Below are 576,716 nucleotides of genomic sequence, written 5' to 3'. Positions count from 1 at the left end.
CATGAAAATGAAAAATTTCAAAAACATTTGAACAACATTTTAGTCCACGGCAATGGGAGTAATTGCACCCCCTGCCGATCCTCCGGGACAACTTTTTCCTTAAAAGGGACATCCTAAGGAACATTTTAAAGCAAACTTGCTGAAAAAAAATTGGCCTTACTTACAAAATCGCGGCCATTTTGATTGAAAGGTCAGCCGAAATCGCAGATTTTGCGTTTCAACATAATACGTGCACGAAATTTTTCAAACCTTACAAACGTAGATCGAAAGATCATGCAAAAATTCATCACCTGTCAAAATTTCAAGTGGTAAAGTACCTTTTTCGATTTTTGGTGAATTTTCAAAAATCAAATTTTGGCCAAAATCTGAGAAAAAATCAAAATTTTACCAAATTGACCAAGAAACCTGAAATTTGGGATATACCCTATTTTCGACATGCCAAATCGATGGGAAACGGTTTCAACTTGTTTTGATCAGTTCTGGAGCCTCCAGCAGATTTTTGAAACTCAAATTGAAGTTGTAAAGCTCAAATTTATTCTGAAAACTAATTTCAATGCGCTACGAAGTACTGCAGGTGAATTTCAAGTCGTTTTGGAGCCTCCAGCGACTTTTCGAAGGTTGTATGGCGTTTTTTGGAAAATTGGAATTTCCTAAAAGTAGCTGGAAGCTTCAAAACCATTTGAAACCTGCGAAGTAAATTTCAGCTTGCCAACTCCAATTATTGATAAATTAATGTTGTGGGAATTTCAAGTTTCAAAAGCCTACTGGAGGCTCTAAAATGACTTGAACCCACCTGAAGTCGTCTTCAGAAGGTGTTAAAATTGGAGTGTAGAGTAAATTACAGCTTTCCATGTCCATTTGATGAAATTTTGTTGTCCCCTTTAAGAAAAAAGTTGCCCCGGAAGATCGGCGGGGGGGGGGGTGCAATTACTATGCAGGAATATTTTTAATGATTTTTGTATGCGCGCTGAGGGATGGAAAAGATACTTGCTCGCATTTTGCTACAATAAATAACGCAGAAAAAGGTATATTGGTGAGAAATGCGTAAGATCTGGTAGCACATTCCTATCATTTGACTACAAAGAAAACGCCAAGTCACCAGATGCAGAAACTAGAGATATGCTTACATTTTTCTAGAGCCAGATGGCTAAGTAAATGCTAGCTCAGAGATGCAAGAATATTACCTGAAGTTTCCTATCATACGTAAAACTGTGAGCAGGTACATATTAGTCAGTGATACGCTGGCATTAAGCGAGCAGGTATAGAGTGAGGCAAAAGCTAGCTGAGATATGCGAGAATATTGCTTGAACTTTCTTGGCATAGAATTGCAAGCAAGTATCCATCAGTGATACGCTAGCATCAGGCGAGCATGTATGAAGTGAAGTAAAAGCTAGCTGAGATATGCGAGAATATTGCTTGAACTGTCCTAGCATAGAATTGCGAGCAAGTATCCGCCAGTAATACGCTAGCATAAGGCGAGCAAGTTAAAGTGAAGTAAAAGCTAGCTGAGAGTCGCTGGAAAACAGCTCGAAAATTGCTAGAATAGAATTTGCTAGCGAAAAACTGCAAGAAAATCGCTTACTTTTAGCGAGATAATTATTGCTGGCCACAAAAAGCGAGTAAATTGCTAGCAACTTATCAAAACGCGAATAAAACGCTAGCTTTTTGCTAGCATGTGGTCAACTGGGTGAGAGCTCATTTTGAGATTAGGGGTAAAATAAATGCCAAAATCGACTTCAGCGACCAAAAAAAAACCCATATCCGAAATTTTACGGATTTTGCTTTAAAATTTGATTTTTGGCCGCTACTTCTTCATTTCGGACCACTGTGCGGCGGTATCAAATTACTCAATTTATGTTTTTGGTGTTGATTTCCTCATCCTAGGGTAAAACTGCAATGCCACCTGTTCAGACGAGTAAGTAATAGGGTTAAAAAGTACTTTTTTTTTCTTGGCTATATGGTCTAAAATGGTAACACTACATCCTAAAAGTGGTAACACTATTTTCTAAACAGGACTTTCTTATCACGAAATTCGCATTTTCAAATTGCACGATTAAATGAATTTAAAGTTGTGTAAAAGAGTTATTTTGATTCGCCACAACATTTACATGATAGCAAGAATGCAAAACAACTCACTTCACGTAAATTTAGTTCTATTTAATGTGAAATTAGTGGAAATATAGCATCGAATTTGAAAGTGATAAGAAAGTCCTGTTTAGAAAATAGTGTTACCATTTTAGACCATATAGCCAAGAAAAAAAAGTACTTTTTAACCCTATTTTATTCACTTCTTACGCTGATTTATATAAGAAATACCCAAGACTATGGACGCCATAATGAAAAAATCTGAGATTAATTTCATTCATGGTGATTTTTTTCTAAGGTTTTTGTACTTACAAATGAAATAAGTGAAAGTTAATTATGTACTCGGTGAATGCATTCAATCTGTCCAAAAATTTGAAAATATTGGTTTAAGAATAAAAAGAACATATACAAAAACAGTAAGTAAAGTATACTTACTTGAATAGTTTGTCTGAATTCATAAGCAAATTTGAAGCAACAAAATTGTTAATTTTTATACTGTAGATATATTTTCAAGAGACGTACCCAGCTTATAGGACTCAATTTATTAATAATACCACCAATTTACCTTATTTTTTTAATTTGTACATATTGTAATAAGCAAAATAAACATTTTCCCATCATTTTTTTGATTTCATTTCATTGTAAGATTGAAATGAAAAAATCACTCCACTCTCAAAACTACAAAATCTATAACCGAAAATGGCGTAAGTATTTCCATAATCCATTGTGCGATTAAATTGACTATCGGCCATATTTATTTCAATAAAATATTATCAATACCTACACCTATCTGTAAAATACGGGATTCAACTCACCAAATTGGAGTAAAAAATGTTGCATACATAATGAGCCTAAACCGCTGCATTATCGACTTGAGCGTCGCATTTCAGGAGTTCTGAATTTTATGTAAAATTAGCCATTTTGGCACTTCGCATAATCTTTTTAATACTTACGCATTCGATTGCATTTTAATATTGTTCGTTCTTATAATTTTACTATCGTCGCTTTTTTTTTTCGTGTTTTAAAATGTTGAACATAAACTAGATACGCGTTTGTAATTTTACTTTTGTCGTTTTTTGAACTTTTTAAAATTGTGTTTTTAAACTTACGAGTAATAAAATCGACGACTGTGCGTTTGTGATCGTGATCGAGATTCTTTTCGCTCGTTGTTTGTACTACCTATCTACGATTTCCATCAGAGTTATCTTCAATATGCCATCCTTCATGTTTGCTACGGTTTCCGTTGTAGCTTTGGTGTTTCTTTCCTCATCCTGGGGTAAGTTTAATAGAAGTTTCTGTGATGTTTATTTTATGAGAGAACACAATAGTGAAAATGAGCTACTTTAACGATTCCGTGCGCTCCATACTGCCAAGTAAGGGCAGGGAAAAATGGAAAAGAAATAGCAAAAAATAAGTCATCCATATCTGAAGACCAACCTGAAGAAGAACCTCTCCAAGCAGAAGAAGTACCTGAGCCTGTTTTCTTTGAAGCTGGCTTCTCTGAAGATTTATTTTTCCAACTTAAAAATTGTGGTAATATCTTAAGTAGATACTTACTCGTATTAAATATCAGAAGTACTAGGTAAGTTATTTTTTTTAAACAAAAAATATGAAATACAATCTGCTTTTCTAAACTGGTTATTTATTTATTTTTGAAAACGAAATATTCAAGATTTAAATTTTAGTGACTGCATTGGTGATTTCTTTTTTCTAAACAAAAAATATGAAATACTACAGTTACTCACTTATGTTTTTTAAGACTGTTTTTTTTTTGGAAACGATTTAATATTCAAGATTTAAACTTCGATGGCCGTTTTATTTTATTTTTTTTGAAAAAACGGAACATTCGAGATTAAAATATCAAACCCATCTGATTTTTCTCTGAAAAAGTACAAATTTGTTTGAGAAAATAGGTAGGAATTAAATTTTTTCGATAAAAAATCAATTGGTTTCTTTGTACCTACTTAATTTCATTTATGAAAAAATACGTAAGTGCTATAAAGGTAAGTTTTTTTTCTCCCAATCCAACGTAATGTGAGCACCAACTCAATTTTTTCAATTTGTGTTTTAATGCCGAGTACTCAATTCATCTATTTTTGGCCATTTCATTTGTTCACTTGATGATTATTTTACAGATGAAATTTTCATTTTCCTCTCTTCAAGGCCTATCTGAATCGTCGAGCTCATTATGACAACAGCACAAGTGTTCCCTCTTCAATTGCAGCAGTCATTATTCAATTCGCTTCTCAACAATGATTAATTACTTATGTATTAACACTATCTGGAAACGATTTTTTTTTTTTTTTAGTTTAAATGCATTTTATGACTTTTTGCTTTCTGTGATTTTTAAAATTTCCTGCGAGCAATCTTTGCTACGAGTATATTTATTGTAATAAGTAAGTAACTAAAAAATGTTCGTTAATTCATCATGAAGCGCTCAACAGCTTCCATTCGAACCAAAAACTGAGATTTACGCTTTTAGGTTTGTATCTACTCGCAGTTGCAGAAATACGGATTGAACTCAATCGCCATGTTTCCGAATTCCGGATGGATTTTTCAAACTTCTTGCAAAATGGATATTTTGGCTATATCTCTCATTTATAATGAACTTTTGTAGAATTGATTTTTTTATGGCGAAATTTCGCAAAACAGTCGAATTACCTATTAGAACATTTCAGAAATAGAAAAGTATCATGCTTCAAAAAGACGACGACTGTCTACAGTTACGAAAATCTGCTGAAACACATCTTTTCACCCTCTCCCCCTTGATTCATTTATTACAATTATCACATGTTTATAAAATAATATACCCATTTGAATTTAATTGCAGTCTCCTCTCAAGAAATACGAGCAAATACTTAGGTTCAGAATGCGGGGTGCTTGTAATACAATGGAAGTACCTATAGGAAAAAACACATGTAATCACTTGTGGGAACAGCCGGAAGATTTTTCTGGCCCACAACATCGGATGTACAATGCAATAATACAGAGATACCTATAGTCGCGGAAAGAAATATAATTTCGAATAATTCTATGTACAGGATGAAGAAACTATCAAGTTAGGTACAAAGATTATTTTTGTGAATGATTGAACCATGATTATTCAATCAAAGGTCAGAGAATATAACTAAAAACGAGACACAAAAAACACGAAAGGTAGGCTACTTGTAGTACCACTGACTTTTGATTGTAGAATACATCATAGGAAGTTCCAATTGCCGAAAATCTCCTTGGGGATTTAGCTCCTCGCACACATTTTTCTTTGTAAGTGGTCAATTTTTTTTCGTTATTTCCCTTTTTTTTTAGCATTTTAATTTTTTTGCACAATTAACACACAACATTTTTTTCGTTGCTATCCGATTTCTGAAAATGAAATCATCCAATTTTATTCATTTATCAACAGTGACCTGAAAACAGAACATGGTTGAGTTTTTTGGAAATATAATTTAGGGCGTTCTTTTTTTTCACAGTTTTTTGGTTAAAAAGATACCTTCAAGTCAAGGTAACTCAATTTTTCAATTATATTCATTTGTTTTGTTTCCAATTTGTAGAAATAGGTACAATAAACTCCAGAGATCCCCAACCTACATCTAGTTCTGTGAAATATGAATCAACTCACCAAATTGCAGTAAAAAAAGTTGCATACATAATGAGCCTAAACCGCTGAATTATTGACTTGAGCGTCACATTTCAAAAGTTTTGAATTTTATGTAAAATTAGCCATTTGGCACTTTGCATAAAAATTGAGATGGAGTTGAAGCTTTTAAAGTGGGACCGATGGTCAAGTATGCAGGTACGAGTATTACAGATTTTTTGCTCATCGTCCAAGTGTTGGAGTGAAAAAATAATGTATTCAAGTTCAAGTATGAAGTCCTCAAAGGAGTCAGTAGAATGGGGGTCCGTATAAGATACCCCCTCTTTGCGCATGCGCAGCAGAGGCGTGGTGGTGGAGAAAATTTGTCAAAGGTCGTAGCACCTCCACACAATCTGAATATAACGCAGGGTACAGGTGAAAATGAGCTATTTTAACGACTCCATGCGCTCCATACTGCCAAGTAAGGGCAGGGGAAAATGGAAAAGAAATAGCAAAAAATAAGTCATCCATATCTGAAGACCAACTTGAAGAAGAACCTCTCCAAGCTGAAGAAGTACCTGACCCCGTCTTCTTTGAAGCTGGCATTTCTGAAGATTCATTTTGTCAACTTAAAAATTGTGATAAATTGAAGTACGTATATTGAATATCAGAAGTTCCACATTGAAAAATGTTATATAGAAATGAAATTCTGTAGAAAAAAGCGAAGATGTGGGTAAGTTATTTTTTCTAAACAAGAAATAGGTATGAAATACTATCTGCTTTTTTGAACTGGTTATTTTTTTTATTTATTTTTGAAAACTAAATATTCAAGATTAAAATTTTAGTGGCTGCATTGGTGATTTCTTTTTTCTAACACTATACTTTAGTTCCTCATGTTTTTTAAACTGGTTATTTTTTTGAAAACAATAATTCAATATTCAAGATTTAAATTTCGATGACTGCTTTTTTTTTTCTGAAAAAACGGAATATTCAAGATTAAAACTATTTCAAAACTAACAACCTGCGTTTTCTTTGAAAAAATATTAATTTGTTTGAGAAACTAGGTTGGAATTACTGGTTTCTCGACATTTTGTGATTGAAAAAAAAAGGTAAATTTTTTTCCAATCCAACCTAATGAGCACAAACTCAATTTTTTAAACTTGTATTTCAGTAAGTTGAATGCCGAGTAGTCAATCTATCTATTTTTCCCCATTTCACAAAATTTTTGAGATCATATTTTTCCGCGGCATTTTTTACTTGTTTACTCAATGATTATTTTATAGATGAAATCGTAATTTTCCTCTCTTCCTAGGCCTATCCGAATCATTGAGTTCATTATGACAACAGCACAAGTGTTCCCCCTTCAATTGCAACAGTCATCGTTCGATTCGCCTCTCAACAATAATTAATTACTTTTTTATTAGTATCTGGAAACAAAAATGTTTTTTCTTTCTTCAGTTTAAATGCATGTTATGACTTTTTGCTTTATCTGATTTTTAGCGTTTCCTGCGAGCAATCTTTGCTGCATTATTTATTGTAATGACTAAAAAATGTTTGTTAATTTCATCAAGAAGCGCTCAACACTCTCAACAGTTTCCATTCGAACCAAAAACTGAGATTACCTACGCTTCCAGGTTTGAATGTACATGTCTACTCGTAATTACAGAAATACTTGCAAAATGAAATATTTTGGTTATATTTTGAATAATGAACTTTTGTAATAAAATTTCAAATATTGTTTTAAGCCTAATGGCGAACTTTTGTAGAATTGATTTTTTTTAGCGTGATTTTCTTCTATGCAGTCGAATTAATCATTCCATGAGTGGAAAACTAACGTCACGAGATAATTACTTATGTTAATATGTATTTTCATTATGTTTTTTAATGTAAAATAATACATATGTGAAATATACTACTGAATGATCAACACGTGCATAAATTATTCACCACACAAGAAAATTATATTTTCGACATCCGCTTGCTTAAAAAAAAAAGTTGAATATAAAATTTCGCCTCGTCCACTTCCTTCCCTCTTAAAAATTCCCCATTTGTTTAAAAAATGCCCTGCTAAAAGTCATTCTTCTGAAAGTTTGAGTTGGAAATTTCAAGTCAAAAAATGTTACCAGTTGGAATGTTTATGTTTCCTCACTTATGTAGAGGATGAAGAAACCAAAATGAGCTAATTAGATTATTTTTGTGAAATAAACAACAAAGATCAATCAAATAATGGAGCCACGCGACAATGAAAAAATTAAAAAGGAACAAATAGGTAAGATGATTTTTTATTTTAGAATGCTTTGGTTGTCCTGCTGGTATATTACCTACATTCCTTTTATGAGTAAGCACATGTAACAAAAATATACCTAGGTAATATTACATACCCATAGAAAACTTCATGTACATAAGTTCAACAGTGAGCTGAAAAAAGAACATGGATGGATTTTTTGCAGTACAATAATTTGGGTATTTTTTTCCGTAACTTTTTGTTTAAAAATAAATACGTAGGTACATGTCAAGGAAACTAAATTTTTAATTATTTTCATTTGTTCTGTTTCCAATTTGTAGAAATACAATCAACTTGCAGAGAACCTCGAAAGTTTGGAGCATAAATCTCACAAATGTGCCTCAATGGCTCACAGTTGAAAAATTTTTCATTTTTTTTAATGGAGTTGTTTTAATGTTTGATAACCAGTATTTTTATGATGTAAAATTTTTTTACAATTTTTTCCTTCACAAATTATTAATGTATACAGTTGGTTGAAAAAATATTGCCTCATCAATTGTGTGTGAGGCAGTCATTTTTCAAAATTAATCAATTTTGGAGGAAAAAGAGCGTATTGGGTCTGAATGGCGAATTGTTTCCGGGTGGATTTTGATATTCAACAATGGAAGTTGGTAATCTAAAACCTCTCTGATAACATTTTCAGGTCACTGTGTCACTCATAGCGTCTCAAAAAGGTGTTGATTACAAGAACAAAGTTCTACTGGATATATATAGTTTTAAAATCCCAGCCAGGGACTGATTCAACACTTTTCACATTCACTTCGATTGCAATTTATCTAATTTATTAGGTACATAATACAAGTAGGTATGTAGAATATTAAAGATGGAGTGTTTCTGTTGATTGGGGTTATTTCTGTTGATTGGACAGGTAAGTGAATTTTGTTTTTTCAATTACTTTGGTTGTCCTACTAGTACTTACATATGTTACCTGCATTACTTCTATGAGTAAGCACGTGGAACAAACAATGTTTCTATAGTATGTAATATTGTAATTTCAAGGTAAACTTCATGTAAGCACTGTAAGCAGATTTCAGCAGTAAGCTAAAGAAATTCCTATCATTAGGAATATCCGCTTGATAAGTCAACAGTTCCGTTCGTACAAATACAACACGAATTGAACTCAAATCTAGGATGATAGAACAATGGAATGAAAAATTCTGGCTGAAGAAACTTACCAATTTCTCTTTTAAATTTTAGAAATGGAAGCAAGAGTTTCAAAAAAATTGTTCAGATTCTAGTAGTTCCTAGGTAGTTACATCTTTAAAAAGTATGCCTTATTTTTCGTTATAAAATGAAATTTAATACAAATTTATCTACTGAAAATGACTCAATTTTTTCAGTGAATATTTTCAGAAGATGTGCCAAGCTCAGTGGCACAGGTGCCCTATACCGCTATCATCTTAACTATGTAAATGTCCTGAGAAGTATGTTTCTTTTAAAAAATTAAGATTTTCATTTTTAATGTAATTTTATGAAATATAGGTAAGTAATTTTTGTGCACAATTTAATGAAATGTAGACGATTCAAAAAAATGGTTCATGCAGATTCTAGTAGTATACCTAAGAACCTAGAAAAATCTTTAAAAGTATAAGGCCTTATGTAATTATACGATGAAAAATGAAATGTAATACGATTTTACCCACTGAAAATCACTAATTTTATCAATTGTATATTTTCAGGAAAAGTGCTGGTGACCTACACTATAATTATTTTATTACTATAGCAACGGTGGTAGTAAGGGCCATATTCTATGATTTATGGTCTCATCCACTACTGGGAAACTATTAAGAAATTGGCAGTGTGTCAGCACCACGAATAAGAATGCAACATGACATGGAATCTACTGATGAGTAAGCGATCTTTTCCTTTTCACCCAATTTAAATTTCTACTGCACTAACTCCTGCAATTCAGTTACCTCCTGTACCATGTACTCCACTGTATGTACTGATCTCTGGTTTGAATTCTGTATCTTTTCATATCCCATTAAATCCTAAAATTCCTTCACCTCCTCCCATCACCTTCTTCACCAATATAGTTGATATGTATTATAGCTACAGTGGTGCTTTCTGGGATCGTTTATGGCCTCTACTACTATCAGAACAGAAATCTATTTGAAATTCTCAGTGCCAACATCACGAGTTACACGGACCAGACATTACATAGAATCTACTAGTGAGCATTGCATTTGAGTTATTTTGGGAAGAAATAAGACCTAGCCACACTGAGAAAAATGTATGGTACATACAAGTTACAACAAATTGTAGTAAATGTGCTCCAGTTTTATAATTTGTCGAAATTACTGTAATAATTAGTACCTAATAAAATTACTATCATTATGATGAAAATGCTATAAAATAGTAAAATATAAATCTAAAGTTTTTTGAGAGGTAATTTTCAAAAAAGAATTTCTTCCATCGAAATTACCTACATAGGTTAATGGTAATAATACTTAACTTCCATTATTGTCATTTTCAAGATGGAATGTTCACAATTTTTTTCATTTTGTTTTTGTATCAAAACATTAGAAAAAACATTTTTTGGGTTAGGGCTACTCACCAATCAGTATATTGACTAACAATATAACAAACTTATTGGAGGTAAAAAAATTAATTAAAATTTTACCAATAAATTCCATTTTTACTTTTACTACCTATTACCTACATATTGTACTTGTTTCACAGGAAGACTTACAGAATATTTGCATTTAGCTTTCAAAATGATTGAACGATTATCCATTGTGATATTACATGCCGGAATTGCCTCATCAGTGCTCCTCCCTTGATTGCATAAGTTTCCGATTTTGGGTCAGCAAGGTGAATGGGTGTACTCGCATACAACAAGTACGGTAAAATTAAATACTTTTCTAACAAATTTCCTATCAATTGAAAACTTTTTTTTTGCTTTAGATTATTCTAGTAAGCAATGACGTTCTGAGAAGGTTACCTGTGACCCAGTTGGCGTCAGAAATAAGCATCCTTTATTGCAAATTTTCACCTGAAAACTGTGCATGGATGTAAGGCGTTTTGTTATTGGAAGCTTTCAACAAAGACGCTCAACTTAATCTAACTTTGCATTCAATGAGAAATGATTATGGTTTGCAGGATTGCAATATTGAACAGGGCCATGACAACAGTCCAGTTGGGTCAAAAATTCAATGCCACATGGGGATCTGCGTATGAGAAAACATCAATTTCTCACAGGTAGTTGTTAAGTACAAACAGGAAGAAATTCAAATTGTAATTTGTTGATTTGAGCATTTTAATGAGTGCTGTTTGTTTTGCAGAAATGTCTATAATCCAAATGTGTGGACATATTGTCAATGGAGTTGTGCACTAGGATCTTGCCTTCCGGAATTGCCTCATGAGTTTGTTCCAATCAGACATAGGAGTTGCATAATCGTACCGTGTGAAAGCAATATTGGCAAGTTATCTTTTTTTGTAAGTCAATTTATTCATCATGAAAGATTGTCCCTCTTAAAGCGAAAAAACTAAAGAGATTGTTATTCGACCTTTAGACCGCAATGTTGCTATTTTCAAACAAAACTCAGAAAAATGAATATTTACTTGATTAAAACGTAGAAAAGTAATGGAAAATTTCCAATTGTTATACAAATAAAAGAACTGGAACAAATGAAGGCATTGCAAAAAATATTTTGTGTCAGATATTTCGATGCATTTTTTTTTTTGATCAAGAAACTGTGCAGATTTATTCTTGTTGAAGATTTGAAATTTGTCAATGTTACATTTTGTTAATATTACAGTTTGGAGATTGGTTGTTGTTTTCGTATGTAAAACAGCTTGGAGAAGGGTACAACAAGGTACAACAGTACTTTCACATGTATTTATGTACAATGGATGGACCTTGAAAAGAAAAACATCATAGGAAAAATAAAAACCATTTTTAGGGTGAGAGAGGTGGATTTTGGGGAGCATTTGATGATACAGGGCTGACCTTATATTTTGAGTGAAATGGACTTCAAATTCGAATTCAACTATCTCAAATTAATATTTCAGTATTGCCTGCTTTTCTGATGAATTCCATTTTTACTATTTTATTTATAATTATATGCTTTGCTATCGTTTTATTTATAATTGTACATATTGTGTTTGTTCAACAGAAAGACTTTGTGAATGTCTGTCTTCAGATCGCTCAATAGTGATGGAAATAAATTCAAATTTTTGTATCAACCTATTAATATTTTATCCAATAAATTGCTAATGAAATTACGTTATTTAAAGACGAAGTGATGTCTGAATATGAAAATATCCCCAAATGGTGCGTCTCGTTGCTGCGATGCGGTTTGTATGCAGAATTGGACGACTTTCTGTATTTTTGCTGCCCTAATGTGCAAAAAAAAGGCTGTTGAAACAGCAATTATTGTGGTGGAATTATGGTGGAGAAAATGCTGTGTTGAGCTGTTGACAACTGGTGTAGACAGACACCATAAATTGCTGGATGAGTTCATTAAGTGCGCATGGTCGCACCAACAGGAAACTCAAGTTGATGCAGTGACACAGTCATCTTTTCAAATTTACAAATGACATTGTAATTTACAGAGTATCCTTCAACAATGAAATTTTAATTCATCATTCATAGTGTTTTAGTTTCAAGTTGATTTGTGTTAATTGACGAGAGCCTTTTAATACATTTGTTTGAAGTGTGTGTTATTATTTCAGATTTATCTGCAAAGAGTTATGTTAGTTGCTTGTGTGTCAGTAATTTTGATTTTACTGATTTCTTTTGCATTTTTCAAAAATTTGAGTTTTTATACGTCTTGATTTCACTTACTGTGCATTATTAATTTTGTTTTTGTGTTTTTTTTGTGTGTTTTTAAAATTGAGATCTTGTACATATATGTACTCATATTAATTGTTTACTTCAATTCTGATTATGTGATATGCAAAAAATCAACACTGCAAATTGGTTCCATTCAAAAGTGATGCAGGTAAGTAAGGTATCATTTCCACTCATCGAGATGTTTCCACCTTTGTAAAACAATACCAAAATGTATCCGCATTGTGAACAAAATTCATGGAATCCTCAAACAACTAATCGATTTTTCTCTCCAAATATGTAACATCGCCGATGCATAAGGTACGTGATTCTCAAATGTGTAGGTATAGGTCCGAATTTCAAAAAGATAAGTAGGTAAGTATAATCCTTTTCCCTTCTTTACGCGATTTACAGAATGGAGAAAATCTTGAGATCAATAATTTGATTCTTGATCATTTTTCCCCCAAGGTTTTTGTATGAATGAAATGAGTAAAAGTTAATTATATATTCGTTAAATGCATTTAATCTGTCCAAAAATTTGAAAGTAATTTGATAATGAAAAAATTTTGCAACATATTGGACAACATATAGGTAGTGAAAAAATAAGGCTCTGTTTATGTATGAAAATACCATGTTTGTGTCTCCCCAGTCCCCTTCGAATACATCAAATACATGTTAATTTTGTTACACAGAAAAAACCTGCCCATCTCTGGAACCATCATCACAGTGGTATACATTTGAATGCGTAAGTTTTTTGTTTCAAACGATCTTCCATGCGCTAATTTCTCCAGAATGTTTACAATTACTTACTCGTATTTTCCCGGAAGGTGTGAAAATTAAACTTTGGCTGTCCAACTGTTGCGCCTTGAGGAAAAGTTTTAGTAGTCTGGGGGGAAGGCTTCTAAATGACCGCAAAATGGTTAAATTCGGGCCAAGAAAGCTGATACGATAAGTTGAATACTGAATTTCACCATTTTATACTGAATTACATTTTATTGAAAACACCAAAAGTTTCTGAGAATGATCAATAATTCAAAGTTTTCAAATTTTGCTAAAAATCTAAAGAACAGTTTCACAATTTACTTCAATGTTGAATTCTGATAAACTGCATGATATTTACATAATAAGAAGGTATGCATTTGTGTTGTCACACAGATTGGAAAAATGTTTAGGAAAATGATGTACATATCAGCAAGCAACGAGGTTGAACTTGCCAAAAAAACCTACCACATGATACAGTAATTTTGTTTTATTCACTTTTAAATTTCAATAAACTCTGCAATTTACCCACCATGAGAGTACCTAAAATGTTTTTATAAATTCATTTTTAAATAAGAATATTATTTCAAATAATTTTTTTTTTCAAATTTCAACTTTACATTAATTTCAATTTACAACTTTACTTTGATAAAAATAATTAGTATTTTGTTTTGTCACACAGAATGTGGAAATCGTGAAAGAAATGGCAAATCTTCAAGAAAAGAGTTGGACTTGCCCAAAACCTTTCAAAAAATTGTGTAGGTATTTTAAAAACTATTGTTTTCCTTTTTTACAGAATACATCAAAAAGAAACAAGCTCCAAATGAGAAGGAATGCGAAAAAGTTCTCGCGAAATATCCTAAAATTTTCACTAACAAGAAAATTAAAGACGTTAATTTGTAATTAAATCGGTCATTTCTAAAATCCCGTAAGTCACAGATTTTGCGTTTTTCACTTTTTTTACGATTCTGATAGGATTTGGCGAGCTCTATTGGATGACCATCGAACTACTTTTGGTGAGGCTCATTTTCCCGCTAAATCGGGGGGTTTTAAAATGATTTGGTGTCAAAGCATCATCCGTATTATTATTTTTTCGAAGTTATTATTCGAGTTTTTGTACTTTTTTTTTTTTTTTTTTCAATAAAACATTTTTCTTTTTATAAAACAGCCAAAAAAACTATTCCCAAGTGAACTGTTTTCAGTCCTTTCGTTGAATTTCATCATTTAGAAAGGTTTAGAAGCTTTTTAGGTCCTTCAGATGAAATTTTAAACAAGATTCAGTTACAAAAATATCAATCATTTCTAAAACCCCATAAGTCCATGCACTTCAAAGCGTATTATAGTGATGATGGCAAAATTTTTGAAATCCAAATTTGACCCAAAATATGTATTTTTGTATGCCCTTTCCATTTTTGATATCGGTTTTCACTTTAACGCGTAAGAATTTGGTTGAAACAGTTTTTTGTTCTCTCCTGAAAAATTTAGGGCGTTGGACTTATGGGGTTTTAGAAATGACCGATTCATTGTCAAATTTTGAATTTTCACCCCCTTCACCCCCTCACCCCTCACCCCTACAAAAAAATAATGTCAAATTCGTATTCTACGACCCCAAAAACATAAGGGAGGATATTATTGTACCGTTGTTTTAGGATTCATTGTAAGTTTTTGAATTACAGGCGTTTTGAGGGTGCTCATAGCCCACTGTGCATCTTATTTTATCATCTTTAATATTAAAAATTGGTAGATTTATGTTTTTACGATTTAATATATTAATTATTAATAATTTATTTAATTTGAAAACTTTAATTTTTTAAATTAGATTTTAGGGAATAATTTTAATTAGTTTAATAAATTTTTCAAATTTTGATATTAAATTAATGATTGCTAATGCCTTTTCAAGTTTTAAATAAATTGAATTTTATTCAACGTTATTGGTTCGATATTTTCGACACCATTTATATCCAACAGAAATCACGTTCCAATTTTGAGCTAAAAATTCAAAAAAAATGTTGAAAGAAAGTTGATTGTAGGAATTTTTGATTTTCTGCGGAAATTTCAACTCATTTTGACTGCTTGCATGACACTTTGTTTAAAGCCCCTTGAAAACAGTGACGCAATTTTGGACTCAAACTTCTTCAAAACTGACCAAAAAAAGTTTTAATGGAAATTTTAACTCAATTTCATATTATACATGGCACTTTGTTCAAAAACTAGTAAGTAAAATTGTAACCTGATTTCGGGCTCAAAATTCTCAAAAATTTATTTAATTATTTATTTATTTAGTTTTAAAAAATGTTTACTTATCGTGGTGTTTTATTTTTCTGTCAAAATTTTGATTCATTTTGGTAGGTAACTTGCACGATACGTTTTTCAAGAACACTGAAAAATCATTACCCAATTTTGGGCTCAAAACTTCTTCAAGAGTGCTCAAAAAAAGTACTTATTTGTGAAATTCATTGTTTTTTCGCCAAAGTCTTGCTCCATTTTGATAAGTCGCATGGCACGTTTGACACTATTTTAAGTTCAAAATTTTTCAAAAGTGTTGAAAAAAAGACATTGTAGAAATTTTAGATCTTCTGTCAAAATTTTTGCATGGTAGGTTTTTTTAAAACTCCTGAAAATTGTAACTCAACTTTTGGCTTAAATTCTTCGAATGTCCCCAAAAAAGGTTTTTATAGGAATTTTTATTTTTCAGACGAAATTTCAACCTCTTTTTACGAGTCACGTAACCCCTTTTTTCAGAAACCTCACAAATCATGACCTGATTTTGGTGTTGATTTCTTTTTAAAAAATGGTAGGGGAGATTGTTGTACCAGGGACCGATTTTTCGTTTTTTGGGAATGGACTCCACCCATTAATTATTTTTGAAAATGTGAATAGGGTGCATCAAAGAATGGTCTTTTACAAAAAAAACGAGATATTCACATTTGTTCAAAACTCATTCCCCTCCCCTCCAGAATTTTTTGAAAAAGTCACTTTTTTTTGGTCCATGGTACAACGGGTCGTGTACCAAGGACCAAAAGGAAATTTACCCTGTAAAATGCCTAAAAGTTGGCCGTGAAGGCATAAAGTTCACGTATGGATCATAGACATTCATTATACATATTTACTTTTTACAATAAGATCATATAAAATTTTGCAGAATTTTTTTAAAAAAATTTCATAAGTTTGTCATGTTGTACCACGGACCATAGATTTTTCCTCAAATTTCCACCAATTTCAAATAAATTTTGAAACGTTTTCAGATGCTACAATGTAAAAACTGTGTAAAGGGCATCCTGGCATCTGAAAAAGTATCAAAATTCGTGAAAATTAGATGAAAAAATTGCGGTCCGTGGTACACGATGAAATTTGGTCCCAGGTACAAGACCTCCCAAAATTTAGAAAAAAATTTCTACAAAATTTCACACAATATTTTTCCAAAAAGTGAATATGTGTACTTACACTTGGATGGTGTAGCTACACGTTGCACTAATTGCTTTGACAAATTTCAAATAAACAACAGGTCAAAATGAGTTCACAAAACATGGAAAAATGTAATTTTTCGTTTTAAAACGTGATAATCGTGTGCAAAATTTTCAAATGAAAACCTTATCGCCTATAGTTCATTCTGTGGCATACCCTAGTGATGCTTTAAAACGTAGTGGGGTCCGAATTCCACAAGTGGCGTTAGTGAGGGAAAGGTCCCTGGTACAACAGGTCCGGGGTACAACAATCTCCCCTACATATAAAAAGTATTTTTTTTTTTTTTTTTTTCAGAATGAGTGTGATTGATCATGATCAATAAAAAGAGCAGATCAGTCATAATAATGTAATTTATTGCCTCCTTCGCCAAGGCTTTTGTCTTCATAAGTTCATAGTTTATCTAATCGAATCCGTCTCGGGTGACGTTCTAACGAACTTCATTTTTATGAGAATATTTGTTTTATTTTTACAGGTGAAGTCTGAAGTTGAAAATTTAAAAAAACGGATGGATGAAAACATTGATGCTGTCAGCCTCGAAAAATATAAGGTACAAAACCAGACGTGAATTTACTGCAGTCTTGAAAACATTAAAGAAATCATCGTTATTTATGATGCCAAATTATCTTTTTACAGGTTCATGTTTTATCCAATGTTCTAAAAATATTTCCAGGAGTTATTTCATTTAGCGAAGTAATAAATCAAGGATTACTATCTGTAGATTTTTGATTTCGATTAGACACCTTCACGATATTATTTTGTGCTCACAGAGTCGAAGTCCGTCGCACTATAGGGAAGGCAACAACACAGAGTCAACCTTATCGGACTACCGGGCGGTGTATGAGGCGATAATTGTTGCACTGTGTAAAACCGGTATTTCAACGTTTTGTACATCGACGTTGCCAGTTTGCTATCATTGAGAACCTCTTGGTCTTGGGCTCTAATTCATTGGGTATACGTAAAAAATCAATGATTGGTATAGTAAGTTATTAATCTATTTCATGTTTAATAAATTTGTTTTGTATAACTACAAATATCTGGTAAACCTTTCGGACAGGTATTCATTGAAGATAGTTTATGTTTGGAAACCAGTCACAGGAAACAGTGTTGCCAATCAACACAAAAAGAGTAGGTAGAATTCAATTTGTTTCAGCAACATTAAGAGCAGAGAAAGAGCAATTCAGATCCTGATTTAGAATCAATAACCGCTATTCTTCTTTTTATTAAATTGTTCTAAGAAGTACTCTCGATTTCAAAAAATTTTTCAAGTTATAGTATTTGTTTTAAAAGATCTGCCATGCGCTAATTTCTCCAGAATTTTACAATTTCCCTGGAAGGTGTAAAAATCAAATTTTAGCTGTCCAACTGTTGCGCCTTCAGGAGAAAATTAGATAAGTTTACATTTTTTTTGAAAAAACTGAAAGTACCTAAGTAATTTTTTTGAAAATTTTCAAATAGGTACAAATGTTATTTTCAACTTATTTTTTCAAACAACTCATATTAATTTCAATTTACAATATTTTATTTTGCGAAATATACTTAATTTGTATTTTGTTTTGTCACACAGAATGTGGAAATCGTGTAAGAAATAACGAATCTTCTAGCAAAGGAGTTGAACCCAATTAAGTATTTTTGTTAAATTCACTGTGATATTGAATTTCCACACACTGAGTGATACCTACCTACATTTACGTAGGTATACCTACGGACAGGTGATTTGGCAGTTTTAGGGGAAGACTTAGTTTATTTCCTGAAACGTGAGTGTTCGATATAATTTTTCATTTTATATGTGCTGGTGTAGGCATATATACCTATCGATGTTCATATAATCTAGTTTTCAGATATATGAATAGAATCAAAAGTCTGTGCACAATTTATGGCAAAATGGTGTTTTGATATGGGTCTTTATTGATAAAAATATAAAAACCAACATTTTTGTTTTCAGAAAGTTTTGCAAGCATCAGCCATCGAATCGGCACAACGCAATATTGCCATTCAGAAAAAGAAATAGGAGGAGAAAGATTATACGGATTCGTAGTCAGATGATGAGGTTTACAGTTTGAGTAAGCCTCAATTAATAGAGAAAATAAAACTTCAGAAAATGGAAATAACATGTCCAAAAAAAAACTCAAAAGAGAATTCTTCATCGCATTGAAGATGGTATGTATGTAGGTTCTACATAGGTATGCTCAGCTGTGTTCGAAAAACAAAATAACATAGTTTTCCTCACTTTTGATCGAGTTTATTGGTGTATTGTGTTTTCAAAATTGTCTGCTCGTGATGAATTTTAACAAGGTTTCTTTTTAGATATCGCATTTGCATTTAGGTCCATCTAATAAAAAGCCTCGTACCTCAGACCAACAGCTCACCACAATCGGAGTTCAAAACGGGCCTGCAAAGCCTCGTACCTCAGACCAACAACTCACCACAACTGGACTTCAAAACGCACCCTCAATTACTTCAATTGCTCATTCGTGATTTCGCGTTTGTTACACTTTTTATTTTCGTGTGTTTTATAAAATCCGAAATTTTTTTTCGTAATTTTGTTGTCGTCGCTTCATTAACTGGGCGTTCGTAATTTTCTGTGCGTTTGTGATCAACAGATCATCGGGATCGAGATTCCTTTCACCTTGCTTGTACGATTTCCAGCTGTCATTTTTAAAATGCAGTACCGCTTTGATACGCTTTTGGTTTCAGTTTTGGTTCTTATATCCTCATCCTGGGGTAAGTTGAATTGATATTTCTGAATTATTACTTGATCTATTTCATCCATTTCCAATTTAGATACGTAACTGAAATGACTTCTTTAAGAAAGAACGGACATTCCTGCATTTTTTGAACATAACATCGATTTAATGACAGAACTACCTATGCATCATAGGAAAAATTGTAATTGCCGAAAATTGTAGAGCGTAAAATTCTCTTTCCATCGTCTGCTAGTGCAGCAAAAATAACATGCAACAACTCATCAAAAGAAATTGTATCCAATAGGTAAGTTCTCTAATTTTATAATGTAATTTAAGCATGCCTAATCAGTTGCTGTTGTTTCAGGTGGGACTGAAATATAGAATAAAGTTCACTAAAGTAACAAAAACCAAATTGGATCCACCTCTGCACCCATCAACATCTGGTGTGTAAAAATAAAGTAGAGCCAGGAACTGGAAGGCGTCGAATTGATCAAGCTACCCCATATGCCAGTATCCTTTGAAATTTCTCATTCATTCCCATCTTATCACCCATTGTTCCGAATGAAACCAGAAGAGGTCACCTGAAAACGTGAGCTGGTGCTCTAATAATTAATGTTCCTTGGGTTCAACAAGCCAGAAGAGGTCACCTGTCAATGAGAGTTCAAAAAACCAGAAAAGATGCTCCAACATTCCTTAGTCTCAACAAGAATAGATGCTCCAACATCCCAACCTGGACACAAGCATATGAGATGGTTAGTTATGCAAGTTTCCTTTAAAATTGGTTTGCTAAAATTTCAATTCTGACCACAAAACTTTCATTTTTTAAGTAAGTAATTGTTTTTTTTTTTCTATATATTTTTTTAATACTAGGCGTGTATATGTTAGTGTTGTATCTACATTATGTTGGTTTAAAATTTTCAATTTTCATGTTTGTAAATAATGGAGCTTCTTCCCCTGTTTTGCGGGCAGGGTTCTTTGCTCACGTCGATTAAGGTAACCTGCCAAATATGGATCGGCAACCAATTACCGACCAACTATTTTGATTTTAAACCACATGTACTGATTCCCTAATTGACCAATAGTGTCGCAGTTTTCAGATATGATTTAGAGTGAAACAAGCAATTTCCGTTTCATAAAACTGGGTAAAATTCGTTTTAGTGAAATCGAGTAACATTTGGATCATTAAAACACTGAAAATGACCGTTGTATGTAATTAGGTAATTATGATTTGGACGTGAAAATTCAAATGTAAGTACTTACATAGTTCCTAAATTGATCAAGAACGGCCGGATTGTTTTCGATTACTAATTAGGTACCTACCAAGAGTTTCATTTGTCGTAGGCCAACTCATTGTAACAGGCCTGGTAAGAAACTCAAGGCTCACTTTATATATCATCATTAATGATTAATTCTAAATCAAGGTAAAAGGCTTCAATTGCCCGATTTTCAAGTAATACTCGTATTATATTTTTGTATAATCTCTGTTCATATCAATGAGCCTCTTAATGAGCACCTTACCGCGCATGTTCCCAAACCTAAGTATATAATTTGAAAAATCAAAATCCTAAACACCTCTGCCCCGAAAAATTATTTTCTAAATTAAATTAAGTATGATTATAAAATAGGAGGTATTTGGACCTACATTTAAGAACTCAAACTCAAAAATGTAATCTCAAATCCCCTTGCCCGAAAATCAAAATTGCAAAATCCTAATCGGTCAAACATCTGGTGAGTAAAAACCATCTAAAACATTAGGACTGATTTGGACTAATGATTAAAATATCACTATTCACGAAACGCGACGTTTTTTAAATATAGGATTGCACATGAGTGTCCCAAATGAAACAGTTGTGGCAGTGGCACATGCTTACTACAATTATGTGTAAAGATAAGCATAATCCCCAATTTGGATGAAAGACCTGCCATGATCTTGGCGAGTAAAAATTCTGAAAAAATTTTCAGTATTAGTCCTTTTCATGTATAGAATAATAAGTAACATATCAAAAAATTGAACTGGCATTTTTTTTCATTTTCGAGCAAAAAAACCACCAGATACCTGAAAAATGAAAATTTTTGCATTTTTTGAGATATTTTACCAATACGTGTAGACGATCATCTAAAAAAAAATTCCCCCACCTCCCATTTGTCAACGAATTAACGCGAAATATAATTTTTCATGCTACAATTTTAAGAGTGAAACATATTGCAAAAATTTCGCCGCAGTTATAAACAAAAGCATGAACGCATTTTTGAAATATTTCACCAATGTGTAGACGGACATAAAAAAAAGCTCCCCTCCTCCCTCCCTCCCTCAATTTGTCAATGAATTGACGAGAAACACAATTTTGACAATGTTACTTTTAGTGCATTCAAAAATGTGTTTCGACGTTTTATCTTAATAAATTAAGAAAAGTTTGCATTAGGTACCATTGCATGGGAAGATCTGAATTCCCGAGTAAGTAAGTAGATTTCTATCTTTCAAGAACTTTTCAGCGATGAAAGCTTGCCAAAAGTGGTCAAAAGGCGAAAAAATTGCAATGAATAATTAAGTGCCCAAAAATTTGTATGGTAAAAGTACGAGCGACATGGCCAAGGGAGCTTGAGTGGACCCGGCCCTTTTGAAAAAAATTTCGGCTCAACTACAGTCCGAGCAAGCACTTAAACCTTTTGAAATTTTTTCATTAAAAGTTATTTAGGAAAAAACATTTGGAAAATTAGGAGGGAACACTCAATAAAGCAGTTTTGAGGGCAATTTTCAAACTTTTACACAGAATATACAATTTCAAATCACACCAGCAATTTGAAATTTTTGTGGAAATTTGAACAACAACGTTATGAGCAGAGATGGGGCGATTCAGATTCTGATTTAGAATTAATAATAATCATTATTTTTCTTTTTACTGGATTGTTATGAGAAGTACTCTCGATTCTTATACAATTTTCAAGTTATAGTTTTTGTTTCAAAATATTTGCCATGAGTTAATTTCTCCAGAATTTGCTATTTCCCCAGAAGGCATGAAAAATGATTTATAGCTGTTCAACTGTTGCGCTTTTGGAAAAAGTTTTATCAAGTTTGAAGAAATCAAAAATCACACTGGAGGCTTCATAATGACCAGAAATTATACTTGATTACATTTTTATGAAAATATCTCAAAGTCTCTGAGAATGATGAATTTTAAACCATATTTTACTTCGTTTCTCCCATCAATTAAAAATTGCAATATTCAATTGATCTTATGGTTAGCTACGATGTAATAATTACAAACTAGATTCTTGAAATGGAAGCATGCATTTTATAGGAAAAAAACGTTACATTGAAATATTATGCGCTCATTTTGCTAACAAAAACAACATAAATGAAACAGAATTATGATAGTGACTCAGTATCAATTTACGTAGCAGTAAGACATTAATATTGAAATTTTCAATTATCAAAGCATTTTACTGAAAAAAAAAGTTTATTCTAAAATGATCTCTTGGTGGCACCCTCACTACAAGTCCATGCACCTATTTATCTCGAGTTTCAACTTTCAAATCATTTATAATAATTGCTGCAAGAGACCCTGTGCTTCACCTTTTCAGTGTACTCATGTCATTAGAATTTTGAATACCAACTTTTGATACAAAATCTGTTCTCACGTGGACAACAGAATTCGTCCAGAATTAACTCATTTACAATCTCCACCATCTGCTTCACATTGTCTGTAAATGTCACTTTCAAACCCTATGAAGTTAAATTTATAAAAGTAATTGTAAAACACACCTTTTTAAGAACAGACCTGCGATGACAGTCCAGTTTGGTCAAGAATTCAATGCCACCTGTTCAGATGAAGGAGGAGTGAACTGGACCATTCCATTTCATGTACGTAACCCCTTTTTCACTTCATGCCGAAGTAACTCATCTCGAAAAACTAACGAATACGCTTGCGAACTTTCGATGCACTATGTGAATACCTATCACGATTCATCACACAAATTTTAAGAACGCGTTCGCGAAAAAAAAATGCAGTTGATGGGAACAAGAACTGCGCTACTTCCACGATCCACGATTCACCGCCGAAGTCTAACGAAAAGTACAAACACGTTTGCAACGGAACGATACAAGGGACAGATGGTAAAGTCACCTCGTTCCAGGATCGAAGACGAATGAACAATGATCCGAGCACGAAGCTGATACTCGCTGTCCCGAAAAATTGAACCAGTTTCTTATCTATACGGATTCAGTGCTGCCAAACAGGTTTTTCAAAAATCGCCAGTTGAAATTTTTTTTCGTTAAAATCTGCCTATTCGAGACGATCCCATCTGCGAAAAAATCAACATTACCAGTATTTTTCCTTTTTTAACTCATACGCTAATTGAATTCTTTCAACTTTACTAGAATATCAAAAAAGGAGTGATCGACTCCGAATTCGAAACCTTGACCTTTTAATGCCCGGAAGAAATTCAAGGGACCCATAAAGGGAGAATTCAATTCCTAAAAACCACAGTAGGTATTAAAATTCATTTTTTCTGACAATTTTATTGGGAAGAAAAAGAGTCAAATGTCACGGAGGTTTTCAACTTTGAAAAAAATTGATTATGAATTTTTGGAGTTTTGGAAATTCGGTTGAAGTAGGTACAAAAAATACATACTTAAGGGCCGATTCCGCATACTTTTTTGCATAAGCAGCAGGCGCTAAAATTCACACGTTGCAAGTTTACTTAATTCAAGTACATTTACTTTCAAGTACTTGATCATGTCTGATCAAATAAATTTACTTGTATTTATTATTTTTCATCGTGAAATGGAATGGATAATCCGCCAATTAATTGAAAAGTCAAGTTACTTGCGGTTGTTTGAATTGAATAAACTAGCCACGTGTAAACTCCAGTTGTCACCTTGCATCTTCAGATCTGGAGATCTACTGAACAGAATTGAATGAAATTTAAAATATATATACTTTGAAACAATTAAAAGAAAATGTCGGATGGGATTTTCATTTGATTGAATATTTTTCGTAGAATTTGAAATTGAAAATCAACGAAATTTGAACACTTTTCAATCGTTGTTCATTCCAAAACTATTCAAGTAATTAAAAATCCCCTCCGACATTTTTTTCTAATTGCTTCATAGTATCTATATTTCAAATTTCATCAATTTTCGTCGGATAGATCTCGAGATCTCAACACTCGAAAATCAGGCGGATCGGGTATGCAATCGTGTATGCGGAATCGGCCCTTAAATTTAAATTTTTGGTCGAATTCGAGCTCCTAGAAAATGAAAACTGATTTTAAATGATTGTTTGGCAACACTGCTGCAAATGAATTGAGTTGACTAATACCCTACCTACTAGATGAGAAACATTATTATGAACTCTGCACAAAAAATAGGGATTACCGTATTCGTAATTATACATATTATGTAGTATGTACCTACAAAAAAATACTTATACCTATTTTCCCCAAATAAAAAAAATTTAAGCTAAGTATTGGGTAAGCCATACTTTATGTAATTTTTTAGATTTTTCATTTTCGCCTTTTTTCAAAAATATATTTTCAGATTTTCAAAATGATTTTCAGGATAATACTGACAATGATTGAAATAGATGGAAACCTGAGTTTCGTGTGGTTTTTCGCTTAAGCCAACTTATAGACACTGGACCTGCGGAGTAAGACAACCAACTGCAGGCCGAGGGGAATGGAAACGGTAAAGAAAGTTTGTGTAGGGATAATTTATCCCGCTGAGTGCTCTTGGCTGCGCTGTACTTCAATCCGCAGGCAACGGGGGAAAGGGACGGTAGTGAGTTTTGTGTAGAGCCAATTTCTCCCGCTGAGTGCTCTTGGCTGCGCTGTATTTTGCATGTAGTTTGTTCAAGAAATCGACAGCAGCGCAGCCAAGAGCACTCAGCGGGAGAAATTGTCCCTACACAGGTTTTTTTGGCAAGATGGCTGCCCGTTGGTTGTCTTACTCCGCGAAGCGGACAGGTCCAGTGTCTATAAGCCAACTCAATGCTTGAAATTTCAAATACATGTTATAAAGGCGAGAATAAAGTCAGGCAAAATATCAAAAATCATTTTCAAAAGTTTGTCGTGATTTTAGCAATTCATGACTTCATCATCCAAGTTCTTAAAAATGAGACTTGACCGTCTAAAGACAAGAGATGTCATTCACGACATCACATGTTAATATTAATTATTAATTTCCACTAAAGTCAAGCTAATGTCAGAAATTACATCTAGGTACCTACTATAAAAAATGAGAAAAAATGACTGCAGCTCGATGCCAAAAATGATATCTTGTTTTTTTGGCTTTGTTTCCTGACAGACATCTAAAAATAATTATGATTGTAGTATTATCAACTTCTAGCTTTAAAAATAAAATTTTGATCAATTTATTTTTAATAAATTTTACTTATAAAATCGATTAAATTTTTTAAACATAGGTACCTATTCTATTATATTTATTTGATAAAGAATTGGTGTTTAAATCATCCCCCCCCCCCTAGTTTTTGTTACATACTCGTAATTTTTTATCAAATTGCTTGCCAAAGGTACTATTTTTTGATAAAATACGTGCATTTTAACGTAATAACCGATGTATTTTTATAAGGAACAAATTTACACAAAATTAAAATACATATGTACCTACCAGAAAACCGCATGTTACAATAAAACGAATTCCATTTAGATCGCCAGTAGATACAAAATGAAAAAATTATTTCTCGATCGATATTTTACATATTATATTACATATGTCTTGTATAGTTGACTTCTCGGAAACGCATTCGATCTGAGTAAGTAAACTAATTCACAGCTTTTTCACATTTAAAGATGAATTATTAAGCCGTAGAATTTTTCCGTTCGTCACAGAAAGTGCAAGTAAAAAACCAAGTGAATTATCAGTGGCTTCACCAAGAAAATATGTCGGAAATTATATTAATGTCGTCAGTAATTTTATATCTTAAAATCAGGAAGGTACTCGTATTTCTGCGTAAAGGAGAATTCGTTTCTGCAAGGATAGTAACTTGAAGAAATTTCCAGCCTCTATCTCCACCTCATCCATTTTTGAAACAATACCTCGGAGAAATAAAATGGCTCATACGCAGCTCATAAAATTAGACAATTGTTCAAAACCTTCGTCATTCTTTGGTTGCGACGACGACAGAGCCGAAAAACCGGTCCTACCTCGTGTTTTGTTTATCAAGTACTCAAGTACATACATAGGTACACATGTATAACATTAATGTAATAAATAATTGAAATGATAAGTCTTATACAATTTCTTTAATGTAGTGTAGGTGTCAGTGTTTCAGCATACCTTTTTGATTTCAAATCAATCGACTCGTCATATTAGGCCAGAATTTAAACAAGTAAATTAGAGCCTAAAATGAGTATTTCACATTTGAAAATGAATTTATTATGCCATAAAAGTTTTCCGTTCTTCGCAGAAAGTCTGGGTAAAAAACCACACTAAAAAGTTTCGTTTTCAAAAAATTATAAAACATGGTCATCCCTCACTTCCTCAGTTTTCAAAACGAGCATGTTTCAAAAAAAAAAACATGAATCATCAGCGGCCTTTTGAAGCAGACTTTCAAAAAAAAGTTTTAGTTCAGATTAAGCTGACTTTGATTTTTCAGAGCTCTTTTGATGAAAACGTGTTTTTTTTTAGCAGCAGTTTTTTTTTCAATTTTCTGCCAAAATCTACAGAGATATATTAAAAATTATAATAAGATGGTGTTATTAAGAATTGAATTTCCTTTCGAAAGATCCGTATCACAGCCAATTTCCTCACATGTCCCTCAATTTAATATAATAGGACTCACCACTCTATTGATTATTGCCATACAGTAAGTATCTACAACTCAAATTTTTTTCTCCGGAAAATCGTTTATTTCACCAGTTGAAAAATAATACATACATTTTATCTAATCGCGGGAAGAAAACGCGTATTTTGACCACTCGAGCGATTAGTGAGAGTGAATAATAAGCGTTTTATTTCCTTATAGTTACATTTGCTATTACGTATAAGATTATAACAAAATCTCTGTACCATTTTGTTTCCAGATAAGGACGAGCACCACCGAATTTTCATTTTTCGATGGCGTAAATAATTTCTATCGTTCATTTTACTTCCTTTCCCAACATCAAACGGCATCCATAACTTTGTCAAAATGTCAAAAAAATACCATGTTAACTTGACTGCTGAAATATTTTACTTCGAATATATGTAAGTAAAAGTATATCGTTACTTTCAAACACTTTATTCGATTAATTACAGATAATATTCAAGCTTATTGTATCCCAATACCAGTAAGGACATTATTTACCTCATTGGACATTTACACATTAACAAAATATCAATTGGTGTTGAAATATCTCAAACTTTACATGGTACATACAACACACGTAACCAAAGTGCACGTTCTCCCTCCAAAAAATCAGTACATGCTAGTTTTACCTTTGAGAGCTATTTACGAATACAAGTTCGAGAATTAGGTATATTGCAACACAGATAGCATCATACACATCGAAATGGAGGGAGGGACATCCATAGAAACTGGACCATTCCTTGTTCAAATAGGGAATGGATTATAATCATTTTTCAAAATTATAATATTCTTTTTACCTAATTGAAATTAAATTTAAAAATACTTATTTTTAAAAAATTACAATTATTTAAAAATGTAGAAAAATATTTCCATTCATTTGTAGACCTAATTTTTTATATTGCCAATTTTTTTGATTTTACATCGCAGAAGCTTGTATGTTTGTATCGCAAGGGTTAGCGCCAGGTACTTAGTAATAATTCTGTACACCTTTCATCAACAATAATTATTTTTTAGCAATTACTAATCTACATACACAACGTTGTTTTAAAACAGATGATCAATTCCAAAGATATCATGAAACCAAAAGTTTGGTACAGAGGTATTACATTCATTTTGATTTGAAGTATGCTAACGGGATTGAGATCAATCGGGGTATTATACCTTTTTTTGACCCACACTATACGGGTAGAGATTTTGTTTTAAGTAAATCTTTTTAGGAGAATTTCTTTGAAAACTATGCTATTATCACACGACCCGCAGAATTTCCATATGAATGCAATTTAAATGGGAAGAATCACTAAACGTTTCAGCGAGGCATGTAAGTGAAACCTAAAATGAGTAGGTAAGTAAACAAATTCACAGCTTTTTCGCATCAAGAAATATTATTATGCAATGAAACTTTTTCTTCGTCATAGAAAATCAAGCTAAAAATCATAATATTGAAAAATTTCATTATGAAAAAAATCTGAAGATTCTGTTCTCAGTTTTAAAATTATGGATACATTTTTTAAAAATACAAATTATCAGTCGTCTTTTTAAGCAAATGAGGTAGTATGCTGATACTCGCAATGGGCTTATCGACGTCTCTTTCTTCTAATTTAAATGAGAATTTCAATCTGCAAAGATAATGATTTGGATAGATTTTCAGCATCCCTCTCAATTTCATCCATTTTTAAAACAATACTTATATCAGAAGAGAAGCCATAAAATAGCAGATTATTCGAACACGCAGAAGATAAGAAACAAACTGTTCAAGTTAGCAGCTGCACTCGTAGCACACCATATCTCTGGCATTCTTTTGTTGGGTCCACAGAAACGCAAAATCTGCCCACCTGCTTTGTGTTCATATCCGCTCCAGATACAATAGCAAATTTCAAAAGAAATGCACACAGGTTCTAAGAAAATTAGGTTTTGTCGATTGCATCCAAAAAAAATGCAATTTACGGCATTGAAAATAGAGACATGGAAACACAACGAAACCGCCATTTCTATACCTGATGAACTAAGGAAAGAACCGAGAAAGGTAATACTGATGTTAGCTCGATTTGGCTCGAGTTTTGCCACTTTCAAATGATGATAAAATACCATTCGTGGTATGAAAATATAAAAGACTCGGGAAAACAGCAAAATCGTTAATTTATTCATCTGCATACACAAGAAAAAAATAATTCAGATGTAAGCTCAATTTCCTTTGAAATTTCCTACATGTATTAATTATATACCTAAATTGTTAATTGATTACACATAATATTTTATCAAGAATAAGTACCTACCAATTCTTTGTACTTATGATGAAAAAATCGTCACATCAGCGTCAAAAATTTACGAAAATTAAGCACCTAGACCAATTATTAAATTTGCGAAAATTCCATTAAAATCATTGTACGAGTCTATTCCATAGCGAATGGAACAACATCGAATAATAATTAATAAATCGCATTAATTAGGCGAAATAATTACGCGATCGTCATTATCATTATTTATTTCATCATACTGGCACAATATTTGTACTGCTAGCGCCTACCACATAGAACATAGGGAGAGCGTGATCAGCGTGATAGCTCGTATGTAGGAATTTGAAAAAAGGCAAGGTATTAAGTCAGATTAAAGATTGATATTTCAAGGCAACACTTGGTGATTTATCTGCTGAACAGTGAGCGTGATGATTTTAATAGAACGTAAACCGTTTAGCTACGTACGTGACGACAAACATATTTAGGGACACAGTACCTACAGAAAAAAAAGATAACAAAATATTTTTTGAAAAAGTGGGCTATTGGCTAAGCTATTTAATTTTTTAAATTTTTTATTTTCATCTTTTTTCAGAAAGATTTTTTCAGATTTTCAAAAGATTTTCAGGTTGATGTTTTTCGCTCACTCACACCAACTCAATGCTTCATACTTCAAAAACATAGAATAAAGTCAGATAAATACCTGTATACTGTATTAAAAAGTCATTTTCGAAAATTTGGCGTGATTTTAGCAAATTTATCACCTCATTTTCCAAGTTCTTAAAAATGAGACATGGTCGTCAAAAGACAAGCTGATGAGAAAAATCACTGCAGCTCGATGCCGAAAATGAGACATCTTGTATTCTTTGGGTTTGTTTCTTGACGGAAATCTAAAAGTATGATTGGATTATTATTTCTAGTTTTTAAAAAATTATTCGATCAATTTATTTTAAATACCTAAATTTTAGTTATGAAATCGATTAAATGTTTTTATGTAAGTATTTTATTTTTTATTTTATAAATAACTGGGGTTTGATGTAATCATTTTTCCTCCTAGTTTTTGTTAAATACTCGTAATATCTACATATTTTAATCATCCCGGCACTTAAGTTAGAATAGAAGTGGAGCCTTGTGGCAAAACTGTTCACTGTACATATATTATTGCTATCAGTACAATACGCTATCTATCATATTACCGCCACAGAATGAGTAAGTAAACATAGCCTAAAATGAATGAGTAAGTAAACATAGCCTAAAATGAGTAAGTAAACAAATTTACAGCTTTTTCACATTTAAAGATGAATGATTAAGTATGCCATAAGTTTTCCATTCTTCGCAGAAAGTGTGGGTAAAAAACCACACTAAAAAGTTTCGTTTTCAAAAAAATCATAAAATATGGCCCTCAGTTTTCACAATGAGCATGTTTCAAAACAAAAAAACGCGAATTATCAATGGCCTTTTCAAGCAAATAATACGTCGATAATTAGATAATAATGTCGTCTGAAACTTTACATTAAGTACCCGTATTTCACGCAAGGATAAGTAATAACTTAAAAAAATTTCCAGCCCCTTTCTCCACCTCATCCATTTATGAAAGAATATCGCTGAGAAATGAAATGGTAATTATATACGTAGGTCATAAAATTGGAAAATTGTTCAAGCGAGCAGCTGTATCTGCAGTTTGTCATTCTTTGTTGCGACGACAGAATCGAAAAACCGGCCCATCACACCTAGTGTTTATCAAGTAGGTATATACCTACACCCGCTCTAGATGTACAGCACATTTTCGAACAGATACACACAGGATCAGTTCCAAGAAAATTAGGCATTGTTCAACTGCATCCGCAAGAAATACAATAGGTATATGGCATTTAAAATAAAGACTTGGAAGTCGGAAACGCAGCAATACCGTTGATTTTTGTTACTGATAAATTTATACAAAAGGAAGTAACACCTACCCTACATAATGTTAGCTCGCTTTCCTTTCCACATCATATTTTTTTTTTTTTTTAAACCTATAAATAAAAATACATTTGAACATCAATATTTAAAAAAGCATCAAGACAACGAATAGAAATTTTTTTTAAATTCTCAATTCGGTATACTTATACCTAGTCCTTAATGTAGGTATGGAACATGATATTTTCAGCTGAAATACCATAGAAATTCAAAAATATGGTCTTCTAAAAAAAAATCAACATATTTTCATCAAAAATATTGACAGTGAAGCGAAAAAAATTCCCCTCATCATCTTATAAGGTAGCCTATAATATCGTTAAGTACTTTTCTAAAATTCATTTTTATGAATGTGAACTTTAGATGTTAAGTGAGTATTTTACTTGAAAATAGCGACCTTTAAAAAATTTCCTAAAAAAGTAGCTACCTATCAACATTTTTTGATACATTTTCCCATACATCAAAGGGCTATCGCCTATCGGGCTGAAGTCATTTGTCTTCGTTTAATGACATTGACATTACATTTAAAAAAACGGTAACCCATGGGTCAATTTTTATACTTAGGCATCGAAATGGTCAATTTTATTTATTGTGGGTATTGGGTCAACTTGACGTCTTAAATCTATTTTTTATTTCAACTCGTATTTAAGATGACAACACGTAAACAAAACGAATCCGCGGGGTGGGAGTAATCGCGAGACCGAAATTGCACAACAATAAAAACCGTCATTGAAACATTCTCAAGCATATTTATACTGCAGAACCCTTTTTTAGCTTACGAATATTTCGCAAAAATTTTGAAAAAAAAAATCAATAGACATTTTTTTTTCAAATTTTCATACGTACCTATAGCCCTTGATGTAGGTATGGAACATGATATTTTCAGCTGAAATACCATAGAAATTCAAAAATATGGTCTTCTAAAAAAATTCAACATGTTTTCATCATAAATATTGACAAGAAGCGGAAAAAATTCCCATCGTCAACGTATAAGGTTGGTAGCCCACAATATCGTTACTTTTCTAAAATTCCTTTTTTTGAGTGCGAACTTTTGATGTTAAGTAAGTATTTTACCTGAAAATAGCGATCTTTAAAAAAAAAGTCCCTAAAATTGAAGCCATCAAAATTTTTTGATAAATTGTTCCATACATCAAGGGTTATAGGGCTAATTTCATTTGTCTTCGTTTAATGGCATTAACATTATACACAGTACACACACGCAAAATACATATAACGAAAATTGATAACCCATGAGTCAATTTTTGTTTACTTTGACATCGAATAAATGGCCAATAAAATTATATGTAATACATACATAGCCTATAATTGTAAATATAAAAGCTATACCCGTAAATATGATAAGTAAGTAAACAAATTCACAGCTTTTTCGCATCAAGAGATATGGATTATTATGCAATGAAACTTTTTCTTCGTCAAAGAAAAACAAGTCAAAATCATGTTGGAAGAATTTCATTTTGAAAAAAATCTGAAGATTCTGTTCTCAGTTTTCAAAATATGGATACATTATTAAAAATATACCTATAATATGGATCATTACATATTAGTCGTCTTTTCAAGCAAATGAGACAAGTATGTTGGATTATTGTTACTCGTGCGAACTTGGCGCTGTTTCTTTCTTCTAATTTAAACGAGAATTTCTTCCTGCAAAGATAATGATTTGGATAAATTTTGAGCACCCCTCTCTATTTCATCCATTCTTAAAACAATATGTCAGAGAAACCATGAAATGGCAGATTATTCGAATACGCAGAAGATAAGAAACAAAATATTAAAGTTAGCAGCTACACTCATAAGCACTACATTATATCTCAGGCAGTCTTTTGTTGTGTCGACAGAAACGCAAAATCTGCCCACTGCTTTGAGTTCACATCCGCTCCAGATACAATTATATGGCAAATTTTTTTTTAAATGCTCACAGGTTCTAAAAAAATTAGGTTTTGTCGACTGCATCCACAAAAATGCAATTTACGGCATTGAAAATAAAGACAGGGAAACACAACGAAACTGCAAATTTTATACCTGATGAACTAAGGAAAAAGGTAATGCTGATGTTACCTCGAATTGGATCGAGTTTTACCACCTTCAGATGATGATAAAATGCCATTTGTGGTACGAGTATGAAAATTTATAAGACTGGAAAACACAGCAAAATCGTTCACTTTTTTCATCTACAAACAAATGAAAAAAAAAATAATCGGCTCACTGTCCTTCGGAATTTCCTACATATATTATCATTATAATTATACATTTTATTTTCACTTTTTTCAAACAGATTTTTTCAGATTTTCAGGGCGATACTGACATGGGTTGAAATAGTACAAACCAACTCATTGCTTGATAATAATATTTCAAAAGCATATAATAAAGTCAGACAAACCGTGATTTTAGCAATTTATTTTTTCACTTTTCAAGTTCTTAAAAATAAAACATGACCGTCAAAAGACAAGCTAATGAGAAAAATGACTGCAGCTTGATACCAAAAATGGCATCTTGTATTTTTTGGGTTTGCTTCCTGACGGACATCTAAAAGAATGATTGGAGTATCACTTCAAACTTTTCAAAAAATTATTCGAACAATTAATTTTTAATAAATTTTAGTTATGAAATCGATTAAATGTTTTTATGTAAAAGTATTCCATTTTTCATTTTATAAAGAATTGGAGTTTGATGAAGTCATTCCCCCCTCTTGTTTTTGATACGTACTCGTAATATTTTAATCATCCCGGCACTTAAAATAAAAGTAGAGCCTTATTGTCGCAACTTTTTATGGACATATTTAGGTGATTTTATCAGTAATTCAGGCAAACAAAGCCTAAAATGAGTAAGCAAACAATTTTACAGCTGTTTCACATTCAAAGATGAATGAGAAGGTACGCCATAAAGTTTTCCATTACAGTAGACTTCCGCTTATCCGGACTAACTGGGGAATTTGGTTGTCCGGATAAGCAAAAATTCGGATAATACGGATTATTATTTTTTTGGTGGAATTTTTGGTAGAAAATGACTGTTTTTTGGATAATGATGATGTACTTTTGTTAGTTTTGATAAAAAGTGCTAAGGATAAATCTTATTTCTTCACAGAATAGAAAAAAACAAACCAAAAACAAAGATTACAAAATTTTTTGACTATGTACTCGTGAGTAATTCGTAAATGCTTGTCCGGATAATACGGATTTTGTCCGGATAACCTAGTAGTCCGGATAATAAGGAGAATTTATTTTCGTCCGGATAATACGGCTGTCCGGATAAGCGGAAGCCGGATAAGCGGAAGTCTACTGTATTACCAAAAAGTCTGTGTAAAAAACCACACTAAAAAGTTTCGTTTTCAAAAAATCATAAAATATAGCACTCAGTTTTCAAAATTAGCATGTTTCAAAATAAAAAAAACACGAGGAAATTGGATAATACTGTCGTCTGAAACTCGTATTTCTGCTTAAACGAATATTCGTTTACGCAAGGAAAAGTAATAACTTGAAGAAATTTCCAGCCCCTCTCTCCACCTTATCAATTTTTGAAACAATATCTCTGAGAAATAAAATGGTATATACATGGTATATACGCAGGTCATAAAATTAGAAAATTGTTCAAGCGAGCATGGTTTTGAAAACATACCTATATTGGGATTGAGATAAGGAGGTGCGGGTTTTATACCTCTTTTAAAGAGAATTTCTTTGAGAACTATCACAATGATACATTGAAAAATATATATATATATATTAATCATCAGTCGTCTTTCAAGCAAATGAGATATGTTGGATTGTTGTTACTCGTGCGAACTTGACGCCGTCTCTTTCTTCTAATTTAAACGAGGATTTCTTCCCTACAAGGTTAATAATTTGGATAAATTTTTAGCACAGCACCTCTTCCAATTTCATACATATTTTTTAAAACAGTATCACAGAGAAACCATAAAATGGCAGATTATTCGAATACGCAGAAGATAAGAAACAAAATGTTCAAGTTAGCAGCTGCACTCATAGCACCATATCTCTGGCATTCTTTTGTTGTGTCGACAGAAATGCAAAATCTGCCTACCTGCTTTGTGTTCACATCCGCTTCCAGATACTATAGAAAATTTTAAAAGAAATGCACACAGGTTCTAAGAAAATAAGGTTTTGTCGAGTGCACCCACAAAAATGCAATTTACGACTTTGAAAATAAAGACAGGGAAACGCAACGAAACCGCTAATTCTATACCTGATGAAGTAAGGAAAGAACCGAAAAAGGTAATGCTGATGATAGCTCGATCGATTTGGCTCGGGTTTTACCACTTTCAAATGATGATAAAATACCATTCGTGGTATGAAAATATAAAAGACTCGGAAACACAGCAAAATGGTTGATTTTTTTTCATCTACATAATATGTACTTATACAAAAGAAAAATATAATGCAGATGTCTTACATAAATTGTAACTTGATATCAAGTAATGTCCCCACATCTATTGATTAAATGATGTATGTACGAACTAGAAAAAGTGGCAAGGTATTATGCCAGTTTAAAAATTGTATGTTAATGGCAAAACTGGGTGATTCATCCGCTGAATGACGAATGAAAAAACAGTGAGCGAGTTTATTTTAATAGAAAGTACAGCGTTTAGCTACCTACGTAACGAAAAACATATTTGTGGACACAGTACATGGAAAAATTGGGTGAAAAATTGGGCTATTGGGTAAGCCATAATTCAATTTTTTAGATTATTTATTTTCATCTTTTCTCAGATTTTCAAAAGATTTTCAGGGCGATATATTGACAAGGATTGAAGCTTGATATTTCAAAAACATAGATTAAAGTCAGACAAGATATACCTACATATTAACTGCTGAATTAAAAAGTCATTTTCGAACGTTTGGCGTGATTTTAGCAATTTATCAGTTCATTTTCCAAGTTCTTAAAAATGAGACATGATCGTCAAACGACAAGCTGATGAGAAAAATCACTGCAGCTTGATGCCGAAAATGGCATCTTGTTTTCTTTGTGTTTGTTTCCTGTCGGACACATAAAAGTATAATTGGAGTATCACTTACTTACAGCTTTTTAAAAAATTATTCGATCAATTTATTTTTAATTGATTAAATTTTTTTATGTAAGTAGGAATTTCATTATTTATTCCTATCAGTAGGTACATACGTTATTCACTAAAATGAGTAAGTAAAAAAATGTACAGCTTTTTCACATTTGAAGATGAATTACCTAACTATTATGCCATAAAAGTTTTCCGTTCGTCACAGAAAGTCCGTGTAAAAAACCACACTAAAAAGTTCGATATAAATAGAGTGAGAATGATTAGGTTGATAGGTAGGATAGTAATCCTCTCTACGTGAATGAGGCGAAGAAATATTCCTTACGTGGGGAATATTTGCCTTGTTTCCCAGACTAGCTCAATTTGGGAGAGTTCAATCATTCAAACCTTTTATAACGATATTTCTTAATACCATTTAAATAAAAACACAGCTCTACACCTTTCCATGATGTTTTTATTAAAAATAGATCAAGTCTAGAGATATTTAACGTAGCGTGCCCAGTGATCGACAGTGCTAAGAATTTTTTACTCCAAATACTGATGTATCTTCAAAACAATTTAGGTTACTGAGCTGCATTTGTTTTGTGTACCTTCTGGCACTATTTGGGTACACAAAATATATTTTACTTTAGATTTTTATTCATTATTTAATGTAGTAATTACGTTTTTTCATGATAAAGTCCAAAATCATACATGGACCAGTAATCGACACACATGTTCCAGTTATCGACAAAAAGGGTGCCAGTTATCGACACAATAAAATAAGACGTGTAAACTGCTTTTTGAAAATTGATTCATGTAGGAAAAATTAAATTATGCATTAAAATTTGAAACTTCGGAGAAATGAAATAATAAAACCGTAATCACAGCTTTAATAATTTTATAATTTAGGTGGAAATATCTGCTGTCGATATATTGGTACTGAACTGAATAGGTATGGAATTGGATTGTACCAGTGATCGGCAGGTTGCTTCAATGTACGTAATTTTCGAATTTTTTTTTGGTTTAAAAGAAATTATATTTGCACTTCATCCGACTAAAAAAGTATTGAAACCACTCTGAATCAACAAAAATTGAAAATTCAGTGAAATTTGCATTGAAACAACAGCTGTCGATTACTGGTACGATATGCATTATTCGACACCCTATTATCGACAGTTGATATTTTCACTTATTATTTAAATATTAAGGCTTTCAGAACATCAACAAAAGCAAAATCCACTTCTTGAAACCTTATGAAATACATTTAAAATAAAATTTGCCACCAAAAGTTGATTTACTTACTCAGAAATCCTTAACCATTCGCCGTTGCTCCTTAGATTTGAACACCAAAATTTAGCTAAAAATGCCACCAAAATTCAAGCTGATAAAAACATTATTTTTTTTTAACTTTTGGGTCTTGAAAACAGACGATTTTGACAGGCATGAATAGTTGGAGACCTAATCGATCGTTTTTACTGCAGTAAAAGTGGTAATAACAGAAATGAATTTGTTTTTTCGCCTATTGAAATTAGGAGTCGATTACTGGTGACGTTTTGAGGCATGTCGATTACTGGGCACGCTACGTTACACACGAATGTTATAACCTATGCATATTTACGAGTATATGCTCGTAAGTATAGACAGATAGATTTTTCAACGAGTTATTAAACACGCGACACGAGTTTCTTAGGGATGACAAAAATATTCACACTTCGTAAAAATGCGATAAAGTTACAATTTTACACTGATTAAAAATATAATTATGTTAAAAGCGACATTTATCTGGATGGGCGAACGCAGCCCAGGGAATAAATTGTAAAATACTTACATAACAATGCAATATTACTATCTCTCCTTTGCACTCCCTAATACTAGAGGCGGCGACAGAATTGGAATCACGAGATATTTAAAAGAAAAAGAGTTTAAGTTTCGTTTAGCAGTGATATTTCGATTAAGTTTCGTTTAGCAGAGAAATTCAGATGAAGATTATTTATCTAGTGTTATTTTTAGAGAAATTCACGAGTTATTTAAAGATTCACAAGTTATTTAAATCACGTTTAATTTAGCGGATCACTCCCGAAGTGAGATGATCCATGTTAAAAACCAATAAGAGATATTTTAAATAGCTCTTGTCATGGTTAAATCTCCACGCCGAAAGTGGTACAGACAAAAATGCGATGACATGAGCAAGATACTCATGCGATCATGTATTTAGGTATAGCAAGCAAGCTTGCCATACCCCCGGGCAGTGACTAAGAACCAACTATCTAGAAATCGTAAGAACATTAGCGATTTTATGCACTCGTGCATTCGTATTTATAATAAGGGTTGTAGACAGGGTGAAGAAAGGTACCTGAGACCACCCTCTTTAGGTGCGAGCGCGAGCTGTCAGATTAGAAATAATATTCCCCTATGTTTAAAATAATGTTCTCCTATTTTTTACATTGTTTTACACCTATTTTTTACATTGTTTTACACTACACATACACAACGAGTGTATGTGTAGGTGAGAATACCTATCTTTTTAGAGAATTTAACACATTACCAAAACTTCCAGTATAAGGGAGTAAAATATGTGTACTAAGGTACACATCGCTAGTGTACGTATTTTCGAGACACGTCTATGAAAGACTGATACGAATCACTAGCAGAGTGTGTAGGGCAATCCTTCCCATATCAAGTTTCGTTTTCAAAAAATTATTAAATATGGTCCTCAATTTTCAAAACGAGCATGTTTCAAAAAAAAAAAATTTGAATTATCAGTGACCTTTTCAAGCAAATACGTCCAAATAGGTACGAGTATGTCGCAAATTAGATAATAATGTCGTGTGAAACTTTACATTAGGTAGGTACTCGTATTTCTGCTCAAACGAGTACTCGTTTACGCAAGGATAACTAACTTGAAGAAATTTCCAGCCCATCTCTCCACTTCATCCATTTTTGAAACCATATTGGAGAGAGAAATGAATTGGTACATACGTAGGTCATAAAATTGGAAAATTGTGTGTAAGAGCGAGCAGCTGTATCCATAGTACAAAACCCAAAGGATCAGTTCCAAGAAAATTAAGTATTGTTTAACTGCATCGTCCACAAGAAATGCAATAAGGGCATTGGAAATAAAGACTTGGAAGTCGAAAACGCAGAAAAACTAATAATTTTTGTTCCTGATCAATTTACACAAAAGGAAGTAACATCAGCATTATCAATGTCAACCTCGTTGAAGAAAAGTAGGTAAGTTTTTTTTTTAGCTAGATCTCATCTCATCAAATTAATAACGTGTTATTTTATTAAATAAATAGATAACTCTCTCTTTTTCAATTGAAATTGAATCAAAAATTGTTTTCAAAAAATTACCATTTAAAAATGTAGAAAAATATTTTCATCCATTTGTAGACCTATTTTGATTTTACACCAGATGCTTTTAAGTATCGCGAGGGTTGGCGCCATGTAATTACTAATAATTCTGTACACATTACATCGAACAATGAATATTTTTTAGCAATTAGTAACCTACATACAGCGTTGTTTTAAAACAGGCGATCAATTCCAAAGACATCATGAAACCAAAAGTTTGGTCCAGAGGTATTAGGTACATTCATTTTGATTTGAAGTACATATAATGCGATTGAGATCAGGAGGCGAGGTTTTATACCTTTCTTGACCCACACTACAGGTAGAGATTTTGTTTAAAGTAAATATTTTTAGGAGAATTTCTTTGAAAGCTATACCATCTCAAGACCAAAAGACAGGCATGTAAGTGAAATTTAAAAAGGGTAAGTAAACAAATTCACAGCTTTTTTCGCATCAAGAGATATTATGCAATGAAACTTTTTCTTCGTCAAAGAAAATCAAGCTAAAAATCATGTTGAAGAATTTCATTTTGAAAAAAATCTGAAAAATCTGTTTTCAGTTTTCTACAAACTTTGAAATATGTCAATAGAGGTAATCTCAATTATCAGGTTTCAAATACTGTATTAGATTTATATGTACTGTATCTACCTATTTCTCAGCCATCGAATGCTAGGCTCACTCTTAAAATACGTAAAAATTGTCAAAAAGTTAACTGTTAAAGAGAAAACTAAAGTAAAATCTGCCAACAAAGTAGAATTTGCTGGAGTAAAAACTGCTGAAGACCATCAGACAGAAGAGAATGGCCTAAATAATCTTTTTAAATGTTTGAAACACTTGTACTCATTTATTTATACGAGCAGTTCAATTTATCAGGTTCTCTTTTAATTTTGAGCCCACATCAGAACTTGACAACTCTATAAATCATGCCAGTTTAAATTCGTTGACCAATAAAATTTTAAATGAAATTTTTACAAAAGAAGAATTAGCTACATTTAACTTGACTGGAAGATTCGCAAACTCTGTGAAAAACACAATTACAATCAACAGCCCCCCCAAAAAGAAACTTGACCCTGTTCGAATTCAATATTTATGCGAGGTAGGTATACTGCAATATATTCATTTTCACTTTCTTCTATACAAGGTTTGCACCTATTAATCGTTTCTATTTTCTATAGAGTATGTAAGAGAAAAGTACTCAGAAGGCGAGGACCAGAAATTTGAAAAAAATTTCCTTCAAGTTATCCAGCAAAAGTGCAGTACTTCGGCGTGAGATACGCAAACAGCCCCTGTAAATGATTTGTAGTCCTCTTACTCTTGAGTGATGATGTTTTTTGTTGTTTTTTTAAAATCCCTTTTACAGTTTGTTTGTTTGTTGTTTTTTTTTTAAATAAGCTTACCTTATTTTTACAGCTTTTGTAATAATTTTCAAATTTTTTTCAAATTGTAGTACTTTGAGAGGGTAATCGACGAATGATGTCAAAATCAGTGGTGCCATTTTCAAAAACCTAAAAAAATCGATTTAAAAACTTATAATTAGAATATAATCATGATGTCCCCCAGTAAAAATTCTGAAAAAGTTCTCAGTTTTACCTTAGTCCTTTTCATGTAGAATAACATATCAAAAAATTAGACTGGCATTTTTTTTCATTTTCGAGAAAAAAAAATTACAAGTTTTACAGTTGTTGTAAAAGTACTATCAGAAACCTAAAAAATGAAAATTTTTGCATTTTTTTGAAATATTTGACCAATGTGTAGACGAATATGTGAAAAAATCCCCCTCTCCCCCAATTAGTCAACGAATTGACGAAACATGCATATATTTCACTCTTAAAATAAAATTATAATGGCATTTTTCGTCAATTCGTAGACAAATTGGGGGAGAGGGGGATTTTTTTCACATATTCGTCTACGTGATTTATCCGCTGAATGATGAGTGAGAAAACAGTGAGCTGTTTCGAATGATGGACTCGGTTGAAGTGAAGAAAAAAAATCGATTCAACTCTTTAATCACCCGTACAAGTCCAAAATACCTTTTAAATCATCCCATTCTCCCCTTACGAAATTTTCAAAAGTGAAGCTCAAATGATGCACTCCTTTCCCAATTTTTTTGAACCTTGGTAGAAAAAAAAACTCATCAAAATCTATCCAACCATTTTCAACCCGTCTAAAAAAAATATCCAGCAAACGAAATTAAATAACGATTTGTAATAACTATGAAAAAAATTCTCTTAAAGCGACTCAATATTCCTATAAGGTAAAAGTTGAGCTGAAATCTAACTGCGGAAGTCAAAAAACAACGCGTATAAAAAAGCATAAGTAAAAAATACAATCAAACTAAATAAGTTTACTTTTCAATTTCGCCTTCTTTTAGAAAAATTCCACCCCTCTTCTCGCCACCACAGGTACCGTTAGAATAAAGAAAGTTTTAATGATTTCTGCTCTATTTCAAACTTTTTTTTTCTGCCTTTCTCATCTGCCCATCGTAGTAGAAATTTACATTCGAAGAGCTTCGCAATTAACGTTAAAATATAAAAATTTTTTACTTTTTTTAAATTTTTTCACCACTCTTCACGCACTGCCGCCGTGATACTATATTTTTCAATGATAAGAAACAGGTGCGAATTAATTAGATGTAAAAATTGCTTTTTAAAGTGAAACGTGTCGCTAACAGAAACTTCGCTAAGTTGGTTTGCTTTTACTTCTTTTTGCTTCTTCTTCGTAGGTAGGTATCCTCTTCTACCTCTCGTGCCTTCGCCACAAAAAACCTACCCGTGTTTCATAGAGAAGAAAAGGAAAGAGCGAAGAAGAAATTAATTTTTTAAAATTAATTACAAAAAGTATTTTCATTATTTGATATTTTTGAGTGCGTATTAACGCGTTATATAATTTCGCCCGCTACATTAATGGCTTCCATCCATAATGTCTTTGCCAAATGTCCTTGCTCGTTAATTTCAATTTCTAATTTTAAATCTCACCTACGATGTTTTTCACAGAGAGGGTCGCGAACGGGACCGAAGAAAGTATGAAATTTTCTAATAAATTCGGATTTGAAAAAGCATACTTATTGAGAGTAGCTTTCGTCTAAATTCGTAAAGTAATGAAATAAATTAACGCAAATTATACCCGAACTAATAACGAGGGGAAATTTGAACGTTTAAAAAGATGCATTAAGAAGGACGAAAAAATATAATTCGCATTGAATGAATTAAGGGGAAAAGTTCCCAGAAAAGTGCATTTTATTTTTTGCAGCCTCGTGGTTTTCGAAACAGCGAGGAATTTCTTAAAGACGTTTGTATTTTGTACTTACTTACTTACTTACCTAATTTATAATATTTTCAATTTAAAGTGTTTTTTCTATTTTTTCCTTCAATTTCAGTTCTTCGGCAGTTCATCATTTTTTTTACAGATAATTCTTGTAAGTTACCGCGGAACTGTGTACCTATCCCAAAAAGTCTGGGATATTCTCAAGTCTTCTACATAAACTTTGGTACCAACTAAAATTTCACTTTTTTCAAATACTTGTCCATTCTGATATGCAGAATTCATTAATTTTTTTCAAAATTTTTTACGCAGATTTCCATCAAGATGTAATTACTTATCGATGCAACGTCGCGTCGACCCAATTGAAATACCTATAGGGTCAACATGAATTCGAGTAAGACCGAAAGAACGCTTGAAAACATCATGTTGGTTTGGCTCCTAGATTTGAGTAAGTGATTATTTTCCTACTAGAGGGGATGTTATTTAAAATGACTAGGTAATTCGATTTTTTTTTGGTCAGGTTAAAATATTACCTACATGAAAACCTATTCTTGCTCAACTGAATTTTGTAAGTGTTAAATTTACAGCAAAACCTTCGAATCAAATGATTCAAACGATGAGACTAGTGATAACGCCAAGGAGCACTCAAAAGATTTCGAACTCGAAACTTGATCGGTAAATAGAACCATCATCAAGTTATTGTGTGTGTGTGTGAAGATGTGTAGTAATTTCCAGATTCGTTTGTTTGTGGTATTACGAGTATGTATTCTAATGCAGTGCTGATGAGTGATCAGAAACGAAGCGTTTGTGAACTTGATTTGAATTAGCATATAGCTTGCAAAAACAGAGTTTATTGAAAATGCGTACATATTATAAGACGACGTGTAAGTATACCATTTCTGTAATACATCTGTGTCATTTCAGTTCATAAACCACATTATTATCAATCTGATTAATTTAAATTGTTTATTTGAAAAAACTTGAGGTACCTAGCAAAACAAATTTCTAAACAAAGATCTTTGGAAATTACCAAAGATTGTTTTGGTGTTACACAAAAATAATATGTAACACAATGCGCAGATGAATAGAAACCCCAGATTACATTGATGTAACTATGCAGTAAGTATATCATTCCTGTAATACATCTCTATCAGTAATCAGCCAAAATGTTCTATTCACAGTAACTGACATGATGAAAAGATACAAAGGAGAAGACCGATCACAATTCAAGAACATTCATTTACTGCTAGACAGTACGTATAGCATCAAAACAAACTTGCCGCGTAACTACATACATACCCATAATAACACTTACCCTAGACCTATACTTGGGTACTTACGTAATGATTCAATTTTTTTCAATTTTCACAGAACGCATAATAGCCTATGTTCTCCTCTCTGTAGATGAGAAGGAGTTTTTGTGTTTCAAAGAGAAACTCAAACTTTTCAGATTTAAAGACATGCATGGCCGATCTGCATTGGTCAGTTTCTTCATGGTTGAGTAAGCAAATAGAGATGCATTTGTGCAAGTGTTGGGGAAGGTAACATCATTATTTTTTAAATAAGTAATCATTTAATTAAAAATCATTATCTCAGGCACATTTGTTTGCCACAGTGACGAGTCAGATGTATGCTCCTGTTACAAGAAACATCAAATGAATGGTGGAAATTTTTTGAGAAACAATTCAAAGCCAAGTTGTGAAGATAAATTTGCATGTACCAATATAATTATTGAAGTTTGAAATCTTTGAAAATCAAATTAAATTGTAAGTATGTGTATGTATCAAAAAATAAGCCCTACAAAAAAATGTTTTTTTTTTTCATTAAATTTATTCCGCTTAGATTTTGATCTTCAAGACGATTTATAATAAAAAGTGTGAAAGCATTCAAATAAAATACGAGTAATGTATTCAAGTTATAGATTTTGCATTTGACATGAATATGTAGAATTCATCAGAGCAGATCATAAGAATAAACATGTATGATTGATAGCGTATCAAGCAGTCAATTCTGTTGTACTGTCGATGATGTGAAAAAAAATCACCAAGAACAGCATGGAAACGCGAGGAGAACAAAGTAAAGCAGAGTACAAAATCTGATGTCGGAGCTGAAGATGTTCAACTGCTGACCCTCTTCTATTACAAGGAGCTGCAATTCATTAGGGACTGGGAAGAGCCTAGCCCTAGCCCTACCTCAGCATGTCCAACATTGACAAAGTGAAAATTGAGTTCAAAAATTATGTGATAAACTAAACAATCCATTCAAACCCTCATGTATTATAGTTACATTTTAGATTGAATTCATGACATCAAGTGATACTACTGCAAGTACTGCTGAGGCTGATACAACTTATTCTACATCATTGCATCTGTTCCTCTCACAGCAGCACCTGCTGCATCCGGTCTATCTATGTATGAGAACTTTGACTTCTCAATCAGTTCCTTCCAACAATAGACCAATTGCACCTAGCTCAAATCAAAGGAACAAAATGCAACAATGGCATTCAACTACGTACATGATAATTTTTTAGCTTTTTGTTATTGAGTTTGTTAAAAATGTAAGCCTGTTATATGATTCTATGTAATACCTACGTGTGTGTATCTGCCCAACATTTATTGAGATTTCATAACCAATTTTGTTAGGTACCTAATGTAAATACTTCAAGATGAAAATATCCATCTTATTTGAATCTTGAAACTTCACTATGTATGTAGATTCAACATGACTATCATTATGCACATAATAGTTATAAGTACCTATAATGTGAGACATTTTGTTTGCTTTCATCATTAATTAAACAATATTGACGAATTTCTATGTTTTTCACAGGTGCACAATCTTGGGAAGGTGAATGCGCAATCTTAGGAAGGCATATGCCAAAGTTTGCGCATTTGACTCTTTTTGGTTTTTGGTCAAAATATCAAAAACTAAATCGATTAAAAAATTTATTTTTGGGGCAAATCATAGCCAAATGCTTGAAGAACCTTCTGTACAAATTTCAATATTCTAGCTCCTTTTCATAAAAAGTAGTGACTGTTTGAAAATTAGGTGCGCAAACTTAGGCACATTCACCCTATGTTCTTTGAATTTAATAAACACCTTTTACGTTGAAAATATGGTAAGTTTTTTTTTGCAAACCTTTGATGGTTGTGCACCGATTTTGCGTTAATTTTGAGTTTCCAAAGTATTTTTTGATCTAATACGATTTACTGAATTTAATCGACCTGTTGTCATTACATTGCACAAACACATAAAAATGAAGGGTGCAGAGAGGTCCGGCTGATAGCGACCAGTTGAAATGAATTACCCAGCTGTCTCTCTCACTTCAACATGCTAAGATTCATTTTTTATCTAATTAACAAAATATGAAATAAATTTAGTGAGCACAATGTTACTTTACATAACATTGAATGCATCTTCAAAATAACGTCATACCCAAAGTCACCTATTGGATTAAATTTGCATACATAAGAATGCAAAAAATTACCCATTTCATCAGTTATTTTACATGTACATAGGTACAATATACGAATATTGTAAACTTATAAATTAAAAGTTCACGGCAATTTTTATATCGTGACGTATTATTTGGATAATTCGGAATTAAGAATAATTTCTCTCGAGAAGTTTACCTACTTTCAAATTTGACCGTCGAGAAAAATTCAGTAATAACAATCCAAAGAATTGATTTCAACAGAGAGAATAGATGAAGTAAGCATCAATTTTTTACCTCATTTTTTGCATGCAGTCATAGCATACCTACTTTCCATCCCAATATTTCCATAACTACGTATTCTCCAAAAGTGATTTAAAATTATTTCATGTCTCAAAAAATAATATTGAATTTATGCAGTTTTTTTTATTACTAGACTACGTAGTCTAAAGCGTATTTTTCAAATTTCCAGAACTATTGCTATTTTTTTGAATGAAAAAAGCATGGATTTTTTTCACCTCAATATTATTTCCATAATAATTATTCTCCATAGATTTCAATACGAGTAAGCAAGATTTTAGGTCATGATCTTTCCGTCTGGTTTGACTTTGTTCAAATCGGAGAGGGTGAGTTCATAAAGTTCCCTCGTCAGAATACCTTATGCAATACTATGGGTTGAAAGCAAAGACATAGAACAGAGTAGACACGGCTAGCAAGAATGTGTGTATTGTAAAGACCTACGAACGTGATGACGTCGCAGAAAGGCAAAAAGAGCCCGATATGTAATGTAAAAACGAAATATTTAATGAAATGAAACAGTAAAATCGATGAAAATTCGACATAACTCGATCTTCTACTATGTAAGTATTTCCATGCTACTTTTACAAGTTTTTACAAGCAAAGTGACTTTGGATTTTCAGATATTCAGTGATAAAATGAGCTTGACAAGAAATTGATTATTAGGTATAGATGGTCTTTCCTTTTGAAATTTTCGGAAACAAACTGCAAATTTTTGCAGTATAAAAATGAAAAAATCATTATTGAATTGAATGGGCATAAACACTTTTTTTTTCTGAAAAAGGCACAAAGGCATGAATTAAATCCAAACTCGGCGGCAATGAATTTCATTTCAACCCACTTTGAAGTAATTTTTCCAAAATCATAAAATTCAAGGAATCTTTGGAGGCTCCAGAACGACTCAAAACCACCACAAATGATGTCTTCGATTGAAAGGATGCACTGCAATGGTCTCCTTTCCAGCAGTTGAAGAATCGAATGAGGAAATTAGGTAATTTTTATAAACCCACAATTTCTTTAATATTCACCATCTCACATTTTTTACTTATTGAAATGTAGAAACACAATTCTTCGTTTAAGTATGTTATTTCAAAGGTACCTACATATTAAATATTTAAAGGCCTAAGTAACATTATTCTATGAAATACGACGATATTATTTTACGTCTTATACGCTCGTACAAATACAGTAACCTATAGCTCTTCACAATGAAAGCGTCTGATTGGCGCCCCCTTGAAATGTCATCTGCTCATCATGATGCAATTCTGCTTTAAAAAAATAACTTTGAAAGTGATGCCCTATATTTCATCTCTGATGTCATCAGAACTGATCTGCTCTCTGATTGGTCGAATCATTCAGAGATTTCTTATAGAATAAGAGGGTTGGTCTGACGGACCAGTCATTTCGTTTCAACACATACTTAGAATCTCTCTGAATGACGTTATTATAGCTCAAGCCTTTGGTCAGATGATTCAAAGCAGCCTTTTTCAGGGCTTTAGGTATGTACTGTGAAGAAATTCCATTTGGATGAATGCAACCGGTTTTTTCAGAGCCAACAGAGTACTTGAAATAGAATTTTCAAGAGTAAGTATAGTTTATTTATTAAGTATACCAAAAACAGTTGGCAAAAGTCAGGTCTGAGTAATTATATGGCTAGTTTATAAAAACCCCCAAAAAAATCAAAACCTAAAGAAATTATAAAGACTAAGCTGAGAAAAATGTTCCCTTTCAAGAGTAGGTACCTTATTCAATAAATATACCAGAAATCGTTGGCAACCCCCCGATCTGGCTAGTTATAAATAAGAACCTAAGAAGAATTTAGATGTGTATACGCTGGGAAATATTTTCCTATTCAAAGCACATACTTTCACAAAATGTAGAAAACCTTGCCAAATACCTAGAAGTTCCAACCTGACTTGAAGAAGTACCTTAAAAAGTACTCGATGAAGTACTTACAGAAGTTTCAGCTGAACTTGAAAAAATAGCTCAAGAATTTTTCTAGGTATCAACACTTCTTAAATAACAAGTTTTCAGTAAAGTAGAGGAGTTACCTGGGCCAAGGCTAGGGTGTGGTTGACTTTGACGAAAATGCTAGAGGAGGCATTAACACTTATAACAAAAATTGTCCGCAGGATTTGTTTTCGATTTTAGCACATTTTTGCTAGGTACTAGAGTACTTATTCAAACTTATTAAATACCAGATATACTTAAGCATGGGCAATTGGGCACATATCAAGTTGAGTGCTCAATTTGTATTGATAAAAGTCCATGAGTAAATAATGAATTCAATCAAATACTAATGCTTCGATCTTCTTTAAATCTGAAATTCTCTCAAGTTAGTATTAAATTACATTACCTCTTAAAATGAATTAAAAATAAACACTTTCGGGGAAGAATACGTGATTCATTGTAGAGATTAGTCGAATCTCGCAAGTAAGTAATCTTATCTTCTTTCCAATGAAATGAATTGGATTGAGCTAAATTAGAGTTGAGTTGTAAAGGTTCATGTTTACCCATAATTATGATTTATAATTATTTTGTTCTCTGTCTCTAGTTTCATTTTATTTTATACTTTCAGCAACGAGTGCGCCACCAAAGTGGCAACGCGCTCTGTCATTTTAGTTTAATGGTGTTTAGCTCGTTTATATTTAGTTTTTAAAATTCCATCATGTTATTTGTGTTCGTATACTTAATAGGTACAGTTTATTCTGAAATTATCTAGTGTTCGTTTTATTTCAAATGTAAGGTGCTCGTATAAATCAACAGTTCCCTTGAGAGCAAGTTCTTAGTTCTTCTTGGAGACTAATTGCCGATTTTCATTTCCACATGTCAATAAAAACATTTTTTCAAACATGAAAGGAAGGGGAAAGCATAATAAAAAACACTCACGCAACTAGCGTGAGAGAACCGGCTTTTCGTAGAAAACATGATCGATTATTTTTTTTTAAATAATCGATTAATCGAAAAAGTTTCAGGCCCGATTAATCGATTAATAATCGGCCCATCATTACCCATCGAGTTCCTAACAAGAAATAAACTGAGAAATCGTTTGGGTATTAAGATAGACATTAGTGATTATTGCTAAGCAAAACATTTATGCTTTAAAAAAAATAGGTATACCAAAAACAAAACTGATGAGGAAGTCTGCAAAAGTCTGCAAAAATAACAAAAAAAAATCAACAAAGCCTACCTAAGCTGAAATGTCAAAGGAACACCTGAACCGATTTTCCATCGAGTTTCTAACAAGAAATAAACTGAGAAATTGTTTGGGTATAAAGACAGACGTACGTTAGTGATTATTGCTAAGCAAAATATTTAAAAATAGGTATACCAAAAACAAAACTGATGAGGAAGTCTGCAAAAGGACGCAAAAATGGCAAAAAAAATCACTTAATCTGAAATATCTAACGAACGCCTAAACCGATTTTAATAAAACTCGAAATCTCAAAATTTCGGCAATACACCAGTTGGGAGGGATAAAGCACTTTGTTCAAAATTTCATAGGTTTCGAGTTTACTCTGCCACAAAATTGGTACATAAACACATATATATATACATGTAAAAACCATACATTACGAGATCCGTTTTATATAAAATCGGGCATTGCGAGATCCTGAGATCCTTTTGCCGGATCTCGCAAGTTCTCTCATATGCCACAGTACTCGCGAGATCCGGGGGACCCTGTACACCCATTTTCAGCCGGATCTCGTTTTGTCAACTATTTATATACTTATATACAATTTTTGAAAATAGATAAACGACGCATCTTGCGAGATCCACCCCCAAATCAGGTTTAGGCCGTTGGTGGATCTCGGTTTATGCGGATCGCGAAATTGATGGCGGCAATGCATAGAAAGGCACTGTTTACACACTGGAACATGCGTTCGAACGAAGTTGTAGGGTTATTACATATTTGAGTTTTTAGCATTTTTCGAAATTTTTTGGGTCGGATCTCGCAATGCCTGTGTATATGTCGGATCTCGCAATGTACTATAAGACAGTATATATATATATAGATTTCCCACATACATTACGCAGCCCATGATATTTCACTGACTTTTTGCGGACCGACTTGTGTTGGCACTAGCAGGGGCGCGCTTGAATTTTTCCACGTGTTCTCACAGCAGCTTACTGCTGGGCCATGAGAAGAAGGTATATACTCCACCAGGTTGGAAAAAGACTGACATTTAGGCTTGTAATTCGATTTTCGATTTTTGAGGAGAGCTCCCCACTCAAGTGTATATTTTTTCGATATTCCCCAGACTTTTTCCGCCACCAAAAAAATGTTTTCATTGACTTACAGAGAGGCGAGGAACTCGATTCGCTCGTGTATGTAACGCCAAGTTGATAAAATCGGATAATGCAGGTCTTTAGTGGTGTTTTGCCTTACGTACACACTGCGTTAGCTTGTTTTTGAATGTCTGTAGTGGTCGAAAACAGAATAGACTTTTTGCAGCCCGGTACTGGGCTGCAAAAAGTCCAGATGGGCCGCAAAAAGTCTGAGGTTTATCTAGTATGGGCTGCGTAATACCACTTTTCATGTGTATAAATAGATATGCAAACGGTACCTCTACGTCACCTTTTATATACTCACGCGTTCTCTTCGTCACCGAAATCGGTGACGGAGGCGTTTTGCCGGTGACGAAGACGTTTCCCTGTGTATACCAAGTCCAAACGGTTTGTTTTCCCCTGAAACGTAAAAGGGGAAAAGTTTGTCCGGTGACGAATAGGTCATGTATACACCTACTGTATACAGATTTTTAAAATTTTGTTCCATCAACACTGACATACCCTCGACGTCACCGCATATAAACAGTACCTTTTGGTCACCGCTTTTTAAATGCTTCCAGTTGTGTTATATTTTCGTATTCGGAGCCAGCGTAGTTGTAATCTATTAGGCAAGGCAGCAGGTGACAATTTGGTATAGTAAATATCTTTTTAAATACACAAGGTCACGGAAGAGATCAGTTTATAATCGGAGGCAAATTGGTACCATTCTCGTAAATTTTTTTTGTATAAACTTAAAGCATGTAAATCAAGTGGGGAAAAGAGTATAAGCACTATTATAACTGTGCTGGTTACGAATATGAAGTAAATACACCTCCGGAGGCATTTAAAAGCCTGGTGACCAAAAGGTACTGTTTATGTATGGTGACGTCGAGGATACTTAGGTCCATATATATAGGTATTAGTATCCAGACATGTCAACTATTGAATGGGTTAATTTTACTATACAAGTGGACTGACCAACTTCTCAACTATAGTTGACAAGTCATGGGTTAATTTTACTATACAAGTCAACTATGAGTTTTCAGAAACTTCCACCAGAGGGCGCATGGCTTAGAAATCAAGGCGTGAGGACGAACGCAGGGTCTACAGTCAATTTGTAGTGAGTAGAATGTGATGTGCTGGTGGATATGTATGCGAATACATCGATCCTGAGTGTACACGACAACAAATTTGACTTGAAATTTTTCAGTATTTTATTGGCCTATGGAAAATTTAGAAACATCAAAAATTTTTATGCTGTTCAAGCTTTCTTTTGGTGTCTTAACTTTCTCAAAATTCAAATTACTTCAACTCCATTTTCAAAAATTTTCTTCAAAATTTAGCCTAAAAATCTGATTACTTTTTTCAAAACATAGATTTTTTTAATATTAGACTGAATCTGCAAATAAAATTTCAATAAGTGATTTAGAACAGAAATTATACCAATTTTAAACTTTTGTTGACTTTTCTGCATATATGCCAAGCATAGTTGACATGTCTGGTCGCTAGCAAATATATATCTATATATATATAAACTTTAAGGAAACCTGAAAAAAAACTAATGGTCCTACAATGATCCCAACACCCCAAAACGCAAAGAAAATTTACTCCGGACCGAAACTGTCACAGTTGAGACAAATACAGTAGGTACCTGACTTTTCTTCGAAAAGCCGGTAAAAGTAGATAGGTAGGGTACGTGCAAAAAATAGCACAAATAATTGACATACTTTCATCCTTTACTTCAACCTTAACCTGGTCGACCTGGGAAAATTGACGTCAATACAATAGATGAGTATGAATAAGTTTCCTTTTCAGAGTGTCTACTAAAATCAAAAAAGCGAATTTCTCGCCTTTTTCTTGCTTTTTTCTTGCTTCCAAAAATGAAATTTCTTACCCCTCTTCTCATTTACGCATAGATAATCTTCGCTAACCCCTTCAACCCCCCCCCCCCAAAAAAAACTCTCAACAAATTATTCTTCAATGCAGAGAAGTGAATTACTTAATTTCTCAAATGAAAAAATAGTAATAAAAAACGTAATGAAAACAAACGTTGAGGCAAGTCTACTGAAGTGAATTCAATCCTATGATGACAACAGTAACAAAAATATAAAAAGTAAACTTGAATGCGGATCAAAGTCATGTTATTTGGGGGAGGGGGAATATGATGTAATTTTTTCGACAAAAAATTGTTATTTTTCTGACAAAAATCAAAATTTTAACGTGCTAAATACCAGTGACATATACAATTACAGGATCAAACCATGAAAGAGCTTATATTTTTATTTGTGATTGAGGGGAGAGCAAAATCAGAATTTTAGACACGAAAAATCGACATTTTAGGTTATTTCAGAAAACTCTTTACAATGAATGATCATTTTACTGAAATGAAGGTAAAATTACTGCTCGAGCGAAGCGAGAGCGAAAATTTGTAGAAAAAATTTGTGTAAAAAACGAAAAAACTGCCATTTTGTATGCTTTATTTTACATTTTCATCGGAGCACAATAATATCAACAATTTTGAAAAGTTAGTTCTATTCAAAAAATGAAAAAATTGCACTTTACAAGTTGTTTGAGTAATTACCCTACCTGGAAATCCAAAATTTCCTATTTAATTTTTGAATTTCTAAAATTTGTGAAAACATTATCTTGAATGGCCCGAGTGAAGCGAGGGCAAAATTTTTGGAAAATTTTCCATTTGAAAAGTAGAACAACATCAATTTTAACAATATAAAAACTTGAAATTTTGGTGGAATAACTTCAAGTTTTCAGAGATTTTTGATGTGAATTCTTGTAAATTTTCTTGCTTTTCAAAGGAATTTCTATACTATTTTCTAACTTTCTTGCCACCCATGCGAATTTCTCGCCTTTTTCTAACTTTCTTGCTTTTTTCTTGCCAGTAGACACCCTGCTTTTAAGTGGCCAGAACACAAATAACGGAAGTAAGTAAATTTTCAGGTACGGGGATTTTTACGTATTTATTCAATACAGGAAATCACGCTCTGCAAAGAGCAATTCAAATTTTCTCGAAAATACCTACTCATTACACCCAGTCAATCAAACACTAAAAACCCGAAAATGAACTTCGGTATCTACCTCAAATTTTGATTACCAAGATCTAAGGTCATGCTCCTTCCGTCTAGCTTTGGTTTTGTTCAAATCGGAGACGGTGAGTTCTGAAAGTTCCCTCGTCAGAATAAGACGTATCTGATTTAATACTGAACTGAATATACGAATTGAAAGGTGCAAATATCGAAAAGGGAAATGAGCCCCTACTCAAATGCTTGAGAATTATTGAAAGTTCAAAGCGAGAGCTTTTCACCCCTTAGAAGCTTTTCACTACGGTACTGACCCCTATTTCGGAATTTCTGGATGAGTTAGTTCTTAGGTAGGTATCATTTTATTGGGTGCATCAAAAGTTCAGAAATAAAATCTAACGGTATCCTGTTGAAATAATTTTCCGTATCGGAAAATCAGGTAGGTAAGTAATTTTATTTTATGCCAATTCATGAAATTAATTTTAGGGTCAAGATTCAAAAATATCCCTCACAGGAGCTCAACTGGATAAGGAATGAAATCGAGATGAGTAACAGTTTGATAAAATACTCGAATCTACATGAAAGCCAACTTTCAACGAAATTAGTTACAGGCTGATAAAGGTGAAAAATCACTTAAAACGACACATCAGCGTTACTCTACTCGTCACAGCGATAAATTTAAATTAGCGGAAAATTGGACGACGCGATTTTTCCGCTATTTTTTTGCAAGTTTTTAACGCTGAAAACTATACAAGGTAGGTACAAGGAAACAGCGATGAAATCTTTTGAAAAAAATATCGCGTTTCAGTGTGCACGTAATTACCTCTCGTTACGCTCTGATCGTTTAAAATATGGCGAAAAATGAATTATTACCGGCGGGAGTATTTTCGCATTAAAAACAATAAAAAAACATAATTTTGCGGGAGGTTTTGGTTTTTTCAAATTACGTATAAATTTCACCATGGTGCGGCGGACGACGACGACGACGGCGACGGTATACAAGCTGCGATGTGGTGGCTGGCTGGGTAAAGAAAAATGAGGTAAAATTACAGCTAAATGTATCACGTTCAACGTAGTCCTATTTCACTTTTTAAATGACTGTTATGGAGCTTCTGCTTGCCATGTTTCAGTATATAAAATAAATACGAGCCAAGAATAAAAACGTTGGAAATATGATGGTAATGGTTTTACAGCGGCGAACGTGCCGCGCTTAGGAAACAACTTACAAAAGCTCGCTTCTCATTTTTATCAAAATGTTAACATAGAGTGAGTTGCTTTAGTCTTCGAGACGCGGCGCGATTTACGATTTAAAAACGTAAACGATGGCTTTGCTTGGACCGATAATTTTTGTGTATTTATTACATCAGCCAGGTACCTTTACCGACTAACGTTAGGCAAACGTGCCTGGAAAAGTTATGTGGGATCGCGGATTCGAGATACACGCTGGATGCAGTAGTATCATTATACATGGATATAAACTGACTGAAAATGTCTGAGCGTCGAATAAATTTGTTAAGTGAAAAAAAAAGGATCTTGGTTTATGACGAAAGTTGGCATGGTGGTTAACTTGCAGGAGAAAGGGGCATTCCAAAAGACATTGAAGGTCTGCAGCCTGAGGAAGGTGGAGCTAGAAGACTTTATGGAGTTGAATCAATTTTTGAAATTAATTCATTATTAGTGCTACCTGCTGGGAATCTCACATACCCTGATGTGAGGTTTGAGAAATTATAATATATTTAACTTAAGATATAGTGAAATGGAGTGAGAGAAAAGTGTCAGAAGAGTTTGACCAAATTCAGTTGAAACCTTTATTTTGAGTTGAAAGTCACTCAGAAAAAATGTTAGCTCTGGAGGTGCTTTGGGAAGGGAGATATTGGTTCACAAAGACGAGGAAGTTTCCTTTGAATACGAGAAAACTTTTCACAAAAATTTTAAAAATTACAAGTAGATATTTTTTATGCTTATCAAGTTATTAATATACGAATATACTTTTTCAAACCCATTCGATAGGTAGGTACTGATCAACACTTCTATAACACTAGGCAACAATTTTTGACTTTTTTCGTGTGTTCGGGTTGAAAATGGGCTTAATCGATAGTTTAGACCCTAAAACAAAAAACAGAGTGGGATTTTTCAATTTGAATTGTTTTTGTGGTCAGGAGAGATGATCAAAGTTTCAAAAATGGCCGTTTTTGCCCTATTTCACGAGTTTCTGGCGACACCAGTATTGTTTTTCGAAAAAAACCAAGGTCATATTCGGATTCTACGCACTTTTTTAAGTAAACATCTTTACCGGATTTTTGATTTTCGAACATTCAGGCGCATACGGAAGATTTTCGTTTGTAACACGAGATTTTTACTGCACGAGAGCCTCGCCCGCGCGAACACGGTTCCGCGCCACGGTTACATCGTGGAGTAACGCCAGCGTCGCGCGCTCCGAGTTTTAAAATATGTTACAAACAAAAATCGTCCGTATGCGCTTGAAACTTCGAAAATCGAAAATCCGGGAAAGATGTTTACTTAAAAAAGTGCGTAGAATCCGAATATGACCTTGGTTTTTTTCGAAAAACAATACTGGTGTCGCCAGAAACTCGTGAAATAGGGCAAAAACGGCCATTTTTGAAACTTTGATCATCTCTCCTGACCACAAAAACAATTCAAATTGAAAAATCCCACTCTGTTTTTTGTTTTAGGGTCTAAACTATCGATTAAGCCCATTTTCAACCCGAACACACGAAAAAAGTCAAAAATTGTTGCCTAGTGTAATTAAAGAATTGATTCAGAAAACAAACTGAGCAAAAAAATGTAAATTTTTCAATGCCATAAAAAAATAATTTTTAAAAGAGAAACATTAAGTATTTTGTTTTCCAACAACTAAAAAAGAGTTAGAAAAGGATTCCCAGCCCTCATCAAATTTTTCAGCTTAAAACACATGGGCATAATAATATGGCTTTTCATCAATCACATTATTCGATTACATATTGAAGGCCATATTCAACATTTTTGTAGAAAACATTAAATTATGCTAATGACCTATGGCTCATCGTGCCGAGGCACTACTAAAATTGGTTCTCCTAAAGGATTCAAATTTGTATAAACAGAAAGGACCGACATGAGTAAAAAAAGAATCACCTTTTCAACGGCCATATAAAAGAATATATCTCTTCCTAGGGGTAACATGTGACCTTGATTACTGTGGTTAGAATTATCAAGATAATTGTTTCAAATTCGTAGTTATTTTTTGTGTTTATTATTTCGCCCCGTTAATTCGTTCATTTTTTGGTAAATTCGAGGTTCGAACATTTTTTCTCTCTAGGATACATATTTTGCACATTATGCCAAAACATCGAAAAATGCCATTTCTAATCTTAAAAAAATATTTTGGAATGTAAAGGATGCCAATCTTAGGTGCATTATAGCTAATTTCAAAAAACTGAAAATTCTTTAAAAAGTTTTTAGGTACCTAACATATTTTTCTTGATTTATTAAAGTGAACCATAATTATTGTCAAAAAGTTGGCACCACTGCTTTCCAAAATATTATCCCTGTTTTAGAAATGGCGTATGTCGATGTTTTAGCATAGGTAATAATTTATGTGGACTATTTGCTGAAGAAAAATTTTCAAAACACAAATTCATCCAAAAATAAGCGGTTTGCAAATGTTCAACCACTCCCTCCACAGGGCAATTCCAGAGATGAAAAATTTTATGGGCGATCTTCAACTTAAAATGAGGGTTGAACTAAATTTGGTCAAAATCTTCTGACAACACCTCTCTCAATCCACCCTATGCTTATTTATAGTATCTAGGTATTTTTAAGAGTAAAATTTTTTGAAAAAATCGTTAAAAATCGAGCCACCAAGGATCATATCACCACTTGAAGAATCATAAATCACCATTAAAAAATCGAATTCCCAAATTAAAACATTGTTTCATCTCTACCTACAATGGCGGAATTATAGCTTAGTAATATGGTCAAATTTGAGATTGGACGATGTTTTGCTGGTATTGGCTTTATTTCATTCTAAAAAGAAATTGTTCAAGTTCATTTTTATTCAACACTAAGTTCTAGTAGCCTACCTACCATTAATCTTAAATTTTTCGGTAAGATCTACGCATTTTTTATTTCGATTTAGTAGATTTATTAATTTAAATATTTTATTCTATTTATCTATTTGTTTGAATTAATATTATTTGTAGGTAAGGCATCATTTAAGTCCAACGTTTGAAATCTTGTGGGGCTATTTGGTAAAGCGGGGGCTATTTGGTAATTTTCGTTTTGGTACAGTTACGGTTATCTGTAATCGAATTATGGTTATAGATGATAAATGTTGGCTGTTTAGGTTCAAGTAGAAAGTCAAACGAACATAATGAAAGTTTAATTTGCCAGATTGAATGATTTTTCATCGATTTACGATAATTTGAAAATTTAGGTGATTTTTTAGGTTTTTAAAACTACTGCAAACTTCATGTTAAATGAAATAGAAAGTGAAACGCTAGCGTTTTCGTAGTACATTCATTGTGCTCGGCAGGCTTCTGGCTACATTTTAGTACCAAAATAAAAATTTTTGGTGCATTCTAACTGGAGAAATTCACATTTGAATTCGTTGGGGCTATTTGGTAACGTGTAAATTTACCATCCATTGTTCTGTTTGTGCTCAAGTTTCAAGCATGAAAATACAAATTCCAGCAGGAAAACGTATTATTGAGTGTGATTTAATCACAGCTGAAAATTTAGAACTTATTACAAAAGGTAAAGGGTGATTTAATCTAAGCTGAAAATTTAGAAATCCAGATGTCCACCAAAAAAATTGTAGGTAATAAGTATAAAACTTCTGAAGCCTAAAAGAAACACAAATTTTGATAATGAGACTGTGTGGGGGGGGGGGATCTGGATCAAGACGGATAACAATTTTGATAGAATAAAGTCCATAGCCAAAGTCAAAATTCAAGAATTTTATGCTGTAACTTTTCAAACTGAATATGAGCAATACACTAAAATCTGTTTTGGCTAGGCAGTGGAAATTTTAAATAAATCGCATGTAAAATTTGAATTTCTTTGCTATAAATATCCCTCTGATGTAATTTTCACCTTTCCGAATGTAAAGGCTGATGATGTAGCTTTCTGTAGGTATCAAAATATTATTAAGAAAATAAACATCTTAATTTTGCATAGAGGCGCCTTCAAATTTTCAAAAGTTACTTTAAACTTCTATTAAGTATCCAAATATAAGTATGGATGTGTTTTTATTAATCAAACATTTTATTTTTCTTGATAAAACCTCCTTTCCTTGGTTTTTAAGTCATTTTTACATATGTTTAAGTGCAATTCTCAAATAGCCCCACCTGAAAAACCTCCAAAATTCCCTACTTCTCCCCCCACTACTTATTTTGGGGATGACAAATTTTGATTTTGACCCCTGCAGGTTGTAGCTCTATACGATGCGAAACTTTAGCAATAATCACATTTCCGCTAACTTACTTGGAAGTACTTCATTTTTCTGTTCAAAGTTCTAAAATTTACCAAATAGCCCCACTTTACGGTATTTCATTTTATAAGCAGTATTTCTACTAGAAGTACATATTTTCTATGTACAGTATATTGTATATGAACCAAAAATGAATGGTTCGTGGAACATAAGCATTATTTTGACTTCTCGATTCATAATTAAAAGTAATTTCCTTTTCTTAATCTAATAAGTCGAATTTGACTATTTCATAAACATGATTAAAATTGGACCAGATAAGCCTAGTACCTACATATATTATAAGGCTACATTTTATATGCTCACCAACCCTACAGGTGTGACATCGTCACCCTGTTACCGGCACCATCGGTGCTGTAGCTGAAGCGGCCATATCTTGGGAGAATGAACACTGAACACTCGAAAATTTATCTCAAAAATCTCGAACTCGCGAAATGTAGATATACGAATTTCAAATCATAATTGTCTTTAATTCTCCTTCAAATCAACAAAACAAATCATTATTGTTCAAAATCGGAAGTTCAAAAGGTATATTTTATTCTCCTCTGTAAATAAATTTTTTTGTCTCGTCATTCTGAACTGATTTATAACTTCAAACTTTCTGTTTTAATCAAGTACCTCCGACATATTAGCATACTTAGGTAGTACCTACTTACAAAATATCATTTTTCTTTCGAATTATTCCTTTACACTTGTACGTGTGTATCAATAATTATTTCACTTTTCTCCAAATATTTTTCTTATGTGAGTTTGTTTTCTTTACTTGTATCACAGTATTTAATTTTTCATAAAATATGCGCGTATACGAGTACTTATTACCTAATAAAGAAAATAAAACAGAGTAAATCTTATGATTTTGCTATAGGTAAGGCATCTTTCAAGTCCAATGTTGTAGCAACAGGAAGGACCGAAATGGGCAAAAAAGGAATCACCTTCTCAATGCCACATAATATGTAAACGAATATTTCTTCCTAGGGGTAGGTAACAGGCGACCTTTATGACTGATGGGGCTCGAATTTTTATGATAATTGTGGCAAATTAGTAGTTATTTTTTACTTTTATAATTTCGTTACGTTAATTCGTTTATTTTTGGATATAAATTCGAGTTTCGAACGTTTTTTCAAATCAAATCAACTTTATTTTTTGCAATATTTTGTTGCACTCATTATGCTAAAACATCGAAAGATGCCATTTCTGAAACTAAAAAAAATATTTTGGAATTCAGTAGATGCCAATTTCAAGTTCATTATAACTGCAAATTTCAAAAAACTGAAAAAATATTTAGAAGTCTTTAGAGAACCATTTTTCTAGACTTAGTGAATTTTCAACCACTCAGTAAAACCCTTAAAGCGATCTTGGATATTGATTGCTATGGGCTAGGTCGACGCAGAATCTCAAATAGTATTGTTCTCGAAACAGGTTTGGTAGGGAGGGACTAAAGCGAAAACCTATGATTTTTTCAAAAAAGCTTTCACTCTGTTCACCCAAATCTTCCCTCCACAGGCACCTCCTAAGACGAAAATTTTTTCGAGTGACCTTCAACTCAAAATGAAAGTTTGGACTGAATTCGGTCGAAATCTTTTGACATCCCTCCTCCCCCTCTCAAACCATTCCACTCATTCACAGTAGGTATTTTCAAGAGTGAAACTTTTTGAAAAACGTTTCTCAAATCGACTCACCAAGGATTATATCATTATACTTAAAAGAATCGTGAATCACGATTAAAAAATTGTCCCATCTCTACTTATAGTTTAATGTCGAAATTAGCTTTGTAATATGGTCAAATTTGAGATTGGACAATGTTCCGTTGGTATTCCGCTGTATCTATTTTATTTTTTAAAAAATTGCTCAAGTTCATTTTTATATTCATTATTTGTATGTACGTAGTTACGACACTTTATTCGACACTTTTTTCAAATAATAAAAGTAGGTAAAGAAATTAGTAAGATCTAGGTCTGTTCTCCTCTGTAAGTAAATTTTTTGTCTCGTCATTTTGAAGTGATTTATAAATTTGAACTTTCTGTTTTAATCAAGTACTAACGACATAGCCTACTTAGTAATTTGACTTCTCCAAACATGTGTAATTTTCTTGTGTGAGCGTGTTTTTCTTATTTGTGGACCATCAAAGTAAGTAGGTACCCAGGAATGTACATCTTCAATTTTTTTATATAAAATATGCGTGATACCTATTCTCAATTATCATTTCTAATCTAAATAGAAACCAAAACAATAAAAGATGAAAATAAATCTTATGATTTTGCTATACTTAGGTAAGGCATCTTTCAAGTCCAAGGTTTGAAATCTCATAAAAGTTAGGTATAATTTTGTAAGCATAAAAAGATCTGAGATCCCGACGATTCATAGTTGAATCATTTCCTTGTCTTAATCTAATTAAGTCGAATTGGACTATTTCATAAACATAATTAAAATTGGACCAAATACTCCTGGTATTATCATAAGGGTACATTTTATATGCTCACCAACCCTAAAGTTGTGACATTGACACCCTGTTACGGGCACCTTCGATGCTTTAGCTCAAGCGGTGGTCTCTTGGGAAAATGAACACTCGAAAATCTATCTCAACAATCTCGAATTCGCGAAATTATATACACGAATTTCAAATAATAATTGTCTTTAATTCTTCTTCAAATTAACAAAGAAAATCATTATTCGAAATCGAAAGTTTGAAAAACAGAAACAACCATTGTTCAATATAATAAACCCCTAAATCTACAATTCTCCTCTGTAAGTAATTTTTTGTATCTCGTCATTTTGAAGAGATTTATAACTTCAAACTTTCTGTTTTAATTAAGTAGGTACCTATGACATAGCCTACTTAGTACTTATGTATATGAATTTGTATTCTTTACTTGCATCAAATTATTAATTTATTTTTACAAAATATGCGCGATACCTATTGTCGATTTTCAGTTTTAATAATTCAACTTTCAAGTTAATGAAGAAACCATGTTGGAGTCAATCTTATGATTTTGCTATAGGTATAAGACACCTTTCAAGTTCAACGTTTGAACTTTGAATTTTTACGAAACTTAGGTAAATCTTATTATTTTGCTATAGGTAAGGCATCTTTTAAAGTTCAATGTTTGAAATCTTACGAAAGTCAAAGTATTTCATTTTATAGGTAAGAAATTTGCTACTTGAGATATTTTCCAAGTGAAACTAAAAATGAATAATTCTTGGAACGTAGATCATTATTTTGACTTCATCGACGATGGATAAATTGATTCGTTTTCACCGGGAAATGAGCAAAATTCGGATGTTCAAACACTTTTATTGAATCGTGAAATGAAATTCTAGTTCAAAAATTGATAAATTTCTTGTTCGAGTATTTTTCTGCATAAGTACTAGATATTTTTTTTTTTTTTTTTTGACATTTTTTTATACTGGGCGTGTATAATTGCCAGGATTTTTACGCCCAGTTTCGAGGGGTTAGTCTAGATTTGGTTTGAAAGATTGATTTCTTTGATGTATTTAAGAATGTTTTCCATCTGTTTGATGTTGTCAGGAATTGTAGGGTTGAGGTCTGAAATGTTTAAGGGTTGGCGTTTTGTTTTGAGGGAGGGACAGTAGAATAGAAGGTGTTGAGTGGAGATTATTTCAGAATTACAGAATTGACAGGTGGGTTTAGGAGCTTTGGTGTACAAATGGCTGTGGGTTAATTTGGTATGACCAATTCGGAGGCGGGTGATTATAATTTCTTCTGATCTGTTTAGGTGACTAAGGTGCTTCCAAGGGAGGATTGATTTTTTGTGGGTAAATAGTTTGTGATTTGTTTTTGAGTTCCATAGGTTTTGCCAATTGGAGTTTTGGATGATTTTTAGAATGTTAATAACATCATCATGGGTCACAGAGAAAATTTTAGAGGGGGTAACAGCTGATTTAGCTGATTCATCTACTGCCTGATTTCCTTCAATGCCTACATGACTTGGGACAAACATAAATTTAATAATTTTGTCAGTAGTCTGAAGTTTATAGATGATTTGATGGATCTTATGAACAAGTTGATGTTCAGAAAATTTGTTTTGAATTGATAAAAGAGCAGAGAGTGAGTCTGACTGAATCAGGAATTTTTTGTTAGGGCTTTTTGAAGTAGAGATCTTTTGTAGGCAATGGAGTAATAGCAGAGGAACTCAATGTTTTCACGCTCAAATGTTTGGTATTATGATATTCATGCGTGTAAGTTTTCGAGTTTTCAATTTTTCGTTTCTTTTTATGATTTCCATTTTCATGCATACCTACCTAATAGCTTGTGAACTTCTGTTTTAATCAAGTACCTACGACATAGCGTACTCAGTAGGTATGTACTTTCAAATATAATTTTTTTTTTGAATTTTTTCTTTATACATTATACTTGTACGTGTATCAATCATTTCACTTTTCTCTAAATCGTGAGTTTGTTTTCTTTGCTTGTATCAAAGTACATATTTAATTTTTTTTAAAATATGCGTGCACAAGTGTCCACTAGCATCAAGAACCGACCTTATAATTTTGCAATAGGTAAGGCATCGTTCAAGTCTAACGTTTGAAATGTTATGAAAGTTATTTCATTTTGTAAGCAATTTGCTACTTGAAGAATTTTTCAAGGGAAACCAAAAATGAATGGTTCGTGGAACATAGAGCATTATTTTAACTTCATCGATAGATAAACTGATTCGTTTTTACTGGAAATAGAGCCGAAATCGGATATTCAAACACTTTTATCAAATCGTGAAATCAAATTCTTGTCCAAAAATCGACTAATTTCTTGTTCGAGTATTCTTCGACATACTTAGATATGAAACTCAATGTTATCACACTCAATTGTTTGGTATTATGATATTAGTACGTGTAAGTTTTCAAGTTTTCATGTTTTCGTTTAATTTTTTGTTTTTCAGTTTCATGCATGACATGTGGAGTTATGAATGGGTTTGTCAAGTGTAAGAATAGGTGTTCATAAAACGAAAAATTGACCCACATTATTTTTTGTCTCGTCATTTTGAACTGATTTATAATTTAAAACTTTCTGTTTTAATCAAGTACCTATGACGTAGGCTATGTAGTAATTTACAAATGTAAATTTACTCTTCAATCTTTTCCTACTTGTACGTGTATTAATATTAATGTATGTACTTCACTTTTCTCTAAGTATTCCTCTTATGTGAGTTTGTTTTCTTTACTTGTATCGATGCATTCAATTTTTTATTAGGTAAATATGCGTGGTACCTATGTAGTTATTGTTGATTTTCAATTCTAATCCAAGTGGAAACCAAAACACTAATACAACTGTTAAATTAAAATAATTTCTTATGATTTTGCTATAGGTAAGGCATTTTTCAAGTCCAACGTTTGATATCTTACAAAAGTTAGGTACATATTTCATTTTGAAAGAAATTTGCTACTTAAAGGATTTTTTAAGCAAAACCAAAAATGAATGGTTCGTGGACCACGGAGCATTATTTTGACTTCATCGATAGATAAATTGATTTTTTTTTACTGGGAAAAAAGCAAAATTTGGATGTTCAAACACTTTTATTAAATCGTGAAATCATAGTCTTATTGTCTAAAAATCGACAAATATCTTCTTCAATAGTACGTTTTACATACTCGTAGATGAGGAAATTAATGTTTTCACGCTCAATTGTTTGGTATTTATGATATTCAATTCATGCGTTTGAGTTTTCAAGTTTTCAATTCTTTGTTTCATTTTTCGTTTTCCATTAATGTGAAGCTGTGAATGGGTTTGTCGAATGTATTGTTTAGAAATACTCAAAAACGAAAAATTAACTCTTCTAATCATATTGGACATACCTACATATGAAATATGCATAAGTACATATAGATACTTAAACCATGTCAAAATCTTCGAATTCGCAAATTTTCTGTAGGTAGGTAGAAGTACCTACTTCTAATTTTATTTTCAGTATACAGAAACCGGCCAAAACGAAGTATTACTAAACCAAAAAGTTTTCTTTGTTTTGGTTGTATTTTGGTTGAACTTGACGTGCGGAAAATGATACCATACGTCGCGTCTTCTCAATTGTTCATGTTTGTTTTTTATAATTTATGGGCTTAGGGATTAGATTAGCATTCTTCCCCTTGATTTCTTACAACCTAGAAGTTGTTTCAATAGAATTATCATTTCTATCTAATTTATTGTCAAGTGTTAATATGCTTCGTGATTCTGAACAAGATTTGTTGAAGAAATATTGAAAAGATAAGCAAAAGGTAGGTAAATGCAAAAACTCTCTTGCAATCAGCGAATAGCTGATGGCTTGTTCGTTTCATTTTTTGTTTTCCATTTTCTTACGTACTTGAATCATGTCAAACTTTTCGAATTCGCATATTTTCTGTAAGTAGAAGTACCTATACCAATGGTTCAGAACCACTCTAATTTTATTTTCAGTAGGTACCTACAGGAACTGGCAAAAACGAAGTACCGACTATTAAACCAAAAAGTTTGTGTTTTGGTTAGACCTGACATGCGGAAAATGGCACCATATTTCGTAATTGTACATGTTTGTTTTTTAAAATTTATGGATTTGGGGATGAGAGTGGCATTTTTTTTTAGATTTCTTACAACCTAGAAGTTGATTTTATTTGAATTTTCATTTTTATTTATTGTGAAGTGTTGATATGTTTTGTGATTCTGATTTTAAAAACCTTAATGCATTGTTGAATTTTTATTAATCGGAGTTCACATTCCTTATTTTTATCTAATTTCAAGTGTTAATACCAGTTTTTTTTTTAAATTTCATTTTGTTATTATTGTGTACCTAAAGACAGTGGTATGATAACTGCAGCGATGAGACTGAATGTTCGTGGAAATATCAAGCAGTATTGATTACGTTGAAATAATATTGGAGAATACTCATGCATTTACCATACGCACAATTCGAACTAATGATTTTACTCTTTGAGTAAGTGCTTTTTTTTACAGGAGTGGAAATCCCGCACAAAAAAAATTCGTTGTTATATTACCCAGAAAATGACCTTAACGTGGGCGACGGTTGACGTTGCTTTTTGGTAAAATTCTGATTTTTTTTGAATTCACCAAAAATTTCGACTTCGAAAACTTCTTAAAAAACATAATTTTGTCTCAATTCACCTCAGATCCAGTTAACGTTGATCAAAATAGTTGAATAAATGGTTGGCCAACTTCACCCCAATTTCCGGGTGAAGTCGGACAGATTTCAACTTGAAAAAAAAGCTCAAAAAGTTCATCGACATTTTTTTCAAAAATCATAACTTGTGGACATGTCCTGGGGCTTCAAAATAAGCCATCGCCCACATTTCTATCTTAATAATCTAAAAAGTGAGAGCCAAAAAACCTCGAAAAACGGCCGACTTCACCTCATTTTCCAGTATGTACGAGAATGATGTTACATTTTACAACGTTACAACTGAGAACTCTGGCAACAAGAAAAAAACTCAAAATAAATGGATAAAAATTTCTGTATTAGGTACCGAATATTTATTGTTTCTTTACTTCAAGCGTTGGTAAGTTCTTTTCTTTCCAAACTTCAGATATCTTCGTAGTTTCTTACTTTTTATTGTTCTTTCTATGTAGATATTATCTACCTATATCGTGGATACCACCTAATTTATCATTTGTTTTTTTATGAGATCTTGCAATACATTTTTTATCGTGCAATCTTCTTTTTTTATCGTGAATACTTATTTATCGTGATATCCACTACTGCTATCGTGCTAACTCCTTTTTTTAAAGTAGGTAACGATAAATTGCACCCTTCATTTAACATGTCTTTGAACTATTACATGGTTATTTACATTCTATGTGTCATAGAGGTGTTCGAGCGCTTTACAGAACGCTACAGAATTTACAGAAAACGTAAAAAATTAGGGGTTTTGAGCGCTTAAGATAGATTCAAAATGGAATGCAGACTACTGTAAAAAAACGACAATAAAAAAATAAATAAATTCTTCTCTGTAAGTAAGTAAATTTTTCTGTCTCGTCATTCTGAACTGATTTATAATTTCAAACTTTCTGTTTAAATTAAGTACCTACTTACGACGTAGCCTATACGTAATTAGTAATTTACAAATGAAACTTTACTCTTCAATCTTTTCATACTTGTGCCTGTATCAACTACATCACTTTTCTCTGAATACTTCTCTTATGTGAGTTTGTTTTCTTTACTTGTATCGAAGTATTCAATTTTTTATTAGGTAAATATGCGTGGTAGGTACTTATTGTCAATTTTCAGTTCTGATCCAAGTGGAAACCAAAACATTAAAAACTGTTACCCGAAATAAAAATAATTTATTATGATTTTGCTACAGGTAAGGCATCTTTCAAGTCCAATGTTTGAAATCTTACAAAAGTTAGGTATTTCATTTTAGCTATAAGAAATTTGGTACTTGAAGGATTTTTTAAGTGAAACCAAATGAATGGTTCGCGGAACAAACAGCATTATTTTGACTTCATCGATAGATAAAATTGAATCATTTCCTCCTTGTCTTAATCTAATTAAGTCGAATTTGACTATTTCATAAACATAATTAAAATTGGACCAGATAATCCTACCGACACTTTCGATGACATAGCTTAAGCAGCCATCTCTTGGGAAAATAAACACTCGAAAAATCATCTCAAAAATCTGGAACTTGCGAAATTAGAAACACGAACTTCAAATCTTAATTGTCTTTAATTCTCCTTCAAATTAACAAATGGAAATATTTCGGTTTCCGATAGATCCCTCTATACCTATTTTATTCTCCTCTGTATGCAAATTTTTTTGTCTCGTCATTCTGAACTGCTTTCGTCGTCGTCGTTTCCTTATAAGCGGTAGGCCTATTGGCCTGTCTGCTGTGGTGTGGAACCTGCCGAGGATGAGCCTGAGGTATCAGTGAGTTTCCTCCTTGGTCTCCCTCTGCTTCTTTTCCCCGTTGGTGTATATTGGAGGACCTGTTTTGGTGATCTTGTTTCCTCCATCCTTTTGACATGATTTCTCCAATCTTTCCTATACTTTTTTATCTTTTTCATGACTGGCATCACTCCGAGATCTGCTGTTATTTTCTCAGATGGGACTCTGTCTCTGAGAGTCACCCCTGCCGTTCTCCTCATGAACTTCATCTCAGCTGCCGTTATTCTTCTTTTATCAGATTTCTTCAGTGCCCAAACCTCGCTCCCATAAGTCATCATTGGTAGGTATTGCTAGGGTATTGTACACCTTCAATCTTGTTTCTTTTCGCACCCTACTGCTTCTCAGGGTCCTATTTATCAGTCCTGTGACTCTCAGGAACTTTGCAATCTTTCCACCAACATCTACTACTCCCTGGTATGATATCGTGTTTCCCAGGTATTTGAAATTATTGACCTGTTCAATGATTTTTCCGTTTATTACAATCTTGCTTCTTACTGGTTCCTTTCCTTTGAAGGCCATTGTTTTTGTTTTCTCTGATGATATTCTCATATCATACTTTTCTGATGTCTTTGTTAGATTGTACATTGATCTCTGTAGGTCATCTTCGGTTTCGGCTAGCACTGCTTGATCATCTGCGAAAAGTACTGTTGATATTTCCTGCCTTCTGTCTGTCTTGATTCCTTTTGGTTTCATTTTCTGCCATTCTTTCACCATGTGATCCATGTACATGTTGAATAAAACACAAAAGACAGTGGGCATCCCTGGCGAACTCCCCTGTTTATTTCTGCTTGTTCTGAGAGTTTATTTCCAATTCGTACTCTTATTCTGGTGTTCTTATAAATGCTGTTTATTACCTTTCGCATTTTATATGTTATCTCTTCATCTTTTAGCACTTCAAACAGTTTTTTTCTATTGACCCTATCATATGCTTTTTCCAGGTCTATAAAGCACATGTGTGTTTCTAGGTTGTATTCGATCCTTTTTTCCATCAATAGTTTTACTGTAAAACTTGCATCAGTGCATGATCTTCCTTTTCTGAATCCGTTTTGGCTTTCTGACATCTTTTCTTCTGCATGGTCTGCCAGTCGTTTTGCCAGTATTTTTGCATATATCTTGTAGTAGGTATTGAGTAGACTTATTCCTCGGTAGTTTTTCAAGTTTGACATATCACCTTTCTTGAACAGTGGTATTACAATTGCTGTTTTGAATTCTTCAGGTACCTTTTCTTAACTTCAAACTTTCTGTTTCAATTAAGTAGTTACCTAACCTACGACATAGTCTACTTAGTAATTTCAAAATATAAGTTTTCTCTTGAATTTTTTCTTTGCACTTGTACGTGTATCAATTATATTATTACACTTTTCTCCAAATATTTTTATAATGTGAGTTTGTTTTCTTTACTTGTATGTATCAAATGTAGGTAGGTACACCTTCAATTTTTTATAAAATATATTCGTGATACCTATATTGTTGATTTTCAATTCTAATCTATGAATAGAAACCAAAACCAAGATAGAGTCAATCTTATGATTTTGCTATACGTAAGGCATCTTTCAATTCCAACGTTAGAACTTTTTTAAAAATTTCGCAGCCTTTCATTTTATAAGAAATTTGCTGAACTTAGGTAAAGTATTTTCCAAGTTTAACAGAAATGACGAATGGTTCGTGGAACATGGAGCATTATTTAGACTTCATCGATGGATAAATGATTAGTTTTTACTAAAAAATGAGCAAAATTCGAATGTTCAAACAGTTGTATTAAATCGTGAAATCAAATTCTTGTCGAGACGTCCACTAATGTCTAGTTCGAGTATTTTTTTTTTACATCCGATATGGAACTCGGTGTTTTCACGCTCAAATGTTTGGTACGTACCTACGTATTATGATATTCACGTGAGTAATTTTTTGAGTTTTCAATTTTTCGGTTCATTTTTTCACGCATAGCTTGTGAAGTTGTGAATGAGTTTATCAAGTGTAGGAATACTCATAGAACGAAAAATTGACCATTATACTCTAATCGTATTAGGCATACATGCAAGTTTACACAAGCTCTTCGAATTCGCATATTTTCTGCAAATAGAATTAGGTACGCCAATGGTGCAATGGTACACGAACCATTCTAATTTTACTTTATTTTCAGTACTCTCTAAATTTGAAACAGTGAATTTTCACTGCTTAGCAGTCACGACATTTTGGCTTATTAAAAGCAGTAGTTTTTTACTGCAAAACAGTAAAAAATTTACTGAATTGATCACTGACCAATTCGGTAGATTTTTCACTGTTTTGCAGTAAAAAACTACTGCTTTCAAGTAGCCAAAATGTCGTGACTGCTAAGCAGTGAAATTTCACTGTTTCAAATTTAGAAAGTAGGTACAGAAACCGACAAAAACGAGGTATTACTACCTAAATCAAAAAGTTTCTTAATTTTTACATGTATTTTGCTTTCACGAAAAATCACGCAGGCGAACATCAAGTTTTATTTCAATATTCGCACCTAAAAAATCATCGACGAAAAAGTTGCTCCTAACGAAATTTCAATATTTAACGTATAGGTAAGTACGTAAACCTAAAAAAAATGACAAATTTTTAAAGGAGGAATTGGTGCAATGCACATTTTACGTTTAAAATCGACAGTATGGTAAAAAGAGGAAGAACCAGAATTTTTCGTTGAGAAATTCTAAAACGATTTATTTATTTCGTTTTCTATCGTTTATCAACCACGAACCCAACAGTCTCAATAGAAAGAATTTTGGTTCAAAAAGTTCATTGGAAAATTAGGTAAATCAACTTTTTAATTATTCTCAAAATTCGTGAAAATAATTGTTCAATTGATGAATATCAAAATTGCCAAAAAAAACAACGAACTCATTCATCGAGTTATTTCTCTAAATTTGAAAAAGATCTGTTCGAGACCTCGATTCATATTTGAATCATTTCCTTGTCTTAATCTACGTAATGAAGTCGAATTTAACTATTTCATAAACATAATTAAAATTGTACCATATAATCCTCACAACCCAACAGATGTGACATCTTCACCCTGTTACCGGCACCTTCGATGCTGAAGCCTGTATTAGCTTAAGCAGCCATTCTCCTGGAAAAATGCGAACACTCGAAAAACTATCTCAAAAACTCGAACTCGCGAAATTAGATGCAGGAATCTCAGTCAAATACATAATATTTGTGTTTAATTCTTCTTTAACTTAACAAAGAAAATCTTTGTTCGAAATCGCTGTAGTTCAAAAAAAAAAATCTTGCGCAGCGCGCAAGATCAACCGACTTTTCCCTAGCACACATTGGTAATTTACAAAAAATTACCGGTAATTTTTAATTTACTAAGAATTGCTGGTACTGGTAATTTACCACGAATTACCAGTAAATTACCAACCAAGAATTACCAGTAATTTACCAACGAAGAATTACCAGAAATTTACCAACTAAGACTTACGAGTAATTTACCAAAAAATACTGGCAATTTACCAACCAAGAATTACCAGAAATTTAATTTACCAAGAATTACCAGTAAATTAACAACCAAGAATTACCAGTAAATTACCAACCAAGAATTACCAGTAATTTACCAACCAAGAATTACTAGTAATTTACCAACCAAGAATTACCAGAAATTTACCAACCAAGAATTACGAGTAATTTACCAAAAAATACTGGTAATTTACCAAAAATCATTGGTAATTTACTAAAAACTACCGGTACAATTACCAAAAAGCACCAGTAATTTATTTCAAAAAAATTATCAAAAGTTACCTGTAATCAGCTAAAGTTATGCGTTTTTTACCAAAAATAACTAATTATTTTATTTACTGAAAATTACTATTAATTTACCAAAAAAAATTATCAAAATTTACTGGCCAATTACCAAAAACTTTACGTTTTTTTAAAACAAAAATTACCAGTTATTCGCCAAAAATAACTATTGACTTGCAATTCGCGATTCCAATTCTAGAAATTTTGAAAAATTTTGATTTTTGATTGCAAAAAAATTATTTAGGTAATATACCAAAAAAAAATTATCAAAAGTTACTAGCTATTCACCAAAAACTTTACGTTTTTTTAAAACGAGTATTACAACCAGTTATTCACCAAAAATAACTATTGATTTGCAATTCGCGATTCCAATACTAGAAATTTTGAAAAATTTTGATTTTTGATTGCAAAAAATTATTAAGGTAATATTAAAAAAATTAAAAGGATGAAATTTTAAAAAAAAGTCAGTAAAAAAAATCAACAAAAAATTTTCATCTCTTGACTCACGCGGGATTCGATCACCCGACCTCCGGCGCACCAATCTTCAACCTACACACCCTAACCACCCCATCAGTTTGTTGGGAAGGAGCCATTTTCGAGATATAAGGGTTTACAAATATTTCAGCTTATCCATAACGTTGAAACACACTTAAACGTTCATATCTCGTAAACGGCTGAATCGATTTCGACCAAATTAAAAATTTCTCTAGTTCAGTATCACAGCAATATTTTGCCATCATCAGTTTCGACTTAAAGTTCGGAGCTTTTGAGTTCAGCGTGACACAAATTTGTACATAAATTGATATATAAATAAATACATACATATGTATACAGGCTTGCTACAGCTTATACAGGCCCGTTTCTGGAAGTGACATCGACTATCCGAGACCCGATGCGACGTTCCGAGGCCCGTTAGCGGGTCTCGGAACGTTTTCCTATTAAAAACTATATTTTCATGATGTAGACACTTCAGGGATGCTATAGATAAATTTTTGTCTGGGACTCACAAAGTAGGTAGCATAACTATAGTATATACAGCTTACCTTACTTCACCCCACACAGAAACTTCATACTCGCGTCATTCCTGTATAAATCACTCGTTGGAGATCGCACCAACGGCTCTAGACCAGGCTTGATAGCCGCTAGCAAGGCGCATGCGCGAACGAATTTACCAGGCACTCTTTAAAATTTTTCTAAGTGTCAAAGACGCGGGCCTCGGATCGTCAGTACGATGTACCGGGTCTCGGATAGTAAGCAAGTTCCATATATATATATATAGCCGCATACAGGTAAACTCATAACGTTTTGTATAAAATACAAACTCACGTCCCACCTGTAACTTCGTTGCTGTGCATGCGCTCGACGCGTCACCCCATAGGCCTGATAGTACTCGATGTTAGGCCGCGTTATATTCGTTAACTTGATTTTTGGGTGACCTGTGGAGAGGTATCTCATTGCCGAAACATCAATTTTTCAGAAAAGCTTTTTTTTTAAAAGTCCCATACGTCTCTGTTTTTCGCAAATAGCTTTTTAACAAAGCATCCTACAAAAAAATAACCAGCTCTGAGCAGAAAGGAAATTTTATGCTCTACAATTTCCTTCATTGCATTTTTTTCTTAGGATGCATACTTTCCCCGTAAAATCAATGTTAATGTTGAAAAACACGAAAATTCGGACCTGTATAATCAGCTCTAAATTAAAATTGAGCAGTCAAAAATTCATTTTAGGCGATTTTTGACCACGCGACGTGAAAGAGGAGACCTTCAACCACCAGAATCACCAAACAGAACTTGAAAAATGATTATTGGCATTCTTGGCAATAAACACCTTTTCCTCATGTCCTAGTACATAATAATTAGGCTATGCACTCATTTGAAAATTGAGTCAAAAGAGAAAGTGTATAAACAGCAATCTCACGTCCCTGCTCAAACTTTGCCAGTAGACTCCCCACACCTTCTAGATTCATATGGCACCTCATAGAAAAGTCACGTCCTAAAAAGGTTACGAGTTTGCCAAAACGTTATGAGTTTGCTGGTTAATCTATAAAAAAGTTACGAGTTTACCCCCTAGAATATTTATATATAGATATGCAAACGGTACCTCTACGTCACCTTTTATATACTCACGCGTTCTCTTGGTCACCGAAATCGGTGACGGAGGCGTTTTGCCGGTGACGAAGACGTTTCCCTGTGTATACCAAGTCCAAACGGTTTGTTTTCCCCTGAAACGTAAAAGGGGAAAAGTTTGTCCGGTGACGAAAAGGTCATGTATACACCTACTGTATACAGATTTTAAAAATTTTGTTCCATCAACACTGACATACCCTCGACGTCACCGCATATAAACAGTACCTTTTGGTCACCGCCTTTTTAAATGCTCCCAGTTGTGTTATATTTTCGTATTCGTAGCCAGCGTAGTTGTAATCTATTAGGCAAGGCAGCAGGTGACAATTTGGTGTAGTTAATATCTTTTTGAATACACTAGGTCACGGAAGAGATCAGTTTATAATCGGAGGCAAATTGGTACCATTCTCGTAAATTTTTTTTGTATAAACTTAAAGCATGTAAATCAAGTGGGGAAAAGAGTATAAGCACTATTATAACTGTGCTGGTTACGAATATGAAGTAAATACACCTCCGGAGGCGTTTAAAAGCCTGGTGACCAAAAGGTACTGTTTATGTACGGTGACGTCGAGGATACTTAGGTCCATATATATAAACTTATCTCGTTTGGTGCCATACGTCTTATTGTGATCAGCACACTCCAAAACGTCAAGAAAACCCACCCCCACCCAAATCCCGAACCTTCATGACAAATGCAATACCTTCACTTTTCGTGCGAAAAGTCGGTAAAACGGAATAATACGTACAATCAACACGTGTGTACATATTTTAATAAAGCATTCCATCACTTTATACGCTGAATTTTCTGTAAAATCTCGGCCAATTCTTCTCTGTAAGTAAATTTTTTTGTCTCGTCGTTTTGAAGTGATTTATAACTTTAAACTTTCAATTTTATTAAGTACCTACGACGTAGCCTACTTAGTATCTACAAATATTATTTTTCTGTTGAATTTTTTCTCTACACTTACCTACTTGTACGAATGTACAGTGTAGATCAATTACTCGTACTGCACTTTTCTCTAAATATTTTTCTGATGTGAGTTTGTTTTCTGTACTTGTATCGAAGTAAGGCATTTAATTTCTTATAAAATAAGCGTAATACCTGTATTGTCAATTTTCAGTTCCATTAAGAATATTAAACGTGTCAACAGTTAAGAGTCAATCTTATGATTTTGCTATAGGTAAGGCATCTTTTAAGTCTAACGTTTGAAATCTTATGAAAGTTATTTCATTTTGTAAGCAATTTGCTCCTTGAAGTAATTTTCCAAGTGAAACCAAAAATGAATGGTTCGTGTAACATAGAGCATTATTTTGACTTCATCGGTAGATAAACTGATTCGTTTACACTGGAAAATAAGTAAAATCCAGATGTTCAAACACTTTATGAAATCATGAAATCAAATTCTTGTCCAAAAATCGACAAATTTCTTGTTAAGAGTACCTACATATTTTTATACATAGATATGGAACTCGATGTTTTCACGCTCAAACGCTTGGTATTATGATACGAGTGTACATTGTACATATGCGTGTAAGTTTCCAAGTTTTCAACTTTTCGTTTCATTTTTTGTTTTCCATTTTCATGCATATCTTGCGAAGTAATGAATGGGTTTGTCAAGTATAGGAATACTCATGGAACGAAAAATTGACCCTTCTAAGTAATCGTATTAAGCATAAGATAGATATAGTATGTACTTAAACCATGATGGTTCAGAACCATTCTTATTGTAATTTCAGTACAGAAACCGACAAAAACGAAGTAGGTACCTACATACCCTATCATTATTATAACAAAATGTTTTCTTGGTTTTAAATATTTTGGTTAGACCTGACATGCGGAAAATGATACCATACTTACTTCGTAATATTATTCATGCTTGTTTTTTTTTAAATTTATGGGGTTAGGGGTGAGAGAGGCATTTTTTTTCTTCTTAATTTCATACAACTAAGAAAAATGCTTAGAAGTTGTTTTTAGTTGAATTTTCATTTTTATCAAATTTATTGTGAGTGTTAATGTTTTCTGATTCTGTTTTTAAAAACCTTTCATAATAAAATTTTTACTAATTGGAGTTCAAGTGTTCCTTATTTTTATTCAAGTATAATTTCAGGTGTTGATATGTTTTATGATCCCGTTTCTTAAAAAAATTCAGTTTGTTATTACTGTAAGTATAGTACCTACCAGAAGATAATGTTAAGAACCAGTTTAATGCGAGTTTTTGTAAGCGCTTATTTTTCTGCGTAAAACTGGCAGATTAATCAATACCAATGTGTCATGTAGTGTATAATTCTTAAGAAAAAAAATATGTACCTACATTTTTTATGCTCACATATTTATTATCTGCTTTTACTTCATTATTGATCACTGATCAGTATCATCCATCGTTTTTGCTTCCAGAATCATTGATCGTTTCAATTCGTGATGAATTGATGAACAACAGATCAATAAAAATATTCTATCATCTAAACTTGCATAATTTTAAATGATACCTATTCTCATAATTATAATTTTACTCATTTAACGCTTTAGTTCTGTACTTACCTATACAGAGTATGTAATTGTACACTAGGGTGGATCACCCAATGGACTAACAAAATATAAATTCCAAATAAATAATATGACTCCACTTTGAATTTGGTAAGTAGTCTTCATCGTTCCATCGTTCCAAAAAATGTTAACAAAAAATAAAATTGTAGAAGAAGTAAGTACGTATTATTCAACCAAAAAGTTTCTTAATTTTAATACATACTTTGCTTTCACGAAAAATCGGACAGACGAACATCAAGTTTTATTTTTATATTCGGATCCAAAAAATCATCGATGAAAAAGTTGCTCCAAACGAAATTTCGACATTTGACCAGCGTATGCGAAGAACAAAAAAATCATAAAATTTTAAAAGAAGGAATTTATGCAATGCACATTTTACATTCAAAATCAAATATCTAATTGCAAAAAGAGGAAGTACCAGCCTTTTTTTTTTTTTAATTCTAAAACGATTTCTTTTTTTCAAAAAGAATTTTGGTTCAAAAAGATAATCGAAAAATTGAATCAAATTTTTAATTATTCTCAAAATTTGCGAAAATCGTTCAATATTGATGAATATCAGAATTGCCAAAAAATCGACGAACTCATTTATCGAGTTATTTCTTTAAACATTAAAAAGATCTGAGATATCGATTTATAATTGAATCATTTCCTTATCTTAATCTAATAAGTCAAATTTGACTATCTCATAAAACATAATTAAAATTGGACCAGGACATTTGATACGCTCACCAACCTACAGGTGTGACATCGTCACCATATGTTACCGGCGCCTTCGATGCTGTATAGCTTAAGCAGCCATCTCTTGGGAAAATGAACACTCGAAAAATTATCTACAAAATTTCGAACTCGCGAAATTGGACACACGAATTTCAAATCATAATAAAATTGTCTTTAATTATTTTTTATATCAACAAAGAAAATTATTGTTCAAAATCGTTAGTTCACAAAACGAAAAAAGACAAATACCAACATTTCATAAAAGCTTCCATCTGTTCATATTTTTCGGTAAGATCTAGGCCAATTCTCCTACGTAAGTAAATTTTTTTGTCTCGACATTCTGAACTGATTTATAACTTCAAACTTTCTGTTTTAATCAAGTACTTAAGACCGACATAGCCTACTCGGTACTCACAAATATAATTTTTCTCTTGAATTTTTTTTCACTCTTGTAGGTACGTGTATCAATTATTTCAATTTTTTCCAAATATTTGTCTTAAGTATGTGAGTTTCTACTTGTATCAAAGTATTAAATTTTTCATAAAATATGCGAAAATTATCTAAAAAATGTCGAACTTGCAAAATTAGATAGGTACCTGCATGAGTATCAAGAAAGTTCAAAAAATGGAAATGACTTATCTTCCAAAAAAACCCTCTGCGTATTTTATTCTCCTTCGTAAGTAAATTTTTTTGCCTCGTCATTCTGAATGATTTATAATTTCAAACTTTCTGTTTTAATTAAGTAAGTACCTATACGACATAGCCTACTTAGTACTTACAAAATATAGGTTTCCTCTTGAATTTTTTCTAATGTGAGCTTGTTTTCTTTACTTGTATCAAAACAAGAAAACGTCCACGCAACGTACGTCCAAGTCAATCTAAATGACTTTTGCTATGGGTAAGGCGTCTTTCAAGTCTAATGTTTGAAATCGTACGAAAGTTGGGTATTTCATTTTGAAAGAAATTTACTACTTGAAGGATTTTCCAAGTTGAACAAAAAATAAGTGGTTTGTGGAACATGGGCCATTATTTTGACTTCATCGATGGATAAATTGATTCGTTTTTACTGGAAAATGAGCAAAATTCGGATGTTCAAACATTTTTATTAAGTCGTAAAATCCAATTCTTGCTGAAAAATCGACAAATTTCTTGTTAGAGTATTTTTGTATGTACATAGCTATGGAACTCGATGTTTTCACGGTCAATTGCTTGGTATTATGATACTTATGCGTGTGAGTTTGCAAGTTTTCAATTTTTCGTTTATTTTTTGTTTTTCATTTTCATGCATATCTTGCGAAGTTATGAATGGGTTTTAGTTGAATTTCATTTTCATTTAATTTAGTTGCAATTTATAAGTGTTAACAAGTGGGTATGTTTTGTGATTCTGTTTTTAAAAAACTTTGTATGGTACCTATAATTTAATTTTTGTTAATCGGAGTTCACGTTTCTCGTGTTTATCTGAATTTAAGTGTTGATACGAGTATGTTTTGTGATCCCGTTTCTTTAAAAAATGCCATTTTGTCATTATTGTGTACCTCTACCTACACATAAAGACAGTGTTATGATAACTGGAGCGATGAGATTGATGTTCGTGGAAATATCAAGAAAGAATTTCGTTGAAATAATATTGGAGAATACTCGTGCGTTTCCAATACGAACAAATGATTTCATTTGAAATACGTTTACCAAAATCAATGTTTTATTTAATTGAACCAGTTTAATGCGAGTTTCTGTAAGCGCTTATTTTTCTGCGTATAACCGGCAGAATATAATCATGATACCAATGAGTCATGTAGCGTATTACTTCATGAGAAAAAACTACATTTTTGACACCTACATATTTACTACTGCTTTAACTTCATTGATCACTGATCAGTATCATCAAAGAATCTTTTTTGTTTTCAGAATCATTGATCGTTTCAATTCGTGATGAATTAATGAACAACAGATACCTTAAATAAAAATAATCTATTATAGGTATGTATAAGCTTCCATAATTTTGAATGATACCTATTCACATTTAATTTTACTCATTTAACACTATATTTGTTCTGTACTTACCCACACAGAGGATCACAAATGAAGTAAAAAAAAAAAAAAAACCAGGTTGTGTGGTTTGATACTCGGCAATTGGCCAAACACATGAGCCACGAAAAACCTCCAAACTTCTGCAGTTGATAAAGTTAATCATTTGACTTTGACACGTTAAATGTAATAGTGGGGATTGTAATAGATAGCAGTGGTAGAAAGTAACTAATTACTTTTGACGGTAAGAAGTTTTGTCTGGCGGCTCATAATAAGGGAATCAAATAATTATTCCCTGGGAGGGGAATAATTGCCTGATACCTAGCTAGCTCTGGAGGCAGGCTCTTTCTATTAGCGACCCTCTAACATCTTATAAAAGTTGAGCCTTACGTAATATTAAATAAAACTCGAAAGAACATGTACAGATAGCCTATATTCACTTTATACATCTATACATGGAAATTACGTAAATCACGTATGCCAAAAGGAGATTTACATAGAAATACATATCAAATGAACAAATATTTGAATATGTAGCAAGACACATAACATTTGATAACACGTAAATACTCAGTTATCAATTAAAGCAATATCGATACTATGAACATAGGCACGAAGTAATTATACCTATTCACTATTAGTTGATCGTAATAATAATTATAATAAATTATTAAAAGGAGTTAACCGCAGCGGAGTACCAGACTCCACGAGTAAGCTTTTTTCATTACTTACCCAAAACTGTTCACGTTAAATTATCTCTCCTGAGGACTCACCAATTCTAGGTCCGATCGATAATTCTAAAAGTCTGAGGAATACATTTTGAAACTAGATCACAGCCCCAAGTCCGGATTATGGGACGTGATCCAAAAATACCATAAAAACGATATAACGAGACGATGTATCTCACGATTTACATTACGTTAATAGACATACAAATTCACACCGAACAAGCGGATAATAATTAAAATAATATGCAAGAAGGATACTAATACCCATTATGAACGATATGAACAATCGTTTTGGTGACGAGAAGTTCTACCCTGGCCAGACGTAAAAGATCAAGTGAGAATCGAGTGCGGTTCGCCTAGAGACGAGCCCTATGCGAATTCGGAAAAGTCCTTGACTGACGTCAAAGCTTACACACACACACACACACACACACACACCACAGTAGAACAATACATGAAAATATAGTGTACTGGTTTTTCTACATTAATACCCGCGAGTATAGTGGGTATAAGAATACCCACGATACGCGGTTAAGGCATTCCTCCTCCTCACATATTCTATTCGTATAGAGTTTCCCGTTAGGTTTATTTCACATAAGCCATAAGCGAGGGGGAGCAACTCAAAATTTTAGTGGTGTTGATATCTATCGATATGAGATCCAATATCAAAGATAAATCATATCGTCAAAAATTGAGAAAAAATGTGTAAAAACAGCCAAAAATGTAGGTAAACAATAAACATGGACATCCAACACTGACGTATCCCATATCCAAGTAACTCCCTTTTGAATTCGGTACGTATGTTAGTAAGCCAGTAGTCTTCATCGTTCCATCGTTTCAAAAAATGTTAACAAAAAATGAAATTGTAGAAGATGTATTTGCAGACAAAAGTAGTAAGTACGTAAATACATACAACTTCATTTGATATAGATAATTGGTGCATCTGCATTAGACAATCGATTGCCTACCCAATGGCTTCAATTTCATCAGAATGCATAAATAATGCTTTCCAAAAATGGAAAAGGTCAATGAAAGTTCCAGATAGAAAACCTTTTACGGAAGAAATGTCCAAAACAAGTAGGTAGTCATGATTTTGGATATTTTGGGAGCTATGCGAGTAGATGAATTGATCAACGTCATTATACAGGATGTAGACATTCTCAACGTTCCTCGACATTTAATATTTATTTTGTTGAAATTTTCAAAACAAAAAAATCGGATTCTAAAATGAAAAACCCCGATACTTTACAATACATCAAGACAGCGTTAAGACCAAACAACCTAGACCGCCGGCGCCGTTCTTTCTTGATACTGATGAAAAGTCTTTTGGGAGATGCGTACCTCACCCAATGTAAGCGCTTAATTTTCTGCATAAAACTGGCCAATGAATCAATACGAATGAGTCATGTAAGAATACGTAGGTATTTGACACCCACATATTTACGTACTCACATATGATTTACTTTTACTTCAGTGATCGTTTCAATTCATTATGCGAACCATAAATCAATAAAAATAATTTGTTACTAAGCTCTCGTGAATTTTGAATGATCTCGTAATTTTCCTAATTTAACGCTTTAGTTCTAAGTAAGTATGTATGTACCTAGGTACGATAATCGAAAAATTGAATCGAATTTTCAATTATTCTCAAAATTCGCGAAAATCATTCAATTGATAAATATCAAAATTGCCAAGAAATCAACGAACTCATTCATCGAGTTAGGTATCCATTTCTATAAATTTTAAAAAGCTCTCAGATCTCCATTCATAATTGAATCGTTTCCTTGTCTTAATCTAATTAAGTCGAAAATGACATTCAGCGCAAATTATTTTCTTCAAATCTACCAAATCACGACTTTGGTTGTGTAATGTGTATATGTTTTAGCTTAAGATGTCCCTATAGAAAAAAGCCACAGGCATTGAAATCCGGTGACCTCAGTGGCCAAGGAATGGAGTCGTTTTTTGAGATGATTCTGTTTCCAAATGGTTAGGTAAGACATATATACATATACATTTATGTGTCATAGATTAATTACTTAAATCGAAAGGTGTTTCACGTTCAAGTCGACTTATTTCAGTGGATTCAAGAACATCACTCCGGCCGCGATTTCATTTGGATGATTTCTTTATGTCTTCTTGCAAATCTTTTTAGTTCGTCATCAATACACATAGTTTTCATTTTTAAATAATAAAGTAAATCTGTAACCCCATATTCTTGAGGAGATACGCAGTACCTACATACCGATTCATGATCACACACAAACAAAAAAGTCAATTCTTCTCTGTAAGTAATTTTTTTTGTCTCGCGCGTCATTCGGAACTGATTCATAATTTTAAAACTTTGTGTTTTAATCGAGTACCTACGACGTAGCCTATGTAGTAATGTACAACTGGTAGGTATGTACTTCACTTTTCTTATGCGAGTTTGTTTTCTTTACTTGTATCGAAGTATTCAATTTTTTATTAAGTAAATATGCGTGGTACTTATTGCCGATTTTCAGTTCTAATTCAAGTGGAAACCAACGTAGTATGATTGCCAAATAAATAATTTCTCATGATTTTGCTATAGGTAAGGCATTTTTTAAGTCCAACGTTTGAAATCTTACAAAAGTTAGGTATTTTCATTTTAAAAGAAATTTGCTACTTGAAGGATTTTCTAAGTGAAAACAAAAATGAATGGTTTGTGGACCATGGAGCATTATTTTGATTTCATCGATAGATAAATTGATTCTTTTTTACTGGGAAAAAAGCAAAATTCAGATGTTCGAACACTTTTATTAAATCGTGAAATCATAGTTTAGTCTAAAAATCGACAAATTTCTTCTTCAATAGTACCTTTTACATACTCGTAGATGAGGAAATTAATGTTTTCACGCTCAATTGTTTGGTATTTTTATGATATTCAATTCATGCGTTTGAGTTTTCAAGTTTTCAATTTTTCGTTTCATTTTTTGTTTTCCATTAATGTGAAGTTGTGAATGGGTTTGTCAAGTGTACTGTGTAGGAATACTTATATAAAACGAAAAATTAACCCTTCTAATCATATTAGGCATACATATGCATAAAAACTAGATACTTAAACCATGTCAAACTCTTCGAATTTGCATATATTTTCTGTAGGTAGGTAGAAACCTACATCGATAGTTCAGATCCATTCTAATTTTATTTTCAGAATACAGAAACCGGCAAAAATGAAGTATTATTAAACCAAAAAGTTTTCTTTGTTTTAATTGTATTTTGGTTTGACTTGACATGCGGAAAATGATACCATATTTTCGCAATTGTTCATGCTTGTTTTTTTAAAATAATTTATGGGCTTAGGGATTAGATTGGCATTCTTTCCCTTGATTTCTTGCAACCTAGAAGTTGTTTTAATAGAATTTTCATTTTTATCTAATTTATTGTAAGTGTTGATATGTTTTATGATTCTGTTTTTAAAAATCTTGCATGATTTAATTTTTATCAATTGGAGTTCAAATTCCTAATTTTTGTCTAATTTCAGGCGTTGATATGTTTTGTGAACCTGTTTTTTAAAAAAAATATTTCATTTCGTCATTATTGTGACCTAAAGACAGTGTTATGATTAGAAACGAAGAACATATTCTTTTGCATGTATTTTTCTGTGCTATTAGAAATAAGGTACCTAATATCCAACATACATTAATTATCTTCGCGAATTGAGAGATTTTGAGTCCAATGAGCCAATGTTATTTTGCATATTTTTGCATATTTCGACCATCAATGCATTGCATTAGCATATTTTTACCTTTTTTTTAGCGCCTCTTTCAGCACATTTGCTCAATTTTCACAGTTTTTCCCTATATTTTAGGGAATATTTTTTAAAATCTTCAAAATTTGACTTTTTTATAATTTTTTGAACTCAAATTTTTTTGAATGGAAAAGTTCAACACTGTATAAATTTGATATAATTTTTGCTCATGCAACTTCAAATTCCTTATCCTTACAAATATTTTTTTGAACTATCATTTCACCAAATTATCAAGAGTACTATTGGACACGCACTTTCGTTTGAATTCCATCTTAAATATTCTAAGAAACTGAATAAGTTTAATGCGAGTTTTTGTAAGCGTTTATTTTTCTGCGTAAAAAACTGGCAAATTAACCAAAATATTTTGCTTTCACGAAAAATCGAGCAGGCGAACATAACGTTTTATTTTTATATTCGGACTAAAAAAATCATCGACGAAAACGTCGCTACAAATGAAATTTTGATATTTGACAGATGCGTACTGTGAAAATCAAAAAAAATCGACAAATCAAAAACAGGAATGGAGGCAATGCACATATTGCATATTTTACATTTAAAATCGAATATTGTAAAAAGAGAAAGTACCAGAATTTTTCGTTAGAAATTCTAAAACGATTTCATTTTTTCGTTTTCTCTCGCTCATCGACTACGAACCCAACAGTCTCAATAAAAATAATTTTGGTTGAAAAAAATACTCGAAAAATTGAATCAAATTTCTAATTATTCTCAAAATTTGTGAAAATCATTCAACCGATGAATATCAAAATTGCTAAAAAAATCAACAAATTCATTTATCGAGTTATTTTCTTTAAATTTTAAAAAGATCACATATCAAAACCAAGATATCTAAATGTAAATCTTATGATTTTGCTATTAATGTGTAGTAGGTAAGACATCTTTCAAGTCCAATGTTTGAAATCTTACAAAAATTAGGTATTTCATATTGTAAGTATAAAAAGATCTGAGATCTCGATTCATAATTGAATAGTTTCCTTGTCTTAATCTAATTAAGTCGAATTTGACTATTTCATAAATATACCTAATTAAAATTTTACCAGATAATCCTAGGGTACACTACATTTTATATGCTCACCAACCATACAGGTGTGACGTCAATACCAGTCGCACTTTTGTTGATATCCTATTTATAGATCACACCTACCAACTGAGTTCTGTATAGTAATTGCTGGCTATTCAACATTCCAGTATTGTTTGGATTAAAACAAATTCAACCTGCTGCATTTGTAAAGAAGCATTCGTTAATGGTTGATCTGTTGATCAACAATCTCCTATAAGGATGTACATATCTTTGTTCAATTTCAACTATATACATAGGCGTTTTTTAAAAATAGAAGTAATTTTTTCAATATTTTAGAAAATGGCATCTTGCGAGAAAAAAAATAATAGCGATGGTTCTCAGAATGGAGGAAATTCTAATTCTTGTTCAGACGAGATGTAACGTTTATTGGCTTTAGACAAATATACATTACTCCGCCTTTCCAAATTCAGCAAATTCAAGTACACGAAAAACTTCATGGTCACAAAAATTTTAAAACTTGGAAATCAATGATATCCTATTTATAGATCACACCTACCAACTATTCATCAAGTTCAGTATAGTATTTACTGGCTATGTAACATTCGAGTGTATTGTTTAGATTAAAATAATTCAACCCGCTTCATTAGTAAAGAAGCTTTCATTAATAGTTGATCTGTTGATCAACAATTTCGTATATACAAGTAGTATTTGTATCTTTGTATAACTATGTACTTTCATCAATGGTCCATAATCCACAGTATTCTCTTAAATTGAATCAGTTTAATTCGAGTTTTTGTAAGCGCTCATTTTTCTGCGTAAAAGTGGTACAGTAGGTACCTATTTAGGTATGTTGTTGAAATTCCCAAAACAAAAAATCGGATTCTAAATTGAAAAACCCCGATACTTCACAATACATCAAGCCGAACATGTTGCAATACTTTGAAAAGATATTAAGACCAAATCACCTAGACCATCGTTTTTTTTTTTGTCAACTATCAAAAAGGTAAATGCACTCGCCAGTTGACTAGACGAAAAGATTTGCTTCAATGCCCATACGATTGCTACATCATTCAACTAGGACAACGCTAGTGAGCACCTATACATGTAACATGACGTATTCGTTTCTCAAAATAGGTATGTAAGTACCTATTATTAAACCCAAAAGTTTTCATGATTTTAATGTTATGGTTAGACCTGACATACAAAAAATAATACCACACTTCGTAATTTTATTCATGCTTATTTTTTTAAATTTATGGGCTTAGAGATGAGAATGGTGTTTTCCACTCGATTTCTAACAATCTAGAAGTTGTTTTTTTTTTTCGTTGAATTTCATTCTTATCTCAACGTAGTAAATGTTATGTTTTGTTATTGGTTTTGAAAACCTTAATGCATACTTAATTCAATTTTTATTAATCAGAGTTCACATTTCTTATTTTTATCTAATTTCAAGTGTTGATATACATTTATGTTTTGTAAACGTAAGCTTCCATAATTTTAAATGATACATATTCTGATTTGATTTTCTTCGTTCAACACTTTAGTTCTGCACCTACCTACCTACCAAGTACTACGTACACTAAAATGAATCACGCAAAAAAAAAATAGATGTAGGTAAAAGTAACGTCTCCTCTCCGAGGAAAGTCTTAAATCATGGATACGTTTTTCGTTCAAGTCAACTTAATATTCAGGATTATGCAAATTTTTAAAAGTCTCATATTTATGATCAGAAAGTCATTTTTAAAGTTGAATAGTGTTACAATTTTAGAACCTAATTCATTGTTGTTTTTTTTTAAGTCAGACTATAGAAAATCAAAAGATTCTTTTCAATTTTTTCAAAGTCTGACATACTTACCTTAATGTTAGAAAATCAACAACCTTTTTTACTAGTGTTTTTAAAAGTCTGATATAATGTCAAAAGTAAGTAGTCCTAATTTTATTCGTATTAAACATCTGCGTTCTCACGATCAGAATGCCCAAAAAATTGATCAGTTGTCTCTCAAGTTTTTTAAAAAAAACTATGGAAGAAAGCAATAAGAGAAGACATACTACATACTTGTACTATGTCGATTCATCGTCGAATTCAATTTTTAAAATTGCTCAAGTGAATATTTGTACTTCTACAGTCAAGTTAATAAAGATTGTTATTCATTAGACACGTTATTCTGTTCGTTTCGTTTCAGTTACATTTAAGTACTTAGTTAACAGAGTTTCCCGTCAGGTTTATTTCACATAAATGAGGAAAGTAACTCAACATTTTAGTGTTGTTGATATATCGATATCTTGAACGATATTTCGATATGTAGGTAAAAAAATTGACCAACAATTTTCGTTACCTCCTTGATTACTTTTGAATAGAAAAGATCAATGAAAGTTCCGGATGAAAAGGCTTTTACGGAAGAAACGACTCTTGTATAGTACCTATACTTCAAAAAAATGTCCAATACAAGTAGGTAAGCAGTCATGATTTTGGGTACCTATGTATTTGTGGAGCTCTGCGAGTAGATGAATTAATCGACGTCGTTATTCAGGAGTTCAGGACGTAGATACTCTCGATGCTATTCGACCTTTATGTGTAGTACTTATTTTGTTGAAATCCCCAAAACAAAGAATAAATAATCTCGATCCTTTACAATACATCAAGCCGACCATGTCGCAATACATAAAAAGTATGGGTACAGCATCGAGACCAAATAACCTCGACGGCCGTTTTCTGTCAACTATCAAAAATTTTAAATGTACATACTATAAATGGTTCATTGGACTAAATAAATTTCGTGATAGTTCATTCTTGTTTTCTAAAATTTATGAGCTTAAGGGATGAGAGAGGCATTTTCCCCTTGATTTCTTACAAAATGTAGACGTTTTTTTTAGTTGAATTTCATTTCTTATCTCATTGTAAATGTTAATATGTTTTGTGGTTCTGTTTTTGAAAACCTCGCATACTTAATTTATTTTTTATAGTTATTCTATGTAACTTTTCAAATTCAATTTTAAATGTGCGAATTGAAGTTTATTTTTATTAAACGGAGTTCATATTCCTTATTTTTATTCAATTTTAAATGTTGATGTATTTTATGATTCCGTTTTTCTTTTCTTCTGTATTAATTATACTTACCTAGAATGCATTCACAACAAAAAAAGGCGAAAAAATTTCCATGCGTCCTACCTCACCCAATGTAAGCGATTACTTTTCTGCATAAAACTGGCCGATGAATCGATACCAAACCAACGAGTCATGTAAGAATACCTATTTGACACCAACATATTGACGTACTCACATATGATTTACTTTTACTTCATTGATCGTTTCAATTCATGATGCGAACCACACATCAATAAAAATAATTTATTACCAAGCTCTCGTGAATTTTGAATGATGTATTCTCATTTAATTTTACCGATTCAACGCTTTAGTTCTAAGTACTTAGGTACGATAATCGAAAAATTGAATCGAATTTTTAATTATATTCAAAATTTGAGAAAATCATTCAATTGATGAAAATCAAAATTGACAAAAAAATCAACTCCCTCATTTATCGAGTTACTTCTCTAAATTTTAAAAAGATCTGAGATATCGATTCATAATTGAATCATTTCCTTGTCTTAATCTAATTAAGTAGAATTTGACTATTTCATAAACATAATTAAAATTGGACCAGATAATCCTGGTATTATCAGAAGGGTAGGTACATACATTTTATATGGTCACCAACCCAACAGGTGTGACATCGTCACCTTGTTACCGGCACCTTCGATGCTGTAGCTTAAGCAGCCATCTCTTGGGAAAATTAACATTCCAAAAACTATCTCAAAAACTCGAACACGTGAAATTAGATACACGAATCTCAAATAATATTTGTCTTTAATTCTTCTTCAAGTAAACAAAGAAAATCATTGTTCGAAATCGTTAGTTCCAAAAACGGAAACATATGTACAAAGCAACACATTTTATAAAAAGTTACACACATTACATACCGACGATCATGATTTATTTTTTTTTTCCGGTAAGATCTAGGCCAATTCTTCTCAGTAAGTGAATTTTTTTGTCTCGTCATTCTGAACTGATTTATAACTTCAAACCTTCTGTTTTAATCAAGTACCTACGACATATCCTAATCAGTACTTACAAATTTACAAATACATACCGTACATATTATAATTTTTTTCTTGAATTTCTTCTTTATACTTACTTGTACGTGTATCAATCATTTCACTTCTCTCTAAATACATTTTTCTTATGTGAGTTAGTTTTCGTTATTTGTATCAAAGTACATAATTTAATTTTTTTTTTAATCTGCATGGCATGTGGCCATTTACAACAAGAACCTATCTTATGATTTTGCAATAGGTAAGGCATCTTTCAAGTCTAACTTTTGAAATGTTATGAAAGTTATTTCATTTTGTAAGCGATTTGCTACTTGAAGAATTTTTCAAGGGAGACCAAAAATGAATGGTTCGTGGAACATAGAGCATTATTTTGACTTCATCGATACATAAATTGATTCGTTTTGACTGGAAATAGAGCCAAAATCGGATACTCAAACACTTTTATCAAATCGTGAAATCAGATTCTTGTCCAAAAATGGACAAATTTCTTATGAAACTCAATGTTTTCACACTCATGTAAAGTTTTCAAGTTTTCAATTTTTCGTTTAATTTTTCGTTTTCCATTTTCATGCACAGCATGTGGAGTTATGAATGGGGTTGTCAAGTGTAGGAATACTCATAAAACGACAAACTTACCCTTATATTCTAATCATATTAAGCATACATATTAGAGTGACTCCCAAAAAGATCCGTAATCCAAATAGGTACTTCTTTTTTTTCGAGCAAGAAATTTCGAGTAAAATGTTGATTTGCCAACAACACAGAGTCAATTTTATGATTTTACAATAGGTAAGGCATCCTTTAAGTCCAATGTTTGAAATCGTACGAAAGTTATGTATTTCATTTCGTAAGCGATTTGCTACTTGAAGGATTTCCCAAATGAAACCAAAAGTGAATAGTTCGTGAAACATACTTAGAGCATTATTTTGACTTCATCGATAGATAAATTGATTCTTTTTTACTGGGAAACAAGCAAAATTTGGATGTTCATGTTCAAGTTTTCAATTTTTCGTTTTATTTTTTGTTTTTCATATCTATTCGCAGCTAGTGAAATTGTGAATGGATTTGTCAAATATAGGAATACTTATAAAACGAGAAGGCCTAGTACAGATAGAAATTTCAACCAATCTTATAAACTCTTCGAATTCGCATTTTTGCTGCAAGTAAGAAGCACACTTTCAGAAGCATTGTAATTTTATTTTCAGTACAGAAACCGGCACTAAAACGAAGTATTATTAAACCAAAAATTTTTTTCAATTTTAATAAGTATTCTGGTTAGACCTGACATTCGGAAAATGGCACCATACTTCATAATTGTTCATGTTTGTTTTTTAAAATTTACTTATGGGTTTGGGGATGAGAGAGTGGCATTTTTTTTCTAGATTTCTTACAACCTAGAAGTTGTTTTTAGTTGAATATTCATTTTTATTTAATTTATTGTAAGTGTTGATATGTTTTGTAATTCTGTTTTTGAAAACCTTATTGCATAATTCAATTTTTTTAATCGTAGTTGACATTCCTTATTTTTATCTGCAAATAATTTCAAGTACCTATTGATATGTTTTGTGAACCCGTTTTTCAGAAAAATTCCAATTTTTCATTGATCACTAATCAGTATCATCTATTGTTTTCGTTTTCAGAATCATTGATCTTTTCAATTTGTGATGAATTGATGCACAACAGATCAATAAAAATAATCAACATATCTTAGCTTCCATAATTTTGAATTTTCCTCATTCAACACTTTAGTTGACATCAAGTCAAAAAATCAACAACCTTTTTTCCTCGTGTTTTTAAAAGTCTGATATATATGTTGTATAATGCCAAGTTTTCAAAATTCAACCGAACACTGATTGATCGTGGTTGTTTTCCAAGTTTTTTTTCAATCCAATTTTATTGTTACTTATTATAATTACCTACTATTTTAATTGGTCGATTCTTTTATCTGGTATTTATTTCATTACTTACCCCTTTTTTAATTATTTACGTACCAATTCAACTATAAAACTGTGGTTGAACGTTTTTCAACTTCTCAACAGTTAGTTTAGTAAGTGTCATCAGAAAATGAAATTGTAGAAGATGAATTCTCATTCAATTTTCCTGATTTAAAACTTTAGTTCAATGTAACCACCTATCTACACTAGAATGGATCAGGAAAAAAACTGATGTAAAGTCTACTCTACGAGAAAAGTTTTAAATCATAATGTTTTCGCTCAAGTTGGCTCAATATTCAGAATTCCATTAAATTCGTCCTTGATTCTTCCCCCTGAAGGCAGATAACGTCAGAAAATCAAAAAAAAATCCCAATTTTTTAAAAGTCTGACATAATGTTGAAAAGTTGACAGGTTTTTTCTCAAGTTTTCAAGTCAACCTCACACCGATTAATCGGGTTTCTTTCAAGTTTTTTTTCTTAACTATGAAAGAAAACAAGAGAAGACAATATGTATTATCACGATTCGTCGAGTTGATTAATTAAAATTGCTCCAATTACTATCCTAGATTTATTTAGTTCCAATTCGTTGATAAAATTATTTGACACGTTATTCTGTTCGTTTTGTTTCAGTTCAATATTAAATCGTTGAGTAAAATGCGAATTCACTACTGTTAAACAAGTAAATAGTCTTCATCGTTCTATCGTTCCGAAAAATGTTATCAGAAAATGAAATCGTAGAAGAAGTAAGTATTTTGTAGACAAAAGTTCTACAAGTACAAATTCATTTGATAATACATAGATATTGTTTCGTCTGCAGTACATATAATAGACAATCTTTTGCCTCCACAACGGCTTCAATTGCATCACAATGCGTATGATGCTTTCCAAAATTGGAAAAGTTCAATGAAAGTTCTGGGTGAAAAGGCTTTTGCGGAAGAAACAATCATTGTCTACTTCAGAGAAATGTACAAAACCAAAAGGCCATCCACCTTGTACAGCAAGTATTCTATACTGAAAGCCACAATCAATCTGAACAAAAATATCAACGTACCTATCTAAATACAACAATGATAATAATAGCCTTTTTAAAAAGAAAAAGCGAAGGATTCGAAAGTAAAAAAGCTAAAAGTATTCACTCCTGACGATGGTTACGGAACTTTTGAAGAAATCTCAGATTGATTTTCTGGATCACACAGTACATTGAATGTACAAACGAAAACATTCTTAATATCAATATACGAGTACTTTTAACAAAAAAAAAAGATCTTAATTCTCCTCGTAAGTAAATTTTTTTGTCTCGTCATTCTGAACTGATTTATAAATACATACAAACTTTCTGTATTAATTAAGTGCTTACGACACAGCCTACTTAGTACATAGGTAATTACAAATGTAACTCATCTCTTGAATCTTTTCCTTACACTTGTACGTGTATCAATTACCTCACTTTTCTCTAAATATTTTTCTTATGCGAGTTTGTTTTTTTTTTGCTTGTATCAAAGTATTTATTTAAAATTTTTTTGTAAAATATTTTAGATCTGCGTGATAGGTAACTATTGTCGCTTGTGAATTCTCAATATTTAAAGTGAATAATGTTTAATGTAGAATTAATCATGGAACTATTCTTATGATTTTGCTATAGAAGGCATCTTTCAAGTTCAACGATTGAAATCATATGCGAAAGTTTATTTGCTACTTGAAGAATTTTCCAAGTATCGATAGATAAATTCATTCGTTTTTACTGGAAAATGAACAAAATTCGAATGTTCAAACAGTTTTATTAAATCGAGATGAGATCAAATTCTTCTTGAAAAATCGACAAATTTTTTGCTCGTGTATTTTTCAACATACCTAGATATGGAACTCGATGTTTTCACCCTCAATTGTTTGGTATTATAATATTCATGCGTGTAAGTTTTCAATTTTTCGATTGAATTTTTGTTTTCCATTTTCATACATTGTAGCTTGTGGAGGTATGAATGGGTTTTTCAAGTGCAGGAATATACTCGTTACACCAAAAATTGACCCATGTAGGTAATCATATTGATGAGCATACATCAGTACATATAAGTAAATAGATGTGTACTTAAACCACGCCAAACTCTTCGAATTCGCATATTTTCTGTAAGTGGAAGTACTTGTAGATACACCAATGGTTCAGAGTCTTTCTATCTAATCATATTTTCAGTACAGAAACTGGCAAAAACCAAGTACCTATTATTAAACCAGAAAGTTTTCTTGGTTTTAATTGTACGAGTATTTTGGTTAGACCTGACATGCGGAAAATGATACCATACTTACCTACTTCGTAATATTGTTCATGTTCATGCTTCTTTTTTTTTTATGGGCTTAGGGATAAGAGAGACATTTTTTTTCTTAATTTCATACAACTTGAAAGTTGTTTTTAGTTGAATTTTCATTTTTATCTAATTTTTTGTGAGTGCTAATGTGTTTTGTGATTTTTTTTTTAAACCTTTCATAATTAAATTTTTACTAATTATTGGAGTTCAAGTTCCTTATTTTTATCTATAATTTCAGGTGCTTATATGCTTTGTGATCCAGTTTCTTAAACAAATTTAATTTGTCATTAGTGCCATTGACCTTTTAGTTATCTTATCTAGACGGCTACTCATACGCGAAATTATCCCAATGCTTTTGTCGCCAACTATGTCGATTTCAAACTGGAAACAAACGCATTTGCGCATGTCTCAAGAATTGGTAAACATCACAAAAAATGACAATATTAAGAACCAGTTTAATGCAAGTTTTTGTAAGCGCTTATTTTTCTGTGTAAACCCGGCAGATTGATCAATACCAATGTGTCATGTAGTGTAGTATACATACTTCATAAGGAAAAAATACATTTATGATGCCAACATATTTATTAAAGGTTTTTACTTCATTGATCACTGATCAGTATAATCTATCGTTTTTGTTTTCAGAATCATTGATCGTTTCAATTCGCGATGAATTGATGAACAACAGATCAATTTTGAATGATACGAGTAGGTGCCTATTCTCATTCAACTGTTTTAAGTACCTACGACATAGCCTATTCAGTACTTATAAATATAATTTTTCTTTTGAATTTTTTCTTTACACTTGTAGGAGTATCAATTCATTTCACTTTTCTCTAAATATTTGTCATATGTGAGCTTATTTTCTTTACTTGTATCGAAGTATTCAATTTTTTATTAAATATGTATTAATTTTCAGTTCTAATTCAAGTGGAAACCAAGATAGAGTAAAAAATAGTTAATATAGGTACCTACAAATTTCAATTTTGGCATCGATATCGATTCAAAATAATTCACGATTTTGCTGTAGGTAAGGTATCTTCTAAGTCCAACATTTGAAATCTTACAAAAGTAAGGTATTGGTTAGTACTGGAAAATGAGCAAAATTCGGATGTTCAAACACTTTTATTAAATCGTGAAATCAAATTCATGTCTGAAAATCGACTTTCTTCTTCAATGGTATTCTTCTACAAGTTCTATACATACTTGTAGATGTGGAACTCAATGTTTTCAATTTCTCGTTTCATCTTTTGTTTTCCATTTTCATGCATAGCTTGTGAAGTTGTGAATGGGTTTGTCAAGTGTAGGAAGGAATACCTACTCATAAAACGAAAAATTGACACTTCTAATCATATTAGGCATACATAAATAAGTACTTAGATTTTGTAGATACTTCAACCATGTCAAACTGTTCGAATTTGCATATTTTCTGTAAGTAGAAGTAGGTACCTACAACAATGGTTCAGAACCATTCTAATTTTATTTTCAGTACAGAAACCGGCAAAAACGAAGTACCATTAAGAGCCAGTAGCACAATGCAGGTTTAAATTTTGGTTTAGCAAGTTTTCTTGGTTTTAATATAAATTTTGGTTAGACCTGACATGCGGAAAATGATACCATATACTTTGCAATTGTTCGTGCTTGTTAATTGTTTTTTTAAATTTAATGGGCTTAGGGATGAGATTGGCATTTTCCCCCTTGTTTTCTTACAACCTAGAAGTTGTTTTCAATTGAATTTTCATTTTTATTCAATTTTCTGTTTTACTTAAGTACTACCTACGACATACTCTACTCAGTACTTACAAGTATAATTTTTCTTTTGAATTTTTTCTTTATACTTAGCCCTACTTTTTTGTGGGCTGTATCAATCATTTCATTTTTCTTCAAATATTTTTTTACGTGAGTTTGTTTTCTTCATTTGTATCAAAGCACATATTCAATTTTTTATATAATATGCGACGACATCATGACTTGCAGAAATCTAAAACAAGAACAGTCTATCTGATTTTGCAGGTAAGGCATCTTTCAAGTCCAATGTTTGAAATCTAACGAAAGTTATGTAATTATTTCATTTTGTAAGCAATTTGCTAGGTAGGTACTTGAAGGATTTTCCAAGTGAAACCAAAAATAAATGGTTCGTGGACCATAGAGCATTATTTCGACTTCATCGACAGATGAATTGATTCTTTTTTACTGGGAAATAAGCAAAATTCGAATGTTGAAACCGTTTATTAAATCGTAAAATCAAATTCTCGTCCAAAAATCAACAAATTTCTTTCATTTTTAATCAATTTATTTGTAAGTGTCAATATGTTTCGTGATTCTGTTTTTAAAAACCTTGCATAATTTAATTTTTATTAACTTCATCGTTCCAAATAATGTTATCAGAAAATGAAAGTGTAGGAGAAATAGATATGCAGACAAAAGTTCTGCAAGTACAATCTCATTTGATAATAAGTAGATATTGTTTCGTCTGCAGTATCAGACAATTTTTTCCTCCCTAATGGCCTCAATCGTATCACAATGCCTATGATGCTTTCCAAAAATGGAAAAGTTCAATGAAAATTCTGGATGAAAAGGCTTTTGCGGAAGAAACAATTCTTGTACGCTTCAAAGAAATTCCTCATAAAACCATAAAACCAATAAACCATCTATAATATAAAGCTATGTAGTAAGTATTCTTCTACTGAAAGCCACGATCAATCTGAATCAAAATATCGACGTATTTGAATACAAGAAGTTAAATAATAGACTTTTTAAAAAGAAAAAGCGAAGAATTCGAAAGTAAAAAAGCTTAAGTACATAATAGCTACCATTATTCCAATTCGTCGAATTAAATTATTAAAATTGCTTTAGTCAATATTTATGAATTTATTTTGTTTCAATTCGTTAATGTTAAACTTATCGTTATTTATAACGCAAAATTACACCGACACTAAAAACCGACGCTAAAAACGAACAAAATCAGCAACTACATCGGCAAAGGAAATCGATACTCTAACACGGGATCACAAGATAAATGAAGTAAAAAAAAAAGAAGGTTGTGTGGTTTGATACTCGAACGGCTGCCCAACAAACAGAACATTTTTTCACATATAAACGCATGGGCAAATGCCCACCCAGTGACTTAGCTTTGCCCACCCAGTGAATTCAATTTGACCAAGAAAATTTTTAATTTGCACTCAAAATCACCAATCTATTCTTGAGAATTTTAAGGATAGATCGGTGATTTTGTCGGCAAATTAACAATTTTTCTACCAAATTGACGTTTTTTTCAATTTTTCAAATTTTCTCCTATGTGGCGACAGATTTCTGGTGTTGCGACATATGCGACAGTGCTAACGCCGGCACTGGTAATTAAGGGAGAAAACAAAATTATGTGTATAGGTCTTGAAATTGGTAAGTTTTCTTTATTCAACTTCAATAATACATCTTCTGAATAAGTTTCATACTACCTACATATCTTCATCATTCTCAATTCATAATTCATTTTTTTTTACATTGTCATAAAAAATACCTACCTATTGCTTTTGGAAATCATCACATAAGATGACACACTTTGCATGCCACTTCCATAACGTAAGTTAAAATATGACGATTACCAGACCTTCATGAATATCCGCGAATTGTAGTCCAGCATTTTATGGATTATGTTAGCACTCCTAGAGCCCCAGAAAGACGTGTTCAACTCATCCGCCTAGGGTTATTCGTTTACTAAATATTTGGACCGGATGTAAAAAATGGATTACCCAACCTGCAATAAGTAGGGTCACGGGTGGTAAGTTGTCAAAAAAAAATGTTTTTTGAAGTTTCTGAAGCCATTTATGAATATTTTTTTGCCGTTTTGGGCTCATTTGAAAGCTTGATTCTTTGCGCGTGTTTTCTTTTTTTTAAATTGAATTTTGGTTCATGTGATGAATGGTTAATGGTGGATTTAGTGAGATACTTTTTTGTGACAACTAACAACCACCCCTGTTGTAAGTTGTCAAACACGCATTCACTATTGATAAAAAAAAACTTACAATTTAATTTTCGAAAATTTTCAAAAAGATAACACGTGAGAAGGACTAAACTTTTAGATAAACCCAAAAACTTGAAAATATATCCATAAACGACTTAAAAATTGACTGGTCATTCTTTGAATTTTTTTTTGGCGTAGGTAAATCGATCAATTCAACATTTTATTCGTTTTACAGAATGAAAGGCAGTAAAAAAATTATTCAATAATGCAATAGATAATTTTCTAAAAATATTTTTCCACTTTGATGCATATTTTGGTAAACTATCTCATTGACAACTAACAATATTCCCTTTTTTGACAACTAACAACTTCTCGTTTTTCATCTATGTACCAAAAAATTTTATTCATTTCAAAATTTTTTGTAATTGAACATGTGATTACTGAATTCGTGATAAAATTTCCTTTAAATTGATGTATAATTTATTTACTTTTGACAAATTTTTGATGTTCAAAAACGAAAAGTTCCAATTCAACATGTGTAACTTCGCACCTGTAAAATCACTTTTTTCAAAACTGTATCCCCAAATAAAAAGCTATGTTGCCAATTTTGCATGTTGGAACATTAGTAGGTATAGCATGAAGTTATTATGAAGGTTTCGTGGAGACAGGGTTCATGTAGGGTCATTCCACGTCAATCGGACCAAGAAGTGGTAGGTGGGTTCGCCGATTTTCTTGAAATTTTTCCTGTGGAAAGACCTTCCAAAGGGATGACCAATGGCGCAAATCGCAGCCCTCTAGCCCATTTTTAACGGCAGCCAGGGGGTGTCAAAGTTTTCAGTGATCCTAAAATACCATCCATTTCATCAGCGGATTACTCGATAACCGCGATACCTATCAAAATGGAACTTTTTCCGATAGTTAGGGGTTTTGAAAGGCTTTTTGGTGATATCATAAAAATCAGTGTTGCCACTTTTTTTCGTACAAAAAATTAGCTAAAAAAGTTTCAAAACGTAGTTTTCATATCGTTCCGACTCTCAAAAATTCTGAAAAAAATATATTATGGACAACTTTTCATGCTGAACAACATATTAAAAAATTGGGATGGTAACTTGGCACAAAGTCGATTTAATAAAATTTAAAGTTTGCGAAAAAATGAGATTTTTTTATTTAAAACATCAAAACAAGTTTTGATAGGTAAATTTGACCCATTTGATCCCTATTTTTACGTATCTGTTGAAAAAGTTGAAAAAACCCTTTCACTCGATGAAATAAACTCCTCACAAGAAAATCAAAATTCGAAAAAATTCAATTTTCAATTTCAAACATCAAAAAAAGTTTAAATTTATTCAGTTGTCTTATTTTGACCTCTTTCTGACGTATTTCATGAAAAAGTTGATAAAAATTACATTCACAACAAAAAAATAAAAATTCGTTCATTTTTTGAATCTTTTCGAATTTTGATTTTTTTGTGAGGAGTTCATTTCATCGAGTGAAAGGGTTTTTTCAACTTTTTCAACAGATACGTAAAAATAGGGATCAAATGGGTCAAATTTACCTATCAAAACTTGTTTTGATGTTTTAAATAAAAAAATCTCATTTTTTCGCAAACTTTAAATTTTATTAAATCGACTTTGTGCCAAGTTACCATCCCAATTTTTTAATATGTTGTTCAGCATGAAAAGTTGTCCATAATATATTTTTTTCAGAATTTTTGAGAGTCGGAACGATATGAAAACTACGTTTTGAAACTTTTTAAGCTAATTTTTTGTACGAAAAAAAGTGGCAACACTGATTTTTATGATATCACCAAAAAGCCTTTCAAAACCCCTAACTATCGGAAAAAGTTCCATTTTGATAGGTATTGCGGTTATCGAGTAATCCGCTGATGAAATGGATGGTATTTTAGGATCACTGAAAACTTTGACACCCCCTGGCTGCCGTTAAAAATGGGCTAGAGAGCTGCGATTTGCGCCATTGGTCATCCCTTTGGAAGGTCTTTCCACAGGAAAAATTTCAAAAAAATCGGCGAACCCACCTACCACTTCTTGGTCCGATTGACGTGGAATGACCCTGTATCCTTTTAAAAACGCAATTTGACAACTAACAATTATTGACAACTAACCACCCGTGACCCTACATATAAATCAACAAAGTCCATATTTGTATTCAACATCCCAGCCACGTGTACCATCACATATACCTACCTAATAATGTCGACTCACGCAGAAAATATCAAACGTGGGAATTGCATGTAATATATAACCCAACTCCATTGTATTAATCAGCCTACTAGACTGAAATCTTGGCTCACCTTGAGAGAAGGGCACAACAAAACAGACGCTAGTGCAATACAAACGAAACCGAACACAGCTGAGAATATCTCGCAGACTCGAGAGACTATAAAACAAAGCTATCGCAAAACGCCGAACCAATTCTCTCGCGAAATTCGATTAAAAATAAGCTACCTTCGCAAAGTACAAACTATACGTTCAATACTGCGTTTATATATGCGAAAATAGATCAATTGGTTATTCAACGATGGATTTTTTGCCGATGGTCTAAACGCACCGAGAGGGACCATCGATACAGGCATTAGAAAGGATTTATACACGGTGGATTTCTCCCCAGAGAGAGAGAGAGAGGTCTGTATTCGAGAGCAAATTAACTAGAAACACATTTTCGATCGAGTAAAAACCTTTTAAATCTTCTCTTCTACGTATATATAACTTATTAATTGAAAAGGAAATCCGTACATGAGTTTGAAAATGAGCACACAGAGAAGGAAAAATAAAGACAGACAATGTTCTGTCATCAAAACATGTACCTAGTAGGTATGTAGGTAGGTTAAATCTGCGTAGGTAAGAAGAGACGCCTACGATGATTTTAGTCTAAGCTGAGATTCGATATTTTTATAACTCGAGGGAAGAAGAAGAAGAAAAAAAGACAGCGTGAAAATAAGATGTACTCGACGAGAATCGAATCATTTTCCTCGACGACGACGTATAATTGCTAGCTTAAGAAATACAAGTGGTATTCGTGCGAGTTTACAAAAGCACATCGGACATAGGGATGAAGGGCGAGGATAAACTCGTTTTATGCGTCTGACCGCCTAAACTTTGAAAAACATTACCCTGGTCGCCGCACCCCTCCCCCCCTGACAAATCGTGCGACTATTTATCTTAACACGAGTCCGGCAGTGTTCGAGACTGAAGCAAAAACATACTGCGAACTAACTGCGAACGTATACGAATGTACGACTGCGTAACAAATGCCCGGTCTAGGTTTTTGGTCGTACGACATAATAAATTGACAAGTTGAATGTAATTTGTCATGTGGTGGGCCGGGGGGTAACGTGCTGACCCATACCTCAGGTCAGCGAGGAATAAGCCTTTTGTCAAATCACATTTAATAGATGGCTACTTTTCGTAGAAAAACTTTTACCGAGCTTTGTTTCAAATTTATCTTTCTTGAGAGATTTTATATTTGTACGAAGTATTATGTGTATATGTAAGAAAATGTTAACGTGGATCAAACCAATGGGCGAATTTTTCTCGAGTCGAGTTTGAAAGAAGTGTCCAAGAGAGAAGCGAAGAATTTTTTTGATAGTACGTAGTGACTTGGGCCAGCATCCAATCACCAAAAATATACTAGTATATACTTTACTTACATAGGTAGCTAATGTGTTAGTGAGAATTATATTGAATGCATTGTTTGAGTTGTGAATTGCTCCGACGAAACACACGCTTCAAATTTTTCAAATTTTTAGTCCACCTCTCGTGAGAAGCATTTTAATTTCATGTAAGCTTATTGTAAAAATCGCTATCAGCTGATGTTACATCTAGGTAGTAGATACGTAATACGTATGCAATATTCCAATTCACTAAATATATCACTAACATTATATACCACCTACTTAGTAAATTTTCTTAAATATTAGGTACGCAAAAAAAAATTACAATACGTCTTCGAAATAGGTAAGTTATCTTCACTCAACTTCAAATAGGTGAGTACATCATGATCAAAATTACAAGGTTTTTAAAATATTCATCATTCTCTACTGTTAATTAATTTTTTCATACATCAATTTGAAAAATATTGACATAAATAACACACTTTGGTGCTCTGCAGGGTGAAATGCCCGATTACCTATGTACAATACTAGGTACATCACTTTGTATAGATACATACTTTTACCTACAACCATTTCGATCAAATTGTCAAAATTCACTTTTTTCGGATTTTTTCAAACACCCACTAAATAATTATTAAAAAAATAGCCAGGTACACTATTTTCAAAAGCGGAACCCAATAAGTCACAAAAAATATAACTGCAAGTGTAAGGCACTTTTTCGTTTTTTTAAAAATTAAATTGTTAAATAATTATTATGGTGCTCATTTGTTTCCACAATAAACTCCAAAACCCTATCGACGAATTTTGGATAAAAATTTAAAGAATTTCTGGGGAAAGCTCATTTTCATTGATCATGTGCTGTTAAATCTCCATCAGGCAACCTTGCTCGCTCATCTTCTCAGATTGCTGAAATTTTGGCTAACAATTTTGCGAAGAACATCGTCCTAAAATGAACTGAGTCTAGTTTTCAACGAAAATCCATTTTTTAATGGTCGGTAGAACTTTTCGTGTAGAGCTATTCATCACCAATGTTCGGATTTCACTTTTCAGGTGTAAACCATAATTTTTTTTTTTGCGAATGCATGAAATTTTAAGCTTGTTTTGAGAAGTAAAAAAACAATGTTTTCTCAGGTGAAAAGTGTAAGTCTGTTTGGCTTGAATATTTTTTGAAATTTGAATGATAAGATTTTTTCCAGAGTTCAATTTGAAAAAAATTACAGAGACCCAAGCCAAGCTCGAGCAATAAGCTTTTAAAATTCGTACCTATGTACTTCGAGAAGCGAAAAACGATATTTTTTTGTAATGAGTCGCATATTTTTTAGACTCCACAATTTTAGAATTTGAATACTTCATACTTACCTAATAGAAAATTAATTACATACAGTATTTAAATATCAATTTTTAAAAGGCAAAGAAATAGACCCGAGTAATGTGGCGAAAGCTTGCTTAAGTTCATGTTTAGAAAAAATAAAAATTGTATTTTATGGTCAAACATGGGCTCCGAGGGCCCTTTAGTCATTGATGTCTCAAGGTCCCGGGCGATCGCTTGGTAACATCCATCGTAAGCTAGTCCGCCCCTGGTGTAATGGACACAATCACCGTGTTAATATTATTTACTGGAGCTGTTTCAAAAAATAAAATACGAATAAATAAACACGCATTGTTATACATTTTTTGAGAAATTAATTCAGTAAGATTATGTCATACCTATGAATTCCTTTCACGTCTTAAGCAACGTTTCAAGGGTTGGTAAGTTTTTTTAAATGAAACTTTCAAAAGTTGCACAGGAATTTTTTGAATATCGATGCATCAATATTTTCCAAAATACTAAAATTACAAGATTTTTCACATCTTTCTCATAGGTAGTTATAGAACAACAGATTACCGAGGAGTAGTATTTTTCAAGCTCAAGCGTTCAAAAAAATGAAAACTTAACGTCTTGATGACAAGCACACTGTACATTAGTGCTTGATGACTTCAAAAAATTTTTTTTTAGAATACTGTGTGGTTTGAACTTGAACTTGAGAAACGATTAGTGTTGAGAAAATGTGATTTTTTTGCCTTAATTTCGTTCTAGCATCTGGCTTATTCGTAGTTTTTTTTTTGGAATAGAAATTCCTGAAAAACAGACAACTGTGGTTTGAAATTTAAATTTAAATTTAAATTTCTTACGTCACGACTAATTAGGGATTGTACTGTTTACTTACATTGAAAATAAGAACCAATTTCGAAAAAATTGAACAGATAATAGAGTAATAGTAATGTGAAAATGTGCGTGTAATTGAATAGTACCTGCCTATATATTACAACACAGTAGACGAAATCATTCATTTTTGACTATAGATACTATATTGTAAAATATTTTTCATTATAAATGTTACAAAAACGTGGAGCATATTTACTCGCCGAAAACTTCTTTCAAAATACAAATCATCAATGAGTAATCCTAATCACTGTTGAGTGTTGTTTGCACAGCATGGCATGTTCATTAGTTTTTTTCATCAAATTTTAAAATAAGTAAGTGATCACTTTTAAAAAAATGGTTACATAAAAAGAACTCTTATAGGTTCACGATTACGATCTTTTCTTCTCTGAATTGCCGTAGATTGTAGTTTTATCCCTGCTCCAATTGTACAACAAACTACGAGTAAGTTAATAAGAACTATGAAGTTTATGTACCTATTCTATTTAATCATCTAAAGACATGATGACCAAAAATACTATTCATTCCGCTCCTTTCTATCTTTCTCTGTTCCTGATGAGAAGAGGGGTGGAGAAAAATCTCGTATTGCCAATTATATCTTTCAACTTGATCTTGAACATTTTCGAAGTTGAAAAATTGACCTCAGCATCATATCATATCAATCATTTTATGGTTTCTTCTAACTAGATATTCAAGTTCAAATTTCGCTTTTAATTTTACGTAATTTACAAATATACATTTTTATAGATTCCCTGCCGAGAGCTATCAGTGTTCAGCGAGACCAAATCGTCATCATTGCAAACAAGATAAATCGTAATGTATTTCATCTGGTCATTATCTGATTTCACATCATAATGACCTGAGAAATTGAAGATCATTTCAACCAGGCTGCTGCGAAAATTGTCAAATATCTAGATGATATATTTTTCAGACTTCAAAATTTTAGAATTTAAATACTTACTTACTTCATACCTAATAGATAATTTTATTTGAATATCAATTTTTAAAATACAAGGAAATAGGGCCGAGAAAAGTGGGGGTTGAAGCTTGCTGAAATTCATGTTTAGAAAAAGTAAAAATAGTATTTTTTGGTCAAACACGGGTCCCCGAAGGCCCTTTGGCCATTGGTGTCTCGGGGTCCCTGGCGATCGCTGGGTAACATCGTAGGCTAGTCCGCCCCTGGTGCGGTGGACACCATCAGTAGCGTTAGTACATTACGTACGTCTTAAGAAACGTTTCAAGGGTTGGTAAGTTTTTTCAAATAAAACTTTCAAAAGTTGCATTGGAATTTTTTGAATATCGATGCATCAATATTCTCCAGAATACCAAAATTACAAGATTTTTCTCATCTTCTCATATGATAGTTATACATAGTACAACAGATTACACCCAGGAGTAAGTCAGTATTTTTCAAGCTCAACTTTCAATAAAATATTTATTCATTTGCAAGAAAAAAAATGAAAACTGAACTTCTTGATGACAAGCACACAGTGTACAAATGTATTTGGTGCTTGATAACTTCAATTATTTTTTTATTTTTTTTTTTTGAATACTGTGTGGTTTGAACAGCTCCGTGTGGCCAGCCCCGACCATGTGGGGGTGGGGGTCGAAAATAGTGCCAATCGTTTGTGCTTCGTTTGTGCACGTTTGTGCACTAATTACTTTCGTTTGTGCTCACCCCCTTCATGGCGTATTTGAAGGGAGCCTTGGTCGGGGCTGGGGACACGCAGCCCCGACCATGAGGGGGAGGGGGTTGAAATTAGTGTCAATCGTTTGTGCTTCGTTTGTGCACCAATTTGGTTTCGTTTGTGCTTGCTCCCCTACAAAGTGGAAATGGTCGGGGCTGGGGACACGCAGCCCCGACCATGAGGGGGAGGTGGTCGAAAATAGTGCCAATCGTTTGTGCTTCGTTTGTGCACGTTTGTGCACTAATTACTTTCGTTTGTGCTCACCCCCTTCATGGCGTATTTGAAGGGAGCCTTGGTCGGGGCTGGGGACACGCAGCCCCGACCATGAGGGGGAGGGGGTTGAAATTAGTGTCAATCGTTTGTGCTTCGTTTGTGCACCAATTGGTTTCGTTTGTGCTTGCTCCCCTACAAAGTGGAAATGGTCGGGGCTGGGGACACGCAGCCCCGACCATGAGGGGGAGGTGGTCGAAAATAGTGCCAATCGTTTGTGCTTCGTTTGTGCACGTTTGTGCACCAATTGGTTTCGTTTGTGCTCGCTCCCCTACAAAGTTGAAATGGTCGGGGCTGGGGACATGCTAATAGGGGGAGCCCATAGGAAGGGCTTTAGGGGAATGAAAACTATACACATCGTTTGTGCTTTTGATGCTGAGGATTGTGCACTCATCAAATTGACCCATTGCGTTCGTTTTGATATACTTGTAATTAAAAGCGTAATTTATTCTTGGTCGGGGCTGGGGACACGCAGCCCCGACCATGAGGGGGAGAGGGTCGAAAATAGTGCCAATCGTTTGTGCTTCGTTTGTGCACGTTTGTGCACCAATTGGTTTCGTTTGTGCTCACTCCCCTACAAAGTTGAAATGGAAGGGGGCTGGAGACACAGGGGTGAAATGGGAATTTTGAGAAAAATAACTATCAATGAGTAGGGTATCCTTTCCATATGATTCGATACCGCTGAGCACGAATATGGCCTCAGATGTTCTGCTACACTTGCCTACCCCTCTCCAGAGCCCCTCAGCGTATACCTAGGTATGTGTTTAACAAAATACGTGCTTAGGTATTCCAGGAGATCAGTACAGAAGTAAATTTTTGATCACTTTGCAAATGGTACAAAAATTGAAAAAAAAACAATCTTCCAAAGAAAAAAATTCGTGGAACGATATAAACCAAATTCAATGCAATCCTTCATTACGAGCAAAAAGTCCCTCCTTAAAGAGAACTTATTTTTAATACCCTATCCTGATTTTTTTGCATCGGTCCCCACCCACCCAACCTGTTTTTGGATAAAATGACCCGATTGTATTTTCATGTTATCTGTCCACCTGGGCCATTGCCATCAAAATCCAAGGACAGTTTTTTGATTCTACTCATTTACTGAGTGGCTAGAAACTTCCAAATATGTAGCTTCTTTTTGAGTTAATTAGTGGTTTGAAAATTTTGTCTTCTGAAACCAACATCATCAAAATAACTATTATAAAAATCGTGAAAATTGAGGGAGGCTGAGGGGCTCTGGAGAGGACTAGGTGATTGTAGCAGAAAATCTGAAGTCATATTCGTGATCGGCGGTATGGAATCATATTAAAACGACACCAATGTCATCAAAATAACTTTATTTCGAAAATCGTGAAAACTGAGGGGGGCTGAGGGGCTCTAGAGAGGGGTAGGTGAGTGTAGCAGAAAATCTGAGGTCATATTCGTACTCAGCGGTATCGAATCATATGGAAAGGATACCCTACTCATTGATAGTTATTTTTCTCAAAATTCCCATTTCACCCCTGTGTCTCCAGCCCCCTTCCATTTCAACTTTGTAGGGGAGTGAGCACAAACGAAACCAATTGGTGCACAAACGTGCACAAACGAAGCACAAACGATTGGCACTATTTTCGACCCTCTCCCCCTCATGGTCGGGGCTGCGTGTCCCCAGCCCCGACCAAGAATAAATTACGCTTTTAATTACAAGTATATCAAAACGAACGCAATGGGTCAATTTGATGAGTGCACAATCCTCAGCATCAAAAGCACAAACGATGTGTATAGTTTTCATTCCCCTAAAGCCCTTCCTATGGGCTCCCCCTATTAGCATGTCCCCAGCCCCGACCATTTCAACTTTGTAGGGGAGCGAGCACAAACGAAACCAATTGGTGCACAAACGTGCACAAACGAAGCACAAACGATTGGCACTATTTTCGACCACCTCCCCCTCATGGTCGGGGCTGCGTGTCCCCAGCCCCGACCATTTCCACTTTGTAGGGGAGCAAGCACAAACGAAACCAATTGGTGCACAAACGAAGCACAAACGATTGGCACTATTTTCGACCACCTCCCCCTCATGGTCGGGGCTGCGTGTCCCCAGCCCCGACCATTTCCACTTTGTAGGGGAGCAAGCACAAACGAAACCAATTGGTGCACAAACGAAGCACAAACGATTGACACTAATTTCAACCCCCTCCCCCTCATGGTCGGGGCTGCGTGTCCCCAGCCCCGACCAAGGCTCCCTTCAAATACGCCATGAAGGGGGTGAGCACAAACGAAAGTAATTAGTGCACAAACGTGCACAAACGAAGCACAAACGATTGGCACTATTTTCGACCCCCACCCCCACATGTTCGGGGCTGGCCACACGGAGCCGGTTTGAACTTGAACTTGAGAAACGATCAGTGTTGAGAAAATGTGATTTTTTTGCATTAATTTCGTTCTTGCATCTGGATAATTTATAGTTCTCTTTTTGTAATACTTAGAAATTCCTGAAAAACTGTGGTTCGGAATTTAAATTAAAATTTTTCACATCAAGACTAATTCAGGGATTGTATGTACTGTTTACATTGAGAATGAGAACCAGGTTAAGTATATTCAAATTATATGTTTTTAAATCGATTTTTTAGGTTTTTGAAAGCGGCAACACTGATTTTGACATCATTCGTCGATTACCTTCTCAAAGTACAACAATTTGATAAAAAGTTCAAAATTCTAAACCACGTACAACCGGAGCAATTTGCAACTGAAATTTTCGATTTTAGGCCATTTTGGAGAACTTTGAAGCGTCACAGCTCCGTCAAAAAAATCGAAAAAATGCCCGGTTTGCGTCATTCGTCATCGTTTGATGACCTCTACAGATGATCTGATTTTGAAAAAAATCGAAGACCCCTCGTGCAAAAATCCGCCAATTTGGCATGGAATGACCCAATTTCATTGAAAATCTGTGATTTTTCCAAGTCCAATTAGGGGAGAATCGGACGCTCAGGTGAAAATTTACCGAATCTCAACCGTCCCTTGGTAGCAAAATCCATCCCATTAGGTCAAAAACGTAAACGAGGTCGGCCGGCGTAATCTCGTAGAGCTTTATTGAAATAGGTACCAGAGGTACCTACTAGAACACTTCATTTTCTATTCACTCGCGAAAATCTTATACTTTTTGTCGTTCATTTATCCTTATTTATCGTGGACATCACTTATTTATCGTTCATTCTGTCAGAAACTTCTCGTGGAATTGTTTATTTTTTATTGTTCTTACTATCATTATAATAGTGGATACCACATAATTTATCGTTCGTTTTTTAAGAAATCGTGCAATACTTTTTTAAATTGTGAAATTACTTTTACCGACTTTGCCGGAAACGGAAAAGTAAGGTATTGTATTTGTCATGATGGTTGAGGATTTGGGTGGGGGTGGGTTTTCTTGACGTTTTGGAGTGTGCTGATCACGATAAGACATATGGCGCAAAACGAGATAAGTTTATATATATATTTATTTATTTATATATAGCCGCATACAGGTAAACTCATAACGTTTTGTATAAAATACAAACTCACGTCCCACCTGTAACTTCGTTGCTGTGCATGCGCTCGACGCGTCACCCCATAGGCCTGATAGTACTCGATGTTAGGCCGCGTTATATTCGTTAACTTGATTTTTGGGTGACCTGTGGAGAGGTATCTCATTGCCGAAACATCAATTTTTCAGAAAAGCTTTTTTTTAAAAGTCCCATACGTCTCTGTTTTTCGCAAATAGCTTTTTAACAAAGCATCCTACAAAAAAATAACCAGCTCTGAGCAGAAAGGAAATTTTATGCTCTACAATTTCCTTCAGAGCATTTTTTTCTTAGGATGCATACTTTCCCCGTAAAATCAATGTTAATGTTGAAAAACACGAAAATTCGGACCTGTATAATCAGCTCTAAATTAAAATTGAGCAGTCAAAAATTCATTTTAGGCGATTTTTGACCACGCGACGTGAAAGAGGAGACCTTCAACCACCAGAATCACCAAACAGAACTTAAAAAATGATTATTGGCATTCTTGGCAATAAACACCTTTTCCTCATGTCTTAGTATATAATAATTAGGCTATGCACTCATTTGAAAATTGAGTCAAAAGAGAAAGTGTATAAACAGCAATCTCACGTCCCTGCTCAAACTTTGCCAGTAGACTCCCCACACCTTCTAGATTCATATGGCACCTCATCGAAAAGTCACGTCCTAAAAAGGTTATGAGTTTGCCAAAACGTTATGAGTTTGCTGGTTAATCTATAAAAAAGTTACGAGTTTACCCCCTAGAATATTTATTTATATATATGGACCTAAGTATCCTCGACGTCACCATACATAAACAGTACCTTTTGGTCACCAGGCTTTTAAATGCCTCCGGAGGTGTATTTACTTCATATTCGTAACTAGCACAGTTGTAATAGTGCTTATACTCTTTTCCCCACTTGATTTACATGCTTTAAGCTTATACAAAAAAAATTTACGAGAATGGTACCAATTTGCCTCCGATTATAAACTGATCTCTTCCGTGACCTTGTGTATTTAAAAAGATATTGACTGTACCAAATTGTCACCTGCTGCCTTGCCTAATAGATTGCAACTGCGCTGGCTACGAATACGAAAATATAACACAACTGGAAGCATTTAAAAAGCGGTGACCAAAAGGTACTGTTTATATGCGGTGACGTCGAGGGTATGTCAGTGTTGCGATGGAACAAAATTTTTAAAATCTGTATACAGTAGGTGTATACATGACCTTTTCGTCACCGGACAAACTTTTCCCCTTTTACGTTTCAGGGGAAAACAAACCGTTTGGACTTGGTATACACAGGGAAACGTCTTCGTCACCGGCAAAACGCCTCCGTCACCGATTTCGGTGACGAAGAGAACGCGTGAGTATATAAAAGGTGACGTAGAGGTACCGTTTGCATATCTATATATATATAGCCGCATACAGGTAAACTCGTAACGTTTTGTATAAACAGCAATCTCAAGACCCCTCTGTAACTTCGTTGCTGTGCATACGCTCGACGCGTCACCCCATAGGCCTGATAGTACTCGATGTTAGGCCGCGTTATATTCGTTAACTTGATTTTTGGGTCACCTGTGGAAAGGTATTTCATTGCCAGAACATCAATTTTTCAGAAGAGCTTTTTTTTAAAAGTCTCATACGTCTCTGTTTTTCGCAAATGCTTTTTTAACAAAGCATCCTACAGAAAAATAACCAGCTCTGAGCAGAAAGGAAATTTAATTCTCTACAATTTCCTTTATTGCATTTTTTTCCTAGGGTGCATACTTTTCCCATAAAATCAATGTTTGAATTGAAAAACATGAAAATTTGGACCTGTATAATCAACTTAAAATTAAAATTCAGCAGTCAAAAATTTATTTCAGACGATTTTTAACCACGCCATGTGAAAGAGGACATCTTTAACCACCAAAATCACCAAAAAGAACGTAAAAAACGTAAAAAATGATTCTTGGCAATAAAAACCTTTTCCTCATATCCTCATACCTGTTAATTAGGCTATGTACTCATTTGAAAATTGAGTCAAAAGTGAAATTGTATAAACAGCAATCTCACGTCCCTGCTCAAACTTTGCCAGTAGACTCCCCACACCTTGTAGATTCATATGGCACCTCATCGAAAAGTCACGTCCTAAAAAGGTTACGAGTTTGTCAAAACGTTATGAGTTTGCTGGTTAATCTGGAAAAAAGTTACGAGTTTACCCCCTAGAATATTTATTGATATATTTATATATCAATTCATGTATAAATTTGTGTCACGCTGAACTCAAAAGCTCCGAACTTTAAGTCGAAACTGATGATGTCAAAATATTGCTTTGATACTGAACTAGAGAAATTTTTAATTTGGTCGAAATCGGTTCAGCCGTTTACGAGATATGAACGTTTAAGTGTGTTTCAACGTTATGGATAAGCAGAAATTTGTGTAAACCCTTATATCTCGCAAACGGCTCACCCCCAACAAACAGATGGGGTGGTTAGGGTGTGTAGGTTGCAGATTGGTACGCCGAAAGTCGGGTGTTCGAATCCCGCGCGAGTCAAGAGGAGAAAATTTTTTGTTGATTTTTTTGTTAATTTTTTTGTTAATTTTATCCGTCCAAAATTTTTTTGCCATAAAAAATCAAAATTTTTCAAAAATTTCTAGTGTAATTTTTGTTTTAACAAAAAACATTAAGTTTTTGGTAAATAGCCAGTAAATTTTGTTAATTTTTTTTTTTTTTGTTAATTAATAGTAATTTTTAGTAAATAAAATGATTAGTTATTTTTGGTGAATTACTCGTAATTAAAGTTGGTCGAAAATTTTGGTAAATTGCTTGGGTAATTTTTGGTAAATTAGTAAAAACCTTTGACAGTAAATTACTGGGGTAATTAAAATTCGGTAAAAAAATTGGTAAATTAGTGAGGAAATGTCTCGTAAATTACTGAGGTGAATGTTGGTAAATTGCTGGGGTAATTTTTGGTAAAATGGAAAATTGGTAAATTAGTGGGTAATGTCTGGTAAATTACTGAGGTAAATGTTAGTAAATTGCTGGGGTAATTTTTAGTAAATTCGTAAATTTTGGTAAAGTCGTAAATTTTGGTAAATTAATAAATTTGGGTAAATTCGTAAATTTTGGTAAATCGGTAAATTTGGGTAAATCGGCAAATTTGGGTAAATTGGTAAATTTAGGTAAATTTTGGTAAATAGGTAAATTTTGGTAAATTGGTAAATTTTAGTAAATTGGTAAATTTTGGTAAATTGGTAAATTTTAGTAAATTGGTAAATTTTGGTAAATTGGTAAATGTTGGTAAAATGGTAAATTTTGGTAAATTGATAAATTTTGATAAATTCGTAAATTTTAGTGAATTGGTAAATTTTGGTAAATCGGTAAATTTTGGTAAATCGGTAAATTTTGGTAAATTGGTAAATTTTGGTAAATTGGTGAATTTTGGTAAATTGGTAAATGTTGGTAAATTGGTAAATTTCAGTAAATAGCTAAATTTCAATTCTGAATAAAAATTAAGCCATTAAAAACCTCTAAATTTTGGTAAATCGGTAAATTTAGGTAAATTGGTAAATTTTAGTAAATAGGTAAATTTTGGTAAATAGGTAAATTTTGGTAAATTGGTAAATTTCGGTAAATAGGTAAATTTCGGTAAATAGGTAAATTTCGGTAAATAGGTAAATTTCAGTAAATACGTAAATTTCGGTAAATAGGTAAATTGGTAAATTTTGGTAAATTGGTAAATTTTGGTAAATAGCTAAATTTTGGTAAATTTCGGTAATAATTTTGTTTTTTGTCAACAATTTTCCTGATATATTATTCCACTTGTAATATGACGGTTACGTCTTCATGAGTACGCTAATGATTATTTGAAAATCAATTTCATAAAAGTGTAATATGATGGCTACTTATGATTGACTATTTTATTTTGTCGATATTTTCGACTTTTCGTATTCATTAAATCGGTAAATTTGGGTACTTCCGCGCATTTTGAAAAATTGGTAAATTTTTAAGTAATGTCTGGTAAATTACTGAGATAAATGTTGGTAAATTACTGGTGTATAATTATTTAGAGCAAAGTCGGTTGATCTTGCGAACTGCGCAAGATGTTTTTTATTGTGCAATCCTCTTTTTCATCGTGAATACTTATTTATCGTGATAACCCCACTCCTAAAGATATACCATATTTCAAAATACAAATCATCAGTAAGTAATCCTAATCACTGTTGAGTGTTGGCCGCACAGCGTTAAGTGTAGCTACTGTAATCAGTTTTATTTTCATTTTTCAAAAATGATTGTGGTGCACTCTAATTAGAGATCTTTTGGAGAACAAGAGTCGATAGGAGGAGGGGCAGCAATTTTCGTTCTGCCTAAACCCAAAGGAGCAAAAATGAGAATAAATTTCTGTTAGTTTTTGGGAGTTTTGGATGATTTTAAGGTAAATTTCATCTCGATTCTGATCTTCTGAACCGTTATATTGAAAATTCAAAAGTTACTCAAATTACTGGTAACTCACATTGAATAAAAAATTCTCCGCCGGATAAATAAAAAGTAGGAAAAAAATTAAGAATTGTTTATGAATTATAATCGTACTTCCGATCCCTTGTTCACTATGAAGTGGAAAGTATTTTTAGCTGAACTTTATCTGAATAAATATACCTATCCAATAATTATGATTTACAATTTTTATTTCCACAACTAAATTTTATTATATTTTTGAATCCATATCGATTTTAGGGTAGGTATATCATAGTAAATACATATAATTTTCTGAACCTAGGTATACCATTTGAAATAATGGATATAAGACGTTATTATCACAACAAATTTTTTTAAAAATAATAAGACGTCATTTCTTGAACAAAAATCCGAATTGGAATTCCGAAGCTGATCATCGCCCAGAATTGAATAATAAAAAATCTTTTGCATCAGATGCCATCGAAAGTTCTTCAACAATCAGATTTCGTTGAAGTACTGACTATCGAGAAATCTTCTGCTTCCGAAACAGCTGTTCAAAATTCTGCAGCTCCAATCAATGTGACTTCTAGTTCTTTTGATATTGGGCTATACTCGAATTCTCATATCGAAGACATCATCCGATTCAATTAAATTGCAAGAACCTTAGAAACCAATTAAAACGTACGATTTTGAACAAGACTCTTTTGAAAGTGGAAGGGCATTTCGATTTGATTGGCTCGATTTATACCCTTGGTTAGCCTACTTAGCTGCTCAGAAAGGTCCTCTTTGTTGACATTGCATTTTGTTTTCAAGGACAAGTACATATATAAATCATGGTAAAAATGAAAGATTTGTTCATCAACCTTGTACAACAATGTCAAAATTCCATTAAGTTGCTCTGTCGCACACGACAAAATATTGGCACATAACGCAATCAGTGCTGCTAACGATTTTAAAAACAGTAATGACACATGGGATAGTTTTCACCAGCACATTGAACAGATAATAGAGTAATCATCAGTAAGTAATCCTAATCACTGTTAAGTGTTGGCCGCATAGCGTGAAGTGTACTGTAATCAGTTTCATTTTCATTTTTCAAAAATTATTTTAGTGCAATCTGATTAGAAATTTTTTGTGAACATAAGAGTCGAGGAGGAGGGGCAATAATTTTCGCTCTGCCAAAGCCCAAAGTCCAAAAATGGGAAATCCTCTCAAGTCCCTATAAGTTTCTGTCAGTTGTTAGAAGTTTTGAATGATTTGAAGGCAACCTTCAACTCAATTTTGATCTTCTGAACCGTTTTATTGAAAATTTAAAAAATACTTAGGTAAGTACAACCATTTTGATCAAATTGTCAAAATTCACTTTTTTCGAATTTATTCAAACACCCACTAAAATTAATATAAAAATACACGAATTTTCAAAATGATTATGTGAACATTTTTTAAAAACAAAAGTAGGTACTTGATAGGTACCTACCTGAATTTTATTTTACATGAAAGTTGGATGGAGTTTTGAATTCAAACAAAATCAAAATCATCATGTCCATCTATGTTCCAATTCCACCAACTTCAAAAAATAAAGATTAAAGTTCAATTTGAACCTGAACTTTTCTCAGCTTTAGTGTTACGTGATGAAACGACAATTATAATTTTTCCATCTGGCAAAATTATCATTACAAACGCAACATCTCTATACGTATAATGCAATAGATATAAACTACTACACCAGGTCTATAAAATAGGTAAGTTATCTTCATCGAACTTCAAATATGTAAGTAAACATGTCATGATCAAAATTACAATGTTTTGTATATCTTGACCATTCCCTACTAATACAAGTACTTGAATTATTTTTTCATTTACATAAATAACACGCCTTGGTGCTCCGCAAGTTAAAAACATCCGATTACCTATCACACTACATCACTCTGTACACAATCACTTCGATTCTTTTTTGTTCGAATTTTTCAATTTCAAGTGTTCATTTGACAGAAAAGAGCCAAAACGTCGTTGATTCGCATTCGAGTGATAATTGTGAAAATGATGACGAGGACGATTAGTACTTATTCTTCATTGTCACTTGTGATTAATAACAGATGTAAAAAGTTGCATATCCTAGTAAATAAGAATATAAATCTATTTTTTCTCCAGAGGGGATTCGATCCTAATTTATTCTGTGTTGTTTTGTACCTTGTTCATAATTATGTTCATATTTTATTGCAACTAGGTACCTACCCAATATTGTTGTCTTACAATCTCTTTTTGTGTGGTCGCTAAATTGATGAGTTTTTCTAGTTTTTTTGTTATTGTTTTTATTACCTACTCGTTTACATCCATGCTTTATAAGTTTATTGTATGGGGTTCCTTCAAGTTCTTATGCTATAATAATAAATGTACTTATGTACTTAGTTTAGGTCATTTGTTTTTGTTTTTTTGTTGTTTTTTTAAAAAATATATTATTGAATGAGAAAAATTTCCAGGAAGGATATTGAAGCCTGTTGTTGCTTTTAAAGTGATACTTGTATTTCATAATCAACTACTAAAAATTACCAATCGACGTTTGCTTTTTGCTTACTCGTTAATTTCTGACACTATTTACAAATTTATTATAAATTCCAAAGTTGTCAGTTCATAGAACATTCAAAATTGTCATCTTCAACCTTGCCAGCTTGCCAACTTTTGCCTACTTCCAAAATTCCCAGGGGAGTAGAACACCCTTGCCTCGTTGGTCGCATCGCCTACGAGTAAAAAGTAAATAATACAGGTATATAAATCTATTCTTTACCAAAAAGTTCGTTCAAGTCAAACTCGACGCCGCGCCGTCGAACTACAATATATGACGATTATAATATAGAGTAAAATTTTTGTAAAAATAAGGTAAGATATGAATGTTTCATTCAAGGTTATTAATTATCCTGTAACAATTCTTCTGAAGAAGAAAGCTACCGTTGGAACCAAAATATTGAATCTAACCATCTCAAATGGTGCAGCATTTTTTTACATTCAATGGATGCTTATCCAAGGCAAACAACTCATTTCTCAGTTAATAAGGATATTTTGTTATTTAATATTTTTTTTTTTTTACAAAAAAGTAAATTGCATTAAACTTGGCACTAGGGAAAACGCCAGTGTAATAAAACACACATTAGGTATACTCGTATGGTGCTTACGACTTCAACAATATAAGTACTAAAGTGTAGGTACCTTACCTACTTATATTACACCTATGTACATTTGTAGTGCATACGGCATGCGCAGTATTGCAACACCCAAATTCAAGTCTCAAAATTGGTTGTTGTTTTCAATTTGATAAAATATGCGGCTGCTCACGATCTCGGAAATTACCCATAAATGGAAATATACCTACCCAATAAAAGTATTTTTTGCGTAGTAATCCATGCACTGGCACTGTCAACATCGCTAGACCGAACTACATATAAAATATAAATGCGATGGAAGTAGGTAGGTACAAATAATGATTGCTTAAAGAATGGAATATACGAGAAGAATTTACTGTAGAGCCACAGCTTCAAGTAACTTTGATTACCGCACATCTCCTCAAATTGAAAATGCAGGAAGTAAGGTATTGTGGTTGTTCATAAATGTCTTTTGTGTTTTTTTTCTTCACCTTCCAAAATCATAATTCTTGACTCTCTCATTCCTTTTTCTGTCTCTTCCTTCGATCATTGCAGACTTTTCCCTAGGCACTACCGTAAGCAAACAGTTGCAAACCAATTTAACAGGTATAATAGGGTAGTATCATCAGTAAGTAATCCTAATGACTGTTGAGTGCTGGTCACACAGTGTTGAGTGTACATATAATCAGTACAATTTTCATTTTTTTAAAAATCATTGGAGTGTGCTCTGATCGGAGATTTTTTGGAGAACAAAGAGTCAAGGAGGAGGGGCAGCAATTTTCTTTCTGTTTGAGCCCAACCCAAAGGCACAAAAATGGGAAATCCTCTCAAGTCCCAATACATTTCTGTCCGTTGTTAGGAGTTTCGGATGGTTTTAAGTAACCTTCGTCTCAATTCTTATCTTCTGAACCGTTTTATTAAAAATTTAAAAGTTACTCGTACTTAAATTACCGGTAACTTACTGGTAAGTTCGCAATTTGTAAATTACTGGTAACTTTTCAACACTCCATAAAATATTTTTGTGATTTAGGTACCATTGTTTGTAACTAATTTGTTATGTTTAGGAAATTCATGTCAGACATACCAAACTTACAGAGGAAATGATAAATAAGAGAAAACAAATGCACAAGGCGAAGATAATATGGACGTTTCATTCAAAATTATGAGTATTCCGTAGCGATTCATCTCAAGGAGAAAGCTCCTGCTAGAACCAAAATTAACCAAAATATTAAACTTGACCATCTCAAACAATGTAAGATGTGTATTTGACATTCAACAGTAATGCTTTACGAATAAATAAAAATACCAACGTACATACTTGTACACAAAGAATTTTTTCGCAGTAATTCTTGCACTACAACATCAGCACCCAATCAATCCATAAAAATATATAAATGCAATGGATGCAGTAAGGTATTGTGGTTGTTCATGAATGTATTTTGTTTTCTTTATTCAGCTTCCTCAATCATAATTTTTCATTACTGATAATATCATGAAAGTGCGTTTTCCCACTCCTGCGTTGACGCACGAAACGAAAGCAGCTCTTTTATTGGCAACACGAGAAGTATTGTTCCGTGCGTTTACGAGGACTGAAAAGTTACTTTTCGGTCCTAGGACTGAAATTAATTTGAACTGCGCATGCGTGTACGCTGCTGAAAACGCGTTTTCATGATATCACGTAATGAAAAATATCTTACAATGCAAGCACCGAGTGAGCATTTTATGCCTCGCAAATTTATGTCCCTCGCCTTCGGCTCGGTCCGTAAACATTCGCTCGCCATGAAAACGCTCACTTTCGGTGCTAGTATTGTGATATACTATTTCACTCTCTCATTCCTTTTTCTGTCTCTTCCTGTGATCATTACAAATTTCTGGTTTTTCATTAAGTTTTTTCCAATGAACACGTAATTGAAAATAATATATACAATAAGTCTTTGAAATAGGTAAGTTATCTTAATCGAACTTCAAACGAAATTGTCATTAAATATTATTTTATTCCAAAAAAAATGTTGGTATACTTAAACGAGTGGATTAATTTTTAATTGAAATGATTCAACATTATAATTGGCCTCCTATTTGGTTTGATAGGTACATATTACATAACATGGTGACATTTTTATGGTTAGGACTTAATTTGATTCGGTTGTTATTATAGTTTATTATTTATAGAGCAGGCAAATAGCGGTTTTAAAAAGGAAAAAATTGGCACATAAATTTTTTCTTCGGGAATGTGTTCAGATGAACCCCCTGAACTACCAAAAAAAACCCGAACCTCCTAACCCTGGAGCTAATTTTTTTAGGGGGCTAAAACCGGTTCCGATTTACGTTTTTTGCGATTTACTCCGAAAATATTAGGTTTACGAGAAAAACTACCATGACAAAAAATGTTCCCCTTCAAATTCTCGACAATTTGATACTACGCTCGATACCCATCCCTCAAGAGGGGTGTCTGAAAAAAGGGGTGGAAAGAGTAGGTGTTTGAAAAAAAGTCAGTCCAATAAATTGATCAAAGTTACCACTTAATATCATTCGTTTTCGCTCAAATTTTTTTTACAAAGTCTACTCACCCAACTATTAGTCACACCACCATTGATTGGTCTTCATCCCTCCCAAGGGGTTGGTGGGGGATGCTTGGTTTTTCAAGTAACACACAACTGAATCATATATTTGAAAAACGAATCTGGACATGCAATATATCGAATGGTATGTTTTCGAGGTCGCTGAATACGAATACCAACTTATTTTCTGGGTCCAACTCCTCAAAGCCCCTCTGTGCCCCAAAAAGGGGGTTAAAATTTTGAAAAATCGTGAAAAGTCGAGTGATATGTCGAATGGTATGTTTTCGAGATCGCTGAGTACGAATATGAACTTGTTTTTTGTGTCCCACCCCCCCCCCCCCAATGTTCCTCTGGGCCCCAACAAGGGGGCCAAAATTTCAAAAAATCATCAAAAAGTCGAGTGATATATCAAATGAAATGTTTTTGAGGTCGCCATGCAGGCGCAAATATGAACTTATTTTTGGGTCCCACCCCACAATATCCCTCTGTGCCCAAAAAAGGGGCCAAATTTTGAAAAATCATGGAAAGTAGAGTTATATATCGAATGGTGTGTTTTCGGGATTCTATTTTGAAATTTTTTATCAATTTATGAGTTTTTTCAGCAAAAAAAGAAACATTATAAATGATTAATTTCATTTAAATTTCCCATGAAAATATAATTCGAGTGGCACGTAAGAACCTAGACAAAATTTAAAAATAGAAATTAGTTGGATGATTATACATTTTATTTCAATGAAATTCGACAACACAGTGCAAGTCCTAGTTCCATTTTATTTTCTATTGAAAAATAATCAAAACCTGCAGGTAGGTGAGTGAGCGTTTTAAAGAAAAATCTTGAGATGTAAAATGTTTTCTTTGCAAAATGAGCGTTCAAACTTTTTGAACAGCGATCCCAATGATACCTTGGCAATGCGAGTAGCTCTACTTACATCTCCCCTCCTCCCGCCGAAAGTTAGTCCAATCAGTATTTTTGAGATGAATTTTCAGAATTTTTTCTAAAATAATGGTGTGAATCTTTAAAGAAAAAGATCACACCATGTTTTTTCGTCAACTTCTTTGGGGCTGAGAACCATTGTGCTTTGGATTCTAAAAATACGTGTTCAGGGATCTTGAAAACATACCATTCCATATACAGTAGACTTCCGCTTATCCGGACTAACTGGGGAATTTGGATGTCCGGATAAGCAAAAATCCGGATAATACGGATTAATGTTTTTGGTTGAATTTTTGGCCAAAAATGACTGTTTTTTTTATGATAATGGTGTATTTTTGTAATTTTTAATGAAAAGTGCAAAAGATGAATTTTATTTCTTCACAAAATAGAGAAAAACAAACCAAAAACAAAGATGAAAAATTTTTTGAGTATGTACTCGTATGTAATTTATGTATACTGGTCCGGATAACACGGATTTTGTCCGGATAATCGAAAAGTCCGGATAATAAGGAGAATTTTTTTTCGTCCGGATAATACGGCTGTCCGGATAAGCGGAAGCCGGATAAGCGGAAGTCTACTGTACTTATAACTCGACTTTTCAGGATTTTTCAAAATTTGGCTCCTTTTTTGGAGCGAAGAGGGACATTGTGAGGTTGGACACGAAAAATAAGTTCATATTCGTACTCAGCGACCTCAAAAACATACCATTCGATATATAACTCTACTTTCCATGATTTTTCAAAATTTGGCCCTTTTTTTCGGCACAGAGGGATATTGTGGGGTGGGACCCAAAAATAAGTTCATATTTGCGCCTGCATGGCGACCTCAAAAACATTTCATTTGATATATCACTCGACTTTTTGATGATTTTTTGAAATTTTGGCCCCCTTGTTGGGGCCCAGAGGAACATTGGGGGGGGGGGGGTGGGACACAAAAAACAAGTTCATATTCGTACTCAGCGATCTCGAAAACATACCATTCGACATATCACTCGACTTTTCACGATTTTTCAAAATTTTAACCCCCTTTTTGGGGCACAGAGGGGCTTTGAGGAGTTGGACCCAGAAAATAAGTTGGTATTCGTATTCAGCGACCTCGAAAACATACCATTCGATATATTGCATGTCCAGATTCGTTTTTCAAATATATGATTCAGTTGTGTGTTACTTGAAAAACCAAGCATCCCCCACCAACCCCTTGGGAGGGATGAAGACCAATCAATGGTGGTGTGACTAATAGTTGGGTGAGTAGACTTTGTAAAAAAAATTTGAGCGAAAACGAATGATATTAAGTGGTAACTTTGATCAATTTATTGGACTGACTTTTTTTCAAACACCTACTCTTTCCACCCCTTTTTTCAGACACCCCTCTTGAGGGATGGGTATCGAGCGTAGTATCAAATTGTCGAGAATTTGAAGGGGAACATTTTTTGTCATGGTAGTTTTTCTCGTAAACCTAATATTTTCGGAGTAAATCGCAAAAAACGTAAATCGGAACCGGTTTTAGCCCCCTAAAAAAATTAGCTCCAGGGTTAGGAGGTTCGGGTTTTTTTTGGTAGTTCAGGGAGTTCATCTGAACACATTCCCGAAGAAAAAATTTATGTGCCAATTTTTTCCTTTTCGCCCTCGCTTTTTTACGTTATTTTCCTGCTGTATTAGAGCAATAATTAAAAATACTTTTATTTAGAGTTAAGTATTCAATTCAAGTTTTCCCATTTTCAAAATCAGATATTTATTTATTAGATGTTTTTTGCACTTTGACATATCATGGTTTAGTAAGTAGATTATTAAAAAATCGTATTGTTAAACTTAACTCAGCCGATATTTTCCAAGCCCATCATGAAAATATACCTATATATCATAACCATATGTAGATACAATATGTCTTTGAAATAGGTAAGTTATCCTCATCTAACTTCAAATATGTAAGTCTAAGTACATACGAGTAGATACGTCATGTCATGATTAAAATTACAATGTTTTTCATATCTTCACTATTTCCTATTCATACTTGAATCATTTTTTCATATTTTACCTAAATAACACATAACACGCCTTGGTACTCCGCAGGTCGAACTGTCTGATAACCCACTACACTAGGTACATGGTACATATGTACATCAATTTGTATACAATCATTTCGATCAAATTGTCCAAATTCGCTTTTTTTGTACGAATTTTTTCTAACACTCACTAAAATTGGTAAAAAAATACACGAATTTGGCGCGTCCTACGTCCGACGCGAGGCCGGACGAATTACTTTCTCGCCTACTCGACCATAGACGGGGACTCCTCCGTGTTACGGATGATCGTTGACCTCCGCCGCGCGACGTCGCCCCGAAGAGCAACGCCCGACGGACGGTTTATCTCCAGAACGGTTACTTAAGATGTTTTCTCGATTTTTTATAGATTGTTCAATAAATATCACTGTGCTAATTGTTTTAACAATGAATTCCATAACTTCTATCAAAGAACTTTGGATAAAAATTGAAAAAAATTCTGGGAAAAGCTCATTTTCATCTATCAGTGCTGTTAATTAATCTCCATCAGGAAACCTACATAGCTTGCTCATCTCTTCTCAAGATTGCTGAAATGTTGGCTAATAATTTTGCGAACAATACTTCCCATACTGAACTTCCGGCTGAATATCTGACATCACAAGCAACTCAAGATTTTAATGACCAGAGCAAAAACCGGAAAAAAATTGGCTATCGGGTTCCTGGTAGCGGTGCAGCGCCTTTGGCGGATTTCACTTCGAGGTTCAGTGATAACAGCGTCCATTGGATTGGACTGTCGGTGTCCAGTATTTTCGAGCTAACTGTCTTATTCTATGCAATTAGCCTATGACGTTATTATCGTTAGTAGATAAATATATGATATATTTGGGTATGGGTAAACATGTGAATCATTCGTTATTCGTTAGGTCTACGTATTTTTGAAGAGAATGGGAATGTTCAATGTGAAAACTGGCAAAAACGCGCCAGTATAATGAAAAAAACAAAAATTAATGGGGCAAACGATTTCACAATACTAAACTTGTACAACTTCAGCAACGTTTCATGGTAAGTTTTTTTAAATAAAACTTTCAGAAGTTGCACAGGAATTTTTTGAATATCGATGTAAGTATCAATATTCTCCGGTATAGATACTGAAATTACACGATTTTTCTCATCTTTTAAAGGCATTTCCGCAATGTATTTTTCTATAACCCAAATGCCAAGACTTGAGCATCTTTAACGCTGTCTGTATCTATGCTTTTTATCAAATATACTTGTACACAGTGAAAACTTCTGTTATTTTGTCGATTAAAATCGCCCTTACAAGTCAGGTAGGTACCTCCCACACACCTCTTCTACACAGGTATGCCAAGTGTTCTCTCTATTTGAATCTATATTTTAATAAGAACGTTGCTATAGGTACTTCTGGACAGCTACTACATACAACTGTTAAAACTGATTCGACAACAAGAAGGCATAGTCTTCTTATCATGCTAGAATCTCTACAAAAAACTGATCTGCGATTGAAAATCCTCTTCGTGAAATCACTTCTGATATCCTGATTCAAAACAAACGCAGCAATTTGGCCGATGGATTTACAAATTCGATGTCAAGGTTCAAAATATATTGTGCTGACTTATTATAGCAAGAGAAAAAGCAATCACAAAAAAAAACGTTAACGTGAATGTTGGCGGTAAGGTATTGTGGTTGTTCATAATAATGTCTTTGGTTCTCTTGTTCAGCTTTCCAAATCATAATTTTTCATGCTCTCATTCCTTTTTCAGTCTCTTCCTTCGATCATAACAATGTTTTGTACTCTTACATGGTTTTTCCAATTTGCAAGTTTAATGGTTTGTTTGTTTCTAATTTTGTATATTATTTTCTGTTCAATTGTCAGGTTAATTTTTATGATTGAAAAAGAATATATATGTATCTAGGTACTTAAAATATTTTTTTCAACGCTCACTAAAATTAGTGAAAAAATGTACGAATTTTAAGAAGCTGGTCAAAATGATCGTAAAAAAATTATAACTGTAAAGTGTAAGGCACTGATACGATAGAAAATATATTTTTTCGATTTTTTAATAGATTGTTCGATAATTATCACGACGCTCATTTGTTTCAACAATAAATTTCAAATCCCCTATCGAAGAATTATGGATATAAATTGAAAGAATTTCTGGGAAAAGCTCTCTTTCACGACTCAGTTTTGCTTTTTGCTTACAAGATAGTCGTTAATTTGTTTCATTTTAATACTAATTGTTAATAGTCTTACACATTGTTTAGTTCATTACAATATTAATAATTTTTACTAACTACAATACATTCATTAGTTTCGTGCGTATTAAAGAATGCAATTACACGGCCGACACAGGTAAAAGATGATTTTCAAATTTTCGATTATTTGGCTTAAAGCTTCCTTTATAGTGGCCGTGGAATTTTTCTACAGAAAAGACAAATGTGTACATTCAAATGGAAGCATTTATATTGGCTGTGGAATTTTATCAATTTTCTATGAAAAAGTCAAAATTTTTTAACTTTTCCATAGAAAAGTGATGAATGAGATGAAGATTGAAAACTTTTTATTAAAGTGAATAATCATCAGAATTTATAAGAAATGTTATTATTTTACAAGTTTAGAGGTTTAAAAGTACTTAAAATTAAGTTTGAAAAAATTCCACGATTTTCTGTAGAAATTTTCTATTGCCAGCTTATCGCCATTATAAAGGAAGCTTAAGTAATCGATGCGAAATATTTGAAAATAAAATATTTTCAGAACATTAAAATTGTTTATCAAAATATTAAAATTCTTGTCAATTTTTTATTTACTGCAATTTCTTGCCTAGGGTTAGGGGACCAAGATTTTTGAGATATATGTATATTAGGTATTATGATTGAAAATGATCAAATTCATTTTTTGGTAGCACTATAATATAGAGATATCAGATACCTATTTGTAGGTAGGAAATCAATCGTGAATTAATAATTTTAGGATCCTTCTGTTCTGTACCTAAAATCTGCATTTATATGTATTGATAGCCGATAATATCCATCAGGCATCAATACAAACACATTTTCATCTAAACTACCAAATTAACATTTTGCTTTGTTATAAAATACCGATGCGTTCATTAAAAATTTCAAGTACCCTATTTTTAGTACATAACATACAAATAGGCAACTTTGTCACGAAGCGATATAAAGAAACAATAGGTAAAAGTAAGTACATGTTTTTTAGAGCTATGATTTGAGAACCATGGTTGATGAAAACACTACATTATCGGAACTTAGAATATTGGAGTGCTATTCATTTCAATAAAAATCTGATTTTCGGCAGTGGAAATTATTTCAATGGTATTTTTAATGGCTGTTCAATCAAGTAATCCAAGCATTGCTAAGTTGAATAATACGATACATCATTCCTTCATGTAGACTTATACATACCTATCTATAACTCTTAACTTTTATTAGTTATTATGTACTTCATTTCAATATAATCTCAGAAAGATATTTCATTAAAGCAAAATACTCGAAATGAATGGCACATTCAAACAAGGTGATTTCTTGATATCTATGCATCAATATTCTCTCAGATATTCGTTCATAATATCTTCATCTAACTATTCGTGATCTATTTTCTTGACCTATTTACAAAATACAATCTTTTTTATGTCAATTTGAAATAATATAAAATACCTAAAAAGAAACAAACAGAGTGAAAATGTTGGATGGTCTTTTTCTGATAACTCGTCTTCAAAGCTAAAACACGTAACCCATGAATTAAGTATTCTACAACAGTTCATTTTTACTCGAAATGAGGGCTAGGAGGGGGGCCATTTTTGAACTAAATCTATGTTTGGAAAGGTGGTGATTTTCGTCGGAAAAATTCAATTAGATACCCGTGATAAGTACCTACATATGTACATGCTTATGTCGATAAGTCATAACAGTCATAACATTTATTTTGCTGATAAAGTAAGTAATTATTTTTATTCAATAGGTATTATATCAATTTGTTGATTTATAGCTGGTTATGGGAATAATTTCAATTAATTAATGAAAATGTTGTCTATTGAAATGGATTTACTAAACTATAATCCTTTTCTATGTGCTGCGGTTACAATAATTTTTTCAATTTACTATTCAAATTTAATGAATGTGTTAGCAAAAGCACACTTCTCACATAAAAACAAAAAACAAATTATTGTTGTAACTACTTTGGTTTGTTTTTTTGTTTGTTTGTTTTTTTTTCTATTACTTTTGCATTCGCTTCTCTCGGTCTGTAGTTCGCTTTTCCAGCAGTCAAAAAATTGAAATTTTTAAACATTCAGTTGGTAAGAGAAATTTGTACTTATTGGTTAGGTATTCTCAAAAAGGTTATCACGCCTCGTATTGAAATTGATGGAAAATGAATCTAACCAACTTTATTGAAATAAAATCTGAAAAACACCTCCATTTTTAAACTTCCATACAGGCAATCATAATTATACTACCTATACATATGGTCGAAATATGCAAAAATATGCAAAATAACATGGGCTTATTCGACTTGAAATCTCTTGATTAGCAAAGATACAATTGGATATTCCCTATAAAGACCAAAAACGCTTACATTTGCTGAAAATATGAACACCTAAATAAAAGTAGGTACGGTAAGTAATGTTTTTTTGAGCTTTGATTTGTGAAGCTAGTTGAAAAAAACAACGAAAAATTTCCAAGTCAAATTTTGGCAAGCATATAATACAGAAATTGCCAGTTTCCAATATGGAGCGCGATGGCCAAGTAAGGAGAGCCGATAGGTAAACTATTAATAGCTCTACGGTATGCGAAAGAAGTGTACACTGCCCGTAGCACAGATTTTTTTCAATTTAGAAAAATTTCAATTTCAATCAGTAAGCCTTTAAATTTTAAATTTACAATTTAGTCTTTGAAATTGGTAAGTTATACATCTTCATCCACGATCCAACTTATCGAAATCACAAAGTTTTTCATATCTTAATCATTCTCTACTCGTGCTTTGATTCATTTTTTCATTAGTATTATATCAATTTGAAAAATATTTACGTAAATAACACGTTGATCTCGGTGCTCCGCAGGTCAACATGCTCGATTACCTACTGCACTAAATCACTTTGCATACAATCATTTCGATCAAATTATCCAAATTCACTTTTTTTGTTCGAATTTTTTCTAACGCTCACTAAAATTGGTAAAAAAAAAAATACACGAATTTTAATAATGTGATCAACACGATCGCAAAAAAACTATAACTGTAAGGCACTGATACGTTAAGAAAATGTTTTCTTGATTTTTTATAGATTTCGATAAATAGCATGGCGCTCATTTGTTTCCACAGTAAATTTCAAATCCCCTATCAAAGAATTATTGATAAAAATTGAAAGAATTTCTAGGAAACAGCTCATTGTCACGTATCAGTTTCGCTTTTTGCTTAGTCGTTAATTCATTCAAGTGTTTCACACATTGTCTAGTTGATTAAAAATAATGGTGTTACTGATTTTTTTTGATAATTATTCTGAAAACTTCTTCATGAAAAATTCCTGCAATTTTTTACTTTCTATACGATGGAATCGTTTTCAAATCAGAAATAGTTCGCAATGAATATCTCTGTTTTCATTTCTTTAGCTTTCCAAATCATAATTTTTCACACGCTCATTTCTTCTTTTGTCTTTTCTTGTGATAATAACAATTTTGATGTTTATTTCGTTATTTAAAAAATATATTATGCATTTAAAATGCTACGTAATTTTATTTTGTTTATGACGCTAAGTTTTGGGGAGCCGTGTGGGTGGTCTTGAAACAAATTACTGAAATTTCTAAACATCTTAGAAATATAGGTAGGTAAGTTATCTTCATCCAACTTCAAATACTTAGGTAAGTAAGTATGTACTTCATCATCAAAATTACAATGTTTTTTATTTCTTCATCATCATCATTCTCTACTCATACTTTATTCATTTTTTCATATAGGTATCAATTTGAAAAATATTAACATAAATAAATAACACTCTTCGGTGCTCCGCTGGTAAAAATGTCCGATTACTTTACAGGACTTACGATGCAATTGATTTTCTGATAAACAGATCGGAGATATTGGGAATTTATCAGTGTGCAAATTCCGAAGCCGCGGAAGGTAAAATGTTTTTCAAAAACAGTGCAGGTACCCAAAGTAGGTTGCCTTTGAAAATGAAAATAAGTTGATACATTTTTTCCAAAAATTGCTCGAAAGTCTCGCCTTTTTGCCAATAATTATTGAAAAGTCTCGTTTTTTTTTTCACCAAAATTTCTTTCAAATCTAGCTTTTTTGGTAAAAAAAAAAAAAGGTCAAAAAAGTATAAAAAAGTTTCACTTTTTACCAAAAAATTGTCAGCCTTGCTTCTTTTTTGATAATTGAAAACAATTCTGGTTGTTTCAAAAACTGGCAAAAAGTCGTTTTTTCTAAAAAAAAAAATCAAATTAATAATTTTTTTTAGAAATTGTTATCAAAAAGTCTCGCTTTTTTCACTAATAAATTGAAAAAAATTGTGAAAAACACAATTCCCCTCCCTTCAAAAATTCTCAAATATTGCTATCTTTCGCAGGAATTGTCAAATTCTTTCTTTTTTTTGGAAAAAATTCTCGTTTTTTGGCATAAATTGCCAAGAAATTATGATTTTTGTCAATAATTTTCAAAAGGTCTCTTTTCTCTTGCTAAAATTGTCATGGTCTCGATATTTTACCATAAATTGCAAGAATATATTCACACAAACTACATACATTTCCGACTAACAGCTTGGAAACTCCTACGTACCTTCAGTGGAATATAGAAAAGTATATTATTAGCGAAATTCTTTATTGTGCTGGCGATGCAGAAACTCATTTGCGCTTCCGATTTGTTTTTTTTTCAATTCAATGTGCGCTTGCGATGTATGCCCGGTATTCGAGTGGCTTCATTCAGTTTTTAGGCAACTCAACGGGCGTAGATCGCAAGCGCTAATGACCTAACAAAAAACACATCCCAAGCGCAAATTGATTTACACATCGCAAGCGCAAATGCATTAAAAAAATGCATCCCAAGCGCAACAAAGAATGCCGCGAAGGGTAAAACGGTTTTTCATAAACAGTGGTTCCCAAAATAGGTTGCCTATAAAAACGAAAAGAAATCGACGAAACTAATAAGCATGTAAGATTGTATAAGTAAATTTGATATCACAGAAAAATCACATGGAAAGTTATTAAATAAATAAGGATAAACATAACTACTGTAGTACAGTCGGTAAAGCACTTTATGGGGGCAAACCCAAACAAAATTGCTAACAAACCTAAACAACATATGTGGAATCACCCCCGATCCACCTGGTGCATCTTCGCACGGTGGATTTTAGCCCCTCAAAACACGTTTTTCGCCATTTTCTCCCCCCCCCCATTGCATTTTAGCGAAAAATACGAGTATGTAGCTAGACAAAAGAATCTACGTCAAATTTACGATCTAATGATGTATCAACTTTTTTTGTATCTCTATCTACGGGGGGGGGGGGGTGGAACTACTGTCATTCAAAAAAAAAACGGGTTTTCTGAAAAATACATACAGATACAGCCTACAGGCGCATGAGAAGGGAGAAATCGCCCCCGAGAGTATTTGGGTTGATATTAGCATGGAAGGTGGGTACCACAGATAGAGAAACTTCCGCATATGGAAAGTTTCAGGACTCAAACTATGAGCTTGGAGGCGTTACTTTTGGAACACCCTTTGTATGTGCTTGTAAGTTGTGTTACATCCTACATAAACTGCGTTACTGACCAACATTTTGAAACCCCCTACGTAAAGCAAACTGGGAAAGTGTATTGATAGCGGCGTTCTTTGTTGCGCTTGGGATGCATTTTTATAATGCATTTGCGCTAATGATGTACAAATCGATTTGCGCTTGAGATGTGTTTTTTTTCATTCAATGTGCGCTTGGGATGTATGCCCAACTCAACATACACTGTCACAATGGAGGAAAAAATTACAAAAGTTTCAACGATTTACATAATGACTTTAGCAACGTTTCAAGGGTTGGTAAGTTTTTTCAAAAAAACTTTCAAAAGTTGCACAGGAATTTTTTGAATATCGATGTATCATTAATAGTCGCCAGAAAACTGAAATTACAAGATTTTTCTCATCTTCTCAAGGTATTTTTTAAATGTTTTCTTCTAAAGGATTCAAATATGTATCAACCGAAAGGAGGAAAAACAGAAGTGAATATACAAGTACCTACCTACATAAATGATGCAATGTCTATATCATGATCTTCTCAATGGCATATGAAAAAAGGAGATCGAAGTATTCCGGACTTCATCCTAACGAAGTGAACAAAATTATCTTCATTCATGATACACGTAATTACAAATTGGCTAGATGAACAATAGAAAAAAGGTAAGTAATTTTCGAATTTCAAAACTATTCGATGAATGAATTATTTGCCTTAATTTTAGGTGTTCATTTGACATTGATTAGTGTTATTGGTTGTTGTTATGATGTTTCAGAGAGGATTATTCGATTCCTGATTAATCTGTGTTGTTTTGTATGTACTTACTTCATTATTAGGCGTGTTCCTTAACAATGAAAAAAAAAAAAATGGCAAGGGATTTCCATCTCGTATTACACTTATGACTTCAGCAACGTTTCAAGGGTTGGTAAGTTTTTTAAAATAAAACTTTCAAAAGTTGCATAAGAATTTTTTTAAAATCGATGTATTGGAAAAGAAAAACTCTCTCCTTATTTTTCATTAAGCTTTTATTATTGCAAAGATCTTTTCAAAAAGTACAAATTTTCATCATCAGGCAAGAGCACGATGATGAAAAGTTGTACTTTTTGAAAAGATCTTTGCAATAATAAAATCTTGATAAATAAGGAGAGAGTTTTTCTTTTCCAATATTATTGGACTCCTCAGTTTTGGTTCATCCTTTACCTAATATCGATGTATCATAATATTCTCCAGAATACTGAAATCACACAATTTTTCTCATTTTCTGACGGTATTTTAAAAATGTTTACCATCTTTATACATGTCCACCACATTCACTGCCCAATACAGAAGATTTTATTTTACCATACATACATATTTAGGTAATTAGGTATCTGATTTCTTGTGTTTAAGAAATACATGTGCAAAACCTTCAACCAATCGAAAATGTGTCATTATGTTATGATTTGAATCACATAGAAAGTGAAAGGTAAGATATTATGAATTTATCATTCAAGGTTAATAATTATAAAATAAGGATACAGTCATCAGCTGTGCCCCCGCCTAAAAGCAACACACCAGATTACAAACGGTTGTATGAACAGGGCCGAATAGAACTAAAACATGGTGAAAAAGAGACCAACATACATAGAAGAACTCCAAGAGGCTAAAAAGAAGACATGAAACGTACACTTGCAGACCGATTGTTTTTTTTGCTTATTTTTATTCACCATACATTCATTTTAGATTCCTTTTTAATCATACGTATTCATTTATTTCACTTTAATATATGTGACCGTCCGCGATAAAACCGACCATCCGTCGCAAAAAATCGAAAATGTTTTTTCGCCTATTTTTGGGCCTTAAATGGTTTAGGGAACAAAAATTCGCGAAAAAAAAATTGTCAATTTTTTGCGACGGATGTTCGGTTTTATCGCGGACGGTCACATATTCTTCCCCATTTGGGGGGGGGGGTTAATTTTTTCAGTTTTCATTTCAATCATCAAATATTTTAATTTTTTCCATTAAATTGTTTGTAAAAATATTATTAGGCAACATTACTTACTTGACAGAAGAAAAAACGAGATAATTATTCTGAAAACTTCTTTAAATGAAAAATTCCTGCAATTTCTTACCTTCTATACTTACGATGGGATCGTTTTTAAATCAGGAATGGTTTGCCATATGAATATCTTTGTTTTCAATTCTTTAGCTTTCCAAATCATAATTTTTCACTCGCTTATTCTTTCTTCTGTCTTTTCTTGTAATAATTACAATTTTTAGCACTCTTACTATTTTTTTTTCAATTGCAAGTTTGTTTGTTCCTTTTTACTTTTATTTTTGAGTTCAATTTCAATGTTAATTTCAAAATGCTATGTAATGTTATAGTACCCATGTGAGGTTTGCTAAAATAAACTATACTGAACATCTTAGAAATATAGGTAAGTTATCTTCATCCAACTTCGAATAGGTAGGTACGTCATAATCAAAATTACGATGTTTTTTATACCTCCATCATAGTAAAATATTAGATAACATACTTACATACATAAATAACACTCTTCGGTGCTCCGCCGCTGGTAGAAATGTCTAATAATTACCTTACAGTCAAATTCACTTTTTTGTTCAAATTTTTTCGAACACCGATTAAGATTGGTAAAAATATTCATGAATTTTCAAAAATGTGATCAATATGATTGCAAACAAATTCCAACTGTAAGGCACTGATAGGTACGTTAGAAAATATGTTTTTAGATTTTTTTAAAGATTGTTTACTATTCTAAGGCATCAAACATTCAGAACCTGATTGAGCACATCTTACTCTTGACCCTTAGATACATTCAAGAAATTGGCACACCTCAAAGTAGTTTCTCAACTACCCGGATTAGATGGGTTTCCGGGTAAGAACCGAAAAATGATCTGCAAAATTATCAATTCGATTTATATTATTTAAATTATTCATTTTTATAAAAATATAATTATTTTATTAAATTATAAATTAAATAAAAAATAAAGAATAATATTACAATATAATTTAATGAATTAATAAATCATCTTAAATTAATTAATGATAAAGAAATAATTAATTTTTTTAAATTAATGTAATTTAAAGAATAAAAAAAGTTCCTGGTGGCAGTTTAATGCCGTAGCAAATTTTACATCTAAATTCAGTGATATAATAACAGCATCTGTTGAATCAAGGATTGGATTTTTTTGCAGTAAAAGTAAAGTAATGTTTACAAGAGCTATGATTTGTGAAGCTGGTTGAAGAGGTTGATTTAAACGCAACATTATTGGAACTTAGAATACTGTAGTGCTACATTCATTTCAATAAAAAATCTTAATTTTATGATGTGAAAATTATTTCTACGGTGTTTTTAGTCGATATTCGATTAAGTAATCCAGGCATTGCTAAGTTGAATAATGCAATACATCATAATTATTCTCACATGTAGACCTACTGTACCTATACCTATACTTAACTCTTAACTTATACTTCCTTTCAATTTAATCTCGGAAATGATGTTTCATTTAAGCAAATATGTATATTCGAAATGAATGCACACGTAGCCTACGAGTATTTATGCAAGTCAATTACCTATCGTCAAGTATTTTTAACACGGATGAAAAGCCTTAAAATGAAACTTCAGCTTTTGGCTTTTAGCTTGAAATTTCAAAATTGAAACTTTTGGCTTTAGCTTTCGGCTATCTTGATTTTTAAGGCTTGCTTCAGCCGAACTTTCAGCTTCCAATGACTTTCCCTTATATTTTCAATTTAGCAGCTTTCAGCAATATTTCATTAAGCTATTAGCTTTAAACTTTTGGCTTTAAGCTTTTGACTTCAAACTTTTAGCTGATACATCATCAATTTACAAAAAAAGGGAATTAAAAATTAAATCAGGTGCATTGATTTCATAATTAATTAGTGATAGGTGAAGAATATTCATTGCTAGAATTATTTTTATTTATTTATTTTTTTCATTTCATAAAATCGCATTAAAATAAAATTGAATGGCATTTTTTTCATTTTTTTGTTTTTTCTGAATTTAAAGAATTGAATTCTGCAAAAAAGCCTTTGAAAAAGCCAAAAAAAATGAAACTTTTGACTAGTTTTTGGCTTGAAAAAAATGAAACTTGCAAACTTTCAGTTTTTGGCTTGGTGCGAAAATTTGATCGGCTTTCAGCTTTCGGATTTAAGCTTTCAGCTAGCTTTTCATCCCTGATTTTTAATCGACATATCTGACGTGAGCCAATGATTTCCCAAGTAAGCTATTCACCATCTTCTCATTTTAAAGAATTATTTGGCTCAAATGTCAATAAAGTCGTCGCGTGTACAGCTAAAATGGGCGCTGGAAATGCGAAGTGTTACTCAGCTTGTCCTCCCCTTCGCCGCGAAAATTTAAAAAAATGAATGAGTATAATAGACATTCATCATTCTCCATGGCAAAGTTCAATTTTTTTCTTTCTTTGACATTTTTTAAAGAATAAAATTGAAAATTATAATTTATTTATGCAGTAGTTTGTTAACTATTATCGAGTAGAATAGTGTCCGTTAATTAAGTATTCCTCATTAAAATTTTATTAAAATGAAATACTTCCCGTTAAATAAAATGAACCGATTCGTATTCTTTCAAGAACCTACATTTATTTCTCTTTTCTCAACAATCGTAGTCTTGTAAAAATGTGGCAACACTGATCTCGAATTTCTACTCTCATAACGTTTTTTTAATCTCATATGCGATCATGTAATTTTTATTCGAACCACGCGGTCTTTTGTTTTTTAATACATGTGTAATTTTCAATTAGAATTCTTACTATTTGTTCAATTCTTGCACTTGTCAACATCGCCAGACCAAACTACGTATAAAATATAAATGCAATGTAAAAACAAAATGATTGCATTGAGAATAGCATGGCTAGAGAATACACCAGAGCAACAATTGAGATCATCGCCAAGATATAGGTATGCTGCACCTCCCCAAATTTAAAAAGTAAGGTATTGTGGTTGTTCATGAATGTCTTGCTTTTTCTGCCTTTTCCTTTGATCATTACAATTTCTTGTACTTCAGTGTTTCATGCAACGCAATTTTATTTCGTATGTCTAGACATTAACATTTGGGAGCTTGTCCGGGATAGGAAGTGATAGAGTTCGTTTTATTTTTAGTTACGTAACATTTATTGAATTATTTTATCGAAATAATGATACCTGGTGTTAATACTGAGAACTCCACCTGGTATAATTTATGTTCCAAGGCAAATCATTAGATGCTAGATTGTAGGAAATGTTTCAAAATGAAAAGGTGCCTCTTTCAGATTTTTTGTACCAAGGCTCGCGCATTTGGCTCTGTTTGGCCCTGTCATCAAAAGGTACATAGAATTTCAAATTTTTAAAAAGGAACCTACTCCAATTCATGTCAGTAATTTTTAGTGTGCGTTATTTCTTCAATTAATATGTACAAATAGAAATTTCTATCCATTTATGGCAATAGAGAAAGCTGTCTAATAATGGACTTCATTTCTGTAGAACCTTCGAGGAATGCCTTCTGGATTTTCTAGTTTAAAAAAACTTAGGAGCTCAAGACCCTTCATTTTCTCATTAAAGAAACGCGAACGCGCTATACTTTAATCTGCACTTTATTCACATCACCGTAGGTAAACAGGAAACCCACTAACAGCTATATAAATATGTGTAGGTAAGGCGAGCTTTTACTTCTATTTATATTAAAAATTTAGCTAGAAAGACTAGAAATTTGTACAAAGTTGAAAAGATCGTGAATTTTCCCTGATAACTCTAAGAAACAAACACCGGATGATTCTTGCAAATCAGTGTTACCTAATTAAAAAACCGAAAACTGATTTTCTACAACACTTCCCCTCAATTTGAGTTTTCTATAAAACTACCTGGGACCTTAAAAACTAGTAAAAACCAACTAAGTTTAAAAGACAGTTACCTACCTAATAAAATCATAAAACTTATTTTTACTTAATGCTTTAGTAAATATACGTATATCTGCGACTTGGTCGCCTGTTCAAACATGTTCAATTGAAATTTCTCCAGACTTAATTCTTTCTTTTATGAAATGATATCGATTATTGACGTGTTTAGTTCGTTTAGGATTCAGAGATGATTGAGCTATATTACTTAGTAGTATTGCAACAGATAAATTCATCGAGACTCACAAAACTAGTAGTTGCCTTCAATCTTATAAAATATCCGGCTGCTCACAATCTCAGAAATTATCCATAGGTAAATGAAAATACCTAGGTATCTAATCAAAGTATTTTTAAAGCAGTAATTTTTGCACGGCACTGTTAAGATCACCAGGCAAATGAATGTGTTTTTGTTTTTTTTCCTTCACTTTTCCAAATCATAATTTTTCACACTAATATGTACCACAACAAAAATTGAGAATGATCGAAGTTGGTAAAGAAATACAGAATTTGAGAGAAATCTTCTCAAAAAATGCCTAAAATAATGTAAAAAAAACATCTTGCGCAGTAGGCAAGATTAACCGACTTTGCTCTGTTATACAGGAAAATAAACAAACAATTAAACAATTGGTTTTATAAACAATTTGAGGCGTGTAATTTACAAAACAAATACTGAAATTTACCAATTTACCGAAATTTACCGATTTACCAAAATTTATTGATTTATCAAAATTTACCAATTTACCAAAATTTACCAATTTACCAACATTTACGAATTTACCAAAAATTACCCCAGCAATTTACCAACATTCACCTCAGTAATTTACCAGACATTTCCTCACTAATTTACCAATACGGATTTACCAAAATTCACCAATTTACCAAAGTTTAGCTATTTACCAAAATTTACCAATTTACCGAAATTTACGGATTTACCAAAAATTACCCCAGCAATTTATCAACATTTACCTCAGTAATTTACCAGACATTACCCACAAATTTACCAATTTACCAAAACAAAAATTACCCAAGCAATTTACCAACATTCACCTCAGTAATTTACCAGACATTTCCTCACTAATTTACCAAATTTTTAAAAATTACCCCAGTAATTTACTGCCAAAGGTTTTTACCAATTTACCAAAAATAACCCCAGCAATTTACGAAAATTTACCAATTGGAATACCAATTTACCAATAAAAATTACGCCATTAATTTACCAAAACAAAAATTACCCAAGCAATTTACCAAAATTTTTACCTCAGTAATTTACCAGACATTTCCTCACTAATTTACCAATTTTTTACCGAATTTTTTAAAATTACCCCAGTAATTTACTGCCGAAGGTTTTTACCAATTTACCAAAAATAGTCCCAGCAATTTACAAAAATTTACCAATTGGTATACCAATTTACCAATAAAAATTACGCCATTAATTTACCAAAACAAAAATTACCCAAGCAATTTACCAAAATTTTCAACCAACTTTAATTACGAGTAATTCACCAAAAATAACTAATCATTTTATTTACTAAAAATTACTATTAATTCACAAAAAAAAAAAAAAAAAAATTATCAAAATTTACTGGCTATTTACCAAAAACTTAATGTTTTTTGTTGAAACAAAAATTACACTAGAAATTTTTGAAAAATTTTGATTTTTTATGGCAAAAAGATTTTAGACAGATAAAATTAACAAAAAAATTAAAAATTAATAAAAAATCGACAAAAAATTTTTGTCTTTTGACTCGGGATTTGATCACCCGACCTCCTGTGTACCAATCTGCATGCTACACACCCTAACCACCCCATCTGTTTGTTGAGAGTGAGCCGTTTGCGAAATATAAGGGTTTACACATATTTCAGCTTATCCATAACGTTGAAACACACTTAAACGTTCATATCTCGTGAATGGCTGATTCGATTTCGACCAAATTAAAAATTTCTCTAGTTCAGTATCAGAGCAATATTTCGCCATCATCAGTTTCGACTTAAAGTTCGGAGCTTTTGAGTTCAGCCCGGCACAAATTTATACATAAATTGATATATAAATCAATATAAATAAACTTATCTCGTTTTGCGCCATACGTCTTATCGTGATCAGCACACTCCGAAACGTCAAGAAAATCCACCCCCACCCAATTCTTGAACCATCATGACAAATACAATACCTTGACTTTCCGTTTCACGGCAAAGTCGGTAAAATTAGTCTTACATATTGTATAGTTCATTATCATTACAATGGTGTTACTGATTTACAAAACCAGAACCAAACCGCTAGAAAATTTGGGTTTTTACCGGGGCATAACGGAAAACTGCACCAAAAAAAAAAAATATGCTCTGGACCGGAGCGTTATTTGGTTTTTTTGATGGATAATGTGGCGTAATTTTGGTTTTAACGGTGAATACAAAAATATCGGAGATATTCGGAATTTATCAGTGTGCTAATTCCCCTAAACGTTGTAGTTAGGTACAGACCTAATAAATTAAAAGAAAAGACCAGTCCAAATGAAATGAAATTTTACTTTTAATATGTAAAAGTAAGTAATGTTTTTTAGGGCTAGAGCTTGGATTTGTGAAGCTGGTTGATGAAAACACAACATTATTGGAACTTGGAATACTGCGGTGCTATTCATCTCAATAGAAATCTGATTTTCGGCAGTGAAAATAATTCAATGGCATTTTTAGTTGCTGTTTAATCAAGTATTCCAGGCATTGCTAAGTTTAATAATACGATACATCATCATTCTCTCATGTAGAACCACATACTACATACCTATCTATACCTAACTCTCAACTTATACTTTATTTCAATGTAGGTACTTATCTCGGAAAGATATTTCATCAGAGCAAGTTTATTCGAAATAAATGAATGGCACATTCAAACAAGGCAATTTCTGGATATCGATGTATCAATATTCTCTCAAGATATTCGTTCATAATATCTTCACCTAACTATTCGTGATTTATTTTCTGACCTACATATTTAGAATTCTTTTCATGTCAATTTGAAATAATATAAAATATGTAAAAAGAAACAAGCAGAGTGGAAATATTAGATGGTCTTTTTCTGATGACTCGTCTGCAAAGCTAAACACGTAGCCTATTTATGCAAGTCAACTATCATCCGGTGTTTTCTAAACGCTATCTAACGTGAGTCAAAGATTCCCCAAGTAAGTTATTCACTATCTTCTCATTTTAAAGAATTATTTTGTCTAAAATGTCAATAAAGTTGACGCGTCGACAGCCAAAATGGGCGCAAGAAGTGTTACTCAGCTTATCCACCCCTTCAGCACAAAATTTTAAAAAAAGAATATGTAATAGACATTTATCATTCTCCATGGTGTGTTAGGCTACCATCAAGCGTTGCTAGACTCCAACTAGCCAGAATCCAACATTTTTGGGAAGAGTAAGTTACCAAAAGAGACACATTCAAAATGATATTTTTGTATTTAACATTTTGTAAAAAATAATATTAAAAATTATAATTCAGTTAGTTGTGATACGTATATAGTTTGTTAGCTGTTATATCGAGTAGAATATTGAATAAGTTATTAAGAACAAGAACGACTCAATCGGAAGTCTTTATTAAGCATACTAAATGAACATCATATCGATACAGAATACAACACATTGGTCAAGTTATATAGGAGGGGGAGAGTAACATTACGTCATGTTGGACGGACATTTTTGTAGTTGCGTACCTATTTGCAACACTCCCCCTCAAAAATGTTCAACATTAGTATACATAAATAATAGACATATAATTATGCAAGTCCAATTGCAGCTCTGTGAAGTTCGAATTTTACAATTGGAAGTGATTTCGTCAGAACATCCGCTGTTTGGAACCCTGTAGAAATCGGAATTAATTCAATTAATTTTTCATTACATTTCTCACGGACAAAATTATATTTTATATCTACATGTTTAAGTCTTTTGATATTTTCATTATTTGCCGATGAGATACATGCCCTGTTATCTTCATATATTTTTATTGGCGTATCAACACGTATAGAAATGCTACACAGCAAATTTCTAAGCCACATAGCCTCGCGAGCAGCTTCGGAGGCAGCTATGTATTCCGCCTCTGTGCTAGATAACGCAACACAACGCTGACGTCTTGTGTTCCAGCTAATCGGACATTTATAAAGCTCAAAGAAGAAGCCGCTTGTACTACAACGTGATGTTTCATCATCAGCAAAACTGGCATCGGCATATCCGGTGATAATTTTGTTTTCAGTTTTATCATTGTGTTGTCTAAAGTATAATTTTAGATCGACAGTGCCTTTAATGTACCTCAACACACGTTTTACCAATTTCCAAACCATAGGATTATTTTTAGTTTGATAGCGACTAAGAATGTTTACACAGTAACTCAAATCAGGTCTGGTACACACCATCGCGTACATAAGACATCCTATAGCGTTTTGACAAGGCTTATCGCCACTAACTTCTCGAGAAAGATCGGCATGATTAATTTTTAATTCAAGTGGAGTTTTATGCGGATTTGCAGTATCCATTTGAAACCTTCTAAGAACTGTTTTTAAATACACATTCTGGTCGAGTGTGATGTAATTTTCAAAACGACTTACACGAATACCAAGAAATAGTCTAACTGGACCTAAATCTACCATTTTAAAATGATTTTTCAGCTCTGCTTTTATTCTCGCCATTGTCTGAATTGTTTTACAGGCTATTAAAAGATCATCAACATATAAGACAATGAAAATTATTTCATGAGCATTTACAAGGTAATATAGGCATGAATCGTAATAGGAATTTTTAAATCCCAACTTCTTCAAAATAGAGTCCAACTTTTCATACCAGCATTTAGAAGCCTGTTTTAGGCCATAAAGTGATTTTTTTAGTAGACAAATTTGCCCTGTTTTAGCTGGAAAACCTGGAGGTACTCTCATATAAATTTTTTCTTTTAAATCGCCATTTAAAAATGCTGTTATCACATCCATATGATCTAATAATAGACCAAAATGTACAGCTAATGCTACTAATATTCGAAAAGTAGTAATACTGGCAACTGGAGCATATGTATCATGATAATCTACGCCATATTTTTGAGAAAAACCTTGGGCTACTACACGCATTTTATGCCTAATTGGATTACCAAATTCATCAGTTTTGATGGCGAATACCCACCTACTACCAATGATATTTATTTTTTCAGTTTTTGGAATCTCAACTAGTTCCCAAGTTTTATTTTCAGTCAATGATGCAATTTCACATTCTTTTGCCTGTTCCCATGCAATTCTATCACTTCGATTTTTTATCTCATCATAATTTTTAGGCAAATCAATAGAAAATGCATCATTACATACAGATTGGTAGGTAATAGGATCACCATACCTATCTGGTTGCATTTTTATGCGTTTACTTCGGCGCACCTCATGTGATTTCTCCTCCTCCCCCTGATTTTTAGATTCAGGTGAATTTTGTTCACCATTATTTAAATTTAAATCTGAAGTTTGATAATTTTGAAATTGTTTCATTTCAACATGAAAATCATTTTCAATTTGTTTATTTTCTGAATCTTTTGTCTCTGAGGAATTGAAGGAATTTTCATTCCATGTGATGCTTCTAGCACAAATAAATTTATTTTGGTTTTTAACCTTTAATTTGTATCCATTAGGCACATAACCAACAAATATACATTCAATTGTTTGATCTTCAAACGTTAAGGAAACATTTGGATTTTTAGCAAATGCTGTACAACCAAATACCCTTAAATTTTCGACATTAGGTTTTTTATTATACCACATTTCGAATGGAGTCTTACTCTCTTTGAGAGCTCTTGTAGGCGTTCGGTTTATTAAATAGGTGGCTGTTAAAATTGCCTCACCCCAATAAGATTGAGGTAATTTTGCATTATGTATTATTGCACGGGCCTTTTCAACCAATGAACGATTCATACGTTCAGCAACTCCATTCAATTGTGGTGTGTACCTAATAGTTGGATGATAAGCAATTCCATTCTCAGAGCAAAATGATCAAAATGAAGTTGAAAAATATTCACCCCCATTATCACAATATAAAGAGTTGATTTTTAAATTGAAATGACCAGTAGCTTGGGCTACATATTCTTTAAATTTTTCAAAAACTTCAGATTTTTGTTTAATTAAGTAAGTGGCAGTATAATGAGTATACCCATCAATAAAAGTCACGAAATAATTTTTATGATCAAGAGAGGGAGGAGTAATAGGACCACAAACGTCACTATGAATTTTATTTAGAGGGCGAGTAGGTTTATTCAACTTTTCTTTATTGAATGGTAAATTAACTTGCTTACCTTGTACACAGGGCACACAAATATCATCAATAATGGAAATACTTTCGTAATCTATACCATCAAGCATTTTATCTGAAATTATTTTTTCAAGTTTTGTGTTACTAGGGTGACCTAGTCTCTGATGCCACAATTCATATTCATTTGATTTCCCTTGTACAAGATAGCAAGATTTATTCAAACTAAAATTTACCATAAACTGATTTGAATATAAATTCAACATACCTTTGGCTAGTGTAACTTCGTTTTTACGAATTTCAACATTCCCAGGTTTGAATACAATTTCACACCCTTTATCAGTCAATTTTTTAACTGATAATATATTTTGAGGAAGCTCTTCAGCAAAAAGTACATCTTCAATGACACCATTTGTTAGACTGATCTTCCCTATTTTTGTGGCAATGAGGAACTCATCTTTCTTCGCAATTTGAATCCGCCTGGGTGGCTGCAATTTCTGCACATTCGTCAGCAACGAATCATCATTGATAATGTGGTCAGTGGATCCGGAATCAAGCACAAATTCAATTTTCTCCGAGACGAATTTAGCCCTTTCGACAGCTCCCAGCATGAAACACACAGGTCCACTTGAAGACAGGTGGTATGATTTCGGATCAGGTTTTGGATCAGGTTTCTTCTCTGCATCATCAGGTTTTGGTTTATTGAAACATTGATCTTCATCATGCAAACGATAGGTTTTACAGTATTTGCAAAATTTCTTCTGCTTCTTGCTTTCATAAGGTTTCTGGAAAGGTTTATTTTGTGGTTTCTTCCATTTGTTAGTTTTATTATAGATTTTCTTCTTGAAACCAGCAGACTTCGCGGACAAAGCTTGTGGAGGAATCTCATCAGATTTGTTGACTTTGAGTTTAATTTCATATTCCAAAAGACGATTTTTAATGAATGGAATAGTCACACGTTCATCAGTCAAAGTTTCAATCGCCGTAATTACTCCATCATATTCTGATGGAAGTGTCAACAACAAATGGCAAATCACATCATCATCAGGCATAGTTGCTCCAGCAGCTTTCAGATCAGAAATCAGGCCTTCAAATTTTGAAAAATGAGATAGTAACGAATTGCTTCCCAATTTCATCAGCAAAAGTTGTTTACGGATCATAATTTGTGTGGCCAAGCTCTTCCTTTCATAAACTGCATTCAAATCATCCAGAATAGTTTTGGCAAATTCAGTACCTGCTGCTTGTCTCACAAAATCATCACCAAGATGATAAATGATTTCACTTTTTGCAACTGCGTTTTTCTTCTTCCAGGCTTCTGTTGGGGCAGGTGGAATAGCTTCAGTGACAAATTTTCTTAATTCTTGTGCATCCAATGCACATAACATGCGATCTTTCCATATGGCATAATTTTTGCCAGTAAAACGTTCGAATTTTAGAAAACGACGCGAATCACTATTTTCACCCATAATTGTTTTATTTCAGAGTATTAGAAACGATAAAATCGCACTTTACTTTTAAATACGCGATCACGTTATTGAAATTTTTCACTCAGTTACGTTAGGCGCAGTGGAAGTCGCGAACTGGGCCCATAACCTATTGAATAAGTTATTAAGAACAAGAACGACTCAATCGGAAGTCTTTATTAAGCATACTAAATGAACATCATATCGATACAGAATACAACACATTGGTCAAGTTATATAGGAGGGGGAGAGTAACATTACGTCATGTTGGACGGACATTTTTGTAGTTGCGTACCTATTTGCAACATAGAATAGTGTCCGGTAATGATTCTTCATTACAATTATATTAAAATGAAATACCGTTAAAACGAACCGATTCATAATATTCTTTCAATATCCCACATTTATTTCTTTACAATCGTAGTCTTGTAAAAATGTGGAAACACTGATCTCGAATTTCTAGAATTTCTACGCTTAGACTATCGTATAATGAGAATAAACAATTGTTTATTCTCATTATACGATCATGTAGGTAATTTTTGTTCGAACCATGCGATTTTTTATTTTTCAATATGTAATAAATTGTAATTTTCAATTAGAATTCTCATTGCTTCAATTCTTGCACTGCATTGTCAACATCGTCAGACCGAACTACACTTTTACCTACGTAAAATATAATTTCAATGTAAAAATAGAAAAAATTAAGTATCTACTTATAATTAGCATCTCGAATTGAAAATGCAACAAGTAAGATATTGTGGTTGTTCATGAATGCCTTTTGTTTGTTTTTCTTCAGCTTTCCAAATCATAATTTTTCACTCTCTCATATTGCCTTTTCTGTCTCTTCCTTTGATCATTACAATTTCTTGTTCTTTTATTGAGTTTTTTCCAATATTGCAAGTTTGTTTGTTTATTTCTAAATTTGTATTATTTTGTATTCAATTGTGATGTTTATTTTTCAATTGAAAAAGAATATCATTATAAAGCTACAAGCAAACAGAGTTCAGCATAGATTTTCATTCAGCCCCTATTATACGTACCTAGGAAGCTATTTTTTTTTAAATAGAAAGCTCTCGACGAGTACTTGATGCGAAAAATATAACGACGGCCCAATTCTGATTTTTAGGACCCCAAATTCAGGAAAAAAAAGTCCCTAAAATCAATTTTAAAAAATTTTGAAAATGTGTTTTCTCCCAAATTGCATTTTGAATCGAATCCCAAAATTTGAACCGATTTGATCCCATACAGAAGGAGATATGGCCCAAAAACCAATTTTCGGGCCCCCGTCCTCTAAATTTATGAAAACTGAACCGATTTCGCTCTTTTTTTTAAAAAAAAATCTTTCTCACAATGTGTACATATGTTATAAAACATTTTGAATTCAAAATTTTTTAGTTTAAGCATGAAAAATTAAAAATTAAAAAAGCATTATTTTGAACAATCATGAGTTTGAATTTTAATTTCTCAGCCAAATATTTCCAATTTTCTAAGCATTTTATTCATCATCAAAATAATAGTAAACAAAAAATCCAACTCATACTTCTCACCCAAGTATTTCTCTTTATAATTATTCATTTTGCTTAGTAAGTTGTAAGGAAAGGGACTTGTGGTCAATCTTGAAAAGAGACTGAAGGAAATTTTTCAAGATGAAAAGGTGTCTCTTTCAGATTTTTTGTACCAAGACCAGGGCATTCGGCTCTCATTGGTCCTGCCATTGAGAAGTAAGTAATATAAAAAATACTGTACATATATTACTAAGTATATTAGAACTTCAAATTTTTATAAACGCACTCTTTTGTCAGCTGTTTTTAGCCTTCGAATTCTTTTAGAGGATTTTTAGGCATACCTACATATTTCTAACTCGTGGGCTATGTGAACGAAAAAAATTTTAAAGGTTTGAAGAAAAGTTCTACAGTACGTATTTAATATTTTACTTTACGTATACGTGACACCTCTACGCTGGGCTTTCCTTTTTCTCTTTCGTAATGACAGAATGTGATCACAAAATTTTGTCAAACGACGGCATGAAATTCAGCATAGGTTAGCGCATTGAAAACTGTATTGATAGAAACAATTGTATCAAATGACGATGATCCACATACCAAATAAGAACATTTAAATAAAAAGAACATTCAAGGTAGGTAAGTAGGTAAGTTCTTTTCTTCCTAAAACTTCAGATATGTGGTTTCTACTCTTGAGTTGAATCCTCACCTTCAAACCGATGGCGACTATATTCGAGCCATTTTGGAGGCCAGCTTCAGTCAAGATAGAGCAAGAAATATTGATGTATACTGCAAATCGACCGAATATGTACTATAAAGCTGAATAATTTAAATTTGTTTCACTTTTATTACCTACATTCATGTTTATTATTTTTAAGACGCACGTTGGTTGGTCATATCCTAAGAAAGTTGATCAAGTAAGTACGTATAAATGTGTGTCCTTCAGTAGTAAACTGTCGTTAATTTAATTCGAAAAGGTGATGAAGTGCTTTACCTACTGATTACAATAACTATTTCTTTATTTGTGAAAGAAATTTGCTCAAACGAGATCTGCCAATCGATGGAATGGATTAATGACCTACTACGAGCCTATGATATCAAGTATGGGCAAACTGCAGTCCTCAAAAAGGAGCCATTTTGAAAAATTCTGGGTTTAACACACTATAACCCGTACTTGACCGGATTTGAAAAAAAATGGTCCACTTCCAGTGCTACGACAGATATTTGGAGTAAGATGGAACTTGAACGGCCTTCAGCGATCAGCGCCCAGCCGAGAACCCCAATCGCTGTTCTACGATGTCGAAAACCTCGCTACTTGAATCGGAATTTGTCCACAAAGTACCTATGTGAGAAATCAATCAAAATTTCATGTGTCCTAAATTTTATTACAGTATAAATACAACAGTGACCTAAAAAAAAAGATGGTACAAATACGTCGTTACTTAAAATTAGAAACGATTGCTTGTTTGTAAATTTTGGTTTATCTATACGATTGTAGAATATACCTACTTACTAAATGCCAACATAAATTTAGTGATTTTGATATTTACATACTCGATGTTAATCGTAATCATCAATTTCGCGATGAATGTCCACGTATTTGAATACATCATCAGGGATTACACCGTAGAATTTCCATAGTAGGTGAAAACCCTTTTCAACTATGGTAAGTTCTTTTCTTCAAAAACTTCAGATACGTATCTTCGTAGTTTCTACATTAGACCTGAAGTTGATGTACCTAGGCTTTTTGTACCTAGAATCGATTGCAAGCGTTTTCGTGCCGTTTTGGAGCATTAAGCGAAGTTGACTTTTGCCTATGACATTGAAAAATTACTCCAGAAGGCAAATTTAACCTACTCATACTTCGACAGCTGAAAATTTGAAGTAGCTAGCCAAAAATTCAACGTTGAGAGTCGCGATTAAATGGATCGCGTATTCGTAGATCCGAGGTGACTGACTGAACCGAGTAGGTATTTTTTTTTTTACAAGTGAGAAATCTTATTAAAAAATTCCGCTATCACACATTTCTGCAATAAATCTCGGGAAACTTATATGTATAATAAAAATGGAAGACGAAAAAAGTGCTACAATTTTTTTCGCAAAAATGTGTGTACTATGATGAAGTATCTTTCTCCCGATAGACAAACTGAATAATATAAGTAAATGCCTGCAATGTGCTAATTTTTTCAAGTAGATAGGTAACTTATTAAAATATCATTTGTTTTTGTTTCGACAAAAATATGCAAGGTTGATTTATGGCAGGTTATGGGCATAATTTCAATTCAATGGAAATGTATCTATTGAATGGATTTACTGAACTCTAAAATCCTTTTCTATGCGCTGTGGATACAATAATTTTTTCAATTTACTATTCAAATTTAATAAATGGGTTACCTCCCGGGGAAAAAAGTTCAAACTTGGCCATACATGATCATACTAAAAAATTGTCCCCCACATGCTCATGTATGGATCATTTGTATGAAATTGCATGTTTTATATCATACATTTTATTCTATAATCTAGAAAAGTGTCTATAATCTGGAAAAATGTCTGAAATTCATTTATCCGCATTTGTCTTGCATTCTTAGCACATCTTATGAACTTATATTATGTACCATTCAGCAAATCATCCCATATATTTTATACTGACAATATTTTTATTATAAAAATTCATACATTCTCGAATTTTAAGTATGATCATACATGTTCATGTTAAAAAAAATCCCCGCATTTACACATGATCCCGGGGAAAAAAGTTCAAACTTGGCCATACATGATCATGTATGGTGGATGAACTCGGGCATACATGATCATACATAAACCGATGTTTCCATACATGCTCATGTTACAAAATTGTCCCCCACATGATCATACATGTCATATATGATCATGTATGATCAAGTATGATTTAGTGTAACCATGATCATGTGTAAATGCGGGGATTTTTTTTAACATGAACATGTATGATCATACTTAAAATTCGAGAATGTATGAATTTTTATAATGAAAATATTGTCAGTATAAAATATATGGGATGATTTGCTGAATGGTATAAGTACATAAGATGTGCTAAGAATGCAAGACAAATGTGGATAAATGAATTTCAGACATTTTTCCAGATTATAGACACTTTTCTAGATTATAGAATAAAATGTATGATATAAAACATGCAATTTCATACAAAAGATCCATACATGAGCATGTGGGGGACAATTTTTTAGTATGATCATGTATGAAGTCGTCATACATGATCATATATGGCCAAGTTTGAACTTTTTTCCCCGGGTTTGTTTGTTTTTTTTTTTTTATAGGTAGGTAGCTAGGTACCTACTTTTCAAAACACAATTTCTTACAAGCTTTTGCACACGCTTCGCGTTTCCTTTTCAGAATTGAAATTTTTAAAGATCCATCATTTAAATTCCAGAATTTTGGTGCAAAAAAAAAGTTGATAAGAGAATGGTGATTGTCGTGATCCACTAATCTTAAAATCGCATAAAATAGGGCTACAATATTCAAGTCTCAAATAGCAAATTTTTAGAAAAGAGACAGTGACATTACTATCTACCCATTCGGAAAAAATATACGAATAACATGATAAAAACTTAAAGAAAAACTCTTTTTTAAAATGTCTATACAGGCAATATGTACCTACTACCTACCTACATTTACTTTACATGTATCAGAATTACCATGTTTTTGTGCATTCATAGTCTATTGTCACAATTCACTTTCTAAAATACAATACAGGACACCTTAGACGTCGGTAACCTCAAGTGAATCAATCCAAGTGAAATAACTTCCTGACCAGCAGATGAATATAAAAAGGTAGGTAGTTTATGAGTCATGTCGGTAAGTTTTCTTCATCCAACTTTGAAGATGTTTGATAGATAATTTTTTAATATTGATACATAAGTAAATAAATATTCTTTCAGAAATTCATCAAGTCAGCAGTTCCACTCACTTGATCTCTTTCAATAATAAACACTCAGAGGTGTCCTCTGTTTCAGCATACATGAATCTCATCTGCTCTTAATCCCGAATAATGTAAGTTTTTTTCTATTTCAATATTTAGGTTTCTTAACTCATCATCTAAAAACTTAAATTGCTTCAAAAATATAGTTCTGAAAAATCGTGATAACCACGATGAAAAATATCGCAAACAGTTTTATATTCAAGTAGGTACATCGCGAGATTTTGCTTTCAACCAAGTTTGACTAATTGTCAAAAAAAAGTCCTCAAATTCGTTTTACAGATTTTTTCCTTTCACTTATATTTGTACTTAATGATATGTAGAATAATGTTTACATTTTACAACGTTACAACTGAAAACTTTGGCAACAACTGCAACAAGAAACAATGGTAATATGTTATCTAGCTGTTGTGATTTTAAACGATTGGTAAGTTTCTTTCTTCAAAAACTTCAGATATATTCGTAGTTATTACATTAGGCCTGAAGTTGGTGTATATTTATTATTATTTATGTACATACCTCGAATCGATTGCGATCGATTTCGTGCCGTTTTAACCTACTCGTACCTCCACTGAAATTTTGAACTCCAATTATGCCGGTGGTTTTCATTATATAGGTAGTTTATGGGTCATGTCGGTAAGTTTTCTTCATCCGACTGTGAATCTTTCAGAAATTAATAAAATCGGCAGTTCCACAAATAATCTCTTCCAATAAAAACTCAATTGAGTTGATCAGAAAAAAAGTAGGTAAATTTTTCTCCTCCTTAGTTTCAACATAAGTACATGCATCTCAGCTACTCTTAATCCTGAATATGTTTTTTTCTATTTCAATATTCAGGCTTCTTTACTCATCATCTGAAAATTTGAATTGCTTCGAACTATATGAGGTTCAAAAACTCATGTAACCACGATGATAAATATCGCAAACGGTTTCTTATAAATAGGTACCTACATAATAGGTATATGTACTATGTACATCGCAAATCTTCAAATTCGTTTGGCAGGTTTTTTCAGACATGTTTTCACCTGTACACATGAACACATTTCCACAAGTATTTTTACTCATTAATATAAGAGTGTACCATTTTTAAAACATTCGATAGGCACTGATCAACACTTCTTACAGATCTACACTTGATACCGCCATTCTTTTTTTTTATCTAATACTTATAATGATAGAAAAATGTTTACATTTTACAACGTTACAACTGAGAACTCCACAACAAGAAAAAAACAAGTAATCAGCGATACTGCTGCGATATTACTTTAAGCGTAGGTAAGTTCTTTTCTTCAAAAACTTCAGATAACTATCTTCGTGGTTTCTACATTCGGCCTAAAGTTGATGTACCTCGATCTCGAATCGATTGCAATCGTTTTCGTGACGTCTTGAAGCATTCAGCGAAGTTGATTGTTGCCTATAATATTACGACATTAAAATTACTTCAGAAGGTAATTTATAACCTACTCAGTACTCATACCTCGCGACAGCTGAAAATTTGATGTAGTTGAAAGTTCAACGTCAAGAGTCCATTGGATCAAAGATCCGAGGTGACTGACCAAACTATGTATTTTTTTCAACAAGTTAAAAATCTCATTAAAAAAATTCCGCAATCGTACATTTCTACAAAAAAAATCTCTAGAAACTTATATTTTTAGAATCATGTGCGCGAACACAATCCATATTTAAAACAGAACTAACATAGGGCCTCACAGCAGCTGTACTTGTTGGGGGTAACCTTCAGAAGTGATACGCATCAGATTTTGATGCTATAATGCTAGATTGAAAGAGAACGTTCAAAAACCCTGATACCTACCTAAATTAAGATATTTCTCATTTTAATTATTGCTCCATCATAATTTACTTATTTTCATTTATTGCAGATAAGTCATACGGAATATTACTTTGAGAAATCTTGACATTGAATGACACATTGACACACCTTACATGTCATTTTCTGACTTTAAAAAATTATCCTATGCCTGGAGCCGAGAATATAGAGAGATCGCCCGATTGCCAATGGAAGTGAAAGCTCACAATTGTAAGGTGAATAAATGTATTTTCACCAAATCACACAGACACCATCGTCCGGAGTGATTCGGATGGAATCACAGATTTGTCAAATACGAGAAGATATCCAGACCTATCGTTACGTCTCCGTGTCATTAACGCGTTAAATGACTTTTGTTCAGTAAGTGATTACTTTCATTCAATATTGCATCAATTTGTTGATTCATGACAAGTTATGGGCATCATTTTTAATTTAATGAAAATGTAATTGAATGAATTAACTATCCTCTAATCCTTTTCTATGTGTTGTGTATACAATTATGCATTAATTCAGAAAAAAAAACCTTGGCCACAAATTTCATTTTTTTTTTTTTTTTCAATGCCGTTAGAAAAAAAGAATCTTAGGTACGTACTACCTACAAGTACTCGTATAATAATGTTATTTATGAGCAAATCTATAAACGTATCAATTAATTTATTACGAAAATGATAATTTTAACTGTAGGTATTTAATGCAATGGTTCTAAATGAAAAAAACGTCGGAATCAGAACCCATAATCAAACCAGACTTCTACACTTTAAAAGTAAAGAACTTTATTTTGTAAGTGATTATTTTTATTCAACTTTTGTTGACTTGAGACTGATTATGGGCATAATTTTGAAGAAAATATCATCAGCTGAACTTATTGACTTCTAATCCCATTTTTATCTGTAGGCTACAATTGTAAGTGTATATGAGGTCTTAGATAAATTATGTAGGGATGTCATCCACTGTGACGCCGATTCGGTGGTATGCACTTGTAATGGTGAAAATGAAATAAAAAACAGGTGATGCAAATGGGCCATGAGCGAATGAAATGATGAATTAAAAGTTACACGCATTACATCATACATGCGGGCAAGGCATGTACTAAAGCAAAAAGGCTTCCGCCATGACAAGAAAAATGCTACAAATCAGCCTCGAAATAAATGTTAAGACAATGAAATTTACTCTGTAAGTCAGCAGTACTTATACCCATCTGATGGACTGGGCTGTAAAAACATTTTAAATTATTTTACTCGTATTATTGTTTGCAACAAGTCTGCAATAAAAAATAATTGTACCTACCTACATGTACATACATAATGTGCTTATATTGGTACTTAATTGAAATCGGTGGAGAAAGTAACCTACTTTATTTACCTAGTAATCATTGGATTTTTTTCTCAAAATGTCAACCAAAAATGATGCAGGCTAACAACAATCCTCAAAAAGTTCTTTAAATCAACTGCTGCGATATTACTTTAAACGCTGGTAAGTTCTTTTCTTCAAAAACTTCAGATATCTTCGCAGTTTTTACATTCGGCCTACAGTTGATGTACCTCGAATCGATTGCAATCGTTTTCAAGACGTTTTGGAGCATTCAGCGAAGTTGACTTTTGCCTATAATTAAAATTACTTCAGAAGGCAATTTAAACCTACTAATACCTCGCGACAGCTGAAAATTTGATGTAGCCAAAAGTTCAACGATGAGAGTTGATTAAAATAGGCGAATCGTAGATCCGAGATGACTGACTGAACATGCACATATTTTTTTTCAATAAGTTAGAAATATCAGTTAAAAAATTCCGCAATCTTACATTTCTGCAAAAAATCTCTGGAAACTTATAATAATGTACGCGAACACACTCCATATTTGAAGCAAATTCCTAAAATAGGGTCTTATAGCAGCTGTTTATATTGGGATAACCTTCAGAAGTGATACGCGTCAGATTTTTATAGATTGAAAGAGAATGTCCAAAAAGGCAAAAATCCTGATATGTACTTGAATCAAGATATTCTCATCTTCATCCTCGACTCATTATAATTTACTCATTTTCATTTATTACAGATAGGTAAATTCGTACGAAATATTACTTTGGGAAATCTTGACATTAGATTGCACACCGTACATGTCATTTTCTGACTTTGAAAAAGTGTCCAGTGCCAGGATCTGAGGATATTGAATTGAGAGACAACCCGATTGTCAATAAAAGTTGAAACACACAATAATAAACATTGAGTGTTTGTACCGTATGAACCCGCTAAATAACCTTAAGGTCAGTAAGTGATTATTTTCATTCAATATTACATGTGTACACAAAAAAGCATTGATTCAGAAAAAAAAACTTTCGTCACAAATGTTATTTTTTTCAATGCCGTTAAAAAAGAAATGATCTTACGCCTAAGTACTTATAATAATGTTATTTATGGGTAAATCTTCAAACGTATCGTTTTATAGATAATGAGAATAATAATTTCAATACCTACCTACGTACGAGGGATAGTCGGAAAGTAAGTTTCACATAGCTGGAAAAGTATGAACGCGTGGACATTTTTTGACCAAAATTGGAGGAAATATAGTTTTAACATTCAACCAGATCTGACAAAATTTATTCTGCATTTGGGTGCATTGTTCGTATTTTACAGCGTGATTAGTAGAGTGCTGATAAAAAACATCCGTCCAAAAATTATATTTTAGAAAAAATTAATTTTCCAAGCTAACAAAAGAAAAATTCATTGGAAAATTGATTGAGAACCACTCAAGACATAACATAGTAACATTATTTTGGTTCAATCAAAATCCAAATGAAGTAGATTGTTCAGTGATCATCTGATAATCTGCTGAATGTCGGCATTGTTGAAAGTCACTCAGCACCAGGAATTTTGCAACCATCACATGAACAATTTACAGCGCCAAATAACGTCCCAACTTGAAAAAAACATTAGTATGATACCTTTTGAGTAATTCTGGATGAATTTTACTCATAATTATTACAACTGAAAAAATTTTTTTTTTGCTAAATACTGCATTTGGACGGATGTTTTTTATCAGCACTCTACTAATCACGCTGTAAAATACGAACAATGCACCCAAATGTAGAATAAATTTTGTCAGATCTGGTTGAAAGTTTGAACTATATTTCCTCCAATTTTGGTCAAAAAATGTCCACGCGTTCATACTTTTCCAGCCATGTGAAACTTACTTTCCGACTATCCCTCGTATATTTAACGTAGCGGTTCTAATCTAAATGAAAAAAACTTCGAAATAAGAGTACGCAGCATACATTTTTGCGTTATGTAGGGGAAGCCCGGGCAAAACGAACAATTTTTTCTTCAAGCGGCCAAAAACATATGTTGACATTGTTTAATCCTTGATGTAATAGTATCAAATTAAACCTCAAACCCTCTACTATTCAAAAATGTGTTTGCAATAGCAAAAACATATCTTTTTCGATCTTTCATTCCCATTTTCCCAGAACAACTTTTTTTCAATTTTTTTTCAAAACACCCGGGCAAGAGGAAAACCAATGAAATTTGGTCAAAAAATGGGAGGATAAACTCAATTTATTGTGAAGGAGATTACATTGGTGATAAACAAAGGTCATTAGTGTTAAAATAAATTCCTTTATAAATATTTATATTAATTATCTAATTAATTATTCCTTTTGCCCTGTTCCTCTTGCCCGGAACAACATGACTTAATTTTTTTCAAAGTCTAGGATACATATAAGAGTCAAATTGATCGAAATGGTTTTTACATTTTCGGAAAGTAGATAAAATTTACTTCAATTTGAGATCTTACTTACGTTTGTAGGTACTCTGGTATTGAAATCGTTTGAAAAATTAAAAACCCCTGGCCCCTCCCTCTGATGAAAATCAACAACTCGAAATCACCAAGTGGGTTCTCAGAAAAAAAAACAAACCTAGTTTATTGCAAATTTTTTAGTTACCGGTACCTAATATTCCGCAACACATTTCTTAAAATTTGTAAGTGTTTATTTTCATTCAATACGTTATCAACTTATTGTTGATTTGAGACTGATTATGGGCATATTTTGAAGAAAATATCATCAATTGAACTAATTGACTTCTAATCCCATTCTTATCTATAGGCTACAATAAAGAATTGATTCAGAAAACAAACTCGGTAAAAAATTTAAATTTTCCAATGCGATCCAAAAAAGAAGATGAAAAAAGGTTCCCAGCCCTCATCAAATTTTTCAGCTTCAAACACCACTCATAATATTGGCTTTCATCAATCATATAACTTGATTGCGAAAATAATCTCCTCCGAAACTTTGAGCAGAAAGCGTAAATTGTTTTGAGGGGTGGGAGGAATACGATTTTTTTCTTCAAAATCTAATATTGGTGAATGGATGAGGTCATGGAATGTCCATCAATATTTTCACTATTAATTGATCCACCAATTGAGCGAAGAAGCTCATTCACTAATGGCTCATGGCTCGTGCGAAGGAAATTCCAGAATGGATTCTCCTCCAGTATCCAAACAATTATGTATTAACAGAAAGGAATAAAAAAGGAAGTGGATGTAATGTAAATTAATATGTAATGCCTAGATACATATCATCATCATCTTCTCAATGGCATGCCTACAAAAGAACACAGGTCGTTGCATCCAAACATTTCAAATACCTACATAATTATCTGGTTCTCTTTTTTCTTCAATTTTCAAAAACTCACAATCATACACGCTTAAAATTATTGAAATTGAATTCAAGTTGAAGTGTACTACAAATAGAAGAACCATTACAAAATGATTGTTTTAACGGTACGAAATTACGAATATTTTATAACGCAATCTCATGGTATAAATTTGCATCGTATATCATCCAGACAATGTTTCAATCTTACAAGAACTTTTCCGTGCCATCCGTAAAACATGTTAGTCATAGGTAAGTAATTTTTCGGGGGTTGGTAAGTTTTTTAAATCAACTTCAGAACCAGTTGGATATTTTTTGAATATATAGGTATACCTATCGCCCTCGCAGATACCAAAAAACATTCGGAAAAAAATTTGTGAAATGAAATTTTAAAAATTTCTGAATTTAGCTTTACAATTATTGGTTTTAATGAGATTTTTAAAAAATGTAGATAACCAAAATTTATTTAGTTATTGTTTATTTCTTTTATAGCAGAATTAGTTGAACCGCTGGCGTCCATGTTCAAATTTTTTTGAGCCAATCTGTGTTAATCAATGTACTTAATTAATTATGGCGGTATCGTAATGCAAGTACCTTATGGTATTGTAGGTAAACATCCGCATAATTATATTCTGTGAATTTTATTCGTTATTTTTGAATTAAAATAGAAATGGACTGGTTATTCCTTTCGTTCGCGTTCAGCACACGACTTCAGCAATGTTTCAAAGGTTGGTAAGGTTTTTAAAATAAAATTTTCAAAAGTTGCATAGAAATTTTTGGATTAACGATGTATCAATATTCTCCCGAATACTGAAATTAGTAAAAGATTTTTCTCATCTTATTCTCAACATTTAATACTTATCTTAGCGGTCGCTATTTAAAGTAAAAATACGTTTAAAAAATTCACCAAACTTTCAGAAAATTGCTAAAAAATACTGGCTAAGCACTACCATAGTTCAAGATCACACCCCAAATACTTTTTTAGCTTTTTATTATCATCTGATAAGTAAAAAGTTTGCTGTGCTAACACTTTGTTTTATCGTTGAAATGTCTTTTCTATTGTTTAAAAATGCCGCGTTCTAACAATCTAAATTAGACTACCGTTAGTAACCTTATTACCTCACTTATTATTGTTCAATTAATGACCATCCTGCAAACTATTTTTATTATATACTAATGTGCGTATACTTCACAAAACCCACCTAAAACATCGAGAGGCATTGATACAATATTTAAATATTTTTAAAGGTAACTAGGTAAGTTTTTTAAATCAAACTTTCAAATAAGTTCCACATATTCGCCTACATTCTATGTATAATTTAAGTCGAGGTTTAATGAAAGTGAAAATCTCTCTAGAGATAAATCAAAATTTAATACAGTTGACAACCATGTTTCAACTCATGGTTAGGTTTTGTCCGCCGATCTCAAATTTTTCACTTTTTTAAAATTTCTAATAAGTAATTATTTTCCTGTGGCATACGCATATCTTTAAAATGTATGACTAAATTGTAAACGACAATCATCGTGAATTGCAAACCCTCCCTACGCATGCGTACGCCCATACTGCTCATGAAGATGTAGGTACCTAAACCACAGGAATGGACACCAACGTATACATACCTATGTATTTATTTTCAATTACCTGGCAGACTTACTTTTTTTGAGAATTTTCCACCCAATCAAGTGGATCAGATGCGAGACGATTTTTTTCATCTCGTGCTATCATAAGTTCATTCAAGTTCAATAATACATCTTTTATATCTATGAGCGGATTTAAGAGCGGTATTCAACCCCCACCCCCGCCCAATATTTTGAAAATTCGGAATTTGACAGCAAAATTAACAAACTATCCTCAAAATTCTCGATTTTTTAAAAAGCTTTTGCCCTCGCCGCACCTCGCTCGGGCTAAAATGTTGTTTTCTATTTCTCAAATTATTCATAATTGTGCTTGAAAAGTATTTTTATTCAAACTTTTAAACACGTCATTGGTAGAAAACCGACTTTTCACAGTAAAATTACTGCAGTTTTGCTTCTTGAAACTTGAACTACAAAGTTTCAAAAGCTTTTGCCATCGCGAATTTATCCACGCTAAAAATTTCAAAAAACCAATGATGAAATTTTTAAAAAGTTGAGATCGGAAAGCTCGAATTTTTTAATTGAAATTGATGTTACAAATCAAAAGCTTTTGCCCGAGCGAATTCGCATTTTCCCGAAATGATCTATGATTGAAGAAGCAGAACGTATTTGTATTTCTCTCACCTACTTACATGACAGAAAATGCTGCACAATCAGATCTCTACACGAGAAAAATAGAAAAGATGCACTTATCGCTTTGTAAGTATACCGCAGCTAATGACTGATAGTGCAGGAGATTTAAGCCAAAAATTAGCCGAACCGGGAAAAAATTGTTACAAAAGGTTTTTTTGGCTCAATGTATTATATAAGGTGTCCTAAAAAACATATCCAAAATCCGCTGAAATCCGCGCAGGCGTTCACCCCTTTTTTGAAGCTTTTGGGGACGCCCCACCCCCCTAAAATGAGTTGAGGTAAAAATTGCAAACGAGGTGTCAAAAAGCATTGGAATTTCACGCTGAACACGAATATTACATTTATTTTTCCATATTTTGACTTTTAGTTCGAGTTTAGAGGCTCAAAAGTTATAAAAATGTCATTTTTTGAAATTTTGCCCAAAATTTACCGATTTTAACGGAATTATAGGAACAAAACGGCTTTAAATAGTCAACTTGAACGGGAAAATGTTTTATAGAAGGTGGTGGGAGAAGATAAAAGGATACTTGTGTCATATTCATAGGGCAAATTGATTATCCAGAGCCATAAATCAAGTATCAGAAATCGGATAAAATGCAACATTTACTCTCGTTTTTTTTGCTCTAGCCAATTAGCATCACAACCCGCTCTAATTGTCAAAAATTCCAATTTAGATTTATTGCAAAATTGACCTCGCCATCCCCACCTCTGTGTATGCTCCGAATGCCATAAACCTCGAGAAAATACTCAAAGTGGTCAAAACCTGCTCTTATAGTCCTGTTGGGCAATACTATGGAAATAGCGGTACCTAGACCTACTTACACAAAAAATAGTCCAGGCAGAAATTATTTACAATCAAGATGTTCAGTAAAATCACAACAAACGTGATACCATTTCGCAAATTTGAATCCAGTCTCACCCTTACTAATAATAGTAGGTTTTTAGGTGGCTAGGTACTTATTTAAAAATGCAAATTATGTGCATATATAAAAATTTAACCTAAAAATCATGAAATTTTCCACATTTCTGCAATGAAAGACATTGGATAATTATCCATCACTGTAAGTGTTGATGGTAAAATCACACAAAATGAAATGCCTTACTGTTAAATATGAAAATATAATGAAATTATGAATCGCCATTACCACTCCTTCCGCTTAAATCAAACTTTTTAGGTACCTATGTACTTATCCATACTTCATGTGATAGAAAGTGAATTGCAGCATCCATCAATTTTACCATGCGCCTAACTATAATAGGATTTTAAAATCTAATTATGTAGTTATGAATCATCTCTTCACTTCCTTTTGCCACCTTTTCCACAAAATTGTTTACCTATGCACATTTAATTGCTTTGTAATAATTACCCAAACCGAAGTTTAGTGATGTTGTCAGAAAATTGATATGCTTATTATTATTGGGAGTGTTGTTGGCGAATAGTGAATCCCAATTTTTGAAGTGGGTAATCTTATTATGATGGATCGTCTGTGTAAAAAAAAAAGGAAACAAATTTTTTTTTTGAAGATTCTCAATTGATAGCCTGTATAACGATTCCCTGTTCAATGATTTTAATGTAGGCCTATTTCAAATTTGGTTTCCATTTCTTATCATTCGTAGGTTTAAACAAACGGAAACCGAGGGAAAGTTGAATAAATATTTTTATCTCATTTTCAAAAAAATTCCCGATTTTCTCGTTATAAAATTTCATTGAAAAATATACTAAGCCATCCCTTTTACAATTGAAAGTCATCAAAAATTGTTCCATTAAGGCTAGGTTAGAAAATTTCTAGTTCCACAAAAGTAAACAAATTTGTCCAATATTTTCCCAGTCACAACAGCAGTACCTTTGAATCCTTTTCTTCTTCAATGTTTGGCGATTAACACAGACTACACCATATGAACAATGAACATACCTATATGTTGCACCATAAGTTGAGACTGTAAGTGCCGGTTTTGACCACTTTGAGTATTCGCTCGAGGTTTATGGTGTTCGGAGCATACACAGAGGTGGGGATGGTGGGGTCAATTTTGCAATAAATCTAAATTGGAATTTTTGACAATTAGAGCGGGTTGTGATGCTAATTGGCTAGAGCAAAAAAAAACCAGAGTAAATGTTGCATTTTATCCGATTTCTGACACTTGATTTATGGCTCTGGATAATCAATTTGCCCTATGAATATGACACAAGTATCCTTTTATCTTCTCCCACCACCTTCTATAAAACATTTTCCCGTTCAAGTTGACTATTTAAAGCCGTTTTGTTCCTATAATTCCGTTAAAATCGGTAAATTTTGGGCAAAATTTCAAAAAATGACATTTTTATAACTTTTGAGCCTCTAAACTCGAACTGAGAGTCAAAATATGGAAAAATAAATGTAATATTCGTGTTCAGCGTGAAATTCCAATGCTTTTTGACACCTCGTTTGCAATTTTTACCTCAACTCATTTTAGGGGGGTGGGGCGTCCCCAAAAGCTTCAAAAAAGGGGTGAACGCCTGCGCGGATTTCAGCGGATTTTGGATATGTTTTTTAGGACACCTTATATAATACATTGAGCCAAAAAAACCTTTTGTAACAATTTTTTCCCGGTAACATGCCGAATCTCCTGCACTATGAGTACAATTTATATGCATGAGGTTTTGGATATGACGCCGCGCCGATTCAGTGGTATGCACTTGTAATGGTGAAAATGAAATAAAAACAGGTGATTTCAATGGGCGAAAGGTGCTTCTATAGAATCATTTTTCATAATTTGCTCTAAGACGCTATTATTACTTCACAAATGCGGGTAAGGAATGTACTAAAGCAAAAAGCTTCCATCAATTCAAATAAATTGATGAATAATTGCAATTTTTTGCATAGGTACTTATTTAGGGTAATTTTTGTACATTTTTTGCATATTATGGGTGAGAAAATTGCATAAAATATTTCATATTTTCATCATATTCTGCATAAAAATCCCATAAATAATAATTATAACGTCATTTTCTTCGAATAGCATGACCACAGAACTACTGTTACAAAAACATAAAATATACTACGTCTCTGTAAGTCAGCAGTACTTATACCTATCTAATTGACTGGAGAGATAAATTATTACACTCTCACACACGACAAAGTTGCCTGTATAACTAGGTAGATGGAGTTCTATCTATATGTACTTCAAATTGATCGATGCTTTAATATTCATGCAGTTTATCTTTACTTTAAATTACTACTCATTTAAAAAAACACACACCTTAATTAGCTGCAGATTAGCTACTTGCTTATGCAATAAATTATAGGTGAGTTTGAGTATCTAATTATTACCTAACTTATTGGTTTGTTGCATTTTATATCAGTATTATGTACAATATTAATGGTATAAGTCACTTTTGCAGATGAGTGCCGTGTGTATTTCTTTAGTAGCATACAACGAATGAAATTTTTGGCTGCATTCAGTCTAGTTGTTTCATTTTGTGAATTGTGATGTAATTAAGTATGATCTGCTCATATAAATACAAACATAGTTTTTAACAGACACTTTTACTGTTCGCGTTTACCTATTTGGAAGAAGAAAGTTCTAACCAAATCAATTTATCGTTATTAACGTTTGGAATAGTAATTAACAAGAAATATTTGCTTTTTTTTTTGAAAAAATTCTTCCAATTTTTCTAATGGTGATTTTCTAAATAAAATATGAATGAAAAATTATGTTTTTTTTTTAAATTCTTCCCATTAAAAAAAAAATAAATCCTACTTGCTTTTTAAATGGTGATTTTCAATTTATGTACTTGATTACAATTTTTTTTCAGGCATCGGGATCAAGTCTGAAAGACGAAATGCTGCAGGCTGATAATTGATTTTTGGCCATGGTAAAATAATTTCTAGGCTATGGTATGTGCTTTGAACAAAAAATCTCAATTGCCCATAGTACTAGGAAAGAACTTTTTTTTTTTTTTTTTTTTTTTTTAAATATAAGTAGGTACTGTACAATATTGGTGAATGGATGAGCGAGTTGCCATGTTTCCAAAGCTTCTGCAACTAGCACATACAGTTCCCCTTTTCAAACAATTAAAACAAAAATAGAATCCATCCCATTAGAATTTTTAGCTGAAAATCTAGAACCACATGACTCTTTTTTCTCTAGAAAAGCTAAATCACTGTCTGAACTACAACATTTAAGATTCATCCCCTGGACCAGATGAAATCCACCCTCGTATGTAAAAGTACATATATGTACAATGTAATGTCGATTCAGCGTTTATTTTGGCACATTTTGATAAATATCTAAGTAACTAATGCCTCTTCTTCAATTTTCCTGAAATTTGAAAATTCACACTTCTTCTTTTCAGATTGCGTAAGTACATATGAAAGAGCCCTAGAATTCATTATGCACTCGCGAAGAAACGATAGGTATTTTTGTGGTGGAGCACTTGAGGCCTCGGCCAAATTGATACGCAATTAAGATTCAACTGTAGTATTATTCGAGCTCAGAATAACTTATTATACCCAATTATTCCTCAAAAGCCGTTCGATGGTCTCTACAGTTGTGATTACCTACACGTAGTCTGTTCTGAGAGTATCGGTGTGCTTGAGCTATGCGATTTTTTATGATTTAAAGCTATTGACTTCCGAAAAATTCATCATCAGCTCTTTAACAATTCCGTTCTTTTCTATAGAGATGGTCACATCTCAAATACGTGACTATATAAATGATACAACACGCGCGAAAACAACATTATTTCAAATGTGAACATGGTCGAAAATATTGGTAAGTAATAAGTAATAAGTAATATGGTTCAATAGTTTTTCATAAATGAAACTTGAATAGAAATACTATTCATATAGAACAACATTGATATCGTAGGTAATAATTGACAATTGATAATCAATTTTCGTTCAATATTGCTTTGTTTTCATACTCGTAATGCCATTATTATATATGTACTTTTTGATAGTAAAAATTTGCAAGTGATTATTTTCATTAAACATCTTATCAACTTGTTGATTCAAGACAAATTACTGGCATAATTTTGATGAAAATATCATTGGCCGAACTTAATAAAGAATGGATTCAGAAAACGAACTCAGCTAAATGTAAATTCTGCAATGTCATATAAAGCTTAAAACACTATGTGCACAATATGGCTTTTTATCAATCAAATTATTCGATTACTGGGCTGATTAGCAGTAAACCAAAAAAATAGTAAAGACGCATTTAAAAAGTGGGTAAGCTTTTTTTTAAATCAAACTTTCAGATAAGTTAGATAATTTTTGAATGATTATCGATTATTATGTTCTTGCGGATGCATACCAAAATTACCTACCCCCAATATTTTTCCCATCTCAGCAAATCTTCACATATATTCACCTACATTACATACTTCAATGCACTTTGTAATGGAGAAAATAGAATAAAAACATACGATTCAATGGGCGAATGGTATTATGAATTAAGTAAAAGGTGCTTTTATAAAAAAAATGTCCATCATTGGTTCTAAGCCTCATTATTACATCACAATTCACAAATACAGGTGCAATAATCAGTTGCCAAAAAGGATTTTCTTTACCGAATGCAGCAAAGGAAGCTTGTTCACTTTGCTACAATGAGGCTTGGCATCTAATATTTCCCAGCTGCAAAAGTAAGGGAGAAATCATCAGCAATGATTGAATGCAACAATTGAATTATTGTCGTTTGTTGTTGTTTTGATGTTTATGTCATTTTTAGGAATATGTGACGTCCTGAACACCGATATCAAATGTTTGTAGCTATGAAAATACAAGGTAAGTTTTTTAAATCAAACTTTCAAATAAGTTGGATAGTTATATTCTTGTGGATGTGGATACATACCAAAATTACCCACAATACGCTTACTATCTCAGCAAATTTTCCCACATATTCGCACACATTATGTGTAATTAAGTGGAGGTTTAATGAGAGCAAGAATCTCTCTAGAGCTAAATCAAAATGTAATACAATTGACAACCACGTTCCAACTCATGATTAGGTTTTGTCTACTGATCTCAAATTTATCACTTTTTTTTTTGTTTTAAATAATTTTACTCTGCCATTAGGACATTCAATTTTAAAATGTACATATGACTGATTTGTAAACAACAATAAGGCATGAGTTTAGATAGTTCCTCTCATTTTTACATTCAGAAACATGTATCGAAAAGGTAATTAGGTATAAAAAATAATTAATAAAATGAATCGAAAATTGGAATATAAAATAATTAGGATCTTAATAGATCCAATTCAACTAAATCGATGAATAAAAAATAAGAAATAAGGTATGCATCAAAAATTTAAGTATATGAAATTTTTGCACATTTTGGGTGAGAAAATTGCATAAAATATTGCATATTTTCATCGTACTTCTGCATAAAAATCCCAGCTTCAATTATAACGTTATTTTCTTCACCAATTGTAAACAATGGTCCTCATTACAACTATTGTGAAATATGAGTACTACGTCTCTGTAAGTCAGCAGTACTTATATCAATCTAATTGACTGCACTGTGAAAACATTTTAAATTATTTTAGGTATTGTTTGCAGCAAGTCTTCAAGAAAAATTTGTACTCATTGGTTATTCACAAAAAGGTTTTCATGCCATCACATCGTACCTATTAAAATTGGCGAAAAGAGAGGCGATTGGATCGCTGATCCGAGGTGACAACGACATGAACTATGTATTTTTTAAACAAGTTAAAATCTCATTAAAAAATTCCGCAATCATTTTCAATAGCGTTGAAAAAAATAATTTTACAGGCAATGTACTTATACTACCATTTGTGTTTCAAAGGCGAACAAAAAGGATAGAAAAAGATCACTCAGCTCTAGTCGAATTTTCAACTTTGAATACAGTACTTATAGGATATTCTATAAATTGTTTGATTAACGCGCATACCAACTGATAAAAAAAAAAAGTTCCAAGTGAATATGCGTAATGCATTTTTGTAAAAATTTGTAAGTGTAAGTGATTACTTTCATTCAATAGGGCCCGAATTTATTCAGAAAAAAAACCCAGCCAAAAATTAAAGTTTCTTGTTGTTTTGATGTTTATGTCATTTTTAGAAATATGCGATGTGACGTCCTCAACACGGAAAGTGGGTAAGATTTTTTTTTTTTAAATCAAACTTTCAGATAAGTTAGATAATTTTTGAATGATTATCGATTAATTAGGTATATTTATGCGGATGCATACTAAAATTACCCCCAATATTTATTTATCCCATCTCAGCAAACCTTCACACATATTCACCTACATCACATAAAATGCACTTTGTAATGGTGAAAATAAAATAAGACCATGCGATTCAATGGGCGAATTGTATTATGAATTAAGTAAAAGGTGCTTTTATTAAAAAAAAAAGGTTCTTCATTGGTTCTAAGCCTCATTATTACATCACAATTCACAAATACAGGTGCAATAATCAGTTGCCAAAAAGGGTTTTCTTTACCGAATGCAGCAAAGGAAGCTCGTTCACTTTGCTACAATAAGGCTTGGAATCCAATAATTCCCAGCTGCAAAAGTAAGGGAGAAATCATCAGCAGTGATTGAATGTAACAATTGAATTATTGTCGTTTGTTGTTGTTTTGATGTTTGTCATTTTTAGGAATATGTGACGTCCTCAACACAGATATCAAGATCAAATATTAGGATGAAAATACAAGTATATCTTGTGATAATAAATTTTTGATAGTGGGTGTCCGCATCATACCTGAGGGCAAAAACATGTACACATACCAAGAGAAGGGGGCAATCAGATGCGGAGACGACGGAAAGTGGGATGGCACTTTATGTGCCCCTGGTAATTGCCTATAAATCCTTTACATTAAATTGGAGTGAAAAGTGTATTATAATGATTTAATAGATTTGTTATCTATAAATTTGCAGACTGTGGGCAACCATTTTACAGTACGTTGCCATGCATATCACGAGGCATAGAGGAGCAGATAGAAGATTCGCCATGGAATGTCGGAATATACGATGGGCACCATGAAAAAAAAACAGGGAAGGTAAGTTTTTTAAATCAAACTTTCAAATAAGTTGGATAGTTATATTCTTGTGGATGTGGATACATACCAAAATTACCCACAATACTCTTACCATCTCAGCAAATTTTCCCACATATTCGCACACATTATGTGTAATTAAGTGGAGGTTTAATGAGAGCAAAAATCTCTCTAGAGCTAATTCAAAATGTAATACAATTGACACCCATGTTCCAACTCATGATTAGGTTTTGTCCACTGATCTCAAATTTATCACTTTTTTTTTTGTTTTAAATAATTTTACTCTGCCATTAGTACATTCAATTTTGAAATGTATGACTGTTTTGTAAACAACAATAAGGTATATGAATTTAGATAGTTCCTCTCATGTTTCCATTCAGAAACATGTATCGAAAAGGTAAGTAATTAGGCATAAAAAATAATCAATAAAATGAATCGAAAATCAGATTATAAAATAATTAGGATCTTGATAGATCCAATTCAAATTAATCGATGAATAAAAAATAGGAAATAAGGTATGCATCAAAAATTCAAGTATAGGAAATTTTCGCATATTTTGGGTGAAAAAAATTGCATAAAATATTGCATATTTTCATCGTATGTATTTCTGCATAAAAATCCCAGCCCCAATCATAACGTTATGTTCTTCACCAATTGTAAACAATGATCCGGATTACAATTATCTACTATTGTGAAGTACGAGTACTACGTCTCTGTAAGTCAGCAGTACTTATATCAATCTAATTGACTGCACTGTGAAGACATTTTAAATTATTTTAGGTAGGTATTGTTCGCAGCAAGTCTTTAAGAAAAATTTGTACTCATTGGCTATTCACAAAAAGGTATCATGCCATCGCATCGTACGAGTACCATATTGAAATTGGTGGAAAGAGAGTCAATCGGATCGCAGATCCGAGGCGACGTGACTGAACTAGGTATGTATTTTTTCAACAAGTTGAAAACCTATAATTGAAAAAAATTCCGCAATCATTTCCAATATCGTTGAAAAAAATGAATTCTTCAAGAAATGTACTTACGTATATGTACTATTCGTGTTTCAAAAGCGAAAAAAAAAAGGATAGAAAAAGATCACTCAGCCTTGTAGAATTTATCAACTTTGAATAGGTACCTATACTTAGGATATTGTAGGCCTATCAATTGTTTGATTAAGGTACATAGCAACTGATGAAAAAGAAAAGTTCTGTGTGAAACGTTATGCATTTTTGTAAAAGTTTGTAAGTGATTATTTTCATTCGATAGGACCTGAATTTATTCAGAAAACAAAACTCAGCCAAAAATTAAAATTTTTCAACGTGATCAGAAAAAATTGTTTTCAAAGAAAAACATTATTTTCATATCAATGACGAAAATAATGATCCACCAGAACGTTTTTGTAGAAAAAATTAATGTAGGTGTTTTTGATAAATTTGTTCACTAGTAAGTATAGCTATACACATTATCCCATTGAAGAGAAAATTTAGAGAAGAACGCATTCCGTTCAACAAACCAAACTGAACCTTCAGAGGCCGAACACAAATCCTCAAGAGTGTAATCTAATTTCCAGCAGAATTTGATTTTTGGCCATGGTAAAGTAATTTCTAGGCTACTTTGAGTAAAAAATCTCAATTGCACATAGTAGGAAATGACTTTTTTTTTCAAAATATGTGCAATATTGGTGAATGGATGAGCGAATTGCCATGTTGCCAAAGCTTCTGAAACTAGCACATACAGTTCCCCTTTTCAAACAATAAAAACAAAAGTAGAATCCATCTTATTAGAATTTTTAGCTGAACATTTAGAACCACATGACTTTTACTTCTCTTGAAAAGCTAAATCACTTCTGAACTACAACATTGAAGATTCATCCCCTGGACCAGATGAAATCCGCCCTCGCATGTTGAAGTACAATATTATAATGTCGATTCAGCGTTTATTTTGGTGCATTTTGATAAATATCTAAGTAACTAATGCCTCTTCTTCAATTTTCCTGAAATATGAAAATTAACACTAATTTTTTTCAGATTGCGTACATATGAATAAAGAGTCCTAGAATTCATTATGCACTCGCAAAGAAACGATAGGTACTTTTGTGGTGGAGCACTTGAGGCCTCGGCCAGATTGATACCCAATAAAGATTCAACTGTAGTATTATTCGAGCTCAGAAATAACTTTTATTATAGGTATACCCGATTATTCATCAAAATCAGTTTCACGGTCTCTATATGATTACAGGTAGTGTGTTGTGAAAGTATTGGTGTGCTTGGGCTATGCGATTTGTTATGATTCAAATCTATGGACCTCCGAAAAATTCATCGTCAGTTGTTCTCGAACAATCTCGTTCTTTTCTAGAGATGGCCACGTCTCAAATACATAGGTACCTACATGGCTATAAAAGTGATATGACACGCGCGAAAAAAACATTATTCCAAATACATGGTTGACAATATTGGTAAGTAATAAGTAATATATGGTTCAATAGTTTTTCATAAATGAAACTTGAATAGAAATACCATTCATATAGAACATTGATATCGTGTGTTATAATTTACAATTGACGATAAATTTACGTTCAATATTGCTTTGTTTCCATAATACTATTACTATATGTAGCCTACTTTTCAATTAAGTATAAAAATTTGTGAGTGATTATTTTCATTCAACATCTTATCAACTTGCTGATTTCAGACAAATTACTGGCATAATTTCAATGAAAACATCATTGGCCGAACTTATTAACCTCTAGGTAATCCATAAAGAATGGATTCAGAAAACGAACTCAGCTAAATGTAAATTTTTCAATGTCATGAAAAGCTTAAAACACTATGTGCACTATATGGCTTTTTATCAAGCTAATTATTCGATTACTGACGCATTTAAATAGGGTAAGTTTTTTTTAAATCAAACTTTCAGATAAGTTAGATAATTTTTGAATGATTATCGATTATTATATTCTTGCGGATGCATACCAAAATTACCCCCAATATTTTTCCCATCTCAGCAAATCTTCACACATATTCACCTATATTACATAGGTACTTACATGCACTTTGTAATGGTGAAAATAAAATAAAAACATGCGATTCAATGGGCGAATGGTATTATGAATTATGTAAAAGTGCTTTTATAAAAAAAATGTTCATCATTGGTTCTAAGCCTCATTATTACATCACAATTCACAAATACGTGTGCAATAATCAGTTGCCAAGAAGGATTTTCTTTATCGAATGCAGTAAAGGAAGCTCGTTCATTTTGCTACAATAAGTTTCTTGTTGTTTTGATGTTTATGTCATTTTTAGAAATATGTGATGTGACGTCCTCAACACAGAAAGTGGGTAAGTTTTTTTTTTAAAAATCAAACTTTCAGATAAGTTAGATAAGTTTTGAATGATTATCGATTAATTATATTCTTGCGGATGCATACTAAAATTACCCCCAATATTTATCCCATCTCAGCAAACCTTCACACATATTTACCTACATCACATAATGCACTTTGTAATGGTGAAAATAAAATAAAAACATGCGATTCAATGGGCGAATGGTGTAATATGAATTAAGTAAAAGGTGCTTTTATAAAATAAAAAAAAATGTTCATCATTGGTTCTAAGCCTCATTATTACATCCAATTCACAAATACGGGTGCAATAATCAGTTGCCAAAAAGGATTTTCTTACCGAATGCAGCAAAGGAAGCTCGTTCACTTTGCTACAATAAGGCTTGGCATCCAATAATTCCCAGCTGCAAAAGTAAGGGAGAAATCATCAGCAGTGATTGAATGCAACAATTGAATTATTGTCGTTTTGTTGTTGTTTTGATGTTTATGTCATTTTTAGGAATATGTGAGGTCCTCAACACAGATATCAAGATCAAATGTTTGTATGAAAATACAAGTATATCTTGTGATAATAAATTTTTGATAGCGGGTGTCCGCATCATACCTGAGTGCAAAAACATGTACACATACCAAGAGAAGGGGGCAATCAGATGCGGAGACGACGGAAAGTGGGATGGCACTTTATGTGCCCCTGGTAATTGCCTATTAAATCCTTTACATTAAACTGGAGTGAAAAGAGTAGGTATATAATTTTTTTTTTAAATCTAAATTTGCAGACTGTGGGCAACCACTTTATAGTACGTTGCCACGCAAAATTAACTGGTAAGTAATGTAGATTTATGTCTGACAAAAAAGTGAGATACAAGGGTTGACTGATCAGTAATGGGCACTAAGAAAAAATCACAGGGTACCAATTGTTGCAAGTATTTAGAGTATAGAATACCCAAGTAGCACAATCTGTCGACCTTATCAAAGTAAAATTATTTATCAAAAATGAATCGTTAGTTTATGGTCGAATATTTGTTCAACAGATATTCTGCATTTTATGCAAAAGAATAAAATTCAATATTTGTTAAACAATCCAAGATTTATTGTATTCGATTACCTTTCAATAATACATTGATTTCTGTTTGAAGTAATATCGAACAGTAATAGGAAATTTATCGAAGTCGACTTCATTTCGATTTCATATCAGGTGAATTTTCGACTTGATCAATTGAAAATCTTCATTAAAAAGTTGACGATTTTTTATCGACTGTATCAAAAGTGGGCTTTAAAGAATAATTGGCGGAAAATCTGTGTCAAAAAACTTACAATTTAATTTTGATTTCATATCACAGAAATTTTCGACCTAATCTAGATTGAAAACCTTTTACAAAACGTTTGCAATTTCCCATCTACTATATTGAAAGTGAGCTCTCAAAAATATGGACGGAAAACCTGTGTCAAAAAACTTACCATTTCATGTCGATTTGAATTTTTGACTTAAGGCAATAGACAGGCACCCAAACAACCTCAAAAGGCCAAACACGCAGACAGACAACTTTGGGAAGCAATAATGATGGGTAAATTACTTTGAGAGGCCGGATGGAGGGAAACACACAAAAACAGATGACCTTGGGAAGCTAGACAGCTGGACTAATTACCATTGGGAGCCCATATGAAACGATTCAACGCCCTGAACAGGGATAGAAATACAGACAATTTTAAGAGGCGAGGAATGTACTAAAGCAAAAGGCTTCCGCCTTAGCAAGAAAGATGCTAAAAGTATTAATAGTGAATAAGCCTTTGAAAAAATGTCAGATAATGAAATTAGAGAGATTAAAACTAAGAATTCTAAAATAATATATCGTGACAGAATTTCTAACAATTGCTGAATAAGAGCCAGTAGCACGATGCAGGTTTAAATTTTAGTTTTAGCTGAAATTTGTTTAAATCTTGAACCATGGTTTAACTTCTGTGGCGTTGCACAACTCTGGTTCAGGTTTAGATTAATTAATCCTTCGATAACGGGTAATTTAACTTAATTTTGTCTCAATTATTGTTGATTTTGTCTGATGATCAATGTTTAGGATTAGGAGTGATTTGTGATCACACATGTTTTTAATGATTAGAAATTTCTTATACCTAATTGGAAACAAAGTTTTAATTTTGGAATAAATTTTTTAAATACTTAGTTGATCAGATTTCATTATTTTGGCTGCAAGAAATTACATTCTGTTTAAGTTGAAATGTTGTGATTTGAATAATTATACCTACAATCAAAAATATTCTTGTATTTTGTCACTCCATGTACCTACGTAGGTATACCTACGAGTAAGTAATTATACTTCGTCTTTGTCGAAATTTGGTGACCTTGTTGCACCGTTTTTGCTATTACTTCGATTCATTTTTATTCAACACAAAAAATATATAATTTCAAGTTATCGGTTTCCATTTACAAAATAATCAGTAAATCGCACAATTTGAAACAACCAAATGAGTTGGTCAAAAAACAAATGATGGTGGCTCTAAGATGGAGACAATGCTGATACAGCTGCATCCTTCGAGCATCTTTTTAAAACGTTACCTGTCCATGAAAAAGCATCGCAGACTATTTTATTTCTGTGGTATCCCAAAGGTGAAGCTGCGATATCTCCCACGTACGGAACATTTTATTAACGACTTCAGCAATGTTTGAAGGGTTGGTAAGCTTTTTCAAATAAAACTTTCAAAAGTTGCATAGCAATTTTTGGATCATCAGTGTATCAATATTCTCCCGAATACTGAAATTAGTAAAAGATTTTTCTCATCTTATTCTCAACTGTTAATACTTATCTTAGCCCTCGCTACTTAGAAAATTGTTTAAAATACTGGCCAAGCACATAGCAAAGTTCAAAATAACACCCGAAATACTTTTTCAGTTTTTTTTATCGTCTTATAAAAAATTTGCTGTGCTAACACCTTGTTTCATCGTTGAAACGCCTTTCTTTTATCGTTTAAAAATGCTGTTCTAACAATCTAAATTACCGTTGGTATCTCACTTTTTATTGTTCAAATGACCATCCTGCAAACCACTTATATGTATTGTATGTGTATGTATTTCATAAACCAACCGAATTCCAGGTGGAAACAAGTATTTAAATATTTTCGAAAGTAAGTTTTTTAAATCAAACTTTCAAATAAGTTCATAATTTTTGAACGCTTACCGATTAATTATATTATGCTTGTGGATACATACCAAAATTACTCACAATACTTTTACCATCTCAGCAAATTTTCCCACATATTCGCATACATTATGTGTCATTAAGTAAAGGTTTAATGAGAGCAGAAATCTCTCTGGAGCTAAATCAAAATGTAATACAATTGACAACCATGTTCCAACTCATGGTTAGGTTTTGTCTACTGATCTCAAATAGGTAGGTAAGTTTTCTTAAATCAAACTTTCAAATAAGTTGGATAATTTTTGAATGCTTATCAATTAATTATATTCTTGCGAGTGCATACAAACATCCCCCCACCCCCACAATATTTTTCTCATCTCAGAAAATCTTCCCACATATTCCCCTACATTATACGTAATAATTAAGTCGGGTAAGAAAATTCTATGAAAAATTAATGATCATACAATAAATATTGTAAAATTGTAAGTCAGCAGTACTTATATCAATCTAATATTGACTGGACAGTGAAAACATTTTAAATTATTTTAGGTATTGTTCGCAGCAAGTCCTTAAGAAAAATGTGTACTCATTGGTTATTCACATAAAAGTTTTCATGCCATCGCATCGTACCTCTTAAAATTGGTGGAAAGAGAGTCGATTGGATCGTAGATCCGAGGTGACGTGGCTGACTATGTATTTTTTAAACAAGTTAAAATCTCATTAAAAAAATTCCGCAATCATTTTCAATACCGTTGAAAAAAATTAATTTTACAATAAATGTACTTATAATACTACTATTGGTGTTTCAAAGGCGAAAAAAAAAAGGATTGAAAAAGATCACTCAGCTCTAGTCGAATTTATCAACTTTGAATACAGTACCTATAGGATATTGTATATCAATTGTTTGATTGAGGTGCATATACCGACTGATAAAAAACAAATAAATTCCGGTGAATGAATATGCGTTATGAATTTTTGTAGAAGTTTGTAAGTGTAAGTGATTATTTTCATTCAATAGGACCGGAATTTATTCAGAAAACAAACTCAGCCAAAAATTAACATTTTTCAACGTGATCAGAAAAATTTTTCATAAAGAAGAACATTATTTTCATTTTAACGACGAAAAAAGAGATATAAAAAAGTTCCCAGTCCACCAGAACGTTTTTGTAGAAAAAATTAATGTTAGGTGTTTTTGATAAACTTGTTCACTAGTAGGTATATCTACACATTATCCCATTGAAGAGAAAATGTAGAGAAGAACCCATTCCTTTCAACAAACCAAACTGAACCTTCAAAGGCCATACATCAATTAAAATATAATCTCCTGCAAAACTTGATTTTTGACCATGGTAAAGTAATATCTATGCTACTTTGAGTAGAAAATTTCAATTGTACATAGTGAAGAAATAACTTTTTTTTCAAAATATACTTATTGTATACCTAAATCTGTAAACGTATCGTTTTTTTCATACTTAAAGATTCTAATTGAAAAAAACGTTTGTAAGTGATTATTTGCATTCAATACTTTACCAACTTTTTGATTTGGGATTGATTATGGGCATAATATGTATTAAAGAAATTAATCAATTTGCTTAGACGTTGGTGTGGCTTATCGTGCACAGACATTTCAAATACCTATATAATTGCCTGGTTCTTTTTTTTCTTCAATTTTTTAAAAACTCATATACCTGCTCAAAATTTTTCATAATTGGCCCTAAGACCCATTACTTATTACATCACAAATGCGGGTAAGAAATGTACTCAGGCGAAAGGCTTCATAACCTCTAATGCATAAAGAATTGATTCAGAAAATGAACTTAGTCAAAAATGTAATTTTTTCAACACCATAAAAAAGCTTAAAATACTTACTATAGGCACAATATGACTTTTCATCAATCAAATTATTCGATTGATGAAGGCCATATCCATTAGCAACGGGCGATATTCCAAAAAAAAAAAAAAATTAACAAAACCTGGTTACAGGTGACTATTGATAATCGAACGCTACTAGGCACATTTACATATTCCTGAAGGTAGGTAAGTTTTTCAAAATCAAACTTTCAAATAAGTTGGATAATTTTTGAATGCTTATCAATTAATTATATTCTTGCGAGTGCATACAAAAATCCCCCCCACTCCCACAATATTTTTCCCATCTCAGAAAATCTTCCCATATATTCGCCTACATTAAACGTAATAATTAAGTCGAGGTTTAATGAAAGCAAAAATCTCTCTAGAGTTAAATCAAAATGTAATACAGATTGACAACCATATTTCAACTCATGGTTAGGTTTTGCCCGCTGATCTCAAATTTTTCACTTTGTTTTCCAGTGTTTAATAATTTTACTCTGTCATACGTATATTTTCAAAATGTATGACTAATTTGTAAACGACAATCATCGTGAATTTTACTTTACTCATCAAATATCATCGTAGCAATGGGGCCCCTCGGGTACACTTTCGCAAACCCTCCACACGCGAGTGCGTGCGCCCATGCGGTTCTTGAAGGTGAAACTATACGATAGGAATGGACATCAACGCTACTCGCGATAAATTTTTATGATGCGAAATGAATTTATTCACGTGTGTTTAAGTATTTTTTTAGTAAACCTGACAGACTTACTTTTTTAAGAATTTTCCACTCATCCAAGTGGATCAGATGCGAGACGATTGTTTTCATCTCGTGCCATCACACATTTATTCAACGTAAATAATACATTCTTTATCCTTGATCAATTGGTCTAAGTAAAGTATATACTTTTAAAGATGAATTTTAGAAAAAATAATGTCCTAATGCGGTATCTATTTGTTCCTTTGTAAGTATACCACAACTAATGTCGGCGTACGTTTATATGAGGTCTTGGATGAATTATGTAGGGATTTCATCCACTGTGACGCCGATCAGGTGATATGAACTTGCAATGGTGAAAATTAAATAAAAACAGGCGATTCAATAACAAGAAAAATGCAAAAATTATTACCTAATGGTAAAGCCTTTGAAAAAATGTTAGATAATGAAATTAGAGAGAGATTAAAACTAAGAATTCAAAACTGATTTGTCGTGACAGAATTTTTAAGAATTGCTGAATAAGAGACAGTAGCACAATGCAGGCGGAACTTGGTTTAAATCTTGAACCTGGTTCAACTTCTGTGACGTTGCACAACACTGGTTCAGGTTTAGATTACCTAATTAATTCATATTATTATTCTTTTTCGATAAACCGAATTTTGTCGCAATCATTGCTGGTTTTGTCTGTGATCAATGTTTAGGATTAGGAGTGATTTGTGATGCAAATTTTCCCACTTATTCGCCTATATTATGTATGAATTTGTAATTAAATCAAGGTTTAAATTTTGATGAAAGTAAAAGTCTCTCTAGAGCAAATAATCAAAATGTAATACAGTTGACAAACCAAGTTTCAACTCATGGTTAGGTTTGTCTGCTGGTCTCAAATTAAAAATTTTTTTTGTTTTAGTTTTTAATTATTTTACTCTGGCATACGAATATTTTTTAAATGTATGAATGTTTTGTAAAAAAAAAATCGTCGTGAATTCGAAATTAAATTATTTTCGTGTAGGTATAGGTATTATTTTCAATTACCTGACAGATCTACTTTTTTGAGAATTTTCCACTCAACTAAGTGGGTCAGATCAGATGCGAGATAATTGTTTTCATCTCGTGCCATCACACAATTATTCAAGGTGAATAATACATTCTTTATCTTTGATAAATTGGTGCAAGTTTGTATTTGCGCTAACGCTAGTAAAATAAAAAACCATACAAACCACTGTAGCAATGCTTCAAAGGTTGGTAAGGTTTTTTAAATTGAACTTTCAAAAATTGCATACAAATTTTTGGATTAACCTACTTATATCATTCTTAGCGGTCGTTATTCAAAGTAAAAATACGTTTAGAAAGTTTTCACCAAACTTTCAGAAAATTGCCAAAAGTACTGGCTAAGTACATACGAAAGTTCAAAATCATACCCCAAACAGTTCTTTAGCTTTTTTTCATCATGATAAAAAATTTGCTGCGCTAACACCTTGTTTTATCGTTGAAGGAAACGCCTTTTTCAATCGTTTAAAATGCCGTTCCAACAATCTAAATTACCGTTGATATCGCACTTTCTATTGTTCAAAATGACCATCCTGCAAACCACCTTTTTCTATTATTTGTATATGTACTTATGTATTTCACAAAGCCAACCAAATTCTACGTAGAGTGTAAACCGCATTTAAATACGTTAGAAGGTAAGTAAGTTTTTTATATCAAACTTTCAAATAAGTCGGATAATTTTTGAACGCTTATCCGTGAAATTATATTCTTGTGGATACATACCTAGACCTACCAAATAGCAATAAATTACATGTTAGTTTGGGTATGTACATAGTTATCATCTATATTAATTGATTGTTGCATTTTACATCACTACAATTAAAGGTAAGTATAAGTCACTTTTGCGGATGAGTGCCATGTGCATTTCTCAAAAATGAAATTTTGGGCTGTATTCAGTCAAGTTGTTTCATTTTGTGATGTATGATCTGCTTATTATACCAATATACTTTTTTAGGAGACACTTTTACTGTTCGCGATTATTTGGATGAAGAGAGTTCTAACCAAATCAATTTACTTATCGTTATTATACCTAACGTTTGGAATAACTAACTAACAAGAAATATATATTAAAGTGAAGGAAGAATAATATGTAAAGTATAAAGCAGAAAAAAAATCGGCATCAAATACATAAGTACTTATTTGAAGACTATATTCGGACTCTAGGAAAGAATCATCATCAAAATTGAATTGAGCAGAACAGGTGGAGAATGGAAGTTTTTTTTGTGAGTCTATAAAAGTCCCCCAGGGGGAGTTATTTTTACAATTACCAACATAATCAAACGCATTAAAGGAGAGGATGACTCCCAGTATAACACTGCCCATCTACTACTGGATAAAAGTCTTGAAACGAACTTACCACGTAAGTACAATAACACTTACCTTATGACACGTTATGGGCATTAATTTTTAATTTAATGCAAATGTAATTGAATGGATTTACTAACCTCTAATTGTTTTCCATGTGTTGTGTATACAATAAAGCATTAGTTCAGATGGTAAAAAAAACTTGCTCACAAACTTAATTTTTTTCAAAGCCGTAAAAAAAGAAATTTTACATACAAGTAAGCCTTATAATAATGTTATTTATCTATGGGTAAATCTGTGAACGTAGGTATCGTTTTATTATGAAAATAGAACTTGCCAATAAACGTAACGTTTCTAAATGAAAAAAACGTTGTAAGTAAGTGATTATTTGAATTCAATATGTTATCAACTTGTTGATTTGGGACTGATTATGAGCATTATCTTAAAGAAATTAATCAACCTGCTTAGGCGCTGGTGTGGCCTATCGTCCCCCGACATTTCCAATAGGTAGGTATATACCTAATTATCTGATTCTTTATTTTCCTTTCAATTTCCGAACACTATACAGGGGTCGGCATAAGTTAGTATTCCGATTTGCACAAACGAAAATTTTTTCAAATGAAAATGAATTTTTTTCTGCAATGACATAGCGGGGGAAAAAACTATTATTACCAAAGTGTTGGTGGGACTTCCACGAACACTACGCACTACCTACAAGACCTTCTATCTACTCATTACACACAACAGGGTGTTGAAAAGAACGCATCAGTTTTCGAATACGAATACTAACTTATGCCGACCCCTGTATTATACCTGCTTAAAATTTTTCATCATTGGCCCTAAGACCCATTATTTCATCACAAACTTCACAAAAAAAATGTTTTGATGAATTTCTGAAAATTAGTAAGTGATTATTTTCATTCAATAGATACGCCTTATCAGCTTGTTGATTTGAGACTGATTATGGACATAATTTTGAAGAAAATATCATCGGCTGAACTTATTGACCTCTAATCACACTTCTATCTGCAGGCTACAATAAAGAATTGATTCAGAAAACAAACTCTGTCAAAAATTTTAATTTTTCAATGCGATAAAAAAAAGAGATGGAAAACGGTTCTCAAGCCTCATCAAATTTTTCAGCTTGAAACACCTTGCATAATATTGGCTTCCATCAATCAAATTATTTGATTGCGAATATATAATCTCCTGCGAAACTTAATTTTAGACCATGGTCACGTAATTTTCATGCAACTGTGAAAAGAAAGTGTTAATTGTTTGAGGGGTTTGGGGGGGGGGGGATTACAACATTTTTTTCAAAATACAATATTGGTGAATCAATGATGTGCTCAAAATATCATATACAGGAGTCTGTCATGGAATGTCCATCAATATTTTCACTATTAATTGATTCACCAGTTGAACGAAGAAGCTATTTACCTACTAATGGCTCATGGCTCGTGCGAAGAAACTTCCAGAATAGATTTTTCTCCAGGATTCACCCAAAAACTTTTTCAGCTTCATTTTATCTCATCTGATGAAAAATTTGCTGTGCTAACACCTTGTTTTATTGTTGAAACGCCTTCTTTTACTTATCGTTTAAAAATACCGTTCTAACAATCTAAATTACCGTTAGTATATCCCACTTTTTATTGTTCAAATGACCACTTTTTCTATTATTTGTATACATGTACATATAAGTATAATATGTATTTCATAAAACTAGGTAACAGAATTCGGAGTCGAATTTAACCAGCATTTAAATACTTTCGAATAAGTAAGTTTTTTAAATCAAACTTTTAAACAATTAGTTAGATAATTTTTCAATTGCTTATCGATTAATTTATATTCTTGCGGATACCTACCTACCTACTGTACCTACTGAAATCACTTGCAATATTTTTTCTATACCTACTTAGTTCAGCAAATAGGTATAAGGTACTACGTCTCTGTAAGTCAGCAGTACTTATACCTATCTAATTGACTGGAGAGATAAATTATTACACTCTCACACACAATAAAGTTGCCTGAATTGATACTTTTTTAAATACAGGTTATCTTTACTTCAAATCACTGCTTATTTTTTTTTTAACACCTCAATTAGCTGCAGATTAGCTACTTGCTTATGCAATAAATTATACAGGTGAGTTTGAGTATGTAGTTATCACCTAAATTAATGGTATAAGTCACTTTAGCAGATGAGTGCCATGTGTATTTTTCTAGTAACATAACGAATGAAATATTTGGCTGCATTCAGTCAAGTTACTGTTTCATTTTGTGATGAACGTAATTATGATCTGCTCATATACAAACATAGTTTTTTAGCAGACACTTCTTCTGTACGCGTTTATTTGGAAGAAGAAAGTTCTAACCAAATCAATTCATGATTTTAACGTTTGGAATAGGTACTCAACAACAAGAAATATATTTGCTTTTTTTTTGAAAAAATTCTTCCAATTTTTTTAATGGTAATTTTTTAAATAAAATATATCTAAATGAAAAATGATCTGCTTCTTTTTTGAAAAAATGTTTCCTATTTAAAAAAAAAAAAATCCTACTTGTTTTTTCGTAAATTGTTTGTCTACCATGGATTGGATGCGACTGCCATGATGAAATTCGCGACAACCTAATCTCTTGCAAAATTTGATTTTTGACCATGGTAAAGTAATTTCTAGCCTACTTTGAGTAGAAAATCTCAATTGTACATACATAGTGAGGAAATAACTTTTTTTTTCAAAATACGTACAATATTGGTGAACGGATGAGCGAATTGGCATGTTGCCAAAGCTTCTGCAGCTAGCTCAAACAGTTCCCCTTTTCAAACAATAAAAAACACATTTTTTTTCTCTTGAAGAGCTAAATTACTGTACAAATTACAACATTGAAGATTCATCCCTTGGACCAGATAATGTCGATTCAGCGGTTTTATTAAAAGGCAGATAGGAGCTAAGAAATTGGTGCCTAGAGAAAAGGGGGGTTTCTCGGCACATTTGTAAGTATTAAGTAACTAATGCTTCTTCTTTAATTCTCCTGCAATTTGAGAATTAACACCCAATTTTTTTTCAAATTAATACGAATGAAAGAGCTCTAGAATTCATTATGCACCTGCGAAGAAACGATACTTTTGTGGTGGAGCACTTGATGCCTTGGTCAAATTGAAACGCAATCAAGATTCAATTGTAGCATTATTCGAACTCAGAATAGCTTCATGATACCCAATTACACTAGGCAACGGCATATTTGTTTTCGGGTTGAAAATGGGCTTAATGGATAGCTTAGATCCTAAAACAAAAAACAGAGTGAGGTTTTTCAATTTGAGTTGTTTTTGTGGTCAGGAGAGATGATCAAAGTTGCAAAAATGGCCGTTTTTGGCCTATTTCACGAGCTTGTGGTGACATCAGTATTATGTTTCAAAAAAAACCGAGGTCATATTCGTATTCTACGCACTTTTTTAAGTAAACATCTTTACCGGATTTTTGATTTTCGAACATTCAAGCGCATACGGAAGATTTTTGTTTGTAACATATTTTAAAACTCGGAGCGCGCGACGCTGGCGTTACTCCACGATGTAATCGTGGCGCGGAACCGTGTTCGCGCGGGCGAGGCTCTCGTGCAGTAAAAATTTTGTGTTACAAACGAAAATCTTCCGTATGCGCTTGAATGTTCAAAAATCAAAAATCCGGTAAAGATGTTTACTTAAAAAAGTGCGTAGAATCCGAATATGACCTTGGTTTTTTTTGAAACATAATACTGATGTCACCACAAGCTCGTGAAATAGGCTAAAAACGGCCATTTTTGCAACTTTGATCATCTCTCCTGACCACAAAAACAACTCAAATTGAAAAATCCCACTCTGTTTTTTGTTTTAGGATCTAAACTATCGATTAAGCCCATTTTCAACCCGAAAACAAAAAAAAGGTCAAAAATTGTTGCCTAGTGTTATTTATCAAAATCCATTCCATGGTCTCTATGTGATTACACGAAGTGTGTTGTGACAGTATCGGTGTACTCGAGGGGGGGGGGCATGCGATTTGTTATGATTCAAGCATATTGATCTCCGAAAAGTTCGTTAAAAAGATCTGGAACAATTTCCTTCTTTTCTGGAGTTGGTCATATCTCAAACACATGACTATAAAAGTGAAATATTGGTAAATACTTGATTATGTAGTTCAATAGTTTTTCATAAATGAAACTTGAATAGAGATACCATTCACATACACGGAACAACATTAATATCTGATGTTAGGCCTATATGTAATTTAAAATCAATGTGAGTTTCATTCAATCATTTTCATAATTTTAGTCAGTCATAAATTTTACGATTACAAAACAATAACAGACCACTTATACAAAACGGGATTGACGCATGCATTTGTAAGTGAATATTTTCATCAACATCCTATCAACTAGTTGATTGAAGACAATTTATTGGCATAACTTAGATGAAAATATTATTACTATTAGCCGAACTTATATTAACCTCTAATCCATAAAAAATTGATTCAGAAAACCAACTCAGCCAAAAATGTGAATTTTTCAGAAAAACATTTTATTCTCGGGGTCCCTTGGGTAGATTACACTTTCGCAAACTTATCTGACGCGCGCACGTGCGCACATGTAGTTCATGAAAGGGGTGTTGTAGGAATGGACATCACGCTACTCAATGATGTGAAATGAATTTATTTAGGTGTATTTATGTATATATTTTTAATTACCTGGCAGATTCACTTTTTTGAGAATTTTCTCCACTAAACCAAGTGGATCAGATACGAGATTATTGTTTTCATCTCGTGCCATCAGGCATTCTCTCAAGTTAAGGAATACATTATTCATATATTATGCTGAATTGGTCCAAGCAAATTACGCCAACAAGGACCAATTTGCTGAAACTAGTTTCAAAACAAATGTACTTGTTGCTTTGTAGGTATACCACAGGTAATATCTGTGTACATTTAAGTATATATATACAGTCTTGTATGTATCAGGTAGGGATGTCAACCACTGTGATGTCGATTCTGTGGTACGCTATTCAAAATGGGTATGTATAGACGAATGGAATGTCACATTTCTGTAAGTCAGCAGTACTTATACCAATCTAATTGACTGGGCTGCAGAAGTATTTCGAATTATTTTATTGTTTGCAACAAGTCTGTGAGAAAAATTTGTACTTATTGGTTATTTACAAAAAAGTTATCACGTCATTGCGTCGTATTGAGATTGGTAGAAAAAGTAACCTTTTTTATTTACCTACTTGAAATCTGAAAAAAGACCTTTTTTTTAAAAATTGTCTACACAGGCTACTATACATTTAAATGTAGGTATCAGAATTGTCATATTTTTTGTGCCTTCACAGTCCATTGTCACGATTCAATCTATCTATCTATCTATCTATCTACTTCCTAAAATATGTAGTCTTACGGAAATGAGTTTTTATGCGGGTACAGTTATTCACTTCTGTACTTGATATTGACATGTGAATCAATGCAAGTAAAATAGCTTCTGGACGCGATAAGTAGGCAAAAAGCAGAATTCAGACATTTCTAATCAGCTTAAATCTGATGAGAATCCTATCAGTATTTGTACCGCATCAGAAACTGGCTGTACGGTTCATAAAAATGGCTATCGAGAGGTCGAGAAAGATGTTGATTTAAACCACAGCCTTTCTTCATTTTTATTCAATTTATCATCTTGATTACTGTACCCAAACATGTCAAGTACATAGGTACATACATATCTGTTTTATTTTTATTTTTTTGGTTTTTTTGCATTAAATTTTCAAATTACTTACACCTGATTAAAATAATTATAATCAAATTCAGGTTGGTGTACAATTACACTAGGCAACAATTTTTGACCTTTTTTTTGTGTTCGGGTTGAAAATGGGCTTAATCGATAGTTTAGACCCTAAAACAAAAAACAGAGTGGGGTTTTTCAATTTGAGTTGTTTTTGTAGTCAGGAGAGATGATCAAAGTTGCAAAAATGGCCGTTTTTGCCCTATTTCACGAGTTTGTGGAGACATCAGTATTATGTTTCAAAAAAAACCAAGGTCATATTCGGATTCTACGCACTTTTTTAAGTAAACAATTTCACCGGATTTTTGATTTTCGAAGTTTCAAGCGCATACGGAAGATTTTTGTTTATAACATATTTTAAAACTCGGAGCGCGCGACGCTGGCGTTACTCCACCACGTACTCGTGGCTCGGAACCGTGTTCGCGCGGGCGAGGCTCTCACTCCGAGTTTTAAGATATGTTACAAACAAAAATCTTCCGTATGCGCTTGAAACTTCGAAAATAAAAAATCCGGTGAAATTGTTTACTTAAAAAAGTGCGTAGAATCCGAATATGACCTTGGTTTTTTTTGAAACATAATACTGATGTCTCCACAAACTCGTGAAATAGGGCAAAAACGGCCATTTTTGCAACTTTGATCATCTCTCCTGACTACAAAAACAACTCAAATTGAAAAACCCCACTCTGTTTTTTGTTTTAGGGTCTAAACTATCGATTAAGCCCATTTTCAACCCGAACACAAATATGCCGTTGCCTAGTGTTATTGGAAGAACCATTCCAAATGTCCGACCGTAAGAATATTTTACCACTCAATCTCACGCCAAATATGTACATATTTGCTGTATTACCACGACAATGGTTCAATACGAGTTACTTTTACAGATCCTCGTCAATTCTTTCCACTTGAAAAGCGTATCTTTTGAATAAACGTCCATTTCAGACCATCACTCACGCAGTTGAAGTACTACATAAAATCTTCTGATCGAAATTATCAAGTAATTTTTCAAAGGTCGGCAAGTTTTTTGAATCAAACTTCAAAATCAGATGAATATTTTTGGAATACCTGATTATCTATGTATATTGTATACTTTTCTTGCGGATACCAAAATTACCCACAGTATTTTTTTCTCATTCTCCTTTAAAATAACCATTTTCTAGCTAAAAAATAACCTTAAAATTGAGGACCTTTTTAGCTCAGCTCCTCAAACAACTACGATACTAAAAAAAATTCTGTTTGTTTTTACTACTTCATGTACATTTTACCTACGTTTTTTCTTATTTTTTTCTGAACATCGACGTGCATAAGTTCATCCTCAGTGCTATATCTGACCCAAATTAATACAAAAATGTTAATAATAGCATCTAAAAATCATGCATTCGTTCATTAATGTGCTATACTTCGTATTGGTTTGTAGCAAACTGAGAAAAATTGTAGAAATTTTTTTTCAAGAATCTACGACTACATTTCTTTAATTTAACGATTGCATAAGTACGTGCGAGGACAATACGCGTTAATTAAGGCTCATTTATAACCACTATAGCACCACCACCCCTGATGAGTAGCCGATTCGAACGTTGAGAAAATGATTTGCGAAAACCGTACAGACGAAGTTGATACCATACGTAAGTAGCAATGCTCCTTCATAATTTTTCTGAAATTTGAAAATGAACACCTATTTTTTTCAGAATGCGTATGAAAGAGCTCCAGAATTCATTACGTACCCGCGAAGAAACAATGCCTTTGTGGTGGAGCACTTGAGGCCTCGGGCAAATTGATACACAAACCCTAAACTTAGATCTACTCGACCTAACAGTTACACCAATCCTAGAAGCAGATCGGCTCAAGTCAATCATGTGTCTACTGGTATACAGGCACAAACTCATACGAATTTCGGTCATCATCCTAGTCCTCGTCTACGTATCTTCACCTACACTCTCAGAAATTGGTAGTCGTACTCATTCAAGTTGCCACATAAACATCAGGAAGTAGTGCCCTAGCTGTCCTTGAATTTGAAAAAAATCTACTCGAAGTTAATCATCATCTTTGGTTGTCAATTCGCAAATTTTAATTCTCATCGAATCTATTTAAAAAGCATCTACATGTACAAAATCGTTAGGCCTACCTCAATGGTGACCATGTCGGTAAGTTTTCTTCATCCAACTTTGAAAATATTTGATAGATAATTTTCTATTGTTGATACGTAAATAAATATTCTTTGAGAAATTCATAAAGTCAGAAGTACCACAAATTATTCGATCTCTTCAAATAAATGCTCAATGGCGTCTTCTGTTTCATTAGGTATAATACATTTGTACCGCCAACGAGAGGTCAAGGAAGGTGTTGATTTAATCCACAATTGTTCTTCATTTTTAATTAAGCTACTTAGGCGTTAGCGAGGTTCCCAGCATTTCAAATACCTATATATGGTTTTTTTTATATCAGTTTTCACCTGCTTAAAATAATTGAAATTGAATTTCAAATTGGTGTACAAATGAAAGAACTACATTCAAATTTCTGACCATAAGTATATTTAAAAACACAATCTCACGGTAAATACGTAAGTATTTGCATCGTATTACCCATACAATACTTTGTCACTCTACACCACGCAACTGTACCCTGTGCTTGTGGTAATTTCAGAACCATTATCTACCTACTTACACAATTATTCGAAGATTGGTCAGTTATTCGAATCAAACTCTAAAATCAGTTTGATATTTTTCGAATACCTATCGATTATACCTACTTATGCTTATGTGGATACCAAAATTACACACTGTATTTTTTTTCATCACCCCCCTCCCTTTAAAATGAACATTTTCCAGCTGAAAAAATAACCTCACATTGAGAACCTTTTTACCTCAGCTTTTTAAACAACTACATACATACGATGCTAAACAATTTTCTGAGTGTGTATTTTACTACTCCACCACGTAAACTTCACATACGTTTTTTCTTCTTTTTTCTCAACCTCGAAGTGCATACGTTCATCCTCACTGCTAATTCGTTCATTAATGTGCTATAATTTCGTATTTGTTTGTAGCAAACTGAGAAAAATTGTAGAAAATTTATTTCAAGAGTCTGCAACTCCACTTCTGCGTCATCTCGATTGCATAAGTACGTTCAAGGACAATACGCGTAAATTAAGACTCATACCACTAGTTACCACTACACCTAATGAGTAGTCGATTCAAAGTCTTATTTTTTAACGTTGCGAAAACCGTACACGCGAAGTAAGTAGGTAGGTATACCAGTTTCATAATTTGATTATTATTGGTGCTTAAATAAAAAGGCATTTGTTGGCAAATTTTGATACCTGGGTAATTCTCAAAAAAAAGGTCAATTTTGATGTGCATAATTTTGAAAAACAAAAATAATTTTTTTGGAAAATTTCAAGTGGGAATCGGTAAGTATCTAAAAATGCAAATATCACAATATGGTAGTGAGTCTGAAAGCTCCAAATAATCACTTCGGCGTAGTGAAAAAAAAAACATACGCTGGATTTTGACGAAAATTAGTAAAGAAATTGACCTCAAGTGAGACACTACCTACTCAAAAAAATGTTGAGCCTCCTATAGTCGTTCAAAAAACTGAGGCAGAGGTCCGCAAAAGCGATCATGCAATATCTCGGTCACACCCTCTCCCTCCAAAAGATGCAATTAGATTTTACAACCTTCCTGGCCCACTAAATTCTAAATTCAAGACCATATTTAGCCATCTACCTAGCGTTAGAAGATTGACGTATTTGATGATTTGAACCAAAGCTTCTTTTCATTTACCTATTCAATTTATGAAATGAGCCCTTCGCGAATATTATAGAAAGTAAATACACCAACAGAAAATAACCGGAATGAAATACTGTCAAGAAAGAAAAAAAACAAGTAAGTAAGTTCATTTGACTTCTATCAGGCCTTTATTTTGGTTAATGAACATTTTAGGCCAATTTAAAATATTGTTCCCCATTTAATAATTTTTTAAATATCATACCTAAAAATGCAAAGATCACAATATGGTGGTGATTCTGGAAGCTTCAATAAATCACTACGGCGTAGTGAAAAAAAAACATATGTTGGATTTTGACGAGAATTGGTAAATAAGTTTACCGATTCCCTCCAGTGATACACTACCTACTCAAAAAAATGTTGAGCCTCCTATAGTCGTTCAATAAGTAAGTATTTATACATACCTTAATGTATCTGCATCGTATTACCCAAACGATGCTTCAATACGAGTTAATTTATATGCGAAGATTCTAGATCCTCGTTGATTCTTTCAGCTTGAAAATTGCATTTTTTTTTCAATAAACCTCCATAAAAAACAGCAAAACTTGCATTATTTTCAACCAACTTTCCGACTCCATATAGGTAATTATTTTTCAGACCCACTATAATTTACAACTGACAAGTACGAGTTGTGGAAGTAACAGAGGCTTCAGAAACTGCAGACACGAATCCGCCGGTAAAGACAAAGTATTTGATATCTTAAAATCTCAAATGTTATCTTATTTTTATCAATTCGTACGTCTTACATCTCCATAAAAAATCCGCGGCGTAATCAACATAAAAAGCTGCAAAGACTCCTACAATCTGCGGTAAGTTTTTTGAATCAAACTTCAAAATCAATTGGATATTTTTTGAACACCTATCGATTACTTATGTATGCACTTGTTCTTATGCGAATACCAAAATTACCCACAGGCCACAGTATTTTTTCATCTCTTCCCCCACCTTCAAAGCAACCATTTTCTAGCTGAGAAAATTGTAGCTCAGCTCCTTGAACAGCTACGAGGCTAAAAAAATTTCTGGGTGTTCATCAACTAATCAGTACAAAAATGTTAGTAATGGCATCTGAAATTCATGCATTCGTTCATTAATGTGCGATACTTCGTATTTGTTTGTAGCAAACTGACAAAAATGGTAGAACATTGTATTCAAGAATCTATAACTCTACTCTTTAGTTATCATGATTGCATAAGTAGAAGTCCAAGGACAATACGCGTAAATTAAGCCTCATACCACTAGTACCCCACTACACGCGAGGAGTAGCCGATTCGAAGTCTTATTTTTAAACGCTAAGAATATGATTAACGAAAACCGCACACACGAAGTAGGTAAGGTAAGTATACCAGTTTCAGAATTTCATTATTATTGGTGCATAGAGAGAAATGCGGTTTTTTTTGCATGTTTTGATACCTAGGTAAGTAACAAATGTTCTTTCTCTAATTTTCCTGAAATGTGAAAATCATAACAACTAATTTTTTCCTAGAATTGCTTTTGTGATGAAGCACTTGAGGCCTCGGCCAAAACGATAAGTACACAGACCCTAAACTTATATTGATCTACTCAACCTAACAGCTACATACATCAATCCTAGAGGCAGATCGGCTCAAGGTAATCATATACCTATCTACTGATGTTCAGGCACATATTATACATACAAATTTCGGTCGTCGTCCTAGTCCTTGATTTATTTCACCATACCCGCATACCTACACTAACAACGAAATAAGGGAGTCCAACGTCATAACTCTCAAGAAAGGGGGAGAAAACAAGTAAGTAAGTTCATTTTACTTCAATCAGAACTTTATTCAGGTTGATGAGCATTTAATTGAAAATTTTGGACCATTTGATTGTTTTTTAAACATCATACCTGTGGCAATAGGCATTCGCCTCACCCTGTTAGGGTACCACGAAAATGCGATTTCCATTTCCAATGTCCTGTAAAGGACAAGGAACCACGACGACGACGACGACCTAAAAATGCAGGGATCGCAATGTGGTGGTTATTCTGAAAGCTTCGATAATTAATCACTACGGGGTAGTGAAAAAAAAACCTTATTCGTATATGCTAGATTTTGACGGAAATTGGTGAATAAGTTCAACTCGAGTGGGACACTACGTACTTGGAAAAATGCTGACCCTCCTATGTCATTCAAAAAGATGAGGCAAGGGTTCACAAAAATTATAATTCTTTAAAAAATCGTGTTTTTTGCCACCTTTGGATATGACGACCTATGCAAAACTTCGGTCACAGTCCCTCCCTTCAGAAGGTGCAATTCGAGTTTTGAACTTTTCTGATCCCATGAGTTCAGAATGCAATTTACTTGGAATTTAGTTTATGAGCCATGTAGGCAAGTTTTCTTCATCCAACTTTGAAACTGTTTGATAGATATTTTTCCAATATTGATACGTAAACAAATATTCTTTTGGAAATTCATAAATTCAGCAGTTCCACAAATTACTCGATCTCTTCCAATAAACACTCAATGGCGTCATCTGTTTCAGCATACCTACATGAATTTCATCTGCTCTTAATCCTGAATAATGTAAGTTTTTTTCTATTTCTATACTCGGGCTTCTCTACTCATCATCTTCAAATTTAAATTGCTTCGAAGGTACACTAGGTACCTATACATACCGAGATTTTGATTTCAACCAAGTTTGACTGATTGCCAAAAAAAAGTCTTCAAATTCGTTTTGCAGATTTTTTCTAAGCATATTTTCCTCAGGATACAAGAAAACTTTTCACAAAAATTTTTAAAATTACAAATATTAATACTTATTAATATACGAGTAGGTAGCTACCTATACTTTTTTAAAAACATTCGATAGGTACTGGTCAACACTACTTTCATCTGCACTTTATACCACCATTCTTTTTCTCACTGATTATACATTTTACACCGCTTCAACACGGAGATCTGGTTAAAAATAGCACAGTCTTTACTTCGAGCGTAGGTAAATTTTTTACATTACGTCTGAAGTTCCTCGAATCGATTGCGATCGTTTTCGTGACGTTTTGGAGCATTCAGCGAAGTTCACTGTTGCCTATTTATTATGACATTAAAATTACTTCAGAAGGCAATTTATAACCTACTCATACCTCGCGACAGTTGAAAATTTTAGATGTAGCCCAAAAGCTTGACGTTAAGAGTCGATTGAATCGCAGATCCGAGGTGACTGACTGATCCATGAATTGTTTTCATGTAAGTTAGAAATCTCATTAAAAAGATTCCGCTACCATAAATTACTGCAAAAAATCTCTGAAAACTTGGGATAAAAATGGAAGCCGAAAAAAGCGTTCCAATTTTTTTCGAAAAAATATGTATTTTGATGAAGCAAATTCTCCCAACATACGAAAGCAAAATTTATGTAAAAATGTGTAAAATTTGTCATCATTGGCTCTAAGGGCTCTAAAGACCTATTATTACAACACAAATGCGGGTAAGGAATGTATTATGTACTTGTATTAAAGCAAAAGGCTTCCGCCTTAACAAGAAAAATGCTAAAAGTATTAATGGAAAATCCCTTGAAAAAATGTTAGATAATGAAATTAGAGAGATTAAAACTAGGAATTCAAAAATAATTCATCATAACAGAATTTTAAACAATTGCTGAATAAGATTAACCCCACAAACTTGTCATTTTATTTACGTGAACGATTGATAAGTATGCTAACGTCAACGTCAAGATCGATAAAGTTCCTTATGGTTTTATTAAGTGCTCTGTAAGTCAGTAGTACTTATATCTATTTAATTGATTGGACTGTAGAATCATTTCAAATTATTTTATTGTTAGCAAAAAATCTGTAAGAAAAATTTGTGTCGTACTTATTGGTTATTCACTTTTTTTTTCAAATGTCTATATAGGCTACTACACATTTGAAGGCATCAGAATCACCATTATTGTTTGTCCCTTCATGGTCCAATTGTTACGATTCACTTTCTAAAATAGTCTTACGGAGATGAGTTTTTATGCGAGTACAGTTATTCACTTCTGTACTTGACATTCGCATGTGAATCAATCCAAGTAAAATAGCTTCTGGACTGACAATAAGTACCTAAGCAAAAAAGTAAAATTCTGATATTTCTAACCAGATGAAATCTGACGAGAATCCTATCAGCATTCGTACCGCACCAGAAACTGACGAACGGTTCATCAAACTGGCCAACGAGAGGTCGAGAAAGATGATGATACAATTTATCATCTTAATAAACCAACGTATGCGTTGGTGAGGCCCATCATGCCCACGCATTTCAAGTACCTACATATCATTTTTTTTCCAATTTTAAAATACTCATACCCGCTTAAAATAATTGAAATTGAATTCAAGTTGGTGTACCTACAATTGGAAGAACTATTCCAAATGTCTGACCGTAAGATTCGTAAGAATATTTTACAACGCATTCTCATAGCAAATAAGTATTTATACACATTTGCATCGTATTACCAAGATAATGCTTCAATACGAGTTATGCGAAGATTCTAGATCCTCGTCAATTCTTTCAGCTGGAAAAGTGCATTTTTTCTATAAATCTCCATTAAAAAAAAGCAAAACTTGCATTATTTTCAACTAACTTTCCGACTTCGTAGGTAATTATTTTTCAGGCCCACTGTAATTTAAAACCAACAAGTGCGAGTTATGGAAGTAACAGAGGCTTCAGAGTAAGTTTTTTGAATCAAACTTCAAAATCAATCGGATATTTTTTTAAATACCTAGGTAGGTAATTAGGTAGGTATCTATGTATTATATACTTGTTCTTGCGGATATCAAAAGTACCCACAGGCCACAGTATTTTTTTAAATCCTCCTCCACCTTTAAAGTAACCATTTTCTAGCTGAAAAAATTCTACATAGCTCAGCTCCTTGAACAACTACGACGCTAAACAATTGTCTAGGTGTTCACGTACTCCACGTAAACTTCATCTATGTTTTTTCTTCTTTTTTTTCTCAACCTCGACGTGCATACGTTCATCCTTACTGCTATATCTTATTCAAATTAATACAAAAATGTTAGTAATGACATCTAAAATTCAAGCATTCGTTCATCAATGCACTATACCTACTTCGTACTTGTTTGTAACAAACTGACAAAAATGGTAGAAAATTTTTTCAAGAATTTACGACTCTACTTCTTTGTTCTCACCCTTACGTACTTCAGTACATGCAAGCATAATATACGCGTAAATTGAGTGATTTTTTGAAAAAACGTGGTGAAATTGTACAAAACTTAATCACAAAAAATTACTCAAAAATACCTATACTACACTACATCACTTTGTATATATGTACAATCATTTCGATTAAATTGTCTAAATTCACTTTTTTTGTTCGATTTTTTTTTTGAAACGCTCACTAAAATTGGTAAAAAAAAATACTTACACGTAAGTATTTTAAGAATGTGATCAATATGATCGTAAAAAAATATAACTGTAAGGCGCTGATATAGTTATTTCTGACATAACTGGGAATGGAGAAATTAATAGAATTATTGCCTGAGAGAATAAGTTAAATGTCACTACATAGGTAGTGAACATTTCCCTAGTACCTGGTTAGATTATTGAGTCGGAGAGCGAGAAGTTATGCTAATAACCATATGCAACTTATGTCCCTATCTGATTGAAATAAAGTCGATTAACACATACGTGTCAATATGTTTTTATTAAAATAAGATAGAACATGTAAGGTGAATTAACATATAAAATAATATAGATTATTTTATATTTTTATCATGGGTCGCAGCCCATGATAGACGACACGCGTTAATTAATAGAGTTACAATATTTTGATCGATGTATTCAATCATATTGCTGTAGTCGAAGGTGGTTAGTTAAAAGGGTTATCACACAGATTTATATTATTCCCTGTATCTAGAATACTCGTGAATAAACTGCTTGTTGCAATCATCCACGAGTATTTACATCGAATTGATGGTACCAAGATTGGTGTAAATGATGGTAGATCACTTACCCATACACTGTACGCTTTTCTTGCCTCTTTCTGGGGGAGCTCACTAAAACTAGGCTCTTCGGCAAGAATGGATTACTAGAAGTACCCTTTCGACGAGAAGTACTATCGATGCCGCGGAAGATCGATATGTACCCAATAAGTACCATAATTTATTTAAATAAATAAATTACGTTAAATTGCACATGTTAACCACTTGATAAAGTGGGTGAAATCAGGGAAGAGGGGGCCAGGGGGTACCTGGCCACCCTACACGTCTGCGAAGATACGTTTTCGACTTAACACCGACGAGCTCGAGATATCCGCGCTAAGTGAAGATGCGTTCATACACCAAGTACCGAGATGGTCCGTACTTGGTGTATAAGCGGAAGTCTTAATAGTCCCCACGTTACGTACGCTTCTAGCTCTGTATAGAAGTCATTGTACGAATACCTACCTAATGTATTCAGGCCATATCTCACTATATCATATGCCCCCCGTGGGGTTGACTCAATTTGACAAATCGAGGTAAGTCACGGTCATGACAAGAAAAGAGTGAGAGGTATGGCCTGATCCCCCCTCTTCCCCTCCTGTCCTGATGAGGCTATAGCTCACCCCCTGCCCCCCGTTACTTGCTGCGATGCAGACTATTTTGAGGTGACAAATATATTCAAAAAATGGGTGGGGGCAGGAACAGAGAGACAGAGGTCACGAGGTCATTCTGCTGAATGCCAATTATTGACCTTTAGTGAGAAAATTCGAAAAAATGAACGCCAATGTTCGATCAATAGATAACTATTGTATAAGGTCAGTAACCTATTGAAGAGAGAAGACAATAGAAGGCTGTGGGTTGACAGATTGTTAGGTGTGAGTAAAAAAAAATTGGTCAATTTAAGTGAAAAATGACTATGGTGAAGTGGATAGTGTTGAATTATTATTTCAACAGAGCTTGTCGGATCATGGTTTCACTTAGCACGATATCTCCTTATTTAAGTACTTAGGTACGGCAGGTAGGTGCTAAGTAGGTAAGTGTATCTTTAGACATGTAGGTAATTTTTGAAGTTGTCTATAAATTTCTAATAAAAATTTCTTTTGTTACAGGTGGAAGAGTTCCAGAATTCCGGGATCTTTTATGTTTGTATAAGCGTTCCAATTTTTAGTATAATTAATTTTCAATGTCCTATAACTGTACTAATCTATGTCTTTTTGTTTCAGAAATCGAAAGAAAATGGGAAAAGAAGTCAGAAAAGAGTCCAAAAAAGGCGAGACTAGCATCAGTGAGCTCGACATCAGAGGTAAGAAAGGTTTTTTGTTTTAAAAAAAAAATTCCAAAAGTACAATAATTACAAGCTTGTTGCTCATAATAATTGTTTACAATAAAAATTTTGATTTGTATATTTATTCTTGTAGTATATGATGGTTGTGAGAGTTTTTTGCATGTGTCGAGAGAAAATTAAGAATAAGAGAGAAAAAAGAAAGAAAAAAGAAAAAAAAATAATAAAAAATGACTATTTTTATCGTAAGAAAAAGAGAAGATAGAATGAAAAAAGAGTGTGAAAGGGTAATTGTACAAAAAAAAAAAAATGTTTGAGAAAAAGAAAAAAAAATTACATTTTTGATGAAGATATATACTAGGAAGAAGAGAAAAAAGACAGAAAAGAGCGATAGATCTTAAGGAGATAAGTATTGAGTATTTATGAGGTACATATGACACGTTCTTTTTGCATAGAGTAATATTTTTTGCAGGTAATATATATGTGTAATAGTATAAATTATTATAATAGAATACGAAGTAAATTTCTTGATGCAGCTAATATCGTTATTGTACTTGATTTTTATCCGTAGATGTCACTATTCGGTATTGGAATTCTCGTAGATGTCGTGGAGAAAATAGTTGGTTGCATAATATACTCGTAGACATGGTTTTTGGCAAATTGTTGCAGCTATAGAAGAGAAAACATAAGGTGAGTTCCAAATATGATTCATATTTTATTGTTAGTATTATTTGAAAATAAAGAAAATTTTGAGTTCCAAGAGTTGTATCGATGTTAATTGTCATTAAATTTAACGTTTTGCCAAAATTTTATATTTTGATAGAAATTAAAAGTAGAACATTTCTTGTCATACGAAGGAAGAAAAAATTGGAAGAAAAGTAGAGATGAATTAAAAAAAAAATTGTATTACTTTGGCTTCGTAGATGTACTTATTCTCTATGGAATAAGTTTTTGCAGCTTTGTCCTGAAAAATCAAAATCTTAGTTATCTTGCGATTCTGAAATAAAAGGTTTTGGTTACCATGCAACAACAAAAAATATATAATTAGATAAGAAAAACGAGTATAAATTAAATCACATGATGTTTCAATTTAACGATACTGGCATCGATATTTGTAGAATAATACTAATTCAAATACGAATAGAATACGTTAATACTAGTTAAATAAATTATTAAATAATTTTGATACCCTACGTAATTCACATGTGTAACAAAACAAAAAAGAAATAGTCTAATCTTGATAGGTATAACCATAGGTCGACAAGAAATTAAAGTCACGTATAAATATTATGAAAAATTAGACGAAGAAGGTAAAAAAAAAAAATAATCAAAATTCAAAATTAAATCAAATAATAAACCAAGAAATTAGTACAATCAATTTAGTTTCCATTTTGTTGTTGCGTTTCACTTTCACTTTCATCTTCGTCGGCTGTCGACACCGCGGTGTTTTCCGAAAAGATGTCATCGAACACTTCTTCATCTTCCTCACTTTCAATGGTAATGGTTTCAAGGTTCTTTTCTTTAACTATTTCGTCGAGCCATTCCTTGCGAAATAATTTCAACGCTTCCGTGAGTTTTTCTTGATCTGAAATTGAGCAGTCGTTAGAGGAATCAAACGAGAGTTTAGCAATCTTCGTTGAGGTTGTCTCAAGATCTGCAAGGTTTCGTTGATCTTTTTCGATTTTTCGTTTTTTCATCATCGTTTTTAGGTCGACGTATTCTTTTAGAATTTTAATAGAGTGCATGGCGACGTTAACAGGACGAGTTTTTGCTGGCGTCGAAGGTTTATTCGTAATGGACAAGGTTGATGTCGACGGAGCAGCTTCGGTGGTAGATTCGGAATTTTCAGCCGGTTGAGCAGCTGTCGAGGTTGACGTATTTTTAGCGACTTCCTTCGGTTGTTCACTGGTGTTGGCTGGTAAATTGGAGGTTGTTTCGACGTTCATTTTCTGCTCATTATTTTTCGAAGTCGATGCTTGAATTCGTGACTCGTTGAATTTTTCAACAACCGCATTGATCATCGCAGATTTTTCCGATTCTTCATTACTCGTAAGTTCGATGGCAGATTTCTTTTTCAGAGGAGGGATGAAGCGGTCGCGTAAAGCCGAAATAATTTCCGTGTAGTCGTCTACATCATAATAGGGTCCCAAATGATCAAAGTGGGCGCGCCTTGCGTGTATTCCGGTGAACATACGGTCCAAATAAATAGTGATTCCACCATAGCAACCATTCCAATTATTTTCTAACGCTTCGTTGATGGATCTGAAGACACCGATATTGAAGGATGGGTGAGGTATGAGTGGTGCGATATAGACTCGCTGAACGTGAGCATTCTTGAGAATGAGGCTGAGTTGTCGTAGATTGTCGCAGAATGCGTTGTATTCTGTCCGGGTGAGAATGTCATAATGACCGATCGAAATCATTATGTGACGTGGTAGGACTTCAAACGACCCAAGATATTCAACTAGATCTGCCAGGAGCAGATCTCGTCTGTACATATCTCGGTCCAAGATTCCTTCGAAAGGTCGATCTTGCTCCAATATTCGTGCAATTGCCTCCATATGGCCGTCCCCTACTAACAAAATGTCGAACGCGAAATAAACGCTACGATAGACATCAGTTTCGTGTTCATATCCGGCCGCCGTGTAATATCGGGGATATGAATTTAGAGGGTAAAATGGTAATAATTCGTCCGAACTCGTATTCCATCTCAAACGGTAACGTCGGTGGTATCCGCCTTTGTTCGCACTGGTACCTCGAATTTGTTTAGGTGGCGGAATTTTTTCCCTTTGAGGATGTTGAGGAAGGGTGGATGGTCCTTTCAATTTGAATTTCGGTTCCGTTCTGTTCGTTGAATTTTCTACGTTACTTTTTCTGGAATTGTCGGGATTTTTGGAGCTGGGCTTCGTCATTTTTGGTACGCGATTTTGGACATCTGAGCTAGGATCGTTGGCTGAATTGATATTTATCTCGTTCGGTGTTGGCGTTCGAAACGTGCTGGATTTCACAATGATCGGTTGTCCATTCGGTAATGTTTCTTGATGTAACGTTGCACGCGTACGTAGATGAAGTAAATGACCATGGGGATTTCTGGGAGCTGGGAATCGATTTGTTGAGCATCGAGTAAAATCGTTCGTTATATTCGATCGAGGTTTGTATAGGGTGGCTGGATTACGTTGGTTTTGTGTTTCGAGAAATCTTCCTTGATGTTGGATAGCTAGTCGATATCGAGCCTTTATATCCCTATTTTCCATTGCCATAAGCGTCATTCTATGAGCGAAGATCGACGCTTCGTCCTCTTGTCGTTGTAGTCGAGCTTGAGTCTCATTGAGGAGCGTCTGTAGTATCGATCGATCATCGCGAACGGGTAACGATGGCTTCGGGCGATTCGTAGATTGAACTAAAGCGACATCGCTCATGGAAATTCGTCGGCTACAGTCCGGATTTTCACAAGGAGCTATCACTTGATTTCGTTCATTCCTTTCCGATCGGTCTTTCATCATTTTTGCCAAACATTTTTGGTGATATAAATGTTGGCAAACAGCGACGTATGTTACATTTTCTTCCTCAAATGGAACCACAGGTTCTTTGCATCGTTCACATAAAAATTCCTGCATGATTCTGTAATGAAAATGAGTAATGCATACAAAATGAAACATTTTTTATTTTGGTTTGGTTTATATTCGGTTCGTTTCATGGTTAGTGATAGTTTTTTAGTATTGCGTACCTGTACAGGGGATATTTATCGATATTTTACACAATTTTTGGCTTCCTTCATTCAAAATTTAACACTATTTCACACTTTTACAGGCTTTAGACTTCGTAACAAACACTTTAAGCTGCAATTTTTCACCGGTCTTCGATTGTTATCGTAAATGGAATAAAAACGAAAAAAGTTTGTTTGGATTTGTAGTAGTGACGTATGAGCGTGGAAGGCAACCAATCGCAGCGTCGCGTCGTTCGTCACTGTAACCGAAACGGTTTCTCGAAGCGTGATCAACAAGTTATACCGGATAACAGCTGATCAGGCTTCGAGGGAAAAGTCAAAGATTTGAATTTTGTTTTGATTCTGCGAAAAAGTATGGCCGAAAGATGATGAATTTAGATTTGTAGCAGTGTTAGCCTTTTTATACTTACTTTTGTTCGTATCGTTGATCGTAGTTGCATCATTTCTACCTTTATTATTTATTTATTCGTGGTATGTAGTTACTTTACTTGTATTTTAGTATACCATCAATGTGATATGTTTTATCGTATGATTAATTCGATACGTTTTAATTTTCTGTTCAGATTACCAAGGGATGGAATTTTGTAACTAAGAAGCCGAAACCGTAAATTTTGAGCCAAATGGTGGTTGGTATGTTATGAAAAATGAGAAGACGACATAATTTTCGAGTAAGTTTGTACATTTTTTATTCATATTTTAGGATACATATGTCTATATAATACAATAATGATTTTCGCTATCACGACATTAGTACATAAAAATAAAAAAAAATAAGGAAAGGTAATAATAAACAAAATGCATTCATCGGATTTCGACTTTCGCTTGAGCGTTTTCTTAGAAATAGGGGAAAGAGTAAAGCGTAACTATCAATCACTACCTTTTGGTAAAACTTAAGAAAAATTTATCACAAAAAGAGAGCTTTTCGATGAGGTAGAATAAAGTACAAAAAAAAATGATTTTTGATTGGATATTAAAAAAAATAATCTATAAGTGTATTCACGCACTACCGTTCGGATATTATTCGAAGATTACCTGGGGAACCGATAGCATGAGGTCAGTTGGGAGCCCCAAACCTATTACAAGGTTGTTTAGGGCATCCCAACTCCAAGATGAAAGAAAGATCGTGTCTTCGGAGATCGTTGCCACCACGTACATCGCTATTCCGTTGAAATTTTCGAACAACGGTAGGACATTAACTGTAACACAAACATATATACTTTGGATTAGTATTTTTTTTTTAAAAATTCATTCCTAACAATTTTGTATTTCATCAAAAGGTTGGGTTAGTATTTGATTTTGGGTTCAAAATTTCTGTAGGCTAATTTTGGTTTGTTATTCATAGATAATTTTAGAGAGTTGTACTGTTGTATAACTCAATTCTTATTTTAAATGGGTACTTACTCGGACCGATTGTCAACAGCGGCGCTTGTGTCGCTTGAAGGATGGTGGCTGTATCAAATGGAAAATTATGCTGTTGATTTTGCTGAATTTGTTGATCTTGTTGAATTTCTTCGTGGTCGCGCGGCGCACACATCTTGAATTTTTCGTTGGTAGATTAGGATGATCTTTTTACTCGTAGATTAACTTACTCGCGATGTATTCAGTTGACGTGAGAAAAAGAATAGAGATACGAAAAGAACTACACGCGATATTCGACGATTTGAATTTATTCTGGATTCCAACGTTTTAATCACGGCAAAGAGCTATGTTATAATAAAGGCGTTCTGCGAGATGTCGAGTTCGAATGAGAGGTAGCTCGAGTCAGAAGTTATGCGAAGTCGAAATTAAAGTGATTAGAAATTTGAAAGAAAATATCGGCGACATCGTCCAGACAAAGTATTAAGAATTGCGTATGGGTTAGAGAGAGATAGAATGGGAAAAAGCGAGTCGTGCTTATCTTTTTCTCGGAACAACATCCGTTGAGGCGGCTACTGGACAAACGGATGACGTAATATTTTTGCCTAAATATTTTATTGCTTATTTTATGATTTACTAATTTATGAAGATGGAGAGTATGGGATATTAATACGTTTGTTTGTTTTATGTGCAGGTGTTCCAGAATTTGACATGAAATGAGATCGAAAAAATGGCACGTGCGGGGTGTTTTGGCTCGGTAAAGTACGATTTTTGGGGTATTGAAAAATGAGCGAGAAAATGAAATTGGATTTTGGATAATTTAACGAGCTGGATGGTCAAAGATTGATTGAAATCGATATCGGCTGTATTCGCAAAGATCGACAAGGTGAGTACCAAACATATCTGTAAAATTGAATTTTTTCGTCATACTACATATTGTGTTTTGTATTTCCTTAGAAGCAGTGAATGGAAGATATTCGGGGTTTGAAATCGAGAATTTGGGCAGATTTTCTGAACGAAAATGATGAGATGCGGTGTTGCCAATAATCCAGTTTGAATTCAAGTCGAAGATGCTATTATAATTGCAGGTAAAATCCGAAAGTGGTCAGATAATATATTATCTACTTAAAACTGACCGTTTTCGTATTCTTCAGGGTATTTGGAATGTATGGAAATCTTGGAAGAATCAAATTTTGGTTGGATAGAAAGTTTGAAAATACGAGGCTATTTATTTGGAGGTAAGAAGATCTCCAATGATCGTGTTGTATATTATCTCGATTGATCATTTGGGATTTCTTATCAAGGTTGAAAATGAAGCGATGCTGATTATTAAAAAAAAAATGGGAAAGAGTCATGCGAACGTTTTCGAAATAATTTTGGCGAAGTTGGCTGTCGTTTTGAAATCACCAGCGAAACATCGGAGTTGTACTAAAGGTAGGTACCCACAAATGCCCATGTACTTTTGTAAATCACTTTCTAATGTGCATTTGTGGTTTTCTACCAGGTCGGGTTCAAAAAGAAGATAATTTTCTACGAAGACGGGTGAACTTTTCGAAAATTGAGCTACGATCGATCATTTTCCTGGTGGATTACGTAATTCTCTTAAACTATTGGAATAATTTTATGAAGGTAAAAGCCCACAAATGTACCTACGTTTTTGTAATATTTTTCTACTATATACATTTGTGTGTTTCTACTAGATTCGGGTGGTGGATATCGTATTGTACGGGAGCCGAATTTATTCGTAATGTGTTGAAAAGAATGGGAGAAAAGTTATGTATTTTATATGGATCGCTGAATATACAAGGTTGGGTATCACAAATGCTCAGAGTAATAAAATGACTTCTATTAATTGCGCATCTGTGATTTTCAATCAGTATGAACAAATAGTGGAATTATTTGGATATGTAATACAACGGTATTTGGAATTACGATCGTCTACATCTTAGGAGTGGAAGAGAAGAAAAAATTTTGGTTATATTTCGACGATGAGGAGTGTAATAGCAGGTGAGGTACAGTGAATACTAGTCGATTTATTTTTCGACTACTAAACCCTGTATGTTTAGGTGCTGAACAGTGTAGCTGGGCTGGAATTCGTAAAATTTTCACTGCTATTTTCCAAATATTGTATACTGTCGAGAAATGAAGATTTCTGTTCAGAGGTGGAACGTTTACGAAGAAAGGTGGGACACCACCAATACCCAAGGTAATAAAATGATTTTATTTTATTGAGTATTTGTGGTTTTCCTCCAGGATTGATCGAAATACATAGCTTGAAGAATTATGGTATCCTACAAGGTTGCAAAAAATGACTCGTTTGATAGTATGGAATATTTTTGGTCAACTATAGTACTACATATGCTAACTGGATTGATTATCAGGTATGATACGGAAACAGCTAATTTATATATTTCAATAACTAACTGTTTCTGTATTTACAGGTATGTGGCTATTTTTGAATTCAAGCATGGAATAATGAGCTTTTCCGAAATGTTCGCCGAATGTATAATTTTTGTGTAATATTTTGTATATTTTACAATGTGTCTATTATTACTTAAGAATGTTTACGAAATACGGGGCATATTTTGTAATTTTTATTCGGGGCTATGCTATTTATTTATTATAAAAAATATTTCGAAATTTGGGGAGACGTTTGAATTGTATTAAGAGCATATGATGAAGTGTATTTTTTGGAATATTGGTCAAAAAGGTAGGGGGTTTTTACTTGGGAGTAAATTTTTCGAAGTATATTTTGACTTAAACGTCATGGTTCGTCCAGTCCCACATCGAACGAACGTGTTTACGAAAAAATGACACGCGATGATGGATACCGAACGCGTTTTTCGAAGAATTTCAAATTATTATAATATTATCGACGCGGATATTAGGGTAAAGTGTATTAGGTTGTAATTTATGTAGCTATTTTTAATTGTGCTAGTACTATGGGTGTTACGATATCAGCCGCAGTGGCTTGTTGTACTCGTAAGTCGCTGCCGCGGATATCGTTCTTCCTATGGTCAAAAAAGCATGTTTTCTTTGGAGCTAGTATTACACTGTTTATTTTTTAGCATATTTTATATATTATATTTATATTCGAGTGCTATGAATGTCACAACATCCGCTACGGTGGCTTGTTGAACTCGTAAGTTGCCGCAACGGCTATTGTGGTTTTTATGGCCAAAATCATCTGAAGAATTATTTCGAAGAATTCTACCCTATGTCTTGCGTCGAAGTTAATTTTGGTTGTTGTAGATGTCGCGATCTCAGCCACGGTTGCTTGTGTAAGTCGCCGTAGCTGATATCGGGGTATTCATGATCGAAGACAACTATAACGAAGAATTTTGGAGAATATAATACGAAAGAATCGAATTTCAATTGCACTGACGTGAATATCACGATGTCGGCGACAGTAGCTTCATATTAAGTCACTGACTCCGACACCGCAGTCTTCATAGCTGGGTACACATCGGTGGAAAGAAAAATATTGAAAATTTGAAGCAAAATGTTCAAAAAATGGAGACGTCGTCGCTGTTTATTCAACGCAAATGATGCTATGTGGATTATTGAATTGGCGATAGTGGCTTCGTGTATTTAAGTCACTACCCCCGATTCAACGATTCCTGTAGGTCCAATACTACCTATCCATTAATCTCATATTCGTATTAATAAGATGAGTATCCTAATACTGTGCCATCGTGAAATAAAAACGTAATTTGAATCGGTAAGCACTACGAAAATGCGATGATGCCGCATTTCGAATGTATAGTACTATTGCTCATTGCATGGCTGGTACGCGTGAGGTGAACGAACGACCGCGACGAGTTTTGTTGGTTGCCTTGTCACTGGGTCAAGGTAGACTATTTCTATTTTCGGTTGTAATACGCGATGTTCATATATAGGGACTGGTGTTTATCGTAGGGTATGTGTGTTAGTTAATATAATTATGTGTGTATACTCTAGATAATTTTTATGTGCATATTACTATCACTTACTCTACTGCATTCGAGTGGTGTTATCATTTTTCCTGTTCCGTTCCCGCTTCCATTTTCAACACCTGTAACGCGTCCGCGAGTTGATGTAATATCTCGATCGTGCTAGGGGGATTATTATTGGAAGGGGTGTAGGGGGGAGTGTCGAATACTGATGAACGTGCCCCAGTCTGGGGGTGATTCCTGTTATATGGGGTGTTTTTTCGATGGATGGCTCGTTGCTGTCGAGCCATTTTGACAGCTATTACCTTGTTATGCATAGATGAATTTAACAATTGGGTGGGAGCTCCGGTCGACAAGCTGTATCGATATGGCAATCTTTTAAACTCGTAAACTTTACCATCGATGATTGGATTTAATTTATTTTTCATCCACAAAATATCTCGCTCCAAGTACGATCTTCTTGGATCGATATCAAATTGCGGTTTCCAAATTCCTGCTGCAAAATCCATCGTGTTAAATACGTAATCTTCTGCTTCTTGTATTGTAGCTGTTGTTTCGTAGAGGTGAGGGGGAAGTATGCTGGTGCGAGTTGAGTGTACTGACGGTTTTATTGGTTCTTGGGGAGGTAAAAAATCGACTATTATTATTTTTGTGGGATCGTGTTTGCATATCAAGTGTCTTTCATCTATGTCAAGTACGATTTTCCAATAACTCATCGATAATCTTCCCATTATGAATGTGTTTTCATTTGATTCGATGATGTAGAATGGAATTCTGAGAGCTTTCGTGCCCAGCACTAAGTGTATTTCTACACAGTGGTTTGATGTAGTTAACGACCTGTTGTCTGTTAAGGTGATATTGATGTTATGTTGTAGTTTTATGTAACGAAGGTCCTTGGGTGCGAAAGCTTTGAGAAGGTCCACTACTGGGCGTGATATTATATTGGGAAGTGCCCCCGTGTCCAGTTGTAAGGTGATGAGCTTCGGTCCAACCAATACTCCCACTGTACATGCAGGGTCATTTGTTTCTTGATTTATGAGTTGATCAGAGGTTGATTCAGGAATTTCTTCGGGAATTTCGTAACGTATGATAGATGCAGGTGTCGAATCTCGTGATTCTGAAATTCTTGCGCGTTTTGCACGCTTTCGTTGGCGTTTTTTCGCATTTCTTGATAATGAAGGTTGCTGAATTTGTTCTTCAAACTGCTTTGCAATAGCTGAACCTAAGTCATTCTCCATGGGACTTTCTGCCATCATTAGTGGGTCAGTTTGAGTTTCTTGATGTGCCTGAAGGGGTGTAATTTTTGAGATAGGTATTTCCGGTCGAAAACTTTCAGGTAACATCATCGGTGGTGGAGCGTATTTTGAAATAATTATTTCTGGAACGATGGGAGTGTCTCTTGGGGATGCAATCATCGGAGGAGGAGCTTGTACTTGAAAAAGTTCGAGCTCTGGCTCTGGAGTTCCAGGATCAATATATGGAGCAGTTTTTGGGTTGAATACTTGTCTCAAATTTCCCGTGGTTGTTCTATTTTGAGGATTTTTCTTTTTCGCTGCAAGTTTTTCTGCTCTTAAAATTTCTGTAGCGATTATTTTTTGAGTATCTTCATATTCTCCTACTTTTGGAAAATATCTACGAAGGTTGATCGCAAAATGAAATTTCTGTTTGACTGGTAAAATTTCTCCATTGGGTCCAATTTTGGGTCTTAAAAATTGTTTTCCATCGCGTTCGATAATTTGGGTTTCTAAAAAGTACATAGATGGTACTTGCAGGAAAGTTATTCTTGAGTCGACAGCCGCACGGGTAAATATATTCTTAAATTCGATATATCTTGAGATTTTCACTTCTACTTTGTTTTGTAATCGAGGTTTCAAAATTGGGAATAAAAGTACGATGCTTTCTGCATCTTTTTGGAATAATAAGTTGAGTACACTTATAAGCTGTTCTTCGAGTACTTTATAAGGTTTTCGCGAATAATTAAACTCAACTTGGCACGCCGAAAGGATGAATTTAGCTTTTCGAGGAAAATGACCAATGAGCAGTCTACTTTTCAGTTCTTCCAAAGATAATTGATCCCTGAGGTATTCGGGTAGATGTTTGGATAGGACAATGTCGCCTCTTGCCATGTAATGAGACAAACCGTCCCCTACCCAAATATATTTATCCAAGACAGACTCCACTGGGGCTGATTTTGCACTAGTAGCTGCCCCATGAGCATCTAGTGTATGTTGTTTCCCGAAAACGGAACTACTTCATCTTCAGATTCGGAAAGAACCTCTGTTGTCATCAAATTTAGAGCCGCAGATGTAGCTTGCGTTTCCAGTTCTTGAGGTTTTTCCTGAATCTGGGATATGGTTTTCTCAATGGTTTCTTCGTCGATAATTTGGTCATCTTTTTGATCTTCTACTTCCATATTTTCTTCAGAATCGTCTATCAAAGTTGAAGCATCAGAATGCTCAGTGTTTTCGTTAGCTGAAGTATATTCTAAGCTTTCTGTTTCTGAATTTTTATCAACAGAAATTATAGTTTGGGTAGATTGGTCAATTTTAGGTGGAGTAGTTTCATCAGAAGGTGGAAGGTTTTTTGATTTTTCGGCTGCTTCAAGGCATTGATCTAATTTTTCGCTGAATGAGGTTTTCTCATTTTTAGATTTTGATTCGAGGTATCGGTCAATTCTTTCGTCGAGAGATTCAGTTGGCAGGTCAGGTTGAAGCGAATTTGGAGAATTTTGATCTGTTTCTTTTGACTCGACGTATTTATCTAATTTTTCATCAAATACCTCTGTTTTTTCGTCGAAAGGTTCAAGTTTTGGAGGCGCTTCCAAATGGGCTCTCAAAACAGGATGGTCTTCTTTTTTGTCTAAATCATGAATCACAAATGGTTCAGAATCGTCGAACATTTTGCCTATTTGTTCAGCAGCATCTTTATCCGAAATAGTTGCATCAAAAATGTATGGAGTTTGACGACCAGATCGAGATGAAGTTGATGAAGGCTCTTCATCAGGCTGAACACTTGGTGTGCAAGCCTGATTGATTTCTTCAGTTTTCTGACTCGGAATCATTGCGCGAACTAGTAGTTTGAATTTTCGGGTAGCGAATTGTTTTCGAAATCCAAAAAATTCTGATGATAGCAAAATATTACCTGGAGATGATCAGAGGTTGGTTATAGTGTGGTAGGTAGCTGGATACTTGAACAGATAGGTCCGCACAACACACAACTTTTGTCACAAATGATATTATCAAAAGGTGTGTCGGAGTATTTATTCGTTGAAGTGTCCATGTAAGTGCATTGCACTTGTTTGTCGAAGATATGTTCTCACGCTTCAGTGGTCATAAAGGACCGGATGTGTTTATGATCTTCTTTTACAGTGTGATGTTAGTAGAGTATCGAAATATTAATCTAATTACTCTATGCCTATTAAGCTAGACTATGTACATGTTGCATACAGTGTATAGTTTTTATTCTCGCATCTCCGAGTATTTTGGCTATTATTAAGCGGAAATATTAACAAAATTGAATATTTTTGGTGGGTATTTATTGTTGAAACTATTAAAAGGACAAAATTTTATTTCGAGGTATGCAATTATTTTAATTGTACTGAATATTTGGATCTAGAGCCGAATATTCTAATGATTATTAGGTGGCTACGCGGGTGATTTTTATTGCCAAAAATATTAAAATATCAAATATTTGATCACCCTCTTTTAATTGTTTACCATTAGCTTGGAAATTTTAATATTTTGTCTCGAATTCTTTTTATTGTTTTACGCATTGAACCATGTTCGCTCATTATTTTAATAGGTGAAAAATAGATGATATACTCGCGTATGTAGTCTATTTTAATTAGGTTTCATCATTAAGAAAAATATTTAAAAAAAATGTTTTTTATTTTTTGACTATTAAATTTGATAGGGCTATTATTTTAATTGGTCAAAAGTGCGTGATTTTTATTGATTTTTAAATGGGATGGTTGTTAAAATAATATTCGTAGCTATTTGTTTTATTTAAAATTCGGATTTTATTTTCTGAGATATACAAATTGCTCTATTTGCTTGGTATATTAATCGTATGCTTATTGAAAGTACCTACTTTTATTTCTAACTGATGGGAGGAGGTGGGGTTTGGGAGGTAGTTTTTATTAATTTCTTAATATTTCTCTCTATTTTTGTATACGAAAATAGAAACTTAATTGATTTGGTTCCCAGGCTCCACCGGAAATATTAATGGGAGGTTATCGAACTGGAACAAAGAGCTTGTGAATCTTGAAAATGAAACTGATTCGAAATGAAAAGATTGTGTATTGAAGGAGATAGAAAGATTTTTTGAAAAAATGGTGTTTTTTGGGAATTTTCTGCTAAAAAAGCATTGAGGGTATAGTATTTGAAGGTAAATTTTGCGATTCCTTTCTTATTCACTGCGTGTATTTTTTCTTCTATATTGTGCAGTATTCCGAGGTCTAATTTCGTATTTTTTCATTTACGAAATTTTTCAACATTGAAATAGGTGCTGTACAATATTTTTCAGTGAAGTAAGAAACGAATATTTGGGACATACGAGATTATTTTGAGTCTTACTACAGAGCATATGACGTTAGAACCTGGGATACACTGTATATCTTTCAATTGAAAGCATATAACGAGATTTTGAAATGAATTAGGGCATATGGGGTAAATTTATACAGAAATTTGTTGAAATACATGGGTACATGGGTATACAGTGCAATTTCAGTTTTTCCAGAATTCAAAGACATACGATATGTAGTGATTTTCGAGTTTTTACATGGATATATAAATGATCTGAAGTTATGGATTTATTAAGAATGGTTTATTTTTCTTGTCTATTTGGTACACTAGTTTGTGGCTAATGTGATCAAATAGACAGACAAGACCATTATTTTTGGAAAATATATTATTTCTTATGCTGACCTATTTTTCACTCAGTGGGTTATATGACGTTTTTACTATAATTTGGACTCATTCCAGCACAGATGAACACTTTTCCTTATTCAAAACATAATCAAATTCATTACGCCATCTGATAAATACAGGAAAATGTGTCGTCTGTATAGGATATAGAGTCCGGATTGCTATATTTTCGAGTGTTTTGGGCTCCGAAAATATATGATAGTTGAGTTATTTTTTAATTCGATGGTAATGAATTAATACAACTCTTAATGCCATTTTGTCCACTGGGCAAATTGTTGGTCAACAAGTGGAACCACTTGCCCCCTTTCCTCGGAAGAAATGCAGAGCAAGTGCGTTCGAAGTATATTTCCAAAATTTAGGGTATTTTTATTGAGAGATTTAAGATTAATTTGGGGGGATTTTTTTTTAACTGAAAAAAAAAATTTTAGAAACGATGGGGATTATTTTATATTTTTATTTGAGGGAATTTTATTTTAGTTTTTAGTAGCACTTTTAACTCCTAGTCTGTACCTTTGCAAAATACTCGACACCTATGCCTATCGTTTTATCTCGACGAAGTCATACATTGCCAAGCTATGCAGATATGTCCTAGTAAGCAAAAAATGTCACAATTTTTTAGGGTAAAAAACGTTGTTTTAATTTGACCTCTTTAATGTGGTTTGGATTTGGGGTCACTTTGGATTAAATCTGCAGTCTAAAATCGTCCGTGAGCACAAACTCCTGGCCATCATTTTTATGGGTATTTTTAACTCATTAAGGTTGAATTAGTTTAAATTTTAACACGAATTTCTGATTTTTTGTGAAAATTATGGATTTTTATAGGAATAGTTTATTTGATCTGGATCCGGAAATTTTAGATTGGGATTTTTTGAGATGTTTATTTCGAGAATACTTTATTAATTGTTACGAGAATATATTGAGGCATATGGAATTTTGATATCCTCGTAACATATGTTAGGGTTTTATGGTGAACTTTTGCATACTTTTAAGTTTGACATTTCATGAAAAAAAAATGTTTTTATCCGAGGGAAAAATGGTTAGTTTTATTTATGTTTTTCTTATTTTATTTTATGGTGTGGATTTATTAGGTTGAGACATACGAGTTTATTATTTTGAAGTATGCATTTTTAATGAAAATTATACATTTTAGTGGGACATATGTGTTAAATAGATCAAAAACGTAATTTTAGGATAGTTCCTTGGATCCAGCTTAGTTAATTTTAATATTGATATTGTTTTAAAAAAAAAAATTTTAGAGATTTTAAACTTTCTGAATAAGTTAAATTGTATAGTCTTTTGCCCCCTGGACACTGTGTTCTAGAAATGCAAACACTACACAATTTAGGTATCTTTCAAGTACAATACATTGCATGTTTCATAAAGTACGTATGGGCATACAATAGCTTGACAAGACAAAGAGTCAAGAATGCAACTTATTTTACTCGAAGATTTTTCAGAATTTTATTTTTTAATAATTTTAATTTTCGAAGTTACTTTGTTTATCAGGAAAATCGCGAATCACTAAAATCTCAACTCGTCACTGAATTATTAGTTTTATGTTTCTCATTATTAGTTTTTGGAGGTAGACAGTTGTGTGAATAGGACATATGATGGGAAAAATTTCTTAAAATGCAAATATTCAAGGTGTTATTATGAAGCACAAAAAAAATTAATCTATGTTAGTATAAGCTATTGATTGAACATGATTCGTGTTGCTATCCTTGTCGAATTTGCTAAAAAAAAAAAAAAAATCTTGATTTTTGAAAAATGACAAAGTCTAAGAAAAAATAATTTTTCGCGGATATTTTTGCGAGATTGTTTATCTTGATAAATTTATTTTTTACGTTCGAATTGTGTTCCTTAAGGGTACCTTTTGAAATTCGAACTTGGAAAAAATCGTGAAAATCGAAAATTTTGAAAATTTGAAAAAATTTAAAATTTCGGGTTAGGGTTTTTCTAGTTAGTTTAGACTGAAAAAATTTTTAAATTTACAGAATACTACCGCGATTCCGGGCGCCAAAGATGATATAGTTATTTCTGACATAACTAGGAATGGAGAAATTAATAGAATTATTGCCTGAGAGAATAAGTTAAATGTCACTACATAGGTAGTGAACATTTCCCTAGTACCTGGTTAGATTATTGAGTCGGAGAGCGAGAAGTTATGCTAATAACCATATGCAACTTATGTCCCTATCTGATTGAAATAAAGTCGATTAACACATACCTGTCAATATGTTTTTATTAAAATAAGATAGAACATGTAAGGTGAATTAACATATAAAATAATATAGATTATTTTATATTTTTATCATGGGTCGCAGCCCATGATAGACGACACGCGTTAATTAATAGAGTTACAATATTTTGATCGATGTATTCAATCATATTGCTGTAGTCGAAGGTGGTTAGTTAAAAGGGTTATCACACAGATTTATATTATTCCCTGTATCTAGAATACTCGTGAATAAACTGCTTGTTGCAATCATCCACGAGTATTTACATCGAATTGATGGTACCAAGATTGGTGTAAATGATGGTAGATCACTTACCCATACACTGTACGCTTTTCTTGCCTCTTTCTGGGGGAGCTCACTAAAACTAGGCTCTTCCGCAAGAATGGATTACTAGAAGTACACTTTCGACGAGAAGTACTATCGATGCCGCGGAAGATCGATATGTACCCAATAAGTACCATAATTTATTTAAATAAATAAATTACGTTAAATTGCACATGTTAACCACTTGATAAAGTGGGTGAAATCAGGGAAGAGGGGGCCAGGGGGTACCTGGCCACCCTACACGTCTGCGAAGATACGTTTTCGACTTAACACCGACGAGCTCGAGATATCCGCGCTAAGTGGAAGATGCGTTCATACACCAAGTACCGAGATGGTCCGTACTTGGTGTATAAGCGGAAGTCTTAATAGTCCCCACGTTACGTACGCTTCTAGCTCTGTATAGAAGTCATTGTACGAATACCTACCTAATGTATTCAGGCCATATCTCACTATATCAGCGCTGTTACGTTAGGAAATATGTTTTCTCAATTTTTTTTTTATACATGGTTCAATAATCATCACGGCGCTCATTTGTTTCAACAATGAATTTAAAATCCCCTATCATTCTATCGAAGAATTATGGATAAAAATTGAAAGAATTTCTTGGAAAAGTTCATTTTATTAGATACATTATTTTGTATCCAAGTTTTTCTTATTTCTGTTTGCTCTCAGAATTTCTCTTAATGGGTACCAAAACGTGTACTTGATTTTATAATGATTATTTTTAACGGTTTTCTACGTAAAATGCGAAAAAACCGGTTTATTCATTACTTGTGAGTTGTCTGTAAAAAAAGTTTAAGTTCTTGCTCTGAATTATAAAGGTAAGAGATTTTCGAATTTTCGATAATTTAGCTTAATTAATGCGAAATATTTGAAAAGAGAATGTTTTGTAGAACACTAAAATTGTTTATAAAAATATTATTGCTTATACATATTACTTGAAAGAAGAAAAAACAAGATAATTATTCTGAAAACTTCTTCATGAAAAATTCTTGTCAATTTTTATTTACTGCTATTTCTTACCTAGGGTTAGGGTGACCAAGATTTTTGAGATACACATATTGACGTATAGTGATTGATAATGATCAAATTCATTTTTTTTGTGGCATTATAGAGATATCAGATATGTACCTAGGGCAATTCTAAACCATTCATTTTTAGATTTTTGGGACTGTGATTCTTCAATAGAGCATTTGTCTTCAAACGGTGCCATTTTCATCGCTTCATTTTCACGTTTGTTTTCTTTCAAATTTCCAACTTCCTAAACTTGAAAGCAAACAAAAGAAAATAAATGTGTACGCCTAAACGAAGTTGAAAACAATGCACGTTAATTAATTTAGAGCATTTGTCTTCAAACGGTGCCATTTTCATCGCTTCATTTTCACGTTTGTTTTCTTTCAAATTTACAACTTATTCCTAAATTTGAAAACATACAAAAGAAAATAGCTCTGAACATTACAAAGGTAAGAGATTTTCGAATTTTCGATAATTTAGCTTAATTAATGCGAAATATTTGAAAAGAGAATATTTTTTAGAACACTAAAATTGTTTATAAAAATATCATTGCTTATACCTACCTTACTTGAAAGAAGAAAAAACAAGATAATTATTCTGAAAACTTCTTCATGAAAAATTCTTGTCGATTTTTATTTACTGCTATTTCTTACCTAGGGTTAGGGTGACCAAGATTTTTGAGAAACACATATTAGGTACCTATAGTGATTGATAATAATCAAATTCATTTTTTTGTGGCATTATAGAGATATCAGATACCTAGGGCAATTCTCAACCATTCATTTTCAGATTTTTGGGACTGTGATTCTTCAATAGAGCATTTGTCTTCAAACGGTGCCATTTTCATCGCTTCATTTTCACGTTTGTTTTCTTTCAAATTTCCAACTTCCTAAATTTGAAAGCAAACAAAAGAAAATAAATGTGTACGCCTAAACGAAGTTGAAAACAATGCACGTTAATTAATTTAAACTGCTGTTTGAAGTCATGTAGATCCCTTTCTTACGTTTGTCGGTGAAAGGAAGTATGTTGAGTTGAGAGTTTTCAATGTTTTCATATGAAGGTTTTTTAAATCATTAGAAACCCAAAGACCTACCTATCTTGAATTCTTGAAAAGTAAAATTGGTACCTCTACCTACCTACTCCAGGATCACTAGATACTGTGCTATTATAAGGAAATATGTAAGCCTCAGATAATCAAGTACTTACCATGATCAACGATGCATGATACGTGTGTGATTTTCCAGCTAATCTGGGTAGAAAGGCAGTGATACAGCTGGATATTCCCACCATTGAAAATATAAATAAAACACTGTCGGTAAGTTTTCTTCGTCCAACTTTGAAGGTGTTAGAGATATGTGAATAATTTTCTAATATTGATAACTAAATATTATTCTTTCAGAAATTCATAAAATCTTCCATTCCACAAATTATCTACTTGTTCTCTTCCAATAGAAACTCAATGGAGTTGATCAGAAAAAAACTTTATTTTTCTCCTCCTCTGCTTCCGCATACTCAAGTAGGTAAATATATGAATCTCACCTGCTCGTAATTCTGAATAATGTAAGTTTTCATCTATTTCAATATTCACGCTTCTTTACTCATCATCTAAAAATTTAAATTGCTCCGAAGTATGAAGTTCTAAAAAATCGTGTAATCACGATTATGGTGAATATCGCGAACGGTGTCCAATAAGTAGGTACATCACGATATTTTGCTTTCAACCAAGTTTGATACAAGTAAACTTTTCTCAAAGATGATAAAAATTACAAACAGGTATTTATACTTATTAATATACGAGTATACTTTTTCAAACCCATTTGATAGGTACTAATCAACACTTCTTTCATCTACACTTGATATTACCATACCATTTCTTTTGTCAAAAATAAGCAAAATATACTTACGTGAAAATAATATGTAGAACAAAAATTTTTCAGAGCACAATTTTAATCCCAAAAATGTGCCAGAAACTAGACAAAAACACTTGTTAATGAATTGTATGCGCAAACATACTTCAAATTTTAAGTAAATTCCTAAGATATGGTTTTATAGCAGCTGTACTTGTTGGGGTAACCTTCAGAAGTGATCCGCATCAGATTTTGATGCTATATATAATGAAGATTAAAAGGAAATGTCCAAAAACCCCAATATGTACCTAAATTACGAGGACATTTTTTCATCTTCATCCTTGCCTCGTAATAAATTACTCATTTTTTATTTATTACAGCCCAGTCGTACGGAATTACTTTTTTAAAGAAAACAATTTTTTCCTTTTCTGTTAATCACGCTCTTAAGAGTTTTGAAACGTTGTTTTGTTTAAAAAACTTCATTAACGGGTATTAGGCAGGATTACAAACACTAAAATTTGCTGATATTTCGCTTGGTATTTTTCACGGATCAAAAACTTTACAATGAATCTTACGAAATTTTTATTTCACAGCACAAAAATACAGCAATTAACTCAAGAACATGTCAAGAAAAGAAAAAAACAGAGTAAGTAAGTTCATTTGACTTTAGTTAATGAACATTTTATTAAAAATATCATTCCATTTAATTATTTTTCAAATATCATAGGCCTACCTAAAAAGGCAGAGATCGCAATGTGTTGGTGATTCTGAAATCTTCAATTAATCACTACAGCGAAGAGAAAAAAATAACATACTCTGGATTTTGACGAAAACTGGTGAATAAGTTAATCTCGAGTGGGACGACTACTCAAAAAAAATGATGAGCCTCTTATAGCCGTTCAAAATGCTGAGGCAGGGGTCCGCAAAAGCGATATTTCTTGAAAAAATTGCGTTTTTTGACACTTGCTACCTATGCCATACATCGGCCACATCGCCTCCCTTCAAAAGGTGCAATTCGAGTTTTGAACTTTCCTGGACCGTTAAATTCAAAATTCAAGACCATATTTATAGCCATCTAGGTACCATGCGCTTGAAGACTGGCGATGGCGTATCGTGAAAATTATGATTTTTCTTCAACTTCACGGCACTTTTTCACCATTTAAAATTCCTTACACCCAATAACATTTTTGCTGAACGATAATTTGCGCATGATGACCACAAAATTTAAACACCTAAATATGGAACAATGTAAGCCAGGTCGCGTCTTACCCCACCAACAGGTTGCTGGTGGTGCATCCAGATTCCTGCAGGATCGCTGGTATGGTTGACAACACGCTCATAAATTCTCAATAATTTTCAACTCACTCCGATTTTAACAGAATCGAGCTAAATCGAAAGAGCACCTCCTTGAACCCCCTCAACCAAAATTTTAGGTGGTTATAATAATTTTTGGCTTTATGAAGAATTTTTGAAAATTTAAAATTTCCAAATAAGTAGGTAAGGGCTATTTTTAAACTTTTTCACGAAAAATATATTTTTGGATTGACTCATTCAATGGTAAGTGAATTTGCAAGCATACATTTACAATTGATTCAATTGTAGCATTTTTCGAGCTCAGAATAACTCAAGTATTACTTATACCAAATTATTTATCAAAATTCGTTCGATGGGCTTTATGTGATTACACGTAGCACGTAGTGTTGTGAGAGTATTGGTGTGCTTGAGCAATGCGATTCGTTAACATTAAAGTCTACCGACTTCCGAAACGTTCATCATCAGTTTTTGAACAATTTCGTTCTTTCCTTGAGTTGGTCATAGGTATCTCAAACACAAACAACAAAACATCAATTATAGGCGAGCTTAATTAATTTAAAATTTGCTTAAAAACAAGACAACACAACATTCGGATCGAAAAAACATTACATAAATATTTCAAACACGTGGTTGAAAATAAAAGTAAAGTAATAGAGACCTACCTATATATGGTTGAATAGTTTTTTCATAAATGAAACTTGAATAGAGATATGTATGTACTACTCACATAAAACAATATTAATATCTGATATACTTAATTAAAAATCAATGTGCGTGTTTCAATAGTTTTCATAATTTTAGTCTGGCATACGATTTAGAAAATGTACCCAAATAATTAGTAAATAACAAGCATATAGCAAATTCCGTCAATTGGAGAGGATTGCATAATTCATACGAATAAAACATGCATTCAAAACGTTTGGAATCTGCATTTGAGTGGATTCAATTTCAAGGCAAGATTAGAACCAATCTGCGAACCAAAGTACATACGAAATTTGCACACGACCCAAATAAAAGTAGCAGATCGATGCCTAGAATTCGAGTAAATAGGTACGTTGATTCAAATTCTACCACGAACATCATTCAGGTTAATGGGAATTCCATTGAAAATATTGTTTCATTCAACTTTTTAAAAAATCATTCCCAAACAAAGAGATCTCAATGTGGTGGCGACTCCAATTTTCTAAACATATCATACAATCACCATGGTTAGCTCAATCAATTCGCTGATTTTATTAGACTCCGACTGCAACTTTTTTTCGGCGTAATGTACTTTTTCTGACTTTTTCAAAATCATTTCTCATCTGTATAGGTACAAAAATAGAGAGTTGATCCAGAAAACAACCTCAGCTAATTTTTCAAAATTCAGTTTTTGAAAAAAAAAAGTTACCTGAAGTTACCAGTAAAATGTCTAATATTATTTATTTTTCTATAAGAGAAAAAAGAGGGAGGTAGGTCTTCAGCAACTCTCATCGAGGTTTTGAGCTTGAAAAATTCACTTTTTCAGCTAAATTCGTTTTACAAAGGATGAAAGGGCCATATTCTCAACATTTTTGTAGAAAAACTCGCATTAAGTTGAAAAAAATTTCATTCAATTGCATACATAATCTGACTAAAGAGAAAATTTCAAGAGCATTCCTATTGAACACATATTCTACATGATTTTTTGCAAATATAAAATATGCACATATAATTTATAGGAGCGTGTAAGTAATCTCTTGCAACATTTGATTTTCTACGTTAATTGAATCCCCCTCACTGCATTAGTAACCGCGATGAAACATACTTGTCTTATAATTTTCTCATAAGTACATAAATAATATACCTACTTATGAGAAAAATATGAGACAAGTTTTTAAAATCATTTTTCGTTAATGAGTCACAGCTCTCAAGCATGGAGTATAGCATACTCGTAGGTAATGAGAATTACATTATTGTTTTTCTATTCTCAATATTATGTAACAGTTTTACCCAATTAAGCTAGAAACCTGAATTTTATTCGTTTCCAAAACCAGAAGAAATCTCAAGTGGCAATGAATTTTAGTTAATAAGGTATCTTTTGAAAGAAAAATGTCTATAAACTTGAAAAAATTTACTCGAAGTCAAACAACATCTTTGATTGAAAGTAATACGTATCTCGATTAAATATATCATATTATTTGCAATTCGCAAAATTTTATTCTTGTCAAAACATGTTCAGAAGCTTCTGTATCCAAATTTTGCTTGAAAATTGAAAGAAGCGTCTTGCTAGGCACCAATAATGTTCGCAGTTTAAATTTAGTTTTAGATTGGACTGGAACATCTGAAACAATTTTTGTACTAAACGTGGTAGACTACAAAGGCTAGTTCAGCACGATCAAATGAAATACGAGTATTTTGGGTTAGATGCAAATGGTAGAAATCAATGTTCAGTTTGTAAGATGACTAGGTATTGTACCAATATTATTTGTCACCAATTATTCGACTTTTAAAACGAAAATGATGATAAATATGTACTTGCGAGCACAGAATATGATGAAAAATCAACACCGGCAGCTATTTTCTTAACATGTTAAGAAAGGAAACAAACAAGTAAGGTAAGTAAGTTCATTTGAGTTCTATCAGAACGTTATTCTGGTTAATGAACATTTTATTAAAAATATTGTTTCATTTAATTATTTTTTAAAAATCATATCTAAAAATGCAGAGATCGCAATGTAGTGGTGATTTTGAAAGCTTCAATTAATCACTAGGTACCGTGTACGGCGTAGGGGGGGGGGGAAACATACGCTGGATTTTGACGAAAATTGGTAAATAAGTTTACCTCGAGTATAGGAAACCACTCAGAAAAATGTTGAGCGTTCTAAAGTCGTTCAGAAAGTTGAGGTTGGGGTCCGCAAAAGCGATCTCGTAATTCTTGGAAGAACCGTGTTTTTTGCTATCTTTGGGTATACCTAACGACCTACATAATATCTCAGTCACACCACCGTCCTTCAAAAGGTGCAATTCAAGTTTTAAGCCTTCCTAACCCGTTGAATTCAAAATTCAAGACCATATTTAGCCATCTACCAAGCGTCGGAAGATTGGCGTATTGTGAAAATTAGCCTACGATTTTTCTCCAGCTTCATGGCATTTTTTCACCACTAAAAATCTTTACAAAAATTTTAATTTACGTATAGGTACTTATAAGGAGGTACCTACAGTATTCAGGTAAGTGAATTTGCAAGCATACATTTACAAAGATTCAATTGTAGTATTTTTCGAACTCAGAATAACATACATTACCATCATCAAAACCGTTCGATGTGTGTATATAATGAGAGTATCGGTGTGCTTGAACCATACGATTTGTTATGATTCAAGTGTATTGACTTCCAAAAAGTTGATTATCAGTTCGTGAACAATTTTCTGTCTGCAAAGAAAACTTTTAGAACTTTTCAAGATACTTGGAATTTAGTTTAAGGGTCATGTCGGTAAGTTTTCTTCATCCACCTTTGAAAAACGTAGATAAATAATTTTCTCATATTGATAGCTACGTAAATAAATACTCTTTCGAATATTTATAAATTCAGCAGTTCCACAAATTATTCGATCTTTTCCGATAAACACTCAATGGCATCCTTTGTTTCAGCATACATGAATCTCATCTGATCTTAATCCTGAATAATGTAACTTTTTTTTCAATTTCTATATTCGGGCTTCTCTGCTCATCATCTGAAAATTTAAATTGCTTCGAAGTATGAGGTTATGAAAAATCACGTAGCACCGATGATAAATATCGCAAACGGTATTCTTTATAAGTAGGTAGGTACATAGCGAGATTTTGCTTTCAAAAAAGTCTTCAAAAATTCATTTTGCGGATTTATTCTTAGGTACCTATATTTTCCTCTGATAGAAAACAGCTCACAAAAATTTTAAAAATTACAAGGTACATATTTATGCTCATTAATATACGAGTGTATTTTTTCAAAACCATTCGATAGGTACTGATCAACACTTCTTCCATCTACACTTGATACCACCCATTATCGTTCTCACTAATATGTACTTAATGACAGAATAATGTTCACATTTTACGACGTTACAACTGAAAACTCTGGTATGTAATAAGAAAAAAAAATTATGTAGGTACAATGAAATAGATGGTCAAAACAGCGTTGGTAAGTTTTTTTCTTCAAAAACTTCAGATATGTATCTTCGTAGTTTCTACATTAGGCTCGAAGTTGATGTATGTACCTCGAATCGATTGCGATAGTTTTCGTGCCGCTTTGGAGCATCAAGCGAAGTTGACTTGCCTATATGACATTGAAATTGCTCTAGAAAGCAATTCAACTTACTCATATCTCGTCAGTAAAAATTTGATGCATCTACTGAGCTAAAAGTTCAACGTTGAAAGTCGATTAAAATAGGTGGATCGTAGATCCGAGATGACTGACTGACCCATGTGCATTTATTCTTCTATAACAAGTTAGGAATCTCATTAAAAAAATTCCATAATCATACATTTCAGCAAAAAATCTCCGAAAACTTCTAACAAAAATGGAAGACGAAAAAGTAAGTACTCGTACATTCTCCTAACATACGAATTGAATAAGAAAAATTGTCGGCAACGAGCTCATTTTTTTCAAATACATAGGTAACCTAGATTAAAATATCCGGGGTTTTTGACAAAACTAAGCAAACAAAAATTGTACACTTAGCGCAAAAATTAAATCCCAAAAATATGTCTGAAACTTCACAAAAACACTCTTTTACGAATTATTGTATGCGCGAACACATTCCATATTTGAAGCGAATTCCTAAAATAAGGTCTTATAGCAGCTGTACCTGTTGGGGTAACCTTCAGAAGGGATACGCATCAGATTTCGATTCCATAATCCCATATCGAAATAGAATATCCGAAAACCCTGTCATGTGTGTACTTAAATTAAGAGGATATTTCTCATTTCATTTTCATCCTTGCCTCGTCATAATTTACTTATTTTCATTTATGACAGATAAGTCCTACGGAATAGGTACCTACATATTACTTTTTTAAAGATAGGTATGAGATTCGATTTCTCATTATGGAATATTTTGATTTTGATTTTTTCCCCCCTTCTGTGCAAATACTAATGCCATATATTGAAACTAGAAATTACTAGAAATAATGAGATTTGTAAGTGATTATTTCCATTCAAGATCTTATCAACTTGTTGATTCAAGATAAATTATTGGCATAATTTTGATGAAAATATCGTTAGCAAAACTTATTAACCTGTACTTTACGTGGTAGAGCACAAAGGCTAACATCAGTACAATCAAATGAAGTTTTTTGTGTCAGATAAAATACAAATGATGAAAATCAACGTTCAGTTTGTATGATGGCTATTTTAGGTAGATAGGTACTCGTAAATATGCGGCTTTTTGCATCCGGTCTACCTCAGTCACATAAAGTTTTACTTTTCGTTCATTATTAAACTTTTCAAACGAGAATAATTATAAACCCATTGTAGGGATACACATGTCTACTTGAGTCAAATGGACGCAAAAATCCCTTTTGAGCTTATCGATAAATAAAATGATACGAAATGAATAATTGACAACCCTGATCCAACTCGCAGTCAAGTTTTGTCTGCTGATCAGTGATCTCGAATTTTTCACGAACCAAAAACCTTGCAATAACTTTTACAAAATATTTCGTTTGCAACACGAATTTTATGGCGTCCACGCATGCACTAAACTAACATAATCTGATCATACAGAATGCAACGACCAAATTCGTGTTCTGTTCCAAAATTATTCGTTACTTTTCCCTGTTTTTCTTGGCGTTTGCAATTGTTGTTTATATTCCTTTTATATTCTTTGTACTTTCAAGTTCAATTTTATTTTTATCGGCCATGTTGAAAATATTCAATTTTTGTTTGCTTATATATTTGCACTCGTTTAGGTAACTCAGATTTACTCAGATTTAAGAACGCCGCAAAACCATCATGTGTAGGGTATCCGGACAATTTACCTTGCGCAATTTACCTCGCGCAATTTACCCTGCGCAATTTACCTCAAGAGACAATTTACCTCCAGAGACAATTTATCTCACGCGAAAATTTACCTCGTAAGATGATTGATCTTGTGAGAAAATTTACCTTGTGAGAAAATTTACCGCGTAAGGAAACGCCATTTGAAACATGCACTATTTTATTATCAAAGTTTTCATTCATAATGACATGAAATAATTCTCAAAGCACAGTTCAAACTCTCAGTGATTGATATTCACGCTAATGTATTTAGATTTGCAGCTGCCTTAAAAAAGGAGCAGTGTATAACCGAGGCTCAGTATGAACCTCCTCAGAAAAAAAAGAAAGTTTACAGAGATGCCACTCAGAAGCTGAAAAATGTGTGGTTTCGAAATTTTCAGAAACAAAAGATGAAGATCTTATGGAGTACCTATGAGGAGTTGCCCATAATATTACATATTGAGTACTATGCTTTCTCCTCCCCTTTCGACAATAGTAATCGATCACCTGTGCCGGGCTGTGCAATTTTAATACTTCATTTTTAAATATAAATTTACCATTTTGTGTTCCTGAATTTGTCGTGATTGTTTTTACATGTTAAATGTTCCAAATAGGTAAATTTTCTCACAAGGTAAATTTTCTCACAAGGTAAATTTTCTCACAAGGTAAACTTTCTCACAAGGTAAATATTCACACAAGGTAAATTTTCTCACGAGATCAATCATCTTACGAGGTAAATTTTCGCGCGAGGTAAATTTTCGCACGAGATAAATTTTCACACGAGATAAATTGCGCAGGGTAAATTGCGCGGGGTAAATTGCGCAAGGTAAATTGTCCCCAAATCCATGTGTAGGAGTTGAAACTAGTAAGTAAGTTCATTTGACTTATATCAGGACTTAATTCTAGTTAGTGAACATTTTATTGAAAATATTATTCCATTTATTTACTTTTTAAATATCATACTGTACCTAAAAATGCAGGGATCATAAATAAGGCAGTGATTATGCGCAAAAGCGATAATTATTTTTTTTTAATTGTATTTTTTGCCACTGAATTTGAAAGCATAAATTCACAAAGATTCAATTGTGCATAGAATTTTTTGAGCTCAGAATAACTTGATAGCATTTAAATTCTTGACAAGCGTCGAATGAAAGTGGTGGAGGAATCACGAATAAGGTAATACGTTAATGAATAGCCTACCAAATAACTTATTCTCGTATTTGCAAGCAGTTGATAACCTATACAATTCGAGTAAGTAAGTTCATTTAAATTCTACCAGAAAAATCAATTATTTCAATCACTTTTTAAAAAAAAATCATTCCCAAACAAAGATCTCATTATGGCGTTGATTTTAATTTACTGTAATTCAATCAATCACACATGGTTAGCTAAATGAATTCACTGATTGGTGGAGCTTGAAAATTACGACTTTTCTTCAACTTCACGGAACTTTTCCGCAATTAAAAATTCCTTATGCATACCAATAAATCACAATTTTCCAAAAATGTATATAAGTAAGAGGTACGGCATTCAGGTGAGTGAATTTGCAAGCATATACATGTAAAAAGATTCAATTGTAGTATTTTTCCAGCTCAGAATAAGTTGAGTATTATACCAAATTATTTATCAATATCCGTTCGATGGTCTCTATGTGATTACACGTATAGTGTGTCGTGAGAGTATCGGTGTGCTTGGGATAGGTATGCGATTTGTTATGATTCAAGTCTACTGACCTCTGAAAAGTTCATTATCAGTTCTTGAACAATCTCAAGCACAAACAAGAAAACATTTATTAATATGCGTGCTCAATTATTTGACAATTTGCTTAAAAGGAAGACAACACTACATTCTTATAAACCAATAATCATCAGTAAATAAAATTCTTCATTGAAATTTAAAAACATCAGATTACTCAAGTAGGTAGGTAAATAAGTTCATTTAAATGCTAGGTACCAGAAACATTATTCATTTCACAACACGACTATAGGCTAACAATAACAATGAATCAAAACCAAATACAGTCAAGAAAGGAAAAAGTAAGTAAGTTCATTTGACTTCTATCACAACGTTATTCTGGTTAATGAACATTTTATTGAAAATATTATTCCATTTAATTATTCTTTAAATATCATATACCTATAAAAATGCAAAGATCGCAATGTGGTGATGATTTTGAAAGTTTCAATTATTCATTACGACGCAGTGAAAAAAAAAACATACGCTGGAATTTGACGACAATTGGTAAATAAGTTTACCTCGAGTGAGACACCACTCAAAAAAATGTTGAGCCTTCTAGTGTTGTTCAGAAAGCTGAGGCAGGGATCCGCAAAAACGATAATTCTTGCAAAAAATCGTGTATTTTGCCACTTGCGGATGTAATCTATGCAGTATGTATTTGTATGTACTCAAGTCACACCCTCTCGTCCCTTCAAAACGTGCAATTCGAGTTTTGAACTTTCCCGAACCGTTAAATTCAAAATTCAAGACCATATTTAGCCATCTACCAAGCGTTGGAAGATTGGCATATTGTGAAAATTATGATCTTTCTTCAATTTTACGGCACGTTTCCGTCATTCCTTTTACAAAATTAAATTTTCAAAGTTCAAATGAGGGGGTACGGGCTTTCAGACAACTGAATTCGAAAGAATACCTACCTATATATTTTTTTCTTAATTCTGGGATTTGTTTTTTATCAAAATTGAAGAAAATGAGGGATTTTTGAAAGTTAAAAGTTATCAAAACTGATACCAAGCTACATATAAAAATTTATAAGTGATTATTTTCATTTGATATCTCATCAACTTATTGATTTAGAGGACAAATTATGTGTATAATTTTAATGGAAATATCATAAGCTGAACTTACGTACCAACCTCTAATCCATTTTCATTTGGACTATCAAGAATTTATTGTTCAGAAAACAAACTTGGCCAAAAATTTAAATTTTTCAATGCGATCAAAAAAAAATGTTACAAGAACTGTATTTCCCTTCCCAACGACGAAAAAAGAGACAGAAAACTGTCCCCAGTCCTCATCAAATTTTTCATCTTAAAACACTATGAATAATATGGCCTTACATCGATCAAATTAATCATATTGATGAAAGTTAAGTATACCTATTCAACATTTTTGTCGGAAAAAAATTAAATTATGTATTTTAAATAAATTTGTTCACCTAAACACAGATTTACTACTGTTTACAACTATCTGGCGATTATGCCGAAATGGTTGAAAAGAGGGATGAAAGATACGAACGATGAGTCTTGTGTGAAAGAGCGAAATAATATCGGGGTTACGCAGGTTACGGATCATCATGAACAAACTATTATTGGTTTGCAACAGCCCAGTCAAGAGAATGAAAAATCGCCGAATTTGGGTTATGCTAAGCCAGAAACTCGCCGAAAATGTATAGAGTAGGCAATAAATATGAGAAAGTTGGTTGTGAGGGACAACCCAAAAATTGATACGAAACGAAGAAAATTTGCGTTATGCGTTTTATAGGTAAGTGATTATTTTCATTCAATATCAACTTGTTGATTTAAGACAAATTATGGGCATTTTAATGAAAATACCATCAACTGAACTTATGTACGTATGTACCCACCTCTAATCCATTTTCATCTGTACAATATAGGTAAAGTAAGTATTGGTTCAGAAAACTAACGAAAATTTTAATTTTTCAGTACGATCAGAAAAAAAAAACATTACAAAAAAAAACGTTGCTTCATTTTCCAACGACAAAAAAGGACCGCAGACCTCATCGAATTTATCAACTTTGAATAGGTATTACATATAATTATTTTAGGTACCATTTGTTTGATCAAGGACCAATGTAAAAACTTCACACAGAGATAAATTGCGTTATGTGAGTACATTTATAAGGTTATTATTTTGTAAAAAGTAAGTGGCATAATTTTAATGAAAATACCATTTGGCTGACCTTATCAACCCCCACTCTATTTTCATCTGTACAGTAAAGAGTTGATTCAGAAAACTAACTCGCCGCGATAAAAAAAAGTTACAAAAAAAGCATCACCTATTTGTTTTCCTACCACGAAAAAAGAGTAAACGTTTGTAAGTAATGTAAGTGATCATTTTCATTCAATATCCCATCGACTTGTTGATGCAAAAGAAAGATAACATGTGCAACACAATGCATAATATGGTCTTTTATCCAAACATTTCTGTAGGAAAAATTAAATTACGTATTTTTAATGAAGTTCATTAATACACATCATCCGATTGAAGAGGAAATTGAGAGAAGAATCCATTCAACAAAATCAAATTGAACCTTCAATGGTCCAGCAAAATTTATGGGAATATAATCTCCAGAAAAACTTGCATTTTTTGACCACGGCAAAGTAACTTCCACACAACTTTCAAAAAGAAAATTTCAATTATTTTGGAAGGTAGGACGAGGGAGGAAATTATAATGTTTTCCAAGTTTTCGAAACACAATATTGGTGAATGGATGTTGAGCCTAGTCACAAAATATCATTCACAGCATTCCATCGCGGATCTCCATTAATATTTTCATCACTAATTTATACACCAGTTGAGCAAAGAAGCATTTTACTAATGGTGTATGATTCATGCCACGCAACAACTCAGAAAAAAATTCAATTACGGCAGCATATTGGCAAAATGTATTTAATAAAAATTTGTAAGTGATTATTTTCATTCAATATTTTATCAGCTTGTTGGTTTAAGACAGATTACGGGCACAATTAATTTAATGAAAATATCAATAGCTGAACTTAATGTACCAAACTCTATTCCATTTTCACATCTGAACGGTGAAGATTTTATTCAGAAAACAAACTCAGCCAAAAATTTTAATTTTTCAATGCAATCAAAAAACAATTTTCAACAAGAACAACATTAATAACAACAAAACCTCGTAAGTATTCGCTTTTATAAAAATTTGTAAGTGATTATTTTCATTTGATATCTCATCAACTTGTTGATTTAGGACAAATCATGTGTATAATTTTAATGGAAATATCATAAGCTGAACTTACGTACCAACCTCTAATCCATTTTCATTCGAACTGTTAAGAATTTGTTCAGAAAACAAACTTGGCCAAAAATTTAAATTTTTCAATGCGATTAAAAAAAATTGTTACAAGAACTGTACTTCCCTTCGCAACGACGAAAAAAGAGACAGAAAACTGTTGTTCCCAGTCCTCATCAAATTTTTCATTTCAAAACACTATGCATAATATGGCCTTACATCGATCAAATTATTAGATTGATGAAAGTTGAGTATATTCAACATTTTTGTCGGAAAAAAATTAAATTATGTATTTTAAATAAATTTGTTCACCTAAACACAGATTTACCCCTGTTTACAACTATCTGGTGATGATGCCGAAATGGTTGAAAAGAGGGAAAGATGCGAACGATGAGGCTTGTGTGAAAGAGCGAAATAACACTTGTAGGTCTAGGTACTCATTGTCAGTCTTCTCCTGATGCTATCGGGGTTACGCAGGTTACGGATCATCATGAACAAACTATTATTGGTTTGAAACAGCCCAGTTCAGAAAATGAAAAATCGCCGAATCTGGGTTATTCTAAGCCAGAAACTCGCCGAAAATGTATAGAGTAAGTAATAAATATGAGAAGTGGGTTGTGAGAGTCAACGCAAAAAGTTTGTCTATCAAGAACTTTGCGTTATGTGTTCTATAAAAATTTGTAAGTGATTATTTTCATTCAATATCAACTTGTTGATTTAAGACAAATTATGGGCATTTTAATGAAAATATCACCAGCTGAACTTACATATGTACGTACGTATGTACCAACCTCTAATCCATTTTCATCTGTACAATAGGTAAACTAAGTATTGGTTCAGAAAACTAACGACAATTTTAATTTTTCAGTGCGATCAGAAAAAAAGCATTACAAGAAAAACGTTACTTCGTTTTCAAACGACGAAAAAGGACTGCAGACCTCATCGAATTTATCAACTTATTTGAATATTACATATTATTGTACCATTTGTTTGATCAAGGACAAATGTACAAACTTCACACAGAGTTAAATTGCGTTATATGTAAGTACATTATTTTGTAAAAAGTAAGTGGCATAATTTTAATGAAAATATCATTTGGCTGAACAAATCAACCCTCACTCTATTTTCATCTGTACAGTAAAGAGTTGGTTCAGAAAACTAACTCGCCGCGATAAAAAAAAGTAACGAAAAAAGCATTACCTATTAGTTTTCCAACGACGAAAAAAGAGATAGAAAAAGGTCCGTAGCCCTCATCGAATTCATCAACTTTGAATATTATACGAGACACCAGAACTGGAAATTATCTCATTGTAAAGCGATACCAAACTTTTACCAGCCGGCGACGGTGGCCTACCAAGCTCCAAAACAGACAACTGTATTGAACTGATTCATTTTTACAGCGTGAACGGTTTCATGATGATTGACGAAAATTTTATTTGACTTCATCAATGTGGTCAGTGATCTCTGGTGAGTAAATTGATTGGTCACTCGCTTTTTTAGTGAAAACTGAAAAGTGTGATGAAAAGTAGAAACTTTTCTTTTCAACTTTTTTCATTGAAAGAGAAGTACTTTTCACTTTTCACTTTTCAGCCTGCACAGTGCACATCTCTATACGTACCTACTTATTCGACACTTTTTGAAAATATTTCTTTTTTTAAAAACCTACCTTATTCAACGTTTTTTTTTTTTTGTAAAATAGGTACCTACTTTTCGAAAGTATTTCTTTTTTTAAATATAGGTATGGTACCTACCTACATCTTACTTCATGTTTTTTAATACTTACAGAAAGATTGGATCAAGAGTTATACCGTGAAATTGAAATGTACAATTCTTTTGAAAAAAATACGAATTTCCTCATTTTTCTGGGAAAGAAGAATCTCAAGAACGGGAAGTGTATGGCAGTTATCGATTTCCCAACCATAAGTGCAGATAATGGCTGTATATGCAATGAACATTGTACCAGATGTCTCTGTGTGGCAGGTGGATTGGTCATGTAAGTATGATTTTTTACTTTTTTTTGGATGAAAAAAAAACAAAATAAGATACTAACTCATTTTTTGTTTCAGAAATGATCAATGTGAGTTTATCAAAAAAATAAAGAAAGAGGATGTCCAATTGTCCAAGCTGAAGAATTTATTACAAGCTGAAGAAACCCAAGCCGAAGAATTTGTAAGTGATTATTTTCATTCAATATCACTAGGCAACGGCATATTTGTTTTCAGGTCGAAAATGGGCTTAATCGATAGTTTAGACCCTAAAACAAAAAACAGAGTGAGGTTTTTCAATTTGAGTTGTTTTTGTAGTCAGGAGAGATGATCAAAGTTGCAAAAATGGCCGTTTTTGCCCTATTTCACGAGTCTGTGGCGACATCAGTATCATGTTTAAAAAAAAACCAAGGTCATATTCGGATTCTACGCACTTTTTTAAGTAAACATCTTTACCGGATTTTCGATTTTCGAACATTCAAGCGCATACGGAAGATTTTCGTTTGTAACACGAAATTTTTACTGCACGAGAACCTCGCCCGCGCGAACACGGTTCCGCGCCACGATTACATCGTGGAGTAACGCCAGCGTCGCGCGCTCCGGGTTTTAAAATATGTTACAAACAAAAATCTTCCGTATGCGCTTGAATGTTCGAAAATCAAAAATCCGGTAAAGATGTTTACTTAAAAAAGTGCGTAGAATCCGAATATGACCTTGGTTTTTTTTGAAACATGATACTGATGTCGCCACAGACTCGTAAAATAGGGCAAAAACGGCCATTTTTGCAACTTTGATCATCTCTCCTGACCACAAAAACAACTCAAATTGAAAAACCCCACTTTGTTTTTTGTTTTAGGGTCTAAACTATCGATTAAGCACATTTTCAACCCGAAAACAAAAAAAAGGTCAAAAATTGTTGCCTAGTGTATTCTATCAACTTGTTGGTTAAAGACAGATTACGGGCATAATTAATTTAATGAATATATCAACAGCTGAACTTAATGTACATACCAAACTCTATTCCATTTTCATCTGAACGGCAAAGATTTTATTCAGAAAACAAACTCAGCCAAAAATTTTAATTTTTCAATGCAATCAAAAAACAATTTTAACAAGAAGTACAAGAACAACATTATGTTGTTTTCCAACGTCAAAAAAAGAGTTAGAAAAAGGTTCCCAGCCCTCATCAAATTTTTTAGCTTAAAACATTATGCATATAACCTTTCATCGGTCAAATTATATGATTGAGGAAAGTCATTTTCATCATTTTTGTAAAAAAAAAATTGAATGAAGTAGGTATGTATTTTTGATAAATTTGTTCACCTGTATCTATGTACACATTACCCGATTGAAGAGAAAATTAAGAGAAGACCCAATTCAACAAACCACATTGAACCTTCAGGGGTCGAACATAACTTATACTTACGAATACAATCTCTCGCAAAACTTGATTTTTGTGCAAGGTCAAGTAATTTCCACATAACTTTGAGAAGAAAATTTCAATTGTTTTGGAAGTTTTTTTTCTTCATCAAGCGTACAATATTGATGAATGGATGAGTGGATTGGCATGTTATTCAAGCCTAGTCTCATTATAGCACGCACAGGAGTCCATCAACATTTTCATCGTTGATTGATCCACCTGCTGAGCAAAGAAGCTTTTTACTAATTGGCTCATGGCTCGTGCCAAGGCACTTCCAGAATGTATTCTTCTACATGATCTAAGTATCTTAATTTGAAAAATGTGATTTTCTAATAATAATTAATCATTTTTTCTGTATGTAGTAGATTGAAGCTTTTATAAATACATATTTGTAAGAGATTATTTTCATTCAATATCATATGTATGTACACTTATGTATCTACCTACAACTATGTCGACCAATTTTTCAGGATCAAAGTTTATGTTTTAGAGTTTAAAATTTCAGTAAACATTCAAAAATGTGATTTTGTTTTTAGAGGAACCCAAATTTTTCATGGAACTGATAAAATTATCCATGTTTCCCTAGTTTGAAGATAATTTGTGTTTTAGAGAGCGAAAAAAAAAGAGATAGGAAAAGCTCCTCAGCCCTCATCGGCTAGATCGACTCAATTTGTTTGTTGCTTTAGTTTTCTTGTTCCAAATGTTTTTTCTAATCGATCAGTTCATTGGTATTTTACTACCTATTTTTTTTCTTTCTCTTTTTTTCATCTCTATTGTCTGTTTGTTCGTTGTTGTTTTTTTTTTTTTTTTTTGGTTTATTTTTCTGCCAATTATTCGAATATTGATTCAACCGTAATCATCTCTCATTTTCCCCCTCTCTTTGGATTTTTCCACACTTGGTTTTATAAAATGTTTCCTTTCTTCTCAATGGACACTTCACTTTCATTTTTTTTCTTTTTTTTTTTTCTATTGTCTTCACCTTCATTTATGACTCTCTCGACCATTCGTATTACATTCTTTCAGACAACAAAATTCATCTTTCTAAAAATTATTTTTCAGAATCCCATAATTCGGCCCAACATCGAATTTATCAACTTTGAATATTATTACATATTGCATCATTTGTTTGATAAAGGACCCATGTACAAACTTCCATTACCTACCTGCCTCAAATTGGCACACTTCACCTAGGTAATATTCGGTTTCAGCTCGCACTAAGGTATGCAACATCCAACTTTCATAAATCTCGTCGAAATGTCGAATTATTTGTTTGCTTTCGAATCATTTATACTTCACACCAAAAGTTTAGTCATATTATGTGTGAGATAAATATGCTATCGCTACGGGGGGTATGGCATTACGGTAAGTGAATTAGCAAGCATACCTACATTCAAAAAGAATTGTAGTATTTTTCGAGCTCAGAATAAATGAAGTATTATACCAAATTATTTATTAAAATACAATCGTTGGTCTTTTATTATGCGATTAGGTACACGCAATGTGTTGCGAGAGTATCGGTGTGCTTGGGATAGGTATGCGATTTGTAATGATTCAAGTGTATTGACCTCTGAAAAGTTCATTATCAGTTCTTGAACAATCTCAAACACGAACAACAAAACATTAATTAATAGGTGTGTGGTGTGCTAAATTATTTGAAAATTTGCTTAAAAGGAAGACAACGCTATATTCTTGCCGACAAACAATTGATCGATCGAAAAATTTAAAAACAGCAGAATTATTTAAGTAAATAAGTTCATTTAAATTCTACCACAAACATCATTCATGTTGATGAGAATTTCATTGAAAATATTATTTCAATCAACTTTTCTAAAAAGCATTACTCCAATTTTCTAAAAACTTCAATCAATCACACATGGTTATAGCTCAATCAACTCGCTGATTTTATTCAACTCCAACTGCATTTTTTTTTAGAGTGATGTACTTTTTCTGACCTTTTCAAAATTATTTCTCCATCTGTAGGTACAACAATGAAGAGTTGATCAAGAAAACAACTTCAACCTAAATGTTTTTTAAATTCAGTTTTTAAAAGAAAATTCAACAGTAAAATGTCTAATATTATTCATTTTTTGATAAGAAAAAAAAGAGAGAAAGGTCCTTAATTCTCATCGAGGAGGTTTTGAGCTTGAAAAATTGACTTTTTTTAGCTAAATTCATTTGACAAAAGGGTCATATTTATTCAACTTTTTTGTAGAAAAACTTGCATCGGGTTGCAAAAATTTCCATTCAAACAGACTCAATTCTATATGTATAAGTCTCAATAAATATGATTTAAAGGAACATGTAAGTAATCTCTTGGAAAATTTGATTTTCTGCATTAGTTGATTTCCCCTCATTGTATTAGTAACCGAGAGGAAACAAGTTTATTCACCACATAGTGGCATTTAAGGGTTAAGTACTTATGTATTTTTAATAAATTGGTTTACCTACACACAGTATCCGATTGAAGAGGAAATTTAGCGAGAACCCCATTCAACAAAGCAAATTAAACCTTCAAGCACGTCCAATAATATTAATTGTACCTTGCGTTATATACATTATTTTGTGAGTGATCATTTTCATCCCATATCTTATCGACTTGTTGACTCAAGAAAGATTACATGCGTAACACAATGCATAATATGGCCTTTCATCCAAACATTTTTGTAGAAAAAATTGAATTAAGTATGTATTTTCAATAAATTTATTTACTAATACACATCATCCGATTGAAGAAGAAATTTAGAGAAGAACCCATTCAACAAATCAAATAGAATCTTCAAGGGCCGGGCGCATGGCCCATGTCAAGCAAAAACTCAATTATTTACAAGAGAAGAAACGAAATTTGCAATATGTATTTTGTAAAAATTTGTAAGTAATTACTTTCATTCAATATCTCATCAACTCGTTGATTTAGGACAGATTATGGGCATAATTTTAATGAAAATATCATCGGCTGAATTTATGTACCAACCTCTAGTCTATTTTCATCTGAACAATAGGTAAAGAATTGATTCAGAAAACGAAAGAAAAAGGTTCCCTACTCTCATACAATTTTTCAGCTCGAAACACTACGCATAATATGGCTTTTTTCATTGATCAAATTATTTGTTTGATGAAAATCATTTTCGACATTTTTGTAAAAAAAAATTAAATTGTGTATTTTTATGATCCACATGTTGAGCAAAGAAGCTCTTTACTAATTGGCTCATGGCTCGTGCCAAAGCACTTCCAAAATGGATTCTTCTACATGAGCTAATGAGCTGTCTTAATTCGAAAAGTATCTTTCATTCTATAATTTGTCACATCACTTTCATTTTAAATTTGTAAGTGATTATTTTCGTTCAATATCTTATCAACTTGTTGATTCAACAAAGCGTATAATTTTAATGAAAATATCATTCAGCTGAACTTATCAACCCCCACTCCATTTTCATCTGTACAATTAAAGAGTTAATTCAAAAATAAATAAATAGAATTACAAGAAAGGCTATATTTTGTTCACCAACGACGAGAAAAAAAATAGCCAAAAGGTTCTCAGCCTTCATCTAATTTTTCAATGCATATTGTTGCCTTTCATTTGAACATTTTTGTAGATAAAATTAAACTAGGTATTTTTAATAAAGTTGTTCACCAATACACATTATCCGCTTAAACAGGAAATTTTAGAGAAGAGCCTATTCAAAAAATCAAATTGAACCTTCAAGGGCCGAACATAATTTATGCGAATATAATCTTTTGCAAAACTTGATTTTTGAAAATATCATGCACAGGATTCCATCGTGGATGCCCATCAATATTTTCATCAATAAATTGATCTATCAGTTGAGTAAAGAAACTCTTTACTGCCGTATGGTTCATGCAACAAACTCAGAACATGATATGGAATTTGCAATATGTAATTCACAAAATTTGTAAGTGATTATTTTCATTCAATATATCTTACCAACTTGTTGATTTAGGACAGATTATATGTACAAAATTTTAATGATATATCAGTAGCTGATCTTATGCATCGAGTTTTATCCCTAAAGGTATTGAATCAGAAAACTAACGATGATTCAAATTTTTCAATGCGATCAGAAAAAAAAATTACAAGAAAAACGTTTTGTTTTTCAACAACGAAAAAATACGAGTAAGATACATAGAAAAAGGTCCCGCAGCCCTCATCGAATTTATCAACTTTAAATATTATAATTATCATTGTATTAATCATTTGTCTGATCAAGGACCAAAACCATCAAGATATTTATGGAAATCTTTTGCATTCTTTACATTATATTTGTAAGTGATTATTTTCATCAAATATCAACTTGTATGGTTCAAAAAAGATTACATGAATAATTTTAATGATGAAAATACTCGCCTTTAGCCCTCATCGGCGGAGTCGACTCAATTTGTTTGTTGCTAGTAGTTTTCTTGTTCCAAATGTTTTTTCCATCAGTTTATTGCTATTTCACTCTTTATTTTTTTTTCTTTCTCACTTTTTATCTCTGTTGTTTGTTTGCTGTTGTTTTTTGTTCAATTTTCTGCCAACTATTTAAATTTTGATTTAACCGTAATGATCTATCGTTTTCCCTCTCTCTTTGTATTCTTCCACACCTGGTTTTACAAAATGTTTCCTTTCTTCTCGTTTGTCACTTCACTTCTCATCCGTAGGTACAATAATAAAGAGTTGATCCAGAAAACAACCTCAGCCAACGACAAATTTGTTTTTTCAACGCCGTTAACAAAAAGAAATTTTACAAGAATAATAATATTACTCGTGTTTCAAAGACGAAAAAAAAGAGATAGAAAAAAGGTCCTCAGCCATCATCGAATTCATCAACTTTGAGTATTATGTACGTATCATTCGTTTGATTAAGGTAAATACCGTAAGTACATAGACAACAATTTCAATAATGCTAGTATTTGCATGTATATTTTATAAAAATTTGTAAGTGATTATTTCAAATTCGATATCTTATCAACTTGTTGATTTAAGACATAGGAATAATTTTAATGAAAATATATCATTAGCTGAACTTATGTACCGTAAACTGGGGTAACATTGAAGGATTTTTCGGTATTTTTTATGTTTAGAGGTATAAATGGCGGAGGTAGGGGAAATGTGTGTGGTGCTTTTGATAAAGCCATGTCAGCACTACGTTTTGGCGGTTACAGAAGTTGCCTACCTTTTTCCTGTCAAGCGCAAGAGCCAAAAGAAGTGCCCTTCAAAGTTACCCAGCGTTTGGGGTAACTTTGAAGACCCCTTGAAATGTGCTTCAATCAAGGTCAAAAATTATCAAAAACATGAGTATTCACTTTTTGGTCACTTTATACGCGTCAAGCACTTACAAAATGATCCATATTCACAATTGAATTTATGAAAGAGTGCTCCAAAATGATAATTTGGAATTTTTCTAGTTTTCAGGCGTTTTTCATGCATTTTGGCCAATTTGACCAAATTTTATGATTTTTTAATGATTTTAGAGCTGTTTTTCAAGTTTTCACATCGTTTTTAACAAGTTTTCAAGTATTTTCATGCATTTTTGTCCAATTTTACCAAAATTTCATGATTTTTTTATAGACTTCAAAGTTACCCCAGTTTGAATATTATTTTTTTACTCCTCAGGGAACAACTTTGGCACATGAACAAATGCGCTAATTTATAGTCGGGAGATGTACCAACACATCTATAATGTCACTTGACTCGTTCTTTGAAAATTCAAAATTCCAGACACCAAGCTTTTCATGTTAATTAAAATTGATAAAAACAGCACTTTTTTTCGCTTGCTTTTTCACTGGTGTTGGAACCACTAGTTGAAAATGATAACATAGGAAAAATAATCGCCAAAGTGTACTCTATCCATTCCCGGTGTCAGAATTGTTCCATACTTCATAGTTCCACCGCCATGGAGCATAATATGATGAAAAACCGCACCCTTCAATGTTACCCCGCGATTTCAATGTTACCCCAGTTTACGGTACGAGTATTACTCTCTAATCCATTTTAATAAGTACAATAAAAGGAATTAATTCGGAAAACAAACTACAATAAATTTAAACTTTTCAATGCGATCAGAAAAAAATTACCATTTTGTTTTTCAATGACGAAAAAAGAGATAGAAAAAGGTCTGCAGCCCTCATAGAAATAATGAACATTGAATATGCTGGTACTTAGGTACATTGTATATTCTATAAAAATTAGTAAGTGATTATTTTCATTCAATATCCTATTGACTTGTTGATATAAGAACGATTACATGAATAATTTTAATGAAAATATCATTTGGCTAACGATCAAAAATTCAAATTTTTCAACACGATCAAAAAAAAAACAAGAAAAGGTTCATTTTGTTCTCCAACGACGAAAAAAGAGATAGAAAGTCTTGTTCTGATGCAATTTGGGTTACGCCTGTTACGAATCATGAACAAACTACTTTTGGTTTGCAACAAATGAAAAAGCGCCGGCCCCTGGGTTATACATACATAAGCCAGAAACTCGTCGAAATTGCATGGAATAATAAATATGAGAAGTTGGTTGTGATGAATCACAAAGAAATGGCCATCCGGCAATGAACCAGTGGCGTAGCCAAGGGGGGGGGGCGAAGGGGGCCATGGCCCCCCCTTGCGAGCGAAAATTTGAAAGAAAACATGCAAAAATGGACGTTTTTTCGTTGTTTGGACCCATTTTTTCTAAAAATTTTCGCTCTCGCTTCGCTCGAGCAGTAATTTTACCTTCATTTTCAAGAAATCACCACACATCACAATAGATATTTCCAGAAAATTACCCCTCATTTCGATTTTGCATGTCTAAAAATCTGGTTTTGCCCCCTCCTTGAGAAAATCCTGGCTACGCCACTGCAATGAACTGTATGTCATTTTCCGGCTTTGAAGAATTATCCTATGCCAGGAGCTTTGCGTGACCGATCTCTGATATATTTTATAAGAATTTGTTCCGATTTTGAAGAGTTGTCCTATGCCAGGAGCATTGCGTTATGTATTTTGGGAAATCTTGACATTAGATGGCACACCTTTCATGTCATTTACTGACTGAAAAATTGTTTTGCAAATAAACAATACACTGTGATGTATGTGTGGGTATATTTCCAACGCCAGCCAACAAGATTGACGCGTTTATAAAAATTTGTAAGAGATTATTTTCATTCAATATCTTATATGTATCAACTTTATGATTTAAGAAGGATTATGAAAATATATCATTTTAGCTTAACCCAAGTACTAAGATCTAATCCACTTTCATCTGTATCATAAAAGGAATTGATTCGGAAAACAAACCACAATTTAAATTTTTCAATGCGATCAGATAAAAAAATTACAAGAAAAACATTATTTTGTTTTCCAACAACTAAAAGAGACAGAAAAAGGTCGGCAGCCCTCATCGAATTTATTAACTTTGAATATTAGGTATAATATTATTCTATCATTTGTTTGATCAAAATCCAACGAAATAAACATCGTAAATAAAAGAAGAAAACTCACTTTTATGAAAAACACCGCGCGTTTATCAACCTATTTCGATTTGCGACCGCCGCTTCAGAAAGTACAATTCATACCATCATCAGGCATGGAAGCAGAATGATAAACAATTTGCGAGGTGCGTACATGAACAGCTAATATGTAAAAATTACGTCAAATGTCGAATACTAATTCTATGCGTTGTGCTTAGAGAATTTAGCATTGGTAAGCGTTCGTTTTATTTGATCTACTAGCTGAGCAAAGAAGCTCTTTACTAAAATGGCTCATGGCCCATGCTAAGTAACAATGCCTTCCCGTATTATTACCTATCTGCAAAAGTATGTACTTATTGTCTTATTTTATAAAAATGTGTAAGTAATTATTTTCATTCAATATCTTAACAACTTGTTGATTCAAGACAGATTATGAGAATAATTTCAATGAAAATATCATTAGCTGAACTTATGTACCAACCTCTAATCCATTTTCATCTGAACAGTAAAGAATTTACATATTCAGAAAACAAACTCAGCCAAAAATTAAAATTTTTCCATGGTATCAAAAAAAAAAAAAAAAAAAATCACAAGAAAAAACATTAGGCTCGTTTTCCAGAGACGAAAAAAAAAGATAGAAAAAGGTTCCCAGCCCTCATACAATTTTTCAGCTTGAAACACTACGCATAATATGGCCTTTCATCGATCAAATTATTTGTTTAAAGAAAGTCATTTTCAACATTTTCGTAAAAAAATCAATTTATGTATTTTTAATAAATTTGTTTACCTGTACACATTATTCGAACGAAGAGAAAATTAAGAGAAGATCCCACTCAATATAAGTACCGAATTGAATATTCAGAGGGCCGAACATAATTTTCGAGAGTAATATCTTAAGAGTATAAAATCTCAATTGTTTCGGAAGGTAGAGGGAGGGAGAAAATTACAATTTTTCCCGCATCAAAATACAATAAGCCTATAGGTGAATGGATGAGCGAATTGATATGTTATTTGAGCCTAGTCTCAAAATATCCTGCACATGCGACGCGTCCATCAAAGTAGAAAAAATTCCTCTACATATTTTATAAAAAATTGTAAGCGATTATTTTCATTCAATATCTGATCAACTTGTTGATTTAAGAATGACCATGGAAATTATTTTAATGAAAATATCATCAGCTAAACTTATGTATCAACCTCTAATCCATTCAGAAAACTAATGACATTTTAAATGGATTGGAAATATAATCTGGGTTATGTACATTATTTTGTAAGAATTTGTAAGTGAGCAATTTCATTCAATACCTTATCAACTCGTTGATTCCAGAAAAATAACACGCATAATTTCAAGGAAAATATCATTCAGCTGAACGTATCAAACTTCCACTCCAGTTTCATCTGTACAATAAAGAGTTGATTCAGAAAACAAACTCAAGTCAAAAACATAATTTTTCAATGCGATCAAAAAAAATTATCTACAAGAATGCATTATTTCTTTGGGAAAACAATAATCTCCAGCAAAACCTCATTTTTTGACCACTGTCAAGTAATTACCACACAACTTTGAAGAGAAAATTACAATTGTTTTGGGAGGTACGAGAGGAGGGAGGAAATACAATGTATTTTGTTTTCAAAATACAACATTTGATGAACGGATGTTGAACCTAGTCTCAAAATATCATACACAGTCGAGTCCATCCTGGATACCCATCAATATTTTCATCGTTAATTGATCCACATGTTGAGCAAAAGAAGCTCTTTACTAATTGGCTCATGACTCGTGCCAAGGCAGTTCCAGAATAAATATTTCATCATAACGCGATACCAAACACGTTCATAAAAATTTGTAAGAGATCATTTTCATTCAATATCTTACATCAACTTGATGATTCAAGACGGATTACCTATACCTAGACATAATTTTAATGAAAATACATAACCTAAGTATTAACCTTCTATGTAATACATTTTCATCTATACAATAAAAGGAATTGATTCGGAAAAAAACTACAATTAAAATTTTTCAATGCATCAGAAAAAAAAACATTCCTTCATTTATACACGTGGTCACGTACCTACATTATTTTGTACAATTTTGTAAGTGTATATTATTTTTCATTCAATATTTTATCGACTTGTTGATTCAACAAAGATTACATGAGGAGCTTGTTGACAAAGTTAGACAAACGCTATGAATTTATTTTCGAAAAAATTGATGTTTTTATCCAGTACAAATGTACAAAAAGTTGATAGAATGTGTATTTTTTTTTTGGAAATTTTTCAGCATGATTTGAATTTATCGCGTATCTGAGATTTTTGGTAATTTCTGATGAAAATAATTTTTTTTTCAGGTACTAAAAAACAAAACTTAAAAAAAAACAAGATTGGTGATTTGGTGAAAAACAAGAAACATTGTCATTATTTTGTCAAATTACAATTTTAGCAAAAAGTAGCAACTTTGGTAGTTATCAACAAAAAAAATATATACTTAGTTAGTCTACATTTTTGTGCAATTATTTTTGTCCTTTTTATTAGATAAAAGTATAGGGTAAAAAACGAGTCTTTTTTTGTTATTTTTGGTAAAAGTTTTCAATGTTACCAAAAAGTAAAAATTTTTGTAAACTTTTCAAGAAATGAATGCAGGATTTTTCGTCAGTTCTTGGAAAAAAAGATGATTTTTTTATTGAAAAATAGAACATTATTTTGATGAGAGTGATTGAGTTTTTAGTAGATAATTATCAATTAACAATTTCTGGCAAAACGGTTAGATTTTTGAAATATTTTTTAAAAAAAAAGTAGGCTGAAGATTTTTTACAAATTTCATTGAAAGCAAGATTTTTTATAAATTTTTGCCAAAAAGCAAAATTTTCACAATAGAAAAAAAACAAGGCTTTTTGATGATAAATTGTCAAAAAATGATACATTTTCGAAATTCTTTTTGAAAAAGCGAAGCTCATTTTTTCAAATATTATGCTATTGAACAGCTTCATAAAAATATTGCTCTTAGTTCAAAAAAATCGAAAAGTTGCATATGAAAGCTCACAATTTGAATAAATTCTAAATACCTACTCATGTAGGTACATACTTTTTAAAAATAGTTTTGAAGAATTTGCACTTATTTTAAAAAATGAATTTCCCAATAACTAACAGTGAAAAAATCTTGATCATTTTACATATTAGTTACTGAATTTTTAAAATTTACAGTTACGTTTTGAAAAATCGCGCAGTATGCGCGATTAATGGGTTGGCTAGTAATTTTAATAAAAATATCATTACCTGAACATAATGTACCAACCTCTAATCCATTTGTATCTGAACAGTAAATAATTTATTCAGAAAACAAACTCAGCCAAAAATTCATTTCAATACGATCCAAAAAAAAATTTACAAGAAAAACATTATTTTGTTTTCCAATGACGAAAAAAGAGTTAGAAACAGGTCCGCAGCCCTCGTTGAATTTAATCAATGTCCAACACAAACTAACCATAATTTATGCACCTACATTATTTTGTAAAAATTTGCAAGTGATTATTTTCATTCAATATCTTATCGACTTGTTGATTCAACAAAGATTACAAGCATAATCTTAATGATAACATGATTCAGCTGAACTCATCAACCCCCACTCTATTTTCATCTGTACAGTGAGTAAAGAATTGATTCAGAAATAAAACTCAGTCAAAAATTGAAATTTTTCAACACGATCAGAAAAAAAATGTCAAGAAAAGCTCTTCGCTAAAATGGCGCACGTCCCATGCCAAGCAAAAACGCCATTCTATGTACGAGTACATAGGAAGTAATAACTATTTGCAATATGTATTTTGTAAAAATTTGTAAGTAATTATTTTCATTTAATATCTCATCAACTTGTTGATTTGAGACAGATTGAATGGGCATAATTTTAACGAAAATATTATTAGCTGAACTTATGTACCAACCTCTAATCCATTTTCATCCGAACAGTAAAGAATTTATTCAGAAAACAAACTCAGCCAAAATTTTTAATTTTTCAATGGCGAAGTGTGGAGTGTCAAGTTGGTAGAGACGGGTGGGGTGGTGTGTGTCAAGCGTGCATGATTGTTTTCTTATGTTACACCACATCCTGTAACATGTGAGAGGCGCCCTCAAAGTTGACTCCTTGGGTCTGAGTTTGGTCCAAACTGTAGAACTGGATTTCCTTTGTCTCTCACTCTCGTCAGTCATCAGTTCTTCATCAGTTCTGTTCAGTCCATCGTGTCATGTTGATCAGTTCGTCCACGTTGGAGATTTTTTCAGTTAATCTCTCGGTTGCACTTTGTAGTTGTCAGTAATGTCAGTATTGTAAGTACTCATTTCAGTAGATTTCATTTCGCTCCTGTCGTCGTAAGAATATATATTTTTTTAAATTCCTTTCAGTTCGCGTCGTCGATTTTTCGAGTAGAATTCTTTTGGTTGGGTTGCCGGTAGTTTTAATTTCAGCAAGAAAACATGTTACATATATTAATTACTTATGTACCTACATTATTTTGTAAAAATTTGTAAGTGATTATTTTCATTTAATATCTTATCGACTTGTTGATTCAGCAAAGATTACATGCATAATTTTAATGAAAATATCATTTAGCTGAACTCATCAACCCCCACTCCATTTTCATCTGTACAAATTAAAGAGTTGATTCAGTAAACAAATCTTAGTCAAAAATATAAACTTTTCAACACAATCAAAACATAATAATAATTACAAGAAAAGCATTGTTTTGTTCTCCAACGACGAAAACAGAGACTCAAAAGGTTCTCAGCCCTCATAAAATTTTTCAGTTACATACAAACTATGCATATTATGGCATTTCATCTGAACATTTTTGTAGATAAAATTGAATGATGTATTTTTATTAAATTTGTTCTTTAGTACACATTACTTATCTGATTGAAGAAGAAATTTATAGAGGAACCCATTCAACAATACACATTACTTCCGGGGCCGAGCATAATTTATGGTAATAATATAACCTCCTGCAAAACTGAATTTTTTGACCACGGCCAAATAATTTCCATACATACTTTGAAGAGAAAATGTTTAGTTAATTGTTTTGGGAGGTAGGAGGAAGGAAATTACAATGTTTTTTTGTTTTCAAAATACAGTATTCGTGAATGGATGTTGATTCTAGTCTCAAAATTCAAGACTGATTATATGCATAATTTTAATGAAAATATCATTAGCAAAAAGTACATATTAACCTCTAATCCATTTTTATCAGCGCTAAGCTAGGTATTGATTCAGAAAACTAACGCTGATTTCAATTTTTCAATGCGATCAGAAAAATTATTTACTAGAAAAACAGTATTTTGTTTTTCAACGACGAAAAAAGTGATGAAAAAAAGTTCTCAGCCCCCATCAAATTTTCAAGTTGCTTATTATATGGCCTTTCATCTGAACATTTTTGTAGAAAAAAATCAAATTGTGTATTTTCGATCAATTTGTTCACTAGTAAGTAGGTAGGGGAGATTGTTGTACCCCGGACCTGTTGTACCAGGGACCTTTCCCTCACTAACGCCACTTGCGGAATTCGGACCCCACTACGTTTTAAAGCATCACTAGGGTATGCCACAAAATGAATTATAGGCGATAAGGTTTTCATTTGAAAATTTTGCACACGATTTTCACGTTAAAACGAAAAATTGCATTTTGCCATGTTTTGTGAACTCATTTTGACCTGTTGTTTATTTGAAATTTGTCAAAGCAATTAGTGCAACGTGTAGCTACATCATCCAAGTGTAAGTACACATATTCACTTTTTGGAAAAATATTGTGTGAAATTTTGTAGAAATTTTTTTCTAAATTTCGGGAGGTCTTGTACCTGGGACCAAATTTCATCGTGTACCACGGACCGCAATTTTTTCATCTAATTTTCACGAATTTTGATACTTTTTCAGATGCCAGGATGCCCTTTACACAGTTTTTACATTGTAGCCTATGAAAACGTTTCAAAATTTATTTGAAATTGGTGGAAATTTGAGGAAAAATCTATGGTCCGTGGTACAACATGACAAACTTATGAAATTAAAAAAAAAAAATTCTGCAAAATTTTATAATTATGATCCTATTGTAAAAAGTAAATATATATAATGACTGTCTATGATCCATATGTGAACTTTATGCCTTCACGGCCAATTTTTAGGCATTTTCCAGTGTAAATTTCCTTTTGGTCCTTGGTACACAACCCGTTGTACCATGGACCAAAAAAAGTGACTTTTTCAAAAAATTCTGGAGGGGAGGGGAATGAGTTTTGAACAAATGTGAATATCTCGTTTTTTTTGTAAAAGACATTTCTTTGATGCACCCTATTCACATTTTCAAAAATAATTAATGGGTGGAGTCCATTCCCAAAAAACGAAATATCGGTCGTCCCTGGTACAACAATCTCCCCTACATATAATCCGATTGAAGAGGAAATATTAAATTACCATGAACTGTCAATGAATATCCTACGTTATGTGCACTATTTTGTAAGTGATCATTTCATTCAATATCTTATCGACTTGTTGATTCAAGACAGATTGTGGGCATAATTTTAATCTAAATATCATTAGCCGAACTTATGTATCAGCCTGTAGTCTATTTTCATCTGAACAGTAGAGAATTTATTCAGAAAACAAATTCAGCCAAAAATTTGAAATTTTCAACGCGACCAAAGAAAAACAACAACTATTTCGTTTTCCAGCGACGAAAAAAGAGATAGAAAAAGGTTCCCAGCCCCCACAAATTTTTCAGCTTAAAACACCACGTATTATAATATGGCCTTTCACCAATCAAATTATTCAATTGATGAAAGTCATTTTCATCAGTTTTGTAAAAAAAAAAAAATTAAGAACCTATCCTATGCATTTTTATTAAATGTTCACTAGTACAACATTATCCGATTGAAGAGAAAATTGAGAGAAGAACCTATTCAACATATCGAATTGAACCTTCAATGGCCGAGCATAATTCATGCGAATGTAATCTCCAGAAAAACTTGATTCTTGAACAAGGTCAAGTAATTTCCACGTAACTTTGATAAGGAAATCTCAATCGTTTCGGACGGTTTTTTCCCATCAAAATACAATATTGATGAATGGATGAGCGGATTGGTATGTTATTCAAGCCTAGTTTCAAAATAGCATGCATACCACACTAGAGTCCTTCGCGGATGTCCAACAAAATTTTCATCATTAAATTGATCCACCATCGGCAATGAACTGCATGTCATTTTTCGTCTTTGAAGAATTATTCTATGCCACGAGCATTTTCGTTACGTATTTTGGGAAATCTTGACATTAGATGGCAGACCTTTCATGTCCATTTCTGACTTTGAAAAATTGTTTTGCAAAAAAAAACAATACTCCGTGATGTATGTAAGTATAGGTAATAAGGTATATTTCCAACGCCGCCAAACAAGATTGACGCGTTTATAAAAATTTGTAAGAAATTATTTTCATTCAATAGCATATATCAACTTTATGATTTAAGAAGGATTATAGACATAGATCTAATCCACTTTATTCTGACTCTAAGAATATTTCCATAACTTACTTTGCGTTAGGCTCATTATTTTGTAAGTGATCATTTTCATTCAATATCTTATCGACTTGCAGATGCAAGAAAGATTACCTGCGTAGCACAATGCATCTGTAATATGGCATTTCATCCCAACATTTTTGTAGAAAAAATTAAATTATGTACCTATTTTCAATCAATTTGTTTGCTAATACACATCATCCGGCCGAAGAGAAAATTTAGAGAAGAAACCCTTTCAACAAATCGAATTTAACCTTCAGGGGCCTTCAGAGCATAATTTATGAGAATATAATCGCCGGCAAAACTTGATTTTTTAACCACGGTCGAGTAATTTCCACACAACTTTGAAGAGAAAATGTCAATTGTTTTGGAAGGAAGGGGGAGAAAAGGAAACTACAAAGTTTTTTTGTCTTCAAAATACAATTATTATTGGTTATTTCCTTCATCAATTGATCTACCAGTTGAGCAAAGAAGCTCTTTATTAAAATGGTGCATGACCCATGCCCAGAAAAAACGTCATTCTATAAGAAGCAACAATTATTACAATTTGCAACATGTACGAGTATTTTCTAACAATTTGTAAGTAATTATTTTCATTCATTTTCTCATCAACTTGTTGATTTGAGACAGATTATATGGGCATAACTGTAATGAAAATATTATTAGCTGAACTTAAGTACCAACCTCTAATCCATTTTCATCTGAACAGTAAAGAATTGATTCAGAAAACAAACTCGACCAAAAATCAAAATTTTTCCAAGGTAACAAAAAAAAATTAGTTAACAAGAAGAACATTATTTTGTTTTCCAGCGATGAAAAAAAAGATAGAAAAGGGTTCCCAGCCCTCATACAATTTTTCAGGCTAAAACACTACGCATAATACGATCTTTCATCGATCAAACTATTCGTTTGATGAAAGTTATTTTTAACATTTTTGTAAAAAAAATCAACTTATGTAAGTATTTTTAATAAATTTGTTTACCTGAACACATTATCCGATTGAAGAAAAAATTAAGAGAAAACAATACGCGACGAAATATACTTCAAAACTCAACATATATACCAGATTGGCGCGTTCAATTTGTAAGAGATTATTTTCATTCAATATCTTGTATCAACTTGATGATTCAAGACGTCTCGTGGACATAAATTCAATGAAAATATGTCATTATCTTAACCTAATAAGTATGTATTTACTAACCTGTAATCCATTTTTATCTGTACCTTTAAAGGAATTGATCCGGAAACAAACTAAAATTAATTTTGTAACAAGATCGGAAAAAAAAAAAAAATTACAAGAAAACCATTACTTTGTTCTTCAACGACGAAAAGAGAGATAGAAAAAAGGTTCCAGCCTTCATACAATTTTTCAGCTTGAAACACCAGGTATGCGTAATATACGAGTATCAACCTATTTCAATTTGAGACCACCGTTTCAGTACAACGTATATCATCATCAGACATGGAAGCAAAATGATAGACAATTTGCGAGGTGCATACATGAACAGCTGATATATGTAAAAATTACGTCGAATATTAATTTTACGCGTTCTGCTTGGAATTTAGTATTGTTACGCGTTCGTTTGTTAATGTAATTACTTAGGTATCACTTTCTTTCATTTGAAGTATAGGTGTTGAGAGCACTCACGAAATTTTAATTTTACCTAATTTTTCGAACAGAAAACATAATTTGGCAGGATTTTACGTCAAAGAATGGTACTACTTTGCGTTATGCACATTATTTTGTAAGTGATCATTTTCATCTGCGTAACACAATGCATATGCAATATGGCCTTTCATCCGAACATTTTTGTAGAAAAAATTAAATTATGTACTTTTAATAAGTTTGTTCACTAATACACATCATCCGACTGAAGAGAAAATTCAAAGAAGAACCCATTCAACAAATCAAATTGAACTTTCAGGGGTCGAGCATAATTCATGAGAATATAATCGACGGCAAAACTTGATTTTTTCACTATGGTCGAGTAATTTCCACACAACTTTGAAGAGAAAATGTCAATTGTTTTGGAAGGTTATTTCCATCATTAATCGATCTACCAGTTGAGCACAGAAGCTGTTTACTAAAACGGGGCATGGCCCATGCCAAGCAACAACGACGCTTCCTGTGTTGTTATTTGCAATTTCTATTTTACAAAAAATTGTAAGTAATTATTTTCATTTAATATCTTAACAACTTGTTGATTCAAGACAGATTATGAGCATAATTTTGATGGAAATATCATTAGCTGAACTTATCTTTCATCGATAAAATTATTTGTTCAAAGAAAGTCATTTTTAACATTTTCGTAAAAAAATCAATTTATGTACCTACCTATTATTAATAAATATGTTTACCTGTAGGTACACATTAACGAATGAAGAGAAAATTGAGAGAAGATCCCACTCAATATAAGTACCAATTTGAATATTCAGAGGGCCGAACATAATTTTCGCGAGTAATATCTTAAGAGTACAAAAACTCAATTGTTTCGGAAGGTAGAGGGAGGGAGAAAATTACAATTTTTCCCGCATCAAAATACAATATAGGTGAATGGATGAGCAAATTGACATGTTATTTGAGCCTAGTCTCAAAATATCCTGCACAGCGGCAGAGTCTCAATGCAGAAAAAATTCCTCTACATATTTTATAAAAAATTGTAAGTGATTATTTTCGTTCAATATCTGATCAACTTGTTTCATTTAAGAATGATCATGGAAATTATTTTATTTGTAAGAATTTGTGAGTATTTTCATTCAATATCTTATCCACTAGTTGATTCCAGAAGAATAACACGCCTAATTTTAGGTCCACTATTACAACAGTCGATTAAATTTGAATGGTCCGTCAACGCTCGGTTGCGCATAAATTTTGAATCAAAATTTATGCGCAACCGAGCGTTGACGGACTGTTCAACTTTAATCGACTGTTGTAATAGTGGAGCTTAATGAAAACATCATTCAGCTGAACTTATCAACTCTCACTCCACTTTCATCTGTACAATAAAGAGTTGATTCACAAAACAAACTCAAGTCAAAAACGTAACTTTTCAATGCGATCAAAAAAAATTACCCACAAGAAATGCATTATTACTTTGGGACTACAATAATGTCCAGCAAAACTTGATTTTTTGACCACGGCCAAGACGTAATTACCACACAACTTTGAAGAGAAAATTACAATTGTTTTAGGAGGTACGAGGAGGGAGGAAATACAATGTTTTTTGTTTTCAAAATACAGCATTACCAACCTCGTGGAAACTAGCCAAAGTATTTTCATTAAATTTGTTCACTTGGGACACATTATCTGATTGAAGAAGAAATTTAGCCTATAGAAGAACCCATTCAACAAATCACATTAAACTTTCAGGGGCCGAGCATAATTTATGGTAATAATATAACATCCTGCAAAACTGAATTTTTTGACCACAGCCAAGTAATTTCTATACAACTTTGAAGAGAAAATGTCAATTGTTTTGGGAGGTAGGAGGAAAGAAATTACAATGTTATTAAAAAAAAAACAACACAGTATTCGATGAATGGATGTTGATTCTAGTCTCAAAATATCATGCACAGATGATGCCAAATATCCTTAAGGCTGACAATAGGTATTGATTCAGAAAACTAACGCTGATGTAAAGGAGTATTTTACACCTGATAAAAAAATGTAAAAATTGCGTCGCGTTTAGATCGCGTATTTACTCGTAATTACGCGTCTGTTTATGTTCGTTATCGTATATACGCGGCTATGTAATTTTCAACAGTTTGTTGATATTTTTCTTCCGTTTTGAAAGCTTTTGAATTCGTTATCCGTTATTATTGTTCGAACTTTCATGGAATAAATGTCTAAAAATGTTCGTTGCATGTTGCATTTATTGCATATTCAGCTGATTTGAATTTTTCAATGCGATCAGAAAAATTGATTACAAGAAAAACAGCATTTTGTTTTTCAACGACGAAAAAAGAGATGGGAAAAAGTTCGCAGCCCTCATTAAATTTTTCAGCTATCTAAAACACGTGCATAATCGTTTTTATAAGCATTTTTGTATTAAACAAATTTTTAAGTGATTATTTTCATTCAATACCTTAACATGTTGATTCAAAACTGATTATACGCATACACTGAAAGAAATAAACAGTAATAGTTACATTGAAACGATGCACTCAGTGCATTAAAACGCGGTAATTTTGGTATAGGAATGAAACGCATTAATCAGTACATATTTAGAGAAGTAACTATTACATGGGAAGTGCGGTAACCATTCCATCGCTTTTATTCAACAATATTTAAAAAGTGGGGGATTGGTACTATGAATTTCAAGTTTCTCCGCACATCCAAATAATTCTCACGGCAACGAATTTTTCAAGAACTTATTTCCCTACGAAAATTTTCCGACCTAACCGGGATTCGAACCTGGGACCCTTCGTTCCTAACTACCTACACTTAACGACATGGCCGCGAGTAGAACATTTGATTCAGGCCCTCGAAGTATTTATAGGTTTTTCACTGTTTGAAAAAAATGATTTCATTGCAGTACGGCGATGTACTCAGTACATCGTTTACTGTACCTATTCAGTAAATCACTACATGGTTCTCAGTCATGTTTAAGGAATGTAATCATTGCTTACTGTACGATGTACTTATTACCCACCAAATGATGTTTTGAATACCATGTCTGCAGGACTGAGTCCCCAAAGAAATGTAATGAGAACGTAGGAATGAATTTTGAAAAGTGATGCAATAAATCCATCCTGGCGATGTACTCATTCCATCACTTGATGCATTCTCTGATTTAACCTATGTAATCATTACATCAAAATGAGGTAATTTGAAAATTACTGTACTGTGCAGTAACCATTGCATCAATTTCGGGACTGAATAAAGCGTTTCGAAAATCATTTCTTTCAGTGTAATTTTAATGAAAATATCATTTGCAAAAAGTACGTATATTAACCTCTAATCCATTTTTATCGGCGCTAAGGTAGGTACGTATTGATTCAGAAAACTAACGCTGATTTAAATTTTTCAATGCGATCAGAAAAATTAATTACAAGAAAAACATTATTTTGTTTTTCAACGACGAAAAAAGAGATGGAAAAAAGTTCTCAGCCCTCGTCAAATTTTTCACTTAAAACACTATGCATAATATGGCCTTTCATCTGAACATTTTTGTAGAAAAAATTACGAATAGGTACCTATATTTTACAAATTTAGAGAACACACAAAGTATTTGCAATATTGTAAGTGATTATTTTCATTCAATATCTCATCAACTCGTTGATTTAAGACAGATTATGGACATAATTTTATCAAAAATATCAATGTACATACCAACCTCTAATCTATATTTTTCATTTGAACAGTAAAGAATTGATTCAGAAAACAAAGTCACTCAGAAATTTGAACTTTTCAAGGCGATTCAAAAAAAGAGATAGAAAAAGGGTTCTCAGCCCTCATCAAATTTTTCAGTTACATAAAAGACTACGCATATTATGGCCTTCCATCTTAACATATTTCGTAGAAAAAATTAAATCATGTATTTCTAATATATTTGTTCACTAATACTCATCATCCGATTGAAGAGGAAATTTAGAGAAGACCCCATTCAACAAACCAAATTGAACCTTCGAGTCCATAACATAATTTATGCCAAAACATAATTATCCCTCACAAAACTTCATTTTTGACCAAGGTCAAATAATTTCCACGTATCTTTGAGTAGAAAATTTCAATTATTTCGAATGGTAGGAGCAGGGAGAAAATTACTATGTTTTTTTTCTTTATCAAAATACAATATTGATGAATGGACTCAAAATATTCCGCACAGGAGCCCACGATCTTTAAGATTGACAATTTCGATCCGGCATTAAACAAATTTGTAAGTGATTATTCCCATTCAATATCTCACCTTATTGATTCAAGACTGATTATATGCATAATTTTGATGAAAATATAATTAGCAGAAAGTACATATTAACCTCTAATCCATTTTTATCAGCGCAGAGGTAGGTATTGATTCAGAAAACTAACACTGATTTAAATTTTTCAATGCGATCAGACAAATACTTAAATTACAAGAAAAATATTATTTTTTTCAGTTAAAACACTACCTATGCATAATATGGCCTTTCATCTGAACATTTTCGTAGAAAAAAATCAACCATGTACACCAAAATTGCATAAAAAATATATACCTATTTCATAAAACTTTGTAAGTGATTATTTTCGTTCAATATCTTATCAACTTGTTGATTCCAGACAAATTACCTATGCGCATAATTTTAATAAAAATACATCATTAGCTGAACTCATGTACCAACCTCCAATCCATATTTTTCATCTGAACAGTAAAGAATTGATTCAGAAAATAAACTCATCCAAAAATTAAAACTTTTCAATGCGATCCAATAAAAAAAGTTTACCCACAAGAAAAACATAATCATTATTTTGTTATTCAACGACAAAAAAAATAGAAAAACGTTCTCAGCCCTCATCGAATTTTTCAGTTATCTAAAACACTACCTACGCATTATTATGGCCTTCCATCTGAACATTTTTGTAGAAAATTAAATCATGTAAGCATTTCTAATACATTTCGTTCACTAATGCCCATCATCCGATTGAAGAGGAAATTGAGAGAAGACCCCATTCAACAAACCAAATTGAACCTTCGAGTCCCCAACATAATTTATGCGAATACATAATCATCCCTCACAAATCTTGATTTTTGACCAAGGTCAAATACTATCCACATGTCTTTGAGTAGAAAATCTCAATTGTTTCGAAAGGTAGGAGGAGGGAGAAAATTACTATGTTTTTGTTTTCTTCATCGAAATACAATATTGATGAATGGATGAGCGCATTTAAATGTTATTTGAGCCTAGTCTCAAAATATCCTGCACAGGAGTCCATCAATGTTTTCATAATTAATTTATCTACTACATATCACTTTGTGCAAAGAAGCTCTTTTCTTTACTAATGGCTCATGGCTCGTGCCAAGGCTTTTCCAGAATGGATTCTTCTGCATGAGTTCTCTTTGATTTGCAAAATAGATTTTCTTATTAATCGTATTTTCTAGGTAAGCTGTAGTTTTACTATGTCAGTTCTTCATCAGATACATCGAATGTTTCACAAAAACACCAGAGAGAGAGATAGAGAAACACCAGAACTGGAAATATCTCTATGTAAAGCGATACCAAACTTTTACCAGTTGGTGATCGCCCAAGAATTACTCTTGAACTTGAGGCTAATATTGTAAGTAGGTAGTAAGGAGGTAGTGTCCCTCATTATTCATTGACGCCAAGAATTGGAAACGAATTATTACTATTTTAAATTATTATAAATGGGTATTTTAAACCGGACATAGCCATAATTTACCATATAATTTGGAGCGACGATAAATTTTAGTTAGTTGATAGGTGTTTTTTGAGTTAAAAATGTATTATTCCAACACAAAAGCAATTTATTTTAAAAATTATTTTTCTATTTGATATTTTGTTTTGGTAAAGTGCCCAAATGAGGACACCAACCCAATGCCATATAGAACTTACGAGAGAGTCAACCAAGGATTTTAGTAAGTTTGATATACTCGTACTTTGCAAGGGAAAGTTCAACATTAGGTAGGTACTACTTACATTTGTTGTGTTTGTTCTTGAGGATAGTGAAGGGTTTGTTGTTCACCTTTTCGCACCTTTTCAATTTTGTCACCAAAGTTCAGCCACTCCGCGCGCTACGTCCGAATAAATACGAGAAACTCAACATTGAACCTTAAAAGATTGATCCATACAATGGCGATCCGGCAATGAACTTTGTAAGTGCTCATTTTCATTCAATATCTTAACTTGTTGATTCAAGACTGATTATTGCATAATTTAAAATTTTGATGAAAATATAACCAGCAGAAAGGTATTGATTCAGAGAACTAACGCTGATTTAAATTTTTCAATGCGATCAGAAAAATAAATTACATAATGGCATTTCATCTGAATAACATTTTTGTAGAAAGACTTGAATTATGTTCACCTATGATTTTGATGAAAAAATAAAGTATTTGCAATATGTATTTTATAAGTAAGTGATTATTTTCGTTCAATATCTTATCAACTAGTTGATTCAAGACAAATTATGGGCACAATCAAATTTAATAAAAATATCATTAGCTAAACTCATGCACCAACCTCTAATACATATTTTTCATTTGAACAGTAAAGAATTGATTCAGAAAACAAACTCATCCAAAAATTAAAACTTTACAATGCGATTCAAAAAAAAATTTACTCACAAGGAAAACATAATTATTATTTTTTGTTTTTCAACGACAAAAAAAGAGATAGAAAAACGTTCTCAGCCCTCGTCAAATTCTTCAGTTACATAAAAGACATACGTAGGTACCTATATTATGGCCTAGCTTCCATCTGAACATTTTTGTAGAAAAAATTAAAGTATATTTGTTCACTAATACTCATCATCCGATTGAAGAGGAAATTGAGAGAAGACCCCCCCCCCCCCCATTCAACAAACCAAATTCAACCTTCTGGGACCGAAAATAATTTATGCCAATACATAATCATCTCTAGCAAAACTTGATTTTGGACCAAGGTCAAATAATTTCCACGTATCTTTGAGTAGAAAATCTCAATTGTTTCAAATGGTAGGAGGAGGGAGAAAATTACGATTTTTTTTTATTTATCAAAATACAATATTTATGAATGGATGAGCGCATTCCTAGTCTCAAAATATCCTGCACAGGAGTCCACAATCTTAAAAAACAACCATGACGATCCGGTATTAAACAAATTTGTAAGTGATTATTTTTATTCAATATCTCAACTTGCTGATTCAAGACTGATTGTAGGTATGCATAATTTTAATAAAAATATCATTAGCAAAAAGTACATATTAACCTCTAACTCATGTTTATCAGCGCAATAAGGTAAGTATTGATTCAGGAACCTGACGCTAGCTGTTTCTATGCGATCAGAAAAATAAATTACAAGAAAAACATTATTTTTTTCAGTTAAAACACTACCTATGCATAATACATATCTGAACATTTTTGTTGAAAAAATTGAACCATTTACATGCATCGGTTTTGCAATATATACTTACTTTATAAAAATTTGTAAGTGATTATTTTCATTCAATATCCTATCAACTTGTTGATTCAAGACAAATTATGGGTATAATTTTAATAAAAATATATCATTAGCTGAACTCATGTACCAACCTCTAATCCATATTTTTTATCTGAACAGTAAAGAATTAATTCAGAAAACAAACTCATCCAAAAATTAAAACTTTTCAATGCGATTCAAAAAAAAAAGTTTACCCACAAGGAAAACATAATTATTATTTTGTTTTTCAACGACGAAATAAAAATAGAAAAACGTTCTCAGCTTTCATCAAATTTTTCAGTTACATAAAAGACTACACATTATTATGGCCTTTCATCTGAACATTTTTGTAGAAAAAATTAGATTATGTATTTCTAATACATTTTGTTCACTAATGCCCATCATCCGATTGAAGAGGAAATTGAGAGAAGACTCCATTCAACAAACCAAATCGAACCTTCGAATCTCTAACATAATTTATGCGAATACATAACTATCCCTCACAAAACTCGATTTTTGACCAAGGTCAAATAATTTCCGCGTATCTTTGAGTAGAAAGTCTCAATTGTTTCGAAAGGTAGGAGGAGGGAGAAAATTACTACTATGTTATTTTTCTTCTTCATCAAAATACAATATTGATGAATGGATGAGCGCATTGATATGTTATTTGAGCCTAGTCTCAAAATATCCTGCACAGGAGTCCATCAATGTTTTCATCATTAATTCATCCATCATTTTGTGCAAACGAAGCTCTCGTAAATTTTTTCAAATTCATTTTTATGATAATACTTATCAATATTTAATTAAAACACTATTTTGAAATTTAAAAAAATCCTATCTTAGCTGCCAAAAATTAGGTTCAGTTTATTTTTGCGATTGTTGGTGAAAAAAAATTGAAAGATTTTTTCGACGTTGCAATGTCGTGTTTTAACGAAGTATAATCCTGATTTAAAAATAAATACTAATAAATCGTATTTTCTAGGTAAGCTGTAGTTTTACTATGTCAGTTCTTCAGATACATCGACTGTTTCACAAAAACACTAGAGACACAAGAACTGGAAATATCTCGTTGTAAAGCGATACAAAACTTTTACCAGCTGGTGATCGCTTAAAAAGCTCTAAAACAGACAACTGTATTGAACTGATTCATTTTTAAAGCGCCAATGAACTTGAGGCTAATTGTAAGTAGGTAGTAAGGAGGTAGTGTACCTCATCAATCATAAACGCCAAGAATTCGAAACGAATTATTACTATTTTGATAATAAATGGGTATTTTAAAACAGACATAGGCATAATCTGAAGTGGCGATAAAATTTTAATTAGTTAATAGGCGTCTTTTGAGATGGAGATGTATTATTCCAACACAAAAGCAACTTATTTCAAAAATTATTTTTTTATTAGATATTTTATGTTTTGGTATTTATTGACGTTAAATTACACAGAAACATCAAGAGTCAACTACTTAAGGATTTTGGTATGTAGGTTGATATACTCGTACTTTGCAAGGAAAGGTTCGACATTTGATAGATACTACACTCATCGAAAATACGTACCAAGTTGAAACCCAAAAAATTCACAAACGAGTTAATTTTAAGACAATATCAAGTTTGGAGCTAACAATTTTCAAAAATGTCATTTTTCAAAAAATGTTGTCAATGTTGTCAAGAGAGATGAAAAAATGTTGATTTAGAAAATAATCTGAAATTTGATATGGAGCTCTATATTTCAATTCCCCAAATACAATGAAAACGGCTTCAAGTCTCTGGCAAATTTTTAAATGTTCATTTTTGCAAAATTTTACCTAAGGAAGTTGAAAAGCTCAAGAGGGAAATTGATGTAAATGATGCAATGCCTATATCATCATCTTCTCAATGGCGTACAATAGAATAGGTACATATACTAAGTATCTATAGGGTCGTCTTGAATTGGACTCATGCTGAATTTTACGTCTATGCTATAGACAAAACGACCTTAAGCATAAGCCCTTTCTATTGACACCAGACAGGGGGCATGTCAGTCAAGTCAATTGTTGCACGTGTAAATTACATGGTAATTACCTATTGTCATTATTTCTAAAAATTAGGAAAAAAATCTTCTTCATATAATATTTAATAACTTAGTAACAGCAACAGCTATAAAAATCCTACCGCGTCTGATGCATCACCATAATGTATAGTTTAACTGCCACCATCGTCGAACTAAGTCTGGATACACCTCCGGAGACACTCTTCAGTCACAGAACTCAGCAAAAAATCCTTTCTTCGAAACACATGGACCAACTTTACAAACCAGGTATCATCTTCTCCGTTCCTATATGTACAAACAAAAAAATAATTCCCAATTACTCGTGGCCTACATCAATATTTTCAACAAGAAACTGCAACCATGTACGAATCCAAACACTTCAGTAAGTTACAGTATAGGTACCTAAGTATACCTAGATTATAGACTAATTCGAATCACGTAAAACGCAAACTAATAAACCAATAACGATCAATTAACGAGAACACAAACCGAATCGAGCTTTATAAAACAGACACCATGAATTTATAATTATACCGGGTAGAAGCACGGTGAAAATGGTAGTTTTGAAATTACGATACTTGAAAGTTCAGCTTGAATTTCCACTCGGCTAATATTTGTTTAAGTTTCTCCGCATCTTCGAGGTAAGGTACCTAAGTACAAAAGTGCGCACGGTATGTTATTCGACGTTTGTGTATATACTTCGTGGCACGCTAAAGTTGCCCGATAATGTATATTTCGTGTATGAGAACATACCTCGTGTCTGGGGGTACTCTTTAAAATGTCAAGACGTCTATTTACCACCGTGCACCGTACCACCTCGTATGACACTACTCGACGTAATGGATTATTGCTTATGTATAAAGCTCGTCAAATTTAATCGAATTATTACCATTTAAAACGTCTCAATATACCGTATGTTTTCGATTTAAATTTATTCACTATCGAGGGGCGTGGGGCAATTAGAATCGACAGGAGGAGATCATTCAGGTGTTAGGTTTTTGCAGCAAAATGTCAAGCGATGGTTTGTCAATTTTCAACACGTGTTATTCCGATTAGGTACCAATATTAGGAGGTAATTGGCGATGATGTACGATAAGTTGAAGATATTCGTGCATCGGTGTATATAGCTATACTTATAGTTAATGCTAGGTAGTTCAGTTGTTTGTTTTTCTTACGAACATTTTACCGTTTCAACTTATTTATTTATTACGGTCGACTTAAAAACCATGTTAGTAGATTTTCAATAATTCAACTCTCACGGTTCGTTCTTCCGTATACCAAAGTAAAACTCGTACTCGTCGTACTGCCATGTTCGCTAGTTCGCTGTATTCGACCTCAGCGTACCCAAATCTGTTGTAGAAATACATTTCATCTACTCGATTACAAACTTTTATACGAGTTTAAATTGAACTGGTAATTGGAAAAATTCACCGGTACTAATATCTCCACTGGCCAAGGAACTTCATTTGACGTGAGATGGAAATTTCAAGTACCATAAATACTCGTATACTCGTTTTCTCATTTTGGGTACTCGTTAATTGCATAGACGTACCTATACAAGTAATGTGAGTATGTAGTTTGCTTCTTCATCAGCCAATAAGTGTGATTGGATGATGAATTATTGTTTATTTTCATTTTAATACTCTCAAGTCGCCAGTCGGAACTAGACATTACACCTATTAGTCCGGCATATGACAATAGGAGTAATTGCACCCCCCCTCCGCCGCCGATCCTCCGAAACAACTTTTTTCTTGAAGGGGACATCCCAAGGAACATTTTAAAGCAAAGTTGTCAAAAAAAAAGTTGGCCTTACTTACAAAATGGCGGCCATTTTGATTGACAGGTCAGCCGAAATCGCAGATTTTGCGTTTTAACATAGGACTTGCACGAACTTTTTCAAACTTTACAAAGGTAGATCGAAAGATCATGCAAACATTCATCACCTGTCAAAATTTCAAGTGCTAAAGTGAGGTTTTTTGAGTTTTGGTGAATTTTTGAAAATCGAATTTAGGCCAAAAATGAGGGAAAAAAATCAAAATTTTACCAAATTGACTTAGAAAGCTAAGATTTGGGATACCTATACCCTATTTTCGACATGCCAAATCGATTGGAAACGGTTTAAACCCGTTTAGAGCAGTTCTGGAGCCTCCAGCAAATTTTTGAAACTCGAAATTATCACAAAATTCCATAAAATTGGAGTTGTAAAGCTAAAATTTATTCTAAAAACTAATTTCAATACGCTACGAAGTACTGCAGATGAATTTCAAGTCGTTTTGGAGCCTCCAGCGACTTTTTGAAAATTCCTGAAACCTCCAGCAGATTTTTGAAACTTTAAATTTTCACAAAATTTCATCAAATGGAGATGGAAAGCTGAAATTTACTGTACACTCCATTTTTAACACCCTCTGAAGACGACTTCAAGTGGGTTCAAGTCATTTTAGGGCCTCCAGCGACTTTTTTTGAAAATTACTGGAGCTTCCAGCAGATTTTTGAAACTTTAAATTTTCACAAAATTTCATCAAATGGAGATGGTAAGCTGAAATTTACACTACACTCCAATTTTAACACCCTCTGAAGACGACTACAGGTGGGTTCAAGTCATTTTAGGGCCTCCAGCGACTTTTTTGAAAATTACTGGAGCCTCCAGTAGATTTTTTAAACTTGAAATTTCCCGCAACATTAATTTATCAAATGGAGTTGGCAAGCTGAAATTTACTTCGCAGACTACATGGTGGTTTCAAATGGTTTTGAAGCTTCCAGCTACTTTTAGGAAATTTCAATTTTCCAAAAAAACGTCATACAACCCTTCAAAAAGTTGCTGGAGGCTCCAAAACGACTTGAAATTCACCAGCAGTCAACTACCGTAGCGTATTGAAATTAGTTTGCAGAATGGATTTCGACTTTCTATCTTGGTTTGATAAAATTTTGGGGAAATTTCAAGTTTCAAAAATCTACTGGAGGCTCCAGGAATTTTCAAAAAGTCGCTGGAGGATCCAAAACGAACTGAAATTCACCTGCAGTACTTCGTAGCGTATTGAAATTAGTTTTTAGAATAAATTTCAGCTTTACAACTCCAATTTGATGGAATTTTGTGGGAATTTCGAGTTTCAAAAATTTGATGGAGGCTCCAGAACTGCTCAAAACGGGTTGAAACCGTTTCCAATCGATTTGGCATGTCGAAAATAGGGTATATCCCAAATTTTAGCTTTCTAAGCCAATTTGGTAAAATTTTGATTTTTTCCCTCATTTTTGGCCTAAATTCGATTTTCAAAAATTCACCAAAAATCGAAAAACGCACTTCAGCACTTGAAATTTTGACAGGTGATGAATGTTTGCATGATCTTTCGATCTACCTTTGTAAAGTTTGAAAAAGTTCGTGCAAGTCCTATGTTAAAACGCAAAATCTGCGATTTCGGCTGACCTGTCAATCAAAATGGCCGCCATTTTGTAAGTAAGGCCAACTTTTTTTTTGACAACTTTGCTTTAAAACGTTCCTTAGGATGTCCCCTTTAAGAAAAAAGTTGTCCCGGAGGATCGGCGGGGGGGGGGGGGGTGCAATTACTCCTATTGTCATATGCCGGGCTATATGAGACACTAGAACCACAAACCATTCCACCCATGCCTTATCAATTCGCCATTTTTGTAAAACGACAATGCACCACATTAATATGTGAACATGAATCGACATTTCATCCATGCCACAATTGACCCACAGAAATTGAAAATAGGGACATTTCTGTTGAAAAATCGACTTCAAGTGGCCCCACTGTCGCTTCACTTGAAAATAGCAAAATCTAGAGGTAGTAAATTACGAGGTAATTACTTACCTGCAATTTCTCCACCTGATGAACAGTTCTTTAGAAGATGATTTTAGAACTGTTAGTGATCTCTTTGGAAGGATGACTCAACTCAGCTGAGTTGGCCAAATTAAAAAATGGCAACCAAAAATCCTCTACCTTTCTTTGAATGTTGAAAGGGTGCACTTGATCCAATTAAATTCACCAATAAATAATGGATCAAGATGCAAAGCTGAATGATGGAGCAGCCCGAGCAAGAGATGCTGATATTCCGCCAACAGTGAATTATATTTATATTCTCAGTGAACTATGTAATTTGTCAGTGGTGCGCATGGCACATCCAAATTCACCAGAAGTCTTTTCCGGCGCCCTGGGTCAAGATCCCCAGCGAAGTTATTTTGACCAAGTATTTAATTGAAAGTTAAAAAAGCAATCGATGTAAGAAGTAGCCATACCATCCGAGCGTAAGTACGTATATTCACTTTTTAGAAAAACAAGATGTGAAATTTTCTAGAATTTCTTTTCCAATTTTTTTGGGGCGAAGGGGGGGGTCTTGTACACGGGAACGAATTTCATCGTATACTACGCGGAACGCAATCTGATTTTCACGAATTTTGATACTTTTTCAGATGCCAAGAAGTGAAACTGGTACTCTACTTGTTCCAAAAATTCAAACAGCGATGATCAGTAGAAGAGGGATAAGACTTGATTTAGTTCCAAAGCCTTCTGTAGGCTCTTTTTTACGTGAATTTGGTCGCATATACATTTTTTTTTTTTTTTTTGGGTGTTTATAATTACAAGATTATTACACCCGTAAGGGGGGGGGGGGATAGATTTGGTTTGTGAGGTTGATGTTTTTTATTAGGGAGATGAGTTTTTGTATTTCTGAGGGTTCGTCGGAGATAGTAGATGGGTTTTATTTTATCTGTAGTATAAGTCTGTTTTGTTTTAGTTGGGGACAGTTGAAAAGTATGTGTTGGATGGATGTGGGTTCGTTTCTGCAAAATTGGCATGAGGGTTTTGGTTCTTTTTGGTATAGGTGGTTATGAGTAATTTTTGTGTGGCCTATTCTTAGTCTGGTAATCAGGATTTCTTCTTTTCTGTTCAGGTGGCCTAGATTTTTCCAGGGGAGAGTAGTTTTTTTATGTTGGAAGAGTTTGTTTGAAGTTTGTTGTGACCAAAAGTTCTGCCAGTTAGTAAATGTGTTGTGAGTGATTAGAGATTTAATGTCATCAGGAGTGAGAGTGGTAAGAGGGGAGGGGGTAGCGGCTGTTTTTGCTAGTCTATCAACAGTTTCGTTTCCAGTGATACCTATGTGGCTGGGAACATACATGAAGCTAATTGAGTAATCATAATATTGGAGGTTAAAAAGGGACTTATGTATGTCTTGGACTATAGGATGGTCAGAAAAAATGTTTTGAATGGATAGCAGTGAACTTAGTGAGTCGCTTTGGATTAAGAATTTTTCATTTTCTGATTGAATGGAAATTATACCTATTAGGCAATGTTTTATGGCAGTGAGTTCAGCAGTAAAAATTGAGGCACAGTTGTGAATTTTGAAACTGAGAACTTTGTCATTAATTGAGTAAGCATAACCAGTATGAATATTAGAAATTTTTGAACCATCTGTGAAGCATAAGTTATATTCAGTATAGTTTGATAACAGTTCTAAGTAATGACTCTTGATTAATAATGGGGAGTGATCATGTTTTGGGTAGTTTCTTAAGTAAAATACATGGAAACAACAAATCCCGTATCTTGGGTAAAACTCGACCCACAGATGATGGAAAGAGCTGTCCGAGCTGTTTTGGAGCCTGAGAAGCCGATAGCATAATATAGATACTCGATTGAAGAAATTCCCTCACGAAGTTCTATCCTAATACAGTTGTGAATTTTATTCGAATTTCCGAGTATTTTAAGCAAAAAGTTCGTTTTTCGCCAAAGTTCACTTAATTTATTTGGTTATCGGAGAATTTCATTTAAAAAACTTGTTGCTCAATTTGATTTCGAATCAATTATTCAATTGCTGAATCTACGATTTTATCTCAATTTATATTGTTGGATTGTAAGTTAGTTTCAATATTTATTTGCATGCATGTTTGTAATTTTTAATTTGATGACAATTTTTATAAATTTCAATTTGCATGATTAAATTTTATCTAAATTTTTGTTATGATATACACGAATCTACGAGATCTACACGACGTATGATATTACGTATATTGTACGTAGATTCCTCGTGAAAAACTACTCAAGAAATTTGTTGTTAGTTTTTTAATTCGTCGTGTCGATAAAATTGTCTGGTAGTATTTATTGGCCGTGCCACACTGAGAAAAATGTAGGTATACTATAAATTACAATAAATAAAATAAAATAAATTTATAGTACCACGATCGAAATGACCCAAAGATTAAAACGACACGAGGAAAACGATTGTAATCATATTGTTACTTTTTTACCTAAGGGTGATTCGGCGAAAATAAAATTTAAAAATGAACACAAAATGTTGCGTGTCCCTTTCGTGATTTATGCAGATTTTGAAGCCTATTTAAAACCATTCTCTTCTTGTTCAAATGATCCGACTACATCTCATACAGAAAATGTTTCACTGTGAACTTTTTCGAGTTTGTGCTAAGTGTTACGTTTATGAACTTTTTAAAAATAATCATTGAAAAATTAGGTGCAATCATTACTGTTTGGTCACTTCTTTTGTACACTTGTTAGATTAACGCGGAGTTTTCGTGATATTTTTCTCAATTTTTTAATCTTTATAGTGTTGATCTGAACTTTTTTTTTAAAAAAAAACTGTAACTGAAAAAATCTGCGAACCTCAAGATTGCAAACCAAATTCTATCATCATTTTTGACGATGTAAGCTCATCAAATGAGGCAAATCCAAAACTACCCGAATTTAAAATTGTGTAAGCTATCGTAGCTTGATAGCTCTTTTCTATTTCATTTTTTGGTCTATATACATCCAAAATTTGCCAATAATCAAGCGCAAAACCAGCAAATGCTGCAACAACACATTTTTTTGTTTGACTGGGTACTATAATTATTATGTAAATAAAATACTATAATTATTATGATGAAAAATACTATAATATAGTAAATACTACTAATTGTAAGTATAATTATAGTATTTCTGTTACTATTTAAAGTAATTTTGATTATAATTCCAAAACTGGAGCACGTTTACTATATATTATGATAATTTATACTATACAAATTTTTCTCAGTGCAGGAGGTATTTGTTTATTTACACGATTTTGCGTAAACGCAAAAAAGTAGATGGTTAGCTTTAAATTTAAGCGTTAAATTATGAACTTTTCGATTGTTGTCGTTAGGTTTCATTACTCTGTCAACTTTGTTATCGTTAAGAACGTATTTTTCAATACGAGCGTTATACAGTATGACACAAAAGAAGTGTTCGGTGGCTTTCATTTCTAAGTGAAAAGAGCTAGCGAGATGAATGAAGCGACGTTGAGTAGGGAAAAATAAGGGCCTTCAATAGCGACCTTGAAAATTTTTGGGCAAGCACAGAGTGTCCACAAATTGAAAAACCGGTTTGGTCAAAAAATTCAAACTGATTTTTATTGGCGCAATGTATTCTACACAATGAGGCGACAAAAGTACGTGATATGAATTTTTTGAAACCGGTTCATTAATTTGCAACCAGTTGACAAAAAATACCCAAAAATTGTAGATTAGAGAAAAAAGCTTGAAACAAAAGTTGTAGAGCGTGAAAAATTACACAATTCTGACTAATCACATTTTAAAACCGATTCATTGGTTTTGAAGGTAGAGAAAAAAGCTCGAAACAAAAGTTGTAGAGCGTGAAAAATTGAACCATTTTCGCAGATCGGATTTGGAAAATGGCTAATTAATTTGCTACCAGGTAACTTTTAATGGCTTCAGGGTGTCTAACAAAGTTTCAAAATGAAAAAAAAGGACTTTTAGTAGGACTTTCAGCAGGTCATTTTTCGAACACTTATGGCATTTTTTGAGGTGTGGGGGGGGGTCAAAATTTTTTTCAAGGTGGGAAGTTCAACATTTTCATTCAAGTTTTTAGCCAAAGGAATTTTAGCAGGACTTTTAACAGGACAGTTTTTGAACACTTGTGATTCTTTAAGAGGGGGAGGGAGTGGGCGAGATTTCTCCTTCAAGTTCGGAATTTATTAGTAATGTAAAAGAGAAACAAACTGGCCCTGGCGAAACGAGGGCGAAAGCTCTCAAAAATTAGAAGGTATTAATTATGTTATCTTATGTGATGAGTTACTAAGTATATTATTTTGCTTCAAAATTTTGAAATTCGAATAATTATTTTTTTTTGAAAATTTAAAATCCGAAAAAGAAAAGCTAAAGGACCAGAGCAAAGCGAGGGCGAAAGCCCTCTAAAATCATAATTTCGAGTTCGAGAGATATAAAAACGATGTTTGTATGTGTGATGAATTATTCGTGTTTTGCTTCAAAATTTTAAAATTTGAATTATAATTTTTTTTTGAAAATTTAAAACTGGAAAAAGAAAAGCTAACGGGCCCGAGCGAAGCGAGGGCAAAAACTTTAGAAATTCAGTATTTTGAGAGGTATGAAAACGATGTTTTTTTGTGTAATAAGCTATACCTATATAGTTTGCTACAAAATCTTAAAATTTACCTAAATGATGATTCAAAACCTCAATTCAAAAAAAAAGGAAAGAAAAAATTCAAACTTGAAAAAAAAGCAAACAAACCCGAGTGAAGCAAGGCTAAAAGTTTTGATTTCAAAATTTCATGTTTTGCTGAGAAGTAAAAAAAATCTGTAAGGAGGGAGGAGTTTATTTTTCTGATTCAAACTTTGAACATTTCTTGAATTTGAACAATAAGTCACTTATTGGGAAGAAGAAGAGCAATTAGCCCGAGCGAAGCGAGGGCAGAAGCTCAAAAAAATGTGTGATTCAAGTTCTAAAAAAGTCGACAAATGAGCCCTTTTCTACAAGTTCAAAATTCCGGAAAAAAGGGAAAAAATTGAAAATTTGAAAAAGTCATTTTGAAAAAAAAGGACTTTTGGATAAAATTGTTGAAAAAAAAGACACTTAAAGGACAAAAAGGTCTCATAGGCAAAAAAAAGAACTTTTGTAGGATAAATAGGAGTGTTAGACACCCTGTTGTTGAAAAAAAGGACACTAAAAGGACAAAAAGGTCTCATAGGCAAAAAAAGGACTTTTGTAGGATAAATAGGAGTGTTAGACACCCTGGGCTTGCTGCGAATTAATTAACTGTGTTCAAAATCTGATTAGCGAAAATGGTTCAACTTTTCACACTCTACAACTTTTTCGAACTTTTTTTTTCAGGAGATTGTCAAAAACATTGTTGATAAATGCAAACCAATGAACCGGTTACAAAATGTGGTTGAGCAGAATTGTGTTATTTTTCACGACCTACAACTTTTGTTTCTCGATCGCCAATTTTTAGGTAATTTTTTAAAACTGCTTGCAAATTAATGAACCGGTTTCAAAATGCGATTGAATAGAATTGTGTAATTTTTCACGCTCTACAACTTTTGCTTTCAAACCTTTTTTTCTACCTACAATTTTTGGGTATTTTTTGTCAACTGTTTGCAAATTGGTGAACCGGTTTCAAAAAATTCATAACACGTTTTTGTCGCTTCAGTGTGTAGAATACATTGCATCAATAAAAACCAGTTTGAATTTTCTGACCCAACCGGTTTTTCAATTTGTGGACACCCTGGGCATGAGCCTGAAATTTTCAAGGTGGCTTTTGAAAGCCCTTATTTTTCCCTACTCAACGCCGCTTCATTCATCTCGCTAACTCTTTCCACTGACTCAGAAATAATAGCCAGCGAACACTACTTTTGGGTCATACTGTATATATTCGTGTTGTCCATTGGACTTGAATAAATAAAATTTTTATTTTATTTAAAAATCGTTTCATCATCGATCCACGTTATTTCTCATCGTCTGTTGTGACTGAGAATCGTAATACGGTAGCACGAGCCCTGGTTTTTGGTTTGTAATTTTTTCTTCGTTCGTTAATTCTTCGAAAGTCGACAAATGTTGAGTGCATTATTGGGCACTGCCAGCGCAAAGAAGTCAAGAAAATCAGAAACTTCTGCTGTGAAATCAGAAGAGTCTTATTCGAGCGACGATTCTCCAAATCTTGATCAAAGCGGCGAGTGCAGAGGGTTTCCAACGAGCAGTGCTCGCTGGAAAAAAACTTCTTCACAAATCTCTTGAACTTAAAGCTGCAGCGGCGAAATCTACGCGCGGCGACAAAAATACAACCGAACCGTCTACCTCGAGCATAAACGTTAACGCTGAATTGTACGTCGAACTTCCGTCAATCATAACGTCGAACATCGAAAGTAACTCCGATTTAAACGTCGAAAATCCGATAGTTAACGTCGATACTGGTTTTGGTGAAGAAGAGCAAAATCGTAGTCGTAGTCGTAGTCGAGAGTCGAGCGTATCTTCATCGTTGGACGAATACGAGTCAGCAATGTCTTCAGGCAATTGTAGGGATAACCATCTGGCTCAGTTTAAAGTGGGTCAGAATTATACTATTTTTAAGAAACGTTTAACCATCGTGTTAAGAGCTTTGAGGATAGCGTAGTTCGTCTGTTGTGACTGAGAATCATAATAATTTTATTGAGTTTTAATTATTTGAATCAAAGGAACTTAACATAATTATTTTTAGAGGGCATTTCACTTCTTATAATATGACGCACATATGAAATTTATTCTCTGTTTTCTGAAAAACTGCGTAGGATAAAGTTTTAAGCTCTGCAACGATGTACATATGTATAATAACAATAACGTTTCATGTAAGGCTATCGGATGGATGTAATTACTCGTATGTAGCGAAGAAATGGCCTTGATTTTGTATTTATAGGTAGACTCTGGGTTTCTCTAATTTCTCCAGAAAAATGATTTTAAAAAGTGTTCTAGATGGGCTGATTTTATGTTTTAATTATTTTTCCATGTGTAGTCTTACTCTTGGACTGAAAAATGATATTAAAAAGTGTTCTAGATGGTCTGATTTTATGTTTTAATTTTTTTTTTAATGTGTATTCTTACTCTTGGATCTCATTATTTATTTCATTATTCGTTATGTTTTTTTTTCATGTTTGTACAGATATGCTAATTATGTAAGTACCATATAGTTATAAATTTATGCGAATATGCTCAGCATGTACTACAATACTTACCTGTGATTTTTCAAATATTAAATATTTTTAAATGTGATTTTTGAGTGTTTGTACCTACTTGGGTAGAAAATGCGTTATTTTAGGATATAAGCCATAATTAAGAAGTGTGGATAAGATGTGTGAATTTTATTCTAATTACAGGGTATCTAACAAGGTAGTACCCAAACTGCTACACTTGTAGTACTTGAACAACTATACTTATAGTACTAATTGTAATACACTTATTAATGTTTTTTTTTCTCAGTGTACCTGCCCCCTTTTAGGTTCTGAACGCCGATGCAACTGAGCAGCTACTTATTTGATTTAGGTACCTATTAGAACAACATTCATTATTATTCTAACCAGTAGAATTAATTTACAGAAGACTTATTTTTATAGGTACATATGTATGTAGTACCTATATTACACGGAAATTACTTCAGTTGATACCAGTAAATTACTAAGTAATTAGGTACTTCAGCTTTTTGTTTATTCTATGATTCATAATTTCCATACTAAAAACAGTCAAAATTTCCCACAATTTTACCAAGGCGACAATTCACCCACAAATTGAAACGAAGTAGGACATTTCACCCATGCAACATTTGACCCGCAGTAAAATGTAAACATGAAACGAATTTTTACCCGGGTATGCTGGTGCACCATTTTCTTGTGAAAGCGAATTTTTTATGAGTTGAAAACTGTGGCATTTACAGAAATTTTACATACAACACAACCATCCTTTTTTCTAGAGAACGAAAAAATATGACCAACTGTGCAAAAATCTTGAAACTTCATGCAATAGAACATAAGAATTCTAAAAAAAAAATGAGGAAACAAAAAAATTTTCATAACTTTTTCATTGTTTCAAAATCTCAGGTTCTACTGCAGAAATTTCAAGTTTTTCGCATGGTTGGTCGTATTTTTTCATTCTCTACCAAAAAAAAAAACTTTTGTAAAATTTCTGTAAATGCCATAGTCTTCGGCTAATAGAAAATTCGCTTTCCCAAGAAAATGGCGGACCAGCATACCCCCCCCCCCCAATCACCCATGCGTTATTTGACCCACAGAATTGAATGAAATCGGCATTTCACCCAAGTGACAATCCACTCACAAACTGAAATCATACCACAGCAACATAACTTGTGTGGATGAAGATGAGGCAGCGAAGTACCACCTACAGTACTACATTGAGATGTTCCAAAGATTGTAATGACTGGTGGCGAATATACGCCCAGCCATTGTCATTACAGACTTTTAGCTGGCGTTATAGCGAGCTGTACATGTCATTTTGTCAAATGTCTGTATAGTCGGATGCTATTTCCATTGTACAAGCACTTGAGGCCGAAGTGGCACTTGGAAGAATATAAGAAATGACCACCGCTGACTACCATTAATAACGCTATCACGTCACTACTTATAAGGACTAAAACATGATTAGTTGAAAATAGTCGGGATTAAGAAGATCACATGTGCGAAATTGATTATCATGAGAAAAAGAAATTGTATTGTGATATGCAAAGTAACAGATAACAAATATTGCAAGATATGAAAGACAAACGTAGTTGCAGTAGGTAACTAAGTAGGTATGTTCTGTTGAGCAGAAGTTAGGTTTAGGCAGATGTGATCGACGATTTCCAGAGTAGATTGCAATCAAATTTAGGAGATTTGTAAAACGGAAGATGGAACTGGTGAAGAACACTCTAATGCTGTTCATCTGATTCTATTGAAATGGCACCATGCTGATAGAATAAAAAACATGTGTTTTGATATGACTGGGTCTCCATAGCCACTGAGGTTATGCTTTACTTGAGCGACAGTAGAACAGATGATTCTACTTGTATGCTGCGGATTATCCTTATGTAAAAAATGTGTTTTCAAAATTCAACTGTATCCTCTGAAGCTCACAAGGGAACCTCCCTCCTCTACATACATAATATGATAAATCTACAATTGGAATGAAACTTGAACTACTGGAAAGAGCATCTCACAAAAATCTCATCCCTAAGTTTCAGCTGCTCAAGTTCATTTTTCGATTTTTTGAGAACGGGGAAAAATTACAAAAATCCATCTCTTCAGCGTGTGAATTTCAAGTGCTCAAATTTTGGTCAAAGACTGTCTTCTAGATAGGTACTTGATTGACTCATACCAACAATGGCCGGTATCCGGTTAGAAAATATAATTTTTTAATGTTTTTTCTCATCTTTTCTGTGAATTTGAAAAATGGCTGTTTCTCTCCAGAATATGAACTTGAGTAACTGAAACTTTGGCCAAAGGGTCTACGCTTGATACCTAATCATTAATCAATTAGTACATACTACCATCGGCCAGATCCGGAATTATCATTAGAATCCGAATTTTCTACACATCTGGTTGCACTTATGTATTGAAAGAAATTGAGTCTTTACATGGACACAAAGAATCGGAGGTAAGATTATTCATTCATCTTCAATTGCTTCACTGCTTGAAACAAATTTGAACGAAGATCTCTGTAATCTTTCGCTTCTGAGTTGCGCAATTCAAATATGAAAGTTGCGGAATGAGATTATGACATTGAAAAATTTCAAAAACTGGTAAAATCACCTTACCTAATGAACTTCAAGTGCTCAAATTTTCCAATTTCATGTATGTAATCGGCTTCTCTGATGATAAGTCCAGATTTGGCCGACGGCAGCATTACTCAATTATCAAGCATAAGCCCTTTGGCCAAAGTTTTAGCTGCTCAAGTTCGTACTGTGAGGAGAAACGGTCATTTTTCAAATTCACAAAAAAGATGATGAAAAACAGTAAAACATTGTTTTCTGAGCGGATCCGGTCAATGAATCGATCAGGCATCTAGAAAACTTTCTTTGACCAAAATTCAAGCTCCTGAAGTTGATACGCTGGAGATGAGATTCTGATTTTCTGAGTGAAACAACTTTACCTGTGTGGACAAAACTAGTAACGTTCGCCAAAAATCAAAAAATCAACTCGACTAGCTGAAAATTGGGGTATGGGATTTTTTTTTTGAGGCCTTCTTTCCAGCAGTCGTAGTTTCATTCCAATTGGATATTATCATTTGGGAGGGGGGGAATTCTCTTGTCTGCCACAGTGGAACGTCTTTTCTAAGTATCACTTCCTATTCTATGCCCCAGACGTAATAATAAATTATCGGATGGTAATTTTGTAAATTTACTCATTTCAGATCTATTTATACTATAATGTCATCAAAAAATGCAAGTGAACAAATGATTTCTCACGAATATCTAAGTGTTTACCATAGGTACATACCATGCACTCTATTGTACACGATAAATCAAAGTATCGAAAACTTTATGCACGATGGGTCCCACAACTTCTCACAGAACAGCACAAAACTCAACGAACGACCTTGCAAAGAACTTGCCAGAGGAGGCGGGGGAATACTAGGCCCAGGGCACCTGAAAATTCAAAAGACTTGACGACATAATGAAATCAAAATTTTCGAAACAACCAACGCAACGAACTCTTTTATAGAGGAGTGGGAAATCACTCCATTGTGTTTGTTTCAGAACACGTATCTGAAACGAGTTTCTAGAGCAAATCGTAACCTGTGATGAAACTTGGATACATCACAACACCCCAGAAATGAGAAGAATGAGTACAATGGAATGTAAACATGCCAATTTACCCGAAGTAGTGAAAGCACAACAATCCCTGACTAGGTAGAAGCTCATGACGACGGTGTTTTGGGACTCGAAAGGCGTTCCTTTGGTCGAATTCATGCAACCTAGGACCACTATCAGTGGAGAAAGGTACCTATTGCAAAACCTTAAAAACCCGTTGCCAGGCCATTCGAAACAAAAGACGAGTCAAATTGACCCAAGGCATCGAGTTACTCCATCATAAAAAATTAATATAGGTATAATATTTCAAGGTATAAATAAAAAAATAATAATTTTTTCTAAATTATTTTTTTCAATTAAAATTTTATTTAATAATTTTAAATATTTTTTAAAATCAAAATTTCAATTATTTTATGAATAAAAATTTAATAAATTATTTTAAATCTTGTTTTTATCAACACCTAATAATATTGTGAATAAAAATGTCTCTTTCATAAAATTTAAAAATATAAAATTAAAGAAATCGCTTTCACTCAGCTCGACAAACATGTGACCTCATCGAAAAATTTGGATGGAAAATTATTCCTCACCCACCATTTAGTCCTGATTTGCCCCCCCCCCCCCAGCGACTATTATTTGTTTCCGCGAAGCTCAAAAGGGACATCGCAGGAAAAAAATTCGACACCGACGAGGATTCGAAAAATTACATTCTAACTTGGCTAAAAACTTGGAAGCAAGAGACTACAAAGAAGGGTGTATTTATTAATGTATCAAATCGATAAAAACTTGAATTTAAAAGGTGATGACGGTTATGACGTAAGAAATTAACGAAAAACGTAATACATAGAAATAATTGTAAAAACAATATTTTCTCACTTTCAAAAACTTTCCAACAAAACTGAGTCTTCTCATTTCATTACATCGGCCAGCTTTGCGCTCTCAGATCAGCATTTTTCAGCTGGATATCGTCTTTAGTTCACTAAAGAACGTGCTCCTGGCGCAGAACACGCCTGGCTAATTACCATACAGATACTCAATGGCACTTAAAAATAAATCATTTTCAATCAATACACTGCTTTGAGAAAGATGCCTGAAGACGACCCGACGAAAATATTTCATCATAAAATTACACACGTCACAATAAACACTTCTCATTTACTTATTTAAATAGGAGAATCGTGTGTGAAAAAGAAATTAAAGTCGTTGCAGTATAAAAATGGTATTTTATAACGATTTCCGATTAAACAAAAAATATGCTAGTCGCGCGCGAATACCAACATAAACAGCCCTCTTCCTTCCTTCACCACGTCTACTGACATGTTAACCACAAACACACGTACAAAGTGAAATAGGGGGAAATTGGGATGAAGAATACACAAAAGCAATTTCATTTTGATTTACTTTCCACCTGTGAGTAGGTATTTCTTTTCATGTTTAAAACTTTCATGAACTAGGTATAGCCTATGGTGGGTATATAAGTTTAACGTAGACAGTCGAGGAAAAAAAAAGTAAAAGTAAGAAATGCCATATAAAAGTTAAATTTAAAACGAGAGAAGAAATTCCGTCAAGTTGTAAAGTATTTCGATGAAATTTTATTCGATTAGAAATTTACTTTTTATCTGCGAACGAATGTTTTCGAGTATAAGAAACCAGCAACGGGGTTCGGTTTTATCAGTTAATTTCATTTGGTGGAATAGTACATAGCTTTGGAAAATGAAAACAGCACAGCCAGCGTATCAAGTTAAGATACTACGAGACAGCGGAGTCGGCGTCGCTCGGCTTCTCATTAAGAATTTTCTCGCAAGATTTTATACTAAATCCGCGTTAATAATTCATTTCTGGTGGTATACGTTTTATATATTGTATACAATCCGAGGCCCAAATTCCACTACAAGTTTTTGGCGAACAACGAGATAAGCGCAAACGTTCGCGTGTATAGTAATCGAAAACTGAGTATACGAACGTGAAAAATTCAAAACATCAATTAAGTTTTGCGAGCTTTTTGAATATTTAAAGGGGCGATTGCGGAGCATTTATCAATATCTGGCGAACTTTTATACCATATGAAGGTATAAGTTCTTATACAGACGATGAAATAGATTAATATTTTGTAACAATTCTGGAAACATTTCAAATATTCGTCGATATGGAGCTAGGTCTAGGTATATGCTCTTCTGTACGTGTTACGTAGAGAAAAACAAAACGAGACGAGAGGTTTTTTTTGGTAAAAAAAAGAGCCATATCGAAGGTGTTAACGCACATTATTCTGCTTTTCGTCGTCGTCGTCGGCGCTGATTACGATCCTCTGGCTAGAACACATTTTCGTTAAGGGGATGAAACGATTCGCGTGGAAATTTCCAGTTCATTAATTTGTCTCTGTAATTCTGGCGAATTTAATGGGTTCGGCGCCTAGCCTTGCATAATACCTGCTACTAATTTTACCTAATAAATGTACCACACCATTGTTCGCGTCCAACGTCTCGCGGTCGCGTCAGATGCTGCAGATGAACGTGGTACATAATGCGAGATCTCACCTCCTAGTATGCATTTTTTTTCTTACCCCTGTCTGTATTTTTTCTTCGGTAATTATCTTAATGAAAGATAAGTAAGCTGGTAAGTGCTTTCAGCGGGGTTGAAATTATACTGTCTGAGGGGTTTACCAAGACGTGGTTGAGTTGCAAAGGGAGGCTTTCGTCATCTTCTATAGGATTTTTTTGACGAGAACGAGATGATTATTGGTTGTTTTTTATTTACCGAGTCAAGAAATTAATTTGTAATGCTCGGTTCAATTTTTTGTAAAATGAAATTGTCAAAAGTGAACGTGATGATGATGATGGTGATACGTAATTTTTGATAAATCTTGAATGTATAAATAATGATGGTAATACTTTAATTTTCGGAAATAGTGAAATAGAACTGATGATGGTGATACTTTTTTTTATGTAAATCAAGGGCTTTTGCCCTCCCTTTAAAATAACAATTACTTCAAAATTGGATATCAGTCTTTATGCAGCTGGACTGCAAAATTTTGGAGATGTCTTCAGGAGATACATTGAAAAATGTATTTTTATTGGAGATGATCCTTATAAACTACTTTTGAAAAATTCACTTTTGGATATCTCAGATGTGCAATTTTCGGAACCTTTAGAGATAACATTTCTGCATATTTCTCATTTTGTGGTTCACAGAACCAGTTTCTATTCCGCAGATGAATTGTTAGCTTTAAATCATTGCAAAGCTACAACAATTACATCTCTGGTTTTGTATGCTCATTGAAGTGGAAAGAAATTTGCAAGAACATGTTTTTGATTGTTGACGAGGTCAATTTCAATATTAAAATTTAAATTCTGGGTTTGAATAAGTACATATATGTGACGCGGCACGACAAAATCGACCTTCGAACTGAAAATAGGTTTTAGAGTTATGGGGGGTTAAAGTTTTCAGTCCAGTTCTGCTCGTTTAGCGGAAGCGCTTGCTGCGTTCTAATCACGTTCTCCGGCTAAACTGAGCTAAACATAGTCTTGGATAACGTTTCTTGCCTGTTTTGTGTGAATATCACTGGGTAAAATGGTTATTTACATTGATACAGGGGGCTCAGTCATGATTGCGCTCATTTTTTCAATTTTTTTAAATTTTTTCATTATTTTCAATTTTGAAATCAATCTGGAGGCGAAACAAAGCGTTCTACGAGAAAAATATATCAAGGAAAGTTGTAGAGAATTAAATTTCCAAAAACCTATAAGAGGTTTATTTTTCTCCAAAATGCATAGTTTTTCCGTTTTTCTCAAAAAACAGAAATATTATGGTAATCATCATGAGGTTTTTGTAACTTAGCTCGATGTATTTTTCTCGTAGAACGCTTTGTTTCGCCTCCAGGTCGATTTAAAAGTTGAAATAATGAAACAATTTTTTAAAAAATCAAAAAAATGAGCACACTTCTGACTGGATTACCATGTATATGGAGCTATGCAAATCATAGGGACTTCTGGGTGGTTTTAAATGATTTTTGAATGTCCGATAATACGCAAATTCAGTGATTTGTTAATTCTCATTTCCATTATCTTACCACCAGAATAAATTGTGTCGGGTTGAATGGTATTTTTCACACAATACTGCATAATGAAGTGGCTGATCAGTCGTCGAGTAGAAGTAATAAAAAATGTAGTTATACTGAAAAGTATCTATTTTTTGATTACAAAGCTTGCCAAGAAACTGGCGTACACGAGGCTAACTTGATAGTAGTCCATAATTTTAATGGAAAAGTACACCAGTTTGATACAAACGATGAGTTTTGTGAGGGCGCATACGGAAAGGGACCTAACGACCAAAAAAAAAAAAAACTAGACAGCTAAGCAAAGCTTAGCTGCAAAGTGTGCGTAGCTAGCTGCCTTTTCTACAGCTATAACCGTTATTACATCTAGGTAGTGCATAAGTGAATCAACCATGTCACAGTGATGAGAATTTTTGAAACTCTCACTGCTTCAAAATAATAATTGTTTTTCAGTGTTTTCATATTTTCCAAATTACAATAGGTATTTCAGAATAATTTATAAGCTTGTATTGCTTCTAAATTAAGAAATTTCTAGTTGTTTTTCATAGTTTGCATTGTTTTAAAATTTACAAAATTTCAAATCGATTTCCCGAATTCCCCATCGCTACAATTTCATAAAGTTTTCAATAAATTTTCAGAATTTTTCATTGCTGCTGAGTTAGGAAATTTGCAATCAATTTTTAGAATTCACATTGCCTCTAAATAGTCAAATTTTGAATAATTTTTCAGAATTCTTATTGTCTTTAAATTAAAAAATTTCAAATTCAATTTTCAAGTTCATATTGTCGACAAATTGTAAAATGTTTACTCAATTTTTGGAATTCACATTGCCTCCAATTTTTCAGAATTCTCATCTTCTTCATAAATATTACAATACTTATTTCATATAATTTTCAAGTTCACATTATCTGCAACTTACAGAACTTTTAATCAATTTTTGGAATTCTCAGCGTCTCTGAATACAAATTTTCATATTATTTTTTTTAGAATTTCCATTGTCTTCAAATTTATAAATTTTCAAACCAATTTTCAGAACTTGCTTTTTATTCTAAATTAAGAATTAAATCTTATAAAATACCTAGGTATGTTAAGAATTTGCATTGCCTATTACACGAAAAAAATATGGGTAATTTTTACAAAAAAATTTAACTAAATACTCACAATTAAGTACCAGATCCCATTCAATAATTTTTACTGTAATCGTATAGTAAAACTTATCATTTTAATAAATTTTGCTATAGGTACCAATAGTAAAAATCATTTTGTTTTAATAATTTTTACTAAATCATGATAATAAAAATTACATGTTTCAATTGTACAAAAATTAGTTTAATTTCTCATTTTGAAGTAATTTTTAAATTATAAGTAAAAAGTTAAAAATTATTCATGTCAAGTAATTCTTACTTTATACTTATGGTTATAGGTAGACAAAAAATTAATGAAATGAATTTTTAGTTAGCAAATGATATCATAATTCATAACTCAGTTTCAGCATTATTTTTGCCCCATTACCATGTACTACATAGTAACTCCAAATCATTTACCTATCCAATTTTCCTACGAAAAATCCGTCACCTACCTACTTACCTCACGGGGATTCGAACCTGGGTCCCTAAATTTCCTATTCCTACCTACATGCCCTAACCACTCAGCCACCACTTTGCTACGAGGGTTAAGGCATTAAAATAATATATTTGTTTGGTAAACGCCCCACCAAACCACGCCCACTTGGAATTTACAGCTAACAGACTGGGGGTGTAACAGGGTACAATGAAACACAGCTGGTGATGGAATAGACTGGGGGTATAGCAGGGTACAATGAGCGGCAGGTGTTCTACAAGTCCCCTTTTCCCTTTTTTAGGATTTAATGCATTAAAATAATGAACTAAAATTGCAATTACTCAGCAATTACCCATCCGAATTGAATGAAAATTAATCTATTCCCTCCGCCTTAATGATTCTCAAATGGTGTCCAATAGGTACAAAAAACGGTTGGGTAGCTTAAGAGAACATTCAGTTCCAATAAAATTTCATTTCTCAAAGCGAAACCAATAGTGTGCTACGCACACTAAAAAAGTTCTCTGAAATTGTTGTACTGAGCAATCGTGTAATTGCTTAGAAAACTATAAATAGGGCTACCTTGCATACAAAAGTAATTTTCAAAAATGGCTTTTCAAATTTCGTTAACAGAGAATTCTTCTGTATTCAATTTTGATTACACTGATGGTATCCGCTTGAACGGACCTTACGAGGTTTGTCTAAAAAGCTTTGTAACCTACAAATTCCTTGAAGGAACCTGTTGCAAGCACACCATCATCTTCCAATGTCGAATAGATACACAGCTCGTTATTTCTGTTGGTAAGGATGCAACTAGGTGATCGGATAATTGGATAAACTGGATTAGGCAAGATCCTAACTGTCCCAGCTGGGAAATCTTTGAAGCTAGCAAAAGCTTTCGTATTATTTGAGTAGTAGTATTGGGGTCACTATAGCACAGTTCCGAGCAAAAGAGTCATTTTGCCCATACACTCGCTAAGTCGTCCAAAAGGCTCAAATAAGTGAATCACTTAGTGAATTTTTTTGTAAAAATTATCCATATTTTTTTTCGTGTGATTTAGAGGCAATGCGATTTCTTAACATATATTTTATAAGATTTGATTCTTAATTTATGTATGTAGAATAAAAGGCAAGTTCTGACAATTAGTTTGAAAATTTATAAATTTGAAGACAATGGAAATTCTAAAAAGATGCTGAGAATTCCAAAAATCGATTAAAAGTTCTGCAAGTTGCAGATAATGTGAACTTGAAAATTATATGAAATAAGTATTGTAATATTTAAGAAGAAGATGAGAATTCTGAAAAATTGGAGGCAATGTGAATTCCAAAAATTGAGTAAACGTTTTACAATTTGTGGACAATATATGTCAACTTTCTTTCGCACACGGTACATTTTCAAATGTTTCACTAAATTATCTCGAATGGTCGAGTCGCATTCTAAAATGAGTTCTCGTTCAGTTTTTCTATAAATTAGGGAAGTGTTGACTGAAAAGCAGGATAAAGTTGCTAATTTTTTCCTGAGAGGTCGACATCATAATATCTCTTGTTTCTACCTTAGTCAAGCGTACACAAAAATTCCTAAGAAAACCGGTATACGCGAAAACTTCAATTACGTTATTTTATTCCGTCACAGGCAAGAAACGTTATTCAAGACTATATTTAGCTCAGTCCTTGTATTGTTGATACAAAATACTTGGCACTGGAACTGGAGCTGCAGCAGCTTCGGAACAGGGGTAGTACCGCTTTCCTTGACCGTAGTGCGGGCACTCCCAATCATAATGCGATGGGTCGCTGCAATTAAACCGTCAACTTCAATGTAACAACAAATGTACCATTTTCGGAGTAAAAACAATTATTGTCGCCAGATGTAGTATTATGGAAAATCAGGGTTTGAGGAACACAAACTAAACATTGATGAAAATCTTCGAAAACACCCATAACTTCGCTCAAGCGCAGCCAAGAGCATACAGCGGGAGAAATTGGCGTTACTCAGGATATTTTGCCAAGATGGCTGCCAGTTGATTGTCTTATATTCGGCAATTCGTTGATTTCTATACTTTAACAGAGCCAATTCGTCTTCTTCATCTTCTAGTTCATCCAATTCATCTAATGTCATAATACTAATCCTATGGCTTTGATTTGGGCCTAGAGAAATCTGATTGGTTTTTTTTTTTTTTTTTTTTACCCTTCCATCACCTTACATAAATCACATATTCGAATCGCCATTGAATGTGTTTTTCTACAAATTAAGTATTACGTTGAAATTTGATTATTCAATTATTCATCAATTTACAATTTCAAATTTAAAAATGGGTATCAACTGGAGCTGCGTAGCGAAGTGTGTCAGGATGTGTTGTTGCCGTGATAATCAGCCGAATGAAGAGTAAGTATTTAAGCAATTATTCATATAACGTGTTTTTTTTCCTCGGAGGAATCATTAAGTTTGTTTTTTTTTTTCATTTTGCAGTTCAAATGCCATCCTTACGGAGGAGGGTAATGAGAGCGTAATCGAACCATATTATTCACCGGCAGACTCGACCCCCTATATACATAGGGCTTATGCAAGGAAATTATACATACCAGGGTCTAGCTCGAGTTTGGGATATGGTACAGGCCCATCATCCGAAAATTCGTTCAATTACTCAAATAAGGAAAATCAGCTACCCATCAACAGACCATTGTTTTGGTTTCAGCCGTTTGGTTCCTCTGCCATCAACCGCAAAAGGTTCATAAAAAAACCTAACCAAATCCATTTCCAAATCTTCAGGCTCAGGTAATGTTTCAATTTGTAGTTCCTGAATACGGATCATTTGCCTTTTACTTTTCCTACCTTGATTATGCTTACTTATCAGTTCTTTCAATGTACCATACTTTTCTTGGTAACTTGGAAAAATTAAAAAACCTGTTAAAGCAGCTCATCTAATGCACTTCCAGGGCTCAAATTTTGGTCAAACGATCTGTGCTAGATACCAAATTGACCCATGCTACCATTGGCCGGATCTGGAATTATCATCAGAAATCATATTGTTTTGTCCGCTGCGCTAGATACCAAATTGACCCATGCTACCATTGGCCGGATCTGGAATTATCATCAGAAATCATATTGTTTTGCCCGTCTTGTTGACCTTACGGCATAAAAAACCAGATGGACAAAAAATATGCTTTCTGATGTAGGTAAATTCCAGATCCGGCCGAAGGTAGTATTAATCGATTAGGTATCAAGCATAAACCCTTCGGCAAAAATTTTAGCTGCTCAAATTTATGTGGTGGGGAGAAACGGTCAGTTTTAGAATTCGCCGAAAATATGAGAAAAAAAGTAAATTATGTTTTCTGACTGGAAGGCCGGATCCGGCCAATGGTGGTATGAGCCGTTCAGGTATCTAAAAGCCTACCTTTGGCCCAAATTTGAGCTCCGGAAGTTGATACGCGGGAGAGATGGATATTTGTAGTTTTTTCCCATTTTGTGAGTTGAACAGCTTTTCCTGTGTAGGTAGGTACACAAAACTTCAAAAATTCGCCAAAAATCGAAAAATCAACTTGAGCGGCTGAAAATATTCTCAGATGGATCATGAGATGATGCATTTCACTCATTTAATATTCAGCTGCCAGCAAGTCAACACTGTTCTCTGTGCATATGTCTAGAGGTATACGTGTATCATATAGTAATATTTCTTCATTCAGATCGACGCTTCTTGGAGCACTTTCATGCTTATTTTCCAAAATAACCAACTGCAGAATTTCAAGGTAAGTGCTGTTGCACATGTGTCAATTACGATTTGTACAATTATGCGATCAGAAAAAAATCATGATTACATGACATGATGCTCTCAACCTTAATCCCCCCCCCCCACGATTTAATGATTCATTCAAGGTGTCTGGTGAATGAGTGGTGAAACTTTGCATTGGGATATTTATTAGGATTGATCGCAAAAAAAAAAAAAATGTTGGGAGTAATCTGACCGAATGTGGTGGAGACCTTCACTTCGAGTTGAAAAAGTCACCTAAGAAAATATTTTAGTTTCGGAGGAGCCTCAAAAAGGAGGATATGGGACATGGGTCCTCGAAGAGGAAATATTTTCAAAAACAACGAGATTTTTTCACTCTAGCCTCCACCTAACCTGTTTTGGAAAAAAATCCCAATTTTAAAAAGTATTTCAGTTTCTGCGTTAACATGGGCCATTGCCATCAAAATCCAAGACCTTTTTTGAAAACTTGCAAATCGGTCGATATTGGATGAATTTACGTAAGTTTTGAAAATATTTTCTTCGCAAATGTTTTGCATCAATTGAACAAAAACATCGAAAAATACTTCAGAAATTGGAAAAAAAAAATTGCAACGTAGTTGAGCAGCCAAAAAAGTTGCACCACTGCGTTCAAAATATTTCCTCAGTTTCAGAAGTGATATCATTCGATGTTTTGGTACAATATTGAAAAGAACGAACTTTCAAAACACGAATTATCCTAAAATAAGCGATTTGAAAATTATTAAGCTCTTGTTAGAACCCAAAAGTACCTGGTCTTGAATTTTGGAAGTACTAACCTAGGTCAACGCAGAACCTTAAATCTTAAATAAGACTACATATTTTTCGGAACTGGACGACTTTTTTAAAAATCGGGTTACTACGTAGGTACTAAAGCGAAAAAAACATGGGGTTTTTCAGGAATATCCTTTCTTTGAGGACGCCTATCACCCTTGCAGGAGCATCTCCGGAACTGAAATTTTTTCATGAGTGACTTTCTATCAAAATAAAGGTCTTCACTAAATTCGGTGAAGCTCAGCCATTTTTTTTTCACGATCCACTATAGTACATATTACATACGTATTAGGTTATGGCTTATAGTGATAAGAAGGAAGCATAGTACTGCATCTCCAGATTTAAAGCACGATCCTGTTGCAATAATTGATCATCTTCAACCCACCAAATTATTCGTTTTCAATAATATGTATTTTTAGATTATGGTAATTTTGTTGCAAAACTTACTTAGGTACCAAATTATTCAGTTTTTAGATTTTTAAATTATGGTAATTTTGTTGCAAAACTTATTTACCAAATTATTCAGTTTTTAGATTTTTAAAAAGTACCCCTTTTCGCACTTTGGAAAAAAACGTAGAAAAATACCTCTTTTACGCCAAGTCGCAAGAAGGATACTTTTAGACGTCTAAAAGTACCCCTTTTCGCACTTTGGAAAAAAACGAAGAAAAATACATCTTTTAGTCAAAGTCGAAAAAAGGATACTTTTAGACGTCTAAAAGTACCCCTTTTCGCACTTTGGAAAAAAACGAAGAAAAATACATCTTTTAGTCAAAGTCGAAAAAAGGATACTTTTAGACGTCTAAAAGTACCCCTTTTCGCACTTTGGAAAAAAACGAAGAAAAATACATCTTTTAGTCAAAGTCGAAAAAAGGATACTTTTAGACGTCTAAAAGTACCCCTTTTCGCACTTTGGAAAAAAACGACGAAAAGTACATCTTTTAGTCAAAGTCGAAAAAAGGATACTTTTAGACGTCTAAAAGTACCCCTTTTCGCACTTTGGAAAAAAACGACGAAAAGTACATCTTTTAGTCAAAGTCGAAAAAAGGGTACTTTTAGACGTCTAAAAGTATCCTTTTTCCGACTTGTAGTAAAAGAGGTATTTTAGACGTCTAAAAGTACCCCTTTTCGCACTTTGGAAAAAAACGTAGAAAAATACCTCTTTTACGCCAAGTCGCAAGAAGGGTACTTTTAGACGTCTAAAAGTATCCTTTTTGCGACTTGTCGTAAAAGAGGTATTTTTCTACGTTTTTTTCCGAATTTTGTTCAATAAGAGGTACTAAAATGCGTGTTTTACTACTTCTGTTTTTTTTTAAATGCGCTGTTCAATTGTTGAACACGAAATATTTTTTTTTTCAATTCGAAAAACTGTAGTAAAAGGCGTCTTTTAGTACCTCTTCTTGAACTTGAGATAAAAAGTATTTTTTGCGATATTTTTTGTTCAAAAAGAGGTACTAAAAGGCGAGTTTTACTACTTTTGTTTTTTTAACTGCGTTGTTCAATTGTTGAACAAGAAATATTCTGTCTTTCAAATTGGATGGTAGTAAAACACGTCTCTTTGTACCCTATTCCAACTGCCAAAACTGATTTTTTCTTCAAAGTAAAAAAAAACGAGTACTTGATAAAATACGTCTTTAAATCCTTTTTAGTGTGATTTTTACGTTTCGTTAAAAACACGTCAAATTGATTAAGTAATAGTTGGCTCCTAATATTCATCAAAATAAACATTTTAATAATGCATGTTATCACTTGTTTTTTTTTGTTCATAGGTATTAAATTCAGAACTTGAAGAAGTTACAAAATTCAAAGTATATAAAAATTAATCCAAAATTTATTGTAATGGACGACAACCTTTTCGAGCTATAGTAAGTACCTCTAGACAATGTTTTTTAGTAATCAACGTTAGAAATTTCTAATCGAAATGTATCTTACCTAATACACGGTAGAAATACATCACCAATAGGTACATGCGTTTTGAAATGATACGTTGAACATGATATAATTTGTTTTTTATAGTTTCCGGTGGCTGTACGTCAACGCTTGGGTGATTATCTATTATGGGCTGGAGAAGAAAGGATACCTACCAGCACAAATAGTCAGACGGAAAGGATTCAAAATTCAGATACGATATCCCCCCGACTACGATGGGGTGAGGAGAACGTCAGACGTCCACATTGGCCAGTTACGCCCTTTCTGGTACGCCGAAATTGGGAGAGTGATCCATGATCGAAACCGTCGTTACTTTACTTACGCAACTGTACGTAACGACGAGGACCCTGAGTGTGACCGTGAGCGTAACGGCGAGGAGCGGCTATACGCCGAGGACCGCCCTTTTGAAGTCTTTGTAAGTATTCTAAATTCAAAAAATTACATTACAATCACAGTTGTATAAAACGATGATGTTTTCCCGTAGCTATTCCACCTTACGGGGGCCGACCGCGGTGTGGAGCGAGCCGAAAGGGACCACCACGATGGCAGGTTGGAGGATGTAATACTGCGCTTGATACACAATTTCCGTGCACGTAGGCTACCCATCTACGTTTTCGATGAGGCGTCCAGAGCATACCTCCAACCCTATGTGGGGAGGGAGACAATTTTCGTAATTAACAATCTGGAAAACCGAATAGTATGTAATTGATTATCAAATGACACTTAATACTTTCGTACATACTAAATTATTTCTGAATTATGTTACAGCCACGTGCACTACCGCCGCTGCAGTTGCTGCCCCGTCCGATATATTTGAACCGGCCAACCGAACCATTACAAGTAAAACTCATTTTTAACATGATTTTTCAGAATTTTTTGTCAATTTTTTGACAGTTTACACTCACTCCTCAGTACCCTTTCAATTTTTTTGTCAGAATAATTGCAGAAACGTGTTCTACAGGTTCGAATAGGTATAGGTATGTACTTTGATATGTCACATCATTTTTTTGTCAATTTTTGCATTTTGCCCCCACTCCTAGGTACCACCTCCTTAATTTTTTGTCAGATTAAATGTAGAACCCAATTGACAACGAAAAACGCGATCCGCTAGCGAAAACGCTGGCGGATAGCTAGTTTGTCCTAAAAAGTCGCTAGCGTTTTCGCTTTTCGCCATTAAAAACGCTATCTGGAACTCTTTTCACATGGCGGAAATGACAGCGGATAGCGAAACCTCTACTGACAGTTTTTATCACAGAGCATTTTTGAGGGCAAAAAGCAAAACCGCTGGCGTTTTTGAGAGCGAAAAGCGAAAACGCTATTTCAGGTATTAATTTACTTCAGCATTTCGCGTTTTCGCTAGCATTTTTGTGATACATGTTAGAATTTGGAATAGTTTAGCTACGAAAACATCTTTTAACATTTTGCTGTTGAATTTTTCGCGAAAAGGAACTTGAATTAAATAATTAATTCTAAAATGGATTTCAATTTAGAAGGTTGAAAAACATTTATTTTGATGCTTCATTCGACAAAGTTGAAAAATTTCATTTTTTTTTCGTCTCCCTCCCTAAAAAATTTCATTTTTTCTCCATCTCCCTCCCTGAAGATTGAGTCTTTAGTATGGGATTAGTGTTGTATCCGATTATAATCGATTATGAAAATAATACTTATAGTCCAGGAGAACTGGAATTTAATTATGACATAATTGCCATCAAAAATTTTATGGTTGGAATATGTTTATAAGGTCCATAGAAGTAAAACCGCACAACCTCCCCCACCGGACCGCGTTTGCGTTCTCCTCCAGAGTGGATCTTAGCCCCCCAAAATCAGTTTTTCGCCATTTTCTCCTTCACATTGCATTTTAGCGAAAAATATGTGGATAGGTAAAAGAATCTACGTCAAATTTCCGATCTAATGATGTATCAACTTTCCTTTTATGTTCAAGGGGGGTGGAACTACAACCATTCAAAAAAGGGGGGTTCTCTGAAAAATACATAAAAGCTATAGGCGCCTAAGAGGGGTGAAATGGTCCCCGAAAGCGTTCGAGTTGATATTAGCATAGAAGGTGGGTACCATAGAGAAACCTCCGCGCAAAAAATTTCAGATTCTCACCCCCTCCTTTTTTTGGGGAACCCCCCTTTCCTGAAATTTCAATAACACATTTCTCAGCCCCATTTCAACCGATTTCGAAAATTTTTCAGTATGTTATGTATATCCTTATAAGGTATCCCCACAAAAATTTTCAACCCTCTCCCCTCATATTTACCCCTAAAAATAGCGTTTTCAACTTATTTTATGCTTTTCAACAATAGTAAAAATTGAGGGGGCTAAGTGCTCTGGAGAAAGTTAGAAGAGGGTAGCAAAAAATCTGACGTCATATTCGTGCTCAGCGGTATCGAATCATGAGAAAACGACACCCTACGCATTAATACTTAGTTATTTCCCCCAAAATTCCCATTTTACCCCAACCCTCCCTGAGATACATTTTTACACCATTTTGAAGGGAAAATATGAGGGGAGAAGGTTGAAAATTTTTATGGGGATACCTTATAAGGATATACATAACATACTGAAAAATTTTTGAAATCGGTTGAAATGGGGCTGAGAAATGTGTTATTGAAATTTCAGAGAAGTTGGGTTCCCCAAAAAAAGGAGGGGGTGAGGATCTGAAATTTTTTGCGCGGAGGTTTCTCTATGGTACCCACCTTCTATGCTAATATCAACTCGAACGCTTTCGGGGACCATTTCACCCCTCTTAGGCGCCTATAGCTTTTATGTATTTTTCAGAGAACCCCCCTTTTTTGAATGGTTGTAGTTCCACCCCCCTTGAACATAAAAGGAAAGTTGATACATCATTAGATCGGAAATTTGACGTAGATTCTTTTACCTAACCACATATTTTTCGCTAAAATGCAATGTGAAGGAGAAAATGGCGAAAAACTGATTTTGGGGGGCTAAGATCCACTCTGGGGGAGAACGCAAACGTGGTCCGGTGGGGGAGGTTGTGTGATTTTACTTCTATGGACCTTATAAACATATTCCAACAATAAAATTTTTGATGGCAATTATGTCATAATTCAGGTATTTTTATTTCTAACTTTCCTGGACTATTAGATTAATCAAGGTGAAATGTAATGTAAATGCGATTTTTCTGATAATCAAGGATGAATTAATCGATTATTTTGACAAAAAATCGCACATCCAATAATCGCATGTTCAGTTTTTTTGGCAAAATTTTTCAATAATTTGAATAAGTTTTCTGCAAAGAGTTGGATTTTTAGGCATGAAAAATCAAAATGAGAGGTACTTTTTGAAAAATATTTTGTTATTTTATGAAAATGAAAGTAAAATCAAAAATTTTGTGGAAAAATGGGTCCAAAATACAAAAAAACGTTGTATTTTTGCATGATTTATTCCAAATTCGATTATAATCGATTATTTTTGAACGATTAATTCAGACAGCAATTATTTTTTGTCGATTAATTTTTTTGCAATTATTTTAAATAATCACATTTGATACAACACTATTTGGGATAAAAATACATACCTATATTTTTAAAAAAAATATTTCACTTTCATAAACATATCACATACTGTTCAAACACATCTCAAAAAATTAGAATAATTATTGGCTACAGATACATATACTTGGGCGGATAAATTTCTCGAAATTGATCAAAAAAAATTACCTCCCTGAAGGAGGATTGATTGCCATATATGCTTAATTTAATACCAATTTCTAAACCTGGACTAGTGGTGTACTCCTGTAAATGAAGTTGACAAACATCCCTTACAACAGTACCAGATACGCGGGGTAGGAGGAGATCAGCAACTCAGCAAGAACCAAAGACATCCCAGAGAAAGTAGAGAAGAAAACCGGTTCCATCACTCTTTAGTTGGAGATAATGACTTTTCTGTGCAACTACAACATACTACCTAGTACCTAGGCGCCTACCCTACACATTCATATTTCTGTTAATTGTGGGTGTAGTTTTGTCACAAAAGTAATCTTTTTCTTTTGTTTGGTTACTTGTTCCAGCTACACATTACCCCCTACAGTGAATAGCATACCTTGTAGAGCGGATTCGCTATTCACCAGCGAAAACGCTATAGTGAAGTGGTCCTAAAAAGTCGCTAGCGAAAACGCTCTCATATTTTGTCACTAGGGAAGCGTGTTCTGCAGGTTCAAAAACATATTTTGATAAGTCACATCATTTTTTTTTCAATTTATGCATTTTGCCCCCACTCCAGGGTACCCCATTCATTTTTTGTGTCAAAATAGTATGAAAAATGAATTCAGCGCATCAAAAAACCCCTAGATACTCATTTTCATAGTTTTGGCCGCCTAGATTTTCTCAGGGACCACTGTGTGCCAGTTACTGGTGGCCAATTGATGCGATGAGACATTATAGATAGCGCTAAACCTCACAATTCTAAATTTACCCTTGTCTCTGTCATGTTCTCTCATTGTAGAAAATACAGGTACAGCTCATGAAAATCGAAGAAAATTTGCTGAAAATCAAATAGGCATATACCTTTGCAAACATCGAAAGTCTTTAAACCCACCTAAAACACAAGGAATTACCGATCGATGAGCAGAAAAATACCAAACGCGATACTTTCCATTATGTTTTCAAACATGAAAAACCCACCTCGAAGCTTTTTACTTTTTTTTTCTGCGTAACAAGTTGGTTATTTTGGGAAGACCAATTTTAAATGGTTTTTATTGAAGTTACCAGCTTAAAGGTATAGTTCGGAAATACCATATATCCTACTTACCACCTATCGCTTAGGTAATATATCAACGTTTCCGGTGAAAGAAATACTTATAGCTGGGCCATCCCCCGCGTATATATATTTTTTGTACTTTGGCGCAAACATACCATACGTCTGTGTTCGGCTCTGGCTCTGGCTCTCACACATGAAAACGTATTAACGTTAAACGATAGAAAGGAATTTAATTTCAATGAAGAATAAATTGAAACGTAGTGTTTGAAAGTTTTCTATTTTCAGGCTAGCTATGGCTTTTGTTTCGGTTATTTTTGGGGTTTGCTGGAGTAAGTAAGTACATATATCGAGAAATTTGTGAGCCTTGCGAGCAACGTACGTAGGCACTACGAGTCGTACAGAATGAGAAAAGAAGAAGAGTCGTCTTTTAAATTATTTTTCCAGGTCGAGTATTTTCTTAATGTCTGTTGAACGATATCGTGTTTGATTCTACATCAGGAGGTTTTTTTCCTATTCGATTCTTCGTCTTATAATACATAATATTTTCTCTCTGCATAAAGCTATAGCTACCTATATGTATAGGTAGGTATCTCTCGTAACTTATATGATATGAGAAATTCTACTAGAATAAGGGATCTTTTTCTTCGTAGTTCTCGTATCCAGCTATGCCACCATATTTACCTACGTATTAACAAAAAATACATATATCTCGAGGGTTAAAATATTTACAGCTATTTTTTTTTCTTTCTCTCTATCTCTGTCTCTCTCTCTCTGCCTCGACGTTAGGAGTTTTAAGAATGGTTTATTCATGAAGAGCTCGATATAGTTCGGAAGCGAAAACCTCGCGTAATAACTTTAATGCGCCGTAGTTTATACGTTGTTGAGAAAACTGATCAATTATTTATTACCGATTAACCTCCTCTTTCGTCTTTCAAATATGTATTCTTTCTCTCTCTGTCTTTGCTTTAGAACCGATAATCGTCGAAATTTACTTAAACCTTGAGCAAAATGAATACCAATTTACATTTTTGATCAACAACCTTCTCACTACATTAATATCAACAAGTGTAATATCTTTAATCTTTCATCGTCGTTCCGATAAGTTCACCACACGGCCGATGAAAGACCACAGCAGGAATCATTCGCTTTATGACAACCGAGGTACTTTTCGAGTACCTACATGGCGATTGCGAATAATACCTACCCATCGACTAAAAACTTGGCTTAAATATCTATAGGACTGAAATGCAATAAAAGCAAATGTATCCGAGTCGAAGGTGTTTTTATGCTATAATTTGTCCGAATACGCGGCCAGAAAAGCGATTCTTTTTATCGCGCGGCTTACTTTTATGGTATTTACATTACGTCTTATCGACCATGTAAAGTGCTTTTAAAACGAAATTTATCGCCAGTCATAACTTCTAATGAAATGCTCCCATTTACTCAGCTCTTAATTATAATTTATTTCACCCGACGAAGACGACGCGCACCGACGCATCTCTGTTGCACTTAAATATCATTTTTTTGGAGCGAAAAGTTGCATTTTTGTTGGGTATCGTCGTTGTATATTATACGTAGTTTTTAGTCGAAGGAGTATTTGAAGAGAAAACAGTTGAGAGGAATTTTACGTACGTTCGGTTTTTGGGCGGACTGGATTTCGACAATATGATGAGATTGGCGGATATCTTTACTGCAGCTTTTTTAGTGATGATGGTGGTGTTTTTTACGACCAGTATGGCCGATGAGCCGGATAACAGTAAGTTGAAATGAATAATTTTATGTTCGATGGGGTAAGTGGTTGCTTCTTAATCTTATGTGAAAGATTCGTGTTTTCACCCAGTTGATTTTTCTATTTTTGGCGAATTTTAGAACACAGGTGGAAGAATTTACTCAATTAGTAAGAAACTCAACTAGTTAGGTGCATGAGTTTCATCTTTGGATGAGCGATCTCTCTAATCACTGACGATGATTACAATTTTATTTAAAATTGAAGGCTTCCTTTGTGCTTGACAGGGAACTCAATTTTTATACCACTTCAATAAAACGGATTTTTCGATTTTCTAATAAATGAGAAAAATTGCAATTCAGATGAAAAATGCATTGAATCTGAACTGGTTGACTCAAAAAAATCAATTGAACAATATCTTATACCTTCACACACAATCCTTTCAAGACGTATTTTGAACCTCCTAGCGTGTTGAAATCCTCTTAAAAAATAATTATGTCGAGTAAGTACATACTTAAAAAGCATTTCCGAAGTGATTTTCTTTGGTCAGAAAAAACAGAAACAGACAAACTTCATTTTTCAGATATGTAGGTAAGTATGAATCCAACTTTTGAATTTTCCCCAATTTTCCACCATTTTTCCAATTAGGTACGAGTAGTTAAACATTAATTTGAACAATTGAACTGAAATTAGCCACGAAAATTGGGACTAAAAAACCAATTCGCAGAATCCATAATTTTGTGGAAAAAAAATTCAAAAATATTCTACCAATCCTGAAAATTATACTATTTTGATCTTCTTCATCAAAAGTGAACCGAAAAACCTCAAAAAAATAAAATTGTAACTGGAAAAATCAATCTTCAAAAACAAAAAGAATTCAATTTTTATCGAAGAAAACGTTGGGTGAGAAATGGATCTCTTGAAAATCACCTAGTTTATATACTATATGTACGAGCAGATCATATCAAAAAAAAAAAAAAAAATACCTACATCACCGAAAGCTAGCTTTCAGAGTTGAATGTAATTTCAAGAGATTATGTAACCGTATCTACCTATCATACGAGAGGGGAAAAAAGGAAAAAAGAGTCAACGAGCTGTGAGAATCTTGTTTCAAAATTTTCATCCATCACCTCCCAAAAAAATTCGGAATATTGAAAATAATTCTTCACTAAAATAATTTGGAGTCAATTTTCAAATTTTTTTTTTAGACTTGAGAGTTTCTCTTTTTTTTTGGGGGGGGGAGTGTTTTTAATTACTTGATTATTTTTCAAAATGATTGGATTTTACACAATCCTGAAAAAATTTAAAAATTGAGTTTTTCTTCACTTTTTTAACTTCAGTACCTATTCCATTTCTCAGACAATTTTGATGAAAATTTCAATGGTTGAAGAACAAAGTTTCAGAAGAGCAGGATTCTAAGATCATCGTTTTTCTGAATTTTAACGGCATCATTGTTCTGAATTTTAACAGCATGTATGAGTTTTATAGTGGTTTAGAAATATGTAAATTAGATAATCATGTATTGTATTTTGTGAAATGAAACCAAAATTCGTGAGGAAATCACTGTTTGTGTTGATAATTTTTAAACCACTGTAAAATTCATACCTTCCGCTCAATTTTTAAATTAATTTCGTCACAGGAACCCTCTAAAATAATTTTTCTACCGCTGACATTTTCTCCCAATTGGTCAAGTACTTAGCTTTGTAGATAGTAAATTTCAAAATATACCCCGAAAAATTTAAAAAAATTGCAGCATACTTTCTTACAGTAATTATGAGAAAATTCAATTACCTATTTCGAAAAAATAAAATTTGTACAAAAACTTATCTACCTACACATTTTGCTGAAGGCTTCAGATCAACTAATTCATCATCATAAAAAATGACTGTAATTATTTTCATCAAGAAATTGACATTTTTTTCAATGAAAAACAGCAAAAATAAAAAATTTTCTGATATTCACTCAAGAGCCCAAAATCATTTGAAGAGCTAAAACTTTGACAAAAAAAGTTCTCATAAATTTTGAGTTGTTCCGAAAAAAAAGGATGGCTAGAAAATAGGTTTTTTAAAAAAAAGAATGTGACACAGAAAAAAAATGGGTCGTTTGCGTCGTTTCAATACATTTTTTTGGGATTTTGAAAAAACTAAAAAAAAGTTCCAAATTTTTGGTTTTGAAACACTGAAAAAAAGAAGATATTTGATGCATTTTTCTTCATGATCTATGTACTTAGCGTTGAAAATCAATTAAATCATTCATAACCTGACCCTCAGAAAATGGAATAAAGGGGTCGAAAAACTCTTCAGTGGTTTCAAAAATAATCAATGATTCAATGATTCACCGAAATACAATAAATTTCAAATATATGAAGTTTTTGAGAGATTTTCGACTCATTTGAAACCCAAATATGCCTGATTCTTATAAAATGAGAATTGAAAAATTGAAAAGCACCAAAAATGATACCCCTATTTCTAAAAAAATTGAAGCTGGATATTCGAGTCTATATAAGAAAAGTATGAAATTTTTAGCACGTTTAGGTATTTGGGTTTGTTTGACCACCATTGAGACCCCATATCCAAAAAGTAGCGGAAAAATACAAAAACCGGTCACCACTACCGACAATTATCTTACCCTTTTGAATTTGGAAATAACAAATGAGGAAATATCTACATACCTAATACATGAGGGTGAACGCGAAAAAAAAACGTGGGAGGATTTTGACCAAATTCAATGGAGACCTTCATTTCAAGTTGAAAATCACTCGCTATTTTTTTAGCTTTAGAGGTGCCTCACGAGGGATATAAGGGTACACAAAATTAGGACATTTTCAAAAAATCGTTACTTTTTCGCTCTAGCCCCTACCCAACCTGTTATGGGAAAAATGGCCCAGTTGAAAAAGATAATGATACAGTACATATATCCAATTGGAAATTCTGCATCAATCTAGGACATTTTCATCAAAATTCAATCCCACCTTCAGAGTTCTACTGAGTGGTTGAAAATTTTCAAATCACTTATACCCTATAGGTAGATACTTTTTTCTCCTGCAATATTTCGCATTAATTATGCCAAAACAATCAAAGGTACGATACTTACGTTATGTACATATGTATTACATATTTCTGAAATTGAGAAACTATTTTGGAACGCAGTGGTGCCAATTTTTAATTTCAAAAAATCGAGAAAAATGGCCAAAAAAGTTGAGAATAATTTTCAGTGTTTAGAAATTGGCAATAATGATGAAAAAATTAGCACTAGTTACAGTATTTAAAAAATATTTTCATAGTTTTAGAAATTTTATCTTTCAATGTTTCGACTCAATTTATGCGAAATAAATGAGAAGAAAAAATTTTAAAACACGGATCTACCCCAAGAAAAAGCGATTTGCACTTTTTTTCATCGCTCAACAGAACCCAGAAGTTAGTCTAGGATCAAAAAAATACGATTTTTTGGAACTAGACCGTTTTCCCCATAAAAAGTTGTGTATGGAGCTACAGAAAAAAAACATGATTTTTCCGAAAATGCCCTCTCTTGGAGCGATTAATTTCTCCTCCGGAGGCACTTCCAGAGCTAAAGTTGTTTCTATTCAAAATAAAAGTCTCCGCCAAATTTGGCCAAAACCCTCCCACATTTTTTTCGCAATCCATTCTCATTTTACTTCGTTAAAAAATTGCATTGATTTAAAATTCATATTCACCGATCATTTCAAACTTTCCAAATCACCCCGCGTCTTCTTCACCTCTCATTTTTTCAAAATGTCGACTAAAACGACAGCTGCAATTTTCACGTTGTTTCATTTCGCAAGATATTTTTCTGCTCATTCACCCCCGTTTTTTGTTAACTTTAGCATCTCCATCTCCATGAGTACCCTGCAGAAAAAAATCCCACGTCGAGTCCCAACGTACTAGCAGAATTTTTTCCATCGACGACGAGAACGAGAATATTTCAAATTCTCGAATGAGCAGTCATTACGAGAAATATATAATACATTTTCACATCGTGTTTACATTTTTATTCTGGAAAAACGAAACATTTCGCAGCATCTCGACTCAGCCCAGACCACACGTGTTTTCCTAACAAATCCCACAGCGCAACGTTACGATAAGGTGCACAAAATCTAAACATTCGGAGTATTTTTTATTAAAATATTTGCCCTTTATTCCATTTCTCGGCGTGTACCTTGTTTGTTCGCGAGTAAGTATGTTTGGCAAAATGCTACCGCTAATTTATGAATATTTATACGAGAGATGCCACGTTGCCAAGTATAAATTTAATCATAGATGATGTAAAATTTACTGCGAATATTTCCAACCAGCAGCAGTGTCAAGGGAGAAAACACGAATCTTTCTGGCGGAAGAATAATTTAAATGAGATGATTCGATTTCGTATAAAATGTTTATTTTTTTTTTCTAACCTTAATTTATTGAACATTGAAGAAAACTATAATTTTAAAAATCTCTCTGATGTGAAATTTTTACAGCACCGGAGATCGCCGGAAATCCAGCTATTCCAGGATTAGCAACCTCATCACAATGAACCCACAACTTGGAAATCTTATTCTGCTGCTAATATTGTAAACATTACGTAACATCGGATACCTACATTAAAAAATACTATTTTATCGCTTCGAAGCACAAAATCATTAATTTTTTCCACTCTTCGGGGGGTTCAAATACAATACATTGCGGTGTAAAGAAAAAAGTATACGAAAGAATAAAATCGACGATAGGAAAAGTAAAACCATCCCGGTTTTAAAATTAATTAGCTCGTTCGAGTGTGAAAGTAGTCGATTTTCGCGAACAAAATTCCACAATAAAAGTTCATATTACTTTGTAAATTCAAAGAAAAAAAAAGACCGAGACGACGATAGACAATAAAATGTGAATGAGATTTCATAAAAATTTACTTCCGCTTCTGACTCAAAAGAAGAAATTTCTGTCTCGTAGAAATTTTTTGTAACGATTCTTCGCTTTCTGGAGAGAGAAAGAAAAAAAACTACGTCGAATGCTGAATATTATTTTTCTTCTTTTCTTCATTTACTTTATTATGACTGATTCGTATTCGCGAATAAAAAAACCCTTCGTCGAGTTGACTTTTTTCTTTCCCTTTCGTCGACGACGTTTTTTTTGAAAAATTCGTATTATTAAACCATTGAAAAGATACGATTTTGTTTTATAATATTCATCTTTTCCGCTTAAAAAGACAAAACTGGCTGGAAAATTTGAATGGATTTTTATTATCGAATTTTGTTAGGTAATTTAATTAAAATTTCCATCCAAGTGAAAAGGTGTTCAGTGTGTTTTGTTTCTTTACAAGTTGGTAATTTTTTTATTCGATTCTGTTCAAAAATACAAATGATATCCGCTCGTAATTAATTTACCACATCGACTCCCATCATTGCAGACAGCTTATATAAGATGAAAAAGAGGGCTCGTTTTCGAATGGTCCATTGTCAATATCGCGTATCACGTCTGCGATTACATTTAATTAAAACTTGTTTACAAGCAGTTGGTTAAAAGATGTCAATTTTAAGAGAAGTGCTTCGCGCGACAAGCAGCAGCTAACGTAAGTCTGACTTTACGCCCATTTCTCCTACACCAGAGTACGAATTTCAAATTTACAACTTTATAAACCGCGACGAATAAGTGGTTGTAATCAGTGTTGCAAAAAGACCCGAAAGCGAGGGTCGCAGGGTAAAAGGAGAGTTTCATTAAAGAAAAACTATCACGTAAGTGCGAAACTTGTTAAGTAATTTTCCAACAAAAGCATCTAGAAAGGGTTCCCAGTACACGTGGAGGAGACTGCAAATATTCGCCGAAATCGACGGATACCAAAACCCCAATCGCGTTGGGAAACGAGTCGACACGTGATATGAAAATAATAGGCGAGGGTTGGTCCTTAATCGGGATACGAATTTGCAGATTTTATCGCCATCGAAGCCTTGCGAGGGTAAATCTGAGGTAAGTAGGTGTTTTTCGAAAGGAAAAAAATTAAAGAAAACATCCAATGAAGGGCAAGAGGATAACGAGTAAACAGAAGAAGTGACAAATTCTACAATTTCCTCTCGAAACAGCGAATAATAAAAATCGACAAAACGAGTTTTCCTAAAAAGTTACATTCAGATAAATTATAAATATTAAAATACTCGTAATTACCTCGAGGTAATGAAAAAATTCATCGTTGCATTTCGAAAAAGTGGAAAGCAAACGAATAATTACAGCGATACTGGAGTACACAGGGATGTTATATGGTGCATATAATTCGAGGTTCATTTTTCTTCTCAGACAAACCTACACATCCCCTGTAGCGATTGTTCGTATAATAAATCAACATACCCTTAACGAGTTTCTTTAATTAGCACACGCGGAAGAGAAATTTTAACGTCAAGTTTGAAAGTGTAGAACCAGTGAAAAAATATATGTATTATAGGAAACGAGGTAGACAAAAAAAAACTGACAAAAATTCGTGACAATGACACAATTACGCCTGCTGTGTCTTACATAACATCGTCATCTAGTGATAAGGATTTACTTTATCTGGAACTTCCCTCAGAGGAAGCCAACAAAGATGAGCAAAATGGACTGAATAATAATATAGAAATCACCAGATATTTTAATACCATGATAGGTTAGGTAGGTACTAATAAATTTCAAAGAGAAAAAATTAATGAAAATGTAAAACTTCATAAGAATTTCAACTTTTTGATATTTCTTGAAATTTTTTTACAAAATTCCAACCATATTTTTTCAATACACTTTACAACTTTTTTTTCCTTCATAAATAAAAGTGATTTTGTGCTGAACAGATTTTTCAAGTGAACATAGGTGCTTCATTTGTTGTGATTGTAATTACGATATGGTAAGTAACTATATAAGTATGAATATTTCGTCAATTTTCGAATTGAAAAATTTTTTTGCTGTTTTTTATCATTTTTCAAATTTTTTATATCAAATATTCCACCATATTTCTTCATTTTTACTTCTTTTCATCATTATTTTTTTTTATTTTATTTTTTTTTATAAACTACGTAGTATGAATTTGGTGGTAAAATTGTTTTCTAATTGAGTGTCTTTGTCGTAATTATTATGTAGCCAAGCTAATTGTGAATATTTTTTTTATTTTTGAATGTTTTTTAGTAGTTTTTTTAATTATTTTTTTGATGATGTTTCACGACCTATTTTTTACCAATTTTATTGGAAAAAACTTTCTAGTGTGTATTTTTGGTGATTATAATGTAGGTAAGCTAATTGTGATTCTTCAATTTGAAAAAAATTGCGTTGTTTTTTTGCTTTATCATTTTTTAAAAGTGTTATTATCACTTTGATTTGTTGTTCAAAGTTTTTTCTTATTGAAGTGTTTGTTGTGATTATGATGTAGCTAAGCTAAGTGTGATTTTTTTTGCATGTTTTTTGGTATTTTATTTTTTTCATCATGTGTTGCGATTTAAAAAAAATATTTTGTTAATTTTCATGATTTTAATATTTTTTAAAAGTTTTCATGACTTATTTGTTGTTTTTATTTTCAAATTTTTCAAAAATTTATTTAGAATTTTCTAAAAAAATTGCTGTAAATTGTTGGTAAAATTGTAAATCATAACTGTTAACGTATGTTCGTCGTGTTGTAACGTTATTTCCAAATTTTTGTTTTTATTTAAATTCACGTTCGGTTATGTATTATAGATTATTGGCTGCGCCAGGAAGTTAATCGTACCTTATTTAATACCTACAAATAGTCGGCTATTAGTAGTATCGAGTAAAAACGACGACGTATCTGAGTTAAATTCGCAAGGCGATTCTGGTAGTAATTCCACCGGTCCTAGATCTGGTTCTGGTGAAATTCTAAATCCTCCTGTTGATACTGTTGACGATTCTGTGTCTACTCCGGTTGATTCTTTGTCGAATCTGCCACCAAATCCTCCGCCTCCTCCTTGTTCCCACAATGATTCATCCAATGACGAGTCATCCGATGACGCTAGTGAATATTCGTACGATTCATCCGATTCCAATGTGAGATACTATCATGCCGACATTTGGTGTACATGTGAAGTGCAGAAATCACTGGCTGGTGATTTCTGAAGCATTTTGTCAACAACATCTGTTGTTGACAAATACTTTTTCGGTAAAATGCGCAGCAGGAACGTACGTTCTCGTATAATTAAATCAATTTCGTTTCCGGTTAATGTTGAATCTTTATGTTAAAAATAATCTTATAATTTTTATGTTGAACAATTTTCTTAATAATTGTGTTACTTTTGTTTGAAGAAATATTGTTTCAATTGATTAAATAAACTTTATTATACTTTCGCGAGTGTCAACTTGTTTTGGTTCCCGAAGTGTATAATTTCTATGTGAAAGTCATCTCCAGAAGGTAAGAGCAGTGCAAAATATATCGAGTGACTAATTATTATCCCAGGCAGTAAGTACTATACTTACTGCATCGAGTTCATATATTTTATTCACCTGAAAGGATCTCTGACAGTACACCTCACACCAATTCTGATTCTGTAGAAATGTTTGGTACAGGCGACCGCGGCGATAATTTGATGGGTTTTAGAGGCGTAAATTTTGTGGCCTGGAAAAGAAGAATTAAGATCGTTCTTGCATCAAAAGAATTACAAATAAGTATTCTCGAAAATAATACTTTGAGTGACCGTAAGTTGGCTAAGGCCTTAAACATACTTGTTCATAACATCGATAATTCTGTATTATGTCTAATTCCGGAGTGTAATACGCCTTTCAAATTCTGGATGGAACTTAACAAAAGGTATAAGTCCGAAAACCAAGCAGCTATCATTGCTGCACGTACTACATTTTTGCAAATATTACCTGATGGACCAATGGCTGATATGGATGATGTACGTCATCGGGTTTTATTTGAATATGGCAAAAAAATATATCATGTAAGTATGTGTATGATAGTTTGAATTGTAATACTGTTACTCAGAATCAGGAGATTTTTCTACAAAAAAGTACAAACATTCAAAATCTTCAGTTTATGTATAAAAAAGTTCAACAACAAACCAATGGAAAAGACTGTGGGGTATTTGCATAGCTTTTGCAACCAGTCGATTATATAAAAGAGATGTGACAAAATTATCTTATTCAATAATTAATATGAGACATCATTTGCTAAGTTTATTTAGAAGAGAAACTGTCATTGAATTTCCTTATGCTAACCAAGATGAGAATGTTCATTCGAGAAATGAACCAAATCTCCGCGTTATTGTAAATTTGTTGCTCAATTACGATGCTAATTCAAAATCTTTGGTACCATCCAGCAAGAATTTGACTGGCAATGGAGCGGCTATGGCTATTATATCAAACATTAAGGAATCTTGAATGAAGAAAAAACCGCTGATGAAACAATTATCTCAGCTCATAGAGATGTCCTTTTAACCAAGGAAAGTATCGGTACATTGCGAGTTTGGCTGAATACAACAAAGTGTATTGGCTGAACGATGTGTATTACTTACCGGAGTTATCCTACAACTTTGAACCTGTCAAGGTCAACTTTTGTTTTTGAAATAATAAATTCTTTCATTTTCTTCTTATTTCGTGATTTTTATATCATAAGTAAGTGTATTTGTTGCAATACCTCCTATACAAGAAGGCCTGAACACTACCTCTGAAAAGTCTACGTGACGTCATAAAAGGAGGCAATTACGGCTTCATTATCTTATAGGAGAAGAGATTGGCCAATTTCTTAGTTTTTCTTGAATCATTTTTGAATGGTTAATGCTACAGATTTGAATTAAAAACCAGCATGTAGAGGAAAAAAAGTAGATCATTTTTCATTCTTCAAACACCTATCTGCTCGATCAAAATTTTGATATATAGGTATCAATTTAATGGTAAGTGTAAAAAAATTGCAACCTTTGAAACTTTGAACTTTGATAAATCGAAAATTTGATGGAGCACATAGGTGTTTGAAGAATGAAAAATGATCTACTTTTTTCCTACACAAGCTGGTTTTTAATTCAAATCTGTAGCATTAACCATTCAAAAATTATTCAAGAAAAACTAAGAAATTGGGCAGTATCCTATAAAACAATGCAGCTGTAATTGCCCCCTTCTGTGACGTCAGAAAACCAGTGCTCTGGCCTTCTTGTTAGACTGGGATATGCCTTATTGATAACGTAATGTTAAATAGAGTAGTTAACCATTCCATCACCGGTGTAAGGTGGTTAGGTTGGTAACAATGACGTGGTATAGTTGCCAAATAGACTTAGCAGCTTCTGTGGCAACTGAACCAACTCGTTCTTTTTAGTTTATCATGGGGGAATGACCAAGTTAATATGCGCTTATATCTCAAGAGCTCCGGCCCTTGGTTAAAAGTTGTTGTACTATTTATAGTGTAAATGTTTCAGTATCCCACCCCCAAGTTAATTTGATTCATAGAGCTCCGAGAGGGTTAATTGTGTTATTTGATTTAATATTGAATAAATACTAGGGGTAACGGCCCAGTTTTTTTTACCCTCTCTAGTTTTTTTTACCCCCCCGAGAATTTTCTGAAAAATAAGCCACCAAAGTCATGAATTGATTTGAAAACCATATCAACATGTTTTGTGGTTCTTTTGGAACACAATGCCCTTGAAAAACTGCATTTTCCATTCAATCTTCATGGTTCAGGGGACTTCGAAAAATGTGATGTGAATTTTAGTCGATTTTCTTAACAAAATTTTAAAAAAGTGTGTTTTGATTTTAAGGATTGGACACACTAATTTCCATCAAAATGAGTTCGTGAGTACATCGCTGAATTCTACACACTCTGGTCTATTAGATGAGCTAGTTATTTTTCATCGAAATTGTTTTCTAAAAATTTTTAGAGGGGGTAAAAAAATAGGGGAACGATTCAAGCCCAGTTTTCTATTTTTTTTACCGGGTAAAAAAATAGAAAATCCATATTAATTTTTGTTCTCTAATTTTTTTACCCCCCACTATTTTCAGAATTTTTGCTCGCTGAAGACCGTTTAAAGACGTGATACCAATTTTATTCATTTTTGGGGAAGTTTTGAATGTACAGCTCTGAACTTTTGTAAATATTGTCCAAAAAACACTTTTTACAGTTGATTACATCAATGTAAACAATTAACCAAAAAAATTGAATAAATGATTGATACCTCTCTAATATAGGTTGTCTACGAAAGCAAACGAAACAAAAACTGTTACAAAATTGAAAACCTTAAGTATAACAGTAACATGGAAACAGAAAATTGGAGCAGGAACTTTCACAGCAATTTTTTTACTATTTATATCCGCAAAAAATAGTTTCTTGTGAAAAAAATGCGTTCATCTGGTGGTCCAGGAATTTTAGAGCCCATAAATACGTGTATTAAATTTTTTTGTTGAAAATTTGCACAAATAATCTTTATAAATTCTCAATTTTATTCTCAATTATGTTTTCAAGCAATGAATACACTCATGAAAACGGAAAGGGCACTTTTTGGCATGATTAATTAATAATTTGTTAGGAAACGTTGAATTACGTTGTTACAATTGAAAACACAAAAAAAATTGGGGGGTAAAAAAAATAGCGAATGGGGGTAAACGAAATAGCGATTGGGGGTAAAAAAAATAGCGAACTCGTTTTTTTGCAAAAAATATTTTTTTTTGGCGAACCTAATGAAATTAAACTTTTGGCAAACACTGAATCTTGTCAACGAATGTTTGCTGATTTCAATGCGCTTTTCAGTTTTTCTCTAGCTTCATTAGGTCAGAAGAAATTTCAAGATATGTCCTTAGGGGGGTAAAAGAATAGGGCCGTTACCCCTATTCAACATTTCTTGGGTGTGTAAAATTTATTGTGTTGTGTTGTCGTAACCCCAGCCAGGTAAGTGAGTATTTTGAATATTGCTTTATATCAGCAACTACATAGGTATGTAAATAAGTGGGTGTATACACTACATCACTCACGTCATGATAATATTCTATCATTGGCGCCCAACATGGTGCTCGAACCCACAACCCTGAGATTAAGAGTCTAATTGAATGACTTCTAGATGATAATCCTCTGGAGGCATTTGTTTGAAATCAATCTAAATAAAACCTTGTATTGATTTTTCCTTTTTTTTTTTTTAATAGAAAAAGTTCAATTATTATTTATTTTATTAATTGAGCATGGTCCTTTGCTGTATTATTTCCCCAATTCTTATCTTCAACATGGAAACCTATTGTTTTTTCAATATTGAATTTGCAGAAGATGGTAAGTATTTGTGGTACAGGCTGATAACGAGCCCTCTTATAAACCAATTTTGATTTGAATAGCTGGTTAAAACGTTCAATTTGCTGACTGCATTGTAGGACTTGGCTCCTCAACAATTACATCAGCAGAAAATATGAATTGAGAATGCTCAAAGTGTTTGAATATTGAAAAAAATTCCAACTTTTGAAAATATACCTCAAAATATTTTCAATTTCTTCAAGGTGACAAATGAATAAACGAAATAATGAGAATTCATGTCACCGAGATAGCTTTCTTCCACAAATCGCAATCACCTCAGAAATCCTAAAACAACGTTTTTTGATACCTGATTCAATTTTTTGAAAATTAAAATTTACAAAAAATAGTAATTCATCTAGTGATTTCTGAGGCCTGCTCTTTGCTGTTGCTCGAATGAGATTTACTGACCTCACGCAGGGTCAATTATCGAGTCGAAAATCAGACATAAAATCTAATCTAAATATCAGTCGTGAAACAATATTCATCAGGTGAAAATTGAAATCACCCGTTGTCTATTTTTCATAGCTAAATTGAATTTTATGTCTGATTTCCAATTCAGTAATCAATTCCACGTGCTGTCTGAAAATCTCATTCAAACAATCGCAATACATTGGCCTTAGATATCACCAGAATAATTTTACGTTTCAAATTTTTTTTTGGTTTGTGTAGACTATTACGAAAAATGTTGTTTTTAGATTTCCAACGTGATTTAGCGATTTATGGAAAAAAAGCTCTCCTATAGCGACATAAATTCAATTTTTCCCCTTTAAAAGTTATTCGAAATTTTTTTGAAAATATTAATAAAATTTCGAGTACCCTTTGTTTGACCGTTTCTAGATTTGGAGCGTTATGTTTATTACGATTCATTGTAATTATCCGTTATTTTATACATTTTGTTCGAAAAAATTGAGAGATTATCTGGTTTTCTCTCAAACAAAGATTCACAAAAATGTTCAATAAGTATTTTTAGAAAAAAATATAAGCAGTTCTGAAATGTCTTACGGAGGTGCGTTACGGCGCGCAGGATACGGCAGGTGTAGCATTTGTCGTGAACGAATAACTATTAACCGAGTACAAGTAGTGACCCTACCTCTGGACTACTTACAGGATTACCGAGCCGATATCTTAAGGAGGTCTGAATTGAGAGGTAACATCATCAAATACCGAAGGTGCCTCTCTTCCTGATTAAATTTCAATTTTGTGCATGAAATTTGTTTCAGGCGAAGTACGAAGTACTGCGGATCAATGCTTGCATCACGATTCAAGATTAGTAAAGTTATCGAATATAATTACGATTATTTTATAGAATTCGCGTGTCATTATTGGTCTTGTTACGATTTTTTGTTATCAATGTTTAATTGTTCATGTTTATTTTTCGGTTACGTTATTTTTCACGCATCAATCGATAAATTTTGTGGATGGGGGGGGGGCTGTTACGATTTTTATAGAATTTTTCACGACGAATTTCTTAGTGCAAAATTTATCGAAATCTATTTGCGTTTAAAATCTTGTACTGAGAATTTACTGGCTGCGCCAGGTCAAAAAGGAGCAAATTCTCAATACGAAATTGCTGGTTATATGTACTTAGTAGTTACGTTTGTTTTTAAATTGTTCGGGACAATCTTGCAGCTGTACCTTTGGAGGACCGATGTACATGTTTTCTTGCAGTTGTTACATTGATCAATGCACACAAACCAAAGAAAAGTAACGAAAGTACTTAATGTTAAATAATGAGCAGATAGCAATTAATACAGATGCATTGGTTTCCAAGTATACTCGTATAAGAATAGCAGCTCTACAGAACCTCAACGATCATGTATGCTTGAATCCATGGCACTATGAATACGAATACCCAGAAGCACCTAACCATACCCAGAAGCACCTAACCGAGGGTAAGATAGGTAGTGTTTTTTTTGGTAATTTTTGCAGAAATTGAAATAGCAAAAAAATTGATTCACAACACTGCAATTCAGCTATACCTACAGTTGTGAATCGGATTCAATATTCACGATACATATTTCCAACCAGGAGCGTTGATTGTCTTTTTCAGTATTTCCAGCAAGAGATTTTACTTTGCTGTGCTATAGGTAATAAAAAGCTAAATAAACTTACGTGTGATAGATTTAATCGTCTTTTTTTCGAATTTCGTGCAACTCAGATAATAGAACTTCCGTTTTCGAAATTACGGAGTAAGTAATTTTTCTTTCTCGATTTCTTCGTCTGGTACGGTTTCAAATCTGAAAAAAGGTTTCGGTTTAATGCTTGAATTGAAATTTAAAATAAATAATTCGGTCGTAAATATCGATGGTATAGATTCAAACGATTATACAGCCATAACCAGTGTGAATAACGAACACGAGCACATCAGCAAATTGAAGAGGCTACAAATTATTTTCAATTTCCAAAAATCGCAATGAAAAAAATAAGCTGCAGAAATGAATACTTCGTCAAAAAATAAACAAATTTTGTTACGACTAATTTTTTTCTTACTCTTAAAATTTAAAAAGTTTTTGAAGCTCGACGATTTTCGATTTGCTAAAAATTTTATTAAATTTACAATTTTTGAGCTCCAAAAACTTTTCAAATTTTGACGAGAAAAAAAAATGATCGCAACAAAATTTATGTATTTTTTAACGTAGTTTTCATTTCTGCATCAATTTTTTTCATCGCGATTTTTTCGAAATTAATAATATATTATGTACAACTAGAGTAAGAAGTGTGCGAGTCAATAATCACGCACTCCTCACACAAGTTTTATACTATATTTTTTCCCATTCTCACTCGAAAATTGATTCATTGATCACCAATTTAGCGTGCTAGAAATTAGAATAAAGAAAACAAGTCATTGAGAGTTCTTATCAAATTTACAGTTTCAAAAGATCCAAACTTCATTGAAAACTGCCACAAATTGCTGGCTACATAAACATTTGTGTACATTGGTGTAATAGGTATTCAAAATTTCATTCAATACTTATTGTTTTATTCTGATACATAGATAATTCTAGGTACCTACCTACTTTTATTATTTCTTTTTATCTATTCTAAAAATGTCCTTGGAAATTGAAAATTATATATTTTGTAGAAGGAATTGAAGAAGTTCTACAACTTCATTTTATTTGAGGGTAAAAAAGCCAAAGTATACCCAGTCTCTCCAAATGATGTTGACCAATTTTGGAATTTTGACAAAATCTCCGCACAATTTTCTGGTTCACTAGGTAAATTGAAGTAAAATTTAGAAAAAATAGTTCCTATTCATAACTTAAAATAATGAAAATGATCTATACATTATAGGTAGTTATGATTGAATTGATCAATGTTGTCATTCACGATGTAAACACCGAGTACCGACCTCCATAGTGAAAATTGGACTGTGGCTTTTCGATTTTGATAACAATGATAACATATTTTGCCCCTTCAATTTTCGAAATAGGCAACTTGTTCACCTTACTTTTTCTGAAGAACAACCCAAGAAAGTTCAGATCTGCCTTGATCGTTCTTCTAGTTCTTCTAGTCCTCGTTCATCCTTACTAATCAACTTTCCGAGCATAAAATCGCATGAACATGAGCAGAGTTTTCTAATACCCCCCCCCCCACAATTGAACTAGAAAAATGGTAATTTTCCAACTCGCAAGCATATACGTACAAAGTACCAGATACATTAAAATGTATCTAGGAAATAAAAAACCCATTTGCATCGTACGTACATACGATAACACGACGACGTTAACTAGCTGAAATTTCACACAGGAATGAATTTTTTTCAATTCCTGATCGATAACCAATACACATTACAAGAGTTTTAAAATGACACCGTTAATCTACCACGTTACAGTGTACCTCCTCGTACGTTTCGCTAGTACCTACACGAAGAAGTGACAAAGATGATCGGTAGGGAAGAGAAGAGGCGGGGGGAGGAGAACCCATTGAACAAAAATAATAACGAAAATGCTTTTATGATTATCGCGTGCAGAAGCTTCTACACAGTGAGAGGAGAGAGGAAGAGCACGAGTATTTCACTCTCGTTGTGTGGCTGGCGTTTTACGCGACTCGACGAGCACAATGACAAAAATTTTTTTACGATGGACTCGAACGTATTTTTGTTTTGAAACATTAAATGAGAAAAAGTTTATTTTTCCAGGACACGTTATACTCGTATAGACAGCTAATACGCGGTAAATTTTCCGCAATTTCTCTTATCACTTTTCAGGCTTAGTTGCGCTCGACTATAGTATTCTGGAAGCCGACACTATTCTAAAGCTATATTCGAAACGATAAGATATCACCGAGTTGTAACTATATGTCATTGACAAAAACTTTCGCTTCGAGGATTATCATTTTTTGGGTGGCTTTTGCCTCCTCTCTCTCTTATTCTCGTTTTCTCGCTGTTTTCTTTTTTTTTTGTCGTCGAAGAATGAAGCTCGGCGGATATTCGAAAGAAAAATTCTCATAGCAGTTTTTGATACGTAGGTTAGGTACCGAGAACGAATAACCTTGTATCTGTATCTCGCTGATTGAAAAAGTAATCTGGTAATTGTATATAGATTTACCTATACTAACGATTTACTCGCATTTGCTACATCGACCAATGAAACGATGGATTAGGGATAAGTGAAATATTTGAGTAAATAGGCGAGGCTCAAAATAAAACTACAAAATTGACACATTTTCATTTTTCAACGAAAAACGTGTTTTTGGGGTTTATTTTGGGCTCAAGGCAAGAGAAAAAGCTGAAATTTGGTACATAGATATACATGAGAATATTATACTTGTATCTCAAAGCAACTGTGCACCATTTTTTTCAACAAAAAAAATTGTATGTACCTATTTGGGGGTTACAAATGAATTTTGGAGAGAACTGTTTGATGAGAGGATGAGGGTGCTGCACTGAAAGAAATTCTATTTTGAAAATAAGAATGATTCCCAAAGTAATAACGACGTGGTTGAAAGAGAATATTGAACCACTTGATGAAGTAAAAAAATGCTGATTGAACACTTTTGATCTTCGTGTAAGAATTTTGTCCAACAAGAAAAGGTTATTACCATGCAACACTATTTAGAAACATACGTGTACTTTCAAGAGTGACATTAATTTATGGGTTCTAAGTTCTAACGTTTTTCTTTTACAGTTTGCTCTAGATTTTGAAAAGCTCCAACCTGGTAAAAACGAAAAATTTCTGGAAAATTGGGCAAAGTACAGAAGTGGACTTATTGACCTACTTTTAACCAAACGAAATCCATCTTTACACTCGAATGAAGATCAGTGGCAATCGGTAACAAATGCTAAAAACTTGAATGAATGTAAGTAATCATAACAGGATACATTGTGCAGTTTAACCATACAGCATCATTTCCACTTTCTACTGATTTTTTGGAATTGTGATTTCAGTATTTCAAGACGGTGTTTTAGTTCTCACTCTCCCATACTTGTTGAGGGCTGTCTCAGTAAAACGAACCTCGGCTGGTATATCAAGGCCAATGATATCTGAACAGCAGTCTTCTTTCGTAACACATGTGCAGGTAAGTTTATCATTAAAATACTTCTTCAATTGTAAGCGTAATATTTTTCTCAATTCTAGGCAAGGTAGCGATATTTTTCAGAAATGTTGATACAAAGCTGGTACGTACTTGGACAAGAATATGAAAATTTTTGTAGTTTTTTTTTTGCTGAAAAAAGTCCAATTTCGGCAATTTTTGTTGGGAAACTCAATTTTTTGATAAGTGTTTGACAGAAAGTGAGACTTTGGAAAATTAGGTACCATAATTATTTCAGCTCTAAGCAACACTTTTATCAGATAATGATAGCGTTAAATAATTTTCCTGTGGAGATGGTATTCCCGGACTCAAGACGAAACAATGTCATTTATTGTAGATTTAAATTGCAGCAACCACTCGATTTGTTCCCAAAACCGTTTGGTTAATCAAAAAAAAGTAAAGGATGAAATGATTAATGGAAAAGTACAAACCTTTGGAGATCTGGTTGTACAAACTGAAACGGGGGGCGTCCACTGTTTAAAAGACGTTCTTCACGTGCCCGAGCAAACACATAATTATTTATCAATCCCAAAATTCGTCGAAATGGGATACTTCTTTTTATCAATAAAAAACGTAGCTATTTTCAATGACATTTTTTCTGTGTATCTATATTTTATTTCGTGATGTTTTGCTCAAAAATTTAGCGAAAAGTGTTGGGGAAATTTCATGAAAGAAACTATGGATTTCCACAAATTTTGGTGAAAACTTACTTTATATTTTTTTGAAAATTTTGGTAAAAAGTTTGAAGTTTTCTCAATTTTGACAAAAGTTTTACCTTACACATTTTCGTTGAGAAAGTGAAAAACAAGATTTAAAGGCAGTTCTGTACAAAAATATGAAAATGTTTAGTTTTTTTTTTGCCAAAAAAATGCTGAAAGGTACATAGGTAGATACATGAGAATATTATACTCGTATCACAAAGCAACTGTGCACTATTTTTTTCAACAAAAAAAAATTGTATGTATACCTATTTGAGGGTTACAGATGAATTTTAGAGAGAACTGTTTGATGAGATGATGAGGTTCCTATGGTTTCGCATCTGTGCTAAAATATGCATAAATCTAATTTCCAGTTCAGTGACCTCAAATTAGAGGAAAACTCATTAGATTACCATCATCCCGAGGTATTTAGACCAAGTTGACGAATTTCCATTTTTAGCGAAATTCTTTCTTACTCTATTTTGAAAACGGCGCCTTCAATCAAACAAAATGATAATCACAAAAATTGTTCAGCATTGCAAAATACTACTGGAATCGAGAGATTTTATGTATTCGTATGCCTATTTTTCTAAACCAATTTGCTTGATTTGAGTAAAATAAACAAAGACAGAAATTAATATTCGAAACCACTGCATTCCAGCATGAACTCGAAATGCTGAACAACATTTGATATACGTAACTTTTTTGTTTAAAGGAGGCCCAGTTTAAACAAATAAAGCAAATAAGAATTTTAAAAAAATGAAAGTTCGCCAATTTGGAGCAAAATAATGCGAAAAAATCGAAAAATGACGAGTTGACTCCTAGTTTAAGAGCGTTGGACACGAATTTGAGGTGATTTCTTATAGTATGAATTCAAATTATTTTTTTGTGAGTGATTATAAACAAATTATTTCGTGACGATTTCAGGGGCAATTTTCATTGTGATTTAGAAAAATTGTTTCTTATGATCCAGATCACATTGTTGTTGAGAGATATTATCTGACTAGCTATGACCTATTACATACATACATGTTGCATAGACGTACGCGAACCCTTATTTGTTCTTAAATAGAACACTTGTTACAGATCACCCTCGCTCAAGGTACATAATAAAATCTATCACCTAATTGACGTGATCGCCGATGCCATTTCCTGCTTGCTGTCTTAGAATGACCTAAAGATTTGTAAAGAATTGCACCATTTGAAATTAGTGTTCACACGTCCATCTTTCTTTGAAAAAAAAAAAAAATAAGATTTCACTACTTGACCTTTATTGAAGGAAACCAAAATGTTTTTAAAATTTAGAATTGTAATTATTTTATCACTTTAAAATTATTTTTCCATTTGTATTTGTACTAAGTATGTATTATTTTATCATGCTTTTTTCTGAAGAATATTATTGTTAATGTGCTACTTTTTTTTTTTGAATTATACTTAAAAATGATGGCAAGCTTTACTGCTGTAAAGATGTCTTCGAGAATGCATGCTGTTTTTTTTATGGCAAAAAGCATAATGCGCTTCATGATGAAGTTTTAGAAAAAGTTGTACACAAAGATCATAACGTTTACTTATGTACTTACCAAGAATCCAGAAATATTTGCGTTAAAAAGACAGATTAACACTGTTTCATCTAAGTCAGATCTTCCAAAACATTTCAAACATTCTTCCATAGTCATTTTTGACAGAACATTTTCAACATAATCTTTTTGGAGAAATTTTTTGACCCTTGATGACGTGGAGTGTTACTATACATGTAATAGTTTTGGAGCTGTACCACCAAATATTACCTGGAGTTTTAATCATGCCATTATATTCAAGAAGAGCAAATCAAGTTGGAAAATTTTTTACAATGATCAGATATTCAAGATTTCTTGGGATATCTTTGAATCTGTGTGTGAATTAGTCTGGGGTAGTCCGAAATCAACGCATTGACTTTGTGAAACCATGATGGGGCAATAAGAATGTCACAAAATGTACTTCTATAGCTGAATTACGCTGCGTATTTGGAATGTAATATGTAGCAGAATTATGCAAATCATCAAATCAAAACCTCTATGTCATTTACAAAGAAGACAGCATGGGAGTAGAATGATCCAGACTGAAAAACTAGGTAAGACACATTGCAACAAGAACCGGATGGCTCAGAAAATGCAGCAACCTTATCATCATGGTATAGATCTACTCGTATTTTTCTGTAAATAGGTACAGCTACTCAAGAATGCATTCCTATCTCTTTGCAACAGCAGGTTCAACGGCAAAAGCTAAACGTAGACGCCATATTTCAATCAAGACAAAGTGCCAGATTTTGATCAGGAGTGCTGAATTTTGATCACGTTTTACCATTGAAAGACCAAGCACAAAACAGTTGATGTAGAGATACTCATCGTACTAGAAGGCAATTTGTAGTTCTTGAAATTTTTTTATAAAATGACAAATCATGTTGCTTTCAACAGTGTGATAAGGTACCCTGTCCAATTGGCCAAACCACTCGATAGTTAGTAACTGAAATTATGAAGTATGTTGTTAAGCAGGTTCCCAAAAATTTGGTAAGTTTCAAGAATAGGTAGGTACGTAGGTACATACATTAAAAACTGAACCACTTTCATAAGGATGCATCCGGAGTTGTCTGGTTAAATTTAACTGTAAGATAGTACTCGAGAAGTCAAACAAAAAAAAGTTAATATGACTGGTTGCCTATCTTGTCAATTGAAGGCGCTACGTGATTGCAAAACTCAAAATTTACTAATTTTGAAAAATTTATCAAAAATAAGAAAATGTTTGAATCATTCAAATGATGCTCCTAACCCCATAGTACTCGAGTAGACGAACAGAAATGTTATTGTGACCAATTGCCTGTCTTCAAAATTAAAGGGGCAAACCTGATTCAAAATTTCCAAATTTTGTGCCTCAAAACTTGAATTTTCAAATTGTATTTGTGCCTTCAATTTTGAAGGTAGGCAATTGGTCATAATAACATTTTTTTTTTCATCCTCTCTGATACTGTGGGTTTCGTGTATCATATAAATAATGCAAACATTTTCTTACTGGCTGCGAATTGAACAAATTACACCAATTCACCAATTTTAGTCGAAAAACTCATCAAAAATAAGAAAATGTTTGAATCATTCAAATGATGCCCCTAACCCCATAGTACATGAGTAGACGAACAGAAATGTTATTGTGACCAATTGTCTATCTTCAAAATTGAAGGCGCAAACACAATTTAAAAATTCAAATTGGGGCACTCGAAATCTGGGAATTTTGAATCAGGTTTGACCCTTCAATTTTGAAGACAAACAATTGATTATAATAACATTTTTGTTCGTCTACCCGAGTACTATGGGTTAGTGGCATCATTTGAATGGTTCAAACATTTTCTCATTTTTGATGAATTTTTCAAAATTGGTAAATTTCCGGTTTTGCGAAGCACGTAGCGCCTTCAATTTAAGAGATAAGCAACTTATTATAATGACGTTTTTTGTTCGTCTCCTCCAGTACTATCTAACAGTCGAATTTAACCAGACGACTCCCGATTCACCCCGACCAGTTCCTGAATAAGTGAATACAACTACTGTAATAAATACGATATCGTTAAGTTTCAGTTATTGAAAAATATTCAGGTATTCTTACAGATGAATTCGAATCTGATGATAAAAAATCTACTTGGGAAGTTATTATCGAGAAACTTCAGAAACTACTCGAACCTACAGTCGACTTCACGAATGCAGATGCAAAAGAACGATTCAGAAAAAGAATTGTTCAAACATTTACAAAGTAAATATTTAGCTTTGTATATTCAGGGTGAACCTGTACAAGATTCCTGAGCGCGGAGTAGGTAAGACGGCTCATCACTGAAAGTAAAGATTAAACGTTGCGTGTTCCAAAAATACAACGAGCATTTAACATTATGCGAGTTTAAACGTGGCCTAAACCATTTGATGGAAGTTTGATCTCAAGAGGAGCTTGATGCTGCCAGTACAATAATGGGAAACTGATCGGCTATAATTATACTGATGCAATACCTGAAGCCATTGTGTTTTTTTCATGAATCAACACATCGACTTCGTAAAACCGCGATTTTCAATAGTGTAGGTACAGAGAGCTTTCAGTATATGGAGCTAAGACTGAAAGTATACGTAGGTTCTCACCAAAATGTCGCAACCTTTTGATATTTGAGTGCGAGTGCTAGAATCAAACAAGCTACGCAATGTTACAGCGTGAATTCGCTTCATGACTCTGGTCAGTTGAAAATGTAAATATTTTCTTTTTTGTTTAAAAGTTTGTGTTTGACAAAATTTAAAGATAAACTGTTAAAGTTAGATAAATAAGAATAAGGTAGATCGCAAATCAACATCTGGTGTGAACCTTTCCATTACAGAAATCTGATCGACTGGAATGTTTGAAAACAAGATTGCGTTTCTACATCCTCCGCAGAATCCAAGTACATAAGTACGTAGCGATTAGCATGGCTAGTAAGGAAGCTGTATCCTGGCAAGATTTATTTGTCAAAATCGGTGTTAGGGTTGATACGATCTCAATATATTTTGATTCAAATGCGGTCATTTCAATGGTGAATAAGGTCGAGAGTAAAAGAACCAGGCATATCGATGTTGCGTATCACCATGTACTTACATACATACAAAATTTAATTATCAAATGATTAGTATCTATATTTGCAAAAAGTATGAGTACATGATGAAACAAATCGAGATCGAGCTGTCAAGTTTTTTTGGTAAGGTACAATACACCCTAAAAGACATCCGAGATACCAGCAAATATTCACTTCAGCAACCAGTCAGTCAAAAATTTCAAATTTACGCATTAATAACGTTCTATACAGGGTGTCCGAGGAGTGGTGGTACAAACTTCAGATTTGGATACACCTGGATACGACTAAGGAAAAAGGTTATGTGCAGAAGTGACCTATCATTAAAATTGAAGGGACAAATACGTTTCAAAATCCAACACCAAAAATTAAATTTTGACCATGGAGGTCAGTAGTACCTTGAAAAATGAACAAAATTACGTATTACGAATTTAGCACAACTTGCAAATTGAGGGGGCTACAAATGATTCTCAATCTCAAAAAATCACGATGAAAAAAATGAATGCAGAAATGAATACTAAGTCAAAAAATGAACAAATGTTATGATCATTTTTTTTTACTCCAAAATTTAAAGAGCGTTTGAAGCTCAAAAATTTTTGATTTAGGTACTAAAAATTTCATCAATTCACAATTTGGGCTTCAAAAACTTCTTAAATTTTAATCGCGATTTTTTGAAATTGAAAATCATTTGTAGCCCCTTTACTTTGCAAGTTGGACAAAAACTCATAATAGGTTATTTTATTCATTTTTCAAAGTAGGTACATACTACCGACCCACATGGTCAAAATTGGATATTGCCTCTTAGATTTTTATAACGTATTTTGCAATTTTAATTTTCAAAATAGGGAACATCTTCACATAACCTTTTTTCTCAGTAGTAATTACCCGGCTGTATCCAAATCTGTAGTTTGCACCACCACTCTCCTGACACCATATATATACGTATATAGCTATCTTATTGTATTATGTTTTTCCCTGGAATGTTGATGGGGATGTTCAATGCAGCTTAAACTACTCTAGGATTATGCTGCACGAGGTATAGGGCAAATAAACAACGTGTTGACTGGGTAACTCTACATTCCTCCGACGATTCCATGACCTGGATTGCTGTGGCAGACGACAATGATGCATTTAATGCATACAGCTTACATGCTAGAAGTATGCAGTTGATATCGATTAATCTTTGTCCAGGAAAAACGTTCGGTTTCAAGAATGGTTTTGGAGAATACATGTCCTGGTATGTGGACGGAAAATTCACATCACAATACGGCGTTGAAACCTGTACGTGGAAACCTGGAGGGTAAAAATCCAGCAGGCGATTCATTCGCTATTGTCAAGGGAGCAGCAGTGTCTCAGTTCAAGCTTGAATTAAATCCCATAGGAGCCGAAATGAAGATACGCATCGGAGTATCCAACATAAGAAGACTGTACAGGATTAAAAGAGATCCTGATAAGAGACCTGGAATTAAGGATGAAGTGCTCTTAGTCGAAGATGGTGGTAAAAACCCATGGAACGCAATGAATTGTCAACTCAAGGAGACTTCGTTAAAGGAAAGGTACACGTGATCGACGTGGACGAAGAAAGAGAATATCTGTTGCGGATCCGAAACCCCAATAACCCATTCGCACCACCACCCAAAGAGGATGTGACGTTTTCAAAAGAGACTGGTTCTGTCACTGTCTCTTATTTGGGAAACCCAAGGATTACATTTCATTATGTTAGAAGGTCCAATTCAAAGAACGCTCCTAAAAGAGCAGAGACAATCGCAAAAGAGTGAGCAAATGCTGAAGCAATGAACATACCAACCCATTAGTAGCTGAACCAATATATCATCTAGTTACACCAACCAGCACTACCAGCAGTGTTAAAATGGCCGATGCTATAGAGGAGTTTTTAGAAATCCAGAGCTCTGAACTTGAATTTACAGACTCACAGGTTGAACTACTAATAATAGAGCTATTGATATAGATTAAATGGATATAAAGAGGAATCGTCTAGCCAAGGGCGCTGGAGAAAAACCAATGAAATCAAGCAAGCAGGAAACACCAACAGTTCTACCACCTCCCAGCACAAGGAGGAAGGTAGCCTCAATGAGAGTGAAAGCAATCGCGAAATCTGAACATCAGTGCCCATATAATGTTCCGATTCACTCGTATGCTCACTCTGAAAGACCTTTGCAGGGGATGCCTACCTGCCAGAGTTGGGATTTTACACGTAGAATATAATATTCTACATTTTTGTGTAAAATATGTAGAATATGTAGAATATATATATTCTACGTGTAAAATATGTAAAATATGTAGAATATTATGTAAACTATGTAGATAACGCATTTGATTGGCTAGTTTTCAAATATGGCGGATTTTTGAGATATTTTGTCTGCAAATGGTCATAATTAGTATGTTATGTGACTTGTGTGTTTGATAAAATAAAATGATAAGGGGATTGGGTTCAGAACCAAAAATTCGAAACTTGATTTAATTTTTTATTATACCTATCTTGAAATTTATTTTTTTTTAAAATAGGTACCTAGACCTACAATGAAGCCAACCTGAAAATTTTGTAAATAAAAAATTGGCGAGAAAGATTGAATTTCTTTGCTTTTTTCACTTTCTTTCGAAAAATTGAGAATAAATGAAAAAAAAAACAACCAATCAGAAACGTTATCTACATATTCTACATATTCTACATTCTACATATTCTACAATTATATTCTACTTTACATATTCTACATTATATTCTACATTATATTTTACATTCTACATTCTACAATCCAACTCTGCTCAGGGTGCGTGGCTACCTGCAACAATATGCGGCTGTTCGCGGCAGCAGGCAACAGTGCTGGTGGACTGGTTTACTGCCAGTCAAGGTCACTTCAGCTACTGCAACGTGCATAAAACGTCATCGCAAATGCATTGCTGATGAAACAAGGAGAGAAAACTACCCTGAAATACAGGATAATGATATGCACGAATTCCTAAGCAAAAAATATAATACAAAGCATGCTATTCCTCTAGTTTTGTTTCATACCAGTGAAACTGAAGTTGTAAAATAGTTTGTTAATCGATAGTTTAATTTTAAGAATTACTACATTGTAGTTCAAATTTTGTAAAATTTTTGTAATTGTAAATTTTGCTATATATTTTTTGGTTTGTTTTTTGTTGTCAATTTTCTTTTTTTTAGTTGGTTGTTAGAAGTAATCGCCGTAATATATTGTAGGTATGTATTGTAAAAAGGTGTGTGACCCCTTCAGGGGGGGGGGGAGTATGTTGCGTTATAATTGTATAAATTGTATCTGTCTTATAGAAAATCATAGGTTTTTATTCGTTTCTGTATTTCTCATCTTTAAATCTCATACATAGGTAATGTTGTAGGTGAGCAATGTACTGTGCACATAATGTATATTCTCGTTGAAGCGGTTGTTTCAATTTATGCCTGTTGTTTGTTTGTTTGTTTTTTTTTTTTTTTGTATTAAATATACAAACCACTGTACATAGGATGCTTTATATTTATAGTCGAATATATCGAATTCAAATCAGAGAATCGAGTTTAATTTATTCAAATTTATTTTGCTCATTTTTTCGAGTGCATAGGCTAGTCCAGTGTGGACCTAGCCCAAGCACCCTTCTTTGAAGGGTGTCCGAGGAGTGGTGGTACAAACTTCAGATTTGAATACAATCGGATACGACTAAGGAAAAAGGTTATGTGAAGAAGTGGCCTATCATTAAAATTGAAGTGACAGAATACGTTTCCAAATCCAACACCAAAAATTCAATTTTGACCATGGAAGTCGGTAGTACCTTAAAAAATGAACAAAATTACATATTAGATACCACTTTTAGCCCAACTTGCAAATTGAAACAAATGATTTTCAATCTCAAAAAAATGAAAATGCAGAAATGAATACTACGTCAAAAAATTAACAAATTTTGTTATGATCATTTTTTTTCTTACATTGAAATTTTAAAAAGTTTTTGGAGCTCAAAAATTGTAAATTTAAGGAAATTTATAGCAAATCGAAAATTGTTTAGCTTCAAAAACTTTTTAAATTTTAGAGCAAGAAAAAAAATGATCATAACAAAATTTGTTCATTTTTTGAGGTAGGTAGTATTCATTTCCGACTATATTTTTTTGTCGCAATTTTTTGAAATAAAAAATCATTTGTAGCCTCTTCAATTTGAATGGGTAGGCGAAAAGTCATAATCCAAATACATATAATTATAATTTTGTTCATTTTTCAAAGTACTATACTAACTCCCATGGTCAAAATTGGATTTTCACTCTTAGCTTTTGAAACATATTTTGCTCCTTCAATTTTCAAGATAGGCAACTTCTTTATTTATGTACGTTTTATTACTCGTACTGGGGTTACTTACATCCAAATCTGAAGTTTGTACTGCCAGTCCCTGAACACCCTATAGTATGGCCTTCACTCACCATGATGCTGACGAAGTCATCAGAAAACTCGCGAAAAAAAGTTGTTCGGCGCTAATAAATTTCTGAATGCGAATCAAGACGCGATGTAAATTAAGAAAATATTCGAAATTGCATCTTTACTGTGATTCGTGCCCAGGGCAGAACAAGAATAGTGCGATATGTTATCTATGTACTTTGTTAGTGTATGTAAACTCGAGCAGTTTGCTCCTTTAAAACAATAATAGTGACATTTCCTATTGTGGGGCACTCGTACTTACCAGCTGACAGAGTTTTTGGGCGAATCGAAAAGCAACTACACGGAAACGCAACGAAATAATAACCCCAATGGGTTATCACAAAATCTTGAAGGACCAAGGTAACTTGATGCTGTACCAAAAAGATTGGAGCAGATTTGACCATAAGTCACTGGCTGATTCTTTAGTCAATACTACGAAATGTGGTATGCGCGATACTTGAAGATACGGAGATTCCAAAGAAATTCTAAAAAAGTGTGGATGAGTTAATCATTTGTGGACAGCTATCAGCCACACAACGTAATGAACAAAAATATCATTTCCTTCAATTCTCAAAAACCAAAACTCCTACCAGTCCAAACCCATGTTGGTGAGATTGAAAAAGAATGACTTGACAACAGGACATCTTCAGTGTTGCCAGTTTCCAACTCTGTATCGTTAACTGTAACTGTAACGTTACAGAGTTCTGAAAATGTTCGCTTTTATTAACCGCGAATATTTCGAAGGATTATTGTGTAGTACCTATAGTGTATATGTATGTATAGTGTTATTGAAAATTCAACTTACACCATTATTTGCTTTATTTTCTCATTTTATAGTGTTTGAAAAAAATAATTATTTGACCTACCCGCTTCACCACCAAGATTAGTTAACCAAGTGCCTCTACATCAGATTCAATCACAAAAGCCTTAGTTCCAAATGATCATAGTATCTTTCACTTTGTGGACCATTAAAAATGTAGAAAAAAACATGGTAACTTGGTCGGCATTCAGTGATTCCACACAATTCCTGAATACATGTGGACTTTGCAATGCTATATCAGGTGGTCATCAGAGCCTGAACTCAATGATTATTTCGGAGTATATTTTGTCTCTTGATACAACCACCACAACTGATGTGCTAGCTGAAGTAAAATTTTCTCTATTGGATGCTGAGCACAAGGAAGACAATGTTTTAAAATTCTCCAAACAACTCGGTATTTTTAAGAATAATTTTGAAAAAATTGATAAAGTTTTGAGATTTTTTGTTATTTTTTTATATATAATGTATACTTACTAACGAAAAAAATGTTGAAAAAATTACTGTTTTGTGTGATTTTTAAAGAATAATTCCAAGAGAATGGACTTTAAGAATAATTCTGAGAAAATGTACTGTTTTTTGATATTTCGAGCAATAACCATATCTTCAAATATAAAAAAATACATTTAAAAAAAACGCAAGAAAACCTTGAACTAAATTTCATCTCGACTTCCCTCCAGAGCGAGCGTCCGAACAGCTCAACAACAAAAATCAATGTCAACTTGTTTGTTTTACTTTCATCTCGCTCTAATTATTTCAATTTTCATTAAAAAAAAAAAAAAACACCGCAACTTCCTCCATCCAAAAATAATATAAGGCGTATCTATTTTTTCTTGAAAATATTACCTAATTAAGGTTACCTACCGTTAGTTTGTACGTCAAATTAGGGATTTTTTACGCGAAAAAAAATACCAGGAAGGACAACATTTCGGGCCTGATGAATACCGGTAATTAATTTTTATTACGAGCAAGCGGCAGTTTACGTCGTGTAATAATTTCATAGTAGTTATATAAGGATAATATGACCACGTAGACTAATCGATTCGACTAACGTAAGGGTAGGCTCTGCAACGAACAAGGAAGGTTGCCGGAGCCCAACTCGTTAATTAAATTGTTAACTTGTTAATTACGTACCTAGGAGCAGCGTTTCATAAAGTATACGACCAAGAAATCACAACTACGACGCGTGTTCTTTTAAACCCATTACTTATACAGGTTCAGATCGAAGAAGGGTGTGAGAACAGACCTTTTTTTATATGGTTAGGGATAGCACGTCGTCGGTCGTCGTCGTCGTATCAGCGTCATGTTACTGACCAGGTCATCTACCATAGGTTGGCCATTCAAGTACGTGCAATATGAATCTAATGAAGAGTTGATTACCCTTCTTCGAGCAATATTACGAAGGTGGCTCGATTAGTGGATGTCTATAATAAGTTAACGCTGCTGGGTAATAATGTAACCTTATTTTATTTCACGTAGATACCCTGAAATGACAATTTTACACTACTTGCGTAAAATTCATAAGTACTTACGTTCTAGTAATATAATTACGTAGCTACGTTCGAGTACAGTATGTGAGCATTGGACTGGTCTTCGTCGTGTATTCGAGAGCTGCTTAAATAGCTGCGATACCTAGTATGTCATCAGCAAGCAACGTAAGTACTTAGCACACACCGAGAGTATGAAAGAAAGAGAGCGGTGCACACACATAGTACTACACTATTTTATACATACATATATACTAGAATTTCATCGTTCGTTTAAAAATAACCCCCCGTGAATAATAAAAGTCGCACCGGTAAGATTAATTGCATTCCGACTATTGTCGTCGTTCGAATGGAAATTCACTCCCAGGAAATGTCCCATACCTCAGAATCTGCTGCTCTTCGCGTCCATTCCCACCTCTACTCGCCTACCTCCCACTAAACTATACTATTCCGTCGAATAAAATGTGAATTATCAAAACGAAATCGAACAAGCGCCATTTATCTATACGGCCAAAACTATATATTTCAGATTATCATCGTGTTCGCAGATAATAGATCCTCCGAGCATTTATTCGTATCAATAAAAAACGTTAAATGCCATGTTTTAACCCTTCTACTCCTCATCCATTACTCTGTAGGTCGTCGTAGTCCCGACCTTACTCGCTTTTCACGACGACGACGCGTACAATTTTCGCAATTCTCTCGTTCTCCTCGTATACGTACGAGTTGGCTTGTTTTTCCGCGCCCGCGATTTTCATTTTCATCGTGTCACATTGCATGCGTCTCGCGATCGCGTTTTTTTTCTTCGCCTTTTTTTTTTTACTCCACGTCCTATTAAAATACCATAGAAATTGGCAACGTGGATTTATTTATTATTTTTGTATGTACTTTTTTTTCTTCTTTTTTTTTTTGGAAGGAGAATATATGTCACGGAATTTCAATTATTTTCTATACTTGTACGTGTACTGTGTGGAGCGAAAAACTGTTGGTTTTTCTTTCTACATTCTTGACAACGGAGCCCATTAGCCTATAAAAGGGTGTCTGTGTGTTTCGAATTGAAGATTCTTCTTCGAGACTACATATATCTGAACGTTGGACGATGAGCTGTGAATTTTCTGTCACATTTTGTATGATAATCACACTATGGTCATTCCGCGTCAATTAGACCAAGAAGTGGTAGGGGAGTTCGGCGATTTTTTTTGAAATTTTTCCTGCGGAAAGACCTACCGAAGGAATGACCAATGGCGCAAATCGCAGCCCTCCAGCCCATTTTTAAAAACAGCCAGGGGGGGCGGTGATTTCCACTTGCGCTTTTCGTCCAATTTTTTTTTGACCAGCTGCGCTTTTCCAAGCCTGCTTCTTTAAATACCACTTGCGCTTCTTAAAAACCAATTTCAGGGGTTCTCAAAGTTTGGAAATTTTGCTAGTACGAGTATGTTTGTGCAAAGTCGTTCTTTTATGGCGTTGATATTGGATTACTGTGCGGAAGGTACGCAGATCGATTGAGACCTCCTGCAGCAATTTTTTTTTGATTTCTATTTTTTCCGAGTTGATTTTTTGCAAAAAATATAATTTAATTTGTTTTTTTTTCTGTTTTTGAAAATGAATAATGAATTTTTATACAAAATTTACGAAACCATAGCGGTCTCCCCTTGGTGAGTCCAGATGGAGGATTACCATTACCGTGTATGTAGACAGTACCTACGAGAGTATATAAAAAAATTAAGAAATAATAATATTAATACTTTAAATAATTGAATTTTGGGCAGAAACCCCAAAAAGCCGAAATCGGAGGACGAACGCGGCAGAATCAACGCGGCAGACTCGTTCCATCAGACGCACAATGCCGCGATTTCTATAATAAGCATCCATCCATATGGATAGTAATCGAAAGCCTGAAAGATATGCAGGTCGAATCAGAGCTGAAAATCGCAAAAATACGCCAAGGAAACGTAGAACAGGTGAAGAAGGAAGCAGAAAAATGGGAAAAAATGGAGAAAGTTTGGGCAGAATACCAGGAAGATGTAATAACGCGATTGCAATACATAGAAAAAATAGCGATGTTGAATCGCAAAAAAAAAAATATTTAACTTGTTTCAATTGTTTAGGTATGTTAGGTACGTAATAAAAATAATTCGTTCGTTCGTTCATCAGATTGTATCTTTCAAATTCTTTCAATTTTAGGAACACATTCGGAATTTTAAACAACCGAAAAGCGCAAGTGGGTAAGAATTAATGCTTCTACTAAAAAGCGCATCTGACCAAAAAAAAATCGAAAAAATAGGGGGAAAATCGCATCTGGTACAGAGCCGCCAGGGGGTGTCAAAGTTTTCAGTGAACCAAAAATATCATCCATTTAAGCAGTGGATTACTCGATAACCGCGATACCAACCAAAATGGAACATTTTCCCATAGGGGTTTTGAAAGGCTTTTTGGTGATATCATAAAAATCAGTGTTGCTACTTTTTTTCGTACAAAAAATTGGCTCAAAAAGTTTCAAAACGTAGTTTTTACATCGTTCCGACTCTTGAAAAATTCTGAAAAAAATATATTATGGACAACATTTCATGCTGAACAACATATTAAAAAATTGGGATGGTAACATGTTGCAAAGTTTGTTTAAAAAATTATAAATTTGCGAAAAAATGCGATTTTTTGATTTAAAACATGAAAAAAAGTTTTAATAGGTGAAGTTGACTCATTTGACGCCTATTTTTACGTATCTGTTGAAAAAGTTGAAAAATCCTTTCAATCGATGAAATGAACTCCTCACAAAAAATCAAAACTCGAAAAAATTCAATTTTCAATTTCAAACAACAAAAAAAGTTTGAATTTATTCAGTTGTCTTATTTTGACCTCTTTCTGACGTATTTCATGAAAAAATTGATAAAAATTACACTCATAACAAAAAAATAAAAATTCGTTCATTTTTTGAATTTTTTTGAATTGTGATTTTTTTGGGAGGAGTTCATTGCATCGAGTGAAAGTGTTTTTTTTCAACTTTTTCAACAGATACGTAAAAATAGGAGTCAAATGGGTCAACTTCACCTATCAAAACTTTTTTTCAAGTTTTCCATCAATAATTCGCATTTTATCGCAAACTTTAAATTTTTTAAAATCAACTTTGCAACATGTTACCATCTTAATTTTTCAATATGTTGCTCAGCATGAAAAGTTGTCCATAATATATTTTTTTCAGAATTTTTTAGAGTCGGAACGATGTAAAAACTACGTTTTGAAACTTTTTGAGCTAATTTTTTGTACGAAAAAAAGTGGCAACAATGGTTTTTAAGATATCACCAAAAATCTTTTCAAAACCCCTAACTATGGGAAAATGTTCCATTTTGGTTGGTATCGCGGTTATCGAGTAATCCACTGCTGAAATGGATGATATTTTTGGTTCACTGAAAACTTTGACACCCCCTGGCGGCTCTGTACCAGATGCGATTTTCCCCCTATTTTTTCGATTTTTTTTTGGTCAGATGCGCTTTTTAGTAGAAGCATTAATTCTGAAAAATTTCAAAAAAATCGCCGAATCCCCCTATACCACTTCTTGGTCCAATTGATGTGGAATGACCCACTAAAGAGATGTAACGGAATTGCCCCCCCCCCCAAGATTTGAACGAAATGTCGTTCATCTTGCATTTCGTGAAGCCAAATGGTTTAAACGCGAAATGCTCATTTTGATTTCAAGTTCATACACAGAAGGACAAAATTTTCGATTTTGATTTTCCCTGACTTTTCCAAGTTTTCCAGACCCTTCAGAAATTGAATTACACATGCGATTAGGTGGGGGAGGGGGGGGGTCAAATTTATTCGAACATCATTAGCGCCAAACGTCGTTTTCGATAAAATCTAAGCTAAAATTTTTATAATATTATTAAATCTATATTATTTCGAATAATAAAACATTGCTTAACTTTGTTCACACTTTTTATTCATATCGTTAAGAAAAATGAGGTAAGTATACAGTATGACACAGAAGTAGTGCCCGGTGGCTTTTATTTCTAAGTGGAAAAAGCTAGAGAGATGAATAAAGCGGCGTTGAGTAGGAAAAAATAAGGGCTTTCAAATGTAACCTTTAAAATTTCAGGCCCATGCACAGGGTGTCCACAAATTGAGAAACCGGTTTGGTCAAAAAATTCAAACTGGTTTTTATTGGGGCAATGTATTCTACACACTAAGGCGACAAAAACGTGATATGAATTTTTTGAAACCGGTTCGTTAATTTGCAACCAGTTGACAAAAAATACTCAAAAATTGTAGATAGAGAAAAAAGTTTGAAACAAAAGTTGTAGAGCGTGAAAAATTACACAATTCTGTCTAATCACATTTTGAAACCGGTTCATTGGTTTGCATTTAGCAACCAGTTTTTGACAATTACCTAAAAATTGAAGAAAGAGAAAAATGCTTGAAACAAAAGTTGTAGAGCGTGAAAAAATTGAACCATTTTCGCTGATCGGATTTTCAAACCAGTTCATTAATTTGCAACCAGTTATCAAAATTACATAAAAATTGGAGATCGAGAAAAAAGCTTCAAACGAAAGTTGTAGAGCGTGAAAAATTACACAATTCTGTCTAATCACATTTTGAAACCGGTTCATTGGCTCGTATTTAGCAACCAGTTTTTGAAAATCACCTAAAAATTGAAGATGGAGAAAAATGTTTGAAACAAAAGTTGTAGAGCGTGAAAAATTGAACCATTTTTGCTGGTCAGATTTTAAAACCGGTTCATTAAATCGCTGCGAGCCATCAAAAGTTACCTGATTGTATGTTAATCAGCCATTTTCAAAATCCGGTCAACAAAAATGGTGCAATTTTTAACACTCTACAACTTTTATTTCAAGCATTTTTCTCTATCTTCAATTTTTAGGTGATTGTCAAAAACTGATTGACAAATGCGAACCAATGAACCGGTTTCAAAATGTGATTGAACAGAATTGTGTAATTTTCCATGCCCCACAACTTTTGTTTCAAAGCTTTTTTCTCGATCTCCAATTTTTAGGTAATTTTGATAACTGGTTGCAAATTAATGAATTGGTTTGAAAATCCGATCAGCGAAAATGGTTCAATTTTTCACGCTCTACAACTTTTGTTTCAAGCATTTTTCTCTTTCTTCAATTTTTAGGTAATTGTCAAAAACTGGTTGCTAAATGCAAACCAATGAACCGGTTTCAAAATGTGATTAGACAGAATTGTGTAATTTTTCACGCTTTACAACTTTTGTTTCAAACTTTTTTCTCTATCTACAATTTTTGAGTATTTTTTGTCAACTGGTTGCAAATTAACGAACCGGTTTCAAAAAATTCATATCACGTTTTTGTCGCCTTAGTGTGTAGAATACATTGCCCCAATAAAAACCAGTTTGAATTTTTTGACCAAACCGGTTTCTCAATTTGTGGACACCCTGTGCATGGGCCTGAAATTTTAAAGGTTACATTTGAAAGCCCTTATTTTTTCCTACTCAACGCCGCTTCATTCATCTCTCTAGCTCTTTCCACTTAGAAATAAAAGCCACCGGGCACTACTTCTGTGTCATACTGTATATGTATAAAAAAAGAAAAAAATATTCGACAGTACAATTTATTGGCTGAGCATTTGCTTCCGTTGTTAAATTTATTTTAACAAATATTTGGTTATCGTTTTTGTAGGTATCGGTTAAATTGTTCTGTTTTTCATTTTATATTTTTTCGGTTATTACTTCGAATGTTTTCATGTCGATCACATCGATTTTTCGTCTATTGTTATTGTTATTGATCGACGATTTATTTCTAATTCAAAATGTTTAGAATTCTTATTTAAAATAAAAAATTCGTTTTTGTATTTGAAGCTGAATTTTTCCACGGTATTAATGACGTTTATTATTAAACGTTACATGATAGCAGAGCTAAGGTTCTAATCATTGCAAATTTTTGGCGTCGAAATGGTTTCTAGAATTTTGGAACTTGTCGGAGGTACCCAAAACATTTTTGGATTTATGGTTGTTGATGGCGTCGCTCGACGAAAAAGTATTCGATTGTCTGGAATCTCATGGTTTAAATTTTGGCGAGGAAAAACCTGAGAAAAAACGGAAACAAAGTAATCGTTGGTTTAAATTTTTAACAAATAAAAGTGCTAATCACGTAACTGAGTGTGGTCCAATTAGTATAGATGTCGGCGATTCGAGTTTCATGATGAATACATATTGTATATTTGAAAAAAGTGAGTAATCTTTTTTTTTCATTTTCGGGAGGTTCGGGTGCCATCAAGTTTTCAATCGCCATTGATAGACTGATAGTAAATCGAAATGGCTTGAAATGAAAACTTTCAAGAATAATCCAACAGCTGAAAGTACAATATTGGCACTTGACAAAAATTGACGAGAAAGTTTACTTTGAATGAAAAAAATTCAAGCCCCCAGCCGACAGCCGTACAGGAAACTAAGCCAGGGACCCTCAAAGTGGGAACATTTAGAGGGGAACTATTTTGTTGTCAAAGTCAATGGGCCAAGGAGATATATAAAAACTCAAATCGTAACTTTTCATTGACTGGAATACGAGTAATCTTTCACTCACTTAGGTATTAGAAATATTCTATTAAAAGCTGACCTCTGCATAAAATGCTTGAAAACGATACATTTCTGGCAAAAAATCTTCTTGAATAACCCTACTTGCAATCGTCATGAATATCTTGAAGAATTTCTCTTCTCTAAAAATATGTCTTAGTATACTTAATTAATACTTGAATAAGTTCGGAATATATTCCGAAATCTGCTGAAAAATAAAATGCCCCAAATCCAAGAATTAAAATACATCAACATGAAAAATTCAGTTTTTTTGACTTTTCTTATTTATTGGAAAATTTAATGCCTTCCGATACAACGGCCATTTTGATTGACAGGTCAGCCGAAATCGCGGATTTTGAGTTCCAAACATAGGACTTTCACGAAATTTTTCAAACCATACAAAGGTAGATCGAAAAATCAGCCAAAAATGCATCACCTGTCAAAATTTCAAGTGCTAGAGTGCGTTTTTCAAAATTTCATCAAAATGGAGTTGGAAAGCTGAAATTTATTATGCAAACAGATTTCAATACACTACGAAGTACTGCAGGTGAATTTCAAGTCATTTTGGAGCCTCCAGCGACTTTTTGAGAATTACTAGAGCCTCCAGAAAATTTGAAATTCACTTCGCAGACTAATTTCAATACAATATGAGGTCGAACGGTGGTTTCAAGTGGTTTTAAAGCTTCTAGCTACTTTTTGAAAATTTAAATTTTTCAAAAAACCCCATACAACTTTTCAAAAAGTCGCTGAAGGCTCTAAAACGACTTGAAATCCACCAACAGTCGACTTCGTAGCCTATTGAAATTAGAGTTTGCAGAATGAATTACGACTTTCCATCTCCGTTTGATGAAATTTTGGGTAAATTTCAAGTTTCAAAATCTTTCGATCTACCTTTGTATGGTTTGAAAAATTTCGTGCAAGTCCCATGTTTGGAACACAAAATCTGCGACTTCGGCTGATCTGTCAATCAAAATGGCCGCCATTTTGTAAGTAGGGCAACTTTTTTTGAAGACAAGGGCTGGGAATGTTCCTTAGGACTCCTCCTTTGAAAAAAAAGTTGTCCTGGGGGATCAACGGCGAGAGGGGGGTGCAATAAATCCTTAAGCGGGCTCCCTGACATATATCTGATGGAAATTTATGGTTAATGGAACAATTATTCAAAGCTTGAAAGTTGAACTTTTTGGCAAAAACTTCAACATTTAGAAATTTTCAGAAGTGTAGATAATACATAATTATAAATATTCATGATTTCAATTTTTAGAACATATTTTGTTTTCAATTCATGTGCAAAATACATATTATGGAGTGACCCTACTGTTTAGTAGGTATATGCCTATTTACATCTGACATCTGCATAATGCGAGAAATAAATCCTCTGCATTAATATCTATTTCAATACCTATTGCGTTTGGGCTATTCACAAATAAGTCAGCAAACACTTACATGTGGATGTTCCAAAAATTGAAGGAATTCTATCCAGAGTGGAACCCAAAAATTCTAATGGGCGACTTTGAGACAGGTGTGATCACTGCGATTGAAAACACGTTTTTCCAGGAGCTCGTAATGCATGGCTGCTAGTTTCATTTCAGTCAGGTAATCAGAAAGTACCTACATTGTCTTAAAGTAAGGACTTAAAAAATTGAATTAATGTTTATCTGTATGAAAAATCTGCTGAAAAATTGTGAAAAAAATTGTCAACGATTTGAGGAACAAAGTTTAAGAAAATTGGATATAAATGAAAAGTTCATTGTTGAAAAATGAAAGATTTTCTTCAACTTTTAATTTTCCTAACAATACCAAAAAAAAAAAAGTTAAATATTGATTCAACTTTTTTACACAATACCACTTTTTGAAGAAAAGTAAAAAAATATCAGACCTGAAAAAACTTGTTTATAGGAACAATGAAATCGGATTTAAGAAAAACAAAAATACAGAGCAGAAGTGTGACTCTTAACTTAAATATTATGTAAGATGTTGTATAACTTTAAAAAAGGAGACTTTTTGCGCTGAATAACTGGACATGACTTTTTGAGGACGAGTCAGAAATATCAGACATGAAAAAACTTGGAATTTTTAAAAGGAAAAATTACTATTGGATTAAGAAAAGAACTTGTAGAAAGGTGACCTTCTGATATTACTGACTTTTGAAGAAGAGTCAGAAATATTAAGTACAAAATACTAGCATTTTTTTATGGAATCAAAAGTCAGACTCGATTATGAAAAAATATATATCTTATAAAAGTACAGAAATCTAACCTTTAGAAAATTTGGATATCTTTTTAAAAATCGTATACAACATTAATTTTGAACATCTCCATTTTTTACTCAACTAAAAACACATTCATGATTTCAAAGTGTTTCCTTTAGAGGGAAACTTGTGCCATTTTTTAAAGTACATATACCTACTCTGTCCATATGAATGATTTTCTATAAAAACAATGAAATCGCCAAAAAAATTCAAAATACTCAAGTGCCACCTTGAGCTAAAGGTCTACACTGTGGTTGAGATTGAATGCCCATAAAAACCTCAATTCTGAAGGAAGTGAACCTGTCAATTGGCTACAATAGCCATAGGTACCCTTTCCTAAAAAAAAAAAAACACTTGAACACAGTTCAAAACAACAAACCTCCAAGATAATTTTTTTCGAGCATTAAAATTTTATGGTTATTTCGTGACTTAGGCAGGTTAAAGTCTGATTCAAGCCCATTTGAGTCCGTTGAACGAAAAAAAAAAAACTCGTAACGGGTTCGTTTGGACAGAAGTAGTTTGTAGTATGTTTTTTGAATGTGTTTTCCCCCTTCTTTGGTAGGTATAAGTATATGACCCATTTTCTTTTCTTCGTCTTGTTCGCGAAGGTTTATTTTTTCTTTGTCTATTTTCGCTTCTTTTTTTTTAGATAGGTAAGGTAGGTACCTCGTGTGTTTATTTTTTTTCGCTGCCGGGTCTTCTTATGCACACGGTGACATTCTTCAACGACGAAACTTTTTTCAAATTATTTACTCGGAAGTTTTGTAATTGTTGTGAGAGGTAAGAGAGAGTACCCACTTAGAAAAGTTTTATAGAGAAACGTCGAGTGTATATTCATTAAGAATTTTTCCTATTGTTTGCAATTCCCGAAAAAGTTTTAATTTTTAAAATCTTCCTCTTTATACGTCGTATAGTTATTGTAGGGAGGTTATTGTCGTTAAATTTTCTCGCCCATTATTAAAGAATACGAAATTAGATGTAATTGAATTCCTTTTCATTCTGTTGTTTTTTTCAAACTTGATAAAAAAAAAATATTTATACAAGTTGGATGTAAATTAGACGGAGAATAAAAAGAACAATCGGCCAATATGTTTCCATCAGAAAGAGGACAGGTTCTGGTTGATATAAAAATTAAGAAATTTTCCCAGCCGATGTCGGTCGCGATCGGCGCCTGTTTCTAGATGCAAGACAGCTAAATTGTTTTCACAATACAAAGGCTGCGTAATTTTCGCTTTTACTGGTTGTTTTCAAGTTTTTCAATGGTTGTGAAATACATTTATACGCGATCAGAATACGTCACAGAGCCTACTTCACTATGTCTTCGCCTCTTCGGCGGTATAAATAGAGAACGAAAAACGAACGCTTAACAGAGCCGCGTAGCATTTCTACGTCCGATAAATGTTTTTCAAGTGCTGCTTTGGAACGCCACGGTGGTACAAAAAATTCAAAAGTTTTGCAATTTGCGTGATATTTTTCTTATATTTTTGTTGTGTTGTTGTGGGAAAGTTTCTGCTGATGGAAATTTTTTTTTGTTTGTCAAAGGTAGGCAAAATTATACGCCGAATGAATTGTGGTGTGGATAAAGAAACAGTAGGTAGGTATAGGTAGGTAAAGTGATGGAAGATGAAAAAAAAGTAGATATTAATAGAGCTACCTTAAAAGTCATAGAATTGATTTGAGAAAAAAATAAATTGAAAATTTGCAATAACAATTTTTTTTACATTATTGACTATTCCAGTGTTGCCAAATAAAAGTTAATTTACGTTTTACTCCATTCTAACACAAAGACATGCACAAAAGTCAAAGAATGATGAGTTCACTCGACATTTTGCAGCTGTTCGAGGAGAACAGCAACGATTTCCTCAGACAAATTGTAACAGGAGACGAGACGTGGGTGCATTATGAAACTCCAGAATCAAACAGACAGAGTAGGGCAGTGGAAGCACACAAGTTCTCCAGGAATTGTAAAGGCCAAGCAAACACTCTCTGGGAAGAGTTTTTTGGGACTGTAAAGGTGTCCTTCTCATTGAATACTTGGAACCTGGGACTATAATCAACCGTGAAAGGTATTGTGAGGTTTTGACAAGGCTTCGGAGGGCAATTCAAGAGGGAAATTGGCCAGAGGAATTCATCTCCTCCATGACAACGCGCGACCTCACTCAGCTAAGGATACAGGAGACCTCATCCAAAAATTTGGCTCAAATTTGTTGCCTCATCCCTTCTACAGTCCACACTTGGCTCGTCCTAGCGACTACTACCGGTTTCCAAAACTCAAATTGGAACTCGGAGGTAAAAAATTTGCGAATGATTAAGAATGGAAAAATTACGTTGAAGAGTGGCTAAAAAATTATGCGACAAGTTGGTATGAGGAGAGTATATTCAAGTTGAATCATAGGCTTGATAATTGTCTACATTTAAAAGGTGATTATATGTAGAAAAATTAATGAAATTTCACGGATTTTAATTTTTTTTTCGTGCCAACGCCAAACTGCACAATACTCACTACTTGGTGATGTGTTGTTATTTCAGTTTCAGTTGATTTAGTTTAGGTTTACTCCAGTGTCAATTTAACGGTTTTATCGCATCAGTGTCGGTGTAAATGTGTATGATTTTTTAATGTTTAATTTTTGTAATATACTAATTGTACCTTTTGAATTTTTGGACGACCTCACTACGAGTATATTTCATTGAATGTAAGTACAATTTGCAAATTTTGTATAATACCTAGGTATAATATTGTGTAAATTGTGATGTGGCGTGTTGTACGTATTTCCATATGCAATTCCTTCGATAAGTTCTACAGTAGCCGTGTGACGACTTTGGGGTGAGGTGAGGTGGGGGGTCTTAAATTGTTGAAAGTTGAATGCGACTTTTAGTGAACCATTTGAGAAGAGTGAAATTAAAGTGAAGCCTATTCATACAAAATAGGTTCATGGTGTAAAAGTTGATAACGAAGGAAATGAATATGCAAATGGCGAGGTTATTATAGCAATTGGATATCAGGAAAAAAGGGAGTTTGCTCATGAGGAGACGTATTCACCAGTTGTATCAGGTGCTGTAGTTAGGTGACTTATTTCATTGAGTAATCGAAAAGGTTTTATCGTTCTTATGTTTGAAAACAATTGTCGATTTGTAAATATGAGTATGGCTTGTAAGGAGAAAGTAAGCATGAATTAAAATTGCAAAAAATTAAGATTCAAATACTTACGTTTAAACATGTTGTGAAGTTAAGTTATCATTATATGTATTATAAGGTACGAAGTGGTAAGGAAGTATATAAATATTAGTAATTTATGAATGAGTTTGAACAATGAAAAAAAAAATCAAAAATGATTCAATTTCTATGTATTTTTTATCTAATTATCAACTTTACTTTTCAGATGCAATGATAATATTATGTAGATACATGTCTACACTTGTGAAGAACTGCAAAAAGTTATCTGCAAATGGATGATGATGAGGTCCAGAGGACGTGTTACAGGCAAACAACGAGCAATTACGATATTCGTGTCAGCGATCTGGCGCTTGGAAGCATATGGAACTAATCAATGATGAAACAGAAGCAGCATGCCAAAAGTGCCCTGCGGTACTAAAGTATACCGTGATGTATTTTCAGAGTCCTCTAATTCTGACTGATCTTTGAGTCCTGATGATTTTTGCCCAATAAAATGCGTTCCAGGCTTCTAACATTAGTGAGAGTGATGAGATGACTGACAGCAAAGAAAAAACAATGGTGAAAACAAAGCTGATGAAAAATGTAGTCCAAGTGACAATGATGGAAAGTAACCGCGTCAAAGTAGAGCCAAGAGCTTTGATTGTTGTTGATGACAATGATGGTTCTGATGTTGACAGCAATAATGAAGGAAAAGACGTTTCAATGTACATCGGAAAAATGATAAATGTGGACGATGCAAATGAAAAAATATTCCATCAAAAGATGATGATGAAGTTGCAGATTCCAAAAAAAGGAAACATGACGATGCTAGTAATGTTGGTGGTAAGACCAAAACACAAAAATTGAAGAAAGTTGAATCCAAAATCAATATCAACAGTAATAATTGTACTGTTGATGTATATCATGATTCTGTTACATGTGATCCATAAACAAAAATCTTCGAGAAAGAATCCCCCCCCCCCTTCAGAAACATTCAACTATTATAAAAATGGAAATAATCTGAAAAACAATATAAACAAAAAAAAATGTAAAAAAATAAAAATTTCAATGTAAAAATTTACCGATATAAAGATAGTGTGACCCTGCCATTCAAGGCATTACAAAATTATTCAATTATGAATATAGATTTTGATAATGTAACTACGTATTTGTGATGAATTCACTGTCAACAAAAATGAAACAATTTTTATAATTTAAGGGTGTACTTTAGCTTCCGATTTCCCGAGAAAATAGGTAATGAGTAACTTTTATTGAAAAATATTTGGCTGCCAAATTGAGAGTTTAAAATTATACTTTCTAATTTTATCAGTAAACAAATTACCGATTTGTTCGCGAACGAAAAATGAATAATTTTTGAGAATTTATTTTGAACGAATTATTAAAAATTGTGCGTGCGCATTTCTGCATTAATTGTTGCACTCACACTCGCACACGTTGTTATTAAATACATTGGAAGCGTTGCCAAATCGAATTTTTCGTTTAATTTCAAATAATTTTCCAAAATAATTCCGACTTCCGATTGTCACGAATAACAGAATTTCCCTGGCCAAGCGCGTCACCACTTTTTCTTCACGACGTTGTCGTGGAAAGTTGTAATTGACGCGCTCGGCCAGAGAATTATATTTTAATTTTCATTTACTGCATTTTTAATGTGCTATAATATTTGATGTCTGGGTTCACGAAACATTTTTAATGAATGGCGGATTTGTTTAATTTTCAGAATGATTTTTTAAAATTTTCAATACACTGAATACGAGGATATTTTTTTCAATTTTTCAAAATTTAATTTTCTGACAAGATTTTTTATGGAAAATTTTTTTCATGCGGGTCCGCAGTGCCTCTAAAGTAAATTTCAAAAGTATCAAAACTTTGTCATAAAAATTTATAGAAATGAAATTGGGGAGAGGGGAAATGAAATTTGATAAAATAAGCTTTCGAGCAATTTTCTGAGAAAACAGGACTTGTTAGTTGTTCGGAAAACATTAAAACAAAAAAAGGACTTTTTAGGCTGGCAAAAAAAATTATGCTTTTTGGATGGCTTGGCCAACAAAGCACAAAAGCACAAGTCCCTTAGTATATAATTATGGCAAAAATTACGACCATTTTGATTATACTTCATCGAAAAGCTAAAATTGCAAAAAATTAACACTCGCTGACAATTTTGTAAAAAAAACGAGAATTTGTTGACAATTTTGGCAAAAACAGCATTTTTTTGGTGAATTTTGACAAGAACAGGAAAGTTTGACAATTTTGGCAAAATGATCCCTTTTTGACAATTTTACCAAGAATATTCACTTTTTGACAATAAATTTCGACGAAAATGGATTCTTTTTGATTATTTTACCAAAAATTGATGCTTTTTGACAACTTTTCCAAAAACATGACTCCATGACTTAGGCAAAGGTAACAAAAAAACAGAACCTTATAAGTAAGTTTGCCAAAAACAGGACTTCTGATCGGCAAATTGTGAAATAAACAGAGGAATTTCAAAAAAGTGGGGAGGTAAAACCCATTTTGATAGATCACATGTCACATTTTTCGAGCACTCTGAAAAACATGATCAAGTTTTTGAGTCAAAATTCTTCTGAATTGCTCAAAAAAAGTTTTGTTTGTAATTTTTCTCTATAAATTTTAACCCATTTCTGCGCGTTGCATGATGCCTTTTTCAGAAACTTGGGAAATCATGACATTCATGACTCGATTATGAGCTCAAAAATAGAGTCTTTCAAAAATGCTCAAAAATTTTTTTGTCAGAGTATTAGAATTTCTCGTGAAATTTTATTTCATTTTGATAGGTCACATGACATTTTATCAAAAATCCCAAAAATCAAAACCTGTCTGCCTCTAAACTTTTTTTAAATGTACAAAAACATTTTCGGCTAAGTATAAGTACAACAGTTCATTCTTACTCAAAATTGTATGGAGATACGGTGCGTATTTCACAAAAACTGAATCCAAAATTGAAATATTGAAAATTGGAAAAACATTCAACACTACCGTCGGTCGGATCTGGAATTATAATCAGAAATCATATTTTTTGCCCATCTGGTTTTTTATGCCTGTCATTGAAAAAATTGAAAAACCAGTTGAACCAGCTCATCTTATGCACTTCCAGTGCTCAAATTTCGGCCAAACAGTCTGTGCTAGATACCAAATCGACCCATACCACTCTTGGCCGGATCCGGCCTTCTGCTCAGAAAACAGAATTTTTTACTTTTTTTCTCATATTTTCGTTGAATTTGAAAAATTACCGTTTCTCCCCACCACATGAACTTGAGCAGTTGAAATTTTTATATTTGGGGGGGGGGGGGGAGAAACGGTCGATTTTCAAATTCACCGAAAATACGAGAAAACAAGTAAAAAATCCGGTTTTCTGACCAGAAAGCCGAATCTGGCTAATGGTGTATGGGTCGATTTGGTATCTACCACAGACTTTTTAACCAAAGTTTTGAGCTCCTAAATTCATTACAAGAGCTGATTTTATTGAATTTTCAAATTTTTCAATAGCATTTATAAACCACCGGATGGACAGAAAATTTGATTTCTGATGATGATTCCAGATCTGGCCGGCTGTAGTATCAGTCAATTATGTAGGTATCAAGCATGGATCCTTCCGCCAAAATTTCAGCTACTCAAGTTCACGTGGTGGGGAGAAACAGTCATTTTTCGAATTGAATTCACCAAAAATAAAAGAAAAAACAGTAAAAAAAAAACTGTTTTCTGACTGGAAGGCCGGATCCGGCTAATCTAAAAAATTGCATTTGGTCAAAATTTGAGCTCTGGAAGTTGATACGCGAGTTGATACGCGAGAGAAATGGATATTTGTAATTTTTTTCTGTTTTCTGAGTTATTAAACAGCTTTAGCTGTGTACACAAAATTTCAAACGCTCGCCAAAAATGTAAAAATCAACTTGAGCAGCTTAAAATTGGGGGGATGGGTGTTTTTTGAGGTCCTCTTTCCAGCAGTCCGAGTTTCACTCAAATTGGAGGTTATCATTAGGGGGGGGGGGGGGGGGGGTTCTCTTGTAAGTAAACGATGAAATGCAGCAAAAATTATGTAAATCATCACCAAAATTACCTAAAGACATTAAAATCACCAAAAAATGTCGAATATTCATTAAAATTTGACAAAAATGTGTGAAGATTTGTTGACAAGATTATATGAAAACACTCGAAAAAGTATTAAAATCAGTAGGTAGGTACCTACCCAATCATTAAGAATTGTACAAATTAAATGAAATTTCAGTAAAGTTCGACAAAATGCAAACAAAATCAATTAAAACCAGGGAAAGTTCAAAAAATAGTAAATTTTCAAAACCATGATATTATTTCAAGTAGGAATACTTCATTTTGAGATTTTAGTTTGGTCAAAATTCGTAAATTTACTCACTTACTCTGAATAAATGAAAGTTGATAACTAAGCACCCCGCATTACGAACTTGAAACTTTGAAAGAATAAAATGTAAGTGGGCAGGGCACATGGTTTATTAGTTGTTGTGAGGGTACCTATGAGATGTATTTTGTTACACATTGATGAGAATTATTAATTATATCGAGAACAAAAGCAATTTTTTCCACTTCAAAATGATAATTGATAACTTTTTCGAAATTGTTTTTGCTTTTGAAGATTTGAATGATAAATGAAAGTGGCCAGAGAGGTTTATGATGAAAAGAACGAATTTTCTCATTCTTAAGTACAGGTATCAACGAAAACTATTGATACGCACCCTACATTTGAAATGCTTCAACTAAAATTTGTAAACAATCAATTTTTAGGTCCGCCATTGTTAATATCAACTAATAAAATTGAATAATTTCGTTACAAAACTACGCAACGAATAATGAACCGATCTATTCAGAATTCGGAACATAACTTCTCAAGATTACAATGATGGGTGCTACGAAGCCGTTTTTTCGAAATTTTCGTTTCCAAGCGTTATATTTTCAAGTGAAAATAGCACATTTTTACAATATTTAAAATCATTATAATTAATGTATCAAAGTAAATTTTTCAAAAAGGGCTTCGTAGCACCCAAGATTTCATCCGTCTAAACAACATATCCAAAAATGAAAGTTATCTGAACAGTAGTTTTTGCGTAGTTTTGTAATGAAAATTGAAGGTTTTTATCTACTCATTTTACCTACTAAACTACACCCTTAATTGAGGAAAGTTTATGATTCAGATTTTTATAAATATCTACATTATTATTCTCTAATCAAAAAATAAAAAATTGAAAAAAACGACCAACAAAAGCCCTTTCCTCGTTTTTGTACATGTAGAATTTCATCATTTTTTTTTTACAAATTAAGTTATAATAAAAAAAATTCTTTTGTCTGCCCTTTTTTTGATTTTTTAATTTTTTGATTAGAGAATATTAATGTAATTTAAATCATATAGGTACTTTCATCAATAAAATTATAAAAATTGTTTTATTTTCGTTGACAGTAAATTCATCTATGCAGTAGTTATATGTATATCACTGAATTACATTATCAAAATCTATATTTGTAATTAAATAACTTCGTAATGCCTTAAATGGCGGGATAACACTCTATTTACGTCAATAAATTTTTATTTTAGAATTTTTATTTCTTGTTCATTTTTTAAAATATTGTTTTTCCGGTTTAATTCATTCTTATAATACCTACTTACTTAAATGTTTCCGAAGTGGTTTGACGAAGGGAGGGATTCTTTCTCAAAAGATTTTTTTGGGGATTTTCCATTATTCTATTGAGATACCCATCAAAATTGTAAGTACTGTGTGTGTTCTCTTTTTGGAATTTTTTTTCATTCTTATGTTTGCGATTATATGCTGGTGTATTGTACATAATAATTATATCTATCTAACTACGTATATCTGATAAAAGGTGGTGATGATTTTTTTTTTCTTTTTCAAATAATGTACATTCAAGCAGAACACTATAGAGTATTATGAATTAACATACCTATAATTATAACTATGCAATTAATTCAATATTTTATTTCTATAACCCTTAGGTGTTGTGAAATCGTTTACAGAAGCTTGGTTCAATTCTAAATACAATGAAAATCAATTTTATCTTGGACAAAAACATACAGATTTTGATCAAATCTATCAATGTAGGAGACTGCCTCATGAATGGAAAAATTTTCTATTATATTATTCATTTCTTCATAATATGTTAAACAATGTAATAAATTCAATACACACCTCTTATTTACATTATATCCCTGTAAGTAAATGTGACAAAATTTGGAACTGTGTGGGCCCATTCCACTTTTCCATTTGAGCATTTCAACGGAGTGTTGGGCAAAGTGTTTTTCAACTCAACAGGTGTGGTTCAGCAAATTGTCAAATGTATTACAGCCGCTTTCAAAATTCTCAGCAGGCATGGAATCAATATGCTCTGAGTCAGGACAATTGAGATGAAACAAAGAGTAGTGTTATAGGCATACTGACACCTTGTTAAAGTGTTTGAAACAAATGATTTCCAATTATTTTTCATTTTGTTTACACAAATAAGAGAAGAGTTGAACGATTTTGATTATAATCATCACAGTTTTATTTTATTGAAGAGCAGTATTGTAGTTGATTCACCTTCAACATTCAAGACAGCTGCATTAGAAAAATGATTTAATCAGAAAGCTGAAAATTTCATCGGACCTGGCTGCGGAGCATTCTTTCATACTGAGGATCAACATCAGGTACATACCTCTAGTACCTAACAAGTACCAATTATTTTCTGCTATGTATTATTTTGAGTGTAAATATTTCATGTTCAAAGTGTGTCCAACTAAGAAACAAGTGTGCTTTTTGGGTAAAAAACTCGTAATTTTGAATTCTGAATTAGGAATTTTGATTTCTTAGTTTATTCTTTGCCCAAGAAAGGATTCACAGTGGTAGCAGGAATTTTCCAACACCTTTGCAATCCAAACAAAATGCCAGACTCATTTTCTTAGGTAAAAACCTGGTGCAATTGTAAAACAAATTGTTTTACGGTTTCATTTAGCTGTTTAAAAGTTGGCAAAATTCAAGGAGCAATGAGCTTTGAATTCACATTCTCATTTTGTCTGCTTATAAAAGTTTGATCACCGAATTCATTACTTCGGATTGGAATCCTATTTATTGATTGTTCTTCGGTTCGAATCAATGACATGTTGATAGATGTCTGGTGTGGGAGGGGGTGTTGATATCCTATTTGTAGAGATCACACCTACCAACTATTCATTAAGCTCAGTTAAAATTTCGAAAAGCAACCAATAAATTTGAAAATTTGTGCTAAAACGACAACAGCAAAGTCACAACGATTCACTTTAGAAACAATTCAAAAGATGATATCCGATCTTCTCTCCCTTGGAATAATACTGAATCTAGAAACGCTTCGAAATAAAATTCTTAAATTATTCCCGGAGAATGTCATCGCGTACGTTTTAGAAAAATATGTATAAGGTATCGAAGATTTGAAACAAATCAAGTTCGTTAGTTATATCCATGACCTCAAAGTCAAACTTCGTTTCGAGTTCAGCAAATGCTTCATTACGTGATAGCTATCCAATTATCGCGTCATATCGGGCCTCGAGGGCAACAACTCTCATTTCCAACCCATTTTCCTATAAAAACATATTTCTAAAGTACATATTACTCAAAGAAGAAATATTATCAGAGGATCCTCCAAATACAAATTTTATCGATTAGAATCTGACTACCGGACAGGAACGATTGAAGAAACGATACACCTATCGTCATCAATGTATCCATCGAGAATTATATCGCCGTATACAATTTATAAGTTTGAAAATTCTTATTTGTCGGGTGCCTTCTTAAATGAACCAAATATTTCTGGCTCGAATAGTGAAATTGAAAAAAATTAGGAAAAACGTATTTTAAACCTTAGGAATGGGCAGTACTTTGGGAAATACACAAATTTTGTCTTAAAGAACTTTTGAGCAACTTGAAAATTTAAAGGGCTAGAAATATTTTAAAAGAAAAAAATTGAGAAAAACGTGTTTTTGACTTTGGGAATGAGCAGTGCTTAGGCAAATGAACGAATTTTGTCATTATGAATTTGTGCCCAACATTAAAATTGAAGGGGTCAGAAATATTTCAGGCCCATTTTATTTCAAAGATAGGCAAAAATTCATAATGACAAAATTTGCGTATTTTTCAAAGCACTACCTACCCATTCCCAAAAGTCAATAATACGTTTTTCGAATTTTTCTTTCAAAGCTCGACTGCTCCTTAAATTTTGCGAACTTTGAAACCGCTAAATAAAACCCTAAAAGTGGTTTTAGATTTGGATTTTGATCATTGATGGCATGGCCAAGGTTAACGGCAAAATCTTAAATGGGTACCTAGTCCTACTTATCTTTCAGAACTGGACCATTTTTTTTTTAAATATGTGGGTTAGGGTATTGTTATCGAAACCGTTTCATTGCGATGTACGTGTGTATTTCAAATTTGATGTCGAGTGGAATCTTGTTTTTTCAAACTTTCTAATAGTCAAATAAACCAAGGGTCTGCAGTGAATACGGTCAAAATCCCAAGACATTTATTTTCTCAAAATCTATGTACTCCACACGATCTTCTAAGTTTTAATCTAGCTTTGTTTCATTCAAATCGGAGTACTTTTTGATGTTCGGGCTAGGTCATTCCACGTTGTTAATTCAACGAAGAAGTGGTATGGGAGGGTCGGTGATTTTTTTTGAAATTTATCCTGTGGAAAGATCTGAAGGGATGACCAATGGCGCAAATCGCAGCCCTCTAGCGCTTTTTCAAAGGCTGCTAGAGGGTGTCAAAGTTTCAAGTGAACTTGAAATATCACCCATTTCAGCAATGCATTACTCGATAACCGCGATACCTATCAAAATGGAACTTTTCCCAACAATCAGGGGTTTTGAAAAGCTCTTTTGGTTTCATAAAAATCAGTGTTGCCACTTTTTTTTTGTGCGAAAAATTAGCTCGAAAAGTTTCAAAACGTAGTTTTCATATCGTTTCGACTCTAAAAAATACTGAAAACAAATTGATGGACAACTTTTCATGCTGAACAACATTGTTGAAAAATTTGGGGTGACATTTGGTCAAGTCGATTTCAAAAAATTCAAAGTTTTCGAAAAAAAATGCGATTTTTTTTATTAGAACCATGAAAAAAAGTTTTGAGCGGTGAAGTTGACCCATTCGACCACTATTTTTACGTATCCGTTGAAAACGTTGAAAAAACCCACTTTCACTTGATGAAATGAACTCGATCACCAAAAAATTAAGATTTTCAAAAAATTCAAAAAATATAAACGAATTCAAATAATTTTTTGCTGTGAGCGTGATTTTTTGAAACTTTTTCATGAAATAACGTCAGAAAGAGGTCAAAATAAAACATCTGACATCTGAATAAATTTAAACTTTTTTCGATGCTTTGAATTGAAAATTCAATTTTTTTCGAATTTTGATTTTTTTGTGATGAGTTCATATCATCGAGTGAAAGGGTTCTTTCAAGTTTTATTACGGATCCGCAAAAATATCGGTCAAATGAGTCAACTTCACCATTAAAAACTATTTTTCATGCTTTTAATCGAAAAATCGCATTTTTTTACCAACTTTCAATTTTTTTAAATCGACTTGACGAAATAATTATATCCCAATTTTTTAATATGATAAACTTGCATAGACCACCAAAAAAAACCACCACGTGCCAAAAACGGCACTACAATGTAATTTCTGAAAAAAAACCACCACGTGCCCAAAACGGCACATCAATGTAATTTTTCGTTATTTAGGGAGAAAAAGTGCTTCTTTTGCTTCCGCTTCTGATTTTTGGAAGTGAATACTGGCGTTTTTCTCCCTCATACTTAACGAAAAATATATTTTCAACCAGGAAGTAAGAGTGATTTTCGATGATTTTGAATTTATTTTTACTTCTCTTAGAAGAGTGTAGAACCTGAAACGAATGAATTTAACGTTTCAATTTACAATTTCCATGGATATAAAAGTAAGTAGGTACCCAACATGATACAACGTTTTTTTTATACCTTATGCTGATAACGAACGGTCACTTGTGACAACTACTTTACATTGTGCTCCGAGTTGTCGAACTTAAATTTATTTCTACTTGGAACCGTTTGTAAAAATCGGCCAGAGATACCCGAAGAATTCAAGGAATGCGGAGCAGTTTCGCTTTTCAAATATACGTAAAGATCGCCTCCAACACACCAAAACACCTTGCAGGCTTGTATTGATGATGTCCAGCGCCCACAATACTAATCGCATCGACGAAGAATCAAACAAACCGCAGATCATAGTTGGCCCATGCGTGTCTTCAACACTAGGTATTTTGGATGCTGCAGCAATCAATGCCCGTATTATTCAAAATATCAAAGGAGAAATAAGTCGTGATGATTTTCTAAAAAAGCTTGCATATGATTTGGTAGAGCCGCTAATTACTCGACGATCAAGAAACGCTAGAACTCCATTACGCATAAGACTGCGAATGATGGATTTTCTAAAAAAAGATGATCAAGAAGACACAGCTGAAGATACAGAAACCGAAGACGAAGTACATACCAAGACCAAGACCTGAAATACCGACAATAAGATGCGAACTGTGCCCTTCGAACCGCAATCGACATGCTACAACCATCGACCTTGCAGCTTAAATCAGTTCTCTTCAGTCAAAATTGTGTATTTTTCGTTCTGCAAACGCAATTATTGAAAAATTTTTACAAAAAACGAAAAGAAAATCAAAAAAAAATTATCATACAATCAGTTCGTCACCCTCTGGCACCTCACAACACATGGGTACATTGTCATTCGGGACTTCTGGCTCATCTATTTGTTATCAGCCATCAATGTGCATGAGGCACCATTTACACAATGCATATTGTGATAACAAATTGTTCATTCTCAAAACTCACAATATCCAGTGGATAATGTGAGTTTTGGAACCAAGGCCGTTTTTGAGGGCCAATCCTTATGAAACAACATGTTCGAGACCACCGGATACAATAATTCAATAATTTAAGGTTCATAATATATGTAACAGAAAATAAAACATTCAAAAAATTTTGTGAAAAATTTCGAAATTATAGTATGATACAGTATAAACAGTTTTAAAAACAAAGATAAACAGTAAAATCTGTACTCATATAAAAACTATACATTTTTGAAATTATAGTTGATCAAAAAAAAAAAAAAAAAAAAAAATACTTACAAACAAATCGAAAACATATGGCCATTAAATACCTACCAAATTATTTCAGTTGAAATATGTATACCTAAAAATATAAACAAAAAACAATATTCAAGTTTTTCTTCAAATTTCTATGTTGTTTTTCTTGGCAATCTTTAAATTCGTTAAAATTTTTACTTACGTACTTAAAAATTCGAAATGTGTGATAAGATGGAAAAGGATGAAAAAATGAAAAACGAATATTTTGAAGAGCTGAAGAAATTCAAAGAATCGCATTCCAACCAAAAACTTTATTTAACTGCAGAGTATCAAAAACAATATGACGAAATGGTAGACAAGTACCCAGACAATAGGAGAGCAGGTACATACTTATTCTTATTTTCAAAAATAAATATTTTGCTAATATATTTTGTAACACTTCCCGATAGAAGATGCCTATTATGGCCAAATGTACCAAAGAATATGCGAAGAAGAAAGAATCGAAAATAACCTGCTCTCTAAATATGAATCAGTGGAAATTTTACTGATTGCATGAGTAAACGTTAAAAAATATTCAAATTACTGAAAAATTGGTGGATTCTCTTCATAATTCCGAACAGATCAGTAAAATTTGAATTTATTTTACTGATTCATTAGCCATTGAAATATCACTGTGGACAAATCAGTAGTATTTTGAAACAAAATACTGAATAAACAGTTACTATCACAGTTTTATTGAATAATACCAGTAAAACACTGCTAGTTCAAACAGTAAATTGAAATTATCAACTGTTCAATCAGTAAAAGTTACTGGATCATCAGTAAAAATCCACCACTAAATCAGTAAACGAATCAGTAAAGGCTAAAGCACATTGAATTGATAACAGTTATGCAAAATGGCGATAGTTGTGTTAAATGTTGCAAACTGTTAATAATTTGTACACGGAAAAAAAATTATGGATAATTTTTACTATTTCATACAGTAACCGGATCCCATTCAAAAATATTGTGATTTTTACTATGAGATTAGTAAATTTTACTATGAGAGTAGGTAATAAATACCTAATTCTATAGGTAAAATGTATTTTTTGGCTAAGTAAAAATCACTATTATTTTTGAATGGGATCCGGTTACTATACTGAAATAGTAATTTTTATTAATTTTTTTTTTCGTGTAATGCAGTGAGATCAGTGTTCTTGTCATTAATATTGAATTAATAAATAAATTTGAATTTTTATTGGGTGTTTGCATTCGATGGGTTATATATCTTCCCAGTATGACGTGTAGTTTTTTTCTGGTTGATATAATAGCGAACTATACAAATAATGATAAAAGTGATGGTTTTAGTGGTGAATTAGAACTAGTAAGTTGTAACATAATACTCGTATGTGGTGTAAGTACTGATTCTAGTTCACCTTTATTTTGCTTTTTGTAATTTTTATAGCTCGTTTTTATATGAAATAGCTCGCTAAAAAGTGAAAAGTGAAAAGTGACGCGTCATTCATGAGGAAAGTGAAGGCTTATGGGAAAACAAGTAAAGTGTTCAACAAACGCAAAACAAATCACGCGCGTCAGACGCGTGATTAGTTTTACTTTTTTGAACACTTTTGCTTTTTCTCCCATAGGCCTGCTTTTCTCGGAATTTGCCACAAATAACGTGGCTATATTCTTACTGAATTAGCACAGTGAAATTACATCTACCAAAATTTCAGTAATTAAACAAATTGAATCAGTAAAAAAAATCACTGTTCTTTCAGTAATTTTTTAACTGATTCAAAAGCAAGAAGTTTTACTGAATGTCAGCAGTAATGTTTCACTGATTCATTAGTAATCCAATTTTGCCTCTTATGAATCAGTGGAATATTACTGAATTTCAGTAGGAAATGACTGATTTATATTTAGAGAGTGGAAAAACTACATATAACCAATACACCTAAAAATCAAATTTAGTGTAATGTGATAAGTTTACGTGAAAAATTAAATTTGTAGTATTTTTTATCTACGAAATTTATATGTTATAAGTACTTTCGGTGTTTTAAATAAAGTTTTATGGGTATTTTTGCTTGTTTTTTGTCATCCTGGCATATTGTGAGTTTTGGAACCAAGCCCCTCATTTTTACTTTTTTATCACATCTCTTACAAAATACAACCAAACAACTCGAACACACACGAGCAGTGTTCCCACGTAAGATAATACAAAATTCATATTACATTATCATCACTTGTGGCAATACTGGGCTAGTAGTGGTAAGTGTGTTTCTGTAATCAACTAATCATTCATTGAATCATTTGATGTGAAGAATGCGAACTGCGAGTCTGCGAAGGATAATATTTTCTTCTGTAAGTCTTCGTGGGTCAACGTCACTGTTGTACTTTCCTGGTGTAAAGAACTAAAGCTTTTGATTTTTCTACATTAATTGCGATGTGTACACTTTATAATTAGTATTTCAAAAATAAAACTGCAATAAGGTGCCGTTTTTGAAACGTAGTGTTTTTTTTTCAAAAATACATTGTAGTGCCGTTTTTGGCACGAGTGGTCTACGCAGGGTTATTCAGCATGCAAAGTTGTCCATAACATATTTTTTTCAGAATTTTTTATAGTCGGAACGATATGAAAATCACGTTTCTAAACTTTCGAGCTAATTTTTCGAACGAAAAAAAGCGGCAACACTGATTTTCATGATATCACCAAAAAGCCTTTCCTTTCAAAACCCCTAACTATTGGAAAAAGGTCCATTTTGGTTGCGATTTGCGCCATTGGTCATCCCTTCAAAAGGTCTTCCCGCAGGAAAAAATTTCAAAAAAATCGTCGACCCCCCCCCTTTCTACTTCTTGGTCGAATTGACCAGGAATGACCCGGCTTCAAGAGAATTGAAAAATTCGTATTCGTACAGGTTTTTCTTCCATCGAAGGATGATTGATGAAGTCTCATTTGAGGCGAATCGACAAATTTTAGAAAAATTTCAAAACACCGAAAAATATTCGTGCAAACTGTAATCCACAAAATCGATCAAAAACTTCCAATTCATTTCTCGCAACAAGATCCTATCGCAAGCATCACCACTCCAGAAAAAATCGACACCACCAATACTGTAGCATCATCATCAACAAAACACAGAGACAGCAGCCCTAGCTACAGCACACGATGCGCCAACGCTGTTGAAAAAAATTCTCGTTTCAATTACCGTCCAAGTATTCAAAGCGAAATAATTAATTTTATTTCCGGTTTTATGATATTGTCGTCGTTAATATCTGCCATTTTGTCGCCAAAAGGGTTACGACGTGCAAGTAAAGGGCTCCGCAGGACGGGCAACAAAACAGAGGGCAGGGTACAGAAGGGCCGAGCGAGCGTCGCGATACGTGTTAAATTGTTTGACGCGCGCCAGATGCCGCTGATGTATTTCATCAAAATTTTCGCCTCTCGAGTCGCATTTTATCTTCAGTATGCTTTTGATCGAGTTCGGTGACCGGCTTATATTCGACGAGCTTTTACGCGACTCGGCGTGTTTTTTAATTCTCGTTACGTAATGTAATAATCATTTTTCGAAATCGACCATTTTCTTCGGAATATTTCGTGGTTTTCGATTTTTTTCTCGTACGTAGTTCGTCGTTTCGATGGAACCCAGTGATGATGGGAAATTTTCACATTGATTTTAAATCGTAATTATGATACGTTCGAAGTTCGTATCCGGTTTCGAGTTACGAATGGCATAATAGCCAGAAAAAAAAGTGTGGGAAAAATTCAAAATCCAGCACACCATCGTAGAAAATGATTTATTTATTGTTACCGTTATTTTTTACCGGTAAGTGCGACCAAAAACGATATAGTCATTTCATCCATCAATTTGTACTAAAAAAAAACTATCAATTTTTCTCAATATTTTTGTAAATAACACAGTACGATATATATACGATGTCGTTGTACTCGTTTTCCAAAGCTAGTGTGAAAATAATTACTGGTACGATTTATCGTCTACATGATCCCTTATGGTGATAAAAAGTTGTTAGTTTTTATTATTTCCTCCGTTATGATTTTGCCTCGCGTTCTCAGTCTCAGGTCTCGGTCGTTTGGAAAAAATAAAACAAGCGTCAGTTTACAGCTAGACCAGAAATACGTAGACTATTTAATGGGTTCGTAAGCGAGCATCTCTCTATACACAATCGAAGACACCATATACTTATATTTTATCGACCTAGCAGCGCATTCGAATAGAGAAATTATTCTTGCGAAGCAATTAAGTAATTTTTTTCGCACCATGTGCGATTTCCATAAGGATACCGGAGCTCGTAATGTGATCGTTTTTACCCAGAATGGGCGAAACGCTAGCTGCAGTTAATGCTCTATCGTCGAGTCGATTTCTACAGCTTTATTTGTCGTCATCATCGAAAGGACGAAGGGATCTTTACGTGTTTTGCACATATTACTCTCTTAGGGGATAAAGACGTTTTACACATCGGTGTGATAAATTACACTCTCGCAAGTCTACCTATATAAGTACGCGGAAACGTTCAATTAACCAAATCACCTGCGCGTTTCACTCTCAAAATGAATCGTAGCAAGTATAAGAATGAGTACCTACACCAAAAACAAGGTATCGTACCTTAGGCAGAAGTGTATACACAATACCATAAAATACCTTTATGAAAGAGGCAAAGTTCACGTAACTAAAGGTGTCGGTTACAGAGTCTGAAAATTTCAAAAACGATTGTACAAAGAGAGCGAGAGAGAGCCGCCAGCATAGAGAAAATATAGCAGCAGCAAAAGCAAAGAGGTACGACTAGAATAATGTATTTCGTCTATTTGGCTGTGGCTCCGGGCATCCGGGGTACAGGGTGGTAAATAAATATTTGAGTATCTTAGAGCTCTCGACTCTGGTGTACTCTGCATTTCCGCCATATACCTTAATTTGCTCGTTAAATAATCCTAGCCACGGGCCAAAGTTGCTTTATAATAATTTTACTCGACGCCGACGATATGATCCGCATCATGCTCATCTCGCGATGAAAAAGCAGCCTGCGAAATGAAAACTAGGTAACTTGATTGGTGCCATGCCGCGTGTTGCGATTATAATTTCGCATTCGCGAGAAACTTTGCGTTATACTGCGGCTCCTTCGTTTCGCGCCAAAATACCAACATACATTGGCTCGACGTCGAAAGGGTTGAAAAAAACCATTGAAATGATTTTTCTGCTAACTGTACACTTTACGTACTATAACGTATGAGTAACAATTGCGAAAACGATGGGGAAAAAAATGAAATAAAATTTGCCAAACCCCCGAACCCAAAAGAATTACACTTATTATTCCATTCGCGTTTCTTTCGCAAAATTCAAACGCGTCGTGGCGGGTTTAAAATAGCGAAAAAAAATTTTTCTTGCGCGAACCGGTAGTTGTTTTTTTTTTTAAATGGATGCGACGAAATACCATAGCCATCTTGGTAATAATAAATTACTTATGATTTACTACTTCCGTCACTTTTACACGATGAATTTTTAATAGCTGTTTTTAAATTCAAATGAGTCACCAATCTCATTTCCTCACTCATTCGCTGCCTTCCTCTCGGTGCATTTTTTTTCGTCGTGTCATCGATTGAGAGAATGTGCTTGGTTGGTGTGGTTGATTCGATATTCGATTACGATCTCAGATGGGTGATGAGGATTTTTTTTACATGCTGAAAATATAGAGACTTACGATGACGTTGATTTCTCAAAAAAAAAAAAAAAAAAAAAAAAAATGATCACTGATTGGCTTATTTTGACGGAAAGGGAGCCGAGAAAACTTTGTTTGAAATGAACTTGAGAACAGTCCTCTTTTCTTCAACGATATTTTCAAGGTTAGTTCGAAGTTTGAGCTAAAATCAGGAATTCCGATCTCAAATCGGGCACATGAATTCGCAGGCTTTCATTTTAAATTTTGAAACTGACTTCAAAATCTCAAATTTTTCACCATGACATTCTGAGGTCATTTTTCAACAATCTACTGTTTTCTCAGTTTTCTGAAATCTAATTTGCCCCATTTTTAATTTAAAAAAATCAAAATTTGATCAAGTAGAGTTGGTTAGGTTGAAATTTAGTTTCCATAACAATTTTTGCCATCCGGATCAATTGGTGATATTCTCGAGAAATTCAGAAACCTTCAAAGGATTCTTTGATTTTCTGAACTAGAAAAAATTTTAAAAAAAGGAGGCCAACATGAAATTCAGCTTTCTACCTCAATTTGACAAAACTTGAATTTTTTCAAGGGATATAGTCTACATTTTGAGCTCGTGAAAAATCTCCCAAAAATCGATAATTCGAAATTCGGAATTTATGGCATTTGTCCAGGAACAATTCACAAAGAGCCCTCTTTTTTACAACGACATTTTCAACGTTAGTTTGAGATTTGAGCTGAGATCATGGAATCTCAAAATCCTATAAACCGGGCACATAAATTCGCTGACCTCCATTTTAAATTTTGAAACTGACTTCAAAAGCTCAAACTTTTCACCAGGACATTCTGAAGTCATTTTTCAGCAATCTATATTTTATTTTAAGTTCTAATTTGGCTCAATTTTAATGAAAGGAATCAAAAATTTGATCAAGCAGAGTTGGTAGGTTGAAATTTAGTTCCCAAAATGTTTTTTACCACTCGGGTCGATTTGTGATATTTTCGAGCAATTCAGGAACCTTCAAAGGATTCTGTGATTCTTTGACCTTGAAAAAATGGACAAAAAGGAGGCCAACATGAAATTCTGAATCTTACGAATTTTCAATAAATTCCAGCTTTCTACCTCAATTTGATCAAACTCTAATTTTTTTCAAGGGATATGCTCAACAAATTGAGCTCTAAAAAAATCTCCAAAAATCGCAACTTGAAATTCGGAATTTTACCAAGGGGTCCATTAATGGAAGTTTTGTTTCAAGGCCAAGGGTAACATCTCAGTACTCGTAATTCGTAAAGATTACAAAATGTAGTGAATCCAAATATTGTTTTTCAAAATGTCAACATTTCTGGACAAAAAAATAAAATAAAATAAAAAATCATGTTTTAAAAAATGCAATTAAGATGAATCCTCAGAAAAGCATTCAAATTCCCACGTTCTTTAAGATCGTTTTATTGCGTAAGACAGAAGCTCCGAAAGCAATGAACATTAAATATTGCTTGGCACGAAATTTGTACTTTTTTTTCATGAATATCGTTTGTTTCAAATTACAAAAAATTAACATTCAAAATAGTTGATGTAAATTTCAAATTTCGATCACGATAAATGTAACTTTTGAGCAACTGAATTTGAAAAAAGTGTATATTTTTTACTAATAAAGATGCAGAATAAAAATTCCACGACTTCTTGTAGACATTCTGAATGGAAACTAATCAAGAGAACGTAATAATAAAATCGAAACGCCGAAATCAAAATCCAAAGAATCTACTTGACAATCACAGAAACTCGGAACAAATTTTCAAAAAAGTTGAACATGAATTATTTACTCATAAAACAAAATAAAATATTTGGGTCTAAGCAAAAAAATAAAAATGGAGATTTTTTAAATTTCATTTTTTTCAAGGGTTCCTAAAATTATTTAATACATTTTTTTTTCATGTCTCCAAATTTTAATTCAAAATTTTGTTGATTATTATTTTTCTTCAACTTTGAAAAAAATTGTGAACGCCGACTTTTTTTCATTTTAATAGGTTACCTTATGGTATGTACATAGATAGGTAGGTCTAGGTACATTTAAAACTTATTACTGCACTTTAAGGGAAGAAGTACATTGATCCTAAGAGATTCAAATTCGATTAAATCTTGTCAGATTAAAATTGATGCATAAAAACTGAGAGATTCAAGCAGATTCATTTTGATTTTCTGGAAAGCAATCCTACATAAGAATGGTGCTTTTCAAGAAGGTCCTATCGACAAAAAACTGGTTTTGAGAAAAACGCATTTTTATATTTCAGTGTTTTGCCATTTTGGTTTAAAATGATATAGCGAGCTCCGTTTTTTTTTTGTTGAATAGAAGCATCTTTCCACTATTTATTTCCTGCGTAGTAATTTTTTTTCCACCACCAACATTTCCATGGGAGCGCTTTACAAAAGAGACCTCGATAGGACCTTCTTGAAACGACAGGACCTTCTTGCGGTTATTCACCTAAAAATCGATTTTATTCCTTCTCAAACCCACCAAAAACATGAAATAGTCACTCTTGAGAAGTAATTTTCAACGCAGAATTCAAATTTCGAGTCAATTTTGCCCCTCGACCCCCAGGGGGGGTGGTACCAAATGAAAATTTGGGGAAAATGTGAAAAAATCGAGTATAGTGTCAAAATCTTGATACTTTGAGTTAAAAACCACGATTTTTGAGTCAATTTCCCTCGTAGCCCCCCAGGGGGGTGGTACCAAATGAAAATTTGGGGAAAATGTGAAAAAATCGAGTATAGTGTCGAAATCTTGATACTTTGGGTTAAAAACAACGATTTTTGAGTCAATTTCCCTCGTAGCCCCCCAGGGGGGGGGTGGTACCAAATAAAAATGCGAAAAAATCGAGTATAGTGTCGAAATCTTGGTACATTTGGGCTGAAAACCCGATTTTCGAGTCAATTTTGTCCCTCGGCTTCCGGGGGGAGGGGTGTGGTACCTAATCAAAATTTAGGATAAAAGTGAAAAAATTGAGTACTTTAATGTAATATCTTTAATACTGTAGGGCAGAAGTTTCTTCCGCCAGCATTCCCCAAAACGACGAATATGAAAAATTATGCATTTTAGTGTATGTAAAACAACTGCGATCTCTGCGTTGAAAATTACTACTCAAGACTGCCTTCTGGTATAGTTGTGATCAAATTTCGGAGAAGAAGGTAATGCGCGCATTTTCCAGTTGCGTTTCCTAGCCAACTTCATATAGCTGCTGTTTGTGAACAACACCACATGGAGCGCTGCGGTTTGCACCATCTTATGTAGAAAACGTCAGAGATTCAAATTTCATGAACTCCTCAAAAAGGTCCTATCGGTGGATAGGACCTTCTTGAAAAGCACCATTCATAATATAAACAAAAACATATCAAGATGAATCAATTCAGAATTCATTCGATTACGTCACTTTTTTCAGATCAAATCGAATCCGATCAGATTTGTCATTCAATTGTAGATCCGATCTCAACCAATCAGATCTTATCATATATCAACATTATTATTCTCATCCATATAATCAACATTTTATTTGTAACGAAAAAATTGAGTGATTCAAAGTTCTTAACCCGAAGAAAAATTACTAATCACTGTTGGCTTATATCATAAAATCTCAAACAAAATATAAAGTCCAGTACTCCAATTTCGTCGAAACTAATTTGATCAAAATGTTGAATATGACATGTGACTCGTCATTTCACAGATTTGAGGACTCGTATGTACTCATTTTACTCAAAAAAAAGTAAGTTTAGTAACCAAAAAGTGAATAAATGAGTAACAAGAAATCAGCAAAAAAATGTCAATCAAAAAAGTTAGAACTTTCATTAGAAAGACGTAAAAAATGACTTTTTAGCAATTACTGACAAAAAAGTTGATAGGTTTTCTTGACTTCTGACGCATAGAAGTAAACATTTTGGCAATTTCTGGTTTAAAAAAAAAAAAAATTTTGTCAATTTCAGGAAAAAGCAAGACATTTTCAGATAATTTCTGCAAAAAGCAAGAAACGCGATACCTATACCAACTTTTTTGCATTTTTTTCAGTGGATAAAATTATTATTTTTTTTTTTTTTTTGAAAAAGCAGATTAGAAGCGAGACTTTGAGAATTTTAGCAAGAAATAACACTTTTTGACAATTTTGACAGAAAGTGATAATACTTTGATAATTTTAGCCAAAGGCAGTGCTTTAAGTATGTAACCAAACACTAAAAAATACTATTATTTTTCTCAAAGTAAAGCCAAGGTTTGAAAAAATTGAATTTTTGAAAATTAAAGAAAAGAATAAGAGCAGAGAAAAACACTTAAGTACCTAATCATAATTTTTGAAAAAGTAACCATAAGTTACTACTCCGAGTTCTGCTCTATTTTTTTTCAACATTTTAAATTTTCTTCATTATCCTCACTTCATAAAAAAATTAAAAACAGTTGACCAAAAAAATATTGTGTAAAAAAATTATGATCTACCAGCCCAATTCCTTAAAAAATTGAAATTGTTTACAACCAAAAAAAAGTCTTACTGAAGATTTTTTGGTCTAAAAATATATCTTCTAAAAAGGTAACTTTCAACATTTAAAAAATGTCAGGCTCATTTTATTCCTCTTTCCTTTTTGAAACGCTTGGGTACCTTTCAAACTCCTCAATTTTGAAAAATGAAAGATTAGGGCATGAAACAATGGTGCCTTATCAATTCACGACGTTGAGTTGAACATCTGTTTATATTCTGGATTCAACTTTCAGAATTCTCCCAGTCGTTCTCAATTTTTTTCAAAATAGTAGCTGAAAGTACATTTTTTACGATTTTACATCGATCAGGAAGCAAAAAATTATGAAAAAAAAAATGCCTCATTCTCATCACATGTATTTCAAGGATCATACCATGCTCTCTTTCAACTTGGATACCTACTGGCTCCCATTAATTAATTTTTACACATTTTTCCAGATTTTCAACACTTGAAAAAAAAACAACAGAAAATAGATTGACTACAGTAGGTACATTACATACGTGAGGTATTCAGATGTTGAAAACACACTACGAACCTTGAGAATACTTTCACGCAGCTTCAGCGTTCAATTTTCAGGCCACCTTGACTACGAGATAATTCACTCTACAACAGTTTCCACCCCATACGTCTACTTTGTCAATGGCACGCTAATTAAAATAAATTTGAATTGGCCTAAATTTAGAATTTATACTCGTATGAATCCGAGTAGGTATAATTTCATTGTGTCGAGAGGATTTATACCACATTTGTATAGGTTCAGTGTATCAATGCACAGAAACATATTGCAAATGTAGACATAATAATGAAATTAGAATACGTATTATGTAATACCACGTTCGTATGTAGGTTGTTTTCTCTCTCTCTTTCGCTTCATCTGTTTATCTGCATCAAATTTGAGAGATGGATACGTACTCGTATAATATGCCTCTGTTGTCTAGAATTTTCTTATAAAATTTGGCATTACAAGGTAACCTATCACACACAATACGACGAGACGGATGAAACAGAATAGGAATCATATTCGTATCAATCTCATTATTTTATTCACCCACAGTCGAAAGGTTAAGTTGGTAATTTGCACGTATTTTCGATGTGGTGAGATCAACTTCAACAAATAATACTATTATTGTTTTCAAATTAGTCGAGCGAAGAGATAATCATCGAAAGTATAAATTATACCAATCTATCTTTTCGCATCAATGATGCTCAAGTAGGTAAACAATTTTCTAAATTTACAAGATGTCAAATCAAGGTCAACCAGTCAAAAAAATTTAAACAATTCACCCTCTCAAAAGTGGAATCATTAAACACGCCATCCTCATCCCTGTAACGAAACAAATGAGAGATAAAATCTACCATAAAATTACCTCACTCGAGGAAGAAAATTCACCGCGGATAAATTAAATTACAAAATTGCGCAAATTTCGGCGCGAAAATTTCTTCTCGCAACTTTCCAGATAAGCGAGAGAAGTTTCGTGTAAAAGTAGGTCAAAATTTTCCGAATTATAAGGCAAAACGAACTTCACACGATACACCTTATTTAACCGTACATTTCATACACACGCGAATTAAAAAGAAATAATCACGGATTCGAACCGCTGATGGGCAAAAATTGCCAACATCGAATCGACGCTCGTTTCCAATTTCCTGATACTTTTCGGTCCGTTAAATTTCCTATCAAATTGCAAAAATAAACGCCGAAATCGTAATGGTACAGACTGAGCCTCGAGGATAACCTATCAAAAAATCCACTCGCCGAGGTAAAAATCAAAGTAAACGTCTTTGAATACTGATATATCAAGCAAGTGCTGCTGGCTCAGCAATGGGGAAGAAAAAAAGAAGAAGTAAAAGAAAGCCGAAGCAAAAAAAAATACGCGAAAAAAAGAGAAGGGCCAGGAAAACAGCACGCAGATAAACATATAGAAATTAAAACTAACGCGGATTTGTTGATTGCATTCCGGTTTAATTGAATTTCCGCGAAAAGAAACGTCGTCGAGAGAAATGTAACTTTTAATTACTCCGGGTGTTTGTTTCTGTTTTAAAAGTTCGCGTACTTAGACGAAAGAGTTGGATACAAGGAGAGAGACCATAGGGTGGAGCGAGTGGCATGCTAAATAAAAAAAATACGATAATAAACAAGAGATTTAAAATGAGAAAAAGAGAAGTTAAAAAATTTAGCTTTGGAATTAGAATTCGTCGTAGTCGTAGCCACCGCTGCCATCGTCGACGTCGACGTAGTCGTAGTCGTCGTCGGTATACGTAAAAGGCAAAGAAACAAGTGATTATACGACATTTGATATTTAACTGAAACGGTATTAAAATTGTTACGCGTTAATGAAATTACACAACGTGAAAAAAACTACGAAGAGAAAAAAAAAAGATTAAAAGAAGAAAAGCTCAAAAGTGATTACAAAAATTCATTAAATCCTCGCAAAAGATTTTTTTTATCTGAGATTTTTTTCTAATTGCGATGTAAATGCGTCTCGTTTTTGAAATCGCAGACAAGAATGGCCGAGTGTTTTTTTTTCTATGTATTTCAAACGAAAAATTCGAGTATCTTTATTGTAGCACAACTAGGTGCTTTTTTCCCTTCCAATGCATTTGCTGGCGATAATTCACGCTGCTAGAAATTTATCGGCGCCGACGTTGTATTTTTCTGGCTTATTTAAAATGCAAAGTAGGGGGTGTTACTTTATATTATACTTATACACTGTGTACAGGGTAACCTGGGACATTATACATCACCATTCACCAGTTTTAGCCTTTCCTTTACCAATAAAAATTTACCATTCGGTGAATTTCTCTACATTTTTTTTTTTTGGCAACGTACACGAAAATGGCAAGTGAACAGTATTGCACGTAGTACTATTTCCGTATGTTGCAATATGTAAGTACATAATTTTATGAAGATAAACTCTCAACAGCTTGGAAAATTTATAAATTCGTGTAAAGGAATGCGGGAGGGGGGCTTATGATATTCCTTTTTGGTTACATTTTTTTTCTTCAAAAAACGATCCAAATTTCGAAATTTACCAACTGCAAGTCTGCGGTTTCAGTGAAATTTGGCAACTCAAAAAAACGTGTAACAAAATTTCAGAATTTAATCCAATATGGTATTTTGTCTAAAAAATCCAAAATTTCTTCAACTTTCCAAAAATTCAGAAAGAAGTTTCAACTGAACAACTTCAATTAATTAAGTCTGCAATAAATATTTTCAGATATGGTAAATTTTCGGTTTCCAGTACCGATTATTTTCATCCAACACAGAAAACAGTTTAAAAAATGATTAAAAATGAAAAATATTCACATACCAAATGCTCTTTCCAGGTCTCATCAAGATCGATCGATGAATGAAAGTTAGTTGTCATCTTTGGTAGGCAAAGCAATCAGCTTAACTATTCGTAGCTGAATCAGCAAGGATGAACTATCTGAAAATAAAATTCAAAACTCTAATTAATTAAATGTTCATTTTTTTCAAATAAATTTTTGAATGCCATTCAGGAACTGATTATTAAACCACATTGCACATGCGATTGAAAATATGTACTTCAAAGTTCACAAGTCCATCAAATATGTGGGAGTTCTTTTCAATATGTACAATTGCACATCAGGATGGATCGCGAAAAAAAAACGGATAATTTGACCAAATTTAGAGTAGATCTGCATTTTGAGTTGACAGACAATCCCAAAAAAATATTAGCTTTGAGAGTGTCTCTGAAAAAAGAGATATGACTCCTCAAAGAGGGTGTGTTTTTAGAAAAACACGCGGTTTTCGCTCCAGCCCCTTGATGCCCAACCTATTTTAGAAAAATTGGAACGCAGTAGTGCCAAGTTCCAAAACCTGAAAAAATGTGTTCAATTATAGTCCGGCATATGACAATAGGAGTAATTGCACCCCCCCCCCAGGCCGATCCTCCGGGACAACTTTTTTCTTAAAGGGGACATCCTAAGGAACATTTTAAAGCAAACTTGCCAAAAAAAAAAGTTGGCCTTACTTACAAAATGGCGGCCATTTTGATTGACAGGTCAGCCGAGATCACAGATTTTGCGTTTTAATATAGGACTTGCACGAACTTTTTCAAACTTTACAAAGGTAGATCGAAAGATGATGCAAAAATTCATCACTGGTCAAAATTACAAGTGCTAAAGTGCGTTTTTCGATTTTTGGTGAATTTTTGAAAATCGAATTTAGGCCAAAAATGAGGGGAAAAATCGAAATTTTACCAAATTGACCAAGAAAGCTGAAATTTGGGATATACTCTATTTTCGACATGCCAAATCGATTTGAGACGGTTTCAACCTATTTTGAGCAGTTCTGGAGCCTCCAGCAGATTTTTGAAACTCGAAATTCCCACAAAATTCCATCAAATTGGAGTTGTAAAGCTAAAATTTATTCTAAAAACTAATTTCAATACGCTACGAAGTACTGCAGGTGAATTTCAAGTCGTTTTGGATCCTCCAGCGACTTTTTGAAAATTCCTGAAGCCTCCAGCAGATTTTTGAAACTTTAAATTTTCACAAAATTTCATCATAAAATGGAGATGGAAATCTGAAATTTACTCTACACTCCAATTTTAACATCCTCTGAAGACGACTTCAGGTGGGTTCAAGTCATTTTAGGGCCTCCAGCGACTTTTTTGAAAATTACTGGAGCCTCCAGTAGATTTTTGTAATTTGAAATTTCCCCAACATTAATTATTTTATCAAATAATGGAGTTGGCAAGCTGAAATGTACTTCGCCGACTACATGGTGGTTTCAAATGGTTTTGAAGCTTCCAGTTACTTTTAGGAAATTTCAATTTTTCAAAAAAACGTCCTACAACCTTTCAAAAAGTTGCTGGAGGATCCAAAACGACTTGAAATTCACCTGCAGTACTTCGTAGCGTATTGAAATTAGTTTTTAGAATACATTTTAGCTTTACAACTCCAATTTGATGGAATTTTGTGGGAATTTCGAGTTTCAAAAATCTGCTGGAGGCTCCAGAACTGCTCAAAATGGGTTGAAACCGTCTCAAATCGATTTGGCATGTCGAAAGTAGGGTATATCCCAAATTTCAGCTTTCTTGGTCAATTTGGTAAAATTTTGATTTTTCCCCTCATTTTTGGCCTAAATTCGATTTTCAAAAATTCACCAAAAATCGAAAAATGCACTTTAGCACTTGAAGTTTTGACAAGTGATGAATTTTTGTCTGCTTTTTCGATCTCCCTTTGTACGGTTTAAAAAATTTTATGCTAGTCCCATGTTGGAACTTGGAACGCAAAATCTGCGATTTCGGATGACCTGTCAAAATAAAGACCTTTTTTTCCAAAAAATGAGACTTCTAGAATTCTATGCAAAAAAACGACAATTTTTAGCAATTTTGTTGCAAAAGCGAGAATTTTTCAGAATTTTTGGCCAAAATCAAAGCTTTGACGGTTACAGCAAAAAGCAAGGGCCTTTTGGAAATTGAATAGGTAATTTTGAAATTTTAGTCAATTTTTGTACTTTTCTGTATCTCTAGATAAGCATCTACAATCATCCTTACGTTTCGCACCTATTCATTTAAAAATTATACGGAGGCATGATGAAGCAATATGTCATGAGGTGATTAAAATTCTCCAACGTTTCCATAGAACCAAAAAATATATCAAAAAAATATCCGGAAGTGAGACGAAGCATTACGTCGGCAGGGGAGGGGGGAGGGATTGGAATTTTCCGAAGTTTTTGCACCAGATTTTCTCAACTACCTACTCAAGTAATTCAAACAATTTTTTTGGGTGGGGGGAGGTGGGATCGGAAACAAAAACGTCGAATACAAACATACAAAAAGTCAAAGAATTTCAAATTTTTGAAAACTATGATTTCTTATAAAAAGTTTGAATTTTTCTATTGATTTGGTCATTTTATTCAAATTTCTCAAGTTAGGTATTTTCTTTGTAAGAAATATATGATAATTAGTGCAAAAAAAATACGCTTCGTGGAAGCCCAACAATTTATACGTAGGTATATAGTCCAGGCCGATTTAAATTCCACTACTTGACTAACTTCAAAATTTGACCCTCCCCCACCCCTTAAAATTCACCGCCGATCTCAAATCCAAATCCAGACGACCGAGTGAAAAATTGCACGCGATTAAAAATTAATAAAGGGTATGACATTCGACCATTAATAACCATAGAGAACGAACAGCGAATCTCTGCAATTCTCAACCAACACCTCGCCTCGTCGTCGTTCTCTCCGGCGGGCAAATCAAATTACCACGACTAAATTGCTGCCTACGTCGATTCAACTTTCTCGGAGAATTTTTCACGCGAAACAGCGGCAATTTTCCATAACGCAGCACCATCATCGCCAACTTTAGACAACACAAGCAACAGTTTTCAATAAAAGAAAGGGTCGGAAGTGGTTGAGAAGATAAAACAAGATTCCGGGCTCCCGAGAGAGGTAAAGCCGATGTAAGTGGATGAAATTAGTATGTCTTGTCAAAGTTGCCTTTCTACGCCGCGCCTTTAACGAATTAAACTTTTCTCAAATATTTGCAAGTATAAAATCCCGCACAGCCTACTGTAAAATTTAGCTCCTACAGCGGAGATTTTAGCAAGCCATCGTCATCGTCTTATAGTACGTACCTTACTATGTATACGTGTATACCCACTTACGAAAACGCGTATTATTTTACGCATTTACCCCCTTCGACGTCCCCCTCCCACCCTCTCCAGCGATATTCTGCTTTACCATAACAAAAAAGCTTCGCCGTGAAATTCGCCTGCCTCGTTCTCTTTAATCATTCAAGTGGGGAATCTCACGTTTGATCAAAGATTCTACATAGGGTACAACAGCGGCGGTAAAATGTTTATATTGTCGCAGGTGCCAAGATATCATGTTTCGTTTAATATCCGCGCAGCTTCCGAGATTAATTTCCAGTAAAATGTCAAATCTTACGACGCTTAATTTAGATTAATTCGCGTACTTATTCCACTCCCCTGGCAGCCCCCTGCCATCGATACGATTTTTTCGCTAATTAATATTACCCATAGGATCAAAAAGAGCTGTAGTATCCATAACTCGACCAGTAGTTCGCCCAAAATTATCAACGAACGGCTACCAAAGCTGTACAAAGCAACGAGTTTTCGATATTTCACGGTTTCAGCGAACCTTTTGTACCAGATACGAGACGAAAGGGGAACAAATGGTGGATTTTTTTCACTATGGGTAGTGGGTACACAGGTATAAATAGAACGTGAGACACAGAGGTTTTTCAAATATATAAAAAAATCGTATATTCCGTTTACCAGGCTGGGAGAAGAAAAAAATTGCGAAAAAACCTTTTTTTTTGTTCTTTCACTAAAAAAAAAAGCCAAGCGAACGTACGCCAAAATCGAGAATTACGTTATGAAAACCGATTATATTATTGCGAAATATCCCCTTCGGAGTAGGTAACTCTATCCTGGTATAGTTTCCATGCTTTTTTCTTCCATTTTTTTTTCTTTTTTTTTCGAAAATAATTTACGTTATTAAATTCCTGCGTGCATTTAAGTCACGACGAGCATGAATTGTCAGTAAACATGGTCGAGGATTGCGTTGTGCGTTCCGTTTTCCAACCTTCGAAACAACACACATTCCAAGCTCGTAAACGGAATTTTTCATTTTTTTCCATTATTTTGATATAAGGTCGAAGTTTACCTATCCCGGAGTAATTATAGCGATAAACGAACAATAAAAAATATTTGTAACGAATACGCGCGAGCTGTGGACCTCGTATATATTCCCGCCGATTCCGTTACAGCACAAGGAAAAAGCAACACACACACACACGAGGAAAACTGAGTACGAGTAAAAAAAAAAAAGTTTGAAAAACAATAAAAAAAGCAAGGCGCGAGAAAAAAAATCTACTCGTTCGTAGAGGGTATACAAAGGAAAATGCAGGCTGGCTGGTTCGATGCCACCCTGACCACGTATTTGGAAAGATATTACACGATTCGGATCGACGTGTCGAGCTTAAAAAATTTTTTAACGAGGAATTTCGTTATTGAATCGGAAAACTGGATATGTGTACCGGAGTAAGTATTTTTTTTTTCCTCACAAAGACGTAGAATTTTATCCTAAGCTGGTTTGAATTTCTTAAGAGAGCGAGAGGAAACAGTAGTGTACGATAGCTCGCTATGCCAACTCCGTAACCCATAAAGTGCGGTAAACGTTTATAGACGAATCGAAGTTTTCGCTGTAATCGGTATTATACACGGATGAAGCACACGCCGTGCTCACGTAATCAGCATCTTATTCGTACAATCTCCTTTTTCCATGCGTGTAGGTGGTTTATATAGGTATTATAGCCGTACCCACGCCACGCCGCCGCCTTCAGCATCCACCACCATGTAACGAGAAGAGTTGCTTCGTATCGATAGTATGTAGTAGTTGCTGTAGGTACTTTTTATTTTATTAACTCGTCGAATGACCTTACTCGCAGGATGTGAATTATTCGTTCGATTTGATTAAGTTCTCACGGTGTCTGGAGCAGGTTGGCGGTGATGACGTCATGTAGATGAATTTTCTCAGTACGAGTATTGTCTTTTTTCTAGAGAAGGAAATTGGTGATGGAAAAAAGGAAATGGTTGCTATTTAGAAAAAAGAGAGATCATGTTTTGAGCTGGGTCCGATTCCAAATTCGTTTTTGTTTGAAATTTTTTCAGCAGTCTAGCAAAAAACTGTAGGTAAATGACCTCCAGAAGGTTCTCGAGGACAATATAAAATTTGAAATGAATATTATCCATAGCATAGTGCATGCTGTTAGAAATGATTTGAGGCATAAAGAGTCAAACTGGTTTTTTCTATCAAACATAATTGATGCGAGTTCTGCGCCAGGAGTAATGAATAGAATGGGTCGCGGAAAAAAAGACAGGCTGATTTTGACCTAATTCAGCAGAGACCTGCATTTTGAATTGGAAGTTATCCACGAGAAATTTCAACTCCTGAGGTGCCTCTGGAGGGGAGATTTGGGACCCCAAAGAGAGAAAATTGTCAAAAAAATCGTATTTTTTTTGCTTCTGTCACTACACAACCTGTTCTGGGGCAAATAACCCAGTCGCGAATGAAATTATGAGGTTTGCATCGATCTATGCCATTACCGTCAAAATTCAAGATCCTTCTGAGAGGTTGCTGAGCATTTGAAAATTTGCAAATCACTTATTTTTGGATATTTTGTGTTTTGAAATTTTTTTCTTGGCAAATATTTCATAGGCTTATCGTAATTTTGCCAAAATATTGAAAGATATTATCATTCCTGACACTAAAGAATTGACTATTTTTGAATGCAGAGACACCAATTTTTTGTTCATTTTTACCAATTGCAAAAAATTGAAAAAATGTCATCATCATTACTCATGATAATAAAACGCCGCCGTCTATTTGCAAACGACTCTCTCCAATACGTAAAGTATAGCCTCTACCAGACTTACAGAATATGTGAAGATGATAAACCGAGTTTCGGTAACCGAGCTCCAGTAAGACCATTCAAAAGTATCCATATAAATATCTACTACTAAAAGATTGGACCTTGGGCAGTTCATCACTAGATCACATCTCTTGATCACTTAATCATTTGTGTAGTACTTTTAATTATTGTAAACTTCAATTTTATATTTTTATTAATTATCTAATAAAGTGAATATAATCGAAGTGGCACAAAGCCATCATTGTTTCAGGTAAGAGACAGGGAGGCATGAAAAACGTACAATAAGATTATTGGCCAATATACGAAGGGGACTTTTACTTCCAAAAGGTGGCCATATGCCAGGGAGTTTCAAAATAATGTCTTCGTTGGACTTTCTTTCGCTAAAACTCTTTTATACTTATGTTTGATGGTTGCTGTTTTGATAGACTATTTGAGAAGTCCACCTGCTGAGCCATTTCGAATCGGCGCAGTAGGTCCAACCTACATAAGGATTAACAACAAATCAAAGAAATCCAGTTGAATTGTCCAATGAATTATTTTCAGATGTGGTTGGAGCTCAACTTATGTTAAAAGAGAAATACACGTACATTCATGCCACTAGTCTAAGGAAGCCTCTGAAGCATCAAGCCGGGCCTATTGAGACCATTGACTTTAACTTTGTGCCTTATTAAAATCCAATTATGTATTTCTTACTAAAACTTATTTTGTTTCTTACTTTTTTACTTTATTATTTAATTAAGCCCCTTTTTCATACTAAATGTATCAACGTTTTACAAAATCTGCAATTAGCACTGAGATTATGAAATAACCAAAAGAATAAAAATTTCATTACTTGTTTTTTGGATGTGTATCTAACATTTTAAAACTGTGAATTCATTATTAAAAATGGAAGAGATGTACACCACTTCTGAAAACCTACATATTAAATCAAGATCCTTATGATACTACTAAAAGGCTGACCAAATTTGACGACAATGGCTCTGAAGATGTTTTGGGAATAAAAGTTTCAACTAATTGGGATGATGCCATTAAAAAGTTTGAAGGAAGTCAAACTCAACTTCAATTTAAAAGACGTCAAGAACAGTTCGCCTTTTTTAGCAAACTTCAGGCAACTGACATTGTCATCTGGGCATCTTTTGTGGCCTTCTTATAGCCAGATTTGAAAGAAGGTAGCCTTCTTCTGCAATTGCTGCATTGGTGGCTAGAGCGATTCAAGTATTTGAGCAGTTTTATCCTACAGAAAAGAAGCGCCCAATTTCACGTTTGGAGATGTGGATGCCATGCCATAACTCAATCTGTCACAAATTTCAATACTGGGCAATTTGACCTCGATGTCGAACAATTTGTCCTTAAAGCAATGATCCTTACACGAGAAAAGCTAGATTCCAGACAGCAAGCCCAGGCGTTATTAGATTTTTGTATTTTACAATCCCTTCGATACACAGGCATGACTCTAATCACGCTCATGGCACAAGCTTCAAAATTGTATGGATGTTCAGATCCTGCAATCACTCGAGTCCCTGTCCGGGCGTCAATTTTGATGGCTTGATTACCTTGGTTAATTAGTAGGTAACACTTCGATTATAGTCACTTCAGTAATTATTAATAAAAATGTAAACTTGAAGTTAACAATTAAAAGTACTACACAACTGATTAATTGATCAAGAGGTGTGATCCAGTGTTGTAATACCCATGGTCCAATCTTTTAGTAGTATTTAGTATAATGGATATTTTTGAATGGCCATAGGCCTTACAGAGCTCGGTTTATTATCTTCACATATTTCGTTGCGATGCACCCTAGAAATTTATATTTGAATGGATTCATATCAGCTTCACCAAAAAAAAAAAAAAAACAATATTCGACTTAGAACAGAAATGATTGAATTGATAGGTATTGACAAAGGTGTTGGTTGATAGGGCAGAATGCTAGTTCAGCTCATTTTTCTCTATGGGAAAAAACATCAAAATTTAATCAAATTGAGTAAGTAGGTACCATACATAAAAGGCTGCCACTTGCATTATTTTTTCATATTCATTTTTTCAGATTGTTCATTTTAATCAATAAATTAAATTATTCAATTCTTTACTAATGTTATCAATTAAATATTCGAATTAAACTTGAATTCATATGGATAGGTAATTAAATCAAAACATTACATTTATAACATCTACATATAAAAATATATCTTGACTGTTTATTTCAAAATTCAAAATAATATGTTTGTATGTAAGGCAGCATGCGGATTCAACTAGCTGTTGTCTGCTGAGCCAGAGCCTGCCACCATTCAACTAATGAATATTTAAATAATAATATTATTAGGTACCAATATTAAATAAAATAATTAAATAAAACAATGGAAAACAATTAACGTCTACAACCAATTCCAATTCTCGATCAGTTCAAAAAAATTGAATTAAAACTATGTTATTTTCAACCTTTAAAGTCAATTATTATTGGTGATGGTTTCCAGGTCTAGACATTCTGATGTCTTCAGGAGATCATGGATTTCATATTCTCATTTCCGTCATTTAACTCGTACTTAGAGAATTTTGATTTTATTTTTAGTTTACCAATTTATTTGGTTAGCTTGAACGATTAATAATTTGGTATTTTTAAAATGAATATTAGGTATAAAATATACTTTAAACTTTAATTCAATTTAAATTATTTAAATATGACGTTATGAATTTTAATTATTTTTCAATTGCTATTTTAAATAAAAATTTCGTTAGGTATTTATTTTCAATTTTTGGTCAATTTTGCTGATTTTTTTTCATTTAAAAAAAATTTAACAGAAGTAGAATTTCTTAATCAATAATTGCATTGCACACTTTTCGAGAATTACCAGAGTTTCAATTTTTTTTATTCTTTCCAATTTTCCATTTTACTATTATTTTTTTTTTCAATTCGAAGTTAATCTCGCAATCATACGTTTTCTGAGCTTTCATTCGTCTTATAAGTTGTGCTTGTTGTTTCTGAAAAGGGGTAGAGAGGAGTTGAAAAGTCTACTCCCCCAAAAAGCACATCTAAGACACCCTGTGGATGCACATACCGAATTTCAACCCCCCAGTTCAATTTGAAGAAGCTCCAGTAATGACACAAAATCCAAAACCATTGAAAAAGGCGCGAAAATCCGTTTTTTTTTGTGTGTGTCTGAAAAGAAGCGGGGAAGCGTTGAAAAGTTGAAACCCTTTGAAAGGCTCTCTCAGGACACCCCGTGGATGCACATGCGACATTTCAGCCGCTTAAGGTCAATTTGGAGGGGGTGGGGCGTGGCACAAGATTTTCCAAGGTCAAATTAACAAGAAACCCCCTATTTTCTCCCCTCCAAATTTGCAATCGTCTGAAATTTTTACGAATTTTTTTTCAAATACGACTCAATTTTCAATTATTATTATGCAAGTTTAGTCGATTTGGAATAAATTTTGAGTAAATTTTTTGTACTCATTTGTATATATACTACGTTTTACAATTTTGATATTTCATAAATTTTTGCGATTTTATGCCATCCAAAAATTCTTGACCGGGTAAGGAGAAAAAAAGGGTCAGATCAAAAAAAAAAGAGACCTATATTAGTCTTCAGCATCTTCGAAAACATGATATTATGTAATTTTTTCCCCCAGAATAATACATTATAATGAAGCGAGTTCTGCGCCAGGAGTAAAACTATTGAATCATTCGGTCAGAAATTATCACTGCCAATCAGCAAAACTCTGCCCACACCAAGACTAAAATCATCCATTCTTCTGAATCAATGGAAAAAAGGGGAGTATCTCAAGATACCCAATTTTTCCACCACACAATCTTCACCAAATCCAGAATACTAAAAACTTTAGCCATCGATCTTGCATCGCGAACGTAATAGGTACTCGTAGCATACAACACGATGCGAAGTTAGACATTATGAAAATGAATGATAAGTGCAGGTTACCTTCAGAGCTAATAATTGAATTGTCCCAGTGAGACTGTAAACAGCTATTACTCGAATAGCTTAAGTACCTAAACTTACCATAAGGTAATTCTACAATACCTACTGTGAACTTATTTGTATCCAAATTCGCACACCACCTTACGTTGTATCATCCACGATGAACAAATACAAGAGACGAATATTGGTATTTGGTAGGTAGAGGTACCTTATCGATACTAGATACACAAGACGACGACGACCGCCGAAGACGCGCCTTATACAATTTCCATATCGCGAAACCATCTCTTTTACATAACAATTCGAAAGAATATTATACAGAACAGATAAACGATTCGAATTTATAACAGTCGCGGCTTCGTCGTATATACCAAATACCAATACGGTTATATACGAGTATAGCAATGAAGACACACCAGCATGTTAAAAGGTGAAAACAACGACGCCAATTCGTTCTCCGGAATACTACACCGAAAGGCGATTAATGTTACATTGACAACTTGTACAGTAACTATGTGTGCACAGCAAACTATACTACTGTGTAATACTTTCACAGAAATGGTTTAAACGTAAACAAACACAACAGCACATAGCACATTTTATACAAACATACGCTACATTTGCTTCATATATCGAATGAATGGCTCTATGCAATTTATCGCTTCACTAAGAAATCATCCGAATGTAATATTTCTCCTTTCAAAGTACTACGTACTGTATGTGTATGTGGCAGTGGCAACTAAACAACTTTATACACTTATTTTATTGCTTTTCAAATAGGCATTATTCTTGGACGTCGAAAATAATCCCGATACCGAGTGTGAAATTTCCATTCAACTCGTAATTTGCGAAAATTATCTCGAATAATGTACATAATAAATCCACAATCCCTGTACACTCTTTTCATAAGGGTGATAAAGCATTTTCGGTTAAACCAGCGTGAATTCTTGTTCATGCTTCCTCTTATTCGCAAGTGAGAGATCGAAACGTACAGAAGAAATTTAAGACTGAAAAAAAAATGGAAAGAGCATCCAGAAATACACCCTGGAGCAAAATTTCACTGCATTCGATTTTTGACCAGTTACAAAGAGTTCAAATGGTCCATTCTTTATGAAAAAGATCAGAACTGAATCTGTCATAAATATCCAACCATCTAACTGCTATATTCGAGTGTACATTCCTGTTGAATTTCAGCGAAAACCGGATGATTTGAAACAGTTGAGTAAATGGAAAGCATCTCAATTTAGAGTATTCATTTTATACTTGGGCGTCGTTCTATTGAGGGATTATTTGAACAAAGATATGTATGAAAACTTCGCATTATTCACCTACATTTGTAGATTCATTACTCGACCAGCTGCTCATGATTATTCTCGTACTGGATAAAATTAAGATGGAAAGCTAAAATATGGCTTATGCCTTATTTTTGGTCTTCCAAATCGATTAATTGTGGTTCTGAGCTTTTTTCAGGCCTCGTGCTCAAGTTTATATTTTCCATTTTTGAAAAAATTGTCACAAAATGGAAAATAAAGAAAATCTTGCAGAGGCTTGTGAAAAACTAGCACCTATCGATTCGAAGAGTCAAAAAATTAGACCTGCATAGTGCATACAAAGAAAACAAACATTACTTTTCTATCTCAATTTTATCCTTATGATTTATTAGTAAATTTAAATTTTTTAAAAAATTGTCAAAACTTTGCTGTTTTGATGTTTTTTTTTCAAATTTTTCTATGTTATTTTGGTACGTAACAAAATTAACATTTTTTGCGTTACTTTTTCGTTACAAAATAATATTGTAACGAAAAAAAAAAAAAAAATACTGCAACGCTATTTTTCGTTACACTGGTGTTTGAATTTTTTCTATACGTTATTTTCGTTACAGAAACGTTTGTTCAACGTAACGAAAAAATTATAACAATAACGCAACAAAGAAATTCAAATACTAAAATACCGAAAAATGTAACGTTACAGCACTCAAACTCACAATCACTAAAATCACTCACTAATCAGAGCTTTTAGGGGTTACTTTTATAGCTAAAAAAATAACAAAAACGTAACATTTTTTTTTTGGTTTTCGTTACGTTAATTCAAGAGAAATATCGTTACGTTACGTTTCAGTTACACAACATCATATGATCAAAATAACGTATTCGTAACAGTTATGTTACCTGTAACAGAAAAAAATTTCATTATTTTCGTTTTGCGTTACTGTTTCCGTTACGCTACGACAACACTGTGTAACGGAAACGTACCATAACAATATTTTTCTTGGAGTAACGCAACAAAAATCTGAAAAAATGTGTTACCTTTATCGTTATATTTTTAATAGGAATTTTTTTATGCTGTAACTTGCAAGTACTCTTTGCTATAGAAACACTTCAAAAATTGCTTTAGGATCAAAATAAAGAGAAATTATCAAATATTTTCAAACGTGCAGCAGAAGGATCGATTTCATTCTTAATGATGGGAAATTGGAAACCAATGGCCCGGCATCATACGAGATATCGTCGGTGCACTCATTAAACGGTTCCTCGTAGAACTGACAGTAACCATCTTCGACATGGAGAAACTGGAATTCGCCACCCCATACCTACTAAATATCCAGCTATGCCTAGCTTTAATGTCAAGGGATGAAGAACGAAAAGTGGCAAGCTAGCAAAGTCTATAGACCTGCGCAAAAAGCCATTGAAGCTGAGAAACCTGTTGATGGCGTCAAGTTACAATGCAACTTTGTACAATCGTGCAGTTGAAGACACTCATTTAATACATTTGGCACGTATTGTGGAGGTGAACTGCTGCTTTTCAAAATTGAAAAACTCCGGCACTGAAAACCTTATTGACGACTTGATTAATCGGTAAGCATAATGGACAAGCTTTGAATATGTTTGTTTTCTTGGATTTTCATGTTCGATCTTGCTGTAGAATGCCGAATTGTTTAGAGCAATACTCGTCGGTGAACCATCGCAACAATCATGAAAACAAGTTGGCTGGAAAAACGAAGCATGGGCTCATCTGTATTACTGTTATTACCAAATTTTGATGTTACACAGTGCTTTTTTCCGGATTACATGCATTTCATGTTACTTGGCATTGTAAAGTTATTTGTAGAAGAGTGGTTTGAATCTTTATACCAACAGAAGCATGGTACCTTGGATGGAAACGGACAAATTTTGATGAAAAATTGACGGCCATTAGGCCGCCTTGTAAGATTCGTAGACCTCTAAGGTCAGTGTTGTACATCGAAAAAAAATGGAAGGCCAGCAAACTGAGAAATTTTGTGCTATATTATTCCTACTATTGCCTTGATGGTTTATGGCCAAAATCTTATCTAAGACACTGGTCGGCACTAATTTGCAGTATTAAGAATATTTCTCTCTCCATAATACTTCAGAAGATGACTGGATTAAAGACGTAGAAGCCATATCTTAGCTGGAGACACATTCACGCTTGTGCCACATTCACTCTGAATGAAGGGTAGCAGATTTAAAGCACGTAGATCTAGTTCTACCATCGATTTCCATACCTTATAATTGGAATGTCCTTTTAATTTTTCGTGGTTGGATATATTTCTGATGGAAAAAGAAAACACATAAAATAATGGTTGAAGTCATACGAATTACGATTACGAATCACGAATTGCGAGGTTGATAATATATTTATCAACCATTATTATGCTCGTCCAGTACTCAACTGAGTAAAAGACTTTTTTCTGGTCGAATCGTTCCTCGCGTAACGATACCTGGACTACCCCAATACTAGTATCGGGTAGTATACCTATCGTTGGAAGGCGCGAAGGTATTAAGGGTAGTTTAGCTGTAGCTAGCAGCTATCTACCTTGACAGGAAAATTGTACAATAATAGCTTCTATAAATTCAATATTTACATACATTTAATGTTGCACATTCCAAACTGGGTGCAACAGTTTGGGGCGCTGTGGTCATCCTCGTGTTTTCCACATGAGCACTACAATGGTGTACTGCGAATAAATTATTTGTTAATGGTACTGGTGTACAGCAGCAGATTTGTAAACGTTATTTCCGATATCAAAAAGTTATGAAAACTGCAGATGAGATTTTTTTGGACGAGCACTTTTAATTAATACACCTCTGTATTGCAAACAATTCATCACTCATTTATTATAAGATGATGACGATGACAAATTTAATTATGAAGACAAAGTTTCAGATTTTTTGAAATTCTATTCCAGAACCATGGATCAACATCTCAATGTATTAACAAAGAGAAAAATCAAAGCTGTTATAAATTCTCATTTTGAACTGCAATTGTTTATCAATTTTTTAAAGTAAAGGGCATGATCATTATTTAATTATTTATTCTATTTTTTTCATAAGCAAAATTATTGATAACTATCGATCTTCTTATCATTAGTAAGAAAAAATCGATATTATAATGAACTACAACTTACAAAAAAATAATGCTAATTTAATCAAAGCTGCAGAGCTTAATCGGTAACTAAATGAGTTGAAATTTTATATATACATTGCTTAAACCTGAGAATAGTAGCTTTTACCAATTCCAAGTTCAACTCGTTGTCATTATTTTACATTTAGTACTTGAAAACGGATGAAATCAATAAAACAGCAAAACTTCAGAAAGCTATAGGTACTTACTCCTACAACCCTTCAAAATCATCCGATTACCCAGATTTAAATTTTCATAACTTTATGCATTTTAACTAAAAAATAAATTTGTTATTCAAGTGATCATATTTTCTTTGCTTTTCACTCAACTAGTAATTGTGGTAGAACCTTCGTGGAACCTGAATTCAAAAGTAATGGTGTGTTTAGAAATCTTTTATTACCATCTGTTTCGTCAAGGAAGAGAGTAGGTACCTAAAAGTACTGAGTTGTGATGATAATCCGAGTTCGATAGTAGAGATGTTTGTAGTGATTCGATTAATCGTATATCGTAATAATGATGTTTTTGGTGATGAAGATTTAACGGTAGTTAAGTATGAAGAAATGGAATTTGAAGATGTAGTTAGTGAGTTAAGTAGGTTTCAACTCCCACTTAATGTTGTTTGACGAGGTGGATGGAAAGACCTGTAGCTTCGGAGAGCTTTTAGGCCAAGATTTGTTGCTAATTCAGGCTTAAAAGTCGCATAAGCACAGCACACAACAATAAACCATGCTTTACCTTCACATTGTATTCCATATTATCAATGAAAATTTGAATGCCTTCGATGTTCTTAAAGATCCCAGGTCTGTGTGAAAGTAGTTGTTGTGATTTGAATAATCTTGTTGATATAGATTTTTTGGCGAGTAGCTTCATCGATTGGGGGAGGGAGGAAGAAGGGATATCGATGATGTTGATGTTGGTTTCGCATTGAGTAGTTGCGATGATAAGTGTTGATACTGGGGAAAGTTTTGAGTCAAAAGTAGTTTTTTTGAAAAACTTTTTTTCAGTTAAGTAGCTAATAAGTATTAAATGTTTATTTTTCAAATGTTTTATTCGCAGTTTAAGTAGGTAATATTTAAAAAGTAATCAAGTTGTCTTGATAAAAATTGATGTGACATTGTTTGTCCAAATTTTTTAAAACCAGACGAAATAACAGGACATCTTTAACTTGATAATACCACACCTTGGTTAATAATATTCATGTTGTAAAATGAAAAAAATAAAAAATTATTCTAAATGGCCAAGTTACCCCCATAGAATCTAGAATAAAAACTGTAAAAAAAATTCCTAAATCTTTCTTCTCAAAAACGTAAATTTTTTGAATAGAAGACACAGAAAAAGCATCCTTCAGGTATATAATTTTAGAGCTAGAAAAAATGGAGACCAAAAATGTGCTATTCAAGTAACCATACTTTCTTTGCTTTTCATTCATTTTATTGTTATAACTTGTGTAAAATTTTTTATAGGCTGATCGCCAATTTAAACGCACCCTATTTTCAAGACTCTTTCCGAATGAGGAAATCTTGAATATTTATCAAGCTGAAATTACAGCCTACCGAAGAGATAAGGTGGCAAGTTACTGGCGCAATTACCCCAACAAAATCTAGGATAAAAATTGTAAAAAAATTCCAAAGTTTTCTTTCTCGAAAACGTGAATTTTTTTTATGAAAAGTGTGTTCGAGTAATTGTCAAATCAGTACAAGAAAAAATAGAGTTACAGCTAGCATTTTTTTCCGTTACAAACACCATGAAAAACGTAACACAAAATAAATAGTACCTATCAATTTTTTAACGTAAGTATCAAAATAGTATGGAACAAAAAAAAATTCCAGATGATCAAAATACCAGTTCTACATACCGACAGAAGAGGGAACCGGCAAGATTACTCGACTCTGAAACAATCGCAATTAGACGTTTTTGAACTTTCCAGAATGATTTGAAATTTCTGAAGTAATTTGAAAATTTCCTGGAAGCTTCGAAAAGATCAAATTACAATTGTTTTCGAATCGAGACATCGTGAAAAGTGCACACTGCACACTAAAGAAGATTGACTTGGACTTTTTTTGGAAACTGGAGAGGGGAGTTGATAAAAAGTTGTGGTGGACTTCAAAAGACTAGGGAAAATTTCGGATTCTCAACTTGAACCATCACTTTTTTTACCGGGGTTTCAAATTTTGAAATTTAGGGCTACATCAAAATAAATTTTTTTTTGCAGCATTCTTTATTCAGTTGATTGATTATAATTATATCAACTTAGAAGTAAGAAGACCGTTTTGGAAATTTTATTCTATTTTAAAACATTTAACATAACTTTTGAATAGGTCCAAAATCGTACTTATGTGTATCATTTTCGCAAATCATGCAAAATCTTTGAAAAAGTGAAAAAAAATTCAAAAATGGTTTTACTTATTCCTTTTAAGTGGATATAATATACCCAATCAGTATACAAAAGAAAAAAAATTACTAAAAAAAACTGTTTTTGAAATTTTCGATGCAAATGTCAAAATTAGAAACTCCAGTGAAAAAGTGACAGTCCAACTTGGGGTTTCAAAATTCTTCCAACAGTCTTTTGAGGTCCTCTCACAACTTTTTATCGAATCCCCCCATCCCTAATACACACACCAGTCGATACCTCGTCGAAAATTTGATTTTTTACACCTCCTGGAATATATAAATTGATCAAAAATTCACTTTTCAACTGGCATTCCAGAAATTTTACGATAACCATTTGAAACAGTTGAGAGGAGTGCACTAAGTGATAGGATCGATTTGCAATTTCTGGATTTTATACATCATGGAAAAGTTCAAAAATCGACCGAAAAATCAGATTTTTCAATTTATGCATTTATTCACTTCTTGAATTAGGTATAGATTTCCAAAACGCATTCACCATCACTTCGCTCGTCTATAAATCATTTATTTTTCAAGTTTCTCTGAACGAAATTTGAGATGAAAAAATCGACTTCTACCAAAATTAATGTTTTACTTTCGAAGAATAATTGCGAATTTTCGAAAGCTTTTGCCCTCGACTTGAGTCTTTACTACGAAAATGATATGATTTCTTAAAAATTGTTGCTTGAATTTGAAAATGTTGATGCCATGAAAATCAACTTTTCACACATTTTGTGGAAAAATTAACTTGAGAAATTCCAAAAACATAACAAAATCAATAGAAAAATTCAATTATTTTACTAAGCACAGTTTTTGAAAATTTAAAATGATTCGACAATTTCGTTTCCAATTCACTTTCCCAAAATTTGTTCGAACCACCTCCAGCCAATTAATTGAAAAAATCTTGGAGTTGGTGGGCGAGTCTGGGGTAAAAAAAAATTGGGAAAATCTAGCAGAAATTCATGAAAATTTCAGTCCCACCCCACCCCACCCCACATCACTTCGTCCGCTTCTGGATAGAATTAAACAGTATTTCAAATACGTACATACAATTAATATACATTTCGATCTTCCAATACGAAACAATTTTACAACCCAAAAGAAAAAAAACAACTCCTAGTAATTTCAAAGACAAATAAATTTGTCGTAAAAACTCAATTTCGACTCGAACCACTCGTAATTTTTAATCGAAAAATTTCAAACCACAGAAGGCATTTTCCTCCATTTTAAATCTAAAGGTCAAATCTAACAATACTGCCTTATTTATAAAACCTGAAACAGTTTTTATGTCATCAAAGTCTCTTCAAAGAAAAAGAAAAAAACTTTACTTTATCACTTTAAAAATGAACTTTTTTTTCAATGTTTCATATGTACCTAACCTTTAACGGATGAGTTGACTCCACGAAGTCGTAACTAATTTTAGTAATCAGGAATTTAATTTTTAAAGCCAACATCGCTTTCGGGGTTTCATGCGAATACCACTTTAATGGAATTTTTCTCTTTGAAAAACTTTTCACTCGAGTTTTTTTTCACTGTTTTTTTTTTCAACAGCAGCATCTTAACGGTCTATTTTGAATTAATTTCCAAAGTTTTTATACTTGCGGGATTATGTCGAAGAATTCTAACGTACAATTAATGCAAAACATTTCGCTGCTGATGATTTGGCGCCCTTAGATAAAAAATAAAATACCAATATAAGTATAAGTATCTTCTATACATTATATGGAGAGGAAAAAAAACTACGCCCAAGACGTTAAATACAGCTTTCATTATATTGAATCATCGAGAATGGCGGAATCTTTTATTATTCGGCGAATTTTTCTTATTGTTTCGAAAAAATAATATTATCACAAGACGCGGGACAAAATTCTCAAGATTTTCGCGCTTCTCGCTCGCTGCGTCGTTGCTGGGGCAAGGCATTAGCGAGACGTAAGAGGAAAAAAATCCATCTAAATGGATTTATAATTAAAGTTGTAAATTTCACCTAGGACGATGGAGTTAAATTTTCTCTGCAAAATATTTACGTTTACTTATCAAATTAATGTAAACAAACGATGCATCAAAGCAAAGTAATTTCTAACTTTAATACTCTCTAAATTACTTTCAACACTTCAAAGCTAACGAATTAACCTCCCTGGAAAAAAAGCTCCGAGACTACACCACACTTCAATTATGGTCAAGGTTTTCACCTCGAGGGGTGAAAAATCTCCTCATTAACTTTCCCACTATGGTATACACGAAAATTCAGATTTTTTATTTCTTCTACCCCCCTCCCTCTACCCCCTCTCCTCGGTCTCCACTCTGTTATTCTTGAACCACGCGCGCCACTAATAATTCTCAAAATATGAAAACTCTTCTTAGCCAAGTTTTCAACTTTTAAGAAAACTTTATGCACGCGTCTTTATCAGTACTACAAATGTTTTGCGAATTTTAGTGGCAAATAACTCGGTGTATTTTCTTTTAAAATAATTCACCGAGTATGAAGATAGTAAAAAGATAATGCGTTGAAAGTTTTCTTCTTCTGTGCATTTTTTTCTTTGCTCCCTTATTCGGGCGAGCTTTATTACTCGTCAAGTTATCGAAATTTTACGACGTAACGAGATACTGAGGACATTTGATTTCACTGTTGGGAGGGAAGAGGAGATGAAGAGACTTGCAATATCTTTTTATTCAATGATTCTGTTGAATGGAGATCGTTACGAGCGAGTCTATCAGTTTAAAGTCTATTCTCTTGTTTTTGTTTGTTTTGTTTTCGTTTTTTTTTTTTTTGCTTTTTTTGGGAGTGATTTTATCAAATTAATTCTTGAATCGAATAAAGTAAGATTTGGAAGTCGAATTTCCTTTTTTTTTTTTTTCATCTAGGAATACGAAAAATGCATCCTATCTCACATCTACTAGGCCATTATTTGGAAGTACCTACATATTGAAAATTCACAGCGTGTGAGCAATTAATTTCTAGATTCCAGGTTGCACCTGCGAGTCCAGTTTTCCAGAGGAATTATGTTTTCAGGCATTTTCCAATTTTTCAGACTCAGGTAGACACAATCAAATTTTTCAGATATTTAGATAATCTGGAGACGTATTGACATCCCCCCTCCACGTTTTCCAGATTGAGAGGAATTTTTTCAGCAGTTGAAATTTCTCATCAGAATGCTCAAATTCTGAGTTACATGCTCTAAACTATTTCAATTGGAATAAAAAGGGGTGTTGAAGATCATTGAAAAACGTTTCGAAAACATTGGCCAAGAATTCCAGAAGTTCCAAGTCGAGATTTTCAAAAGCTTTCAAAATTTTGGAGCTACAATTTGAGAACTTGATAAAAAAAAATCTAGGAAACACAGCTTCATGTTATTATTCCTACCATGATTTTGCAATGGAGGAGAGGGGAATAATAGCCCTAAAATTTTGGTCAAAAAATGAAAAAATGAATATTGTGTCAAACTTTGTTTCATGAGCTCTCTAAATACATATGTGAGGGCGCATACGAAAAGGGTCCATTCGACCAAAAAAAAAAAAGTTCTCTGAAATTGCTGTAGGAACTCTGTAAAGGGTTCCTACGACAATTTCAGAGAACTTTTTTTTTTTTTTTTTTTTGGTCATAAGGACCCTTTCCGTATGCGCCCTCACATATATGAATATAATCTAATTAAGGTATTTGAAAATCGCTCAATTTTAGATGAATTGGTACATTTTTGAAAATCTTTTGCTCGCAAATATTTCGCATGAATTCTGCCAAAACACCAAAAAATATCATTTCTGAAACTGGAGAGATATTTTGGAACGCAGTGGTACCAATTTTTCGATCGTTTTGGTCAAGTTTTGCAAAACTGAAAAATTTCATCACTTTTTGGCAACTTTTTAATTTTTTGAAACTGGCAAAAATGAACAAAAAATTGGAACCACTGCATTCCAAATACTTCTCCACGTCCATAAATGACATCTTTCGATATTTTAGCATCATTAATGTGAGATATTTGAATATAAAAAATTTTCCAAAACACGAATTACTCAAGAATAAGCGATTTGAAAATTTTCAATCGCTCAGTAGAATCTCAAAAAAGGTTTCGGATTCTGACTCGATGCAGAAAACTACAATTTTTTCGAAAATGCCCTCTCTTCAAAGACCCAAATCTCTCCTCCAGAGGCACCTTCGATGCTAAAATTTCAACTCAAAAGTCTCGGCTTTTGCTCAAAATCCACAGACTTTTTTTTCACGATCCACTCTGAATGAATGTCAACTCGTTTTTCTGATTCGACTAATGCAACATTCTCCTTTTACTACCTAAATTTATTGCAAATTGGAAAAATCGTGAGGTAAGAATCATGTGTCAAAGTCAATTTTCAGGAAATTTTGTGATCAATGGAGACTTTAGGTGACGCTGAATCTAAAAAAAAAAACAAGCTGATGTTCATATTAAACGCTCCCAAAAACAAGATTTATTCAATTTTGAGGAAATTTTGGGAGCCAATATAGACGTTGAAAGGGCTGAATTTAAAAAATGATTTCATAGGTATTCGTTTTCAGCGCTCTAGCAAACGTACGAAATGATATATTACGATGATATTTTAAATTTCCAAACATTTCAACCGAAATTTTGGAGGCTTTGGGCTTTGTATTACCCCCCCCCCCCCCTGGAATCACGAATTCATCACCGAACATTCGTACCTACTTTAGTAGAGAATATCATAAAAATGCATATTATACTCGTAGTTTCTTTTAAAATATTTTCAGATTTTCAAATTACAGCTTCGGAATTTTGGTGGCATTTGAAAATTATTGAGCTATCAAGAAACAGTTCAACTTTCAACTTTGAAAATTTCAAGCAAATATTTTAAAAATTACTCTAAATAGGTACAGATTTTCTCCTATCAGCAGCAATGGTAAAATTTTGCGAAATCGGAGCAAACATTTCATTGGCCTTATCGACTCTCTCAGCTCTAAAAGTATTGTGCAATGTCCCAAAAATATGAAAAAATTTGGGATCAAATAATGTTTTTTGACAGAAAATTTGCAGTCTCAAATCAAAAATTCTTGAATTTGGTAAGTTTTCGTAGTTCCTAAAATTTACACTAAAAAAAAACAGCCAAGTAACAATAAATGCTTGCAAATGAAAAAATTCAAATTTTCAAATTTTTAGTATTTTTACCTCATCCCACACCCATTTATTCAAAATATTGAAATATTCGCTAGCAATGGATGAAATTTCGTACTGAACTGAAATCATTTCCATTTTTACCTCAAAATGGAAATTTTTGCCCCAATCGAGAAATTTTAGCTCAATTATCGTCTATTTAATGAAGCATTTCTTTCTAACAAGTAAAAATTTCGCCCTGAACTCGAAAAGTGACCCTCACAGAGAGAGAGAGCTACAGTTTCCAAATAAAAGCACACCATATTTTTCATAAACTCGATGCAAAGTCAAGAATGAAATAAAAAAACAGACGAAATTGACCTTCACTTCACACAAAAACTCACAAAGAGAAACACTCATTCGAAAAATCTTCTATCGCGTTTTTCATCAAATAATTCGAATACTCCAGTTACCCATTTCACTTATCTACATATCCATTCAAAGAAACCGTTCAAATTGAGGTATTTGTAAAATGAAAGAGAACGTAGAATGAAAACGAGCTCGAAAATTCCTGCCAGTAAATCATGCAAAAATCAAACGTATCCATTTCTAACTTCCGGTCATAAACAATTAGACCGAAGAATTCGTTGGAATTGGGCAATTTATACACAGTTGAAATACATTTAAAATAGAAAATACATTAAGAATACATCGAATCGTGTATCTACACGATTTCTGTTCAACACGCGTACATCTACACATAGTACTCGTATAACTATAAAGTTGAAGAGTTTTTCACGCATACGTAACACCTTTCAAAGCGCCGAATCGTGTAACGTTCAAAAGATGTAGAAAAAAAACGTAAAGTTTTAAAAGAAGATCTTCGAAAATGTGTAACAACATCTTCCGACTATTTTCTGCTCATTCTACAGAGCGCAAGCAGTAAGTATATGTTTCTGCGAACAATATTCAAAATTTAAGGCAGCCGGTGCGAAGTTTATTCAAACAAATACGCAACACATATTGCCAATATCTAAACACGTAGTTTTTTTTTTGTTTCCCCCTTTTTTTCTTCTGTATCACGTGCACCCTCGTCGTCGCATACTCGCGCACAGGCATTCGTTCTTTCGAAGAAAAAAAATAAACAAACGTACTCGTACATGGACTTGGCGAGTATAAATGATATCGAAATTCACTCTTGGGATCAATTTTTATACTCGTTACTTTTCTATAGGGTTTTCAACTTTCATTATAGTGCTACAATCGAAAAGCAAACAACTTTTCTTTTGTAAATATAATAAAGAATATTTAGGTATTATTTTATACCACTTTTAAACTTCATTAGAACCGTTAAGTGTGTTTTTTCAAGTTTCATAAAAGAAATGGGGATGAGCGAGAAAGTTCTTCCGAAGATGTTTTTTTCCTTCTTCTGGGCGATTTGCTTTGAGAATATGGTGATCGTAAATGACGATTGGGGAGGGTATTCGGTATTTTGAACGAATCGTTCCACCAAAAATAGTAAACTTCGAGTCTCAAGACTTTAGCATGAAGATGAAGTGTTATTGTTTAATGACCAAATTGGAAGACACGATGAAAATGAATTTTACATGAATAGGATATCTAGAAAAAAAATGGTCGAATTTTCATTTTTCAGGAATTAATAATTGGGGTTGCCATAGCTTACGTTCAAGTGGGTAGAATTCACAGTTTTCGAATGTCTCGCGCTGATTCACAGCCCCTTAGTCCATAAAAATCATCGAAAAATCAGAAATTCGTAGGGAAAAAATTATTTCAACAAATCAGTCTCGTTTTGAAAATTTTTCATCGCTTGTCCCTAAAACTGCCAATTTTTTCCTCTTTGATTTCCACATTGTTCTGCATCAAATCAATGCCATTTCGCCACAAATTACATAACAATTAGCAACTCGTAATATTTCTCATCAATATCCTTGAAATCGAAATCCCTGCAAAAAAACACTAGAAAAATATTGATAAAAATATTCAAACTCACCCAGATTGAAAGTTTCATCTCCAGGAAGCACGAAATCTCAAATTGTTATGAAATACGGGTTCAAGAATTCATCTCCATGAAGCACGAAGTCTCAAATTGTTATGAAATACGGATTGAAAAATTCATCTCCACGAAGCACGAAGTCTCAAATTATTACGAAATACGAAGTCTTGAATTCGCACTGTAAATCAACACCGAAAACAAATTAGAAACGTTAAAAGAAAAACCGCGAAGTGACACACGAAGTGGAAAGGCAACGAAAAATAGCGAACTGAACGAAAAATCTAAATCTAATCGTATGATTTTAAATCACCACCATCGCTGAAGACGAGAGAAAACTGAGTAAAAAACATTATTCCGAATGGCTTCCCAGGAGATGAATTTTACGAAGCTTTTCAATAGGTTTGAGGGGAACTAGCGTTAACAAAAGATAATAATTCCGTTGAACACCGCAAATGAACTTGTATACTGAATGATGATCTCATCACTGGTCGAAAAAAGAACCTTTCATCATCACGATAAAGCGAGTGCAACGAAACATACGCGAGAAGCTATGGGAATTCTGAGATAAGAAAACACACTATAGCTATGATATCCTCAAAAAGCAAGAAACATCACGTATTTGTATAGGCATCTTATCTTTTCCAATAAACTGTTCTGTGATTACGGGTACGAAAGGTGTTCGTGGTTTCCATGAGAACTTCGTAAAAAAATCGAGATGATGAATTTCAAAACACAATGTACAACAGGTACTTATATAATCGTAGGTCGAGTCTGCAAATGGTCTCGCAATTGTATCCTTAAAAATCTCACGAGAAAAACAAATCAATTCAGAAGGTACATACAGGAATATGAAATTCAGTCGGATCAGCCAGGAGTGTGAAGAAGAAAATAGAAAAACAAAAACCTTGAACTAAACCAAGAGAAAAACCTGAAGAGTTATTTCCACCAAAAAAAAAGAGATCAAAAGGACCTTCAAAATAAGCTAGAAAAAAAAACTAAAAACGTTCGAAATAGTACCATTTTCAGCGAAAATGAACCACTGTAGAAGTCAGTTAAATAACTCGAAGGCTCATTTCGAGGCTCTTAAAACGAACTTGAGGAGTCCTCCAACCCCCAAAAACTCAAGATGAGAGCTTCTTGTTCTGTTTTATGAATCATATCCATAAATAAATAAATTTTCGATCGATTCTGCTGGCTTTAGACTGCCCAGTCGTCAACAGCAACTGCCTTGAATTTCATTATAATGCCTAACCTAGGCCTAGTAAAAATAATATACATGAAAACGCCAAGAAAAAAGGCGGAGATGATGGTCGAACTTGAAGATGTCTTATCTGGAGGATTTCCTAAACCAAAGAAAACTGCTAAGCCATCAAGTTACATCAAAGACGAAAAGCCCATCATCGTGAAAAATATATTTCAAACCAGATGAAAATAAGCCCATCTCTGCCGATCAATAATTCGAAAAATATTGATAATTATTGGGAGAAGGGAGTGGGCTTGCTCATAAAAGAGAACCGCAGACCGAAATGAACATATGTTATGGTATCCCAACTGGCAGAAAATTTTTTTGAACCAGACAAAGCTGAATCAAAAGAGCATGAAAAACCACATCACCAAGCGACAGTGGTTCAAGTGAGTTATTGGCGAATACATGATCGAACTCGTAATATCGGTAATTACGTATATTATGTAGATAAATAAGTCTTGACGCATATTTTTAGTTCGTGGTGCATTTTTATAAATTAAATTTAGCCCAAAAATGATAAAAAATCTTTTTACCAAATTGACCTACTGACCTAGAAAGCTGAAATTTGGTATCAATTCTGTTATGCATAATTTCCCCCCACCCCCACCAAAAAACGATTGGAAACCGTTTCGAACGTTTCGAGCAGTTCTGGAGCCTCCAGAAGATTTTTGAAAAATGAAAATTTGCACGAAATTTCAATAAATGAAGTTGGGAGCTGAAATTTACTCAATACATCAATGATTTCAACATGCTTGAAGTCGACTGAAGCTAGTTTCAAGCTCTTTCTGGAGCCTCCAGTGACATTTTGGGAATTCAAATTTTCCAATGAAACACCATAAAATCTGTTCAAATTCAGAGGAACGTCCAATTTTCCAAATTAGGATTACTAAATCACTGGACAAAAATATAGTTTCGAACCAGCAGACACAGATTTTAAAAAAAAGATAAGTGGGTCCCTATAGCAAATGCCAATTCAACTCATACAAGCTGAAGTTGATTTGGACAGAATTTGTGGAGTTTTTTTTTTTTTGGGGTGGGGGACTGGATCACCAAAATATCACAAAGGAGTTCAAAACGACTCAAAACCAGTTCCAGTTAACCCAGCATGTTAAAATTGAAGTACCTACAGAATAAATTTCAGCTTTTCAACTCCATTTCGTATATTTTTTTGCAAGAAATTTCAGTTTTCAAAAATCTAAAAACACTTCGAAACTGTTTCGAATCGATCAGGCGCAAGGAGGGGGAGGGGGGGGGGTCGTCGAAAATAGAATATAACAAATTGCAGCTTCCCAGGTTTGTTGAATAAAATTTTGATTTTTCTCATTTTTTGGCTCACTCAACACAACTAAACGTTGCAGTCAAAAAGCCGAAGCGAGAAGTTCCAGATCACCCAACGCCGTTTGTGAACGCAGCACTGGATCGATGCAGACGAATCGAACGAGCGCCGATACAGACGGAGCAAAGACCGCAGGCAAGCGATGCCGATACTAGCGATGACTCGTAAAAAGCAAAAAAAAGAAGAAGGTCTTCGAATAGGTAGTTGAAAAACGCAAATTCAAAATTTAAACGTCTTCTTTTGCATTGTAATTAAGCAAAATGGATCATTACCTGCCAAATTACCCAGCATTTGCACGAAGGGTTACCAGTTTTTCAATTTATTTTTATTTGCATATTGATAGAGATCATTAAACAATCAAAATGGAACAAAATAGAAATCCGTACCATTTTTGCTGGCAAGGGGGGGTGTCGCGGATTCGCGATTATTATTATTTGGCTATGTTTTCGTTGTATTTAAACTTTATAGAATTCAGTTATAGTTGGCTACGATGTCCGTTATCTGTTGTAATCCAAAGTATTTGTTATTGTTTTCATTGATAAATAAATTGAGTTACGGAAAAGGTTCGTTTTTGAAGCGATTAGAAATTAATCGCCCTGTTCGTTGAATTCCTTTTTCGTTAGGGGGGGGAGTTTTGAAAATTTTCAAAATACCTGCCAAATGAAAATTTCAAATGCCTGTTTATCTTTGCAGTATAAACTTTTTTTCCATTTTACTCGGACTATTCGCTCACATAATTATGTACTTATTATGAGCAAAAATAATTTTAAAACTTGCAATCGTCTGCATCATCAACAAAAAAATAATAGTTTTTTCGCCTCCGAAGCATCAGAATGATCCTAAAAACGAGATCGAGTTACAAAAAATTATTTCAAAATTCACAAGTTCAAAAGCAAAACCCGAGAGAGGTGATTGATACGTCCTAATTCAATAAACTTCATATCAATCCAACAAAAAAAAAATTCCAAATCCCACATTCGAGATGACAAACCACGTGCATTGTCACGAATCGCACACACACTTCAACACCTTTAAATATAAATAACACTCGATGCAAAATAAATTCAACCATCTCGTGTAATTCGTCATCAACACCTTGGTAAATTCGAATTTGGAGAAACGACGAAGAAATTCAATAAGCAGTGATGTTTGGTAATTGCCAAAAACCAGATAAAAATCCTATTAAAAAGGAAAAAATAAAGCTAGCGGATCATCGTGAAAGTTTTACACCAAGTGGAGAAAAAAAGGATAAATCAGGATCAGCGCCCTTTAAGATGGGTTATCTCTGACAAATTGAATTCCAGAAAGGGTGAAACTATTTTAAAGAATCTGCGTAGAAAAAGGCAGCAGCTCGCAGCTAGCAGCGAAAAAGCACATCGCTCCGCCAATCGTACCAAAATTGAAAAACATTTGTTTGAGTATAACGAAAAATATCAACAATTTCTTTTCGCGCGTTGCTTCGCAACTCTTTTTTTTTCTCGAGAGTAATTTTCTGCTTATCTTAATGAAAACACCGATTCGTGAATTTATAGTCCATATATTACAGCTTACGAAGGAGAAAATAAAAAAAAAAACTTGGCCGAAACACCTTCGTACTATATATCTGAAAATCATTAGCGTTGAGGTGTGAATTTTAATTCGATGCCTGTGTATTTTTTTTTCTCCGAGGGCGTCGAGAATTGCTATTTTGTTACGCTAAAGCTGCCTTATAAAAACATCGTCGAAAAGGTTGGAAATTTATACGTGCGTTTTTAAAAAGTCTATACTATACACAATGTACTGCTAGGTATAGGTAAATTGGTAGATATAAGAGAGAAATGGGAACCTAGGCCTAGTACGTAAAGATTGTGTTTTTCTTTTCCCACCTTTTATCCGTTTCAAGAGTATGAACTCGTCCAACTGATTTATTACCTTTGGCCCGTTTCCTACGGATGCTTTGGTCTTGATGCCGATGCCGGTGACGATTTAATTAAAAAATCCTCTATCTGCAGGTCCACGACCTAAATCGACCGGATATATCAATTTGACGACCGAACTTCGGTACCGTTTCCCTATCGTGTATGGGTGTCCGAGATGAGAATTTTTTTCGAACGAAGCAAAGGCAAAACGAACCGATGACCAATTCGATATCTATACATTTCTCAAATTTAGAGAACGTATTTTAGGTATTGAAAAAACTAGATGAGGGCAAACATGGAGATAGGTACATACATTTACGTGTATGTTATGCAATAATTATTGAAAATAAATGTGAAAGATTCGAGTTTCTTTCTGAGGTATTTCAATGACACATTATGACCAATTAACCTTAACAAGACTGCAGATAGAAATTCAAATTTTCAGGTCAATGTTTAGCCTCCCTGGCAGTTCTAAGTTTAAAATGTTGGAAAAAAAATTCAACACTCAAAATTTTTTGGCTGAAATGGTCTTTGATATCTTCAGTACTTCCATAGCATAACGTTTAAACCATAAAAAAACTAAAGGTTTACTTTGAAGAGTATCTCGCTCTTAAATATTTGATTGTGAGATCATCTCCGTAGGATGATACTCTTAATACAATCAAAATTAAACGAATAAGTTTGATTTTATACGCGATAAATGGACAATAAAAAGATCATTTTGAGCCAAAAATTTCGAAACGTTCTGAACATTTTCAAATTTTTTAAATTTTAAGCTGTATCTGGTGAAAAGAAAAGTAGGGGGTTAAGATTGACCTAATAAAATTAATTTCAAGTTTTTCTCAAGTCCTGTTGAGGTTATTTGGGCATGCCTTTTTCCAGACTTCATCAAGTCCAAAAACCCCTCCGTAAAAAAAATTGATCAATTTTTTGCATTCGTTGCTTCTCAAGAATTATCACAATTGATTAAAATCAGCGTTCTCAAGGATCAAAGCATAAGTCCTTTCGAGGTCTATATGTACCATTAATTCACTTCCACCTTTTCTATCAAGATCATCGTAGTTTCCACGTCCAAAAATTAAAAATTAAAAAATATTCACTGCATTGAGGAACTTGAAGAAATTCTCATGCATGGAAAATGTCCTTCGTGCGAGAAACTTCAAAGGAAAAGGAAACAGACTGGGGTGGACAGCAAAAAAAAAAATGTTGGAAAAATTTTAACCAAATTTAGTGAAAACTTTCAGTTTGAGTTCAATTCCAAGTCACCCAGAGAAATTTTTAGCTCCGGAGATCCCTATGAAGGGGAGATATGGGTCTTCAGAGATCAATTTTTGAAAAAAAACATGCTTTTTTGCTCTGGCAGCCAGAATCTGTTTTGGGGAAAATTGCCTAGTTGTAGAAGATGATATTTGAAATTCGGCATCGACCTAGGCCCTTCTTTTCAAATACGTATTACACATCAATTATACCAAAGCATCAAAAAATATCACTCTCAACTTAAAACTGGAGAATATTTTGGAAAACAGTGTTGCCAATTTTCCAGCCATTACTACCTACTAATTCCAAAAACTTGAAAACATTTATGGAAGTTAGCAATAACGACCAAAAAATTGCCACCACTGTACTTCAAAATACGTCCCTTAGTTTCAACGATTAAACCTTCGATGTTTGGGGGTTATTAATGCGAAACATTCGTAAAGAAAATATTTCCAAAATACAATATTAATTTACCCCAAAATAAGCGATTTGCAGATGACAATGGCTTAGGTCGACGCGGAATTTCAAATACTCCCATTTGGAACTGGTCATTTTTTTCAAAAACAGTTTGGGTATAAGTGCTAGAGCGAAAAAATCATGATTTCTTTCAAAAATGTATCATTCTTCTGAGAACTTGTATCTCCTCTCCAGAGGAACCTTCTGAGGCAGTATTTTTTTCTGAGGGACTTGGAAATCGAAATGAATGGTTTTCACCGAATTCGGTCAAAATCCATTGACATTTTTCTTGGTGTTTCACCTGAATGAATATATTCATTCAAGAAAATTCAAAAATTGTGCTGAAAATGTTTTTTGAACAATTTTGATGAATTCTGGGTCTATAATGGGAGGTCATGAATCATGCTTGTTTTTTTACCCGATGGATCGATAAGAATAAGTTACTGTAGTGATGGTAGAAAAATGCTATACCTATGTGGCAATGTGGCTTATTCCTGAGTTACAAAATTAAAAGTATTAAGTACTTTCAAAATGGTTTTATCAAAAGAAGAAAAACAAGAAAGAAGTAGGCAAAGAGGTAGACAGTATTATCTTTTGAACAAAGATGAACTTAAAGAAAAAGCACTGGCTCGTTATCGAGACAAACGAGAGGAACTTCGAGAAAATCGCCCGTATGGTTGCAAATGTGTGTATGTAAAATATTGTTCGATAATATATTGTGTTGACCGAAGCCTAAGAATTCTGTCAAAACATTGTTTCTGTTATCGTTGACAAATGTTAGCAACAAATACAAAGCAACTCAGTGGTAGCACTACTCATTTTACCGTTCCTCGATGGTTCTCTTCAGGGCACCAATGGCACTATAACAGGAGGTATACTAGTCCGCCATTTTCTTGCGAAAGCGAATTTTTTATAAGTCAAAAACTAAGACATTTACAAAAATTTCACTAGAGTCTTTTTTTATGGAAAATGAAAAAATATGACTAATTATGCAAAAATCTTGAAATTTCATACAGTAGAACCTAAGATATTAAAAAAATTGAAAAAAAAAAATATTCTCATTTTTTTTTCAAATTTCTCAGGTTCAACTGCATGAAATTTCAAGATTTTTGCATAAGTAATTGGTCATACCTTTTCATTTTCCACAAAAAAGGACTCTTGTAAAATTTTTGTAAATGTATTTTTTGACTCATAAAAAATTCGCTTTTGCAAAAAAATGGCGGATCAGCTTGGCTACTCTGTAACTCCCACAAATGTGAAAAAACTATGCTCACCTCTTACTGGAAGAGTTCAGGAAGGCAACCATTGGGACAAACCTGATCTACAAATTCAATTTTTTTTAAATGGGGAAAAAACAGTCAGAGTATGCTAAACGTCTAGCTAAAAAAAAGAAAAAAATTATTTCACGTGAAAAACCTCTAGAGGAAATAAAATCAAAAAAAGACATTTCAATAGATGATACTAAAATTGATAAATCAGAAAAAAATAAAATTTGTCAACAAAAACGGCCAAGTGATTCCAATAATTGGCATATACACGTGATTCGATCGATATCAAGTCGAAAGAACAGGTTGCTAAATGCTAAAGAGTTGAAAAAATTTAAAGAAAAACAGAGAAACTATGAAAAGTAACGGTTAAGTAATGAGATAAACTTGGAAAATCATCGAAAAAAATTGATTTCCTATCAAAGTATTAGATTAATCGATAAAGCCATGATAAGTTAAAAATGTCACAAAAGAAACGTTTAAGGAATCCTGAAAAACGAAAAATTCATTGTGATAGATTGAAAAATTGTCAGAATAACCGTTTAAGTAAACCTGAACAACAACATAAGATTCATTGTGATAGATTGAAAAATATATCTCAAAATAAACGTTTAAATGACCCTGAAAAATTGAAAACTCACAATCAAAGATTGAAAATTTCTCAAAATGAACGTTTAAGTATTTCTGAGAAAAGGAAAATTCATCATGAAGTCCAAAAAGTATGTCAACGAAAGCGTCTAGATGATGTTTTTAATTTGCAAACACAACCAAAAAGGTCAAATTTAGCCCCCAAAAAAAAAATGTTTGATGGATACGCAAAAATTAAAAATTCACCAAATTATTGCAAAAAAATATTCAAAACATAATTTGCGAAAAGTCGGTAATAAATTCATAAATTATTGTAACTAATGCTTTTAAATTGTTCATATTATATGATAAGGACTTATCAGAATTCTTTCCTCATAAGGAACAAACAAAATGAAGTATTTCCTACAGTCTTGACTCTTGAGTGATTGACAAAGCATTGAAGTAGGTTTCACAAACAATTGATAGCCAACCCCTAAACAGATAGCCTTCATTTTTCAATCGATCAGAAGCGGGCTATCTCAGCAAGAATCGATTCAGGTGGATTAACGATAGGAGGAAGAATTTCATTAACTACAGCTGAAATTCTTCCTCCTATCGTTAATCCACCTGAATCGATTCTTGCTGAGATAGCTCCAACTCCGTCATCTACGAGTACGAGTACCTTTGACAAAAAAAGACATCGTGCAAATACGTCATCATCATCAGGAGATTCTTCGTCTCAACATCTGTTGATTAACGAGGATCAACCTGGTGAAAATTCCCGGGAAAAAATGTTCAGATAAAATTTGATCTAAATAGATCGATTTTGACAAAAATCTTGATACAGTTCGATAAAAGTTGATCAATTTTGATACAAATCTTGATACAATTTGATTAAGGTTGATCAATTTTGATACAAATCTTGGTACAGTCACATGAAAGTTTATCAACCTAGATCAAATTATATCAAGGTTGATAGACTGGTCTCACACTTGTTTGATCAATTTAGATCAAGTTTGACATTATGACTTACCTAATTTGATCAATTTAGATCTAGTTCGATATAACTGTTTCAACCAACCTTATCAAGTTAGATCAAATGTTATGAAATTTTATTAACATATATCAAATTGTATCGAGAAAGATAAGTGTGGTCCTAGTGTTTTTTGATCAATTTATATCAAATATGACATAACTGATTTGACCAACTTTATCAAGTTTGATCAAATGTTATGAAATTTGGGAAACCTAGATTAGGTCACATCAAAAAAGATACACCGCTCTCATTGTTTTTTGATCAATTTAGATCAAAAGTGATATCATTACATCAATCATGTCAGGGATGGTTTTCAGAGGGGGTTTGGGCAGTGTAACACTCCTACAATGTTTGGAATTATTGGCAAGAACAGCAAAATGGTAAACTGATGGCAAATAATATCGGCAAATACTAGAAAATTTTTGAAAAACTAAAAACAAAATTGTTAATTTGGTGGCAAAATGTTTTATGTACCTCTAATTTAACGACAAAATCACCAATCTATATCCTTAAAATTCTCATTTTTTTTTGGAAAGCTTTTGCCTTCACGGTTCTCTTCAGCTCTTCTTCATACTTTGAATTTTTAAGAAACTATTAATACAATTTTTAAAAAGTTGAGATAAAAAAATTGAATTCTTACATTGAAATTGATGTTGTTCTATGTACTTTTCCAGCAAAAAGTTTTCCAGAATCACAATTTCCAGAAAAACATGATTAAATTTGAAAAATTTCAAGATCAGAAAAACCAAATCCTTTCATTAAAGTTGACGTTGTTTTACTTTTCAAATCACACGTTTTCCAAAACTTTTGCCTTCACTTCGCTCATAGTTTGCTCAGACCATTCAAACTACTACTTTCAAAAATTTTTAAAATATGAAAATTGAAAACCAACAGAAAAATCCTAGAAATAGGTAGATACTCATTTTTAATACTTAATTGGCACATGAAAAATTTAAATTTTTCATTTTTTTGAAACCGATTCACTAGCTTTTCAAATTTTTTTGACACAGCACCTTCTAAGTTCAATTAATCTCAACAAAATTACAATTTTTTGTTGAAAAAATGACGTGATACACCCTCCCAAATTGCATACAACTTCAAACCGTCTCTAATCATGTTTTACTTAAGTTTATCAAATTATATCAAATGTGGTAAACTGTTTCAACCAACTTTATCAAGTTAGATTAAATAACACTGAAACCATTGCCTGCAACTGATACAACTTGATCTAATTCGATAAAATTTCGTCAAAGTATGCTAAATTTTTTATTAATATTGATCGAATTTGATCAAACTACGTAAAGATTTTAATCTAAATTGATCATCTTTGATCAAAAAATTTTCTCTCCAAATTAATTTTCACAGAAAGAAAATTGAAAACAAATTATTTTATATCAAATATGAGTGTAGGTTGTGCATTCATGCGCCATGCCCAATAATCATGCGTAAGTACCTATCTGATACAGTTTTCAAAAATTGTTAATTTCATTTTTTTTTTCAAAAAAATTACGATCACATTTAGCGTTTATAAAAATGCATATTTACATTCGAAAAACTGATCTGAGCTTGATGGATTAAGCAAATCTTTGAAAATGATTGAAATATGCTCATGTTTATGAGTAAGTAGGCGATTTTTTTCTAAGTCCAGACCCATGGAAGGGGAATATATACTCCCATTATCCCTTCACTCACAAGGAACGGGGTGGCTGAATGGTTAAGGAGATGGACTAGGATGTGAGAGGTCTCGAGATCGATCCCAGCTTGGGCGCATTTTTTAAAAATTTTTTACCTGCTTTTTGAAAATATTTTACAACCAACATCTCATTTTAAGCAAATCATACATTTTTGGAGTAATTTGAGCAATTTTACTGGTTAAATATGGCTATTTTTGAAAAAAAGTGCATTACATTTGATCAATCTTGATCAAAGTTGATACTGGTGATCTAATTTGATCGAAAAAATGTCTCGATCAAAATGGATATAATTATATCAACTTTGATAGAAACTGAACGACTTTGATCTATTTTGATAGAGACATTTTTTTGATCAAATTAGATCACCTGTATTTGATCAAATTTGATCTAAACATTTTTTCCCGGGTTACTAAGCATTTTCACCTCATTGATGTGATCTCAGATACAATTACACGTTGTTGATTGTCATTTATTATTTAAGATGTTACCACTTAATTATAAAGTCCCATACGGTAGATAACTAAGTTGTGACCCAATAATGACAATATACTTCCCCCACTGGGTTAGTCCGGACTGGGGTACCCGGAAAAAAAAAAAAGATACGAGTATTATGTCACATCTTCACAGCAATAAGGTTACATTTCAAAAAAGTTAATTTGAGGCAAGTTCCATCTTGGGCATACTTATATGTATGACTGACGAGCCCAGAGATTGTGAACATTTTTGGACCTCGAGGGGAAGCTCCTGGATGGGGGGGGGGGGTTAAAATTTTCGGTACCCAAAAAAATCGAGTCGTCTCACAGTGGACTGTGAGCACCCTCGAAACGCCTGTAATTCAAAAACTTACAATGAACCCTAAAACAATGGTACAATGATATTATCCTCTCTTATGTTTTTGGGGTCGCAGAATATGAGTTTGACAATATTTTTTCGTAAGGGGTGAAAGGGTTAAAACGGTGAAAAATTCAAAATTTGACTATAATGATGTGCGATATGTCGAAACGTATGTTTTCGAGGTGGTAGATCACGAATTTATCAATATTTTTATTCGTAGGGGGTGAGTAGTGGGGGATGAAGGGGGTGAAAAATTCAAAATTTGACCATAATTATGTGTGATATGTCGAAATGTAGGTTTTTGAGGGTGTAGATCACGAATTTGACAATATTTTTTTCGTAGGGGTGAATGGTGGAAGGAGGTGGCGGGGGTAAAAACGATGAAGGGTGGTAGATGAAGAATTTTCTGTTGGGGAGCCGTTAAGGTCTCAGTAAAAGAAAATTTGTAACTTTTCAACGAAATTCACTTAAATTTTTCAATATACGAGTTGACTGTGGAGGTCACCGGGGCACTTTGGGGCAAAAATGGCAATCAACGCGCATCTACGTGCAAAAATTTGTTCTATTCCAATTTATGCAACAGAAAATTACATACCTCTATAATAACTTTATAAGAACTAAAATCGAGTTCGACATATCACACATGATTATAGTCAAATTTTGAATTATTCACCGTTTTTACCCCTTCACTCCTCACCTTTACGAAATTTTTTTGTCAGATTCGTGATCTACACCCTCAAAAACATACATTTCGATATATCACACATCCTTACTGTCAAATTTTGAACTTGTCACCCCCTCACCCCCTCACCGGTACAGAAAAATATTGTCAAATTCGTATTCTGCGACCCCAAAAACATAAGGGAGGATATCATTGTACCATTGTTTTGGGGTTATTTGTAAGTTTTTGAAATACAGGCGTTTTGAGGGTGCTTACGGCCCACTGTGCGTCTTGTCAGACCCTCAAGAATGAATGTGCAAAATTTTAGCTCTTTAGGAGGACTAGATCAATTTTTTTTCAATTTTTCCAAAAATTCGACCTCGACTTAGAAACTTTTTTTTTCAATAATATTTAGCGGAGTACAAAATAATTCGAATAGTGGACAAAAAAATTTGAAAATTGGTACTTACATCTGTTCTTCATGGTTGAATTATGAGCTCCGTTCAATTTTCGGTACCCCAAAAGGAGGGGTAAAATTTGAATTTTGAAGTCGAAAAAAATCAAGTCATCTTCTCACACCCTTAAGAATGACTGTGCAAAATTTCAGCCCTTTAGGAGGTCTAGATCAAATTTTGGTTTTATCAATTTTTCCAAAAATTCGAACTTGACTTGAGAGACTTTATTCTTGAATATTTAGCCGAGTACGAAAATTCAAATGACAGACCAAAAAATTCGAAAATTGGTACATCTGTTCTTCATGGTCGAATTATGAGCTTCGTTCAATTTGGACCCCGAGGGACCCCCGGGGGGGGGGGGGGGTTCACATTTTCGGTACCCCGAAAGGAGGGGTAAAACTTGAATTCTGAAGTCGAAAAAAATCAAGTCATCTTCTCAGACCCTCATGAATAGCTGTGCAAAATTCCAGCCCTTTAGTAAGTCTAGATCAAATTTTGGATTTTTCAATTTTTTTCAAAAATTCGATCTTGACGTAGAGATTTTTTTCTTGAACATTTAGCCGAAAATGAAAATCCGTACATCTGTTCTTTATGGTCGAATTATGAGCGCTGTTAAATTTGAACCTCGAGGGACCCCTGGAGGGGGGGTTCACATTTTAGGTACCCCAAAAGGAGAGGTAAAATTTGAATTTTGAAGTCGGAAAAAATCGAGTCGTCTTCTCAGACCCTCAAGAATGAATATGCAAAATTTCAGCCCTCTAGAGGGTCTAGATCAAATTTTGGTTTTTTCAATTTTTCCAAAAATTCGAGATTTGAACATTTTTTGCTACACGAGCATCTAATTGAAGGTTCATTTAAAATGAGACGTAAATAGGCACCATTTACTTACTGCTGCTTTCAAACTACGTAAAATTATACGTGGATTAAACATCGCAAAATAAGCCCACCTTAATAGATCGTAGCTTACGAGAAATTCGCATTATACATGCCTTTTTTTTCACTCGTTCAAGAGAGAAAAAAAAGAACACAAGAAAAAGAATAATATAAAGGATACCAGCACCACATTAAAGCATTACCTTAACGTGGGTGTTCCAATTTTCCAGCAAAGAAGAGAGAAAGAGACAAAAAAAAAAAACAGGCTTTATGATTAATGATACGTTTTAAACGTTATGCCATGGATAATTACACGAGTGAAATTCATCAAATAAGAATTATATATTGTGGGAGGTGATTTAATAATACGAACACGATGTGTATTGTTATTTTTGGCAACCAACCGTTCGCCATTGTGGATTTTTGAGTTGTTGCGAGCTTCGTAACACGTACATACGTAGATAGATATATACAGGCGTGCCTCGGATCAAAAACACAAACCAACAGTGGGATGTATATTTTTAATACTATTGTATAATTGGCTAAGCGAAAAAATACGTGTAATCGACCTCTAACTATAAGACTTACACTCTTTTCGAGCCTCGAGGAGTAGGAGGAATAATAATAAGTAGGTAGCCATTTTTCATATTTCGAGGATAAGGTGAGGAATACACGAGTGAAGTGAGTAACGACGACGAAAACATAGTTAATTTATATTAAATAAATTATTTCAAGTGAAATTATTACGAGTAAGTTTCGCAATTCGGCGAATATTATACGTATTTTGATGATCCCCCAACGGTATTCTACGTACTATGGAACGTGGTTCGCGATACATCATACGTAGTATTACGGCGTGTGTCGTGTAAAGAACCGCAGACGATGTTTAAAATTCCGCAGATTTCTTCGATAATACAATAACTATACTACTCGTAGTACGAAAAACTATACGGAAAGTTTTTCACCATCGTAAAGATAATGTTTAAATCTAATTGCGAATGGTTTCTATACTCGTACAGCTCTACGTATAAGTATATACTCGCTTACCGTACGTCTCTGAACTTAGGAAATGAAGAGGATATACTCGTAACGACGTAAAAAGAGAGAGAGAAAGGAAAAAAAAAGAGCAACATCCATAGGTTAAGGTTACCGGGGATTTAATAGTTTTAATATTTTTAACTGCGGTTCGAATTTCTCCGGTTTTTAGAGTAACTTTAGCGATAAAAATTACCACCGCGCCGAGTTCTGTTTCAGTCGACAGATTGACTCATTGACGAATACAACTGGAGCCGTTTTGATTCGCCTTTTTTTTTTCTATACGAAGCCTACAGCAAAGCACTCCGTCTGTGTGCGAGAATTCGATTGTGTAAAAACGAATTTATATTGTCGTTTGAGGTTTTTCTCGTCTTTTTTTTTCGCCGTTGCTGCTTTGCCTCGTAAATAGTTTTTGCTTTTTGAGATTTTTACCGTGTTTTTCTCTCTCTCGGAGTGTGTTTCGCTGTCTGTCTTCCATTCGTCTCACACACAACACAACGTAGAGTAGGTATATAGGCTCGACGAGTAAAATGCCTTATCATATTTCCCTTTTACGTCGTATTGATTGTATGTATGGATGTATGGTGTATTCGTATGTATAGAGTAAAAGGGAATATGGTTCTGGGTAGTTTTCTCTTCGAGCGATGAAATTCAATTGAAAAGGTGGTTACGAAAAGCGCATTTTCAATCGAAAAAAATTGCTTCTATTTGTTTCGAGTGAGTACCTGTAGATGTGAGTACCTCTCTCTCTTTGCTGTATATAGCCGTTCCTGCCTACACGGTTTTTACCTCTTTTTATTTATTTTCATCGTGAAAACAAACGCACGCGGTAATAGATTGTGAAAGGAGTAGTCGATGAAGCCATCGACACTGAAACAATTTTTAATTGATATTGCTAACGAAGAGAGAGAAAGAGAGAGGATGCGAGAGTGTAATGTTTTTAAAGTAAATCTCGTGTTCTCTATTCGAATATAATTGGTGTTACATTCGTGTTCAGTTAGTCTCAACTTATCGGGAAAATTATTTACGTGTTGTAAAAAAAACCTGTTTGAACCATTGTATGAATCTGTGTGGGGAAATTTGAAACTAATGGCATAATTAAGAGTTTTTTTTTACAATTTCGTACAAAAAAATGGATAAAAACTTTCGAGCATCGCATTGCACCATTCGAGATGTACTTCCCTGTTGAAAAATGCCATGTGAAAATACGATGTTTGAAAATGAATGAAATAGGATTCTACTGATCTATTAACCAAAACTGCAGATCCTTGAAGTCTCGAATATCTTCAGATTAGGAACTCATATCAATCGTTTAAATGGAAATATTTTTTCCATAGGTGAATTTTCGTTAAAAAAAAAAAAAAAATACTGGGGCAAATGAATTCCATTTCCAAGGGTATCAAAGTATGAGTTGGAAATTATTTTCAGAGTTTCACAAGAACACAATCATATCAGCAATCGTTTAATGGAAACATTATTTCAATTAGGTAAATTTTCGTTGAAAAAAAAATTGCAGGGGTAAATGAATCCCATTTTCAAGGGTATCAAAGCATGAGTTTGAAATTATTTTCAGAGGTTCACTTCATCTGAATTTCTGTTTCAATGTCACAAAAAGCAATACGATAAAAAAAAGGGGCAAAAATGACTGAAATATCAATTTTTGAAATTTTGGGGGCATATATCCTCCTTACCCTCATTAGTCTGCACGAGACCATCATACCCCTAATAAGCCTTATTCCAATTACAAACTAAGAAAATTCTTGAATAAGCCAGATTTTTGAAATTTTTGAAAAATGTTTGAACTCTATTATGAGAACAGAATCAAACTTCCACATGATTTGTTGAAAAAGTTGGCTTGACCCAAAAATCTTGAATAGGTAAACTCAATCTGTATCAATTTTTTGTATGAATATTAGGGGCTTCGACCACCTCCCAACAATGTTTTCCGTTTCTGGGTGCAAAATTAGAATTAATAATTATGGAAATACACTTTACTTTCAGACTTCAACAGTGAGAACAGTCATTTTTGGAATCATTAGAAAGAGCTAAATTGCAGGGGCAAATGAATACCATTTTCAAGGGTATCAAAGCATGAGTTTGAAATTATTTTCAGAGGTTCACTTCATCTGAATTTCTGTTTCAATGTCACTCAATCTGTATCAATTTTTTGTCTGAATATTGGGGGTTTCGACCACCTCCCAACAATCTTTTCCGTTTCTGGGTCCAAAATTAGAAATAATTATGGGAATACACTTTCATTTCAGACTTCAACAGTGAGAACAGTCATTTTGGGAATCATTGGGAGAGCTAAAAAAAGAGAGATACCCTGCTCCTTCCGTCAATTTTGAGGCCCGGTAATAATTAAATTCCACAAAGTCATATTTTTCATCCATCGTCGTACAATATGTGTGTTAAAACCATTCAAAGCACCTTTTTATGAGAGAATAAGAAAAACGATGATCACATTCAATTTTGACGCAAAAAACCTTCAAGATTGAAAAAAACTCATTTAAAAAAAAAATCGAAAAAAATCATAATTTTTAAAATAGATCAAAAAAATTTCTTCTTAATTCAAAGCCTGGAGACAGAAAATTTTTAAAAATTTCTTCACAGAGAAAACTTGAAAACCAGAGATGAAAAAAAAGATTCTTGAAATCTTGGAATTGAAAAAAATCTCCAGGTTTTGATATAAAAAAACTATCAAATTAGATCAATAAAACTTCAAAATTGAGAAAATATCAAAGCTTACAGACAGAAAAATTAAAAATTTTATCATCTTAAATCAAACCTCAGAATTTCAAGATGAAAAAAAATCTCCACTGTTCAAGATCAAAGATCAAAATTCTATAAATAGATCAATAAAATCTCAAAACCTCGAAATAAGAAAAACATTGAGATTTTGAAATCAAAGAAAATTTTTGTTTCTTGAAACCAAAAAACTCGACTATTGATTAATAAAATATTGAAATTTTGAAATCAAAAAACTCCTCAAAATCTCAAAGTCTGGAGGCCAAAACTTTGAAAAATGAACAAAAAAATCCAGATCAAAGAGATTTTGATTCTTGAAATTGATCAATGATAACGAAAAAATTTTGAAAACTTCAAGTACATCATAAAAGATTTTGAAAAAAATCCCACTTCTTGAGATCAAAGAAATTTCAATTCTCGAAACATGAAAAAATCTCACAATTTTGAGATGAAAAAAAAACTCAAAAAATCTTGAAACCTGGAGGCTGACAAATTTCAAAATCATGAGATCAATGAAACTTCAAAATCTCTAGCCACAAGAGTTCAAGATTTCTAGATTAATAAAATTCAAGCTCATCAAAATTAACAAAAAAAAATTACGTCTCGAGACTCGAAAATGTCGACATTATGATGAGGTTCATAAAATCTCGAAATCTTGAGATTTTAAGATTTAAAAAAAAAATCATGACTTCTCGAGACCAAAAAATGTCAATGCTTCTACTTTTAAATTGTCTTATGTATTACTAAATGTTGTTGAATCAGTACGATTCTTAATTTCCTTATTTTTGTTTTGTTTCAGGTAAGTTCACAGAAAACAATCAGAACAGAAGAGTCGATTCGTCCAATCAAATTGAGACTAGCACTAAAATACAAGTACCTACCTACATACTCTATAAGCCTGATGAAATACTCTGAAAATAATTTGATTAAAAATGAAATCATATTCTTACAGATGTGAATTCAAAATGAAGGCAGGTGATGAATACCTAAGCCTCTTAAATATCAGAAGTAAACTCAGATCACGTGATCCCTCTCCCTACTCCTGACTACATGCATATAACGCTACCTATCAACCAAGTTTTTCCACATTTTCTAAAATCACTTCACATTATCAAATTCACCAACCTTTGCTCCGATAAAAGCAATTAAATCTCTAAAAAATTAGGCAGTTACAATATTTTATCATGAAAAAAAAAGAAAAAAATAGAAGCAAGTAAATTAAAACTGCCATTACAACCGACGAGTTCACCGAAGAAGAAAAAACAACAGCAGATTAATAAAACAAAGTATCGGGAATTTTCTCGAAACGTTATCTCGAGGTATAAAATGTCAGAACGAATTAATTTCAAAGCCCTCCTACACTGAGCGAATTAACTGTAAGAAAGAATGTTAATCTATCTAACGTAAGAATACATTGAACAGAAAAATACTTCGATAAAGAATCTTATAATACCTACATCCGGATACTGTCATAATTCATTTAGAAATTTAGAAATTATTCCACCCGAACAATAATTTCGATAAGAAACATTGTACAGAATACTTACATAGTTGCATTGTTTTCATTACGTGTACGATATTTTATCCAGACTAAAATCTACCTACTTTTTGCAAATGTTTTACTTACTCAGGGTAAACTTAACAAAAACGTTAGACGTACGTAATAAGATAACACGAAGTCGTAAATATGTACAGTTGTTTAATAACAATTCCAAAACACTTGGTTCGTTCGAGGGTGAAATAAGAACGATTTTTCTCTCACAGAATCTTTCCTCGTTTGCTGGAAGGTCAGGCGTTTCTTCGCCATTTCTGAGCGTGGTCTAGGTCTTTGCTCATTGCTGGTATTTGAAGGTCGTTTTTATTTACTTTGTGTACAAGAAAAATGAATTTGAGAAGGATTTCGATTTTAGATGTAAAATAGAGGAGTAAACAGCACGAATATTTTATAAATCACTACCTATGAAGATTCAAATGTAGAGGAGATGCAAACATGACTCGAAGTAGATTGGATTAGTGACATGGGTCACTACTAAAACCGTAACAAAACGAACGAAATGTTTCAGGGAATTCAAAAGGATTCTCAATCAGAATTAATTCTCACTTATTATCATATACGTGAATCAATATAAATTCAAACTTACCCGAAAGAAGACTGAAATACGATTTGAATCAGTTGATTTTACACGTCTTCAATTTGCTAATTTTAGTATCTAGTCGAAGGACTAGAAATCCGATGGAATAAGTCCTACTTTTCCGAACAACAGTAGACTTTCTCGACCAGTATCCAGTAAACGCGAAAAACGGCCAAGACACTTCAATCCACCAATTTTAGTAGTCGAAGGCCTAGAAATCCGATGGAATAAGTCCTACTTTTCCGAACAACAGAGTAGACTTTTTCGACCAGTATCCAGTAAACGCGAAAAACGGCCAAGACACTTCAATCCACCAATTTTAGTAGTCGAAGGCCTAGAAATCCGATGGAATAAGACCTACATCTCCGAACAACACTCGACTTTTTCAACCAGTAAACACGAAAGACGGCCACTGAGAGCGAAACTCGACTCAAATTACAACTCATATACGAACGAAAACGAATCTTATCTGACTACCTAACTTGTTAACAAAACTTCAGTTGTCTTATCGTAATGTTATCTTCCGCGCCCCGCCCCATCACTTCTTAAAGGCAGATAACCTCACAACACGTTTCTTATCTAAAAGCTTCCAAAAACGTATCATATCCATTCCATCTTTCGTTCCCCTAAATTCATACTAATTACATTGATACTCACGTTCAATGCATCTAATTAATTAGCTTTCAAGTCGAATACAAAAATAAGTACTCGTACTCATATCTAATCTAACATAACTTCAATTACCTTTTTATTCTATCACGATTACGCAATATTTATTTTAGAACCTCATCAGTCTTCGAATTGAGCCTTTTCATTATAAAATTTCCTCATTAGTTTTGTTTTTTCTATCGGTCGAGATTATTTCTAAAAGAGACAAGAGCCGTGTGCTTCAAACACACTACGAATGAGTCTAAAATAGTTCAACCGATCAACCCACGCGGGAAATCTTTTCACCACATCTTCATTGAGATTTAATGTAAGTGAAACGACGTAAAAGGTACCAGAGTGAGAATTTTTTTAGACACACGGTAGATGACTAGAGGTGTATTAAACTTCAATGCTATACGAAATTCCTACACAAGTTCAACGTATACGAAACCGCGCGCGGCGTCATGTATCATTACAACGAACAAAACTATTTTTAAATACAACATTATTTTTATGAAATATGATGATTTATAAGGATTTAATGCACCCTACACGACAACTCAAATGCACATGTAGACACATAACTTCTCGTTGAGAACTTGAATAAGTACTTCTGTTCCTACTATTCCTAGTAGGTACATACTCGTATAGTGCTTAATGCGTAAGATGTGCCTCTTTTCTCGAGTCGTTTATAACAACTTCTTTAATTATTGCACATACGTAGTTATATGTATTAATTAATTCGGAATAGTTTCGTAAAACATGGTGCATTGTGTTTTTTGTTACTAATGCGTCTCGATTGAATTTCATCGTTTATTCTTATTGAAATTATCACACACACATACACACATTTAGCAGAAAGTAAATGGGCTGTATTTTGCTCCAAAAATGCTCAAAGGCTGAAAACTTATGAGCTGAGCATTTTAAAATTTTTTCAGAACTACCCGAACATCTTCGGATAAGATCAAAATTATAAAGTACATATTTATAAATGGGGGCGACGATGGTGCGCAAATTCGCCGCTTTCTTCACCCCTTTCTTCTGGCATGGTATCTTGAATTTTTTTAATCACTATTTTTTCAGTTCTTTTTTCATCATATTTATTCAACCAAATTTTCAGAAAGCTCTCCACTCATTCACCCCCCCCCCCCTGCCACACAAAAAAAATCATTTTTTCAATTGGTATCTGATTGTCTATCTGTGGTTTATACATTTTGCTCTTTTGAGTCACTATATTATTTATGTAAAAAAAATTTGTAAACAAACTGTGGACGCTACAAGGTCCAGATTCTACTTACAAAATGGCCGCCATTTTGTAAGTAAGGCCAACTTTTTTTTTGGACAAGTTTGCTTTAAAATGTTCCTTGCAATGTCCCCTTTAAGAAAAAAGTTGTCCCGGAGGATCGGCGGGGTGGGTGGTGCAATTACTCCTATTGCCATATGCCGGACTATAAATAAAGATTTATTCAATTCAATTCAATTCAGGAAAGTATTCAACAAAAAAATTGAAATTAAAAGAAAATCTGTACACCTACAAAGTATTTTTCAATTTCATCAAAAATCATCTTTTTTTCAATAATTTGAAGGGTTTTGTTGCAACTGGATTTTTCCATTTTTTTTTTTTTTTACTTTAACTTTTTGACTAAATTCACTACCTACTTTATATAGCTACTTTCACGACCCATTTTTAAAATCACTACTTTTCATCTATCAACCACTTTCTTTTTTTCAGTTTCTCATTTTCTTAGACTTGCACAAAATGTCAACTTTTGGATTTTTCTCAAAAAGCATGTCTATTATAACATTCTAGAAAAATTATCACTTTACAGCGGTTTTATAAAAAAAATAATCGAAATTTTCAATCAAAGTGATGTACGAGTAAAAAATTAGGATCTTGACAAAAATATAAAAAATAATAAAATATGTAATACATCGTGATTTAGGTAGATGAGACTTTTTCATTGAAAAGTGATGAAAACGCAATAATCTTGTACCTTCAGACCCAAAAACTCACAATTTTGGACAGCAATAAATTTTCAACAACATTTTGTGATTGGCCCAGTCCCTAATCTCGGAATCATGCGATAGGTTGTATATGAGCCTTATTTTTCCTTTGTTCTAAGAAAAATTGAGCTTATTACTACATTTTTGGTCTTGAATGACTGCCATTCTCAGTCTTTTTCAGGTACCGAAACACTTCGGTTTTTCCAGATTTTTCAGAAATGGAAAGGGAGGGAATTCTGCGAGCATTATCCGTCTGAACTTTGAATCTATTTCAAAGTAGGAAATTGAGTAACTTAACAAAGCCGACCTTGGTCAAATGCATTATAAAACGTGAAAAAATTAGTCGCTTTCCCAAAAACATCACCAATCTAGAACGATTTGAAGATCTACCACTCCCCCCTCCCCGCCCAGTTGCCCACTTCGTCTCTTCGACAGATTCTTAGTCACTAATGGATCCCTTTTAACGGTGCCAAAAACATTTTCAGCGTTTCAACCGAGATTTGGTTTTTTACGCGAAGCCAACGAGTGCCTTTGCTTGCTCGGTCTGTTGAACAGCATCATAACGCAGATTTCACTATAATTTGAATTGATAATGATGAAGGTTTGATTTATTTATAATAAATTCAAAAATTGGCACCCAATGGTAACCTACTTGAGTCCCCATGTCAAAGAAAAAGAATATGTTCAATTAGACCAATTCACTTTACATTTGATTCGTTACTGACTTTTCACTACAAGATAAACGACCATTACATCTAATTAAGACCGACCATAATAAAAAAAATGCTTACAAAGGTCGAGAGATACATAATACTGGAAAAATCCCGAGACGAAATCACTGTAGGTACTTTTTTTGAAAATTTTTTAAAAAGAGAGTAATTATTTTAAAAGCTCGAGATTTTTTTTTCAAGTACATAAACTCCATTTATCGCATTCCTATAATAGGTACATACCTTTGAACTATGCCACGATTTTTATCAATGCTGTGTAGAAAAATTACAAGTTTTTATTCGTAAAAAAAAAATAATAATAAAAATAGTCTACCCATTGAAACATACAGCAAAGCTGTACTACCTAAACAAAGCTTTGATCATGTAAATTCGAGCACGGTTCGTTGAAAAACTATAATAATTCATTTTTTGGTGTGAAAAATCCCGACGACGAACGAGTTCACCGAGGGGGTGGGAGGTGAAATTACTCCCGAAGTACATAACTCGGCTCGGGCAAACTTCTTTATTAGAATGATTCGACGAGAATTCCACAAAGGTTGGAAAAAGTCGAGAAAAAGAATTTCAAGTACAAGTCGACTTCTTTGGATATCCTTTTAGTAAAGTTTAAAGACAGCATCACAATAGAACCGTGGTCGTTTGGTGGAACTGGAAATCCCCCTACTTTCAAAACATCCCGTTTGAAGTTTTTTGCCCTTTTCTTACGCGTTATTGAAAAAGCTGCTGCATTATCTTTATTAAAAGAATTTGCGGTAGGAGCCGCGTTAGATCGATAACCTATAAATGTCAATTTTAATATAGTTCTGGTTTGGGTTTTTGTTTATGTGGATTGTGGGTGGATTGGTTGACTCCGTCACATATGTACAAAAAGGGATCCCATTCCCCCTTTATAATATAGCGATATCGTTTCACATTAACTTTGATGAAGCTGTGTTGTCCGATGATGTGTATTGGTCCCTGTAGTCTGTCTAGTGCGGTTTGTTTTGAGCCCGTATTTTAATAGGTAGGTATTCGGTTCGGACGATATAATTATTATTCATTACCGAAACGTCGATGGATAGTATTTAAAATCGAATAAAACTTGCGAATTGAAAACCGCGGCACGTTGAAATGTTTCAACGTCGTGTTGAACGACTCCTTCGATGACTTATTACCCTTCTCTGTACCTATTTCCATCGTTTTATAAGTCCACTTAAATGAACCTTCGACGCGGTATTTAAAACCTCTCGCCGTCAAAACTATCGATATTTTAGTCTCGTAATTATTATAATTATCGAAAAGTTTCCCGTTGAGAATTTCATCGTAGTAAGCTGAAAGAAAACCCTCGACCGAAAGAAAAGCTCTTCCTCGTTATACTCATAGTTCAATGAATCGAAACAGACAGCTAAAAAAAACACACCGAGCACACACACCTTCGATAGTGAAACTCGTGTAGCAACAGGTACAAAAAGCCACTGAAGAAAAAAAATTCATCATGCTCGTTATTATGTATTTCGAGTAAAAGTAAATTTCATATATTCGTGAAATTTCAGCGATTCCAGAGCATGTATGGGATGTGGGATTAGCAAACATGCGTCTAAAACTTCGCTTTCATACATTTCATTAAAACCAGCATCATCTGTTGTTTGCACTAACGAAAACGATCAAAGAAACCGCCAAAATTTTGTTTGAGTTGGATCGCGAAGAAATATGCTTTTATGCAAGTTCCCATACACGAGTATAGTGGAAAAGTATAGCGTAACATGATGTATTTGTACATATATGTACGTATACGAAGAGCACCTCGATGAAAAAAATAGGTACGCTTTCTTCGTTAAACTTCCAAAGTCGCCGCGAGAGGATTTTCATGCAAATACCAACCGCAATTTTATTTATAAGGTTTAGGAATATCATGTACAAATATGTGCCAGACCACGCCAGACTCCACTCATCTATTCGCTATCACGATAATGAAAAAAAAATAAAATAAAACACTGTGCTCAAAGTCTGAAAAATTGCGCTGTTGGGTTAATTGAGGGGTACCCGATTGAAAATGAGTTCAATCAGAGAATCAAGGACCAAGATTTTTTCCGCTCTAAATATTCTCAAAACAAAAACGAATTCTTTTTAAAATAGATATTTAACTCGAATAAAAATACTCGCCTTGTTTTTAATTTTGATTTTTTATTCCGACACAGGTAAAATAATATTTTGAAAATATTATGTGTTGGAATAGAATATTCACAAGAGACGAGATTTCATTTCCATAACTTTTCAACATTCCAAATTAATTTGAACTATACAAAATTACATGTGTAGGTAGTAGAGGTAGGTACATATTATGTGTAAATCTTGAGCCAAAAATTCTGAAATTATTTTTTTTTTTTTAAAGGGGAAATATTTTTTGCACGACAAAAAAGGGCGTCATCACGACAAGTATTTTTTCCATTCATAAAAGATAAATGAACGACGAACAATGATGAAGTTCCACGCCAGATGACGCCCGACAATAAAGTATTTTATGAACGACTACGATTTAATAACGAGATAAGCAGTATTCACGACAAAATAATCTCATACACGACAGAACATTTTCAGTTCAATTACAATTATATTTTGTGCAAATTTTGACAAATAATCAACAGAGGGTTTCTTTCAAAAAAATTTGAGTGAAATTGTAACTCAGTAGAAGAGAACCAAATTGGCCTAAGCGAAGCGAGAGCAAAAGCTTTAGAGAAAAATGAGAATTTTGAGGATGAATCGACGATTTTGTCGGCAAATAAACGATAATTAAATACAGGATTATGTAAAACATTTGAATTTTTGAAAACTGAAACTAAAATATTGCTGGAATTTTTGTATTCTCCTAACTTTCTTGAATTTCTCACAATTTCCAAAGTTTTTCATGCTTTCGCGAAACCGAAGGAGGCAAACTGTCGCTCCTTAGCCCCCTTTCGCTTTGTCTCTGAGGTCAAAAGAGGAAGAAGGGTCGCCCATCAAAGTCCACAAAACATTACTTCTATAAACAGCAAATTTTTACATACCCAATTCATTTTATTTTTTGATATAGTTTTAATATTTCTTTCAACGTTTATTTCTGTCGGTAAAATATCTCTTTTGACAGAAAAACTTTGTCATGCATGGCCTTATTTATGACAGTTGCGAAATGTATCCCCTTAGGTCAACAGAGGAAGAGGGACCGTCCAACGAAGTCGACGAAAGCTTTACTTTTATAAACACTAAACAGAAATTTGTTTAATATATGTAGAAACTTCGTTTCTTTGTATATTTTTCTATGTAATTTTTATATTTTTCAAACATTCATTTTTGTCGGTGAAATGCCTGTTTTTGATAGAAAAATTTTGTCGTGCATTGCCTTATATAGCAGTTGAAAGTAATAAAATGTCGTGAATTTTTTAATTCGTCGTTTGATACATTATGTTGTCGTTGGAGTACCTTTTATGTCGGGGTAAGCTCTTTATTGTCGGGAATTTCCAATTTATAGTCCAGTCATTTTAGCAAAATTTATAGTCAAAAAAGAGAAAAAAATCAAAATTTTACCAAATTGAGATAAAAAGCTGAAATTTGGGACATACCCTATTTTCGACCTGCCAAATCGGTTGGAAACTATTTCAAACCGTTTTGAGCAGTTCTGGAGCCTCCAGCACATTTTCGAAACTAGAAATTCCCACAAAATGTAATCAAATGAAGTTGGAAAGCGAAAATTCACGCTACAATCCAATTTATACACGCTATTAAGAGTCGACTTCTAGTGTGTTTGAGTCAAGCAACCTTTTGAAAATTCTTGGAGCCTCCAGTAGATTTTTGAAACTTGCAATTTCTACAAAATTTCATCAAATGGAGTTTGAAAGCCGAAAGTTAATTGGGATAGACTTTGTGGAATTTTTTGAAAAAGAGAAGTTTCTAAAAATCTGCTGGAGACTTCAAAATGGATTGAAACTGCCTGTGACCCACCTCAAAATAATGTTAAAAATGGGGTGTCTCTGTTGAGTAAAATTTTATGGCGATTTCGAGCATTGAAAAATCTGCTGGAGGCTTCGATAATTAGTTACCCAAAAATTGCTGGAGGCTATAAAACGACTTGAAATCTACCGGTAGTCGACTTTATAGCGTATTGAAATTAGTTTACAGAGTGAATTTCAGTTTTCCAACTGCTTCTTATGAAATTTCAAGGTTCTAAAATCTGTTGGAGGCTCTAGGAATTTTCGAAATGTCGCTGGAGGCGCCAAAATGACTTGAACCAAAACCGGCAGTCGACTTGATAACGTATTGAAATTGGAATATACTGTAAATTTTGGATTTCCAACTCTGTCTGGTTAATTTTTATAGAAATTTCGAGCATTGAAATATCTGCTGGAGGCTCCAAATCGACTTGAAATCCACTTGCAGTCGACTCCCTAGCGTATTAAAATCAGTTTACAGAATAAATTTTAGCTCTTTGTGGAAATTGCAAGTTTCAAAAATCTACTGGAGGCTCCAAGAATTTTCAAAAGGTTGCATGACTCAAACCCACCAGAAGTCGACTTAATAGCGTGTATAAATTGGATTGCAGCGTGAATTTCCGCTTTCCAACTTCATTTGAATAAATTTTGTGGGAATTTCAAGTTTCGAAAATGTGCTGGAGGCTTCAGAACTGTTCAAAACGGTTTGAAATAGTTTCCAACCGATTTGGCAGGTCGAAAATGGTATGTCCCAAATTTCAGCTTTTTATCTCAATTTGGTAAAATTTTGATTTTTTTTTCTCATTTTTGGCCTAAATTATATTTTCAAAAATTCACCAAAAATCGAAAAATATGTATATTTCAACTGAACTGGTCATGCTTATAGGAAATTTGTCGTAGAATAATTTTAGTCCAATAACTTTTTTCCTCCGACCCTTCATTCGGCGATATAGCCAAAAAAACGTAGATTGACAAAGGTTAATGACCTCTTGCGGGGGTAGCATACCGGTTGCGGTGTGCAAATGTGGTCAAAATATTTTCAGGTGTACCGTGAATCGAGTTCACGTTCTAAATGGTCGATTTTCATTTTTTAAAACAATTTTCATAAAATTGACAACTTTACCCCCTCCTTAGTAAGGGTGAAATCGCCATTTTGGGAAAAACTGAACTGGTCATGGTAATAGGAAATTTAACGTAGAATAATATTTATTTCAACATTTTTCCCTCTCGGACCCTTCATTTCGGCGATAAAGCCGAAAAACATGTTTCGGCAAAGGTTAATGACCACTTGCGAGGGTAGCGGTCAAGTTGCGGGGTGCAACTTTTGATGGGTTATTTTATAGACCAATCTGAACAAATAATGTGAAATTCAGCTTGCCCCCAATTTTTTCGAGGTTCGACTAAAAATTTTGCTAAAATGACTGGACTATTTAGTCGTGGTAATGATTTTTCTGCCGTGAAAGTGCCTATGCTTGTCGTGCTGACGCCCTTTTTTGTCGTGGTATTAAATCACACCCATTTTCTAATACGAGTAATTGTGGAACAAAAAACCGTTGGGCTTGCTGATGCGAAAAGTTCATTTTTTCAGCTCTCGACAGCATTCAAATTGGAACTATTTTTTCAGAAATTCAAATTCTAGAATACAAAAGAGAATTTGACCAGAGCAAAGCGAAGCATACACTTTGAGCTTTTGAAAATCCTCAAGTCAAGTAGTGAAAAAGACAGAGTTCCAGACGTCGTAGTCGAAGTTGAAATAATACCTACCATTTCCACTACTTTTCAGTCAGAACTGCCAAAATTAACTGATTTCACTATCTGTTTGATATCAGGCGAAAAATCAACAGTAGGGAATCGGAGATGAGGGATGGTGAGAGGAAAAGTTGATTTTCAAAAGTATCTTGAGATATTTTTTCACCTGAATTTTCCCATATGAATTTTGCAAGACCATCATTTCCCAGATCTCAGTTCATGGGTAGGGTATTTTTTTGCTTGGAATAAAATTGCGGAGTTCTTGATTTTTTTTTCATTTTTAGCCATTATTTTACTTTTTTTTTAGTTTACCATACCAAATTCTAAAATACAATATGCTGGGCCTCGTTCTTTGGAGTTCCTGAATTTTCACTAGTACCCCCCCCCCCTCTTCCAACAGCAACCACACAACGAATGGAGAATGGATCTCGACGAATTACTTTTTCAGTCAACTCAACTCAACGTTGAGAAATCCTCATCACAACCTATTCACACATCAGTAAGATCCAAAGCACAAATCTCGTTCAAAATATCTCAAATCGTGTCTCTATTCTCAGACACATTTCCATCCGCTACGTTATCTTACAGCGAAGAATCTCTCAAAGCGAAAAGATTTAATCGGATTTGATACGACGACGACGACGAATAATACGACAAAAAGAAACCCCAAAATTAAGCAAATATTACCTTACGCTAATGTTAATTTAAACTCGGCATAGCACGCGGTGATTAACCAAGCTAAGCAGGTTTATTAATTAAAGCTCAGTCCGCCTCCGGTGGTGTTATGGCATCGCGAAATGAAACTTATATTCCACGATCTACTAATTGAATCAACAGAATATAAGAGAAAGAGATTCTCTTCATCCCTCCAGTACACGAGAATACAATTGTATCACGAGTCAAAGAATAAAGCTTTATTATTTGGGTGATCATTAAAAAGAACGTGGCACAGAAAGAAGCCGAGCATGGGGAGGAGGGTGTGCGTAAATGTGCGTTATCGAGCTAAAACAAACAAACTTTCTGATATGTACGCCGGCGTATCGTTTTGGCGCGTTTAAATTCCTGTTTTAAAAAGTAATCCGCTCTGTGAAAGATTATAGAATAAGTTTCTGATTTGAGGGGATTATGGTGGTACAAGAAACGATGAAGCGGAGTCACAAGAGCCAAGAGGGCGAAAAAAAAGGAAACTTTTTATCTCGATTAATCATTTTCTTTATATACATATACTCGTCGTCGTACTACGCAGACTGAGCACACAAAATTTTCCATAGTGTGCCACTGCCATGTTAGCCGAGTATAACATGAAAAGCATCCAGCGACGAAGAAGTAGCTCTATGGGATAATACGAGTACGAGTTTCTTATTATACGCGATTTTCTTGATAAATTTCGTCGACTGTTTAAATATATTTCACCAGTGACAGCGAAATTTCTGAATATCGTTCGAGTCTGAAAAACGTTGCGGATCGTCCCTTTATTTACTAGAGAACGCATAACGTGGCACACTGAGACGAGCTCGTATACGAGTGAAATGAATATGATACATCGTAATGTTTACCGATCATATGTTTGAAATGAGAAAAAATATCTTAACGTAGATTAAACGTTGGAAATTGAAATATTGGCGAAAAAAAATCCCCCATAGCAATTCCATAGGTCAATAGAAGAAACAATTTTTGTAATTTTGCTACTTTTTCCCGCAATATTCTGCTTTATACACGGTAAATGGGTATCTCGTACTTCAAAACGATCTCATTTTTATCCCTATATTTTTTTTCAATATTCTATACGTATGAAGTATAAAATCAAAATCATCTTTAAACATTAAAAGCATACGTAAAGGAGAAAATGTTATACGCAGCTGTTGGATGTACAACGTACAATAAGTAGGTACGACTACATTAACTCGCGAGCATACGCTTCGAATTCGTATACACTACAGTCAGTACCTATATAGGAAGGTATATAAATCTTGGTACATTTGTAGGGGCACAGACCCTTGTCAATGTCAAAGAAACCGACGCGTTCGGTCTCTAATTGGTACAATACTAATTCGAATAAAAAACAATCGCCATTCTAATTAATTCTTTAAGCCTTACCAGCCATCAATGGCTTTGGCATTTAGTCGCTTTATTGCTTTTGCCAAGTTACAACAATGTTGCGTACCAGCCAGAGGAGAAAAACTTGAACTGAAAGTTCGCCCGAACTGCCACAAATTTCGATCTTGTCGCCGAACGTTTGTTATTTTTCGTCGAAAAATTTTCTTCGCGATGTATTTTCATTTTTCTTCGCTGTTTGGAATACACGATCATTATTTACAATAGGTAGATAATAATTCAATCTTGAAAATACTTGGCCTACTTTTTTTTTTTATACAGTATGACACAGAAGTAGTGCCCGGTGGCTTTTATTTCTAAGTGGAAAGAGCTAGAGAGATGAATGAAGCGGCGTTGAGTAGGGAAAAATAAGGGCTTTCAAAAGCAACCTTGAAAATTTCAGGCCCATGCACAGGGTGTCCACAAATTGAAAAACCGGTTTGGTCAAAAAATTCAAACTGGTTTTTATTGGCGCAATGTATTCTACACACTGAGGCGACAAAAACGTGATATGAATTTTTTGAAACCGGTTCTTTAATTTGCTACCAGTTAACAAAAAATACCCAAAAATTGTAGATAGAGAAAAAAGTTTGAAACAAAAGTTTTAGAGCATGAAAAATTATACAATTCTGTCTAATCACATTTTGAAACCGGTTCATTGGTTCGCATTTATCACCCAGTTTTTGACAATCACCTAAAAATTGAAGATAGAGAAAAATGCTTGAAACAAAAGTTGTAGAGCGTGAAAAATTGAACCATTTTCATTGATCGGATTTTAAAACCGGTTCTATAATTTGCAACCAGTTATCAAAATTACCTAAAAATTGGAGATCGAGAAAAAAGCTTGAAACAAAAGTTGTAGAGCGTGAAAAATTACACAATTCTGTCTAATCACATTTTGAAACCGGTTCATTGGTTCGCATTTAGCGACCAGTTTTTGACAATCACCTAAAAATTGAAGATAGAGAAAAATGCTTGAAACAAAAGTTGTAGAGCGTGAGAAATCGAACCATTTTCGCTGATCAGATTTTGAAACTTGTTCATTAAGTCGCAGCAAGCCATCAAAAGTTACCTGATTGTAAGTTAATTAGCCATTTTCAAAATCCGGTCAGCAAAAATGGTTCAATTCTTCACGCTCTACAACTTTTATTTCAATCGTTTTTCTCAGTCTTCAATTTTTAGGTGATTGTCAAAAACTGGTTGCTAAATGCGAACCAATGAACCGGTTTCAAAATGTGATTAGACAGAATTGTGTAATTTTTCACGCTCTACAACTTTTGTTTCAAGCTTTTTTCTCGATCTCCAATTTTTAGGTAATTTTGATAACTGGTTGCAAATTAAAGAACCGGTTTCAAAATCCGATCAGTGAAAATGGTTCAATTTTTCACGCTCTACAACTTTTGTTTCAAGCATTTTTCTCTATCTTCAATTTTTAGGTGATTGTCAAAAACTGGTTGCTAAATGCGAACCAATGAACCGGTTTCAAAATGTGATTAGACAGAATTGTGTAATTTTTCACGCTCTAAAACTTTTGTTTCAAACTTTTTTCTCTATCTACAATTTTTGGGTATTTTTTGTTAACTGGTTGCAAATTAACAAACCGGTTTCAAAAAATTCATTTCACGTTTTTGTCGCCTCATTGTGTAGAATACATTGCGCCAATAAAAACCAGTTTGAATTTTTTGACCAAACCGGTTTTTCAATTTGTGGACACCCTGTGCGTGGGCCTGAAATTTTCAAGGTTGCTTTTGAAAGCCCTTATTTTTCCCTACTCAACGCCGCTTCATTCATCTCTCTAGCTCTTTCCACTTAGAAATAAAAGCCACCGGGCACTACTTCTGTGTCATACTGTATAACGATAGATGCCTCATTTATTGTATGTTGGTAGGTGCCTCTACCTGCTTATTCGAAACGTGAATTTGATTGTTGAATAGACGACGGTGGTAGGCTACGACGACGATGTGTTGATGTGACGTATAAATGAAATTTATTGCTTGTGGTCTCCAATTTACTTTGTGGTATTGTTAAAGGATTAAATTTAATAGGCTCGCGAAATACCTACGAACATTATTTCTTATTCGAGGCATTCTTCCTCCTGGAAGCTTGCGAAATTCGTGGTCTTTTGAATATGTGTGCTTTGAGTAGGTACTTATACAGATACACGGATCGTATAGACAGACTATAGTAAGCTATGAAAGGCCCAAAGAGATCATTCATTGAGATGAAAAAAAAATGAGTAGTTTGAACTCATGACTGAAATGTTCAAACTGAAAAATGATGAATTGACTTCTCATTTCCAAACATTAGATGATTAAAAACCAAAAATGTAGAATTATCTAAATTATTTTTCTCAAATCGTTTTAAAAATGATTTGATTCAAGTATAATTCAGAGTTAGGTGTGCATCTGTCATTTTTTGATAAGATTTCAACTTTGAAAAAAAAAAAGGTTTTCAAATAAATTAATTTTTGAAAAAGAATTTTAATTTTTCCAAGATCATACTTTCAAAAAATTGGCGTTATCAATTTCTTTCAAACTACGGAAAATCGGTGAGACGGGTGAAGGAGGGGAGGGAGTCGAAAGTGACTGTTGTTTCGAAATTGGACAGAAGATGCAGCAGTTTCTAAAAATCTGCTGGACTGGAGGCTCCAAAACGGATTGAAACTGCCTGCCATCCACCTCAGAATAATGTCAAAAATGGGGTGTCTCTGTTTGGTAAAATTTCATGGAAATTTCGAGCACTGAAAAAAAATCTACTGGAGGCTCCGGTAATTTCCAAAAAGTCGCTGGAGGCTCCACAACGACTTGAAATCTACCGGTAGTCGACTTCATAGTGCATTAAAATTAGTTTACAGAGTGAATTTTGGCTTTCCAACTGCTTATGAAATTTTAAGTTTCTGAAATCTGTTGGAGGCTCTAGGAATTTTCGAAAAGTCGGTGCACTGGGGACTTCAAAATGACTTGAACCAACCTGCAGTCGACTTGATAGCGTATTAAAATTGGAGTACAGAGTGAACTTTGGGTTTTCAACTCTGCTCGGTAAATTTTTATGGAAATTTCGAGCATTGAAATATCTGCTGGAGGCTCCAGTAATTTCCAAAAAGTCACTGGAGGCTCCAAAACGACTTAAAATCTACTTGCAGTCGACTCTCTAGCGTGTTGAAATTAGTTTACGGAATGAATTTTAGGTTTCCAACTGCTTTTGAAGAAATTTAGTAGAAATTTCAAGTTTCGAAAATCTGCTGGAGGCTCCAGAACTGTTCAAAATGGTTTGAAACAGTTTCTAATCGATTTGGCAGATTGAAAATATGATAATTTTAGGTTCAATCAGGTTTTTCCCTCCGACCACCCTTCATTTTGGCAACATAGCCGAAAAACGTAGATTGACAAAGGTTAATGACCTTTTGCGGGGCTTGCAGACAAATTGCAGTGTGCAACTTTGGTCAAAATATTTTCGGGTCTACTGTGAATCGAGTTCACGTTTCAAATTGTCGATTTTCATTTTTAAAAACAATTTTCATAAAATTGACAACTTCACCCCCTCCTTGGTAAGGGTGAAATCGCAACTTTGGGAAAAGCTGAACTGGTCATGCTGGTAGTAAATCTAGCGTAGAATAATTTTTGTTTGAACATTTTCCCTCTCGGACCCTTCATGTCGGCGATACAGCCGAAAAACCTGTATTGGCAAAGGTTAATGACCTCTTGCGGGGGTAGCCGGCAAGTTGCGGGGTGCAATTTTTGATGGGTTGTTTTGGAGACCAATCTAAACAAATAATGTGAAATTCAGCTTTCCCCTAATTTTTCCGAGGTTCGACTAAAAATTTTGCTAAAGTGACTGTACTATATAAATTGGAATTTTCAAAAAAATTTTGAAGGGTCTAAAACGGTGTGAAATTATTTTCAGTCGACTCCACGCGTTGAAATTACGGTATACTATTTTGTCACTCATTTGAAATCACTTCTCTCTTTGGGAATTGAATGATATAATGCATAGTCATACAAAAAGTCATACATTTGAGCTTCGAAAAATTCGTTAAACAGCCTAAAACCTTCTTTCTTCAAACGGCACATTGAATTTTTCAAATTCTCCAAGCTGAAATCGCTGAAAGGCAGTGACCGGTTTTGGAAAAATGACGTGTCAGCTGTCAAGTAGGTCACTAATATGCACCAATAGCGTTTATATGTACGTGCTGAAGTTGAGTTGGACAGATTATTTTGGGGGTATTTTTTTGATGATTGGGATTTGCAAAAAAGTTGCTGGAGGCCTCAAAATAGTCTAAAATAATTTCCAATCAACCCAGTTTGTTGAAATCATGGCATAAAATGAATTTTAGCTTTCCAACTTCATTGGGTAAAATTTCATGGAAAGGAGGAGTCCCGATAAGGCCATATTTTGGGCCCCGCACAGTTATCGACTCAAACACTCTTAAAATGTTGTAATAAATGTCCCAAATACGAATCCGTGGTTAGTTAACCCAAAATGACCATTTTTTGGGCTCCAGGGGTCCCCAAAGTTGCGAATAAAAAAATAATTTTAGGAATCACTGAGTATTATTTTCAAAAACTTTTTTAGTGAAAAATATCTGTTTGAACTCAATAAACGTTATGCGAGGTGATTTTTCTATTCTCGACCTTGGAGGGCAGAAATTGGGGGGTTTTGATTTTTGGAAAATTTTGGAACCACAATTTTGAACCTACCCCTTTGAACCCCGCTAAAAAGCTTTTTACAGTTCATTAGTATCTGAAAGACCTCCATCCTACCAAATTTTGAGCTCAATAAAATTTTGCGCTGGCACTCAAAAATCCAAATTTCCAATTTTTGTAATTTGGATTTTTTGGGAACCCCTGGACAGCCGGAAACCTGCGATTTGCGCCAAGCGTAACGTTTTGAGGCATATATTCAATTACCTAGGTGAAACAGTTTAATTAAGCTTTCTGTATATTCGTAATTTTGAACCTTTTTTTTAGGGCACCCCTGAAAAAGGCGATTATGCATATTTTTTCAAATAAATTGAAAAATTTACATTTGTAACACACTTATAGCAAAAGCTCGATAAGTTTTCACTCGATTTTACCAGTAACATTCAAAATTGGGCTATTTTGGTTCAAATTCTAAGATTTTACTCTTCGAGAAAACGTTAAAATCACGTTTCACGATTTCAACGAAGTAAAATCTCAGAATTTGACCCAAAAAAGCTCAATTTTGAAAGTTGCAGGATAAGTGAAATGAAAAATTATTGAACACTTGCTAGGGGTTTTCAAATGTAAATTCTTCAAATTATTTGAAAAAATATGTGTAAATGCCTTTTTTAGGGGTGCCTAAAGTGGGGGCCTTCAAAAAAAGGGTTCAAAATTACGAACATACAGGGAGCTTAGTTGAACTTTTTCATCTAGATAATTGACTATATACCTCAAAACGTTACGTTTGGCGCAAATCGCAGGTTTTTTTTCAGGGGTTCCCAAAATATCTAAATTATGAAAAATTGGATTTTTGAGTGCCAGCGCAAAATTTTATTGAGCTCAAAATTTGGTAGGATGGAGGTCTTTCAGATACTAATGAACTGTAAAAAGCTTTTTAGCGGGGTTCAAAGGGGTAGGTTCAAAATTGTGGTTCCAAAATTTTCCAAAAATCAAAACCCCCCAATTTCTGCCCTCCAAGGTCGAGAATAGAAAAATCACCTCGCATAACGTTTATTGAGTTCAAACAGATATTTTTCACTAAAAAAGTTTTTGAAAATAATACTCAGTGATTCCTAAAATTATTTTTTTATTCGCAACTTTGGGAACCCCTGGAGCCCAAAAAATGGTCATTTTGGGTTAGCTAATCACGGATTCGTATTTGGGACATTTATTACAACATTTTAAGGGTGGTCGAGTGGATAACTGTGCGGGGCTCAAAAAGTGGTCTTATCGGGACTCCTCCTTTCAAATTTCCAATATCTGCTGAAGGCTTTAGAACTGCTCAAAGCAGTTCTCAGCCGTTTTCAATAAATTAGCGTGGGGAGGGGAGAGGGGGTTGCATACAAAATTTAAGATTATCAGCTCAATTGGGTAAAATTTTGATGTTTGCCTACTTTCGATTCAAAAATTTTCATAAATTAATCAAAAAGTGCATTTTGGTCATCGAAATTTGAACTGGTAATATATTTTGCTTGCTATATTGATTTAGCTTCATCCGGATCAAAAAATGTCTGCTAGTTGAGATAGCAAGCGCTCCCTTGTGCACAAATTCGATCTGTTAGAGATTCGAAACAAAAACCTTGAAAAATTGAGCAATGTTACGGAATTTTCAAGAGGAAAGCACAACAGATCGTATTCAAGTATGCCCATCCCTTGCAAAATTTGCATCCAACTGGCAACTAGATGTATTTTTAATGTAGGTAGGTATGCTTACAATCTACGAAAACGCTGAGGTAAAATTTTCGCCCACAAAAATATCATACAACACATCTTAAATTCATACGTAGATACATACAAAGGTTGAAATTAATTTCGAGACAATATCGTGTCTCATTTTCTGGGTTATCTTTCGGGGTGTATCTCTCAATACCAGTTGTAAATATTTACATTCTGTTTGCTCGGGTGATTCGTTAACTCAGCGTGTATGCCTACAGTAGGTAGGTATATATTTATATGTACAAAGATTATATGATGAGAGATGCTGGTAGGGAGAAATAAGTTAACGCTTGTACGTCAATCTTACATCTTTATTCGTCGTCTCCGGCTTAATTTGTGTAATAATCTCGAGTATTAGGGAATCTGTAGCTCGTTATTTACATTAGAGAAAGCGAGCGTGGCGGTGTAGTATAAGGTACCCGCGAAAGTACAACGAGGTATACGAGTTGCACAAAAGATATTCACGCGGATGAAGAAATTTCCAAACTAATTCGTACTATAACAACGAAAACCAAAATGACGTGTTATTTAAAATTACTGGGATTATGTGGGTTTGAATGTTATATCCAAAATTATCGCACCTAACTCATTTATGTACGTACGTTTCGGTGCAGTGACGAGGTAGGTAGTTTGGCCTTTTTCGGTGTACCGAATACCGTACTCGTTGCGCTATCATTTCGCCTATATCTAATGGGATACGTTATTACCGAATCGAATTTTTATCGTTGGGAATATGCATATATTTTTTTCAATTAAATTTTCATCGTTTTTTTCCACTATAGCCTACTTTTGGCTTTTAACTCTTCGTTGAAATTTTCACCACTCGAAAATTTTCACCAGTCGTCGTGTCGATGTGGTTTTTCATACTCGATTCGTAATCGCGTACTGTAGAATACACTTAGGCGACATTTTGGCAAATTATTACGCTCTTTTCAATACCGAAATTCCGTTTTTTGTGCGAAAGGAAGAGAAAGAAAGAAAGAAAGAAAAAAACGCTCGAATACCTCTCTATAGACTATTTTATGCTGGTAATTTTCTTCGCTATGTAGTAAAAATAACATCTCGTTGATATGCTTCGATTACTGAAGGGAAACATTTTCATTTAAATCGTTTTAGAAAAATGCTAGATATTGAAAGTTGACAGAGAACGAGGGCCGATGGTGGTATTGATTTTTTTTTTTACAAAATGTCCTATCTCGACATGAAAAAAAAATTGAAATGAGATCCTGAAAAAAAAATTAATCGGGATGGATAAATTGAAATTGAAGAAAAAAACTTGATGCTTGAAATGTTCGCAGAATTGGTGTAATTTTTATGCATTTTATAGGCTCGAATTTTCAAATAATGGTTATTAGAGCTTGAATCCTGTGTAATCATTTTTCTTTCGTTACGCTCTCATTTTTTTTCTTTGCCCGGGGAGGGAGTGAAATTTTTTGCTCGGTTTGTACTCTTGTTATGTATTTGAAATTATTCGAGTTGAATTTTCCTAAAAATTCATCGAAAGACTCTTTGTTCCTAGACATTTATTTACCTACCCAAAAATATGATATCGACTACCTACCTAATTATGGAATATGGATTCTAAATGGAATTCAATTTTGTCATGCAATGTGGTCATCATCGTAGAGGGCAGCTTGGAATCATTGTCCAGCCTTTTGTACATGAATTTTAATGATTTTTTATATTACTCATCTGAAAACATTAAAAGAAAACCCTGCACCGTTGCCAATGCCTAATGAGAACCATTTCGATAATTTTTTACCTTTCAATACACGAAATCTGCGAGTGTTGGATGAATTTTTTTCAAATCAGCTGGGTAAAATCATCTCTCTCGACAACAAAATGTCCTTGACATGAATTATTGGCGTTATTAAAAAAGTAAGGGTGCTTTCTTCAGCAGTTTTTTTTTGTTCTTGTTTTGTAAAAACTTAAGATATCGAGGGAAGTTTTAAATGTGGACTACAATATTCTAGTTTTCCTTTCTCTAAATCGTCGTTATGAAAATTAAAACTCAATTTGTAATTTAATTACATATGTCTGTGACGATTATTCCCCCCCCTCCCCCCGTATTGAGTAATTTTCCATACAACTCCAACGTTGGATTACCTAATATATAAATTGAAAGTTTATTATACAAACGAAAACTGAAAATTGTTTGCATCATTTTATGTTAATTTGATACCTATCTTTACATATACCTATATAAAAAATTTTTAAACCAAAAATAGTTACTAGTCTTTGTACTTTATTTTCGAAAAAAATTTCTTTGTTTCTTTGAAATTTTCCATCGTGGAATGCTACCAGACAAAGGGACTAAGACAAGTTGTTTTTTCCAGTCGTGAATTTTCTGTTTTCATTCGAATCAGTTTGCTAAGTAAATAAGAATCAGTTTGAAAATTTGTTTTTCGGTTAAATATTTCAAACCAGAATGATAATAAGATATCTCATCTGTTTTCCTCAAGTTGTCGAACTTGAAATTCTTCCTATATTCGGAAATTAAGGTTTAAAATTAGAGTGTTTTGATGTGTGTGGTGGGCAGAAAATCTGTTATTTTTCCAGTTCGTTGTGCTGAAATCTTGAATTAAGGTATTATGTAGGTAGAAAAATTTCGGAAGATGTAGGTGTTCAATGAAAGGACAAGCTATAACTGGATTTAAAACTGATTGAATATATTTGGTTGGGTTTTGAAAAACCATCATTTTGCAAGATGATATATGTAGTCAGGAAAATGTTCAAGAGAATTATTTTTATACGTAAGTAGGTAGTAGGCTTAGTTCAGTTGACAATTTCAGCAAATTGAGGGACTTTTTTCTTGAAAATTAGGTTCATCAAAAAGCAAGAATTTGACAATTTCAGCAAAAAGTAACAATTTTAGGATATTATTTGCCAACAAAATTATATTTTCTGCGAATTTTTAAATTTTTGGCAACTTTCGACAAAAAGCAACAAAACCAGGATGTTTTGAAAATTATTGAGAAAAAAAGGTGACTTTTAGGTATTCTTTGGAAAAAAATTAAGACTTTATGGGCTTTTTTTTTTCATCAATTTTTTAAAAAGTGAGGATTTTTCACAATTTTTGGTAAAACACGCAGGAATTTTTGGAAATACAGGCAAAAAAATGAAGAAACTAGTGTTAATTTTCTGGAAATACTTTTGGAGTGATTTTTGGAGAAACAGCGATATGCTGCTTTTTTAAAATTATTTCACAATTGTTGTCGAAAAAGTGTAACTTTTTTGCAACATTTTTTTGTGGAGGAAAAACGAGACATTTTAGTATCAAGGTAATTTTTGGTAAAAAAGCGAGATTTGGAAAATTTGTGGAAAAGAAAGTAAGAGGGCTTTTTAGCGAGAAAGCAACCGCTTTTGGTAAAAAAATATTTCGTTATTTTGACTCAAAATGCAAGAGGGTCATTCCATGCCAAATCGGCGGATTTTTGCACGAGGGTTCTTCGATTTTTTTCAAAATCAGATCTTGTGTAGAGGTCATCAAACGATGACGAATGACGCAAACCGGACATTTTTTCGATTTTTTTTGACGGAGCTGTGGCGCTTCAAAGTTTTCCAAAATGGCCGAAAATGGAAAATTTCAGTTGCGAATTGCTCCAGTTGTACGTGGTATAGAATTTTGAACTTTTTTTCAAATTGTAGTACTTTGAGAGGGTAATCGACGAATTATGTCAAAATCAGTGTTGCCACTTTCTGAAACCTAAAAAACTCGATTTGAAAACTTATAATTTAAATATGACCACGATGTCCACCAGTAAAAGTTCTGAAAAAATTCTCAGTTTTAGTCCTTCTTATGTAGAATAACATATCAAAAAATTGGAGGGGCATTTGTTTTCATTTTCGAGAAAAAAAAATTACAAGTTTTATTTTCATTGCAAAAGTACTATCAAAAACCTAAAAAATTAACATTTTTGCATTTTTGAAATATTTTATCAATGTGTGGTCGAATGTGTGAAAAAAATCCCCGTCACCCCAATTTTTTAACGGCGACGACATTTTTTCAATACATTTCACTCTTAAAATAAAATTATAGCACGAAAAATGTCAATTCGTTGGCAAATTGGGGTGAGGGGGATTTTTTTCACATATTCGTCTACACATTGATAAAATATTTCAAAAATGCAAAAATTTTCATTTTTTAGGTTTCTGATGGTACTTTTGCAATGAAAATAAAACTTGTAATTTTTTTTTCTCGAAAATGAAAACAAATGCCCCTCCAATTTTTTGATATGTTATTCTACATAAAAAGGACTAAAACTGAGAATTTTTTCAGAATTTTTACTGGTGGACATCGTGGTCATATTTAAATTATAAGTTTTCAAATCGAGTTTTTTAGGTTTCAGAAAGTGGCAACACTGATTTTGACATAATTCGTCGATTACCCTCTCACAGTACTACAATTTGAAAAAAAGTTGAAAATTCTATACCACGTACAACTGGAGCAATTCGCAACTGAAATTTTCCATTTTCGACCATTTTGGAAAACTTTGAAGCGCCACAGCTCCGTCAAAAAAAATCGAAAAAATGTCCAGTTTGCGTCATTCGTCATCGTTTGATGACCTCTACACAAGATCTGATTTTGAAAAAAATCGAAGAACCCTCGTGCAAAAATCCGCCGATTTGGCATGGAATGACCCAAGATTTTTGGCTATTTTTAGCAGAAAGTGGGACTTTGATAATTATAATGAAAAGCTTGTAACAGTACGCCAAAAAAACAGTGTAGCTGGTTGGAAAAATAAAAAAATGTCAGGGTATCTAACGAAAATCTCTACTTTTTCATTACGTTTTGACTGCCATTTTTTGCCCCTTCACCCCCACCCCCCCCAACAACGTTTTCCTATTTTTTTCTAGTGTCATTCACAGAATAACACCTTTGAACACTGATGTGGTATTTTTCAATATTCAAAGCAATCAAGAACACCAAACGAAGCGAGGGAAAAAGCTCTCCAGAAGTAACACAAATTTCAAAATTTCAAAATTGAGCTTTTTTGGGCCAAATTCTGAGATTTTACTCATCGAAAAAACGTTTAAATCACGTTTTTACGATTTCATCGAAGTAAAATCTCAGAATTTGGTCCAAAAAAGATCAATTTTGAAAGTTACAGGTGAGATCGAATGAAAAATTATCGAGCTCTTGCTAGTGCGTTTCAAACTTAAATTCTTTAATTTATTTGAAAAAATATGCATTAACGCCTTTTTTAGGGGTGCCTAAAAAGGGGGGCTCCAGAAAAAAGGTTCCAAAAAAATCACCTCATCTCGAGAGATTCACTTGTCAGCTTTTTGAAACAAAACCACTTCGTGGAAAATATGCATCGCTCGTTGTATACTAGATTCTAATAAAAATGCGAAAATTCGATTCTCCACGATGTTCTACCTCGTTGCTTACTTCGCTTTTTCTCACATCTTCCATCAAGTACATAAATTTCATTGAGACTGCGATGGTATTGCGCTGCCGTATCATATAAATCTTCAATACCACATTAAGCATCCGATATAAAACATAATACAGGCTGAAAAAAAAGTAGCAAATACAGCTAAAATAGCCCTTAAGTCCAACACGGAATGATCTGTACGGAAACGTTGGCCAAGAATGTTCTCTCAATCAAAAGCCTTTTGAGTTTTGGGATTTTGTCTTTGGCGCGCACCACGTGCTTGGATGGATGTTTGTTATACGTTTACGTACATATAACCTCGATGTATTCTTTTTATATGTATATATTTTTTTTATACCAACATACACACATTGCTTTATGGTTTACGTACTGCATCTACGAGTATAGATGAAGAATACAGAGAAACCGTCATGTAACGTTGGTTTTCCTTTGGCCCTTTTTCGTCTTGGTGGTTTTTTTCTCTTTTATTTATGAACCCTAAGACGCGGTGCGGTCATGAAAACAACGTTAGAGCGTTTTAAATGCCTAAATAACGAGGAAACTGCGCGTTTTTTTGGTATAAAAACACTTCCTGAAAAGTATAAAACCGACAAATCCTTTGTTCGAAGGGTAAGATGGTGAAAAAAAATCAAACATTGGTTCCCAATTTTTTCCAAATATCGCGATGCAGTTTAGTCGGGAGCCTATCAGGGCTACATATAGCCTTTTGATAAAGTACTATACACATATATCAAAGAGCAGCAAAACTGTCTTGAAGATTTAACCGCGTAACTGTCGCTTTAACGCGGCTCAGCCGAGCTACATTTCAGCCAAATAATTGCGGTTATCTCGAGAGCGTGGATTATATAAAACCATTATAACGTTGAGTTATGCGCGAAATTCATTCGCCCAAGCAGCAAAATACCCTGCAGTTTGCGAACACTACAACAACAACAGCTCCACATATAAGAACGATATTGCCAATGCCGATGATGGCGGTTGCCGCCACCACGTGGCTATTAATTGCCCCCCTTTGCGAAGCGATGTGCACAGTACAAGCGTTATTTTGTGGTTTAACACGAGTTCTTTTATTGTTCGCGTGTAAGAAATTGGTATTCTGGGCGTTAGGGGGTTTTCTCGCGATGTTTTTTTTTTTTTACTCATATACTTACTCGTACTACACAGAAGGAAAAGGCGTTAACAAAGGGAAAAAGAAAACGAGCAAAAAAAGTGAATACTTTTAAACCGAGGGGTCGGGTCGCCTATTTGTGGAAAATTTTCCTCTTTAGCGGTGTACATTGAGTCGTATACAGGGTATACACATATACGACGACTACATATACATATAACCGGGTGGTACTAGAAAAGAGAGAAAATGTCGACGAATTTTCGAGCCTTTGCGAAAGGCTCGGGCGCGGCACAAATATAATTGTAAAGTTTTGCCGTGCCATACGAGCAATAAGTGTGGCGAATAAATTACAATAAAGAAAAACAAGCGGGAAATGGAAAAATAATGGAAAACTCGGGCAGCAAAATGTATTAGGTAATAATGTAACCGTATAATAGGAAAAGCGCTTTTTCTAGTTTTTCCTCTTCGTTTCCATCCGATTTTTATATTCTCTTAACAAGGCGTGCCGTTTTTGGAACGATAAATCCGAAGAGATTATAAACAATAAGTTTTTTTTTACGCCGCTGAAATATCAAGATAAAGTGCCAGACGCGCGAGTACGAGGAGAACGCAGCCGGTTGTAAATTCCCCCGGCTCGTAAGCTAAGGGAAAAAAATATACCTTTATTTTTTCCATCTCTCGTGCAATTTGTCCACCGTATGCCCTTGTACTATACGTAGGTACCTCGAGTACCTTGATGATGATAACTGAGCCTATTAGTGCCGATTTTACTCTATCAAAAGTTTCGACAACCTTTTTTCTCTACTTTTTTTTTCCAACACGTTCTTGGGATCATTATTTTAGTTTAGGAATTTTTCAATGGCGATGAGGTCATTCGGAGTTTGAAGAATTCGAGGGCTGTTAACACGTTTTTTTTTCGTGTGAGATTTGAAAGACGTGTGTTCAATTTTACATCAGCTATTCATTGCTGCAAGAAGATTGTATCCATCAAAAATACTTTTAAAAAGCAAAATTACCGCCAACCAAAAAAAAAAAAAAAAAAAAAAAAAACTTGCAAAAGGAATTGTCAACAAAAATCTGTTCATTAAGTAACTTTAATGAAAAAATTCATGATATCAAAACATCGCCAAGCAATTTTCATTCAGCAGTTGTGATCAGGAATTGATATGGAATTTCAAATTAATTTGGTACTTACTGAAATAAAATATCCATAAGTTTGAGAACTGAATTGAAAAACCGGACCGATAAATTCCGCCGGCGCTTGGCCCGGTTTTTCAATTCAGTTCTCAAACTTATGGATATTTTATTTCAGTAAGTACCAAATTAATTTGAAATTCCATATCAATTCCTGATCACAACTGCTGAATGAAAATTGCTTGGCGATGTTTTGATATCATGAATTTTTTCATTAAAGTTACTTAATGAACAGATTTTTGTTGACAATTCCTTTTGCAAGTTTTTTTTTTTTTTTTTTTTTTTTGGTTGGCGGTAATTTTGCTTTTTAAAAGTATTTTTGATGGATATCACGACTTTTTTTTTTTTTTAATGTGTACATATTGTAAATTGTACTCCAAGAAGTTTAGAATATCAGATTTTTGTTGACAATTCTTTTTGTTTTTTTGTAAGTTTTTTTTTTGGTTGGCGGAATTTTTGCTTTTTAAAAGTATTTTCGATTGATATCACGACTTTTTTTTTTTTTTAAATAATGTACATTATCATAAATTATTAATGGGAATTCGGGTACACTCCAAGAATTTTAGAATATTTTGTTAATTAAATCACAAAGTTTCTCACTAGAAGAACACTACCGAACCGATATGAGTCAAATTTCGTACATTGATTTAAATTAGGGTATTATTTCAAAATATAACGTTGGTTATTTAAAAAAATCATTTTTGACTCCCTTTTTCACAATTTTAAAATTGCTTTCCCCCATAAAACCCCCCAAAAATGAAAATTTCTCGTTTTACCGTAGAAAAGGGTCATCTACATTATATTCGGTATCATTTTGCAAAATTTCCAGCAAATCGGTTCATTTGGAGAAGCTGTAGCCTTGTCAACGGAAATTTAAGCATCAAATATTTCATGAATATTTTCATTTTTCACTCTCAATCACCCTAAAAATAAAAATTGTTTGCTGTACCATAAAAAAGGGTCATCTGCATCACATTTAATACTACTGTGCAAAATTTCAAGCAAATCGGTTCAATTGGAGGAGCTGTAGCCTTGTCAACGGAAATTTTCATGAATTTTCATGCTGAAATTTCCGTTGACAAGGCTACAGCCTCTCTTAATGAACCGATTTGCTTGAGATTTTGCACATTGATAGTGAATATGATGTAGATGACCCTTTTTTATGGTACAGCAAACAATTTTTATTTTTTGCGTGGTTTAGAATGAAAAATGGAAATAGTCATCACGAAATTTCATGCTTAAATTTCCGTTGACAAGGCTACAGCCTTTCCAAATGAACCGATTTGCTTGAAATTTTGCACAGTGATGGCGAATATAATGTAGATGACCCTTTTTTACGGTACCGCGAAAAATTTTCATTTTGGGGGTGTTTTAGGGGGGAAAGAAATTCTAAAATTAAGAAAAAGGGGGTCAAAAATAATTTTTTTTCAAAACTGACGTTGTATCTAGAAATAACTCATTAATTTACACCAGTGTACGAAATTTGACTTGAATTGGTTCAGTAGTTTTCTCTTGACACGAAGATTAGTGATTTCAAAAATTACCCCAAAATGCTAACTTTGGGTATTTCAATCTACATCATTTTTTACCGTAGAAAGTTTGTAAGTATACCAAATTAAAGCTCTCGTTGATGTCAACAACATATCAAAAAATCAGATTCGTGCGTTTTTTTATTCGCGAGAAATTCATCATCGAAAATACGCTTAGTTGTTCAGGGAATGTAAGCAGTAAGTGGCCGGACTGTCATCGCGTTTGGTATTATCGTTTTTGGTTTTTTTTGTGTTCGTTTTTTTTTCTTGCTTGGCGGGGCAGTCCGACCGGACTGCTTGATTGGCGAATAAGATTCAGTTTTCAATAAACTTCATTGCATTTAAACAATTTATCAGCCATTATCCAAATAAGAATTAACTTGTTTGGTATATTCGTAAAATATGACAGCAGAACTATTCGTGTCAACTAAATGTATTGTGCGGCCTTGATACTCATTGTTACGAAGACAAAGCCTGATTTTTCGTCAAAAGACTGACCAAATGTTGGATAAAGTTTTAGTAACTGATATTGAGTCACTCCACTGAAATTCGACCAACGTTTTCGAGTCACGTCCTTCTACTTCGCTTGATTTTTTTTACTATGTCTACCTACTACCCAATAAGTAAGAAATCCGCAAGCAATTTGGTTCCAACACCATCAGGGGGTAGGAGGGGGAGGGGGAGAGGGCTTCAATCATTTTCACATAGTCTTGAGATACTCAACTTCAGCAGCACACTGCTCCGAATCTATGATACTTTGATCAAAACCGATTTTACAGTTCAAAAGGGCATTGCATTTTGAACTTATCAAGTATTTTGAACATTTCAAAAGTTGAAAGTTTGTGACGGTAGGGGATGCGCCCACAGCTTCCACCTAAAGGGAAGATGTGTTCCCTCGGAGTGGCAGCACTGACTAAGTAGTGCACTCTGTCGGATTAGTTCGAGTATAGCCACTCCGCCATTAGAGACGTTACAAAACGTTGAGTATATTTTCACTGGTGTTCCGGTTCGGATGCATTTCAGAGCTTCCACTTGCAATCGATATTGCAAGTGCTTTTTTTATAAATGTTTGTGCTTTTTATTTGTAACTTTCATCGCCGGGTTTATATCAGAGATGTTTACAATAAAATTGTCACATCATTTTGCGGTCTATGATCATTTTAGCGGTGTCTCGTCACCTTTGCTGTTCGATACTCTTTCGTAAGGATATCAGTCAAGTTTAGGTTCCCTGGGCTTATTATATTGTGGTCCTAAGAGCTGGGTTTTCCCTCTGAATACCAAGGACTGTCCCAGCCACCACAAGTTGAACTTTCAAATTAAAAGCTCATTTCAAAATGGCACTGTAAGTGGGAGCTACCATTTAAAAATTCTGAAAAAATTTCCATTGATGTATCTATTGATGCTTATTCGAAATATTCAATTTTCGAGATGGGGGTCTTCCAAAGGGGAAGGGCTCCCCCTCGACCAAATTTGGGCAAAAATTTCAGAAAAAAATCTGGGGCATGTGATACGTCGAATTGTATGTTTTGGATGACGCTGAACACGAATATAACGTCAGATTTTTGATTGGACCCCATCCACGGCCCCCAGCACCTCCCTAAATGGGGTAAAAGTTCACTAAAGTGCTTTGTTCGTGCGACACATGAAAAAGTATGTTTTTGATGACGCTGAACACGAATATGACGTCAGATTTTTGATTGGACCCCATCCACGGCCCCCAGTTGGACTTTGACATTTTTTTGGGGAGATTCTGGGGGCCATGGGTGAAGCCAATTTGATAAACTAAGGCTATATTCGTGTTCAGCGATATCGAAAACATACTAATTCACGTGTCACACGAATGAAACCGGTTTTTTTGACTTTTACCCCATTTGAGGAGGTACTGGGGCCGTGGATGCGGCCCAATCTAAAATCGGACGTCATATTCGTGTTCAGCGTCACCAAAAACATGCAATTTGATATGATTTTTTTCGAAAGTTTTGCTCAAATTCAGGGGAGGGGATGGGATGCTCCTTCTCCTTGAAAAATCCCATCTCGAAAATTAAATATTTCGAAAAAGCATCAAAAATTACGTCATTGGAAATTTTTTCAGAATTTTAATTGGAAGCTCTCACTCACTGCGCCACTTTGAAAGTTCAAATTGTACTAGAGAAGACCAAAATTACAATCATTTTGGAAGCAGAAAGTGGCCGTGTGATAAATTTAATTCAAAGAGGTTTATTCCTAAGAGATCTTCGAGTGGAAATAATCCAGATTTCAGGCGGCGAATATACCATTCTCCTCTATTGGCTCGTCGAAAATAACTGTAACCTAGTCTAGTCGCGACGTCTCGGACCCTTCGTACCGTCCTAACGGCATGATTCTATGACGTTTTCTCTGAAACATTTTCTCTAATAACAAATTTTTCTAATGTCATTTTCTCTAAAACTTTATTCGCTAATGATGAATTTCTTGACGTCACTTTCTCTAACACAATTTTTTCTATAAGACAAAATTCGCAATGTAATTCTGCATTGCCTAGCAAAGTGGAATTGAATTTTAAGACGTCTCTGTATCTGAAGGCTGGCATAATGTAGGTTCCGTCTTGTAGTAGGTAAGCAGAAGCACCATCTCGATATGTACACATTAATTCGAGACCTGCAGAAGGAGCAAGGATTCATGGAAATCTGCATCACTAAACTGTAATGGGGAAGAAAGTAAAAACAGCGCCACCAAAGACATGGATCGATTTGCAGACTAGGTTAGAATCCATTGCAGATGAATTCAACGATCGACTTAGAATGGATTATATGCGAGCGATTGCTGCTAATGTTGATAAAATAAAAATAATTTTTTGGGTCAAAATTTTTATATTTTCAAGAAGTAGCTACCTACTAGAAAACATTTGAAATTCTGAGAAAAAGATAATAAACGAATAATTTCAAGCCTCGATTTAAAAAATGGAAAACGCACATTTAGATAATTTCTGTGAGAAATGTGACTTCAAATTTTCATACTTTGAAAAACGGTTTGGAGAAATTGATGTTTTAGAGAGGTTGATGTTTTGGAAAAAAAATAACGTTAGCAGAATTTTCATTGGGAAATATGTGTTTTAGTAGAAAAAATTGTTTTAGAGAAAATGTGTTAAGAGAAAAAGTCGCGTTACCTATTCGAAATATCCAATTTTCCAGATGGGGTCTTTCGAAAGATAGAGAGCACCCCCCCCCCCCAAATTTGAGCCAAAATTTCAAAAAAAAATCTGGGGCATGTGATATATCGAATTTTTCGTCAGATTTTTGATTGGACTCCATCCACGGCCCCCAGCACCTCCCCAAATGGGGTAAAAGTTCAAAAAAGTGCCTTTGTTTGTGCGACACACGAAATAGTATGTTTTTGATGACGATGAACACGAATGTGACGTCAGGTTTTTTGATTGGACGCCAGCCATGGCCCACAATAGGATGTTCACAAATTTTAGGTGGTTCTGGGGGCCATGGGTGAAGTCAATTTTAAAAACTAAGGCTATATTCGTGTTCGGCGATATCGAAAACATAAGATACTAATTCATGTGTCACACAAATGAAATCATTTTTCGACTTTTACACCATTTGGGGAGGTGCTGGGGGCTGTGGATGGAGTCCAATCAAAAATCGGACGTCATATTCGTGTTCAGCGTCACCAAAAACATACAATTTGATATATCACATGCCCCAGATTTTTTTCGAAAGTTTTGCCCAAATTTTGAGGATGGGGTGCTCCCCCTCCTATGAAAAATTCCATCTCAAAAATTGAATATTTCGAGAAACCATTTAAAGTTACATCAATGGAAATTTTTCAGAATTTTAAATGGAGCTCCCACTTACAGCGTCATTTTGAAAGTTGAATTTTCAAAGTGAAAGTTCAACTTTCAACTTCTGAAAATTTCAAAGTACTTGAAAAGTTCAAAATGCGATGCCCTTTTGAACTGTGAAATCAGTTTTGATCAAAGTGTCATAGCTTTGGAGTAATGCGCTGCTGAAGTTGAGTGCTTCGAGACAAATGTGAAAATAATTGAAGCCCCCTCCCTCACCTGTCCAGGGACCAAACTGATTTCGGGTCTCTTACTCATCGGGTGGGTGAATGGACATTGCAAAAAAAAATTGAGCGAAATCGAAAGACGTGACTTTCAAAATGGCGTTCTTGAATAGTGATGATGATTCGAGTGATTTTGATAGTTACGCGTTGTTGAGTACTGATGAATTAATGTACGAAAAGGCGTTGAGCGGACCGGAAGCTAAATTCTGGAAAGCTGCGATCGATGACGAACTGAAAGCGATGGAAGTGAAGGATGTATGGTACATATGCTGCGAGTGAGAGTGATCTGAAACAAGTCGAACATAGTGAGGTAGATAGTAAGTGGGTACAAGTAAAGAAAATACGAATGGGGTGGGGGTGGGGTAAAAAATATAGGGCTCGTTTAGTTGCGTGGGTTTCGCTCCTACACCAAATCAGTAAATTATTCGTTTGATGGTAAATCTAGCGTGTGTGAATCGTTGGCAACTACGTCAACTTGACGTTAGTACCACTTTTCTAAACGGTGATATAAATCGAGTAATTGCTAATTGCCATCAGTCCACCGAAGGGTACGAGCGAGTGTAAAGGTGTTTATGTTTTAAAAAGATCACTGTACGGTTTGAAAACGAGTCCGAAAAGTTGGAACGCGAAGCTTAATCAATTCTTACTTTCATTAGGTTTCGAACGTTCAAAAATTGATCCATGTGTTTATTTCGATCGTGAAAATCCTTTGAGGTGTGTGTTTGTAGTGTATGTAGATGACTTTTTGATAACAGGTTGTGATAACAAATTAATCGAGTGGTTGGTAAACGAGTTGAATCTTCGATTCGGAATTCGTGATCTGGAAGAATGTAAGAAGTTCGTAGGTATTGAAACAAAAATGCAAAGGCAATCTTGCAATTAGCGATTAGCTGATGATCTGTTCAAAATTCGTTGATACTAAAGAAACACGAGCATCTGCAAGACCTCTTACACCTTCAACAAAAATGACAATGTAGAAGTATTAACACCAGGTCATTTCTCAATTACGGGGTGTCCAGTGAGTGGATATCGAAACTTCGGATTTGGATATAACTGGGAACGACTTTTTAATAAAACGTTATAAATAGACAAGTTGCCTATCTTTGAAAAAAAAAATTTAAAAAAACGTATTTTTGACATTATTAGGAATGGGTATAGTACTTCGGGGAATGAACAAATGTTCGCCAACTTTGAAATTGAAGGGAGTTGAAACATTTTAAAAGAAAAAATTGAAAAAAAACGTGTTTTTGACTTTGGGAATGAGTAATACTTTGAAAATTGAACAAATTTTGTCATCATGAATTTTTACCAAACTTCGAAATTGTAGGGGCCTGAAATATTTGTTCATTTTATAATATTTCAAGCGCCTACAATTTCGAAGTTATGCAAAAATTCATAATAACAAAATTTGTTCAATTTTCAAAGTACATAATATACTTATTCCTAAAGTCAAAAACACATTTTTCTCAGTTTTTTCTTTTAAAATATTTCTAGCCCCTTCAATTTCGACGTTGGGCAAAACATAATGACAAAATTTGTTCACTATCCGAAGTACTACCCATTCTCAAAATCAAACATACGTTTTCTCAATTTTTTTTCAAAGCTCGGTTACCCCAAAAATGTCAAAAATAGGCACTTGTCCATCTAAGGGTTTCTCAAAGTTGTACCCGGTTATACCCAAATTTATGTTTCGGCGGCCTGCGCATCTACCACTGTAAGTACTTCTGCAACAAAATCACAAAATCAACTGTTTGGAGTACAGTCTGTTGCTTTTCTCGATGCACCAGTATCTCTACTTCTCCAGAACTACCATCTGAAATAATCGCGTGAATACATGTAACATTGACGACGACTGGAAGAATATCAATAACATCATACAAGTGGGGCTGATATGACGAAACGTCGTCGCGTCATGGCCAATGAATTCGAAGTCATAATTTCCATCATCAGATGCTCTTATAGTTCCAGCTACCTACTTCACCTAATGTTTCATGACGACCAAGTAGGTACATGAAACGTTTTGGCGACACTGTCAAAATCCAAGAAACGCGAGACCGTCCGGCTCGGAGGACCATGAAAATATTACTAGCTTAACCGCCTAATGTGTGCCTTTATATGTACATGATTTTTTATAAATTGCTTAGAAATAGATAAATATTAATGGTATATAGTATATCATATCTTGACCACCTCAGAATCAAACTATCCGCGGTCGAAGTTGATTTTTTGATTTGAAAAGAATTTTTGAAAACGGCTGGATGTATGTACCTAAACTCAAGAGTTTCACAAAACGAGTAGGTAAACAATACGGAGATGAAAATTGATTTATACTCCAAAGTCAACTTCCTGAATTAATTGCGATCACTTTCTTCTAGCCAATGTTGGGGCCTCTATCAATTTCAATTACTGCGTTTCAAATCACTTCAGAAGGCGCAGTGATTGACTTAGGCAGCTGATAATTTAACCCTGGCTCCAGTTCAGCATTCCGATTTTGATTATGGTACTCAAGTCAAGGTGAATCACAAATCAAAGGTGAAAGGTTGAAAGTAGTAGGTATGATTTTTAAATTCTGAAAAAATTCAAAATTCGTCAATTTTTGCAATCAATTACTCAAAACTTCCCCTACCCTCTAAAGTTGACCCCCTGCCATTTCCAGCATTTTCAGTCGATTGTGAAGTCTTTTTTTTCAGTTGAAAGTATACAAGTGAAAGATAATCCGAAGTTTTGCTTGAGGCTCCAGATCGGCTCGAAAACGGTAGAAATCAGATCATGGGCTCGCCCTAAAGGAGTACCTATCAGAAGTTTTTAGTAATTTGTTGCAAAATTTGACGAATTTGGATTTTTTTTCACAATTTGAGATTTCAACTGGACAGAAAAAAATACACTTTTGAACCCTTCACCTCGGATTTGCGATTCACCTGTTCTAATCAACTCGGAATTTCGAACTTATTAACGCCAAAACATCACTTGAAATCTGGTTGACTTTCATAGACTATAAAAATAATTCGGTGAATTTTTCGGGCAAACGTCGGAACTGTTGAAAAAATACCGACAATAGGGTTTCAATTGTGCGAATGTGATACCATGGGAGACCGAGTGTATGGATTGACGATAATATCCCACAAAGAATTATGGAGTACTCGATTCTGATCAGAATTCTACAGAGCAGTCATGTCAGAAAAAAGATTTTCAATATTTTTTTTGGCTTCGTTATCACGACGAAATTGAATGAAAGCAATGAGCAAAGATGAAGAAAGTTGTCATCATCAATTCTGGAGATAAACTTATGTTTTGTGAAAAATAACAAGAAACAGAAAATACACAACAAGCCCTCAACATTTTTCCATTTTTTGTTTTCTGGAATGATAGTCGCAAAAAAATGACTGACTTTGGTTTATTCTACTGCGAAAGATGTCACAGGCTGTAGTGCAACAGGAGCTAAAAAAATTATAGTCATTTTTTTCACCCAGGATGCGTCGCGTCATGTCATGAAGCTCCAAAACACTGCAAGAGTGGCCACATTTTTTAAGTCATTCTTTGACCTTTGTCGAAGTTATATCATCTACAGATTAATATGTATTATTTACCTCATATTTTCTCTGAACTAGGGGGTATACTGGTCCACCATTTTTATGCAAAAGTCAAAAACTATGACATTTATAGAAATTTTACAAAAGTCCTTTTTGGCAGAGAATGAAAAAATATGTGACCAACTGTGCAAAAATCTTGAAATTTCATAAAGTAGAACCTACGACTTAAAAAAAAAGAAAAATGTTATAAAATTTTTGTTTTGTTCTCATTTTTTTCAGATTTCTTAGGTTTTACTGCATGAAATTTCAAAATTTTTGCACGGATGGTCATATTCTTTCATTCTCTACAAATAAGAACTCTTGTAAAATTGCTGTAAATGTCATAGCCTTCGACTTGAAGGAAATTCGCTTTCGCAAGAAAATGGCGGACCAGCATACCCCATTCTGAACGAGGCAAGAGCCACTAAATTGAATGAGCCAATTACGTAGGATTATTTTGGCAAATTGAAAGGCCTTTTACTCGAACAAAACATTTTTGATAAACCACATCAGTTACAAATAATACGCCATAGTAATTTCAGCAGCCAGGTAAAACAGTCGATGCTTTCTTCGACGACAAAATTCCTACGTGGCCAGCGGTAATAGAGTTATGTAATACCAGAAAAAGGTTACATAGTGGTTCGATACTTCAATGGCACCTCGAAAAGCGTACACTTGTCGGTGTTAATAATGCATTGGGATTGTTGAATTTTTAAAGCATTTTGCGAAGCACAAAAATGCAGGTAGGCGTCACATGGCAAACCTGCAGACCCCAATTCGTTAATTTCGTTATTAAAAGATTACGATGATCGTAATCAAACAGTCGAAACCATTGGTACGGAACTGCAAATCCACTTCTTGCTTACAGCTCCACATTCAAGAACAGGCTCGAAGAGATTAGTACTGGGCATGCCAAAATGAAGGTAAAGAAAGAAGCCAATAGCGAAACTGCCATAAAGGTACCCCAGTTCGGAACATGGCCGGAGCATTATCCGCTGTATGAGGGGGTTAACTACCCTCCAGAGAGGAAATCGAGCATGGCACAGTCCTTGGGACTTCTCACACAGGTGTTAATGTTGGTCTGAGGAAAGAAATCTGACTACCGTGACAAATGGAGGAAGGCAGTGCAGATGATCATTTGAACACGTACCAGGCATTGAAACATCATTTTAAGCATTGTAGAAGGGAAGCCAGCTGCTGAAGTTGCAGAGATAAAGTGTTATTTTTGGTCACACGTCGCTAGTGATGCCGCATATTCGAAAATAAAGAAAATAATACGTTTGTACGTCATGTTCAAGTAACCCTTTGGAGGTTCTCTAGGTTCCAGGTTAGCAAATTGCATTGATGAGTGAGTTGGGGCGCCCTTGCCCAATTGGCCAAATCATAAAAAAGTTGAGCTTCCGATAAAAAAATTCTGTTGGAAAATGAAAGTTTCCAAAAAGCACAAATGTGATATTTCCAACAAAAAATTCAAAATATGCAGCATTTTTTTTTAAGGGATCAAAAACATGTGTCAAAAACATTGAACGAACGCACTATGTTTTTTTTTTATGAAAAATGAATAAGTAAAAATATAAAAACACAAGATTGAAAAAAAGTCATCTGACAGTTCACAAATTCAGCGAGAATCAAATCTTATTGGCAAAAATGCCATTGTTAAAAGAACGAAGAAAAGAAAAATCTATTTCGCTAAAAGAGGATTTTTTATCAAGTCTTAAAATCTTTTCGGAAATTGGGCCGAAATATGACACAAAATTTGGAGAAATTGCAGGCTTTGTAGTGGAGGTAACTATGTATGTAATAATAAAAATATTTTTGCTTTTATTCACGAGATGTAGCACAGAATTTTCTTTCATATTGTAAAAAATAAATATTTTATCACTTAATCAAATGTTGGAATATGAAGATGAACATAGAGTATCACTATTTCTATGTTCATCTTCATATTCATATTCCAACATTCGATTAAGTGATATTTTTTTCCAAAATGGAAGAAAATTCTATGCCACATCTCGTGCTTCAAAGCAAAAATGCTTTTATCATTAGTTCCCCCCCCCCAACACCATGACAAAGCTCACAATTTCGCCAAATTTCATGTCATATTTGGGTCTGATTTCCAACAAAATTTTATGACTTGAAGAAAAATCCTCTCTTAGCAACATAGATCTGTTTTTTTTCGGTCAAAGCCATATTTTCCTTCACCAAGTTTTTATTTGCGCTCAATTAGTGAACTGCCAGACGTGGCCTTTTTTACTATCGTTATTACGACTTTTTTCCTCATCAATTTCTTTTAAAATATTTTCAAAAAGTGCTTTTGTTCAATGTTTTTTTACTCGTGTTGTTGAATTATATTTTTGAAAAAAATTTCCAATTTATATTCATATGCTATGTTAGAAATGAAGAAGTTGGGCTTATTCAAAACTTTTCATTTTCCGACATGATTTTTCTTTGAAAGCTCAACTTTTTTGTGATTTGGTCAATTGGGCAGGGTACTCCATTACACCCATTACCTAAAGCACTTTGTTTCCCGAATATGGGAACCTAGAAAACCTCCATAGGGGGTGTCTGGTGAGTGGATGTCAAAACTTCGAAGATCCGGAGACTAATCAGTGGTATGTCATCCAAACAATCGAAATTAACGGCGAATCAACGAACCGAACGAGAGAGTATTACTCGCTAATTGAAGAACTGGCATATCTTGGCATCCCGCTCGAAGTCATAATGACCATCCCGCCGCCGCCAGAAATCGTCGAACATGCGGAAGCTGTCGCAGCATTAATCCACCAGCAGCTCGGTCAAATCGCTGGAATACAACTGCCTGCGGGAATAGAAAAATTCAACAGTTAACCTTCGAATCATAACTAAAATCTAAAAATGTTTTTTGATGATAAACGTATGTAGTCTATGAAAGCAAACGAAACAAAAACGGGTACAAAATTGAAGACCTTAAGTATAGCAGTAACATGAATATTACCAAGGAGTCGATTAAATTTGATGAGTTGGAGGATCTCACCTCAGTTGGTATTCCAGAAGCAGATGCAATTACAATACTTCTCGTTTACGGTAACGATCGCTATAAGAAAATTTTCAAGGTAATAATAAATTTTTATCGTGTTGTCGTCGTCGTTTCTCAAAAATACGTGTATTTAATTTTTATGTTGACAATTTGCACAAATACCTAATCTTCAATTCTCAATTTTATTCTCAACTATGTTTTCAAGCAATGAATACACTAAGGATAACGGAAAGGGCACTTTTTGGCGTGATTAATTAATAATTTCTTAGGAAATGTTGAATCTATGTTGTTACAATTAAAAACACAGAAAAAAATGGGGGGGGGAGTGAAAAATAGCGAACGGGGGTAAACAAAAATTAGAAGATATAGCGAAACTCATTTTTTAGTAATTAATGATTTTTTCAAACAAACCAATTGAATTAATGATTTTTTTCAAACAAACCAATTGAATTAATGATTTTGCAAATGCTGAATCTGATTAGGGAATGTACGCTGACTTCAAAAAGCTTTCTAAATTTTACCCAGCTTCATTAGATCAAAAGAAATTTCAAGATGTCCTTAGGGGGGGGGGGGGATAAAAAATAGGGTCGTTACCCCTACGTGAAAAATGCACAGAACTAAAGTTTTAGAAAATAAAAATTTCCAATGCTCCAATTCAGTTATTTTTTGAGGACTTCGAGGGGAGAAGTAAGGAGTGAGAAATCCAAGATCGTGCTCTAGATACCACAAAATTGAGAAAAAAACATCGCACCATAATTATTGTCTCTAATTAACCAAATGCATCTTCGCGTTATTCCTCAGCTTCGAATACCTCTTCTTATGCATTTATAATCCCTCAACTTGAAAAAATTACTCTCAAAACGCTTATCTACAATTCGAAGACGTTTTCTTTTAGGTAAATTGAAACAATAGCGAATTTGAAATTCACCCGAATAATTCTGGCAAACACACGAGACGATAAAATTGAATTTGTTTTTAAAGAGAACCGAGTTTTAGGAAAAGAAACGACGAACGAAACGTTGTCGAGGGGGCGAAAAAAGATATAGAAAGAAAGAAATATAAATCTATAATCATTTGATCGTTACACACAGAGTAGGTAAAGTATACGCGGTAGTATAAGTAAATACTCGTAGTATTTAGAAAAAGAAGAGAGAAACGACGAAACAATCGAAGAAAATTTCCGAGGAAAAGGTAGCATTTTCAACTTTTCAGCTCATCAATAAACACTCTAGACGAAGTTTAAAGACGTACGAGATGAACAAGGTAGGTAACACCTTATAGTAGTACGTACGTCTACGTATACTATATTGGAATACTTATACTTGGGAGTTAGGAAGGAAAAGGAGGTGTGGATGTATAGGGATCAGGATGGAGTTTGAGATAGAAAAACGAGCGTCGTTGTCGGCAACTCGAAGCTGTAACGTCGTTTTCTCTATTAAGCGGAGCAAACAATACGTCTCGTCGACTCGACTCGACTCCTACAACAGTTGATAAAAAGCAAAAAGCAGCACTAAACACGTGCGCATTTATCAGCAGGAAATTCTCGAATGAGTTATAAACACTCTCGCAGATGAAAGGTTTTCCTGCGAAATTTTACATAAGTAACAATAACGACAGCAGCATCGTTAACTCGACAATAGTGTGCCCAGGTATCAAGTTAATAGATTGTATAGAACGACTTTTAAAACGCGAGTACCTCAGTTTTTCTTTTTTTTTTTTCAAGAAGTTTACAGGGTTCGATATGAAATTGTATCATATTTTGTGGGTACGAGAAATACTGCTAAGAAATGAGAAAAAGGAAGCTTCGGAATGAAGAAAAAAAAATCAATTTCACGACTCTTCGTCTTCCTATACGAGTATTTTGTGATCCGGAGACGAAGAAAATAAACGAACATGGAACGCGATTGCTGCGGTACGAAATTTTTATTTCATCGCCAAATTCGAAATGCGTAAATCGACGTCATTATAAACATACCATTCATTCGAATCCATCTATATTAAATTTTTCCTTCGTCAAAAATACACTCTCTTCTTTTCACACGTCCAAAATTCTTTTCACCATGTCGAACATAAACCGATGCGCGAAAAAGAGCGGGAAAAAAGGGCACACGCGAATAGCGAATAATACCGAAGAAGGAATAAAAATTGTGTAAAATCATTACCCCCCTTTTACATGCCCTGCCAACCCTGGCCCAGTCTGCCAGGAAGTCGGTATTTATAGATGAATTGTGGTGGGTACGATTCGAGAGAAGCGAGCGACGACGATAGAAAAGACGTATGATGGGGCAGGGCGACGAACGGTTAAAGGCCAAAATAAGGCCATTCGGAGTCATTTATAATAATACGCTAAATGAATCGTGAAGCATAAGAAGAGATTTGCCGGGCCTGCTACGATTGAAATTAAACGAAGCAAAACAAATCCTATAAAATCAAAAAATTCGCTCGCTATGTGGGGACCCTCGCGTGAACATTTCCTTCTTACCACCTCCTCCACCGTCGTCACCCACATTTCTTTAGAGGTTTTCCCAATGCACAAACCAAGTCTACAGTTACACGACTTACTATATACTTACTAGAAGAAGGTCTATACTATACGTACACATTTGTCTACAAAAGTAGAAATTTTCTATACGAGTGAATAAGCTCGCGTTATACTAGCTACTTTGAACCGTATGTATAAAATGTGTCGATATCGAGGCGTAATTTTTACCCAGCAAAGAAAACGTTTTCGGGTTGAGGAAAGTTGGAATTTATGTAATCCGATAGGACGAAACACACAGTTACACATTCAGTCGGAAAAAACCGCACAGCTTTGGCTGATCTCCGCTTTTAAAACGATTTCGCGATGGATAAAAGCTTAAAAATCTACGTGGGATTTAGACCAAGCGAGGCAATCGTAGGCAGCCGGGTCAGGCTGAATTCGACACACGCGTCTAATCTTACACACAAACGTTAAGGTGGTCGTGATTTACCCGAGGTTTTTTTCTCTCTTTTTTTTCTCTATTTCTCGCATACTCTAGGGACGCACGTGAAAATGATATTTAATCATTGTAATAGCCGAGCGAAGAAAGTGCAAATGCCGGGGAAAAAGCCAGCTTGAGAAATGAAACAAAAGAAAAACACGAAATGGGATTATATGTTGTTTCAAATTCCGCACAGTCGTGAAACAATTTGAAAATCGCGGCGTTTAATTTATTCGAGGCAATTTAAATTGCCTTTTTTGTTCGGCTTTTTTCCTACTTTCTGCTGGGATTAGTGAATTATTCTTTTATCGTATCAGAAACCAATAACATTGAAATTAAAATCCCACGTCGGATTGCCTAATTTTCCTACACGTATATATATGGAAGTTTCAGTTTGTAAATGGAAGGTTATGTCGCCCCAAGGGGGTTTTGCGCAAATATTGTACCATTGTGCTGCGTAGTATGTATTATCTCTGTAATATTATGTTCCTGGTTGCCTTATATGAGAACTGTTTGTTGTCAAAGATAATTTCAATTCTCGAAGAGCGTTTTTTTTTTTGCTTTTTTTGGACTGCTGTGATTCACAGATGCATATATTGTATTCATTCATTTGCAGGAGGAAATGACACCAAGTTCAGAATTATGTACATTTTCCTCTGGGATATCCGATTGGAATTCAAACGAATACAGGGTGTTTTGGAATTCAAATTATGTAAGCGTAACTTGGATTACAAATCCAAAAAGGGAAGGGGAAAATGGGTTATTTGTGAAGTTTTCAAAGATACGAGTATCTTATACCTTTCATAATGTTGCAAATTTCAAAGAGCTATAGTACGTGCTTTCAATTTTGGACCTAGGAAAAAAACACTGGGGTAGATCGTTTTTCAAATTGTTTTGGATTTTGATGGAGCACAGTACAGAATCATCAACAAATTTTTCTGTAAATATTTGACCCCCCCCCCCCCGGCTCAAGTTCTAAGATTCAAAAAAATTGAAAAAAATTAGGTTTCAATATTTTTTTTTTGAACTCTTTTTTTATTACTTGCATACAATGATTGATCATTGCCCATCAAAAAATCCAAAGTTCATTTTTGTCACGTCCAGAAGTTTTCAAAATATTTTATTTTTTCTTTTAAAATACGTAGTTACGTACAATAATAATTTTGCAACATTTAATACTTTGAGATGGTACAAGAGTAGAATTGAACAACTGATTTACTGAAGTCTTTGGGCATGATTTTCTGCTGAGCTCCATCAACGTTCGAGGAAAAGATTCAAATAAATCACTTCAAATTCCGTCTTTTTCAAATTTTTGAAAATCAAAATGAACAAAATCCAAAATTGTAATTTTTTCAGCTTCTGTCACTACTCGAACTGTTTTGAGAGAATTGGCTCAGTCCCAGACGAAAGTCGATCTATGCCATTGTCATTAAAATCCAAGACAGGGTTTATAGGTATTAGGTACCCCTTCTTTGCATTTAAAAAAACCACATTTTTCAATTTGTTCGGTTCCAAGCCCGAACTAAAAGAAATTACCCGAGCGACGCGAAGAAATTTTTTTTTCAAAATATATAAAATAAAACTATGTACTAGAATTAGGTATTAAAAAATTACAGATGAACACTTTCAAAAAATTCCCTGACTTTTGAGAGAAAATTGCTTGAAATTTTCAAAATTCTCCGACTTTTCCAGGTTAACCAGGTTTTCCAGAAATGTGGACACTCAGCAAGACCACTTTTAGGGTTCTATTGAGCGATTAAAAATTTGCAAATTTATTATTTTTTGGTGAATTTGTTTTGAAAATTTTTTCTTCACAAATATTTCGCATTAATCATGCCAAAATGTTGAAAGATATCAATCCTGAAATTGATGAAATATTTTGTAACGCAGTGGTGCCAATTTTTTGGTCATCATAACTCACTTCAAAAATTCGAGAAAATTTTGTAAATTTTTCGCTAGGTATTTTTCTCCACTTTTTAAATGGGCAGTGATGACCAAAAAATTAGCACGACTGCGTTCTAAGCTGTTTCCCCAATTTTAGGAATGATATTTTTTGAAAGAGTATGATCAGCCCCAATGAGCAAAATTTCAGCTTCTTGAATTGATTTTTCGATTCTTGGAAAAATTTTGAAAAACCCTAAATTGATAATTTTCATAGGTTTATGCTTCTAAAGCGTAGGCAGCAAATAGAGTAATTTGTGTTTCCACTAACAGAGAAATCTTCACCGTTTTACTATAAATAAGTATTTCTTCCGTAAAAAAAAAATGAAAATTGGTTCAGAAAATAATAATACAAACTCTCACGCACAGAATTTTCCCATTTTTGGCCATTCTGGAGCCTCCAGCGTGATTTTCGATTCCACTAAAAATTGTGAAGTGTGCAGAAGGTATGGAAACTGATTTGGTCGGCTAAAAATCGAGTTGTGACTTATTTTCGAATTTTTCAGAATCGTAATCATCGAAATCAGATCGGATCAGGATTGTTACATCCTTTTCTCGAGGGGACCGCATCTGATTTGAACAGGACCAAAATTATCAGAAAGAGCACAGCCTGGAATTTGAAAAAAAATTGAGCTGCACAAAATGATTTTTGTGTTTGGAAAATTTTTCAAATTTTCAATATACCATTTTCAGCAGAAGAGATTATGGAAATTAGTCCTGAAACCCTCACAGTGCACACTGGGGTCACTGAGACCCCACACTCTAAAAATTAATGTGAATAATTGTGTGGAATTAATTTCAAGTATCGGAAACATGCTGTAAAAGAAGTATCGTTGTTAGTGATGAACCAGAATGCGCGAACAGAACGTAGCTGCGCCTGACGTATTGAAGACGCAACCTTTCATGTGGGGTTTCACAGACCCCAGTGTGCACAAATGAGTGCTTTTTGCAATTTACCGCATTTTTTTCACAATATTATCAACTCGTGGATTCTTCAATGAAGTAAGACGACCAATATTATCCATAAATTATATGTTTTTCAATGCAAGAAAACTTCTAGTGCGCGATTTGTGAGTGAATAGAATGCGTTTTTCGATTTATACGCCTACAAATCTACGTTGAAAATGTCACGACTGCAGACAATGAAACTGTACCTCAATATTATGTCCAATCATTAACTGAGCCAATTATGAATACTCAATGTGTGATAACAATGGATAATTGGTTTTTGTCATCAGCTCTATTTGACAAATTAAAATCGTCGGAATTTGGTGTAAATGGTGTTGGTACTCTCCAAAAGAGTCAACGACGTCAACGTGATATTCCACATCGATTTCTTGCAAAAATAAAAGAAGTTGGAACATCGGAATTTATTTGATGATAAAAAAAAGATGGTATACTGCTTCCCCAAAAAGGATAAGAACGTAATTTTGCTATCAACGATTCACCACGACATAGCGATAAATAATGCAACGAACAAACCCGAAATCATCATGTTCTATAATGATACGAAATACAGGACCAACAAATTTGACCAGATAATATAAAGCGTACACAGTTGCTCGCAAGACCCGAAGATGGCTGATGCGAATGTGGTACGCTGTACTCGATCACTCCGGTGTAAATTCCTTCATTCTGTATTTGTTGAAGAAAGAAACACAAAAAGTAGCAAGGCGAGTTTTTCTAAAAGAACTTGCTTTTCAGCTTGTGAAGAATCATTTCAAAAGCAGACTCGCTAATCCCAAGATGCGCGAAAGTGTTCGAAAAATTATAAGACGGATATTGGGAATCACTACAGTGACTCCAGACGCTCCTCCTGGAGGACATCCAACCTGCGTCTGAAAAACTCGATGTGGTCTTTGCGACAGAAGCCAGGATAGAAGAACTACAATGGCTTGTCACAAGTGTGGTAGGCCAATTTGCAATTGTCATTGAGCTCTGTGCTGTGTTGAATGCTGTCCGGCTTCAGAAGTTGAGGATGAGGAACTCGAAGATTGAAAACTGCTTGAAAAACAAAACTTAAACTGATCGGACGTTGAAATTTATTCAAAAAATAAACCATTGTTTAGTAAATTTCAACCATCTTTTTAAAAAGCTCAGCCTAAATTCGAATTCTATGAAGTGACATTTTAACAAGTAAGAAGTGACTCTGGTTACCAATTTACAAAAAAAAATATCTCTTGCGAAATACAAATTGGGTATCGTCTGACAAGGTAACACCCATTTAAGGTAAACATGCACTTAGTTTGGCGATAAAGTATTTCCATTGAAAATATGTGTGGGGTCCAGTGTGCACTGAACGTATGAAGACTGAAGAGTGATATTCCAAAGCTCGCTTTGTCCATTTTTATCGAAGTGCGTTTTTTAGCGGTACCTGGTAGATGAAGTATTAACTCACATTCCTACATCATCAACCTACCAAAATGAGGTGTTAAACTCACCTAAATAGCCAATTCACAAAAAATTTTTAAAAAAATAATGTTCCAAAACGCGCTTTGTCCATTTTTATTGAAATTTTTTTCAGCAGTATCTAGTGGATGAAGTGTATACTTACACTCCTACCTCATAAATCCACCCAAATAAAGTGTTAAACTTGCCTAAAAAGCCAATTTACCCGTTTAAAGGGAAACTGTTTTTCCTCTTTCCTGAAAAGTTGTGAAAATGGACAAAGCGAGTTTTGGAATATCACTCTTCGTATGTTTTTGCAGTCTGCACAGTGATAGTCCGGCATATGACAATAGGAGTAATTGCACCCCCACCCCCCCCCCCGATCCTCCGGGACAACTTTTTTCCCAAAGGGGACATCCTGAGGAACATTTTAAAGCAAACTTGCCAAAAAAAAAGTTGGCCTTACTGACAAAATGGCGGCCATTTTGATTGACAGGTCAGCCGAAGTCGCAGATTTTGCGTCTCAACATAGGACTTGCACGAACTTTTTTAAACTTTACAAAGGTAGATCGAAAGATCATGCAAAAATTTATCACCTGTCAAAATTTCAAGTGCTTAAGTGCGTTTTTCGAGTTTTGGTGAATTTTTGAAAATCGAATTTAGGCCAAAAATGAGGGAAAAATCAAAATTTTACCAAATTGACCAAGAAAGCTGAAATTTGGGATATAGCCTATTTTCGACATGCCAAATCGATTGGAAACGGTTTCAACCAGTTTTGAGCAGTTCTGGAGCCTCCAGCAGATTTTCGAAACTCGAAATTCCCACAAAATTCCATCAAATTGGAGTTGTAAAGCTGAAATTTATTCTACACTCCAACTTTAACACCCTCTGAAGACGACTTCAGGTGGATTCAAGTCATTTTAGGGCCTCCAGCGACTTTTTTTGAAAATAACTGGAGCCTCCAGCAAATTTTTGAAACTTGAAATTTCTCCAACATTAATTTATCAAATGGAGGTGGCAAACTGAAATATACTTCGCAGACAACATGGTGGTTTCAAATGATTTCAAAGCTTCCAGCTTACTTTTAGGAAATTTCAATTTTCCAAGAAAACGTCATACAAACTTCCAAAAAGTTGCTGGAGGCTCCCAAACGACTTGAAATTCACCAGCAGTCAACTTCGTAGCGTATTGAAATTAGTTTGCAGAATGAATTTCGACTCTCCATCTTAGTTTGATGAAATTTTAAGTTTCAAAAATCTGCTGGAGGCTCCAGTAATTTTCAAAAAAAGTTGCTGAAGGCCCTAAAATTACTTGAACCCACCTGAAGTCGTCTTCAGCGGGTGCAGTACTTCGTAGCGTATTGAAATTAGTTTTTAGAATAAATTTTAGTTTTACAACTCCAATTTGATGGAATTTTGTGGGAATTTCGAGTTTCAAAAATCTGCTGGAGGCTCCAGAACTGCTCAAAACTGGTTGAAACCGTTTCCAATCGATTTGGCATGTCGAAAATAGGCTATATCCCAAATTTCAGCTTTCTTGGTCAATTTGGTAAAATTTCGATTTTTCCCTCATCTTTGGCCTAAATTCGATTTTCAAAAATTCACCAAAACTCGAAAAGCGCACTTAAGCACTTGAAATTTTGACAGGTGATAAATTTTTGCATGATCTTTCGACCTACCTTTATAAAGTTTAAAAAAGTTCGTGCAAGTCCTATGTTGAGACGCAAAATCTGCGACTTCGGCTGACCGACCTGTCAATCAAAATGGCCGCCATTTTGTAAGTAAGGCCAACTTTTTTTTTGGCAAGTTTGCTTTAAAATGTTCCTCAGGATGTCCCCTTTAGGAAAAAAGTTGTCCCGGAGGATCGGCGGGGGGGGGGGGGTAGCAATTACTCCTATTGTCATATGCCGGACTATGAGGGTTATCTATCAATTCTCTTGAACCGAATTTCATAATTTCATCTGATTCTGGAGCCTCCAGCACGATTTTTGATCTCTCTATAGAATTTTGAACTTTCTGCAATAAGGAAATCAATTTGAACTGCTAGAAACCCGAGTTGTAGCTCATTCTCAACTAGTTTGAAACGTTCATCTTCATTTGAGTCGATTTCCAAGCGGACACATCGAGGACCAATTGTGAATAAACCCAGCTAGGTACATATATGGGCTCAGAATTAAGACACTGCTCGATTTTTAGCTACTCAAATCAATTTCCTCGCCTTCAGGAAAAAATTTAATACTCAGAAGAAATCAAAAGTCGTGCTGGAGGCTCCAGAATAATTCCAATTATATTTTCAACATGCTCAAATCCATTTTCACGCATTCTGGTCTGGAGAACTTCAAAATTCTAAAACACTCTGAAATCGGGCTGGAAATTCGAGGGTGGTTGAAAATGATGAAATTGGATTCAGGGAAGTCAACATAGGTAATACCAATTTCAGAATTATTTTTCATAATTTTTACTCACTGAATATATATGTATAAGAATTGGTGAAAAAATTCTCCAAAAATAGATACCTACCTTATCCATTTTGAATTTTCAAAACTTCGCCAAAAATTAGAAAAACGGATTGGGGAGCTGATATTCTGATCCTGGAAATTCCAGACTATGATGCTCTTTCTAAAATACACATTTTAATTCAAATCGTCGACAAACACGGACAGACGGACACGTTCTCGTGAGGAAGAGAAAAATTCAGCCACATTTCACAACTCCTCATTCCTCCCGAAATTAATTCGCCAACCATCTACTCAACTTGTCTAAAAAAATCCCACACAGACTCGGAATGAAATCTTACAAAAAAAGGGGGGGGGTCGAAGATGTCCTTCCACCACGAAATTGTAAAACACCAAAACATCTCGCCGTCCATTCTCTCGTTCAATTCCGCCTCGCGGATAAAAACAATAACCAAAATTTCCTGCAATTAATCGCTCGCCCAGATAAATCTAACCAATTGACAGCGAAAGGCAGAGAGCGAAGGCATGGCACTTGACGGCGTAGAATTTCCAATATAAAAGAATAGGTACAATACCGCGTAAAATTGAACGCCAAACGTTTGCTGAGAAATGCCAGTTTTTTTCCTCTCCGTATATACAGCAAATGTCTAGCCAAGCGGACAATAAAATTCGTTAACGTGTCCAACGCAGCATTTTTCTTCTCAAACAACTTTCGAAAACGTTTACTTCGCTTCGGTCTTCGTCTTCGGTCGTAAATGAGTGAAAAAAGATAAACGTGTTGTCATTTTGGAGATTTTTATCGACTAAACCGTTTTACAAATATCGTATTATATTTCACTGGGTCTATAACACGTTTGTGTGTGTATGTGTAGTCCTAATACTTGACACTGTGGTCAAATATAACTTCGGGGGTTTATCGAGGTCTTATACTAAAATGACTCAAACGATATTACATGTACACCTTGTCATCTAGTACATAGTATACGATGTTCAAAATTGAGGGGAAAATACTAAAATCGACCATAGTGAAAAAACACAATATTTTACTCGTATAACGTCAATAAGCGAAAAAGCAGACCACCTTATGCTTCGCAACTTCAGACAAGAAAAATTTCATCGTGAAGAAAACCTTTTAAAAATTCCTCTCTATCTGAATCTACGTACCTTTTCAATAGATAAATCATATCTAGCTACAGACTACGTAATGATCTCAGTCGAAATTCCAACTCCACGTCGGTGAAATTTTTGATAAACGTAGCCTCATTAGCGGTAACACGTCATAAAAGGGGCATACCATAGGGCACATCTGTTTCCTTAACTCGTTACCACAGCCGCCATACGAACCGGTGCAGTGCTATTCATTTCTTGATTTATTAATCCGTATGCTGTTGCTGTTGTTGTTGCTGGTGTTGAACTCCCAGCGAGAGTAAAGAAAAAGAAACGTGTTTAATGTAAAAAGATAAAGAAAAAAAGCATAACGCGGGCAAGCCGGGTGAGAAATCCGTTCGGCGAATTTCAAAAAACAACGATTTGTTGCCAAACTGGGAATTTAAAATTACATTTCATCGTTTTGTATAACTTACGTACGTATTCTCGGTGAACGAAAATTTTTGGGTCTGTATCAAATTACTACTTTTCTACTCGGTTTTAAATTCGTTTTTCTTATCACTCAACTTTTTAACGTTTTTAGCACCGCATTGAAAAAACATTTAAAACCCTTCTTAAAGGCGAAAAAAATTCCATCGGTGGTTATAAAACACATATGGCAGAAGGAGGGACGCGAAAGTCTTGGTTTTTTTCCCCTCTTCATTGTTATTTCTTTCGTTGAAAATATTAATTCTGTTTTTTTGCAACGTTTTTTTTAAACGGAAAACGAAAAATAGAAAAGTGAATCGCACAACCATCGAATGCAGAAATTTCGGCGCCTCGGGCATAATAACGACAATCTTCTCAAAATTTCAGCGAGTTTGTGTTTTCACAACGACGACGACGACGATTCGACGATGAGATCAAACCGAACAACTCGTATTTTTTGCCATCGACTCGACTCGACTCAAGTCGCGCCATCGTTTTTAAAATGAAAATAATCCGCAGAGTGAAACTTCATTAAAGTCTTGTTTATTTTACCAAAGTAATATTTTTTCCATCCCTCGTTTTCGATTCATAAAATACGCGTTTAATTTATAGACCACAGCGCGACGAAACCCGCCGATGAACGAAGGGGCTATAGAAATGAGAAAAAATAAAAAGAAACAGAAAAAGGGAGAAAGACCTGAAATGTACTTTCAAAGATCGAATCAAATTCACGTTCGCTAGTGAAAGCGATTATTTCCACTGCCAAATTATGAAATTTAATGATATAGAAACGCTCAACTGTTTCAGCACGTTTTCAAATCTTCGTTATATTTTCTTCTTGTCAAGAAATGTAACAACTTTATAAGTTTTTATTGTATGGGGATAATATAGAGCATAGGCCGCGAGGGGGTGCGTTGTTGTTGCCTTATTTTTTTCGCACTTTTTCGCCTCCATAACTCATGTCTGTTGCTCGGTAAGTATAATGATTGAGAACCAATGAAAAACTTGGCCTTTTGTAATTTTAACCGTTATTGTCTTCTTTTACTCCTCGATGAGTTTATATTATACGAGAAGTTCGCCACGTAGGAGTAATTTCTTTACCCCTACAATACGAATACATTGCAAATCTTATACTACATATAGATGTTCGTAGTGCGATTTTTGCAACCTCAAAGCCGTCATGTTATGCATTACCTAGTAAGTAAGTATAGTAGGTGAACTTTAAAATTCAAACAAGCCGGATTAATGGTTTTTTAAAAAGCTTTTCACATAATACCTACGACGCAGAGCAGCGCAAAATGAACAGAAATTTTCACGTTTGACTAATTATGCGGTGTAATTTTTGCTCGCGCCGCTTTGTTAAAATATGGAACATGTTAATTACCCAGTGAATTTAATCTTTCAATCTTGTAGCTTTTATTATGCCAGTGCAAAAAAAGAAAAAAAGGGCATCATGTGAAGATTTCGTCATAAATTCTGAATATAGGTACTAAAAGGTTATGAAAGAAGAATTGAAACGTTATAGCAGCGCATATGGAGTCTAATTATGTACTTTTAGTCGTTAAAATTCATTTTTCCGACGCGAATGAAATAAAATTCAACATGATTCATTAGATTACTCCTATCATTACAGCTTCTGACAAATCAAAGAGTAAATGGATCAGATTTTCAATTTTCGTTACAAATAGATGATAATCATTTTTTCATTTAGTAACAGCCTCCCCCCTCCCTCACCAACTAATCAACTGATGGGGAAAACGACGACATCGACAACAAAGCTTCATGAATCTTCAGTACCCTACCTAAGGGACCTTACCCAAAATTACAAGGTCAAATCCGGGAGCCACTGAAGTCCCACTCAATATGAACTATATACTGTGTCGTTTTAATCTATATGTTGATGATATTTCAGTAGCTGCTAAATTGACCAAAAACGTTGATTTTTGTTACGATTACGAAGAATGAGGATCGTGACATCAAAATTTCAACGAATAATTCATTATTATGTAGCCTACACGTTCTACGAACCAAAAAAACTATTGCCATTGGCTGCGCCAATGTTCATTAGGAGCTAAAATTTCGAATCCCGAGCTCCAAGGTGAAAATATTTGGTCGATTTTATGTTTATTTTCTGTACGACATACGTCTTCGTGTTACGAGTTCAACTAACTCAATTGTAAATATTATCGTTTACATCATTTAATTTTTATAAAATAAATTAATGAAATACGTTTAGTTTTTCGATCCCCTATTTTGATTTTTGGTTAGAATCTCAACATGGTATCAGAGCTTTTGGTTTTTGATTAAACTAATGTTACAACTCGATAACCCTCGATTCTGAAATGGAAACTTTCTTTAGTTTTTCGATAGACATTCTGATTTTTGGTTCGTAACTCAACAACTTTGTTGAAGAAAAATTGTTTTTTCGTTTCGATATAAAAATTCTGGGTCCGGCAAAACAATTTGTGGATCGCCTTTTGCAAGAACTCGCATCTGGTTTGTCGAATTCAGAAAGTATACAGGGTGGCCAACGAGGTACCACCAAGAAAAAAGTTTATGTGAAGGTGCTTGCCTATCTTCAAAATTGAAGGGGCAAAATACGATTTTAAAATCCAAGAGCCAAAATCCAATTTTGATCATGGGGAGTACTCGTACATTGAAAAATGAACAAAATTACATATCATGACTTTTTGCCTGACTTAAAAATTGAAGTAGCTACAAATGATTTTCAATTTCAAAAATTTGCGATAAAAAAAATGGATGCGGAAATGAATACTGAAATAAAAAATGAACAAATTTTGTCATAATAATTTTTGTCTTACTGTAAAATTCAAGAAGTTATTGAAGCTCAATAATTTTCGATTTACTAAAAATTTCATTAAATTTACAATTCTTGAGCTTCAAAAACTTCTCAAATTTTAGAAGGAGAAAAGCAATGATCATAACAAAATTCGTTCATTTTTTGACGCAGTACTTATTCATTTCCGCATCCAATTTTTTATTCCCGATTTTTTGAAATTAAAAATCATTTGTGACCCCTCTTCAATTTGCATGTTGAGCAAAAACTCATAATATGTAAGTTTGTAACACCACCACACCCGGACACCTTGTAGTTTAGAATTGTATTCATCAGTGTTACCGAGATAAGAAGAAGATATCTTCATTACCTCTTTCCCTGGAATGTTGATAGGGATGTTTAATGCAGCTTCAACCACTCTAGGATTATGCTGCACGAGGTATAGGGCAAATACACAACGTGTTGACTGGGTAACTTTACGCTCCTCCGACGGCTCTATGACCATGGATTGCTGTGGCTGACGACAACCGGGTGGTAAAAATCCAACAGACGATATATTCGCTATACTATTAGAAATACACATTTGAACCAACAAAGAGCACCTTAATTCGATGTTATGCTGGAGAAAATTGGAACTAAATATCGTTTCCAGTTACACAAATTATACTAATAAGTAGATTAAAATAAACTAATCTCTAGGTGTATTTTTTTTTGTTTCAGGTGAGTAAACAATTTCACAATCAGAAAGTAAAACATGAATCCTTATTATGAGAATAAGTAAGTCATTAATCATTTGTAATAACCCACGTTTTTAGAAAGTTTTGAAAGCAAATCTAAGCCAAAATCCAAGGAAATCGAAATTTCCCCAGAATGAGCAGAAAGCTGAAAAATCGCAATTCATACAACACCTCTGTGTCATTCTTCTGAAAATCTATTAGAAGTACATAGTTTGACGCTGTTTTGAACAGTCTGGAATTCTTCAGCAAATTTCAAACACCGCAATTTACTCAAAAGCTGATGATTAGAAACGTACTTCAATTTTCAACCTCTCAGATCGATTGGAGACGGTTTCGAATCGTTCTGAAGTCTCTAGCATACTTTTAGAAATTTCCAGTTGCCAAAAACTTCGTTCGATCTGCTTTATAACACGCAGGAAGTGAAAGTAAGAAACACTTAGTTCGTATTAATTTCAAGTAAACATTTATTTAAAATTCCGGTTCATTTGTTCACGTCTTCGTGTTGATAAATTGTTATCATTTGGGTTTATTATTATGTTGATCATCAAGTTGTCAACATCGTAAATCATATCTACGCTCATTTTGAGCGCAAGAGTTTTACTGAAGCCTTGTATATCACTAGAGATTCCAGAAGGGTACTTCAATTTTCGCGCAATGATACCTCCTGATCCAAAAATGGACCGATAAAAAAGAAATTTAATCTTCATGATCTCAAGTCGCCATAATTTTTTTCAGAAAAAATTACATTTGCGATTACTGCAATGACACATTCCATAATGGCGTCGATTTAAGCAACCATCTCCAAACGCACAAAGGTCACCGATATGAAGTATTGTGCTCACGTCATCACCCTTGTGAGGCCCGATTCCGGCCAAGTTTGGAAAACCCCATCTAAAGCCGAAAGCTGTTGCTGAATATAATCGTTTTATGGGAGGACTCCACGAGGCCGAACACTTGAACTCGTATTATATACTTAGTAGTCCCGAAAAACAATGCGGTGGCAATTGAAAGCATTTTTTCACCTGATGGACCAATCGCTTTGGAACGCACTTCATCTTTTCAACTTTGGTAAACCAAAAAAAGAAAAGCTTTCTTATGAGGAATTCAGAGATGCTGTCATTCAAAACTGCTTAGGTATGATTTCATCTCCTTCGCCACCCGTTCCTCCTGTCGTTTCAATCGATCATATGCCAGTAAAACTGAATAAATGTATTCGATGTAGGTATCAATTGCTCCCTTGAATCAACTCGATCTGCGACGTGGATCTGTTGTGCTGGATGCAAACATGATGGAAAACTACTTGGAAATTGTTTGGGCACTTGGGTCATTCCACGTCAATATTCGACCAGGGGGGTCGGCGATTTCTATGAAGTTTTTCTTACGGAAAGACCTTCCGAAGGGATGACCAATGGCGCAAATTGCAGTCCTCTAGCTCCTTTTTAAAGGCTGCTAGGGGGTAGTTAAAGTTTTCAGTAAACTTAAAATAAGTACTCGTATCATCCATTTCAGCACTAGATTACTCGATAACCACGATACCTACAAAAATGCAACTTTTTCCAATAGTTAGGTGTTTTAGGCGATATTATAAAAATCAGTGTTGCCACTTTTTTTGTGGGAAAAATTGGCTCGAAAAGTTTCAAAACGTGGTTTTCACCTCGTTCCGACTATCAAAAATTCAATTTTCAATTCCAAACATGAAAATAAATTTAAATTTACTCAGTTGTCTTATTTAGACCTCTTTCTGACGTACCGATTTCATGAAAAAATTGATAAAAATTACACTCCTAGCAAAAAAATTAAAATTCGTTCAATTTTTGTATTTGTTCATATTTTGATTTTTTTAAATATGAGTTCATTTCATCGAATGAAAGGGGTTTTCAACTTTTTCAACAGATACGTAATAATAGGAGTCGAATGGGTCAACTTCCCCAATCAAAACTTTTTTTCGTGTTTTAAATCAAAAATTTGCATTTTTTTTTTTTGCAAACTTTCAATTTCTTTAAATCGACTTTACGAAATAATACCATCCCAACTTTTTAAATATGTTGTTCAGCATAAAAGTTTGTCCATAATGTTTTTTTTCAGAATTTTTGAGTCGAAACGATATGAAAACTACATTTTGAAACTTTTCGAGCTGATTTTTCGTACGAAAAAAATGGCAACACTGATTTTCATGATATCACCAAAAAACCTTTCAAAACCCTTAACTATTGGATAAAGTTCCATTTTGGTAGGTATCGCGGTTATCGAGTAATCCACTGATGAAGTGGATGATATTTCAAGTTCACTGAAAAATTTGACAACCCCTAGCAGCAGAGAAGGGCTAGAGGGCTGCGATTTGCCCCATTGATCATCCCTTCCAAAGGTCTTTCCACACGAAAAATTTCTAAAAAATCGCCGACCCATTTCACCACTTCTTGGTCGAATTAACGTGGAATGACCCTGGGTATGAATAATTTTCTTTCAGAATATTTTGTTTTCGAGAACTTCATCATTAGAGCAGGCAAATAGCGGTTTTAAAAAGGAAAAAATTGGCACATAAATTTTTTCTTCGGGAATGTGTTCAGATGAACCCCCGGAACTACCAAAAAAAACCCGAACCTCCTAACCCTGGAGCTAATTTTTTTAGGGGGCTAAAACCGGTTCCGATTTACGTTTTTTGCGATTTACTCCGAAAATATTAGGTTTACGAGAAAAACTACCATGACTAAAAATGTTCCCCTTCAAATTCTCGACAATTTGATACTACGCTCGATACCCATCCCTCAAGAGGGGTGTCTAAAAAAAGGGGTGGAAAGAGTAGGCGTTTGAAGAAAAGTCAGTTCAATAAATTGATCAAAGTTACCACTTAATATCATTCGTTTTCGCTCAAATTTTTTTTACAAAGTCTACTCACCCAACTATTAATCACACTACCATTGATTGGTCTTCAACCCTCCCAAGGGGTTGGTGAGGGATGCTTGGTTTTTCAAGTAACACACAACTGAATCATATATTTGAAAAACGAATCTGGACATGCAATATATCGAATGGTATGTTTTCGAGGTCGCTGAATACGAATACCAACTTATTTTCTGGGTTCAACCCCTCAAAGCCCCTCTGTGCCCCAAAAAGGGGATTAAAATGTTGAAAAATTGTGAAAAGTCGAGTGATATATCGAATGGTATGTTTTCGAGGTGGCTGAGTACGAATATGAACTTATTTTGTGTGTCACACCCCCCAAGATGTCCCTCTGGGCCCCAACAAGGGGGCCAAAATTTCAAAAAATCATCAAAAAGTCGAGTGATATATCAAATGGAATGTTTTTGAGGTCGCCAAGCAAAAATATGAACTTACTTTTGGGTCCAATCTCACAATGTCCCTCTTCGCTCCAAAAAAGGTGCCAAATTTTGAAAAATCATGAAAAGTCGAGTGATAAATATATCGAATGGTGTTTTTCGGGATTCTATTTTGAAATATTTTATCAATTTATGAGTTTTTCCAGCAAAAAAAGAAACATTATAAATGATTGATTTCATTTAATTTCCCATAAAAATATAATTCAAGTGGCACGTAAGTACCTATACAAAATTTAAAAATAGAAATTAGTTGGATGATTATACATTTTATTTCAATGAAATTCGAAAACACAGTGAAAGACCTGGTTTCATTTTATTTTCTATTGAAAAATAATCAAATCAAAACCTGGTAGGTGAGTGAGCGTTTTAAAGAAAAATCTTGAGATGTAAAATATAATACCTTGGTAATGCGAGTAGCTCTACTTACATCTCCCCTCCGCCCGCATAAAGTTACTCCAATCAGTATTTTTGAGATGAATTTTCAGAATTTTTTCTAAAATAATGGTGTGAATCTTTAAAGAAAAAGATCACACCATGTTTTTTCGTCAACTTTTTTGGGGTTGAGAACCATTGTGCTTTGGATTCTAAAAATATGTGTTCAGCGATCTTGAAAACATACTATTCGATATACTCGTATTTACACGATGTTCAACGACTTTTCAAAATTTTATCCTATTTAGAAGGGCGTAAAGGAGATTTGAGGAACTACATATAAGCAGAAATCAAGTTCATATTCATATTCAGTGACCTCGAAAACATACCATTCGAAATACTTATCGCTCGACTTTTCACGAATTTTCAAAATTTGGCCCCCTTTTTTGAAGCGAGGAGGGACATTGTAAGGTTGGACCCGAAAAATAAGTTCATATTCGTACTCAGTGACCTCGAAAACATACCATTCGATATATCACTCCATTTTTCACGATTTTTCAAAATTTGGCCATTTTTTTGGGGTTCTCAGAGGACATTGTGGGGTGGGACCCAAAAGTAAGTTTATATTTTTGCTTGGCGACCTCAAAAACATTCCATTTGATATATCACTCGACTTTTTGATGATTTTTTGAAATTTTGGCCCCCTTGTTGGGGCCCAGAGGGACATCTTGGGGGGTGTGACACACAAAATAAGTTCATATTCGTACTCAGCCACCTCGAAAACATACCATTCGATATATCACTCGACTTTTCACAATTTTTCAACATTTTAATCCCCTTTTTGGGGCACAGAGGGGCTTTGAGGGGTTGAACCCAGAAAATAAGTTGGTATTCGTATTCAGCGACCTCGAAAACATACCATTCGATATATTGCATGTCCAGATTCGTTTTTCAAATATATGATTCAGTTGTGTGTTACTTGAAAAACCAAGCATCCCTCACCAACCCCTTGGGAGGGTTGAAGACCAATCAATGGTAGTGTGATTAATAGTTGGGTGAGTAGACTTTGTAAAAAAAATTTGAGCGAAAACGAATGATATTAAGTGGTAACTTTGATCAATTTATTGAACTGACTTTTCTTCAAACGCCTACTCTTTCCACCCCTTTTTTTAGACACCCTTCTTGAGGGATGGGTATCGAGCGTAGTATCAAATTGTCGAGAATTTGAAGGGGAACATTTTTAGTCATGGTAGTTTTTCTCGTAAACCTAATATTTTCGGAGTAAATCGCAAAAAACGTAAATCGGAACCGGTTTTAGCCCCCTAAAAAAATTAGCTCCAGGGTTAGGAGGTTCGGGTTTTTTTTGGTAGTTCCGGGGGTTCATCTGAACACATTCCCGAAGAAAAAATTTATGTGCCAATTTTTTCCTTTTTGCCCTCGCTTTTTTACGTTATTTTCCTGCTCTACATCTATTTTATCACTATCCTGAGAGGTACTTAATTTATTTTAATATTTATCTTTTCATACTACCATTCATGTGTTTTTTCAAAATAAGCTAAGATGGGAGATGTGGAAGAACTTGGAAAAATAAATTAATAGAAAAACCCAAATCGGATCATCTTTCACAAGACATATTGAACTTCGTTTCTAATGAACTTCTACACCAAAAGAATTAATTTAAATTGAAACCAAAAGATCTTTATGGCAATCATTCGTATACTACATAATTAGATTAATTCGATCAATTTGAAGTTAATTCAGATCCTTTTATCCAGCAAGTTGAAAACGATTATTTAGAAACAAGATCGTTATTGGATCATAAAATGGACGAAATGGTAAAAAAATGCCAACAGTTCAATTACGGAAAAAATCTCTAGTAAAAATACCAGACGAACTATAAAACCATTGACGAATTTCCAGCCATAATTATCAAATTTACGTGATAGAAATATACCGTAATTTTTATAAATAGTTTCTTCACTATTTTTTGTTGAAATTTTATTCAATTGAATTTCCTACATTTTCACTTTTTTCGCCAAGTACCTGTTGGATATCGTGTTTTCCAACAACTTTTGGCCATCTTCAACAATCTGTGAAATAAAGCAGCTTCTTTCTTCTACTTTTACAAATCGAAGGTCACCTCACTGCAGATGAAAGTGAACTTTTCAAATTCTCTGTTCATGCATTTCATTTCGATTTTTTCAATCTTCGTACGGTGTCATTGTCCCCAAATCTGCGATTACTTACTTTTTCCCCTTCACTACATATTTGTCGCATATAAACCCTTATACGGGTAAATTATTTCGTAACAATCTCATTATTTCGCATCATGTTGAAAAAAAAACCGTAACGTCTTACCGTATATACCAAAGCAAGGCAAAAAACCCTCGAAATCTTTCACAAGACTCGTCGGTGCGATTTGATATTTGTAAATTTGCTCGTAACCTCACGTCGACGTCGTACATATATAACGAATAACGCCGCCGATAAAATATACACGACGTCGCTATTAAACGAATTGAAAAGCGAGTGTTGGGAAGTTTGAAGCATTAACACACTCGACGATGAAACGTGTTCGAGTATTGCGTTAAAATAAATGTGTGCTTGATGCGTTAATAAAATCATGACAAAAAGCCGAACAGAATGGAATTCTGCTGAAAAATTGCTTGTTTGAGAATGAAGGTTGAAGGGTAGAGAAAAAACCGCTGACATAGGCGCTTTTTTGACATTTGCACGTGTATTTTACACACTTATCTTGCGCGAAAGGCTTTTTAGCACGATAGGATCCGAATGTAATCGATTTTCGTTGCTTGCAAAAGAGAATACATTATAATGACTTCTTTTCTCGTATAACCCTTTATAGATGTGTGTAGTTTCATTTTTTCTCTATGTATTTTCGGAGGTTCATTTGTATGCAGAATTTTCACAATGTTATACAGAAATGACCTTTTATATAATGTACTGTTCGTTTTGTTCGACGCGATGTGCAACTATAAGTTGAAACTTTTCTGTTTTCTTAAAATTTATGCTACGAGTGATGCGATAATTTCGTAGTCGATGAATTTTAAAATGTAAAATATTCTACCCGCGAAAACTACTACGAAACCATCTTGCGGTTTTAGTGGGTCATTAATAAATCGTCCATTTATGGTACGTAGCTCGAGTTTTATAGAAGGATAGATTGGCTAAGAGGTAAAGTGGAGGATTAGAGCATGTTATCAAGCGCATGAAATAATCAAATGCGAAAATGTATAATATGTACTTAGTCGGGTTAGAATGAAAAGTGCAACGCAATTCCAACAGTTGAAGAAATAAGGACAAAGGGTCACGTTTTATGAAGCGCATCGTACACACTAGGAAAATTTCTACATGCACAAAATCATCCTTCAATGTACAGTCTACATTGATAATACAAGCGCAATGTCTCTTTGTGTGTGACACAGAAATAAAAAAAAAAGAAAAGCGTAGGTCTGCCAAGCCCGCTAGAAAAAAAAGCTCGAGGTCTACAGCAATAAGGGGTGGAGGAAATTCCCGAAGAAAACATTTTCAATTACCCAGTGACACTAAAAAATATTATTTTTTGACCTCTTATTGTTCGATGGTTTTTTAAAACTCGTGTTTGCCAAAATAAAAGAAAACAGCCGTTTGTTTGCAACGTTTACCCAATATTTTTCCTCGCTAGATGTTTTTTTCGTTTATGCGAGAAAACATAGGGAACTCTCGGTATGCCATCGCTGGTTGGTAAACTTTCTCCTGAAGAAAACGTGTTCGACGAATTGTTGTCGATATTGTTCGCAAGATTTTTCAGTTTAAGTATTTCCTTTTAAATGGAATTTTTTCGACGAAGCTCACGCGCTGGTTGTTGCCAAAGCCATAGATGAGGGTTTATGAATGAACGACGTGAACACGCGAGGTAGAGAAAAAAGATGAGTGAAAGGGTTTCAAGGTGAATTTATTTCGAGAGACTTGAATAAATATTTTCCCGAATGGCCGGTCTCATACGACGATATGGACGAAGATTATGAGTACCTACAATTTAGACGTTGGTGAAAATTCTAGTAGTACCTACCAGTAGTTTTTTTACGAGAAAATCAGTCGCGAAGAAGAAAAATCGTACAACCAATTTCGTAGGTAAGCTATGTTAAAAAATCCAAAACTGCGAAAAACGATCAGAAAATTCTGAAAATTGGAGAATCCCTTCTTTAGGTCTTGAATTAAAGTCTTGCTCAAGACCGGCCCCTTGAGACACCTTGAAGGCGCCCAAAAGGGAGGGAGGGGGTCCAAAAAATGGAAAAATTTTGGTTTTCAGAGCTGGAAAAATTCATGTCCTCTTTTCTAGTCCCCAAAAAGCGCTGGTAAAAATTTCAGCTCCGTAAGCCCCTTATTTCAAATTTTGGATTTTCGTCGAAATACGTCAAAAAAAATTTTCAATTTAAAAAAATCCAAAACTGCGAAAAACGATCAGAAAATTCTGAAAATTAGAGAATTCCTTCATTAGATCCTAAATTGAAGCCTCGTTCAGAACCGGCTCTCCATAGGTACCTGGAAAAGACCCAAAGGGGGGGAGGAGGTCTGACTGTAGGAAATAATTATTTCAATATTGAGTCAAAACATGTACATTTGTTATACCATCATTCAAAATGTAATGTAATGTTTTATCAGGAATAGTTGGCCAGTAAGAGTAGGGACAACAAAAATTATTATTAAATAATAATGCTAGTCGCACCATAAAAACCTTCTTGAAACAAGAGGAAAATTTGTCAAGTTTGCCTGATTTTTTGAGTTAAGAATTGTGAACATTCAAAATTGAAGCGAACAAACAACTCGAACCAATGGCAGAATAATAAAAAAATATGGTAAAAAAATAATAAAAAAGAGTTGTCACCAACCATGATTGACAGGGTTATCATTATTGAATATTTATTTACTAATGAAAGTTTGGAAGGAGGTGAGTATAGATCAAACAGACCACCACCAGTACCTAGCTACAGGAATGAGAGGAAGCGAAACATTTTTCAATAGGTAATCAAATACTTACTCGAACACTAATAAATAATTAATTTTATTTTGGTTTTGATTTAGAACATAATTGTATTTACCAACTCTTTATAAATTTCATAAAACTAACCAATTCTATGTATTATGTTTAATTGTTTATTTTATTAACAGTCTAGTTCTGAAGCGAATTACTTCGCCAAGTGTAGCGATCATCATGTATGGGTAATTATTCATCATACTAATTAGCTCCATTTCTCTCTGCAATATTCTAGTGTTCACACTTAAAAATATGAATAATCAGGTAGAAATACTGGATGACCAGGATAACATTTGACTTCCTCAAAGAATGGCGAAAACACAGATACATCATCATCGGAATCGTATGTCGAGTAGAGCTCTCTTTTATAAAATAACCTTTTAAATATATCAACGTATTTAAAAGTTTAGTTAACTTATAACCTATCAAAATGTGTTAAAATTTCACGAAAAATTCAAAAATATTCAAATGACAATCTATTTTGAGCGTTTTTGAACAATTTTGATTACAAAATTGGGAGATGATTTACAGAGATTTTCGAAAAATGTAAAACGACGTATCGAAGTGGGCTAAAATTTTACGAGAAATTCAAATATTCCGACGAAAATAAATTTTAAGCTTTTTTGAACAATTTTTCAAGCCCAAAATTAGGTCATGATTTTGGAAATTTTTAAAAAAATACCATCCGACCTATCGAAATGGATTAAAATGTCACGAGAAATTCAAATATTTCAATGAAAATATATTTTGGCCATTTTTGAAGAATTTCAGGGCTAAAAAACTTTGAATTTCTCGTGGATTCATAATTCATTTTGAAAGATCGCATGGTACAGATTTCTTTACAAATATCTTGAAAATTCATGAGCCAATTTTGGGTTGAAATTCAACAAAAAGGCTCAAAATACATTTTCATTAGTATGTCTGAATTTCTCGTGAAATGTTGATCTATTCTGACAGGTCGCATAACACTTCTTCAAAAACACCAAAAATCATGACCAAGTTTTTTGGTTCAAAAACGTTCAAAATACATTTTCGTCGAAATATTGGAATTTTTCATGAAATTTTAACCCATTTTGATAGATTATGAGACTATCGAGACATTTTTGTCACATGTTAAGAAGGTAGAGAATTTTCCAATTTTCACCGATCATATAACATTCTAACTTCTGCTTTTCAACAGAAATCAGAGAAAGCCTCATCCCGACAATTCAGGCAACTCGATTTTATCTCCCAATTTTCAACCGACATCCGTCATGTTTCAGGGAAAATAATGTTGTAGCAGAGAAATAAGTCTCTAGAATTGAGACTATTTCTACATCTGCACTCTGCAGCAACACGTTTGACTTGAATGTTATTGCCAAAGTGCTTCTCCTAGCAGCACAGAGCTTTAACCGAAAATCCTCAAAGCGGTTGCTTGCCACTTAAGGATATAAGATCATAATGCTCTACCATCAAAAAAAAATACGATCAAAGTTTCCAAATCACCCGGGTGACCAATGACTTGGAAATTCGCCACCACTTTTCAGTGCTTTGCCTGCGATTTCATGAGAAGTAGATCGCAAAATTGACAATTTTTCATCAATCTTCCATCGCAAATTCCATTTTGGAAAAACCAACAGACAGATTCATTCTCAGCGGGTGAAGTGGTAATCGGAATGTTTCAAGCGGCTGAGCAAACGAATCAAGTTTTAGTTTTCACTAAACAGAATTTTCAATGGTTCAAAAGTGCCACAAAATCGATATCAAGTTGTCATCTTTACAATCTACGGCGCAACAAATCGCTAATAAAAGGACTGAAAAAATGCTTCGAATTTCCAAGTCAACTTCAGTACATAATATACAACTTCACCTTTCCTCGGTAAGTAAGATAAGATGTTTTTCTGAATGGGATGTTTAAATTCATTGAAATGGAGAATGAAGAACAAATACATGAAAATATTCAACAATTCATAGATATGGGGAATGCGAAACAAGGTGATGGATACAGTAGGCAGTTTGCTGAAGTGCGTATGCTGGTAAGCATTTCTCTCAAAGAGAGCAAATACCGTATTTCAAATAGGGACCACAAAAGTTCAAGAGCTGATTATATTTGCTTTTCTAGCTGGAGGTAAAAAGTTTCAGAGAATGAGGGGTGCTAAGAATGTAACAAATCTGCAGATATTGTTAAAGATGGCTTCACTGGAACGTGAAATTCCAGTTAGAAAATGGGAGGTGGACTTTGGTAATATGGAATTTATGATATGCACTGAAGGATGGAAGTATACGGGAAAATGGTGATATTGTGGAGAAGAACTGAGCACTATGAAAACCATAGAGTAAACGGAACCATCCTATACAATAACAATGAAATGAAAATGAATCTGGTAACGAAAATAACCAACCAACCGATATCACTGTTATGAAAATGTTATTGCAAAGAATATCATAAAACTGTCACCTGGAATGTTAATGGGGATGCACAACGCAACATCTACAACAATGGGTTTGTGTGCAGTAACACTGGGATCATCAGATGATTCAATGACAAAATTTGTTGCAGCAAATGGAGAAGAAATGGCAAAGTTTTAAATGACTTGAGGCGGGCTAATGAGCTATCTACCATTTCCGATCTGGATTGAGAGGACAGAAGGTGTTTTTCATACATGATAACGCACGCCCACACACAGCTCAAAAAACCACAGCCCTGTTGAAAAAAATTTGAATGGACCATTTTCAATCATCCACCATATTCGCCAGACCTACCACCGAGTGACTTTTTTTTATTCCTGGCGTTGAAGAAGGCATTAGGAGGACAACGGTTCAAAACTGACAATGAAGTGAGGATAGCGGACTAGCGGTGTCTGCTTTTTTCCAAAAATCAACTACAGAATTTTTTTTTTGAATATATTGTCGCGTATAGTTCATCGGAATAATAAATATTAAGAATTATCCGATGATTATGCAGAAAAATGAATAAACTCAAGAAGAATCTGTGTTATAATTTTCAAAGCAGTTGGTCGAGTAGTTCCAGAGAAAAAATAATAATTCAACTTGAAACTAATATTTTATGTAGGTGCAGTTAATTGAAGTCCAGATAAAATTTTCATAAATATGAATCAAATTGTGGAGAATACACCTCTTGGTATCAGTATGGGTGTTTTGAGACACAATACAGTGTGCAGGCCTCAACATTAAAACCACAAGTAAAAAACCCTGCAGATGATTTCTATACCATTGCCAAATTAACCTCGGTGAGTCAAGGCTGTCGAGAGTTTGACACAATAAGAGCAAGTGCTCAAATAATCATAGGAGTGGACAACATCTGACGTTTATGTCGGATAAAGAAAGATCCCAGGGAACTGTCAGGAATCTCACCCAGAGTGTTACTCCTTTCAGACAGAGGAGACTGTCCTTGGAGCTCAATGAACTGCCACCTAGAACAGACAACCTTGAAAGAAAGATTTGCAACAACTCAAATAGAAAAGTGAAAGCTGCAACAATTCAAATGAAAAACTGAAAGCTGAGAAACAGAGTTGGCTGAAAACATGCCAAAGGGGAGAAAACAAAGGTGCACATGCTGCAACCGTCGGAACCTCACAAACATGAACCTGATGATACAGTGGAGAGATTTTTTCGAACTCTTCAGGAAAAAATGAGTGCGTTATTGTTCGAAGGTGGTTTGACGTCAAAATTCTGGTTATACGCAGCGTATATCGCTAACTTCATTGACTAACCAAAGGGAAATCTACCACATTTCCAACCAAGTATCGACAATGAGGAATCGTTCAAACTTTCCAGTTTGAAAACCCCCAACAAAGTGAACCCAACAACAACACCGAAATATTGACAATTCCACCGATCTATTACTCGATTGATCATAAGAAAGTACATGTTGAGATGGAAACTTTCAGCTGGAAGAAAAAGTGAAGAAAATAAACGAAGAATTGCGAAGTAATAAAAAAACATTGATTAATGAACGAGTTGAAGATTTACAAGATTTTGTAACAATTAAGTTAATAATGTAATAATTAATGATTTATGTTTCATTTTAAAATAGAGAAAAATTTTAAAAAATTTGAAAAACTGTTGGCAAAATTGTAAAACGATAACTGAAACGATCGCGATTTTTGTATTTTATTTACAAGTTTAAAATATTTTCGTTTTCGCGAGTTTTAAATATTGTTGGCCATTAAGCCGTAAACGTATCGATTCTTATGGGAAATTGTTGGCTATCAAAAAATAATAATATTAATTTTTGTTTTCGTAGTAATTCGTAAAATATCGCGATATTATTGTTTTGATCGTCGAACGTATAAGTTATACAAGCTTTAAGCTCAGTCAATTGTTTAAGTGTAGGTTTGTTGAACTTTGTTAAGGTCAACGACCATTTTTGAAAATAAATATTTTTCAATATTTAATTTTCTCGTTTTTTGTCGAGTTATGGGAATTTAATTCTCGTTATTTTGTTAAAGGCGACGACAATTTAGTAGTCAGGGATATTGTTCATGTGTTGATTGATATTTCCCGTACAAAAACAAAGAATTTATGAAATAATAAATGATTTATCTATTTTATTCTTTAAATTAAAAAAAATAGATACAAAATATCCCCGCACGAAGGGCGAGTAATATGGCTTGCTTGTACAATACATATAATATGGCTGGAACGAATGCCTAAACCAAATAAATGAATAGTTCTTCTTTTAATGAAAAGGTCTCAGTATATTTTTAGAAATATCCGATGAATAATTATGATTAAACTTACAGAAGAGGAATCAGCAGATTTAACTTACATACATTTCCAGGAAAATGATTTATGATTTTCTCTAGGAGAGAAAAATTAACAATTATCATGATCAAAAATTGTTGTACGTTTGTTGAGGCACTCTAGCCTTAGAGCATTGGCAGTAAACTAGCTCCATCACATTCATATCCCTCACTAACTAACTGGGCCATCTACTACCTCTCAAATAATCACGTGTGGGGATTCAACAGATTCATCTGGTCTATTATTTACTTGATTAATGATATGAGTTTATTTCATATTATCTGTTTTGTTACTTAAGTATTAGTGGAATATAATTATAACATATATTTCATGAATTTTTTAGGCAGTAGACATTTTTTTTTGAGAAGTTCATGACTGCATGAGCATACACTTAAACATAAGTTAACATGGTAAATTCCTCAAAATATTTAAAAATGTTACACACCCTGTAGGTAATATCGTTCGATAGAAGAATAAAATGATTGATACCAGTCTATCTGAGTAAGTAAGTCGATATTACGGATCATAATATATGAAGTCGGCAATAGGCAGACGCACCCTTCCAGGGGGTTCTGCTTAACCGGGCATAAACTGCATGCAATTTCCTCCATACACGCGGTGAAAAAAACCCAGCCTGTGCAAGAATGAAGGAGAGATATATACGAAAAAAAGAGAATAATAAAAAAAGAAGAAGCTATCGTGTCTTCTGATCATGACAATATATCAAAGAATATTGAAGAGGGTGCCACGCTATTAAATTTAGAACGTTTAAACGTAAAAATGTTTTGTAAATTTACCAAACGTTGTAATATATTTGATACGGTCGCGTATCAAGGTAACCTGCTTTACTGAAAAGCTATACATACATACGAGTGTGTGTAGATAACTTTCAGTATTATTCGAAGGGATTGGAAAATCTTCGCGTATAATAATTCGTTCGACTACACCGCGTCGTCGTGTGGGAATTTTTTGACGAAATTTCGACACGTAATATTTTCTCATCATAAGATGAAACGTAAATGAGTCGGAAAATTAGAATAGCTTAAGATGGAGGAAATACCAATGTAGAAGTTGGTTTTTGACGGGGCGAGCGCGAGGCTGAAGAAGGGCGAGGAGCGAGGACGATGTTTCGATATCGTGTCATTTTATTTCGCAGCTTTTTGCAGGGTTATAAATGGAAATAAAATCCGGCATTTGGTCGCTTTATTGTATACGATTTAGCGTGTTTTCATTTTCTTTAACTGCATTTTCACGTCGATGAAAATTCATCTTATTCTCTTCATATACGAGATGATTTTCGTTTATTTCTATAAGATCAGGATGAGTTGTTTTTATGTGTACGAGAAGGGGAAAGGATTTCGTTCTTTCCCCTACAAATTGAAGGAACGTGAAATAAGTGCTTAAAGAAGAAACATACATAAATATCCTATTTCAAAACGAGACAACAAACCATTCAGCTGAACAAGTTAATGGCTTGAATGAATTTCATCTTTTCTCCCCTCCCCCCCACAATTTTTAGACGAATCTTGTTATTTTCCTTTCAACCGGTGATCTAAGGTTTAAAAATTAAAAGTAAGGTTTCAAGGTTTGGGGTTGTCAAATTTGAAATATCAGTCAAATCTTGCATTTGTCAGAAAATATCGCATCAGTGGAAGTTGCTCCACATTGAAAGATATCATTCCTGAAAATGGAAAAAAATATTTTGGAATTCAGTGGTGCCAATTTTTTGGTCTGCACTTCTGCCAACTTCAAAAAGTCGAAAAAACTTTCACGATTTTCTGACTTGATTTTTTGAAGTTCGCAGATCGCAGTAGTGACCAAAAAATTGTCATCACTGCGTACCAAAATCTTTTCCCATTCTCAAGAATGATACGTTTTCAATATTTTGGCATGATTTATGCGAAATATTGGCGAAGAAAACATTTTCAAAACCAGAATTTATCCAAAAATCAGCGATTTTCAAAAATTTTTAATCGCTCAAGAGAGCCTTAAAATTGGTCTTGGATTCGACAGCAATAACATAGATCGACGCAGGAACTCAAATGGGTTTCGGTTATTTTTCTAGAAACACGTTAGGGAGGGGATTGAGCAAAAAAGTTGAATTTTTTTTTGAAAATGTTCTTTCTTTGAGGGCTTATATCTCCCATCCAGAGGCACCTCCGGAGCTCACATTTTTTTTCTGAGTAATTTTCATCACGAAACGAAGGTTTTTGCTGAATTTTGTCAAAATCTATCAACTATTTTTTGGGACGATCCACATAAATAAATAGCCTATTGAGGTTTCATGTTTTCAGTGATATTTGAATAGGCAGCTCATTTTTGTTCAACTTCTAATTATGATTTCATTTCGCTAAATTCTCAACCAATGCGTTTTAGAAAAAGTGAGACAAAATATTACGAATTTCATTTCAAACTGTTCAGAATTTAGTAAAAACTTGTTGAAAAACAATCTCAAGCAAAATTTCTATCTTCCAAGATATTTTGAAAAATGAGAATATTCGAGAAAAATCTGGTTTCGTCAGTACTCAAGAGGATGACTAGTCCCCCCTCCCAACCGTTCAAACCACCACTTCGACAAATTCACAATTAAGCTTTTCCATGGCCCTAAAAAAAAATCGCCCATTCATCCCATTTGTTTTCCAAGCTCTTTGCATACTAATGAACTGATGAATTAAGAAGTGGACACCTAAAAAAATATCTTTCAATCTCCTTGCCCCCTACTCAATTGAAAAATTTCACATATTAAAACCTCGATTCGATTTCATACATTTAAGGTGTAGTAACATCTCGGCAAGAAAAAAAAAACAATTCTCGAGCATTTTCCTCCACATAAAAACCCATATTTGCACCACAACAAACCTTTACTCACGCTCCAAAATATAGAAACACTACAAATGGTCGGTACCTATGCTAAAAACACGACGTGTAAACCCAGCCTAACAAAATGTTAATGGTACACATTTCGGTACAAAAAATATTTCAGATTGGTTTGGCCTTATTCGAAAGGCTGCGAGCGAAAAGCGTACAAGCACGGCGCCAAATTAAAGATTTCAATATGAAATTTGACCCCAAGTCGAACCTGCTAGCTACATTCGCAACGAACGAAGAAGAAAAAAAAAAGAATGTACACAGCCAAAATATTACAATTCACAATTTCAGTTCCAGTTCGGTTTTCCTTTAAAAAGGGAAAGTAACATTCGGCATTTGGGACATGGAACGAAGGCTAAAAAAAAAAAAGGTAAAATTGAAGCAAATAAACGAAAAATAAATTTATTCCATTTTGAATAATTTTCAAACACGTATATTTTTGTGACACTCGGTAATATATTTTTTGAACACGTGACGCCACCACCAAAACACACCCTCACCCGCAAAAAAAAAAAACACGTTGAAAGAAAACTGTAAAAAAAACACTCGTCGTGTAGTAGTGAAGTTCGAACCGAGAGGAGTATTTGTTGACCGAGTGAGGGAGAAGAGGGAGGAGCAGTAGTAAAAAAAAAAACAAACAGAAACACATTTGTGAGGGAGACTCGAGTAATCTCGTTAATTTCGCGGTATGCGCAGATGAAGGGAAAAAAAAACTCGCGATAAGAAATTAAAATCGGCGGGGGGCATGGGCGATGCTTCTTGCACCCTGCAACCCTGTTATGTCTCCATGTATACTGGGAGAGAAAACAGAAACAAAAACCTTTAACAAAAAATTTCGCACAAGAGAAATAATTTATCAAGGATGAAACGCGAAATGAAAATGTGTTCGGGGAATTAAAACCGACGAGTAGAGTTACGTCTGCAGAACGGGCATAATACCCCGACATCGGGGCACAGCGCGCCGAATAAGAACGAATTAATTGAATCATTTAGGGCTGTATTTTAAGAGTTACTTGGGTACGATTACCGAAACGCGATGAGACGAAGGGAGGTACATCCACACTTCGTCCAAAGGAAGGTGGACGTCAAATGAGAGCGGAGTTAGAGAGCTAGGCGAGAAATGTTGTTTACAACGCTTGTAACTGACGGTGATATAAGAAAACCGCCTTCCTTAAGGAAGAAAACTTTGATTTATTAGACATTAAAAAAAAAGGAGAAAAAAATCGCTCGCTCGGATGCGTTTTTTCAAATTTTTCTTCTATCGTAGAACTCGTCTCTTCGGATGACCCTTTTCCCCGTCGTGTTTTCTTTAATTTACACGAATTAATATTATCTTCGATATGACAGCGTTTGTACGAAGCTCGTATCTTATATAAAAGTATGAAACACTCTCTGCCATAGTTTCATTCAGCAACATTTTCATACCCTCGAGCTACGGAAACGAATACACTTTTCCTTCGAAAAGAAAAATGATCAAGTGCATTAATAAAACGTATCATTCTTCGAGAGAATTCGCCGTACACCCTGAAAATCATCCATTCTCGTGTTTAAATTACCCCTTTTTATAAAGTTTAGTATCACGATACCGAGAAATAATTTATTTTTTTTCATCGTTAATTGGTTAAAACAACGTTTTTATAGAACAGTGGAATTGTGTCACTCTTGTTTGGATTCGTATTCAGCAGGTTAAAATATTCTGATAGACACTTTATTGAGGCTCAGAATTCATATTTCTTTTTCCTTTTTGGTGCGTAAAGCGCGAATATTTTCAAGTATTTGACAGAGGGCTGAAAGTGCCCTGAATTTTGAATTCAATGGATCAGGGAAGTTTAGAAACCCAAATCCGAGGTGCTGAACGAGTTAAACTATCCATAAGAGGAAAACCCCACGTCATTTTTCAAGACGACTTCTCTTTGAAGACACCGTCTGGTGCAGCCCCCTATATGGCTGAAGTGCTCAAAAAAATTTTCTGAGTAGTCTCCCTCCCACTGAAAGTGAACAATGAACATTCTCACCAATTTTCATTAAAATTCGGTATACTCATACTTTATTCACTTCTCTTTAATGAGCATGCTGGGTAAGTGTGATCCAATTACTCGTATATTCGAAGTCCAACCAGTCATAATTTTTTATCATTTGCTTCTGGTTAGTCAGTCACTCACCACACACGCGGCTTTAATAAGTTTTACACTACGTACTATGAGTAGCTAAAAATTCATTCGAAAAATCAACGTGCGATAAGCAACACAATTAACACAACCTTTGCTTCGATAATCTATTAATTACCTAATGAGTAACTGCAGTCATGATAACGAAAAGTATTCCCATAATGCAGCCTGTTGATGTTCCTGTATGAGGCAACATAATATGTAGCTGATAATAGTGATTTAGAGATGATCTAATACATTATAATCAAATGTGCCAGGCTACAGGAGATAGCGGTTAAGGAATAATCCAATTAATGAATCGAGTATCGATAACATTACTACAACAAATTAGGACCAGAACATTCATGTAAAAAATAACGCAAGACCCTCGCAGTTGATAATTAGGGCTGTAAAGCGATATATGACTGCTTATTCTAACTCTGGACTTGAAAAATTTCAGTACCTATGCTGATTATTGTCTTGCAATTTTAGCACATAACGAGTTATTTGAACACTTTAATTTTTGAATTTCCAATTTTTGCTAATTATAATGGATGTTGAATTGTTGAGTGATGTGTAATTTTGAATAATTTTGCTTTTTTATTTTTGAAAAATTTTAAAATTTATGAAAATCAAAATTAATTGGATGCAATTATTGGTACAGGGTGCCCAGGAATATCGAGTACCCCTAAAAAAGTTTTATACTAAAATACTATGGTTGGTCACAGTGAATGATAATAATGATAGCACATGATTGGTTGATGGACTGGAGAGATAATATTCCACCAATCATATGCATCTATTTCACGTTGCCAACCTATATTTTCAATGAAAAACTTTCTTTGGGCTACTCGATATTTCTGGACACCATATAGGTACCTATTTCTATTTTTAATAAGTGGTCATGTTTAATTTAATAAATAAAAATGTGCTTAGTATGTCACATTCAAAAAATTTGAAGTCCTATGTACAAGTAGGCACCTACATTCATGATTCATATTTCGTACTTAATAAAAAATTTAAATGCAAAACATGGTAGGTACCTAATTAAAATCCAATAGCAAATAAGATTAATTAAGATTGACTGCTTTTATGAGAATGAGTATGAAAATGAAAATACAGATATGCACATTAAGATACATGAAATGTCATCATTTGTTCCCCTTGCAGCTACTGTTAGCAACCAGTTATTGACAGTTGGTACACAGTTTTTGGGCAGTTAGTGAATGGTTACTGGCAGTTGGTACACAGTTACTGGCAGTAACTGCCAAATAATTGCCAGTAACTGGCAGTTATTTTTTATGTGGGGTACTACAAAATTACAAGAAACTTCGCGAACGATGAGCTAAAATGATTCAAAAAGCATTTACCTGGTCTGAATAATGTCCCAAGTGATTATACAGAACACTATTGAAAACACCCAGAGAATTTAAGACAAGCGTGGTTCCGAGTGGAGAAGAACTTGCGTATTTCGGAGTGGAATACACTCTAAATAATTCAAAACGTCAACTATATAATGAAAACTGTGATACCATTCTCCTTGGCGTGCATATTGATGGTGCAGCAGTAGACAAAAGTACCAGCACCAAATGTATGTGGCCGATTCTGGGAAATGTGCATGAAAGTAATCACTATTTATCGTAGCTGTCTACTATGGAGAAAAGAAACCACATGATAGCAGCATACTTCCTCAGCCGTTTCGAAACGAAGTTGAACCCCTCACAAGAGATGGGATCACACTCAAAAATAAATTCTTCAACTTTAAGGTATACAATTTAATTGCGGATCTCCCAGCAAAAGCTTTCGTTTTGAAAGTAAAAAATTTCAACGTTAAGCACAGCTGCTTGAAAATGGTAGAGTTGAGATTCTGATACCTCTGTGGAGTTCATTTTTTTTCGGTGTTCGCTTACGTCTCCTACAAGTCCCAGAAAGTAAGCAAATAGCTGATTTTAAGGTGTCGCGAGAACGTTAAATTTCATCAGATTTCTTTCAGATCATTTTATTCTTCCATTTCACAAAACTGAACCATACGTAAGAAAAAAATTGATGATACTGGCCTCATACACCTTGAGAAGAAAAACGAATTGCTAAAACTAATCGCTGATGAATTGAATCATTCCACTAAAGCTCCTAAACAGGACACCAAACCTATCAAACGAATTGCCACATCTCAGAAACGAATTATTAAAGCTCCTAAACGCATCACTCGAATCCCAAAAAAATCTACTGTTTCTCAAACAGCTGGAATTCGAAAATTTATGCTTCCAAAAGGTCAATTTCGAAGCAAAAAAGTACAGCGCACTGATTGACTGGGAAAAAGAAAATATTACACCACCAACAGTCTTAAAATTGCAATTGCAATCTGTGGAAAGAAAAATTCGGTGGTAAGTGAGGCGAATGTGTCGGCCATGGAGAAGAACCGAAGTGGATTTATTGAAAATCAAATAAAAAGCATAAACGCAATGCCTCAAGTAGGTATAAGTTTCTTATTCTGACTCTGTGACAAATCTCATATTATACGTAAATTCTGCTGCTTCTGTTTCACCTTCTATTTCTTTGCTTACAAATTATTATTTCTCACTTAATTTTTACATTACTTCGATTCTGTATTCATTTATAATTGTTTCATTTATTCATTTGTTTGTCTGTCTAGGATACTCATTCATTTAAATTTTATTCATTTATTTATTTCATTCGATTGTTTGACATCCACGCTTGCTTATGTATTGGAAAGGAAATTCGTACTCGCTGGCCAAAAACCTCAAACGTATCCAGCTATCTACCTCCAAAAATGAAACGAGCGGAACAAAAACTAAAAAATGAAAAATGTGTGATGTACACTTGGCCCTTCCAATGTTCAAAGAGGAACTGGCGTCTGAGGAAGGTGTGGTTAAAGCTTACACAAATGCTATCAATGATGTAGAATTTTTTACTGATCATGAACAAACCATCATGCTTCTTGACGCAGAGTCAGCTCTTTTGTTGAACAAAAACTACTAGTATTGGCGAAAGCAAGAAGTGGTTCAGGTGTGTGAATATTTCATTTTTTTATAGACAATATAAATCAAGAAATGTATGAAGAAGTCGTCGTCCACGTTAATGATGCACACGTACACATTGGCCACTGTGTACATCACTACTGGGATCTTTTTACTAGGAAGCATACAAGCCTTTTGGCTGATAATTACTCGACCACCCACTGTACAGTCCTGACCTAGCACCCTCGAACTATAAAATTTTTGGTTTGCTAAAAAAACGTCATGTCTGGACTTCAATTTTCGTCCGATGAAGAAGTGCAAAATTGGGTAAAGTCTTGGCTGATGCATCTCGGACCCGATGAATGCCGTGACACTATTTATGAATAGCCCGCACGTCGGCAGAAATGCATCGATCGGAACGGTATACCTATACGTTGAATATTGAGTTTTGTTAACGAGCCTTCACTTGATGTAATTGGTTTTTAATTATTGGCAGAAAGCACCAACTCAGCAATGCTGCTTCTTTCAAGATCAAAACTTGCATTTATTTATTTATTTTTTTGGTGTAGAAATTATACGTATGATGGTGGTCTTGTAACTCTTGATGAAACTGAGCTGATTATTCTGGCATTCGCTGGACGACATAATCTCACCAATGTTGGGTCAGGTGATGTATTGAAATTATTCAATACAAAATACAATCTTACCCTGTCCAAACAAATTCAGTCTAGGGCTCAGATAGAGGAATTGGGTAAGGCAAGGATGTGCAAAATCAAGAGCCAATTCATTAACTGTTTTGACGTTCTCGTAGTTTGAAAGAACCTTAATTGAAGATGTCAACAGTGTCAACACAATAGGGGTTGCAAACGACGAGTCAAATTGTTGTCCTGGCATTTGCCTAAAATGTCCGTTAAAATACCTAAAATCTTAATGTGGAACTTTTGTTGCAAAATGTTGCATCAGATCGTGAAAATGTGTTTCGAAATACTCGTGCCCACAAATTTTTAGCCTAGAATTTCACTGAATTTGTCACGTTTTCAATCGTAGTAGTTTTCCAATACCTAGCCCTGAAATACCTAACCTCAGCCAGCCAATAAAATAAAGCAACACATGCACAAATATACGAAATTTATCAATTAATTAGGTATTTAATTATTAAATTCTAGGATGGAGTTTTCACTTTCTACCCCCTGGCTGAGTGATTTCACAACCCAACTTTGAAGAAATACAGGATGATGCTGTGAAGCACCGTGGGAAGGGACAGAATTGATAGTTGCCGTTCGGTTCGAATGGTTGTCTATCATGTAGTACCCCAGGCACTCAGTATGGAAGTGTATGTGGTTCATCTGCGATGGAGCTATTTTTCACAGTTCAAGGGTTACAAAAATTGAGGAGTATTTGAAAATTTTAAAAATCGACGTAATTGATATTTTGAACAGTGAATATTGTAGAGATGAATGTTTGCTTTAAGAAACATGAAATGACATAAGGCACTGTTTTTTTTTCTGTTGAAAAAAATTCATTCAATAGAACACAGGTACCTACCAAAACTTTTGTTAGTAAACTTGAACCTACGAGGTGATTCTGAAAATCAAAGCAAATCGATTTATGCTAACGTGTCAAGTTGATTGGCACAATCGTTTTTTCAAAATTGCTAAGAACTTGAAAATTAATACATATAATTTACTTATGCAGAGAATACCAAAAAATAGGACTATTTCCTGCGAACGATTGTACAGCATGGAAGTCGACATCTTGTTAAAGATACTAAAAGTGGTTGAAAGTTACGTTTAAAACGAACCACCTTCTGATGCGGGTTTAAATATTCAGCAAACCCGACAGGCCAAACGAATTCACGGAATATTGCCAGGACGGTCAAGTAATTTACTAGTAGGTGAAGATGAAGAAACTCTAGAATTTGAAGATTACCAAGAAAATCTAGATGGATCTCTCGTTTAGAAAATACAAATATGTAGAATATCGTCGAGAAAGGTTACACGTTTTGTAACAAAAACATATTATGAAAAAATGCCGGCTTTGCAAGGAGAAATTGATGAGCTATATACAAAAATGGATGAAATCAAGCTGGAGTACAATCAAAATCAAATATTCAACATCGACGAGGGAGGAATTGCTTACCAAGTGCATACACAAAGAACGTTGTCACACACCCGGGAAAGAGAAACTGAAGTCGTTGAAAGTAAGAATAGTCTAACTCATAGCTATATTATTGTACTTATGATTTCAATGGCAGGAAAGTTGAGTACACCCCTGTTAGTATACTCAAAAGAAACAGATGGGACTTTTGGCTCAAGGGTAACACCACAGTTGCCTAGATTGCCCAACATTAGATTATACGCTTCAGCATCGGGGAAGTTGGATAAAGAAAAATTAACTAGTTACGAGCCCCTCCCGCCCCGCCGAACACGTTCGCTCGAAGCCTGTATGCGGCAATACGGTCCACAAATTTGAATCTCTACATCAGCAGAACGTCGGATAATGTCTTATACGAAAAGTATAAAAAATTGGTCGCAAATCTCGTATATTCGAGACATCCCTGGCCCAAATTTTAGTAATAAAGCGTGTGTGTTATTAGATTCTTGGGCCCCTCATAAGGACGAGTGCATTTTCCAACTTCGGGGTAAGCAAATAGATTGAAATTCTACCTGAAGGTAGCACATCCTTGCTTCAGCCTCTTGATGTTGGGGTTTTTCGATATTATAAAAGTTTCATTAAAAAATTCACAGAAATGGTTTTTTTTTTTTGCAAAATTTAAACATCGACGTAAAACAGCGAGACACCATTATAAAACTCAACTCGGTTATTCAGTATTCACCATCAACTTTGTTTGCCCTTTGAAAATCTGTTTATCAAGACCTGGTCGATGAGTAACCATTTGACATCACGACATGCCAGCAGAATATTTCTCATACCTCCTACGGATGTAGTCGGTAGGACATACGGAAACGGTGCCATCTAATGTTTTTTGAGCTCATATGTACTTGAATTTTTATTTTAAAATTGAGAGAGAGATTTGATAAAAAGTTGTGTGTGTGGGAGGAAGGAACAACCTCAAAACATTGCAGAAAACATTTTGGATCGCTGATTTCGATCATCACTTTTCTACTGGGGTTTCAAATTTTAAAAATTTCACTATAAAAATGAAAAAAAATCTTTGATGATGATGATGATTATATGTATTATACAAATTCACTTTGAAGTGAGAACACGGTTTTGAAAATTTTTCACCATTTCACGTCATTTTACGCAGCTTTAAATACAAGTACTCGTATGTTCAAAATTGTATCATTTTTGTACTATTGTAAGTTACGCAAATCCCCTGAAGGCCTGGAAAGGTGAAAAGAAATCAAAAAAGTTTTTCTTACATCCAAGTGGATATTAATGTAATCAATTATCATTTTTTTCAACAATTTTTTTTTCAATTTTTGATGTGAATTTTAAAATTTGAAACCTTGGTAGAGAAATGATGGTTCCAGTCTGAAGTCCAAAATGTCATTACTTTACGTTAACGTTTTTTGAATTTATTTGTAATTATTTTGTTCTTTAAGGTGTTTGATGTTACGCAAACAGACAAATTGACCTATTTGAATTGATTCGATTCAGTCTGCTTTACATACGGGCTAAAAATTTGAGAATATTGCATTGCAAGGTCGTCGAATTGTCGACATCAATTTGTTATTCGAACAGATACGTGATATAGGCGTACTCCTAATCCATCTAACTGTGGGTTTTCCAACTGTGACGTGATAAAGGAATGCCAGAAAGGATTCTATTATGACTTTTGTGATTGATAGGGGTGCGACCAATCATGTGATTAGGTTCGGTGGATTATTTCACGATGAAAAATCTCAAGTAAACGAATGTAATGCGATCGCGAAAAAAGATGTTTCTCTAAAGAAGCAAAGTATCGGTGAATTGACGGTCCAAAACCAATTCAGTAACGTTTTTGAAATGCATAAAGTTCTTTTTATTCCGAAACTGACAAATGCCCCAAAAAAAACCTGGAAACTGAATTTGAATCCTCTCCCTGAGAGTGTCCAGTGAGAAGTCAGATAAACTTCAGATTCGAATACCACCAGGTACCGCTACAAAAAAGTTAGATGAAGATGTTGCCTATCTTCGATGTGAAGGGGAAATTTCGTTTTTCCAAACCAACAGTTGAAATTCATTTTACACCTTGATCGAAAACTAAACAAAATCACATATTAGGTAACTTAAGACTTTTTGCCCAACTTGAAAATCAAAGGGGCAACAAATGAATTTAAATTTCAAAAAATTCCTAGAAATGAAGAAAAATAATAGCGGAAATGAATAGTAAGGTATGTCTAAAAATGAACAAATATTTTCATTACGGTCAATTGTTTTCTAACCCAGTTTGAAAAAGACTTAGGAGCTTGAAAATGGGCATATTTACGAAAATTTTCATTCAATTGTCAATTTCAAAATTTCCAATACTTGAAAAATATTGAAGAGTTGGAAACAAATTGATCATGACCAAAAATTTTCATTTTTATGTAGGTGTACTGAGCTTATTAATTGATGCAATCATTTTTTTCTCCGTTATTATTCGAAATTGAAATTCATTTGTAGTCCCTTTAATTTGCAAGTTGGGTAAAAAACTGGGAATATGTGATTTTGTTTAGTTTTCGACGCTCTACTCACTGTCTCAAGATCAAAAATGAATTTTCACAGTTGGTTTCGAAGAATGCAATTTGCCCTTTCAAATTCAAAGATAGTCAGCACCTTCACGTAACTGTATTTTTAGTTACCCTGTGGCATTTAATTCTGAAGTTCCGCTGACCTCTCACTGAACACCCTGTACAGAAATCATACGGCAAAAGATAGCTTACAAAATGAGTTTTATCGACGAAAACTGGAGTGGTGCCTGAAATACACGAGGAATTATTCAATTTATTCGATTTAACAACACCTCGAGTACCAATTGGTGTCGCTGCATTTCAGGTTTCCGTGTACCACAGTCCACACTGTCCACTCTGCGTCAAAGAAATATCTGTGAAGTACCTATTCAAAATCTGTTGCCTAAAAAGGGCCCTTCAAAGAGAAGTGACATCTCTTCGAAAAGAAGTGGAATGTACATACTTATCCAAATTCCTCTGAAATAATTTCCAAACGGATTTGCAAATTCATTTTTAGGAGAGAAAATTCATCAGAGTCGACGAAATCGATGACTTTACTGTATAGGCTAAAATCAATTATTGAACTTTTTTGAGCTTTTCGGTGCAACTTTTCGAACTTTTGATAAAAACCCGAACATGTACGAGTCAAAAGCTTTTTTTTGAGACATCATCGAGCAAAATCGATTCAGCCGTTGCTGAGATCTCAGAGTCAAAAGAATCCGGTCATTTTTGAGTTATTAGATGTATATGTTCATTAGTCAAAGAGACTGAGCTTAATGAAAATTCTGGGGATAGGTGAAGATAGGTTGGTAATGTTGGTAAGGATGGCCTGGCATTCCACATTGCACTGGTGGACAGCTCTGGATATTCATTGCAGGATGTGGTACTGCGGAAGAGTGTACATCACAGCTTCAAATGGGCACTAAAAACGTCATTTATCTCGAAATCATGATTTTTGACTTATCGCTTTTTGGAAAACAAACCTTCATAACTAATATTGTACAATGTACATGATTTTTTATTTTCAAATAATCCTTCATCAGTTTAATTTTAATTAAAATTGATCGAGGTATTGAAAAAAATGACCCAAAACAAAAAATTACTGATATCTACTCGTACTTTCACCATTATTAGGTCCCCAGTATTTCACATTGTTGACGCATGACGCGTAAGAATACGAGACAAATATACTCGATGACATTTATTTCGAGACTAAAAAGTTCTCGATAGAGGGCCTGAAGTCGAAAAAATCATGTCAAGGAAGTGATTTAGCGGAATCTGATATCCAAGATATAAGGAGTGAACTGGATTTAAAATGGCCAAGTATTCATCACGGAGACACCAATTTTGATTTCTGGAAGCACGAATGGAAAAAGCATGGCACCCTTATCCGCAGAATTGAATCAACTCCTAGCAATGTTGAAAAAGTTTTACTTAAAAATCGCGAAAACTGGAGATGCTGACGTCGAGAAGTTAAGAACTCGAGAGTCAAAAATTTCAGAAACCTCATCACATCCTGTTGCAACTAACAGGATATTCGTAACAATTCAAGGCTAAAACGCCATTCATTCACCCACATCATCACTTTCGTAACAACTTCGTATTCCTACAAGAATACAGACACTCGACAAAAGTAAAAAAAAAGTTCACATCGAACCTCCTACGCTACTCAAGACGAATTCGAGGAGTTCATCAACCATTAAAAAAAAACACTTGCGGCTTCTTTGCTTTCTTTATTGCTTACAATGATACTCGTACGCAGAAGTATATACTTTTGACCCTCTTACCAACCATCCGTAATATACCTAGTCCTACATCTTCGAACCATTCGACAGTAGCCACTCTTAAGGGTATTCTTTACACTATTATCAGTAAGTGCGGTTTCTGGTTGCATACCAGTTTTTCCTTAACATGTATGTTTACGTTTGATGATTCAACTCGCGAACGACCAAAAATCACGAACTGCAGAGGTGCATTTCTTTTTTCTATTCATTCACAGTTAGACAATGGTGCATACTACACAACCCACTTTTAACAATACCAACCCTCTTCACCCCACACTTGCACAGTTTTTTAAATGGTCTCAGCTTCGTGTTGTGCAGTATAGTATAGGTTAGTGTGATACATTCAAGAATGACTTTTACAGGTACTGTACACCCTACCCCTACCCTGCTGTGTATTTTTATACCTATATTTATTTCTCTCAAACTGTCTTTTTTTTCTGGCAAGTCGCATGCGGCTGTGGTTGCACTCACAGGGTTATTTTAACCTACAGTAAGTAAGAATACAGTAAGCTGAATTAGAAAGAAGAGAGGACATACTCATGTGAAATATTGCATTTTCGAGAGTGATTCTGATGGGATTTTTCGGACTGGTCTTGAAAAAAATGATTAAAAATTCCCCTTCGTAAGAATTTTCTGCAGAACCAATTTTCTGATTGAAATTTTTTCCCCATTTTCCACCATTTTTGAGGGTGAGAATGAACTTTCTCGGTCAATTGAACACCCTTCAAAGAAAATTATTCCTGTGCTGCACGTTTTTTTTTCTTCAAGTAAGGAGCTTAGCACTCACTCTCAGAGAATTATGCTCAAAGTTTAAATGTACAACTTTCATCTATTCTTTTTTTCGTAGGATGCTTGGTTGATCTAGAAAAAAATATTTCTGTCAAAAAAGGTGAAAAAATAAGAAAAATTTTCAACCAAAAATTGATTTACAGAAAATTGTTACATGATGGAAAAAATTAGCTCCATTTTTTTTTAAAATCAGAAAACAGCATTTCAAAAGCTACGAGTACAAAGGTCCATCTCTGATATTTATAGTAGATAGGTAAATGATCGTTCAGTTGACAAGTCAAAATTGAGCATTCTATATTTTTCCAAAAGTATTTGAAAAGTGAAAAGCGAAACCTCTCATAGAAAAATCAACCATAGTACATGAATATCAATAGGTACTAAGAGATTTAATGCTATTTGATCAAAATGTTTTTCAATTTCTGGGTCAATATTCTTTTTTATAAAAAATGGGGCTAATGATGTTATGAGCATAATGTTCACTGCGCAAATGCGCGCATTTGCTCCAAATATTTTTGAGCAAATACGCGAAATATGCGCAAGGAAAGAAGCATGTGACATATTAAATTCAAAATACTCGCCAGAGGTCACTATTACCGAATAAACCAATAAGAACACTATCAACTTGAACCTTTTTTTTTCATTCCATAACAATTTCTTGGTCAAGAAGAATGAATTTCGATTTTATTTGATTCTCACAGATTAAAATATTTGAAAAAGATGTTCTTCAGAAAATTCTTCTTTCTCCCTTTTTTTTATGATGTCCTGTTTGTTTGACACTTTGTACTCGCTTTTTTTTATTTTTAAATCGATGGAACAAAAACTTTGAGACTCCCTCTTCTGAAAAATATTGCGGTATTTTTGGGAAAATGATTTTTTTTTCATATTTTAAATCAAAAATGTTTCCCATTTATCCTTCCCTTATTTTTAAAATTTGAGTTTCTAAACATTGTCTCTCAAGTGGACTGGTGATTCTGAAAAATATTAAGTAAGGTATTATTGGGGAAATGACTTGTTTTTCCATATTTTAAATCAATAATTTTTAAATTTCTTCATGATTCTTCCCTTATTTTGGAAGTTTTAATTTCGAAAAATTTTCTCTTGAGTGATGATGATTTTGGGGGAAAAGATCTAAACATTTAAATATTTGAATTGAAAAAAAAATCGAAATTGTGGCAAAATTTTGTAAATGAAAGTTAAGTATGGATCCTTAATTTGGTCACGAAAATTGTTTATGAAAATGTGACGCAGAACACAGCCAGCGATGCACACCATTTGAAATGGTACCATGTTACAAAGTCAATTTAAAAAAATTTTAAATTTGCGAAAAAATTCGATTTTTTGATTTAAAACATGAAAAAAAGTTTTGATAGGTGAAGTTGACCCATTTGACACCTATTTTTACGTATCTGTTTTTCATGAAATCCGTCAGAAAGAGGTCAAAATAAGACAACTGAATAAATTTAAACTTTTTTTAGGTATGTTTGAAATTGAAAATTGAATATTTTCGAATTTTGATTTTTTGTGAGGAGTTCATTTCATCGAGTGAAAGGGGTTTTTCAACTTTTTCAGCAGATACGTAAAAATAGGGGTCAAATGGGTCAACTTCACCTATCAAAACTTTTTTTCATGTTTTAAAACAAAAAATCATATTTTCTCGCAAACTTTCAATTTTTTTTAAATCGACTTCACGACATAATGCCATTAGAATTTTTTGATATGTTGTTCAGCATGAAAAGTTGTCCATAGGCCTATCATATTTTTTTCAGAATTTTTGAGAGTCGGAACGATATGAAAAGTACGTTTTGAAATTTTTCAAGCTAATTTTTCGTACGAAAAAAAGTGGCAACGCTGATTTTCATGATATCACCAAAAAGCCTTTCAAAACCACTAACTATTGGAAAAAGTTCCCTTTTGGTAGGTATCGCAGTTCTCAAGTAATCCACTGCTGAAATGGATGATATTTCAAGTTCACTGAAAACGTTGACAGCAGCCCCTGCCTGCCTTTAAAAATGGGCTAGACGGCTGCGATTTGCGCCATTGGTCATCCCTTCGGAAGGGCTTTCCATAGGAAAAATGTCAAAAAAATCGCCGAACCCCCCTACCACTTCTTGGTCCAATTGACGTGGAATGACCCACCAGCTTTGTGGTCTATTGCAAATGAATGTTCTTTTTAGACATGCCAATTTTCCTCAAAGAGAAGGAATTTGTCAAAATATGCACCTAGATTTTATAATTTTTTTTTCCACCACTACCTCTACCTCAAACCAAAACATCGAAAGATGTGCCTTACTTTCTGAAACTGGGGAAATATTTTGGAATTCAGTTGTGTCAGTTTTTTTGCCAATTTCATAAACTCGAAAAAAATGTTAGAAGTTTTAGGCAATATTTCATTTAATTATAGGACATTCAGAAACTAGTACTCAAATAATAATAATTTCAACTTACTGATGAAAAAAAATTGTTTTACCAAGAAGTAGAGTAATTATTAGTCAATTACATATCAGAAAAATTTCCTGGCTAAAATTGGAGTATTTGAAAAGAAAATCAAACAAGCCCATTGGTTGAAGTGAGAACTTGAGTTTTTAAAAATTGATAATTCAAGAAGTAAAAAAAATTATTTTTGACGGTCAGAAAAGTCTATTTTTCAACATTTGATATTTAAAAGAAATTTGAACAAAAATGTTCAGAAAACACCAACTTGGAAAAAACAAACTTCATAGGTAAACCTACCTATGTATAGTTAGGTACCGATTCATAAAAAAGAATATCTTTCTATAGGTATTATTTTTAATTGATTACCTCGAATTTTTATGATTTTCACTTTTTCAAAAAATTTCCAGAAATTTTATTTTGGAAAGAGAATCGAGAATCCTCAAAATCGCCCTCGTTTCGCTCGGGAAAAAACTTCTGAAATTGCATATTCAAGAAGTAAAACAAAATTTTGACAATAGGAAACAGAAATAAAACATTGTCAACTTTTTGCAACGTAGACTGTTGAGGGAATGTTTTTAAAATTTTTCTCCATTTTTTATTTTTTGAAAAAGAAAAATGGGTATCCATAATTCCTTATTTTTCTCCAAATTTTACCATCCATCAAGTTTTCCGCTGTTAGGCGACCAGTAATCTCAGAAGTAAAACCGGTTTAATACGGTAAATCTGCGAAGAACGAAACTACCCTTCCTCAAAACGTCAAACACCCACACACACCCTCTACATTTTTTAGCCTGAACTGTAGCATGGAATGTTACATGTCCCGCCACCCGCTTCCGTCTATCAGAGTACTGAACTTTCACACCTGATTACTCCGTAAGTTTCAACTTTTTGAAATTTTTTTTTTCACAGTATGGTTCAAAAAAATGAGATCTAGCCGAGTACGTCGCCACATTTTTGATATAACCCTTCAGTTGCCTGCTTGGCTGTTCGCAACTTACCATACTTTCGAAGCTTTTTTGAGAAAAATAAATTGATAATTGCAAAAAATCGCCACGTAATCGGCTAGACAAAGGCATTAACATCATTTTAAAACAAATCCCAATAAAATCGGTTGAAAATTCACGGAGTAATCAGGTGCATAAGTTGGGCATTTTTCTCGAACTGAACTACTGATAACTCGTCGTAAAGAATACCCTTAAAATCAATTAAACCGAAGAAAAAAATAAGTTCACTCAAAATCTCAACATAGCAGGTGAAAAGTAATCTCGAGTCTAGGTCGGTGAAAGAAGAAATCACTACGAAATGGTTTTAAAAGCAAACTCTCATCGATGATGGCGGTATACACGTAACCTATCTCGTTAGAGAATATTTCCAACGAAGAAGGAAAAAAATAGAGGGAACAAAAAATTTAAAAAATTCACTCAAACGTGAATCTTCGAACGCAAGAAAATATTTTCAAATGATTTCTCAACGCGATACACTTTGAACAGAATACAAAAAGGGAGAAAAAAAGAGAAAAGGTTTCAGCTGAGAGCGGCCTACCTGTATAATTCGAGTTAAAAATTTAACATCTTGGCTAATTTCAGCTTCGGTGGGCTGTATAAACTTCTTAAAGGTTGATCTTTTCCTACGCACAACGTCAAAGGTAAGCTTACCTGCTCCCTGTTGTGTATACACAACGAAGAAGGAGGAAAAAAAGGCACAACTTTTAAAAGAATGCCGAACATTTTACTCTTTGAAAAACCCAAAGCTGCGGCACGCGTTCACCCCTCGACTATGTCCAATCTTTTGATGAATATTTAAAATCCCCTATTACGGTATTTCAATTCATAGCTATTTATGTACCAGCGCAACGATAGAGAGAAGGTAATTCATCCGCTTAGCTCAGCCAAATACCCGGAATACGAATAAGAACGCAATAATACCCCCGCATGCTTTTTTAAATCCACTCGCTCTGCGTATAGTGTACTAGGGGGCTACGCCCCCTGGCCGCTTCGCGGCCCAACCCCCATACTCGTTCCTCGGGCTTCGCCCTCGGAACTCGGTCTTGGGGGCTGCGCCCCCAAACCCCCCTTCGCTCACTCTCAGAAGAGGTTTGCTCCCAAGTACCTTTCCTTAAAAACTATACATAATCTGCACTTCATTCAAAATTCTATCACGTTGATACATAGTTGCAATGTCAAAAATAATCGGTCATTTAAAAAAACAAAAAGACTTTTGGTTATTTTGGAATGGGACAACAGCGTGAACGAAAGCAACCTACCAACCAACTGCTTGTAAAATACAGCCAGTGAATACAATCATCACTTTCCAATAATTAATGTTTTAAAAGAATTTCTGAATTTTCAACACAATTTTTGGTACATTCTATTTGATTTTATGTCATTTTTCGCAATAAAATTTTCAGCCGTTTTCGTGATATTGTAAACAATTTTTAGGATTTGAAACATCATTTTGGATGAATCATTTCATTCATTTTCATACCACTTTCAACGACTTTCAGCACTTTGAACAATTTTTTTCAACCTCCAATACTTTTGATGAATTTTCAAGCAACCATTTTTGAAATTTTTGGTACCTACTTAAAATTTTTACAATATTTCTTCATTTTCATTTTTAAGTCATTTTCATAAATTTTGATATTTTAACTCGTTTTTTTTTTTTTTTTTAAATTTTTGAACGTCTTTTATGATGCTTCGATTAAACCTTTGATTAAAATGATAGATGATAGACGCGAAAGCAAAGCACCAAAGATATGTGTAGATGGATTTACATTATAACATTAGCAAATAGCAATATTATAAATAATAACTGTTTCTATTGACAATTTCAAGCTTGATCGAATTGCATAAATCTTCTCGTATTGTAAGAATTCCGTTGTTGGAGGAGTGGGAGGTTTGTATGCGCGCGCATGTCGCGTGATCCTGTCTGGAATAACAACGAAAATCGCGATGCGTTGTGGTGGTTGTGTGTATGCTTGTGTGGGTGTATAAGTACACGCATCGTTGTAACGGTTGTTTGTTATAAAATGCCATAAAAATCGATCAAAATCGCACGATATAATTAACTTTTTGCTAATCTGTTTTCACCATTTTACAGAGCATGAAATATCGAACATTTCCCTCGTTGACAGTACCCATCCAGCGTTTTTAGTTTTCGAGATAATTTAATTCAAAATTGTGTAACTGAAATTCGAAATTTGAATTCAAAATAGCTCAAAAACTAAAAACCCCAGAGGGGTAATGTAATCGAGGGAAATGTTCAGAATTTAATGCTCTTTAAAATGAGATATTAACCATCCTTCTAGCCTTTTTCGTTCTTGATATATTTGAGAATAATCGAAAAAACGGCAAAAACAGCCCATTTAAACTCAACATTTGGGCCCTTTAATTTCAAAATTTTTGCCCCCGCGTATTTTTCCTATATTCTAGAGACGTTAAGCTGTCGATTAAAAAAAAAATTAGCTCTCTAGGTGCCATAGATCGGGCTCAGGACTTTTTTCCGATTTTTCGGGTATTTTTTAATTAATTTTTTTCGTATTTTTCGCGTATTTTTGGTGTATTTATTTTTCTTGCAGCTTTATAGGATAGATATACCTTTGACTGCCAGGCAACTCGAATCTGTAAAATTATGAAAGGAAAAGTATAGTACGATAACGTTTAAGAAGATTACCTTTTTAGTAGAGTGCATGAGGCGCACTATTAAACTGGTCCGAATGGAGCAAAAATTTATTGGATTAGATTTATTTCTGAATAGTGGAATAAAATTGCGTCTAATTTTCACAGCATGTATACTTATTTATAATACAGATTGTAAGTAAGATGAATCAGAATAACAAGTTTTTTAGAGAAATGATTTTCCTTAAGATTTTATTGACCATTTCGGCATAGAACAGAATTTTTAAAAGTAGAACTTGCTGACAATCTGCCAAGTAAAATGCCAGCCAGGGGCAAATATGATCTGACCCAATTTTGTAAGTTTATGTTCCTTTATTTTCATTTTTGATCAAACTAAAAAATATAAGTTTTATGTTCGTTTTCTTACTTTCAAGTTCATGCAATTTGACAGATTTCTTTTGACAACCCGACTTTACAAGAAAACATCACATTGATTTTAACCTTTCAAGCTATGTTGGCCACTGAGGTAGGTCGTCTACGACTTTTTTTTGTAAAATATGAGGGAGCTCGACGATAAAACGATAAAAAGTTGTACAGGTCCCTTTAAAAGACTACAGGAAAAACTTTGGGTCTCAACTTGAACCAATTCTTACTTTTCAACCTAGGTTTATAATTTCAAAATTACCTCAAAATTCTAAAAACGTATTTTCAAAAAAAAAAATCTGGTGATGATTGATCACATTAAATATTGATGCATTGAAAGTAAAAATACTTTTGTTTTGAAATTTTTCACTTTTTCAGACTGAATAGATTCAAAATTGCAGGTAGAGTGAAAAAAAAAACATGTAAAACTGATTTTTTTTTGTCTAGGTAAATTTTAAAAATTGAAACCTCGAGAAAAAAAGTGCTAGCTCGACCGAGTATCCAAAATTTATCCACCAATCTTACAAGGTCTCCTTACAATTCTCCATCGAATCCCCCCAACAATTTTACAAAAAAAGTCAAACACCACACATTTTCTTGGCCACTGTCAAAAATTGAATATAAGAGAAATGTTGATGAAAATTGGGGTTTTTGAAACAGATTTATTCCGAGTAGTTTTCTTTTCGAAAATATCTGACGATCGTCGAGGCGAGTCACTCTCGCAGTTCAATTTCGCTATTCTCCAAAAGCGTCTCGTGATAGCTCTTAGAGCTAAAAAAACTCGGAAAATGTATTTTAGATCCGGCTTCGCAATTTTAACGACTTGAAAGATAAGGCGTTCAACTTCATTTTTAATCACCTTGACGATACCCAGTGATATGCTCAACGTCAACCACAAAGCTGTGTTGAAGAGAATTGATTCCTCTTACAAAACAAAAGTGATCGATCTCAACCACGTGAATCGCATTCGTTACTCATCTTCCTTTCAAGAAAAACATCGCTGTTTCCAAAGTAATTTTATAAACGTAATAAGTATAACGCTAAGCCGGTGATCTGCTCAACCACGCCTGCAACTTGAATCACAAAGCTGTGTTGAAGAAAATATCGATTCCTCTTACAAAAGTGATCGAGCTCAACCAGGTGAACCGCATTCGATAATTATCTGTCTTTCAAGAAAACCATCGTTGATTATCTTTCTCAACTCGATTAAATCGCGAATTGAATAAGAAATCGATTTTTGAAGTAAAAACGTATGGAAATGATTTTTTAAACACCCTCGATGTATTTATCTGTTGTTAACGTGATTTTTGTTACAAAAAGGAAAATCGTATTGGTAATTAAGGGTCTTGAACAAAGTTTAATTGACTGTCGAGGTGAAAGTTCTGGTCATGCATTCGAGATCTTAAAAATTTCGTTATGAGTCCTGTTTTCGCGTCAATAAACGATACTTCAGTTTGCGTTTTTAGCAGAGATAGAGCTAAAAGAATTTTAGTTGATCTTGAAAATTGTAACGATATAGTCGGGGAGCCCACTTAAGGATCTGTTGCACCCCCCCCCCGTCGATCCTCCGGAGCAACTTTTTTCTTAAAGGGGGAGTCCTAAGGAACATTTCTAGCCCTTGTACTCATAAAAAAAGTGGCCGTACTTACAAAATGGCGGCCATTTTGATTGACGGGTTAGCCGAAATCGCAGATTTTGCGTTCCAACATAGGACTTGCACAAAATTTTTCAAATTGTACAAAGGTAGATCGAAAGATCAAGCAAAAATTTATTACCTGTCAACATTTCAAGTGCTAAAATGCGTTTTTCGATTTTTGGTGAATTTTTGAAAATCAAATTTAGGTCAAAAATCAGGGAAAAATCAAAATTTTACCAAATTGACCAAGAAAGCTGAAATTTGGGATACACCCTATTTTCGACAAGCCAAATCGATTGGAAACTGTTTCAAACCGTTTTGAGCGGTTCTGGAGCCTCCAGCAGATTTTTGAAACTCGAAATTCCCACAAAACTTCACCAAAATAGACTTGGAAAGCTGAAATTTATTCTGCAAACTAATTTCAATGCGATACGAAGTACTGCAGGGGAATTTCAAGTCGTTTTGGAGCATCCAGCGATTTTTTGAAAATTATTGGAACCTCCAGGAGATTTTTTAAACTTTGAATTTTCACAAAATTTCATCAAATGGCGATGGCAGCTGAAATTTACTCTACACTCCAATTTGAAGATCCTCTGAAGACGACTTCAAGCGAGTTCAAATCATTTTGGAGTCTCCAGCAACTTTTTGAAAATTACTGGAGCCGCCTTGAAACCTAATTTCCCGCAACATTTTACCAAACGATGTTGGCAAGCTGAAATTTACTTCGCAAACTAATTTCAATATATGAAGTCGACTACATGGTGGTTTCAAATGGTTTTAAATGATTTTGAAGCTTCCAACTACTTTTTGGAAATTTCAAAATTCCAAAAAACACCACATGACCTCTCGAAAAGTCGCTGGAGGCTCCAAAACGACTTGAAATCCACCAGCAGACGACTTCGTAGCGTATTGAAATTACATAGTTTGCAAAATGAATTTTGACTCTCCATCTCAGTTTGATGAAATTTTTAGGAAATTTAAAGTTTCAAAAATCTCCTGGAGGTTCCAGTAATTTTCAAAAAATCGCTGGATGCTCCAAAACAACTTGAAATTCCCCTGTAGTTGCTTAGTAGCTTATTGAAATTAGTTTGCAGAGTAAATTTCGGCTATCCAACTCCTTTTTGGTGAAATTTTGTAGGAATTTCGAGTTTCAAAAATCTGCTGGAGGCTCCAGAACTGCTCAAAACGATTTGAAACAGTTTCCAATCGATTTGGCATGTCGAAAATAGGGTGTATCCCAAATTTCAGCTTTCTTGGTCAATTTGGTAAAATTTTGATTTTTCCCTCATTTTTGACCTAAATTTGATTTTCAAAAATTCACCAAAAGTCGAAAAACGCACTTTAGCACTTGAAATGTTGACAGATGATAAATTGTTGCTTGATCTTTCGATCTACCTTTGTACAATTTGAAAAATTTTGTGCAAGTCCAATGTTGGAACGCAAAATCTGCGATTTCGGCTTACCTGTCAATCAAAATGGCCGCCATTTTGTTAGTAGGGCCACACTTTTTTTGAGTACAAGGGCTAGAAATGTTCCTTAGGACTCCTCCTTTAAGAAAAAAGTTGCCCCAGAGGATCGACGGGGGGGGGGGTGCAATTTATCCTCAAGTGGGCTCCCCGACTAATAAAATATTCGAAAATTTGGCTATTACGATGAACGAATATTTAGCTAGTGCTAGCCACTTTGATGCGGTTCACGATGACGCAGACGAGCGGATCAAGACCACAATCCGGCTACTAATAAAAACCCTCAAAACTGTCTACCATTCACTCTTATCACTCATGCGATTTGTAATATTGAAGGTTTTTTTCAATTATTTTATTTAAAAATTCTGAAAAATGAAAATTTTAGATACCTATTGTTTTTTTTTTAAATTAAATATAAAATAAAAACTTCTGACAAAATTGAAATGAAAACGGCCAACAAAATGAATACACTATGGAAGAATTTAATCAGATCGTAAAGTAATGGATTACTTCTTAGAAAGGTAAACGAAGCTGAACAAAATAATGAGTCAGCAAACAAGGTACTTGAAAAACAAGAACAATTTGTAAGCCAACAAAAAAAAGAATTGATAACAAATCGTCTCTAAAGGCATCACGTCCTCTGAACGAAGTCGCGTTCATAAAAAATGCATTTAATGCTCCTGAAAGTAAGCGAGAGCCTTCACAACAAGTTATAAACTCAAATTTTGGAAATGATCACGGTTACTATAATAATATGTATTATTAAGTTGAATCGTTCCAAATTCTAACAATTGTTCAATTATTGTTCTTTGTTCCAATAAAAAGTTCAATTATTGTTCCATATTCGAATAAAAAGTTTAATTATTGGTCATATTCGAATAAAAAGTATATTTCACCGTTTTCATTTCAATTTTTCCGAACTTTCAATTTCATCAAATTGAAAAAAAATGACATTTTTTCATTTTTCAAAATTTTTGAATAGAATTAAAAAAAAAAACTTCAATATTACAAGTCACATGAGTGATTAGAGTGCATGGAACATGATTGATAGATAGATTGGAGCATTTTCATTGGTAGCCGGATTGTGGCCCCGATCCGCTCGTCTTTTACTATACTGGCATATACTTAGTAAGTATAAACTCGGTAAAGGTGGACAAGAATATAAACTGAACAGACTCCTTCTTGGGAGAATTTCTTTTTTTTTATGATAACTAAATTGTATTTTTTCTTTTATAAATGAGGAATTAATTCTATATCTTACATTTTTTTGGTCTAGTTGTCTTCTTCTGTTATTGTTTAACCTGTAATAGCGGATAAGGCATTCCGATGAAAAAAATACTAGGGGAGAGAACGTTAAAAATAATTAATGTCTTGTTTGTCACTTCTGTATTCAGACTCAGTAATTCATCAAGCTAATGATTTCTAGCTAAGAAATTATTAGAAAAAAATGATATTAATCGAATTTCAGAATTTAAATCTTTCATCAGAATACGGCATAACCAATTTCCATAAACATTATACATGCATAGTATGGAGAAACATGTCAATTGTGATTGTGGACAGATGAGGATGCGCATTGTAGGGGGAATGGACAGGCAATTTCCGAAAATGAAATGTTTCAGTAAGTTAGGACCCATAGGTCTTATCGTAAACCAACCTTATGATATATTACAATAAAAAATATTATTTCAACTAAAATTTTTGTCTTAGCTTCTGCTTTCGGTACGTGCAACTGGATTGAATGGAACTAGGTATATTCTCTGAAAAAGCAGAAAAAACTAGAGAAAATAAAACAACAAGAACCTGACTTTCCAAAAAAAAAAGAAAGTTGGTTGACTTCTCCAGGTTAGAGGATTTCCCAAAGACTGGAAACTCCGTCAACTGTCAACGTATTCAATACCATCTTCCCAACACCTAAAAATCAAGGTCGCTCACGCTAGGGCTGATACGTTTGTTACCATCTCACTTGCTCACTTTTTGCATAAATTGCAACTACTCTCACAACATCCATTAGCATTCATCAAGGTGAACTACACACATTTCTATCGATTTCAAACATAACAGGCAAAAATTAGAAGCAATTTATTTTGAAAATTTGTCTCGCCAAATTCCCAAATTACCTTCGTTCGCTACATCCAACACTTTCCCACGCACCATATTGGGTTTAAAATTCATTCTTGATCGTGCCACCAAATTAAAGGTACAGAACAGACGACGTTACTCTCGTCGAAACAGGCAATTCTACACGTCGATAACTCGAACGTATTTCATTATCGAGTGATTGATTACCTAACGCGAGAAACGACACGAGGGAAATTTTTTTCCCTTGGTATTAGCGTTTTTTCACCGAGTATAGCTGAAAGGTGATCGAATACATAATTTTATACGAGAGAAATGCAGTTTTTCGCGTTTTTTTTTGGAAAAACGTGTGAGTGAATGTTTTTTTCATAGACTTAGATTACAGGTGATTCAATTCCCTATCCATTGGTGCAAAACAATTTTGAACTAAGAGAATGAAATTTTGAACTAGACCATTTTTAAACAAAATTAAATTTCAAACCTTTTGTTTTTCAAAACATTCATGTGTTTGTTGAAAATTTTGCGTAATTTCGACAGTCATTTATGCTTGAAAATTGAAAATGTTTACACCAATCGATAGGAAATTGAATTATCTTACATCTAAGCCCATAAAAAACCATGCAAACCCAGTCGTTTTTCCAAAAAAAAAAACAAAAAACTGGAAAACTACACTTCACCCATACAGCATTATTATCGTTGGTTTGGCTGTCGATATAGAGGGAGAAATTGCTCTAAAAAAGTCCGAAACTCCCAGCAAATTAGAAAGTTTTAAAAAAGTCTGGATACATCCAGTGGACTGATCCATGAATTGCAGCTAGAGATTTGCGTACGAAGATAATAGAGATGATAATTAGAATATTTCGTAAGTAAAATAAGATATTATCCGCGAGTTTAGTTCGCACCGCCTTGACTACTGACGTACCATATCGAATGCGACATAGAAAAGGAAATACCAGCCTATTTTTTAAAAAATTATGTATGTTTAATGTTTATTTATTTGATTTAATTATTGGGTTTTTAACAAAAGACCACCAGTCGTGGATTTTTGATTAATGTATAGCGTTGCGAAAAAACACGTCGAACACCTTCACTGTGAATTGTAACGATGGAAAGAAACTTACATATATCTTCACAATTCATAAACGAATTTAGAATAGATAAAGCGAAGCAAAGAAAAGGCGTTTTCCAATCACTGCACAATCTCCGAAAAGTTCATTTGGCCGATATGTAGTTTTCAGAAAAATGAATGTTGGAGCAGCTGTTAGCTTTTTCTCATTAAAAACTGTCAATGCCATTGACCTCGCCGTGTCATTAGATATTGGACTGAGGTTATATACAGATACACAACGATCTCTACTTAGGTACTAGGTAAGGAAATTACGTTTCTATAGGTGTTTTAGAGCCAATAGCCACTTTGCTCAATTTAATCACTCAGAATGCCAGTAATGAAAACAATAGTGATTTCATCTCCAGAGAGATATTATTATCAAACATTGGGTATGGTTACAACACTGAGTGAGAATTCTTGTGATGCTTCGTGAAATCATTCTTACACTGATCAAAAATTGTTTTGTGAAAGTACATGAAAGAATGATTTCTTGACAGAAGAAGCATAAATTGTGACCTTCATAGTCCTGGGAATGGGTAGGTAGAGGTGTACTTCAAGTTGTGATGGTCAATTTCGATTAAAAGGTAGTGCTGTAAATGTACCAATTAGTGCCCATATTGTTCAGCTAGTGAAACTGAAACAGTGCCCGTGCAATTGAGACTGCAACTTAGAAATAGAAATAAGAATATTTGTAGGAATCAATTCGACCAGAATGGACGTGAAGTATAAAGCAAGGTCAGTTCTTAGAGGCTTCAAAAGATAAACACCATAACAAGTTAGATGAGGTTTACACACCGACTCCGAATCAGTCTGTAATTAGATCGTTGATTAACGTATGTAGCTACTGTAAACAAGTGGCAATTACATCAGCTAGACGTAAGCACCGCTTTTCTAAATGGAGACATTAATCGTACGATCTATTTCAAACCTCCAAAAGGTACTCAAGGTAGTAAAAATAATGGTTTACTATTTTCGATTACAACTGTGGTTTCCTTCAGATCGGTTTAGACGAAAATCAGCAAATTGTTCTCAGTTTTGTTGTTGATGGAATACCATTCGTTATGAGTTATGACAGTAGTTGGTTTCGGAACCGAAGATTCCTTAGCCACATTTGTTTACGCATTATTACTCGTTCTAAAAGGATGCGAACATTTCACCGGCGTATACGTAGACGATGTTGTAGTATTTTCAAGAACGCTAAAAGAACATCTCGAGCATATACATATTCTCATGGAAAAGGTGAAAAAAGCTGGCATGACTCTGAATCTCAAGAAAACGCAATGGTGCAAAAATAAAATCAACTACTTGGGAATGGTTTTCTCCGAAGAAGGTGTTACAGTCGATCCTGAAAAGATTCAACCAATTTTGAATTTCCAAAAGCCAACTGAACTCCGAGGAATGCAACAATTCCTCGGAATGTTTCAGTATTATCGAGCATATATGGCGAAAATTAGTTCTCTTTGCGAAATGATTTATCATTACGGTAATCTTATTGATTGGACTTTCAAGAAACGGGGGTGCGTATCGACATTGTCCTGTGAATCAGAATATGTTGCTCTCAGTACCTCAGCAAAGGAAGCTGTCACATGGAGAAATCTGCACAAATGTAGAAGTAGGGATTCGTGTAGATACCATACCGATGCACTCAAGATTCCAACGCTTAAATTTTCGGAAATTCAAGTTGATGAAAACCGGTTGTATTGAATGAAATAGAAGTTGAAAAAAGTAATGAAGAAATGGAAGCTAGTAAAGATGAAGAAACAATGAATATAAAATTTGACGATCATGATGACAAATTTGAAAATGATCAAATTTTTCTATCCACAAAACTCTCTCGATAATGGAAATAATTATGATATTGCAATGAAATAGCTCCTCCTATTTTAATTGAGAACAATTCAAACCATCTTGATGATAATTCATTGAACATTCCCTCTGATCGATCGATAGATATGAAAGTTCAAAGTTTGGTGTGCGCCAGTACTCAGATTTTGAGTGAGTACACGAGTGTTTGAGGATGGAAAAAATGATCTGCAATTCATCCTCTACAATTTGAGCTTTTGTTCGATTCTGTAGCTTTTACTGGTCAGAAGTTACGAAAGTTCGAAGTTCAAGCTTTCACAAATTTTTCAACTTTTGACTAGGTGAAGCTACAGAGTCGAACAAAAGCTCAAATTGTAGGGGATAAATCGTAGATCACTACCGGGTGACCAAGAATAATGGGTTTTGAAATGTTCTGATAAGCCAAAAAGGGAAAAAAATTCCCCAAGTAAAAATTGGAAAATGGACTAACAATCGAGAAAAAGTGCTTTCGAATTATTGTTTCGATGCAAAATGAAATATTATTTCGTGTTTCATTGAAACAATCACTCAAATGCCCATTTTTTACATGATTATTTAATTTTCTAATTTTCATAATGGGAATTTTCTCTCCTTTTTGATAACATCGAAAACCATTATTCTTGGTCACCCGGTATTCTATTATCAACAAATAACCTTTTACTCACTCAAAATTTCATACCATTCAGATTAAAAGATTGGGTATGAGTGAGTCTGAGTACTCAGTACACTGAACATTGACCTTTCATGTCTAGAGCTAAACCAAAATTATCCTAACCGATGGATTGGCCGAGGAGGAACAGTCAACTGGCCAGTCAGATCACCAGATTTAACACCCCTAGATTTTTATCATTGGGGTAAAATGAAGTGTCTTGTGAGTACTCACGTATACTGACCTTCAACTTTAATGTCTAGAGCTAAACCGAAATTATCCTAACCGATGGATTGGCAGAGGAGGAACAGTCAACTGGCCAACCAGATCACCAGATTTAACACCCCTAGATTTTTATCTTTGGGGTAAAATGAAGTGTCTTGTGAGTACTCACGTATACTGACCTTGAACTTTCATGTCTAGAGCTAAACCGAAATTATCCTAACCGATGGATTGGCAGAGGAGGAACAGTCAACTGGCCAGCCAGATCACCAGACATCACCCCATTAGATTTTTATCTTTGGGGTGAAATGAAGCGTCTTGTCTACAAACAAGACATTATAAGAAATGACATAATCAGCATGTTCAAAGTAGAAGGCGGTAGATCCGAACAATATTTGTAAATTAGAATTTGGTTCATTGAAAACGAAAATGTTTCTTAGAATTTATGAGGTGTGTGTTTTTATAAAACGAATGAACACTATACCTACTTAAGCGATTCAGTTACAGAAGGAATTGTCACGAGGACTGAAAAAAAATCTGATGATTAATGCGAATATTTTTCGCACATTTTTTCCCCTCCATTTTGTTATTTTACACATTTACACCTAAAAGACACGGTTTTTTACAAATATAGGTGACTGCATGTAGTAGGCTAACAACGCTGCGGGAAATTTACGAGGTAATTTTGTATACGTAAAAATGTAAGTAACTTGGTAGTATAACTGGGTTTGCCTGCTGCCTAGCTATTTTTGAAATGTAATTTTGTTTAAATTGTACATTCATTTGTGTATACGTATAACTATAACAATCATTTTGTTGCCTGTGTTTTGTGTGTACAAATCCAATGGAAGAAATTAGTCGTTAAGTAGGTGTTAGATTGGTATAGGTATAGAAATTTTATAGCTGTAATGAAAACGAATATTGTGAAATAGAAGAAGGAGAGGGTGGGAGTGTGCGAATCATTTTTAAAAGGTAACCCAAGCCTTTACTCGCGAGTTGAAATTTCTCGTCGTTGTGATTATTTTCACAATTTATTTATCGATAGTATACGTATATACGTTGGTGTACGATCGTCATCGGCTATAAAAACAACCCTTGTACTGGAGAATGTGAAAATGCGGTAAGGGGAGGATGAAGGGAAACGTTACGATAGCTCTTGAATGTATTGGAAACTAGCCGGTGAATGGCGAGATTGCAGTTAGTGTTTATGGTATGTATTTGGGCGAGAATACGCTCTATACAACGGAAATATGCTCTTCGGACTAATTACACTAGACGAGACGCGACGACGATAAAGGAAAAACAAATTAAAAATTTACACACCATCGAGGAGATATCCTGTAAGAGTGAACTGGGAGGGGGGTCGGGGGCGAGTGGAAGGTCTATACGTGTAAAGTTTTCGCGCGTATACTTTCCGTTTGCAAGTTTTGTACACTACTATAAACTTTCCAATCATCAATAACATGGCAGACAAAGCTTTCGCGCAGCTTTCGTGTGCTTTAATGCTTTTCCGAAAGTTTACAAAACCGAGACGTCTTGTTTGATTAATTTTCTTATTTGTCGCTGCGGATATACCGGCGTGTAAAACTGCCCTCACTCAAATACGAAAGCGCACAGCAACTTTCTATTTAATTGATTGTATTAAAGCTTAAATTCTAATTAAAATTTTCATCCGTGTTTTCGCGTTTCGGGCCCAGGCCGCGTCTACGAGTAGATGTAGTAGTGCAGCTGTTGGACGAGATTTCAGCGCATTTACTCTTTATTACATCCTTCATTAACTGCTGCGAAAACGCGAAAAGTGTATAAAATTGCGGAGCGTTAATTAAACGTGAGTAAGGAATACCTACCTCTCGTTGGAAAACTTTTCCAATACGTATTTATCGTAATGAAATTTGATCCGTGAGTTGTGCGGGCAGATGCTTTTAGCCTGGTGACATGGCATGTTGATAGACGACATTGACAGCCAGAGGTATTTGGCGTTTTTTTTTTGATCGAAGGGGGGGGGTGTTTATAATTATTAGGTTATTACACCCTACGTGAGGAGGATTGCGATAATCAACTACCTACCTAATGGTATAAGGTATATTTTAGAATCAAAGATAGATTCCCATACCAAGCTACAGTAAGACCCAGACCGCCAATGTCAGAGGGTTATTCCACGTCAATTTGACCCAGAAGTGGTAAGGGAGGGTCGGCGATTTTCTTGAAATTTTTTCTGTGAAAAGACCTTCCTAAGAGATGACCAATGTCGCAAATCGCAGCCCTGTAGCCATTTTTTAAAGGCTGCTAGGGGGTGTCAAAGTTTTCAGTGAATCTTGAAATATCATCCATTTCAGCAGTGGATTACTTGATAACTGCGATACCTACCAAAATGGATTTTTTTTTCAATAATTAGGGGTTTTGAAAGGCATTTTGGTGATATCATAAAAATCAGTGTTGCCACTTTTTTCGTACGAAAAATTAGCTCGAAAAGTTTCAAATCCTAGTTTTCATATCGTTCCGACTCACAAAAATTCTGAAAAAAATATACTATAGACAACTTTTCATGCTGAACAACATTATTAAAAAATTAAGATGGCATTATGTCGTAAAGTTGATTTTAAAAAATCGAAAGTTTGCGGGAAAAAATGCGATTTTTTGATTTAAAACATTAAAAAAAGTTTTGACTAGTGAAGTTGAGACATTTGACCCCTATTTTCACGTATCCGTTGGAAAAGTTGGAAAACCCATTTCACTCGATGAAATGAACTCATCACAAAAAATCAAAATTCGAAAAAATTCAAAAAATACACGAATTTTAATTTTTTTAGCGATGAGTGTGATTTTTATCAACTTTTTCATGAAATAGGTACGTCAGAAAGAGGTCAAAATAAGACAACTGAATAAATTTAAACTTTTTTGGATGTTTGTAATTGAAAATTGAATTTTTTCGAATTTTGAATTTTTTCGAATTCTGATTTTTTGTGATTATAGTTTATTTCATCGTGCGAAGGGGTTTTTTCAACTTTTCAAGGGATACGTAAAAGTAGGGGTCGAATGGTTCAACTTCACCACTCAAAACTTTTTTTCATGTTTTAAATTAAAAAATCGCATTTTTTCGCAAACTTTGAATTTTTTAAAATCAATTTCACCATCTCCGTCGATCTCTAAGAAATCTCTCGCAAATCCAACTACTGCTGAGTCGAAACAAAATTCAAAAGTTTCGAAAACCGACGATGTAAAACCAAAAATGGAAAAACCGAAAGCAACAAGTTCACCCAAACTTGAAGCCATTCCAATTTTTTAATATGTTGTTCAGCATAAAAAGTTGTCCAAAATATATTTTTTTCAGAATTTTTGAGAGTCGGACCGATATGAAAACTACCGATTCGAAACTTTTCGAGCTAATTTTTCGTACGAAATAAAGTGGCAACACTGATTTTTATGATATCACCAAAAAGCCTTTCAAAACCCTTAAGTATTGGAAAGAGTTCCATTTCGGTAGATATCGCGGTTATCGAGTAATCCACTGCTGAAATGGACGATATTTCAAGTTCACTGAAAACTTTGACACCCCCTAGTAGCCGTTAAAAAAAGGCTAGAGGGCTGCGATTTGCGCCATTGGCCATTCCTTCGGAAGGTCTTTCCACAGAAAAAATTCTAGCGCCTTCGTTTGCGGTTATTTCTTGCAAGTTACTTCCGCAGATTCTTACGTTACTTTTTCTGCTGCTTCTGTTCCATGAGCCGTCAGGATCGTCGTCGCTGTCGTTATTCTAGCCAACGTCGGCGACGTCAGAAAAAGTAGCGGAGCTTTTCTAGACCACAATATTGGGGCTGTGCTACACAGCCTGCAACTTGCAACTCGCAACTCAACAAGAAAAGAAGCAACTCGAAAATAATCCCTACAATAATTCGTCACTGTGCAACTTCAAAAAATGTTACGTTTTTTCAATCGTTAAAATGATGGATTTTAACTGATAATAAAATTGAAATAGTGTTTTTTGTCGATTGCAACTTCATTTCAACTGCATAAATAAGTATTCATAATGAAGTAAAATTTTATGTACGGTGTTTTGAATCGTTTTTGTCAACTATATCACTATTCATCTTAATAAGCATATATGTCAGATTGTGTGGAAGAACCGGCATGTGTGAAGGTTTCTGTAAAGAGAAAAAGACTACATACTATTCAATTGTACTTCAGGCAGTGGCGGATGCCCATTCATTGTAGATTTATATTCATTGATGTAAACAATCTTATTCGTGATCCGCCAAAACGTGCGTTACAAATGCAACAGCTAGACAAGATGATCAACCAGCGTCAGCACTTCAAAGACTTCAACCATCTGCTCAATAGTCGAGTCCGCGCCGGTACACCAAGAAAAAGTCAAAGCATACTTCTTCAAAAATTGAAAAGAAAAAACTGTTATTTCAATCATTCGAGGAGCCCACTGATCAATTTTTTGAAAGAACCATTCGCCAACGAATCTATAAATTCTTTTAATTTATGAATCAATTCGTTCGCGAATGATTCACAAATAAATGTCAATTCGCTCGTGAATGATTCAGAGAAAATAATACAATTAGTTCGTGAATGATTCACCAAAAATTGAGTAAATGAATCAATTCGTTCACGAACGATTCACTTGTACGAATCGATTCATTCGCGAACGAGTCACGTATACGATTTATTCGCGAACGATTCACTTATACGAATCGATTCATTCGCGAACGAGTCACTTGTACGAATCGATTCATTCGCGAACGAGTCACTTATACGAATCAGTTCGTTCGCGAATGAATGTTTAACCTGCCATGGGTGACATGGCAGATTTATACGGGAGTAGTACCATTTTGTAGCTCTCGTCGAGGCGAACACAGCGCGCTACCTACAAGCCCCTCTATCTATTCATGGGAAGAAACTACAGGCGTCTAAAATCTAGAAAATGAGCAAAACCAAAAAATGAAAATTTGTCCAAATGAAAATTTGTCCAAATGAAAAATTTGACCTAGGGAACTTGTAGAACATTTTTTTAGATGAAAGTTGCAATTTTTGGGATTAGCCTACCTTCATTTTTGAAGGATCCATGCAATTTTGAAGTTTTGAAACAGATCAATTTGAGTAAATTTGAAATTTTTCAGAAATTGATCTGTTTCAAAACTTCAAAATTGCATGGATCCTTCAAAAATGAAGGTAGGCTAATCCCAAAAATTGCAACTTTCATCTAAAAAAATGTTCTACAAGTTCCCTTGGTCAAATTTTTCATTTGGACTTGGACAAATTTTCATTTTTTGGTTTTGCTCATTTTCTAGACTTTAGACGCCCGTAGTTTCTTCCCATGAATAGATAGAGGGGCTTGTAGGTAGTGCCCCTTGTTCCCCTTCATGAGAGCTACATACAAGATGGTACTACTCCCGTTATAAATCTGCCATGTCACCCATGGCAGGTTAAAAAAAAGTGGATCAATTCGTTCGTAAAAGATTTTCATTTTACGAAAAGTTGGTCTTCTCACGCTCAGAGTTTTTTTCTTATCAATTTCCATGGAAGCATTCAAAATAAAGTTTTACAATTTACCTGAATTCTACATATCGTCGGTTTCCAATACAAGGGTGATATGTCCATCATTTTTTCCCCCAGGTTTTAAACGTTTTGGGTATGCTTATAGTAGGTCTTCAAGTAGGTACTCATAAAAAAATTTGAAAATGTTGTTTGTCAAACCACTTTTTTTTTGTTTTTGATGAGTACCTACTTAAAGACCTACCATAACCGTACCCAAAATGTTTAAAAAAAAATGATGGACATATCACCCTTGTATTGGAAACCGACGATATCTGTTATGTTAATTGTCCAGAACCAAGATTCACGCGCGTCGACTACGTCGACTCTGCCGACTCACCATGGATTTAATATCAAAAGTTATGATCTCCTTGTGCGAAAGATTAGCATCTACATTGTGCCTGCTTATGCGAAGAAGAAAGCGAAGAAGACAGCGAAGGCGAAGAGGAAGTTGAATTCATCACATGTTTTGTGATTTTGATTAAAACGAATTGTACCACTTTGAACACCCCGACTCTTCTCTTCGATGACTAATCGGGGCCAAAAACATACCTAAAATAATGTAAACTGGAAATACGAACATCACATGCTTTCTAATAATTTCAGCGAAATTACAAATCAAGAGTTTTTTCCTACTCATTTTCATCAAATGGGATAACGAGTACTTTCCCATTTGGAAAAATGCATCCTCTATTGGAAGAAAAAAATCAAATATTCCTAATTGTGGCAAAGTTTCAATACATTAATGACGTATTTTGAGTTGATAGTGGTTTAGATATGAATTTGGGCTCGGTAGACCATCCAGAATGAGAGTTTTATTGTAGAAACCTTGAGAGAGTTGAACCTCATCCGCCAGGACCGAAGGGTAAAAAATTTCAAGGTCGAACGAGCGATTCACCAGATTGCGCTTTATGGAGACTATTCTGTAATTCCACGAACTCTTCTCCGGGTGAGAAATTTTTGAGATCAATCCTCAATCAAGTCCAATACACAATTTCCTACCTACAGAAATGTCCCAATTTCTTTTCTGTTCAAACCCGTGAAATGAAAAGTAAAATAATCAAGGCATTTTCTAATATTTCAACAGAAATTCGCGATCAACAAGACGTTGATTACTAGAAATAGAAAGCTACATACAACAGAAAATCATGAACACAAACGCTTCTAACACTACGCTAGATTATCTCACGAACATCATAGAATCACACAAAGCCTTAAAATAGAAGTTTCAACGAAGTATAAACTCATATAGAAAATCATTCGGTCTATTAAACCGATAAATTATCGCAGAAAAAAAAAAATTCTGCCCGACGAAATTTCATTTCATTAGGTTTTTAATTTGGTACGATCGAGAGACCTTGAGCTTTTCAAAATGAGATTACGAGCAAAGTTGAATGAAAAAAAGTTTCTCGTTCTAATAACGATTAAAAGTGCACGTGTTGAAATAGAAATTAAATTTGATCAGAAGTAATTATATAAAGTGATTTGAATTTTTTCTTTCATTTTGGAAGAAAAGGTAAAATTCAAGAAAGTCTTTATTATGATACTTAGATTAAAAGCTTTCTTCTTTTTCAACTGAAAAAAAAAAAAGGAAGGAAGAAAATAGAAGAAAAGCTTCAAAAGATACATATGATACCTACTATATTTCATTAGCCGTTTAGATGGTATTTTATACCTAAAGGTTTTTATTAGCCGAATATACTTTTCACTAATGTAATAAATCTCGAATATAAGGTGACTTTTGATGTCGCAATGAAGGAAAAATTGAACAGTCGAGCCATTCAACAAGGGTACGGGAAAAGAAGCTCCAATATAGCGCAAAATGACGATAAAATTTTCAAAGTAAATAACCATTTTACTCTAACGAAGATAAATCCATTAACGTTGTTCGTAGACGTGTACGTCAGGCGAGTGGCAATATCCGTTAATAAAGGTTGCTGATATCATTTTTCTATCAACTATAGCAAGATGCCATGCCACCGCCTGCACCTTTGCTACAACGAAATGCTTCGAATTACGTGTTTTTCTTTACAAGTAAGCAAGTATAGGTAAAAAGGTACAGCTGTAAAGTCAGTTTACTTTACGTTAGACATCGAGTTTTTCGTTGATTTAACGCTTTATCGAGTCTTGTAATCGGTTCAGTTTATCAGATGAGCTCCCAATCAACAATCGCGAGCTGCGGTGGTTCAAGTTCACATAAATAAGCTGAAACGTCTTCTAAGGACAATGATTTAAAGGTGAAGGGGAAAAAATCGATGTGAAAAATAGCATGTTTACGTTATAACGTACAGATGAAAAATTCTTACCAACTTCAATTGATTATGAAGCTTCGAACAACGAATGGCGAAAGGCGAACATCAGATAGAAAAGCTGCGAACATCCGACGAAAACAAATGTCGTGACTTAGAAATATTAGCGTCTTAATAGGGCCACATCAAGCGTAAACTTTTCTCCGATGGTCGAAAACGAGGAAATGTCGATTTGATAAAATGCTATACGCCAATATCTGTACCAACATGAAACACCTCACTCTTTTTTCCAGCAGTCATCTCTTTCCCATATCGTGAACGAGTTCTGTGTATTCGAATAAATGAACATGCTACGAGTCCAAGGGGTGGAAGGGATGTCAAATTATTTCAAATTAAACGTCAACTCGCAGTAGGTATAACCTCACGTGGAATTTCGAGTGAAATAATTATGAACACTTTTTCATACACTAGAGAAACAATTGACGAAGTAATTCAGAAATGGAAATTGGACACATCGTATAAAGAATATCTCCAGATAGGTATCTCAATTTTATTACTGAAATGTGATCACTTCAGTGACTTCAATACCAAATTGAAGACCACTCATTCTCAAACCTTACAGTTATGAAAACAAGATGATCTAACAAAATTTCGAAATTAAAAAGCAGCACATCATCCATGACATTTTTCACATACTTTACGACTTCAGGAGAAGGGGAGGGGGAGGGTGTCAACATTTGACACGTCTTTTATCCGTTTTAAAAATGTCTCTGAACATTCTTAAAATTCTTTGAAGGCGATGCAGCAGCGAACTTTTTTCGCGACTTTTTTCAGCACCCCTCCCCTCACCCTTTGTCGCATCTTTAGCGACTTCAGAGACCTCTTTGGACGCCTTAAGTTTTCACACGTTGAAAAATAAATTCATCATTTTTCTTCAAGAATAACTTACGGTACATTCCACCTCAATTAGACCAACGTTTTCGAATCATGTCCTTCGATTTCGCTCAAATTCTTTTCACAATGTCTACCCACCCAATAAGTAAGAAACCCACAATCAATTTGGTCCCGGTCTTCCCAGGGGGCAGGTGGGGGAGGGGCTCCAATCATTTTCGCATCATCTCGAGGTACTCAACTTCAGCAGCGCATACCTCCAAAGCTATGGTACAAACTTTGATCAAAACTGATTTCACAGTTCAAAAAGGCATTTCGTTTTGAACTTTTCAAGTATTTCAAAATTTTCAAAAGTTGAAAGTTGAACTTTCAAATTCAAAGTTCAAATTTTGAAATGGCGCTGTAAATGAGAGCTAACCATTTAAAATTCTAAAAAAATTTCCATAGATGTACCTTCTGATGCTTTTTTGAAATGTTCAATTTTCGAAATGGGATCTTTTAAAGGTGGGGCCAAATTTGGGCAACTCTTTCAAAAAAAAACCAGGGGCATGTGATATATCGAATTATATGTTTTTGGTGACGCTGAACACGAAAATGACGTCAGATTTTTGATTGGACCCCATTCACGGCCCCCATAACCTCCCCAAATGAGATAAAAGTTCAAAAAAGTGTTTCGTTCGTGCGGCGACACATGAAATGGTATGTTTTGTGTGACGCTAAACACGAACATGACGTCAGATTTTTGACTGAACCTCACCCATGACCCCCAGAACCTCCCACCAATGGGAAACTCCAAAAAAAATTGTTTCATAGGTATTGCGGGACGTGGATGGGGTCCAATCGAAAATCTGGCTACATATATTCGTGAGGAAAGTTAATTTTTTTTTTTAAAAAACATCAAAAGGTACATCTACGGAAATTTTTTCAGAATTTCCAATGGTATAGCTCCCACTTAGAGCACCATTTTGAAATTTGAACTCTCAATTTGAAAGTTCAACTTGAAAAGTTCAAAATGCAATACCCTTTCCGAATTGTGGAAATGGTTTTGATCCAAGTGTCATCGTTTTGGAGTCATGCGCTGCTGCAGTTGAGCACCTCGAGACAGTATGAAAATAATTAAGGCCTCCAATTCCACCCCCTGAGGGAGCTGGAACAAGGCTGGAACCAAACTAATTACGGGTTTCTTACTTATTGGATGGGTAGACATTGCAAAAAAAAAAAAAAAAATTGAACAAAATCGAAAGACACGAATTTTTTAAAATCTAATTGACATGGAATGACCGTTGTGAAAAAAACAGGCAACGTTTCTAACAAAATTATGTTGAGATTTGAAATCTTTCTACAGCTACATTACACATATCTAAGTAATACAAATCTCAATCAATTTTACCTGATTTGATGGTGATTCAATTATACAAATTTGGTGTTTTGCAAGCAATAGTCACCCAAACCAATTTTTCAAAATTGGCGCAAATTAAACCAGACGTACAACTTTTGATAAAGAATGGGCTGTTAAATCAAAATTCGTACAAAAAAAATATGCTGGAAATCATGTTGAATTTGTCAACACGTAAATCTGATTTTATCAAGACTTGATCAATTGAGAAGGTACGATTATTTTTAAATATTTCAAACTTACCTACCTTTTTGACAGCTACAATAATAGGACACGAAACATTAGTCAAGGTCACGGATCTGCCTCAACATGAGGACATATTTATGGCTGTGTTAGGAGTGGTTAGATCACTTGAATCGAAAACGGTGATGGTTGGCGGAAACCAGAAAGAATGAACCGAAATTACGTTGCAAGATGAAAGCGCTCAGGTGAACGTTTCGGTATGGGACCTGGGCTTGATCACTCCTTTAGTACAAACGACACGATTGCCATCGAAAGTTGGGGAGTAAAAATTTATGGGAATGGAGTAACTTTGAGCCTAGACAGCACGTCCAAAATTACTGTGAACCCATCATGGGAAGAAAGTATGGTACTCAAAAAGCAGAAATGTCAGATAACGAAAATTCAATTACCTTCAGCCGATCGTCACAAATGAGCGAAGACTCAGAAACCACTGAAATCGAATACGAAAAGCTCACAAAAAGTTGTAAAAGAGAATTAGAGGAATTGAGCGAGACGGAAGTCAAAATTCAAATTAAAAAACAAAGATTAGAATCAGAATTAAAAAGTTTAGAAGACAGACTTTTCGTAAAATGAAAATCTTTTACGAACGAATTGATCCCCCTTTTTTCAAACATTCATTCGCGAACGAATCGATTCGTACAAGTGACTCGTTCGCGAACGAATCGATTCGTATAAGTGACTCGTTCGCGAACGAATCGATTCATTTACTCAATTTTTGGTGAATCGTTCACGAACGAATTGAATTATTTTTTGGAATCATTCGCGAACTAATTGACTTTTGTCTGTGAATCATTCGCGAACGAATTGATTCATAAATTAAAGAATTGATCGATTCGTTGGCGAACGAATGGTTCTTTCAAAAAATTAATCAATTCGTTCATGAATGATTCACCAAAAATTGAGGGTCGTAATTCATCGAAATCGGTTCACCCATTTTCTAGATAATGACTAATGAGTTTTAAAAAATGTTGAAAAACATTTTTTTCGCTCGATTAACTTGGAAGTTTTGAGCTTTTGGAACTTGATGATGATAAACACGGGGTGCTATGGAATCATACACTGTCTGGACACCGATCAAAAACAGTTTGCATTCCAAAATGGAAACAAGTAACTCGAAATTTAAACCTAATAGGAGAAGATATTACTTGTAAGTTTCACTGTTGGTTTTGTGAAATGTGCGGCTAGTAGTCTAGTTGTGAAATTTAAAATTCGATCAAAATTGCTTCAGTCGATCCTGATAAATTCAATTTTTAATAAATTTTGTGCAAAGTCACCCCATGAAAATTACAAAAAGTTCGATTTTGTTTGCGATTACGCACGAAAACTACAAACTTTTGGATCATGGTGAAAGTCCGGCATCATAGGAATGGAGATGGACTTATGATACTTCAAGTTTCATGAAAATCAGTTCAGTCGTTCATCAGGGTAATCATTTAAAAGTGAAGAATGTCGAAAAAAAATTTTGTCTCTCAATAAACATGGAAGCTTTGAACTTTTGGAACTTGATGGTGATGACGAAATGTCTGGCAAGTAGCGTAGTTGTGAAATTTCAAATTTGATCAAAATCGATTCAGCCGTTACTGAGAAATTAAATTTTATTTGCAAATTCACCTCAGGCGGATTTTTCACATACGAGTACCTACTCAAGTAATGACTTGGCACACAAATTCATTGAAAAATTCAATTTCACAGGAACGGTTGAACCGATTTTGATCAAACTTGAAATTTCACAACTAGACCATTAGACAGACATTTCACCATCATCGCCATGTTCCAAAAGACAAAAGCTTTCAAAAAATGTGTAGGCTTAATTATTCAAAGTCTAAAAAAAAATGAGAAAAATGGACCCTTTCCAACAAAATTTTTATCTAAGTTCAGAAAAACGAGAAATGAATTGAAAATTTGAAGTCTGATTGGAAAAAAGCGAGACTTTCTGATGAAAAGTGATAAAAAGCAAACAACTCTGGGACTTGCAGGACCGTTAAAAGCCCTGGAAAAGCATCAAAAATAACATAGAGTTCGCATTCTTACATTCGATATCGATTAATAATAATCTTCATCTCGAGCTGAAATTGTTACTGACCACATGAAGCGTACCATGGTAACTTTTTCCACCTTCACCACCTCTTGAAATATTTCAGCTCAACTATAAAAAGGTTTCCAGGAACCAGGATGTTCACAGCCACATAATCCATTCGGGCTAAAAATAAGAAATATGAATGAAGCTTCGAATTAAATTCGGCAAAACTAAAACGAATGTAAACCATTTAACGTGGGCTTTAACTGGATTATTGTTCTTCGCCGATCGACGCGATTATAAATGCATGTACATGTCACGCTGGTATTGTGTAAAGCGCCAGAAACACGAAAATTAGCTGCGGTTTCTAATTTATTCGGTTACCGATGCGCGCTCTGAATTCTCATTAACTTCTCCAAAATTTGATTTCGTGTCCTAATAAAATCGATGAATTAGGCATATTCTGTTTCGGGACACCATAGGAGGAGCTGTATATAGGCAATTTACAAAACAGTTCGAATATCGTAGGCTACGAATGTATAAACGTGGGTGGGTAGGGTAGGTCTAGGTAGGTATATTGAAACAAAGACGAAAAACAAGAACCAACAAGATAAACCAATACGAAGTCGTGTAACGAAGATATGATAATAAAAGCTTTTCGCTGAGATGCATTCAATACACACTATACCTTACCTACATATCGTAGACATTGTAGAAGGTACCTATATTAGCTCTTTATTTCGCATACAAGAGCAGAAAAAGGGGGAACCATATGAACTAGTATAGGGTACCATTTTCGAATGGAAAATTACACCGATCTAAGTCTACTATACGAAAGACGGAAGGAAAATAAACGAGAATTAATCCGGTTAGTGAAATTCAATCAATTAACAAAGTATTATCAGCATTACCTCACTCATCATCGCATAATAGAGTTAGGTAGGGTATTCATTCTAATCAAACATTTCTATCGGTTTAATTAAGTTTTCGAGTATAAAAATTACGTTAACGTTGGCGAAAGAAAAAAACAGCATACTGACATAAAGTGGAAGAAGAAAAACAAGCGGGGAAAAATTGAAATACCGAAATATTAGCGAGTAAAGATAGGTCATTTATCATTTCGTCCTCATTTTTCTTGCAACTCTGCTCTGCCGTTCTGTAACGTTCGTTCGTTCGTTCGCTCGCTCGCTTTATTTTCTTATTCTAATTCGTCGTATTAATCGTGAAAATAATTTCCGAAAATTTCATCACGGCTTCCTTCGAAAGTAATTTTCAAGGTATATCTTTTCCCTCTTTTTTTTTTTCGATACGTAATTTTCTGAGAGGCAGGTAGCTATCCCGACGACGACGTGATATATCATATCGTAAACTTATATCTACGATAGACGTCGGTTTGCATGGGTGAAAATTGCTCAAAATTTCAAATTCAAGGGCTCGTCCGATCTTCACGCCTCGTAGAAGATGAGAGGCGATTTTTTTTCTCAGACACGCGCTCGGTTTTTTCACGTAAGCTGAAATGCTCCCTGGAGAATTAGGTATGTGTCGTCGAGACGTTTCATGTAGGTACGTAAAACGAATGTCGTGTTTCTGAAGTTTCTAATTTTTGGGCTCTATAGTCGATACTTTGTGCTGGAATTTTAATGATTGTACGTTTGCAAAATCGAATTTTAGTTCACCATTTTCGAAACTTTAATCGTATCTCATATGATGCTAGAGACTGGAATTGCTTGTCATCACTGTCTGCATACCTCAAAGTAGACCTACCTACATTATTTTGGTAAAAAAATTTCAATTGCAATTCGCAAGATAAATTTGGGTCAATAATGGAGTAAAATTGAGTACCTATCTTTATTACGTATGAAAATGATAACCTGTATGATTAACAACTCAAACTCACAAGCAGCATTTTGACAATCAAGTACTCGCCTACCTATTTGTATCTGTGAACTTCTCTAAAAAGCAAAGCTTGAATTTGTGATAGAACTTGGAAAATTCATACGTAAAAAAAATAGCACCACTGATTTCAGTAATAGGTCATCATGCCAGAGAATCTACCATATAACTTATTTGCTTTGGAAAATTACACCAAATCTGTGTTAAATTACACATTTTGAAAATTTCAAGCGCTGACTCTAATATTTCTGAAGTATAACTTTTCACAAGGGAACTTTATTGAAACGATACTGTGCCGATTTGAACGAAACAAAATTTCAAGTACTTAAGTTCGTTTTTAAACTTTATGGTGAATTATCAAAAACTTGAAAAAGTAACAAACGAGAGCGAAACATGATAATGTGATGCATGCAAAAAATCGCAAAAAAAAACATTACGCAAATACGTAATGAGTGAATGAACTATACTTCGCAACTTTTTGATAAAAAAGCGAGACTTTTTGGCAATTTCTGACCAAAAAAAAGTAAAACTTGGACGAGAATTTTTCATCAGTTTCTGGCAAAAAAATGAAAATGATTAACGGTATCTAGCTGAAAAGCGATTGTTTTCAACAAAAAACACTGATTCAATAATTTTAGCAAAGGATAGCCATTTTTATAAATTATTTCATTTCTTAGTAATCAGGGTGTCTAACAAAATCTCTCCGAAGAAATGCAGTACTTTTACAGTACCTTTTGCATTACCTCATTTTTTTTTATTCCGCTTACACCGACCCCCCTCCCCCCAAGAAAAAAATATTTTTGAACCGGTTGGAATTTGTCGATAACACGCTCTACCGCTCTATCTCTGGAATCCGACGCTCTAATAAAATTTTTACAAGTATTGATTTAACAAGTGTTGCCATCTTTTGAGGTACAAAATGAACATTTTTTTTTTTAATTTTCACCAATTAATTCATTTTGAGGTTTTAACAAAATTTTAAATCAATGATTCTGAGAAAAAATACAGTACTTTTCAGGCAAAATGCAGTACTTTGCAGTACTTGCAGTACCGAGGATTTCAATGCAGTACTTTTACAGTACTTGCAGTATGTACCTGCAGTACCTGTTAGACACCCTGGTAATCTTTGTGAAAAAGCGAATCGTTTTCGCAACTCACGGTCTGTAGATAATTTTTTACAGTTTCTGTTAAAAAAGCAAGATTTTGCAATTTTTCCAAACGGAGAGAATTTTTGTCAATTTTATCTCAAGACAATAAAAAGCAGGCTTTTTGGCAATCATACAGGTAAAAGTAATACCTACTTATCCGCAATTTTTATGAAAAAAAAAGAAATTTTTCTTTGAATTTGTTGATGAAAAAGTAAAACTATTGGCATTTTTTTGCAGAAAAGCGAGACTTGGAAAATTTTAGAAAAAAAAACTCAACATATGTTGTAATTTTTTGGAAAAAAGGGTACAGATTTTCGTCAATTTTTGAAAAAAACAATTTTTCACAATTAATTATAGGCGAGAATCAATGCTACGAAATTGAGCAATAAACAGGACTTTTCAAGAATTTTAGGCAAAAAATGATAATCAATTGCAATTTTTGGTCAAAAACGAGGTACCTTTTTTCAATTTTTAAATCAAAAAGCGAGATTTTGGGTAATTATAGGTGAAAAAAATCGAGGTTCCTTTTCGAGATTATGTTATTTATGGAATAATATCGTTTGTACTGCATTTTGATTGAATATTGCTTCTAAAAAAGATCGTGAAATTAACCTATTGAATTTGATTGAGTCAGTAATACAGTAATCAGTGATTGTTTTTATGCCTTTGGTGAGGTTTTGTAATATTCGATGCACCACCTCTAAAAATAAAGTTTTTGAAAAATGATCGCAAAAATATTTTTTTCAACCCAAAGGAACAACATACATAAGAGGATGAACAACACAACGAAAAAAAAAACGATTCTGAAGCTGAAGTTTTCATTTCCACAGATGATACAGCATTATTGAAAAATCTGGGATTTTCAAAAAGTTGCTATATATATAGAATCTTCAAAACAGCCTAAAGCCATAATCAGTCGATCTATCTAATTTTCAATCGTGAAATCACTATAGAAGTAGGTACACGTATACAGAGTGTCTGGTGAGCAGAAGTCAAAACTTCGGATTTGGATATTACATATAACTGGGTACAACTTGAAAAAAAACGTTACATGGACGAGTTGCCTATCTTTGAAATTTAAGGGGCAACCGAGCTTTGAAAAAAATTGAGAAAACGTGTTTTTGACCTTGGGAGTAGGTAGTACTTTGGAACATCAACCAACTTTGCAATAATGAATTTTAGCTCAACTTTGAAATAGAAGGGGCTAGAAATATTTTAAAAAGAAAACATTGAGAGAAACGTGTTTCTGACCTTCGGAATGGAAAAAAAAACTACTTTGGAAAATGAACAAATTTTGTCATTATGAATTTTGTCGAACTTTGAAATTGAAGGTGCTAGAAATATTCGTTTCTTTCAAAATAAGTATGTATATTTTCTTGTGAAATACTACCGACCTCTTCAATTACGAAGTTGGGCAAAAATGTATACTGACAAAATTTGTTCATTTTTCAAATTACTACCCTTCCCCCATTCCTGAGGCCACAAACTGGTTTTTCGGAATTTTTTCTTTCAAAATATTTCAAGCCCCTTCAATTTTAACGTTAGGCAAAACGACAACATCTGCCCATTTTACGAAGAATTATCCCCCCCCCCCCCCCCCGGTTAAAAACGTTCATTCGTCCCGTTAAATGTAAAATAACTGACGTGATTTTAGCTGACGGAATCCGAAATAGTATATTTAAAAATCAATTATAGAAAGCTGGAATTCTTTATAGTCTTGAGCGAAATGAATCTCTAAAAGAAATACATGGTTACTAATTTGTTGTTTACACAAAATTTCATGGTGGTATCTTCTGTTTCTTATTTATCGTGTCATAACTGCGGGATAAATCACTTTCCAACGATTTTGTTTCTTTCTAACGTTTCTTATGATTTGTTTCATTTCATAATTGTTTCTAAAATGTCAAGTAGCGAAAGCGAAGAAACGGGAATAGTATTTTGGAGCGGTGCAATGTAAAATTCAGAACTACTGAACATAATTTATCAGTATTGTCCAGCTCTAGAGCCGGAAAGTATTGATATTGTCCAGCTCTAGAGCTAGACAATACAGTATGCTGTTAATGGCTTCCTACATCCCTAAAATTACGTCAGTTATGGTACACTTACGGGACGGGTGCAATGTAAAACGTTTTTCTCCTTTTTTCAAAGCTCAAGTGGCCTCTTAAATTTCAAAGATGAGCAACTTGTCCATAATAACCTTTTTTCCAAGTCGTACCCGGTTATAATATCCAAATCTGAAGTTTTAATATCCACTCACAGACACCCTCTGTAAGATTTCGAACTGGCAAAAAACTATTTTGGGAAAATGGCGTTCATTCAGTCAAATAGGTCACCACCTAGCACAAATTTGGTTTTTAAGAACCGAAGATATTTCGGACAGTTTTTATGGCACAATTTGAAAATAGGTATTTTTCAAAATACGGTTGGAGGCTCCAGAACGTATGAAACCACCTTCAATCGACTCAGCATGTTGAAATAAAGGCATGAAGTGAATTCTTGTTTTCCAACTTCAATATCATTAGGCACAATTTAGTGAAAATTATTTCAACTTTCATGAATCTGCTGGAGGCTCCTGAACTGATCAGAACAGTTTGAAGCCTCGTCCAACCGACTCAACATGTCAAAAATTGAATGGGTACAAACCAAATATCAGCTTTCTAGAGCCATACTTTGGTGAAATTCTCATAATTATCCCATTTCTGACTTGAACTCACTTAATTTCTCAAAAATGCACAAAAAATTGAAAAATGCTTCTCAACATCAGATACATTTTTCAATCTCATCTCATTTTAATAAACGCTTCAAAATATCAGCATAGATTTTAATTTTGCTAATAGTGGTAATATTCAACACACCCACGATGAAGCAAATTAACTTCAAGGCCTATCACTCGAACGAAATTCACATTTAACTCCACAACCGTCGAACAAATTTTCCCGGTAAATTTCATAAATCGGAGTAACTTTCAGGCATAAGTATAAGTACCTATGCCTACTTTTAGCATAATACGACGCCTTGTACAATCTTATAAAACCGCTACATCAGCCTAGATGATTTCGCTATTAAAACTTGATAAATTAAACGCTACCCGATGCTATTTCACTTAACGTACGAACACCACGAGCAGCGCGTCAGCGTCAATCAATGGCTCGGTAAATTTAAACTCGACGATAAGAGGTAATGTACACCACGTCGACTAAATTCATTACCAAATCTGCAACGGTTGAGGTGATAATGTACTCGTACAAAACTATATACCTACACTGTTTAAAAAGGCTGAAAAAGGCCTTTAGGTATATAGGAAAAAACAGCTAGCGTACTCGTACATGCGCCTCTTTTGATATATTCTCGTTTCAATTAACAAGTAAATCATCCTTTTAAACGTAACAGTGGTTTTTGGTTTTTTCAGTATAACCTTTGCCCTTCATCCTTCGTTCAGCCTCAAAACAGCTGCTCTCAACAAACGTTCGCTCGCCCCGTTTGTATATCCAAAAAGTTAAACATTAACCTGTTGAGAGAAGTTGGTGAAACTTAAAATCTTACGCGATTAATTCCTTTCATATTTACATTCAACGTCAAAGGCAGCTGTTTTCGGTTCAGTAACCGAAAGCTTTTAAAACATATTTTAGTTTGAACTTGGGTGTTTTCTTCGTACTTATTTTTTCATTTCACTTTTATTAAGTTTTAATGCTCTGTATAGAAGAAGATGTGGCGTTGGTGTGCTTCAATACCCGAGGTAAATTTATGTATTTTTTTGTTTGTTTACAGTGATTGAAAGCTTACGAGATGTTGTGGTTGATATTCCGGCTGCAGTTACCCCCGGCGAAACCGTCGTCATGACTTGTACATATGATTTAGAAGGTGATGATTTGTATAGTGTTAAATGGTATAAAGGAAGGCAAGAATTTTATAGATATGTACCAAAAGAATTACCACATATTAAAGTCTTTCCAATGCTTGGAATTAATGTCGATGTAAGTATTTTACTTCATTATACGTAATAGTTTTACCTATAAATTATTCACAGTTCGATTTCACCAAAAATTATATAGAAGCATAAATCCAAAAACTTAATCTGCCACCTACTCTTGGAATGAAAATTTCAAACGATTATATGTACTCGTAGCTCAATATATACTTGAGAATTGAAAATTTCTCAAAAAAAAAAATTTCGAAATATCCTCGACCCTGAAAAATGTAAAAATAAACCCAGACTAATTCCACACTCGAACCCTTATTTCAACCAACAACGAAAAACTCGGTAAGAAATACCCAACAAGATTACGTTCAAATCCTAATTTTTATTTGGTCGATTTAAAATTTCAAATCGAAAATATGCTGTAGCGAGGACATCTCGAGAGCAAAGAAGAAGAAAAAACGAATTTTACCAAAGTTTTACACGTGCTCTATATCTATTTCAAATACCCGGAATGTATAAAAATAGAATTTCCAATTTTTCTATTAGGTTTAATTCTTAACGAAAAAAAAAAACCTCCATATCGCCAATCCGAATCCTATAGTCGGTGAAATAAAATCGAAATAAGCGGCATTGTACGGATATTCGTCCGACAAATACGTAGTTTTCGGCTTTTATTGCAAAATGTTAAATTTCTGCTGCTACGAACCAATCCTCGGAATAATCACGTTTACCGTACCGAATAAAATTTCTGCGTATTTATTTCGCTCGTAAAAATTTATTTTTCCAATCTGCCTGTATTTGCGATAATCGAGTACTTTTTTTATAATTAATTTTATTTTTGCAATGTAAACCGGATTTTATATGATTTGCAAATATTGAGGCGATAGGTAGGTATTTGTTTTATTGCTTATATTTTTTCCCCCATTTTTTTTTAAAACCAAGCTACAGTAAAATTGATGTGCTTTGTTGGATTGTACGAATACGAGAATGGTGTTGAGAAATGGATTGCTAAGTTCGCAAAAGAAAACCATCTTCAATGCCCACTCAAGAGATGGGAAACTTCTTAAAACGACTCGAATTAAATATCTCATAATTTCCAGGGGAAACAATAATTGGAATAAGGAATTAGAAATCATGGATCATGACTCATGGCAATGTGCATCTTTTTCCCCGTAATTTTGCAGGAAAAAGCTCACCAAAAATGTCCTTCATTCATGAAGAATTTATTTCATAGGTACCTCATGTTTTAAAACCTCAAATGAGAGAAATATGAGGAGTTGAATGAAACGTCACACGTCAGAGATATTTCAACACAGGTACGATTCGAAAAAAGGAACAGAAAACGTTATTAGTAGATTGCCTAACTTATTTGAATGGCGTTATGCGCACTGCATATGTAACTAGAAATGCACTTACATACATATGTATTTTGAAAAATTCTTCAAAAATAGAAAATGTTTATATCTTTTAAATGATATCCCTAATCCATCCACAGTACTCGAGTGAACAGGGGGTGTTATGCTGGTCCAAAATTCTCTTGCAAAAGCAAATTTTTCATAAGTCGAAAACTGTAACATCTACAAAAATCTTACAAGTCCTTTTTTGTAGAAAATGAAAAAATATGGCCAATTATACAAAAATCTCGACTTTTCAAGTAAAACTTGAGATTTTGAAAAAATAAAAAATTGTGGTAGTTTTTTGTATTGCTATTTTTTCAGATTTTTCAAGTTCCACAGCATGAAATTTCAAAATTTTTGCATACTTGATCATATTTTTTCATTTTTTACAGAAAAGGACTCTCGTAAACTTTTTGTAAATGTCATAGTTTCTGACTGATAAAAAAATCGCTTTCACAAGAAAATGGCGGACCAGCATACCCCCTATTATAGTGCACAATAGAGTGAGACGGTTCACACCCGAAATCCCGAATCCCATACCCCGAATGGACGTTTCCCGAATAGGATATTTCCCGAATCCGTTTTCCCGAGGCCCAAAATCCCGAATGACCACTTTCCCGAATGTCTTTATCCCGAATACATATATTTATTTTCTATGGAAAATGTGTTTACCACGGTCATGCACTCGAAATGAAGGTATCATACTGTAAAATGGCAGCTACACTAATAGACACACAACTGGTAATAGACGGGTATGTCTACCACCGCTCAAAGCCAGATCAGAGTAACAATAGAATATGTATATTGGGATTGCCTCTTACGTGAGTCCGATCAAAACATTGTAGAGCTCGATGTATCACCAACTTCTTTGACGAAGGCAGAAATATAGTTAAAGCATACGTTTCCAAACTGCACCAAGTCCAAAAAATATTGATACGAAATTCATGTTACTTAGTACAGTTTGGAAACGTAGAAATGATCGAAATTGACTGATTTTTTGATATGTTGTAACCAAGACCCTTGGACACAATATATCAAAAAATCAGTCATTTTGGGCTGTGACTTCATGTTATGTAGATGGCGTTGCAACCTCCGAAACCTTGAAAATGGACTTAGTGCAGTTTGAAAACATGCTTCAGTTGTATTAAAAGGACCTGAGCAATCTGTCCACATGCACCTCAGAACTTTGGCTCATAACATTGTTCTTTGAAATTTTTTGTCATACCACAGTATTTTTGAATTTAAAAAATTCAAATTTTTAAAAGAAATTTTTTTCAGGATTCGGGAAACAAAGGATTCGGGAAAACGACTTCGGGATAATGGTATTCGGGAAATATCCCATTCGGGATTTCGGATTCGGGAAAATGACCGTGAATCGAGTCAGACAAACCAAAAAAAATGTTATTAGGTATAACAAATTGTCGATCTTCAAAATTGAAGGAACTTGAAATTCAGAATTTTGAATCAATGTCAGCATCATGATGACATTTTTTTGTTCGTCCACTCGAAAATGCTATGGGTCAAGGATATCATTTAAATAGGTAGGTTTTTCGAAATCGGTGTTGTATCTATGGTTGAAAAATTTTCGACGCTTCATTCCACAATCAGTATCATATTTTTTCTAGTTCTCCTGCACTTTATCATCAACCTCAAATTCTAAAATTGACCTTTTCAAATATCAAAAACCCCAACGGAGGATCTTTTTTTTTTTCGAAAAAAGTTGTAGCAATTTGGGAACAAAAATGGATGTAAGGTTTTCTCTGTAAAGAAAATTTTAAATCATAGGTAATATCTTTTTTTGCAATTTTTTTTCAATTTTCCCAAATTCATACAAAATGTAGCCCTTTTACAGACGACAGGGTGTCCACTCATTTCTGGAAATGATTTTCCCTGACTTTTCCAGGTTTTCCAGAACAATTTTTCCATTTTTCCAGACATTTTTTTTTATTTTCTATGCTTACTCCACACTTTAATTAAAGAGGAATTGGGGGGGGGGGTAATTTTTATTTCATAAGCTCCTCTTCGAACTAGATACTTTTTCGGCTATAGAAACAGCCAGACTTCGATTATTAACTTTTTAAATTAAAAATAAATAAATAAAACATGCATCAATTTTGACCAATTTATACAATATTCATATGACTTATACAAATTTTTCTTTTGTTTTTTGGATTTTTGGAGGCCAGAAAATATGAAATTTGTTCATTTGAAAATGAGAAACAAATTGGCCCGAGCGAAGCGAGGGCTACAACTTTTGAAAATTTTCACTTCGAGATGCCTAAAAACGAGGTTTTTTAATGCAAGAGTTCATTTTTTGATTTCTTAAATTTTAATATTGGAATGATGTTTTTTTGAAAGAAGTTACTTTGAAAAAAGAAACGAGAACAGGCTCGAGCGAAAGCTTCTGAAAATTTGCATTTCGAGAGGCATAAAAACGAGGTTTTTTCATGTGAAGACAAGTAAATGGGTTTTTTTTGACTTTTAAAATTTTAGAATTTGAATTATGTTTTTTTCAAAGGAAGTTGATTTTGACAAAGAAAACAGAACAAGCCCAAGCGAGGGCGAAAGCTCCTGTAAATTTGTATTTCGAGATGCATATTTGTAAAAACGATGTTTTTTTTTGTGAGTTCATATTTTTTTGGTTTCAGAACTTGATTTTTATTATCCAGAAATGGTCATCTGGCCTTTGAAAAAGAAAAGAAAACAAGCTTTTGAAAATGTGTCTTTCGAGAAGTTAAAAATGACGTTTTTCTTGCATCACAGGTCCTTATCCAAAATTTACAATTGATCATCTTTTCAAAATTCCAGGGATTTTGCGTGAAAATTACGAAATTCCCTGACATTTCCCTGACTTTTCCAGACCGACCAAATTCCCTGACTTTTCCAGGTTTTCCAGTCTTGTGGACACCCTGGACGACAACATCTTGAAAATCGTGAAAAAATTCTTTGCTCGAAGAACATATTGAGGAGCACAGGGAAAGAACGATGTAACTTGATTTTTTTCAATTTTTTTTTTTAGTGAAATTTTGTTCATTGAGGAATGCTCTTTCATGTAGTGTACGTAGTTTATGTTGAAAGTATTTTTATCGGCACTATTTTACTTAAAAAACAAAAAATTGTAAGGGATGAAAAATTGAAAGTTTGAGGCGAAAAAAAATTATAACATAAATTTTTTATTTATTTTTTCTCGGTTGTATTTTATTCATTGAGCTAAGCACTTCCACCCAATGTTTCTGAAAAATGAATATTTGTTCTATTTCACTCAGAATGACGACTTGAAAATTGCATAAAAAACAAATACAGGGAAAGAACGACATAACCTGGCTGTTTTCAGGGAAAGAATGACGTAAGTGGGTCGCGTACAGGGAAAGAACGATGTAAGTAAGTGGTTTTCGGAGCAAAACGTTGCTTGCGCGTTAGTTTAATAATGCTCTCATTGTATTTTGATAAATCGTGAATGATATTTTCATGCTCAGAATTGTTCTAATAGACTTTAGGAATATATCTGAAACAAAGCTCACGCAAAATAATAATTATCTTGAAACTGAGAAACATTTCAATCTTTAAAACGCTCTCCTGTAAAATTTGCAAAATACCACTTACATCGTTCTTTCCCTGTGCTCCATTATCCATTTTTTTTGAAAAAAATCCAATATCTATGCATCAGATATTTATTGATTATCAAAATTTCATTATTTGGGTTCATCATAAATGTGTGTACATAAAAAATTTGTTATCGTTGATCTTTGTTGAGATATGTATTACCAAACGTATCCTGCTGAATTGTCGAAATTGTCTCGAAGATTATGTCATTCAAGTCAGATTTTCGGAAACTGAAAATACATAAATGGCAAATTACTGAAAATTGGGGGGGAAATCAGTTCACTCTCCAACATTATGACAGACTTTCAAAAACTGGGAAGGAAATCTATCGCGATTTCTACAAACACCGACTCGACTTTCTGACATTCTGGCAGAATTTTAAAAAACTTCGAAGAAAACTGACCAATCGGTATGAGGCTTACTTCGGAAAACCTCGATTCTCTGAAATTATGTCAGACCTTGAAAACTCTATGAGGAAAATGTTGATTTTTTGAGGTTATGTCAGACTTCTGAAAATTTGAAAAAAATCAGCGAATTACGAAAATCGTTAAAAAGTGGAAATCACAGCTAGGTACAATGTTACATCCTCAAAGTTTCCGCTACATTTGTCGGTAAAAAGTACATACATTTTGATTTTGAATCCCAAAATCGGAATGAATTTTTGGTCCATGAAATTTCGTATAAGACGGCATAATTAACGAAATCGATGAACAATAACAACGTGTGGAAAACATTTTTAGAGAAAAAAATATTTTGACCAAATGCCAAGGAGTTGACTTTCAAGTCAGCGTTGAAAAGTCGTTACAAAAAATTCTTGCTCGAGGAGGGCGGAAGCCCCTGAAGGAGGGGAGGCATTTTAAAAACGAATCTTGTTTTTTTTTTTTTGGCTTCATAGTTCAGAATTCGCAAATCGTTCATGAGACATTTCGAGTTTTGAAATTTGTAAATACTTTTTTCTCGAATATGACACGTTGATTATACCAAAACATCAAGATCATTTTTGAAACTGACTGTTTTGGCCACTCTTGCCAACTTCAAAAAATCGTCAAAAACTCCCCACAGTTTCAGTAATGATACCTTTTGATGTGTTGGCATGAAAAACGCATAATTCCTACTCGAGAAAAAAAAAAACATTTTCAAATAATAAAATTGCTCCAAAAAATGATTCAAAAATTTTCAACTTCTCAAAACAATTCTAAAAGTGATTTAGAGTGAAAAAATCAATATTTGTTTCGAAATGTCTCCTGTTTGATTCATCAAGTCGCAGGTCTCTCCTTCAAATCCAAAAACGAGCTTTCTGAATGATCTAAAGCTCAAAACGAAGATCTGTGTAAAATTTGGTTAAAATCTAGTGGCTGGCTATCTCCGGAAATTTGGAGCGCTCTAACAAACCTATTGTTGTCATTCGTTATCATATTGTTACCCAACTACGACCATTTCAACAAAAATTCCACACAACTTTAGTGCATTGGCGCTATACTGAGGCTGAGGGCCACATTGAAGGAAATCTGAATCAATTTTCATTTTCTCCATTTCTTAGTTCAGATGAATAAACTTGGGTTCACAAAATACCACTTCATAACACTATTTCTGTTCAATTTTTACAGATTAGTCAATCAGGTCCAACCAAAGTAACACTACGAGAAGTACACTGGGAGCTGAGTGGCAAATACAGATGCGAAGTTTCCACAGATGCACCTTATTTCCATACTCAAGTGGTGGGATCGCATATGCACGTTGTCAGTAAGTACAAACTTGCTTATATACCTACCTATAGGTAGTGTTTCGCTTATAGCAGCATTTCAAGATGGAAATCAATAATAAGCGTTACACCGGCAGACACACTCGATATAATAACTTGACGTATCAATGTAATATAGAGGCGTTCGATATGTATGCATTAGGCATAGAAATAATTTGCGGGCGGTAGCACTTCGTACAATAATTGAGGTACTCAAATGTCAACCCATGCAAATAATAGGTAATACGAGTAATCTACAACATTTAGCTTTCGAGTTACACAAAATGAAATTAAAACTCGAATAATTCTAATCGTAAATACCCCGGTAAAATAAAGTATCAAACTTTACACGATACGGATATTCTATAATATGAAACAAGGTATCAGCAAAGGAATAAGAAATGAAATGGAAAAAAGCCACACAACACCGGTAACTTATTTTCGATCGTTGCACGGAGTGGTAGTTGGTAGTACCATACTGTTTTATGTAGTTTACCCAGTTTGTAAGTAGTATACTCTTTACTACGACATTCATTCGCGCGTCCGTGACTTCGGAGATAATTTAAAAAATTACGTATTCTCAGGCACGAGTTAACGTATAATCTTATATAAATGGCATTAACTCATTGAACCGTTACCAACTCATTAAACATACTTAGTACACAGGAATTTCAAATGATTTATTTCTCGACTAAACTTTTTTTTTCGCTCTCAGAAGTGTACCGCGAAACGAGAGTGAAAAAGTATAGCTACGACGAAATCAAGTTTCTATTAAGAAAATTTCCAACAGAATTCGGTAAAAAGTTACCTTTTCACGGCCGGTATTAGGCTGGGAAAAAATTAATGGAAAATTCGAAAAATTTCCCTCCTCAACATAGCAGCTTGAGAATTGTGGAGAATCCTATCGGAAATGTGAATTTAGATAGCTATTTTACGTACATTAGAAAGTAATGGATGTTTTTTCAACTTCACACGCCATTTCTGAAGTGAAGAAAGTTCATTTAAGAATTAGTTTTACCAAAAAAATGGTAGCTTGTTCAACTCAAAAATATAAATCTACCCATAGCGTCTTCAATTTTAGAGATAGTCGATAAATCATTTTACAAGGAAGGGGGAATCGTTTCTGAATTTTTTTCAAAATTTGATGAAGCCAGGCCGAAAAATGACTTTAATGAGACATGAGCTAGGCAAAACTTTCTTTTCTGGGTCAATTTTCAAGTCGCCTAGTGAAAGGTCAAAGCTGAAAACATCACAGTTATTCAATTTGTTTTTTATTTTTTTCCTGTTTCGGGGGATCTTTCAATGTCTTCAGTCCTGCCATATCATCACGTGTGGGCCCATTATAAAGTAGCCCAGTTAAAATACGATTTGACCAAGACATAATATGAGACCATAGGTTTTTTTGTTGCGAATATTGTCTAGAATGGTGTGGTGAACAACTTACCAAAATCCCTCACCTCTAGTCCTGGAACTCCCCCCCCCCCACGGTGGATCAAAGCGCCCAAAAATCAGTTTTTTGTCATAATACAGGGTGACTTAAAAGTTCCGGAACTCAAAAATTGCTAAGTAGAAAAAATGTTTTCATTCGGAGATGAATGGGATGGTTTTTTTTTTGAGTAGCCAAGACCCAAATACATAATAAACATATGAAGTCTTCTCGGCAGTGCACTCTTTAAAAAAATGTTCTGGCCCAATCCAAAAATTAAAAATTTCTATTTGGTGGATTTTCAAGCACGAACGTAAAAATGGCGAACCCTCATCTCACACTAGAATAACGAGCATGTATCGTCGAGGAGTATTTTAAAACTAATTCTCCTACAACAGTTATTCGAAATTTCAAAAAAAAAAATCCCTGGTCGACCGCCGCCGAGTCAATCATCAATAAAGAGAACCATTGACTGATTCAGGTCCTCGTACACGCTTGAGGACGAGCCTCGCTCCGGGAGGCCGCATGTGCTGACAGATGAAGATCGACAAGACATCGTAGAGCGCGCACAGAACGAGCCTGGTGTGTCTGCAAGATGAATAGCCAGAGAAACAGAGTTTGCGCGTGACACTGTACGTCGAGAACTTCCAGCAGCAAGACTGACAGTATTGACACCTTATCGCATGTGTCAACCAACTATGCACGAACTGGTGCCTGATGATCTCCCTAAGCGAAATCGTTTTTGTGATTGATTTCAAGCCAATGTTGCAAATACGGCGGCGGAGTTACCATTAAAGTTGGCCCCTAGAGTGGGGGGGGGGGGTCAAATTTGAAAATTATAGAAAGGTCATTTTTCGGAGGGGCATAATATGGTCCCATTGGTCCCAAATGGATGAAAATGGTCCAAAATCATATTATTGATCAGTACCTATACCCACCCCAATTGTGATCAGCATATTCAAATTTCAGTTTTCTAGGTCATCCCCTCTTCTTTTAAGGCGGAATCCCCCTTATTTTACCCCTATTTTCGTTTTTTTCCTCCTTGAAAGGAATGGGGATGACCTAGAAAGCTGAAATTTGAATATGCAGGTCACAATTGGGGTACTGATCAATTATATGATTTTGGACCATTTTCATCCATTTGGGACCAATGGGGCCATATTATGCCCCTCCGAAAAAATGACCTTTCTATAATTTTCAAATTTGACCCTTCCCACTCTAGAGGTCAACTCTAGGACCCAAAAGAATCCCATCCCCAAAGTTTGACTTTATTTGATCAATTAGAACAAGTTCCAAGTCTCAAAGTCATAAAATGTAAAATTATTAAAATAACGTCACTTTGTTCAGACTACGGAGTTGGTTGATATATCATTTGATAGGTATTTGAGAGAAGATTTAATAATTACCGAACTCATTTTATTCAAAAGTTGATATTTCAGAAGTTTATGACAAAAAACTGATTTTGGGCGTTTGAATGATCCACTGAAGGGGGGGGGGATTTTTAGTATGTTGTTCACCATACCATCCTAGACAACATTCGCAAAAAGAAACCTTTGGCAGCAATTATGTCCGAGTTCACTCAATTTTTTTGCTATCTGACTGGGCTTGAAAGCACAACGTGCATTTTTGTCAAGTTGAGGAGTTCTCAAAATTAGTTTGCTCATTTTGGCATCAGAAGATCACTCGAACCAAACAAAAAAAATTGAAACTTTTTACGAAGCATGAACATTTTTTGAAATTTTTGAAACTGGGAGCTCTCGCTAGAGAAAACGTTGACCTGAAAAATTTTAATTTTCGTCACAAGTTGTTGCAGTCATTTTTTTTTTGTTCAAAGAAAAAATAAATTTTATCAAGCAAATATGTGGACAATTTAACTAGCAACAAAATGTAAATTGGTATGAGATCACTTGGCCATAATTTTTCGACGGACCTCAGTGATTTTTTTTGCATAGTGAATTTCACCCAAGTTCATTGGGATAAAATCTTGTGAAAATTTCATCCTTGAGACAATTCGCTGAAGGTTCCAGCACTGCTCAAAATACAAATATGTACTTAGTTTCCGATCGATTACGCAGAGATGATCAAAAAGGGGACAGGTAAAACATACAGAATTTCAACGTTCCAGGTCGATTTGGTCACGTTTAGATTTTCCTCCAGTTTTTGTACTTCATTACCAGTATTACCACACATTTTTACATGTTCTTTCGATCTAGCTCAAAGTTAGTCAAGTTGAAAAAAAAATTCTTACTTCAGGTATCTCCTCAGTTAATTCATTTTATTGTTTTCTATTTTGCCAGAGAATGTGGCTGGTATTTTTTTTTTTGAGTAATTCATCGTGAAATTGGTTTATTCTATTTTTTTTTCGATTCACGAACAGGCCTCGCAAGTTCATTTTTTCATTTGATGCAATGACAAAAATTTTTTCAAGTATATTCTGCAAGAAAAAAAAACTTCTGAGGGCTCGTTCTGAATTTATTTCTCATTTCGATAAAGAGCTATCAAGTTTTCTTTACATTTCATGGTTTGTCGAGCATTTGATTCATTTTTTCTTCTTTCAAATTCTTGGATAATTATGCTTTTATGTTTTTTTTTCATAGGTATTCGAATAAATTTGATTTTTTTGCAGAAATACTTTTACATCAAAAATGCAGGTGAAAAGATGTGGCCATATCAGATAAATTTTTATCCGAAATTAAATTATTGTTTTCCAGTTTTCGAAAACATACCTCTACATTGAAGATCTAAGCACATTCAAAATTTTGAAAGCTATTCAAGTTTTCCAAGGCACGAAAAAATGTAACGAAATTTCATTCTCTTACTTTGTCAGACACCCCGGAAAATGTAAAATTCACGCGTGACTGAAGCAGTGATTGAAAAAAATTGAAAAATTTTGTTCCAGTAGAGTTCATGATGGATCGCGTGACGTTCGAATGTTTCGCATTTTTGGAAAAATAAAAAACGAACGAAAAAAGTGTATCTAAATGTGAGAAAAAAATGTTTTCCGAATAATCATCGAGCCGATACGAAGTTCACATTTTCTTTTCTCCATCTCGTATATTGATTGGTGCTCGTTTTAAATAGTTAAACAGAATAACTACCAATACCAACGAACGTTCTGGAGATTCGTCGTCGTCGTGGTTCCTTGTCCTTTACAGGACATTGGAAATCGCATTTTTGTGGTACCCTTACAGGGTGAGGCGAATGCCTATTGCCACTGCGATTATTCTGGGGAATCGACGTTGTTTCGAGCTTCCACTAGTAGTTTCCCGTTGCTTTCTAGTGACATCTACACAAGCACCTTGGAGCTAGCCGGGTAGTTTAGAGACCCTGAGCTCCTCAGTGTTGACCTCTATAGACGCTCGAACCAGTTTCAGCTTTTTGATTCTGCTAACAGATGGCGTGCATTATCTGTTAGCTCGGCTAAACTGGTAGTCCCCCGGTACTTGGCGTGTAATGTTGATAATTGCACGAACGATTTTTTAATTACACGCACAAGCTTGCCTCTGTAGCTGGGTTTGAACCGGGTACCTCTTGAACGGAGGTCCGCGGCTCTACCTACTACGCCACCGAGGGACTTTCTGGAGATTAAAACTTCGCAAATAGTATCAAAGAAAAAAATCCTGCCAAAAATACCACGATATTGTAATGAGAAGGAAAAAAAAAGATTTGAAAATTGTCGTCGATTATTTACGATGTGGGAGTAAAAAAAATGTAAACCTACGCGGTTGGAGGGGAATAAGAATGATAGGTTGGGGTAAAAGTAAAAAAAGTTATGCGATATTATTATTTTACTTTATCGTGTACGATCAGCATTTAGCTTTCGAGTAGGAAGATTTTTGCAAATAACCGAAATATTCTTCGGAGAATTTTGCCAATATACTGTGAGTGTTAGTTGAAAAGTTGAATGTGTGATTACCGCAGCTCCATAGGCATGTATACGTAATAACGGAAGTCATGGGGATCTGACGACGACCTGAATTCGCGTTTGAAAACCATTGATGTGGCGTTAACGGGATATTGAAAAATATTAAAATGTTTGGCGAAAAAGTCGTCGCTGCTAGGTGTTCGACGCAGGAGTATATAGAACGATGAAATATATTATACACAAACGAAAATACGAAGCACCGTGCAGGCGTGCACACTGCACAGCCGTATAAGCAGCGATCACTTAAACGAGCATCCCTATATAGCCCTATCTTATTAAATTTTTCTCTTTCCAATAATGCGAAACGTTCAATTATTTAAAAAACTGAATTCGCAGCCTCACTTGGCATAATGATTGTCAATTCTTATTCGATATTTTTTCAAAGTTGCAACGACCCGGAGTATGGTCGAGTTGAGGTGGTGAGGAAGAAAGGGGAGTGCAAATGGAAAGGAAACCCATGTAGACGTAGCGCACGGATGAGAAAGTGTATAGTATAAGATTTACCATTTCAAAGAAAATTGTTCAATTTTCAAATAAAACGGAAGACTATTACTCTTGGCGAGATTTCGTATTCGGCTTCTACTCTACGCGTAAAAAAATCCTAGTCCTTCGAATATTTTAAATAAATTACATTCACTTACAAACTGACGAGTGTTACTTTTTTTTTTTTTTTTCGTTCGTTCGTCTTCTTCGACGTTTTTTCTTCGCGTCTCTCCTACGCACGCTTTGGTCGCCTTTTTTTTTCTTCAACTTTCCCAACACACAACGAAATTTTTTTCAGGGGTAAAAGAAGTACGTCTTAACTTTTCAATACATATAGAAAGAAGTTGCTCGAATGAAAACTTTTATTGAACTCTGACTCGTTCCGTTTGTCTTCATTGTTAGTTTTCATATAAACGAGTAAAATCAACTTTTTTTTTTCTTAAATTCGAAAATGAATTTTTTATTACATCCGATATTACGACCGAGTTGAAGGGATGGCTTTTTATACGTGCAGTACGGATGTTGAGAACACCCGTGCAATGCGCCAAATTGTCGAGAATTGACGACGTTTTTGGATGTTCACCTCTTCTTTTAGTTTTTTTCCCCTTGTGAGTTTGCCGACTAGAAATAAAGGTGCCAACCGTGGTTTTCGCACCGAATTGATTGATTGATATAAAGGAAATGGGTGTTCAGTACATCGACAAAAAATCAGTTTTGTGGATCAGGAATAAGTACTGCAAATGGTAAAATTCAGAAACCTCTTGATGAGATTTTTCTTTTTTCGTGTATCGATTTCGGACAAGATCCTCAACTTTTTGAAGCTATTTCCAAGATTTTTGATTCATTAGGAAGAAATGAAATCATATCGCTACCAAAACACTCAATTCAAAACATCACCAAAAAATGCTAAATCGCCACTTAAAAATAAAATTCATTCTGGATCAGAACCAACATTGGAAAAAACTGATTTGAAATCGCTCATTCTAAGTCTGCATGAAAAATTCATTTAGAACATCGAATTGAAGAATAGTTTTATTTTTGGAAAGGTGAAGTATTGGTTGATGATGGTTTTTATTTTTGCTGGTTGGATGAGATCGATTAGTATTGATGGTATTGTTTGGCAAAGAAGGTATTGGAGTAAAGGAGTCAAAGTTAGTGGTGCTGAAAAATATGAAACGGTGATGCGGAGTTATACTCCATGTAGAATACAATGTATTTTTAATTATTTTTTTTTTTTAAATTTCGTCTGTATATTATTCGCGGTGATAAATTGAAATTGTTTAGGATATTTAGTTTCGGGGGGAGGTGTTGATTTATAGAAACAGAAACTAAATATATTCGGTTACGTGTCATCGATAACGTTATTAATATTCGGCTGCGTTTTTCGGAATTGTTTTCTAAATTTTAAAATTGTAATTATTATGTTTTGGTTCGTCATTCGAGATTATATTTTCAAGCAGATAACTTCACTTGTTAATTGTTATTAAATAAGTTTAAATAAAAGTTCTTTAAAGTTTCCATAAATCTTCATTTTTCCTTGTAAAATCAAGAATACAAGTACGAGTACGGTTGATCGAAGTAATATTGAGAATGTGGTCATTCAAGATGATTGTAATTTCGTTTTTAACATGACTGAATTTTTAGATAAGAATCCGAAAACTGTAAACGAAGCTAGAAAAAGTAAAGATTGGTGTCATTGGAAGAAAGCTATGGTTGAAGAGTTGAATGCTATGAAGGAACACGAATCGTGGGAGATTGTTGAAAGGCCACGAAATTTTGAAGTTTTAACAACAAAATTAGTCTTACCCATGCTCAAAAAAATTGATTGATATAGTCCAAGAACTATACCACTGCGATTGGGCCGAAATAACTGAAAGCTGGGGATGGTCTCAAAAGTTAGTATACATACCCTTATTTTGAAAACACATGGTCTGCCGATCCGCAGCTGCTGCTTTAAAGCTCAGTGAAAGCTCGAAAGTTCAAAATTTTTCTGAACTTTCAGCTGAGAAAACTGATGGCTAAAATTGGTGCCTAATTATAGCATTTTCCGCGCTGAATCCAAATATATCGGTCTGCCGACCCATAAGTGCCGCCAAAGCCCTGCCAGACTGGGTCAAAAGGGGAGCAAATTTGACAAATTTTATGTTTTTGAGCTAAATTCTCATAAAAAGCTACAAAATCGGGCTAAAAATTATTTTCAAGCAGTTTAACGGAATGCTCTATGGCTAAGATGATTTTTAGGCGTCAAAATTTTTCAAAACTTTCGTTTTTTGGAGGGTGGGGCAAGAGGGGAGTATTAATGAATTCAGCAAATATGGCTTTGTGATATATCAAAATATATGTTTTTTGACCGTATTGCCCTCCAATGTGAAAAATATTGCTATAAATGAATTCTACGACCCAAAAAACAAATATTTTGATATATCACAAGGTCATATTTGCTGAATACATTAACACTCCCCTCATGCCCACCCCCCCCCCAAACGAAAATTTTGAAAAATGTTGGTGCCTAAAAATCATCTCAGCCTTAGAGCATTCCGTTAAACTGCTTGAAAATAATTTTCAAGTCGATTTTCAAGTCGATTTTGTAGCTTTTTATGAGAATTTAGCTCAAAAACATGAAATTGTCAAATTTGTTCCCCTTTTGACCCAGTCTGGCGGGGCTTTGGCGGCACTTATGGGTCGGCAGACCGATATATTCGGATTCAGCGCGAAAAATGCTATAATTAGGAACCAATTTTAGCATCAGTTTTCTCAGCTGAAAGTTCAGAAAAATTTTGAAATTTCGAGCTTTCACTGAGCAGGGCTTGTACTCAAATTTTTCTCAAAAAAAGTAACTTTAGTAACCAAAAAAGCTGGAAAAAGTAACCAAAAAGTAACCAAAAAGTAACCAAAAAAGTGACCAAAAAAATTTTCAATGCAAAAAATAGAGGTGAGGTGACTGAAAAACTCTGATCCATACAAAACTTTAAACTACTACATTTTATTTTCAGAGGTCTGATGAAGCGATGTGTTGGAGGGGAGGGGGGAGACTGAAATTCTCCCAACTTTTCACGCTAAATTTTCCCAACGTTTACTCTACCCCCTCCCCCCAACATGATTTTTCCAAATAATTGGTCAGATATTGATTACATTATGTTTTTGGAATTTGTCGAGTTCATTTTTCCATTTTAGGAAATGTTTGAAAATTGTAGCAGTAGAATTCATATCTGCCCGAGCGAAGCGAGGGCGAAAGCTGCGAAAAAGTTATGATTCGAAACATAAAACAACCTCATTTTTCAAGCAAGAAGTTGATTTTCGTGGCTTCAAAACTTTCAAATTTTAAAAGTTTTCAGAAAATTACATTATACCTAAGTACCTCTTTGTTAAGTGTAAAAATGAGTAAACGCCCGAGCAAAGCGAGGGCGAAAGCTGCGAAAATTGATAATACATATGAGACGTAAAACAACGTCATTCCTGATAATGTAAGTAAAAAGTTGATTTTCTTGGCTTCAAAATTTTCAATTTTTCAGGAGATTATTACGTATGCATATTCATAGAAATATGAATAAAAGCCCGAGCGAAGCGAGGGCAAAAGCTTTTGAAAATTCACAATTCCTGAGAGGTAAAACAGCATCATTTTTGATGAAAAGAAAAAGAGTTCTTCTGGGTAAAATTTTGAAAGAAGAAAAAGGAAATTTGTGAAAAAAACTCGGAAAAAGTAACTTTTAGTAACCAAAATTTTTAAAAAGTAACCAAAAGTTACTATTAGTAACTTTAGTAACTTGGTTACTTAAAAAGTAACCGAGTACAAGCCCTGACTGAGCCTTTAAAGCAGCAGCTGCGGATCGGCAGACCAAGTGTTTTCAAAATAGGGGTATGTATACTAACTTTTGAGACCATCCCCAGCTTTCAGTTATTTCGGCCCAATCACAGTGGTATAGCTCTTGGACTAATATTGCCATAAAAAAATGATTCAAATTCTGGGACAATTTTCCAAATCCATCATTCTCGACTGGCATCACCTCAATGACCTTTTACGAATTTTAATATAACAACCGGCCCACCTAATGAATTCTTCTCAAGAACTGAACTCAATGAAATGCAATAATTTCTTTCATTTTTAGTAACGCAACAAAACTTCAACAAAAAAACTAGTTCTCCTGCAATTTGTTGAAGAATTAGGAGTTTTTTGGTTTAGGCAAACAAGCAGTGAGACTTTCAGGCAATCACAAGAAAAAAATATCTTTATGGAATTTCAACAGAAAAAAGCAGACTTTCTGGTAAAATTTCGCAACGAGATTTTTCGCAATTTTGGCAAAAAAATAAACTCTTGTGGTAATTTGAACTAAAAACAAATTTATTAAACAAATAAAGCAATCATTTTGTAACAAAAACAAGACTTGGTATCCGAAAATTTAGGTTGGTTGCATAAAAAAAAGCTACTTTCTGCTATTGTGGCAAAAAATCATGACTATAATGAAAAAATAAAAACAAACAAGAAAAACGACATTTTTAACGGTTCCAATAAAAAGTAGGATTTGTTTGCAGTTCAGACCAAACGAATAAGATATTTTTGCCAATTTCAATAAAATACTGAATTTTACACAAAAATAAAACAAAGGTACTCGTATTTCTTTGTGAAAAAAACTGCAATATTCTCTGAATTTCGGCAAAAAATAAGACTTCTTGACAATTTTCACAAAAAAAGTAATAATTTTGATAATTCTGAGATTTTTTTGTCATTTTAATAAAAACCTGATTTTATTTCAATTTTGACGAAAAAAAATGATTATTTTGCAGCAAAAACAAAATTTGGTATTAGGAAATTTTTGCAACATTTTTTTCCCTTCATTTTTCATAAAAAATCTCAACTTTTCACAACAAAAAAAAATGTTTGAGATGAAAATAACGTGACTTTCTCAATTCAGGAAAAAATTGAGATTTTTTTGTCAATTTTTCCAAAAAAAGAACCAGCCATTCTGATAATTTCAACAACAAATGGATCTTTTTTTATAATTTCAATTCAGAAAAATACGATTTTCTCGCAATGTTGGCAAAAAATGATCTTTTTCTTCTTTTTTGTGCATTCGAGGAAACGAAGTTACCTAGGAGAAAATGGATTCGAGAAATTGGTCGTTCGAAAAATTGAAAATTCGAGGTTTTTCCAATCGGGGAAAAAGTACTTGAAGGAAACGTTTGGGAACTGAAAATACTCCATCACATAACCCTCACCAACAAAACAACTAATCATACTAAGAGAGTTGATGGAGGAAAATGAATTCTGATACAATTTAAAATTCAAGCACAATGAGCTACAATAAGAGGCATAACAGATAAGGAATAAGATTTCAATAAGAGGAACGTGCAGATATCTCACAGCAGGTGGTAAAAATTCTCATCTCTATAAAATTTCAAAATCTCACAGTAGATGGTTTGCATAATCATGGGCGATAGAACTACAAATATCTCATTAAAGGCCCCTTTCCTTTTTTCCATGAAATTATTCACTGAAATAATTAATAAAAATAATTGCAACTGTTCAGCAATTACCCTATTAAAAATTGAATAAAAACTCATATTTTTCCTTCCCCTCAACGATTCTTATTTTCTACATTCGCGTACCTACAAAAAACATACTTCTCTCAGACCAAGACGAAGACCAATAGTATGCTATGCACATTAAAAATGATCAAGTCGAACAATAGACAGGAAATAAAAATGACATAAAATTCAAACTGTAAGAAAACATAAAAAATTAAAGCGAATGTTTATGGTACTTCAAAACTCTCTTCTGACAATAATGCATCAACTATACGTTGAATCTATTGCATGCATATTTTATTGATATTCATTTATACCTTGACACGTGATATTATTTCGGTCGGGTTTCCTTCTATTTTTCAGACAGTCTGAATGTCTGAGTATTTTAAACCAGCTGCTAGAAAAAAAAATACATTTCTATTTGATGTACGAGTAAGTATTAGATAAGTGAGTCAAGATGTCTCCCCTGACTTAGCTGTTGCTTATTCAAATACGTCTTTCATTTTTTTCACGGTCTCATAATTATTTCAAAAATTTTCGACAGCACAGGCAGAGCGTTTTAAAAAATTATTGTTCTACCAATGACCCTCGTATATTGTGCTCAATTGCATCAAAAATACAACTTTCTTACTTTAAAATGTAATCGTCAATCGGGTATGGAGAATTATGACCAGAAACAAACCCCTTCAGAATAATAACTTTCTATTCGATTTTTTCTTTCATTTGATGCAATCTTCAAAGCGACTCTCTAAATTTGAAACAGTGAAATTTCACTGCTTCAAATTTAGAGAGTACCTATTTTGTAAAATCCAAGCACCGTGGCCCTGATTTTCGTTCATGTGCCTATTTTTTGTGAGCTAACCCATTGGTCACCACCGGCCTACTAAATAATGAGTAAAATGGGGACTCAAAAGGAAACTCAAAATTATTGAAAAATCATAATTTGATGAAAGATGATGACTTATCAATCTTGATAGCATATTCGATTCATTTATTTTCCCATCTTGCAAGTTGCAATTAGACGAGTACGAAATACACAACGAACCTAGAGACATTACCATCAAGCAGCATATCTGAAGTTGGCTTGTTTAGGATTTCTCGGTTAAATATTATACTTCACTTTTAGAAAATATAACACGAAGCACTATAATCATTTAATTTTACCGTACACAACATGAAAAGAGAGGATAGGGATAATGCTGGCGAGTGATTTCGCCGCCAAAATAATAAGCCTGGAATCCGTATTTAATTATAAATACGCTTAAGGGTATTTACCCTTCTGTTGTGACCCACCAACACTATTTAAGTGGCGTGCAAAGTTTAATACTGTTGAAGGGGGTATTTTCGAGTAGGCAGCATGTTCAACTTGTAAAAGCTGATCAACGTTTACGTATGTACAACGTACTATACACTTTGTGTACGCTGGAAATTATCAATTCCGGTGCTCATAATCTTCGCAAATACTCCAAAGATCAGTTTTATGGTCAGTTGAGTCCATTTGAATTAATCGCAACAGCCAGTGTAGTGTGTACGTAGGTACGTATTCAAAGTGGAAGTGAAATTTTCGTCATTTTTATTTGTTGCTTCTAATGCACATACATAATACAAGAATAGGGTAGGTACAATATGCGCGAGAAAATCAATAAAAAAAAAAAAACTTTTCTACAAGAAAATGATTTTTGTGCCGTTATACGAACGTTTTCGCGCGCCAAAGTTTGCATCTCCCAAGAGTAGTTGGAAACATTTAATAAATAAATTGACTACTGAATTCGTTTTACGCACAAAGACACAATGTTAACCATAACTCGAAAACTTTTTCTCATTTACTTTTCATTTTACATCGGTGGATAAATTTTACAAATATTTCATCGCCAACGTATTCGTACTTATTCGTCGTTGACGTTGTTGCCGCATATTAGTTATTTATAGGGTGATTCGTAAGTCGAATGTTTTTCATGATATTCGATGGCGTGAAAAATTATCTCATTTAAATATTCTGCTCTTACGATCGACGATATTGAATCTTACAAAGTACATTACTACGACGACGACGAAGAGGTGATGTAATTGAAATAGATTTTTGTATAGACTTTCTCAAGTGCAGGTTTACTGCGTTCTACACGAAAGCTGCTATAAGAAATATAGGATGAAGGGTGGCGGTAAGAAGAACGATAAAGGAAGATATAAACATTCGTACGAAAAATATCACAAACGCGTAGTTAAAATATATGTACTTAACTTAACTAGTTAAAGCTTTTAAAGTTTCAAGCGAGAGAATTCAAATGTGCAGAAGTACCGGAGTATCTGAAGCGAAATCTTTTTCTGTTATTTTTTCATTAATTTTGCATCAACGATGAATATTCATAAAGTGCTGACACTTTCTCGCCATAACGATATTTTTAAATTATAAATTGTATTTTTAATGGACGAAAAAATTCGTCATTTAATCTGCTCTCCGGTTATTTTGTACGATATAAATTTTTATTATTATGAATCGCGAGAATTGAAATATAATGTGTTTTTCTTATCAATTTAGCTGGAGCTGGAGATTTTCAGCTTTCTCACTGCAGGCGGCGGCGTTGAAAGGGTATTCTGAACAAATTTGCTTTCAATAGGTTATTTTTTGTGGAAATTATACGGAGTTTTCATTTGTACGCGGGACAAGGCGATATAAACGCAGGACTACACGTAAATGTCTTGTATAAATCTTCGGAATATGGTTGCGTCTTTGAGAAATAATTTGAAAATAAAATGAGTAAAATGCTACTCTTTATCAATCACTTATTCGCTCCTGTCTTAATAATTGAGTTATCTCAAGTATTCAAAATTTGACTTGAATCAGAAACATCATGAAAGTTAGCGAAAGCTCGCACTCATTCTCTCAAAAAAAAAAATTACCAAAAAAGCTTGAAAACTAACCAAAGTGACCAAAAAAGTGATAAAATATGGGCAACAAACGTTTTAATTCAAAATTTTACGTTTTCGATTAGGCAAAATCTGCAAATGGAACTCAATAAAAACTTGTATATGATTTCAACAAAAAGAAGGACATAACGTTTTCAAGTACGACTTTAAGGCATGATCATTTCCAAAAAAAATTGAAATATCTTGCAACTTTTTGATAGAAAAAGCTAGGTTCTTGGTCATTTTGGAGAATGAAACGATACTTTTGCAATTTTTGACAAAAAGCAAAAAAAGAAAAGACTGATAATTATAGCAAAATACAAAACTGTTTGACAAATATTGAAGAAAAATTGATACTTTTTTCGCACGCAATTTTTGCCAAAAAAGTTACATTATCTCACAATTTTTCATGAAAAATGGTACGTTTTGGTCATATTTTTGATGAAAAATTAACAACTTTTGGGATACTAAATTTTGAAGTGGAAAAAAGTGAAAATTTTCAGCAAATTTACAAAAAAGGCTAAATTTTTTGTCAATTTTTGGCAAAAAGCAAGACTGTTTAGTAATTATTGGCAAAAAAAAGGATGCATTTTTCGCAATTTTCAACAGAACAACGATACTTTTTATATTCTTGGCAATTTTACACGATTCCTGGCAAAAAGACAAGACCTTTATAGTATTTTTTGGAAAAAAACGAGACTTTTTGGAATTTTTTCGAGATACTACACTTTCTAGTAATTTTAACCAAGAAACAATATCATTTGGCACCTTTGAAAAAAGGCGGGATTTTTGACTATTTTTCGCAAAAAACTAGACTCGGAGAATTTTAGCAAAAGGCTGGAGTTCGTAACCACGATGCTGAAAAGGCAGTGTAGCCAGCTGTAAAAGAATATAAGAAAGCGTATAATTTCACAAATTATTCACTGTTGATATTTTCAACATTATTTTTTCTTCAAGGCCAAGATTTTAAAAAATCGTGTTTTCAAAAATTTCAAGAAACCTGATTTGTTTTAAATGGCGTGAAAACAATTGAAAACGACATAGGTAAAGGTGTAAGACTGTGAGTGAAATTTTGGAAAAATTGCCTCATAATAGAAAGAGACAAAATTCGTCACAATTACACAAAGTATCATAAAATTTGTTAAATTCACTTATCAGTCGACGAAAATCGCTGTAAATTTTCATGAAACATCAGCAAAAATCAATCAAGCTTGAAGAAGTTCTTAAAATTTGTCAAGGGTCAAGATACTCGTACATTGTAAAACTTGAACAACTTCTATATTAGAAAAAAAATCCAGAAGCACCAAGTGTTGAAAAGTATAAAAAAATGATCAAAATCCATCAAAAAAGATCATAAATTAGCACATGAAATATTATTTTAATAATAGGTACATAATAGTCCAAGAGCTATACCACTGGGATTGGGCCGAAATAACTGAAAGCTGGGGATGGTCTCAAAAGTTAGTATACATACTCCTATTTTGAAAACACTTGGTCTGCCGATCCGCAGCTGCTGCCTTAAAGCTCAGTGAAAGCTCAAAAGTTCAAAACTTTTCGGAACTTTCAGCTGAGAAAACTGATGGCTGAAATTGGTGCCTAATTATAGGATTTTTCGCGCTGAATCCGAATATATCGGTCTGCCGACCCGTAAGTGCCGCCAAAGCCCCGCCAGACTGGGTCAAAAGGGGAGCAAATTTGACAAATTTCATGTTTTTGGGCTAAATTCTCATAAAAAGCAACAAAATTGGATTAAAAATTATTTTCAAGCAGTTTAACGGAATGCTCTATGGCTAAAATGATTTTTAGGCACCGAAATTTTTCAATTTTTTTTTTGGGGGGGGGGGGGGGTGGGGCGTGAGGGGAGTATTAATAAATTCAGCAAATATGGCTTTGTGATACATCAAAATAATATGTTTTTTGACGGTATTGTCCTCCAATGTGAAAAATATTGCTATAATTGAATTCTACGGCCCAAAAAACATTTATTTTGATGTATCACAAGGCCATATTTGCTGAATTTATTAATACTCCCCTCACGCCCCACCCCCCCCCCAAAAAAAAAATTGAAAAATTTCGGTGCCTAAAAATCATTTTAGCCATAGAGCATTCCGTTAAACTGCTTGAAAATAATTTTTAATCCAATTTTGTTGCTTTTTATGAGAATTTAGCCCAAAAACATGAAATTTGTCAAATTTGCTCCCCTTTTGACCCAGTCTGGCGGGACTTTGGCGGCACTTACGGGTCGGCAGACCGATATATTCGGATTCAGCGCGAAAAATCCTATAATTAGGCACCAATTTCAGCCATCAGTTTTCTCAGCTGAAAGTTCCGAAAAGTTTTGAACTTTTGAGCTTTCACTGAGCTTTAAGGCAGCAGCTGCGGATCGACAGACCAAGTGTTTTCAAAATAGGGGTATGTATACTAACTTTTGAGACCATCCCCAGCTTTCAGTTATTTCGGCCCAATCCAAGTGGTATAGCTCTTGGACTATAAGAAGAAAGGGCGCAAACTCGTTCAAAGCAATAATGTTGTGAAAAGCACACGAAGTAGAGCACCTGGAACGGTTCACAGAGATTCAGCAGCGAATTATAAAGAGCTCTTATTTTCATTATCGATAGTCTACACACATCAAGTATTGAAAAGCTGCTACACCAGATAATAAAAGCTGTTTTTTCCAACAAAAAAAAAACCGTTAACTTACAAGAATTACAAGTGAGTATCCCAACTGTCAGAAAAATGTTTGAACTGGATAAAGAAAAATCAAAAAAGCATCCAAAAAAAGAACTAAAAATTTCAGCTCAAGTGATTCTTTCGATTTCTGGTTCATTTTCGAGAATCAAATTCGGGTCAAAAATGGGAAAAATTAGAATTTCACCAAATTGAACTGGAAAGCTGAAATTTGATGTGAGCCCAAATTTTGACTCTTCCCCCACATCGATCAGAAATTGGTTCAAACCCTTTTTTGCAATTCTGGAATTTCCGACAGTTTTCGGAAGTTGTAAAATTCAACTCGAAAGAGTAGTACAGCCAGAATTCATTCCATATGTTTATTTCAACATGCTAAGTCTACAGCAGCTGGTTTCAAGCCGTTCTGGAGCTTCCAGCTACATTTCGAAAATCCCGGTTTTCCAAAAAAAATGCCATTAAATGTGTCCAAATTAACTTCTCAGCACGTTGAAATTAAGATACAGGTTTCAGCCTTCCAATTTTATTCGGTTAAAAAATCTGTTGAAGGCTCCAGAACTGCTGAAAATGGTTCTAATCAAAAACAGGGTACATACCAAATTTCAGCTTTCCAACTAAAATTAGTGAAAATTTTAAAATACACTTCTGTGCCAAAAATATTGGCTGATAGTGATAATACATTTTTGTAGGCTGTTTCGATTTAAAACATTTTCCACAGGTTAGAATACCTTCCTCGTTAGACCTTCAGATTGCTCAAAGTAATAACTACGCATCCTTCAATGCAGTAAGTTCACGAGTGAAGTCAATAACCACCTCAAAAACACCTTAGTACTTTGAATTTTTCATGACCCGCTAAAATTCGCAGCTCTCAGATGTTGAAAAACGTATCTTATAGGTTTTCACTTCTACATACTAAATTTCGCTTTCAGTGTAGAACTGTTGCTATAAATTCAACTTTGATCATTTCCAAGTCACTTTGTTGTGTAGTATAAACTTACGGCAATAATTTGAAATTATGATTCTGTTGAAAGTTGAAGCAGCCATAGGGACGTAGTTTGTATACCAATGAGCTGCACGCTTTTCACTCTCTACTTAACGCCTAAAATATGAAATTGTAATACATTATGAATTTTAAAATTTCACTAACGACGTTACACGAGAGTTTCTCGAGCCACAAAAGCAGATTTCTTCTTTCTCGGTACCTACGTAATTTTTCCTGATTCGGATGTGATACCGCGAACAAACCAGATGTTTACTCTGCGATGAGGGAGTAAATTTGTGTCAAAAATACAAACTCGAAGGAGAAAAAAAGAAAAGTTAATTTAAAAAAAGACTTTCATCATCATTCGTATTTTGTAAACCTCGCTGGCATTTCAATTGCGCTACTATACTTTATTTAGCCCGGGGCTGCAGAACACAAAGTTTTAAAAAAATCTTCAACTTGCTAGATAACGCGTAAATCTGACCGATATATTTTTCTTGAGAAAACTACGTAAAAATAATTTTATAATTAAATTAAAAATTTCCAACGTAACTTTTTCCACGTACAAGGGGTTGCTTTTATACATCAAAAAAAAAAATGAGAAGGAAAAAAAAGAAAAGAGTATTCTTTTAATATAAGTGAAAACTTCCATTCATTTTTCTTTTTGTTTTTCGACTCGATGTCAAGATTTTACTTTTGAAAATTAAAATTTTTCCACTTGCTGAACGGATTGATGCGACAGGTTAGTACAACGCAACCGTATCTTTATATTTTTATTTCCTTGAGTATAAACTTTGATAGTGTAGTTCACATTTAGGTTCGAGTTTCTCGCTACACTTTTGGCAGTTCAAAACAAATCGAGATGCGGTTTTCCAAACGAAAATTTCTTCCAATTGCCATTTTGACTCGTATCTTAATGTCTCGAATGTAGCTATAGTGTGTGTTCGTTATTGTAAAAAAAATGATCAACGTTTCAAATTTCGTGGGGAAAAAAAGAAAAAAGATATACGGGACAAATTTGACAAAATTTCATTCGGAGACGTTGTCACTAAACGTGTAAAATGTTCATCGTATAAAATCGGTGATAGCGCTAATCGATTGGATACGAAAGGGAGAGAAAGGTAGTCCCATGGTATCGTTATATTTTTACTCGCGATAATTCATCTACACTTACGATATCTTATAAAACGTGAGTATGGTTATCGTCGAAAAATACTCTCGTATAATGGGATTGTTTTTCGACGATCCGAAATCTGGGTTCATTTTTCATCATAATGTATAATCTCAACTTTTTTTTTATCATCGTTATCAACTTATTTTCTTATCTCTTTTTTCTTTTTGTTACTTTTAGTATTTCTCACTTAAATAAATGAATTTTACTCTTTTTTTTTCACCTGTAGTAGTCTGGAAGCAATTTGAATTCTTTTTTTTTTGAAAGTGTACCTTAAAGATCGGAGAGGAGGAGTTGGTTGTATCCCATTTGTCAGTAAGCATCAGAGTTGAAAAACAAATTATTATAGTACAGGGTGTTCTATAAAACGTCAACTGAGCTTTTGGATTCAAGAGTGAATAGGGAACTACCTACTCGTCTCAATCTCGGAGTTCTTCAAAATGAGAGCAAAGTCCAACTCGACATTTCTCTACTCGTTAAATCAAACCCAACAATTTCCAGCACCGAACCCTGCTTTCAGAGCTAATCCTTATACTCGACAAAACGAGCAAAAATCGTGACTCGTATTTGAAAAAATGTATACGCTTTACAGTACACTTCATTTCTCATTCGACTGCAGTGCAGCAGCAGCAGTAGTAAAGAAAAGAAGCACAAGCGAGGGAGTGAACGACGCCATACATATAAAAATATCAGCGCAACGATAAATCCGGTTGAAATGAAATTAACAACGCATTAACGCGTTAGAATTATGAAGAAGAAAAATTTACAAGCAAAAAGGAACACGAGGGAATCGCTAAATGTACATTAAAATACATCGACTAACATTAATCTAATGTACTCAATCCAACTCGACTACATACAGTGCGTTTTTCCTCGTAATAATTATTCTGGTGTACGTTTTCGAATCGCTGGATTTTGCTTTTTGGCGCGTAAATTCATGGAACGTATAACGTATGGCAAAATGCAACCATCGTCGTCGTCGTATATATGCTCTTTCCAAGTTCGCATATGAAATGCACACAGATTTCGCAAAATATATTAATAAATCCATTAGAACACTTTTATAGATGAATATTTTATCAGCGTGGTGTGATTCGAATAATTGAATGGTATAATAGTCCTTTCCGACATGAAACTCGATTGAAGGGATTTCTACAAGGGTTTGGTGAATTGTGGTCAATATTTTGAGATGATTATTTACTTCGAAATATAGCGACTCAATTGCTACGGAATATCGTATTATTAGTATTTCATAAGTAGCCCCAGGTATAAACATTTTGGACATCAATTTTAAATAAAATTATTCGTCGTAACGTCCTTTGAAAATGTTTACTAAATCACGAATTCTGATTCAATAACAGTTTCGCACCATTTCAAATGAAGGAAACACATACTTGACGATAGAAAAGAGAAATATACAGCGGAGTAGGTGTAACTTGGTACCACAAAAACTTCATATGAACATAACATAGATCGCAAAAAAGATGAAAAACATTTCAACAAAATTTTCCAAGATATTTGTACATATATTCACTGCAAGTAGAAAATCGTCCAGAAAAATATTTCTCAGAAGACGTCCTAAAGAAGGGGAGATAATATAGACCTTAGAAAAGAGGGAATTTACGAGGGGAAAAATCTGCAGATTTTTTTCGACTATTATCTTTACCAAATTAGCCTTAGAAAGAATGATCCATGTCTCAAAGAACCATTTTTGGTTCATCTAAGTTTTGAAAAAAAAATTTTTCTTTGGAAACTTGAAGCCTTCAAAGTTGCAAAACTCAAGTTTGAGGAGATGCTATACATAAGAGTGAAAGTCGCTATATATGTAGTAGCTAACGATGATACTCAGGTAAATAAACGATCTGACTAAAAAATACGTGAATACCTATAGGAGTTTCCAAAGTACCTATGAAAGGTTTCGAGTGGTGAAGAACCAACCAGTGTTAGATCAATGGAAGAAGTAATTGAATTTGTATCCTAATTTCAACACCCTGAGCCGACTGACGGTGGTCTCAAACCCTTATGTGACCTCCAGCCATATTTTTAAAACACCAGATTTTCAAAAAATGTCATAAAAACTACACTAGGTAATTAATTTCAGCATAAATGTGAACGTGATTAGATGCCGGTCAGTGAATCATTCGACCGATTAAACATCACCTTTCTAAAATCGATTTCTGCCTTTTAGGAATTGTAGGTAGGTATATTTCTCCAGCAATTTAATCATTGAATAGTCGAAAAATTAACGAATTTGAATAATGAAAACTGTATTTCATGGAGAACTGGAATTTTCAGAATAATGTCTTCAGAGGCTAAGAAACGGTTTGAAATCACCTCTAATTGACTCAGCATGTTAGCATTAGGATTCGAAGTGAATTTTAGATCTAAAAATCTGCTGGAGACTCAAGAACTACTCAAAACGGTTCAAAACCATTTCCAATCGATTGAGATGGTTAAAAACGTGGTACACAGTACATACTAAATTTCAACTGTCTAGGTTAATTTGGTAAAATTTTGATTTTTTTTTTTGATTTCGACTCAAAGATTTGCAAAAATTCACCAAAAATCGAAAAATGCACCTTACTTAGCACCTGAAAATGTTGCTACCATTTATCGTTGAAAAACAGGTTTGATGAAATATAATCAGATTTGATCCTATCAAAGCTTTGAGCAGATCAGATCATATTGGATGTGATCAAATAAGATTGGATCGAAGTAATGTTGGGATTCGATTTGATCTGATCATCTAGTCATTTTCCGCTTGGTACGATCAATGATACGATCAGTGATTAGGCCCGGACTCCGGATATTTCATGAATCCAATTTGACCTGATCAGTTCTGGACAGATCAACGTTTTGATCGGATTACTATATCTGGTCATCCCTAATTGATTAGTATAGCTGAGCTGCGATTTTAAAGCAGAAATAATTATGATGAACATACAGTATGACACAGAAGTAGTGCCCGGTTGCTTTTATTTCTAAGTGGAAAAAGCTAGAGAGATGAATGAAGCGGCGTTGAGTAGGAAAAAAATAAGGGCGAAACTGGTTGCTAAATGCAAACCAATGAACCGGTTTCAAAATGTGATTATACAGAATTGTGTAATTTTTCACGCTCTACAACTTTTGCTCCAAACTTTTTTCTCTATCTACAATTTTTGGGTATTTTTTGTTAACTGGTTGCAAATTAACGAACCGGTTTCAAAAAATTCATATCACGTTTTTGTCGCCTTAGTGTGTAGAATACATTGCCCCAATAAAAACCAGTTTGAATTTTTTGACCAAACTGGTTTCTCAATTTGTGGACACCCTGTGCATGGGCCTGAAATCTTCAAGGTTGCTTTTGAAAGCCCTTATTTTTTCCTACTAAACGCCGCTTCATTCATCTCTCTAGCTTTTTCCACTTGGAAATAAAAGCCACTGGGCACTACTTCTGTGTCATACTGTATATGCAATATTTTATCACCCAAAATATGAAAAAAATAATGCAAATATTTCAGTTTAAATGACGTATTCCTGAAAAGGCTGAAAAACATGAAAACTGTTAATTTGAAACAAAATGAACCCAGGAATCAGAAAATACAGTACGAGTACATACGTTTTTTTTTTTAAAAATAGGAAAAACGAGTCAAGTCATTTATGAATTCATAAATTATTTCGGGATTAAATTTTCTTGATGACGTTTTAGTAGTGCTGCGATTTTTTGAATAAAAAAAGCTCTCAAAAATCTAAATTTTCGCCAATTTTTTGTAAATATACAAAAAAAAAAAAACAACACCAGAGAATGCTCTAATACACAGAATAAGCAAAACATGCAAAATAATATTGGGCTCATTCGTCAGGAAATGGGATAGTTTTTTTAGTCCATAGAAAAATAGGAATCCTAAATTCGTTTGGCGGGCATTTGTCACTTTCTGTCTGAAATTTCGTTTTTCTGTGTGATCGTTCGAGCTGAAGTCGTCAATTATTTTGTCGCTCTCAGAATTGGCATATTTCCGCTAACAAGTTTTTAATCCACATTAAGTCTCTGCAACATTCACTCAATGCAATATATGTATTCCGATTCTGTAGACGATGGAGTAACCAAAGACTGTTTTCTAGGCTGTCGTTAATATGCCAGATTCTGTCGTGGAATTTTTTTCTGTCGTTCGATTATGTACATATTTTCCATGTTCTGTCGATGTAGTCATGCCTGCTTCAAAAATTTGTCTGCCAGTTAGGATATCTTCTTAACGAGATCTAATTTATAGAACTTTAGGGACAGATTACCTCTCTCACGATTGCTGATTTCAAGATATTCTTGAAATGAATTAGGTAATATTATAACTACCTGAACTTTTTTCATTATTTGGAAGTTAGAATAACTCGTACCCCTCTTTTCATATTTGGCCTTCATTTTCCCACAGAAAAATATTGCTCAGAAGGCGTCCTTTAGAGATATAATAGACCTTGGAAAAAAGGGAATTTTTGAAGTGAAAAAAATCGCATTTTGTTCTAGAATCATCATTTTTATCAAACCAGGTTCAGAAAGGACGATCCCTGTAGTTTCAAAGAATCATTTTTGGTCGATCTCAAGTGTCTGAAATTTTTCTTCTTTGAAAACGTTTGTAAATATTGCTCTTAAAAAAACTTATAAAAATTATTCGTGTAGATGATTCGAATTCCTCGAGATTTTTTTTTCGATGTGGGAGCCGAATGGGTATTATTCAATGCTAATTTTATAATATTATAACGAACTCTAGTAGACAAATAAGGGGTCAAAGTCGAAGATCCAAAATTTTTTCCATGATTTTTTGACATCACTCTACACCTTTTTCGAATCCTTCACCAACTCTCTCAAACCAAATAGAAAATGACTCACCCTAATATTTTCCTCCGATGGAAACCATGTGGTAACTTTTTCACCAGTCTGCGGAAGAGTAGGTGGAACAGAAAGCATGTGTGATACTTCCGATACGAAGCGTCATTAAATTACAAACCCATCGAGGCAGCCTAATCTCATCTATCTGTCTAGTGTTTTACCACATTCATACGTACATAAGCAGTCAAAGGATTAAAGCGGCAATAGTGTAGAAGAGGGAAAGGAACTAGGGCGGAGCGGCGGCGAAGGCTCGTACACTAAAAGGAATATGTTGAACCGAGTATTTTTTCCTCCTAATCTATACCATATACTCTCCACACTTTCGGTATGCCATAGTATTTATACTATACGAAGAACTGTTCCACAATTCAGTGCACAATCACCGAGCTAATTTTTGAGCTGTCAACGAGGATAGGAATTTGATTAAAATACTGCGGTTTCCGATGCTTATTTTCGGCAAAGTTTGCAAAACTTGAACGTGTGTGCATCGAACACAAGTAATATAATAATTCAACTCGACGCTAGACCCCTCGTCCCTCACCGCTTCTATCTGCTTTCACGACTTTCAACATTAACGGTCAGTTTTTATTTTGTGGCGCAAAAATAATATATACAAACGCAACTACGACTACGACTTTTTGTCCGGTGTTTTTCACATACACAAACTCGTGGGCAGGAAAGACGATATCGTTGGACTTTCGAATCACACACAATGTAGAATGGACGACGACGAGCGGAGAAAAACAGCACGCATTAACAAAAGGCTCAAAGTTAGGACTTTTTTTTCTTCTACATCGCAGTCGTTTACGATGGTCTGTGACTGAAACTCGCTCTCTGTATCATCGATATCTCGTACAAATTATAAAAGTAGTTTTTCTTTTCATTTTCCATACAAATATACAGTATACTACGTATAGCACGAGAACTTTGCCGAGTATAGTATTTATCGATAAACGATAAATTCTTTAGCAACTTCGTAGTACTCGTATACTCTTCTTTTTCCACATTCTTTTAATAAATAAAAACTTGGAAAATATCTAGGATTTTCTTCATTCTATATTATACGTTTGAAAATTTCCAGTTTTAACGTGTTTTTTTTTTTTTTCATTCTCTCGCTTACTCTTACGCGAAAAAACGCCTCGCATCGGTGTGTTGATAAAACAAAAAAAAAAAAAGGAAATAATTAAAATTTTTTAGTTAGCTCGTTTACACTTACAAACGTTCTCTTCTATGGTTTCAACAACCAAGTTAAGATTTACCTCTCGGATAAATACCGAGTTTAGCGACCAAGAATAGGTATACGTGCCTGTGACCGGAAACATTTACCCCATTGTTAGCGGTATTTTTATGTTAGTTAGGATAATAGTAATACGGAAGAGGTTTTTTTTTTCTTCTTCAAAGCACGACCTTTTCAACACACTCGGATGATCGTGTTTTGCCTTAGAATGCTGCCTGTTCTCTTGAAACTGGCAACGTATAATTTTCAGATGTATATAGGTATACCTCCGCTAAACCACCGTAACGTTCACCTTTTTCTTTTCCAAACTATTCATAACGTTATGGCATAGTTAGTTTTTCCTACTTTACCAACATATGTACGAATTTTCCAGCCGAAAAAATCGCATTATAGGGCAAACAATTCTACGAACATATGTACCTACCTATGTAGGATGAGCTGTGCGGAGATATAAAAATACCTTTGTTCTAAAACACAAGCTTATAGAACGTTGGCTGTGGCATGGCTTGAACCAAAAATGTTAAAAAGGTTTAAGGAATTTTTCAATTTATTCTACCCACACGTTGCTTTAAAAAGAATTCATGAATATTTCTGTAAAATTTGAATCAAAATCAGCAGAAAGTTTATTGAAGACATCGTTGATTTTGGAGACGTAGAAAGTCAGGTATAGGATCAAATTTGATCATCTATAATCAGGGTGTCTACTGTCTACTAAAATACAGAAAGCTCAAGTGCTTTTTTCGTGCCTTTCTGTACACCCAAACTGAAAATTCGTACCGCGTGAATGTAGTCAACTGTACCCATAGTTCACCCCCCCCCCCCAAATCAAGCCTTCGAGGTATCCCCAGATTTTTAAAATATTCCAATTGATTTTTTTGATATTTTTCTCCATGAAGGTACGTACATAAGCTTTCAAGATTTAGCCTCTTCTCCCCGCCCCTCACCACCAATTTTACCATTTTATTCAAAAGAACGAGAGAATTGTCAAAAAAAATTCCACGCAACCTCCAGCAAAGTTGTACATTTTTTGTGATTTTTGTACTACTTTTTGGAATTGGAAAAAAATCGATATATACAATGACCAGCAAAATTTTCACTTCTTTCCTTACTCAAGATTTTATGAAACTAGTATCTAATTGTTTTCGAACAACCATTTTTCAGACAATTTGAAAAAAAAACCAAATGGCCCAAGCGAATCTAACGCAAAAGAGAACTTGTGATTTGAAAAAGTTCTTTCTGTACTTTCTTAAATGAGCCATTACGGCGAAAAATTCGAGAAACCAATGAGGAAAATTCGCAATTTTGGATGAGTTGAGAAAAATAACCCAAAAACACGCGTCAAAAAAAATATGAAAAAACATTACAAAAAAATCGCGAAATTTATAGTGAAATTTGCAACAAAAAAACGTGTGGAAGAGACGAAAATCCATCAAAATTAGATGAAAACGCCCAAAAAAAGCAATTTCAAATTTGAAAGAAAAATAAAACTCAAAATTGTCTCAAAACTAACAAAAATTTAGAAAAATTTGACTTGGGCTTTCCATTATGATAGGATCAGATTTCCATTAGCTCATCATTACCGCCAAATTAAATTTTTAAAATTTTTCGTAAATGAAACAAATTACATTCAATCAGACTCCACATTTGTCAAAGTACCTATAATTTCTGAAGGAATTGGAAAAAATTGTTTTTAAATGCTTGAAAAATTATTCCGTGACCATTTTTTGATTTCCACATCTGTCAAAATTTAAAAATAATAAAAAGTTGAGTTCAAGAGAAGAAACAATTGATCAATTAGATGTTTTTTGAGCAAATTTTCAACGATTTTATGATGCTGGTCAAGTTAGTTTAAGAAATAATCGATGTAGAAAAAAATTGGAACCACACTTTTGAAAAATAGGTAGGTAGGTAGGTAGGTAGGTAGAAGTACTTTTCAAAATTATTAGCATTTCATAGATGTGTAAAAAAGTTTCTCAAATCGTGCAGTTAATTTTCTCAGAACAAGATCCCTGATGCAAAATCTTACTGAAAACTGGAAATTAAAGAAATTATTGGAAAACTTCTAAACCTGCCAGCCAAATTGAATGAATTTATTCAAATTTTAAAAATATTCCCTGCACAGGCAAATGACGGCTGACACATTCCGAGTTCCGACGTTATTAAATACAACACAATAAAAAACATGCAGTCATGCAAATTTACTAATAAATCAAAATTATTAAATAATTTGGAGTGATTATAATACGATCTCGGTGCAGGTCTGTAAACACAAAAAGTACGTTAGGAGACACGAAGATGAGATTCGAAGCCTTCACTGATACTTCTCAGAGCTTGAATCTTGCATGATGTTTCTCAAATCGTTAAACTGTTAGTACAGTCCAAAGCCAAAGCGATGTGCTCGGGCGCAAGACGGGTACATTTGAAGGGCTTCTAGCGTCCAATTTGTAGGGAAAAAAATATGAATAAGAAATTGGTAGGGTAACATACCACTTTTCGTCATTGCCATTTCTAAATTATACATATAATTCTGTACAACCTCTTCCAAACAACATTAGTACGCTGTACTATGACGACGAGAGGTGATACTTCAATCATTTTTTCCCACAGCTACGAACGTAGCATTGATACACAGATTAATTGAGGAAAAAATCAACACCATTTCACCAGCATCCAAACACTTTAAAAGTTTTCACGAATGGAGAACTGGAGAAATAGTGTGGCTACCCTATCTATGATCACCCATCAGTGATGCAGCTCCGCCAAACTCACATCAACTAGTCACACACCTTATGTGAGAGTCGTACCGATAATCTAAATAAATCGGGTCAATTCGTCTGCAGTCATCTTCTTCTATGTTGATTCTACAGGAACAAATCGAAAGCCACAAATCTTCGACGAGTTCCGAGGGTCCGACGGTACCGGGATCGAGAGAGAAAAAATAATAAAAAAAATTCGACCACAATCCGGCCTACACCTTGTTCTAAACTATATATTATATTCACTAATTCACGCAAAGTGTTCTCACATTTTCTGGATTTCGAAAATGGGATACTGTACAATATGGTGATACGATGAAAACGCGAATATTTTTTAACTAAAATTTTCAACTATAAGTAGGTAATTCGAATTTCAGTAATAGACGTAATTTATGGCGCTAAAACGCATACGCTAACGTATTTCCAACAAAATTTAGAAAAAATCATATTGGCCATCGAATTATAAATTTTTGCGTTATGAACCGTAGGTCTCCTGATTATTCAATGCGCTGATAAAGCATCATGTGTCACAGTATCCTCTTTTCAGACAACAGCAGTCGCAATCCCAGGGAACGTGAAATCGCAAATATCTCCGTCTATAACAGACGTTACCGGGGCAGCACTTAGTGTCATGGAATAAAGTTGGGGAGTTGTTTGTTTTTTTTTCAATACTTGATATTGCTTGGACTGTTCATGACCAAAAAATTTTTTGATGATTTTTCATTTCAAAAAGCCCCTCAAACTCAAAAATTTCTTGAATCTTGCTCTAAAAAAACGTTGAAGCTGTTTTTGTGCTTTCATACGTTGGGGAATCGACGTAGAAAGTTTCATTAGAAAATGTGGAAGACAAAAATAATTCACTGTCTAAAGAAAAACTGCTATCAAAGATTTGAACACTTTTTTTTTCGAAAAAGTGACTTTTGCTTACAACACCCAAATCTTATTCCATGACACGTCAGACACTCGCCGATCATTTGTTTTCTCAATGTTCAAACCAACAGCGAAGAAATCAACCCAGAGGATAACATGAAATTTTTTGAAATATGCAGGAAAAAATATGAATACGAGTAATTTGGATCATGTACACAAAAAATGTCCAAAACACTCAGGTTACAAAAACTAACAAAAAAATCGAATACATTGAGCCGAAATAAATCTCAGAAAAAATTCAGAAATGCTCAATGCAAACAATGTGCAAACACTCAATTGTTTTTTTTTCAATTCGCCAAATAAAATTGTTTCGACTGTTGAACGGAAAGCTGAAAATTATTCCAGCTGATACCATTATGCAACGTGATTGGGCCAATCGTGTACTTCCATAAATTTGTCTGGCATTCATTCTAATAATTCTCAATTTTCAAATCGATAAGAAAAAGGGATACTTGGAGGAAGTGAGCGGATTCATAAAACATAAATTCCTTAAATGAAAGAATAACCTGGCGGGAAATTCTGCAAGAATACCACTACTTCGATACATACAAAAATATAAAAAAACGAGCAATGGAAAATTTCTGCATAAAAGCAAGCTCAACTTTTTTACTACCTTTGAATAAAATACCATTGGCTGCGAAAAATAGCCATCGAAAAAATATCAAATTCGACAACTCTTCGATAAGTAAGTACTTCGGAGACGGTAAAAAAGAGAAAAAATTACGCGAAACTTATTTGATGAAATTCGACAAACTTGAAAAATTTCGTCGCAATTGAGTTAGGAAGATCTCCACCGGGGCCTTATTTATTTTACCGAAAATTGATTTACTACGAGTAAAGTACGTCCACCTTTCATTCATCTTGATGAATAATTCAGCTATGCAGCGTAATTTTCCAAAGTAGTAAAAAATTCCACAAAAACGTATACTCGCCATTGCGGCGCAAATGACTTGAAAACGCCATCGCACATCGATAAACCTTATCAAGTTATTACAGGCAGAATAACGAGTAGGATGATAAAGAATCTGCCACATTAAACTTTTTGTGGACGCGGTACGGTAAATCAATCGTCAATCGTAAAAACAATAAAAGAAATTTTCCAAACGGATAAAATTACACAGGTATAATACAATTATTTATACCGGATTTCCGTTTCATAATTATAACCAGAGTCGACTATACCTACTTTAATAATGACTTCACAAAGAGCAGGAAAGAATGAAGAAAGAAGGTGTAGAGGGTTGTTGATGAAGAAAATGAAACAAAATATAAAAGACGAAGTACCATAAGCTATATAAATGAAGCGGATACAATCTGAGCACTAGGAAATATAATTTTTATCAATATCATTTGGGACGATTCCTAGGCACATAAGACGACGAACAACTAAGACTGGGGAGGTACGCACAGGCACACGAAGGAAGGATTTTGATATTTCATATTTCTTCTTCACTATACTCTATCTAGTGGTATACTCTTTCTTTTTTCGAATTTTCATTTTCTATTTGTAGTACTTACTCGTCGTCGCAGGCTGCTTAATTTCTTTTGTTCCATTTTTCAAAGGCATTTTTATAATGAAATATTGCTGTAGAAACAGAATAGCAGTAATTTCTTTTAAATTAACGACGACGCGATGGGAGGAGGGGGTGGAGGGAGGGCGAGCAAGCGTACGGTGTAAGAGAAAACGAGCTGAGACGTAGACGAACGCGAGGTTATGGTGCTTGGGGTGTACGGTTTGTAACGAAAATTACAAGATCTTTTGTCGACTTACTACGAGCTTAATTCGTATTGCAATTTCGACGTTAAGGAGTTTGCCCGAAAGCAATCATACACAACTAGAAATTTCCGCCTAAATGCTTTCGAATTTAATTTTTTTTTTTTTGCATGTTCCAGCCTTGTCTGACATGGCTAAAGTGTAGGTTGAAGGTAGATATACATGGTGTCCTATCAAACGTCTGTCATAGCTTGGATTTGGGTACAGCAAAAGGTAGGAGGAATAGAAAATTTCAAAGGAACATGGCAGCTATTTTTGGAATACTTGAAAAATCATCTAAAAAAAAAAACAACCATTGGAATCAGAAGCGACGAGCTCATCAAATCTTGAAATGCCAGCAGGGCATTTCGTCCACGCAAATTTTTCCGTTTCTTAAACCTAAGGCAATCGTTTGACCGAACACCCTGTACATAAAGAATTCTACAGACAGGGTGGGAGGTTAAAAAAAAGGCCACGTCGACTGGTCCGAAAGCTCTCTCAATCTAGGATCACGCTGGTATATAAGGCCATGAAGTCAATTTACGCCGACTGCGCATTGTGCTCGACGAGTTTGTCACTTTGCAGATGATATTTAATTAACGCCCGCCTAGCCTCTCTGTAACTCTTCCTCTGTCACATAATATAATGACGAATTAAACGCGAAAAATATATTAATATTTTTGCAATTAAAAACGCATTAGAAAAGGCAAAAAGCCGTGCTCGGTGCTATACTCGTCGTGTTAATAAATATTTGATTAATCTCGTCGACGAATATTTCCTTTTAAGCTAATTATTCGAGCGGGGCGAGAGACGAGACGAGGCTCGGTATGAGCAGGCGGAAGCTCTGCTACGGTATCTGTACTGGTACGAGTACGAGTATACTCGAACATAACAAGGGCGAAATATTAAACGAAGGGGCGCTCAAAAAGCTCAACGTTACACTGGCGAATACTCGTATCAGTGCAGGGAAAGTAGAGCACCGGAGGCTATTATTGTTTTACAGCCCACTCTACCATAATATAACCGGGCTAAATGGTCAAAAAATTTTCAATATTACATGATTAACGTTGAACGGTGTTGGTTTTTGTGTTACAGAAGCGCCATCAGGAAAACCATCGTTGAGGTTGGAGAAAACTCATTATGGTTTAGGAGAAACAGTCCGTGGAAACTGTTCATCGCCTATTTCATCGCCTGCATCCAACATTACCTGGCTCGTTAATAACAAAAAGGTACGTTTACACATTAACTACGTTTTATTCGGGTTCACCATGCTCTCGACCAGGCTTCCCTCGTCCGCGCTAGCAAATCGCATTAAGTTTAGTTATTGCAATCAAGCGGATTAAAATTCGGTTAGGAATATTTTTCATCGCATTCCCCAAAGCCAGCTTAGACTAATCAGAACGGCGCGGCGGATCAAAAAGCGTAAAGTGTGGGGTGATGGAAATCTTGCTCAGCTGGTTTTTCACAACGAAGAAATTTTTCTCATCAACTCGCCTATACTAATTTGTCTGCAAGATACCCTAATTTGGAAAAATTGTACGACGTGAAAATTTTACAAATTAGGGCAGGCCTATTTTAAGAACACAAGCGAGAGGAAAGTTGATGAGAAATTTTTTTCAGTTGAGCGAAATTAGGTTGGTAAAATGATGAAGATAAAATATCAAAATTTCTTGAAACGACGTTGAAGTCCTTGGAGAACATTTCAGGTTGGAAATTGAAATTAAGTGCGAAAATATCTCACGTCAGCTAAATTGATATGTAAATGTGACTGCTCTAAAATGCTGAATTTGTGCTCAGTCCAAATAAAGTGTATAAATATCGTTTTGAAGCTATTAATAGGGCGATAATGATGACACATTTTCAAAGGATCTTCGCCTATCAACGACGTCAACATTACAAAAAAAAAAAAACATTTCATCTGAAATTTCAAACACTTTTGTTTTATGGCTCTTAGCATAGTATTATCATTACATTTTCGTAACTAGCTCCAGCATTCAGTTCATTGGGTGCAGTACGAAGTTAACTTGGCTCTCACAAAGGAGCCTCTTGGGTGTTTACCTCCGATTTGAACAGATCGCAATTTTTTAATGGAGTACGTTCTGAAACCCTCAAACCAAAATTTCAGCTGGCCAAATTTATGTAGATTTTTTGTTTTGTAGCGATTCATGTTTTCGTTGAAAGAATGTACAAGGATTCAGTAAAAATGATGGAAATTATGTCTTGATATCAAGTGATAGCAACCCCCCACCCCCCCACCCACCGCAAAGGCTCTGAGAAAATAAGCATGATTCAACGGTTCCCGAGAGCTTCGGAGGTGAAACTAAAGTGATTAAGGTACCCCCAAGATGAGTATTTTCCCTAGTTGTGGACCTCAACTCTGAGTGGTTCTTGAGTAATTCATCAAAAATTGAAATTCGTTTATAATTTTTTTCTCAGGATTGACTCGGCCAATTCTTTTTCAACTTGAACCAAAGTGTAAGTATGCATAGGGACCTTTCCCAAGAAAATCAACAGCCATCCCCCCCCCACTTCTCCCTCACTCAAATTTTGATTCAATTTTTCGAGGTCCCCCTTACTTACCCCTCAACCCTTAAGGGTTAAGTCAAGACCAAAAATAAATTGACAAACTATAAAGATCCATCGAAAGGAGAATGGTTCGATTTTCGTTTTTCCGACGATCAGGATACAATGAGAATTGTATGTTTCAATGACTGCAGCAAAAAATTCGATCCAATTACAAAAGCTGGTCATTTTTATTCGATTCATGACGGTAATGTAAAACAAACATGTTACCGAGGACAGACGAATGTACCTAGAAATAATACTAACGACCAATAGTAAAATAATTCAAAAATAAAACATAAACCTAACCTTTGGAATATTTACATCGATAATTTCTATCATGAACATGACAGGAAATAAAGTAAATTTTGTAGGATTTGTAAAATCGATTTCGGACGAGGAGTCGTTCACAATTGATGGAAAAACAGTAATAAAAAAAAGATTGTATTTTTTACGACGAAACAGCAGAGGTAACAGTGTCATTTTGGGATAGGGGCAGTGAAAATATGAAAATTAATTATTTTATTGCAATTGAAGATGCATCGATTAAAACTTTCAACGGAAAAAAAAATTGAACGTTAATACTTCATCTATAATTTATTACAATACAACCTGAATGTGAGCGAGGTGATTAACTTATGTACTGGATAAAAAATGAAAAGAATAGTAGAATTTCAAGAATGGATATTTCCCAATATTCGAATAATGAAAATACAGATTCATTCTAAAAATCAGAAATGCTTTCGAATGCAAAACGAGAACTGGAGATCATCGAAGAAAAAGAAAAATTCATGGCGATAAAAAAAAGTAGATAAATTTTGGAAATCAAACATTTAGAAGGGTAATTTTAATTTAGTAGAACGTATAGGGTGTCAAAAATGTGATTTTTTTAGTATTATTTTATAACGAAATTATTATGTTACGAGTGATTATTTTTTTTATTAAATAAAGGTTTACGGGTAACTCGTCCGTAGGACGGGCATTATTTGCTTGTAAGGTTAATATGGTACCTAGCTATGCAACTGCTATTGAAGTAACTGCTGGAGTATTGTTAATCATGTTGTAATTTTTAAATGAAAATCATGTGTTTGAGAGTCATTATTCACAAATTCTTATTCAGGGGCAGCAAAGCACTCACCCTCACCCCAATTTTGGGGCCAAGTGAAATTTTTCAATAGGGGTGTCGTTTTCATACGAATCGGACACATCAAGTCCGAGAATGAGGTTGAATTATCATTCTGATACCCATAATTACCTCATTCGGGGCGTATTGAGCTGTGAAAATGAACTTTCATAGGTACATATAAGAATGGGTATCAGAATGAAAATTCAACCACATTTTCGGACTTGGCGGGTCCGATTCATATGAAAACGACACCCATGTTGAAAATTTCAGTTTGCCCCAAAATTGAGGAGGAGGTGGGTGCTTCGTTGCCCCTAAATAGGAATTAGTGAATAACGACTCTAAAACACACAATTTTCATTTAAAAATTACAACAACAACATTATTAACAATACTCCAGAAGTTTCATAGCAAGGTGCCACATATGTATTAACCTTATTACAGGTGGGGGGGGGGTGGTTTTCGTCGAATTGACTATGGGTCACTCGAGACACAATTTTGGGTAAGTTATAAGTTGTTCTACGATCAATATTGCATCTAAAAAATATTTCCCGAAAAGTGTGCTCGAAGGCCTTGAAGGGTAAGGGAACCTCGAAAAATTGAATCAAATTTTGGAGCGGAAAAGTGGGAGGAGGGGGCTGCTGATTTTCTTGGGAAAGGCCCTTATGCATACTGACTTACTGACCTTTTGGTTCAAGTTTGAAAAAAATTAGCAGAGTCAATCCTGAGTAAAAAATTATAAACAATTTCCAATTTTTGAGGAATTACTCAGGAACCACTCAGAGCTGAAGCCCAAAACTCAGGGAAAATACTCATCTTGGGGGTACTTATGCATCACATAAGTTTCACCTCCAAAGCTCTCGGGGGCCGCTGAGCCATGCTCATCTTTCTAGGACCTTCCATCATTTCTGGCAGTTCTGGAGCCTCCAACATAATTTTCGATTCCTCCAATTGAAAATTTTAACTCGATTTAAATTTACCGTATTTAGAAAACGATTCTGATTTATATCCGGCCTTTTTTCTTTATATTGCACATGAAAATTTGCTAAAATCACGAGCCATTACATATTGTTCTTTTTTAGAAACTCAAATACACATTTAAGCATTTTGCTTCGACATGTAGGTAGATCGAAAATACAACACAACTCGATTTTCAGCTTTCGAAATTATTGATTCCCATGCCTTTTGGAGAAATTTTGAAATTCTGGAAAGATCACAAATTGCGCTGGAGGCTTCAGAATCAGTTCGGGGAACTGAGTTATCATTTTTCAACAATTCAGATATTTTTTTCAAAAAAGCATAAATCGCTGAAAATAATAAATTTCATATTTTCAAAAATTCGTCGACTGCTCAAATTTTGGTTACAGGGGGTTTAGACCATGCTCTTTCCAAAAATTGTAGTCCTGTTCGGTGTTGAATTTGGTAGCGGACACCTCGAGAGGTTTTCTCGTTAGACTATTCAATATTCATGCACAATGTATAAAGAAATAACACGATTTGTAAAGGTCGTCGAACTCTTCACAGATCAACGAAAACAGAATTTTCAGTAGGCTTTTACGATTTAGAAATTTTGGCATACATACCTTTTTTTTCTGTCTATACTTACAAATATTTTTCAATCATAATATCCACACTTTCCTTCGTTAAAACATCAATTCGAGAATGAAAAGGAGTCTACTCGTAATTTTAAATGCTTGCGAGCGGTTCTTCACGCACACGTTCCAATTGTACGTAAGAAGTTGAAAACATATCTTCAGTTCACCAGGTTGATACCACTTCAAATTCAGCGATTTTTCAAAACTGAAGATAAAAATTTGAAATGAATGAAAATTTTCTCGAAATCAAGTTGGTAAAAAAATCCTTTTTCTTTATTATTTCTCTGAATATCCGAGATTGATTCTTATCTGAAATTTCGTTTTTTTTTCTTCAAATGGCAAGTTGTCTGGTATAATGTTATTTTCAACCACGACCTATTCAATGAAGATAGAATCCATCTGAAAATAATTTTTGAAAAAATGATTCACGGATGCCTAATTTCATCACATAATATTATAATGTGAAATTGGAAAATCATTCAAATTATTTTGAAATTTATAGACTGAGATGGAAAACAGATTTTTGTCGAAATATTGAAATACCAGCGAAATAATTTCCAATTCATGAAATTGACACTTTTGATAGCGAGGATAAAAGAGAAGAGATTTTCACTTTGGTAAAAATCATATACGATTTGGGCCAAGTACGAGTACATACAACGATATGAGGACGAGTTTTCAAACGGTGGTAACTATTCCACAGGGCATAGTACATATTACGATTACGTCGAGTGTATCCTCGTCATATATATTTTTCATACACCGACATCGCATCGTTCACATACTATATACCTATTACCTACTCGTATAATCGAGCATGTCATATGCCAAAAATCATTGTACACGTAGATTTTATTTCCTCTTAAACGGTCGTTTGTGAAGGTAATATGTAGGTATATTTTGCGCCGTCGAGTATATATATTGTGCCGGAGTATAAATCGCATTCGCTATACAAATTCGATAACAAACGAAAATTTACACGAATACGTAAACGTACCCTTAACTCACCGCCCACTGCAGACGAAACCTCTTTCTATTGCAGCACAGCAGGAAAAACCTATCGACGCGAAATATCGAGGAGGAATTTAAATGTAACACGTCAAATGTGAAAAAATTCGCCATGGCGCCGTACAGCAGGACGAACGTTGAACGAGATGTGTACGGGGAAACACTGTATGCATAGGTACGAATGAAAAATTCGTATTTTGAAAAACTGATTAAAAACGAAGATGTTATATAGGAGTTGTTTGCAGTATACGCGAGAGGTGTGGGTGCGGTGGCATAGTAGAATGTTCGCATTCGCGTCAATTACACCCCCACCCAACCGCACCCACACCGAACCTTTTTCAATAGCGATTTTTTAAGGAAAACAGCCAATTTGAATTCATTACCATACGTAATTTAATTTAGTGTAAAAGCATCACAAATACCGTATAATTTTACTCGCGTCCGATATAACGTTTCCGCGTCTTGTCCCCGAGAAAAAGATGATGACGAAGCGCTAGTACGCAAAAGGTCGCCTCGATGAAACCTATAAGTATGGACTAAAAATAAATTCGATTATATGGACGAAAAATATGAACGAAAACACGAATAGGTACCGGAATCAAAACAGTTGCAAGAAATTTTCGCTATATTTCAACTGATTATGAACCAAAAATGAGGAAAGCGTTTTACGCGGCTAGTGATTCCATTTATATGGAATAATTTTTACGTACACGTAGTCGATATTAATTCGACTATATTGTTTTACTGTTTTTATCGGTTTGCTCGAATAGAGGCGGTGTAGGATTATTACCGTGTTTATAGGCATTTATGTTGACTAGAGTTTTGGCTTATTGCCAAATTAAAGTACAAAAATGAAAATTGATAATATGCTAGACGGCTTTTATTTATCCCTGTATTCAATTCGAGTGCCCTTAAGCGTGGATACGGTGAGGTAGATTACACCATTTTTATAGCTTCATTCAATAAATGCTGTTATTAAGTATCGAATTATCATATGGATATGAAAAATTTCCCATATGCGAAAATAGATGTTAATTTCAATCGGTTAGTTGGTCTGTATATCGACGTAGCTGTGTGATAAATCACCAATTCGTATTTAATGGAAAAACAAGAGAAATTTAAGCATTTCAAATCGAATTGCGCGACTGGTTTCAAGCTTTCATCAGCATAGGACATTCTCATTTCGTCATGAAAATTGGAAGGATGTTTCAACCTATTCTGAGCACAAATACGTCTGTTTTTCAACCCCCATGGTTTTGAAGGGGGCTTCATGATCTCGTGAAAAATTTTCGTTTTCGATTCTACAAAGCGAATATGACTTTGCATCATTCAAGAACTATACCCAATTGATAGAAACTATAGCACTTCGCCGTCTTCGCCTCGAAAATCTCAAAAAAATACTCTCTTTGCGCACCAGTCAATGTATCTGGAAGAAAAAATTAGGACATTCCAATGACGCAACCAGCGCTTCTCTGCCTTGGATTCAAAAATTTGTAAGGTTTTGAATTCTGAAATATATTTCTCACAACAATATTCAGAAAATTTTTATACTTACAATCTCATCTGAAAATTGGCCAACAATTCATAAAACGTCATCCTATGAGATAGCTCAGTCAAATAGCGGGGGAAAAAGGGTGAACCCAAACATGATTGCGATCAAAGTTTTTTTTTGTTGAGAATATCGTCACCGATGCCCTTAACATGCTAAAAGTCCCCCCCCCCCCACAAAGGATCAAATTTTCTCAAATGAATTTTTTTCGAAAAACTTTCAAATATCAACTTTTGATTAAAATGAGCTTAGTGATTATATCATATCCTCTCCAATACCTAACAAATGAGCTATCGACCAAATCTCTAATCTCAAGGGGGTGGATGGCGCTACGAACACCGCTCAAAGTGACGTTATTTCAATAATTTTACATTCAAAGACTTGGGACTTGGAACCTGTTTCAATTGATCAAATAAAGTCAAACTTGAGGAATGGGATTCTTTTGGGAGCTAGAGTTGACCTCTGAAGTGGGAAGGGTCAAGAAAGGTCATTTTAATGGAGGGGCATAATATGACTCCGAATGAAAGAATAAGGTTCAAAATCATACTATTGGTCAGTACCCCATTGTGATCAACATATCCAAATTTCAGCTTCCTATAGGTCATCTCCATTTTTTTCAGGTGGAAAAAAACGAAAATAGAGGTGAATAAGGGGATTTTCAGCTTAATTCCGCCTTGAATGAGCTGTGGGATGACCTGAGAAGCTAAAATTTGGACATGTTGATCACAATGGGAGTAATGACCAAAGTTAGGATTTTAGACCCTTTTCATCCCTTTGAGGCCATATTATGCCTCTCCAAAAAATGACTTTTCTGTAATTTTCAATTTAGAACCTTCTCTTACTCCAGAGGTCAACTCAGGCTTTCAAAAGAATCCCATTCCCCGATTTTGACTTCATTTGATCAATTGAAACAGGTTTCAAGTCCCAAGTCATAAAATGTAAAATTATTATTAAAATCACATCACTTTGAGAGGTGGCAGCCCCCCCCCCTTGGGGCTAGAAACTTGATCGATAGCTCATTTTATAGGTATTGGAGAGACGATGAAATTATCACTGAGTTCATTTTATTCATACGATGATATTTTGGGAGTTTATCACAAAAAACTTATTTTGGGGTGGGGGTTTTGATCCACAGTTGGGGGGGATCAGCTCAAGGGGTAGGGGCGAGAATTTTTAGTATGTTGTTCAGTACACCACCCTAGGCAATATTCACCAAAAAAAAAATTGATCGCAATTAATAATATGTTTGGGTCAAATTGTACTTGACTGGGCTAAGGGAACGATATTACATACGAGTAAAAGACATTTGTTTGAAATTTTCAAGAAACGTGATCAAAATAATCCTTATATATTAAAATCAATTTTTTAAATTGTTTTTTCAGTTTTTTTCTGTCTTGCATAGTTCTTCTCAATCAAACAACATTATTGATCGACCACATGAAAAAATTCCGGACAAAATTAGCAATTCAGCGCCACCAAAAGAGCAAATTTCTCATCTATGTATTATGGTTCTAGCTGGAATGAAGATGTTAAGTCAAAACTGCCTTGAAAAATCGAAAGCGACAATTTTTCACGAAAGCATAACTCAGCATCTACAAACGGCGGGCCCGGGGGACGGATGATCTGAGTATGATACCAGTGAAAGGAGGTTTTCTGTGACTGGACGTCCACTATTGTAGGCAGAAAAAAAAACAAAATTTTGGAAACCAATAATTTCTTTCTGTTTTGAAATCTTTTACACAATTCAGATATCACAACCGGTTACAGTAGAAGTATGCATGTCAAATGCCCAATTGAGGAGGTGGATAGCAGAACGCAATAACTCCAAAATTACGAAAATTGAGTTAGATATCTATCCTTATGTAAAATTCAACGGGGAATCCATTCCCGGTGTCAGATTTTGTCCATCAGTTGAACATCATAGCGCAATCGAGGAAAACAAGTCTGATTTTAGAGCAAAATGCATTAAAAAATGAGATTTTGTTTGCAAAACGCAATAACTCCACTACTTTTTATACATTTCAGTTGCGCAGATATGGTAACACTGTTTTTTTTCATCGGGTAGATACTGAAACTCATTGGGTAGGAGTTACTAAAAAAAATTGTGCTTTCGTTCCTACTCTCTGAATGCTATATCACAGACAGTAATTGTTTGAATTTCGCATTCCAGCTTTTTATTGAAAGTTTTCGATCAAGGCTATTCTCTACCCCAGTGAAAACGTTCGAAATATGAAGCCGATTTGTTCGTTATTTTCATCGTTCGTTCATAAGATTGCATGTAATCGAGTGAACGAATTTAGTCGTACTTATGTCCCGCGACCCGCTCCCATCTAAACTTCAGACGGGGATTTCTCCGTGAATTTTCAAAATTCTTTCAATTTTTTTTCACCAATGCTAATAATTTATCATTAAAAGCGAGGGTATGTAGCCATATTTTCCAATTTAGCTTTTCCAACGGAGATCTGAGCATCAATAATACCTCCATTCAATTCCCAATGACGGCCACAAAATGACATAAATCAAAAATATCTCGACATACCCTCGCTTTTGAATGTTTTCTGAGTAAAATAAACCAAACCCCACGAAAATCCGTCCAGTAGTTTTCGCACAATCCCCGGCCAAAGTTCGTAGTTTTCATCAAAAATTGCTACTGATAACAGGGGTAGAGAATAGCCTTAAACATACTTTTTTTCTATAATTTTTCAAATAAACAATACGTTTTTTTTGCAGAAAAACACCCAAAAAAAAATTTGCGTTCAAAACGCAATAACTTATTTTTCTAATCCTCTCTGTGCTTACCCAGGTGACCAAAATTTTGAAATCGAGTGGAAATTTTATTTATGGCACCCTCCCCTTTCATTTGACACCAATTTTGGAACTCGACCCCCCACCCTTCCCCCCTGACCATTTTTCCTAATTTCCCAAAAAAAAACAAAAATGGAGTTATTGCGTTCTGCTATCCACCTCCTCAATTGTAAAAAATCGTACGGAAACTTTCAGATTTTTAAATGTGGCATAAAGTGGAGATTGGACAAACGCATTTCGTATAGCTCAATTTCTATTCGCAGATCAGAATCACAGACCATACGAGTACACTAAAATCTGATGTTTTTTTTTGCCTCAAGTTCGTTTGAAAACGCATTTCTCAGTTGATTTAGTCACTTTTCATGGCACTTTCTGAATTATGAAATTTTTGAAATGTAGTTGGAGGCTTCAAAACAATTTCAAATCATATACATCATCATGTCAAAATTAGGGTACAAATTAAACACTTTCTGAATGACGAAATTTTTGAAATGTAGTTGGAGGCTTCAAAACAATTTCAAATAATATACATCATCATGTCAAAATTAGGGTACAAATCAAACTGCGGATTTTCACTTAATTATGGAGTGATTTTTTAGGTACATACTTTCAACTTTTTAAATTCTGCTGGAGGCTCCAGAACTGGTGAAAACGGTTCAAAACTGTTTCCTAATGATTCGAGATATCAACAATTGAGCACGCACCAAATTGCAGTTTTCTACGCTAATTTGGTGTGATTTAGATTTTTCAATATTCTATTTGGTTTTGAGGGCAAAATTATCTAAAATTGTATATCTAATTCGCTACCTGTCTGGTTTGGTGTCTGGTGTTCATCTTCGGAGGTTCTATGTGGCTGTGTTTGAGGGTACCTTGAGGTATGGGATCGCAGTGTGGGGGGGGGGGTGCGGCTACATGCTGGATCCGGCCACTACTGATGCTTCAAAAGCGAGCCGCTCGGTTAGTTGCTAGTGAACGCTGGGACGCTCCCTCTCGGCCAGTTTTCCGTTCTTTGGGTATCTTTAAGGTGAGGCAAATTTATTACATCACTGTGTTATCTCTGATGCACAGGTATAGAGACGCATTTGGCTATGCTGTGGGGGGAGGATGTACTAGACGTGCTGCGTCAGGTGTTGTTCCGCTCCCTGGCTGGAGAAAGTCAATGTCTAGGTCAGTTTTTCGATACTTTGCTGCCCATCTGTACAACAGTTTGCCAGTGGAATGTAAAAACGCGAGTGTAAATAGTTTCAAAAGAATGATTCCTAGATGAATGAATGTTATTGTGGTGTACCGAGCTATTACAGCAAGTTGTCTGAAATTATTGATTGTAGGGTATTGTTCACTCTCTGGTTTTTCTATTTTCTAGTGGCTGAGTGTTGGTTAATTTTTATCTACTTATCTATCTATTTGTTTCTTTATTTCATTTATTTTTATTATTTTCTTATTTTTGTTTTTATTCATGTCTGTGTAATGTTGAGAGAACCGATCCCCCGCTCACCGAAAGGTACTGGTGGGGTCGTATATGTATTTATAAGATTGTACTGTATGAAAGAAAAATGTAATAAATCTATCTATCTATCTATCTATCTATCTATCCTTCGATTTTCAAAAATTCACTCAAAGTGAAAAATATACTTTGGAATTTGGAATTTTGGCCAGTGATGTATTTTGCATGCTTTTTTGATTTAGCTTTACCTGGTTCAAAAACTGTTCTGTCAGTTTGGGTGACTTCTCTTGTCAGTTGGAAAAATTCTTTCAACTTTTCCCGATACTTACATAAAATTTTTCTTGTTTTTTTTTTTTTGCAAAAAATCCAATGCTTGAAAATATACTCCAATTGAAGGGTTTAATTCCAAGTCGGCCTAAGTCCATTTTTATCATTTTTGAGTTAGCAGCGCCATCTGGTGGTACAGGTCGGTTAACACCTTTATCACCTTGTCCCAACACCTGGCGTTACTTTTTTCGCTCAGGAGCGCTGTTTTGCCGGCTCAAAAAAACAGCTGATTATTCCAAAGTGGCCTAAATCATACATTTTTTAAGAGTATTTGTATACAAGTGCGGTTGTGCCGGTTTTTTTCAAGTTTTTCAACGATTTTTGAGAGACGAAATTTGAAGGTGCTTCGAATGAAATTGTTTCAGAAATGTATTAAATTGATGATTCGTGAATTTTTTTTTGAAAAAACGCGTTTTTCAGCTCTTTTTCGAAATTTTTAACATCAGATAATTCCAAATGGGCCTAAGTCCACTTTTTCTGACTGTTTGACGCGCTCTGGAGCTGAAAATACGCAAAATTAAAAAAATACCAATACGGTACTTTAAAGCAGAAAGATCAAGCTTCACAACCATATAATCACATCATTTATTATTGAAGCGGAAGGGCGAGAAAAACACTTATTTGTGTTTTTCTCGAAACGGAAAAAATGGACTTAGGCCGACTTGGAATTAAACCCTTCAATTCCATAATTAAATAGGCAACTTCAGAAATAAAGAAAGAAAGACAAAAAGGGCAACTCAACAAATTAATACTTTAACTGAACCGAAAATTCGAACGTTTTACAACAATCAAACTCTCTCACAATTTTTCTTTCTCAATCTTCTTCTTCTCGTAATTTAATATTAAACATGGTCTGTCTAACGTGTTTAAATTGATTCAATATCGAAACACTCAAATCGCACCAATATCCCATTACATCACTCACGTCGTCGCACACCGCTGTCAGAACGATAATCAAACGAATATTTTCACATTACAGATGAAACCAAGTTTCGAGAATGTAACAGTAATCGAGACAAATGAAAGCGTCGACCCAGTCAAATACGTAAAAATCGCCGGAATCGAATTCCAAGTGACCAGCTTCCACGTCGGGAAATTAAAAATTGTCTGCACAGCGGACGTGTACAGAGTATTTACCGTATCCAGTGAAATAGTGTTAGAAGAAGAACGACCAAAATTGGCTTCCATAATGGGTACCAGCTACGATACCGCAACAGGTATAACATATTTTCGTATATTCTTTCCAAGATAGATGTAGACTCGTATGTAGATTTTTTTTACAAATAATCATCGCCATCTAACGAAAAGACGTCGAAAGGAGGGGAAAAAAAAGACACACATACAAATTCTCAAATTAATGGCACTATTTTTCCATAGCGAAAAACCGGGTCGAATAAATGAGAAAGCTTTTTCAATCGCGCAACTTGGGTAATAAAAGTCCGAATATCTCCCTAAGTATTGAAAATGAACGATAAATCAGCGTGAAAATCAATGCTTAAAATGCTAGCAAGTTTAACAAAATTGATTTTATTTGAAAAATTCGCTTGTTTTTTTCAATTTGGAACAGACCCAAATTTTTCGAAAGTAGTTTGAATGAAACAAGTTGAATTATTTTTTGGTTTAAAAGAAGAGGAAGAAAAAAAAACCGAAAAGCGGAGGCTTTGACAGTCTCGATGTTGTTTTCGACTCTTAAACAATTCGTCTACGCATTTTTTCTCGTTCGATTTCAATTTGCCATCAAAAAATTCCAATTCTTGAACCAGAAAAGTCAACGCTACGTGAATTTTTCACTTCTACGAGGCTAATTTTTTTCCACTTGGATTTAAAGAGAAATAAAAATCGCAATTAGACAGACTTACGCCTACGGAGGGCAAACATCTCGTACGTTTTCAAATCCTCCTAATGCAATCCTCCTACATATATTTCGTATACTTCAACGAAGCTATTCAGCTGCACGAAAAGGCTAATCTAACAATAAAAATTTCACGTCTAAAGTAGAATAAATACCGAGTACAATATGAAAATAAAAAAATAAAAAAGTGTACATTCGTCAAGATATATACGAAAACATAAATGAGACAAAAGCATTCAAGTCGAAATAATTTTACTCCGTGCGCTTTTTTTTTTTTTTCGTTTTAACCCGTTGTAAACGTAGAAAATTGAGAAAAAAAGTGTATTCGACTTTAATCGCAATGAAATTGCGAATTTTCTACTTTAACGGCGGCGTACGCGTAGTACACATATTTTCGTCAAAACACAACAAATCTAAGCAAACAAAAATAATATTTTAAGGAAACTTTTTCATGAAAGGAAAACTAACTCGCTTCAAAGAAACGGTAACAATTTGTCGAGTAAAAATATTACCTACGTATTTTCATGTAAAGTAAAACGCGCGCATTTCGCTTCGAAATTTTTTTACTTCGCGAAATGAAAAAGCTAGATGATTATAGAACAAAAAAAAAAAAAAAAAAAAAAAAAAAAAGCGTAAAAAAGGAAAAAACACGAGTCTACCTGCGGTATATCACACTCCAAATGACCACTGACCCGCATACCATAAATTTTACTTTCAAGTTTTGTGTACACTCGAAAAAACATATTTCAAAGTTCACCATATTCGGCCAATTTTTAAAAAGGTAATATTTTCCTTTGGAATAAATGACTATGTAAGCTGTGCTCTTTACCAACTAGTAACCCACTCGAGATGTCTCAACAAATGAACAAAAAAAAGGTTCTTTTTCCTGCATTTTATGCAATTATTCGACTATACACGCGTAATATTATGGTTAAAATGTATTAATCTTCAGCGTGCACGTTTAAATGTACGAATACTCGCAGCTTTCGAGGGCTTTTTGCTGTTAAGGCTCTATGCGTTAAGTTGAAAATAAACACAGTCGAACGATGATTCCGTGTTTAGCACTTTAGCCAAGTGGGTAATTCTTTCAATGAGAAAAATTCAACGTTATTCTTTTTCGGATTAAAATTCAATTCAGCATTTTTATACGCGAATGAATTTTCAACGGGTTTTCTTTCATTCCCAGTTCAGTACGGGGAACAGGTCTTCAATTCAAAAAAAAAAAGTGGCTGGGGAAGTTCATTGAGACCCGAAGGCCGAATTAGAGCCTTGTGGTGCTCATTTTTTTGAGACTATGGGGAATTTGCGAGGAAATTGGATACATTTTTGGAAGTGCAACGTAAATTGTGTGGTTGAAAGAAATTGAGGTCTTCAATTTCATCAATAAAATATCTGAAATCATCCATAAGTTAACAGCTGAAAAAATCAATTTGTTTCCTTGAGTTGTTTAAATAGGGACCAGTATTTTTGCCGGGAAAATATCACCGTTAGATAAATACATACAAGAGAAGAGGTGTAGAGGATTTGTCAGAAGGGCTCCTTAGTGTTTTATTTCGATTCATTGTAGTTGAACAGGAACACTTACGAGAAAAATATCGTGAATAAAAAGTAAAGACTTTCGGAGCATGATGGATAATTATAAATATCACGAATTGATTTCGATTGTTTCATAATCGTGTTTGAGACAATCTACCAGATGTGTCAATTATTCCTTTCGTTACTGGTATACTATTTTCGGCTAATTGTTTAATCATCCATTATTTGGAGAAAAAAAAACGGAAATAAGAACTTCAACAGTTGAAGGCGAAATTGGTACACTAAAAATTACCGAATATTTTCAAAATTCACATATTTGTTTAGAATGCAGACAGCACAAAAAAAAAGTTGAATTAACCTCTTCGTTATTGAAAATCACCCATTCATTTCTAAAATGATGAAAAATCAACATAATTGAGCAAAGGGGCCAAAAAACTACTTGAAAAACGCGTCGAAAAGTCACTTTAAAAAATCATTAAAATCAATAAAAATTGATGAATCACTGCCAAAATCGAGCAAAATGTTGCAAAAATAATCAAACATGAAAAAAAATTATATCTAGGAATTATTACGAAAAATTCGTTAAATATTATCGAAATTGAATGAGATTGTGAAAAAAACACACGAAGTATATCACAAACACAGTAAAATTTACATAGAAATGAGAAATCATTCGAAAGATACCAAAAATACTCCAGATGAAATTTCAACAAAATCTTTGCAACAATTGCTCAAAACATCAAACTACCATAAAAACGATTAAACCTTGTTGAATGTGTCGAAATTTGAATACCTTGCAAGTCACCTGCATTATTGAAAATTGACCAAATATTCTGAAAATTCATCAAAACTATACAAAAATAATACCATATCACATTCAAAAAATCGAGTCTTCAGAAATCGAAAATTACTTTTTCAATGGAAGAGGAAAAAAACAGCACAACAAAATTTATAAAAAATTATTGAATCATCATTATTACTGAATTAAAATTGGCAAAAATTACACGTTTACAGAAACACAGCACCAAAAGTGTAGCAAAAAAAAAAAACTTGAAATTACATACAAGGAGAAAGTTGATTTTTAAAAAATTTAGCAAAAGATGCCTTCAACAATGTTGAAACTTGTTAAAATGACACAGAACAATTAAAAATAACCAAAATGAAATGAATCTCAGAATCGTGGCAAATCGTTTGAAAATTCAATTGTGTCGATTATGAAATTTATGAACATGACAAATAAAATTAATAAAATTTGAGAGAATCAAATTGAGGTGAACTTGGCACGAAATGCTAATAATATCATTCAAAATTGATGAAATACGAATATGTCAAAATGTGAGTAAAATTTTGCAAAAATCGAACCTTTGGAAGTAATTTTATTTGATGAAGAAAACGAGATAAAAAATGACCCGTGAACGTGATTCATGGCTAGTAATTTTCATGATTCACGAATGGCAGCTAGAAAAAAATATTCGAATCGTGAGAAAAAAAAACCTGGAATTTCTAGTTCAAAATTCAATCATTTTGAACAATAAAAAAATATGTTTAAATATTTAAAGAAAATGCAAAAAAGGGTTTTCACTAAAATTAATCTCGAACTGTAACCTGATTTTCGTGAGTTTCTACAGAATTTTCAAAAAAATGATACTTTCAGATTCTCAGTTGGAAAATCTTGCAAATTACGAGTTTTTATTAAAAAAACATCCAATTTTTTTTTTGAAAATCGAAAAACTTAAACGTTAAATCCATCCGAAGTTCATTCAACACAATTTCAGAACTACATCTTTTATCTACTTTCAACCCCCCCTCCCGTATTTGAAAACGAATACCTTGATTCCAAGTTCGACGAATCTCTCCTCTTTCACCAAATATCACAACCAATGTTCGTACGAAGAATCATTCAGTCAGAGGGAGAGGGGGGCTGAAATTTTCTGATATTCGATCCAGGTGCAGAATTCCTTCAAAATTAAACAACACTCATAAGACAAGTATTTAAAATTCCTCATATCAGATTACCCATCATACATCACACAGCGTGAAAAAAATTTACATCAACACAAAACCACAAAATCAACCACCAACGTAAAAATCGGATCGCTTCTCAAGGTCATTCGTATCCCTCACTATCAGCCGACTTTAAAACTTGAACCGAGACACACAACCGTCTCTATAAATCTTCCACTTAAATAGCACATTTCAGATAAAAAAAAAAAAAAACACGGACAATAATTTTAAAGAAATGCTGGAAAAATATTTATCTTTAAAGAAGAAAATAATGTATAGCGAAAGGGGGAAAAAAGCACATTGGAAAAGCATGTTTTTCTCGAAACAGACCCCTCCTTTTTTTCGTATAAGTGTATTGGCTTTGTTGACAAGCTGCCTCGTTACATTTGACGCAAACGAAATTTTTTTCACAAAAAGAGAAAATTTTTAAAAGACTTAGGCTTTTTTGCTAATAGGAATTTTATGTATTCAGGCTTTCAAGGCAGTCTTTACTGTAGCCATTATTTATCATTTCATTTCTCCGCGCGTTTAGATTTAATCTATTTTTTTCATTTCGACTTTCTTCTCTCTCTTTCGCTGTGTGAGCTCGTCGATGTATCACTTTTTAAGAACAAATCGAGGAAATAGATTATCGACGGAATTGTTATATTTAGACGTTTTTATCGAGAAACTGATTTATCACGACAGATATAGCGACATTCGGCGTTCTTTTTACAGTTCTGCGTATGCGTAAAGAGTAAAATTAACGTGAACTTTTACGCTAGGCGTGATTCTGTATGTGAATAAATTTCCAACAAAGGCGAAATAAAAAATAAAATAAAAAGCAATCAGCTTGAATTATCATTCGAATTTCATTCTATGTTTGGTCTCAAATTAACCTGATACAATGCGAAACGTGATCTAAATTATGTAGCATACTCGTACCTACCATATGTATGCATTCAAAGTGATTCGAATAGATTATGGGCTTTTTATGAACTAACATTATAGACAATCATAATATTGCACCAAGTGGAAAGTACTCGTACGTACATTGCGGATACAGCACGACTTTTAAAAGACCAACACAATAAAACCAATACGCCATAATAAAAGAGTGGTAAAGCCCAATTTCATCTAAACTGAGATACCAAAATGCTATCTTTTTTTTCAAAAAGTAGTTCAAGTTCGAGACCAACAAACGATAGGAATTTTTCATTGAAATTATTTCATTCTAGTGAATAAAATATTCGTACATTTAAATTATGCCACGCTCTCGAATAATATAATATAATACATTAAAATGATAAATATTATTTGTTGTATTTCAGGAATATCAAATACCACGCCGTATACGTTATATTTGTGGGTGTTAATGGCTCTCCACGGATTAATTCTTTCTGTCTTTAGATAACGCGTCATTACCCAATATTGTTAAATTTTCGCTGCCTTATTTTTCTAAAGGCAGGCACGTGCCGGCGAAAAATAAAAAAAAAGACGACTGTTCGAATTTCCGACAAATTCGATGTTATATGTACAACTCGAGCCCGTAATGCGAGTACGATTTTTACAACCGAGGGGAACCCCCGACGATAAGAATTTAATAATTTTGTAGATATTTTGTTATACGTGTTTGTAAACAATAAATTATATAGTTACGTAATATTGTAATAAGTTAACTATGTATTTATATAGACCTTAAGACTTGTAAATAGTTTTGTTATGTTTCATTAAAATCAATATTACCGATCATGTTTCCTCCTTTTTTTTTTTTAAATAGTGAAATACAAATAAATATTGATGTTATAAATTTTGGAAAATTATTTTAAAATCATCAAACTGACAACACTGCTTGATAACGACAGTTCAATGTAAAGAGCTTTAGTTCAATGGTGCAAGTAAGTCAGTAACTCGACAGATGCTTTGAACAACAAAACAGACAACAAACAAATCAGATTTCAATCAAATGTAATGCACATTTTCAGTAACACCCGCAGACCCACACCCTCTCCTCCTCTTTCCCGGTATAGCCTACCTACTTGAGTTACAAGTCGTACAAATGAATCACAAATCTAAAAAGCATGCAAAAATACCCGAATACATACGAGTACATTACCACTCGGCACTCGCCCAGTTATGGTTTCAATCACTCGAGTCTCGAGTTGGACGAGTATACTTACCTATCTATAGGTGCATTCGGGTGCATTACATTGCCTATTCGATTTTTTGTCAGTTTTTGAGGAGGATTAAATTTAAAGATCAAAATTTCACCAAATTAGCCGAGAGAGCGTAAATTTTACAATTCAGCTGAGCAGGTAGAAGCGCAGCCAACTTTGAAAAAACGGCTCGGCTCGGCGATGGGTGATTGGTCGAGGAAGAAATTCTAGTTACCTATCTACGAGTACATTTCGTGGGCGCTGCGCTCAAGTTCATTTCAACGGATTTTACTGAAATTTTTCGACCTAGTCGTTGGAATTTTTGAACATTTTCCGAAGACTCCGTTCGAAACGATGTGAAACCATAATCGGCGGACTCGACAGTCGACATGTCAACAATAGAGCATCGACTGATATTCGGGATTTTTTTTTTTTTGTTAAATTTTGTAAATTTCCAATTTTGAAATTGCACGGAGTGATGGAGAAACCAATTTGAGAAAGTCGGCGTGTAATTGCACAATTGGGTGGCTAATAAGTGCAGTGTAGGTACATATGTACATATTAGAGAAGGCATTAGAAGGACAACGATTCAAAACTGACGACAAAGTGAGGATAGCGGACTAGCGGTGTCTGCTTTCTTCCAAAAATCACTACAGAATTTTTCTTTGGATGGATTATCGTGTATAGTTCATCGGTATAACAAGTGCCTATTGAGAATTATCCGATGATTATGTAGAAAAATTAAAAAAACTCAAGAAGAATCTATGTTATAATTTTCAAAGCAGTTGGTCGAGTAGTTCCAGAGAAAAAATAATAATTCAACTTAAAACTAATACATAAGTAGGTGCAGTTAATTCAAGTCCAGATAAAAGTTTCATAAATATGAATCAAATTGTGGAGAATACACCTCTTGGTATCAGTATGGGTGCTTTGAGGCACAATATGGTGTGCAGGCCTCAACAATAAGACCACAAGGGGAAAACCCTGCAGATGATTTCTACACCATTGCCAAATTAACCTCAGTGAGTCAAAGCTGTCGACAGTGTCGAGAGGTTGACTCAATAGGAGCAAGTGCTCAAATAATCACAGGAGTGGACAATATCTGACGTTTATGGCTGATAAAGAAAGATCCCAGGGAACTGTCAGGAATCTCACCCAGAGTGTTACTCCTATATGAGCCTTGGTATGGAATAGCTGCGGGCAAGTACCTAGACACACGACTCGTAAAAGGTAATTCTCCGCAAAATAATCTTGCTTAATGGCAATAAGTAATTACGAGTGTAATCGCACCCTCTCGGAGCGGTAACATGTAGTACTCGTAGATGAAATTAATTGAACAGAACAGAACGGAAAATAATTCGGTACGAGTATGGCGCAGAACTGCGCTGCTTTCACGCATCATCTTCGCAAGTACACAAAAATAATTTTTGAACAGCCCGCGTCGACTCCTCTGTAAAATGGAAAAATTACAATATAAGTACATACCTATTTGAGACAACTAGGTACTCATAGTAGATAATAGATATGTACATATCTATAGGTTTAGGTACGCTAGACTAGACCTAACATGTTGGTTCAGATCTATTCGAACAAGTGGGTATAGGTACCGTGGGGTATGTACTTACCAATGATATTATGGAACCAGCTGGACCTGTGAGGAGATTGTATGAAAAGGAAGTACACTGGCAAACCCGCTAGTGTTATTGATACGCCAATTGCGACCTGCACTGGCCGCACGTAGCACGGCAGTATTACCAAAAATAAGCTCACAATAACAAAAATTATAGGAACAACGAGTGGCACCTGAAAATTGAAAAACAAGTAGGTATACGCCTATACGGTATAGGATCGGTACCTAACCTAACTTTTCACGTTTCACTTTTGCAATCACAAAATAGATAGGTACTTCTACCTAGGTTAGAAGGAGAGAACCAATTGTTTATTAGGTACGAGTAAGTACCTAGGTACCTACTTTATTCGCCGAACATCTAGAGACTCGATGGAAAAATTACCTACTGATTTTCTGTAAACCTATACTTGATCCAAAAAACCTGTAGGTAGCCTGATACGTAATATGTAATATGTATTATGTCGATGGTACTCACTCGGATGGGACGTTGTAAATTAGGCTTATTCCATCTCGAAAGTAGTACACTGAACACGGATAGCATTATGAAGAAGGACTCGACAAAACTCGAATATGTAATTAATACATAAATATCGCTAGTACATAGCATCACCAACGATAAAATACTCTGCCAACAAAAAAAAAAAAAAAACAATTTTGTTATGCTCCTGTACCCTGTATGAATTCACCTCTTGAAATCGAGAGAATCTTTCGAATCAAGCCAGAAAAAGCAGAAAAAGCCTCCTTTCTACACCTACACACTTACCATGAACACCAAAGAAGGAGTAGGTGTTAGCTTATGGATGTTTATATAGGATAACATGACTGGAAAATGACCACTTCGAGCACCCACAAAGCACATGCTGAAATTAATTTACAACGGCGATAAATAAGGTAAATTGGAAAATTGTTTCATTTTCAGAATACCGCTTTGGCAATGTGAAATAAGATTAACGCTTTCAAAAGACGTGTTTTCATTTTATTGTCTCAGTACCTATGTGTAATTGTGTATGTACTCTCTAAATTTGAAACAGTGAAATTTCACTGCTTAGCAGTCACGACATTTTGGCTTCTTAAAAGCAGTAGTTTTTTACTGCAAAACAGTAAAAAATCTGCTGAATTGGTCAGTAAAAATCATTCAAATTTAGAGAGTAGGTATAGGTATTCCATGCCTATTTTCATCGAATTTCGCCAAAAATGTTGATACTCCTATCGTTTGCGTTCAAAATATTCCTTTATCTACTTAGTAGGTACTAGTATATCTATAGGCTACAACTTCCTTCGAAGAAATCATGACTGAAGCTACGCTAAACGCTCATGTTGCACACGGTTGATCGGTTGATCGTGTAGCAAGTAGATATGAGGAGCGATATTCCGAAACACCCTACACGCACCTTTTGAAATTCCCCCTTTAATCTTTGTCTGTTTAAGCGAGTTTAACACTTTATTTGGGTGGATTTATGATGTAGGAGTGTACTCCTACGTAGGTGTAGGTATACAGTATACACTTCATCCGCCAGATACCGCTAAAAAAAATTCAACGTTTTGAAACGTTATTTCTTTTAAAAACGCCATTCGAAAAAAATGGACTAAGGGCACTTTGGAATATATTGGCAATATCGCTCCTCATACTCGTAGGAGTATGTATATACTTGTAGGTACATACCGCGAAGAAGTCATAATGTGTACGCTTAAGCTACCAGCTGCTCCGACGGCAACCATCAACGACATGATCCAGGTGAATGAGCCAAAAATATGCTCGGCAAATGTCTATAAATACAAATAGTCGTAAACAAAATGCATCCGCGCATCCTCATCCTTGCAGCTAGGCTTAAGCTTACACGGCAGTACACATACCGCAGATCGCAGTCTTTGCTGAAGCCTGAAGGTACGAGTGTCGAGTATTTTACTCGTTGGTATGGTAGAGGTACTTACGACTGCGATGGCGTGAGATGATATCATTTCTTGAGGAGTTAGTACGGATATATAAGCGACGTTGGCCAGTACATAAATCAATGTGACGATCGGTACAGAAATGTAAATAGCTCTTGGAAGATTGCTGCCCAAAACAAAGACAAGGAGAAACAGCTGTAAGTACATAGACTCTTATTGTACGCGGTGTAGGGTAAGGTACGGTACGGTTGTAGGTTCAGCAGAGACTTACACATGAGGATCCTTTAGCTCTTCGGTCATGAAATTTAAATAACTCCTGGAATAAAGACAGAGAGAGAGTAAACAGCAATCAGCGATCAGCGATCAGGGTACAAGTATAGTTACCTACGATTGTAGGAACTATAGGTACCTATGTATATTGTATAGTCTGTTAGCCTGCTGTTACGTACCATCCAGAATAGCAGAATATTCCTGAATAAAACGCTATCGCCATTTTGCCAGGGTTGTTGGTTGTGCCTTGCCACAGATTCTCAAAATTGGCGCCTTTATCTGGCGGAACGACGGACCATAATTAGATATTAGATCTAGGTGAAGGTCGATAAGATCGCTCAAATTAGAATTAGCTATCTACGTATAGGTACGAGTATTTACTGAAATATAAGGCTGCTAGTCCGACGACTATGATCACAGACACAGCGCCAATTTTGGCAAACATGAATATATTTTGAGCTCGAGTGGTTAGCTTCACGTCATAGCAATTGATGAACGTCAAAAAACCTAGAAAAGTAAAATTTGCAAAAATCAACGCGTTTAGCCTACCTAGAGGGTGGTACGAGTGTCGAGTACTAACAAATGATGACGGCAGCCAGCAATCTAATGGCGGTGTCAGGCGGAGCACAGCCAGGGAAAAAGGGTTGCGTGATGTAATTGGCGAAAGTCAGGCCCATTATAGCGTTCGTTGTTGGTCTGCAAATCATCAAACAGTAACCGTAACAGTATAGGTAGGTATGAAAGATTAGTCATCAAATAGTGAGTAGGTAATAGCTGTATATAGGTAGAGGACAGAGGTAGAATCATAGAATGATACGCACACAAACACAATGACAGCATCCCACAAGAAAAGAAATGCTGGTAATGAGCCGTAACCTTCGCGAATGTAGGCGTAATCGCCTCCCGATTTGAGTATAGAAGTGCCCAGTTCAGCGTAACACATGGCGCCTATCATAGACAAAACGCCGCATAGCACCCATATGACCAATGTGAAGCCGGACGACCCGGCCTCTTCGTAAACGCCGCTCGGCGATATGAATATGCCTGTAACAAAGTTGTACGCCGCTATAGGTATCTATATCCACAATCTACTCGAACTCACCTACACTAAGCTACGAGTAGTCTACTCAAAATTTTCAACGTTTTACCCGATCCTAGAATAATTCCCAAAATGATGGCGACTCCCTCCAGTAAGCCGAGCTCCTTTTTCATTTGAAATTTTTCTCGGAACGCGTCGCTACTGTAGGACCTTTCAATTTCGCGTTCGCGTGGTCGACCAGTTCCTGCGCTTGTATCGCTGGAAGTCGTCGTGCCAGCCATCTTCATCTTGATCTGCGTGAAATACAGAAATCATACCATTACGATAAGTAGTGTGTCTAGTTTGTCGTTGATCGAATCCATCTCCATCTCCATAGCCATGTTCGAACAAAGCATTTGTAGATGTAGATGCACGAAGCACGAAAGCGCGAATCTTCACTAGACTACTCCTATGTAGATTAGACACTAGTGAGAGTTAAAGTAAGAGTAACAAACATTTAACATTTCAATTTACTCGTATGGTAGACCAACAGTGACAATCACACTTGACCGTTGACACTAGACTATGGCAGCTTATGAGTACGTACATACCTACGAAGAGTAAATTTTTCTCGTAGATGCTGGTTTAACGCCGCATCCACACATGGATTCAGTTAGGACTGCGACTGCGGAAACCAACAAACGCCTACGCGAGGATTAAAAATTATTGCTAGTTATCCGCCGCATCCGTATTACATACAAAAACGTGCTTCTTTCTTACCCTGACTGGCGGACTGGCGGACTGGCCGAATTCGCGGTCCACGATTAATTGATTAATTAAAAGCTGCAGCCGACAATGGTGGTAGTGCCAGTGGACATGGCCGCACTCGATTAGACCACCGCCGCTCCTGTCGT

At 33.8% G+C, this 576,716-nt stretch overlaps 2 protein-coding genes and 2 long non-coding RNA genes across 5 annotated transcripts; 2 read left to right on the top strand and 2 right to left on the bottom strand.

Annotated features, from left to right (window-relative positions):
- Positions 1-255,092: 255,092 nt before the first annotated feature.
- On the bottom strand, positions 255,093-398,353 carry LOC135839316 (uncharacterized). Its single transcript, XR_010557573.1, has 5 exons — positions 397,922-398,353; positions 378,417-378,597; positions 354,475-354,591; positions 302,438-302,562; positions 255,093-255,309 (listed from the first exon to the last, which is right to left on the bottom strand). It is a non-coding gene; the product is annotated as an uncharacterized LOC135839316 (long non-coding RNA).
- Positions 287,197-292,745, top strand: LOC135839233 (uncharacterized). The gene is made up of 2 exons (XR_010557564.1): positions 287,197-288,139; positions 292,587-292,745. It is a non-coding gene; the product is annotated as an uncharacterized LOC135839233 (long non-coding RNA).
- Positions 344,437-570,590, top strand: LOC135839312 (uncharacterized). Of its 2 annotated transcripts, XM_065355296.1 has the most exons (6): positions 344,439-344,807; positions 513,527-513,732; positions 520,285-520,420; positions 552,150-552,283; positions 564,447-564,684; positions 570,170-570,590. In XM_065355296.1, exons 1-6 carry the CDS (start codon positions 344,774-344,776, stop codon positions 570,250-570,252), a joined length of 831 nt encoding a protein of 276 aa, XP_065211368.1. In that variant the 5' UTR covers positions 344,439-344,773; the 3' UTR covers positions 570,253-570,590. The 2 variants fall into 2 exon arrangements, with proteins under 2 accessions (XP_065211370.1, XP_065211368.1); XM_065355298.1 differs by lacking the exons at positions 564,447-564,684; positions 570,170-570,590 and adding an exon at positions 560,274-563,275 and having other exon boundaries at positions 344,437-344,807.
- Positions 570,591-571,745: 1,155 nt separating this feature from the next.
- LOC135839308 (Y+L amino acid transporter 2-like) lies at positions 571,746-576,468 on the bottom strand. The gene is made up of 13 exons (XM_065355290.1): positions 576,337-576,468; positions 575,933-576,116; positions 575,606-575,828; positions 575,365-575,480; positions 575,166-575,291; positions 574,964-575,063; positions 574,786-574,830; positions 574,557-574,680; positions 574,288-574,391; positions 573,388-573,484; positions 573,100-573,249; positions 572,620-572,797; positions 571,746-572,444 (listed from the first exon to the last, which is right to left on the bottom strand). Exons 1-13 carry the CDS (start codon positions 576,409-576,411, stop codon positions 572,386-572,388), a joined length of 1,581 nt encoding a protein of 526 aa, XP_065211362.1. The 5' UTR covers positions 576,412-576,468; the 3' UTR covers positions 571,746-572,385.
- Positions 576,469-576,716: the final 248 nt, after the last annotated feature.

Source organism: Planococcus citri, chromosome 3 (genome assembly GCF_950023065.1).
Source record: "Planococcus citri chromosome 3, ihPlaCitr1.1, whole genome shotgun sequence".
NCBI lineage: Eukaryota > Metazoa > Arthropoda > Insecta > Hemiptera > Pseudococcidae > Planococcus > Planococcus citri.
The sequence above is the reverse complement of the archived record's forward strand: the minus strand, read 5'-3'. Positions and strand labels throughout refer to the sequence as shown.

Excerpts from the sequence above, each read along its gene's own strand:
- LOC135839312 (XM_065355296.1), top strand. The coding sequence starts at position 344,774 with ATGATTTATTTATTGTTACCGTTATTTTTTACCG. Across the intron at positions 513,733-520,284 it reads TGCTTGGAATTAATGTCGAT|ATTAGTCAATCAGGTCCAAC; the intron begins GTAAGTATTTTA and ends CAATTTTTACAG. Across the intron at positions 564,685-570,169 it reads CAGCTACGATACCGCAACAG|GAATATCAAATACCACGCCG; the intron begins GTATAACATATT and ends GTTGTATTTCAG.
- LOC135839308 (XM_065355290.1), bottom strand. The coding sequence starts at position 576,411 with ATGTACGTACTCATAAGCTGCCATAGTCTAGTGTCAACGGTCAAGTGT. Across the intron at positions 574,681-574,785 it reads GAGCTAAAGGATCCTCATGT|CAATCTTCCAAGAGCTATTT; the intron begins GTAAGTCTCTGC and ends TGTTTTGGGCAG. Across the intron at positions 572,798-573,099 it reads ATTTACAACGTCCCATCCGA|GTGCCACTCGTTGTTCCTAT; the intron begins GTGAGTACCATC and ends TTCAATTTTCAG.